At 45.4% G+C, this 494,065-nt stretch overlaps 2 protein-coding genes across 3 annotated transcripts; both read left to right on the forward strand.

The window, feature by feature from the left end:
* Positions 1-21,854: 21,854 nt before the first annotated feature.
* FRAS1 (Fraser extracellular matrix complex subunit 1) lies at positions 21,855-377,778 on the forward strand. The gene is made up of 73 exons (XM_063136077.1): positions 21,855-21,920; positions 36,227-36,258; positions 146,354-146,461; positions 147,050-147,142; positions 149,135-149,297; positions 151,085-151,218; positions 159,799-159,882; positions 163,858-163,959; positions 164,056-164,247; positions 173,253-173,342; positions 177,462-177,609; positions 180,094-180,237; positions 181,736-181,870; positions 199,313-199,456; positions 205,540-205,680; positions 207,382-207,522; positions 210,005-210,178; positions 212,956-213,096; positions 216,560-216,703; positions 232,297-232,449; positions 234,232-234,378; positions 237,639-237,785; positions 241,030-241,170; positions 242,999-243,142; positions 244,987-245,127; positions 246,507-246,777; positions 247,247-247,331; positions 249,739-250,065; positions 259,561-259,723; positions 266,984-267,162; positions 273,515-273,631; positions 277,376-277,490; positions 278,432-278,569; positions 284,235-284,267; positions 286,379-286,510; positions 287,058-287,183; positions 288,785-289,032; positions 296,850-297,001; positions 298,912-299,074; positions 300,853-300,985; positions 303,051-303,241; positions 304,248-304,401; positions 312,296-312,559; positions 314,430-314,618; positions 315,765-315,884; positions 317,316-317,495; positions 318,597-318,721; positions 318,848-318,988; positions 320,487-320,714; positions 321,836-321,949; positions 324,884-325,034; positions 326,969-327,128; positions 328,484-328,646; positions 337,656-337,902; positions 338,600-338,944; positions 343,010-343,170; positions 343,755-343,902; positions 344,034-344,239; positions 345,053-345,209; positions 350,671-350,871; positions 353,980-354,167; positions 355,676-355,951; positions 358,455-358,687; positions 359,689-359,849; positions 362,160-362,374; positions 363,256-363,406; positions 364,151-364,258; positions 365,240-365,399; positions 366,579-366,695; positions 372,335-372,501; positions 374,567-374,772; positions 375,642-375,788; positions 376,979-377,778. Exons 1-73 carry the CDS (start codon positions 21,866-21,868, stop codon positions 377,573-377,575), a joined length of 11,991 nt encoding a protein of 3,996 aa, XP_062992147.1. The 5' UTR covers positions 21,855-21,865; the 3' UTR covers positions 377,576-377,778.
* Positions 377,779-385,256: 7,478 nt separating this feature from the next.
* ANXA3 (annexin A3) lies at positions 385,257-413,372 on the forward strand. Of its 2 annotated transcripts, none has more exons than XM_063135161.1 (13): positions 385,257-385,290; positions 388,174-388,211; positions 392,923-393,010; positions 393,438-393,532; positions 396,078-396,191; positions 397,382-397,472; positions 402,408-402,487; positions 403,274-403,330; positions 405,228-405,321; positions 406,213-406,308; positions 408,098-408,156; positions 410,549-410,671; positions 413,164-413,372. In XM_063135161.1, the coding sequence occupies exons 2-13, from the start codon at positions 388,197-388,199 to the stop codon at positions 413,221-413,223; spliced, it is 972 nt and encodes a 323-aa protein (XP_062991231.1). In that variant the 5' UTR covers positions 385,257-385,290; positions 388,174-388,196; the 3' UTR covers positions 413,224-413,372. The 2 variants fall into 2 exon arrangements, with proteins under 2 accessions (XP_062991231.1, XP_062991230.1); XM_063135160.1 differs by lacking the exon at positions 385,257-385,290 and adding an exon at positions 387,227-387,255.
* Positions 413,373-494,065: the final 80,693 nt, after the last annotated feature.

Genomic DNA, 494,065 nt, shown 5'->3' on the forward strand with positions numbered 1-494,065 from the left:
AGGCAGGGCTCCTGCAGCTTTAACTGTTGTGATAAAGAGAGAATTTCACCAGGTGCTGCATGCATACAAATGACACCTGCTGAAATTCCCTTTTCTATACAACCGTTAAAGATACAGGAGTCCTGTCACTCTGTTCCCACTTTTCAGTGTTATCCTTGCAGCAACTATGTGAAATAAGTTACACTGAGAAGCTGAGCTAAATATAGCTGAGTGGGGCTTCCAGTTTATTGATGCAGTCATTCTACTTGTAAGCTGCTTTCTCACAAGATTGTGTCAGAAGCAGCCTATAATACGTCAAATTAGTTATAAATATAACAATCCCCAATCTAACATGTCTTGTTACGGCTACAATACACTCGTTTGACATGGTCCAGAGAGAAGCATCACAATATACATTCTGCTTACCTGAACAGGCACCGCTGTGTAGCCGGATCAGGGTAGCTGAACATAAACTGCCTAGAGGTTTGAAAAAATTCTGTGCTGGATTTTATATGTTTTTGTTATGTTGTATTTTTTTGGGTTGTGGTTTCTCTGAACTGCTCAGAGAGCTCTGATTATTGGCCAGCAAAGAAGTGAAATTGTATTATCAGCCCAGGAATTCACACAACTGTCTTTATTTTGTTGTATTAAACACCGTTGCCACCAGAGGGCGACCATCCCCTGCATAGCATAACCACTTTTCTGTCATGGTTCTTAAAACCCGGTTGAATTCACAGAGACACTATGACAGTGATAAACATTAGCAGTTATACAAACGAAGCCAATTCCATGACTATGGATGGATGTGCTGTATGCATGGTTAGTATTATGTAGTGAACCGCCCAGGGAGCTTCGGCTGTTGGGCGGTATAAAAATGCAAATAATAATAATAATAAATAATAGAGCAGAAATTGATAGTAGCCACAGAAGAGCCCTGACGATGGGCTCCTCAAAACGAGTGATCTATTGCACCCTTGTAATTGGCCATTCACAGAAGTTTTTGGATTGATTTCATGACATCATCAACAATCAGGACATCTCTGCTGCGGAGTCCTCTGGCAATCCTGGGATGAAAAGAACCATTTTAAAGTTCTGATAGCCATGGAAGAGCAGGATCTTCCGCCAATAGATGTCACGTCTCAACTGAACTCAAGAGAACTGAACGGAGCGGAAGTATTCAATTCCTTGTCACCCCTCTCCTCCCATGTAATGCAGCCCATAACAATCACACCAAAGAACCAGGAAGCACAAAAGTCCTGGGCAAACAACATGATTTCCCTTAATGTAGAGATGCTCAATCTCAGATTTCATTTCCAATAATGCAAGTTAAGAAATACACCACTAATGTTTGTTAATCATTTCATATTGGGTTGTTGCGTTAAGTCACGATTTCTTGTCTTATTTGCTTTCATGGGCCTGGTTCACACATGTCTGTACATCACTGATTGCCCAGCACTTTTGGTGAGTGTTCCCTCTGTGCACTCATTCACAAAACACTCTGGTTCCTATCACGGTTACACACAGTATGGCCCTAGAAAGCACACCCTTGCTTCCGAGGTGAGCCCCAGAAAAAAATCACGGACAGCCTGTTCTGACATGTTTCCCATTTTGAAAATAAAATCTGCTTGCAAGCACCAGATGTTACATTAGAACTGGCTTTGAATTGACCTGCTGTTCACCCTGAGGTTCTGAGTATAAAAGTTTGCTCTCTCAATATGAACAAGGTTCTCACCCACCCACCCCCGTTTGTCAAATGTTTTGCAGTCTCTAAATTTATGCCTGTCCAAGCTACACTACATTTGGGACTTCAAATCTATTAATACTGCTTTTTAAAAAGACCGAATCGGATTACAACGGCTAAGGTCATGCGTCGTCTTTGAAGCTAAAACTGCATACACTTGTTCTGAGCTAACCGTCAAACTGGGAAATTTTGCATAGCAGAGGTAGAATGTCGCTTTATTTTTAATGGGTCGAAAGGAGTGTATGTAAATAGATCTTATCCTTCTTAAATTATTTCCTGCCTGAAATGCAGTCTAGCTTTTAACATTATTTTTAATGTAAAGTGAATGAATACAATAATTACATTCGAACAAAACACGTGATTGGGGGTGAGGGAAGTTAGGCTATTTAAAGTAACAAGAACGAAGAGTGTGGATTAAAATTTATACTTGGGGCTCATCTACACCAAGCAGGATATTCCACTATGAGAGTGGTATATAAAATGCAGGAGCCACACTGCTGCTCTATAGTGGTATTGAAGTGCACTGACAACTGTTGGGGCCCATGACACATGCCATATACCACTTTCATAGTGCTATATCCTGCTTGGCGTAGATGTGTCATGGGCCCCAACAGTTGTCAGTGCACTTCAGTACCACTATAAAGCAGTAGTGTAGATCCTGCATTTTATATACCACTCTCATAGTGGAATATGCAGTGCACTTCAATACCACTATAAAGCAGCAGTGTGGCTCCTGAATTTTATATACCGCTTTCATAATATCCAGCTGATATAGATGAGCCCTTGGCTTCTCATTGTAAATACCATTTTTCAATGAACCTATCAACTTTTTGCTTTCTTTCATCAGCTTTAACATAATGTATAAGTTTTGTCATTATTGTGAGATTCTCCTAGACAAGGGGCCCAGAGGCTGTCACACAACTCAGGGGTCCCGATACGGATGTCTCTTTTCTCACCGGTAGCATCAATGGGAATGGAGCAATGTGATATTGGGGAAAGGGGTGGAGAGAAGTCATGGCAGGAAATTGGCAGCAAGGCAGGAAAGGGTCACATTCCCTTTTCTATTAGGATGGCCACCTATTCGGTTTTTTTTTTCTTTTTTCACTATTGATTTTTTTTAATGAAAAAATATACAACCACCTATTCATTGCCAAAAATGAGGAGGAATTCCATAATCCAAAAAGAGGACAACAATGTGCATAGCATTTACAAATGTTTGTTGTTTATTCGTTCAGTCGTTTCCGACTCTTCATGACTTCATGGACCAGCCCACGCCAGAGCTTTCTGTCGGCCGTCGCCACCCCTAGCTCCCCCAAGGTCAAGTCTGTCACCTCCAGAATATCATCCATCCATCTTGCCCTTGGTTGGCCCCTCTTCCTTTTGCCTCCCACTTTCCAAATATATATATATATATGCAAATTTAGAAATAACTATAATTTAAATAGAAGTATAATACATCCCATCATAGTGGAGAAGGCAGATTAGGTGACCTGTGTATCTGCTCAGTCGGCTCTCTGAGTGCCAACTCTGGATGGGAAAATTCATGGGCCCTGCTGCCGTTCCTCTTTAGATTTCTTCTATTCTAAACCAGACTTGGACTGGACACCTCTTCAAATTGAGGACACCTTCAGATAGTGCTCTCCAAAACAGAGGACTGTCCTCTGTAAAAATAGGACACTTGGCCACCCTACCGTCCACAAATGCTCTAAGCCTATTAATTATAAGCCCCTCCTACTGATGCCATTTGCATTTTTAATAAGCCCAACATGTGGAATGCAGAGATTTAATGTCACATCCCATGTAATTTGGCCTGAGACTGCTGCAACCTTACAAAGCTATACAGTAATTATGGTCCTGGAAGGGCAGTAGCTTATAGCACTTATTCTTCGTCTGACCCAATGGCTGATGGGGCAAGTCATGAAATGGCGTCTTCTTCTTCTTCTTCTTCTTCTTCTTCTTCTTCTTCTTCTTCTTCTTCTTCTTCTTCTTCTTCTTCAGAAAATTCAAATCTTTGTGACCCAGACTCTGCTGCTATAGCAGTCACTGTGACAAGGGTGGCCCAAATGATTATGAACCCTAAGATGAAGGACAAGAAGCTTCTCCCACCTTCCATGTAATGAAGCTGGCTGGACTACACTTAGTCCCATCTACACTTGGTGTAGTCGTTACTGGTGATGGCCCAAGACACTCAACCGTACCTGAGGACGCCAGGCCAGTTTAGGAGCTGCAGGACAGAGGGGAGTGCCTGGTCTGTGTGTGCTCAGGAGGAAGAGTTGTGGGGCTACTCCTGCTGCCCCACAACATCTGCCGCCTGAGGCAGTTCCCTCACTTTGCCTAATGGTTGGGCCAGCCCTGCAATGAAAAGAGAAGAGGAAAGTATTGACGAAAATTCTATCTCTGTATCATGCATTCCATACTCCAAATTCATGAATGAAACACTATCCACAGCTGAGCAATCATAGCATTCTCTCTCTCTCTGATTTTTCCTGTTTTCAAACGATTGGAATTAATGCCCCATGACAGCTGACAGTTACCAGTTTTAAGTGCAACGTACACAAGGTTAAGCATTAACATCCATTCAGGACATTCATTCAGAGACTACAAGGAAACAACGTCTTGTCTACTCCTAAATCGCTAGCATTCATTTGCTTCTCAACATTATAAAAACAACACGTGTGGTTTGGGGGTCTTGGGAATAGCTCCTGTAAACATTCTGATGCGAGCAAAATGCTCGTTGTATTGCCCAGAGAGGCGTTGCCCCCAGCCCTGTTCTAGGAACAGCACGCAGGATTACTTACTTCTGGCGCTCTTCCAGATAGAGGGGTCCTATTCCATCTTTTTTTCTCCTTAACGGATTTTTTTGCAGTAAGAAAAAAAGACAGGTGGGAAAACTCAGGAGGGTTATGAGCGGAAGATGGTGTCGTCTGGAGCCCCCTGTAAGCAGGTCGATGGCATGAAACCCCCAAAATTACGGCTGATGTGGTAGAGCCTAAGGGATTAAGGAAACAGAGAAGTTCTCTTCGGTTTATGCATTGGATTTTTTTTAAAAAAATGTTATTTGTATTTTAAAGATTTAAATATTGAAGCGTGTTTAATTATATTTTTAACTTTTGTATATTTCTATTTATATGTTTTAATTGTATATGATTTAATTTTGTAAAGCCGCCTTGAGGCCCAGTATTGGAGAAAAGGAAGGATACAAATAAATATCATCATCATCATCTCTAAGAGGCAGAACAGACTACTGCATCTTGCTTGCTGTGCCTTCAGAAGAGCTGAGTTGAGCAGAGAGAGAGAGAGAGAGAGATGGAAGATGTTTCACCATACTGGAGCAGACTATGATCAGGTGACCTGTGTGTCTGCTCCGCCTTCTGTCCAGGTGCTGTTGATGGACATCCCCATGGATTCAGTTGCTCTACCTCTTTAGAGTATGTTATCTTTATATCAGACTCAGACTGGAGAGCCCTTCAAATAAAGGACGCCTTCAAATAAAGGACTATCCTCTGACAGCCCTTCAAATAGAGGACTGACCTCCATGAAGTAGGACACGCGGCCACCCTAGTTCATCTAGACTCTTCTGAATAGTCTCCATCAACTGAATGGAGCGACGTTGAACAGGGCGACGTTGGTGGCAGCGGAGGCTGGTGGATCCGCTCCGGATTCCCATCAGAACCAGTCAGAACTCTAAAGGAGCTCTCCAAGGTGTGGAAGTAACCAGTCTCTGCTTGATTTCTCTCCGTTTGGGCAGCTGTGCGGATTGACGCCAAAGGAAGAGAATAGACAGAGGTATGGAGGTGAACCTTCTCACCGTCTTACCAAGGTTGCTCCCAGCCCACTGCAGGGAACTGACACTATTTGCGTGTTTCAAGAAGACCCACATAGCAGCACTTTCAGCTTAAAACCTACATCATTTAACTGCAGTTGTCAGGGAGAAATTAATAAAGAACTTTCAAAAGTCTCCCTGTTTGAGTTCCTGCAGCATATATATTTGTCGGATGGTGTGGTGTTCTCCCCCCCCCTTTTCTTTTTTAGTTTGCACCCAACTTTTGATGGGTTTATTCACAGCAGGCAGATCTCAATAGCGAACTGCTTTTCTTTGAAGATTCCTGTGCCAAAATAATTAAGTTTAAAATACTGAGTAAGGGAAACTTCACAGATTAATTAATGGCTGATAGTAATGCAGGGAAAGAATTGTACTAAAGACAAAAGGGGAATGATTGGCTTTGACCGGCATCTCCAAAAGTGCTGAATAAAACCCTTTTGTGGGATGACAGGTTCTGGCTCGTTGAAAGTTATAGCTTACCTGGCTGACATTTAAAAAAAAATATAGTGCTTTATGCGTTGATCTTACATGGTTTGCTGCTGATAATTTATTGATCTTTGTGTTGAAAGAGCGCTGTGTCCATGTTTTCAGGCCAGGCTCCAGTTTCTTAGAAAGACTTAAAGTAGTGGTTTCCAAAGTGGGCGGTACCGCCCCTTTGGGGGTGGTGAGATTGCATAGGAGGGCATTAAGAGGCAAGGGGGCAGCAGGGGGGCGCTCAAGGTGGTCTTTTCCGAGAAGCGCCTCTCCAGAAGGTCTTAAAACCCATGGATATTTTTATGGGAGAAGGTAGTTTGGTCCCAAGCCATATAGGGGAAGAATCCACACATGTATTAATACTGTTTAAGAAGATTCCTTTTAACGGTGAATTGAAATGTTTCAAAAGCACCAAAATGCTAATGAAGAGACGTACCCTGCTTGGTGTGCCCTGCCACGCTGGCTGCAAAACAGAGGAGTTTGCTCTCTTTTTCCTCCCTCCCTCGTCAAGCCTGCGGCGGGTGCTTCGGATTTTGAATAAATATTCAATTAATTGTTATTCTTTTGAATTTTATTGTTATTATCTTCCTTATTGGGTCGTTGAAAACCGCTATTCTGAATAATGATTTTGACAGTGTAGGGTAGGGGGTACTGGGCATGAGTTTCTGGAACCAAGGGGGCGGCTACCTGAAAAAGTTTGGGAACCACTGCCTTAAAGCAATGTTGCAAAATAAGGCCCTACAAGTGGCACCTGCAACAAAATGTTGCAGTATATCCCCCCTGCCTAATGGGAGTTCAGGGTTCAAGCAAGTCATACACAAGGCTGTCCTTACGGGTGGGCAAGCTAGGCGGTCCCCTGGGGGGCCAAGGTGGAAGGGACACCAAGCTGAGCTGAGGGGCTGTGTTTTTTTAATGTACGGTCTGGAGCCAGTGTGGCATAGTGGCTAAAATCTTGGACTGGGAGTTGGGAGGTCAGGGTTCTAGTCCCCACTCAGCCATGAAAGCTCAATGGGGTGACTTTGGGCCAGTCACAGACTCTCAGCCCAACCTACCTCATAGGGTTGTTGTTGTTGTGAGGATAAAATGGAAAGGAGGAGGATTATGTACGATGCCTTCAGTTTCTTGGAGGAAAAAAAAGGTAGGATATAAATGCAATAATAAATAAAAACAAAACAAAACAAAAAGCTGGAGGCAAAAGTGCCGGGCCCCAAATATCAAAAAATACCAGCATATTTTAGCATCTTCTTGCCAGGGGAGGGAGCGCAGCCTCCTGGGAAACCCCACAAGGTCTGATTTGGCCCCTGAGCCAAAGGCTTCACCCCAGGGACCTGGGCCACCCATCGATGGGTGAAGCTACCCAAGACATTTTCCTTGTTATCGTGGAAGCAATTTCAAACATCACAGGTTTTACATTTGTGAACCAGCCCCCAAATTCAGCTTGAGTCAAGTCTTTTTTATTGTTTGTCTTAAGGGATTGCCTACGGGCCAAACTGGACACATTCCCAGTTATCCCACCCTCCGTATTGCTATTAAGCGTAGCAAAAAAGAAGAAGCTACAGTCTCACCAATGGGATTTCCCCCCTAAGGCATGCAGGGAGGCAACTATTTTTGTCAGTTTTGTGGTTGGGGAAGGAAGGAAGGGTTCCACCGCCCTTCCCAGCATGCTGCAGTCCCAATGAAAATTCTCCCTCATGCCTATTATTAACTTTTTTAAAACCATGATGTCATTAGTGATCCATTTAGCATCACATCGAATCTGACCCTAATTGAGGTTGATGCTTCTGAAGTTGTACAAGTCTCAAGTAAAATGTTATAAGCTGTGTTGCCAAAAAAATCAAGGCCTACTAGTCCTGATGGCTATATGATATGTCCAGTATAAGAGGTGGTCTGCTTATGTACACCAGTTGCTGGGGAACATGGGCGGGAGGGTGCAGTTGTATTCATGTCCTGCTCGTGGGTTTCCCGTGAGCAGCTGTGTGAACTGAATGTTGGAATAGATGGACCCTTGGTCTGATCCTGCAAGGCTCTTCTTATGTTGTTATAATAAGGTTTTGTCAGTTTTGCTGCATTTTCCAAAACATCACAGAGCTGTAGAAAGAATATGACAAATGGATATGGCAGTCCTAAACACATGCTCACTTTAAGTGAGAATGGAAGAAACAACCAATATTTCAGGGTTTTTCAGAATACTCTCAAAACACAAACAGGGTTTTGTTTTTATCCATTACTGAGTTTGTTAAAAGTGCTTAAAAAATAATAATCTGGAAGCCTTCGGCTGAGGAATTGCCTGGTTAGCTCAAAACAATATGTAAAATTCAGTCTTCATCTTCCAGCCTTAATGCTGCTGCTATTTCTGTACAGTGGACCCAGGATGTGTTTTTAATCTATACTGACAGCTGGGCTGCAGAGACACTCTGACGGCTTTATTCCCTGGACAATTGTAATGTTCATGTGTATTCCGTGCTTTCACACCAGTCCAGTTAGTGTTGGAGTCTTCACCATCACAAGCACAATACAAAAACGGTGATGTTTTCTTATTCATTGAGGGGAAAGCAACTTTCCAGCAGGTGGCGAACTCTGACCATGCTGGTACATGTGTCTGTTTTAGCTCCTATAACCATCCAAAAGTCTTCTATAAAATATGTGTGGGGGGGAGGGGTTATGAGGGCAGCCTGATTTACACTTCCACTCAGAAAAAAATTATATTGATAACATAAGTAGAAGATAATTCTTGGGTGTTTCTGGAAAGCTAATCCATCCTACCTGCTACTTATCCAGAGTGTACCATTTTCTCTCTACTTTTCACTCTGTATGTCACCTTGCAGCTTGGGAACTATTATAAGTGCTGGGCTTGCAATCTAGTCCTACCATGGTGGGCAGAGAGGCCAGGACCATCAGCAAAGGACACCCTCAGAAGTCTCCCTGGATATTCGAGGTTTTGGAGGGCCCATGGGCAAGGCATCATCCATGGTGGCGGCCCCTTCCTCAGTAGGACCATGGTGAAGGCATCATCCATGGTGGCGGCCCCTTCCTCAGTAGGACCATGGTGAAGGCATCATCCATGATGGTGGCCCCTTCCTAAGTGGGCCCATGATCAAGGCATCATCCATGGTGGCAGCCCCTTCCTCAGTAGGACCATGGTCAAGTCATCATCCATGGTGGTGGCCCCTTCCTCCGAGGGCCCATGGACAAGGCATCATCCATGGTGGTGGTCCCTTCCTCAGTGAGTCTACCTTCTCATCGCCAACTGCTTTTGCTCATCTTCTCTCTCATTGTTGCTAACACAGGCAGTGAGCATAGAGGCAGTGGTATCTCCTGCTCCTCCTTCACATCACCACCATGGTCTGAGCTGGAGCGAGAAGCAAGTGACTGAGGAGGTTGCCAGGATGAAGGGAAGGAGCAACTCCAGGGGGCTCTTGTCACTGGGCCTCTGCTGGGGTGTGGGCCCTCGGTAGGGGCCCAACCATGCCTACCCTTTCACTGGACCCATTCTTGAGGAACCATGAATAGAGGCTGTGACTGGTGGATAAAGACTGGCACCACCTGTGTGTGTGCACATCTGTGTTTGGCACTGAAATGTGACCATCTTTGTGGCAGTGGGAGCCTGTGGGTGATTAACCTCTCCTAGCTTGGAATGCTGGCCAAATATAACGTGTTGAAATCGAGAGAGGAAATCCCCATTCAAATCCTTCTGTACCGCCGCCACTAAATTTAATTCCTAGATACAGCAAATCCAGCTTAATTACCTTGTAATAAGTGCGCTCGAGTAATTGCTCATGAGATAGCTGGTTCATTTCAGGAGATTTAGAAGTCACCACGTCGCTGCGGATGTGGCACACAAATGTTTAGGACATTTGACTGCATCACTGAAGGTTATGGCCAAGGACACTGGTTTATGCCACGCTGCTTAAGCACAAACAACGCCTGTTGTAGTCCCAAACTGAAGTGCAACAGGTTGGTCCAATGTCCCATGCTCTGCATATCTGCCATTGAACATCCCACAGGTAAAAGTAAGAATGCCAATCAGCACTTTTGATAATGCAAGATGCAAACTCTGCCAAATGTAACAAGATCATGATGCTGACAGGTAAACTGTGATCACCTGTATAAATTAACCCCAACTGAACTCCTTTTCTCCTCCTTCTTCCTCCTCCTCTTCTGCTTCTTCTTCCTCCTCCTTGTAATTAAAGGCACTAGAGTAATCCATCACACTTCCTGATAACACACTCTTGAGCCATACAAGCAACCCACAGACCTTAATAACAGACAAACCAACCAGTGATTAGATGATGCCTGGGCAGATGCCCCGGGGACAGGTGTTCGGAAAACCATTTCAAAGGCAGGGATGCTGTGTTTTCGACTGCTGGTTTAGTTTTGCTCTCCTTCCGAAAGCCATGAATTAGGGCAGGCACAATTGCCACCTGTGGGCAACGACGGACAGAGTTTATCTTGAATTACTGTCCTGCGCCAAGGAAAACACCCAAACAAAAGAGGGTGTTTTGGTTTTTTGCAAAATTTCTAAAGGAGCGGAGCTCGCCTTCCGGTTTAGCAGACGGTTGCTATTAAAAAGCTGGATGTCTTTGCCACCGAAGGACTTGTCAGGTGAGCCTTAAGTGGCTTGTCGGCGGAGAGACATGTGCTGGCATATTGTGGGTGACAAGGACTTCTTGTTCGGCAATGCAGGCCCTTGCCAGTTCAACTCCTCTTAGTGGAAACACCACCATCACAATCCAGCACAGAATTATAATCGTTTCACGCAAGCCACTGAATAGGTATTTACAGCGAATCCTGGCTCCCCAGTGAGTCTGCCTATATGATGCACACCTTTGCAGACATGCGTGTCGCATTCACACATGACATTTTTAGGTGCAAACTAACAGCATCTGAAGTGTGCATGTCAAAACCAATGGATAACGTGGTTCTTATGCAAGCTGAAAGCAAGGCGGACCGTACTCTCCACGCATGGAGAAAGGTCTGTACCTAAGCAATTCTGAACTATACACCAAGAAAAAATTGGATTCTACAGAGCTGGAGAAAGTAGAGAAAAGGGCAACTGAAATGATCAAGGGACTGGAACTTCTCCCTTATGAGAGGAGGTTACAACAGTGGGGATTGTTTAGCTTGGAAAAAAGGAGGCTAAGGGGAGACCTGATGATAGAGGTGTACAAAATTATGCATGTCGTGGAGAATGTAGATGGGGAGATGTTTTTCTCCTTCTCCCATAATACTAGAACCTGGAGTGGTCCCATGAAGCTGATTGGTGGGAGATTCAGCACTGATAAAAGGGAGGACTTCTTCACATAGTTAAACTGTGGAATTCACTACCACAAGATGTGGTGACGGCCAGCAATTGGGATGGTTTTAAAAGGGTGTTGGATAAATTCCTGGAGGAGAAGGCTATCAATGGCTACTAGTCCTGATGGCTATGTGCTACCTCCAATATCTGAGGCAGTTGCTGGGGAACATGGGTGGGAGGGTGCTGTTGCACCATGTCCTGCTTGTTCATCCCTGGCCAATGGCTGGTTGGCCACTGTGTGAACGGAGTGCTGTGCTAGATGGACCCTTGGTCTGATCCAGCAGGGCTCTTCTTAGGTTCTTAGAAGCCACCATGTCTTCCTAAGAGTTCCATGTGAGATGCACCCCAGAATCTTCTATGGAAGTGCAAAGGTCTCTGGGCTGTTCTTTTTGTTTCTATTCCTGCTAAATAATGGCATATGGGCATCCTCATCTAAGGCCATTTATTTCAGAGTTCAAGCACACCTAGCTGTGCTGGATTGTGGTGACTAAGCAGTCCTATCAAAAATACGTTTGTATGATCCTTTTTAGTTGTAATTGAAGGGCTGATTCAGATCTGATTCATGTGCTACACCTCTACTGGGAGTATGCAGCTGGAGAACGCAGATGTGGAACATCAAACGGCTAAAAGCTTCCGGAATTCTTTCATGTAAAGCAAAGGATCCTCCTAGCCTCTGTTTCTCCTATCTTTTTTCTTAGGTAGGTTGCAGTCCAACACATCTGGAGAACCCCAGGGGAAGGCTATTCTATGCATTGGCCCCCCAAAGAGGAGTTGCATCACCAAAAAAGAGACCAATGTGCCTAATACTTGCATATATAAATTTAAATGTGTAGGTACAATTTTAGGTGCAATAACTATAATTAGATGGAATAATTATAATTAAATAGACATACAATATACCCACCACAGTGGAGAAGACCGACCAGGTGTCTGGTATACCTGCTCAGTCTGCTGTCCAGGTGCCAACTGTGGATGAACAACTCTACTTAAGGTTCTTTGACTTTAAACCAGACCTGGACTGGAGACTTTTCCAAATTGAGGACCCCTTCAACTAGAGGACTGTCCTGTGCCAGCTTTGCAAATGGGAGGACTGCCCTCTATAAAGTAGGACACCTAGCCACCCTACATTCTTGGACATGTTGTGGTTCGGGCCCAGAGAGAGAGGCAAGCAAGTGGGCAAGTTGTGGTGAGGGCCACCACTTTGGATGGCTTCAAAAGGGTGTTGGATACATTCCTGGAGGAGGAGAAGGCTCTCAATGGCTACTAGCTCTGATGGCTGTGTGCTACCTCCAGTATCCGAGGCAGTAAGCCTGTGTGCACCAGTTGCTGGGGAACATGGGTGTGAGGGTGCTGTTGCACCATGTCCTGCTTTGTTGGTCCCTGCTCAACAGCTGGTTGTTGGCCACTGTGTGAACAGAGTGCTGGACTAGATGGACCCTCGGTCTGATCCAGCATTGTTTTATTATTATTTATTTATATAGCACCATCAGTGTACATGGTGCTGTACAGAGTCAAACAATAAAATAGCAAAATAGCAAAACCCTGCTGCATAGGCTTACATTCTAATAGAATCATAATAAAACAATAAGAAGGGGAAGAGAATGCACCAAACAGGCACAAAGTAGAGTAAAACTAACAGTAAGCTCAAAAACAAGTTCTAAAAGCTTTAGAAAAAAGAAAAGTTTTTAGCTGAGCTTTAAAAACTGTGATTGAATGTGTAGTTCGCAAATGTTCTGGAAGAGCGTTCCAGGCGTAAGGGGCAGCGGAAGAAAATGGACGAAGCCAAGCAAGGGAAGTAGAGACCCTTGGGCAGGTGAGAAACATGGCATCAGAGGAGCGAAGAGCACGAGCGGGGCAATAGTGAGAGATGAGAGAGGAAGGAGCTAGGCTGTGAAAAGCTTTGTAGGTCAACAGGAGAAGTTTATATTGGATTCTGAGGTGAATTGGAAGCCAATGAAGAGATTTCAGAAGTGGAGTAACATGGTCAGAGCGGCGAGCCAAGAAGATGATCTTAGCAGCAGAGTGGTGAACAGAAGTGGTGAGGGGGAGGACGTGGGCATACTCAGGGAGGCCTGTTGAAAACATATTGACAGCCCCCCCCAAAACCTTGGAACTGGCACTGATAACCCCCATAAAACCAAGGGGAAACAAATAAGACATTTAACTATATTTGCTCTTAACTGTCTGCTCATTGCTTGCCCCCTTGTTAACAGGCCTGTTTCTTTTCACTGAACCCCCACACACTGCATTTGCTTTTTTTTTTTTGCAATGTAAAATGTGTGTTTGGGGGTGGGGTCAAGGCCTTATTTGTGTCTTACCGCTTTCTGTGTTTTGTTAGCGGTGCTGCTGAGACAGAAACAGTGGAGCCTGTCTCCATAGCAGCACCAGGTACATTTGTCTTCAAGTGGTGGATCCTGGTCTTGTCACTTCACAGCTGTTAAAGCATCAGCAATTGCAAAATGTGCATGGGAACCTGCTGGGAGAAAGACACGGATCAAGGAGAAAGAAGATCAACACAGGTGGGAAGACGGAGGGATGGCACAGAAGGAATGGAAGATGGGAGGGCAGCAATGGAGTCAGAAGGCAGCGATTTTGAATGGCTGGCACAGTATATATATAAATAATAATAATAAAAAAGAGCAAAGAGAGGGCCATCAGAGATATACCAATTTATTTCACAGTATATGTCCTGAACCAGCCATTCTTGTTTATACAAACGCGGTAACCTAGTTTGTATCCATCGCTCAGCATTTCTTCAACCTCAAGTCAGTGAATTCTGCACTCTGTGATACTGGCAGGGTTATTATTTACACCAGGAGTGGGCAGAAGGCAGATCAGGATCTTCTAGTAGATCTCTAGGTGACCTGTGTCATGATTCCAAGCCCTCCTGCCCGGAAGAGAGACAATAAAAGGGTCTGCTGTGCAATCCACAAAGCTGTATTCAGTAAATAGACACCTCTTCACACCTGAATGGAGTGTGAATGCTAGGAGCCATCCTCTAAGCTTAATTAGCCTAACAAAGCAAGGCAGTTCCTTCCCACAATGGACAGTTTCCCTTTGTGCCTGACAGGCTTTTACCAGACTCCTCCTTCAGGGAGGTTCCTCATGCTGCAACTTCTGCTGCATTGCTAGTCTGGCAGACCGTCTCCCACCTCCCCTCAACTCTGCCCACTTTACTCTGCAGTGGACTCTGGGATCTGTCAATTCTGATGCTCCCTCCCCTTCTGACAAAGAGTGAGTTCTGGGAGGGAGGGGGAAGATGATCTCTGAGCCTGGCCCTCCTGTTTGATAAGCTCCTGGAAAGATTCCTCCTTGACTCCTGGAGACTCTTAGGAAATTTCCTCCCCCACTTCCTGTCTTGGCTGGTCTACTTCTTCTTGAGGCTCTGAGTCTGATTTGGAATCCATACTAGAAGACCAGGCCTCATCCTGACAATCTGCAGCAAATCATTAAATGGTTCTGACTTGCAATGCTTGAATAAGGTCCTCCTCCGAGTGCCTACTCCAAGGGAAACTCGGAGGGTGGCATTAAGGGAGAGGGCCTTTTCAGTGGTGGCCCCCAATTATGGAATGATCTCCCCGATGAGGTTCGCCTGGCGCCAACATTGTTATCTTTTTGGTGCCAGGTCAAGACTTTTCTCTTTTCCCAGGCATTTAACAGAATTTAACAGATTTTTAACGGACCCCAGAACTGTTGTTTTTAAATGGATACCTTTGTTTTTATACTGTTTATGTTTTTGATGGTTTTAAATTTTGTATACTTTTTAATGTTCACAGTTTTTAACTTTTGTAAACCGCCCAGAGAGCTTCGGCTATGGGGCGGTATATAAATGTAATCAACCAATCAACAAGAGTGACAACAAAAAAGCTTCCCCCGCCCCCCTCCTAAATCAGGGGGCTGAAACCAAGAAAGCTTGGGGGGAAACAGTAATGTGTGCATGAAAGGATTTGTGTGTTCAAGCTCCAGTTTTGATACTCAAAACAAACCCTTGGGTTGAGCACATGTTCAGTGACACCTTCTACCTGAATTCTGTGCCCACGTTCTTGAGCTACTATACTGCATCTGGGTCTAGTTGGTGAAACTGGTGAAAAACAAAGTGGATCCTACAAACATAAAGTGTGCCCACCCCTGATTTACACTGTTTCTTTAATCCAAGGACTAAAACAGCGAAAGGGCTAGAGCCCCTAGTTATCCAGGGGTTGTTCTTCTGGTCGCTTACTCGAACATTTGGCTAAACTGGCCTTCCCCAATCTAGTGCTCTCCAGATGTGTGGGACTGCAACTCTTGTCATTCACAACCAGCATGGGAATGATGGGAGTTGTGACCTAACACATCTGGAATTTACTGGGGGGGGGGGAGTCTGGGCTAAAACCCTTGAAATAGGAGACAGGCCTTAGCTAGACCTAAGGTTTATCCAGGAATTGTCCTGGGGTCGTCCCTGCCTGTTCCCGGGATCCCCTGTGTGTCATTTACATGAAGAGGGATGATCCCGGGACGATCCCGGGATAAACCATAGGTCTAGCTAAGGCCTGAGTGAATTTGGGGCAAATTGTGATACTGTTCAGAGTTAAACCAAGATATGGTGACTTCATCAAGCCCACAGAATGCAATGCAATGCAATGCAATGCATAAGAGGTCACTTTTTATTAAAGCAGCTTTAATCATTCCAAAATTTCAATGAGCTTTTGAACAGCAGATTTACTCTTGTGTGGGAGGGAATCCATCCCCAACAGCCCTTTCCCCATAATGGTTCCTCTCATCTTCTAAGCAAGTGTGCGAACTATTAATTGGGTTTAATATTTTAAAAATGGGCACTGTTCTTTATTACTCTTCCAGTTGTCTCTGCTCTTGCCTTTCTGCAATTAATATCTCCTGCTGGTTGTTAATGAGTTATAGTTGGTTTAAAGCACCACAACTCATCATGCAAATGGCCAGTTGCAATTTGTAACTGCGGCGCACTAACCTTACACTTGTTGCTTTTGAGAGAGGTACCATATTGAAGAGGGGTGAAAGTGTTCTCCCCAGAGGAACCAGCATTGTAGACCTAGGGCCAAAATGGAAAATACTAGTAGTTATTAGTGGCTACTAGTTCTGATGGCTCTATGCTACTTCCAGTATCAGAGGGCAGTATTCCTATATACACCAGTTGCTGGGGAACATGGGTGGGAGGTGCTATGCACCCATGTCCTGCCTGTGAGTTCCTGGTCAACAGCTGGTTGGCCACTCTGTGAACAGAGTGCTGGACTAGATGGACCCTTAGTCTGATCCAGCAGGGCTCTTATGCTAAAATCCCCTTTTCCATGCAACTGTGAAAGACAAAGGAGCGCAGTCCTCCTTTTCATATGGTCACCCTAGGAAAGGGTGACCTAGCACTTACCATACTAATTTTTGAGCAGCAGGTTAATGTGGTTTTATCTTTCCATGCTTTTAGTGAATAATAATATTTATTTTCACTGCTTGTTGCTGCAGGTTTACTCTGGATTTATCCGCTTTATTGGTTGTTGTTTTTACTGCTATTTTATTAATTATGTTATTGATTAGGTTTCTATTACAGAAACTCATTGAATAAAGGGTGGGATATAAATATTTTCAATAAGCAACAATTAATTGTCCACAAAAATGTTTACACAGCCATTTGCCTGTACAAAGGTATACTTGTTATTTGTAGCACAACAACAAAGACAACTTTGAGGGAAAGAACCCATTCTTTTCCAGTTTGCAAAATCTTCCCTGCCTGGTCACTTGCAGATAATAATTACTCGCCATTGATGATGAAGCAAGGAGCAATTTACAAGAATGTCTTAAAGGTACAGGAGCTTTCTCAAGCGCTGGACTTGGAAACTCACTGCAGTTTGCGGGTTTTTTTTTAACTGATCAAACTCTCTGTTGCCTTTATTTCCGTTTACTCTGTACTGTCAGCATTTCTCTATGTATTTATGGGGAGGGGAAGAATATAGGGGAAGCTCTTAATTTCAGTGGAACAACTTGAGGGATTTAGGTACCATTCCGTGCATCAGCGCTGGAATCCAGATGAAAACTAGCAAGGCTTTGCCAGTCATTCATTTGATATAGTTGAAAGTCAAAGTAAGTCTTAGGAATTCAAGCCTGGCATAGGATCAGCACCTCCTGCCTTGATAATAGATGCCCTGGATTTGACCTGACATTTATTTTCCATTAAGCGGCATGTATGCACCACCGGGAGACTATTATGCCAGGGCAATGTGATTCTATTTCCTTGACATTAGTGCTTAGATGCATTTTTAAAAGAAATGAAAATTCACTTCTTGGCTCTCCCTGGAGAGCTAATGACCATATTCTTAATATCAAAAATGTAAGCCCTGCTACATGAGAAACAGCTTTTTTATTAAAGCCCTGCAGCAGCAAGTAGAGGAATAATTGATTTGTTTATTAAACATGAAACGGCAAAAAACCCTCCCCGAAAGAGAGACAGTTCTTACAGTTGGCTCTGCCAGTGTGTATTTCATTTCCTGGAATGGGGGCTATATCAGCAGAGTGGTTGTTGTTTTTTTTAAGGAAGAAGGAGGGCGAGATCAAAGGCCACCCCGAATGCCTTGAATGAGAAAGAACTGAGCAGTGCATGGTTAATTATTACTTCTGTTACCATAGCACCTGGGCCCCCCAGCCCCAATTAAGAAGACCCTGTGCAAATGCAGTGGACTGAGAGTGGACTGAGAGGAGCACATTTTACTTTAGGTCCCTTAGTTTTTCTCTTGTTCCAAGAATCATGGAAAGGTGGGATGATCCCAAGCGGAGGTGCACGTAGGACCAGGGATGTTGTGGAGTTGAATCAAGGCCTATCACTCATCTAATAATTGGATTGGGGATAAGATGTCCCTATATTGTAGGGGTTGCTGGGGCCCCAGGGAATCACTCTGCTCCCCCAGCCTAGACCATGATCCCAAGGACATTTCCCGCTTATGAAGCACTTTGGCTGCGTCTTCCTCCATAGAGCCAAGATACAGATGACGGGCTCTTTATTTATATACCGCTCCATATCTAGAACAGATTCCCCAGGGGTGAACACAGGAATTAAACAGTGAACATTAAAACAGCAAATTCAATTAGTTCAGTTTAAAATAGAATACCAATTAAAAATGGTGGCTGGTCAGTTGTGGAATGCTTCTTGGAAAAGAATTGTTCTCAGGAGGTGCTGGAAGCAGCACAGCACATCTTTACAGTAGGGGTGTGCAATATGTCACCCATATTTATTTATTACACTGGTGTATATATCCTGCCTTTTTTCCTCCTCTCCATGTTATCCTCACAACAACAACCCTGTGAGGTAGGTTGGGCTGAGAGTCTGTGACTGGCCCAGACACCCAGTGGGTTTTCATGGCCATGTGGGGACTAGAACCCGGATCTCCCGACTCCCAGTCCAACACCTTAGTCACTACACCACACCCAGTGCATCCCTGGACACCTTCCTTGGTGCCTGCCAAGGTGCTCTGCCCCTCCCACTTTATTTTAAATTAACACATGGGAAGTTTGTAGGTTGATTTCATGATGTCATCAACAGCAGGACATCTCCCGTGGTTTCCCCGTAGTAATCCTGTGTTTTTACAACACAGAAATAATCCAGCATCTATTAATGACAGGATTTATTCCACCACTAGACAGCGCTGTTTCATCGCAGCCTATTCTTTTCAAACGCATTCTTTTCAATTCAAAATCACTGTGGTCGCTGTCTGAAGGAGCTGGGTTTGAATGTGAAAAGATCTGAGACCTGGTAAGGATGCAGTTCCCCCCCTAAGGTAGAGAACCTCTGGTTGGGCCCTTTAATAATGATGTTAGTGTTACTTCTGAGGCTGTGGCATCATGCTCTGACTGCATGGCCTAAATTAGCCTTCTCCAACATGGTGCCCTCTGTGGCCAGCTGGGGACTGTTGGGAGTTGTAGTCCAACACATCTACAGGGCAAGAGACTGGAGAAGATTGGCTTATATTGGCCTGGTTCAGACAACATGCTAAACCATGCTGCTTAACCACAAAATGGTCAATGCATTCCGTTAACCATTTTGTGGTTAAGCAGCATGGTTTAGCGTGTTGTCTGAATGGGGCCTGTGTGTTGTGCTGTTTACTGATTGCCCCAGCTTGGGCTCTGTAGTAGAAGCACTCTGCATAAAAACCTAGTTCAGTTCCATGGAAGGGTGTGGGCACAAATCTGCATATGCTAATTTATACCTGTATATGCAAATTTAGAAATAATTGCTAGGCTTTATTTAAAAGTCATAGGAGGCAAAGCCTGCCAATTACTTTCTGACAAAAAAAAAAAAAAAAAAAAAAAAACTCAGGTAAAATGAATTCTTCAGTTAATTTGCTGCCTGAGCCAGACCATCCCAAATTAATAGAAAAAAAGTTTTGCTTTTCTAAGCTTAATTGCCGTGCAAGGGAAGATTTTAGGGGCAGAGGTACAAGTTGCAGCATGTGGAAAGGGGAGAGTTCATCTTCCCTCGCCAGCTGCACCCCCCTATGAAAAATGCCCCCCTGGGGCAATTAAGCAGAGAAAATAGCCCCAATGGACATTCAGGGTTCTGTGGAATGGATCCAGGGCCCTGGGGGATAGATTCAGGATCGCCCCCCCCAGCCATAAATCCAGGCCAATGGACACTCCCGGTCTGTGCAGAATTCCTCTCCCTGTAAAGTTGAGAGGATGTTTCTTGTGTATCAATACACGGTTCAGTGGTGTGCTAGGAAGGCGGTAATTGCGTGTTCATGCACTGATGAGTGCCATGGTGGAAATATTCCTGGAGTTGTAGATGGCTGAAGAAAATAATAATTAAAAAAAAATCCCTCTGGGGTCACTACAGTAGTAGCGTCCCTGGGTGTTGTAGGGGTGCGCTTGACCCACCTGGACAGATGTTGCTCGTTATCTCTCCCTCCCCTCCTCGCTATGGCCAACATTGACCTGATCTGAGACAAAAGCAAGCAAGTATCGTACATACAACTTCTGCAGCATGAATAAGGGGATCAGGTTGCGGTCGCGCTCCCCTCCTCCACGTGACTCTCTGGAATCTTTGCCAGCTTCTCTCGCACAACGCCCCCCTGCCTGGGTCCATTTTCACACCGAGACTGCATGGGAGAGGGCGGAGGGACCTCGGGTTAGAGACCGGGAAGGAGGAGGAGGAAGAAGGGGGGGGGAAGAGAAAGAAAACCGGGAGGAGGGACATCAGCTTGCTCAAAAGGAGAGCGAATGTCGACAGGCGCCTTCCAGTCTTTTGCTTGCCTTGGAGGTTCCTTTGCGCGCGCGATCTCTTTGCAAATAACCTGCAGACTGCAATTAGTCTCTCTCTTTCTCTCTCCCTCTCTCTGTGCTGCCAGGACGTATTGCAGAGGGAGGTTTTGCAGGGCTCTGTCGTGCTAAAGGAGGGAACATATGTGTGCGCGTGTGTGAGAGAATCTCTCTCTCTCTCTCACCCACCCACCCACTGCAAGGGAAGGGAGGGGTGTGTGGGTGGGTGTGCGTGTGTGTAAAGCCCCGCTTACCCGCCTGCTCCTTCTTCACTCGGCTTCCAAACACCCACACGCCCCGTCTCTCTCTCTCTCTCTCCCCCCCCTAGAACCAGCCTCCCGCTTCGCCTTTGCGGGTGAGGAGAGGCGGCTTGGTGGCTTCTGGAACGGACGAGCACAAAAAAAGCCTCAAAGTTTCTTTGGAGCAGAGCAGAAGAGGGCGAGTCGAGGGTCGCGGCGCGGTTTGCAAACCGGGCTTAACGGGTGGGGTGGGGCGGCGGTTGGGGTCGTGGGACCTGCGCGCCCGAAGGCAAGCCCGCGCCTCGCCTCGCCGGCGGCGCGTGCCTGCCTGCCGGAGCCCCGGCAACCCCCGAGGCGCCGCGGTGGGTGGGCCGGACGGACGACGTCAGCGCGGTGCCCCGAAGTGGACTTTAAAAGCAGGAGTGAGGCGAGTCGCGGCGGGGGAGAAGACGCGGGAGAGGGGCGCGCCTTCCCGCCGGCCATGCCAAGCGGAGTGAGGCCGGCGGCAGCAGTAGCAGCCAAGGGAAGTTTGCAGGGCGGAGGACAACTTTGAAAGGGCGCCGGGCTTGGACAGCCCGGTTCGCGGGAGGAGCCGGAGACGCGCGCGCGGGCGGTGTTGGCGGCGGCTTCTCTCCCCGTCCCTTGGCGCAAAGGTGACCGTCGCCGACTGATTTACGGCCCCACTACGACTCGCCCGGACTGTGAAAGGCTCCCCTTGGAACCCTGCTCGGCGCAGTGCGAGCCATTTGCCCGCTGCCGCCAAAAGCTGGGGCGTCACCGCCGCCACCCCTCCGACCTGATATCTCCAGGAGCCCAAGGGGAGACCCTTCTTTTCCCCTGCTTTCTTTGCCTTTTTCCCGTCCCCAACCTCCCCAAAGGCAGAGAAAGGAAGGGAGGGGAGCTGGGAGGGTTGTTTTCTGCCTTTTGCTGCCTTCGGAGACTGACAAGCGAAGATCCTGCCGCTGCTTTTGCAAAGAGAGAGAGAGAGAGACAGAGAGAGATTGGGTTGTGCGTGTCTTTTTAAGAACCCCCTCTCTTCCACTATGGATTTCCTGGCAGCTTGGATGCCTCCCCTTCTCATCTTGGCCGCCTTTGCAGTCTTGCCCCATCAAGCTGAAGGTGAGTAAAAAGCTCCACTCTCGACTTCATTGATTTCGCTTTAGAGGGAGAAGAACTTGTGCCGGTTAACCAGTTTCTGCGTTTCCCTGTTCTGCTCAACTTGTCCTGATGACGATCTTCAATAGCATCAGAGATTGAAAAGACGGGGGGGGGGGGAAATCTTGCACGGTCTGGCTTTTAAAAACCCACAACGAAACACAAACAACGGATGTGTCTAAAGCAGTCTCCCTTGACCAGGTGTGTTGGACTACAACTCGCATTAGCCCCAGCCATCATGGCCAACGGGCTTGTAGTCCAACACATCTGGAGGGCACTGGCAAAAGTGAAGGTTTGCAGGACCAGCCCAAGATATATTTGCCTGAGCAAATGGGGCCCTTCCCCTGGTACTCACCGCCAGTCCGGTTAGTTTGGCACCTGAAACAGACCACCCCACAAGTGCCTCCCACCCTCCCTAGCAGCAAATATGCAACAGTAACCATTTTAATTTATCCATATTTATGAATCTCATTAATAGACATTTCTAAGCAATGTACCAAACACTTTATAATATTACTGTATTCTGTAATATCACTGTCTTCAGAAGACAAAATTACTTTCCTGGAAATGTTTGTTGGAAAAGTGTGTTTCAGTAGGACCCGGAAGAATGGGCGCCTATCCAATTCGTAGCGTGTAGGGAGTTCCAGCGTGTGGGTGCTACGGCACTAAAATGATTTGCTGCTCTTTCATGGCACCCAAATCAGCTGACCGAGGTGGCCACCTTACTCTGCCTAATGTTACAGCCAGCCCTGATGCTTTACAGTTGCTTGACTTCAGAGTATAATTAATCTGCATTAATGACCTAGACGCTGTGTGCGTTAGAACATAAGATGTGCTTTGTAGGATCGGACCAAGGTACAAAGGGATCTGCCTTATTCCGTGTCAGACCACCACTGCTCTTTTTGGGCAGGTTTTTTCCCAGCCCTGCTTGGGATGGTCGGGATTGAACCTGGGACCTTTTGTATGCAAAGCAGGTACTTTTACCACTGAGCTACGCCTATTTATAATATCCAGAAATCAGCCAGTGGTCATCTCTCAGCTCACAATACCATCTTGATGACTGCATGCTTTCTGTCATTTTAAGAACATACGAAGTGCCCTGATGCTGGATCAGACCACGGGTCCATCTAGTCCAGCACTCTGTTCACACAGTGGCCAACCAGCCCTCGGCCAAGGACCAACAAGCAGGACATGATGCAACAGCACCCTCCCACCCATGTTCCCCAGCAACTGGTGCACACAGGCTTACTACCTTGGATACTGGAGGTAGCACACAACCATCAGGGCTAGTAGCCATTGATAGCCTTCTCCTCCAGAAATTTATCAGACCCCCTTTTAAACCCATCCAAATTGGTGGCCGTCACTACATTTTGTGGCAGTGAGTTCCGTAATTTTGACATGGAAACATGTGCATTGTTTAGTGTAATGGGGTTCAGCACATGGTAGCGAACACATCAAACGATGGGGAGGTTTGCACAAGTTCTGCTAGCGTGTTCTGAACACTTCAGAGCCATTCACTTCAAAACTCAGTATCCCCGCACAAGCTGCAATTCGTCCGAAATGCTTGCGCTACAACACAATCCTCCCCCTCCCGCCATCTCATTTCCAAATCACTGAGAAGGTCAGATGCATGGCAAGCGTTAGCAAAGAGATGTGCTTGTGTCAACGCATAAAGCTACAGATGCCTCTTGCATTCCATGCATCTCTAACACCTGCGTAATCCATAAGTGGCTAGAAATGCGTTCGTGTAAAAACGGGCTCCTTTGTGCTTTCTGATCCACATTAACAGCATTCACACATGCAGAAGTAAAAGAGGCTCAAAGCTGCTTTTACTGGATCCGAAGTCAAGTCCGCTTAACAACAGTTGGTTCACTTGCTGATAAGCTTAAAGGCTTGGAACCCTTTCAGCAGGAGCCAGTGATGGTAAGGATACATGACTTCTTATTTACTACTACTACTACTGTTGAACATCAGTATTGTGCTTGATGCTGTACATAACATGGGAGTGATATGACCCGTGTGTAGAGAGGGCTTGCTGCCCGCTTTAGGTATGCCAGTATCAATTTTTAGACACCTGGTTTGTTTGGAAGATAATCCGTCAAGGCAATGTGCGATAAACATTACAGCTGACATTACTCCGCTCTGAACGCCTCCCCCACCCTCCACTCTGTGACTGCTTTTGGGGAGTAGCAAGATTTATTGCCTTCTCAGTGCTGCCTTGAGTAGAAAAGGGAGGGCCCGGATGACACAAGGACCTGAGAGCGTAATTGTGCAGAAAAAACTCTTTCACCTGCTTCCCGTTCCACAGCGGTTCATGCTCAAGTTTGTATCCCCCCACCCCCCAAAGGCACACCAACATGGGCATTTCTGTTCCCAGTTTAGTGGTTCACAAGGGCATATATATCAAATATGTATCTTTAGCTGCTTGATTTCTGTGAATTTGATGACTTTCGACAGGATGGTGCATTGAGAAACGTTTTTGGGTAGACAGTGGTGATCCGGATGTCCTGTTTGTGGTGTTTACTCATCCAGAAGTGAACAGGCTTGTGGGGACTAGCCATCAAAATTGGGAAAACCATTGGATCCCAGGAGAAAATATGACATGGAGGGAGCGTGGCTCGATGGTAGAGCACTTGTTTTGTATGCAGAAGGTCCCTGGTTCAATCCCCAGTATCTCCAGGTAGGGCTGGAAAAATTCATGCCTGTAACCAGTGCTGGATTTAGGAACAAGCCAAGTAAGCTGTAGCTTATGGCCTCATATATGTTGGAGTTAACTATGATGCAAGATAACTGAAATTGTTTTGGATTAAATATGTTGGGAGGTCTGGTGTGAATTACGGCAGAGATGCCTTAAATAGAGAAAGTGTGGCAACACAACGTGTAGTAGTGGAAGCAATAAGCGCAGACTAGAGCCAGTTTAAAAGAACTTCAAATCAACTTTGTTAGTCCTTTTATATTCATCTTCAGAGAAGTCTGGCTAACTTCTAACACTGTTTAACTTCAAGCACCCCCTAACGCTGGGTGGTACACTTTCATTACCCTTCCTATTTTAATATAATACACTTTTTTCCCTTTATTTTTATGGTATGGGGCATCTGAATCTTGATATGGCGTAGGGCCTCAGCCTGACTTAATCTGGCCCATACTGGGCTAGATGGAACAAAGTCTGACTCAGTATACAATAGCTTCCTGTATACCTATAGTATTTGTGGTCAGACAGATAGAGTGCTTGTACATTAGTTGTTTAGGGAGAAGTCATTTTGTAAAAGGATGTATGGTATGGGCCGAACAAATAAAAATGATTCTCACGCCCTCTCAAAGCTAGTGGTGCAGGTAGGGCCAGACCTTAGGACAGAAGTCCACGGATCCGTGGCCCACCCCCCAATGACCACCTAGACAACTGTTATCCAGAGGACCTTTTCTTCTGTCTCCCCCAGATTGTGGAATGGCCTGCTGGAGGAGATTCGTAAAATTAACTCTCTCTGAATTTAAGACAGTTTTAAAGACTAGCCTTTTCCGGCAGGCCTACCCAGATGAATGTGAAATCAAGAATTTTTAAGAAGTGTTGATTTGTTGTACTAATGTTGTTCACCACCTCGATCCAAAGGGAGAGGCGGGTAAGAAATAAAATTATTATTTATTATTTATTATTAATAATTCATAAAACTTTATTACGGTCACCGACCAGACTTTACACATACGAAAGATTAGGGCAGAGTTACATACAAATTTGAGAAGTATGCAACAGAATCAATTCTGGAGAGACCTTATTCTCATAGCATTCAAAAATAATTTTGCAAAAGCCTCGATTATTATTATTAGAGAGTGGCAGGTGATGGGGGCATCAAGGTAGCAGAAGCAAACTCTATTTAATTCCTATGGACATGGTGGTGCTACGATTTAAGTAGCCTTAAAACCCACAATTTTGCATGCTCAGAGTATTCCTTTTTAAAAAAAATCAGAGTTGGCAAGCAGTTGAACATAACGTAGATGTAGAAGCAGTTGTAAAGCATGGAATGATGGTAGATTAGAGTGGTGGGAGGGAGCAGAGAAATGTTAGTTGGTTAATACACATGGCTGTGTAAAGCCATCCCTCTGGTCATGAAGGACACAAGCCTATGCATGTTTAGACAGAAGAAAGTCCTACAATTTCTTGCTTTCCCCAGCCAGCATGACTGCTTGGGGAATGATGGGAATTGTAGGACTTTTTCCCTCTGTCTAAACATGCATAGGCTTGTACCCTAAGTTTAAGTTCTAAATTAACCTACCTGTGCCGCTACTTAAAGCACTGAGACTCACCGTCTACAGACAAATTAATGGGCAGGTAGGTCAAGATGAACAAATTCTCCAACATGCAAATTATAATTAAGTCGTGGGGACATATTTCCACAAGATCTGGTGATGCTCAGTTAAGCTAGATGCCTGTCAATTCATGAGAGATAGGTCTGTTAACTATTAACTCCAAGAACTCATATATATATACAGAGAGAGGAATTTCTCTGTTCAGAGGCAGTAAATCTCTGCACACAAATTGATGTGGATAAATGACAGGGCACAAGCACCACTTTCTGTGCCCCAGGGAACATCTGGCTGGCTGCCCTGGGGAAGAAACAGAATCATGGCTCTGGAATTGGTTTTAGAATCATAGAATTATAGAATAGTAGAGTTGGAAGGGGCCTACAAGGCCATCGAGTCCAACCCCCTGCTGAATGCAGGAATCCACCTTAAAGCATCCCTGACAGATGGCTGTTCAGCTGCCTCTTGAATGCCTCTAGTGTGGGAGAGGCCATGACCTCCTTATGTCATTGGTTCCATTGTTGTACTGCTCTAACTGTCAGGAAGTTTTTCCTGATGTCCAGCCGGAATCTGGCTTCCTGTAACTTGAACCCATTAGTCCGTGTCCTGCACTCTGGGAGGATCGAGGAGAGATCCTGGCCCTCCTCTGTGTGACAGATGGAGAGGTACACAAATGTTGTAAATAAATAAATACTAGACTCAAAGGGCTTTGAGCTGATCCAGGAAGGCATTTCTTACATTCATACGCCATGCAATGGTGCAGCTGCCACGCAACAGGTTTAGAACAGCAGGCTTGATGGAATCATACATTTTCACAGAATACCCATTAAAAGCCCTGAGTGCCCTTCATTCCTTTGTGGATCAACTTGCTAATCTCTGCTATCAAAACATGATTTTAGGCTGTGCTTCATTATTCCAGGTTTGATACTGAGGGAGGGAAGGCAGCCTGCGGCTATGGGTTCCCGTGGTGTTCAGCCTGAGGATGTTTTGAAGGAATGGAAACAAGTGGGGAGACATGATAGAAGTGCACAGAATTATGTATGGGATGGAGAAAGTGGATAGGGACATATTTTTCACCCTCTCCCATAATACTAGAACCTGATGGGGTCATCCCATGAAGCTGAATGGTGGAGTTCTTCACACGGCACATACTTAAACTACGGAACTCACTACCACAAGATGTGGTGATGGCCACCAATTTTGATGGCTTTAAAAGGGGAGTGAGACAAATTAATGGAGGAGAAGGCTATCAAGAGCTACTAGTCTTGGTGGGTCTATGTTACCTCCATAGCATTGGAGGAAGTATGCCTCTGTATACCAGCTGCTGGGGAACAACCTTAGGAGATTGCATTTGTGCCCTACCTGTGGGCTTCCGCCAGGCAGCTAGTTGACCACTGTATGAACAGAATGATGGACTAGTTCAGCCTTTGGTCTGATTCAGCATGTCTCTGCATGATATGGAGAATGTGGATAGGGAGACATTTTTCTCCCTCTCTCAAAATACTAGAACCCGGGGTCATCCCATGAAGCTGATTGGTGGGAGATCCAGGACAAATAAGAGGAAGGACTTCTTCACACAGCGCACAGTGAAATTATGGATCTCACTACCACAAGATGTAGTGATGGCCACCTATTTGGATGGCTTTAAAAGGGGGTTGGATAAATTCCTGGAGGAGAAGGCTATCAATGCCTACTAGCCCTGATGGTTATGTGCAACCTGCAGTATCGGAGGCAGTAAGCCTGTGTGCACCAGGTTCTGGGGAACATGGGTGGGAGGGTGCTGTCGCACCATGTCCTGCTTGGTCCCTGTCCTGCTTGGTTCCTGGCCGATGGCTGGTTGGCCACTGTGTGAACAAAGTGCTGGACTGGATGGATCCTTTGGTCTGATCCAGCATGGCTCTTCTTATGTTTTTATGTTCTCTTAAAGTTCTTAAAACTGACCCAGTTTATACAAAATCCAGCATTACTCCATATCTACAAAGTTAGTCGGTCTTGGACTTTGGAATCCCGAGTTAAAGTTGTGTTATGAAGTCATGGTGGTGCGTTGGGTCATATTGCGAGCGCTCTGCTTCAGTTCCCTCTTTGTAAAATGAACAATGTAAAATGCTAGCGTAGTTTGAGAGACCGTACCTCAGGAAAGAGAGCACAGGTTTTGCATGCTGGAGGTCACAGGTTGAGTCCCTGGCACCTCCTGTTAAAAGGATTAGGGCGAGGTAAGGGGAGAGGGTCCCGTTTTGCCAGAGATCCTATACAGCTTCTGCAAGATGGAGTAGACAGTCCTGGACTCGATAGACAAACTGTCTGATCTGGTATAAGCCAGCTTCTTAAGTCATTGTTTTGAAGATGGGCATAATAAAGGCAGTAAAATATTATGCCAATGAAATATGTAGTAGTACTTCACACAGGACCAGCTGTCTTTACTTTAGATTAATCTAATCCAAAATAACAGCTATTTCCCCCTAGTTCTGATTTATAATCACTGATTAGAAATTCCCTCTTCACCAGTAATTGTGCATTTAGATAAGAAAGAACAGGAAAGAAATCCCCTTTAACTACTCTGTGATTACAACAGACTAGTTAAAGCCTGTTAGGGCACGACTAGTCTCCATGAAGTGCTTTTGAGAATGCACTATGAGGAAAGGTGAGTGGGGAAGCGCATGTATGCTGAGTTTCCCCTTCTCATGCGCCTGGGCGTTGTGCAGTGCGCTCTGCTTCCACATCTTGGTTTCATTCACTATTCATTCAAGTGTAGGAAAAACACCTGCCTGCAAATGGTAGGGTGAAATGCAAATTAACTGTACAGAAAGAGGAAGAGCAAAAAAAATAATAGGAATGGGAGTTAGGGATTGGCTTTGAGCAGCAGCTGAGAGTCTGAGCTGGGAACCACAAAACAGGGTAGATAAAATGGATGATTTAAAAATTTTAAAGTGGATTTTAACAAAATTTAAAGGAATGTTTGAGATTTTTTTTAAAAAGTAATAAATAAAATACAGAGCTTCTCTCTAACTTAAAAATAACGTAGTTAGAACTAAATCTCATTTTAAACATAATAAACCCACACTTACAGAACCAACATTGGAAAGAAAGACACAACGTTGGAAAGAGAGAAGACAAAATTTTCCAGTATACACCTTCCTGTACAATCCTGTACTCATTTACTTGGAAGTAAGTCCCATTAAACTCAGTGGAACTTCCTTCTGAGGAGACCTGCATAGGATTGTGTTGTTGTTAAATATTGTTGTAGTTTTTAATTTTTGTGAACCGCCCAGAGAGCTTTGGCTATTGGGCGGTATAAAAATGTAATAAATAAATAAATAAATAAATAATCCTCAAACTGTCATGGGTGCTGGCCATAAGAAAGACTCTATATGGGAATATGTTTCATTTCATTTCATTTATTGCATTTTTGTACCGCCCAATAACCGAAGCTCTCTGGGCGGTTTACAAAAATTAAAAACTACAACAATATTTAACAATGTACAAATCAACAATATCACAATAATATTCAAAATATACTAAATATACGTGTACAGCAAAACAAACCAGATAAGGAAGAAAAAAAAAGCCTTCAGCTCCAGCCTTGCTTTAAAGTCTCCAGGTGTGGGGGGGAGGAGGGGAGCAGGTGGAATAGCTCACCCTTGATGGTCCAGCATTTCTCCCCCAGAAGCAGCATCTCTATAAACATATAGACATTCCCTCTATAGGTAAAAAGGGAAAATGTAAAATATATACAATGAGACAAAGAAATGCAAAGCCTCCTTGTAAGAATGTAAGTGTCAATAATAATTTAGTTGTAAATTAACTTGACTTAGGTAGGGTGACCATATGAAAAGGAGGACAGGGCTCATGTATCTTTAACAGTTGTATTGAAAAGGAAATTTCAGCAGGTGTCATTTGTATATATGGGGAACCAGGTGTAATTCTCTCTTCATCACGCCAGTTAAAGCTGCAGGTGCCCTGCCTTCTTTTAAATCTGGTCACTCTAGTATAGCTCCTGCAGCTTTAACCGTTGTGATGAAGAGGGAATTTCACCAGGTTCTGCATATATACAAATGACACCTGCTGAAATTTCCTTTTCTATGCAACTGTTAAAGATACACGAGCCCTGTCCTCCTTTTCATATGGTCACCCTAACTTAGGCCATAGCTAGACCTAAGGTTTATCCCAGTATCATCCCGGGTTCGTCCCTGCCTGAGCGCTGGATGCCCTGTGTGGCACTTAGATGAACAGGTTTGACCCCAGGACAATCCTGGGATAAACCTTAGGTCTAGCTACGGCCTTAGTGGTCAGATTTTGAGCTAAACGTTATGACTTAGAGTGTCATCATGGCTATATAAACACAGTTTAAAAAATGTGCAGTAACTTAGGCTGACCATATGGAAAGGAGGACAGGGTTCCTGTATCTTTAACAGTTGTATAGAAAAGGGAATTTCAGCTGGTGTCATTTGTATGCATGCAGCATCCAGTGAAATTCCCTCTTCATCACAACAGTTAAAGCTGCAGGAGCTCTGCCCTCTTTTGTATCTGGCCCCTCTAGTATACCTCCTGGAGCTTTAACTGTTGAGATGAAGAGGGAATTTCACCACGTGCTGCATGCATAGAAATGACACCTGCTGAAATGCCTTTTTCAATACAACTGTTAAAAATACAGGAGCCCTGTCCTCCTTTCCATATGGTCACCCTAAACTAAGTATTTGCTGGGTTAGACAACTAACCATGGCTTTGGGTGTTGTCTGAACAGGCCCACTGGGAGATAGTGGCTGAGTTCAGATGACATGCTAATCAACTGGGTGGGAGTAATAGGAACAGAATGGGAAACAACCATTGATTAGAGTGTTGTCTGAACTCAGCTAGTAACTCTCAAGGTAGTGTGGGCAGGACCAGGCAGCTTTTTTGCCTCCGTGTGTATGGGATGAGGTTGGAGGCCTTGGATTCAAATCTCGCGCTCGTCATGAACTCACGAGATTAACCTTTACCAACTTGGGACCCTCCAGATGTTTTGGACTTCAATTCCCATCAGCCCCAGCAAGCATGGCCAGTGGCCAGGAGTGCTAGCAGTTTTCCAACACATCTAGAGGGTCCTAGATTGGTGAAGGTCAACCTTCACCAATGTTTTAATTCATTTTGGGGGTCCATCTTATACACACTTACTTTGGGCTTAGCCTCATTGTACTCAATGGTGCTTACTTTTGAGTAAGTATGCATAGGATTGTGTTGTGGGTCCATTTATTTATTTATGGCTGCCTAGCTGCCCAACACTGAATGCCAGAGGGAAAAAATAGGGGCTCTGCTGAAATTTTTGGAGTTGTCCAAGGGTGAGCCTGCATATATATTTATTCATGCATACATTTTTATACCACCCTGTAGTAAAACATGTACAGGATGGCTCTCATCCTCTGGACTCCACCAGTAATCTAGAGATTATAATTTCGGTCTACCTTACACGATTGTTGCATGAAGCACTTTGAACTTTCAGGAGAAGCAACAAGTGGGAGCTGGTGAGGTGTAATTATTAGAGAGCTTTATTAGGGCTCAGCAGATCCGGGTTCAAATTCTTGTTCAGCCAAGAAGTTTGTTGGGTGACCTGGAGCCAGGTACCACCTCTCTGCCTATCCTACCTCATAGGGTTGATAGGAAGATAACAGTGATGTTTAGTGCCGTGAACGGGTTGCAAGAAGGATGAGATAAAAATGTTATGGATGATGATAATAATTTTACAATTCGGGCAGCACAGCTAATTTAACACAGGTGGCTTGTTAGAAGAAATAATTGGGCTGCTCTGGTAATTTTTTTGTTTTCTGACTGGTGGAAACAGAGGCCCCTGTTTATCTCTGGCTCTCTACCCCATCTGGTTGCAGGCTGTGACTGGGTTCAGACAACACGATAACCAACAGTGGTTTAAATAGTGGAGGGAGATTTTTTAACAAATGGTTGGTTATTCGGCCAAAATAACCAATGATATGCAGAGTTGGCTATTTGAACCACCGTTAGTTATTGTGTTGTGTGGAGGGCACCACGGGTTATTTCCTTGGCCACCATTGGTTATTTCGTTAGCCATGGAGTTGCAAGGCAAGAGCAGTCAAAGCAGTGGCTGCCGCTCTAGTCCAGTGGGCATGATAGGTTTTCAGCAGCAATGGCTGATGGGATACTAGCAGGAAGACTGAGGGGAGGGGAGAGAGGTTGGATGAGTGAGTCAATTCAGTGTGGACTAATAGTCAACTCAATGCTGATCCTAACCCACACCACGGTTGCGTATTATCATGTTGTGTGGGGAGTACCTCCTAAATAAACAACTGTTGGGTTGATAATTACCCCACTATTGACTATCGTGTTGTCTGGTTGTAGCTTTCTTACTTCATACTGACAGGACTGTTTTCAAAACAGCCGGCACTGCAGCCGCCTCTGTAGGGTTGAAAACGGGAAACCAGCTTTTTGCAAAGCCTGTGGCCTTGACACTTTTTATTAACGGCCTGGCAGGTGCCGTGCTGAAGAGTCTGTTGCTGGCTCCTTTGGGAGACCAACTGTAACTTGGCCCTGGACTCTTTCTTTGTCTCCAAAACCCCAGGAGGCCTTGAACCAAATCCTCGTGCCCTTCAGAATTCATAGCGATTACAGCCTGCAGATCCACAAGCGTCTCATCCCCACCCCCTCCAGCCAAAACTAGACCGCCATCTCTATCCCCTGAACAAATGGCTAATGTCTGGTTTTGTAACTTCAGCAAATCCCTTAGGTGCTTTTATAGATTACCCCTCTTTTGGAAACATTTAATCTAAAAAAAGGGCACACATTCAGCATGATCCCTGTAAGTGCATGTTCCTTTTCTCTTAGAAAGCCAAGAAGAACTATTTCTTACCCTGCATCTTATCTAGAGAAGGTGCCATTAAAAAAAAAGTTGTAGCAATTGCAAAACATACACACCATGAATTTGCTTGAATATCAGATGTGGCTTGTCCTACATCAGAGATGGCCAGTTGGTAACCTGAGAGCCCGTGGCATTCTTTATCTGATCCCTGGTAAGCATCTCAAATTATGATTCAAGGCACAGTTTCGAGTGAAAATTGTAATTCGTAACGTTTTTACAACTTCGGTGCTTTCATGTTACAGCTCCATTTGGGGTGTTGTATGTCAGGGGTGTTGAAGTTCGGAGAAGTTCTCGGGGACCACATTCCATGTAGTGGGTGGGGCCAAAGGCAAAAGGGGCGGAGATGGTAATGGGAATTGTACTCCAACACAAGGGCCTTGAAGTTGCCCACCATTAGAAACAAGAGGACACTCTGAGCAGCAGGACGCCCCATGATGGTGAGATATAGGCTCAGTTTGGACAACGCAATAATCAACGGTGGTTTAAGTGGGCAACCATGAGTTGAGCAGCCAACAGTTGGTTATTATGTCATCTGTAGGGCAAAAACCACCCCCACGGTTGACTTTTCCCTCAAAAAGCCACTGGAGAGATACAACTGGCTGCAAAGTCGACTAGTCGCACAACCGGTGGTTATTGTGTTGTCTGAACTGAGCTAGTAGAGTTTTTCGACCCGTTGAGTTGACTTTTTCGCTTGGCTGCAGAGTTTCCCTGGCAAGAGCAGCCAAAACTAAGCCGGCCGCTCTGCTACAGCCAGCACAACTTAGCAGAGGCTGCTCGGATAGTACCTGGAGGACTGAGGGCGGGGAGAGGGGCGGGGGCTGTGTCAGCCAATTGCTGGGTGAATTTTAGGTCACTGAACGCCAGCCCCAACCACCCATAGTTGTGTAGGAACATGTGCGGGGAGTACACACACAGAACCCCCAACTATGAGTTGATTACTCGCTCCACCATTGACTAATGTGTTGTCTGAAAGCAGCCATAGTGTATTACTTGTTTAAATCAATCCTGGTAAGTATTTCTAAATTCACATATATGAATTAGCATGTGCAGATTTCATGCAGATTTGTGTCCTAGGGGCTTAGGCTCCAAATAGCAACACCACAGAGAAAGGGACTCAGCTGGTGCTATAAGGAGTGGAAGCTCCTCTCAGCACCAGCTGGGTTCCTGGGGTTTTGTGCACCACGCAGGTCTCTGGGGCTTCATGTGCTGCTGCCCCCTGCATGAATAAGTCTGTCCCCTTGCCCCTATGGCAGGGGTCCCAAAACTTTTTGGATTTGTGGGCAGATTTGGGTATTCCACAAACTGCTGTGGGTGCTGAAAGAATGTGAAAGAAGCACTGGATTTGGCCTGAGTGGGTTGTGCATCCAGGGAGGAACCAGGTTGAGGGCAACACCCAACCTGGCTCAGGTCCAAGTTATTTGAAAAAACTGTATTCTCCCTTATGAGCCTGCTTTGAGATCTTCTGGAGAAGCCCTTCTTTCAGTCCCACCATCTTCACAGGCGCGCTTGGTGGGAACATGGGAGAAGAGGGCCTTCTCGGTGGCTGCTCCAGTGCTCTGGAACTCTCTTCCCGGGGAAGCTAGGCTGTCTCCCTCCTTGCTGTGCTTTCGGAAGCAGGCGAAAACTTGTTTGTTCCGACAGGCCTTTGGAGAATAATCTGGTCTTCCATCTATGTTAAGGTCTTGTAAAATCGTCGTGTGTTTTAAATGTTTATTGTTTTATATTGTATGTTTATTTATTTATTTATTTATTTATTTTAATTTTTGTATATTTCTTTCCCTCGGTTTAAAATGAATATGTTTTAAATTTTGTAAAGCCGCCTTGAGGCCCAGTATTGGGCAAAAGGTGGGATAGAAATAAATAAATAAATAACAACAACAACACTCACTGTTTCCGGCCTGAGGAGAGAGAGGCCACTGCCTGTGAGAACTCAGTGGGAAGGCTTTGTTTAAATAAAACTTAGGTGTGTTTGGAAGGCAGAGTCCGTGTGAGTCCGTGGCTCCAGAGGGCCTGGTAGGGGGCAGTTTGCCCTCTTACCCCTTCCTGGTTCTTCACCCTGATTTAAACTATAGTTAAGACTTTCTGAATGTGCACCTACAAATTAGCAGGTGGACATTTTATGCAGATCTGCACCCTCTGTTGGCATCAGTTTTGGTGCTGCATAGGTGGCCATCTTACTCTCAGTGGCCAATGGAAGAGCCGAGGTTATGCTTTCCTTCAGTTTTGCACCCCCAGGACTGATGAATATAGCAGGCAGAGGACGGCTTCCAGCCAGGTGTGATAGTGGCGTCATTTGTGAAATGCTGGAAACATTTGGAGAACGTAATGTCAAAGTGTACATAGTGGAAAGTAATGCTGTGCCTGAGGGCATGTGATCCACTCCTGTAAAGCCCTTACCATTACATGGTACCGTTATTATTATGGGGCCCAATTTTGTAAGAAAGGATACAATTTATATGGTAAAATAGAAGTTCTAGCCTTCAGGCTACAGTCTGGTGGAGAACAGAAGTTTCCAAGAACGAATGAGTTGGCTATTCCTTGTTCTAGCAATTGGATAAAATAACTTTCTTTCCTCCCCCCCCCCCCCGGCACTAATAATAGGGTGACCATATGGAAAAGAGGACAGGGCTCCTGTATCTTTAACAGCTGCATAGAAAAGGGAATTTCAGCAGGTGTCATTTGTATGCATGCAGCACCTGGTGAAATTCTGTCTTCAAAACAACCATTGAACTGCAGGACCTATACTAGAGTGACCAGATACAAAAGAGGGAAGGGCTCCTGCAGCTTTAACTCTCTCAGTAAGGAATCCCTGACACTGACATCCCATGGCCCACTGTTCCATCAAGGACTTACAAAACTCTACTAGGACATAGAATGTGGAAGAGCATAGTTTGAGGTGTGTGTGGGGGGGTCATGGCATAGTCCTGGGTGTTGCAGCCTGACGCTCAGAGTAGATGTAGAAACAGTTTCCTGCTTGCTGCAAATGTGCCACTTTGTCACATGGACCATTAAACCCCTGCTTTTTTTTTAAAAAAAATTTTTTTACAGCACTTCCTAATTTAACATGTTAGTTTTATGTCCGCCTAATACAATTTCCTTTCTGGTCTTTCAGGTGTATGTGTCTTTCGAGGCTCATCATTTCAGGTAGGTCAGATTTAATGTTATTTGTTACCTGCCGTGCTTGCCTTGAATTAGTTTTCATTTTATTGGGTGAAAGGGGCTTCGTCCTTGAAGCAATTTCTAGTCTGCTCAAAATGGAATCGTAGCGCGGAAATTATTGAGGGACCAGAGGGGTCCCGGCCCCCTTACCTTTTGTGAACCCCCCTCACCTACTGTGTTTGAGAAGGTTGTGGTAGAACAGAGGTGGCTAGGTAGGAGTCAGAGAGGGCTTGTGGATTTCCATTAAGGGAGCCATCCTCTCCTCTTGTAATTTGAGCACTGTGAAAGCGTTTGCTGTACAGCTACCAATTTATTGCGGTTCTGCTTTTCTTGCATTTTATGACACAGTGTTCATGTGTAATAATTAAAAAACAATCATTAAAAAAGGCTTTGGCTGTGATCTTAAGCATGCTTATGAGACTGTAATTTCCTTTGAACACAGTGGAATTTATGTCCAAGTAAATATTCATAGGATTATGCTCTTTATTGATCTGAATATAAGTAGAGAATTGTGTATATCTGCTAGGTTTTTCTTCATTATTTTAGATTTGATTTTAAGTAAACTGTATTTTTTTAATATTAACAGAATTACTATATCTATATCTGTTATATATTATACACACAAGCACAGTATACACACACAAGCATAGTATACACACACATACATATCTATAATATATTTCAAGTTCTGTGGTACAGTACAGTATATGTTTAAGATTTTAGAAACTTTATTAAATTTTCATTTTTTTACTCAGCCATAGTTTTATGCTTGGTTGAAGGAGTGAGAACAAGAAAGGATCTTCAAAATAAGCAACCAGAATATTGCTGAAGCCCTGATTTTGTGACATAAGATATTGCTGAATATTAACACACACACACACACACACACACACACACACACACTGAAGAAAGTATTCGGTGTGTTGAAGAAAGTATTAGGTGTGCAAGAATATGTATGCAAATTTCCCCCCTTAGAGCAGGGATGGGCAATTTCTGGCTTTCCAGAAGTTTTGGCCTACAACTCCCATCAACCCTAGCCAGCATAGACAATGGGTGAGGGATCATGGGAGTTGTAGGCCAAAAACTTTGGTGGGCCACAAGATTCCCACCCCTGCCGTAGAGTGCCATGGTGGATTGGGCTGTAAGTGCTTGAGGAATGAGTAAGGCATGCATTGTAATACTTGCAGCAAAGAGATAGAAAAAGAGTAACATCAATGCCATCACAGTTCTGATTATTAGTGCTGAGCTCAGGGCTGGCCTTACCATGAGGCAGAGTGAGACCGTTGCCTCAGGCAGTAGGTTTTGATGGGTAGGAAGGGGCAGTGAGGTGTTGGAGGACATAGCGGTGTGAGACACACAGTCTCCTCTGAGCCCCTTGAACTAGCCTGGTGCCCTCAGCTGCAGTGGAAGATGCTGCCCCATTGGCAGTGTTGACATAAGATTGAACTGCCAATCGGGTTGACTTTTATTCATGGAGTGGGGAGAGGTGCCATCTTATCCTTTGCCTCAGGCAACAAAATGTCTTGGCTGAGCTGAAGTGTTAGCCGAAGCATGATAGAGCATTGTTTTCTGGGCCATTCTTTGGGGAGGAAAAGAATGGGGGCCATGAATGATCAAGCAAAAGTGTTTGTGTGTGTGTGTGTGTGTGTGTGTGTATATATATATATATATATATATATATATATATATATATATTTGGCCCGGCTTTACTTACTAGCACTTCCAGTCTAAAAATGGTGTCGCTCTTAAGTCCATAGAGCAGCTGTGGGGAAACTCTGGCCTGCAGACTGAATGTGGCCTGTGAAGCTCTCTAACCATGAAGCTGTTCCTCTTGAGTACTCCCTCTTTTGACAAATACGCCCCTCTATTTTGGTCTTTGTCCTACCCACCCCCTTCTTCAGATTACTTTAACGCTTCCGGAATATGCATGTGCTTTCCCCCATGTGGTTAAACTCCCTCTGACCTGTCCCTGCCCTTTTCGGACATTGTCAAGGCCTTCTGCAATGGCCGGAGAGCCTTGTCGCTTTCTGTGTTGATTCACATTACATCAGCGTAGAGCAGACATGGAGCCCCTCTGGCCCGTAGGCTGGATGTGATTTGTGGGGTTTCCCTACCTGGCCCACCAGCTTCTTCCCCGGCCCTGCCATTGAGAATCGTGGCCAATGGTTCCTTGAGTTTTTGCTGGGAATCCAAGCTGTGTGGCTTGTCTTTTTCTGTCTCTATGGATGACAAATAAGGATGCTGGATTCGGAACTAAAATTGGATCGAGACTCCCCCAAACATCCCAAGTATTTATCCGGAATAACTGGATTAATTTCTCAGAGATCTGGAAAATAGACCTGCAATCCTGGTTGGAGTTTGGAAACGTAGTTCCCATTGTTTCCAGCATCCATGGATATGGCAGGGATCATGCAGTCTGTTGCTTTCTGGCTACGCCATGTGAGACACGAATTGTCCTTAACAATTGTGGTTGTAACTTTGTTAAATGAGATGCACATCAAAGAAATAGCCTTCTCTGTACTGGTCCCCCGTCTGTAGAGTGTCCTTCCCAGGGAGATCTGCCTGGCCTCTTCACTGTATACACTTAGCTCAAGAACTACTTCCAGCTGGTATTGAATCTTCAGTTTGTTGCTCTGATCATTTATTTTACTGCTGGTTCTTTAATATTTTTAATGTTTTAATATTTCTGTTTTCATTGTTTTGGGCCCTTTCTACACCTAAGGGTTATCCCAGAAAAATGGAGGGATTGTCCCTGCCTGCTCCCGGGATCCCCTGTGTGTCATTTGGATGCACAGGGATGATCCCTGGACGATCCCGGGAAAAAAGGCAGGTGTAGAAACAGCCTTGGTTGTTATTATATTGCGTTTTTAAAAATGGTTTTTGTTTTCATGATGGTAAACTGCTCCAAAAGCATCTACCGATTGGGCGGTATATAAATTTAATAAATTTACAAATACTTCTATTTGGTATCGTTGATCAACATGGTTTGCTTTCCCCTGTATGTAAGCTGCTTGGTGCTTTTCGGTCTAGGAACACTTCTAGGGTTAAATTCTTTTAGGAAGGCGGATTCTCAGTTGCCTCCCAACTTTGACATTGTCCTTTTTAAAAGCTGCCCTGTGCAAAGTGAGAGGAACGAGATGAAATTGATTTACGGCGCGTTGTCTTTGGCGGACGGCTCGGCGAAAAGCCGGAGCAGATTGCATGCATTTGTTTCCATTAAAAATATACTGTGGAGCATCACAGTGTTTTAAAGGCTATTGAGAAATCTGCCTACACTCCATCAACTCTAATAAATCGTGCGGCAGATAATTCTCTCCTCCGCATTTTGGCTCAATAAGTACTGTAATATGCTGGTGCTAAGAATGTGCGGAAATGAGACGTCAGGATGTCACCACTGTCTGTTGACGTGCGGGTGATATTTGCAGGTCTTTCCTCCCCTTCTTTTCGTTCTTCTTCTTTCACCCTCCTAGTTATTTGAGGTAGCAAAGACAATGTGGATGCCAGGCACGTACAGAACATCTCTTCATCATGTTGCACTGCCTAAGTGACTGATTTTCAGCCCTCCACTTATGATGGAGTCCTGGTTGCTCTCCACATAGCTCCACAAATGTCGTTTGACATGATGGAAGTCTACTCATCACTATGGGCGAGCAGGTCTGAACATAGAAATCTGCCTTATTCCTCCGGATCATTGGTCCATGTGTTTCAGGGAGCAGAACCTCAGGCCTGGAGACCAAACCTGTCCCTCCAGCAGGGCAAATACGGTCCTCTGGTGTGTCCAAGATAGCCTCGTTCCCTTCCCCTGTCCAAAACCACTTTCCCGCAGCCTCTGATCTTTGAAGATTCCCTGGCTTTTGTGCAGTTTCCCCCCTTCCATTCTAAAAGGTTGAAATGTCCTCTCCTAAGGCTTGGTTACTGGCACTAAGAACTTTCAGCTAAAATGTGCTTGTATGCTTCTACAGTATTTTGCAGGGTGTTTTTTAAAGTAATTTTTCCAACTGCACAAATGCCCTGTCAGATACTCCCCTCCCCACTCCGCTCAAGCAAAATATATTATTTCTCTTTCACGACTGGACAGATACCAACACTAGTAGCACATTAAACTTAAAGACAGATTGACAGGGCCATAGGGATACCCAAGAAGGACGACAGACCAAGAGACATACACCACTGGTTGTCACCTACAGCCCCCAGTTGAAACCACTGCAACGGATCATCAGTGAACTCCAACCCATCATCAGCACAGACACTTCTCTCTCACAAGCCTTGGGAGGTAGACCAGTCCTGGCCTACAGACAACCTCCCAACCTGAAGCAGATGCTAACCAGAAATAGTACACAGGACAGAGTCACAGACCGAGAGACCAGACCATGCATTAGACCCAAGTGCCAACTCTGCCCCCACATCTTTTCAGGCAACACTGTCACAGGACCCAAAAACACCAGTCACACCATCAAGGGCTCTTTCATCTGCATCCTTATATAATTTGCGTTACATGCCATCCCTGACTTTGTCTATTGTTAAATTCTTAATAAACACATACACATAACACGTGTCTTATTTTTTATTATTATTATTATTATTATTTATTTATTTATTTATTTATTTATATAGCACCATCAATGTGCATGGTGCTGTACAGATAACACAGTAAATAGCAAGACCCTGCCGCATAGGCTTACAATCTAATAAGTTGTAGTAAACAATAAAGAGGGAAGGAGAATGCAAACAGGCACAGGGAAGTGTAAACAGGCACCGGGTAGGGAGAAGCTAACAGTATAGAGTCAGAACAAACTCAATATTTGAAGGCTATAGGGAAAAGAAAAGTTTTTAGCTGAGTTTTAAAAGCAGTGATTGAGTTTGTAGTTCTCAAGTGTTCTGGAAGAGCGTTCCAGGCGTAAGGGGCAGCAGAAGAAAAAGGACGAAGCCGAGTAAGGGAAGTGGAGGTCCTAGGGCAGGCGAGAAGCATGGCATCAGAGGAGCGGAGAGCACGAGCGGGGCGATAGTGTGAGATGAGAGAGGAGAGATAGGCAGGAGCTAGACCGTGAAGAGCTTTGAAGGTCAGCAGGAGAAGTTTATATTGGATTCTGGAGTGAATTGGAAGCCAATGAAAGATTTCAGAAGTGGAGTGACATGGTCAGAGCGGCGGGCCAAGTTTTCAACTGCACATTATCAGATTTCCAACTGCACATTTCCCCCCCCCCCCCACTGCACATTTTGTGTCCAACTGCACACTAATACCCCCCTGCTATTTTGGCCCCATTCCTCTTGCCTTCAGTCCCTCCCACTTCTAGAATATAGTCTCTGACAGCTTCTCTGCAATGGAATTCATCCCTCGTCGCAAAAAGAGATTGTTTACTCTGGTGGTGGGCAGCTCGTGGCCCTCCAGAAGTTGTTGGACTGCAACTCACATCATCTTTCACCAATGGCTGCACTGGCTGGGGTTGATGGGAATTGCAGTCCAACAACCTCTGGAGGACCACATGTTCAGCACCCCTGGTCTGCACTGCCCACTCTGACCGGCTGTTGCTCTTCAAGATCTTCAGGCGGAGACCTTCCCTGTTCCTGCTGCATGAGCATCCTTCAGTTGGAAATGCCATTGGGTGTTTTGGCATAAGACCAAGAGAAGAGCCATGCTGGATCAGACCAAAGCCCTATTTAGTACAGCACCTTGTGTTCCTGCAATGGCCAACCACATGCCCATGGGAAGCCCACATGCAGGACAGGAGTGCAACAGCATCTTTCCATGTGTGTTCCCCAGAGACTTTTATTTGAAAGCATGCTACCTTTTATCCTGGAGAAAGTAGCCATTGATAGCCTTCTCCTGACTAGTAGCCATATTAATTTGTCTAATCCTCTTTTAGATTCATCGGATGGCTAAACTACATGTTACACTAATTGTTTAGTGTGTAGTGGTGTGTTGTGATGCATGATAGTTTTCTTTACTCTTGTGTGAGTGTGCATGGCCCTGAATCAGATGGGGACCATGGCGCTCAGGGAGGGGACGATTAAACCGTCCTACCTATCCATTCATCCTACTGAATTTTACCGTTGTCGTTGGTGGGGAGTTAAAAAAAGTGGTGGTGGAGTATTGGGGGGGAATGGGGGTCCTCCCTGCCCTGAATTCCCAGGATCCAAATCAAGGCTGCACATGCTTACACAAGAGTAAAGGAAATGATCGTGCATAGTTACATGCTTTGAAATTAGGGTAAATTGGTTTAACTTTGCACGATGTGAAGCAATACTGACTCTTGTCTGTCCTGAATCTCTCACCATTCAGCTTTATGGGATGACCTTGGGTTCTAGTGTTATGAGAGAGGGAGGAAAACACCTTCCTATCCACTTTCTCCACGCCGTGCGTAATTTTATATACCTTTAACATGTGCCTCTAGTCTCTGTACTTGTCTTTTTTTCTAAACCCCAAAAGACCAAATTTTGTAATCTTCCCTGATGAACAAAAGGGCTCTCCTTCACAAAATTGAAACAGACAGTCTTAAAACTCCTATCAGGAAAAAATGAAAGTCCCTTTATGAAGTAACAGCAAACTAGACCTGAGTTTCATGTGGCTACTATGGTTGGTTGCTGGATCAGGTAACTCCAGTCGGAAGTGCTACTTTCAAGATCAAAAGGGGGAATACTAGTGTTATTCTTGCATTGGTATTTCTTTTGCATGTTGCTGCTTGCAGGTTTTAACCAGGTCAAGGTGTGTGTTTAACAAGAAGTGCATTGCTTGGCAGGAATCATGGGACTGTTAGTCTAAAAAGGGAGGTGGGCAAGAAAAGGTTTTGTGGTGTTGCTTTTTTTAAATATAGAAAGCTTCTTGAAGCTTTCACCATCTCAGAAAGTCTTAGTGCTATCAGCAGCAAATAAACTGATAGAAATGAATTCCTTGATGCACCGGTATTTGCAGCTGACAGAAAACAGAAGAAGGGTGAGAAAGTCATAGATGGCATATGGAGGGAAACCAATACTGGTGATCCACAGTGCATGCACTGCTTTCAGATATTGCAGGGTTGGCCGTAATGGGTTCACTAAACTGCCATCTGGGATCTTGTGTGTTATATCTTCTGTTTGTTGAAGAGGTTGCTCAGTAGCCTGGTTCGCACATCACAACAACCCATGGTTTGTTAAACTGTGGGTTGTTGTGGATGAAGTGGGAGCCACCGAGTGTGCTGCTGGCGGTGCCTGCCTACTTGCTCCTGCTGAGTGAAACAACTCAGGCACGTCCCGTCCCTGGGTGTGATGTTTGAACCTGTAATTGTGGGTTGTAGCGGGAGGAACAACCCTCACTTGTAACCCAAGAACAAACTATGGGTTACCTTACTGTTTACAATTCTTGCATCTGATGAAGTGGGCTATAGTCCATGAAAGCTTCTGCCAAAACACATTTGTTAATTTTTAATGTTCCAGAAGGCTTCGTTATAAAAATGTTAATCAGCGCTTATTATGAAGCTGATTTGGTGAGCTTCTAAACAATTCTATTTTTATTTTAAGTTGAAATGCTATGGAAATATGAATCAATATGACCAACATAAACTGAATATTGCTTCTTGTCGTTATCAACACTTCAAGGAAACCCAAAGAGTTTCAGAACTTGAAAAAAATAAAGTTCAACAGATACTTTAGACACCAGGCGAAAGCCATTTTATTCACCCGGGCTTTTTAAAGTATGATGTATCTGTACATTTTTAATCTGTTCTTTTTAATCTCTGTGTTTTGCACTTTAGTTGGGGGTGTATTTTTAATTGCTGTATTATCATGAACCCGCCTAGGAATTAATTTTTGATGTAGAACAGTATATATAAATATTTTAAATGAATCAATAAATAATAAACAGATGACACGCATAACAACAGCAGCGAAAACTGTAGAAGGCAAAAGTCAGTTTCTAAATGCAGTTTTGGTTAAGCTGCAGGGCGGTGGGGGCGGCGTAATGTTTTTGAGCCTTGATACAAGGCTGGAGAGCATGGAACTCTCACTCATAATGAACATATGGAGTCCTCTGAGATTCCATCCTATAGAAGACTGTAAAGTAGCATACATGGCCACATTATCCTCAACCCCCAACTAATGTGGGGTCTGTAGAACAGTACTTACCAAGAAGAATCAAAGGGAAGGTTGGAGGTGTTTCTCCCTTCCAACTTAATCTCTCCTGCAAATTTGCTCCTTCCTTGGGGGCATTTGCAGGAGATATTTGGGAAGGCATGGGAATGGTTATCCACTCCTTCTTCGCCTACCATTGGTTCTTGCTAGTAGATGCCCTTCTTGCCCTTGCGTCCACCATGATCTCTTCTCAATTATCACAGAGTGCAGGACACGGAATAATGGGCTCAAATCATAGGAAGCCAGGTTCCGGCTGGACACCAGGAAAAACTTCTTGACTGTTAGAGCAGTGTGACAATGGAATCCATTACCCAGGGAGGTGGTGGGCTCTCCCACACTGCATTGTCCCACACTGTCCAGCTGCATTCAGGATGCAGCTGGACAGCCATCTGTCAGGGATGCTTTAAGGTGGGTTCCTGCATTGAGCAGGGAGTTGGACTCGATGGCCTTATAGGCCCCTTGCAACTCTACTATTCTATGATTCTATGATTATCTCTTGGCAAATATGAGATTTGCCAAGAAAGTTGGGATCCTGAATTTGCAACTGTTGTTTACTCATCATCTTCAGATCCTTAGTCCCATGTGTCCATTTCTGCCATGTGTCCATTCCAGGCAGTGTCTGTCCAGGGCATAAAACAGAGGGTCTTTCCTATCTCTCTTAGCTGTGATATTTTCTAAATCTGGAGATGCCAGATGGAGAATCCTATCGCCCTCTGCCTTGCTATCAGGTGGCAACGATGATGCAATTAGAAAAGGTAGGCAGAGTGTTTGCACCAGGGGTGTTGACGCTTTTTCATCCTGAGGGCCGAAATCAATTCTGGAGAAGTTCTCAAGGTCCATATTCCATTGGTGGGTGGGACCAAAGGTAGAAGAGGTGTGGCCAAAATACAAGCTCTCACTGCCAGTAACTAAGCCTTAGCAGACCCATTTCAACCCCAGGGAGCCACCAACGATTGGCATTTGGGGGAAAGTAGGTGGGGCCAGGAAAGGGGGAGGGGCCATTTTGGGAATCCAGATTGGGTGGGATTTCTCCCCCACGTAGGCTGGATTTGGCTTGCACTTCCCCGGTCGATGCAAGCCTCCTGGCTTATGCAAAATCGTTCTCAGCATTGGGGAACACTTGCCAATATTTGACGGTGGCCAAACAATAGACAGTCTGTTAACTTAGCTCCCAGTCATAGAGTGCCGTGCACTGCAACTTTTTGACGTTGCAGCACAGCATCCTGGAGGGGTCCTATTTGATCTGTTCCCTGTTTGTCTCTTGAGCAAAGCAGTTCCATGTTTTAGCCTAGTAAGTAAAGCCCCCCGCCCCCGCTTCCAGCAGCTCCTCTCAAAAATAAATAAAATAGATGAATTGGTGACTAAGTCAGCTACTTTCCTTTCAGTCGGCTCCTTTTTCTTTGTCGTCATGAAGGTTTGAAGGTAGCGCATTATAAAAAGGATTGATTATGTCTGATTGGACCCTGCTTCCCAAGCACTTATGGCTGCGTGCACAGTGGTAAATGCTGAAAAACAATATTCTATGCAAAAGAGGTGTGCGAGACGCATCGCTTTCCCCATCGCCTGCATTTGAAATCGCCTGGGGCGGAACTCCTTTTATGCTTCAGAGACTCTCTGCATCTCATGGGGGCCAAATGCATTTCTTGGCTGTTTTTATACTGGATGCTAATGTTTATAATCCGGAGCTGTTTAGTTATTGCATTTCATTTTTCAAGGGATCGAGTCGTCTGCGCACGATGGTGCCTAAGGAGCATTCATCGATCGAGCATGCACAGGGCGTTCTGCCTGTAAAACTTCTGCTGACGGAGTCCTGAAAACAGCCCAGAATGTTGGGTTGCAGCGTCTTGAAATGGACCGTTGCACGTCGCCTGGATTAATAATACTTGTCACTTGCTCTGTGTGTTCTCGAGCGACACAGCCTTTCTTGAGCCTTGAGAAGGCCGTCTGATTGCCCTCTGAGCTCAGTTAAGACTCCTTGCTTTATCGATGAAGGAGGATGAAAGGCAGAAAGGTCAAATGGCTGGTTACCAGGGATCATTGTGCAAGAATTCAGCCGTGTGCTTCCCTCCACCTTTCGGAGCATAGTTTGAATCGAGGCTTAGCTCTGTCTTTGTTAAAGCCCTGCCTTGGTCCTAGACTACCTGATTTAATCATAAAGAAGAGGCTGCTTCTGTGCATGCATGAAGTGCATTATAAATCACACTGAAACCTAAATGAAAGGCAGCCCTGTCTGGGATTAGGAGCCAGGGCTTTCATTTCGTTTTCATCTGTGGCATCCTGCTTTTATTTCATTTCATTTATTATATTTCTCTTCTTCCCCATACCCAGAGCTCTCTGGGTGGTTCACAAAAATTTAAAACCATTAAAAATACATTATACAAAGTAGTAAGCTATTTACATAAAAAACACATCACCCACCCACCCACCATGTAAGACAATCCAGGACCTGATTAAAAGTTCATTATGTGCTGCCGAACGCCTGAGAGAAGAGGGCAATTTTAACCTGGTGCTGAAGAGATGACAGTGTTGGTGCCAGGCGGGCCTTGTCAGGGAGATCATTCCATAATTGGGGCCACCACCAAGCAGCCCCTGTTCCTTGTGGTCACCTTCCGAGACTCCCTTGGAAGAAACACCTGAAAGAGGGCCTTAGATGATCCACTACGAGGATCATAAAACTATTGTATGTTGTTTTTACCCATACCTTAGTTGGGGCTAGATTCCAGGAAGAGAATTTCAAAAAGAACGTATCTTTATATGAGTGACTCTGGAGACTTTAGTTAAACTGGAAGCAGAAGGAACAGGAAGCATAAGTGCCTTGCACTTCCTGTTCCCAGCATACATTTCTTTATTTAATTTCTATCCTACCATTTGCCTCCCCTCCAAATGGCACTCAAGGCAGCTAACAGTAAAATCCATGTTAAAAACAAAATCTTAATTACATACCCACTGACATCTTTCAATCCATGGAGGGCCCAGTAAGGGTCAGTTACTCCCCCAATCCAGATATGGTTTTGCAGCCCGGAGATAGAGTAAACATTATTTGCTCTCCAGATAGGCCTCCAAAGAAAGGACTGCCCTCTGTAAACTGGAGCACATGGCCACCCTATCCTGGTGAAAATTGCTTCCAGAGATCTATCCATTTTAGGGTCATTCCATTGTGGGTCACGGCTACAATCTCTGACCAGTCTTCAGAAACAGACCCAGACAAGCTGCTTTACTGCAGTCAAGACTACATGGGTGAATGAACGTAGCTAGGCTTACAATGAGAGAAAGCCCTTACCAAGGACCACAGAAACTGTGGATAGGTTGGATTTAGGCCATGTGCCATGAGCCGTCCATTTCTACAGCGTACATATGATTAAGGACATCTGCTCGGATTGGACAAGGACTACTAGCCATTTGCCATAGACAGCCATGTCATGGCACCCACATAATATAAGAAGGAGCCCTGTGGCTACTTCTTATTCTGCCAGTGGTTTCTAGTGTAGCAAAAGTGCAGTTGTACAGAAAGAAAATTCCCGTTTAAAAGCACTTCGTCTGCCAAGAAATTTGTAATTAAGGCTCTATCATGTTTAGAGCAAGCAGTTCTGCCAAAAAAGTAAGTGGAGAAAACTTCGTAACTTTGTATCGTTACTTTGGCTCCTCCAAAAGCACCAGCAAAATGTGCCTTCGTGTTTTGAAGCCTTGCAGTGTGTGACGTCTGTGGTGGCAGCCCGATTCTAGTGGACCATTTGAGGGAGGAAGGGGGAGGAGACTCACAGGCCAGACTTCACGCGTGGCCTCTGCCTGTCTTCTCAGAGCCCCCTTTGAATACACTACTTTTAAAAAAAGCAACTTCCAGCAAGTTAGTAAGCCAGCCCTCTTCCTGTTGGTGCTAGTTATCTGCATGCAGGGAGCTTTTTAAAAATATTTTTTTCATAGTGGAGCGTACAAAACAATGGGGCTGCCCCACATTGCAGGATGAAGCAATATGCTCCCACCTCACCCAGCTGCATGTCTTGAAAAGGTGAGGAGAGAAGCTGTTGAGAAGAGCTTTGACAGTGGGAATGTTTAGAAATGTTTATTATGGAATCCCACCTTCCCTTCTTCATATATATATTTTAAAAAAACAGCAACAACCAGCTGTTCTCAGGAGTCCTACACATCTAGAGGCCACCGGGTCAGGGAACTCTGCTATCTATTCTATAGGGTGCATCATGGATTTGGGGCTATGTTTCAGTGCCAGAGCTGTGGCAAAGCAATAGGGCCTATGGCTCCGTGGTAGAGCACCTGTGTTGCATGCAGAAGGTTCCAGGTTTGATCCCTGGCATGTCCAGGTAGGGCAGGAAAAACCCTTGCCTGAATTCCTGGAGAGCTACGGCTGCCAGTCCAAGTTGACAATACTGGGCTAGATGGATCCCTGCAGTGACCTCAGCATATTGCAGCTTTCTATGTTCCCGTGATTTTGAAAATTGCAGGCTTCTATCTATATATCTATATCATCTTCCCTTCCTTTTACCTCCTCTGCCTGGAGTAGAGTGGCCATATGGAAAGGAGGACAGGGCTCCTGTATCTTTAACAGTTGAGTAGAAAAGGGAATGTCAGCAGGTGTCATTGGTATGCATGCAGCACCTGGTGAAATCCCCTCTTCTTCTCAACAGTTAAAGCTGTAGGAGCCCTGCCCTCTTTCGCTAGAGTGACCAGATACAAAAGAGGGCAGGGCTCTTGCAGCTTTAACTGTTGTGATGAAGAGGGAATTTCACCAGGTGCTGCATGCATATCAATGACACCTGCTGAAATTCCCTTTTCTATACACCTGTTAAAGATACAGGAGCCCTGTCCTCCTTTCCATAGGGTCACCCTAGCCTGAAGCATTTGTTTATGGCAGCCTTCCCCAGCCTAATGCACTCCAGATGCTGGCTGGGGGATTATGGGAGTTACAGTCCAACACATTGTGAATGCACCATGTTGGGCAATGCATGTTTATGGCAAGAGGTAAAGATGGAGGTGGAGGGAGCCTTGATTGCGTATGACAGTGTGTTCCGAGTGTGAACATGTTTTGTCTTGTGGTCACCCATAATACAGATGCAGCATCCAGCAAAAATATTGATCTACATCTCCCATTGAAATGCTCGTTCACCCAGTAATGGAAAGGGTGGATCTCAATAGTGGCATGTTGATTGTGTGATTAATATTAACTACTTGGTAATGGCGCATGTAATTTATAAACTTGCTTGTTGGTACAAGACCTATATTTCTTTGCTGTGCACATCAAATATAGTTTACTGATATGTCAATGCTGTGTGTTTTTCTAATCTCGTAGATAAATATACAACCAATGTAGAATCTTGAAACTGAGTAAAGTTTATATGAATGGATCTACTACTCTTACTTGCATTTTCAAAAAGCTATCAAGAAGAGTTTTATTTTTGAGTCATGAATCCACATTAAGAGTTGCCTCTAAGGTTTAGCAAACTTCCGCAATCCGAATCCTTCCAGATCTTGTTTCCTACAACTCCCATCAGTCTTGATCTTTGGCCGTGTTGGCTGGGGATGGGGAGTTGTAGCTAACACTTGGAGGGACCCAGATAGGGGAAAGCTGGCTTGGAGTGAATCCAAACCTTTTCCTCCACCCTCTAACTACAATCACAAGTCATTCTGGTCTTTAAAGTTGCATTTGAAGGTTTCTTCTGCAACCATGAGGATCAGTTGCTTATTTTTTCATTTCATTAATTCGTCTAAGCTAAGAAAGTAGCTTATATTGTTATGAGCAATTCTTTCATAAATGCTGTGTACAAATACCTCTCCTTTGCTGATATCTGGAGGAAGATGACTTTGTTCAACGTACTAGACTAGGACTGAAGTGATTCAGGTTTCGGTCGGCAGGTTATTTGGATCCTCAGTTAGGGTGTTGATTATGGTCATCTCATCTCTCTCTCTCTCTGTCTCTTTTACGGTTTCTATGCCTTATGGCAGTAGAGGTAGTATAGTGCTAAGCAGGCCAATGGATGGAGACTCAGTGGCCACGTTCAGACAACACGAAAGTCAATGGTGGGGTAATAATCAGTTGTTTATCTAGGGGTTACTCACCACACAACATGATAATAATCAATGATGGTGTGGATTAGGATCAGCGTTGAGTTGACTGTTAGTCGATGCTTAGATGACTCACTCATCCCCTGCCCTCTCCCCCTCCTCAGTCCTCCCACTAGTATCCCATCAGCCATTGCTGCTGAAAATCTATCCTGCCAGCTGGACTAGAACGACAGCTACTGGTTTGACTGCTCTTGCCTTGCAGCTCTGTGACTAACGAAATAACCAACATGGCCAAGGAAATAACCAACGGCGCCTTCCGCACTACACAATAACCAGTGTTGGTTCAAATAGCCAACTCTGCACAGCATTGGTTATTTGCATTAGTTATTTTGGCAAAATAACCAACCGTTGGTTAAAAAACTCCCTCCACAAAACACGTAACCCCTGGTGGGTTAAATAACCAACTTTTGACTATTTAAACCACCACTGGTTATCGCGTTGTCTGAACCCAGCCAGTCTTTGTCCTAATACTACAAAATAAATTGTGGGGGGAAAGCAAATATATGCTAGTATGTTTAATCCATAACATTTGTATAAGAATTCTGCTGCCTTTTCTTTCTTGCATCGAACTCGTGTGTGTGTGTGTGTATGTTTGTATATAAATCAAAGCATATAAACAGTCCTGACACGAGGAATAAAAAATGCTTTAACCAAAGCAAGGAGTGTCTTCCAAGGGGAAGGCTGTTTAACTGTTGCAGTATCCATCCATTTCAATAATCCAGTCCCCGCTTGGCTATTATGTTGTAAATCGTTGCTGTCTCCCCTAATCTGAACCTGTAGGCTCTGCAAAATTTAAACTTTGTGCTGTGTGTGGATTATCTGGAATTTCCTTGTTTTTGTCCCCCCCCCCCCCTTCCTCCTTGATGCTCTGATCAAGATGGAAAAGCGAAGAGGTGAAACTTGAAGTGTGCTTGAAGGAAAACAAGACCAGAGAGACAATTATTTCCTCCCATGGAACCAGCAGACGGGGTCGGGGAGGGGGGGGAGACGATGACCTTAATTACCAGCAGATGTGGCAACCAAACAGGACGGTCCAAGGACTGACATTTGTTGTGGCATAGAATAATCACAGTGTCCATGAAAAAAGAAAGAAAGGGATATTGGCTTGAAATGATTTCATGGCCGTAGCTGCAGAATTTTGATGAGGGTCCAGGAGAGAGGCACACCCCCCCCCCCAACACACACTGATCATGTCACTCTTAATCTGGCAATTGTTTTGAGGATTTTTTCCCCACTTGAAAAAATAATCTCCAGATTTCAGAGTTGGATTAATAGACTCTTCTGCCTTCTCTTTAACCAGCGCAGTCAATGAATCCGAAACTACTGCAAGTCATGAGTAGGCATGGGAGGGGATTTTGTTCTATTTGCTCACCAAATTCACACTTCCCGAATCTATATGTGAACTGGAATGCAGTTATCTTTCGGTATTGGTATGCAGCTACATACAAAAATGTGTTTATTGGGGGAAAGGTTTCACAAAAATGCATACATTGGTGGGAAAAGATATAAACATGCATTTTGTAAGCCTTATTTAATAAGGGGAAATTGGTAGCAAAAAACTATACTAGGCAAACATGTGTTTAAAAAAATGGATATACTAGGAAAAATACATCTTGGTGTCAGATGCATTCATGGGAGCGTCCCCACTGTTTGCTGAGAAATGGTTCAGAAATCCAAAACATTTCACATTTATTTATTTATTTATTAAATTTATATACCACCCCATAGCCGAAGCGCTCTGGGCGGTTTACAAGAGTTAAAAACAGTGAACATTAAAAAGTATGCAAAATTTCAAACCATCAAAAACATAAAAACAACAGTATAAAAACAACGGTATCCATTTAAAAACAACAGTTCTGGGGTCCATTAAAAAACAAACAAACTTAGCGTTGTTAAATGCTGTTAAATGCCTGAGAGAAGAGAAAAGTCTTGATCTGGCACTGAAAAGATAACAATGTTGGCGCCAGGCAAGACTCATTGGTGAGATCATTCCATAATTGGGGGGCCACCACTGAAAAGACCCTCTTCCTTGTTGCCATCCTCCGAGATTCCCTTAGAGGATCTTAGATGTTGAGCGCAGTGTACAGGTAGGTTCATGTTGGGAGAGGCGTTCCATCAGGTATTGTGGTCCCAAGCTGTGTAAGGCTTTATAGGTTAAAACCAGCACCTTGAATTGGGCTCGGAAACGTATAGGCAGCCAATGCAAGCAGGCCAGAATCAGTGTTATATGTTCGAACCTTCTGGTTCCAGTTATCAATCTGGCTGCTGCATTTTGCACAAGCTGCAGCTTCCGAACGGTCTTCAAAGGCTGCCCCACATAGAGGACATTGCAGTAATCTAATTTGGAGGTTACCAGAGCATGGACGACTGAAGCTAGTTATCCCTGTCCAGATAGGGGTGTAGCTGGGCCACCAAACGGAGTTGGTAGAAGGCACTCTGTGCCACAGAGGCCACCTGATCCTCAAGTGACAGAGATGGTTCTAGGAGAACCCCCAAGCTACGAACCTGCTCCTTCATTATCATAGTAATCCTTCCAACGGTATTACTATTCCGCGTGTTGCAGGAGGAAGACTGAGGCTAGATCCAGGATGGAATTCAGGGTGGACCTGGCCTACCTTGTTATTTCAAAGCATGTTGAAGCCCATTCTTTCAACATGCTTTGCATGCAATCCCCTTCATCCCCAGCCTGCATAGCCAATGGTGAAGGAACTTGGGAGCTGTAGGCCACAACATCTGGAGAACCACAAGTTGCTCTGCACCTGTTTCTAGTTTTTGTTTTGTTCTTGTGGCACATTGTACTAACTTGGACTGTGGTAGATTGATAGTGGTGGTCTCATACCATCTGTGGAGGCCTGCCTTCTTTTAGACTTCGAATTCCACCCCAGGGCTGGGAATCAGGGCCGGATTAAGTCCAGCTGATGGCCTAAGCACAGCCCAGTAGTGGTGCCCCCTTGGCCCTTCCATTGCTTAGCTGGAAAGACATTAAGACTCAGTAAGTGCTGAAGGTGAAATAAAACTCAGTTTTCTTCAAGGCCATCCCCCACGCCAGAACACACAACTACATTAAATATAAACTCTTTTTTATTATATTTATTTAACACTAAATAGCAGCAAGCAATATAAGCCAATTACTTACTTATAACTAGGGCAACAGAAAAAAAACCATCACTGTTTTATGCATTTTTTAATAAAACTGTTAGAAGGGAAAATGCAAATGCAAACATTTATTGAAAACGAGTTTTAATCTGGAATTCCTTAAAATTCGATGGCTACAGCTATGGTACAACTCTGTGGTGCCCCCCCCTTCCCTTGGTGCCCTGAGCACATGCTTCTATTGCTTAAAGGTGAATCCAGGGCTGCTGGGAATGGATGGACACCTAAGGCATTTATGGCTGAGAAAAGACTTGGGAACTTAATTTCACACTGAGGGGCATGTGGTAGGAGCATGGGAACATTGGAAGCTACTGAACCAGAGTCTTGGTCCATCTAGCTCAGTATTGTCGACACTGACTGGCAGCAGTGCTCCAGGGTTTCAGGCAGAAATTTTTCCAGCTCAGCCTGAAGGGTGTCAAGAATTGAACAGGGGAAGCCTGTGCTCCACCACTGAGCTACAACCCCTGGGATGAAAATGTATAAACTGGGGCGGGCAGCAAAAGCAGCAGCACATTTAGCTCTTCTGATGATTCTGGTGCGGCCCATTTCCTGGACAGCTTGCCGTCTGCTGCTGTTATTCTAGCATCCCAACCTGGGAGCCGAAAAAGTTGTCCGTGTGTCACGCTCCGGTTCTTTTTGTGATCGTGGCGGCCTCGGCTGCTTTCCCGGTCCTCCCTTGTTGCTTTTGCAGTAATGAGGTTCCTCTCGCCCAGGAAAGCTTGGCTGCTGCTTAACGAGGAGGCTGCCAGCCGTTTGTTAAGTGTGCCGTCATGGCGGAAGCAAATCACCATGAGGCTTTGGGGCTGGCATTTTCATTCCTGCCTGGCTGAGCGTCTGCCTTTGGTTATTAGTCTTCCACCGCTGTCCCTAGCCAGTGATGTGACACAATGGCGAAATCTGCCCTTGCCCACCCCAGGACTTTCCAGATGTCATGGACAACATCACCCATCGTCCCAGCCAGCCCATCATCCCAGCCAGCATGACGATGCTGGCTGGGGATGATAGGAGATGTCATCTAGAGGGTGCCAGTTTGATGATTCGCTACCAGGCCAGGTTTAAGTTTCTTGTACTTGTGTACAAAGCCCTAAACAACTTGGGACCAGGATATCTGAGAGAGCGCCATCTCCCCTACCAACCTGCCTGGTCACTGAGGTCATCCGAGGGCATGCTCCTGATGGTTCCACATAGACCCATCCTCCGATTGGCATCCACCAGGGGAAGAGCCTTCAGCGTGGTGGCCTCCCTCCTATGGAATTCCCTGCCTCGAGGTCAGGAAGGCGCCAACTTTGTATTCCTTTCAGCGCCTCCTGAAAACATTATTCCAGCAAGCCTTCCCTTGATGACCAGCCATGCTTCTATTTGCATTTTGCTTCTTTTAAAAATCTGTTTTAATGTGTTTTTATTTTATTTTATTTTAACTTGTACACTGCTCCGAGATTTTGAATGGGGAGCGGTATATAAATATTGTAAATCAATCAATCAATAGCGATAGGAGTTGTCATCTGGAGGGTGCCAATTTGGGAAGGCTGGGCCAGTGATGTTGGGAGGAAGAAGAAGAGTCCATCCCAAGCCTGCTCAGAGCTCTGCGACCTGCCTCATTCTCGGAGTTTAGCGAAAGCAGATGTATTACAGCCATTAATGAAAAGCAGCCATGACCTGCAAAGCTCCCAGTCGAAGGCTGAAATCACGCATGTGCTTTTTAAAGTGCTCCAATAATCGCACGGCCATCTTCCCTCCGCTTCCGTTAATGAGCACCGTTCCAAAGTTTTGCTTTCCCTGTTTTCAGTGTCTATTGCACAGGACAGGACTTTCTCCCACCTGCCTAGCCTTGATGCTGGCCCATGCCGCCCTGTGGCTAGACTCGAATGCAGTCCCACAGCTATCCTTTTCTCCTGCTCTGTTGCCATTTTTCACTATCTCTCCTACTCTTCAGTGAAACTGACAAGGTCATGGAATGTGGTGGTGGGAAGGCCTAAACCTTGTCACGTCCATTAGCACTCTTTAGCGTTTTAAAAAGAATTGGAAGTATTACTGCGCACCCTAGTGCTGTTGCCTAAGAAACAGGTGATTTTGTCCCAGTTGCATTTCCCATTCAAAGTTTCTACCCCTCATAGTGGGGGTGGTGAAATTTCAGAAGGAGGAGACAGAGGGCACGGCTAGACGGGGCGATATCCCGGGGATTGTCCCTGTGCATCCACATGACGCACAGGGGATCCTGGGAGCAGGGAGGGATTATCCCTCTCTTTCCCCGGGATATGGCCCTCCACTTCTATCTCTACTTTTCTCGCGGTCCCAGGATGATCTCGAGACCGCGGGAGGTGTGGCTGGGCATCCCGCGAGGAGCTGGGACGCGGGGTGGGATGGAGGGGGGAGCGCTTGAGCGCTCATCTTGAGTAAAAAAAAAAAATCCAAAATGGCGGGCGCACTGTTCTTTGTCCTCCTGGGATGTCATGCGCTGCATGTAGACTGAGGGAGGATCTCACGATCATCATATCGCGAGATCATCTTCCTCCACCCCCTTCGTCTAGCCATGCCCAGAGCTGACCAGGTTTTCCCGAGCGTCAGCGTTGTTCCTCTCTGCATGACTTGGGGAAGCAGAATCAGCGATTTATACGGGTCACAGGATGTGGTGTGGCTTGGCCGATAATTCTGGATTCTTTAGCACTGATCATCCGTGGCCCTGCTTCTAGGAGAACTCTGGCTGCACCGCTGAGCCTGTTGTTGTGAGTGAGGGGAAAGGAAGAACAAAACAAAACAGAAGTCCTTGTAGGTCAGTCTAATGGCTGGCCCCTGTTTACCTGCCCATTGAAGCAGCACCTGGCTTTCAAAAGGATGTGCTTATGCTTTGAGAGTCCCCTCCCCCCCCGCCTCAGAAGCTGTAACTAGATGCAAGAAGGACGCTGCAAAGCAAACGTTTACGGCTCAGCACACCCAGCATCTCACCTGACTTAGTTAGCTTCTCATTTAAATACCAAGGGTCAAGTTGTGTTCAGGCTCTTTTTCCTCTGAGTAGAGACCTCCAAATGTGTTTGACCTTAAAGGGTTTTTCTTCTTCTTCTTTTTTCCAGGCTGGATTTTTTTTTTTAAAGGCGCTTGAATAACTTTCCTCTTTATATGCCTGCCTGAAAATGAGCAGACAGCACCTTTGCTAATGCAGCGGAGGGAAGTTCACAATTTCCAGAGGCCACAGAAATCACGCAATTCGCCCCGCTGTATCAATAGTGGCCGTAAAGGCCCTGTTAGTGCAAGGGTAAAGGGTTTTGTTGGGGAAATACCCCCACAAACGCCTGGAAACTGTCAGACGATCAGTGGGTGGGGCTAGGGGCAGAGGGCGTGGCCATTTGGAGAACTCTGGTGGGCCAGTTTGGGACCTGAGTCAGGCCGGATTCAGCCTGAGATTTCGAAACTCCTGGCTTCCATTTTCTTGGGGGAAACTTGGCAAACCTGATGGCCAGAAGTGTTGTGTGTGTGTGTGTGTGTTGCTGTTAGTGTGATAAAGGATATTGTCCACTGATTGGAATTCCAGATAGAAGAGAGCGTCATTTTTTTCATCAAGTATACATGTAGTTTTTGTTCTTTTTCTTTATTTCATGATTTGTTTTCTGTTTTGTTCTGTTAAATTCACAATAAAAGGGAGAAAAAGATAGAAGAGGTGGACTCTGCTGGATTTTGTGTGAACTAGCCTTGCTCAACCTGCTACTCTCCACCTACAACTCCTATCATCCCCAGCTAGCATGGAAGTCACCAGATGGATGAAGGCTGCAGTGCACTGTGCCACACTGACTGTTATGACAGCGTCTTCTGGGCCAGCTGGGAGAGTAGGATGACGGGTAGCAATACTTTCGCATTAGCTGGAGAGCAGCGGAGGAACCAGCTTAGCAAACCAACTTCTATGGGAACTAGTGAGTGGCGAGTCACTAGGTCTCCAGTTCAAATCTCACTCCTGCCAGGTGCTCCTAAGCCAGTTGCTATCTCTTTGCTTCTGCAACGTGGGGTTCCCAATACTGACCTACATGGCAGGGTTGTTGTAAGGATTTCTAAGGTATATGAAGAGCTTTGAACATTTGAACGAACTAGAGACATGGGTGATTTGCACAAATTCCCCCAAATTTGTGCAAGTGTTCTCCATAGACCAAATCAGGGCTGATTCAGTCCATGGAGGAAATTTGCGCAAATTGAAATGGGTATCAGGCGCAAAATGAATGCAAGCACATGTTTGACAATTTATAAATATTTTTGGCAGACATGTGCTCATAATCACGCTTGGGCCTTTGAATGGGGCATGCTCGCATGCTTTGTGAGTTAAAACAAAATTCTCATGCATACCTACATATAGGCTTTTTTCAGATTAGCACTGAGTGGCTGTTGTCCCCTCCTAGATGATATGACACCAAAGCAAAGGAATACTCATACAATGCAAATCTGCACTTCAATATCCCACAGGTTGTAAAACTGAGAAATGCAAAATACCACTTTTGATAATGCAACGTGCATACGCCATCAAACATGACAGGGTGCCGACTGGTAAACTTTGATCACCTGTATGAGTTAATCCCAGTCAGTGGAGTCTGTTGAGTTCAATGTCAGTGGGGCGCACCTTGGGTAGCTCCGAGTTCTGACGGACACCCAGAGTGGATTCACCACCCCATTGAAATCGGAGCAACCACCTCCACTATTGTGCAGATCACAACTTAGAAGATGAAAGTCAGTCATATCAACGTCTTTGGGTGTTTTTCTTCTTCTCATAGCCCTGCCAGCAAGGACAGAAATCCTATACATAAGCGCTGCATGAATTGTTCACAATGAAGAAGTTACAAACATAACGATGATGACTACTTACCCTTGGCAAATGCTTTTCATTTGATGCGGGGTTTTGTGTTCTGTAATATGCTGACTGACATAAAAACGTTAAAGGAATGGGGAGTCGGGCAGAAAGTATTTTTCAAACAATGTGCTGCTTCAGACGAATAAAAATGTATATTATAATTTGCCACAACTGGCAGGAGCTTCTCTGTTTTGATGACATGAAGGAAAGAGAAGGAAAGTGCAAAATGAAGGAAGATCCCCAGGAGGGTTTAGGATAATCTTGTCTATTAATCAGAAGAGAATTGCTTTATGGATTAAGGCACACATTTTAATGTCTCATAATAATTCCATTTTATATGACAACATAGCACATGCTGTAAAAGATCAATGTTTCATTTTTTTAAATGAATAATGGAAAACAACAAAAATCCTTCTTATGCATTCTTCCCCCCTTTCCGGCACACCTAAGCTTCTGTGGAGTTGCATGCACTCTGAAAGATTTGGTGGTCATTTTGGGGTACACCTGAACCCATCTTCATTGCTTGGGGCCCAAATGGCCATGGCGACTCAGGCCACAGCTAGACCTAAGGTTTATCCTGGGATCATCCAGGGTAGGGTGACCATATGAAAAGGAGGACAGGGCTCTTGTATCTTTAACTGTAATGGAGAAAAGGGAATTTCAGCAGGTGTCAATTGAAGAGGGTGAAATTCTCTTTTCATCACAACAGTTAAAGCTGCAGAAGCCCTGCCCTCTTTTGTATCTGGCCTCTCTACTATAGCTAGTGTAGCTTTAACTGTTGTGATGAAGAGGGAATTTCACCCACTTCAATTGACACCTGCTGCAATTCCCTTTTCTACATTACTGTTAAAGATACAGGAGCCCTGTCCTCCTTTTCGTATGGTTACCCTAATCCAGGGTTCGCCCCTGCCTGAGCACTGGATCCCCTGTGTGTCACCTAGATGAACAGGTTTGATGCCTGGACGATCCAGGGATAAACCTTAGGTCTAGCTATGGCCTCAGAGTGCCTTTTACCAGCCCTGGCCTCTCTTTCAGAGGGATAGATTGGCCACAGGTGTATAGGCACTACTAACCTCAAGATTGGATTACTGCAATGTGCTATGCGTGGGGCTGCCCATGAAGTTGGTCCAGAAGCTGCATCTAATGCAGAATGGCACAGCTGGGCAGTTGTCAAGAGCTACCCCATTTCATCATCAAACACCTTTTCCCAGAGATCTGCATTGGCTGCCTATTTGCTACTGGGGCAGTTTGAAGGTTTTGTTAATGGTGTATGAAGCCCTAAACAATTTAGGACTAGGATGTTTGAGAACATTCTTTCTTCCTCATCAACTTGTCCAGTCACTGAGGTCACCTGATGAGGTGCTCTTAGGTGCTCTGCCTGGATCTGAGGTTTAGAAATCTAGGGTGACCATAAGAAAAGGAGGACAGGGCTCCTGCATCTTTAACAGTTGCATAGAAAAAGGAATTTCAGCAGGTGTCATTTGTATATATGGAGAACCTGGTGAAATTCCCTCTTCATCACCACAGTTAAAGTGCAGGAGCTATACTAGAGTGACCAGATTTAAAAGAGGGCAGGGCACCTGCAGCTTTAACTGTTGTGATGAAGAGGAAATTTCACCAGGTTCCCCATATATAGAAATGACACCTGCTGAAATTCCCTTTTCAATACAACTGTTAAAGATACAGGAGCCCTGTCCTCCTTTTCATATGGTCACCCTAAGAAATCATCAAAGTAGATATTTTAGTGTACTGGCTCCCACATTGTGGACTTCCTTGCTAACTAATGTTTGGCTCCCACCAACGTTACTCTGTTTTCGACGTCTGCTAAAGACATTCTTATTTAAACAAGCTTTCCCTGATTGGAAGCTGAGCCACGGATTTATTGGTTGTAATCTCTAGATTTTAAATATGTTCATCTTTTGTATTTCAATAGTGTAATTGTTATTCTCCACCTTTTAAAATACTTAGCGTTGCATAAATACTATAAATAAAAGTTGTCCTCTGGAGTACTTTGGTGATCTGAGCTTTTGATGCTCTCTCCTACCTCATTAACACAGCGGGGGGAAAGGACCAAAAGCCCGCAGCGGTCAGCGGAGGCTTGTGCAGCCTGGTTTGTGGGGGCGGGCTGAAGCAGTAGCAGTGCAAGCGCACCCTGATTTTGGCCATGCCAATAATCCATGGGCTGTTGTAGGGGTATTGAAGGGTTGCTTCCTCCTCTAACAAGCCACGCTGCCCGGATTCAGACTTCGAGGGAAAGGGTTTCCGCCCCCATCGGTTCTCGCTGATCACAGAAGAAAGCTCTAGCCACTCTTTCTGCCATGTCACGCTTCAGTAGCATATATAGTTTTTACAGGCCGCATTTTTCTTATTTCTGGTCTTTTAATTGCCGTCCGCCAACCAAAGAAATTGAAGTGGGAAGCTTGATGATGATTGGGGATTTTTAGAAGTCGCTTGTTTAAATTCGGGTGACCTAGGAGAAAGACACAGAGAGAAGGCAGCATGTCATGCTGTGAACTAATTAAAATTATACTGGGTAGGAGGAAGAATATTGAATTTGAACTGATGCAAGTGCCTGAGTTTAGCACATGAGGTCCTTCACACTTCACAGCCAATTTAAATATATAGGAAGGGTGAAGAGTAAGTAGCTTAATTTTTTTAAACACACCCACACCCACCCAAGGGACTAGTGTCAGGATTTTTATGTTAACAGGAGGGCTGTTTAAGTTTCTCTTCTTCTGCTTGGATGATTTCATCTCCAAAGATGATGCATGAAATGGAACATATGAAGCTGTTTTATAATCGCCGTGCTTGTGCCATTTATCTGGGGCTATGAATACGTGGACTGTGGGGAAAGGGAATGGAATGGATAGTGGGGAGGGGGAGTTTGCCTGCTGACCTTGCCTCCCCTTCCTGAAGAACATAAGAAGAGCCCTGCTGGATCAGATCAAGGGTCCATCCAGTCCAGCATTCTGTTCACACAGTGGCCAACCAGTTGATGGCCAGGGACCAACAAAGCAGGACATGGTGCAACAGAACCCTCCTGCCCATGTTCCCCAGCAACTGGTGTATATAGGATCCAAAGCGGTTCAGGGAGGGCGTGCAGAGCCCTAGTGTCAATGGGCCACAACAGTTGTCAGTGCACTTCAATACTGCTATAAAGCAGTAGTGTGGCTTCTGCCTTCTATATACACCGTTTCATAGTGCAATATCCTGCTTGGGTAGATTAGGCCCAGGTCTCAGTTTGGGTAGCAAGCCTCCTGGGTTTGCATAGACATCCTTGTTACTTAAGTTCCTTTCTGAGGGTTCAGGTGTTGAGGACAGAGGAGCCATGGAATGGAAGTTAAGGAATATAAGGAAGCCAAGGAATGGAATGGGAGTAAAACTAGTCCGTCTTTCCTGGTCTTTCACAAACTGGTCGGTCTTTCCTGGAGGGCAGAAATGTTTTGTGGAGATGTCTGAGATGCAGACAGTTATGCTAACAAAGCTGTGGTCGAGCCGTGGAACAATGGTCCAATAGTTGTTGCAGCTAGCAACTCCATGAGCCTATGTATCCTGATAAGGCCTAGGGTAACATCAGCTGCCTAAAAAACATAGTTTATAGTGCCCATTTCCCCCCAATATGTGCATTTTGTGCACACTTTTTCCTAATATGCACATTTTAAACACATTTTTTTAAAAATTGATGAACTTGCTTGCAACGTTTGAAAATATGCCGATTTTGGAGTTCAGCTGTGTTTGAGTTATTGAATCGGTTCGGTGGAGAGTGAACTAGGTACATTTTTGCATCAAAAGGCGAACTGTAGGAAATTCTCACCCATCCCTAGTCTAAGACAGTGTAATTTTCCCCTGTGAAATTACCTACTTTCCAGGTTTCTGCCCACCCAAAATATCATTCACCAATCCAGAACCAAATTCCTAGCTGGTAACTGGGAAGAAGGGGAAAAAACCTATCTATCAGAAGGCAGAAAATTTACTGGGAGCAGAGTATCAGAACTTGACTGTATTTAGGAGACAGATTTTGATTCACTTTTTTCTTTTGTTTTATTGTTTTCTTTTGTTTTATTGATTGTTTTCCTTTTTGCATAACTCCAGAGTTTTTTGCTTGTTTTGAAGGCTTTTATTCCATATTTTGAATGCTTGCCCTACCCTCCACCCCCGAGAGGGGATTTTGATTCTTCAGCTTTTGAGGCTGCTAACTCTTCCCCCCTGTAAAGGTTTAGACTACATTGACATATAGTTGGAAGCTTTAAGAATTGCATTTAATTAATCTGGACTGGTGGGAGTTTAGGTTGAGCTAAGTAACAATTCAATGTTCTGCTAGTCTGGGCTACCATAACTTTTGTATGCTATCAATATTTCGTTTGATGCTGCAATGTAGTTTTCCTAATATTGATTTCTAATAGACCTTAGCAAGAGTCAAATAGTAGTTTACGTTGCGTGATGTAATTTTCACAGCTTTGTGGTTCATGTTTACACTTTTATTTTCTCTGTAATCTCAGCATGTTTCATAGTTTATTTTTGCACATGATGTTCTTTTGCACGTGCTTTTCTTTATAAATATCCATAACAATATTTCCAGTGTTGTGTGTTTTAATTTTTCAAAAAGGGAATTCACTGTTTTCTGTTAAGATTTAAAATATATTTTGAAATATATTGACCTTTTAAATAGCCTTGGGTCGACTCTGGTTACATTCTCTTGCCCACTGGAGCAAAATCAGGACCTCATTTGCAGTACCCATTCACCACCCTTCTTTTACTATTTGCCGTTATGAATGAGCAGAAAGCAAAAGAGTGATTTCATGTGACAATTTCGAGCAATGACATACACAGGACCCTGGCAGTTCTAGTGAAGGTTAGTTATTAGATTGTAAGCCTATGCGGCATGGCCTTGCTATTTACTGTTTTACTCTGTACAGCACCATGTACATTGATGGTGCTATATAAATAAATAATAATAATAATAATAATAATAATAATAATAATAATAATAATTTGCGGGAGTCTCAAGACCAGCAGGCCACTAGTCTCACTGTGCGTGGAGCACCCCTGAAGTTTGCTGGCAGCATGAGAATTCTCTGTACACCTCCTTAATTGCAGACACCTGTCTCCCCAAATCCTGGAGCTGGTGCAGCGTATAGTTGCCTCCTAGTTTATCTCCCTTTGCTTAGGTACCACCTGGATGAGGTAAGAAGCAATGTCCCATGATGTTGATATCGCCAATTCTAGCTACCGAGGACAATCCACTGAAGAATGTAATGTGTGAACTCACTGGTGCAGGCTGCAGTGACAGCAACTCTGTTAACTGCTCTGTTGGCTGGGGAGAAACCAACCCATCTTGATTCAGTATTTGAAAGGCCAATTGCCTAAAGCAGACATCCCGAAACTGCATACTATGGCTAAATTAAAGGATGCTTTGAGCCCGAAAGATCCATTCCCGTAAGAGGTTTCCAGCTCTGCCCTTTGTATTGGTCTCCTTTGGAGGGGAGCAGTGATGTTGGTGCATTTTGGCATGAGGTGGGCGATTTACTCCAGATACAAAGATGCTGCAGGATTACCCTTCCTCTGAGGTGGCTCCTAGTTGTGTCTCTGCAGGAGCTACTGGTCTGAACTTTCCTCCTTCCAGTCTGGAGGTTTGCTATTGCATTTTGCTAGTGTGACTCATGCAGAAGAAACATGGGAGGAGAGGTGGTCTCCTCTGGTATTGGGACTGTCGTAACTAACTCTAGTATTGGGAGTTAGTAGTTTCCTCTGATGTGTGGTTATTCTCGCATACTGTAAAAGTAAAAATGTTTGGACAGTTAAGAATGAAGAGTGGTTCCAATTTCAATTTTATGTGTGCTCTAGCCATCAGAAGTTTGTAAATCCTGGGGATAAAGGTTTCCGTGTTTCCCAAGCATGTTCATGGCACATCTTAATACAGAGAAACAGGGACTAGACTTGCAGCTGTTGTAAGATGGGGAGTGGTTTATAAAGGAAGAGGGTTAATGGAGCTGGACGTACTACTGGAAACTTCTTAGCAGTCCCGACAAAGTTGCTGAGTCCCCATTTTAAAAGGTTGAAATGCCTCCTCCCAGGCTTAGTAAGAGCTAGCAGTAAGAGCTTTGAAGTAAAATATGCTGGGATTATTGCGTCCATCCCTTTTGCCTTCTGCCCCACGCACCATTGGACTGCGGCTCCTGAGACCTTCTCCAAAATGAAACTCAGCCCCCAGGCTGAAAGAGATTTGACAGCCCTCCGCCTATGTGTTCCCCGCCTATGCTCAACATGTATATTAGTAAATAAACGCACATACTGCAAAACGCCAATAAGTCTCCAGTGACCTCCTTCCAAGGGAAATGAAAGCCGGGCACGCATTGCACCCCTCGAATCTCTCAGCGCCTGGCAAAGTGAGGTGAACGTAAAACTATTTTGTAGAGCTCAGACGGACGAGGCCGTTGCGACACCTCGAAACACCGGTCCTCTTCTGAAGCGCAAGGCCATAAATGCCCAAAAGACTGATGTACACAGCGCAAAGTTTAACAAAAGAGAGATTTTTTCACTCTGTCGTTATGCGAGCAGATGCTGGAAGAATGTATCTCCATTCTAAAAAGAAGGAAAAGGTGATCCATTATCTCTTTTTGCATATTGAAATTTAGGAAAATGGAATCCAACTAAGCTAGGTTGGCTTGACTTATCTTCCTTGTGATAACAGCTACGGCAGAAAAGTTTCAAGTGTGAATGTAATGCTGCAAAATGGCACCTTATAATTATGTGAGAAGTAGGAAATCTCTCTCATTGTATTTCTGAGAATGTGGTTTTATATCAGCATTCAGCATATGGCGTGGCTTTTAAAAAATATATCCGCAAATTCAGTCAGGAGGTTTGCTATACAAAAAGGCGCTTTTTTTAGTTGACTTAAGCTTATAAATATGCATCAAGAAAAGAGGAGATGGAATTTTGTGTAAAAAAGAGAAAAGAAAAGGACCGATAAATCTAAATACTCAGAAAGTGTGTGTTTGTGCGTGTTCGTAAACTGAATCACAGTTCTTTAAAAGTTTAGAAATGCATGGATAGTATTCAGACTGGATCTCCATGTGTTATTAGGTGATGCAGACGGTGCGCCACTGTTCACACATTGCTGTTAGCATGTGGAACATCTTGTGCATGGTTGGAGGCTATTCCAGGTGTCTGCCATGTGGCAGCCTTACAGTGTAAACCAGACTAGAATCCATCGTGACAGGTGGCCATTTATTTATTTATTACATTTCTATACCGCCCAATAGTCGGAGCTCTCTGGGCGGTTCACAAAAATTAAAAACATTCAAAGTATAAAACAATTTTGCCATGTTTGCTCCCAAGTTGTTAAAAGCCTTATAGGTTAATACCATAATCTTAAACCTGGCCTAGTAACAAAATGACAGCCTGTGGAGTTCTTTCAACAATGGAGTTATAAGACAGTGACTAGGTGCATCACGCAACAACCTCACCTCTGCCTTCTGCATTCGATGCAGCTTCTGGACCACACATAAGGGCAGGCCCGTGTGATGTGGATTGTCATGGTAACGTCAGGAGTGGGGAGAAGGGGGTGGCCCATTGGGAGCGGTTGGAAAGAGGAGCGGGGTGAGAGAGAAGGGGAGAAAAAGGAGGAGGAAGAAAGAGGATAGGAAGGTTTTCGGGGGATTTGGGGAAGATAAGAAAGAGAAGGCGATGTTGGACAGAATGGCTGTAAGGAGCAGGGAGTTGGGCAGCCTACCACAGTGGACAGCATTTCAGGAGCGGCCTAAGAAGTTTACCCGGGCAACGCGCAGGACCCCACGGGAACAGTTAAACAACTGTTTATTTTTATTTTTTATTTTATTTTATTTATTACATTTCTATACCGCCCAATAGCCGGAGCTCTTGGACTTGAGATAACTCAGGGACTCACAGGGTGTTTAATGGTTAAGTTGTTACTAATAAATTCTTAAGTTTTGTAAAAAGAAGGGCTTCCGTGTTTGACTAAGTTCTGGTGTCTCATCCAGATTCCTTACTAACAGTCACTTGTTGTTTTGGCGTCACAAACAGGGTCTGGGAAAGGGCACCTGAGGGCTTAGGCAAGCATGGAAGTTGGGGACAGACAAGGTCCTGCAGGACAAACCCCTGTAGCTCTTCCTAGGCCCCCATACTATGCTGGAGCTGCCTGGTTTCCAACCTATTCTGGGGAGTTGGGATGAGGTGCTGCACTAGCTGACTTTCGGGAAAGAATGGAGGGAGTGCTAAAACTTTTATCAGATCCCTGATACACAGCAAGTGGGGATTATATTGGGACAGTTGGAGGGTGCAGCTCAGAAGGAAGCAAGGGCTTGGATCCCAGAACCAAAGGCAACAGTCGATCTGGTTTTTAAAAAATTGTCTGCTGTATTTGAACACACCCGCATACAGTGCATTCCAGTAGGTTACCAATATATGGGTAAAGCTACCCCTGCTCACTAAAGGCTGAAGCTGATAAATGCTAGTCCTTGACACTTCAGCCATGTGGGCCTCTGAAATTTTCCATGGGGAGCGGTATATAAATATTGTAAATGAATAAAGGAATAAGTAATAAATAAGTGATATTTCTATGAGCACCCTTTGACTGCAAGGGAATGCAATCCTGCCTGGAACTGCCTAATTCTCAGACTTGGGAACTACCCAGCCATAGAACCTCCTTCTACCCAATGCTCAGTCTCAGTTGTATTGGCCCCATCCAACCATCGCTGCGTCCAGACACAGATCTAGGACCTGCACGGGCATTCCTGATCTAGATGTAACAGAGCCAGTGTGGTGTAGTGGCTAGAGTGTCAGACTGGGAGTCGGGAGATCCGGGTTCTAGTCCCCACCCAGCCATGGAAACCCACTGGGTGACTTTGGGCCAGTCACACTCTCAGCCCAACCCACCTCACAGGGTTGTTGTTATGAGGATGAAGTGGAGAGGAGGAGGATTATGTACACCACCTTGGGTTCCTTGCAGGAAAAAATGCGGGATATAAATGCAATAATAAATTTAATTAATTAATTAGAGTGGCTCCAGACCTCCTCATGACCACATGCAATGACTGCATATAGATGTTGAGTGGCACTGGGACCAAGATGGTTCAATGTGTCCAGTACTGGCCACAGGGATTTGAGGGCCCTTGGGCCTTGGGCAACAATGGCCCCCCTCCCTCAATGATTCTCTTCTCACCGCCATTGTCACCAGCTCCTCTTGCTTCGCATCTTCTTTTTCATCATTGCTACTCCTTGCTTGCTTGATAGGCAAAGAGCCAGTGGGCAAGTAGGCAACATGTTTAGTAATGAGTTGCTCGAGATGGTGCAGGGAACGCTTATCAAATTTGCAGATGACACAAAATTGGGTGGGATAGCTAATACCCTGGAAGATGGAAACAAACTTCAAAGTGATCTTGATAGGCTGGAGTGCTGGGCTGGAAACAACAGAATGAAATTTAATAGGGATACATGCCAAGTTCTACACCTAGAAAAAAAGAAACCAAATGCTCAGTTACAAGATGGGAGATACTTGGCTCAGCAATATTACAAACGAGAAGGATCTTGGAATTGTTGTAGATCACAAGCTGAATATGAGCCAACAGTGTGATATGACTACAAGAAAGGCAAATGCTATTTTGGTCTGCGTTAATAGAAGTATAGGTTCCAAATTGCACGAGGTACTGGTTCCCCTCTATTTGGCAATGGTTAGGTCTCATCTTGAGTATTGCATCCAGTTCTGGGCTTCACACTTCAAGAAGGATGAAGACAAGATGGAGCGTGTTCAGAGGAGGGCAACAAGGATTATCACGGGTCTGGAAACAAAGACCTATGAAGAGAGACTGAAAGAACTGGGCATGTTTAGCCAGGAGAAGAGAAGACTGAGGGGAGACATGATGACACTCTTCAAATACTTGAAAGGTTGTCACACAGAGGAGGGCCAGGATCTCTTCTTGATCATTCCAGAGTGCAGGACACGGAATAATGGGCTCAAGTTACAAGAAGCCAGATTCCGGCTGGACATCAGGAAAAACTTCCTGACCATTCGAGCAGTACAACAATGGAACCAATGACCTAGGAAGGCCTAGAGGCCTTCAAGAGGCAGCTGAACACCAATCTGTCAGGTATGCTTTAGGGTGGATTCCTGCATTGAGCAGGGGGTTGGACTCGATGGCCTCGTCCAACTCTACTATTCTATGATTCTATGAAGTAGGCTGTAGCATCTATTGCTCCTTCTTTTCAACACTTCGTTGTCTGGGCCAGAGCAAGATTCAGGTGAACAATTGGTTGAAATGGTGACAAATTGGAGCTAGTCCAGTGGGCTCTTGTCAGTGGGGCGTTGGCCCTTGGCAGCTGGCCAATCACCCCTATCCTTGATGCCGTCTCTGCTCGTGGCACTCCCTGGGACCATTGCCAGGCAGCTGATCAAAGGCACCCATTGCTACTCACTGCAACTGACGTGGAATAGAGTACAAGTCCCTCATCTTTAATCTGTTCAGTTCCACAGAGCAGTTCCTGCAGCCTCCAGCTGTGTCTTTATTAAAGCTCCTTGCATTTTTCTCCGTGCATCTCTGTCGAGAAGGTGCTTTAAGATCAGGTGAGCATCAGCCTTTGGCTCTGCTTTTCTAATATTTATTTCTTGCCTAAGGGCAGTTGAAAGCAAAATCCTTTTGGCAAAGTGTTATCTTCTGTGGTACTGCTCCCACTTAAACACACACTGTGCTTTTGACCTGCTGCCGTTTCACAGGAAGGACAAGGAATACAAGTAACAGGCTCTGGGTGACATTACAGAGGATTATGCCAATAGGGTTCTCTCCCTGGGATGCCGGACTCTGCCGTGTTTTGTGTTCTTCCAAGAAGACGTTTATCTTGTGTCTCTCTTTAAAAAGGCCCTTTTAATTCTTTGCTTCTTGCTGGTAGTCGGGCAAAGATGGGCGCTTGTGATTGTGTTGAAAGGTTGGGCTTCCTTTGGGCCGGGTGGAATTTCAATAACCCAACTTCTCACTCCCCCTAAAGCAAGTGAAGATAAAAGGAAGTTTACTGCTTGAAGAAGAGGGGAGGGAAAATGGATTTTCCAGTCATGCTAGAGTTAGAGGTTTCAGAGCGTTCTGAATTGCCATAAGAATCTTTAGGGCAGAAGGTCAGTTGGGATCTACTGGTAGATCTCTGAGCGGTTTGCAATAGATCTGCAAATGTTTCTGACTCCCAATTGCTTTACAGCAGCGGCAACAAAAAGGCTCCTCCTCCCATGGTAAATTAGGATGCTGGACCAATTCTGGTACCCAAAATAAATTCCTTGGCTCAGAATTCTTTCATTCCAAGGTATGCCTTTTGCCTCAGGCTCCTGTTGGCGGGTGTTGAGCCTGTAGTAGGGATGGATTAATATGTCATTTTTGCTTTCTCCAATATCCATTTTTAAAAAGTAAATAGATAAATAAACCTCCAACCTTTTCTGTCCCGTTTATATAAAAATGTGTGAATTGTGGGAAGTTCTTATCAAACAAGGAACCCAACAATGGCCAGATTCAATAGGTTCGGCTCCTCCTAGCAGGGGGAGAACCCTGTTGTACCTGCCTGCATGTCAGAAAAAAAGAGGTGGCGACTCTAATTCATCGCTGCAAACAGAGACGAAAGCATGAGGATTCAAATCCAGACCTCGAAGAGCAAACTACTTAAAGCCCTGTCACTGAATCTGTCAGTTTTGCCTTCTCCAACACTTGATTTATTTTTTAAAAAACGCAAGTTTTTTCTGTCCTGTTTATGGGAAAAAAAATGCAAATTTTGATAGGTTCTTATAAAAACAACCCCCCCAAACCAAATGAAATTCTCACCCATCCCTACGTTCTAGTAAAAAAGAAAAAAGAAAAGAAAGAAAGAAAGAAAGAAAGAAAAAAGAAGAAGCAAGTAGATCCTGCAAGCCTGAAATTTTCCCACCTCTGCTCTAAGGTAGGGTGACCATATGAAAAGGAGAACTATTGTAGACAAAAGGGAATTTCAGCAGGTGTCATTTGTATGTGTGCAGCACCTGGTGAAATTCCCTCTTCATCACAACAGTTAAAGCTGCAGGAGCCCCGCCCTCTTTGGTATCTGGTCATTCTAGTATAGCTCCCACAGCTTTAACTGTTGTGATGAAGAGGGAATTTCGCCAGGTACTGCATGCATACGAATGACACCTGCTGAAATTCCCTTTTCTCTACAACTGTTAAAGATACATGAGCCCTGTCCTCCTTTTCATATTTTCAGCCTATTTAAGGTTACTCCACACCTAACTAAATAGACCCAACCTGTTTGGGGGGCATTTTATTGTGAAGGAAGCAAAATAACAACGAAAAGGTAGGTTGTTGAAGCTGTAATCTACATCTTAAGTTAGCTTTGGAAACTGAACTTTAGCTCAGGTTACCTTAATAGGACTTGAGGTCTGTTCATACATGATCTCAGTGGCATGGAAGTTGTCTTGCTAAAATGTGTTCTCATTCTGCTGCGATAACACTTGGAAGCTAGAATTACCTCAGCAGCGCAACTTGCTTCTTTGCTCCTGGTCAAGTGACAATTAGGTAGGAAGACATAGATGTCTTTGCTCCATCTATGTGCTCCTATATTCCAAAAATACCAGAACTCAGGTGGCCATATGGAAAGGAGGACAGGGCTTCTGTGTCTTTGACAGTTGCAACGAAAAGGGAATTTCAGCAGGTGTCATTGTTATACATGCAGCACCTGCAGGAGCCCTGCCCTCTTTTGTATCTGGTCAAGAGGGCAGGTCTCCTGCAGCTTTAACTGTTGTGATGAAGAGGGAATTTCACCAGGTGCTGCAGGCATAACAATACAGAAGCCTTGTCCTCCTTTCCATATGGTGAACCTACCAGAACTGTGACCAGTATTCCAAATTTAGTCGTGCTTCACTTATTCCAGGTGTGGTTGTGACCGCCAATGTGGTCCTATTATATGGCTGGGGTTATGTTTAGAATAAAAAAATTGATGCTTCCACTAGTTCTTGACTGCTGTAAATTGAACAATGGTCCTGTTCAGAAGACACTTTAAACCACGGTGGTTAAGGACTTTTTGTTAACAAAAAAGCCTTAGCCACTGTGGTTAAAGCCTTAACCACCATTATTTAAGGTGTCTTCTGAACAGGGCCTATGCATTTTTCAAGACATCTTGCATTTCATGGCTAGCTCCTTAACCATCTTGGTCAGTAATGCTGGGCTAGGAATCAAGCATTGGCTTGTAGAGCATCCGCCAGCCCAAGGATGCTGGAGATAATGGGCGATCTACCCATGGGGTCCCAAAGAACCTTATTTGTTGAGAAGCCTATTGGCTGGAAGTGCTGGTGAAAACCAAACACAGCGAATTTAATTTGGGTTTTTCCAGGACAGTAGGTGGGAGTGACAGATGAGTCCAAAACAGAAATTAAATTCCATTTTCAGACTCTGTCTCGAGAATGTTGGCAATGGTTGACTTGTATTATTTTGAATTCCTTAACAGCACTTCTTGCTTCACCATTATTGACCTGCAGCTAAGAAGGTTGGACAGAAGCCATAGAATGCAGAATTCAAGGCTTCTGCATTCTTTTGCTGGCTGGCTAGCCATTTGGGCTGTGGATTGATGATGGTGAATCTCGATGTGTCATTAAGACATAATAATTTTCATGGGTGGCCGGATGGAAATGAAGCCAAGGATCCTGCACCTTTAATAATTGTGTAGAAAAGAGAATTTCAGTAGGTGCAGCTGGCATTTATTATGAGTGTAATGTCACTACAAAAAAAATGAGAGAGAGAGTGATTGAGTGCCTGGGGCAGAGCGTTTGTGTGTGTGTGTGTGTGTGTGTGTGTGTGTATAGGGGTATAATCTGGATGCAGAACTGAACCTAGTTAGTTGAGTGTTTTGCTAAATTTTCCCCCTGAGGCCCAAGAAGGCAACAAGCATAGTTTTTCAGGCAGTTTGCTTTCCATTTATTTAGAATTTATTGTCCTGTTATATCTTATGCGTCTTTCCTGGTTGATCGTTAACCATCCAACCTTGTTTTCTCCATTTCAAGATAGACTCTGAATTATAGCAGTAAGGATTTTGCACTCATTTTTAGGAGTGGTGCTTGGTCAGCCAGAAGCCGAGCATTTTAGATACTAAAGCCAGGCCAATTTGTCACAGGAGAAATTGTTTCTATTCAGAGAATAGGGCTCTCTTTCTATAGGCACAAGTTTAAATTATATTTTAAAAGTTTACTTGTGTAAAAGAATGGCACACTTTGCATTCATTTTTGTTCATAGTGAATTTATTAGACTGACCAGATACAAAAGAGGGCAGGGCTCCTGCAGCTTTAACTGTTGTGATGAAGGGGGAATTTCACCAGGTGCTGCATAGATACAAATGACACGTGCTGAGATTCCCTTTTCTACACAACTGTTAAAGATACAGGAGCCTTGTCTTCCTTTCCATATAGTCACCTGAGATAAACAGCTCTGTTTATTGAAACATAAGCACACCTCTGCAGGATAAGACCCAATAATTCACCAAGATGGAAACACATGAACATAAGACCAGGGGCATGTCTACACCTAAGGGTGTAGCAGGAAGGATGGGGAAGGATCATGGATTTACCTGCTTCCACAATCCTCCCCCAGTATCTAGATGGCCGTGTGACGTCCCAGAAGGGAAGAAGGACGTCATGGTCGCCATTTTTTTAAGAGGAGCTGGTCACTCAGAAAAAGGTAAAAAAGAAGAGCCCTGCTGGATCAGACCAAAGGCCCACTTAGTCTAGCATTCAGTTTCACACAGCGGCCTGACAGATTCCTATGAGAAGCCAAAAAACAGGACATGAGTGCATAGCACCCTTCTGTTCATGTACCTGAGCAACTGGTGTTCACCAGGTCACCACCATTTTAGATTCTATTACTGTATCTACGAAGTTACAAGTTCTTTATGCTTGCTTAAACTGCATTGCCTTACACTTACTTAATCTGAACCTTATTTGCCATTTTATTTGGAGAGATCCACTTCACCATCAATATTGGTTATCACCATCATGGATAATTGGATGTCATCTGGAAACTTGCCAACTTCACTGATCACCTTTGACTCTAGGTTATAAATGTGAAACAGTACCGGTCCCACTGTGTAATCTCACTGCTTCCTTCCTTCCAATGCTAGAAATAAGCAGATGCTGATGCTGATGATTCCAAAATCCATATTAGGGAAATACCTTTATTAAGCTAACTCAAAAGACACCCCAAAATGTGCAAACTTTTGAAATCTCCAGATTTCTTCATCAGATAAGATGTTACAAAATGCAAGGGGGGAGTAAGAAAAGAAAAGGCTGACTGAATGTTGAAGTCATGAAGTCTGTGTGTCCAGAAGATGAACTCTGGGAGAAAGTTGCAGGTGGTCAGGTGATGTGATGGTTTCACGTTGCACCTCAGGCTGTCGCTAGGACTACTGTGAAAAGGAAACAAACAATGATTGATTTTTTAAAATATAAATATACTTGCAACTGTCTCCAGCCTTAGGCAAAACACACAGGGCATGGCTAGACAGGGTGATATCCCGGGGATCGCCCTGGGATCATCCCTGTGCGTCCACATGACACACAGGGGATCCTGGGGGCAGGGAGGGATGATCCCTCTCTTGCCCTGGGATAACTGGGACAGCTTTAATCCCAGTTTTTCCTGCAGTCTCAGGATCATCCCAAAACCACGGGACGTGTGGGCAGCCGACCCGGTTTAGTCCTGGCTCCTCGCGAGTAAATGCATGGGGCACATGCCCATTGGGGGTGGGAGGGGGAAGGGAGGTCCTTTTAAAAAACACACAAACAACTCACCTTTTTTGCTGGAGCGTTCCTGCACTCACTTTCAATAAAAAACAAAAAACAAAATGGCGGGCACAACATCCTCTTCCTCCATGGACATAGTGCGCCTTGTGTAGACTGAGGGAGAGGATCTCACAATCAGCATATCATAAGATCCTCCACCTCCACACTCCTGGTCTAGACATGCCCACAGGCTCCTTAGTAGGAGGTAGCAATGTCAAAGAAATCTGCCACAGGTTCAAATGTGTTTGGATTTCTAGAAAGTTGACTTGCAGATTCGGCAGCGGACCGGCTTTATCCATAGGAAAAGCACCGATTCCATCCATGAGTTGATGATGGAACGGAAGATGGCTGACAGTCTGTGAGGAATAGATTTAACAACATCTGTACATCCCTAGCAGAAGGGAAATGAATGTTTGGAAAGAAAAAAATAGGCAGTTTTTGTATTAACAAAGCTGGAGTTATTTTCTGTTAACGTGAAAACTGTCCGGTTTTCATTTCTGTTCTAGTACATCCATGTTTCTCTCTGTTTTCCTGTGGCATTGCTGATTTTCTGCACTGCTTTGGTTTCCCGAATAACTTTTTGTTCTATTTATAGATATTGTTCTCCCACCTCCACACACACTTTGGTTCCAAAGTGGAAACCTTTATATAGACAATGAAGGGATGGACTCATAAACTCTGTTATTCTTGGTTAGGTATTTAAAATAATTAATCTTAATCTTGGTAATTGAATCTTTTTGCCCTGCTGCAGTATATTTATTTTATTTTATTTATGGCTTGAGTATTAAATATAATCAAACTTGTCATGGCAGCGTTACCCACGTAGCCTTTTCTTAATTACAACAGCTGTAAAAACAGGGATGCATTTCCAATGATGCCTAGTGCTTTTTCTGTTGACCTCCAGGCAAGGTTGACCATTTTTCCTGGGGAAATTGTATACGAGTTTGTATCGGGTTAAAACCGAGTCAATCGCAGGGTAAAAATGAAGAGTTGCTATTAGATTTTAGAAGTAAGGGACTGGGCGGGCCTTGAATGGGAAGGGCATGTTTGTTTTTAAATTTGGCCAGATGTGCTTGAGGAGAACAGCTTCCCCAAAATCTGCTCTTAGCCATTTACCACGAGGTTGTGCGAACCACTCCTTCATTTCTAGAGAACACCCTGACCCCTTTGTAAATTGCCGAGGAAGACAGTAGGGGCGGATCTACACTAGTGCTTATTACGTTTTTTCCTACTACTGGAAACGTTTTAATTTGTGTTGTTTTTAACTGGGCACACTCCAGTAATGTCGCTTTACTAACCTTAGAGCAGGACACACTGTTTTATCGACGTAGCTTGTACTTGCTCTTTGTGGCTGGTCTCTTTGCTCCGCCCACTTCCTGATCTCCTGGCTTTGCCTTCCACCCCCCATTGATTTGTTATGTTTTTTTTAATGGAAATTAAACAAATGTGCATCACTTTTAAAGCTAAAGAGTTCAAAATCGGCACAGTAATAGCTATTAAGGAGGGCTTTCACCATACTAAATTTGAATCTGATTGGGTCATCTGTTGATTTGTTATGAATTTTAAAATGGAAATTAAACAAATGCTTATATCTGCGTCAGTTTTAAAGCTAAAGAGTTCAAAATTGGCACAGTAATAGCTATTAAGAAGGGCTTTCAGCATACTAAATTTGAATCGGATTGGATCATCCGTTGTTTTGTTATGATTTTTTAAATGGGAATTAAACAAATGCTTACATCTGCATCAGTTTTAAAGCTAAAGAATTCAAAATCAGCACAGTAATAGCTATTAAGGAGGGCTTTCAGCATACTAAATTTGAATCGGATTGGGTCATCGTTGATTTGTTACGATTTTTTAAATGAAAATTAAACAAATGCTTATATCTGATCTGTGTCAGCTTTAAAGATAAAGAGTTCAAAATCAGCACAGTGGCAGATCTTAGTGAGGGCGTTCAGCATATCAAATTTTAATCGGATTGGGTTGATTTGTTATGATTTTTAAAATTTCCTCCCTCAAGCCCTTTGGAGCTTATAGTGCACTAGTTTTAGGTGCCAAAAGGAAGTATCCACACCCCCAGGAAAGTGATTGGCTGACAATCGACGATTCAAAAGTCAGTGAGATACAGCTATTACGATGTAAGGGGGCACACTGGAACACTTGCAACGCTATTTAAACGTCACAACGGAAGAAATACAACGAAAGAAGGAAGGAAAATACGACGATAAAACGGAAGAATCATAGCGTCATGTGACCCAATAAGTTATCGCAACCCTTCCTTAACGTTTTAAACCATTAGTGTAGATCCCACCTAGGTTCCCAAGGAAGATGACGTAGTATGGAGCAGGTTCTCATCAATGTAACAGATGTGGGTGACGTGAGCAACAAACAGGGAGTTTGCGTTAAGTAATAGCCAGCCCATAATCTTTCATGGTCTTCCACACAGCTTTAGCCTCTCGGCTTCTGTTTGATGTTTCTGAACGTGCTACAAGTTACCTTTCCAGTCATGCCAAGAGGTCCGAGAGGGAGCCATGAAGCAGCTTTTAATATTCCGGTTAAGGCTCACCGACTTGGCAGACGTCGCATCGCGTGGGCTCGTATCAGTGAGGGAAGGACCGCTCAGGGCTTCTGAAAGTCTCTGATTTCTGGAGTGGGTGGGGTGTTAATCCACCCCCACCCCCTGCGTGTGTTTTTTTCCTTTGGCATTTTCTCTGCTGTGCTATCTCCATTCCCACACAGTTTCTTGATGTGTTTTTCTCCTTGCTCTGCGAGACGCCCCTTCACTTCAAAGGGAGGTAGGTAATATTGATATGAATAGCAAGCGAAGAGCTGGTAGGGAGATTTGTTTGTGTATCTATTCTCTTGGGAGGAGGGATTTTCTTCATGTCTCCTTTTTATGTAGGGCCATCAGCACATACGGTATTTTATAAGCAGGTGCCCTCCAGAAGTTTTGGACTCCCATGATCCCTGGCCATTGGCCATGCTGGCTGGGACTCTTGGGAACTGTAGTCCACAATATCTGGAGGGCACCAGGTTGCTTACTCTGCTTTACAGAGTGTCATGGGCCTAATCTACACCAAGTAGACTACACCTAATCTACATCAAGAAGGACGCAGACAAGCTGGAGCGTGTTCAGAGGAGGGCAACCAGGATGATCAGAGGTCTAGAAACAAAGCCCTATGAAGAGAGACTGAAAGAACCGGGCATGTTTAGCCTGGAGAAGAGAAGATTGAGGGGAGACACAATAGCACTCTTCAAATACTTAAAAGGTTGTCACACAGAGGAGGGCCAGGATCTCTTCTCGATCCTCCCAGAGTGCAGGACACGGAATAATGGGCTCAAGTTAAAGGAAGCCAGATTCCGGCTGGACATCAGGAAAAACTTCCTGACTGTTAGAGCAGTGCGACGGTGGAATCAGTTACCTAGGGAGGTTGTGGGCTCTCCCACACTAGAGGCATTCAAGAGGCAGCTGGACAAGCATCTGTCAGGGATGCTTTAGGGTGGATTCCTGCATTGAGCAGGGGGTTGGACTCGATGGCCTTGTAGGCCCCTTCCAACTCTGCTATTCTATTATTCTATGATTCTATAAGTAGGATGTAGCACTATGAAAGCGATATATGTCAATGGGGCCCAACAGTTGTTAGTGCACTTCAATAAAGCAGTAGCATGGCTCCTGCCTTTTATATACCGCTTTCATAGTGCTATATCCTGCTTAGTGTAGATTAGGCCGTAGTGACAATGTGCAGGGCGCTGCCCAGAGAACCTTACAATCTAAATCAGCGATGTGGGACGTTCAGCCCCTGGGCCAAATTCGACCCGCAAAGGCTCCCCATTGGGCCTGGAGGAACCACCTGGGTGGATGTTGTGTTAGTGTTTAGAACTGAAGGGCTGCGTCAGGAACTTAGCATGCGCAGTGGAGCGCTACCTGTTCTATTGCTGTGTGACCTTGCGAAAATGTCCAAGGGAAAAACAGAACGAAAAGAAAGAAGAAGCACTAAAAGAAAGTAAGATGGTTGCTTGGAGAAATCCCTGGTGCCTTCTTGCATTGCAAGCTGCAGCGTTTATTGAAACAGCTTTGGTGGGTAGCTTGCGTTCCCAAGGTCACCTTGCGCACTATGGTTTGCAATAAACCAGCAATTGAAACACAAGGAGGCCAAAATCTCATAAGAAAAGCCTCTGGAAGCCTATAGCGTGGTGATCGTTAAAGGAGGAGGAAGAACTCAGTAGGGGTGGGGAGGTGGGGAGGATTGAGAGGGAAGGGACCAATTTTCTTCCTTCTGAATGTGTTTTCCCTGCTTGGCTTTCAAGACACTGGGCTTGCTAGTGAACCAGCCAGTGGTGCAGAGAGAACAGAATTGCTTTGTTTCCAAACAGTTCTGGCAACTACTGGGCTTAGAGGCCAGAACAGAATCATGCAGGAGAAAGAATCGCAAAATGACAAAGTTTATGGCAAGAGCTTTATCGGCTGGGAAATCGTCGGATTGCTCTGCCAGTAATGTAGGGTGACCCTATGAAAAGGAGGACAGGGCTCCTGTATCTTTAACAGTAGTATTGAAAAGGGGATTTCAGCAGGCGTCATTTGTATATATGGAGAACCTGGTGAAATGTCCTCTTCATCGCAACAGTTAAAGCTGCAGGAGCTATACTGTGACCAGAGGGCAGGGCACCTGCAGCTTTAACTGTTGTGATGAAGAGGGAATTTCACCAGGTTCCCCATATATACAAAGGACACCTGCTGAAATTCCCTTTTCAATACAACTGTTAAAGATACAGGAGCCCTGTCCTCCTTTTCATAGGGTCACCCTAAGTAATGGATCTTGCTTTTCAATCATGGGCGCTGTTTCAGGCTGGTGTGTGTAGGAGGGATTTTCCGCTTCTTTGGGTTATAGCAGAGGTGGGCAGAAAATAGATCTTGATCTAGTGGCAGATCTCTACATGATACGCAATAGATTGGCAAACGTTTCCGATCCTCAGTTGTCTATAAAGTGTCTCCCCGCTAAATTTGCTGGGGGAGGGGGGAGAAACAGAATTGGGGTAAAACTAGGATTGGATTTTTTGTGAAAGGACTTCTGGCACTGTTTTGCAGATTCTGGCCTGCATACGTGCTCCTTTAGACCAGGGATGTTGAACCTCTTTTAGCCTGTGGACCGAATTCATAAGAACATATGAAGAGCCCTGCTGGATCAGACCAAGGGTCCATCTAGTCCAGCACTCTGTCCACACAGTGGCCAACCAGCCATTGGCCTGGGATGAACAAGCAGGACATTATTATTATTATTATTATTATTATTATTATTATTATTATTATTAATTTATATAGCACCATCAATGTACATGGTGCTGTACAGAGTAAAACAGTAAATAGCAAGACCCTGCCGCATAGGCTTACATTCTAATAAGTGCAACAGCACCGTCCCACCCATGTTCCCCAGCAACTGGTGCACACAGGCTTACTGCCTCAAATACTGGAGGCAGCACACAACCATCAGGGCTTGTAGCCATGAAGAGGCAGAGCAAATCAATGGGGCTCTTGTCAGTGGAGCCGTGTTGGATCAGATCACACAGTGGCTGCCCAGCTGCTCACAGGTAAGCCACAAGCAAGACGTGAGTGCAACAGCACCCTCCCGCCCATGTTCCCCAACATTTCAAGATGATTCACTAACCGTGACAAGGCTGAAAGCATCATATAAATACTAATATGCACACTAAGACAAAACAGTCCACTAATACAAGATGGGGGACACTTGGCTCAGCAATACTACAAACGAGAAAGATCTTGGAATTGTTGTAGATCACAAGCTGAATATGAGCCAACAGTGCGATATGGCTGCAAGAAAGGCAAATGCTATTTTGGGCTGCATTAATAGAAGTATAGCTTCCAAATCACGTGAGGTACTGGTTCCTCTCTATTCGGCCCTGGTTAGGCCTCATCTAGAGTATTGCGTCCAGTTCTGGGCTCCACAATTCAAGAAGGACGCAGACAAGCTGGAGCGTGTTCAGAAGAGGGCAACCAGGATGATCAGGGGTCTAGAAACAAAGCCCTATGAAGAGAGACTGAAAGAACTGGGCATGTACAGCCTGGAGAAGAGAAGATTGAGGGGAGACATGATAGCACTCTTCAAATACTTAAAAGGTTGTCACACAGAGGAGGGCCAGGATCTCTTCTCGATCCTCCCAGAGTGCAGGACACGGAATAACGGGCTCAAGTTAAAGGAAGCCAGATTCCGGCTGGACATTAGGAAAAACTTCCTGACTGTTAGAGCAGTGCGACGGTGGAATCAGCTACCTAGGGAGGTTGTGGGCTCTCCCACACTAGAGGCCTTCAAGAGGCAGCTGGACAAGCATCTGTCAGGGATGCTTTAGGGTGGATTCCTGCATTGAGCAGGGGGTTGGACTCGATGGCCTTGTAGGCCCCTTCCAACTCTGCTATTCTATGATTCTATGAATACTTAATACTAGGGACTAACTGTAGAAATACAAAAACATAAGCTAAATGGTAGCAAAAATAATACATATTACCCAAGGCCCAAAAGAGGAAACGCATCACAACCCCTGCTACAAAGATCACTCCTGCTGCAGAAGATTGTGCTAAGAGTCTTAGCACAATCTTAGCACAATCTCTTAGCACAATCTTCTGCAGCAGGAGTGATCTTTGTAGCAGGGGTTGTGATGCGTTTCCTCTTTTGGGTCAATGTGTAGATCTCAGAAGTACCTGGCGGTTTGCCCCAAGCATGCAACAACATGCAGTGGCAGACCGAGGCATCACTTGTCCTTGTCCTTGGCTTATCTCAGCTTTCCCCTATTTGGTTTAGATGATAATTCCTATCATTCCCCAGCCAGGTTTATATCCGTTACTTGCTCTGTCTTTCATGAATTTATCTAGCGCTTTAAGATTGCATCCTTTCTCTTGCTCCTCATATTCAGGCCACTATTAGAGTTTGCTCTTTTGATCCCTGCAGCAGAATTGGCTGAAATTTGCTCTTTGCTGACTTATCTCCAGAGTTTTCTGCGTGGGGGCGCTAGTTAAACATTACAATCCTGCAACCAGGGAATTCTGCAGATTTCTCAGTGAGCAGAATAAATCAGGCAGCTTTCATTAGTGCAATGCTGTTGGCACATTTGGCTCGATTTATTAGATGCAAACTCTGTTTTGCATTAGCAGTGAGTGGTCACAGCCTCATCAACTAAGGGACACTCGTGCTATTTTAGTGAAAAGACAAAGTGTTGTGGGAGGAGAAGCAGGAATGGGATTTGTGGGACAGGATTAGTATATTTGCCCCAGGTGTTTTTCACTGGTTAGTGCCCCACTAACCATTTTGTGGGGTGTTTGGTTTTTTTAGTGTTGCCTGCAGGTTTTTTTTAGTGTGCAGTTGGACACGAAATGTTGCCTGAATAGATGTGGGGGCAGAGCTGGCACTTGGGTCTATTGCATGGTCTGGTCCCTCTGTCTGTGTGTCTGTCCTGTGTACTATTGCTGGTTAGCATCTGCTTCAGGTTGGGAGGTTGTCTGTAGGCCAGGACTGGCCTGCCTCCCAAGGCTTGTGAGAGAGGAGTGTCTGTGCTGATGATAGGTTAGAGTTCACTGATGATCCGTTGCAGTGGTTTCAACTGGGGGCTGTAGGTGACAACCAGTGGTGTACGTCTCTTGGTCTGTTGTCCCTCCTGGGTATCCATATGGACCTGTCAACCTGTCTTTAAGTTTAAGGTACTAGTAGTATTGGTGATAATCTGTCCAGTTGTGAAACGAAATAATGTGTTTGGCTTGGGCAGGGACGTGGGATGTGGGTGTGTCTGACAGGGCATTTGTGCAGTTGGAAAATTTGCTTAAAAAACCCCCAGGTTGCCTGAACCGACATTGTAGGAAAATCTGGTCAGCTATCTAGGTAGGACATTGTGCCAAAAAACTACCTTTGAACAAGCACCACAGATTGCTCCTTTACATTGTTTCCAATGTGTAGTGTGGACATTAAAAATACAGGATCATTTCAGAGATCTTGCAGAACCATAGTTTCTACTAACTACAGTTCAGAACCTGTGGTACATTACATAAAACATGCAAACCATGGTTTAGTGCTGCTTAAACGCTTTCCTTTTCCAGCACCCAGCTTCATAGGTTCTCTCCCATCTTCATGGTGCAGCATGATGGAGCAATGGTTATGACTGATTAATCAATTCAGCCATCACACTAAACTATGGTTAATACAAACTGTCATAGTTAACACAAACCATAGTTTGCAAACACCACAAAACATGAGTGTATTTGTTTTAGCAACCAGCCAATTGTAAACGGTTTCTCATGTCCAATCACCCCAAACCATAGTTGAGCTTTCTTAACTGTAGTTTGATTTTGGGCCAGTTTGGACAATCTTATATAAACTGCAATTAAACTAGAAGGCCTCTAATTAAACATAGTTTCCTGTATTGTCTGAACTGGGAAACTATCATTACCAGCTTCAGAACGCCACAGGATGTTGAACTATTATTTGAAGTTGATTGAATAGCCTGGCTTGTTCTGATGCTGGTAACCATAAAACAAAATGTTAAACTATGTTCAATTAGGGTTCATCTGTTGAGTTCTGCTGGGTCATTGGATTGTTTTGTCTTTTTTTAAAAAATGTTCATTTATTACCATGATCTTTGCTGCTTTTGATGTGGTTTGATTTTTCTTCTTTTGGTTGAGCTGCTTTGACCTGTGGTGCAAATTTGTTTTTATAATTCCTTATAGGCTTCGTATCAGTTTGGCCTGCTTTTACAGCAGTTGAAGCTGGTTATAAATCATTCCAAAACTTCCCCAAATAATGGGCAGATATTTTTTAAAAAAAGAAGACATGGGACTTGGTTTAAATCTGTACCAAAGCTACAGAAGGCTAAAAAAAGATTTTGCAATTAACCTTCACTGCACCATCTCTTTTGTCATATTTCAGAGGAATGGATTGCTTTAAGGGCCAGCTGTTAGACCCCCCAAACAGATGTCACATGAGGATCAGCTAATTACTTGGTAAAATATTAAATCATCACCTGCCAGCCGTTGTTAGAAATGTCAAAAGTGGTTTGAATGCAACCAGAGGGGTGAAAAGGTGGATCGGAAGTGTAGGTCTTCAAGTTGCCTTTTATTTTTAAACCAACACTTGAATTCTTTACAATAAACAGGCCTCCAGAATCTTGAAATCAATACTGTGGTGATGATCTAAAGCCACACCTGAGTTCAGTGAAACAGAAGCACAGGGACTCAGCTATGACCAGCCTGGATTTTCGGGCTGGTGTAGAAACGGCCTGTGAAGAGGTGCAGGGAACGCTTATCAAATTTGCAGATGACACAAAATTGGGAGGGATAGCTAATACCCTGGAAGACAGAAACAAACTTCAAAGTGATCTTGACAGGCTGGAGTGCTGGGCTGAAAACAACAGAATGAAATTTAATAGGGATAAATGCCAAGTTCTACACCTAGGAAAAAGAAACCAAATGAACAGTTCAAGATGGGAGATACTTGGCTCAGCAATACTACAAACGAGAAGGATCTTGGAATTGTTGTAGATCACAAGCTAAATATGAGCCAACAGTGCGATATGGCTGCAAGAAAGGCAAATGCTATTTTGGACTGCATTAATAGAAATATAGCTTCCAAATCACGTGAGGTCCTGGTTCCTCTCTATTCGGCCTTGGCTAGGCCTCATTTAGAGTATTGCATCCAGTTCTGGGCTCCACAATTCAAGAAGGACGCAGACAAGCTGGAGCGTGTTCAGAGGAGGGCAACCAGGATGATCAGGGGTCTGGAAACAAAGCCCTATGAAGAGAGACTGAAAGAACTGGGCATGTTTAGCCTGGAGAAGAAAAGATTGAGGGGAGACATGATAGCACTCTTCAAATACTTAAAAGGTTGTCACACAGAGGAGGGCCAGGATCTCTTCTCGATCATCCCAGAGTGCAGGACACGGAATAACAGGCTCAAGTTACAGGACACCAGATTCCGGCTGGGCATCAGAAAAAACTTCCTGACTGTTAGAGCAGTACGACAATGGAACCAGTTACCCAGGGAGGTTGTGGGCTCTCCCACACTAGAGGCCTTCAAGAGGCAGCTGGACAGCCCTCTGTCAGGGATGCTTTAGGGTGGATTCCTGCATTGAGCAGGGGGTTGGACTCGATGGCCTTGTAGGCCCCTTCCAACTCTGCTATTCTATGATTCTATGAAAGCAATTGTGCCTCTTTTCCAGCCTTGCATGTTGGGAGGTTACAAGAACAGAATCTAACTCCCCTCGGTAAGAAACTCACATTGGTTTGTTGTTACATCTGAGTCCTACATTTTCATTACATTTCTGTTCAGCGCCAGCCTGCTTATTACTTGCACTGTTTGTGGCCTCTGATTGAGGACAGGAAGTCTATACCTGCCCTGTCTCTCTCATTAACCGCGGCCCTTTGGTGGAAGTTGCTTATTTGGCAGAGCTCACCTGGTCTGATGTCTGTTGCTGTTCTTTAGCTGGCAGAGATCTCAAAGGCAGCAGTTGTAGCTTTTGAAGTGGTTCATCCAGATCGGGGTTTGCATATGCGTTTCAGAAATGCCAGAGCCAGAGGGATTTCGGCTGAGCTTGGAGCCTAAATGTTTTTAAGGCAGTGCTGAGCAGTTGTAGAAGGATCAAATGGTGCCTATGGACAGATTCTAGAAAGAATCATTGTGTGCCTTTCCCAACCTGGTGCCCTCCAAGTGTTTTGGACTTCAACTCCCATCAGCCCCTGCCAATACTGGGAGATATAGTGCAAAACTTTTGTAGGGTACCAGCTTGAAGAAGCCTATCCTATTCATTTCGTTTCATTTCATTCATTCATAGACACACATATAGAATCATAGTAGAGTTGGACGGGGCCTATAAGGCCTTCGAGTCCAACTTCCTGCTCAATGCAGGAATCCACCTTAAAGCATCCCTGGCAGCTCCTGAATGCCTCAAGAGTGGGAGAGCCCATGACCTCCCTAGGGAATTGGTTCCATTGTCGTACTGTTCTAACAGTCAGGAAGTTTTTCCTGATGTTTAGCCAGAATCTGGCTTCCTGTAACTTGAGCCTATGATTCCGTGTCCTGCACTCTGGGAGGATTGAGAAGAGATCCTGGCCTCCTCTGTGTGACAACCTCTCAACTATTTGAACAGTGCTATCATGTCTTTCCACAGTCCTCTCTCCTCCAGGCTAAACATGCCCAGTTCTTTCAGTCTCTCCTCATGGGGCTTTGTTTCCAGACCCCTGATCATCTTCGTTGCCCTCCTTTGCACTCCCTCCAGCTTGTCTGCATCCTACTTTGGGGTGCTGACACTTCATTGTACCTATCCGCTTGTAGAATCATAGAACAGTAGTGTTGGAAAGGGCCTATAAGGCCATTGAGTCCAACCCCCTGCTCAATGCAGGAATCCACCCTAAAGCATCCCTGACAGATGGCTGTCCAGCTGCCTCTTGAAGGCCTCTAGTGTGGGAGAGCCCACAACTTCCCTAGGTCAGTGGTTCCACTGTCATACTGCTCTAATAGTCAGGAAGTTTTTCCTGATGCCCAACCAGAATCTGGCTTCCTGTAACTTGAGCCCATGATTCTGTGTCCTGCACTCTGGGAGGATCAAGAAAAGATCCTGGGCCTCCTCTGTGTGACAACCTTTCAAGTACTTGAAGAGTGCTATCATGTCTCCCCCCAGTCTTCTCTTCTCCAGGCTAAACTTGCCTAGTTATTTCAGTTAAGGAAAACGTAAATGTTCCATTTGGAGAGGACTCCCGTGTTCTCTCCCTTGCACGTTGGCCTTTGTACTTCTCTAACAAGTTGTGTTAGGAAGGAAAACATACCTGTGGAGCTGGGCCAGCTCTCAGATGCAAGATAAGACGAAATGAATATGCCGGACTGAAGGTTTCCCCAAGATAAACGATATTAATTCTGCTCCAGGGAGAAATCAGATAGCAATGTTGACTGCACACCAATAAATCATTTGTCAATACAAACAGAGCCCTGAATCACTTGTTCAAAATGCCAATGGAAGCAAATTGTGCATGTCTAGGTTTTTTTTAATACAAGAAAGTCCAATTTGCAAATCATTCATTCTTCTACAAAAGGGACTTCCTATTAGGTTGATGTGAAGAATTAAAGGGCATTCCTAGCAGGGCTGGAAAAAAAAATACTGCAAAATCACATAGATGACCAGAGCTGGAGAAATACTAACGAATTCCTATGAATCTGCATCTATTTTATAAAAATATTGCAGTACATGTGCTGAAAGCCAGATCTGGTGTACAGTCGGCGATGTGCACAACTAGTGCACAATTGGCTGCAGGCTGTTGTGTGTATTTATTCATTTATGAACTATGTGTTTAATTAATTCCTGCGCCCTTTCAACATTGCAACTTTCCCAAGGTGGCTGGCGATGTGAGACATACAATTCTAGATCAGTAAAATTTATTTATTTATTTATTTATTACATTTTTATACCGCCCAATAGCCAAAGCTCTCTGGGCGGTTCACAAAAATTAAAACCACGAAGAGCATAAAAAACAACCAACAATCTAAAAATACAAATACAAAATCCAATATAAAAAGCACAACCAGGATAAAACCACACAGCAGAGATTGATATAGGTTAAAATACGGAATTAAAACAAAGTTTAAATTTAAGTTAAATTAGGTGTTAAAATACTGAGAAAATAAAAAGGTCTTCAGCTGGCGACGAAAAGAGTACAGTGTAGGCGCCAGGCGAACCTCTCTGGGAAGCTCGTTCCACAGCAGAGAAAGCCCTCCTCCTAGTAGCCACCTGCCTCACTTCCTTTGGCAGGGGCTCACGGAGAAGGACCCCTGTGGATGATCTTAAGGTCCGGGGAGTTACATATGGGAGGAGGCGTTCCTTCAAATAACATGGCCCCAAGCCTAATTTTAAAACCAATGCAAAAGATGAACCACAATCAATTTGGAAAAAACATGCACAAGAATATGCAGAGCTTTTCATGTGCAAAGGAAAATAAAAATAAAGCTCACAGTCTGATACGGACTTGAGTCGGAATGAGCTTTGGAATTGAATCTGGAGGTCTTCACGGGCCTTGAGTTTTGTTGATTCTTATATCCCTGTGGGGGACATGGAAATTTGCAGCTGCTGCCTTCGCTGGCTGGCTGGTCGGCTGGTTTTAAGAGGAACCTAAAGACACAAGTTGGTTGTGCCTAAAAGTACCCACCCCAAAAGATGTTCAAAACACAGCAGAGTCAATAAATTTATTTCTGTGCACCTGTCCTGAAGGCTTCCTCACCTTTCCCCTCTGTATTTGGTGCCACTTTTTGCTTTGCTTTTGCGGGGGGAGGGGGAGTATAAGATGCCCCTTTTCATCCCTCTGCTAATGCCAGTGTTGGGTTAATGCCCCAGCACACTGTTTCTGCTGTACCCAGCAGCAAGCTGCATGCCTGCAACTCTGTGTGAAGTCTCTCACCTGCCGGTGGGTGTATATATGTTTTTATGAATTAATTGATGTTGGAGCAGAGTCCCTTTTGGGGGCTTAGGTCATGGGCTCAGAAGATAGAACAGTCTAACCTAGTGGTTCTCAACCTTTTTTGCTCCATTACCCCCTTTCACCATTGTTCAGAATATAATTCCCTCCTTCCCAAGATCGTCTAACTCAAAAGGTGCACTCCAAATAATATGCATATAATATTGAAAATCTTTTATTTTTTTCTATATAAGTCCCATTTAAAGGGGCAACGCAAAGCATGGCCCCATTTACATTCTCAGCTCCCATGCTTTGCATTGCCCCTTTAAATGGGAAGCTTGAAACTTCTAGGATTGTGAGGGAGGGAGGGAAAAGAGAGCAAAGGCCTGGCTTTTGCAGACAACATGACACTTTTCTGGGATGTTTTTAATAACATATGTAGGAAGACATAATCTACAGGACATCATACTTTGCTGAATAGTGGTCCCAGTTCCCCCCCTGGAACCCTAAAATTCCCCCCCTGGGGGGAATTCCCCCTTGTTGGGAACCCATGGTCTAACCCAACCTGCTTCCATTGGCCATGCTGGCTGGGATTATGGGGGTTGTAGTCCAACAAATCTGCAGAAAACCAGGTTGGGAAGGCTGGGGCAGAGTAAGTTCAGAACAGTGTGGGGCTGAGTTCAAAACAGAAGAGACTGGGGCTAAGTTGTACGTGAACTGGGAACTTCACAGAGGCAGGGATGAGCAGTCTTGAACATTTGTGTCCAGTGGTAGGAGTCAGAAGGTGCTGTCAGCATGGAAAATGGAAAGAGGAGGCAAGAAAGGCGGAGATAGAAATTGCAAGCCAGAACAAACGGACCCTAAAAAGTAAATTACAAGGAACAGGTTCAGAGCAGGGCAACAAAGGTAACACAGGGACTTGAGGACATGCCCTATGAGGACAGGCTGAAGGAACTTGCGGTGTTCAGTCTAGAGATAAGAAGACTGAGGGGAGACATGTTAGCAGTGTTCAGGTACACAGGGAAGATGGCCAAGATCTATTTTCCATTGCCACAGATATTAGGACCCAAAATAACGGGTATAAGTTACAGCCACCTAGATTTCGATTAATATAAGGAAAAACCTCCTGATAGTAAGATCTGTGCAACAGTGGAACAGTCTACCTACGGAGGTTGTGGGTTCTCCATCTCTGGAGGTTTTTAAGAAGAGGCTGGACAGCCACTTCTCAGGGATGGTTTAATTGGTTTTCCTGCACATTGCAGAGGGTTGGACTAGATGTTCTTTGTGGCCCCTTCCAACTCCACAATTCTATGATTCTAATGTTCTAATATAGCCAATTACAAGGCTAATAGAACTAATGCAAATCAAGGTGTAACTATGAATTTACAGGCATTTTTCCGAAGTATACATACCCATCACACTGTCTGAAATTTTCAATAATAATGAATGCGATTATATACAATGAATAAAGTCAATACAGTTTTTCAACCCAAATTATCTAGGTGAATATTAACAAAAATAAAAGCAGCTGCACATAGTAATTAACGTCAATACACTGATGTTTTCAGCCCGTTTCTACACTTCTTCAGATAACTATTTTATGTAGGACCATGGCTTGATATTTCTGTTGAGGGCTCCCCTCCCCTTATCTTCTTTTAGAGATAGAAATTCACCTTAAGAAAGCTTTTAAAAATAACCCAAATCCTTCAAAGCAACACTTTCACTTAGGGAGGTCTTTAAAAAATAGAATCAACCACCTTTTAAAACTGCCACCTATTCTGAATTGAGAATAATCTTCTTTTGGTTACTCTGCTCCCAATTCTTCTAAGTCAGCAAATCATGCCTTATTTGATAGGGTGAAAGCAGTTCCTTCTGATATTATGAAGCTAAAAGCAGACAAGGCAAGGTGTGTGTGGGAGAATCTATGCCTTGAAATTAATCATCATGACTTTGCGCTAGAGCCATTGAAATTACTTGGTGGGGTGGGTGAAGGGATGGCGATCGATGGTGTTCAGGGCACCTGACTAGGTACCTGAAGATAAAAAACTGGTCTCAACCAGGATGAGGACCTCTAACCTACTCAGAATATAAATCAGGAATCGATGTATTGTGGGATTCCCACTTTTTTCCTTCTAGTTGCAATCCCAAGTCAATTCAATGGGACTAACAGCACATGTCTACTCAGAAGTAAGTCCCACTGAGTTCAGCTCCCAAGTATGTGGGTATAGTATTGTAGCCATAATTTCAAATGTGCATTTCAGTGCAGTATTATACTACATGGATAATACTACATGGTGACTACATGGAAAGGAGGACAGGGCTCCTGTATCTTTAATAGTTATACTGAAAAGGGAATTTCATTTGTATGCATGTAGTGCTGGTGAAATTCCCTCGTCATCCCAGCAGTTAAAGCTGCAGGAGCTTTGCCCTCTTTTGTATCTGGTCACTCCAGTATAGCTCCTGCAACTGTTGTGATGAAGAGGGATTTTCACCAGGTGCTGCATGCATACAAATGATACCCGCTGAAATTCCCTTTTCTCTACAGTTGTTAAAGATTCAGGAGCCCTGTCCTCCTTTCCATGTGGTTTCTCTATCTATAGTCTACTCAAAAATAAGCTTCAGTGAGTTGAATGGGACTTTCTCCTAGATAAGTGTTTATAGCATCGAGGGCCTTAGTGAGTTTCCCAAAGCACACATGTTGGCAACCTGAAATGTGTCTGTGTGACTCACCTGTTCTGTCAGGTTCCCAGGTGCAAATGTTATTGTCACAATGAGACAATGCTTCAGCAGCAGCAGACATGTGCTAATCAGGCCTCATGCCCAGCTCCTTGCTGCCCCTGCTTCTGGTGGTGTAACATTAAGGATGCCACTGAATCCTCACCCAAATTTCTCCCTGGATTTTGGTCTTCCAAATTACCTGGCATTGTCTTTGGAACCGCCCAGAGAGCTTCGGCTATTGGGCGACATAGAAATACAATAAATAAATACATAAATCGACACATTAGTAATTTTCTATCATCCCTTTTAAAACAATTCTGAATCTTTTATTGAGTATTATGCATTCCTAACTGGGATGACCATATGAAAAGGAGGACAGGGCTCCTGTATGTTTAACAGTTGTACAGAAAAGGGAATTTCAGCAGGTGTGATTTATATGCGTGCAGCCCCTGGTGAAATTCTCTCTTCATCACAACAGTTAAAGCTGCAGGAGCCCTGTCCTCTTTTGTATCTGGTCAAGAGGGCGGGGCTCCTGCAGTTTTAACTGTTGTGAGGAAGAGGGGATTGCACCAGGGGCTGCATGTATATAAATGACACCTGCTGAAATTCCCTTTTCTATACAACTGTTAAAGTTACAGGAGCCCTGTCCTCCTTTCCATACGATCACCCTACACCTAACTTGCTGCTGGATTCAGTTCTTTCTGTTCATTGGGAATCTCCCACGCCCTGCTGATGTTTTGACCACATAAGCAATGGCACTCACCCCCCAGGACATCAGAAATAGAGGGTACGATAGGAACAGCATTGTCGGGGTAGGCACCAAAGGCTGGATTGTAAGGGAGAGGTATTACCAGCACAATTCTTTCCAAATGATTCTCGTGTCTTTTTTATATTCTTGTGTGGTGGCCAGCGTGGAGCAACATAAGAATGGACTCTAAAGAACCTTGAAGTTTTAAGAGTCATCCGTTCCAGAAGAAGAACACAACAGAATACACGCAGTTTATCCCCTTAGAGTGTTATCTGATCTATATTAAGTTCGTGCAAATTGTGTAAATGATCGTTATTAACGATTTATACTGTGCCATCAATGTGCATGGCACCTTATCTGATCTCTAACAGAAGACCTCTTTCTCTCTCTCTCTCTCCCACCCCAACCCCCTTAATGATTTGGACACATTTGTCACCCGTCGCGTGCTACGCGTTTCGTTGCTTCTTGGCAGAGATCCAGGGGGGTTGAAATGATAAAGATAAAAGTATGATCTTGTGTATGAGATGCTTGTTGATCCCACGGTGAAAAGTAATATTGGATGGAATACCATTCTGAAATCGCTTGTTCTGGTGTGTTTTAATGTTTATTTTCCAATCCATATATTTCATATCCTTCCAGTTTATATTTATAGTAGTTGCATATATTTAGATTGTATTCTAGCCTTTCAGCATAAACAATAAAATTGGCTGGATGTGGCATTGAGGAAGGTTGAGCTGAAAAAACAGATATGCAGATAAGCAAAAAATAAGCAATCCGGATAAGTTTCCGTTGGGATCATTGGAGCTGGGGAAGTTACCTGCCTTTAGATTTTCCTGGAACTGACACATGTTTTAGTCATGTAGGAAGGGTCACTTGGAATGTTGTTTGAGTACAGAGGAATTCTTGGGCAACTTGCAGACATGAATGAACAGGCACTAAACATCTATGGATCATTTTCCAGCTGTTTTCTTTGGAAACACATGCATTATTTTTTGCAGGAGTGGGAGGGGTATGAAAACAATTAAAAATGAATGTATTTCAGCTGCTATTTTAATCAGAGTTAATGATGATGCACTCAACATACAAACAGCTCAAACCCTGGAACAATTAAAACACACATATATTACAATAGAAATCAGATAACATTGTTTTTGTTTTATTGTTAGTTTAATGTAAGAGTTTCATCAGAGGGAGTCTAAACGTAATTATGAATGTGGCGTTGAAATCATTTCCAAAAAAACTTCTTTGCATTTAACATAAAATAGAGAATGTTCTAATAAATTAGTTCCAACCAAGAGATTTAAGTAATTAGAAAATTCATTCCAATTAGCATTTAGGAATTTCTAAAGAATGAATGCTTCAGTAGAAGAGACACATGGAGCCCAGTGTATGAGAATGCCCAGCAGGACACCGATTGCAATCCCTCCCTTGCGTCCACCATGCACATTGTTGGGTCAGATTCAGGATCTCTGGTTGCAGAGAGCCTTGGAGTCTGGGTCCTTCCAGAGATTGGGCCAGAGCATTACTCCCATAGGGCAGAATCCAATGAGGCCACTTAAACCCCTGTGATTCTCTTATATCCCACCAATTCTGTTGTACAGATGGCCGCCATTGCTTGTGCAGTGGTGATTTAGTACTTCTGGGGCAACCCCAAATGAGCAGAAATGCTAGTTTCTGGAAGATAGCAGGTCAGCAGAGCCTGCATAAGGGAGCTCTACCAATCCGCCTCTGTCCAGAAATGAATGTTTCCACTTTCGGACCTGGTTAGGCCTCATCTAGAGTATTGCATCCAGTTCTGGGCTCCACAATTCAAGAAGGACGCAGACAAGCTGGAGCGTGTTCAGAGGAGGGCAACCAGGATGATCAGGGGTCTGGAAACAAAGCCCTATGAAGAGAGATTGAAAGAACTGGGCATGTTTAGCCTGGAGAAGAGAAGGTTGAGGGGAGACATGATAGCACTCTTCAAATACTGAAAAGGTTGTCACACAGAGGAGGGCCAGGATCTCTTCTCGATCCTCCCAGAGTGCAGGACACGGAATAATGGGCTCAAGTTAAAGGAAGCCAGATTCTAGCTGGACATCAGGAAAAACTTCCTGACTGTTAGAGCAGTACGACAATGGAATCAGTTACCTAGGGAGGTTGTGGGCTCTCCCACACTAGAGGCCTTCAAGAGGCAGCTGGACAGCCATCTGTCAGGGATGCTTTAGGGTGGATTCCTGCATTGAGCAGATGGTTGTACTCGATGGCCTTGTAGGCCCCTTCCAACTCTGCTATTCTATGATTCTGTGATTTTTGGAAGTGCTAAATCTCCCTTGCATAAGTGTTGGGTCCTGCTTGTACAATAGAATCAGTTGGTGGAAGGGGATCGATGTAATGGTATCAGCAGGTTTTTCATCACCCTGTTGAATACTGCCCATAGTTACAACCTCATCTTTGCAGTCTATCAATTTCACGAACCCAAGTTGTTCCAATAGTTGCTTTGATCTTGCTCCTCCATCAATATGAATATATGAACCTCCCTGCTTTATATATTGAGTTGATCATCCACCAGTGCCTCAACAGTAGTCTTGCAAGCAGCAGAAGTCTTTCCCAACCCTACTGTCTGAGATAACTGGAGATGCCGTCCATTGAACCTTGGACCTTCTTCATGCAGAGCAGGCACTCTGCCACTGCGCAGGAGTGCAAAACTCTTTTGGGCCTGGGGCCCATATCTGATGGGGAACTGTGCCATGTTCAGCTCCTGGCTGTACAAACCACGGCACAGAGGTTATTCATTATTATTTTAATTTTATTTTATTTGTAGGCTGCCTTCCTACAGAAAAAAAACCCACCTGCGTTCAAGATAGCTTACAGAGTCAATTAAAATTGATTAAAACCGTAAAACCATATAAAATACAATAAAGACATAACAATTACAGGGAAATTTTTATTTAAAAGAGCGCACAACCCAGCAGACCCATTTACAGGCTTTGCCGGCTGTTGGAAGGACAACAGGGAGGCAGTGAACATAGCCTCCCTTGGTAGGGACTTCTACGGCCTGGCAGCGGCCACTGAAAAAAACTGTCTCTTGGGTTGCCACCAAAGGTGAAGGTCTTAAAAGAAGGGCCTCTCCAGGAGATTTTAAGAATTGGACAGGCTCATATGGGAGAAGGCGATCTTTGAGGTTGTGCATCCCTCAAGTGTTCACTTTTCGGTGAACCTAAGTTGGTTTGCACCAATAAGTTGTATTGATAGGAGACCTTCTGGAAGTCATATGGAAGAAGCTCTGAGTTCCTTGAAAGAAGGATGTGTGTGTGTGTGTAATATATACCTTGATCAAGGTGATCCTATAAAGGAGTTGAGTGAGTTGTATCTTCTTCTTTTCCCCCCTGATCCAAAACTTCCCAAGGATTGAGGAGTGGAATCCTATTATCCCCAATGAACTTTGAAGTGGGCCCAATTCATTTCCTTGAATGGGGTGCTGTGGTAGGTTGAGAGATATGAATGACCTGTTTGTTGTGTGATGAAACCTGGTTGTAGAATCAAAAAGCCCTTGATTAAAAGATCGTTCTGGTGCTGAAAGGTTTTTGGAAGGTTCTCCTCTCAGCAGAACCCGTTTGTCTGGTTAATTTTGTGTTTTGTTGCTTTTTTCTGAAGCCCCTTTGTGTACAGAATGTCTGGCGTAATTAACAGATGATAGAATTATTATTATTTTCCAAAAAGAAAAGTCATGAGTGTTGACTTGCATGTATTGGCATATCTTCAGTGGAAACCAAAGACATGAAATGTAGTGTGGTCCCTTAATATGTTTCATGAATGGGAGTTGAGATAGAGAATGGGAATAGAGATAGAAACCGTCTCCTACTAGTAGGAGGAAAATAACCATGCAATTGCAAGTTGGGGCAGATTCATAAAATCCCATAAAGGGTGACAACACTTTGCAAGGTGTTCCACAGTGTAGGTCATTATGATGCTATGCAGATTTGATAGCGTACTCTCAGCAATGTGAATTCCATTTGTATTGATGGCCCCCAATTTGGATGGCTTTAAGAGGGGAGTAGATAAATTCCTGGAGGAGAAAGCTATCAATGGCTACTAGTCCTGATGGCTTTATGCTACCTCCAGTATTAGAGGCAGTTTATCTATGTACACCAGTTGCTGGGGAACATGGCTGTGTGGGTGCTGTTGCACATATCCTGCTTGTGGGTTTCCCGTGGGCAGCTGGCTGGTTACTGTGTGAACAAAATGCTGGATTAGATGGATCCCTGGTTTGATCCAGCATGGCTCTTCTTAACAAAGGCCTAAGAGGAGAGACTGAAAGGACTGGGCATGTTTAGTCTTGAGAAGAGAAGGCTGAGGGGAGACATGATAGCACTTTTCAAGTACTTGGAAGGTTGTCACACAGAGGAGGGCCAGGATCTCTTCTCAATCCTCCCAGAGTGCAGGACACGGAATATTGGGCTCAAGTTACAGGAAGCCAGATTCCAGCTGGACATCAGGAAAAGCTTCCTGACTGATAGAGCAGTACGACAATGGAACCAATTACCTTGGTAGGTTGTGGCCTCTCTCACACTAAAGGCCTTCAAGTGGCAGCTGCCTCTTGGATGCCTCTAATGTGGGAGAGCCCATGACCTCCCTAGGCCATTGGTTCCATTGTCGTACTGCTCTATCAGTCAGGAAGCTTTTCCTGATGTCCAGCCGGAATCTGGCTTCCTGTAACTTCAGCCCATTCTTCCGTGTCCTGCACTCTGGGGTGATCGAGAAGTGTTCCTGGCCCTCCTCTGTGACAACCTTTCAAGTCCTTGAAGAGTGCTATCATGTCTCCCCTCAGCCTTCTCTTCTCAAGACTAAACATGCCCAGTTCTTTCAGTCTCTCCTCATGGGGCTTTGTTTCCAGACCCCTGATCATCCTTGTTGTCCTCCTCTGAACCCACTCCAGCTTGAAGTCAGCTTCATTCAGCTTTGTGGGTCACAAGTTGTGCAAACCCAGGCTTAAACTTCTGTAGATGTTTGTTCAACAAGAATGACTGGTAAGGGGTGTAGCCAAATGCAGCATCCTGCCAACCATTTTGCCCAATTCTTTAAAAAGTAGTTTGCAAAATTTGCAACTTTGTCCTCAGATTTAGGGTGTGGCTGTTGGGTGGGAATGTATGCATTGGTAGGAATAGAAAATAAGAACTGTATGTATGTGTGTGTGTGTGTGTGTGTGTGATAATAGAGTGGGAGGAAGCAACTATGTGGGGATGGAAGATAAACAACAGAGCCATTGTTTCAGCCCAGAGAAGTGCTTGGTTGTATTATTTATTTATTTATTGCATTTATATCCCATCTTTTTTTCTTCCAAGGAACTCAGGATGGTGTATGTAATCCTCCTCCTCTCCGTTTTTATTCTCACAACAACCCTGTGAGTTAGGTAGGGCTGAGAGTCTGTGACTGGCCCAAAGACACCCAGTGAGCTTCATGGCCTGAGTGGGGACTAGAACTAGGATCTTCCGACTCCCAATCCACTGCACCACACTGTCTCTCATTATCCAGTATTAGAGTAGACCCATTGAAATGAATGAGACTTAAATTAGACTAGCATTGGCTACAACCCATTGGGTACAGCCTCTATGTGCAGTGGGGGCAAGGAAGTTAATTTGGGGCAGATTTTGTGATGCGTCAATGAAACCTTATTATTAAGTTTTTTAAAAAGTATTTATAGCGGAGTAGGCTTTCTAGGAACCTAATCTTCCAGGAGCTATTAGCACTAATGCTTCATGCCCAAGTAACCTTTTCTTTTGCCTACAGCTGTATCCAGTACCTTTAGAAATAGTTACTCAGCTACATTGAGTTGACTTATTGCAGTGTTATGCGGGAAGATTAAAAATGGCACATGAGGGAGTTAATTATGCAGCTCTTCTCCAGTGCTAGCGCAGGCTTCCCTCCTGATGCATGTAGTAGCTTGGGGGCAGGATGGACGGAAACTTTCATCAGGACCACAGCAGGGGGAGAAAAAGTTAAATTCGACTCCCCGTACCCTGATATCTTGATGCTGGTCCCCCCTGCCGCTGCCATTTACATTATAAAAAACATCCACATTAATTCCTTGTATGGAATTGTCTGGCAATTGCATTCCTGCAATTAATGTCGTGATTAGATTGACCATAATAATTCAGAACAGTCCACTTTAACAGTCCATAATAATTCAGAACAGTCCATTATTTGCTCCCGGTGAAAAGAGATATTTTTTCCTGACGGCTGTGAACAGAGTGCTGGGTTACATGGAACCTTGAGCCTAATCTACACCAAGCAGGATATTGCGATATGAAAGCGGTATATAAAAGGCAGGAGCCACACCAAGCAGGATATAGAGGTATGAAAGCAGTCTATGGTATGTGTCAATGGGCCTGGGGTGACCATATGCAAAGGAGGACAGGGCTCCTGTATCTTTAATAGTTGCATAGAAAAGGGGATTTCAGCAGGTATCATTTGTATGCATGCAGCACCTGGTGAAATCCCCTCTTCATCACAACAGTTAAAGCTGCAGGAGCTATACTAGAGTGACCAGATTTAAAAGAGGCCAGGGCACCTGCAGCTTTAACTGTTGTGACGAAGAGGAAATTTCACCAGGTTCCCCATATATACAAATGACACCTGATGAAATTTCCTTTTCAATAAAACTATTAAAGATACAGGAGCCCTGTCCTTCTTTTCATATGGTCACCCTAAGCAATCATCAAAGTAGATATTTTAGTGTATATAAATGATTTTAGGGTGATCATATGAAAAGGAGGACAGGGCTCCTATATCTTTAACAGTTGCATAGAAAAGGGAATTTCAGCAGGTGTCAATTGTATGCATGCAGCACCTGGTGAAATCCCCCCTCCATCACAACAGTTAAAGCTGCAGGAGCTATACTAGAGTGACCAGATTTAAAAGAGGCCAGGGCAGCTGCAGCTTTAACTGTTGTGACGAAGAGGAAATTTCACCAGGTTCCCCATATATACAAATGACACCTGATGAAATTTCCTTTTCAATAAAACTATTAAAGATACAGGAGCCCTGTCCTTCTTTTCATATGGTCCCCCTAAGCAATCATCAAAGTAGATATTTTAGTGTATATAAATGATTTTAGGGTGATCATATGAAAAGGAGGACAGGGCTCCTATATCTTTAACAGTTGCATAGAAAAGGGAATTTCAGCAGGTGTCAATTATATGCATGCAGCACCTGGTGAAATCCCCTCTTCATCACAACTCTTAAAGCTGCAGGAACTATACTAGAGTGACCAGATTTAAAAGAGGGCAGGGCACCTGCAGCTTTAACTGTTGTGATGAAGAGGAAATTTCACCAGGTTCTCCATATATACAAATCACACCTGCTGAAATTTCCTTTTCAATACAACTGTTAAAGATACAGGAGCCCTGTCCTCCTTTCCATATGGTCACCCTAAATGGGCCCCAACAGTGATCGGTGCACTTCCATACCGCTATAAAGCAGTACTGTGGCTCCTGCCTTTTATATACCACTTTCATAGTGCAGTATCCCGTTTGGTGTAGATTAGGCCTTGGTCTGATCCAGCAGAGCACTTATTATGCTATGTCCTTAACTCAGCCTGTGGAAACTAAACTCCATAGATAGAAGCTGGTCTTCCCACAGCTCAGGGAAGTTGGGAGCACGTAAGAATATGAAAGAGGATCTTCTCATGGTGGGCAGCCTCTGTCCTGACAAATGTGTGGAATAATTACTATTGCATCTCATACGATGGCAGCTGGTGTGGTCCATTTAATTACCAGTCCCCTGTAAGTTAAGCAGATAAATGACTCTTGCATACCACGCGAGGGAATTTAACGGCTGTATCTTCCGGACCGCATGATAACAAAGGCTCCTGATACAAGTGGATGGATGGTAATGGCCTCCTGAAATGCTGGAGACATAAACATATGCTTCACATACCATTTTCTGTGGAGTTAAAAAAAAAAACACTTCACCTTGGCTTAATTGAAGGATTAGTTGCTTGGGATTTAACCAGAGATGACGGAAGGGAGGGAGGGAGACTGGACACACTCACTGGCTTCAAAAATGCTGAACATACATATTTGCGGTGATTAAGACAATTCAAGGCCTTTGTGTAGGAGTACGTCCACTGCATGTATTAAACAGGACTATGATAAAGGGATGTTATGAGGTAGCCATACATCACAGAAAGGCCTCCTGTTTTTTCTTTGTTTTTACAAATAAATAAATCACGCCCCTCTTGTTCTTTCTCTTCCCCTTAAAAAGAAAAGAAAAACCAACAACGAAAGACGCAAAATAAAATACCACCTTGACAAGAGAGGTCGAAAAACGTTGTGTTAAGACAACCTTTCAGTTTTGATTAATTATTATTTGAAGACTGAGGAGGCAAATAAGGGAGAGGGGAAATGCGTTGAGTACATTTCAGTGGGGTTTTTTTACCTGTGAAAAACAGGACGTGAACAAAGTTACAATGTTTAAAGAATGGGGCCACATGGTTGGTGGGCTGCTGCATTTGGCTTGGGGATAGTCAAAAGTTGTGCAGGGAACGCATGACAGGAAAAAGTATGAAGATACAGGACTGTAAATTTAATATAGATACAGATAAATAACAGCTTGAGGCATGATTTTCAGTGGGAAAATGTTGGGGAAGAAAGGATTCACCTCACCACCACATAACATTCCCAAATTGAATCCATCTTCTTTGGATGCTTTTTTTTTTTTTTTTAAGAAAAGAATTGTTGGGGGGGTTCATGTCACAAGAGTTGGAAGGGTCCTGTAGGCCATCTGGTCCAGCCCTCTGCTGGATGCAGAAAATCCAGAGTTAAACATCCCTAACAGACATCCGTCCAGCCTTTGTTGAAGACCTCCAGTGAGGAAGAGCCTCGTCACCCTTCTGGTTAATTGATTCCACTGTTGAACTCCTCTTACCATCAACACAGGCCTTAGCTAGAACTAAGGTTTATCCCGGGATCGTCCTTGCTTGCTCCCGGGATATCCTGTGTGCCATTTACATGAACAGGGATGACCCCGGGACAATCCCGGGATAAACCTTAGGTCTCAGTTCTCCTAATCTTCAATTGAATTCTACCTTCCTGCAACTTAAACCCACTAGATTTAGTCCTACTGCAACAAACATGCTTTTGCCCTCTTTTAGAGGACAGCCTTTCCTGGAACTGCCATATCAAACCTAGTTTGAGTCCAAGATGTGATTTCTATCTTTTCCGTGTTCCTGAACCATTCTTGGCAAACCAGTGGGTCAGAGTAGGCAGGCATCAAACGCGGATGGAAGCTACTTCCTCAAAATAGACAGGGACCCGGTATTCAGATGAAGCCAAATTCCAAGAGCTAATCCTTGTACATCTATCCGTTAATAATAAAAATACTTACCTCTCCCTGCAATGTAGCATGACACCGCTGCAAATATAGTTGTGCCGTCAAGTATTTGTGGAACCGTGAACAGATGAGAAATGGCATTTGTAAGAGATCCGAAGTGGTACCAGATTTAGAAGCTTCCAGGGTAGACTGAACTCCCCCTTTCCATTCAGAACATTTGAACTCTCACCGTGGCCTGATTTCTTACCTTTTAATTTCCCAAGCAACGGAAACCAAAGCAGCCGAAGAATTTGGCAAAGAACAAGACAATGCCCTCCTGCCCCCTGTGCGCCCATTATATGTTAGTATGGGCACATGTGAATGACCAAAAAAGAGGAACTGCATCACCAAAATATAGGGCAAAGGACAACTGTTTGCGTATAATTTGCATATGCTAATTCATATGTATAGTTGCAACTTTAGAAAGAATTACTACATTTTAAATAGAAATGCAGTAGATCTCACCATAGTGTGGAAGACAGTGATCAGGTGACCAGTGCTCCTTGCTCCACCTGCTGTCCAGGTGCTGTTGATGGGCGACTTGAAGGCCCAGCTCGTCCTTTGGATGGTTCTTTATCTTTATGCTGGATGTGGACTGGACAGGCCTTCAAAGAGCGCACACCTTCAAAAAATAGAGAGGGACTGTCCTCTGGTATCCCTTCAAACAGAGGACTGTCCTCTGCAAAAGGGAACTGCTCTCTGTAAAAGAGGACACATGGCCACCCTATCACTGGCCACACCTAAGCACAGCGGTGTAGTTCAGGAGTGTTGAGCAGGCCAGTTGGCACACACTACGATGTCTTCCAAACCTTCAGTGTGCGCTGCTCCCTGTCGCCCAGCACTTGTTCTGCCTAATAGTAGGGCTGGCACTGCCAGCAACTGGTGCCTCCAAATGGTCCCAGCCATGGTGTGAGCCCTGCTCACCACAGGTCATTGATTACCTGTGGCCCAAGAAGCACACATCTGTCATGCTCCCGTTTTTCCTTCCCACGCCAATCCTTCCCAGCTCCGCCCCTTACAGATGTGGCTATGAATGGCTCCTGATAGCACCTAAATGCCAGGCTGCTGTTGGGCATACGTTGAAGCTAATGCCAGTCTTCAGACCAACCTTCCCCAACCCTGTGCCTTCCAGATGTGTTGGACTACAATTCCCATCATGTCCAGCCAGTGGTGGCTGGGCATGATCTGGAGGGCACCAGTTTGGGGAACGCTGCTTTAGACTTTTGCAACCGAAACAAAATGAACGCAGCAGTTGCAAGTAAAAGACCTTTTCGACATTTGCAAATCGGAAATGAAATGTCAAAATGAAGCACACAGCCCCTACCATACTGTGCGACTGCAGCTGATTAATTAAAAACACAACAAATAAGAGTCTGGGAGCAGAAATATAGCAAAGCTGGCCCTGAAATGTGCAGCACATTCTTCTGTGTATCTACTCAGAAATAAAGCCTATTGAGTTCAGTGGGACTTACTCCCAGGTAAGTACATATGTAGGATTGCAGCCTGAGAGAGGTGTTTTCCATTAGTGTCAGATGCCCATTTAGTTTGGGAGGAGTTCTGTGCAACATCAGCCAAACAAGATACTATAATTTTCTTCTCCTGGAAATGTTGCTGTGTCAGTCATATCCATCTGTTAGGAAAATGGAATGGAGAATTATGCTTTTAGGTGTGCACAGGAAGATTAAGCAAAGCGCACAACACAGCAGCAGCGCTGCTTAGATCGTTGAGGCTTGCATTAGTCTCTGAATGTTTATTTAAAAGAAGAAAAGACGTGGTCTTTAAGGTGCTACACAAAGGCGTAACGTTTTATTTTAAGCCCAGGAACTTTCGTGGGCTACAGTTTGCCTCGTCAGAAGCTGAAATGGATTGAGCGTCAGCAAGAACATAACAGTGGTGGTTTTTAAACATACAGAGCGCTTTATAAAAGGAATGTTCGTGTTTAGGTTGTGGCTGAGTAATTGGTGAGGGCTTAGATTTATGGGAACTTCTCCAAAGCATTTGCACTTCACAGAATAAAGTCATAAACCTGTTCTTTGGGTGCCAGGACTTGAAAGTGAGATTAAATGCATGGCATGAACTCCTTTTTAAGCAGAGGTTTAAAATGTGATATTTAGGAGGGCTATAGAAGTAAACAGTAGAATGATGCATCTCCATCAGCTTAGGTCATATTCTGTTCCTCTTCTTTCATCTGCCTTCCTATACCCAGGGTGACCATATGGAAAGGAGGACCGGGCTCCTGTATCTTTAACAGTTGCATAGAAAAGGAAATTTCAGCAGGTGTCATTTGTATGCATGCAGCACCTGGTGAAATGCTGTCTTCATCACAACAGTTAAAGCTACAGGAGCCTTGCCTTCATTTGTATCTGCTCAAGAGGGCAGGGCTCCTGCAGCTTTAATTGTTGTGATGAAGAGGGAATTTCAGCAGGATCTGCATGCGTGCATGCAGATGACACCTGCTGAAATTCCCTTTTCTATAAACTGTTAAAGATACAGGAGCCCTGTCCTCTTTTTTTTCATATACACCTTATACACCCTTGCTTGCCTACCAGCCAGCAGGCCCAATATTGGCACCCAGCATTCTTGGGCAGATGCTGGGGTCCCTTGGCTTCAGGCAAGGCCGAGCAGTCCTGACGCTTGCCCTGGGATCCTGGCTGCAGGCTTATCTGGTAGTGGCAGACATTTTAATTTCCCAGAAGTTCCCTGAGCATGATTACCAGGAATTGTAGGAAATTTGCTGCCAGGTAAGCCCAGATCTGTGTGTGTGTACTGATATAGTAGGGCCCCCGCCAAAACCCATTTTGCAGAGGGCTCCCTCAAACCTGGAATCAGCCTAGTTTGCTACGCTCTAATCTTTTTTAAAAAATGTATTTATTATTACATTTATATCCCACTTTTTTTTTTTTTACTCTTGCAATGAACCAAAGCTGGCTTACATGGTCCCCACCTCTCCATTTTATTCTCACAATAATCCTGTGAGGTAAGTTAGACTGAGAGTCAGTGACTGGCCCAAAGTCATCCAGTGGGTTTTTCCATGACCAAGTGGGGACTAGAACCTGGATCTCCCGACTCCCAGTTTCCATGGCCGAGTGGGGACTAGAACCCAGATCTCCCGACTCCCAGTCCAACACTCTCACCACTACACCACACTGTCTGCTTTGCTACTCAGTTTTCCAGCCCTCAGCCTCCCTGCCCATCCAGCCCCATTGCTCTTTATCCCTGCCTCCCCTCTTGTTCTACTGTCAGCTGTGCACCATCATACAAATCCCCAGGTCTTTGGCCAGGTATTTCTGTTATCCAAATTGAACTTCCGTTCCCTCATTGCTGTGGCATTGATTGCTGAAATTCAATTACTCGCCATTTCCATTCCTGGACAGTTCGGGAAGGGCGCAGCTCTGGCAAAGCCCCTGCCTTGCACACAGAAGGGCCCAGATTCAATCCATGGCAACTCCAGGTAGATCTAGGAAGGGCTCTTGACTGAAACCCAGTCCATGACAACAATATTGGGCTAGACGGACCAATGGTTCCTGTGTTCCTAGCATGCTCATGCACATTTAATAACATTATAAATGTTTGTTTTCATTTATTTTATACACATCCATTGGGCTGTAATTGAGCTAGTGGATTGGGTGCCCTAGCATAGGTGATGCTGGGTGGTTTTAATTGTTAAAATTGTGATATTAAGAACATAAGAAGAGCCCTGCTGGAGCAGACCAAGGGTGCCTCTAGTCCAGCATTCTATTCATATACTAGCCAACTAGCTACCCACATGGAGGAAATGAGTACAACACCCTCCCGCCCATATTCCCCAACGAGTGGTGTATATAGGCATACTGGAGGTGGCATAGAGCCATCAGGACTACTAATCGTTGATAATGTCTCCTGCAGGAATTTGTCCAGTTCCCTTTTAAAGCCGTCCAAATTGGTGGCTCTACATCTTATTCCCAATTCCTTTCCAATTATGCCTTACATGGGATTTACCTTTTTCACCCTGAGTTGCCATTTTCATCGAGTTGTCCACTGCAACCCCAAGGCCTCCTTCTTGGTCAGTCACAGCTAGCTCAGATCCCATCAGCTTAGACTCGAAGTTGGGATTTTTTTTGCCCCCAACGAATATTACTTTACATTTGTTTACGTTGAACTGCGTTTGCCATTTTGATGCCTGCTCTCCCGGTTTGGAGAGATCCTTTTGGAGCTCCTCACAATCCGTTTTCATTTTAACCATCCTAAGTAATTTAGTGTCATCTGACAACGTGGCCAATTCATTGCTCACTTCTAATTCCAGGTCATTTATGATGTCCTATACTTATTATGGTTTTATCATTGTATTAATGCAGGAGTGGACATACATTTTGGGACTGTGAGCACATTTTCTATTTGGAAGTGTGTCCGTGGGCATCACCACCAATTGCTGTCGGGGTGGCTGCACCTTCTGCGCTTGCGATTTCCTCCTCTCTCCTACTCACTATTTATTATTATTATTATTATTATTATTAATTGCATTTTTATACCACCCAATAGCCGAAGCTCCCTGGGCAGTTCACAAAAACTAAAACAATTCAAAGTCTAAAACAAACAGTATAAAAACATGAGATAAAATACACATTAAAACGAATTAAAACATACCATACATGACTAAAACATCCTGAAAACATTCTAAAATTTCACTGGATAGGCCTGCCGGAATAGATCAGTCTTTATTGCTTTATTTATTTATTTCCTCTTCCCCACCTTGCAATTTCCTCTTCCCTCCTCACGATTTTTTTCCTCCCCATTCATGATCTTCTTCTTCTCCCTCCCTGCTTGCAGCCCCCTTCTACCCCCCCATCCACTCCCCTGTTGCTTCTGCCGCACTCACCTTATCTCCTGATCTCCACGGCAGGCGCAGAGATAGGCAGCAGCAGGAAATTGTTGCCATGGCAGTGATGGGGGAAGGCCACAGGGACATTTTTTGGGGAAAGCAAGGGCCTCAGTGGAGGCAGCGATGGCTGGAGGGTAAAGAAATGCTGTGGTGGTAGCAGTGGAGTGGAAAACACTGTGATGGCAAGGAAGGAAGGAAAAGTGGCTGCTGCGGAAAAGAAGGAAATAAGTTGTGGTGGCAGAGGAGGAGGAAATATTGTGTATTATGGCTTTAATCTTGTATGCTGCTCTGTGAGGGTTTCCCCTAAAAGGTTGCCTATAAATATTTTAAATAAATAAATTGGTGCTGGTTCTAACCTATAAAGTCTTACATGGCTTGGGACCACAATACCTGACCGAACACCTTTCCTGTACACTACGCTCAACATCTAACGTCCTCCTCTGAGCGCCTACTTCAAGGGAGGCTCAGAAGATGGCAACAAGGGAGAGGGCCTTCTCTGTGGTGGCTCCCCAATTGTGGAATGATCTCCCTGACGAGGCCCGCCTGGCACCGATGTTGCTGTCTTTTTGGCGCCAGGTCAAGACTTCTCTCTTTTCCCAGGCATTTAGCAATATGTGATGAGTTTAACGGATCTGTTTTTAGGTTCGGCTGACAGCTTAAAGTTGTTTATAGTTGTTTTTTAGACGTATGTTCTTGTGTATACTGTATGTTTTTATGGTTTTAAATTTTGTATATTGCTTTTAATTGTTTTAACCTAATGTAAATTGCCCAGAAAGCTTCGGCTATGGGGCAGTATAGAAATGTAATAAGTAAATGTGGAAGAGGGTCAGCAATGAAAGGGTCTCTTTCGGTGGAAAGGCACTGTAGGGGGTTTATTTACATATGGCTAAACGATAATGCACCATTTCCTGCTTCAGAAGGGCTGAGTTCAAGTAAGAGAGGATCTATTGCATTTCAGATCCTAGGGACGAGACTTGGTATAGGCTAGCTTGAAATACAAAGGGGAGTCAGCGACTGTACTTTCTGAAAGTTGACCCCAACCTCTTTCGCTTGTGTTACTTCGGGAATGACAAAGCCTGTGCGATGCTGACAGTGATCTATACAGTGAAGCGATAAATCCAGACTTGTTATGGCTCTGGGAATTACATTTTTCATTCAATTACCTAGCAGAGAAGCCACTGAGGCATCTGCCAGCTGAAATCATTTCCAGCAAATTGTTGTCGGTGTGTTCTCCTGAATAATGATGGTGGGGTTTCTTATTGCTCGGAAGCGGTGTGTGCTGTGAGAAGAACGGCTTCTGAGTGGGCTTTGTGTGTGTGTGTGATGGTAAGAGGTGGCAAAAACACTTTATGGCAGAGATCAGCAACTAGCAGCTCTCGAGATGCGTCTTAGGGATGCCATCTGGCTCTTCAGTTGCCAAAGAACAGGGGGAAGAGGCTTCCAGTAGCTGTGGCCATGACATTCATTTGCAGCTCATTTTCTAAGGGAAGCCATTCTCCTGCACCACCTCAAATTGAGACTCTGGAAAAAACAAATTTCTGGCCAAGGCTGTAGAGGGTGAAAAGGGCAAGGCGGACATTAGAACATAAGATCCAGCTGTGCTGGATCAGACCAATAGTCCATCTAGTCCAGCACTCTATTCCCCCAGTGGCCAACCAGCTGTTGACCAGGGACCAACAAGTGGGACATGAGTGCAGTAGCAGCACTTTCCCACCCATGTTCCCCAGCAACTAGTGCATATAGGCTTGCTGCCTCTGATATTGGAGATAGCACACAGCCATCAGGACTAGTAGCCAGTGATAGCCTTCTCCTCCAGGAATTTATCTATCCCCCCTTAAAGCCATCTAAATTGGTGGCCATCACTACAACTTGTGGTAGTGAATTCCATTGTTTAACTATGTGATTTTATGAAGAAGCCCTTCCTTTATCTGTTCTAAATCTCACACCAATCAGCTTCATGGGATTCTAGTATTATAAGAGAGGGAGAAAAATGTCTCCCTATCCACATTCTCCACACCATGCATTGTTGTGGTACCTGATAAGGACATGTGTCTTCACTAAGGTAGCTGTGTGATTCTTTGGGTCCAAGACTGAGATGAGTTATGGTGCTCAGGGGAGTAATCCTGGAGCAGGGAGATAGGATGAGGCAAGAATCTGGCATAGGAAACAGAAGCACAGCAGGTCTGGATTCAAATGAAGACGTTCAGGAAGCAAGTCAAGCCAAGATATGATTACAAGGAACAACTCGGATACACTGATTTTATTTTATTTATTTAAAACATTTCTTGGGCAGAAGACCTCGCAAGGTGGCTTAAAACAATAAAATACATAAAAACAGTTAAAATATTAAAAGCAATAAAAACACAATACAATAAAACAGCAATAAAAACAATTAAAGCCAACAATAAAACCAGCAGCAACAACAGTAGTCCTATCATGATAAGGCCATGTTAAAGTAATATGTTTTCAAGGCCTTCTTAAAAGCCTGCAATGACCGGAGCATGGCGGACCTTGATGGGATCTTGTTCCAAAGTCGTGGGGCCACTGCAGAGAAGTCCCTCTCATGTGTGATCACCCCCCCCCCCCAAATTACTCTCATGGGGGGTGGGAAAATGTGAAGAGTCTCTCTTTCTGATCTTAAAGTGCAGGCAGGCTGATATGGGTGAAGGCAGCCTTTCAAGTAACTTGGTCCCAAACAGTTTAAGACTTTAAAGTTCAAAAACAGCACTTTGAATTGGGCTCAGAAACACACCGGTAACACACTGATGGAAGAAAGAACGAATTGTAGCCCAGTTCTGTGCGTGTTTACATGGAAATAAGTCACACTGTGTTCAGCGGGTACTTACGCCAAGGTAAATGTGCATGCCATTCCAGCCTTAGAAGTCAGAGGTGTGGATGAGTCTATCATAAGAACATGAGAAGAGCCATGCTGGATCAGACCAAGGGTCCATCCAGTCCAGCACTCTGGACTACCAGCTGTCGACCAGGAACCCACAATCCCAACTCCCATTTTGAGAAACGTACCTTTGTAGGAACAGAGTGTAGCTTTGGACTTTAGCCCAGCCAACAAGGCAGTAGCTTCTGGTTGTTGTAATGCAGGCTCCATCTTTTCGCTCAAATCACTTACTTCAAGGGCACTGAGATGATGATGATGATGATTTATTGCATTTGTATACCGCCCCATAGCCGAAGCTCTCTGGGCAGTTCACATAAGATAAAAACACTTAAAAACAGCATACAAAGATTAAAAAACACAAAAACAAGCAAAATACACATACATTTAAAACCATTATAACAACTTTAAAAACAATGAGCCAAAAAACAGACCCATGGTCATTACATATTGCTAAATGCCTGGGAGAAGAGAATTATTATTATAGCATTTATATCCCGCCTTTTTCCTCTCTTAAGGAACCCAAGGTTTTATACATAACCTTCCTCCTCTCCATTTTATCCTCACAATAACAACCCTGTGAGGTAGGTTGGGTTGAGAGTCTGTGACTAGCCCAAAGTCACCCAGTGGGTTTCCGTGGCTAAGTGGAGACTAGAACCTGGATCTAGGTTTGGATGTGGTCCTGGCTTGGCCCGGCAATTTCACACTGGGGCCACAGCTAGACCTAAGGTTTATCCTGGGATCATCCAGGGTTCGCCCCTGCCTGAGCACTGGATCCCCTGTGTGTCACCTAGATGAACAGGTTTGACCCCGGACGATCCAGGCATAAACCTTAGGTCTAGCTATGGCCTGATTGTGAAGCATTTACGACTGGAATCCCTGAAACTGATATTAAAGTTAGCAATGTCAATTCAGTGCTGCTGAATTGACCCAGGGGAGCAAAAACAATGTTTTGGAAGACTCCCCTGCATGACAGGAGGACTTTGATGCCCAAAGCTTTGTGCAACCAGGAGACCTGCTTTTGAAAAATACATTAGCCTGCATCCATTTACGCTTCTTTAGGAGACCAAATTAAAAACTGCTCCAGCAGGGATTTCATAAAAGTAATTCCTCCCCACCTCTCATGTGTTTTTTTCAATATATTTCTCTTGCTTGCTCTAACCACTGGGGCAGAGGGGGAAAGTGAAATTGCTTTTACATCCTTTGCATGGCCTTGTGCTGTATTAAATATTTTATAGACCCAGTGAATGTTGATCGGTATAATGGCAGCGTAAAAGAATAAAGTAAATTGAAATGAAAACACACCTGTAAAAAGACTTGTGTAACAAGGAGATATAAGGGCCCTTTGGTCTGTTTGCAAGAGCTTAGCTAAACGTGTTATTTCTCTCTCTTTCTTCTCTGATCACTGTTCTGTACTTGCCATATAAATTGCTTAGTGGCGTTTCATTCCTGGTTTGTTCTGCCAGCAAAGGTTGTTTGGTGTGAGGGATGTGGGAAGGAAAATGACATGTGCATGTTGCCATTTGATGTTTTAGGCTGATATGAAATGACAATTCTTCCCCATCTCCCTTTGTGTATGTGTGTAAACAGTGAGTTCAATAAAATGGGGCTATTCAAACTAAAACAACAACTACGTTCTGTGAAGTAGATGGTTTTTTCCTTAGGTGCAGATTTTAAAAAGAAAGAAAAGCTACTAACTTATTAATTTCGTCAATGCTATAAAGTTAGGAATAGCGGCAATAAAGCATCATGAGCCAGCCAATGATTCATATTTTTTTATGAATCCATATTGCAGCTCCAGGACCTTTTGTAAAAGAATTACGGTGCTTTTACTTTAAATAAATAATTGCTCGGCGGTTGCATAACTAGCTTGTTTGACAATGAAAGTCTTTTTTAAAAAAGAGTTATATCAGTGGCTGCGTTAAAGTGTCATGGGAGACCATGGTTGGTGTGAACTATGGTTTAGAATCCAAATCATGATGGGGCTGTTCAGACAACATGCTAAGCCATGGTTAGGCCTCCAACCCTTTTTCAGCAAATGGTTAATGAGCATGTTTAAACCTTGGTTATGTAGCCATCATGGTTAGGAATGGTTCACACAACTTCCTAAGTTATGGTTCACATGACACAGTAAGCCATAATGTTTAGCTCAAAATGCTAAACCACCATGGCCTAGCTTGTTGTCTGAACAGGGTTGATTTGACTTTCCGAGCAATCTGTCAAACAATGATTTAGAGCTGCTCGCCTTTCATTTTCCATTTGGTCAGCACCCCTCTCTATAGGTGTAGTTTGTCAATTCAGACTTCAGTCAAACCATGCATTAGCCATGATTTATTTATTTATTTATTTATTTATTATTTATTTATTTATTTATTACATTTTTATACCGCCCAATAGCCGAAGCTCCAAACCACCGTCAAATCATGGGTGAATGCAAAACGTTGGGCCTGTTCAGACCAATACACTAAATCATGGATAGGCCGCTAAACCTCTTGCAGCAAATGGTTAGTGAGCATGTTTAAACTGGTTATGTAGCCACCATGGTTAGAAATGGTCCACAAGGCACACCAATTCATGGTTCACACAACACGCTAAGCCATAATGTTTAGCTCAAAATGGTTAACCACCATGACTTAGAGTGTCATCTGAACAGGGTCACAGTGTATCAATTCAGGCATCACGCCAAATTGTAGTTAAGTTTCCTTAACCATGGTTTGGTGTGATGTCTGAACTGAGCCAGTGAAGGGGTATTTTAATAAAGAACTTTGCCTAAGGCCATTTCTACACCAGCCCGAAAATCCAGGCTAGTCACAGCCGAGTCCCTGTGCATCGAAATTACACACAAGGACTCCCTGGGGCAAGGAATATATACCATATTTCTTCGATTCTAAGACACACTTTTCCCCCCATATAAGCATCTCTAAAAACGGGGTGCGTCTTAGAATCGCGGATGCGATTATTATTCTTAGAATCAAAGCTTTTTTTTTTCTGTTGGTGGTACTGAAATTAGTGTGCATCTTACAATCGATGGCGTTTTACAGTTGAAGAAATACAGTAATTCCTGGGAAAACCCGATTCTTCCCGTGGTCTCGGGATCGTCCCAAGACTGTGGGAGATATGTGCGCCCATCCCGGCTTCTTCCCTCCTCCCATCGAGTAGCGGGGGGCAGCAGAGGGAAAGAGCTGGGCTGGGAGGGATGAAGGGACAACGGGGGTCGTGGGGGCAGCTGTGTCGGGTTTTGTTTTTACTTTAATTTTCACTGGAGAGCAAGTGCGCTCCAGTTCTTCTTTAAAAAATAATAATGGCGGCTGCAACGGGCACAACACCCAGGACGTCACACGGCCATGTGGACACAGGGCGATGATTCTGGAAGCAGGTAAGTCCCGGATCAGCCCCTCTCCCTCCCTTTACACTCGTAGGTGTAGAAAGGCCCTAAGAGATTTGTCCTTGGTTAAAGCAAACATGAGCAGAAAGAGAATAGGCCAGAAGTATTATGGTGAAATCTTCCCCTCCCCACCACCACCACCGCACACACACACTTTTGTCTCTGGCCTGCCCATTTCTGGAAAGTGGAACCCCAACAGGTTTCAACTGAGGTAATGTAAACCTTGAAAGGAAAAAAAAACTTCCTTTCATCACCAAACCAGAGTTTAGCATTGTATGGAAAACAGTCCAGTTTGTACACTGGAAATCCCATTTAACCTTCTCCCCTCTGGCTTCTGTGATTTTGCCAGTCATTGCCCTTGCTATCCTCTCAAGCACACGTTTTCAACCATAAGATCCTGAAACTTGCTTTTGTAAAGAAGTAAAAACTAAGATTTCCAGGATGTTGATTATTATATTTTGCACAGCCCCGAATCCTCTGCTTACGTGAAATACACATCCTACTGCTTATATGCACACAACCCTACTTGCATTGTGGGAGGGCACAGCGCGTAGAGGAACATTTTGGTTTTCACGATGATCAAGGGTTGTGTTAATTTGAAAAAAAAATCTGAGAAGGTGTTTTACCGTTAAAATATCTTTTGCGTGGTGTGAGAAGTATTTACTTTGTCCTCTTCAAGAGCAGGCAGGGAGAATGCAATGATCTGACAAGCATAATTCAAGGAGAAATGGTGTGTGTGTGTGTGAGTGAGAAAGAGAGCGAGAGAGAGAATGAGAGAGGGGGGAGAGAGAGTGGTGATGCCCTGAGAGTTTTCCTGCATGGCAGAATGTGCTGATAATGCAGAAAACAGTAGGACAGATGTAATCCCTAAATCAAATATTAACAAGGAAGTGTGTGTGTGTGTTTTCAGTGTGTGAAGAATTACAGCAAGAAGCTCTCATTGCCTTTGTGTAAGGTGGATGCTCAGAGTCCTGCATTTAACCAGTCACAGGCCATTTCTACACCTGCCTTTTTTCCAGGGATTGTCCTGGGATCATCCCGGTGCGTGCAAATGACACACAGGGGATCCCAGAAGCAGGCAAGTACAAACCCTCCATTTTCCTGGGATAATCCTTAGGTGTAGAAAGGGCCACAGTCTGCTCTCTCTTATTTCGCTCAGCAATTTTTAGACTACAATTCCCATCATTCCCACCATCAAGGTCATTGCAGTCCAGTACATCTGGAGGGCACCAGGTTGGGGGAAAGCTGAGCTAGCTTCTTTATGACCTTATTAAGGGGCATGTACTCCCATGAAAAAGTTTCATAGTTTGTGCGCTTATACTTTAAATTTATGCTGATTTCAAAGTTTCGGAAACAAAAAATACCCCCTTTTTATGCCAAGCTGAGCATGCGCGCATGAAACAGTTTTAGGGGGCTTTTATTTCATTCTCCACTCATTGATGCAATTGGCATTTTTCTAGTTTCCTGAATTTGCGCAAATTTAAACTTGTGAAAAATGTGCAAATTCCCCCCAAATGCACATTCCCATGCTTTAGCCTATAGGGGAAATGCACATTTTTGGCTGGCTTTTTAAAATGTAATTTATTTTCCCCCTTTTTTATTGTCAATATCAACAAAACAGAACAGAAAATACATTGTGAAAAAGAAAAAGCACACACTACACATTACATATACAGGAATATCATCATTTCCCCATCAAATGTACTGTTCATTAAAAAAAAGGAGGGGAGAGAGTTATACATAGATTTCAAGAAAAGCAGACCAAATATCCATGTATTTATCCACTCGCAAGTTGCGCCTATATGACACCCATTCAAATGTTGATAGTGTTATTAGGTCCCCAATTCATTGCATTATGGGAGGTGAGAATTTGCCCTTCCAGCATGATAATATAACTCTTTTAGCTGTCATAAGGGCTCTGAAGATCCATCTGCGCTGACCATGTGTTAATTTCCAAGAAGCCGGTAGGTAATTTAGGAAGATTTGCACATTGTTCCATATTATACATTGTTTCAGTACAAAGTTTCTCATTATAACCGCCAACCAAAAAGGGCGATTGCAGGGAATTGCCAAAACATATGAGTTAAAGAAGCATTGGGTGCATTAGATCTCCAACAATTATGCAAGTTAGACAGGCACTTATTGAAAATGCATTGTAGAGTCCAATTAACCCGGAACAAATTTTTTTGCTGAATAAGACGTAACCTAAGATCCATAGACGCTTCAGATATAGATGCTAGAGCAACAGTCCATTGATTTGGCAAAATAGGACACTCCAATTCGCTACTCCAATCCTGTCTTAAACTATTTACTGCTACTAAATACTTATATATGTGGGTCATAGATCGACGTGTCAGTTCAGTTGTTATAAGTGTTTCTAACAGTGCTGGAGGCTCTGAAGTTGTAAAAGCAGCTGAACCAAACCTAGATTCTAGCAGGTATTGCAATTGCAAGTATTGCCATTGAGCCGTAGTAGGTAAATTATATTTAACACATAAGTCTGAAAAGGACGAAAACTCGTCGAGAATGGATCAAACTGTAATTGACGTGATATTATACACCACACTTCTCTAGCAGCCAAAATTGTAAGGGGTGTTGGTGGTTTACTTATTCTAATATGACAAGAGCGGAGTGCTATCTTTTTGGGAAGAGGTTCTAACCATAGGACTTCCAGAACTGACCATGGTGGCAGTTCTGAGCGAACAGGAGAAGTCCAAAACTTAGTGCAAGCCAATAGGTAGGCCCGATGGTACAAAGCAAGGTCTGGAAAACCAAACCCACCTTCTTTAATTAGAAACTGCATCCGTTTCAAAGATATTCGAGATGGAGAAGAACCCCAGAAGAATTTACGAAACAAAGCGTTAAGCTGTTGAAAATATTTGCCAGGTATAAATAAAGGAATCCCACACATAATATAAAGAATTTGAGGTATAAGGTTCATCTTAAGTGTGTTGACTTTACCCCACAAACTTGACTTTAACCTTGAACTTATAAGCTTTTTTATTTTATATATTTTTCTATGAGTCAGTTTGTGTAAAATTCTGGAAAGTGTTAAAAAAAAAAAACTGGTCTGCAAGACCATGGAATCCATACGACTCAGGAAAAGCGGCTCCACTGCGGAATCCACAGATTCCTAGAAATCTGAACTTATTTGATTCCACTGTGGTTTTCTTCAACATCCCTATTCATAGTCATGTTCACTTTTTCTTTCAAGACAGTAGCCATTTATTCACATTAGTGTGCATTGCTTCCGCTAGCCTTATAAATATTTGAAAGGATGCAGATTGAAATGGGACTTCATGCATCACTTGTCTTTGCTAGCGAGCATCCTCACCTTTTTCTCTTCCATCATTGTATAAAGTTTTTTTTTGCCCTCCCTTCTTCCTGTAAACCTCTAGCATTGTTTGTTTCATGTCACCCATTTTGCCTGTTTATTAAAAGCAATATAATCAATATATAAAATCACCCTCATTTTAAAACAGAGCAAATGCAGAGGGGAAACAGGGCAGGAAACGTTTTCTAAATACTGGGTGCATCTGCAAATTATGTTGGAAAATGTATTGTTTTATTTCCCCCCCCCCAAAAAAAAAACCCACCCCCAACTGGTCACTCCTTATGGGGACCAAAGGTGGTGTACCAGGCCAGCATGAAGGGTAGGCATGATTGGGCACCTACTGAGAGTCCACTCCACACCATGGTCCCATAGATAAGAACACCCTGGAGTTGCTCTGCCTCTTCACCATTGCATCCTGCTTCTTCACCTGCCTCTCACACTGGCTCAGACAACGGTCGTAGTGAGATGGAGGAGCAGGAGATACCTGTGGCGTTACCCCACAATTGAGTATCTTGTATATATCTAGTTTAGCATGTCTGGTGAGTATGGAATGTTAGAACTGAGTGGGTGTGGTTTGTGATGTAATAGGTGTGATGGGGAGAAGGAGTATATAAAGAGTGACTGAGGGGAGGAGTTAGGTTGTTGTTAGTGTGTTAGGTTGTTGAGTTTGGTTGGGAGTGGAGATTGGAATTGTTTGTGGAGTGAGAGGAGATTAATTGATTCTAGGGATTTAGGATTGGTGTGAAGAGACTGAGGTGGTGGGTGTGTGGGGAGTTTGGATTAGGCAGGATTGGAAGTATTATATTTTCATTTAAAGCTTTTAGTGTAACAATAAACTTATTATTATTTTGCTCGCTACTAAATACCACGTGTCAGCTTGGCATTATTTCCCTGCCTCACAGTTATCAAACACCCACACCAGAACATACCCACAGTACATTTAAAAAACAGATCCTATATTAAACTTGTTTCCCTCATAGCTAGGGGAAAGGCTTTATTTAACCTTCCCTCAGGTTTTCAAGTGGTGGTGGTGCTTGTCCTGAGAAGGGTTTATGTGGCGGGCCTAGTATAGGTGTGACATTGCAATGCCAATGCCTGTTTTGCTCCCTGGCTCTCTTCCTTTCAAGCAAGCAATTGCTTGATGGGGAAGAGGATGAGAAGCAAGAACAGATGGTGACAATGGTGAAAATGATGGTTTTGAATAACTTCTAATATTTTTTTATTTATTATTTATTATTACATTTTATCCCACCTTTTTTCCTCCAAGGAACCTACAAAATCCTCCTCCTCTCCATTTTAACCTCACAACATCAACCCTGTGAGGTAGGTTGGGCTGACAGTCTGTGACCAGCCTAAAGTCACCCAGTGGGTTTCCATGGCTGAGTGGGGACTAGAACCTGGATCTCCCGGCTCCCAGTCCAACACCTTAGCCTCTACACCACACTGGCTCTCACATAACTTCTAATATGTTTCTTTGTACCCCATTTGAAGAGCTTTCACTGTGAGGAATGAATAAATTATTGTTTAGTGGAGCTGACTGGGTTGTTGATATCCAAGTATCAGAAGCTGGTTCTTCAGGGAGATTTCCAGTTGGGGCCCAAGGGTGACAAAGAATGGAAGCTAAGGTCATAGGCCATGGGAGACGGTTGGTAAGAAGATGGAGGAATTCTGCTTCTCAGCCCTTTGCCCCCTCTCTCTTCAAAAGCATTTCCAATACATTTGGGCTTTCCTCATTTATTTGGCGGGAGCAAGATAGTGTTTGTGTGTGTGTATTTTCTCACATTGGCTAAATTTTAATCATTTATTTTATTCCTTTCAGAATATAGAATCCCACAGTGATTCAATGAGCACGATAGTATGTTGGAATTCACAGAAATTGTGTGGGTAGAAAATTATTATCTGTGAGAAATTCAGTGAAACTGAGTGGGTAGAAATTTGTTTGACAAATGTTCTTCAGGTAAATCCACAAATCCTAGTTACATTTCTCATCTCGTAAGTCTGAAGAGTGCAACTGAAGTATTAAACAGATCCCTTTCAGTAAAATATTACTATTTATCCAAGGTGTAGAAAGATACAAAATTAAAATTATCATTATTATAAATTATGTTATTATAATATTTCTCAGTATTTTAACACCTAATTTAACTTAAATTTAAACTTTGCTGTTTTAATTCCATATTTTAACCTATATCAATTTTTGCTGTGTGGTTTTATCCTGGTTGTGATTTCTATATTGTATTTTGTATTTGTGTTTTTAGATTGTTGGTTGTTTTCATGCTCTTCATGATTTTAATTTTTGTGAACCGCCCAGAGAGCTTTGGCTATTGGGCAGTATAAAAATGTAATAAATAAATAAATAAATAAATAAATAAATAAATAAATCATTGCTTAGTCGCTTTTCAAGACTGCAGTGTTCCTAAGGCAGCTTAGAAATATTAAAAATATCCATTTCGTTATATTAAAAAATCAAAATTAATTTTAAACAAGAAATTTAAAATAAGGCTGTTACAGTAAAATATAATCTCAAACAAACCAAATCTAAAATCTTAACTAACCAACAGAAAGGAGCAGCATGTACAATAAAACCTTTCAGTTAAAAGCCAGAGAATACAAGAAAGTTTTTAAAGCACTCTTAAAAACAACAGTAGATGGGGGCCTTAGCTAGATGGGACAAAATCCCAGGGCGATCCCCGGGATCATCCCTGTGTGTCCACATGATGCACAGGGGATCCTGGGATCAGGGAGGGATGATCCCTCCCTTGCCCCCGGATCTCACCTTACAACTTAGGCCTGCTTTTTCTGCAGTCTTGGGATGATCCCGAGACCACGGAATGTGTGGGCGCGCATCGTGGGTTGTCCCGGTTCCTTGCGGTTCCTTGCGAGGAGCCGGGACCCGCGTATTTTTACGCCCATTGGGAGTGGGGTGGAGGGAGGGGGAAATTAAGTTTAAATTTTAAAAAACCCTACCTTTCTGCGTACGAGCGTTCGTGCGGTGTTCTTCTTTAAGAAAAAAATTGGCAGCCGGCACCTCGCCTTCTAACGTCGTCGCGCACCGCGTGTAAACAGAGGGGGAGATCTTGTGATAAAAATATCATGAGATCTTCACCCCTCCCTAACTGAAGCCAGGGCCTGTCATGTATTTCTCTGAGGGGGAGTTCCATATGGCAGGGGCTACCAATGACAAGGCCATATTGTGAGTGCACACCAACCGTATTGATCTCAAAGGCAGGCCAATGTGCATGGCCTCTGAAGGTGATCTTTGAAGATTATCTGGAAACCTGATTGATATCAGGAGGTTGATCAAGGCTCTTAGGATTTTCACCCTTTAACCTGGCTAATTATGGGCAGCCCATTCATTCAGGGTCAGTGCGGCAAAGCAAGTAGAAACGAGGCTGAGAGGCTTGGAGTCTAGGTGCACATAATGTTATTTATTAAGCCCAACGTGTTTCCCCGATGATGATGATGATGATAATAATAATAATAATAATAATAATAATAATAATAATATATTTATTTATTTGTTACCCGTCTCTCCCTCTGGATTGAGGCGCGGTACAACACAAATGCAAACACCATAAAATACATATAACTAATTAAAACATTTAAAGCTAATACATTATGAAAAGCAGCACATGGGTCACTCTAAAACTCAGTGCTCTGCACAGTCCAGACTGTAGGAGAGGCATTTCAACCCTTTAGAATGGCGAAATAAACTGCGGAAAAGGGAGAAACCACCCAAGGGTCTGCATTCCGGGGAAGGGCTGAGGCATGGGGCAGAGAGCATGGGTGGTTGTGACCCCGGGCAGGCTAGGTTTGGCCTGTGGACTTGAGGTTCCACACCTAGAGGATTCCTCTCTTGTTTCTGTGATGGCCCCTTCCTCCTTTTCTTTTTCTTACAAGGCTAGTAGAGCCTCAAGAGGCTTATTGAGATCAAATTACAATAATTGGTCTCCGCTAACCTCTTTTTAATTATGAAACATGAAGACTGAAAAACAGGTCACGTCTGCCCAATGGCCATTATAGCCCCTTTATAACCCAAGTTGAGAGTACAGAAAGCAGCCGTTACTACTCTTCAATACAATTGTGTGGTGATTGGTTATATTGCCTGTTTTTAATGATACTATATTTTAGGAATTGCTTTCAGCTGCAGACTTGACGAAGTTGTTAAATAAACGAAGCTAATCCTTACAATGCAGAGCAGGTGTGGCAAACAAAACATCCCATAGAAGTCCGTAGCTTCTGATGATGCTCTTCGCCAGATTCCACTTTATGCCAAGGCTAGATTAGCTAGGGTGACCCTATGAAAAGGAGGACAGGGCTCCTGTATCTTTAACAGTTGCATAGAAACTGGAATTTCATCAGGTGTCATTTGTATATATGGAGAACCTGGTGAAATTCCCTCTTCATCACAACAGTTAAAGGTGCAGGAGCTATACTAGAGTGACCAGATTTAAAAGAGGGCAGGGCACCTGCAGCTTTAACTGTTGTGATGAAGAGGAAATTTCCCAGGTTCCCCATATATACAAATGACACCTGATGAAATTTCCTTTTCAATACAACTATTAAAGATACAGAAGCCCTGTCCTCCTTTTCATATGGTCACCCTAGATTAGCCCCTACCAGGAGCATGGCCTTCTCCATGGTTGCCCCCCAATTCTGTTGAACCCCCTTTCAGAGAATTTCATACAGCTTCCTCCCTCCTGGTCTTTCAAAGTTAGGTCAAAATGTTACTACTTGAGTCAGCCTTTGAACAGGAACGGCTATTCCCCCTTCCCCCATATACTACTACTACTACTACTACTACTACTACTACTACTACTATACCTAATGCTGATGCTTCTCTTTTTGTAAACCGCCCAGAGAGCTTCAGCTATGGGGCGGTATATAAATGTAATAAATCAAATCAAATCTTTTTTCAGTTTTTTTGTTTGTTTTAATTGTATGGTTGTTGTTTTTAGCGATGGTTACTGGGGGTGTTTCTGCTCTGTAAACTGCTATATTTTTATGAATAGCATTCTAGGAACATTTTAAAATAAAACAATGTTTCTATTTGAGTCAGCCTTTGAAAAGGAACTGCTATTTCCCCCCATACTATTACTACTATTTCTGCTACTGCTGCTTTTCTGTTCAGTTATTTTTCATGTTTTTTGTTTGTTTTTATTGTATGAGTGTTGGTTTTTTTAAAAAAGTGATGTTTATTGTTTTTTCCCCCCCGCTCTGTAAACTGCTGTGATATTTTTATGAATAGCAGTCTAGGAACATTTTAAAAATAAATCAATAAAAAGAAGAAATAAACATGAAGCATCATATTTCTGAAAACAACAACAAACTTGTTTATTCATTTAATTTGTTTTAAAAGTATACTTGCTTTTTTCTCTCAATCACACAAGTAGTTTGTTCTGTGAGTGGGCATTATACTCCCAAGATGTAGTGGTGGAAAACGCCCCCCCCCCCCCGCCTGCCCCTAGGTTTTCTACTCATTATGGACAAAGCTCTCAAAACAAGAGCAATTTATAGCCGCTGTGAAGGCAAAGTTGAATGGATAGCCAGTCATTATATACGGCAGCCTCCACTGTTGCCCTCCAGATGGATGACCGGGGGATGCTGGTAGTTGCAATCAAACACATCTGGAGGGCATCAGGTTGGAGAAGGCTAGGTAGGGATGGACAAACAAGCAATGTTCGAGATTGCCGGAATTTTATGAACATCTTCTCGCTGCTCGTCTCCTGCCTGATTCCCGCCTGTGATAGCTGCTCGATCTGCGCAAACAGGAAACTTGAGCAAATTGAGCAGTGATCGACTGGGAGATTTGCACAAGTCCCCCCAAATTTGCGCAACTTGTCTCCATAATCTAAAATGGGTCTGATGCAGTCCACGGAGGAAATTTGCGCAAATTGAACTGGGAATCGGGATCGAGACAAACCTGAGCACGTGCCTGACAGTTTGCAGATATTTTCACACTTTCATTCAGAGCTTCGAATGGGGCATGCATGTGTGATTTGGGAGTAAAAATGAAATTGTCATACACCCCTCTCAGATGATGCTACACCAAAGCAAAGGGATGCGTGTTACTGAATCTGTGCAAAACTTCACAGAAGCTTTCCTTAGGGAGAATGTAATAATCTCAACAGATTTCCTAAGACACCTAAATAGAGCTCTGGTTCCAGCTGCGTAAAAGGTTACGCAGGGATAATTTTGTGAGTTGATACCCAGCACCACAAATCCAGGTCCACCTTTCAAATTTTGAAGAATTAAAATGGAAAAACCTTCCCCCCTCCCGGTTTAGATTTGGGCCCACTACATGCTATTATTATTATTATTATTATTATTATTATTATTATTATTATTATTATTTATATAGCGCCATCAATGTACATGGTGCTGTACAGAGTAAAACAATAAAATAGCAAGACCCTGCTGCATAGGCTTACATTCTAATAAAATCATAATAAAACAATAAGGAGGGGAAGAGAATGCACCAAACTGGCACAGGGTAGAGTAAAACTAACAGTATGAAAGTCAGAACAAAATCAAGTTTTAAAAGCTTTAGGAAAAAGAAAAGTTTTTAGCTGAGCTTTAAAAGCTGCGATTGAACTTGTAGTTCTCAAATGTTCTGGAAGAGCGTTCCAGGCGTAAGGGGCAGCAGAAGAAAATGGACGAAGCTGAGCAAGGGAAGTAGAGACCCTTGGGCAGGTGAGAAACATGGCATTAGAGGAGCGAAGAGCACGAGCGGGGCAATAGTGTGAGATGAGATAGGAGAGATAGGAAGGAGCTAGACCGTGAAAAGCTTTGTAGGTCAGCAGGAGAAGTTTATATTGGATTCTGAAGTGAATTGGAAGCCAATGAAGAGATTTCAGAAGTGGAGTAACATGGTCAGAGCGGCGAGCCAAGAAGATGATCTTAGCAGCAGAGTGGTGAACACAAACTAACGGACTGATGTGAGAAGAAGGGAGGCCAGTGAGAGGAAGGTTGCAGTAGTCCAACCGAGAAATAACCAGTGCATGAACAAGAGTCTTGGCAGAAGAGACAGACAAAAATGATCGAATCCTGGCAATATTATACAGGAAAAAACGACAGGATTTAGCTACTGCCTCAATAAGAGGAATAAAGGAGAGCGAGGAATCAAATATAAAGCCAAGACTACGAGCTTCTTTGACCGGAGTAAGTGTAACATCATTGACAGTAAGAGAGAATGGACATAAGGACATAAGAAGAGCCCTGCTAGATCAGACCGAGGGTCCATCTAGTCCACCACTCTGCTCCCACAGTGGCCAACCAGCTGTCAACCAGGGACCAACAAAGCAGGAGATGGTGTAACAGCACCCTCCCACCCATGTTCCCCAGCAACTGGCGCACACAGGCTTACTGCCTCGGGTACTGGAGACAGCACCCATCCATCAGGGCTAGTAGCCATTGCTAGCCTTCTCCTCCAGGAGTTTATCCAACCCCCTTTTAAAGCCATCCACATTGGTGGCCATCACTCTTCCCCAGCTTGTGCCCTGTAGCATTGGCCGTTCTTTCTGGGGCTGATGGGAGTTGATATCCTCTGGAGGGCACCAGAATGGGGAAGGCTGCATTACAGGTTCACTTGTGGCAGTGTTGGTTCACGTCGTCCTTCCCAGCGGATGGTTTCTCGGAGCCTTCGGACTGGAGCAAATGCCCACTGCGTTATTACAACAGACCTTTTGCTGCTATTTATTTTCCGACTGCAAAATGATAAGCTAGTTAAGATCTTGACAGCCACGCATGAACCAGGGGGATTTGGGCAGGGGGCTAAGGAGGAAAGAGCAGTTTTTGCAACGGCATCAGAAGTTGCCAAGGCAGCTCACAAAAGCCTGTTTGCTCGCGACCTTGCTAATCATTTTCATTCAGTAACGAAGTCTTTGTTCTCAAAGATTAATGACTATGCAAGATTCCTGCAGTGGGTTTTTTGTGTGTGCCTCCTATGGAACAAGAGAACCAGTTTATTAATCTTGTACATTGGAAACTTGGATTAAAAGGAAAAGACATTTTTAAAAAATTACTGCAGAAACTGGGAGGGGGAAAAACAATATAGGAAAGTTCCTGCTGAATCAGACCAAAATTCACTCTTGTCCAGTATACTATTTCCAACTTTCCTCTGGAAAGCTCACAAGCAAGGTAAGGAGGTAGCAGGTGCTGTTGGCCGACTGCTGTTTGTCCCCCAGAAACATGTGTTCAGAGCACTAGAGACTGGTGGCTCCAATGTCAGTGGAGCAGTGAATCTGCTCTGTGTTTCAGTCAGAACCTGTCGGAACTCTAAAGGAACTAGAATCATAGAATAGTAGAGTTGGAAGGGGCCTATAAGGCCATCAAGTCCAACCCCCCCCCCCCCGCTGAGTGCAGGAATCCACCCTAAAGCATCCCTGACAGACGGCTGTCCAGCTGCCTCTTGAATGCCTCTAGTGTGGGAGAGCCCACAACCTCCCTAGGTAACTGGTTCCATTGTCGTACCTCTCTAACAGGAAGTTTTTCCTGATGTTCAGCCGGAATCTGGCTTCCTGTAACTTGAGCCCGTTGTTTCATGTCCTGCACTCTGGGATGATCGAGAAGAGATCCTGGCCCTCCTCTGTGTGACAACCTTTCAAGTATTTGAAGAGTGCTATCATGTCTCCCCTCAATCTTCTCTTCTCCAGGCCAAACATGCCCATTTGTTTCAATCTCTCTTCATAGGGCTTTGTTTCCAGACCCCTGATCATCCTGGTTGCCCTCCTTTGAACACGCTCCAGCTTGTCTGCATCCTTCTTGAACTGGACGCAATACTCTAGATGAGGCCTAACCAGGGCCGAATAGAGAGGAATCAGTACCTCACACGATTTGGAAGCTATACTTCTATTAATGCAGCCCAAAATAGCATTTGCTACCCAAAGTGCTTCTGCCTCCACTGGTTCAGAAGTATTACTTAATATTTGTTTAATAAATAATAAATAAATACAGTGCCGTTGAACAAGGAGACTCCATTTAGCTGTCATGTCTGATAACTGGTGATAGATGCCTTCTCCATTAATTTGTCCATCCCATCTTTCCCCAATCTGGTGCCTCCAGATATTTTTCACTACAGCTTCCAGCATTCCTAATCACTGGCCATGCTGGTTGCTGCTGATGGAGGTTAAAGTCTGAAACATCTGGAGAGCACTGGGTTGGGGAAGGCAGGTATTAAGCAGGAGTGGGAAAACCTGTACATTCATACATGTTTTTAGGTGTAAAACATCTTGAATGCATCCCTAAAACAATGTCCTGTGTGAAGTATACCGCTGTTGGCCTTGCTAGAACTAAGGCATGAATATCAAGATTACAAACCTGGTATCTAATCTGTTAATGTATAATATATGAATAAAAAGGATGATGATGATTTACATTTCTATTCCGCCCCATAGCTGAAGCTCTCTGGGCGGTTTACAAAGATTAAAACATTAAACATTAAAAATCGGTATACAAAATTTAAAACCATATAAGCATAAAAAAAGATCACAAACAAAGACAATGTACATTTAAAAACAACTTTAAACTCTTAGCCAGGCCTAAAGATAGATCTGGGGTCAATTAAAAACTCAACATACGCTGTTAAACGCCTGGGAGAAGAGAAAAGTCTTGACCTGGTGCCGAAGAGAGAACAATGTTGGCGCCAGGCGGGCCTCATCGAGGAAATCATTCCAGAAATTGTAAAAAGAAAGAGAGAGAGAAATGAATGTCAAGTTTCATCTGCAGAACGCGGAATTCTGCGCTCCAGATAAGGTTCTGCGCTTCTGCAATTTTAATTCGGGAAGCTCTGCATCCTTGTAGCTCTGAGCTCAAGGACTCAAGAAAGTGCATAGATTTCGCTGGATTTTTGGAGAGCTCATTCAGCTTGCTGGCTGGAGCTTCCCTGCTCGTCTTAATGGCTTTTTTGTTGTCATTGCTGCTTTTTTATTATTAGAGAGATGGGATGAAAGGCTTCATTCCATCAACGGGCCTTCTGCCGTGCCCAGCTGCAGCTGATATTTCAAGCCCGTGCCTGGCTGTTCGTTGTATTTCGACAGTGTGACACAGGATGAATTTAAAGTTAACCGGCTCACTTGGGAGCTCCTGTTTTGTCACGTTGTTGGTGAAGCTGCACCAAAGGGCTTGAAGTCTTTTCCTGAACGAGGAATTAATGCTCCCAAAGCAGATCCTCCTAGTTTTTCTAGTGCTTCCAGCGTGGCAAATCTTCTCCGCAGTGCTCCCTCCTGTCCTACTGTCCTTCTCAACCTTAGTAATCCAAGGCTAATTTATATGCAGAGTTAAGGCTGTTTTTGTACCCAACCCTATTTGAAAGCTGTGATTCCCCCCCCCCCCCGAACCATGGCCTGCTGTTGCCTAGCCTTTAATATCTAGTGTTAGCCATGAGTCATTTTGGCAGGTTTCTGTGTTTTTGACCAAAGGAACCAATTTGTGGATGTCAAGTGGATGCCTCTGAGTGTCATTGGTTGTACGGGAGTGCATGTAATGGCGCTGAACGTAAAACTCTGCCTTGAAGACACTTTGGGCCTGTTCGGAAGACACCTTAAACCCTGCTGGTTAAGGCTTTTGGTTAAGCAGCAGGGTTTAATGAGTCTTGTGTGCTGCGTTTTGCTAAACCCTGCTCTCTCACTAACCACAGTCGTACCGTCTGCAGAAGGGTTAACGGCTCTAGAATCATAGAATAGCAGAGTTGGAAGGGGCCTACAAGGCCATCGAGTCCAACCCCCTGCTCAATGCAGGAATCCACCCTAAAGCATCCCTGACAGATGGCTGTCCAGCTGCCTCTTGAAGGCCTCTAGTGTGGGAGAGCCCACAACCTCCCTAGGTAACTGATTCCATTGTCGTACTGCTCTAACAGTCAGGAAGTTTTTCCTGATGTCCAGCTGGAATCCGGCTTCCTTTAACTTGAGCCCGTTATTCCGTGTCCTGCACTCTGGGGGGATCGAGAAGAGATCCTGGCCCTCCTCTGTGTAACAACCTTTTAAGTATTTGAAGAGTGCTATCATGTCTCCCCTCAATCTTCTCTTCTCCAGGCTAAACATGCCCAGTTGTTTCAGTCTCTCTTCATAGGGCTTTGTTTCCAGACCCCTGATCATCCTGGTTGCCCTCCCCTGAACATGCTCCAGCTTGTCTGCGTCCTTCTTGAATTGTGGAGCCCAGAACTGGACACAATACTCTAGATGAGGCCCAACCAGGGCCGAATAGAGAGGAACCAGTACCTCATGTGATTTGGAAGCTATACTTCTATTAATGCAGCCCAAAATAGCATTTGCCTTTCTTGCAGCCATATCGCACTCTAACCGTGGCTTAAAGTGTTGTGTGTGACAGCACGGCTTGTGGTTAGTGCTAACCCCAGAGAACCACAGTTTCGCTAACCACAGTGCCTGACGTGTTGTCTGAACAGGCCCAATGGCTAACGGTGCTCAGATCCAAACCTGGATGGTTTCTCTTTCGGCTTGCATTGCATCATTGACCATTTTCTGTCTTGTGTCCCAGTTTGTATGATCATTCCTTCTGTTTTGGATGTTCAGGCATAAGCGCAGATTCTTATGTAGCTCAAACCAGAATCACTGGAGCCCTGAGGTTTGCAAAAGTACAAAAAAATCTGGTGGGGAAAAAAACCCCTGTGGTGTTGGGTGGGTGTGTGACCCCAAACAATCCAATAACGTCTGTGTGCTCTCAGTTTCTGTTGTATTCAATACAACTATTGAATACAACAGTTACTGTTATAGGGGAGCTACAACTCCTACGATCTCCAGCCAGCATGGCACTGGTTGAGGTTAATGGGACTTGTAGTCCAGGATGCCAGGAGGGCACCTGCTTGAGGAAAGCCGGTCTAAACATTTAATCTTTAAGAAGAAAAGCAACAATATTCAAGATATTTCATGTCTTATGACATCAGCAGGCCCATCAATCATTCCGCTTTGTCTGTCTAATTATTTTCTGACTATCCACACAGGTTCCCTGCTACACCGCTTCTTTATTGAATAGGGTTTCCTGTTAGCTTCAATTAAGTAACTTCTTTCTCAAACCCTGGAGTCTTCAGATGAAATAACAACTGCCTGTTCCTCGTTAGGGAAGTTCGCTTTGCTGTATCAAAAGACAAGGCAAGATCCCCCCAGCAATTTTTTCATCTGCCAAGATTGGCCTTGTGGTTCTTCTTTAACTGATGCACGGTGTATGTTGGATCATAGGGATATAGAGAGCTGCCTTGTAATGAGTCAGACCCTTGGTCCATCTAGGCTAGGATTGTCCATACTGGCCCCGTTCAGACAACACCGTTAACCATGCTGGTTAAGGGGTTTTGGTTAAGCAGCAAGGCTAACATCCGACTTCCGACATGCATTTTCCTTATTCAGGTGCCTCCGCTAACCACATTGGGCCCGTTCAGAAGACACCTTAAACTATGGCTTTAACAATGGTTTAAGGTGTCTTCTGAACAGGGCCATTGTGGTCTGCTTCATTAACCGTGTTCTGCAACTTTGGCTTAAGGTGTCGTCTGACATGCACCTGTGGTTAAGGGGCCGAAATCATACAGCTAGCATTATAGAGCAGCCTGAATCGCCTAAATCGCTCAACTACCGGCTGTCTTGGCAAAAGGGCTGAGGGGATACGGGGTGGATCATTCAGAGGACTCAGGCGCTCTCTAACTGTTTTGTGGTTAGCGTGTGGTTAAGGGAACCGGGAACCGGAGAGGGTTAACGGGCTTGTGATTAGTGCTAACCACAGAGAAGCACGGTTAAGCCAACCACAGAGCCCTCAGTGTCGTTTGAATGGGCCCTCCGACTGGCATCAGCTCCCCAGGATTTCAGGCAGGAGTTTTTCCAGTCCTACCTGGAGGTGGTGCATCAGTCCCAGCCCCTTCCATGTGAGTATGGAAGGTTACATTTAGTATGTTTTTAGGAAGCTTTAACAATGTATATTGTGTTTGGATTAACATTTTATGTATTTTATACTTCTTGTTGTTCCCCGCCTCGATCAGGATGGAGAGGCGGGTTAGAATTATTATTATTATTATTATTATTATTATTATTATTATTATTATTATTACATTTGGGTATCTACAGCTGAGTACAAACAAATATACTAAAAATCGGCAAGCCACTCTCTCCCTCTCATCTTAGCTTCCCTTACAGGATTGTTGTAATGAGACTAGAAACAGGAAGGCCTGGGGGAAAATAAATAAAACCCAAACCATGACAAAACTGGGAAAATCCCCCACAAAACTTTGTTCCGTCCCCCACCCCACCCCACCCCCAAATTCAAAAGAGGTCCATGAAAATAAATGAGTCCATGGCCCCCTATATTTTTTTCTGTTTTTCACCCGGGCTTTCACATCTCCCCATAGTACAGCTTTCCTCAACCTGGGGCGCTCCAGATGTGTTGGACTACAACTCCCAGAATGCCCCAGCCAGCTCTGCTGGCTGGGGCATTCTGGGAAATGCAGTCCAACACACCTGGAGCGCCCCAGGTTGAGAAAGGCTGACATAGTACAATAAGATAACTCTGCCCTGAGTTCCTTGGAAGAAAGATGGGATAAATCAAACATGTCTTCAAAATAATATGTGTATGGCTGAAGCCACTTAAGACATTACCGTTCAAAACCAGCCCCTTGAATTGTATCTAAAGACAGTAAGGAGCCAGTAGTGTTGGTGGAGTAACTTGCTGTCTCTTGCCCTCTCTGGATTACCGCCTTGTTTTGACCCAAATGGGATTGTTATATTCAATTAACTCCTTGTCCGCAGGCTTCGCCGGTGTGACGTGCACCGTGATTCCTCTTAATTCGAGAGAATTAAGTGACATGTTCCCGCAGATTTACCCAGCGATTACCTTTTGTTTGATTTATTCATACCTCTCTATCAACATTAATTTGTCAAGGTTTCTTGTGTGTTCAGTACCCGTTCAACATCTGTCTCTGCGGAGAGTGAAGTGCCTTACTCCGTGCTAGGCAGGGATCCAAGAACCAGGTCCTTTCATTTCAAACGAAGAATCGAGTAATTACTACAAGTCATTCTCAGTGACAGGGCATACAGCAGCCTTGCAGGCATTCAATTTCCCCATCATCTTTTGGAGAAGAAAAAAAAACAAAACCTGAGGGTGGAGCTGGAACTGTCGGCTCAAAGGCAAAAGGTGGGATGGTTGAAAAATCTCCCCATCTCCCCCAAACCATTTTTGCATGAGTTTCATGGTTTGCAAACTCTGTCCTAAGAACAGTTTGCGTCCAGTTCTGGGCTCCACAATTCAAGAAGGACGCAGACAAGCTGGAACGTGTTCAGAGGAGGGCAACCGGAATGATTAGGGGTCTGGAAACAAAGCCCTATGAGGAGGGCATGTTTAGCCTGGAGAAGAGGAGATTGAGGGGAGACATGATAGCACTCATCAAATACTTGAAAGGTTGTCACACAGAGGAGGGCCAGGATCTCTTTTCGATCCTCCCAGAGTGCAGGACACGGAATAACGGACTCAAGTTAAAGGAAGCCAGATTCCAGCTGGACATCAGGAAAAACTTCCTGACTGTTAGAGCAGTACGACAATGGAATACGTTGCCTGGTGAGGTTGTGGCCTCTCCCACCCTAGAGGCCTTCAAGAGGCAGCTGGACAACTGTCAGGGATGCTTTAGGGTGGATTCCTGCATTGAGCAGGGGGTTGGACTCGATGGCCTTGTAGGCCCCTTCCAACTCTGCTATTCTATGATTCTATGACTCCATTAGCCTAAAATGCAGAATGGGAGAACCTAAATCAATCAGATCAGCGGCTCCTGACTTCCGTGTCCTAATAAGACTCCTGAGGTAATGAACAAGCAGTGGAGGCTGGTGTCTCCAGTGTCAGCGGAGTGGTGAATCCGCTCCAGGTTTCAGTCAGAACTCTAAAGGAGCCATCCAAGGACCTTGGATAGCTCCTTTAGAGTTCTGACTGGCTCTCACTGAAACCTGGAGTGGATTCACTGCTCCGCTGACAATGGAGCCACCAGCCTCTACTGTGACAAAGTTTCTGGTTGCCTGACCTCCATTTATAGCCAGACATGGTATGTCTGTATATTGTCCTAACCTTGAAGGAGGACCTAAAACTCCCTCCACCCCAGCTAAATATCGTGGAGGACCTATCTGTGTCTTGGGATCTTGAGGTAGGTCAGGGGAGTGGTCTTGCTTTCATGTTTCTAGTGATGGTTTATTGTTGGGTTTTGATTTATGATGTTGTTTTTATTGTTCCGATCTGCTGTGCGCCATCTTGGTGGCTTTTACAGAAAAGTGGTATAAAAGTATGAACACTAAAGTAAAATAGTGGGTGATGAGCTTTGAACACTCAAAAAAGGTGCCATATAGATATAAAGTATGGTGACGATGATCATGATGACAAAAATAATCATTTTATTTTTATTTGAAATAGTTCCTGGCTGCCTTAGGAGGGCAGAAGCCCTTCCAAGGCGGCATAGAACAATAAAACACATAAAACCTGTATGATATTAAGAACGATAAAAACTCAATAATAACAGTAAGAATGCAATAAAAACAGCACTTAGACATTAGGAGAAGATCAGAGTAAAACAATATGTTTTCAAGGCCTTCTTAAAAGCCTGCAATGTTGGAGCATGGCGGATCCCCGATGGCAACTTATTCCAGAAGTGTGGGGCTGCTGCAGAGAAGGCCCGGTCATGTGTAGTCACCCACCTAACTGCTCTCAGAGGTTGGCAAATGAGAAGGGACTCTCTTGCTGACCTTCACATGTGGGCAGGTTGATATAGGTGAATCGGTCCTTAGGTGCTGATGAGGCATCATCCTAGGAATTCTGGAACAAGGAAGAGTATCGGTAGCCTCACCTGTTGTTTTTGCAGAAGGGCCAGCCCTACCATTAGGCAGAGTGATGGAGCCACCTCAAGTAGAAGCTTTGACATGGAGAGCAGTGGCAAAGAGTTGGAAGACAGAATTGGGTGCATCAGTCAGTCTGCCCTGCATCTCTTAAGCTAGCCTGCTGCCAGTCTTGTGAACTTCTGTACATGGAATGGGGGGACTCCACCTTGTCCTTTGCTGCAGGCATCAACATACCTTGATCTGGCCTTACTTGGCAGGTCTGCATGTGTTAAAGTGGGATGTGGTTGTATGGTATCCCCCACCCACCCCGTAAGGCTAGCTTGAGATTGATGTGGGTCATATAAAGTTGCGTGTTGTGGGCTGCGACTTTTCCACATTGTTTTATAATTTGAGGGCAGACAAAGGAGGAGATAACGGACCTGTTCAGATGACACTTCAGGCTCTGTGGTTAGCGAAACTGGTTCTCTGGGGTTAGCACTAACCACAAGCCGTGCTGTCATACACAACACTTTAAGCCACAGTTAGAGCTGCTAACCCTGCTGCAGACAGTCCAACTGTGGTTAGTGAATGAGCAGGGTTTAGCAAAACGCATCGCACAGGACACCTTAAACCCTGCTGCTTAACCAAAAGCCTTAACCAGCAGGGTTTAAGGTGTCTTGTGAACAGTTAAGTTAACCAAGTAGGACTTGGCTATTTTGCAGTAGTTTCTTCCGAGGAGAAAAACTCTGAACGCTTCTTTTCCTCTGCTCCTATCCTTGGTTGAGATTTTACGGCCATGTTAAGCCCTTGGTTTTACTGTGTGGTAATAATGTAACATAAAAAATTGTTATTACTCATTATAGAAGAGATCAAATGCAAATGATGATATACACACACCTCAGAGAAAAGAGAAAGATCTTCCAAATTATTTCCTAAATGGGATATGCATATGCATCCGTACAAAAACATGTTAGCACACTCCTCATTTCGAAATTCCCAGCATTTGCTGTTGGAGCCCCATTTAGCATCGGTACTAAAAGCTCTGCTCTGTGAAAGTTTGGGCTGAAATGTCCAAAGTGAACGTTTTGCTCTTTTGGCTGATTGGAATAAAGAATTCTCATTACTTTTTTTCCTTTGCTTTTTAAAAAATGTTGGTTCCTCCAGTGCTAAAGTGCTTCCTTTCCCATATTTATTTATTTTTCAGCGTTGGTAATGAGGTTCTCTTTGCACAGCAGGGTGATTGCTAGGGCTCTGTGCTAAAAGAAATCTTTTTTTTTTTTTTTTTTGGCAATCGGTGTCAAGAAAAACAAACATCACTTATGCAAATCAAACAAATTTGCATAATTTATCATTTTGCATGTTCCTTTTTTTCTTTCTTTTGCTGTGCATTACGTGTGTGTGTGTGTGTGTGTGTGTAGGGGGGAGGAGGTCTATAGGGAACTGAAGGCCCACCCCTAAGCATCCAAAAACTTGCTCAGCCATTTCACTGGCTTATGAAATTTCTGCAGTCATGGCCCACAGGTTTTTTCAAGCACAGCCTTCTCCAGTGGAGACTGGTGGCTCAGATATCAGTGGGTCGGTGAATCAGCTCCTGGTTTCAGTCAGAACTCTAAAGGAGCTAGCAAGCTAGCAAGACCTGCCGTTGCGTAGCCTTTGATATCCAGAGTTGGCTGTGAATCGCTTTGGCAGCTTTTTGCTTTTGGACCAAGGGAACTGATTTGCAGAAATCAAGTGGAGTTGGTCGCACGGAGATGTGGACTGAGGTGTCATCAATATGCGGATGATACCCAGCTCTACCTTTCGTTTTCATCAAACCCAGGTGAGGCAGTGACTGTTCTGAACCAGTGCCTGGGCACGGTAATGGACTGGATGAGGGCTAACAAACTGAGACTCAATCCAGACAAGATGGAGGTACTGTTAGCGGGTGGTTCATCTGTCCGGCGAGGTGATGTTTGCCCTGTCCTGGACGGGGTTGCACTCTCCCTAAAGGATCGGGTCCATAGTTTGGGGGTGCTCTTCGATCCAGAACTGTCACTTGAGGCACAGGTGAACTCAGTGGCAAAGAGCACCTTTTATCAGCTTAGGCTGATATACCAACTGCGCCCTTATCTGGACAGTGATAGCCTAGCTACAGTTATCCATGCTCTGATAACCTCTCGTTTGGATTACTGCAATGCGTTATATGTGGGGCTGCCTTTGAAAACGGTCCTGAAGCTTCAGCTGGTACAAAACAGGGCAGCCCGTTTACTAACAGGGACTGGCTGGCGAGATCACATTACGCCAGTCCTTTTACAACTTCATTGGCTGCCAGTCCAGGTCCGGGCCCGATTCAAAGTGCTGGTATTGACATTTAAAGCCCTAAACAGTTTGGGGCCAGGTTATTTGAAGGAACGCCTCCTCCCATATGTACCTACCCGGACCTTAAGATCATCTACAGGGGCCCTTCTCCGTGAGCCCCTGCCAAAGGAAGTGAGGCAGGTGGCTACTAGGAGGAGGGCTTTCTCCGCTGTGGCACCCCGGTTGTGGAATGAGCTCCCCAGAGAGGTCCGCCTGGCGCCTACACTGTACTCCTTTCGTCGCCAGCTGAAGACCTTTTTATTCACTCAGTATTTTAACACTTAATTTTAACTTAAATTTAAATTATACTGTTTTAACTCTGTATTTTAACCTTATATCAATTTTGCTGTGTGGTTTTATCCTGGTTGTGCTTTTTATATTGTATTTTGTATTTGTGTTTTTAACTTGTTGGTTGTTCTATGATGGTTTTAATTTTTGTGAACCGCCCAGAGAGCTTCGGCTATTGGGCGGTATAAAAATGTAATAAATAAATAAATAAATAAATAAATGGCACTGAACATGAAAACCTGCCTTGAAGACCCACTGACTAATGGACTCTGGTCCAAACCTGGATGTTTTCTCTTCAGGATTGCCTGGCATCATTGGCCATATGCAGCCTGTGTCCCAGTTTGCATTATCATTCCTTCTATTTCTGATGTTCAGGTGTGAGTAGAGATGCTTATGCAGTCCAAGTGGCGCCACCTACCTACAAAAGGAAGGTATCAACCTTCCATAGCTCCTTTGGGCTTCCGACTGGTCCTGACTGAAAGCCGGAGCAGATTCACCGGCCCTCTGACATCAGAGCCCCTACCCCCCCACTGGCCTTCTCTAAGCAGGTGCAATGCGTTGAATTGCAGTTCCCAACATGCCCTATCCAAGATGCTGGGAATTGTAGTCCAACACATCTGGAGAGCACCAGGTTGGCAAAGGCTATTCAAGTATATATTTGTGGCCATTAAGGCTAAAAATGATCTTTTAAAAATATAAATAAAAATGAAAGCTTTTACTGCACTCCTCCTTCAGCATGGGTCCTCATGACACAACTTCTGCCATGTTATGGAACGTTCCCAATTATGGAACGATGTTCCCGACGAGGCTTGCCTGGCGGTGCCAGGTCAAGACTTTTCTCTTCTCCCAGGCATTTAACAGCATATGTTAAGTTTTTATCTGACCCCAGAATAGTTGTTTTAAATGAAGATTGTCTGTTTCTATACTTTTTATGCTTTTAAATTTTGTATATTTGTTTTTAATGTTCACTGTTTTAATTTTTGTAAACCGCCCAGAGAGCTTCGGCTATGGGGGCGGTAGATAAATGTAAATAATGATGCTGAGTTATTTATTTATTTATTTATTATTATTTTTATTTTATTACATTTATATACTGCCCCCCCAGCCGAAGCTCTCTGGGCGGTTTACAACAATTAAAAATAGTAAACATTAAAAGTACACAATTTTTTTAAAAAAACATAAAAACAGTATAAAAACAACAACAGTATCCATTTAAAACAACAATTCTGGGGTCCAGTAAAAACAAACTTAACGTTATTAAATGCTGCTTAAAATGCCTGGGAGAAGAGAAAGGTCTTGACCTGGCGCCGAAAAGATAACAACGTTGGTTATCAAGGCTGATACTGATGCTGATGATGCTAGTCTGGTGGCCACCTCCCACTTCCTCCCAACTCCACCCATTTGACCCTGCAGTGGACTCTGGGGTCTGTCAGTGCTTCCTCCCCCTCTGATAAAGATTGAGTTCCCAGTGGGGGAGGAGAGCGGAAGATGATCTCTGAGCCTGGGCCTCCTGTTTGATAAGTTCCTGGGAAGATTCCTCCCTGACTCCTGGAGAGTGTTGGAGAACTAGCTCCCCTGCTTCCTGTCTCATGTCTTCTTCTTCTTCTTCCTCCTCCTCCTCCTCCTCGTCCTCCTCCTCCTCGGATTCAGTATCCAAACCAGGAAGCCTGTATATCTGCATCCTACTTTCATGATTCTCCACATCCCTTTGAGTTTGGGTTGATCCTGCCAATTGCCCGCTATTGTCAGCTAATAAGGGTGAGAAGTGTGAAAAATGGAAAGCCCTGCTATTAAGCTGCCAAGTCTCCTCACTTGGCAGAGAGCAGGGCAAGGCTAATAGTAATTGCACCAGAAGTTATAATTGCTCCGCGCTCTGAGTTCAGCATTTCACAAAACGAGTCCAGTATCCTTCACCTGGAGACATCCGATACCGGCTTTTGTCCGACGCTCTCTGACAGAGAGCTGCACTTGAAGTGCATTCGGTTGCAGACACTTGCGCTGCGAAGGAGGATGCAGCCGCTCTCTCTCTCTCTCTCTCTCTCTCTCTCCATGCCATTGAATGCTGAAGTGGATAACACAGGCTAAGTACTTTGTCAATATGTCATTCCCAGCCAAGCTGGCAGCTAATTTCCCCTTGGTTTAGTGCGGTGCATTGTCTATATTCCGTGGAGTGAAGATGCCACCGTCACATGCCAATCATGGCTTGGGGCCAGATGGAGCTGAGCGATGTGGAAAAAGTTGGTGCCAACCAACCAGCAGCGTCTCCTACAAAAGGTCTGATGAAAAGCGAGGCCTGTGCTGGAGAGCAGCGGCACAGGGAGGCATCGGTTGAATACCAATGACCCTTTTCCCATCAGAAAGAGAAAATGAGAACCAGTGATATGGGGTGGGATGCAAATGTATTAATAAATAAATAAGGAGAGCCCTGCTGGATCAGAGCAATGGATCATCAAGTCCAGCATCCTGTTCCCCACACGGCCAGCCAGATGCCTCCGGGAGGCCCAGAGTCAAGCATGGAGGCAAACGTTGTGCTCTGTTGATCCCAGCAGAAAATGGTAACCTATTGCGAAGGAGAGCCATTCTCCAGACAACGCGTCATTACCTTAATGGAAATCGCTGCCATAAGATGTGGCGGTGACCACTAGCTTAAAAATGGTTTTAAAGGGAACAGACAGGACCTGCAACAAAATGTTGCAGGCAGCATAGCGTGCTCTTGTTCAGCTATATCCTCTTCCAGGATATGGTATTCTTCCCTCCCTGGTTTTGATTCCCCCTGCAATGCGCAGTCAACATTCTGTGTCCGCTGTCTTCTTGCTCTGTCCCCTATTGGGCTGTTTTGGGGGATTCCCCCTCCCCCTGGGCATTTCTGCCTTAAATATTTTTTTTATATACTTCTGTAAACCTCAAACCTGCTGATACCGCCCCTGTTGGGCATGGATAGTGCAGACCAACGCCATAAAGGCCAGCAGTTCAAGAACTGAGATTTGTTATGAGTATATGATTATATAAAGCCATGTGGTTGGGTTATGAATAGGTGCCCAAGAATAGGGGAGGGTCCTTAGCATCATAGAATCATAGAATAGTACAGTTGGAAGGGGCCTGTAAGGCCATCGAGTCCAACCCCCTGCTCAATGCAGGAATCCAACTTAAAGCATCCCTGACAGATACCCTGCTTGTAAGTTTCCCAGAAACTTCTGGCTGGCCACAGCTGGAAACTCAATGCTGGTGGAAATGGACTATGGTGCATTCCAGCAGGGATCTCCTTCAGTTGTTTGGTTGAGCAAGTATGCAATCATGCTGGGAGCCAGTCAGGTTTAATGGCTAGCTGTGGATTGAAGAGATTTGTCCCAGTCCCGTACAGAGCAAGATGGACTTCGTCATGGCCTCTCTCTCCACTATAGATAAGTTCCTCAGGGATAGCTAGGTCTCTATAGGCACCCATTACTGTAGAAGTTAATAGATTTCAATACCGAAGCTTAATAATACAATTTAAAAGTTGAACGTCTCATTTCCTCCTCGTTGCTACAATGGCAGGGATTATTCACCGTGCATTTTCAGCATGCCATTTGATTTCCAGTCTTTGCCCCCCCCCCCTGCTTGCGATCCCCTCTTCCATGAAATAGGTCATCGGCATGGAGGAACTGAGGCTGAGTGTGACTTGCCGTACCATATCCTTTATCAGGCCGGCCCAGAAATTCGTTATCGTGCTATGAAATAATAATGTTCTCTTGGGAGAAAGAGGTGCTTACCTTTGCGGGGGACATTTCCTGTGTTCCCGATTGGGCAGAACCAAAACAGTGAGGAATGGCTGTGTGCACATACCGGTTCTCTGTTTCTGTCACTTAATTTAGCTATCCTCCCTTGGCTTGGTTCCAAAGCCAAATGTTTTTAATTGGGCGAACTCGGTTGTGGTACAGCAAAAGGAAAACTTGTCGAAGGTCAGCGGGGCAGGAAAGAAAGCTACTGCTCACACTTCTAGCTGCTAGCGGTGTACGTGGAAGCATTTACATGCAGGCCAGTGGAAACAAAGCCCTATGAAGAGAGACTGAAAGAACTGGGCATGTTTAGCCTGGAGAAGAGAAGATTGAGGGGAGACATGATAGCACTCTTCAAATACTTAAAAGGTTGTCACACAGAGGAGGGCCAGGATCTCTTCTCGATCCTCCCAGAGTTCAGGACACGGAATAACGGGCTCAAGTTACAGGAAGCCAGATTCCGGCTGGACATCAGGAAAAACTTCTTGACAGTTAGAGCAGTACGACAATGGAACCAGTTACCTAGGGAGATTGTGGGCTCTCCCACACTAGAGGCATTCAAGAGGCAGCTGGACAACCATCTGTCAGGGATGCTCTAAGGTGGATTTCTGCATTGAGCAGGGGGTTGGACTCGATGGCCTTTGTAGGCCCCTTCCAAATCTGCTATTCCTGTGCAAAACCAGGAAAGTATTGACTTTAACGTGTGTGGGATTTTTTGAGTGCTCACATCCCTGGACTCTTGAATTCTGCATTTGCCAACAGCCTAAACGTTATTATTATTCAGTTCTGCAGTGCCTAAAATTTATTAAGAGCTGTACAAAGATTAAAAACAAGGCACTCCACAAACATTTTTAATCAATTTTTTTGTACGTTTCAACAAAACAAAACAGTAACCAAAAAAATGCAACTGTTAACTTCATACTTTAGCTTCAGTTTCAAATATCACATCATTCTAAAAATAAAAAAGGGAAAAAGGAATAAATTGAACATAAACTTCAGTAAAGACAGACCAAATATCCAAATATAAGCCCATTTCTGAATGGTGGCTATATACCACTCTTTCAAACGTGGCTAGTGTTGTTAGGTCTTCAGTCCATGGCATTAAAGGCGGTGAGCTTTTGTCTTTCCAATGCTATAATATCAGTCTTAGCAGTCAAGAGGTTGCAAAAGATCCATTTACACTGACCAAATGTTACATTCCAAGAAGCAAGTACATTTAAGAGAACATGTCCGTCAGAAAATATTAAAGAGCTTTATAAAACAAAGTTTATGTGTCTCATGACTTCCTTTCCAAAGGAGGCAAACTATTGGGCATTTCCAAATCATATGAACCAGTGCCTGGGCACGGTAATGGACTGGATGAGGGCTAATAAACTGAGACTCAATCCAGACAAGACGGAGGTACTGTTAGTGAGTGGTTCATCTGTCCGGCGAGGTGATGTTTGCCCTGTCCTGGCCGGGGTTGCACTCTCCCTAAAGGATCGGGTCTGTAGTTTGGGGGTGTTCTTAGATCCAGAACTGTCACTTGAGGCACAGGTGAACTCAGTGGCAAAGAGCACCTTTTATCAGCTTAGGTTGATATACCAACTACGCCCTTATTTGGACAGAGATAGCCTAGCTACAGTTATCCATGCTCTGATAACCTCTCGTTTGGATTACTGCAATGCGTTATATGTGGGGCTGCCTTTGAAAACGGTCCTGAAGCTTCAGCTGATACAAAACAGGGCAACCCGTTTACTAACGGGGACTGGCTGGCGAGATCACATCACGCCAATCCTTTTACAACTTCATTGGCTGCCAGTCCAGGTCCGGGCCCGATTCAAAGTGCTGGTATTAACATTCAAAGCCCTAAATGGTTTGGGGCCAGGTTATTTGAAGGAACGCCTCCTCCCATATGTGCCTGCTCGGACCTTAAGATCATCCACAGGGACCCTTCTCTGTGAGCCCCGGCCAAAGGAAGTGAGGCAGGTGGCTAAAAGGAGGAGGGCTTTCACCGCTGTGGCACCCCGGCTGTAGAATGAGCTCCCCAGAGAGATCCACCTGGCGCCTACACTGTACTCTTTTCATCGCCAGCTGAAGACCTTTTTATTCTCTCAGTATTTTAACACTTAATTTTAACTTAAATTTGAATTTTACAGTTCTAACTCTGTATTTTAATCTTATATCAATTTTGCTGTGTGGTTTTATCCTGGTTGTGCTTTTTATACTGTATTTTGTATTTGTGTTTTTAACCTGTTGGTTGTTTTATTATGGTTTTAATTTTTGTGAACCGCCCAGAGAGCTTTGGCTATTGGGCGGTATAAAAATGTAATAAATAAATAAATAAATAAATGAACAGAAGCATTAACTGACGCCTTATTCACCTATGGGCTTGATCAGCTACAACATGCCACTGGTAGACATCTATTAGTAAAAGCGGCGATGGCTGCAGTGGCATTGGCCATCAGAGCTAGTCTTTACTTTCAGTTAAATGTGTCAGAATAAATAATTGCTGGTAACATCAAAAGCTCTCAGTTATGACAGTGTTGACCAAAGATGGGCAGGTATATTTTTTTTCATGAGTGTAGCACCTGTTATGTGCAATGAACTACGTATCCCCCAATGCATAAATGCTGACCAGTAAATCAGGGAAGAACTTTTCCACTTGCATTAGGTATCGACCAGTGCCTGCCCCTCGTATACAGTGAAAGAGACATCCTGAAACAGATGTCCTGGGTTCACATTCCTGCATATCCCGGGGGGTTAGCCTCTAGTTACATTTCAGGCACTGGATGAATGCTTTCATAAAGCCCTATGCCACATAGGATAAGTTAGAGGAGAAAACAGCTGTTGCATGCTTCACATGTACAATGGACTTAGTCATGCTATCTCAATATAAAGAGCTCACCATTATTATCCATGGAAATCCCTGTTTCTCCGAAGCCTCTGGCTCTGCAGTTGGTAGTTTACTCATATTAGTTGGTGACAATGACCCAATTTGTACATCACATTGGCAATTCCTGGGTTGTTTAACCCAAGAATTGCCTGGGATGAGTGAGTGGTGCGAGCTGTGCATGAACCATTTCTGATTTCAGTTAATCCAGATTCCTAGGTGGTTTTGCAGCATCTGAACCCAGAAAGTCTGGGGTATTTACGGGTTAAACAACTCAGAGTTGATCTAACAACAAACCATGGGCAATTGTTGGATTAACTCTGGGTTGTTTAACCATAAATAACCCAGACTTTCTGTTTCTGGATTGTTAATTGAAATTGGAAATGGTTCACACACAGCTCATATTCTTGCTTATCCTTGGCAATTCTGAGGTTAAACAACCAAAGAATTGCCGGGGTCAATGCACACACACTTGATTGGTTATCTGTGTTCTTGCCTCTGATTGGTCCAGTTCTCTTATATAACTCTTGGAGAAGCCATCTTCCTTGTTGATGCAATGGTATAGGCTTTTCATTGCTTGCTTTTTGGTTTTGATGAAAGTCTCAATTTTTATTTCTCTCAGTTTCTCATTTCTTCCAGTCTTAAATTTGCTTTGTCCCATTTCCGCATCAATTTGATTCCCCCCCCCAAAAAAAAAGTTGACGCAAAAATTTGTACACATATTTGTTTGCATTCCTCCTAATATGTGAAGTATTGGGTACAGTTGGGTGAGCCATTTTCCCTGATGTGATCCATTTGGTGTGAATTTCCCCCGAGAGACATTTTTAATTGGAGAACTGCACTGCAAAATTCTCATAAATGCGAACGAATGAAGAATAACTGTTCCGATTTGTGCATTGGTTCAGGAATCTCTTTCTGCTTCCGCATTCCTGACTTCTACCCTTTTACTCCTCTTGCCTGTTTTCCAAATTATCCGCTACCGCTTACTTCAAAAGCACTACAGCTGCTTGACTCCTCCCTTGGGCCTCATTCTTTTCACTCAGGCTGGGTCCCAGTCCCAACTTGTCTGGATCGAGTTCAATCTTGGTTCCTGCCTTGAGTCCCAACCTTGCTGGACTTCCCCTTTCTGACCCAGCTCCTCTTCGGTCTTGTAAGGTTTACTTTTCCTTTTCACTAGAACTGTTGGGGTTGCCTCCCCTCTCCCCCAATACAAAGCAACAGGATCTCTTAAGTATAGAATCATAGAACAGTAGAGTTGGAAGGGGCCTACAAGGCCATTGAGTCCAACCCCCTGCTCAATGCAGGAATCCACATTAAAGTATACTTGACAGATGGCTGTCCAGGTATGCTTTAACCTGTGCTAAGATACCTTGCCTGGAAGGATTACACCAGAGGCCCTCCTAGGCCAGTGTTCTTTGTCGAGTGGCCACTTATGCATTGTTAAAAAAGAGGAATGGCATCACAAAAAAGGAGGAGAAAAGGGGACATCAATTTGCATAGCATTTGCATATGCCAATGCATATGTAAAAGTGTGAATTTTAGAAATAGTAACTATTATTTAAATAGAAATTCAATACATTGCACTGTAGAGGAGAAGCCTGAACAGGTGACGTGTGCGCCTGCTGAGTCTTCTGTCCAGATGACAACTGTGGATGGGCAACTCCAAGGCCTTTGCTATTGTCTCTCCTTATCAATCTTTGACTTTAAACCAAAGGCCTGGACTGGACACCTCTTCAAATGGAAGACATCTTCCTCTGCCAGCTCTCCAAAAGCGAGGATTGTCTTCTGTAAAGTAGTGCACCTGGGGCATGTCTACACCATGTCCCCCCCACCCCCGGATCATCTCTAGGTGGTCCCTGTACATCCAAATGGGAATCCCGGGGGAAGGCAGGGACAACCCCCTCCATTTTCCCGGGATAACTGCTTCCCCAGTTATCTCGATTTTCCCTGTGGTGTGCCATGCATTCCCAGGACCTGAAAAGGGCACGGAGCCACACGGGGTGGCTCTGTGCCCATGGAGGGGGGCAGCAATTTCGCCATCACCAGGATGGCGGGGGGAAGTTGGGGCACAGTTTTTTTTACTTTTTAAACTTTTTTGGGGTTGCATCTGGGCCGCGCGTGGCTCCTCTTCTGTAAAAAATAAAATGGTGGCTGCGACGTCCCTCTTTCCTTTAATACGTCGTGCTGCTGTCTAGATACTGGGGGAGGATCGCGGAAGCAGGTAAATCCATGATCCACGATCCTACCCCCCTCCCTCCCTCTACACCCTTAGGTGTAGACATGTCCCTGGTCAACTGAATTCTTTGCAAGGATCACTGCAATCCACACACATTGGCTGGTCTGCCAGAAATCAGCCAGTGGTCGTCCGAGACCATCCCTCCCTTCCAGACAATGTCATCTTCACTCCGCAACAGGCTCTGAAGCAACTCCTTAAACGACACGGTGCTTTTCCTGCATTTCCCTTGTTCTCATATCCCCAACCCCTCCCTACTGCCGGGATGAGCAAGGACTTGAAGCAAATCAGCAGCCAGATAAGGTTGTTAATTCCTGCGCAGAAATGAGACATCGCTCTTCCAAAGGGGGCAGGGATGTGGGGCCCTGAAGATTGCCGTGGCGCCGGGCGTCTTCGAAGCAAGCCGTGTCTGACACAGAACAGCTTTACCTTTTTTAAAAGGGATTTTTTTTTTAAGGAGCAGGCACAGGATTAAATACAGCACGAGAGTTAGGCAGAGCTTGACACCCATATAACTTGGCCTGAATTGATTCTGCAACTATGTAGTAAATCAGCCCAAGGAAGACAGTTTTCTCAGCGTACCTCCTGTTACGACTACTGCATCCGCGCGGTGGGCCGGTTCTGTTATCGGAGGAAAGTTGACTGCCTCTCTCCAGTAACATTTATATCATGAACTCCAGGGTTGTAAATTTCTGGCGGTACGTAGGTTTAATATTCTCATCAGCTTTATTAGGAAAGACTGGATTCCTTCTACACTTCTGCTGAGAAGGAAAGAAGCCTCAACGCTTCTCATAGTTGTATAACCAAAAAGCATGATGGGAATAAGGGAACAACGTCCTCTAAAAGTAGGTGTGGGATTGCTTGTAGGATGGCTAGATGCAAAAGAGGGCAGGGCCCCTGCACGTTCAGGGATGGGGAAGCTCTGGCCACAGGCCTGATCCAGCCCGCAGAGGTGTCACATCAAGCCCACAGAGCCTTATTGAATTCCTCCAAGGGGCAGGGCATGACCTCCAATTTGTGATGGGAATACTGCAACCTTGTCTGCAAGTTATTGGAAGGGGGCAGTGTTGCAGTTAGTTAGTTCATGGGAATTTTGACCACAGCTAGCCTTAGGAACTCTGTAGCCTACAATGCGGTTTCCTGTGATTTCCTTTTCTTTGCTTCTCCCTTTCCTCCATCCCCTCCTCTCTGACTTCCACCATTGCTGGGAGTGCACAGGTTTGCTCTTGCACTCCTGCCTGTGTAATGGAACACAAAATAGACTGAACAAACCTTTTTGAATCTCAACCCTGTGCCTGCATTTTTATGCAAGAACTTCTGTGAGTAAAGCTGTTTTACGTCCTTCACCGAAGGAGAGCGTGGTCCCCTTTATTCTAATTCGCCTGCGTGCAGGTGGGACTGGTAAACGCTCATGCTGTTTTGCCTTTTGTTTTTCTTAGCTAATTGCTGTTCTAATAGGAGGCATCATTACTCAATCATTCCACCAACTGGGAGGGGAAGAGGTGTGCAGGGGAATCTCCCATTAGCTCTGATCATGGACCAGAGATTATAGTGGGGAGTCAGGCACCTGATGGGGAGGGCAAGAGGTGCGTGAAGGAGCCGCCTCGCTGGTGCTGGGAGGAGCCGCTCCGCTCAGTGTCGGCCATGTCCCTTCCTCTGTGCTAAGAGAGGCACAGAACTCCGTGCCGCTCTCAGCACTGAGATAGTTAAAATGGGGAGGGTCATTTGGCCCATAGAGGCCCTTGTGGCCTGGGGGAGGGGGAGGGAGGATTTGGCCCTCTACCTTAAAGTAGTTCACCACCCCTATGCACCTTTAAGAGTCTTGAAGAAGAGGAAATTTCAGCCCGTATAGCTTGTAATTGCGTTCCAGCGTTACTGTTTTAATTGAAAAGCAGTTTCAGAAGAGGCCTGTTTTCAGCATCCCCTCCCCACCCCGCTTCTCCACTCTGAATCATCATCATCCGAAGCTGCATTTTGATGCTTAAAATGACACTGGGGCTGCGTTGCCCATATTCGCATGCAACGTATAGTCAGCCCAACAGTCTCTCGCTGTTTTATTGTGAGCTGTGCACCATTTACTGATCTTGGAATCATCACGAAGGCAGAGCTCCCGCTCATCTAGGGTTGCTTCTTATTACAACTGCAACTCATTCTGGTAAAATCGAGCTTTAAAAAGCAAGAATGGAAAAACTAATGCTTTTTTTGTGCTTGAATGTTGGAGCTCGTCCATATTCTGGTGTCTCGGGGTGAGCATGGAGGGGCGATGGAGATACGTTAGCTCCAGTGGAGGCTGGTGGAAACGATGTCAGTGGGACAGGAAAACCCGCTCTGGGTTTCAGTCAGAACCAGTCAGAACTCTAAAGGACCTGTCCAAGGTGCAAATCAAGGTTGACGCAACCGCATGTGTGACCAGTGGAGGCTGGTGGCTCCGATGTCAGTGGGATGGTGAATCCACTCTGGATTTCAGTCAGTACCGGTCAGAATTCTAAAGGAGTTATCCAAGTTGCTTGTCAGGACTTGGCCAGTATATTTATAAATTTCAAGAGGATAGTTGAAAGCACACTGGAAAAACAACAACAGAGATGTGTTCTGAGTGTAAAGAAATAAAAAAGTGAAACTAAAAATACTTTATTCTCTCAGCTGTTTCGTGTTTGCAAGCGGCCCGTATGAGAGTTATTTAATAATAATAATAATGATATATTTATTTATTACCCGCCTCTCCCTCTGGATCGAGGCGGGGAACAACACTAAATAAAATATAAGACATAGAATTAGTTGAAAGAGCCCAATACAATAGTAAAACAACAGTCACAGCATCTTAGAATTCTTAGGTTTAAAATTCATCTGGGTAGGCCTGCAGGAAGAGACTAGTCTTTACAGCTGTCTTAAACTCAGAGAGAGCATTAAGCTGACGAATCTCCTCCGGCAGGCCATTCCACAGTCTGAGGGCGGCAAAAAAAAAAGGTCCTCTGGGTAACAGTTGCCAGCCTAGTTGTAGCTGACTGGAGTAAACCCTTCCCAGAGGACCTGAGTGTGCGGGGCGGATTGTACGGGAGAAGGCGATCCCGCAGGTAGCCTGGACCCAAACTATGTAGGGCTTTAAAGGTAATAACCAACACTTTATACTTCGCCCGGAAACTAATTGGCAGCCAGTGGAGTGATTTTAAAGTTGGTGTAATATGGTCACCCCTAGGTGTACTGGTGACCAACAAGGCTGCCATATTTTGCACTAGTTGAAGGGCGTTACTAGACGAGGCCTTAGCGCGCCTTCAGACCCGGATTCCCTGCTGTGCGTCCAGATGACGCACAGGGGAATCCAGGCCCAGGCCACAGTGAGGCCTCCTTTAACGCGCCATAAGCTAAGTCGCTTATGGCGCGCCTTTTCCCCAGCTCCGGCCTCAGGCCGGGGCTGGGGGAAGTCTAGTGACTTCTGTGGCTTTTTGCGGCTACTCGCTTACTCACGAGTAGCAAAGCTAGTCTAGCAAAGCCCGAAGTTTCCGGACTAGGCACAAAGGTAGCCCTATGTAGAGCGCATTGCAGAAGTCAAGCTTTGGAGTTACCAGTGCATGCACTACATTCATTGACCAAATGCTAAGCTTCAACCGGTAAAGAGGGTTCCCTGCGCAAATAGTTCAGGGGATCTTTCCAGCCTTTCCCAGCAGAAGACTCTGAAACTTTTTAGCCTCTCCCCATACATAGAAGCTATTTAACACCCCAGGTAATTTTTCTAGCAGATTAATTTTAATGTGAATGGAGCGTCCAAAGCTCCTTTGGAAGCTGTCAAATTCCCAGCCCAAGTCTGTTTATAGAAGCCGGAGCTGTATGGGAGAGAAGCTCTAATCAGACTGGAGCTACCGGAGCTTAGGCGGATCAATTACTTTGCCGTTGGAATTGATTGCTTTTCATCGCAGGGCCGAGCCTTTTGATTACATGTTTGGGAAGTATGAAATGAATAGCTTTGGACTTATTACAGCCACGGGTACTAATCAGCATGTAGCAGATAGATCTGCTTTGCCAAGTTTGCCTCTGTAACGCGAGGCCCCTTTTAATTTGAATTCTCTCCCCCTCCGTTTTCTTTTTGCTGTCCTGTAATTGCATGTAGTGTTAACACTTTTGAATACAATTTTAATTCGGAGCTTATGGCTTGTTTGCAGAACAACACCGTTTGGAAGCCGGAGTCGTGCCGGGAGTGCGGTTGCCATGGTGACATTGTAATATGCGAGGATGTCGTTTGCAGAAACCCTCGCTGTGACTTTGGGAAGGTAAGGCGCGGGAGTGACGTCCGACTGGTAATTAAGTGGTTGTGTTAAGGGTGGGAAGGCATCAGGGCTGAATGCCTCTTGCTTGACACCGTCAGAGAAAAGGCCGTGGCTGAGTGGCGGAGCACATGCTTTGCACGGAAAAGGTCCCAGGTTCAAACTTTGGCATCTCCAGGGAGGTCTGGGAAAGGATCCCAGCCCTCCATATCCTGACCTGGGGCCCTCCAGATCTTTCAGACTCCAACTCCAGCATGCTCGGAGTTGTGGTTCAAAATCACTGTGGGAACCAGGTTGATTCCAGGCAGTCACAGAACATTATTTGGATTCTGGTTTTCTCAGAGATTTGAGGGCAAGGAACGGCCTTGGTCGTTCTAGTGCAGGGATGGACAAATTGTGGCTCTCCAGATGTGGTAGGATTGCAGCTTGCATCAATCCCTCAACAGTGGCAATGTCAGCTAGGTCTAATGAGATTTGCAGTTCAACAACATCTGGGGAGCCGCCATTTGCTCACCCTGGATCTAATACTGGGAAGGGGCTTTTCTAGACAGTTTGATTGGTGACATCCCCTAAATGACTTTTTTTCCTGTTTAGGGGGAAAGTTTCCAAATAGCCCCCAACACTTGCTGCCCCAGATGCGTTTCACGAGCGGAGGGATTTTGTGAGCATGAAGGACGAATCCACGAGGTGAGCATTCCTTACGTATTTTTCTGCCTCCAACTTGTGTCGTTTTCTCCCTGGAAGAAGCATCCCACATCCATGATGGGAACTTGTTTTGCTTCTGCAGGGAAATACAATATTAAATACGGGAAATACAGTATTAAAGGAAGATCTTGTTCCCAACCTGGTGCGCTCCAGATGTGTTGCACAACAACTCCCACCATCCCCGGCCAGCATGCTGGATGGAGGTAATGGGAACTGTAGTCCCCCCACATCTGGATGGCACCTGGCTGGGGAAGGCTGATCTACTTGTTTGGCTCTTATGCCAGGCCAAGAGAAGTCCGGTTCTTCATCCTAGGCATAAAATGTTGCATTTATCTGCTCAGCCGACGCTTTGGCTGCCTTAGATTTTTGTCTAGTTCTTGCACTCGGGAACTAGGTCAGAGAAGAAGTCTTACTCCGCGTCACACATGACCTAACCAAAGTTATTGCTGCAAATTAGCTTTTGGGCAGATGCCCAACGGTGGAAGAAAAAGAAAGAAAGAAAGAGAACTGGCACGCTCTCGCTGCCAACTGGGTCAGACGCGCTGAGCCTTGGCATTTCCACTACAAGAATATTTGTGTGTTCTTTTCCAAGAGCCGGTTTGTTGCACGTTGGCTTGGAAGGCATGACTAGCTTAAGTCCCATTCATTTCAGTAGGTCGACTCTAAGTAGGACTTTACCATATGATAGCAGGAAATGGAACCTTCATGCCCAGAGGCAGTGTATCTTCGAGATCCATTTGCTGGAGGCAAATTCTGTTTCCATTTCACAGAACGGAGCAGAAGGATAGAAAGGGAGCAGGGCCACCATCAGCCCTGCAGAGAAGCCACCTCCATTTTCCTCTTTCCATCAACTCTCACTTGGCAGCAGCCATTCCAACAGCCTTCCACAACAGCCAGGGCAAAAGAACCCGTGTGGTGTAGTGGATAAAGTGTTGGTCTGGGAGTCGGGAGATCCGGGTTTTGGTCCCCACTCAGCTGTGGAAGCTCACTGGGTGACTTTGGGCCAGTCGCAGACTCTCAGCCCAACCTACCTCACAAGGTTGTTGTTGTGAGGATAAAATAGAGTAGAAGAGAATTGTGTATGCCTCCTGGGCTTCCTTGGAGGAAAAAAGGCGGGATATAAATGCAGTAAATAAATAAAATTTACTCCGGCTATTGGGCGGTATAGAAATGTAATAATAAATAAATAAATAAATAAATAAAATAAAATAAAATAAAATAAAATCCAGCGTGAGTCTTGCTTAGAGAAGACCCATTGAATTAAATGGGCCTTAAGTGGGACCAGCTTAAGTCCCTTTCATTTCAATGGGTCTACCCATGGGAAGCAAGGCCACTCCATCAGTTCAACTGAGAAACCTGAAACTTTGGGTCTCCTCCTCTCCTTGAACAGTTTCCATTGCAGCTGGTCATTTTAAGAACTTTGTAACTAAGAACAAGGGCCCAAAGGGTTTGTTCCTCCTTCTCCCTCCCTCTCCTTATTCCTCTCGTGTCATGTCTCTTGGATGGTAAGCCTGAGGGCAGGGACTACCCTATTATCGATCTCCATAACTTGCTGTGGGAGCCTTTTTCAGGTGGGGGACCAGGAAACAACAAATAAACAGGTGTTCTCCCTGATTCTCCTCTTGCGTGGAGGTGGTGCTGTATTGGCTTTGTAAGGATGTACACTTAGGGCAGAACCCAACGGGATGCTTCTGCCTCTGCTGATTTTCTTCCAACCCACTGATTGAGTTGCGCAAAGAAACCACCACCATCCAGACATCCACACCGCTTGGGGGAAGTAGGGTGCACATAGCAGCATGTTCAGGAGTACGATCAGAACAAGTGCAACCATTCAAAGATACGGTCTGTTTCTCTTGGTATTACTGTTCACACTGCGATTAGGAAGAGAGGAGGTGAAGGCCAGCGTACGGCCCTGTATCTTCCTCTCTTCTTCTACACTTGTCAATAACTGGTCGCTATGTGTTCCCCCTGTAGCATGACACTGAATGGGCTGGCTCCGGATGTACCACCTGCTCTTGTGCCAGCGGGGAGGTTATCTGCACCCCCAAGCCTTGCCCTAGACTTCTTTGTGAGAGAAAAGAAGAAGTGGGGCCTGTCCATCAAGGAGAGTGTTGCCCACGGTGTGTGGGCCGTGGAGGTGAGTGAGTGAAGGGTGGAGAGGGGAGAAGAACCGGGCCCATTATTTGCGTCTCCCACCTTCAGGTAGTAGATCAGGAATGGGGTCTGGGGGTCTGCAGGCCCTGTGCTGAATTCAGCCCACTGACACCTCCCTGTCCATCCCACCAAGGCCTCTGCAGAGGTTCCTCCTCCTGCTCCTCCCTGAAGCCCTTCTCCAAAGCCCTCTCCCCCTCCAAGAAGAGGGAGGCGAGCCACGTCCGTTGGGAGCCACCTTGAAGTGATGGATCCCAAGCGAATCTACTGAGCTGCTGCGTCAAGGCGCTGGGTGTGCCTTGAGACAGTTCCTCTAAGCTGAACCACAAAGAAGAGAAACAGAGTCTCAGGATGCAACAATAAATCTATTAACAAAAAGCTTTTGGGCTTTTTGTTAATTTTTTTTTTGCATCCTGAGAACCTGTTTCTCTTCTGTGTGACCCACTTTGGATGCCCACCTCCCTCCGTTACCCCCCTCTAAGCTGAGCAACACCCTAGAGGGGAGGTTGCAGTCTTCTCTCCCGAACTGCCCAGTATGTGTGTCAGTGGTGTATGAGTGATTGGGGGGGGGGCAGGGGAGGTGTTCCCGCCCACCTTGGACTCTGACCTTGCCCACTGCTGGCATGTGGCACTGATGTCCTTTTTCGGGACCTAAAGGGTTCCCCACTCCTGTGGTAGAGATACTCGTCTTCTTCTATTTGTAGAATCCTGTGCCTGAACGGCTAAATGAGGTCTTTTCCAAGTTACACATGAAGCTGTGCTGGTCCATAAGAGGAATTTAAAAATCCATGGATGGACAATACCTTTTCTTAGGGCAACAAGATTGTTAATGGGGACTGGCCAACAAGACCACATTATGCCAGTACTTTTGCAGCTTCACTGGCTGCCAGTCCAGGGCCAGACCCGATTCATAGTGCTGGCGTTAACATTCAAAGCCATAAATGGCTTGGGGCCAGGGAATGCCTCCTCCCATATGTACCTGTCCAGACCCTAAGATCATCTTCAGGGGTCCTTCTCCATTTCCCCCTGCCAAAGGAAGTGTGGTGGGTAGCTACCAGGAGGAGGGCCTTTTCTGCAGTGGCTCCCCGGCTGTGGAATGAGCTCCTCAGAGAAGTTTGCCTGGCATTTATGTTATATTCTCTCCAACACCAGGTTTTTATTTTCCAAGTATTTTAACAGTTTACCATCTTAGTCTTTTATAACTTTGCTGTTTTAAATCTGCATTTTAAATCTCTGCATTGCTGTTCGGTTTTATTCTGGCTGTACTTTTATATTGTGGTTTTATATTGTGGAATATTTATATGACAAAGTAACTACTAGGGGCTGTTGAATGTGCCCCGTAAAAAACTGAGGGCGCAACCTCACTAACTCTAGAAAAGGGTTGGATCTTTTCTAGGCCGAGGGCTGAATTCCATTTTAGAGATGCTCTCGCAGGCCACATCCCAGTGGTGGGTGGAGTCAAAGGCAAAGGGGGCGGGCCCAAAGGCAAGTGGGTGGAGCCAAAGGGGCAGGGCAGAAATATCAAACAGATCAGCCTATTTTAGCTGAAAGGTCTTCTTGCCTTCGGAGAGGCATTTCAGCCTTTTAGAATGGTGGTTGAGGAAAAGGGGTGAAGTCATGGGAAGGGAGCAGGGCCTTCTGGGAAATTCTGGAGGGCCAGATTGGGATCTCAGGAGGGCTGCATTTGGCCTACAGGCCTGAGGTTCTGCACCCCTGCTATAGAATATTCCATGAACCAGAAACAACAACAACATTGTTGCCAATGCCTTTTAGAGCCTTGCTCTTTTGACGGCCACACGTTCCGGGACAGTGAGGAGTGGCGCCTCAGCCAGTGTGCCAGATGCGTCTGTCGGAACGGAACCGTGGAGTGCTTTACGGTGCTTTGCCAGTCTGTATTGTGTAACGAGGTAAGATTATGCACGCTGTCAACTTTTGTGTGTGTGTGTGTGTGTGTGTGTGTGTGCGCGTGCATTTTATTCGCATTTTAAAAACTATAATTAGGTGATGTATGTCCTCACTAGAATATGCTATCTGGGTAAAAGACTGTCATTATTGAAGATATAAATTAGAAAAGGATTACCGGCATTGTCTTACTTTATCTGTTTCTTCTAACAAGAGCTGAGCTTAAAGCCGGGCGGTGGGTGGTGGGGAGAAATGGGGCAAAACTGTTAGTCCATTCACAATAAGAGCGGAAAGAACAGAAAGGGTTAAGCATGCTCCCTTCTGCCTACCCATAACCCCCAGTTTTAGCCTGCTGAATATTTCAAACAAAACCCCAAACCCAAATGCACCACAAATAGGATGAATCTAAAAGTGCCCGTCATGTACAGTTTATCCTCCAGGTAACAAGCACTTATGATTATCTCTTTTCTCTCTCGTGGCGGTTTTTCTAGATGAACATGACGGGCTTTGCCAAGTCATGCTGCCTTTTATTATTATTATTTATTTATTTATTTATTTATTTATATAGCACCATCAATGTACATGGTGCTGTACAGATTACACAGTAAATAGCAAGACCCTGCCGCATAGGCTTACAATCTAATAAAGTTGTAGTAAACAATAAGGAGGGAAAGAGAGTGCAAACAGGCACAGGGAAGTGTAAACAGGCACTGGGTAGGGTGAAGCTAAACAGTATAGAGTCAGAACAAACTCAATATTTAAAAGCTATAGGGAACAGAAAAGTTTTTAGCTGAGTTTTAAAAGCTGTGATTGAGTTAGTAGTTCTCAAGTGTTCTGGAAGAGCGTTCCAGGCGTAAGGGGCAGCAGAAGAAAAAGGACGAAGCTGAGTAAGGGAAGTAGAGGTCCTTGGGCAGGCGAGAAGCATGGCGTCAGAGGAGCGGAGAGCACGAGTGGGGCAATAGTGTGAGATGAGAGAGGAGAGATAGGCAGGAGCTAGACCATGAAAAGCTTTGTAGGTCAACAGGAGAAGTTTATATTGGATTCTGGAGTGAATTAGAAGCCAATGAAGAGATTTCAGAAGTGGAGTGATATGGTCAGAGCGGCGGGCCAAGAAGATGATCTTAGCGGCAGAGTGGTGGACAGAGACCAGCGGACTGATGTGAGACGAAGGAAGGCCAGAGAGAAGAAGGTTGCAGTAGTCCAACCGAGAGATAACCAGTGCGTGAACGAGAGTCTTGGCAGAAGAGACAGACAAAAATGGTCGAATCCTGGCAATATTATATAGGAAGAAACGACAGGATTTAGCTACTGCCTCGATATGAGGAATAAGGGAGAGTGAGGAATCAAATATAAAGCCAAGACTACGAGCTTCCTTGACTGGAGTAAGCGTGACATCGTTGACAGTAAGAGAGAATGAGAGGTGAGGAGAAGGTTTAGGAGGAAAAACAAGCAGTTCAGTTTTTGCCATATTAAGTTTCAAACGACGATGAAGCAGCCAGGCTGAGATATCTGAAAGACATGCCGAGATACGATCGTGAACATCAGGAGAAAGTTCCGGAGATGAAAGATATAATTGTGTATCATCAGCATACAGGTGATATTGGAGGCCATGAGATTGAATAAGCTTACCCAAGGGCAGCATGTATAAAGAAAACAACAACGGGCCAAGCACCGAGCCTTGCGGAACCCCTACTGAAAGGGGAAAAGAGGAGGACGAGGTGCCGTTAGCTGAGACGCTGAAAGAGCGACCCTCTAGATAGGAGGCGAACCAGTTATAGACAGAGCCACAGAGTCCAAGGTCATGGAGGGAATCTAAGAGAAGATCGTGATCAACCGTGTCAAAGGCTGCAGTTAGATCAAGGAGAATAAGAACGGAATAATGGCCTTTAGACTTGGCAGTAAGAAGATCATTGGTGATCTTGGTAAGGGCTGTTTCAGTGGAATGCAAAGGACGGAATCCAGATTGAAAGGGATCCAGAGCAGAGTTACTAGAGAGAAAGTCAAGACAATGAGAGTAGGCCACACGTTCCAGGATCTTTGAGACAAGAGGCAACAGAGAGACAGGTCGGTAGTTAGACAGAGATAGTCGATCAAGAGTGGGTTTTTTGAGAATGGGAGAGACTGTAGCATGTTTAAAAGCAGAAGGAAATGAACCAGAGGACAGAGAAGAATTAATGATGTGAAGCAAGGACGGGAGGATAGCGGGGATAAGGTTAATAAAGACGCGAGAGGGAATCGGATCACGGGAACAAGTGGAAGGCTTTGACGAGCGCAGTATTTTAGACAGTTCATCAGCTGAGACCGAAGGGAACGCCGAGAGAGTTGCAGGAGGAACTGACAGGTGAGGAACAGGAGCTGGAAGCAGAGCAGAGCTGGCCAGATCGGAGCGAATAGTTTGGATTTTAGCATTGAAGAAAGAGGCAAAGTCATTGGCAGACAGAGAGGCGGGGAGAGATGGTGGATTAGGCTTCAGAAGAGAATTGAAGGACGCGAAGAGCCGCTGAGGGTGCCTAGCATTTGACTGGATCAACGTTGAGTAGTGCTGCTGTTTGGCTAGTGAAATGGCAGAAGAGAAAGAGGAGAGAACAAATTTGTAGTGGACAAAGTCCGCCCAGTCCCTGGTCTTACGCCACAGGCGTTCGGCTGCCCGGGAACAAGAGCGAAGGTAGCGGAGGAAAGAGGTGAGCCACGGTTGGGGTTGAGAGGGGCGAACTATCCGAGTTGTAGATGGAGCAAGATTATCAAGAGTTGAAGATAAGGAGGAGTTAAAGGAGGAGACGGCTGAGTCCAAGGAGTCGGCTGTGAAGACAGAAGGAAGAGAGGAGGCTAGAGACTGAGAAAAAGCCTCATAGTTGATAGAATGCAGGTCACGACAAGGGCGTGAAGCGGGACGTGAAGGAGGGGGATTGTGAGTAATATTGAAAGAGACTAGATGATGATCTGACAGAGGAAAGTCAGCAATAGAAAAGTCCAGGACAGAGCAGTTCCGAGTGAAGACAAGATCCAGACTGTGTCCAAGGGAATGTGTGGGTGCTTCAGACCAGAGCTTAAGATCGTAAGAGGAAGCTAAGGAGCGAAATCGTAGAGCTGCAGCATCGTGAGGGTCATCCACGTGGATATTGAAGTCACCCAAGATCAGAGTAGGAAAGTTGTCAGAGAGGAGAAAGGACAGCCACGAGTCGAGATCAGAGAGAAATTTAGAGGATGAGCCAGGGGGGCAGTACAGAACTGCAACCCGCAGTCGCAGCGGAGCGAAGAGTCTCACCACATGTGCCTCAAAGGAGGAGAAACAGTGTGAAGGTGGAATGGAAAGAGGCTGGAACTGGCACAAACTCGATAATAAAAGACCCACACCACCACCTCGACCCTCTGGGCGACTCGAGTGAGAGAAAGAGAGTCCTCCAAGAGAGAGGGCAGCCGAGATGGCGGTATCATGGGCAGGAAGCCAGGTTTCAGTAAGAGCAAGGAGGTGAAGAGATCTAGAGAAAAACAAGTCCTGGATGACAGGGGCCTTGGAAGCAACAGAGCGACAGTTCCATAAGGAACACGAGAAAGGCAGCTGGGAAGGGGGGAGACACCGAATAGGAACTAGGTTGGGCGAGATGAAATTGGAGCGAGCCATAGGGAACAGATATGAGGAGAAAGGAATTAAGAGAAGAAATGAGGAGAGAGATAGCAAGTAGGCAGGGAAGTAAAACAGGCGCGGGACGGGATTAACCAGTAACGGGATTACTGATTTAGGAATTTCCTGACTATTGAACAACATTGACTGCTTTCTGGATGTGGGTGTGAATGTATTTCGGTAGGTCTAGTTTCCGAAGGTTTTCTGTAAAAATTTTTATGTGATGCCGGTGACTGAAATACTAACGGAATAACTGTAACTACTATTACTACTATTAGTTGTTGTTGTTGTTGTTTACATTTCTATACTGCCTCATAGCTAAAGCTCTCTGGGCGGTTTGCGCTTGAGCCTGAAAATCGAAGAGAGCCTAGAACCTGCCAGGCTGTGTACACGGCATCCCAGATTCTTCCAGGACCTGACCATAATCTCCTAATGTTCCGCTCTAGCTCCACTTTCAATCTCTCCCATTCTATCCTGGCTCCACTCATGATCTGCCAGATCTTGTCCTGACTCCATCCTTCATCTTCTACAAAAGTAGCAATGTAGCAATGTAGGAGCCTCCAATGGTGCCCACGAAGCTTTCTGCTCTCTGCCTCCTTCAGAACAATTGGTTTAAGAAAAGGCTTAGGAAATGTTAGGACAGTCTTCTTTCTCTCCCCTTTCAGCCTCTACTCTTGCTCGTTCTCTTCCTTTTACCCTTTGCCTTGCTATTTCCCCCTTTCTGCCAGCCTCTAGCCTTGGTCTTTCTCTTCCCTTTACCCTTTGCCGTGTTATTTCCCCCTTTCTGCCAGCCTGTAGCCTTGGTCTCTCTCTTCCCTTCACCCTTTGCCTTGCTATTTCCCCCTTTCTGCCAGCCTCTAGACACAAAATTAGGTGGGATAGCTAATACCCTGAAAGACAGAAACAAACTTCAAAGTGATCTTGATAGGCTGGAGTGCTGGGCTGAAAACAACAGAATGAAATTTAATAGGGATAAATGCCAAGTTCTACACCTAGGAAAAAGAAACCAAATGAACAGTTACAAGATGGGAGATACTTGGCTCAGCAATACTACAAACGAGAAGGATCTTGGAATTGTTGTAGATGACAAGCTGAATATGAGCCAACACTGTGATGTGGCTGCAAAAAAAGCAAATGCTATTTGGGGCTGCATTAATAGAAGTATAGCTTCCAAATCGCATGAGGTACTGGTTCCTCTCTATTCGGCCCTGGTTAGGCCTCATCTTGAGTATTGCGTCCAGTTTTGGGCACCATACTTCAAGAAGGATGCAGACAAGCTGGAGCATGTTCAGAGAAGGGCGACGAGGATGATCAGAGGTCTGGGAACAAAGCCCTATGAAGAGAGACTGAAAGAACTGGGCATGTTTAGCCTGGAGAAGAGAAGATTGAGGGGAGATATGATAGCACTCTTCAAATACTTGAAAGGTTGTCACACAGAGGAGGGCCAGGATCTCTTCTTGATCCTCCCAGAGTGCAGGACACGGAATAATGGGCTCAAGTTACAGGAAGCCAGATTCCAGCTGGACATCAGGAAAACTTCCTGATTGTTAGAGCAGTACGACAATGGAACCAGTTACCTAGGGAGGTTGTGGGCTCTCCTACACTCGAGGCATTCAAGAGGCAGCTGGACAACCATCTGTCAGTGATGCTTTAGGGTGGATTCCTGCATTGAGTAGGGGGTTGGACTCGATGGCGTTGTAGGCCCCTTCCAACTTTACTATTCAATGATTCTATGATTCTCTTGTTGTTGTTGTTGCTGTTGTTGCTTTTAAAAAAACAGAGTGTTGAAATTTTAGGGCAGGAGTTTCCAAAACATCTAATGGCAAATGCTCTATAACCACTATATGTTTTTAGCTATGTGCATTATTTATTGCTTTATACTGCTTGATTTTATCTGTAAGCCACCCTGAGAGCCCAAAGATATAGGGTGGGATATAAACGTTTTAATAAATAAATATGCCCCTCACTGGTGGAGAATAATGACAGTCCGGCAATATGATATTTTTAAAAACCCAGGGCTGGACCACAATATTTTGCTGCCCTGAGGGAAAGGGCAAAATGCCCCCCACCCTGATTTTATATGCAGAAGCCGACCAGACTGGCAATTGAATCTTAGTCCAATACCAGTGACAGGATAGTATCCCCCACTGCACCTGAGGGCAGCAGGATAGCAAGTCCTCTGGCACATAGAGTTTTATCCATCCCATGCCCCTCAGCATCTGCTGCCCGAGGTGGCCGCCTCACTCTGCCTAATGGTAGGGCTGGGCCTGAAGAAACCCTGTTCCTGCCAGAAGGTGGTCACCTTTCCTCCTGTCTCATTTGTGGACAGAAGTATTTCCATCCTTCATTGTTGAGGACAGCTGGGAAGTCGCCCGTAAGCTGCTACTCCCCTCCAAATTTGCTGAGCTCTTTATTATTTTTGGTGTCAGTGGGTTGCTTTTTCCCCTTTTTGCTCTTCAGCACATTCCTTTTGTTACATTCAGAGGAATAGCTCCCTTGATGTGTGGGGTTAGTCATCCAGGTTACTAGCAGAAACCATGGCCAAGGAGGAAGGCAGCAAACATGTCTTCACGTCGTAAACTATATTTCTCTTTTAATATTCTCCCACCTGCATTTTAAGTAGCTGGGTATTCACATGAGTAATTCTGGCTCCTTTCTGATGAGGGCATATAAACTTTTTTATTTTTATTTTAGGGGGCGGTTTGGGGAGACTTACTATACTTTGCTCAGATTTGTAGCGAACACGAGGAGCTAAAAGAAATGAGCCTTAGAACAAATTTATACTAGGTTCCTAAATGTTTCCATCTCACTGCTCTTCTTTGATGTTCTGTTATCCCACAATTGATCGCACTAATATTTAATCAGCCAGTCATTAGAGTGCCATAGAACACGGAGGAAATATAATGGTGACATGAAGAGGTATGAATAATCAGACCACGAGCCTATCTGTTAATGCAGCAACAACAGCAGCAGCGAAACCTTCCTTTAGTTAATTTTGAGAATGTTTGATAGATTTCCTAACAAGAAGATCTAATAGAAAATGCATTAGCCTTAATGGTGGGAATCCTACCCTGCTCATTTCCCCTTCTCATTTCGCCCCCTCCTGCGCTTTTTATTCTTGTTCTAGCAAAGTCCCTATCAGTAGAACAAGCTGTGTCTTACTTTCACCCCTAAAACTGAAGGATTTCCATTGACTTCTATGGGACAAAGGTTGGGAGCTGCTTGTGTCATGTGCACGGAGCTGGGTTTGCCTCTACAGAGGAGGGACATCAGTTATTACTTTCTCCCACAGAAACAGTGGCCTCCTGGTGAGATTTGCCAGATCTTAAATTCGGACCTGTAGTTTAAGAACTTGAGCTATTTTCTCAGGATCTCCAGTGGATGGAATCAGGTTTCCTGGATGGGATTTTAAGGTGACTCAAGTCAATCCAAGATTAAATTAAAAATTAATTCAAATAGGATCCCCAACTGTATTGAAGACACTGTTCATGGATACTGTGAAATAATAGAAAAATGAAAGTTCACTGTTCAGGGCTCAACCTCTACATAGTCATAGAATAGTAGAGTTGGAAGGGGCCTATAAGGCCATCGAATCCAACCCCCTGCTCATTGCAGGAATCCACCTTAAAGCATCCCTGACAGATGGTTGTCCAGCTGCCTCTTGAAGGCCTCTAGTATGGGAGAGCCCACAACCTCAATAGGTAACTGGTTTCATTGTCATACTGCTCTAACAGTCAGGAAGTTTTTCCTGATGTCCAGCCAGAATCTGTCTTCCTGTAACTTGAGCCCATTATTCCATGTCTTGCACTCTGGGATGATCGAGAAGAGATCCTTGCCCTCCTCTGTGTGACAACCTTTCAAGTATTTGAAGACTGCTCTCATGTCTCCCCTCAATCTTCTCTTCTCCAGGCTAAACATGCCAATTTCTTTCAGTCTCTCCTCATAGGGCTTTGTTTCCAGACCCCTGATCAACCTCGTTCTCAAACTCAACTCTGTCTCCCTCTCTTTCCCTGAACATAAACTTTCTCAGCTCAGTTTGGCTCATCTCTTCACAGCAAAGCTCTGCTCTCAAGGCACAGCAAGCAAGATGGTGTAGTTGGTTGCTAGATCCTAGAAAATGGGAGGCTGCACCTTTCCCTCATAGATTCATATAACCATAGAGTTGGAAAGGGCCATTTAGGCCATCAAGTCCAACCCCCTCCTCAGTGCAAGAATTCATTTTAAAGCCTCCCGGACAGGTGGGCTGTGAAGTCACTGCTTGAGTACCTCCTGTGACTGAGAACCCACCACCTCCCTGATCAGTTGGTTCCTTTGTCTGGCTGTTCTTACAGTCAGGAAATTATTCCCGGTGTTCAACTGAAATCTGCCTTCTTGTAACAGGAACCCGTTATGTCATGCTCTTCTTGTTCAATTAGTTGTGCTTGCTACAACAACAGTCTTCTTTAGTAAGGGGAGACATGATAGAGGCATACAAAATTATGCATGGCGTGAAGAAAGTGGATAGGGAGACATTTCCCCTCCCCTCTCATAATACTAGAACCCAGTGAGGTCATCCCATGAAGCTGAGGAGGAATCCAAGTGCATTCAGCCCCAAAACATAAAGATCCCTGCTTCAGACCTTTCGCTCAGTGTGCCAAGGTCTGAAGCAGCAGCCGGCTGGGATGGAACTTCAGAGAACTTTAAATGTGAGTCTAGCAGCTATGTCGTCTTTTCATTTTTACTCTAGAGTAGGCGCAGGGCCCCCAGTCCAAACCTTAAAAGCCCTGTTATCCCCAATACTGCTCTTACTCTAGAGTAAAATGTGTGTGTGTGTGTGTGTGAGAGAGAGAGAGATACAATTGCTAGACACACATTTAAAATAACATTTGTTTTAGCCTCTAAGAACAATGTGAACTAGCCTGCTGCCTTTTTGTATTGACTGTGTCTTACGCATGGCTGCTTTTTCCTACCTGTGGATGCTTAGGACGAACATCTGGTTCTTCCTGCTGGAAAATGCTGCCCGGTTTGTGCTCCCAAACCCTGCCTTGCCTCCGGGAGAGCATATGAGGTAAGCCTTTGATGAAAACACACAAGAACCAACATGACATGGGTTGTGTGACACTTCTCTGTTCTTCTTCTAGCACTTGAAGTTTTTGCCAGCAATAATAGTGCGCATATATAGCACAAACCGCTTCTTTTCTTCCTTCTTGGAAACCCAAGGAGTTGAAAGGGATTAGACATAGAAAGGAATGTGCTAGCAAGAGGTAACTCAGTTCACAAGCCGATGTAGATAAGACCATTACTGTGTTAACGTATTTTTTCAAAGTGCTGAAGGGGTGGAAGGGAATAAGAGACATGGGTGATAAAGGTCAGGGCTTTACATTTTATAATCAAGAATGCATGGAGTCATACTCTTCCTAAGCAATAAATAATGAGTATGATCCGGTAAGTTGCCCACTTAGGGGGGGAAATGTGAATATGCCCAGTGCATAGGTTTATCTCAGCCTTCTCCAACTTGGTTCCCTCCAGATGTTTTGGACTACAACTCCTATCAAACCCAGCCAGCATGACCAATGATCAGGGGTGATGGGAGTTAGCTCAAAACATCTTGGGGGGGGGCACCATGTTGGGGTAAGATGATCAGTGTATTGTCAGATTAACACTTTGTACATGGCCTTCCCATTTACTCATTTCTTGCAGTGTACCAAACGCAAGAAAGTAAAAAATGAAGCAAACCCTCAAAATATTAATAGATAATAGAAGATTATAGAGTATTAAAATTCTGGCTATGCACAGCTTTGGCTCCAGATCTGAATTCCGGATCGAAGCACACCGATTCGGACCGAATTGATCTGGAGCAGGCTGGATCCAGCCCGAAGCAGGTTGGATCCAGTCCAAAGAGCTTCGGTTCACTTTGGCCCAAACTATACTGCCCCTGCTGGTGTCCCCCGGATGTGCCTGGCAAGCTGCGCGAGCCCCCTTTTCCTTGCCGGGACCCTGCATGAGCACCATCAGCTGCCAGGGACCCCTTCAAAGAAGTCGCTATTTCCTTAATAGAAATCCTCTGGGAATGGTGGCTGTAAAGCAGCCATGCACACATTACAGGCCATGCCAAGAACCTGGTCGGCCACCTGGTCGGCCTGTCAGATGTCCGAATAATTCAGACATCTGAATCTCGCTTCAGTTCCTGATCTGGAGCAGGTTGGATTCAGGCTGAAGTGGGCTGAGGCAGATCGGGGCCAATTCAGAAGCTCCGAATCGGCCTCCAAAGCAGGTAGGTGGGGTCCGTGCACAGCCCTAATTAAAATGCCCTTCAAAATGGCCATCGTGTAGCAGTGATAACTTCTTCAGCAGCAAAATAAATAAATAAATTCAGGCGCTTGGCTTGCACGTGAGATGTCTTTGAACACATAGAAAGCTTTGGATAAGTATACCTACCTTTGAGAGATGTTGTCCGAATAGGAAAATTATAATGTTGTGCCCCCCCTGAAGATCTCACCAAAACATATCAGATACTTGAAAGGAAAGGAGCCTCTCGTGCAAGCACCATGTACATTGATGGTGCTATATAAATAAATAATAATAATAATAAATAAGCACTGAGTCATTGCTGACTCTTGGAGGGACGCCAGCTTTCGCTGACGTTTTCTTGGCAGGCCTTATAGCGGGGTGGTTTGCCGTTGCCTTCCCCGGCCGTTATTACCTTTCCCCCAGCTAACTGGGTACTCATTTTACCGACCTCGGGAGGATGGAAGGCTGAGTCGACCCGAGCCGGCTGCCTGAAACTTAGGAGGGCCTTTTATACTGCAATCCTATGCGTCTCTATTCAAAACTAAGTCCCACCGTATTCAGAGGGGCTTACTTCCATGAAAGCGTGTACAACATTTTAACCTTACTATTCTATCACATCTCATTTTCTAATACCGTTTTGAGGGAAGCCATTCCCACACCCCTGGATCCCGTGTCACCCTGGTAACATCTGTCGAACAGCAGCAAACCTAAGCCAGGTGTGGTTTTGATGCAACTGGGAACCACAATCGTTGCTCAATAAATCCTCTGCTACACTTGGCTCATGTTTTCGTTTTAAAAGGTGTATTTTGGAGGCAAATGTGTGCAGGAATAATACCCATGGGAACGCAATGAAAGCACACCTGCGAGAAAAGCACGTTATTGGTACTACATTTTTAAACCATCCTTCTTCCTGAGTTATTTAGCCCAGTTTATATAGTCCCCATACTCCCTGCTTTATCCTCACAACGGCCCTCTGCAGTAAGTTAGAAAGAGAGGGAGTGACTGTCCCAAATTTACGCAAGGGGATGTAAGTCCCATGTCCTGTTCTGGACCAAGCAGAAGCCCAATGGGGCTCAAAGCAAGGCAGCTTGGAGCCTAGCACTCCTCTGCCTCCCCAAGAGCTCATGCCTGGCACGTTGTTGGTGTAGGCACATTGGCTCTCTGGACTGTAGGGCTCTTGCAGACGAGGGTGCTGGTCCAGTGCTGGGGCTAGGTTCGGGGGTCTCTGGAGGCTCAGGGGTCTCTGGAGGCACAGGTGTCATGCTTCCCCAAACCCTCCTGCCTTCTTGGGAGACCATAAAGAGGTCTGCCACGTAATCCACAAAGCTTTATTCAGGCAATAACCATCTCTTCCCACCTGAAGAGTTTCCATAAGTTTATTGCTTTTAGCCATAGGCCATTGCAAAACAGCAAAACACAAACACATCCAGAAACAGATATAAACAAGGCGGGAGAAATTCCACATTCCACATAAAAGCATTCACATTTAGGAATACACCTTAAAACATTCATGTTTAAAATACACCTTAAATCTTAATAAAATTATTCACGGAGTCTGACAGTGGGTTCCCACCTGAAGAGAGTCCAACCTCTAGGAACTTTCCTCTAGGCAAAACTATGCAAACTGAGACCATTGTCCTTTCAAGAAAAAGGGAAAGCCTTTTCCCAGAACTCTTTAACTTCAAGGAAGCTGGTCCTGAAGAAGCCTTTGGCGAGAAGCTAGCCGGGCCGACCTTCTCTCGCCTTCCTTTAGCTCTGCCCTTTTGAGTCTGCGGCGTAATGTAGGATCAGCTAGCCCTGAAGTGACCTCCCCCTTGGAAGGATACTGATTTCTCACAGACTGTGTTTTGGTTACACTTTCAGAGATAAGGGCCTTAGCTGGACCAGGCTATATCCCGGCGTGAACACCGGGATCGTCGCTGTGCATCCAGATGACGCACAGGGGATCCCGGGATCAGGGAGGGATCATCCCTCCCTTGCCTTGGGATACAGCCCTACACATTGGGCCCATTTTTTCCGTGGTCTCGGGCTGAGCTCGAGACCGTAGAGCATGTGGCCCTGTTTCCACGGGTTTACCCGGCTCTGCGCGAGCCAGGAGCTGCGCCCATCGGGGGTAGGGTGGGTGGGGAGCAGGGAAAGTAGTTAATTTTTTTTTAAAAAAACCTCACCTTTGCGCACGAGTGTTTGTGCGCTCCGTCCCCTTCAAAAAATTAAAAAATGGCGGGCGTGATGCCTCTCTTGCTGAGGTCGTCGCGCCTTATGTGTAAACGGGGGCGAGATCTCGCGTTAATCGCAATGCACGGTCTCCTCTCCTCTCCCCCGGACTTTCAGTTAAGTCTAGCTAAGGCCAAGGTCTGGTGAAGGTTCATTCCCAGCTGGTGAAGAGCCCTTGAGAGTCACCTCCTCCACTCCCCGTATAGGCTGGAATGTTTCTGGCGCATGTCTTCTGCTTCAGAATCTGATTCTGATTAATTGCCTGAAACTCCTTCCCCCAGCCTGAGGGGAACAGCCAGGCCTAGTCATGACAACAGGGGTCTCTGGAGGTTCAGGCTCAGAGGTTTCTGGAGGCTCTGCAGTAGTGCTTGGACCTGGGGTTTCCTCTGTTGGCACCACTGGATCATCGACATCAGAGTCCATGTCACTGCTGGACCCCTGGGTCATGACACCCAACACTCCACCCAACACTGCATGTGGCCACTGGCAGTTAACGTAAACGGAATAGTTTGTATTTAAGTTTCTTTGTGTTGTGCAGCATGATGAACAATGGAAGAAAGATGTCTGCACAACCTGTATTTGTGACAGAGGAGAGACCAGGTGTTTGAGGCAGTCCTGCGCACCCCTGACCTGTGAAAAGGTAATCCCTGAGCTGAGAATCCTGGGAGAATCTCGGGGGTTGATGGGCGCTTGCCGTTCTCTCTTTTCATGACAAATCTGAATTGCACATCTCCAGGGGGAGAATAAAGTGCGGCGTCCTGGAAAATGCTGCGAGGAGTGTGTACCTTCCAAGGGGAGCTGTGTACACAACGGCAGCCTCAGCTACCATGGCGAGATGTGGAACGGCACACACTGCGAGTTCTGCATGTGTGACGGAGGGCGAGTCGCTTGCTGGAACGGAGAGTGTGCAAAAGTGCAGTGTGCCCTGGTAAGAAAGCGGCGGCGTTTTGAACCACCGAGCTGCTATTCGCTATCTATATTATTTATTTAAAAGGTTTCTAGGCTGCCTTTCTGCCCAGGCTTCCCAAGCAACTAGCAAAGTAGTACAATAAAACCATTTGGGAAACCAGCAGTTCAACCTAAACCGATTTAAGGAAAATTTACAGCCGAGACTGAAAATAGCAGCTAAAAGCAAAAGCCTGAGCAGCGATAAAATAAGAATAAAACAGAAAGAGGAGAAATAAAAAACGTGGGGGAATAAAATCATCTTCACCTGGCCATGAAAAGGCAACAAGGTCAGCACTACTGGCGAGAGCATTCCGCTGCAAGGGTGCCACGTCTGAAAAGGCCCTATTTCTGGTCACCATTTGGCTGTTGTGCCTCCGTTTGGGATGGAGGAGGAGGAAAACAGGACAGCTGAGCTTGAGAGTGTTTGGGGAGGGGCCCAGCACAAGAGGGAGCAGAAGCTGGCTGCAGCTCAATGCAGATGGCCTCACTTCGTTATCAGCATCACAATATAAGGCAAGCCTCAGACGCTGTTTGATTGCTTGACGCAATTGTTGTTCCTGTTGCTCCATAGTACAACTCCTGTGATTTACAACACTGGCTCCCTTTTGAAGATGGTAGGGTGACCATATGAAAAAGAGGACAGGACTCTTGTATCTTTAACAGTTGCATAGAAAAGGGAATTTCAGCAGGTGTTATTTGTATGCATGCAGCACCTGGTGAAATTCCTTCTTCATCACAGCAGTTAAAGCTGCAGGAGCCCTGCCCTCTTTTGTATCTGGTCACTCTAGTATAGCTCCTGCAGCTTTAACTGACTGAGTATGACTGAGTAGCGAATTCCAGTTTGCCATTGAAGTTACACACTACAAGGAGCCATACAACCAATCCTAGTCCTCTGATACGTGTGGGTGTATGACAACACATGTTTACAAACACAAGTTTTGGCCCCACTTGGTGTTCACACTTTGTTTTACTCTGAATGCAGAAAACTGAAGTGCTGCCTTTCAGCGCCGTCTTTATTTGGGTTCCTAAGAGTGATTTAGAGTTCTGACTGAAACTCGGAGAAGACTCACCACCCCACTGACATTGGAGTCACCAGCCTCCACTGCATGGCAGCCATTGGATGAATAGACAACCCCCCCCCGACTACCATTTTGTGAGAGCACCCATGACATTCTTTCAAAATTCCAAATGTGCCTACCAGTCCAAAAAGGTTGGGGACCTCTGTTGTAGTCCAACACATTTGCAGGTTGCCAGGTTTATTTATTTATTAAATTTATATACCGCCCCATCGCTGAAGCTCTCTGGGTGGTTTACAAAAGTTAAAAACAGTGGACATTAGAAAAAGTATACAAAATTTAAAACCATCAAAAAATATAAAAACAACAGTATATAAAACGGTATCCAATTTTAAACAACAACAGTTCTGGGGTCCATTAAAAAACAAACTTAGCATATGTTGTTAAATGCTGTTAAATGCCTGGGAGAAGAGAAAGGTCTTGACCTGGCGCCGAAAAGATAACAATGTTGGCGCCAGGTGAGCCTTATCGGGGAGATCCTTCCATAATTGGGGGGCCACCACCGAAAAGGCCCTCTCCCTCGTTGCCATCCTCCGAGATTCCCTCGGAGTAGGCACTTGGAGGAGGACCATAGATGTTGAGCGCAGTGTATTGGTAGGTTCATGTCCGGAGAGGTGTTCCGTCAGGTATTGTGGTCCCAAGCCGTGTAAGGCTTTATAGGTTAAAACCAGCACCTTGGATTGGGCTCGGAAACGTATAGCCAGCCAATGCAAGTGGGCCAGAATCGGTGTTATATGTTCGAACCTTCTGGTCCCTGTTATCAATCTGGCCACTACATTTTGCACAAGTTGCAGCTTTCGAACCATCTTCAAAGGTTGAAGAAGGCGGCCCTTACTAACCTGTTTGCTACATGGGGCAACTGCGCATGGGAGAAGATGGGGTGAAGCTTCTCCCAACTTTCCTTTCCTTACAAAAAGCAGACTCAATTGCATGAACGAGTGAAAGAAACACAGAAAATGGTGCACATATGAAGACATTTCACACATTTGCATTATTTACCCAAGCTGCAAATGTAGACTTCACTTTTAGTCCAGTGCTGCTTATTACCAGTGATGTATTTTGGTGCAGTGGCCCCACAGGTAATGGCGTTATTCCACTGAAGTATTTACTATGTCGGCACAAAAGCAGCAGGTAGACTCTCCCTGCTTTAAAACCTCCCAACTCTTCTCGCTCGCTCTGTATTTAGGCCAGTTGAATCAGTAAACCAGAGCTAAATTGAAATCGAGTCTCCATGGATTTCATCCTCGGTTGGGGAAGAATTAACTTCTCTGGTCACATCACTCTGCTTAAACTGTAACGAGGTCGCAGAGGTAGGCATGAATCTCTGACAGGTAAGTGGGTGTAGGATTATCAAGCGTAAGTAGGGAAATTTGAAATGGAGGGTTTGTACACCTTCCAGCGAACCACTTTGTGCGAATGCGTCAACAAGTAGTGAGTTGTAGGCCTCAAGAGACCCATCTATGAGTTCTCAGGCAAATGTGGATTGTTGCTTCTTTACTTCTTTGCAAAGAGGAGGGGAAGGGATGCTTTATATTGACAAGCATTGAACGGCCAGCGAAATCCCACAATCCTCTGTGCTAACTGCCATCGCAGCACTGCTGTGGTCAGAGAGGAATATTCCGGGCATTCAGGGATATTTTTAAAGGGATCGGGTCGCTTTATAAGGATCGTGGCAAGGCTTCCGTTCCCTGCGAGGCTGTGCTTAATATATCTGTTCCCCTCAACAAATAGCAAGTGATGGAGATGACTTTGAGAGGTGGCCCTTTTCAGGGGACAGTCCTCTGTTTGAAGGGCTGTCCAGTCCTAGTCTGGTTTAAAGATAGCTGTGAGAAGAGCCCTTGAAGTTGTCTATCAGTAGATAGCACATGGACATCGGACAGAGCAGGCAAACAGACGTCACCTGCTCCTAATCTGTATTGCATTTCTATTTTAAATTATATTAATTGTTTCTTCTCTAGTTCAGGGTCCATTCAAGTCTTTCTTTAAGAACACAGGAGAGCCAGTGTGGTGTAGTGGCTTAAGTGTTGGACTGGGAATCAGGAGATCTGGGTTCTAGTCTCCACTTAGCCATGGAAACCCACTGGGTGACTTTGGGCCAGTCACAGACTCTCAGCCCAACCTACCTCACAGGGTTGTTGTTGTGAGGATAAAAATGGAGAGGAGGAGGATGATTATGTACGCCACCTGGGTTCCTTGGAGGAGAAAAGGCAGGATATAAATGCAGCAGCAACAACAACAACAACAACAACAACAACATAGAATCATAGAATAGCAGAGTTGGAAGGGGCCTACAAGGCCATTGAGTCCAACCCCCTGCTCAATGCAGGAATCTACCCTAAAGCATCCCTGACAGATAGTTGTCCTGCTGCCTCTTGAATGACTCTAGTATGGGAGAGCCCACCACCTCCTGGTTCCATTGTTGTACTGCTCTAACAGTCAGGAAGTTTTTCTTGATGTCCAGCTGGAATCTGGCTTCCTTTAATTTGAGCCTGTTATTCCGTGTCCTGCACTCTGGGAGGATCGAGAAGAGATCCTAGCCCTCCTCTGTGTGACAACCGTTTAAGTATTTGAAGAGTGCTATCATGTCTCCCCTCAATCTTCTCATCTCCAGGCTAAACATGCCCAGTTCTTTCAGTCTCTCTTCATAGGGCTTTGTTTCCAGACCCCTGATCATAAGAAGAGCTATGCTGGATCAGACCAAGGGTCCATCTAGGCCACCAACCAGTTGCCCACAGGAAACTCACAAGCAGGACATGTTCCTCAGCAACTGGTGTACATAGGTGTACTGCCTCTGATACTGGAGGTAGCATAGATGCATCAGGATTAGTAGCCATTGGTAGCCTTCTTCTCCAGGAATTTATCCAACAACCTTTTAAAGCAATCCAAATTGGTGGCCATCACTATGGTAGTTAATTCCGTAGTTAAACTATGTGCTGTGTGAAGTACTTTCTTTTATCTGTCCTGAATCCTTTATCTGTCTTGAATGGGCTTTGTTTTAAAAGGGGAATGCAGCCTTTTCCCCTTGCTACTGATGTGCGTTGCCAAATTTAGCGGTAAAATGTGCTCTTCCCTGCCCCATCGCAAAAACAGCAGAATATCCTCTGAACTTTCATGGGAATCGAATGCTCCTGCAAAACTCTCTCTGTGTGTGTTTGTGTGTGTGTGTGTTTGCAGAGGGTGTGTGGTAATTTTCAGCCTAGCATTAGAAAAAACGGTGAGTAAGAAGGGAGCAGTATAAAATTAAGGATGGTGGTACAGAGAATGTGTATAGGGAGTCATTTTTCTTCCTTTCTCATAATACTAGAACCTGGGGCCTGCTAATGAAGACTGAATGGTGGGAGATCCAGGGCAGACAAAAGGAAGGACTTCTTCACACAGCGCAGAGTTAAGTGGTAGAAAACACTCTCATGAAACGTAGCAGCGGCCACCAACTTGGCTGGCTCTAAAATAGGGTGACCATATGGAAAGGAGGACGGGGCTCCTGTATCTTTAACAGTTGCATAGAAAAGGGAATTTCAGCAGGTGTCAATTGTAGGCATGCAACACCTGGTGAAATTCCCTCTTCATCACAATAATTAAAGCTGCAGGAGCTATATGAGAATGACCAGATACAAAAGAGGGCAGGGCTCCTGCAGCTTTAACTGCTGTGATGGAGAGGGAATTTCACCAGGTGCTGCATGCATACAAACTACTCCTGCTGAAATTCCCTTTTCAATACGACTGTTAAAGATACAGGAGCCCTGTCCTCTTTTCCATGTGGTCACCCTATCTAAAAGGGGATTAGACAGATTCATGGAGGATAAAGCAGCCTGCTTCTGAAACCCAGTTGCTGGGGACCGTGAGCAGGAGGTTGCTCTTGCTCTCACGTCTTGCTTGCAGGCTTCTCGTATGTGTCTGGTCGGCCACTGTGGGAATGGAACGCTGGACTGGATCGGCCCTGAGTCATTTCCAGAAGGGCCCTCCTTGTGTTCTTACGAAGCTCCTCGCCTAGTGAAATGGAAAATGACCATTTCCTGATTTTAAAAGCTAGCGAACAAGTGAATTTCTTCGTTCCAGGACATAACGTTACCCCAGGAATCACCTCAGACGTCAACTATTGTGTACACAATGGAAAGTCGCTTTCTTTGCAACCATTTCACCGCTACTGCCCCACCCTGGCTATCACATGGTAGGCTGGGCAGCGAAAAATGAGACAGTTATCTTAAATGATCCTCCTCAACCCTGAATCTTGGCAGACGTGGTCACATTTTTTGGCAAGGAGACATATTTGTTCCTTGCCTTTTAAATGTAGTGTGTACTTGTGCGTGCTTGGGTAGGTAAGAACAGAAGCCCAGAACGTTAACTATCAGTGCTGTGTCAAGGGCTCTTTCCATAGCACAGAGTTTTGTTAATAGATGTTTCAGTAGTTTGATTGTTTAAATAGTGGCCGTCCTGGTTGGGGAGAATAGGAGTTGTAGCCCAACACATCCACAAGGCCCCAGTTTGGGGATAGCTGTTCTAGAAGCATGCTCTTCAGAGATTATTGACGCTGACAGAAGCTTCTCCTCTAAAGGGTTGATGAAACATTGCCTTCACTGGAGGTAGTTTTGGTGTGTCTTGGGTGTATGTGTGTGTGTCAGGGGACTACCTTTCAAGTGCACTCCACAAAAGAGAAACTCCACAGATTCAGTCAAATATCCTCCTACATCTGCTTTAATGGGTTGCAATGTGATTCCCCCAACATCAAATGTGGCTTAATAGAGCAAATACAATTGCCATGTGCACACCAGAGATCATGAGTAAATATGGACGGCATAACCCCATGTATTTTAAATGCATTAGGCTACAATACTACACCCACTTACCTGAGAGGAAGAACCCTATCGAATTCCATTGGACTTATTTCTAAGTAGATGTGTAAGATTGGACCAGCCTACTCCAACTTGGCTCACTCCAGATGTGTTGGGCTACAACTCCCAGGAATGCTGGGAGTTGTAGTTTAAACAACTGGAGGGCGCTAGGATGGGGTAAGCTGGCTTGGACGCTCAGTAACGTCTGCATTGGCTTAAAGTCCATTTCTAGACCCAAAGTTCTGGGTGCTTGCATTTAAAGCCTTCCACGGCTTTGGACCAGAGTACCTGAGGGATCATCTGTCTATCACCATATGAGCCTGTCTGTATGCTGAGATTGTCTTCAGCAGTTTTCCTTTGGGTGTCTCTGCCATCATCCAACCATCCATTATTTATCAAGGACATTAGAATTCTGTTCCATAACGTAGAGTTCTCTGGGTAGCTTCTGTTAAATACACATAATACCCATTTAGATAAAAAACAGAACATTAAACCATAAAATCCGAAGCAACATAAAGACCCTGTTCAGACGTCATGCTAAGCCATGGTGATGAAGCATTTTGAGCTAAACTTTATGGCTTAGTGTGACATGTGAAGCATGACTTAGGGTGTCATCTGAACCATTCCTAACCAAGGTGGCTACATAACCATGGTTTAAACAGGCTCACTAACCATTTGCTGCAAAAGGGTTAGCGGCCTAACCCTTTAGTGTGTTCTCTGAACAGGCCCAGTCCCTTAGTGTGTTCTCTGAACAGGCCCAGTCTGTAACAAGCATCAAAATTCATAGTAACCTCAATTTCACTCATATTATGTCTGACCACGGACATAGCAGGTACTGACCACAAAAAGAGCCTTCTTGGTGTTGGTGGCTAAGGCAAAATCCTATGCATGTTTAGACAGAAAAAAGGCCTTTATTTATGGAATGTTGTCCTTGCACTGGCCTTATTATCATTTCGGTATCAGGAGAAGACCTTTTTATTCCCCTAGAGATTTAAAATTTTGAATTTTTATCTCTCATTGGGTGGGAGGAGGCAGGGTGGATGGGTTTCTATCCATGTTTTCCCCTGTCTACTCTTCTGCCTGCTGTTTTTAAATATTGTTGTCTTAATGCATTAATTTTTAACACTGTATTTCATATCATTGTATTTTCATTTGTCTTGTAAAGCCAACCTGGGAACGACTTTTGAAGTGTGGGAGATAAATACATAAAAGAAGTAAATAGAAAAATCATTGGAACATGTGCCAGGGAATTAACTGCTGAGGGATTTTATTGTATTCGTCGGTAAATAAGTGCCACCAGATAAATAAATAAAATGTGGATCCATACATGGGTTCGCCAACCCGCACCCTCCTGATGTGTTGGACTACAACTCCCATCATCCCCAAATAGCATGGGATGATGAGTTTTTTTAATCCAATACATATGGAAGGTGCCAGGTTGGAGAAGGTTGATCTACATGTTGAACTTCAACCAGGAAAAGCTAGGCTTAAATTCCTGTTTCTGACACTCACCGGATAGTGTCCTAAGCTATGTCAGCCTAACCTACCTTTCAGGGCTGGCTGGGAGGATGAAAAGGAATAGCTACCATGTACAGCACCCCGTGCCAGCTCCAGGTTTTCGAGGACTCTTGGGAAAGATTTATTTATTTATTAAAACATTTGTACCCCATCCTATATCACTGGGGTCTCCGGGCAGCGTACAGATAAAACCACAACAATGTAAAGCAATAAATATGCACAGCTAAAAATGTGTGAAATGGTTAACAAACGAAAACCAGTAGAAAAGTTTAAAAGCAAACTAGAACAGTTAAAACCACGTGCAGGAGAATTTTAGCCTTCAGCGGCTTGAATAAAAAGCCATGCTTTAACTTGGCGCTGAAATGAAGCCAGCGTCAGCACTGGCCGGGTCTCCGAGGGGAGGGCGTTCCACAACCCGACCCTCAGTGAATCCGCCTTCTCACTGCCATTGCCGCCAGCTGTTCTTGCTCCTTGGCGTCTTTCTCATCATTGCTATCATTGGCTTGCTTGGCAGGCAGCGAACCCGTGAGTAAGTAAGCAGTGACATGCACTGCACTGCTCCTCCTTCTCACCACCAGAGAGCAGTGTGAAAGCGGTACATAAAAGGCAGGAGCCACACTATTGCTTTATAGCGGTATTGGAAGTGCACTGACAACTGTTGGGACCCATTGACACATGCCATATACCGCTTTCATAGTGCTATGTCCTGCTTAGTGTGGCTCCTGCCTTTATATACCGCTTTCATAACCGCTTTCATAGGCCTGGTTCAGACAACATGCTAAACCACACTGCTTAACCACAAAATGGTTAATGGAACCATTTTGTGGTTAAGCAGCAGGGTTTAGCGTGTTGTCTGAACGGGGCCACAGTGCTATATCCTGCTTGGCGTAGATGTGTCAATGGGCCCCAACAGTTGTCAGTGCACTTCAGTACCACTATAAAGCAGTTGGGTAGATCCTGCAGTGCACTTCAATACCGCTATAAAGCGGTAGTGTGGCTCCTAATATCCTGCTTGGTGTATATGAGCCCAGAGAGATAGAGAGAGAGAACCAGGAGAACAAGCAGGTTGCAATGGTGAAGAGGAGGAATTCTTGTGAGTGGGCCTCTGCTGGGGTGTGGGTCCTTAATAAGTGCCCCACTATTCCCACCCTTGATGCCAGCCCTGCACCCCGGGCTCTTCCTTGGAGCACTGTGAGACAAACGTGATGTGTGCCATACGCTAATCAAGCAAGCTGATCGCGATCGCCGTATGAACTGGATTCAGTCCATGAAACTGGATCCACAACCTCCCCGCCTTGAGCCGACGCAGCGCCAGCGTTTTGGCCTCCCGAGTGAAGTTTTGGGGAGGATTGTTCTGCAGACACAATGGTGTTTAAACATACCGATCTTTTGGGAAAGCGCCGAGAGTGATGGAATGGGCTGCAGGAACGATAAAGGGAAATAGGATCCCGAAGACTGCATTCCGGTTACAAAAAAATGGCCAGCCTCCCACTGTCTTCTGCCTGTATCATTTAAAAATGCTAATTCTGGGTATCTTGCTGTGGCTGCCTCTTTCTCCACAGGGTGAAGAATTGGTTCATTTGGAAGGCAAGTGTTGCCCTGAGTGTATTTCAAGAGCGGGGCCCTGTGTTTACAAAGAACATACCAAAGATGTAAGTAGCCTGATAATTTGGAGCGGGGAGAACTGTCAGGGTGGGTGATGGTTTGGAAATGCATATTTATCCAAAGCGGAGGCATCAGCATAGAACCACGGGCTGCTCAACCTGACCTCAGTGGATGAATACCAGGCAAATGGAGGAATTTGTGCTGGACTGAAACACATCCTAAAAAATTCTGCATTCATTTTTTTCTTTCATTTTTTTAAAAAGCACGTTCCCTGCCTTCAAGCCAGGGCTGTTGCCATATATCCTCCCCCCAGCCAATTTTGTGGGCCACACTGCTTTTGACCTACCTAATTTTTGGCTGAAGTTTAGCAGTGCAGTAGCAGGAAAAAACGCACAGATTTTCCTCCCCGCACACTTTGTTTTAAAGGGAAATTAACATTTCCCACCACCACCACTGCACTGCCAGGGTGCAGTCCCCAATGGGCTGGGGGTGGAGTGGAAATAAGAACATGAGAACATAAGAGCCATGTTGGATCAGACCAAGGGTCCATCTAGTCCAGCACTCTGTTCACACAGTGGTCAACCAGCCATCGACCAGGGACCAACAAGGCAGAACATGGTGCAACAGCACCTCCCACCCATGTTCCCCAGCAACTGGTGCACACAGGCTTTCTGCCTCAAATACTGGAGATAGCACACAACCATCAGGGCTGGTAGCCATTGATAGCCTTTGCCTCCAGGAATTTATCCACCCCCCTTTTCAAGCCATCCAAATTGGTGGCCATTACTACATCTTGTGGTAGTGAGTTCTAAAATTTAACTATGCGCTGTGTGAAGAAGTACTTCCTTTTATTTGTCCTGGATCTCTCAACAATCATTTTCATGGGATGACCCCCAGTTCTAGTATTTTGAGAGAATTAGAAAAATGTCTCCCTATTGACATTCTCCATACCATGCATAATTTTGTACACCTCTGTCATGTCTCCCCTCAGCCTCCTCTTATCCAGGTTAAACAGTCCCAGCTGATGTAACCTTCCCTCATAGGGGAGATGCTCCAGGCCCTTAATCATTTTAGTTGCCCTTTTCTGCACTTTTTCCAGCTCCATAATGTCCTGTTTTAGGTGTGGTGACCAGACTCCTGGAATTACCTTTCCTTAAGATACTGAGAGCTGGAAAGTATACAACTCCCACCTGATCAAATCTCAGAAACAAGAGGAGGAGCTGATGAGGCTGTTGAGTTTCCAAAGGTTGCAGCCACCATGCGCTGGGTTCCACTTGGCCCTTTCTAGCAGTCAACAGAATCACACTGCAGTCCTAGGCACTCTTACCTAGGAGTAAGCCCTGTTGAATGCAGTGGGCCTTCCTTTTGAGTAAGCATGCATAGGATGACAGGGTTCCAAATCCCCCCAGTGAGCACCTTTGCCCAGAGCAGGTTCCCTGCTTCAGATGTTCAGCCCCGATGCATGAAATGAGGTGGGCCCAGGCCATCGGGAATGTGGCAGAGGCAGCAGTGCCTGCGAGCACGTCCCCGTTCTCCCCCCTCACACGTTGGGGAACATGGAACACCCAGACTACCTCTGTTATATTTGGTTCACTTACAAATCTACAAGCAGAGCATAGTGGAGGCAAAGACAGCACAACCTCTCGTTCTGTATCAGATCCCTGAAGAGGGCCACAGTCGTGTTTCTCAGAAACTTCCTGCCTTCTTGGGAGACAATGACGAGGCCTGCTAAGTAATCCACAAAGCTTTATTTAAGCAATAAACATCTCTTCCCACCTGAAGAGAGTCTAATCTCTAGGAACCTTCCCCCTAGGCAAAACTATGCAAACTAAGCGAGACAATGATCCTTTCAAGAAGAATGGAAAGCCTTTTCCCAAGACATGTTAACTTTAGAGAGGCTAGTTCTGAGGCAGCTTCTGAGGGGACACCATCTGGGCAGACTTTCTCTCGCCTTCCTTTCTCTCTGCCCGTTTTAGCCTGTGGCGCACTCTAAGATTGGCTAGCCTGTCGGCTCTCTCTCCTTCGGAAGAATGTTGACTTCCCACTAACTGTGTATGATTTGCCCTTGACGAGATAAGCTCGGGAGAGAGTTCACCACCAGCTGTAGAAGGAACTGTGAGAGCTTTCTCCCCTACTGGTACAGGCTGGCATGTGTCTGGTGCCGACTCCTCTACTCCAGAGACTGATTCTGATTGATTACCTGAAACACCTTCTTCCGAAACAGAGAGAGCAGGGCTAGACGTGACCGCACCTGCACCACAAGCATGCGTTTGCTTCAATCGACCCTCATCTCTTTCTCTCTCTCTTCTGCCTGGTCCTCTGCAAACTCCAGGACCGGCCATTTCTCACTCAGGAATTTGCACAACCGCTAACCCCACCCAGCGCGAATTGTTGTTGAACTGTAGGTTATTGTGTTGTCTGAGCGCAGCGCTTTTTTTCCTGCATGCTCATTAACCATGCGGTGTGGCTTGTTAATCACTCTGAACAACCCAGGAATGAGCCATAGGTTCTGAAGCTTGCTTGTGGGAGAAAAATAAACCATACTGCCATGGCTAACAAGCCACCCTGTGGAAAAAGTGCTGAGTTCAGACAACACACTAAACCGCCCTGCGGAAAACCCGCTGTGTTCAGACAACACGCTACGCCATGGTGGGTTAGCTTGTTGTGTGAACCCAATTCCTGCAAGGTACAAGTTTGAAACTTCCACTCCTGCTGGTAAATGGTCCATTCAGGAGAAGGCAGCTAAAGGAACTGAGAGCCATTGAGCCCTGACTACCCATCAGGTGACACAAAAGGAGAAACTGTGGTGATAGCCCCACCCACAGCACCCAGGATGGCCAAACCCGTAATGATATATACTAAAGGTAGGCAACCTGGTGTCCTCCAGATGTTTTGGACTACAAGTACCATAAGCCCCAGCCAGTGGTCAGGGAGCATGGGAATGTTAGTCAAAAACATTTGGAGGGCAGCAAGTTGCATAACCCTGATATATAACAAAAGTGTCCAAAGTTTGTCTATTCCAGCCCTCTGCCCACCCACTCGCTGGAAGGTACAGGCAGAGCGCTCAGAAATGATCTGGAAATGTTTTCTGTCAATTGCTGGCGTTATTGGCACGGGATTACACCATTCAATAATCTTTTATGGCACCTTTCCTCCCAGATGTTAGCTATTTTCTTATAATTCAGAGGGCTCTCTTTATTCTGGAAAATGAATGATGACATCAAGCTACTATATTTATACAACTGAATGGCTCCTAACAGTGTAATCAATATGAGCACGGGAAGAAAAAAAAAAAAGATCAATTTTGTCTGAACTGTAACATCCAAGCCTGCATCAAAGCATTTGCAGGCGGGTGCAATTTCAATTTCAGTTTTCAAAGCCAAAGAAGAGGCCAATTTAGCTGTTTGTCAAGGTGGGCGTGTCAGGAATCCGAAGACATCGACCTATGCGAATTGCTATACATATATTATAGCTGGCCAGATTTTGCCCTGCAGCACAAGTTCTTTGTTCTGGAAGTGCAGGAAGATATTTCTGGTGGAGTGTGGGAAGTGGGGTAGAGTTATTAATGCTGATTCTGCAACCCTGGATCAACTGGGCAAGGCATTGATTAGCATTTCTTCAGTGGTGCCGGCAGATCATGACCCTGTTCAGATGACACACTAAGCCGTGGTTAGGCCTCTAGCCCCTTTGCAGTAAACGGTTAGTGAGTGTGTTTAAACCATGGTTATGTAGCTGCCATGGTTAGGAATGGTTCACACGACACGCTAAGCCATAATGTTTAGCTCAAAATGCTGAACCACTGTGGCTTAGCGTGCCATCCGAACAGGGTCAGTTTAAGATCAAGGATACAGAACCTGAGACCTGGGAGCCAAATGCAGCCTGCTTGGGGTGCCAGTCCAGCCTCCAGGATTCCCCAGATCATGGACCCTTTCCTCTGCTCTCCACCCCCATTCTAAAAGGTTGAAATGCCTCTCTTAAAACTTAGTTACTGGCAGCTAGAACTTTAAGATAATATCGGCTGGTATTTTTTGTAATATTGGGTATGCCCCTTTTGCTTTTGCGTCCCACCCACCCCACCCCCTCTGGGATGCGGCCCTGGTGATGGTAGCATATGGGGGTATTGGAAAGTTGCAATATTTCATAGCCTGTAATGTTTTCCCGTGTAGGGCGGTGAAAAGTGGAAGGAAGGCCTGTGCCGGGAATGTGAGTGTCTGGACTCGGAAGTGGTCTGCTACTCCCGCTCTTGTCCCACGTGCCCTTCAGGCAGCGTGGCTGTAGCTGTGTCAGGAGAATGTTGCCCTCAGTGCAAGCCAGGTATGTGCATGGTCTTTAACCTGGCCTTTGTTCATTTAGATTTCTAACCCACCATATTTCTGGGGGCTCAGAACAGGGACCTTAGGTTTAGAAACAAAACAACAATGTCTAAATATCGACCCACACGGTTTCGACTTGTCCGTAAATTAGGACCAGATCGCCTGGCAGATCGCTTTCCTTGATATAGACCTTTTCAATCATTAAGATCATTGGAGGAAACTTGGCTGGTCGTACTGGAACCTGCAGATTTTCATCAGGCAGCAACCTAGGGAGGTGGTGGGCTCTTCCACACTAGAGTCATTCAAGAGGCAGCTGGACAACCATCTGTCAGGGATTCCTGCATTGAGCAGGGGGTTGGACTCTATGGCCTTAGAGGCCCCTTCCAACTCTGCTATTCTATGATTCTAAGTGGGCCTTCTCTGTGGTGGCACCCACTTTGTGGAATGCCCCACCATCTACCTCCCTTGGCATGCAGGAGGCGCCAACGATGGCGTGTTGTTGTAGGTGCCAGTTGAAGACCTATCTTTTCACCCAGGTCTTCCCTGACTGTTTGCTCTGCCCGTTTTGTGGCTGTTTTAGCTCTCTGCTTTTAAGTGAGAATGGTTTTTTTCCTTGTTTTAAATGTTTTTAACAGAGACATTTTATATTTAAATGTTTTAACTGTGGACATGTTATATTTTAAACATTTATGTTGTATATTGATTGGAAATGTCTTTTAGATATAGTCGAGTGGCATATATATAGATGAAAAGTTGATGACTTCTTTAAATGTCTTTAAGCAGGTATTAAAAACTCTATTACTCAGGCAGGCCTTCCCTCTTTACAATCTTATTGCTGATTCTATAGTGTTTCTATATAGTGTTTACACTATACATTCTATAGTGTTTTATATTGTATGGTTTAATTGATTTTTTAAAAAATCTTGTTTTTAACATTTCTGTGCTACCTATGGTATTTTATGGATTGTTTTTACCTTGTTGAAATTGTTTTAACTTTGTATGCTGCCTAGGGCATTGTTTATTTAGGTGTGATATAAATTGAATAAATAATAATAATAACAACAATAACAGCTAGACAATTTTATTTATTTATTTATTTTACAGCATTTATCACTCTATATCTAAATAGATAAAATGACCGCCTGAATGTTAAAAGATGGGTTTTCCTTGTGTGTGTGTGTGTATGTGTGTTCCATGGGGTGTCTTGCTGATAACCACAGATGCAGGAGTGGAGTCCATAATAATGGTGGGGAGGAGGAAGAAGGCAGAGGGGCTGGGCAGAGAGGGGAGGGGGGTCACAGGAGAAGCTAGAGCCCATAAGTGGTGTTGGCGAGCAGTTGGCTTCTCCCATTGGTTGGTTCCCTTGACCCTGAGAGAGGCCCCCTCACTAATAGAAGCGTGTTTGTGAGCAAATCTCTGCTTATGTTTATATATTTTATATGCCCGTGCTGTGGCACCACGGTGTTCTTTGCCTGTGAACCCATCCCGATCTAAAACACACTCAACATTTTCCTTCAGCTGAGCATTGCAGGGGGGAGATCAGGAGCTCTCAGCAAGCTGCTTTTCAGAGAGACCCACTTGCCATCACTGGCTTCCTCATTGGAAACCTATTTAAGGAACCACAGGGGGGACACTGCCACAACACAGGCTCTGAACAACAGGCCCGGCCGAGGCCACTCCCTGCTCAAGCCAAGCACCACCGCTTGATACGCCTGAGGCGAGGGATAAAAACCACCTTCCTCCAAACTATGTGGAGAAAGGGGTTAAAATAGAGAAGGATTTTAATATATATAATAAAACACTGTGAGTTATATGTGCTGAGGTGAATTATTGTCAGAGTGGGTGTTAAATGAGTAAACTTCAGATGATAAATGCCAAACAGACACGTGGGATTTTTGTAGTAGTTAAAAACCAAATAATTAAAATTTATTTTTAAAAGTTCACAAGTTTTGTTTCAAATAAAACATTTAAAAACCTTTTTGAAACCTTTCATCCAATCCTTTCACTCATTCACATACGCGCTTTCCTTTTTCTCACACAATCAATCTTGAACTTTCTTTATTATCAGTATTGATTAATATACATCAACTACGTGCACACCACACTCTAAAGACACCACTCTCTACACTGACCCTCAAATTTCCCAGAACTTAAGTACCCTAAACACAGAGAGCACTAAAGACTCTAAGAGTACCTAAAAGTCTCCCACAATCCCCTCCGTCCTTCCCTTATATATCACTCCTCCCCCCTCCCCAGACATTCTAACTCCGCCCACTTAGGCCAACATTCTAAACTCACCACAGACTTACAAACTGCAGACATACATTTGGGAACTGACTTGTGGGGTGTAACGCCACAGACACCGTTTGAAAATCACTGCTGCGGGACATGATTTGCCCCTTGGCGTTGTTCAGGAATGTGCGTCTACGTCTATGCACGCACGCACATAAACCACTGAAACAGAATTCTCTCTTCTTCACACCAGGTCAGTGCCATTCAGATTGCTTGAGCTGCTCGCAGTCTTTTGATCACTGCGACGTCTGTCGTGACACAACCAAGTGGCTGAAGAATGGGCGCTGTGTGGCCAGCTGTGGCCCTGGATTCTATCAGGATGCTGGCCTTTGCTTAGGTAATGTCGGCCTCCAGCTCTTTGTGTAATGTTGAAGTTGTCTTATGCTCCTGTGTGTGGAGGCAGGAAAAGCATTCTGTATATGTATGTTTGTTTATTTATTTATTTATTTACAATATTTATATACCGCTCCCCATTCAAAATTTCAGAGTGGTGTACAAGATAAAATAAAATAAAAACAGAATAAAACACTTTAAAATAGATTTTAAAAGAAGCAAAATGTACAGTGAACCGTGGCTGGTCATTAAAGGAAAGGCTTCTTGGAATAATGATGTTTTCAGGAGGCGCCGAAAGGAATACAAAGTTGGTGCCTGCCTGACCTCCAGAAGCAGGGAATTCCATAGGAGGGGGGCCACCACTCTGAAGGCTCTTCCCCTGGTGGGACTCCAATCGGAGGATGGGTCGATGTGGAACCACCAGGAGCATGACCTCAGTGATGGGGCAGGTTGGTAGGGGAGAAGGCGCTCTCTCAGGTATCCTGGTCCCAAGTTGTTTAGGGCTTTGTACACAAGTACAAGAACCTTAAGCCTGGCCCGGTAGCGAATAGGCAGCCAGTGCAGTTCCCTCAGCAGAGGAGTTACATGCTGGAAAGGGGCAGCTCCAGACAACAGCCGAGCTGCAGCATTCTGCACTAGCTCCGGCTTCCGGAGCAGCTTCAAGGGCAGCCCCACATAGAGCACGTTGCAGTAATCCAATCTTGAGGTTACCAATGCCTGTACCACTGTGGCCAAGCTATCCCTGTCCAGGAGAGGCTGTAGTTGGCGAACCAGCCGAAGCTGGTAAAAGGCACTCCGAGTCGTCTCAGCCACTTGAGCCTCCAGCGACAGAGATGGATCTAAGAGTACTTACTGTCTACTGCCTTTTGGCTTAACAAAGACCGCCCCACCCAAGACAGTTTACAATGGTAAAAATCCAGTACTCTTAAAAAACAGAGAGTATTAAAAGCCAGAGTAAAACAGTTAAAACAAAAGCTATAGGACACTATCCTGATTGGCACTTAGCGCTTACGTAAGCTGTGTTGTGCTAGCTTAAGCTGCTGCACCATCAGTAGCGTTTGTTGGTGTGATAGTTTCCCCTGGAAAACCCATCACGCCACCAAACGCTATTGCCGTTGTGCTAGACTCCAGTGGCTGGAGGTAGCATACGCTAGCACAGTGTAATTCATGTTAGCGCTAGTGCTGAATAGGATACCGCCCAATATTAGCGAGATTAAAATATACCCCCAAAAACCTGCTAGATGAAAACGACAGAGAAGGAGCCCTTCTAATCTCAGTCTAACTGCAGATTGTCAGAAACATCACACATCAGGCTGCCTGTCCCCAGCCTTGGTGATACCTGCATGATGCTTTAGCTCCGTGATCAGCAACTGGAAGGCTACATCAAGGAGGGAGTGGAGGGTTATTCCACAAAGTAGGCAGATCTGGGCCAAAGGTAGCGAATTGCAGGTTTCCATTTTGTAACATACTCTTCCCTCTTTCTTTTTCTCTGTCCTGAGCAGCTTGCAAGAAGACATGCTCTTCTTGTTCCGACGGGTTTGCGTGTAATTCGTGCCAAGGTTCCCTACGGTTGAAGGATGGCGAGTGCGTAGCATCATGCGGGGAAGGGTTCTTCCCGGGACCCCTCCAGTGCACAGGTGATGTATAAAAATCCCTCCATTTGATAACACAAAATTTCTGTGTGTTCTTTTCAGTTTAGTATGGACAGCAAGCACAGTCCAACAATGCATTGCATGTTAGGTGTGGAGCTGGGTTCAAATCCCACCTCCTCACTGAATTGCTAATGACTATTCGTGTAAAAAAGGGGGTGTGGCAGTATCTACCTTTCTGTCCTTTAGGTATGTCTGGTTTGTATGTCTAGCGAGTGCAGAATGTTTGAGTGGGTGTGGCTAGTGATGCAGTGAGAGAGGGGGAGGGAGGAGCATAAATAGGTTGGCTGAGGGGGTTGTGTGGGGTAGTTTTGAGGTTTGGTTTTAGTCTGGGAGTTTTAGTCTGGCTTGTGCTCCGTGAGAGTGTTTGGTGTGAGGAGTGAGAAGAGATAGAATTTTAAGGGACTTGGGATTGTTGTTTTAAATATAAAAATAAGCAGGTTTGATCTAAATTGAAATACCAAAGATTTGTTAAATTTCAATAAACTTTACTTTGCGTTCTGTTACCACAAACCACGCGTCAGCTCATATTTATTACCTGCTATATTACACAGTGTAAAAACATCTAAAAATATACCTGCTGTTCCGTACCTCAGTAATAGAACCTATTTGCCAAAACCCTTCACCTTGTTCCCTCACATATAGGGGAGAGGTTGTGTTGTTTTTACCCTTTCCTCAGGCTTTTCAAGAGGTGGCGCTTGGCTTGAGAAGGGTGTGCTAGGCAAGGCCTTCTGTGTGAGGTTGGTGCTGTCGCAGGGGGTTCATTAACAGCAAATGAAAACACAAAAGGGATAAAAGGGGAAACTCCAGCTGCTCTTATCAAACTCGGATACAAAAGAATAGGAACCTACAGCCTGGGTACCATTTCCATCATGTTGCTTAGGCTAGATCTACATTACTGCTTTATAGCGGTATTGCAGTGCACTGGTAATTGTTGGGACCCAATCCACATCCCATATACTGCTTTAATAGTGTTATATCCTGCTTTTTATCCCACATTTGTAATGATTTGACACAAGGTGTAGAGCTGGCCTTATTTTCATCCAGCTTTGAAAGCACAGCTCAATCCACACCTCCAAAGCTGTCTTCAGGTGAGAGGCTGCCCAATGCTCCACAGCCTCCTGTCTGCAGAGGGACACCTTTGAAAGCATAGATCGTGTCAGCTACTAGGGCCTCATCTACACCAAGCAGGATATTACACTATGAAAGTGGTATGAAAGTGGCATATATAGAATTCTAGTAAGAAATTCTCTTTAAAAAGTTCCTCAGCAAAGAAATTCTTTCAAAAAAGTTTCTTAGAAACAATTCTTGTATCAAGGCTTGTGCAGCTTATTTAAAAGAAGCTTATATAAAAGTAAACCATCTTAATAGTCAACTCCTCGTGCTTATACAATATTGAAACATGTAGTTTATTTAAAAGAAGTCAATGTAAAAGAATAATTTCCTCAGTAATATTTCTTGTATCAAAGCTTGTTTAGTTTATACAAAAGAAAGTCAGCTTACTGGTCAATTCATTGTACCTATACATTTTTTAAGTATGCAGTCTATTTAAAAGTAGCTTGTGCAAAATACTGTTATTTTGATTTTTCATTCTCTGGGGTGACATAAATTTGTATCTATTATTATTTCTTTCCAGTAATTCTGAAGAAGCAAACAGCGAAAACAGGATTAATTCACACCGGTAGCCTGTTAGTGTTTACCCCCTTTTTTAGTAATTAGTATATTGTATATTACTACAGTAGTTGTTTGCCTTTGGCACTCGTTGGTTGCTATCAGCGGCATATAAAAGGCAGGAGCCACACGCAGGATATTGCACTATGAAAGTGGTATATAAAAGGCAGGAGCCACACTACTGCTTTATAGCGGTATTGAAGTGCACTTACAACTGTTGGGGCCCATTGACACCTACCGTATACCACTTTCATACCGCTATATCCTGCTTGGTGTGGCTCCTGGCTTTTATATAGCGCTTTCATACCTCTTTCAAAGTGCAACATCTTGCTTGGTATAGATGAGGCCTTGTACCTTCAAAGCTAAGCTTTACTTGTGTGTGGCCTCTCACATGACTTTTTTCCAGTGGATCAATGGCCCCTAAAAGATAACCTTACAATCCAGATTTAAGGTGTAAAAATAAATAACACAGCACTAACAGAAGATTTTAATTCTCATGTCTCATGGATCTGTTGTCACAACTAAACTGAAGCACAGTCAAGTATTTTAGTAAGGCATAAAACTGCTTTGAACATAATGCTAAGCCATGGTGTGGTTTGTTGAAATCTGGCCTGTCGTTGTGTCTGAACTCATCCCTGCAAACAAACCGTGTTTTGTTAACCAGCCATAAACCACAGGTAGAACCGATGGTTTGCTGTTGGCTTATGAAGTTTGGCTTCTTTAAACCATGGTTTGATGTGATGTCTGAACTGAGAACCATGGCTTATCTCTGGCTTGTTTGTGCTGCACTGCATCCTGAAAGAGAGGCACCCAGCAAGAGCAGCCTGAAAGCAAAACCACTCTGAAGGTTGGCAAAATGGCAGGAGACAAACAAACCAAACCAGGAATAGGGGAAACAACCATGGTTTGTTTGCTTGCCTGCAAGACATTTGATGGCTTAAGCAACAAATTATGTCTAACATACAATATTGCTTAGCATTGTGTGTGAATGCAGCTATACTAACGTTAAGAGCAAAGTGTCAGATTTGATCATCGTTGCAACGATCTATCTTAAAACTTTCACATGTTAAAGTTATGCAGTAATATTCAAAATTAGCCACAAAAAATGTGTGTGTGTGTGTGTGTGTGTGTGTGTGTGTGTGTGTAGACCCTGTTTGGCATCAGCCATTTTTCAAGTCTTGTTAAAAAGCTTATGTTTGGCCTAATTGCCACAATTTAACAATTGACTCAAATTGCCTTTTACGGAGGAAATATAAATTTTGTGGCTAGAGTGCATTCTGCAAATTGAGCACACTTGCATAGGCTTGAATAGGCATAACTCATATTCTTTCCGTGATTCCTGGCGTCGTAGGAATTTCAAATGTGTTTTGGCAAGGATTGAGACATGAAGGAGAGGGATGGAGAAAGGAAATAATGGAAGCCCAGTTCTACTCTGGATTGGTTTCTTTCATTGTGTATCGAAGTCCTGTCTTTGCCTACTCAGGTGCAAGCCCCATTGGGTTAGATGGGACTTACTCCCAGGTAAGTGCAATTAGGATTGTGGCCTTCATTTTCCAGTTGATGTTGGCAATTACATTATGAAAACCATAGCTTAATCATTGTTAGATCACAAGTCCATTAAAATGATTGGTCACGCCCCAAAAGTGACAACCGCCTTATTGAAAGGAGAGCCAAGTCCTTTTCAATTAAGGGTCCCCAAACCTTTGGGCCCATGGGCACATTTGGGAATTTAAGAAACTGCTGTGCATACCACTGCAAGATGCCTAATCAGTGGTTCTTCAATTTGGCATCTACCTGTCATGTCTATGAATCTTAGGCTGCATCTTACTCAGCAAAAACATTTGTTTTGGGTCTGTTGGACACTGTAACGTCTCTTTAATAAGGGATTGTCAAATTTGGCGAATTGAGGGCAGTGCAATGCAGCTAATGCTTCCTTTAAACATGTGTTTTGGCAATGTCCAGCAGTTGCTTCTCTTGGGGAGGAGGCTGTTACATGGATAAATTTTGTACTGGAACAGTCTTTAATTTTCACCAATGTACACGCTCCTTTAAATTATTTAACTGCTTCATGGAAATTAACAAATGGTTGGTAACTGGGTTCTCTGCGTCCTTTTGAGACTGATATTACAACACTGGCAGGTTAAACACTCACCTCCTACAATACAATGGATTGAGGATTATATATAAATACAGACACCACCTTCAAATGAATACCTATTTGAATATTTGGCCTGCTTATGTTGAAGCCTAAATATAATTTTTTGAAAGTTGTATACATGTTTTAATATATTCATTGCTATGGATACATACAAATCCATGTACATATATTAAAAGGCACAGGAGAAAGGTTTTAAAAACGATTTGTGGGTGCCCACAGGCACCATGTTAGGGACCTCAGTCTTAAATTATCAATGATCTTAATGCTATTTACAATGTTCTGTAAAACACTTACAGTCCTCAAGGAACGCACTGATGCCTGCTGTCTCTGAACCATACATTGTCTTCAGTAAGACAGTGGAGTTCTGCTCTTGCTTCAGAGTGTTTCTTCAGGGTCAGGGCTGCTTCATGCAAGATGAAATTCCAGTAGGAATTAGCTGATAAACCGCATGTAGATATAACAACTACATCTGCCTGTGGTGGCTAGTCTTTTCCATGTTTTCCATTTCTTGTACATGCTGTACATGTGTGAGTTGACAATTTGCAGGTGTGTTTCCAAATATTGCCTATGGTAAGGGTCGGAAATGGATGGTCACCCCCCCCCCCAGCCAAATCAGTCCCCAGGTGCCAACTCAGCTGTAGGGGGAGTTAAGGGCGTTGATGTTTTGAAGGATGCTGAGTTCTCAACCCACTAGCTTTCAGCTCTGTTTTACAGTATCCTTCTGGCAAAACTAGTTGATGGCCTGGCTGCCATGGGAATTACCTTGCATGCTTGAAAAATTCACTGTCCCTGTTTTCCAAGGTTTCCTCTAGGACCATAAGGTCTAGAAACTTAGTGCATTTGAAAAATGGAAGCTGTGATTCTCTGCATGTGAAATTCTGTACAAAATACCTTATTTAAACTTGCCCAGTGAACTAATGGAAGTGTGGGAAATACCCAATTCTACATATAAAAAAGATGCCCTTTAGTAGGCTCTATTCCTGTCTGCATTTCTTGTGTTTTACATTTTTTCCCCAGCCCTCTTCGGTGTCTCTAATTGGTGAGTGCGTTCCCCAGTCAAAGACTGCTATTCGTTTCACCTTATTACTGGTTTTGCAGCTCACTCATTCTGCATTTCATCCATATTTGCACTCATGCATGTCGGCGGGAGAAAGTTGCTGGGAAATTTTCTTCCGTCTTTTCCCTAGGGAATTCAGGCAATTTGCTTTAGTTCTGCCTGGCTACACTTTTCTGCATAAAAACAAAAAAACCCACGGAGAAAGCGTTGGGTTTCAGAACGGGTCCGTAGCTCTATTGTTATCCACTTTCCTCACCGTGTGTGTCGTTTCGCTTAAGGCACGAACAGGAAGGAGACGGATCAAAAACTCGGCTCCGTGCCTTGATATTGTGTGAACACCAAAAACAATTTGCTAAGTGATAACGCCTTAAGATGCACACACTGTGACCATGCAAGACAACAGTCATCTGTATGGCCCTGTGAGGTGGCCAGGAGAATTTTACTACACATCAGTACAACAGTCAAAGATCTGAGAAGTATTGGAGTAGGGTGACCATATGAAAAGGAGGACAGGGCTCCTGTAACTTTAACAGTTGTATTGAAAAGGGAATTTCAGCAAGTGTCATTTGTATTTATGGAGAACCTGGTGAAATTCCCTCTTCATCGACACAGTTAAAGCTGCAGGTGCCCTGCCCTCTTTTAAATCTGGTCACTCTAGTATAGCTCCTGCACTTTAACTGTTGTGCTGAAGAGGAAATTTCACCAGGTTCTCCATAAATACAAATTACACCTGCTGAAATTCCCTTTTCTATGCAACTGTTAAAGATACAGGAGCCCTGTCCTCCTTTTCATACAGTCACCCTAATTGGAGTGATAACATCCTTCTCTCAACTTGTCAGGATGTTATAGTCCACCAGCTTCCTATAGGGTTACCTGCACACCTCAGTAATTTACCACTTTGCCATTGTATTTTATTTCTTTAAAATAACTGTACTGCACCTTTCTACCAGAAATTCCAAGGCAGCTCATAAAAAAATCACTTAAAATAATAAAAATGCGATGACCAAGCGGCTAAAATATCAACACTGCTGCAAAGCAACAAGCTAAAAGACTTCCTTTACCCTCCTTCCCTGCGCCCCTTGACCAGGTGTGTGCAGTGAGTCACCAGAGGTGCCGGTTAGGACAGAGATGGGCAGATTTCAGGCTTGTTAGGTCTGCTTTGTTCTTTACTTGACCCACCAACCACAGCCATGTGCAAAAGACACATGCTTAGAATTTCAAAACGGCATTTCTCTGAGCACGTTCTGAGCTGAGGAATTTGTGTTCTGCATCAAACTGAACTGAGCTCTCATCCCTGGGTTAGAACATTTCTCTAGGTTGTAATTCAGAAGTGGTGAAGGGAACCAGTTTTAGGCTGGGGGGACGGGACACACCCACTGATGTCATTGTCCCATGGCACCCATTTCTCCTTTCTCCTTTCCACCATGCCTCCCTCAGCACAAAGAAAGAGGCAGCGGAGGCCGGTGGCTCCAGTGTCAGCGGGGCAGTGAATCTGCTCCGGCTTTCAGTCAGAACTCTGAAGAAACTATCCAAGGTGTAAAGCTCCTTTAGCATTCTGACTGGTCCTTTAAAATCGGACTGAAACCTGGAGCAGATTCACTGTCCCTCTGGCATTGTTTTAAATGTTAGCTGTTTTTATGATTTTATGTTTTAAAAATTTGTATATTATTTTGTATAATATTGTATATTATTTTTAATGTTCAGTCTTTTAATCTTTGTAAACGGCTAGAGAGCTTCGGTTATGGGGCAGTATATAAATGTAAATAATAATAATAATAATAATAATAATAATAATAATAATAATAATAATAATAATAGGAGCCAGCAGACCCTACTGGAAAGAGTCCAGTGGGGGCTGTAGTGGTTAGAGTGTCGGACTGGGAGTCGGGAGATCCAGGCTCTAGTCCTCACTCGGCTATGGAAGCTCGCTGGGAGACTTTAGGCCAGTCACAGACTCTCAGCCCTACATTTTAGAATGTTTTTAGGATGTTTTAATCATGTATGTTATGTTTTAATCAGTTTTTAATGTGTTTTATATTCATTGTTGTTCCCCGCCTTGATCCAAGTGGAAAGGCGGGTAAGAAATATTATATCATCATTATTATTATTATTATTACCTCACAGGGTTGTTTTTGTGAGGAGAAAAATGGAGAGGAAGAGGATTATAAACACCGCCTTGGGTTCCTTTAGGAGGAAAAAAGGCAGGATATAAATGAAATAAATAAATAAATGAGAATGACTGCTCCTCTCAGTGCTGGCCAAGTCCACATCGCAATTATCTTCTTTCAGGGTTTCCTCTAAGAAACCCAAGGCATGGTGTACATAATCCCCCTCCTCTTCACTTTTATCCTCACAACAACAAATAGGTGTCATTTGTATACATGCAGCACCTGGTGACATTCCCTCTTCATCACAACAGTTAAAGCTGCAGGAGCCCTGCCCTATTTTGTATCTGATCAAGAGGGCAGGGCTCCTGCAGCTTTAACTATTGTGATGAAGAGGGAATTTCACCAGTTGCTGCATACATACAAATGACACCTGCTGAAATTCCCTTTTCTCTGCAACTGTTAGAGATACAGGAGTCCTGTCTTCCTTTCCATACCGTCACCCTAATTGGGAGGGAACTTTTGGGGGAGGTCACTGTGCCACTCCCCGACCAAAAACAGAAGGCCATTAATAAAATGGTTTGAACTACAAAGCCACAGCCCAAGCGCTAAGTAAAGGGATTAGAGGTCAGCGGTTCTGTAATGGCAATTCTAGCTTGGAGAAGCAGGTTTGAATGTATATAGGCATGTTCAGAGCTGAGTGGGGGAGAGTTGTGAGTTATGATCCATTTTCATCTTCTTACTGAGATTCTTTTTCCCCAGATGATCAAGATGCCTCCACTTGACTTTCTTTTCATCATTCCTTCCCACCCTCCACCTCACAAAAGCTTTCTTGCGAAATGAAGATCACTACTCAAACTAATTTGCTATGGATTTCTTTCTTTCTTTCTTTTTTTCTTGACAGACGTTTCTTTTAAAGAACGATAAATTCATTTAAAAGGGGAAATTGGAAATCTGTAAGGAACATTAACTGCATGATTAATATTCATGGAATCCGTGAATGACAGAGGGAGTGGGGGACCCAGGGAAGCAGTGGTGTGTCTCAGAAAAGGGCTCCTCTTCGCCCAATACATTTATTTATTTATTTATTTTATGTATTACACTTATATACCACCCCCATAGCCAATACATTTGAGGAACCACAGTGTTGGTAACAAAAAATAGGTTGATCAACAAGATTATAAACCTCTTCCTGATAGGACTCATAGCTGCCGGAAAGTTTCTCTTATTTATTTATTTATTTATTTATTTATACATGCATACATACATACATACCCTATCCTGTATCACTGGGAACTCAGGGTGGCTTACAGATAAAATGAGAACAATGTAACCTCCCAGAGAGCTTCGGCTATGGGGCGGTATATAAATTTAATAAATAAATAAATAAACAAACAAACAAACAAACATAAATAATATACACAGTTAAAAACATATTAAATCATTAACAAATTAAAACCAATAGTTTTTTTTTTAAAAGCAATAAAAACTTTGTTTAACTATTCAGAATTTAGCCCTCAAAGTCTTTGATAAAGAGCCATGTTGGCGCCAGTCAGGCCTCCAAGAGGCGGGTATTCCACAAGTTAGGGTGCCACAACCGAGAAAGCTGTCTCCCACGTCCCACCATAATGTATGTCTCACGTTGGTGGGATGCAGAGGAGGGCTCCTCCAACAGATCTCAGATCTTGGGCAGGCCTAGATAGGGAGAGGTGTGCTCTTTCAAGTACCGAGGTCCCAAGTTGTTTAGGCCTTTAAATGTCATTGCCAACACCTTGAATTCCAACCGGAAGTGTACAGGCAGTCAGTACAATTCTTTTAAGACTGGTGTTATATGTCCTTTATAGGATGTTCCAGTAAGCGGTCTAGCTGCTGCATTTTCCTAGACCAGCCTTTCCCAACCTGGTGTCCTTCAAATGTGTTGGACTACAGAATTCCCATCAAGTCCAGCCTGCATGACCATTGTGACCCAATTTATCTGGAGAGCTACAGCTTGGGGAAGGCTGTCCTAGACTAAAGGAAGAGAGGGAGGATGCAGCCTGGAGGCTAGGTTGTCCTTAATTCACTGTGTCTGATTTGAGCATCATAACTGATTCCTCCCCGCCCCCTCAATTCTGAAGATCCTTATGAGAGGCCTTCTCGATATTACCATCAGTAAGGCAGAGCAGGGGGAATGATAGAGCAGGGCCTTTTTTGCAGTGGCCCCAAGACTCTGGAGCAAAGTTTTTGACAAGATACACCAATGTAATTATCTGTTCAGGGAAAGTTTGTGGTGTTAAATTTTTCGAAAGGAGGAGTAACATTAAAAACAACATTTCTTACCAAACATAAGGGGACAAGGGAGTACAATAGAAGAAAGAGTGGGCGAGGAACGTCTGCTTGTCACTGACTCGTGTTTAAAATAGAGATGGTTGAGAGGTTTTGGCTGTGGAAGTATCTTTATGCTCTACAGTTGCATTTGATGACAACTCCTGTTATCCCCAGTCAGCACGAGTAACATATCTGGAGGGAACCAGGTCTGCGTTCCTTGTCCTCCTGCAAGACGTCTTCCTCCTCTTTTACTGTAAGAAAACAACAGCAAAAAACATTGCCATCGTCTCTCAAAGCAGATCTGAGGCAAATGCAGCCCACATGTCGGAGACGGCGTCTGCCCAGCAGCGTCGTTTCTATAGACCTACTTCCCTTTAGATCTTCAGTTACTCTACAGAACTGCGCTGGCAAATGGAAGAGAGACATTGCAGGGGGTTAGAAATCAATAGTTGCTAAGATTTCCTTTTCCTTTTTTAAAATTTAAAAGTAGGCTAAGATAAATCGTCTCACGGTTTTTGTTGTAGGACACACGCCTGAAAAGCAGTTGAAAGTGGGCAGCTGCTGACACTGTATCTCAGGGTATGCCTGGAAGAGGGGGGATTTGCACCTGATCAGTGTTTCTTGGGGCTTTCTCTGCAGAAGAAGCTGCGATTGGCTTTGGGGCAGACTAATGATTCCTATTCCCCCATGCCTCTTCCACCCCTCGAATTGTGGAGATTAGAATCACAGAATCATAGAATAGCAGAGTTGGAAGGTGCCTATAAGGCCATTGAGTCCAACCCCCTGCTCAATGCAGGAATCCACTCTAAAGCATCCCTGACAGATGGTTGTCCAGCTGCATCTTGAAGGACTCTAGTGTGGGAGAGACCACGACCTCCCTAGGTAACTGATTCCATTGTCATACTGCTCTAACAGTCAGGAAGTTTTCCTGATGTCCAGCTGGAATCTGGCTTCCTGTAACTTGAGCCCATTATTCCGTGTCCTGCACTCTGGGAGGATCAAGAAGAGATCCTGGCCCTCCTCTGAGTGACAACCTTTTAAGTATTTGAAGAGTGCTATCATATCTCCCCTCAATCTTCTCTTCTCCAGGCTAAACATGCCCAGTTCTTTCAGTCTCTCTTCATAGGGCTTTGTTTCCAGACCCCTGATCATCCTGGTTGCCCACCTGACACTTCCAATGGTGACTCCCAAATGGACTTGCAAACAGAATATGAAAAGTCTGCAGTTGGAGGTAGTAGAGCTCCATCAGACAAGTGTTTTATTTTACACTCGTTACTGGGCACTCACAGATTTTCGCGGGTCCCTCTCACAATGATGTCTGCCTCCTGCGTGCCTCCTGCCCCTTCTGGCCTTCTTCGCGCTACAAAAAACCACTCCAGTAAGTCCGACTTATTTCTAAAGATGGAAGTGGCCGCTATCTCCTGCTGTGTGCTGGAGAAGCAGCGGGATCAAAACAGGCCACTGAACGGGCCACGAGCGTGTTGTTTACTTCCTCTTTCAAAAGAGGAAGTAATGAGGGACAAATGCGATTTTCTTCAGTGTGATGATGCTCTTAGTAGCGGGGAAGCCGCAATATCTGTTCCCACCAGAACTGTTCCTGTTGGTGAAAAGCAGATGGTACACTCCAGGGCTCCATAGGCTGAGGGTTGAAACCTATTATAATAAAAGCAGATATCTGTCTGTCTGTACCTCTGTGCCATAATGGCAAAACCATGAAACCTAGACACCTGAAACCCAGCATGCATTCTAAGGGCACCCTAGGGTTGTGCACCTAGGGATTATTTTGATTTTTAACATGCATTCATTAATTTTAATTCATTTAAATGTATAAATGTAGTTGAAGCCTGTAGTAACTTCTTCAGCCACGAGAGGCACCTAGCTTTGCAGTCCATACATTTTGAAACTAGGGGAGATTAGTAGGCACAGGATTTAATCAGACATGAGTTTGAACTTGGCCTGATTTGGGGTGGGCAGCATATTTTATTTAATTGTGTTTTTATACTGAAGAATATAAACCGTAGTGATGGTTTGCTACCAGTACAAACAAGCATCCTTATCTGGAATGTGAAGTCAGGAAAGTTTCAGTTGAAAATGAGATGTAGGATTTGGTTGACTTTTCCAGGAAAGGGTGCAATTAACCATTTCAAGAATGTAAGCCATGAGTGAATAAACTGTGACCCTTGGCTTAACATGGAAAGACCTCTGCAAGTGATCAGTTCAGGGCTATGGCAAGAGTGATCTGCCTTTCCTCCCAGCAGCCAGCAAGACAGAGGAGGAGGAGGAGGAGGAGGAGGAGGAGGAGGAGGAGGGAGGGCAGAAAAAGAGAAGGGTAGCAGAGAGAGAAAGAGAGAGAGAGAAGGGTTATCAGAGAGAGAGAAGGGCTGCAGAGAGAAGGAGTTATCAAAGAGAGAGAAGGGGTGTCAGAGAGAGAGAGAGAGAGAGAGAGAGAGAGAGAGAGAGAGAGAGAGAGAGGAGTACCTCTGCCTCCTTTTTGCTCCATCCCTGCCCACCACTAGCTTAAGTCCCACCTGCCACTGGTATGCAGCCCCAGAGAAAATTCAGCCCTTGACAGAAAAAATGGTTTTGCACCCTGAATTAAGCAAAGGAAGGAAGGAATTCTCTCATGCCTTTGGTAAAGTGACCATATGGAAAGGAGGACAGGACTCCTGTATCTTTAACAGTTGTCTAAAAAAGGGAATTTCAGCAGGTGTCATTTGTATGCATGCAGCACCTGGTGAAATTCCCTCTTCAACAACAGTTAAAGCTGCAGGAGCTATGCTAGAGTGACCAGATACAAAAGAGGGCAGGGCTCCTGCAGCTTTATCTGTTGTGATGAAGAGGGAATTTCACCAGGTGCTGAATGCATGCAAATGACACCTGCAGAAATTCCCTTTTTTTATATACAACTGTTAAAGACACAGGAGCTCTTTCCTCCGTTTCATGTGGTCACCCTATCCTTGGGACCTTCTAAGCCAGTGAACGGGTGTCTTCGAACAAGACGGTCTCGAGTTGAGCAACACTTGAGTGGTCTTGATGGCATTTCACTCATGTCAGTCGAATCGGAACAGGATTCCATTTAGCTGCACCAAATTTGTGATCCAGGCCAGACAAAACCATTCCAACGGTTCATCTTTTTTGCTGTTAAAATCCCTCAATCAGAAAGAGGTTAAAAGGGATGTGAGGGAATGGATTTGACAAACAAGGCAATTTGGCTTGTTTTCTAATTGCAGCTTCCACACCTCACTGTCCTTATTTGCCCTGCAAATTGAGATACACCCCCACCCCCGTCTCTCTGCAGAAAGAAGCCAGCTTTCCAGTTTGATGCGTTAGCTCACCAATGTGACTACTAATGTGTGTTAAACTCCCCGTCCCCTTTTGTCTTTAAAATCTACTGATTATTTACATACATTGGCATATCTACAGTGGAAACCAAACACTCCTTATATGTTTCTTGAATCGGAGTGGAGAGAGAGAGAGAGAGAGAGTGGGAATAGAGATAGAAATCCTCTCCTATTAGCAGAAAGAACATAACAACGCAATTGCAAGTTGCAACCCCACAAAGGGTGACAATGCAGTGTGGGCCGTTATGATGCTATGCAGATTGGATAGTGTACCCCCAGCACCCCTAATCCCCTTTAAAGCCATTCAGATTGAAGGCACTACATTTTATGGTAGCAAATTCCATAGTTTAATCGTGCGCTGTGTGAAGAAGTCCTTTCTTTGGTCTGTCCTGAATCTCTTACTGATCAGCTTCATGGGATGCCCCCGCTGGGTTCTATTACAATGAGAGGGGGAGAAATATGTACATCAGCATATATACTTTTTATGCAATTCTGTGTCTCCTTCTCTCTTTTTTAATGATACATTTCCTCTTTTTGGGTAATGTTAGGGTGGTCGGGTGCCTTGCTTTAAAGAAGACAGTCCTCTGTTTGAAGACGTCCTCTATTTAAGGGACTGTCCAGGCCAAGGCCTGTTTAAAGTTAAAAAAATCTTAAGAAGAGAAATTATTATTATTGTTATTGTTATTATTATCATTATTAGATTATTGTATTAAGTAGGTTTTTTTCTTTGTTCTTTATCATTATTATTGTAGTATTAAAAAAAGTTAAAAAAAAAAAAGAAATCAGGATGAACTAGCTATCTACTGTAGATTACAGAAACTAGATGCTTATCGAGACACAAGGCAAGCTTATACCAAACTCTGTGTTTAGCAGACCATAAAGGTTTATTTATTTATTATTGCATTCATATCCCACATTTTTCCTCCAAGGAACCCAAGGTGGCATACATAATCCTCTCCATTTTTATCCTCACAACAACAACCCTGTGAGGTAGGTTGGGTTGAGAGGCTGTGACTGGCCCAAAGTCACCCAGTGGGTTTCCAAGGCCGAGTGGGGACTGGAACCCAGATCTCCCGGCTCCCAGTCCAACACTTTAGCCACTGCACCACACTGGCTCACACCACACTTTCGTTGATGAGGCCTCTGTAAATTGAAAAGTAACAAAAACTATAAAGCTAAAGCTCTCTCCTCCTATCAGCCTTATTTTAGTTTGTCCTTCTGTTGATCTGGCAGTATTTGTTCTTTTGTTATAAAAGAAAAACAAACCCCAATAAAATTGCTAATAACATTAAGGAGATGAAAGTCGAGCAGGAGCCTTAAAGTTCGTAATCAGCCATGAACATCCGGGCAGCAGGTTGGCAGGCACACGAGTAAACTGGTGGCAATCATCTCCTCTATGGTGAGATGGAGTGTATTCCCATTTAATTACAGTATTGGAAGCTACTGGCTCTGATTTCAGTGGAGTGGTGAATCCACTCTGAGTTTCAGGCAGAACTCTAAAGGAGCGATCCACAGTGCAAAAGCACCCTAGATAACTCCTTAAGAGTTCTGACTGAAACCTGGAGCGGATTCACTGCCCCACTGATGTCGGAGCCACCATTGAGCCATAGTAAAGATTTCTAAATTTGCACCTCTCCATATAAATTTCTGGGCGCAAAGATTACTGCAGACGCTGACTGCAGCCAGGAAATCAGAAGACGTTTACTTCTTGGGAGGAGAGCAATGACAAATCTTGATAAAATAGTTAAGAGCAGAGACACCACACTGACAACAAAGGTCCGCATAGTTAAAGCAATGGTATTCCCCGTAGTACTCTATGGCTGCGAGAGCTGGACCATAAGGAAAGCTGAGCGAAGGAAGATAGATGCTTTTGAACTGTGGTGTTGGAGGAAAATTCTGAGAGTGCCTTGGACTGCAAGAAGATCAAACCAGTCCATACTCCAGGAAATAAAGCCAGACTGCTCACTTGAGGGAATGGTATTAAAGGCAAAACTGAAGTACTTTGGCCACATAACGAGAAGACAGGATACCCTGGAGAAGAGGCTGATGCTAGGGAAAGTGGAAGGCAAAAGGAAGAGGGGCCGACCAAGGGCAAGATGGATGGATGGTATTCTGGAGGTGACAGACTTGACCTTGGGGAAGCTGGGGGTGGCGACAGCCGACAGAAAGCTCTGGCGTGGGCTGGTCCATGAAGTCACGAAGAGTCGGAAACGACTGAAAGAATAAACAACAAATATAAATTAACATATGCAAATTTGGCACATATTTGTGTCCTTTCTCTGCCTGGCTGCTAGTTAGAAGTCACCATTCTGTTTATTTATTTCATGAAATTTATATCCTGCTTTTCCCTTCCAAAGTGGCTTCCAAAATATACAAAGTATAAAAAAAACAATCATTAATTAGATAGTTATGATAAGCTGAAGGCAGCAGCGAAGACAAAAAAACACACAACCAAAACTAGCAAGCAGTAAATAAAATTAAGGAGAACCTTAACAATACTGGGCTAGAAAGACAGATATCCTGACAGCTTCCTGTATTGGACAGGCAGAATGATTGATAACCATCTGTGCTAATAATTCTGTTTTTGCCAGTTTTATCAGAGCCGTTGGGTATTCCTGCTTGTAGCTAGGCTCAGTCCCAAGGGCTCAGATTTGAACTGCCGAACATAAGAGCAGCTGCTAATCTTATTTCTTTTTTTACGCTTTTCATCCCTCTTCTCTCTTCCTTTGGGAAGCTCAAAGAGTCTTCCATGAATCTCCCAGTAGGTCTCCCATCCAGGCACTGACTGGATTGAGATCAGCTTAGCTTTAATAGCGCATCAGCAATCTATGCCCTCAGACCATAAAATGATAAGGAACCCTGTCAAAGTACAATGGAAGCTGTGCTCCAATCTGGCCCTGTTTTTGTAATTTATTTATTTGGAAAATGCCTAAAGGCAGACTAATAAATTACCAGTCCTGGAAATTATAAATTTAGGATTCCCTTGCCCCTCCAGATGACTTTGTATTTGTGTGTGCGTTTCCTCCGTAACAAGTCAGGAGAGAATGCCATTGGGGTTCCACTGTTCAGCAAGCATATACGTGCCTTTTTGAGGAATAATAAAAGTTCAGAACATCATTAGCACAAAACCTGGGCGTGATCATAAAACAACGAAGAAGCAATCATACCTAGAAATGATGTAACTTTAGATTGTTTGTATAAGTGCTGGTTGCACATGACTTAACATGCCACTACAATTCTGAATGCCATAAATAAAACTCTCTTGTTCTGCACATGCTGATTTTTTTCCTAGACTTGGCTTGCAGTACAACTGATGTCCGTAACATCTCTTTCATGCTACGAAATTCAGCACAAACTAGTCTCTCTCTCAGAAAATAGGAAAAATACCCGTTGACCCTTTGCCTGTGCAAAGTTGCTTTTAAGCCCTTATGGGACCAAGTGCTGAGTGGCTGATTATAACCAATTGACATTTTTGTAGATATTACACCCATTTAAAAAGAGAAGGGGAAAAGGCAATGGCCCATAGCGCCTTAGAAGATATGTCTCAATAAAGAACTCATCCTATAAACAGGCCGCGTGCCGTCATTATACAAGGGAGCAAAATGTCAATAGGATTTTGATCATGCCATTGTCACGCATGACTTCTTCCCAACCCAGTGGCCCTGAATATCAACTAACCTGCATGAGACAGTCGGGAGAAAGGAGGAGAGAGCTTTCTTTCTTTCTTTCTTTCTTTCTTTCTTTCATTCATTCATTCATTCATTCATTCTTTCTTAAAACATTTGTATCCTGCCTTATTATCACTAGGAAAACAGGGTGGCGTATAGATAAAATCAGAACAATATAAATAATTTACACAGCTAAAAATGTATTAAATTGTTAACAAATTAAACCAGTAGAATCTTTTTTAAAAAGCAATAAAACAATTACAACTATGTGCAACCATGGAGAATTTAGTAGGGATGTGCTCCGCTTCTAATCGGACCGGAGAAGCAGTAGCGGAGCGGGAGGCTTCGCCTGCCCTTAAGGCGGAGGCGAAGAGGATTGGGGGGCCGGCGGAGCGTGGCGAAGAGGATCGAGGTGAAGGCGGATCCTTCGCCTCGATCCGGAGCTCCGCCGGAAAGGTAAGTGGGGTTTACCGGGCCCTGCCGCTGTCGCTGTCGCCCATGCAGTGACAGCAGCAGGGCCCGGTAACGCCCCCCGCCCTCCTCTCCCTTACCTGTCTCCGTCCGCGGTCCGTCAGCGTCTCCAATTGAGCCCGTGGTTCCAGCAGGAAGTCTGGGCCGCACTTGCGGCCCAGACTTCCTGGTGGAACCACGGGCTCAATTGAAGACGGCGACGGACCACGGACGGAGGCAGGTAAGGCCCCCCCTCCTCCTTACCGGGCTCTGCCGCTGTCGCCGCATGGGCGGCGATGGCGGCAGGGCCCGGTAACCCCCCCTATGGGGGGGGACCGGAGCTCCGATCCGGATCCGGAGCTCCGAGTGGAGCGGAGTGGGCACAGGCGGAGTGGGGGCGGGGCGGAGCGGGCCGATCCGAAAATGGCGGATCTTAAAGTGAATCGGAGTGGGGGGTCCGTGCACACCCCTAGAATTTAGCCCTCGAAGGCTTTGATAAAAAGCCATGTTTTAACTTGGCGCTGAAATGAAGACCTTCGTATGGCAGTTGTTGTTGATCAAGCCCCTGGTCGGTTGAAAAGTTGGCAACCTGATCAGCGGGGATGGATGCCCAATGACTAGATCAGATAGGTCAGCTCTTGGTTGACTCGCCCACTTTCTTTCTTGACTTCAGCTTGCCATGAGTCCTGTGCTACTTGCTGGGGCCCAGCTGCAAACAACTGCTCCGCCTGCAAAGACCCGTCTCGTGTGTTGCTGGGAAGTCTCTGTGTGGCTAGCTGTGGCCAGGGCTTCTACATCAAGGATGGTGTTTGCAAAGGTAAATGCTTCCGGCCTTCAAAAGGAATTCCTTGTTTCTTCTGTGCAGAAGTTTGCAACTGAGATACGCTTTTATTTCACTTTTTAGCTGGAGCCCCCCCCCCCCACAAATTATTTTATTGAAAGCCTTTCTCGCTTCTTTTAGAGTCCTTGTATGAGCCACCTCCCTCTCACTTTATTGGAGGACAGAAACTCCTGGTGTTGTTAGGGAAAAACACACACCTTTTGCAGGTACAGTTAGCCTTGTTGCTCCCATTTCACACCACTCCTTCCTATCTCTGGCCATGACACCATTTGTAAAGAAAGTTATGAAGTAATATAGCAAACGTACCTCTGGGCATATGCAGAGAGTTTCCCCTCTCTCCACTGAGTAACTGACTGATCCCCACATGCTTAGAATAAAAGAGAAGGATTACGTTGGCACCTCTATTTACAATTTCAGCGCTGTCTCCATTTTTTTGAAGATATTCTGTCAGGAATACAATCCAATTTAAATATTAGTTGTAACTGGGGATGGGTGGGAAATGGACCACCATCCATAATAAACTGGTTCTAAAGTGATTGGGACGTGGTTTACATCCGGCACGAGGAAACTTTTTCCTGATCGAAACTTCTCAGGGTCCACATTCCAGCAAAGAGTGTGGCCTCAGGCAAAAGTGGGCAGAGTTATGGATGTGACTCTTATCTTTGTGCCGTATGCAACAGCAACAAAAATGGGCATTTGCATCCAGGCTTTCTCCTTCCCTATCTTGTGCAAGGTGCCTCCATCAACTTTGTTGCTGGGAAACAGAGCAGGAATGAGAAAATAATATCAATAACCTAGAGGACACAATATCAATAATCTACAGGTGATAGTAGAGAAAATAATATCAATAACCTAGAGGCCAGGTGGGGTGGCCTGGAGACAGGCTAGAAACCTGGATTGAAAGGCCTCGAAGTCTGCATTTGGCCCATGGGCTGTAGGTTGACAGAACATTTCTATACATCGTAGAGTCATAGATTAGTAGAGTTAGAAGGGGCCTATAAGGCCGTCGAGTCCAACTCCTCGCTCAATGCAGGAATCCACCCTAAAGCATACCTGACAGATGGCTGTCCAGCTCCATCTTGAAGGCCTCTAGTGTGGGGTAACCCACAACCTCCCTAGGTCATTGGTTCCATTGTTGTACTGCTCTAACAGGATGTTTTTCCTGATGTCCAGCCGGAATCTGGCTTCTGGTAACTAGAGCCCATTATTCCGTGTCCTGCACTCTGGGATGATGGAGAAGAGATCTTGGCAACCTTTCAAGTCCTTGAAGACTATCATGTCTCCCCTCAATCTTCTCTTCTCCAGGCTAAACATGCCCAGTTCTTTCAGTCTCTCCTCATAGGGCTTTGTTTCCAGACCCCTGAAGACACCAGCCTTCCCCAACCTTCCACCATCCAAAGGTGTTGGACTTCAACTCTCGTGCTGGCTGAGGGATGCTGGGAGTTGTAGTCCAACACATCTGGAGGGCGTCAGGTTAGGGAAATCTGCTATACACCAGTTACATCAGGTGGATTAGCTACTGGTTTCTGAGAATAACAGTTGCCGTATCCTGTATGTACTCAATCTGAAGCACAGACATCTGTAAAAATGGTAGACGTTCCCCTAGCAGACCTGCTCCCTGTAACCCTGGAAACAGGTTACTGTCTGCCACTCTCTAGCAACTAAGAAACAACGCATGTGGCAAAGTCACCGCCTGTCATGTCTAGCCCTGCTCCCCCTGGGTTGGAAGAAGGTGTTTCAGGTGATCAATCAGAATCAGACTCTGAAGTAGAGGAGTCGGCGCCAGAAACAGGCCAGCTTGTAGCAGTGGGGGAGAAAGCTCTCACGGGCTCTTCACCAGCTGGGAGTGAACCCTCTCCAGAGCTTTTCTCCTCAAGGGCAAACAATACATAGCCATTGGGAAGCCAATATTCTTCTGAGGGGGAGAGCACAGAGAGGTTAGCCGATCTTAGAGCATGCCACAGACTAAAACGAGTGGAGCTAAAGGAACGCGAGAGAAAGTCAGCCCGGCTGGTGTCCCATCAGAAGCTGCCTCAGAATAGTCTCTCTGAACTTAATGTGTCTTGGGAAAGAGCTTTCCATTCTTCTTGAAAGGACAATTGTCTCGCTTAGTTTGCATAGTTTTTGCTTAGGGGAAATTTCCTAGAGATTAGACTCTCTTCAAGTGGGAAGAGATGTTTATTGCTTAAATAAAGCTTTGTGGATTACTTAGCTGGCCTCTTACTGTCTCCCAAGAAGGTGGGAGGTTTTGAGAAACATGACACTGCCTTTGCTGAACAGTTTTTCCCCAGCATTCCCGTATCCTTTGCAACAATCCTTCAGTTCCTGCCCCCTCCTCTGCCCCACAGCTTAGGGGCAGATTTAATAGACACCCCTCATTGGGAAATCCTCGTATAGACAGAACGTAAACACAATGCTATTAGATTGTTTTATTAGCTGAGGAGAGACACACCCGCTAGCATAAATATTTGCTACGAAACGCAGCTCTTTTTTTAAAAGCCGACCTTATTTAGAACAGCCATCAAATGCTGAAAGATTGGAGGTTCTCCCACTTGGAGAGCGGCAATAAAAGTATAAATGAAATTATTGTCTGGCTTCACAAATCCGGTTATTTGTGGAAAACACGGAACATTGTCAGTAGACAATTTACAGATATAGGAATGCTTTAGTGGCATGGGGACTAAACCCCCTTCCCCAAAATAATGGAAGGGAAATTTGGAAGGAGAGCAAAGAATAGAGAGAGTGGGGTGGGTGGGAAATGAGGCACTTAGAGAACCTCTCACAGTGCGTGTGGACACTGCTGGTCAATCGATCAATCAAAAGTTTATTGAATAAGTCTTCAGACCATTTCACGCACAATAAACGTGTGTTAAAAACAAACAATAAATAAGTGACTCTTCAAACATTACTTTTGAAACGTCTAAAATTCAGGTCATACAATATTTAAAAAGATAAAAAGTACATGCTTCTATTGAGGCCCCACAAGATTTAAAAGCGGTTACATGGCTCATTTAAAACACGTTTTTTCCTTTTCCATTTTCTTTAAACTGGCCACCTTAACCGCAAAAAGGGCAACCCTTTGAGTCACGATCTGGTTAGATCCTTGTAAGAGGAAATTCAGCTTGTCCTCAACCACCCAGTTTTTCATACGCCCAAGAAAAGGAGACAAATAATGTTCCCTACAACTGGAATATAACCGGCATTCCAGTGAATAATGGGCCAGATCTCCCACCTCAGATACACCATATATACAAAGTCTGTCTTCTACAGGAATGCCCCAGAATCCTCCTTGTTGCATCATTGTGTCCATTTGCTTGAATCGAAGGTGGGATGGTCAGATTTTGGCACCGTCGCTCTTTTTCAGGTGTTCGATGGGCTACAAAGAACATCCATTTTGGGGAGGGGAGGGGTTATAGTCCCCTTCTAACACACATTTCTTAAAACGGGGGTATTAAAACTCAGGCCTGTGGCCCAAATCCAACCCTCTGGGGTTCCCCGGAGACCACGCTCCGTTTCCCTGACCGCCAGTCATTTGAGGGTTCCCCTGCTTTTGCGCGTTTTCACCCTGTTCTATGGCTTAGTTAAAGGCAGGAAGAGCTAAAAGCTGAAATGTGCAGCTATTTTGGGTATTTTTGACCAATTCCTTTTGGCCTTGGCCTTGCGCACCTTCTGAGTGCTTTTGTGAATTCGAATTTGGCCCATTGGCCGAAAGACAGTGGAGGCCGGTGGCTCCGATGCCAGCGGGGTGGGGAATCTGTTCCGGGGTTTAGTCAGAACCAGTCAGAATTCATCGCACTTTGGAGAGCTCCTTTAGAGTTCTGACTGAAACCCGGAGCGGATTCACCACTGCACTGACATCGGAGCCACCAGCGTCCACGGCTGAAAGAGATTCGACGCCGCGGACTTAGAAAATCTGTAGGGAGCCCCCAGGCAGGCTCAGCTCCAGTTCTGAGACGGCCCTCGGCAAAGGGGACGTCACCTACATTGGTGGCCCATTCCAGTGGCTGAAGACTTCTCTGGCAGGAGTGAAAATGTCCTACAACATCCCAGAGTGCTTAACATACCGTTGCTGTATGGCATTGTGGGAAATGTAAAATGGCAGCTCATGGCAACCTGGTGCATTGAGTCTAGGACAGGCAGCAGTGCCAATGGGCTTCTGCTGGCTCCAGATTTTGAGCACCCTTAGGCATAGGGGTGAGCGAACTCTCCCTCGCCCACCTCGGCAGACGTTCTCCCCGTAGCTGCCGCCTCCCGCCCCCCCCCCCCCCCTTGCTGGGCCATGCGAGCCTCTTATGTGGCTTGAATTGGCCCAGTGAGTGCTCAGCAGCCGCCCACCCTGGCTGCTGAAATCATTTCCCCCTGGCGTTGATGGCAGCCGCTTTGCCCTTGCGTTAATGGGCCCTTGATGGCCACTGTTGACGCAGCGAGGGGGGAATGCGTGATTTCCGGAGCCTCCAGAAATTGCGCAGCTGCCATTAATGTAGGAGGTAAGTGCGTGATTTTGGTAGCCGGGACGGGTGGCTGCTAACGCCCACGGGGGCCTCGTGAGTGCCCGAGCGCACGTCTGCACTTGTGCCGAATGCACCCAACTGGATCCGTGGGACTCCCAGATCCATTTGCTTGGGACATCCCTACATGGGCAAGTCGCCTTCAATGGACCCAGTGAATCTACCTTCTCACTATCCTTGTCACCAGCTGCTCTTGCTCCCACTTGCTTGCTTGACAGGCGGAGAGCCAGTGAGCAAGTAGGCCGTGGTATCTTCTGTTCCTCCTCCTCCTCATGGCATGAGCCTGAGTGAGAGGCAGGTGAACAAGCAGGTCTCAATTGTGAAGCGGAGGGGCAATTCCAGGGGGCTCATGTCAGTGGGGGCCTTGCTGGAGTACGGGCCCTTAGCAATTTATTTATTTATTACACTTATATACCGCTCCCATAGCCAGGGCTCTCTGGGCGGTTCACAGAAATTCTAAAATTGAGGTAAAAACAAGTATACAAAATTTAAAACTCTAAAACACAGAACATACACACATAAAGCATTAAGAACCGATTAAAAACTAAACATGTGGGTAATTAGGATGTGCCGCCATATGCCTGGGCAAAGAGGAAAGTCTTAACCTGGCGCCGGAAAGATAGCAGCGTTGGTTGCCAGGCGAGCCTCATCAGGGAGATCATTCCACAGTCTGGGGGCCACCACTGAAAAGGCCCTATCCCTCGTTGCCACACTCCAAGCCTCTCTCGGAGTAGGCACCCAGAGGAGGACCTTAGATGTTGAACGTAGTGACCTGGTATATTAACGTCGGGAGAGGCGTTCCATCAGGTATTGTGGAATTGCCAAATGGTGCTTACTGCCCAGGACCCACAGCCCTGCAGTGGGTCCTGCTCAAAAGTGCTGGGTGCTGACGGTGGGCCTCTCCCATCTGTAAATGAGCGGGGTTTCCCTGCAAATATTCTTATGATTGTACGTAGTTTGTGGGTGGAGCCCCACCCCACCCCCAGGCACATATGTGTGTTCATTGTACCCTAAACAACACCTAAAAAAGCAGCTCATCTGTTTACTTAACTACAGGTAAATAGACTTTGCCTTGTCTAATAATACAAGGGGCAAACCAGACGTTACGTGCTGATGCATGTAACGTCCCTGTCTCCTTTTATAATTGTAATAATTACAATTACATATACAAATAAAACCTATTAAATACCATCTAACCCATTAAACGTTTTAAGAACAGTGTTTCATGGCAACAATCCAAAGTCTGAATTCACTGTAGCGGCAGAACAAAAATCTCATGTTGTAAGCTGCCCTGTGTACTACGATTGTAGTAGAACAGCCTTCCCCCTCACCCCATATTTGTTGGACTACAACTCCCAGCATCCCCAAACCAGCAGATTTCTTCAGGGAGATCAGCTTGGTGAGTCCCCAGCTTGGTGGATCACCCTTTTGAAAACACCTCCAAATTTAAGTTTATCCCGTGCCCCTTATACTTCAGTAAATTCATTGCTTCTGCCTCCTTCCCTTTTGCCAATTGCAATTCCTTACTAATGGGATTCTCTTTTCTGTTAGCATGCTATGATACCTGCAAAACATGCTACCCAGACCGGCCCAGTTGTTTAACCTGCGCTTCAGACAGAGTTTTGCACGGTGGGAACTGCATGGCAGAATGTCCCGAAGGCTACTATACCGATAGTTCTCAGCGATGCAGAGGTGAGACCGATTTTTGTATATCACTCTCTACAGTAACCTTTCCAGTGACAGATCAGAGATGTTAAAGTGAGCCTTCGTTTTTAAAAAAAGAAGTTCGTTTATAAATTGCAGGAAGATTTTAGGGCCATCTTTGCCTTTATAGCTACACAGAATAAATAGCTGTTGAATACAAGCTCAATTGTCTTTGGGGGTGGGGTGGGGGGTGAGAGCAGTAATTGAATCATGCACATTTAGGTCAGAGATGAAGAACCTCCCTGACTGCTCCTCAAATGTCTTTTTGTCTTACCTCTGTTCAGAGATGAGACGGTACGTAAAGGCAATTGACCTGTTGCAAAGATTTTGAACTGTGCATTTTGCAGGCTGGAGACCTGCTTACCAGGGCCGGCACTGCCATAGAGGCCAGTTAGGCAGCCGCCTAGAGCGCCAAGGTAAGGGGGTGCCGAATGGCGCGCCCGGAAGTCGCCCTTCCACTCCCAGAGCCGCTCTGGCCGAGTGAGGGCAGCTTCCGGGTGCACCGTTCTGAAGTCTTCTGTCCCTTCCCCCCAGCGTCCCTGGCTTGGCTTCAGCTGGGCACCCACCCAGCAGCCGAAGCCAACCTGGGACACTGGGGGGCGGGGGCGGGTGGGCGGCTCCACGTTCTGACTTCCGGCGCGCGCCGGACGTCAGAACGTGGAGTCGTCTGCCCTCCCCCAGCTTCCCGGCTCGGCTTCAGCTGGGCGCTCCCAGCCAAAGCCAAGCCAGGACGCTGGGGGAGGGGGGCAAACGGACGGCTCCACGTTCTGATTTCTGGCGCGCGCCGGATGTCAGAACATGGAGCCGTCTGACTGCCCTCCCCCAACTTCCCGGCTTGGCGCTCCCAGCCAAAGCCAAGCCGGGACCCGGGGGGTGGGGGTGGCAAACAGACGGCTCCACGTTCTGACTTCCGGCACGCGCCGGAAGTCAGAACGTGGAGCCACTTGCCTGCCCACCCCACCGCAGCATCCCACCGTGCCAGGAGGACTTCGGGTGAGGGATAGGTAACATGGCCTCATCCCCACCTGTCTCCGCCTACCTGGGGTGGTGGGGGGTACGGTGGGGTGGGGGGGTGAAAGCAGCTCACCTTGCCTAGGGTGCAAAAAAGCCTGGCACCGGCCCTGCTGCTTACTTGTGAGTAGACATGCAGAGGCTTAGCATTTGTGAGGCTATTTCAAAGTGTTGCTAATGGCGCAACCCTATGGCTATTTAGCCAGTGTGGTGTAGCGGCTAAAGTGTTTTACTGGGAGTCGGGAGATCTGGGATCTAGTCTTCACCAGCCATGGAAACCCACTGGGTGACTTTGGGTCAGTCACAGACTCTTAGCCCAGCCTACCTCACGGGGTTGTTGTTGTGAGGATAAAATGGAGAGGAGGAGGATTATGTATGCCGCCTTGGGTTCCTTAGAGGAAAAAAGGCGGGATATAAATGCAATAATAAAAATAAATTTTAAAAAGTCCTACAACTCCCAGCATGCTGGGAGTTGTAGGACTTTTTTCCTGTCTAAACAGGCTTAGGATCACAGCCTAAGAGATTCATTTCTGCTTCATTAATTCCAAGTAAGTAGGAAAAAGGGGAGTTATTCTCGGCTGAACGTGCATTTAGAGTTGCCTTAAGGAGCTGTGTGTCTGGGAGGACTGTGAATCCTGAACTTACCCCCCTAATAAACTCTTTCTGCTTTTCTGCCAGCTTGCCACGATTCCTGCAGCAGCTGCATTGGGCCGTTGTCTACTCAGTGTACCTCTTGTTCTTTTCCTCTGGCCTTGCGGCAGGGTCAGTGTCTCTTTGCCTGTGGAGAGGGCTTTTACCGGGATCGTGCCGCCTGCAAAGGTAACCCAAACATTGCCTCCTGTTGCAGACCATGAAATACATGCCTGCAGTTCTCATCCCTTCCTTTTCCTCTTCTCAGTGTTTTGACACGTTTCCTGGGTGTCCCTCAAATATTTTAGAGATGTTTTCAGGACTCCGCTTTGTAAGAAATAAAATTGTGGCGGTGTTGAATTCTCATTGACTTATTTGGAAGAGTTTTGTTGAACCTAATTGACTGAATTTCTTGTAGGGTGGCCACTGAGGCCCTGCCAAAAAAGAGGAATGGGTGTGGTGTAGTGGCTAAGGTGTTGGACTGGGAGTCGGGAGTTCTGAGTTCTAGTCCTAATTGTTGTAAAATGCCCTGAGATCTTCTGCTGTTGGACAGTATAGAAATGAAATTATTATTCATAGTAATAATTGTGTAGGAAGGAACCTTCCCCAGCCTGGTACCCTCCAGATGCTGTAGCATCACAACTCCCATCAGCCCCAGCCAGCATGGCCACTGCTCAAGCATGATGGGGGTTGTAGTTCAAAACCCTAGGTTGGCAAAGGCTGTGTAACGGATGAGTAACAACGGTAGGAAATAGGATTGGGATATTAGGGGAATGGAAAGGAAGCAACTGTGGAAAGAGTTTTTTATGCTCTTCATGGTTTTAATTTTTGTGAACCGCCCAGAGAGCTTCGGCTATTGGGCGGTATAAAAATGTAATAAATAAATAAATAAGGAGCCAGTGTGGTGTAGTGGCTAGAGTGTCGGACTGGGAGTCAGAAGATCCGGGTTCTAGTCCCCACTCAGCCATGGAAACCCACTGGGTGACTTTGGGCCAGTCCCAGACTCTCAGCCCAACCTACCTCACGGGGTTGTTGTGGTGAGGATAACATGGAGAGGAGGAGGAGGATTATGTACGCTGCCTTGGGTTCCTTGGAGGAAAAAAGGCGGGATAAAAATGTAATAAATAAATAAATAAATAGAGTGTGAAGGGGCCTATGATGTGGATTCCTCAATGCAGGAATCCACATCATTAAAGCATCTCTGACAGATGGTTGTCCAGCTGCCTCTTGAAGGCCTCTAGTGTGGGAGAGCCCACCACCTCCTTGGGTCATTGGTTCCATTGTCATACTGCTCTATGGAACTCTACACATTTATATGTATAGGTACAAATTCAGACATAATAACTACAATTTAAATAGACATAGAGTACCATATCAGAGAAGTCTGTGACCAGGTGACTTGAGTGCCTGCTTGGTTTGCTGTCCAGGTGCTACCTATTCATGACCAGTTTCAAGGCCCTGCTGCTCTCTCCTTCTTTACGGTTCTTTGACTTCAGACTAGACCACGACTGGAGATCTCTTCAAACAGAGGACACCTCCAAATAGAGGACAGTCCTCTGCCAGCTCTCCAAAACAGAGGACTGCACCCTATAAAATAGGACATCTGGCCTCGTGGGCATGTGATGTGGTGCATTTTTGGAAAGAGATGCTGGAAGAAAGGCTTGGGGGATGAAAATGGAAAAGCAGGCATGGCAATAATTTTTGTGAACCGCCCAGAAAGCTCCGGCTATTGGGCGGTATAGAAATGCAATAAATAAATAAATTAAATAAATACTCCAAAAGCTCCTGCGTAGCTATTACTTTCCTGAGCTGTAGCCTGTCCTTGATATGGATAAGAAGCAACTAAGGGATTGGCTATTTTGGATAGATTCTAGGAGGGATCTGCAACTAATTAAAATCTCTAAATTCTCCCGGTGGTTCCCTCTTTTGAAAACAGAACATTTCAGAGCCAGCTATTTGTCCAAACTGAGGCCTCTTTCCCTAAGAAATGCTTTTATTGAACTGAGATTCCAAGTGATGCCAACTGCAGTTCTGGATGGACGCTACCACAAGGTGCCATTTGAATGCAGACTATGCATCTGTGGCCAACATCAAGTGGAAGACATTGCTCGCTACGTATTAATTTGCCCTCTGTATAGGGACCCAAGAAAGAGATTCCTGAAACCCTTGTTAACACAAGGATATAGGAATGCCCTGGCAGAAACAGTTCTTTTTCTTCTGAGTGATACCAACAGTTATGTGACACATAAAATGGCTTTGTTTGCACTGGCAGCAAAAAAGATTAGGAAGAGAGAACTAGACAAAATTGCCATAAACTGCCATGGAGATTCAGACTGCTGAGTGAAAGCGGAGTTTTAGTTATGGCAAATTCCAAGTTATCTGTGAATTTTCGAGGTTATTTGTATTACTGTATATATGTATGGATGTTTTCTTTTGATGTATTTGTCATGGCCTTTGGCTAGTACAATAAACTTTGGATTGATCTTACTACCATTCTATTTCACTGGCCAGGTCTTGGGGTTTCTCTGGAGAGAGAATCTATTTCTGATCCTTCCACAGATGGCCACAGACTCGATGGCCTTGAAGGCCCCTTCCAACTCTGCTATTCTATGATTCTATGATATAGTGTCGCTTTTCTGGGGATTTCACCAACCCGTTTCTTGTTCTGCAGGTTGCCATTCATCTTGCCGTGAGTGTGTTGGCCCAGACCCTTCACACTGTACATGGTGCTCGAACCCAGAGGAGGCTCTGCAACCAGAAACCGACCTTGAGGGGACCTCAGTTGGTACCTGCCTGCCCCAGTGCAAAGTCCATTTCTATCTCAGTAACGATGGCGTGTGCAAAGGTGAGCAAAAGGAATTCCCAAGATTAGTGTTGTAGGCATAGGGATGTAGGAGAAATTTGAGCAGTGTGGTGTAGTGGCTAAAGTGTTGGACTGGGAGTTGGGAGATCCAGGTTCTAGTCCCCACTCAGCCGTGGAAGCTCACTGGGGTGTCTTTGGGCCAGTCACAGACTCTCAGCCCAACCCACCTCACAGGGTTGTTGTTGTGAGGATAAAATGTAGAGGAAGGGGAGGATTATGAATGCTGCCTTGGGTTCCTTGGAGGAAAAAAGGCGGGGTATAAATGCAATAATAAATAAATAAAATGAATAAATATTTTTTTCCAGTTTGTTTTGATCACAATTTTACTCAGTTCGCACCGACTCAGACACAATCTGTAATTTAAGTTGGTCCAAACTGCATCTTTGCTTAATTATTATATCCATTAATAGCTGCCTTTTTTCCTCCAAGGAACCCAGCGTGGTGTACGGGATCTTTCTCCTTTCCCTCTTATCCTCACAACAACCCTGTGAGGTAGGCTAGGTTGAGAGTCAGCAACTGGCCCAAAGTCACCCAGTGAGCTTCCATGGCCGAGTGGGGACCAGAACCACAGATCTCCCAAGTCCCATTTCAGCACTCTAACCACTATGCCATACTACCTCTCTTGTGACTTACCCGCCTGTGAAGAGGGCTCCTTTTCTCTCAGCCAGGTTTGCTAGCATAGTGAGATTACTGTGGAGTCTCAGTGGATCTGTCTGTTTCCCGTTCCTGACACCTGCACATGCTTTTATCCAGATTTTATTTTCCCATTTTGGCAATAATCTGTGAATCATTTTGTTTAATCCTTTCAAAGGAATACTTAAATATGTACTTTGATACGTATGCGAATGTATCCTATCAAAATGCATATTTAAGGATGTATTGTGTTATGTTTAAGTGGCCGAGAGCTGTGTTTGCAGCATGCGGAACAGTGCAGAATTTGCTGGATCGCTGAGTCCCGATTCGCACTTTAGTTCGAGAGGTGCAGATCAGGTCATTTCATGCAGGAATGAGCAAAGATCGAATTCCTCAAGCATCCATAGAATTACATGGTGTGTTTGAAATCAACAACAGCGCAATGGCACCAAAACTATCCAATAAACGCTTCAGAGCGCAATCCTATGCATGTTTAGACAGAAGAAGGTCCTACAAACTCCCAGCATGAGAGGCCCTCTTCAAAGAAGAGATTCTGCTAACTTGGATGGGATCCTCCCAAGACCCCCTCTCATTTTTATAAATTGCCCTGAAATGGAGGGCTAGGAAAAGGTTGTTCTGCTCACTTATATCAGTTTGCTTTGACATTTACTGGACGGAAGTCCTTTCCAGAGGTAGTTCTGAGCATTTTTTGTTGCGCTCAGGGGTCTCCTCTGAACAATGCTGCATCAGGTTCCTTCTCAAAAAGACCAGTTCAGCATTTGTATCCAAACTGGGCTCCACAGCAAACAAATTTACTTATTATATAGACTTTTGGGAAGCTGCCATAAGAGATAAGGCTGTTGTGAGACAGCTTGCCCAGCGCTGCTCTTTATATTAGGTTCAATTCAGTGTCACTCATGAGCAATTAGAAAAGCGGCAGATCATAGAATCATAGAGTTGGAAGGGGAGTTTCTAGGGCATTGGTGTCTGGTCTGCCTGGGGTCCCAATCCAGCCCTCCGGGGTTTCCTAGAGAACTGTGGCTCCTCCCATCACCAGGTAGTTCCCCTCCCTACACCCGCTGGCAATGGGAGCATTACTGGCAGTGGGAACATAAACTACAATATGATGGTATTTTTAGTCCTACTCCTTCTGTCTTTCGCCCCACTCACCATTTCATTTCATTTTTTACACACACACACACACACACACACACACACACACACACCACACACACACACACACTCGCACATGAGCAGGGGGTTGGACTCAATGGCCTTGTAGGCCCCTTCCAACTCTGCTATTCTATGATTCTATGACTTGATTAAAAACCTATCATCTGCTGCCAAATGCCTCGGAGTAGAGGAAAGTCTTAACCTGGCACTGAAAAGATAACAACATTGACACCAGGCGGGCCTCGCTGCAGAGTTCCTTCCATAAATCAAGGGGCCACCACTGAGAAGACCAACTCCCTTGTTGCCACCCACTGAGCCTCCCTCAAAGGAGGTCCTTAGACAATGGTTCATACCAGGACAGGTGCTCCTGGGTATTGCGGTCCTGATGAGGCTTGATAGATCAAACCCAGTTCAAAACCACCATTAGAATGTGGCACCCAGGACTTCAGGCTGAAAGTAGTTCAACAGTCATGTTCTTGGCCATGTAGTCCAACCTTCTGCTCAGTGCAGGAAATTCAAAGCTAGAGCATCCCCAAGAAATGGCTGTCCAGCCCCGACTTGAAGACCTCAGGCAAAGGAGAGTCTGCTACCCTTTGGGATCTATTGTCGAACTGCTCTTACCATGAAGAATTTTCTCCCAATGTTCAGCCGAAATCTGACCTCCTGTAACTTAAGCCAACTAGATCTACTCCTGCCTTCTGGGGCAGCAAAGAGCAAGTATTTGCCCACTTCAATGTATCAACCCCTTCCAACTCTACGATTCTATGATTTTATGACTCCTGCTCATAGAGTAGCTTCAGCATGAGGTGTAGAGTCTCTGACCTAGTCATGCTGCAGCAACTCATGTCAGAACGTTAATGTGAGAAGGCGCTGTGGACGAGGTAGACCTGGACAAATTCAGTTGGCTAACCCTTTTTCCTACCCTACTTTTTGTTTTGCTTCCTCTGCTGCAGAATGCCACGCCTCCTGCCTGTCCTGTACGGAGAAATCCTCGGACAACTGCACGGCTTGCATGCCTCCCCGAGTCCTTCGTGAAGGCCAGTGTCTTTCTGAGTGTCCGGAGGGATGGTATCGCCATGAGGCGCGTTGCCACTGTGAGTCCACACGCCGCTGGATATCTGGTTGTTACAAGCTGAGGCCCAGTGCTTTCATTTGGATCTAAAAGAAAATAATTGTCCTAAATAAAAAATAAGAAGGGATGTAAAGAAATGAAATTTATAGGGCCTAAAAACCAACTGAAAACCCCATAATCGCCACCGAACAGATGAAACCCCTTCCATATTTTATTCTTAGCACTATATGATGCAATCTCCTGCACGAGTTTAAGGGGGTGTCACAGCAGGAGGTGGGGCACAAGTTTGGGGAGGGGCTTTCTGCATCTGTGACAACCTGCCTCATCAAGATACCTGTTTTGCTGCTGGGTTTTTAAGGGAGAGCCCATGTGCTCCCTAAAGGCAGGGGTGCTGAACACACACACATCGTCCGTACCTGACCCAACTGGATTCTCATTTCAGCCCTCCAGGGTTCCCCAGGTGGACTTCCCCCCTTCCCCTGCACCACCCCTTTCAACCACCCTTTTGGTGGTTTCTCAGCTTCTGTGCCGTTTCTTCCCCATTTGAAAAGGTTGAAATGTGCTTCTCCTAAGTTTTAGTTACTTGCAGTAAGAGCTTGAAGCTGAAATATATTGGCATTTTGGGAATTTTGGACCTGCTCATTTTGTCTCTGGCTCTTCCCATCCCAAAGCTTCTCCAAAGTGGGATTTGGTCATCAGGCTGAAACAGGTATGGTACCAAACACTGGCCACCGTCTCCTGTTCGAGAGCTTCTCCAAAATTAAATTTGGGCCTTGGCCTGGAAGAGATTCAATGTGACTCCATGCTTGGTGTTCACATAGCACGAGGCCCAGATCAGAAGCTGTGGACTGACTCCAGAGTAGCACAGCCATGGCTGAATTGGACCCCAGAGTATCTTACTCTGTTGCAACGGTCTCTGTGGCATCTTCTTTCTTCATGCTTGGTACAGAACCCAGCCTGGTTGGAAGCAGCACATGTGACCTCCATTTTTTCTTGACCACCACGACAGTGGCATTCTGTGGGTTGGCCCTGCCAACGCCCCCTAGCACTGCAGATCTCTTACAGTGGCCATGCCATTTATAAAGTGGCCACGGGTTCTACGTTGCAGAGGACAGTCCTCTATTTCAGGAGTGGGCAGAAGGTAGATCTCCAGGTGTTTTTGACTTCAACTCCAATAACTCCCTGTCAGCATAGTCAATGGTCAATAAAGCCTTAAGCTGAACTCCAAATCATCTGGAGAGCTATCTTCTGCCCACCTCTGTTCTATTTGAAGGTGTCCTCTATTTGAAGGACTGTCCAGTCGAAGTCTAGTTAAAAGATCAAGAACTGTACTGAAGATGCTGGTCAACAGTTAGCTCCTGGACAGCAAGGTTGAGCAAGCAAAGAGGACATAGTCCTCCCCACTACGGTGATCATATTTCTAATGATAAATTATAGTAATTCTTCTCTGAATTTGCATCTATACATATCAATCAACCTATGCAAATTTCATGCAAATCAGTGGCCTCTTTTGCCCTCTTTTTTGGAGATATGTAAGTGGCCACTCAAGCTACTGATCGACCAGCTCATCCCTCCCTGATCACAAGCAAAACCATGGATTGGAAATCGAGGCACATTGCAGAAATAAACATTTTACATGGAGCATAGGAAGTGCTTTATGCTGTGTCAGACTGTTGGTCCACCTAGCCCAGTATTGTCGACACTGACTGGCAGCAGCTCTCCAAAGTCTCAAACCGTGGTCTTCCTATCTCCTGCTACCTGATCGTTTTACGTGGATATGCTAGAGATTGAATCTGGTCCCTTTGGCATGCAAAGGGGCACATGATCCACCACTGAGTTATGCCCCCAAATTCCACGCAGGAGCTGTCTATACAATTTATTTGCCCTGAGGTGGCGGCGCTGCGGCGGTTATATGATGCAGCTGTCGACTCGCAGCCATCGTGAGGCTTTCCCCCAAAGCTGCGCATTTAAACAGTCGGGGACTTACCCTGACTTTTTCCTTTGAAGCAAGGTTACCACAGTCCTTCCACTGTATGACCTCGCTTTGGCGTCGAGCTGGGGGTGTTCTGGGGCAGATGGTGACCATTGAACCCAATGAGCCAAATGGCCGCAGGAAAACCCCCTTGGTTACACTCATAAACAGGAAACATTCCAAAAACTATTGGGGAGGAAAATGCTCATTATATTTATAAATGTCTATCATCTTAGGGGGAAAAAAAGCCCGGAAGGATGGTAGTGATGGTGATAGCCCTAACTCTTCCTTGTGTGAAAGCTTGTTTGTTTGAAACTTCAAAGCCCTGATGAATGTGGACTTTAATCTTCCGTAAAGATCCCATTTAATTTCGGGCCGAGTTTGTGAGTCCAGATCCAGAGGAATGCGGGGCTCTTAGCTATACAGATAACAGAGAACCGCTCTTTTTATTTTATTAATGGGAAACGCTTGTGAAAGTATGTTGCTGGCGTTTGGGGAGGCCTGAAGAGACGTCTATTTGCCACAAGTCGACAGGCGAGATAAACCTCCTTTGTAAGTGCGTATTGGGTTATTGTTTTTCATTTAGAGTCCACTACGGACTCTGAAGTTTATGAAGGAGGAAACGCTGCCAAGTTACAGGGAAAGGAGTCTATTGCAGTGGGTTATTATCTAGCCTGTGTGCATTCTCCTGGGTGCAGGAGACCTAAGCCCATATGTACGCAGCAGATGGTTGCATTTCAATCTGTCGCCCAAGGAGCAGGATGGAAATAAGCTCTGGATAAACTGTGCTAGGACAGTGGCCCTGATGTGGCTGGGGCCCAGATCCGTAGCTTACTTAGAGCGGTAATTAATCTAGCCCTGGCAAAAGCTCCAGAAACTTCTCGACAGGACAACACACTTTTTTGTAGACAGATGCTGTGCTGGCTTTTGCATGTGTCATATGTTCAGGGTAAACAGTGCGTTGGCATGCCGCTTTTCTGCTGCGGAAAAACCCCTTGGCAACGATACGGCTAAGGAAACATCTGCTGGTTTTAGCTATTTATAGGAATATGGATCTGTGCGTTGAAAATACACATGTATTCCTTTCAGACACACAAGCTACAAAGGTAATATATTATTGCCCTTTGTCAAAGTTGCTGACTGTCTTAGTAGAGTTCTCTCATGGGTGGGAGGGTGCTGTTGCACTATGTCCTGCTTAATAATAACAATAACAATAACAATAATAATAAAAAATATTTCTTGCCCGCTTCTCCATTTTGTTTAAGGCGGGGAACAGCAATAAACGATAAAATACACAGTTCTCAATTAAAACATAATATACATTGTTAAAAACATCCTAGAAAACACCCTAAAAACATTTTAAAAACATCTTAAAATTCCACTGGATAGGCCTGTTCATCGCTGGCCAATGGCTGGTTGGCCACTGTGTGCACAGAGTGCTGGGCTAGATGGACCCTTGGTCTGATCCAACAGGGCTCTGCTTATGCTCTTACGTTCTCTTTCTCTCATCCAGCGTGCCATCCCTCTTGCAAGGCGTGCAGCGGGCCTTCGGATACCGAATGTGCAGCCTGTCACCCCCACGCCACGTTTGTCAGCGGGAGATGTCAGACTGGCTGCAAGGCACAGCAGTACCTAAATCTGGTGGGATACTGCGTGGGTAAGTATGTGAAGAATACTGTTCCGTCTCCAGCAGAATTTGCTGTTTTATCCCTACAAGCGTTGCATCATGTCTTTCCCCCAAGGAGCGGAAGAGTGACAGGCGTTGCTGTTTTGTCCTCAACAAGTCTCTAAGGGGTGTGAGGCTTGGAACAGTGGAGGCTGGTGGTTCTGATGTCAGTGGGGCGGTGAATCCGCTCCAGGGTTCAGCCAGAACCAGCCAGAACTCTAAAGGAGCTCTCCTTTAGAGTTCTGGCTGGTTCTGGCTGAACCCTGGAGCGGATTCACCGCCCCACTGACATCGGAGCTACCAGCCTCTACTGGCTTGGAGGTTATTCCTTGTCTAATGTCCCTTGGTGAACTTCATGGCTGAGTGCAGATCTGGTGTAGTGGCTAGGGTGTTGGACTGGGAGTCGGGAGGTCCAGGTTCTAGTCCCCACTAAGCCATGGAAGCCCACTGGGTGACTTTGGGCCAGTCACACACTCTCAGCTCAACCTACCCCACAGGGTTGTTTTTGTGAGGAGAAAAATGGAGAGGAGGAGGATTATGAACATCGCCTTGGGTTCCTTAAGGAGGAAAAAGGGCAGGATATAAATGAAATAAATAAATAAGTGAACCTCACCTGCATTCTGAATGGGACTGCAGAATGGTGTATTCTACAAACTTGTTTGCGATAACCTGCAGAAAGCACTTGGGGTGATTTTTCAGGGGACGCCTCAAACAGGGGCAAACGTATTTGCCCATTCAGTGTTTGCCCAAATCTGATTTGGCTGCTTAATATTGTCAAAAAGGCAGTTCTGAAAGAAGGCAATGCTTCCTTTTATTCTGAATGCGTTTTGTTATGTAGTCAAATCTAATTGGCTACATAGTGCCATGATGCCGTTGTGATGGTGACATGATCCCTGATTGGCTGGGATGGAGCTCACCAGGAAACTGCAGACAAAAACCAAATGGCACTGAGCAGATTAGACAAACAGGCAGCAATGAAGGCTGTAAGGAAGATGAGAAAAGGGGTGTGGATCAGGGAATATTTTGTCCACCAGAAAGCTCTGCTTTTGTGTCAAAAATGCTTCTACGCTAAGAAGTGCTGTAGAAGTAGTACAGTCCTGGGAAAAGAACACTTTTTCTGATGTTAGCTTTGAGTTTCTTTTGGAAGTTCTGTCAGGCCATGTTGTTTGGGCTGGATTTTGATAAATGGGTTGAGGCTGATATTATGAGTGGAAGTAGGTTTTGTTTATTTAATTTTAACTGGTTGCCCTTCCATATGTATTTTCAGGCAAATAAATGGTTTTTAATGGGATGTGCTGACCCGCAAACCCAGAGAAATGACATTTTAAAAATGTATGACATTGGCCTCCTGTGAGAGAAATTCATCAGGCCTGAAACAAGTTGAGTTCTTTTAAAAAATGAAATGCCGGGACTAACAGTTCCTTAGAATGGTATATTGGCAGAGCTCTGAATGGTTTGTACTGCATATGCCACGAAAGACAGGGGTGGAAGCAGGGGGTCGAACAACGATAATAACATTTACCAATGGGACCTGCAACAAAATGTTGCAGCGTAGATTGCTTCTCTGAGAGAGCAATGCGGTAGCTCCTAGACGGCCTCGGGGGTGGGCTGGGGGACTAGGACATTTTGGATTCCTGGATCCAAAGTAGGAGACGGCGCTCTGACCTCGGACCCAGGAGTCTGAGCTCCGCACCCCCTCATAGCCAGTGCGGAGAGAACCGCGCCTGCTGCCTCTCTGAGCTCACAAAGATGACCTTTGAGAGGATGGAAAGGGGTGGCAGTCCTGTGGGCGGGGAGGGAATTGAGGAGGTCAGCGTACAAAGAACCCCCACGGGCCTTCCCAGCTGCCTTCCTTCCCCCTCTGTAGAGCCCCGCTAGATGGGTGAAAAAGCCTGTCTAGCATTTTTTTAGAGTGGGAGGAGCACAGAGGTGAAGATTGCCTCCATGCTCCTCCCACTCTGCATAGGATGCCTATCAACTTTCGAGTTTGGCGGCTGGCAGGCATCCTGATAGGATTTTGCCCTTCACTGTTCCAACCAAGTCAGCTGTGACTCCGTTCCATTCTCCCTCTCACCCACCAGTCAAGGCAACATTCTTTGGCCACTGAGCATGAACAACCCTCATTAGGTTGTTTTGGGTTTCCCCTCCCCTTCTCCTTTAGGTCCGCCCCCTGCAAAACTTGGGGGTTCCCCCAAACCTCTTGGGAATTCCTTCTTGTGTGTGGATATTGCCATTTTAGCTGTAGAGGGAATGGTTTTATGCAGACCAGTCTTCCCCAGCCTGGTTCCATTTGCATGTTTTGGACTGCAATATCCAGCATTCCAGATCATTGGCCATGCTGGCTGGGGCTCATGGGAGTTGACTTCCAGCACATCTTAGCGCACCAACTTAGGGAAGCCTGGTATAGACACTAGACACAACCCACGGAGAACGAGTTCATGCCCAAACCCCATTGAAATAGACGTGGATTGCCCAAGAGTCTTTTCATTGCAGTGACCTAGTTCGCACGTAACGACAAGCCACCGTGGGTTAATTCCCCCACGGGCCTTGTTGAAGCACCGGCTGCCATTTTTAAAATGCAAGCCGCTGTAGGGGTGTGAAGCCATCCAGTGTGGTTTGTTGGATTGGTTAACAAAGCACCCAAAACCTATAGCCTCTTTTGGGGTTGTGGGTGGTTTGTTAACCGCCCCAACAACCCACCCTGGCTGGGTTTGCACATAGTGGCCCTTTTCAGACAACATGCTAAACCATGATGGTTAAGCATTTTGAGCTAAACATTACAGCTAAGCATTTTGTGTGAACCATTCCTTTAACCATGGTGGCTACATAGCCACGATTTAAACACGCTCTCTAACCACTTGCTGCAAAAGAGTTAGCAGCCTAACCATGGCTTAGCGTGTTGTCTGAACAGGCCCAAAGTCAGGCTGTAGCATTCCCACCCCACTGCGGCATGCATTTTAAAAATGTCAGCCGGTGCACAGTGACAAACCCCATGGGGAAATTAACCTACGATGGTTTGTTGTTACATGCAAACCAGCCCAGCAGGCCTTGTGCAGGAGATCTTTCCTGGTGAATCACTCCCTGCCTGTGTGGTACATCCACACAAACCACGGCCAGGAGTTGCTAATTGCATTTACCTATTTAAAAGAGATGAATCACATTTTAAACGATCAGGAGGGCAAGCGTAAACGCTGCCTGGGAATCATTCCAGCCACTTTGGAGCCTCACCGTGGGCCAGGATTCTCGGAACGGGTGTTTTTGCTCTTATCAAAGGAAAGATAAGACTTGCAAGTTGTATACCAGTACTTAAAAGCTTCCAACAAAGAAAATGGATCCAAAGACGAGAGAGAGAGAGAGAGAGAGAGAGAGAGAGAGAGAGGGAAGGAAGAGGAAAAAATGCAAAAGAATTCAAATGGTATCATTCTCAACTCCATTGTTATGACTCCCCTTCACAAGAGTTTCCCGGTTTCTTTTGAGCCAAAAGACTTATTTCTTTGATCTCGAGAAATCATTTCTCACAGCGTTATTTGTTCTCTCCCCAAACACAGATGCATGTACAGCCGAGTTATTATTTTGTCTCCTTGCAGCAGAGGCTAGGAATGAGGCGATCAGAGCAGTTCTTTTTTAAAAAAGAGGGGTGCGGAGGAAGAGATTTTTTTTGTACCTCAATTAATTCTGCAGCTTTTCCCTTTGAGCATCTAAAGCAAGAAGGGTCTGTGGCTCGGGAAGGAGGCTGGAGCTCTGGAGTTAGAGCACATACTTTGCACGTAGCCAGTCCCAGCTTCAATTCCTGGTAACCTCAATTAATATAAGAACGTAAGATTCTGGATCAGATCTAATCAAGCAAGTCCGTTCACACAATGGGCAAACAGCTGCTCATGGGAAACTCACAAGCCAGACAGGAGTGCAACAGCACCCGCTTGGTCATGTTCCTCAGCTACAGAATGGCATCCTGCCTCCAATACTGGAAGTTGCACATAGCCATTAGGACTAGTAGCCATTGAGAGCCTTCTCCTCCATGAATTTGTCTAATCCCCTTTTAAAATTAAATTACGGCAGTGAATTCCATAATTTAACTATGCGCGACGTGAAGACGTTCTTCCTTTCATCTGTTCTGACTCTCCCACCATTCAGCTTCATGGGATGATCCCATTGGGTTTTAGTATTATGAGATCCACTTTCTCCAGAACATGCATAATTTTGTTGAAATGATGTCAGGGGGTAGATCTGGAGGAGACTTCTGCCAGATACTCTGGAGAGCCAATTCCAGTCGGTGTAGACCAGGGGTGAGGAATGACTGACTTTCCAGATGTTGTTGGAATAGAACTCCTATCATACCTGATCATTGGCCATACTGTCCAGGGCATTTGGGAGTTGAAGTCCAACAAGAACTGGAGGTCCACAGTGCCTCTTCTCTGGTATAGACAATACTGAGGTAGATGGACCAGAGGGCTGACACAGTGAGACATAGTGTTGGTTCTTTGCTGGAGGGTCTGCTCCTAGTTGCCAGGTGCTGAGAAAATTGAGTGTTCCAAAAGCTGGAGAAAACAGACTGCAGTCTGAGAGGCCAGAGTTAGGCCGGGCCTGGGCTCCACGTCCAGAGAAGACAGTGGGACAAGACACCGGGATTCTGTTGCACAAACTTGTAGTAAGGAGCTGTTCGGATTGGTTGGCAAGCCCTGACACAAGGCATTTATAGGCCTAGGTGGGCAGGCCGTAGCCTGTGGGGTCAGCTTACAATTACTGCAGGTGGTGCCATTGTACTACGGCCGGCCCTTCCATTAGGCAAAGTGAGGCAATCTCCTCAGGCAGCACATGCTGGGGGACACTCATCTGCATCCCCCCAGCCTTTCCCCAATGCTGGAGGACAGAGCTGTGTATGCCGCATGACCTGGCCTGGGACTCCTGAACTAGCCTGCTGTCCCAGGTGGAATGAAAAATGCCATCCCTTCACCAGTGTTGAAGCAAGATTCAGTTCCCAAGGCAGACGGCTTTTTATGTGGAACACAGAGGGGGCGCCATCTTGCTCTTTGCCTGAGGCAGGAAATGTCTTAAGGCCAGCCCTTTCCTGCACTGCAGTACTTAGCCAGGCGGGGCCAGACTAAGATATTTTGCTTTCTAAGGCAGACACAACAACACACACGTGTACAAACGCACATGCACACAGTTCCACATACAGAACCTGACTGGACTAGCAGTTGAATCTTATTTCAACACTGGCAAGGCGACGGTGTCCTTTCCTGCATCCCAGGGCAGCGAGCTAGCCTAGGGAGTGCAGGACAGGCTGTGTGGCCCCTATTTACAGCTCTGACTTCCAGAACCTCGTTGCCACTTGCTTGCTGCCCACCCGAACAAGCGCTGCAGTGCAGCAGCGCCAATGCCACTGTGCATCATGTGACCAGAGTACCAGTTCTGCCTGTTGGAGTACATGGCTTGGCCTGGTTACCTCTCTGCCTCTTTGCTTGGTCAGGGAACTTTCTAATGGAGGCTGGTGTCATAAATCACCGGCGTTAGCGAGATAAGCAGGCTGGAAATGTCAATAAACAGTCCGAGGCCGAAAGCCAAAAGTATCTATCAGAAACCAGGTCAAACAATAGTGGGTTCAGGAATGCGCCAAAGAGTAGTCAGAGTCTGGTCCAAGATCAGGTTATGTTCAGGCAGGGTTCATGAGCTGGTATGCAAGGAACAAGGGCAAAGGCATGGAAGTACAACTCTTGCTTCCAGCACCGCTCAGGGGCTCTGGCATGTCTTATAGTGGGATGGTGGTGATTAGCAATTGCTGTCCGCTGCGTTGGCCTACAGCTGGCTTCTGCCTATTCCTGTGACAGGCCACTCCCCACATAATCCCAGGCTCAGCTGTTCCTCCTTCCTGCTCTATCCCAAGCTGAGGCACAACAGCTGGTGGCTCCCATGTCAGCGGGGCATTGAATCCGCTCCGGGTCTCAGTCTGGACTCTAAAGCCCTTTCAAGTTGCAACTGGGTCTGACTGAAACCTGGAGCAGATTCATTGCCCCGCTTACATAGAGCCACCAGTTTTGACTGGTTCTTTGCCTACGTTGCTGCCTGTGCTGTATTTGGTAGAAGGTGACTAGGCCAGGCAGGCAGAGAGACAGACTGATCGTCCAGGACAGTAACAAGCGAGCATCGCTGATGTTGAAGCACTGAATCAAGAGGTAGGGAATGGCTGGGAAAAGTGGGCTTAGCAAGAACGGCTGGAGGAGCTGCCACCACTGCCCTGCCACCCTCCAACATCTGCCACCTGAGGTGGACGCCCCACTCTGCCTCATGGTAGCACTGGCCCTGCATCCAGGTTTGCAAGGAGGGCAGTAAGGCGTTGTGATCTAACTGCCTGGTGCCCGGTTTGAGATATCCCTTGAAAACAGCTCCATATGTCAGGAAATAATCTTGTTGGCTTGTGAGAGGGATGGAAATAGTGAGAGGTTATTCTGCTTTGTCTGCAGCTTTCTAATTAGAGATTGGAAGGATTTCATTTGGCAGAGTTCAGCCTGGTCTCAAAGGGCTTCCTCCCATCTCCTCCTTGACTTCTTAGCAAGAAACTAAGTTCCCATTCCAGCATATTCAATAAGTATTTTTGACAGGAATTCACAGCAACGCTGAGCAGTCAAACCCTCAGACTTTTCTACAAGTGATTTGCCTTGCAGACCAGACTTCAGGCATAGAGGTCTGAACAGTGGAACCTGGTGGCTCTCATTTTAGTGTGTGCGTTTGGGAATCCATTCTGGGTTTCAGTCAGAACCAGCCAGAACTCTGAAGGAGCTATCCAAGGTGCTGAACTATTTTAAATCGCTCCTTTAGAGTTCTGGCTGGTTCTGACTGAAACCCAGAGTGGATTCACAGCCCCACTGAGATTGGAGCCACCAGCCTCCACTGGGTCGGAAGGTGCTAAAATGGCCGACATCAGCATTCATAACACCATGGAGATGTAATGGCTGCACTGTGTGTTGGCACACAGGGAAATGGTGACCAAAATGATAAAGGGGCAGGAGCACCTCCCCTATGAGTCTACAACAGTCAAAGATCCTCATTGAAGTGTCATGGGTGCTGTCACAAAATGGTTGTCATGGGGGGGCTTTCCCATTCATAAAATGGCTGCCTTGGTGGGCATAACCAGTCACAAAAGACTCATTTCCCAGAAGGCAAAGTGGTGAGACTAAATAAAGTAGTGACTTACCCAAGAACCTAAGTAGGCAGAAGTGTAGAGCCTACTTAAGGAAGTAGGGTCTTGAGGAGGGATTTGAAGGAAGAGAAGAAGGTAGATGAACTTGGGCAGAACGGACAAAGCAAAAAAGGGGCAGAGAGGGAAAGGAGAGGTAATTGGCAGCAAAGAAGTGTAGTCCTTAATTTAAAAGGATGGGCTAGGAACTTGGAAATGCAGAGAGCGTAATGGAGTGTTCAGGCAATTGGCCTATATACGTGTTAGCTCCAGTGACTGTTACTCTAAAGCGTACTTAGCATAATGGTTATTCTAGCCCTGAACCAAATGCTTGTTCAGGAATGGGTTTACTTACCTGCTGATATGACCTGAATCAAACTTTCACCCTCTTCAAGGCATTCCAGACAAATATAAAGTGTTGGTTATTACCTTTAAAGCCCTACATGGGCTTTACAATCCGCCCCGCACACTCAGATTCTCTGGGAAGAATCTACTACAGTCAGCCAAAACTAGGCTGATAACTGTTACCCAAAGGACCTTCTCTTCTGCTGCTCCCAGACTGTGGAATGGCCTGCTGGGAGAGATTCGCCGACTTAACAGTCTTTCTGAATTTAAAAAAGCTATAAAGAGCAGGCCTACCCAGTCGAATTTTCAAATGTTTGGCTGTTATTTTAATAATGTAGTCGTTTTATATGTTTTTAATCAGTTTTATATATTTTATAGTATTTTTATATTTGATGTTGTTCCCTGCCTCGATCCAGGGGGAGAGGCGGGTAAGAAATAAAATTATTATGATTATTATATCATCTTTGCTTGCAGTTTGTATCTTTCGATTGTGTTTGTTTTTGCTGTCGAATTACTCAGATCGAATTGATTGGAATAATCCTGTATTGCCATAAACTGCATAATTTGCATACATTATTTGGCTCCTTGCGAGCTTGAAGGGTTTGGCTTGGCTTGTTATGGGTAGTTGGTTTTTTACTTGTAATGAATGGTTGTCCCAATCTGTACTGTTACTGCACTTCAGTCTCTCAACACTTATTGAAATGTCACTGTGTGAATTTGTCTTTAGAGGTTATTAATCATCAGTTAACAAGTAGCTGTCACATAAAACCATGCAACTGAAAGCATTAAATTATACCACATCAATTGTGCGTTAATGTAGAAGAGATTTTAAACACACACACACACACACACACACACACACATACAAATCACGTCACTTTCATAACAATATTTTCATAGCTCTCGCTCCATCCATCAATGTTGCCTGTTAATCTAGAGTTTTCCCTCCCTGACCCTTAAGGCAGAACTATGTGTTAGGACTTCAAGAGAACTCAAAGTCACATATTACTCTTTTGGTACCTAGAGGGGAAATTGTTCACAAATTGGAAATTAACTGCAACAAGGAAGCTGGTGGCAAATAGAACATTTTAACTGTGAGAAAGGCAATCATTAATATCTTTTAGAGGGGGGCGGCAATTACTTGGCTTTAAAGGAGACTGTTGGCTTCATGAACCAATTAGCATAAGTAAATTTAATTGGGAGGATGTTTCTTAAAAATGTGAGGATGGGATTTAAGGAAGAATGGTGAATCGTCATGGGAACAAAACAGAACTGAATGGGGTATTTTGGAGGACATGGTGGTGGTGAATGTTAGTCATCATCTTTCCTGGCCTGCTCATCCTCAGGACCGCATACTTAGGGGTATCCTCCATTTTATCCTCCAAAGAACCCTGTGAAATTGTTTGAGAGAATTTGCCCATGGCTCTACAACAGTGGAGAGTCACATGCAGCCTACAGGATTCACGTGGCCCTCTCATGCTGCTCACACCACTGCCAATTTGTCACAGTGGCAAAAAAAAAGACAATTATCTGACAAAGAGGTGTGTCCCCAATGGGTTCTTGAGGGGGGGAATTAGCCACCAGACCCAATTAAACTATCCACCCCTGCCATACAGTGAGCAACATGGCGGAAGTGAACTACACTCTCTCTGGTTCAAGTTGAACATGGTAACCAGCTCTTGTTGCGATCACCTGTCTTATGCCGTGCTGTCGATATTGTCACTCATGCTAAAAAGGCTACGGCCTCTTCTTCTTCCTGACCTTGGCCTACCAAGCACCTTCCGGTTTTGAGAATCCAATCTTATTTTTTAGCACAAGTCGAGCATCAAATAGAACAACAACCTATGAGCCAGTTCTTGCTCACCCTCCAAATCCCTGACCTCTGTATATTTGTCAGTGTCCCGGCACTCATCTTGCTCAGCTCCCATTCATTTAAAGGAGACATGTGCAGGAGAACTTTCCGGTAGATGGTGGCCTAAGCGTTTGCCAGCCAAGCCAAAGGAGAAGCAAGGAAGGCATAATTTACTTCAGTCTCTTCCACTCTATTTTCTCCCTTGGGATGAGGGGATGTTGGCTCATCCTCAAGTAGTTATTGTAGCTTAATTAAAGATGGCTCCCTATGATGGCTTCCCCAAAATGGTGATCAAATTGAGATGTTTGGAGGACCAGATTAGGATACCAGCAGGGCCAGATTTGCCTGCTTGGCCTGGAGTTCCCCACCCTTCATGTATCAGATCCTTCTCATCTCAGTTGCATCTTTAGCCCAGCCAGTGTTTTGAACATGGGCTGGAGACACGTTCAGTCATGATACTGGCCCAGTCAATACATTCCATGCTGTGTTAGATGATATTATTATTATTATTATTATTATTATTATTATTATTATTATTATTATTATTTCTTAACCACCTCTTCCTCTGGATCGAGACAGGGAACAACAAGAAGTATAAAATACATAAAACTGAATTAAAAACATAGTATACATTATTAAAACATCCTAAAATTCCACTGGATAGGCCTGCCGGAAGAGATCAGTCTTTATAGCTTTCTTAAATGTTAAAAGACTGTCAAGTTGACGAGTCTCCTCCAGCAGGCCATTCCACAGTCTGGGAGCAGCAGAAGAGAAGGTCCTCTGGGTAATACTTGTCAGCCTACTTTTGGCAGACTGAAGTAGATTCTCCCCAGAGGACCTGAGTGTGCGGGGCGGATTGTACAGGAGAAGGCGATCCCGCAGGTAAGCCTGGACCAAAACCATGTAGGGCTTTAAAGGTAATAACTAACACTTTATACTTCGCCCGGAAACTAATTGGCAGCCAGTGAAGAGACTTTAAAACTCTTATTTAATATCAATATGTTTATTGCTCAATCCACAGATCATTGCAACACATACAAACTTGACATTTTGCTATACTATACATAATAAAAATTACATATGGTTAAAAATTACAGAGCTATCAAAAACGTAACATGCATTACTAAAAGGATAGTAAGATAGGAGCACAGCAGACATACAGAAACCTTTAATTGCTTCTCAATGACATTTCATTTATATCTCTGAATCTTTATAACAACACACTCCAATTGTATCTAAAAACTTTGCTCTACATCTATTAGCTTTCACTGCTTTTATAGCCTGCTTTTGATACCCTCAAACCAGTTTACAACACAATGTGAAGGACAATTGTAAAACAACACTAAAGTCACAGCGATCTGTGGCACAAATAATATAATGTGTTGCAATCAAAAACACAGTTATTATTGTTATTGTTACTGTTATTATTATTTGTATCCCGCCTTTTGCTCAATGCTGGGCCTCAAGGCGACAGTTCAGCACGAGGGGTTGCTTGATCGAAGCAAGTAAACGGAAACGTAGTTTCCAGTACGGAAGGCCAGTGCTGTACATGTACAATGAGAACATCTGGAGCAGTTCTGTCCTCAGGATGATGGGATATCTTATGCTTCGGATCCTTCAGATCGTAAGGGCTGTGTGTGGGACCGTGCCACATCTTCCTTTTGTACCTACCAGCTTGTGATTGCATTGTGGTCAAAGAATAAGTGAAATCTTTCTCTCTCTTCTTTTCAGTGGGGCTTGGGAGGCACACAAAGATAAATATAAAAAGAAAATATTGGCATGGTAGGAGCTGGAAACATTAAAGAGAATTCTGTATTCTCTTTCTTCCTCCTCCGTTTTTGGTGGTTCAAAGGGAAGTGCTTGTGAAAAATCTAAACAAGTTTCTACAATATAAAGTCCTCTCTCTTTTCTCTCTGCCCTCCCTCACTGGTTCCCACTGGTCCATCAAATTCACTATCTGCCTCTTCTTTTCTCACATTTTTCTCCCCCTCTGGGAGACATCAATAGCATGTATGTGTCTTCTTTGATGTTCATATGGTCAAAGCAGAGTGGCAAGCTAGAAAGAGATACCCCACCACCAAAAAAGAAGGAATAGCTCAATTACGGGAACCACGTTCGCACACAAAGGCAAAAGTGTACGAACTGCAGAACAAACATATTTGCAATGGCATTGAACTCTTTGAGAAACTAGTCTTTTAAGGGTTTTTTTTAGTGGTGGGGAAGTGTGCATTTAAAGAGGCAGAGGCTTAAGTGAAATGCAAAATAGTTGTTCTTTCTCTTGATTGGCAATGGCTTCCATCTGGACAGAGTCCAAGTGAATCCTATATAGTAAGTTCTCTCATTCATTTCAGTAGGGCTGATGAAGAGAACTACAAAGAGAAAATAATGGCACAGTGGGTAGCTGGAATGGAAATGGCCTGAAAACAGGAAGTTCCTTATCAGGACAGGGCTTATTCAGGACATGGGTCTTAATTGGCTTGCACAGTTCTTTGCTCTTGGCCTTAGCTAAGCCGAGCTACCATAAATCGTGCAAAATGAAGAAATCATTATGCATGTGCATATCGTGCCTAAATTGTCATTGATTAGAAACTGAGAGCAGAGAAATATCCTCAGGGACTGGGGAAGGGACATAGTCAGGAACGCAGAGGTTGAACCACATGGCTTCCCCTAGCAACAAGTTGCTCAGACTGAGGAAGTTAGCACACCTGGGAATTTTTATATTGGCTGGGGACACTAGATTGGCGCTCCAGTATCACCTCACTTCCCAGGGCAAGATGATGAAGTGGACGGTTACCCAGTGGTGTAGTAGCACACTTTGAAATACAAACACTCATCATGACAGTCCCCATAGCCACGGCATGAAGAGGAGCCCCAAAATGCAGGCAGCGGTGTTGATCCATATCATCAAACCAGTTCTAGTAGTTTTCACATCCACCAAGAACAGATCTTTGGTAAAGCCAATTATTATTATTATTATTTATTTATTTATTTATTTATTTATTTATTTATTTATTTATATAGCACCATCAATGTACATGGTGCTGTACAGATTACACAGTAAAATAGCAAGACCCTGCCGCATAGGCTTACAATCTAATAAAGTTGTAGTAAACAATAAGGAGGGAAAGAGAATGCAAACAGGCACAGGGAAGTGTAAACAGGCACTGGGTAGGGTGAAGCTAAACTGTATAGAGTCAGAACAAACTCAATATTTAAAAGCTATAGGGAACAGAAAGGTTTTTAGCTGAGTTTTGAAAGCTGTGATTGAGTTTGTAGTTCTCAAGTGTTCTGGAAGAGCGTTCCAGGCGTAAGGGGCAGCAGAAGAAAAAGGACGAAGCCGAGTAAGGGAAGTGGAGGTCCTTGGGCAGGCGAGAAGCATGGCATGAGAGGAGCGGAGAGCACGAGTGGGGCAATGGGTCTTCATTGCCTGTTCAAGACCACGGCTTCACAAAAATACTTCGCATTACAGCAGGGAATATATTGTGGCCGGTAAAGTTAATTTATCTCCCGATATTCTGAGGATTGTAGATAAGCTCAGAGGGAACACGGAAGCTTGTTTGGAAGGGGGGCGGGGGAAATGACATCAGCATCCCTGCTAATAAAAAAGTGCCAGCACTTCACCCCTGTGAGCACAGGATCCACAACAACACTGCTGCTACTTGCCCTGCAGTTTCTCCCCTGCACCCAGCAGCCCCAGTGGAAGAGGTCGGGAGGGGTGATTCTGTCAAGTCTGCTTCCACTCAGCTCGTCGAATTTCCAGTTATGTTCGTTCTGCCCCATTTCCACCCCAGTTTCAGAATTTTGCCTTTCACAGTCTTCTCCCAAATGTTTTCCAGCACATGTGTTCTGACGTGAGCATTTTTAGGCACAATTTTTCAAATGTACCTGTTTCCCCCCATAGTATACAGTGCATATTTCCTCCGAATATGTGCAGGTTTTGCACACTTTTTCCTAATACGCACGTTTGTTTTGTGCACAATTTTTAAATGGACGGACTTGATCGCAACAATAGGAAAAGTGCAGATTTTGAAGCGGGACTGCCTTGAGCAGGGGGTTGGACTCGATAGCCTTATAGGCCCCTTCCAACTCTACTATTCTATGATTTTATGATTTAGGGATTGGATAGAAGTTTGTGGAGTACAAATAAGGTGACTTCCCATCAGATTGCAAACCAAACGAAATTCTCAGCCGTCGCTAGTTGCAAGGGCCCGTGCCTTGATCTCCCTGCCTTCTAGCGTGATCCCTGCTGCTCTAGACATTCTGTAATCATAAAAAATTAGGGACATATAGGGCAAGGTCCAGCCAAATACTAAGCACTTTCAACTCCCATTGATCTGAGTCAAGTTGGTTCTTCAGTCTCTCCCATTGAAACCAATGGGACTTATGTGTGTTTGACTCTGGTTTGGATTAGGCCTTACTTTTGGACTGGATTAAAGGTTTTGTTGATTCATTGTCAGTTCATTGTCATTGGAATTTGCACTGCCGATTTCCTTGGGCTTCCTTTGCAATGCCAGCTTTCAATATCTTGACATCCAGTTGTAGCAAAAAAAAAAAGATAAAGAAAAAAAAGGGTGGGGGTTCAGAAAAAGAGACACCAATGGGAAGGTGAACTTCTAGTAAGTAGGAAACCTGTGTCCGCTGAAGTCAGCCTCATGATTGCATTGCTTTCAAGACAGCCATCATTTCCCTTATAATTTTCTGAATCACCGTAATGAGGATTAATTTGGCTTCCAGGATCCCTTACATAGTCCCAGTATTGCATACAAAAGACTTCTTGTAAAACCTTTTGAAACGGCTTTGGTTCAGGAGAAGGTCAGGAGCCATTTGCTGACGGGCTGCTGAATAAAGGTTGGGTGTGTGTGGAGGGGTCTGAGTCGGCCTCTTCCTGCGGTGAATTCTGTCCTTCCTAGTCCAGCATCGAGCTTTGGGTGGGCTGGAGGACGGTGCTCTCAGTGCTCACGGGAAAACAGGGGAGACAGGGTGGCGTTAGGATTTGGGGCCCTGGGCAGAAATGGCCCGAGAGATTGCAGTCCCTGAGCCAGAGATCCCAAATGGCATTCACTCACCCCTGCCCCTCAAGCTGAGCGTTTAAGCGCCAGTTAAAGAAGGATCCGAACCATTGAAGCAAGGTGCAGGCTTGTGGAGGGGAAGAAAATTCATTCAACACCCCAATGCTTGAAAATAAAAGCAGGGGGAAGCAGGAAGAAAAGCCAACTGAGTCTGGTAATTGTTGATAATCAGTGTCGTCACCCTCTAAGAGCCACATCGGATACTGCTTTTACACTGAAGTGGAAATCTGCCAGTGAAAACGCCTGTTTGCACAAGAGACATTTGGGTTTACAGGCCCAACTACCTTTTGGAATGCAGTTGTACAGAACGATACAATAGGTCAATGAGTCTTTCGTGAATATGGCTGTGTGTGATCACAGGGAGCCCTGATCCAGCCACTACGTCCCCAGGAATTTCTGGCTACTATAGGTGAGAGAATGAGGTTTACGTCTTCATTTGGCCACACAAATGTGGGAACTGGGATGTTGCCATGGGTGGATTGCTGGGCATGGGCCAAGGACAGCTAGGTTGAAATCCCTACTCAGCCATGAAGTGTGTTCTTTTTATTTATTACATTGCTACACTGCCCAATAGTCGAAGCTCTCTGTGCGGTTTACAGAGATTAAAAACTATTAAAAATACATGATAAAACGGCTAAAATCATTTGCATACAAACATGTAAAGAGACAGGACAGAGATAAATATATCTAAAACAATTTTCTGATCTTAAAGTGATTGTATCCTAATTGAGGTGCAGGGGTGGGGAACCTCAGACCTTCGGGCCCAATCTGACCTTCTGGAGTTCCCCAGATGGCCTTTTCCCTGGTCCCATCTCTTTCACCTGACTGCTAAGCGTTTGAAGGTTTCCCAGCTTTTTTGCAGTTTTCCCCCATTTTATAAGGTCGAAATGCCTCTCCTAAGACTTTGTTACTGGCAGGAAGAACTTGATGCTAAACTAGGCTGGTGAGTTTGATCCCTCCCCTTTTGCCTTCAGCCCCGCCCACCTCTGGAATGTGGCCCCCGAGAGTTCAATTTGGCCCTCTGGCTGAAAGCGGTTCCCCAACCCTGTTGTGTATCTTTTAAAAAAAGGAACTGCTTTCGGAAGCTGACCTATTGGCAAGCCCTTGTCACTTCTATACCATCGTTTGCCTCTTCTTTCTGCAGGTTGCCACCCTCTGTGTGCGCAGTGTGTAGCAGATCTCCAGGATACTGGGAGCATCTGCTTGAAATGCCACAATCCTCATCACTTGCTCCTGAGAGATCACTGTATGCCTGACTGTCCTGCAGGCTACTACAAGAATGGCGGAGTGTGTCAAAGTGAGTATTGTCTGTGTTGGAAGTGTGGGTGCAACTCAGCTAGCTTCAAAGAGAAAAGCTGGCATGTCTGCATGGAAAGGGGATTAGAGAGAGAGAGAGGACCTCCAAGCTTCCTAGACTGAGCTGTGCTAACTGTCCTTCTGATACTGGTACTCATAGAATCATAGAACAGTAGAGTTAGAAGGGGCCTACAAGGCCATCGAGTCCAACCCCCTGCTCATTTGCAGGAATCTACCTTAAAGCATACCTGACAGATGGCCGTCCAGCTGCCTCTTGAAGGCCTCTCGTGTGGGAGAGCCCACAACTTCCCTAGGTCATTGGTTCCATTGTTAGGGTTGCTGACCTCCCTTCTTATTTCCCCTTCTTGATACTCTTCCCTCTCAGAGAGGAGACATCTCTTTGGGTCTCCCTCCATCTTGAGTTGGGAACCCTCCTACGCTACATGAATTTCCTTATTCTTTTGATCCACAGTCTCCAGTATGATCTATCCAGGGGAAAGCGTGTTCCTTCAGCTAGGATTCCACACAGCTCAGCCTTTGGCAGGTTCTTGCTGTTCTGCTAACAGTCTGAAAAATAGGTGAAATAATAGAGAACCCTGCATGTGCCTACTAATTTCACATCAGATAAATAATGCTTCCAACGCGCATATGCGCTGATGGAAGTCTTAATGACAGGATTATTCAGAGGAACACAAGAGCAGCCCTGGTGGATCAGACTCAGGGTCTAGCTGTGTCCAGCATACTGTTTCCCATAGATACCTATGGAAAGTCCAGCCACCATTGCTTAGCCTAACCTACCTCACAGGGCTGTTGTGAAGAGAAAATTGTGAAGAATCACATATGCTGTTCTGACTGAGGAAGATTGGGGTAAAACTGCAACAAGAAACAACCTATTTAAACAAAACTAATTAAAGTGGATATAGTTTCTGGATTTAGAACAAGTTGTTGTTGTTGTTTAGAACATGTATATTGCCCCTAAAGAAGTCAGAATAGTAATATACAGAGTTAACCTCATTTGATCTGTATAAAAATCCTGTGCCGGCAATTAGGCCGAGAGATGGAGCTTCTCTACACAAGCTATTCCATTACTTACTGATGTTTGTGGATCCTTTACATGATGTCGTCAACCCCCAGGATGTCTCGTGGTCCCCCTTTATCCCTCTTTCAAAAAGATTGGAAATAAGCTGTCATAACCATTAATGGCACCATACCGGCAGTGTGAAATGCCAGGGTTACACTATAATTCAGCCACTAGATGGTGCAGTTTCATTGAACATATAGAGCATTACTGAGAAGGGAAGCTTTTAATTTGAAATCACATCTTAGCCATCTAAAGGAGCCCACCACAAACCCGGAAAGGCTCCAGGAAAAGAAAACCTGGTAAGATTGTGATGTTTTTTGCTTAATGTAGAGAACCTCAGAGTGAATGACCCATAACAACACAGTGAACTTCATAGCTGAGGCAGGATTTGAACTCAGGCCTCTCCCACTTTAGCACAACACTGGCAGCTCCGCCAGAGCTCCTGGCTTTCGAGCAGGGTTTATTCTCCTAGGCTTAGTTACTGGCAGTAAGAGATTTAAGCTGCAGTATGCTGGCATTTTATATATTTTTTTGGTTTTCGCCCTTGCGGCTTTTGCCTCACCCACCGCTAGAATGTGTGAAAACGTCTCCAAAATGGCATTCAGCCCTTGGATGGAAAGAGTTTTGACACCCCCTGCTCTAGCGGCCTTTGCAGGGAGGCTGCTTCGCAACTCAGCCTTTCCATTCCGTCTTGCCCTCCAGAATGTCACCCTGCCTGTAAAGCCTGCGGCGGGGGAGGCCCTTTCTCCTGCACCTCTTGTGACTCCAGCCTGGTCCTTTCTCACACGGGCACCTGCACCTCGGCCTGCTTCCTCGGATTCTACAGGGATGAGGACCTGCGTTGCAAACGTATGTGTTTCCTTTGCGTGCGGCTCATCGTGAGCTTCTGACTTACCCAGTTGCATTCCATGTAATCATTTTATAGACGGGCGGTGCTGGGTAGACGGGAGATGGGGACTGCTGGTAGCTCGCTGGAGGATTTAGAGTCCATTAGCCAAGGTTCCTGTCTTTCAGTTGTTTGACAACAGAGGCTGCCCCCACCCCTCACCCTCCAAAATTGGGCTGTTAAAATAGCTGAGCTGTGCTAATTCTAATTTAGAGTTGTGCGTGTAGACAAGGGCTGGGCAACCTCAAACAGGATGGGATCACCTGAGACTGTCATTGGTGTGGATCCTGAAGTGAGGCAGGTGGCTACCAGGAGGAGGGCCTTCTCTGCTGTGGCACCCCTGCTGTGGAATAAGCTCCCAAAGGAGGTTTCCCTGGCACCTACACTATATTCTTTCAGATGCCAGGTGAAGACCTTTTTATCCTCTCAGTATTTTAACAGTCTATAAATTTAATTTTAACTTTGCTGTTTTAAATTTGAATTTTAAATTTGCATTTCTGCACTGCTGCTGATTTTATCCCGGTTGTGCTTTTATATTGTATTTTATATCATGTTTATATACTTTTTGTTTTATACTTTGAATGGTTTTAATTTTGGGGAGAACTGCCCAGAGAGCATCGGCTATTGGGTGGTATAAAAATGCAATAAATAAATAAATAATTTTAAACAATCGGACCCGGAGCCTGAAGAAGAAGTAGACCAGCTAAGGCAGGAAGTGAGGGAGGAAATTCTCCAAGGCCTCAGCTAGACCGAAGGTTTATCCCGGGATCGTCCCTGCCTGCTCCTGGGATATCCTCCAAGCCTTAGCTAGACCTAAGGTTTATCCCGAGATCATCCCTGCCTGCTCCTGGGATATCCTGTGTGTCATTTACATGAACAGGAATGACCCCGGGACAATTCCTGGATAAACCTTAGGTCTAGCTAAGGCCCAAGACTCTCCAGGAGTCAAGGAGGAATCTTCTTAGGAGCTCATCAAACAGGAGCCCCAGGCTCGGAGATCCTCCTCCCTCTCTCTGGGAACACAGTCTTTGTGGAAGGGGGAGGGAGCATCGAAATTGACAGATCCCTAAGTCTGCCACAGGGTCAAGTGGGCGGAGCTTAGAGAAAATGGGAGGCGGTCTTCTAGGCTAGCTACTCGCCAGCGGTTACAGCTTGAAGACTCTCCCTGAAGGCAAAGTGGGAAACAGTCTATTTAGTTAATAGGCAACTTCCCTTGCTTTGTTAGGCTAATTAAGCTTAGAGAATAGCTCCCGGTATTCACACTCCCTTCAGGTTTGAAGAGATGTCTATTTACGGAATAAAGCTTTGTGGATTGCAGGGCAAACCTCTTTATTGTCTCACATCTCTGCGGGAGGGCTTAGAATCATGACAGAGACTTGGATTCACAGGGAAGGGAAGGGAGAAAAATCCAAATAAAATAGAATAAAGGTTTGAGCATTGGTTTCAAGGTTGATCAAATAATCCTTAATCCAAGATGTTTGATTTAAAATTCAATTGTAGACTAACTGGGAAACGTATAATTTTTGAGAGATTTCACAAAAAGAGGCTTGCATTCAAAGCAAGCACTTATTCAATTCATGCTAATAAGAAGTGCGCAGCAGAAGCAGCTCTGTCTTAAGTAGCACTCACTGTAAATTTTATTTTGCCTTTTCCCGAGCATTCTGAATAATGTGTCATTGGTACATTTTGAAGTTTGCAAATGTACCTCATCATACATCTAATTATTAGCTATTTCTTCGCTCTGTTAATCCACGCATCTTTTTAGATGCGTTGCAATTGTTAATTAATTAAGCCTCATGACACCCCTCTGGAATTGATAATGTGAGTCATCTGCTGTAGCATAGAAAATTAGGGATATACGAGGCTTTTTGACGTAGGATTGCAGTGAGAACATGAATAAATAGTTGTGTACTCTTGATGGGGGGAAAAGGCTCCATTTCTGAAGTGTCGTGGCATGAACACTCTGAAGCCACATTAACTCTAATAGTTTACTCCTTAAATCCTGTTTGGTCCACAGTGGAAACTTGTTCAAACTTTTAGCCAGGATGGTATAGTCTTCCCAGGAGTGCACCCTTTCAGAATGCATGAGTGGGGTTGCCTGTTTGAATGTGGCTCTGTCAGCAAAGCTAGCATGTCGGGGCAAGGCTTTTCCCTGAGAGGCTAGCTTTCTGCATGCAAAGAGCTTTTGCTGTGCAGGTGGGTTTGAACAAGCAGTCCCTTGTCAAGGGGGCATTATATGCAGTCCTATGGGAAAGCTGAACAGCACAAATCACTTTGGACAGAAGAGATGAAAGGGCAGCAACAGGAACGTAGGAACATAAGGAGCTGCCTTATACCGAGTCAGACCCTTGGTCCATCTAGCTCAGGATTGTCGGCACTGACTGGCAGCAACTCTCCCAAGTTTCAGGCAGGATTCTTTTCTTGACCCTACCTGGAGAAGCCGGGGATTGAACCTGCAGAGCACGTGCTCCATCACACTGAGCTGTGGCCCCTCCCCATGCAAATGCAACCTTCCCTCTCAGGGTGAGGGGAGATATTGATCCCAGGGAAACAGGATGAGTGTGGCCAGAGAGGAGCCACCCCATCTTTGGCTGAGCTCTGGTGTGCCGACGTCTTTTGCACACGCCTCCTGCGCCTTTGCTCCGAGGCGACTGCTCTGAAGAGAACCGGTTTTGGCACAGGCGCCGTGGTTCTGTCCTCGTGACGTCCACAGAACGAGTGTTGCAACCTGATTCTTTCAAGGGTCTCGATGGGGAAGACCGAAGGCTCTTCGGAAAAGGATGTATACCTCAAATCCTGAACGATTGGTTGGCTTGAGTATTATGAGAGAAGGAGGGCACCGCTTCCTCGGGATCCCTTTACCCATGGGGGGGGGGGGAGTGTAGCACATGTGGGATTTAACACTTCGCTGAATAACCCCCGAGGGAGCACATCCTGCTATATGCCTTTGTTTGTGAGAGCACCGTCTTCAGTCCTGTGGCCTCCGGGGGCTGCTTCAAAATAGAATTCAGCTAGACACACAGAGAGAGAATTTCCAAGGGGTTTCCTCAAGCAGTTTCATTTTTAAGGTGTAGCTATGGCTGTCTGGGGTTTGCTGAGAGTTGTAGTCCAATGCATCGGGTGGGTGGGTGGGTGTGCCCACCAAGTTGGGGAAGGCTGATCCAATATTTCAGCTCTGAAAATTCACTGCCATCCACCTGCATGCCTTTATCTCCCTCTGCAGCTTGCAACGGCCCGTGTCTGAGCTGTGATTCAGGAACCAGCTGTACGTCCTGCAAAGACCCATCCAAAGTCTTGCTTTTTGGAGAATGCCAGTATGACAGCTGCACTCCACAGTACTACCTTGATTTCTCCACCAAGACCTGCAAAGGTGAAAAAAACACAGCGATGTTCTCTCATACTGAAGCATAATAACAATTCACAGGCCTTAGCTAGACCTAAGGATTATCCCAGGCAAATGGAGGGGTCGTCCCTACCTGCTCTCGGGATCCCCTGTGTGTCATTTAGATGCACAGGGATGATCCTGGGACCATCCCAGGATATAGGCCTGGTCTAGCCATGACCACAGTCTAGATTATTATTATTATTATTATTATTATTATTATTATTATTATTATTATTATTTTATTTATTTATTTATTTATTTATATAGCACCATCAATGTACATGGTGCTGTACAGAGTAAAACAGTAAATAGCAAGACCCTCCTCCTCTTCCTCTTCTTCCTCCTCCTCCTCCTCCTCCTCTTTCTGGCTTTCTCTCCTCCCACTCCCCATTTCCCCCCTTTCACTCCCCCCTCTCCCTGCTATCTGCTGTCACGGGCTTCAGCTTCCAGTGTAAAACCAGATTATCGCAAATCCATCCCTGGTAAATGATGGTGTGAGTGAGCCATCAAACTCTTCCAAGGGTCAAGATTTGCAATTTGCTCTGCTAATGGTTCAGTTGAATGATGAGTGAGCTTAACTTTCTAAATCCTCCTCTCCCCCTGCCCCGCCTTTAACATTTATATAAGATTTTGTGTATTTACTGGAGTTTTCTCAGATTTATACATATTGCAAGGCTGAATATACACATTTCAAGAGAGGTCTCTCAAGACATACTGTATGCTTTCAGATGATCCTGCCTCTTCCTGCTGGCATGTTCTCAGAAAGAAAATTGGACCCGAGAATAATAATTTGGACATGCCCCTTTTGGGCTTTATAAAGCTATAACTCAAATACATCTTCATTAGAGATTTCTTTTCATCTTCCTCAAACGTTTTGCCCTATCATTAGCTATCCCGAGACAACTGCTTTCCTGCTCTACTTTTCTAACCATTGATGGGAGTGTCCGAAGTAGAAGAGCCTCCTGATTAATAAGGGGCTCTTGATTCATTTTCTTGCCACTTCAGGATATGAGTATATAGAAACAAATGGAGTTTTAGATTTCACTGCAAATTCTCCAAGAGTGAAAGCAGGGAAGAAGATGAGTTGAGAGTCAAGATGGCAACTGAGCCTCTTTGATCCCCACCCACAGAATCCAGCCACCACTTACTTTGGCTGTTATCCTAAGCTCTTACATTAATTCACAGTCCACTTATCCCAATTCTACTCTGATTCTCAGCCCAAGCTATCATGGAAAACAAACCCTCAGACTTTGTACCCAGAGGGAGTTTACTAGATTGGTTTTGCCCTGATGTACATGGTAACATCTGCTGGACCACGGTTTTCAGACAATAGGGTGCTGTGCTGAAATTTCACGTGGTTTTTGGCTTGGTTTTCGTGGCTGAAACTCTGTGGCTCTGGCAGTCAAGTTAAGAGAGGCTCTCCATGGCAAATGATTCCCGCTGTAGCATTCAGAGACACTTAGCATGGAGATCTCTACCATCACGTTATGTCTCACACAGTGAGGCTGGGGAAACATGTTTGCAACGAACCATGTGCCAAACGAATTGAAAATGTTACGGCTGGCCCTGGAGAGGCAATTGTAATATGTGATTGCCTCTCGCTCCTTCTCTTACACCAGTATCCCTCAACCTGGCGCCCTCCAGATGTGTTGGACTACAACACCCATCATCCTTGGGGACTGGGATAATGGGAATAATGTTGGATAATGTAGTCCAACATGTCTGAAGGGCGTCAGGATTCCTTCACCTCCTTCTTTTGTCCTCTCCATGTCTCTGTAGTACTTGACTAGGACAACTTCTATCTCCTGGGCTGTACCCTCTTGCCATGTTTCTCCTGGGTCTTGTTGGTGTCTGCTGTGTCTTGCATCAGCTTTCCCTAACTCCACATAACTATCTCCTCCATGTGTTCTGCCACGCTGCACCATATGCTCAGGACAGCCTCTTCCGCTCTATAGACCAGGCTGCCTCCTCCCTTCCCTTTGTCCAAATCCCTCCCCCGGGCCCATTACTTCAACGACGCCTTCCTGAACATCCCAAGTAGTGGTGTAGCTGAGCCAGGGCTCAAAGGGATGCAGCACCGACACTTTTTTAATAGCAGGGATACTGACATCGTCTGTGCTCCAACTCAACCTTCCCGGCTCCCTCTGAGCTTAGCTCCAGTCCTCTCAGTAGCTGGGCGGAAAAATGAATTTTCTCAGCAACCATATGTATCGGTGAGCCATCCCTGTTGTAATGCAAAGTATTTGGGGGCAGCCTCATCTTGAGTGGGCAATTAAGAACGAGTAGCATTATGGGAGATCTGCTTCTAGTAGAGATGAATACTGGTAGAATTGGTATGTTGATATGGATCAAGATGCTCCCTGGATTTTTTGCCTCTCCTTGGGGGGCGTGGCAGTGGGATTGTCTGGATGATCGCCTGCGCTTCAAAATTTACCACTACGCTCCTAAGCTTCACCTTACCTGCCTGTCCATGAGCGTTTGTTTCTCTCCCGTCCTTGTCTCCACTTCCCCATCATCAATACCCCATCCCTATCTTAACCCATCTTAGACTGCAAACCCTCTACGCCAGGTCGATGTCACTTCCCTGTCCTATACAGCTCCTAGCGCCCTATTAGTGCTAAATAAATGTTCTGCCGCACGGTCCTTTCCTGTACCTTGAACAGTTATCACATCTCTCTCCCAGGAGGTAACTGCCGCCTGCCTAGAGCAGCGAGAGGAACGTCTCTGCGTCCCTATTATTAACTTTGCGGCATTTCTCTACTGAAATTCGTTTTGACTGAGGGGCAATGTCACCTCCGTCATCAATTCGGCCTGCTTAATTAGCAGCGCTCGTGGGAAATCCCAGAAGACCCAGTGAGGGGGAGATAAGAGATTTATGGTTGAACCATGGCAGAACACACCGACGAGCGACGTGTGCTTGTTCTCAACGTCGGCCTGTAACGGCTGTGAGCACCTAGAGGGACCGACGGTCACGACGGCTCTGCGGGACCACGGAAGAGCAGCCGCCCGTGCCTGTGTTGAACATAACTGGGAGATGTTAAACCCCAGAGAAGAATCCGTGTTATTCTAAGGAGATCTCCATAGGCGTTTTCTTTCCTCGCTTACATCTGTTCCGCTGTTCGTTCTTTGCCCTTCAGTGCCCCTGCACTACATGGTGTGTTAAAAGGGACGGGTGTCGGGCGAGCAAACAGGCGCTCCATGGGGGATGTTTTCTTTTCTGTATTCTCAGAGTGCGACTGGAGCTGCAACGCCTGCAGCGGTCCCCAGAGCACCGATTGCCTGCAGTGCATGGAGGGATACGTTCTGCTAGACGGTGCCTGCGTGGAACATTGCCCGCCAGCTTTTTACAGGGAATCTGACACATGCCAAAGTAAGTCTTTACGCAGGGGGTTCATGCGCAGCGCTACATGGCTTCTATTTCAGGGGACACAATCCGCAAAGCACCACTGATGGGTACTGTTATCACTCTCAATCAATCAATCAATCAATCTTTATTTACAGTCAACAGGCCATTATTATTTTTATTTTTATTTTTTATTTATTTAAGGATTTTTATGCCATTATTATTGCATATAGGTACACAGACGTTAATGAAAAATACATGATGGTAAAAAGAAAAGATACAAAAGCTGTAAAAATGCTAATCATTAGGTTTAAAGCCATGCGTGGTCTAATGAGGATAGCCAGATTCAAAAATTGGGCCACTTGCTCAGTAATAGGCTTGTTGGTGCCCTCATAGAATCATAGAGTTGGAAGGGGCCTCTAAGGCTCATTGCAGGAATCTACCTTAAAGCATCCCTGACAGATGGCTGTCCAGCTGCCTCCTGAAGTAAAATAGAGAATCAGGAGAGTGACCAGGGAAACGCTGTATAATAGGACAGAGTAGGTCTTTCCTGGCCTCTTGATAGTAACTGCAGTAGAATAGTACATGCAGGATGGACTCCACCTTGACGTCATTACAGGGGCAGCATCTAATATTCTTTGGGATTTTCTTGAATCTGCCCTCTAATAGCTTGGAGGGGAGAACATTGAGCCTTGCTAAGGAGAATGCCTTCCTATATTTAGGGATAGTTAGCCATCACAGGTATGGCATTCTGTCTTTGCAGAGATGGCCTAGTAGACCCAATGACCGAGGGGAACATGGTCCCCATTCAGCTCCCTTGAGGTCCTGGTAGTCTATGTCCAGTAATCTCTGTTTAACAGTCACTCATGGGGTGAGGGGGTGAGGTGAGAGCTCTTGCTCCGTCTCACCCTGGTCCTTCCACTGTTGGTGGAAACCACATGACCAGCCGTTGGTGAGCTCCCCATTCACTTTTACATGTGTAAAGCAGGAAACATTACATGGTGAATATATGCACACAATGTAAGGCAGCCTTCCCCAACCTGGTTACCTCTAGATGTTTTGGACTACGACTCTCTTTAACACTAGCCAGCGTGGGCAGTGTTCAGGAATGCTGGGTGTTGCAATCCACAACATCTGGAGGGCACAAGGCTGTGAGAGACTGGTACATGCCAAGTTGGGATCTCCATCACTGGGCCATCTGGTTGTTGTTTTTTTGGCTCAATGGAGTTCCGTGCTGTGTATGACTTGCTGTTCCCCAAAATCTGGGAACGTTTTTGTGCTTTGGGGGTAGGGGGGGTAGGTTCTGCAATTTGGGCAAATTTCTAAGCAATTTGCACAAATTACACATTTCAGCCGTGATTTGCTTAATTTTTTTGCAAAATTGTGATTTGCGCAAATTGTTCAGAAATTTGCACGAATTGCAGAACCATCAAAGAAAAATGTGGGGAAATCCTGAGAAATCCACGAACTGGCTCAACTCGCTGCAGATTGAGTCGGGTGCTGCAGCAGGAACCAAGCCAAGTCTAGGAAAGCCCGTTGAACTTCACCCTGCAAAAGGATTGTCCTACATCCCTAATTCCAAGCCAGTGCAGGTACAGTGGCCAGAATGTAGACTTACTGTAGATGTGAACAACCCGGGTACAAATCCTTGTTCAGCTGTTGGAGTTCACCATGTGGCCTTAGGCACATCCACCACCACATGGGAGCGTTGAGCGGACACATAGCCCTGCATCTGTTGCACTGAGCTTCTTCGAGTCAGGGTGAGATCACAACATGAGAAACGGGAGAGAGATCTGTGCTGTCCATTTATGTCTGGAAGAATGCATTTCTAAGGGTCTCACGTATGGCTTTTCAGGATGCGATGATGACCATTGTCTCCAGTGTCTTGCCCCTGGTGAATGCACCCACTGTGATGCCCCATTCCTCCTCTTGGGATCGCAATGCGTCGTGACGTGCGGGAAGCGATACTATGCAGATCATGGAGAGCTAAAATGCTCAGGTGAATAAATTAGGCGTGGCGTTCCCCAACTTTTTTGGGTTGACGGGGGCACATGTGGAAGTTTGAAGGAGTGTCATCGATGTTCTCACAAAATGGTTTCCATTGCAGGGGCGGTGGGGCGGTTGCCTATTCATAAAATGGCTGCCATGGTGGGCATGGCCAGTCACTAAGCACTCATTTCCCAGAAGGCAAATTGGTGAGACTAAAACAAAAGTTACTGACCCATGGACTGAACTAGAAGGCAGAGTTGGGGTCTGAGCTCAAAAGCACAATAACACTCTTTTGAACCCAAATAAAGATGGAGCTGGAGGGGGACACGTCACCTTGCAACGTGGCAGCCTGCCAGTGAAGTAAAAAACGAGGGCCATTTTTTAAAAAAGTCTTAAGGAATAAAATAAATATCATGAGGGGCAGGGAGCCTGGCGAGTGCCCAGAAAAGTGTCTGTCGGCACAATGGCTCCCGTGGTTACCATATTGGAGACCCCAGAATTAGGGGGTTAAATCTTAAAACACAAGCTTGACAGTAGCTTGAGCAAGAAAGAGGAAAGAGTTAATTCCCATCTAGCGGAGCCAAATTCAATGTGGGAGTTCCACCCACTGGATAAAATCAACATTCCAGTTTACATGCCTCATTGAAAAGTAGGTTGGTGGCTTTTTTTTTTTTAACTTGAAGAAGGTACATTAGGAAGAACTCTGGCAGTACTCATAATTCCTTATTTATTTTATGTTGTACTCTGCTGCATCCTGTGGGGTCAGTGTGATAGCTCCATGGGAAAGCCAGTGCTTGGCACATGGGCTGCAGGTCCACTCCTGTTAGGGTGACCCTATGGAAAGGAGGACAGGGCTCCTGCATCTTTAGGAAAGGAAAGGAACCTCTCGTGCAAGCACTGAGTCATTACTGACTCATGGAGGGATGCCAGCTTTCGCTGATGTTTTCTTGGCAGGCCTTATAGCGGGGTGGTTTGCCGTTGCCTTTCACGGCTGTTATTACCTTTCCCCCAGCTAGCTGGGTACTCATTTTACCGACCTCGGAAGGATGGAAGGCTGAGTCGACCCGAGCCGGCTGCCTGAAACCAGCTTCCGCTGGGATCGAACTCAGGCCGTGGGGAGAGTTTCGGCTGTAGAAACTGCTGCTTTACTGCTCTGCGCCACACGAGGCTCTCTTGCATCTTTAACAGTTGTATAAAAAAAGGGAATTTCAGCAGGTGTCATGTGTATGCATGAAGCACCTGGTGAAATTCCCTCTTCATCACAACAGATAAAGCTGCAGAAGCCCTGCCCTCTTTTGTGTCTAATCACTCAGGTATAGCTCCTGAGTGGTGGTCGTGGAGGCAAAACACACTTTCCAGAGCCCCCAGAAAGTATCGTTTGGTGAATGCTCAGCCAGCCTGGCTCCCCGGAACATGGCTGGTCGAGCAGGGCTCAGCGAATTCGCAGGGCAACACACACCCCACCCTGCTGCGAGCTCTACAGTCCCTAGCTGCCATATACTGTATCAGACCCATGCTCCTTCTAGCCCAGTATTGCCAACAGAGTGCCAAGAGATTTTCAGCCCTACCTGGAGATGCCGGGGATTGAACCCAGGATGTCCTGCATGCATGCAAAGGAGGTATCAACAGCCATGCCAGAGCACAGAACTATGGCCCTCCTTACCCGTGGAGAGGGAGCTCTGTTCCTTGCAGTCGTCCCATGTGCTCAGAGCAATGTTGGGTAAACAAGCCGTTCATATTTGGTGTTTGGCACCATTGGCCATTCATCAAGCAGCAGCACAGTAGCGGCCTTGTCTCTGAAGACTAGAGAATGCCGCTCATGGCAGCGTTTGATCTTTTCCCTTTTCATGCTAGCTTGCCCCGAGAGATGCTTGGAATGTGACAGATCAAGTCGGTGCCAGGTTTGTGATGCCACTGCCTTCCTGCAGGAAGGTCGTTGTGTTTCCGACTGCAGCCATGGCTCCTATGCCAACGTCAAGAGCAGGGAGTGTTTACGTGAGTATCTTCCAGGATCCTTTATACCTGAGCAACAGGTCACTGCAGGTTTCCCCAACCTGGTGCCCTCCAGATGCTTTGGACTGCAACTCCTGGCAGTCCTAGCCAGTATAATCAGTGGTCAGGAATGCTGAGGGTTGCAATCCAAAACATCTGGAGGGCACAGCGTTGGGGAAGGCTAAGTTATGGTCTGTCTACTTCCTATTTGTAACTTTAGAGTAACAATGGTGTGCCTCACAAGTTGTGAGGAAGACTGATGACAAGAGCTTTGGGCATATCTCTACACCACAGACAATCTGGTTTCACCAACAGTCTCCATTCTCTTAAGCAGTCCTATGGAATCCTGGGAATTGTAGTTTGCTGTGCCTAAACACGTGTGCATTGGGGGCTGGGTACATCGGACAAAATTCTCAGCACTCCCCAAACTACAACTCTCAGGATTCTTTGAGGGGTGGGCTTGATGCACTGCAGACATATATTGGCTTTATAACTATCTAACCATCATGGCACTCCCTACTTCCCAAAGCATCATGGTTACTGTATTGAAAGTGCTGAAAACACACACAGGGCCTGTTCAGATATCACGCTGATTCCATTGTCATACTGCTCTAACAGTCAGGAAGTTTTTCCTGATGTCTAGCCAGAATCTGGTTTCCTGTAAGTTGAGTCCATTATTCCGTGTCCTGCACTCTAGGATGAGTGAGAAGAGATCCTGGCCCTCCTCTGTGTGACAACCTTTCAAGTATTTGACGAGTGCTATCATGTCTCCCCTCAGTCTTCTCTTCTCCAGGCTAAACATGCCCAATTGTTTCAGTCTCTTCATAGGGTTTTGTTTCCAGACCCCTGATCATCCTGGTTGCCCTCCTCTGAACACGCTCCAGCTTGTCTGCGTCCTTCTTGAATTGTGGAGGCCAGAACTGGACGCAATACTCTAGATGAGGCCTAACCAGGGCCGAATAGAGAGGAACCACCCTATCCATAGGTAGGGTGACCATATAGAAAGGAGGACAGAGCTCCTGTGTCTTTAACAGTTGTGTAGAAAAGCGAATTTCAGCAGGTGGTATTTGTATGCATGCTGCAGGAGCTCTACTAAAGTGACCAGATACAAAAGAGGGCAGGGCTCCTGCAGCTTTAACTGCTGTGACTAAGAGGGTATTTCACCAGGTGCTGCATGCATACAAATGCCACTTGCTGAAATTCCCTTTTCAATAATCTTTAAGATACAGGAGCCCTGTCCTCCTTTCCATAGGCTACCCTAAGTCCTCACCGTATCAAATCGAGGGTTGTTCCGAAACATGCGAGGCTAATTTGCTAATTATCAATAAAATAACAACAGAGGTTTGTGTCTATGTGTTTATCGAGGTCTTGTTTTGTTTCAGCTGCTGTGCAGGCTCCTATTCTGAGGGCAAACCGCACACTCCGGGTAGGCATTGGTGGGGTGACGCCGCTCCGCCTTTCCTTCATGGAGCTGCAGAGCTCTGGTGGCAACGGAGAAGGCGTCTTGTTCCATGTGACCGGGCCTCCCACCAACGGCCAGCTAGTGACTGTGGCAGATGGGAAAGAGAGAGAGCTGAGGCAAGACGACCGGTTCACTGGGGAGGATGTGAAGGAGCAAAGAGTTCTCTTTGTGCACAATAAGGAGAAACCCAGGTGAATTGGCGTTTCTTTTCCTCTCCTCTGGCTTTGAACATGAGGATACTGTCAGAGGGTTCTTTCCAACAGCATGAAATTGGGCTGAGTTCTTTACACTTTGGGATATAACCCAGCAGTCAATTTATTTAAATCGGATGTTGCAGGAAAGGGGTGGGGCCAGGGGAAAGGGGTGGGGCCATCGAGGGATCCCTGGAGACCTGGAGGAATATAGGTAGCGTGACCAGATTCAGAAGAGGGCAGGGCTCCTGCAGCATTAACTGTTGTGATGAAGAGGGGATTTCACCAGGGGCTTCATCCCACCTCCTGAAATTCCCTTTTCTAGACAACTGTTAAAGATACAGTCCTCCTTTCCATATGGTCACCCTACCATTACCCCTCTCCTCTGTGTAGTTCCCCATCCCAGCCACCCACCCTCTGTGCATGTCTGAACATGCCCATAATCTTTTGTTTTGTTTTTAAAACATAGGAATGGGCAATTTTCTCTAAAGATCAGCTATCAACAGTACTTCTCTGAACCAGAAATGTTCACTGTCCAAGCCTTATCAACACAGGTAATACGAAGGACAGCTGTGACTTGTAAATATTTTTTTAGAAATTTGAAGGCAAAAATGTGTCTGTCTTCAATATTCTTGGACTCTCCTACTTTCTAGAATCAGCACTGTTTTTTCTCTCTCCAGATCCAGTTTTAGGCTTCTGAACTAAGCCTCTTCCTTTCCCTTTGGAAGAAACGTGCACGATAGTTGCTGGTCGTTATCAATAACCTCACCATGTGTTATTTCTAGCATACCCAGCCCAAGATACGACCGGCCCGATTCTGAAAAGGAGACCTTGAACTTCTGGTTTCAACTGTCTAACTGAAGAGGTTGATGCATCCCTCTTTGCAAGGCATAGCGCAGGATGAAGCGTTTAGAGTTCCTTTGTTTTTGTTGTTGTTGTTTATTCGTTCAGTCGTTTCCGACTCTTCGTGACTTCATGGACCAGCCCACGCCAGAGCTTTCTGTCGGCTGTCGCCACCCCTAGCTCCCCCAAGGTCAAGTCTGTCACCTCCAGAATATCATCCATCCATCTTGCCCTTGGTCGGCCCCTCTTCCTTTTGCCTTCCACTTTCCCTAGCATCAGCCTCTTCTCCAGGGTATCCTGTCTTCTCATTCTGTGGCCAAAGTACTTCAGTTTTGCCTTTAATACCATTCCCTCAAGTAGCAGTCTGGCTTTATTTCCTGGAGTATGGACTGGTTTGATCTTCTTGCAGTCCACGGCACTCTCAGCATTTTCCTCCAACACCACAGTTCAAAAGCATCTATCTTCCTTCGCTCAGCTTTCCTTATGGTCCAGCTCTCGCAGCTATAGGTTACTACGGGGAATACCATTACTTTAACTATGAGAGTTCCTTTAAGTTGTGCCATTTAGTAGTCCCTTAGACTTCAAGGCTTGTAGCATGTTGCTTTAAGTTTGTATCAGATAGGACAGCAACCAGCTGAAATGATGGCGCCTGTTAGCAGTGGTGTAGTGGATTCAGGGCTCACAGGAATGCAACAACGAAACTTTTTTATTAGCAGGGAAGCTGACGCCACCAGCCTCAGAATTCCCTGATCCGTCTGAGCTTAGCTGAAATTCTCACATTAGCTGGGGGAACGTTGTTGTTGTTGTTTGCAATATTTATATACCGCTCAATTATCTAACACAGATTCTAATGTGGTGAACACAGATATAAACAGTAAAAGAAAGAAGATTAAAAAAGCAAATTAAAATTGTTCATTTTCAAAACAAAGGAACCAGAAAAACAGTGGCTAGTCAGTTGAGGAAGGCTTCTTGAAACTGTTGTTTTCAGGAGGCGCCGGAAGCCGCCTAGTGTTGGCTCCTGCCTGACCTCCAGGGGCAGGGAGTTCCACAGAGAAGGGGCCACTACACTAAAGGCTCTTCTCCTGCTGGATTCCAACCGGGCCATAGGTCCACGTGGAACTACTAGGAACATGCCCTCCAACGACCTCAGTGAACAGTCAGGTTGGTAAAGGAAAAGGCACTCTTTCAGGTATCCCCAGCAACAATATATTGTTCCCCCTTGTAATGCCAACTATTTTTCAGGGACTTAGGGCTCTTCTACACCAAGCAGGGTATTGCACTATAAAAGTGGTATATAAAAGGCAGGAGCCACACCAAGCAGGATATAGTGGTATGGAAGCAGTATACGGTGGTCTGTGTCAATGGGCCCCAACAGTTGTCAGTGCACTTCAATACCGCTATAAAGCAGTAATGTGGCTCCTGCCTTTTATATACCGCTTTTATAGTGGAATATCCTGCTTGGTGTAGATGTACCCATAGTCTTCAATGGGCAGTTAAGATCCATTTGCTTTACAAAAGACCTTCTCCTGGTGGAGATGGAAACGGCCAGAACTGGTTTGATGAGACGGATCAACACAGCTTCCTGTATTTGGGGAATGGCCGTGGGGACCGTCACGATGAGTGCCCATACTTCACCACTGACCATTGCATCACTTGTTTGCTACATATAAATTTGTACGGCTCGTTCTCGATACCAGGCACACTGTTTAGATGGGAAATACTGAAACGGATTAATGTTCACTGATGGAAATGTGGATATCTTCAGCGTCAAAATAACGCTGGTCATCCCTTTACAAATGGGATGGACAGCTCATTCTCTTGCGGGGTGGAGGAGGCCTCACCTATCACCCCTTTGGTCTCTTCCTTTCTATTCGCTCCAACAGAATTAGTTTTCAATCCAAACAAGCAGGTCCATTTTGCCCCCCACCCCCCACCCCCCGCATCCGGTGGCTATAAGAATAAATGCAAACTGAGCTTAGGTGTGCTTATTTGCATATGCTGCCACAATCCACACAGGCCATGAAACTGAGCTGTTGTTGATGCAGCTGCGTTTGGGAGTTTTATCTTAAAGCAGAGAATATCCATGGCACCATTGACGGCCCCGTCTTTCTATTTCAGGCCCCCTATGTGCTAAAGAACGAAGCCCTGTTGGTTGACAGAGGGGGAAACGGAGCCATAACCAACCTCTTGCTTGATATTCGAGACAACGATAATCCCTGGGATGTGATGGTAGCCATTTTAGATCCTCCACGCCATGGGCGGCTGGCCAAGCTCCTTGGGGACATACCATCAGTGATGCGCACCTTTCAGCTTGATGACCTTTCGGGGGGCCTTGTGCATTACCTTCACGATGGATCCAGCAGTTTAGAAGACATGATGGTCCTGCAAGTGAGCGACGGGTATCACTTTCAAAACATACTCTTCCACATCAGGATTGCCCCAAAGGTCAGTGCTATGATGTACATTCCCCCAAATGTACCTACATGTTTACTCAGAAGTGAATCCTATTAATTTCTATGAAGCTTGCTCCCATGTAAGTATGCATAGGACGGCCATCTTAAAAGGGTCTAACAGATGTTCTTATCCTCGGGGAATCCTGGGAACTGTACTTTTGCCTGTTAAGGGGTCTCTGATAGAATGTTTTCAGCTTCCTTACCACACTACAATTCCCAGGTGTGCCAGTTAAAACTGATGAAAACATCTTTATATGTAGAAAGCTAGCATGCCAGGGAGAATGGCTGTAGCCTGCCTAGTCCTTAAACATCTAGCTTTCTTTCTGAAGGGAATTTTGGATATGAAGGAGCCCACACCTGCAGTCTGAAATACAACTCAGACATAGCTGGAGCTCACTACCACAAGATGTAGTGATGGCCACCAATTTGGATGGCTTGAAAAGGGGGTGGGATAAATTCCTGATAAATTCCTGATAGCGAAGGCTATCAATTTATTTATTACACTTATATACCACCCCCATAGCCAGGGCTCTCTGGGCGGTTTACAGAAATTCTAAAATTAAGATAAAAACGAGTATACAAAATTTAAAATTCTAAAACACAGAACATACACACATAAAGCATTAAAAACCATTTTAAAAAAACCTAAACGTGTGGGTGATTAAGATGTGCCGCCATATGCCTGGGCAAAGAGGAAAGTCTTAATCTGACACCGGAAAGATAGCAGTGTTGGTGCCAGGCAAGCCTCGTCAGGGAGATCATTCCACAGTCTGGGGGCCACCACCGAAAAGGCCCTGTCCCTCATTGCCACACTCCGAGCCTCTCTCGGAGTAGGCACCCGGAGGAGGACCTTAGATGTTGAACGTAGTGACCGGGTATATTCACGCCGGGAGAGGCGTTCCGTCAGGTATTGTGGTCCCAAGCCGTGTAAGGCTTTATAGGTCAAAACCAGCACCTTGAATTGGGCTCAGAAACATACAGGCAGCCAGTGCAAGCGGACCAGAGCAGGTGTTATATGGTCAAACCTTCCGGTTCCCGAAATCAATCTGGCCGCTGCATTTTGCACAAGCTGCAGTTTCTGAACTGTCTTCAAAGGCAGCCCTACGTAGAGGGCATTACAGTAATCTAACTTGGAGATTACCAGAGCATGGACAACTGAAGCCAGGTTATCCCTGTCCAGATAGGGGCGTAGCTGGGCCACCAACCAGAGTTTGTAAAAGGCACTCCGTGCCACTGAGGTCACCTGAGCCTCAAGTGACAATGATGGATCTAAAAGAATGGCTACTAGCCCTGATGGTTGTGTGCTATCTCCAGTATCCAAGACAGTAAGCCTGTGTTCCCCAGTTGCTGGGGAACATGGGTGGGAGGCTGCTGTTGTACCATGTCCTGCTTGTTCCTCCCTGGCCGATGGCTGGTTGGCCACTGTGTGAACAGAGTTCTGGACTAGATGGACCTTGTCCTCCTTTCCATACGGTCACCCTAGACATGCATTGTATGATCTTAGAATGGAACAGAAACCCATGAAAAAGGGTGCAAAGGTGTGTAAGTGTGTGTGGTGTTGGCATCAGTGGCGGTAGGGAACCCCAACCCCACGGCATGCACAGCTGGTGTTGGTTTGTCATAACTTGTCAGCTGAACTTTGTGGTTTGCCAGGGCAAAAAATAAAAATAAGTCAGTGCAAGGTGTGGCTCAGCTTTCATTGTCTGCCAAACCCTGAAGTTGAAAAGCCCTTGCACGTGGAAGAGGCATGGCTTGTTCTCACTCCGGCTCTCTATATATTTGTAAAGCACTTAAAATATAGTACAGAGAGGTTCTCGTTTCATTTGGGCATGCTGGGACACAGCAGTATTTATTTATTTATAATTTCTTTAAAGTGTTTTTTATCCTGCTCCACAGCCAAAGAGGTCCTTGGAGCATAGAATCGTAGACCAGGAGAGTTGGAAGGGGCTTATAAGGCCATTGAATCCAACCCCCTGCTCAATGCAGGAATCCACCCTAAAGCATCCCTGACAGATGGTTGTCCAGCTGCCTCTTGAAGGCCTCTAGTGTGGGAGAGCCCACAACCTCCCTAGGTAACTGATTCCATTGTTGTACTGCTCTAACAGGAAGTTTTTCCTGATGTCCAGCTGGAATCTGGCTTCCTATAACTTGGTTCACAAACACACTAAGCCATAATGTTTAGCTCGAAATGCTTAACCACCATGGCTTAGCGTGTTGTCTGAACAGGCTCACTGTTTTATTTTTCATTCCCCGTCAAAAGAAAACATTACCAGCATTGAATTTTTAGTGGCATGGCTTTATTGGGCCATGGTTTGTTGGCTTTTAATGACTGGAGGGTCCTCCAAATATTGGTTAGGATTCATTCAGTCTAGTCCAAAGTGATTCAAAGACTGCCACTGCAGGGATATCCCTGAGAGAAAAAAATGCTCCCTGCATTTCCCCTGATCCCTTCCTGTGCTGCCTGATTGTAAACTATGGCACTGAGTTACCCAGCAACAACTTAGGAGAAATGGTACCTTCCTTTTCCTTCAACCCTTCCTGTGCTCCTTAGTTGTATATTATGGCACTGTTTGACACAAAGGCCCCATTCAGAAGACACCTTAAACCATGGCTTAAATCGTGGTGGTTAAGCCAGAAAGCCTTATTCACCATGGTTAAAGCCATGGTTTAAGGTGTCTTCTGAACATGGCCTGGCTTTCTGGCTTAACCACTGTGATTAAAGCCATGGTTTAAGGTGTCTTCTGAACACGGCCTGGTTTTCTGGCTTAACCACTGTGATTAAAGCCATGGTTTAAGGTGTCTTCTGAACACGGCCTGGCTTTCTGGCTTAACCACTGTGATTAAAGCCATGGTTTAAGGTGTCTTCTGAACACGGCCTGGCTTTCTGGCTTAACCACTGTGATTAAAGCCATGGTTTAAGGTGTCTTCTGAACATGGCCTGGCTTTCTGGCTTAACCACTGTGATTAAAGCCATGGTTTAAGGTGTCTTCTGAAAACGGCCTGGCTTTCTGCCTTAACCATCATGGTTAAAGCCATGGTTTAAGGTGTCTTCTGAACACGGCCTGGTTTTCTGGCTTAACCACCGTGATTAAAGCCGTGGTTTAAGGTGTCTTCTGAACACGGCCTGGTTTTCTGGCTTAACCACCGGGATTAAAGCCATGGTTTAAGGTGTCTTCTGAACACGGCCTGGCTTTCTGGCTTAACCACTGTGATTAAAGCCATGGTTTAAGGTGTCTTCTGAACATGGCCTGGCTTTCTGGCTTAACCACTGTGATTAAAGCCATGGTTTAAGGTGTCTTCTGAAAACGGCCTGGCTTTCTGCCTTAACCATCATGGTTAAAGCCATGGTTTAAGGTGTCTTCTGAACACGGCCTGGTTTTCTGGCTTAACCACCGTGATTAAAGCCGTGGTTTAAGGTGTCTTCTGAACACGGCCTGGTTTTCTGGCTTAACCACCGGGATTAAAGCCGTGGTTTAAGGTGTCTTCTGAACACGGCCTGGTTTTCTGGCTTAACCACCGTGATTAAAACTGTGGTTTAAGGTGTCTTCTGAACGGGGCCAGTGACTGTGCATTGCTGGGGTATGTTAAGGAAAATGATACTTGCCTTTTCCCTGGACCCTTCCAGTGATCCCTGATCGGGTATTATGGCACTGAGTGCGAACACTGCCATCTGGTCGTCCCCTACAAGACAACTAAAGTGATGCTTGATTCTACGAAATTGCTGAAAACATTATTTCCCCCACCCCCACCTTACCCCTCCTGTTGATCGTGCAGGTTTGGTAACAAACAATGATGAAGGTGAATTGCTGGGTATAATTTGCTTTATTAGCCAATTTCACACTCTCTTGTCTCATTATTTTCCCGAGTCCCACTTTGCAACAGTTTGCAAAAAGAGTACAAGAGGAGCTGCCAGTGCGAGAGAGACGTGGAAAACCCCCGGGAGGATTTAGTGTGAGGTAGGGCTGGCAGAGAGGCAGCTCTGTGCCTTAGCCTAATTATCACCTTTCCACAACAGCCTTGGGTGACAAATCAGATGCCAGCTTTTTTTCTGGAGAAGCCGAGTCTAGACATACATAAAAGAAGATTTCTGTCTTCTTCCCCAACCCCCCATCCCAAAATTGTTATGGATGCTGGTATAACCGTTGCTGGAGGGTTTTTTTCTTACCCGCACGCCTAATCTGAGAACATGAGGCTTATTAGAATGAATGACGGAACCATTGCTGGGTGTTACATCCCGATCTGAAAGGACGTTTGTAGAATCTCAGCAAAATTGGCTTAAAACTAATACCCTTAAAATAAAGAGAGAGAGAAAAGAATAAGAATTTCGAACTGTATAGACATGTTACAATCAAGGCAATAGCAAAAAAAAACATCAACAGAGCTGAGATAATCCTAATCTATGTCAGATGTGTTCTGGCAGCTGCAGAAAATGTTCTCTGCTGTTTGAGTCTGAAAGCGATGCAGTTGTTAAAGATCCCATGTTAAAGATTGCAGCAAGGAGGGGCCATAGTTCAGTGTGATAGAGCACATGATTTGCATGTCGAAGGTCCCGGGTTTGATCTCCGGTTTCTCCAGGTAGATGGAGGAAAAGAATCCCATCTGAAACCCTGGAGAGCTGCTGCTGCCAGTCAGTGTCAACAATACTGGACTAGATGGGACCAATGGTCTGACTCAGTATAAGGCAGCTTCATATGTTGCTATGCTCCATTTCCGTGTTCTTATCAAGCCGCATGCAGTTCTGGCATCTTGGGGCATTCTTCTGAGGAGACAATCATGTAATCTCTCTTCCACCCACTCACACAAAATATGAACCGGCAAAGTAGCCCTGAGCATGTGCAGAGTGCCTTTCCATTCTAAAAGGAGCATTCCTTCTACCATTCTCTCTAACACCCTTAATATTCTATCTCAGAGGAACCTTTGGAGAGAATGTAGGGGTGGGGTGACCATATGGAAAAGGAGGACAGGGATTCTGTATCTTTAACTGTTGTATAGAAAAGGGAATGTCAGCAGGTGTCATTTGTATGCATGCTGCACCGGGTAAAATTCGCTCATCACAACAGCAAAAGCTGCAGGAGTCATACTAGAGTGACCAGATACAGAAGAGGGTAGGGCTCCTGCAGCTTTAACTGTTGTGATGAAGAGCGAATTTCACCAGGTGCTGCATGCATACAAATGACACCTGCTGAAATTCCCTTTTCTTTGCAATGGTTAAAGAAACAGGAGCCCGGTCCATCTTTCCATATGGTCACCCTATGTAGGGGAAGCCATTCTGAAAACTGGAACATTTCCTTGGCTTTTTTATTTATTTCATATATATTTTAGGAATATTTCTTGATTATTAAGCAAAGCAATTTTTTGATCCTATATGCTTCTAGGATTTTGAGACAAATCAGCTATCTCTGATTTCATCCTTGCCGTAATAGTTCTGGTAATCTCGTTCGCTCCCTGTGAAACGTCTGTTCCATTACCCTGAAGTGTGGTGGATTTTTTTCCACATAGAGAACTTTTCAGTGTAGTTTGAGGATAGACTGCCCATGAGTGCATTGGTACTACCATCCCACCCGCTCCCTCCAGATGTGTTGGAATGATGGGAGTTGTAGTCCAACACATCTGGAGAGCACCAGGATGGGGAAGCCTGCTTTAAAGAAATCCCTGAGAAGGTCCTGCTGAGATTATTAGCCTTCTCCAGGAATTCAACATGCAATAAAATAATTGCAAAGATAATAATGAATAGGGCTGTGTGCTGTAATGGATTAATCTGTATCACTGAGCCACAGAAATTGCAGTCGCTGATTAAAATTTGCTCTGCCATGTTCCTCTACCCATTAATCAGTGGCCAGGAGCCAAGTGAGAGAGAGAGACCGAGCAATGATGCCATTACATCTGGGACTCTGGAAAGGCTTGCTGCTACTGCTGCATTTCAGCCTGCTGTTCAGCCTGCATTTAGATGTTTGTCCTCAGCTTCATAACCAGCACAGAGATTGCTTTAAGGCAAAATTCCCCGTTGCATCTGAATTAGGGAACCCCTGGTTATTACGCAGGTTTGTTAACTAACATTAAACCAGAATTCCCTGGTTCGGATATAACAATTGTGACCACACAAGCTGGGATAGTGGGGTGAGATACAGACTGGGACTCAAAAACCTGAAGGCAATTTTTAGAACGTCTTTATTTAGATAGATGCGGTTAGTGTCAATTAATTCACACTGTCCACGTTAGATTATTTTAAATGAGACACGTGAGCTCTGGCTTAATGCAAGCTAGAATCTTCGCACAGGAGTGTAATGGCAAATTCAGAAGTCTCTCTATGATAGTCACAGCCACACACCCTCGGCAAGGAGATTTCAGTGCAACACAGCACCAAAGCAGGTTAGCTCAGAGGGGACCCACCTCCAAAAAAACTGCAGGGTCGACAACCCAGTGCAATCCGCCAAGACTACACCCCTGGGTGTGTTCGATGGGAAGAGAGTAAGGGGAGACACAGGAGGAGCACATGGCCACAGGGTTCAGCCACCCCTTCAGAAACCCCGGTTCGTGAAGCCATGGACAAAGGTCAAAACATGCCCACCAGCAACATGGAGGAATTACAGTATGGAGCCAGTGCAGATGATACAGTCCTAGCCAACAATGCTCCATCATTATCCAGAAATGACAGAGCCAGTTCAGATGGTACAGACCACACAGGGAAACATTACATAACCGCTTCCCCAGTCCTCCATCACACACGGTTCCTCCTTTTGAGGTAGGTCCAAGTCTTACACTTCTGGTGCAGTGTGAAAAGTGTCCCATGAGCAGCACAGAGCTCCACACAGACGTGTTATTAGTGGGATGATAGATGAGTGTGGACCAACATTTCGCTATTAGCAGAAAGGACTGAACTGCTCCAGTTACTGTGTGGCAAGTGTTCTTTGTGCAGCTGTTTGCCAAGGGGATTGATTTTCTCTAGGAATGCATGAGGATTTTGTTTTTGCTTGCAAAACATGTGAGCCTCCCCCATCTGAAGTTCCAAATGTGATGTCTGCTTAAAAATATTCTCAAATTGTCGAATACATGCTCACATTGATCTCATTCCTGGTTCCCAGTTTGTTTTGTGTGAATTTCCTCAATAGACCGAATCAGCCCTGCTTTAGTCTATGGAGGAGATTTGCAGAAATCTCTTGTTCAATTGCTGCTCTGTTTGGGCAAATTTCATGTTCATACAGAGCAAGCAGCTTTTGCAAAAGCAAACAGGAATCAGGCATGAGGCAACATTTGGAGAATCCCAGTGACCTCAAACATCGCCTGTTCACCCATCCCGAGTTTCCTCCAAAACTGCTGGAAACAGGACACAAACTCACCGGAGTGTCTAAGATGGCGGAGGAAAGATTGTCCCATCCCAGAGGTGGAAAGGAATAACTTCAGCAGGATGTGACAGGCACCGCATGACATAATTGGAAGTGACCTTCCCATAATGTATGCTGTCTCCCAGCATGGGCAGTGTGGGGCATGGGATCAGGCCTAGGGCCTAGCTTTGTAGTAGGTTGTGTTAGGATCAGGCCTGGTCTCCCTGGTGTGTATCCTGAATCAGACTCACAGGCTGAAGAAGAGGACCAGCCAAGACTGGAAGCGGAGGAGGAAATTCCCCAAGACTCTCCAGGAGTCAAAGAGGAATTTCCCCAGGATCTTATCAAACAGGAGGCCCAGGCTCAGAGATCATTTATTTATTTATTTATTTATTTATATTACATTTATATTCTGCCCCATAGCTGAAGCTCTCTGGGCGGTTTACAAAAGTTAACAACAGTAAACATTAAAAAAGTATACAAAATTTAAAAATCATCAGAAACATAAAAACAACGGTATAAAAACACCAGTATCCATTTAAAAACAACACTTCTGGGGTCCATTAAAAAACAAACTTAGTGTTGTTCAATGCTGTTAAATGCCTGGGAGAAGAGAAAAGTCTTGACCATCCCTGGGAACTTAGTCTTTGTTGGAGGGGGATGGAGCACTGGAACTGACAGAATTTTAGGATATTTTAGTATGTTTTTAGGATGCTTTTAGGATGTTTTTAAACAGTGTATACCATGTTTTTAATCAGTATTTTATGTATTTTATGCTTCTTGTTGTTCTCCGCCTCGATCCAATCGGAGAGGCGTGTAAGAAATATATTATTATTATTATTAATTATTAATTATTGTTGTTGTTGTTATTATTATTATCCCAGAATCCACTGCAGAGTAAAGCAGGCGGAATTAAGTGGAGGTGGGAGGTGGTCTGCTAAGCCAACCACTTGCCAGAGGTTACAGCTTGAAGACCCTCTCTGCAAGAGTGGTTTGGTAAAAGCCTGTCGGGCATAACAGGACACTGTCCATTTAGTTGATAGGCAACTGCCTGGCTGTGTTAGCCTAATTAAGCTCAGAGGATAGCTCCCAACCTTCACACTCCCTTCAGGTGTGAAGAGAATTCCATTTACTGAATAAAGTTTTGCAGATCACACAGTAGAGAATTCCATTTACTGAATAAAGTTTTGCAGATTGCATGTCAGACCTATTTATTGTCTCACATCTCGGTAGGAGGGCTTGGAATCAAGAGAGGCTGTAACTAGGTAGGTGAGGTTCCAGCAGGCTAGAGGCAGAAAGTAGTCCCAAGTCAGAGATGCAATCAGAAGAGAAACTGATCGTGGAGTTGCTCGGACTGAAAAATACAGATGGAAGCATGAGTTTTATATAGGCAGCTTGGACCCCTATTGGTTCCGTAAGTCACATGATTCTGGCTGGACTGAAGAGCTGCAGTACTGGCTCTCGGCAGTAGGCGTTGCTGCAGCATAACAGCCCGAGGTAGTGTCTCAGTTAGGGAAATTTATTTTATTTATTTTATTTTATTACATTTATTAGGGTGACCATATGAAAAGTTGGACAGGGCTCCTGTATATTTAACAGCTGTATTGAAAAGGGAATTTCAGCAGGTGTCATTTGTATATATGGAGAACCTGGTGAAATTTCCTCTTCATCACCACAGTTAAAGCTGCAGGTGACCTGCCCTCTTTTCAATCTGGTCACTCAAGTATAGCTCCTGCAGCTTTAACTGTTGTGATGAAGAGGGAATTTCACCAGGTTCTCCATATACACAAATGGCACCTGCTGAAATTCCCTTTTCTATGCAACTGTTAAAGATACAGGAGCCCTGTCCTCCTTTTCATATGATCACCCTAAAATCATTTATATACCGCCCCATAGCCAAAGCTCTCTGGGCAATTTACAGAAATGTCCCTGTGGTGTGCGGAAAAAGGTGCATGGGCTCTTCCAGTTGAATCCCGGGTTTCCCAGCACTTGACAAGGTGGTAGGGAAGAATAATTGGGGTAGTGGTGGTTTGCTGGCTCAGGATTTCAATTTAACACCTAGTACTTGAAGAGTGCTAAAATGCCTACCCTTATTCTTATCTTTGAAATGTGCTTCTCGCCCACCAGTTGTTTATGGATCACTGAATGACTTTCGTTGCTTTCAGTCGCCTGTGGAGAGCCATGAAGTCCCCCGGCTAGTTACCAGCTCTGTGGTGTGGGTCCCAGAGGGAGGGATGCTGCAAATCACCAACAGAATTCTGCGAGCTGAGATGCCCGGGGTCAGTGATTCTGCAATCATCTATACGATTAGACACCAGCCACAATATGGTAAGTAGGAAGGTCGGAAACCTCACTGAGAGACTTTGCTATTCTGATGGAGATTAGGATTCCTTCGCTTGACGTTCCTAGAGCTGGTTTTGCTCAAGCAGGGACTTGCTGCACCGGCTTCGATTTTCGCTTTAGACAAAATTAAGTGGTGATTCAGAGATGTGCAGAAGGAGCTGAGAGATTTTCACCAACCTTGCTGAAGGTTGGTGATTGGAGGCCCTCAGGAGCCTCAAGGTGGGGCCTGGGAAACGCTTAGGGTGGGGAGTGAAGTGAGTGAGGCCTGCAGAGGGACCCTAAGACTCTACAGGCTGAATGAGCAGCTTCAATAGGTGGATAAGGCCCATGTGTTTTTAACCTGTTGGTACTTTTGTTATGGTTTTAATTTTTGTGAACCGCCCAGAGAGCTTCGGCTATTGGGCAGTATAAAAATGTAATAAATAAATAAAATAAATAAATGTGTCAGACGCTGCCCACCCATGGCGTAGCCCCCAGCCAGGGTCACTTATGGCATTGCTGTGGACAAAAGATTTCAGGGAGAGAAGCTGGGGGAGGGGGGCAGAGCCTGCAATTCTCACCTGTGTTGCTCTCAAAATCCAAGCCTCCTGCCCCCCTTCTATGTGACTGCAAAGCATCTTGGACGGCTTCTTTCGAGTCCTGACTGGTTCTGACTGAAACCCGGAGCGGATTCACCGCTCCACTGGCACCGGAGCCGACCGATTCCACCGCCTTGCAACAGGCGCTGCGCCATCCTCCAAGGTCAACTCAAGGAGGATGGCCGCACCAGACGTCCAGACGTGGAAGGGACATTCTGCACTGCAGGGGCCCAGAGCTCTTTGGCCTCCGCTGGGAAGAAGATCAAGGGACCCAAAGACTGGAAGCCGACTACGTTTATTTATTTGTGTGGCTTGATTTAATAAATTTATATCCCGCCTTTCATAAAATGGTCTTACGAAGCAGCTTACAATATATGAATTTAACCATTTATAACAATATTTAAGTCCCACTTAAAACCAAAAACTCACAATCTGAATAAACAGGGGAAGACAGCAATAACATTAAAACAGCACCCTGCCCAATGGCCAGAGGTCGCAACAAACAGAAACACCAGCAATAACAGCAGCTCAAATAAAACACTTCCAATTATAAAGAGGCACCAGTAAACCAATTCATGGAGCCAATCGAAACCCAATTGGAACAGACCTCCACAAATGTGGGCCCACTGCCAAAAAAACCCCCCTCTCCCTTGTGTCCATCAGTCTAATTATTTGCACAGGCAGGCACAGAAGTGGGTCTCAGAAGCAGATCTCAGCATGCTGATATGAGTAAAGGCAATCCTTCAAGTAACCCGGTCCCACCCTGTTTAGGGTTTTAAAGGGCAACACAACCACTTTAAATTGGGCCCCTGAAATGCACTGACAAACTGCGAAACTCCAGGTGTCACTTTTTCCAACTTCTGGGCCCCTACCAGTTGAGGTTTCCAAACTGTCTCTAAGGGCGGCCCTTCTCAGAGTGAATTACAGTAGTTTAGCTGGGAAGTCACTCACGCATGGGTAACTGAGGCAAGGTCCAGAGAGCTTTGGCTATTGGGCAGTATAGAAATGTAATTAATTAAATAAATGAATGAACGAACAAATCATTGTTCTCTTAAAAACCAGAAAGCTAGTGAATGGCGAGCTCTCGGGGCCACCCTGCGAGCTTGTCGAGGGCTGCCTGGCCGGCCCTCTTCTAGCCATGTTGGCTCAGCAGGCCCTTGGCGTTGCTTGCGTCTGGGGCCTCCAGAAAGTACACAATTCCCACGGTGTACCATTAGCACGGCGGGGGAATTGCACACTTTCCAGAGGCCCTGGGAGTGCGCATTCCCTCCCTTCCTCCCCCCTGCACCCATCGGGGCCTGACAGGGCCTCTTAATGCAAGCCCCAATGTGGGACGGAGGAGGGAGAGGCATGGGAAAGCGCACTTTCTGGTCCTCTGGAAAGCCTGCTTCCCCCTGCACAGCGGGGCGTCCGGTGAGTTCGCAGGCCCCGGCAAATTGTCGCCTCATCCCTACAGGAAACGTCTGAAGGCCAGGATCCTAGTGTCTATACTAGGTCTGTCCGATCCAGAGGCTTCATACGGCCTGCCAATCATAGGGGCTGATGTTTTATGCCCTTTGTGAACCGCCCAGAGAGCTTCGGCTATTGGGCGGTATAAAAATGTAATAAATAAAATAAATAAATAAATAAATATTCCCTTTTAAGCCTTGAAGAAGGCTCTCAAGTCTAAGCAACCGGAGTCCACAGTAGCTTTTAGCTACTGGATAAAAATCCAGCATCCTAGCTGGAACAGAAGCTCAGTGTCTACTTGTGGACTCGTTTGTTCTGTTTGTTCGTAACAAACAAGATGCTTTTTCGGAGCCGCGACTGACACTTCACAGGGAGAGCTTAGATATAAAACCACCGCTGTTGAAGTGTCTTCTGTACCGTCTATGGGGTCTCTCGACTAATTAGTATGAATGGGAAGCATTAGTGTAAGAGACAGCAATCTTACCCTCAGGGGTTCTTATTTTCCCGCAGCCTGTCCTCTTTCTGAAGTTATAATTCCTCTCCTTGTACCGTCCCAATTATCTCCTTGGCAACTAATTGATGACACAAAGTTCTTGCTTCAGGACAGGAGTACATAAATGAAAACCCCTGAATTTGGAAGTTACCAGAAATTTCTAGTGCTATATGATACAATCTGTCTGGGTCTTAAATAAAGAAGCCTTTGGGCAGCACAGAAAGCAGGGGTAGGTGGCATGTATGGCATCTGTACGTACGTACACATGCTATACATACAATTCCTATTTATTCCTGGATCTTGGAGTTCGTTAGACAACAACAAGTTGAATCAGCTGTGAAACAAAATGTATTGCAATTATTTTCATTTGTTTCCCACTCTTCCCCATGTGAGCTTAGGGTAGTGTGTGTTGAAGTGGATTATTCCACTTTATTATCACAACAACTCTGCGAGGTAGATGATGTTGAGAGACGGAGAGAGAGAGATTGGCCTGAGCTCACTCTGTAAGCTTCATGACAGAACAGAGATTTGAACCTGAGTTTGTGCAACTAAATATAGACCCCAAAAGGGATTAAATTATGAACAGGGGTGATGTTGTTAGAGACTGATCTGGCATTTCATAGCAGCACCCACAAGACTGGAAGGCTTAGTGGATGAGCTAGCAGGTGCATGAGAGCCAGGGGTAGAGGCAGAACGGGAACAGTGTGTGAATGCCAGTAACCAAGAGCCAGTGTGGTGTAGTGGTGAGAATCTTGGCCTGGGACTCGGGAGATCTAGGTTCTAGTCCCCAGTAGGCCAAGAGGATCACTGGGTGGCTTTAGGCCAGTCACCTACCTCACAGGGTTGTTATGAGGATAAAATGTTGAGGCTCAGGATCAGGTAAGATGCCTTGGGTTCCTTGTAAGAGGAAAAAAGGTAGGATATAAATGTAATTAATAAAATTAGCAACAAACCAAAAGACAAATCACAGAATAAATCAGAGGTGGAAGACACGCGGCCCCTGTGATGCAGCAGTGAAGAAACCCCAGAGGTTTGCCTACAAAGTCTTGGAAGTAACAAACTGAGCTTGTTGACAAGCTAAACATGGCCCCTTTGAATCGCCGTTGTGGCTCGCCAGGTGTTTTGCTGCTACATCACTGAATTTCAAGCTGTACTTGAGGCCCTGGGGAGGGTGTCATGTGTTGAAGATTGGGCCCTGAGGCACCCAAAAGCTGCCCACCCAAATTTGTCCACCACCTCCATGGGGCAACTCTGTGGGCCCCCAGATCAGAATAATCCAAACAGATGGTTTTCAGTAACAGAACTGAGCTCACAGTCTAATCACACAAAACTTCCACCTCTGGTCACCCCGCTAAAGCTGTCTTCCATCTCTGCAGCCTAATTTGGAGGTGATGCCGGGGAGGGAGCAAGTGTTTTTGTTGACATTTTGAGTTAAGTTCTATACTGCAAATACTGGAGAGGTCTCACAACAGATCCAAATCCACCTTTTGCCCACTTTTAATTTAAGTTGAGTCCCACTGATTTCAATAAGAACGAAGTGCAGGTAAACATCTGGACTCTTCTCTAAGCCTTCATATTGCAATTACCGTTGGCTGGGGCTGTTGGTTGTTGGTGTTTTCCGCAGCGGCGATTCCAGCTAAATTTAGCAACCGCAGCGTGATTTTATAAAAGCTGGGAAGAGAGAAAGAGAGGGAGAGGTATCAATTACACGCCGTATGGGCTTGGTACGTGGCTTTATTTAATTGAGATGTATGTGTTTTAAATAATTTAGCAGCTAGATATTAAATAGACATCACACAGACCCCGGCGGAACGCGATCTGTCAGTAGCCCAAACCCAGACGGCAGGACGGCGGAATCCAAACTGTCACCGTAATGGAATCTGTAACTGCCGTGTCAGAATAGATTACGGACATGAATGGCTGTTTCGCATCACCAGCCCAGAGGACAACTGTAGGCAGAGGTGTTAATATTGAATCCCAATATTATTGTCAGCTTGATAGGATTTCTGCTGAGAGTTGTCCAGACGTCTGTAATAATGCTCGAAGAGTGCAGGTTTTGAGCAGCTTAAGATTTTTCCCTGAGAGTTACTGAGTTCCCTTTCATCCTCCCCTGTGCCATGTTACAAAGGGAAAGAGCTTCTGTGAGGTTGCTCTGTGTAGGATCTCTCTGGCCAGCTCTACAGATCATCTGAATAACGTTATCACAAGCGGGAGCCCACAACAGAGTGTTGTTTCTGTGCAGGACAAGGGAGCCTTCAATAGGGTGACCCTATGGAAAGGAGGACAGGGCTCCTGTGTCTTTAAAAAAGGGAATTTCAGCAGGTGCCATTTGTAGGCATGCAGCTCCTGGTGAAATTCCCTCTTCATCGCAACAGTTAAAACTACAGGAGTTATACTAGAGTGACCAGATACAAAAGAGGGCAGGGCTCCTGCAGCTTTAACTGTTGTGATGAAGAGGGAATTTCACCAGGTGCAGCATGCATACAAATGGCACCTGCTGAAATTCCATTTTTATACACAACTGTTAAAGATACAGGAGCCCTGTCCTCCTTTCCATATGGTCACCCTAGCCTTCAAAGATCATCTCATCCACATTATGGGTGGTCCTTGTTCCTCATAAGCAAGTTTGAGATTACGATTGTCTAGCTTCGGTTACCTTAAAGCAGAGTTGGGCAGCCCTCCATGGCTGTTTTTTGCAGGGGGTAGGCTTTGCCCTGCCCTGCCCCCCCCCTGCCAAATTTGGCACAAAAACGTGGTGATTTTGCCAGGAAAGAAGGCATGCTGGGAGCTTGGTGCTCAGCTCTGGTCTAAGGTAACCGAAGCTAGATGGTGTTGTTTGCAAGCAGAATTGCATTCCCAGAGACTTCTGCTTGCAAACAAGGCATGCATAAAACTCTCCCCACGGCCTGAGTTCGATCCCAGCAGAAGCTGGTTTCAGGCAGCCGGCTCAGGTCGACTCAGCCTTCCATCCTCCCGAGGTCGGTAAAATGAGTACCCAGCTAGCTGGGGGAAAGGCAATAACGGCTGGAGAAGGCAATGGCAAACCACCCTGCTATAAAGCCTGCCAAGAAAACGTCAGCGAAAGCTGGCATCCCTCCAAGAGTCAGAAATGACTCAGTGCTTGCACGAGAGGTTCCTTTCCTTTCCCTATTGCCACAGCCACCAGAGAGGCAAATTTAGCACTAAGTTTGGTGGTGGCAGGCCTGGGATGTGGCTCCTGGTGGTGATGGTGGTGGGGCGTATGTGTGTGTGTGTTTGATAATGACCTTGAGAAATTGCTCACTCCTGCCTTAGAGAGTAAATTATTTTGTTACTTTTTATGCTGTCTGTTTCCTCCCCCCTCATTCCTTATGCCCCCATCCCTATAATCTTAATAAATCTTTCTACACGTCTGCTTTTGACAACTCAAGGATCTTTCCCCTGCGTGCCAGATTGCACTTTCACATTGTAAGTTTTGACCAACGGGAGCAGGGAGGGAAACAGGCTGAACTCACTCAGTGGGGAATGACTGGGGATTTAGCTAACTCTCTCAGGTCAACCCTCTCTCAGGTTGAAAATTAGCCTCAACTCTTGGCATTCCTCTCGCTCAGGGTGAATTAAGATGTGGTGGTAGCCACAGGCTGAGGTGTTGCAGGCTGCGCATGGCTCCATGGGTGGCTTATTCTCCACGTTCACCAACCACCATCTTATGCTCTTGGAATGGAGTGAGAAAGCAATGTAAGGAAGCAACCCTATGTCCCCTAGACAGCATCTGGGGGGACATCGGATTGTTTAGTTTCCTGGCTCCAGGCTTGTAGACTGGGCTCCAAGTTGGGGGCCAGGAAACCACCCTCCCCTCTCCTCTCCCTTGTGGCCAGGGTGGAGAAAAACACGTTGGTCACAAAATGGAGGGCAGAGATGGGTGAAAGGAGGTGTTCCTTGGGAGGGGAGGAGAATGGAGTGGCTGCATTATGCTGTTTCCAGGGGCCGCCCCTGCTTCCTCCCCTCCTGCTCTGAGGCACAGCTCCTAGACAGTCGAAATGTAGGCCAGGCTGGAGCACGTTGGCGAAGATTGCCTCCACGCTGCTCCTGCTCTGCATAGGATTCCTGTCAGCCTCCAAGTTTGGAGCCTGGCAGGAATCGCGATAGGATTGCACTCTAAATAAATTAACGAGGGGAGCTGCTGTCACCACAAGGGAGGCCTTCTGAGGAGAGCAGCTTTCTCACACATAGAAGACCACTGTTAGAGCTGGGCCGTAGGCAGCCAACAAGGATTCATGTCAGGAGCCAAGATGGGAGGCCCAGCCAGAGCCAGGAAAGACTTCTCTTTGCCCCGACAGAGTCCCAGCCTCAACAGGAAGCATTTAGAGCCTCTTCCTGTGGCAGTGAACCAACAGTGATCCAGAGTGGGTGGAGTCAGTCCACTGCCTGGGAATCCTTCATTTGCCAGGGAGAATCGCCAGCCTACCATATGGGAGAGGTATGGGCAGTGAAGGGTGGTGGCTCTGATGTCAATGGGGGCACTCCAGGTTTCAGTCAGAACTCTAAAAGAGCTCTCCAACCTGACTGGTTCTGACTGAAACCTGGAGCGGATTCTCCATCCCACTGATAACGGAGCCACCAGCCTCCACTGGGTATGCACAAAGCTGTAGGTTCCGTCCTGGTTCAAGTCCCATTAACTCTTCACAGTCACTGCCTCAAAGTCTCTCTCTCTCTCTCTCTCTCTCTCCATTTCTGCCTTCTCAGGTGAAGTGGTGTTCCTGGTCCCCATGTCTGCAGATGACCCTGGCCTGGTCTGGCAGCCTTTGCCCGATGGAAGAGCAGCCTCCCCAGCTGTCTCCTTCACTCAGCAGGACATCAACGACGGTGTCATATGGTATCGGCACTCCGGATCCGAGACAGAGAGCGACTCCTTCCGCTTCCAGGCACGTCTTACAGCGCTTAACTCATGTCCTACCAAAGCTCTCGCTGATTGGCTTTTCTATTTGCAGAACTGCTGAACCACTTTCCTAAACCACAGCAGCAACAAAGACCCTATTCAGACGACACGCTAAGCCATGGTGGTTAAGCATTTTGAGCTAAGCCTTATGACTTAGCGGGTTGTGTGAACCATTCCTAACCATGGTGTCTACATAACCATGGTTTAAACACACCAACCATTTGTTGCAAAAGGGTCAACGGCCTAAACATGGCTTAGTGTGTTGTCTGAACAGGCCCAATGAGTCTTGTGGCACCTGAAAGACCAACACAGTTGTTCTGGCATAAGCTTTCGTGGACACTGTCCACTTCATTAGATCATGCATGAAATGTTAATTTCAAATGACAGATTTATATATACACATGCTGGAGGTGTAGGTGGGGAGATGGGGAGATATAAATTCTGTTGTCAGAGGGAATTGAAATGCAAAAAATACAAAAACAGTGATGATCACCTTAACAGTTGCTATTCAGAAAAGGTGGTTGGGTGGTAACACAGACATTAGAAACCATTGCAGTGGTGAGCTCATTAAAATATGTAGTGTGATTTTAAAAACCACACACACTTTATCCTTATTCAAACCACAGGAAACAGAGGAGAATCTCTTGATGAACTGTAATTTCATGTAGACCTACAGTTATTTCTTAGGTTAACTGTGGGTTGTTTTACCCTGGAATAACCCACAGTGTCCAGGTTCACACATTACGAAACAACCTCCAGTAGGGCTGATCGGAGGTTGATTATGTAAACCAGCAATGGTATATGCCAGGCATGTGACCTGGCAAATTGTGGGTTAATGAACTCAGGATTTGCTGCTGTTACGTGTGAACCGGGTCAATGTCTGGTTGCTACACAGAAATAGCATGTCAGAAATGGCATGAATCCCATTTTTCAAGCCATCCTAAGTTGTTACCAAGTCTCTGCAGAGGCATATAATTATGTACTTTCAAACCCTCTTCCCAAGAAGCAAAGATGCCAAGCACAGTCTCCGGGCATGGCCCTTCTGACTTGCCCAGAAGGTAGACAAGGCTCCCGAAAAGCTAAGCTAACATGAATGCTGGCATGCAATATTTTGTACATTTTCGTTTACCGCGTAGAAGCTATTACTATAGCACTGGGGAGGCAATTAAGGTAATTTCTGAGGTAATTAACATAAGTGATAATGAGGAAGTGTTGAAGTGCCGGATGTTGAACAAGCTAATCTTTAATTTAATGGCTGTGTTGCTGTTAGCTTGTATGCATTTTGCATGACTGAGGGGAGATGTGTCTTTTTGCACTAGCACCTTGCTGCGGCGGCCATAATTGTGTGGTAAACTGTACTGGGAGAGAGAAGCCACGTTTAGCCGGGCCCTATCACAAAACAATCATCCATCTGCCAGGCCCCTGACGAATAAATTGTCACTGCGGAGAAATGCAGATGAATTATTTTTGTTACCATTCTGGGAACGGTGTTTCCAATGACCTCCGATCATATGGATCCCGCAAATCAATTTATGTATTCATTATTTTCTTACTGGTTCTTTTTTAATGTCACCATTTCCCAGTGCTTCAGTAAAGCAAAAAATGTATTGCAGAACTGGAAAAGATGCAGAAAAGGGCAACTAAAATGATCAAGGGGCTAAAACAACGATGAAAGGGTCAGTGTTGGGGCTCTTTAGCTTAGAAAAAGGATGAGCAAGGGGGAATATGACAGGGTGTATAAATTTATGCATGATGTGGAGGAAATGGGTAGGCAGATCTCTCTCTCTCTCTCTCTCTCTCTCTCTCTCTCTCTCTCTCTCTCTCTCTCTCTCTCTGATAATACTTGAAACTAAGATCATCCCATGAAGCAGAATGGTGGGAGATTCAAGACAGATAAAAAGAAATACTTCTTCATTCAGTGCGTAGTAAGCTATGGAATTCGCTAATGTAAGATGTAGTGGGTTTAGACAAATTGCTGGAAGAGAAGGCTGTCAATGGCTACTAGTCATGATGGCTATATATTATCTCCACTATCAGAGGCGGTATGCCTTTCAGAATCAGTTGCTGGGGAATATGACCTGGAGAATGGTATTCCACTGATGTCCTGCTTGTGTCCTGGTTGGTCACTGTGCAAACAGAATGCTGGACTAGATAAGCCCTTGGACTGATCCAGCAGAGCTCTTATGTCCTTAGGCTGATAAAAGCCTTGGCTGTAGTTCATAAAATGGCAATGTATGTCCACCAGTACTAATCTTCTCATCAAGGAACCCCTGATAAGTTTCCAAAGGGCTACGGAATACACTTCGAAAACCACAGACGTAGCACAACAATGAAACACATGCTTGAATCTAGCCTTCTTTTCAAAAGCTTTCAGTGCACACAAATTCATAGGAACTAAAGCTGATAGCATTAATGATTGATGATGATTGATTTATATAGGGTGACCATATGAAAAGGAGAACAGGGCTCCTGTACCTTTAACAGTTGCATAGAAAAGGGAATTTCAGCAGGTGCCATTTGTATATATGGAAAACCTGGTGAAATTCCCTCTTCATCACAACAGTTAAAGCTGCAGGAGCTATACTAGAGTGACCAGATTTAAAAGAGGGAAAGGCACCTGCAGCTTTAACTGTTGTGATGAAGAGGGAATTTCACCAGGTTCTCCATATATACAAATGACACCTGCTGAAATTCCCTTTTCATTACAACTGTTAAAGATACAGGACCCCTGTCCTCTTTTTCATAGGGTCACCCTAATTTATATTATTATTATTATTATTATTATTATTATTATTATTATTATTATTATTTACATTTTCATATCGCCCCATAGTCAAAACTCTCTGGGCAGTTTAAAAAGGTTAAAAACATTAAAAATACAATATGCAAAATTAAAAACATAAAACACACACAAACAGACAATATACACCATGGCAACATATATCTAAAAACAAACAAACCTTGAACCATCAGCCAAACTGCAAAATAAATCCAGGATCAATTGACATTCATCATGTGTTGCAAAAGAGAAAATTCTTACTTGGTGTCAAAAAACTAACAATGTTGGCACCAGGCGAGCCTCATTAGGAAGATCATTCCATAATTGGTGTGTGTGGGGGGTAACCACCGAGAAGGCCCTCTCCCTTGTTGCCGTCTTCTGAGCCTCCCTCGGAGTAAGCACCCGGAGGGGAGATCTTAGATGTGGAGTGGAGTGTATGGGTATATTCAAGCTGGGATGGGCACTCCCATCTATTACTGCGATCCCAAGCGGTGTAAGGCTTCATTGGTTAAAAACAGCACCTTGAATCGGGCTTAGAAACATTCAGGTAGCCAATGAAAGCAGGCCAGAGTTGGTCTTACATGTTCGGGTCTCCTGGTCCCCGTTATCAATCTGGCCACCGCATTTTGCACAAGCTGCAGCTTCTGGACCATCTTCAAGGGCAGCCCCATGAGTCTATAAGGTTTGTAGTGGGTCAAATCAGTGGGCCTTCTAACACAATACTATCAAATTTCTTAGAGGTATTGAATGTGACTCCTTGTGATTTGGAGCAAAGGTCTCCCCTGCTCTGTTGCATAAAATCCTTTAACTGGGGTTTTACAAGGCGGTCAGACACAAATCTTTTGTATGCAGAGGATGTGCTCTGCCTCAAAGCGAAAATGCAGTTAATCTGCCAATTCATTAATTGCATATTAGGAAAGTGAGCCTTAATCAAATTTTAATGGTGGCCTTCGCTGGTGAAAGGGTGGTGTTGACAGCATTATCAATAAAACAAAAAGAACAATAAACTAATTCACAAAGTATATGTTCTAAAACTCAGTATTAGGGTCAACAATGTAGGGTGGCCATATGGAAAGGAGGATAGGGCTCCTGTATCTTCAACAGTTGACTAGAAAAGGGAATTTCAGCAGGTGTCTTTTGTATGCATGCAGCACCTGGTGAAATTCCCTCTTTATTACAACAGTTAAAGTTGCAGGAGCTATACTAGAGTGACTAGATACAAGAAGGCAAGGCTCCTGCAGCTTTAAATGTTGTGTTAAGAGGGAATTTGGGCCTTAAGAGTTTACTGAGCAGCTCTGCGGAGTAAAAAGAAAACTTTTTAACTATCAATTGTGCAAAATCAAAAGTACTGGTCTTTTCTTGGAGGAAGGTCAGATATTTCTGGCTTCTGGGAAATTGTAGAATTGCATGCCTACAAATGACACCTGCTGAAATTCCCTTTTCTACACAACTGTTAAAAATACAGGAGCCGTGTCCTCCTTTCCATAGGGTCACTCTCACTACAGTGCTAGTGCTGCTTTATGTGTGTGTGTGTGCGCGCGCACCCTTCTAGTTCATGGAAACAAGGAAACCTGCAGCACAGCAGTTTATGCATGCTATCACAAATACATCTTCTAAAAATCGCTATTGCAACATTGTAGAATCATAAAATCAATCCATATCCCAGCGGTATAAATAAGTTAGCACTGTAGAAAGATTTATTGCTTATCCTAATTCTGGGTTTTAAGCATTATCCATCAGAGTGATACAAGGGAGGCATGATGAGTGATGACGAAGGGAGCTTTTTAGTGTATTAACAGTTTATATACTAAGAAGAAATTATTTTCTAAAACCTCATTTTTGGTGCTAATTAAAACACATATGTAGTTAGTGCTGAATCCAAAACATACTTACTAGGGAGTAAGCTCCTTTGAACCCAGTGAACTTACGTCTGAGTAAATGTATATAGGATTGCACTGTTATCTTTTACTTTGAATTTAAGGTCAAAACTTTTCTGCTATTAGCATTGGTCAGTAAAGAAATGCAGAATCTAACCAAATTAATCCTATATCTTGAAATGGAAGCAAAGCATTTTGAGAGTTTCGTCAAGCATTCTTGTGGTTTACTGTATATAGGGAAAGGTAGGCCAACATAACTAGGTTTATTAAATTTAGATATTTATTTAACACATCTAAACCTTACTTTTCATCCAAAGAAGGTTCCCAGAGTAGCTTACAAAGACAATTAATAACACAATCTTTATCCTCAGACTTACAATTTATAATACATACATATGAACTTTATTGTATATAGCCCTAGGCCTTTACAATGTTTAAAAATGTTAAAAAGAAAGAGACCTTTCCCAATAGAAAGCTTTGATTTAAATAAAAATGATTAAAATACGCAACGGCTCAGCTCGGTCAATGCAGTGTGAAAACGCCACTCAACGGTTGAGTTTTTAGGGGGTACTACCCACACAACATGTTCTAACTCCACCTTTGTGTGACTGTGTTCTACCAGGGAATTGAGTAAAATCCATCACAATGTTTGATTGACAGTTCCTCCTCGCTCTCTCCTCCCCGGATCCTCCCGATAGTATCCCATCAGCCATTGCTGCAAAAAAAAACACCCAATCCTGGCGGTTCTGCTAGAGTGGCACTCCCTCTTTTCGCCACTCTTGCCAGGGAACTCTGTAGCCAGTGGGAAAAATCAACTCAATGCAATGGAAAAACCCACGGTGTCCTCCACACAACACGCAGCACAACGGTTGTGCAGGAACTCTCCTCTACACAGCGTTGATATTCTGTGTGGAGTGTTTCTTTTTTAAAAAAAACCCTCCACCATTACATGGGAGTTTTCCCATCAGACAACATGTTTCTCAACAGTGGTGTAAAACCTCCACCATGGAGTTTTCAAACCACTGTTGACTAGCGTGTTGTCTGAACTGAGCCAACATGAAAGGAAAAGGGATTGGGAGGGAGGAGGAGGGGAGAAATCAAACAGGCACGAGCTCTTGGCTACAAATTCTTATCACGACCAGTGGGAATGGAAAGAGCTTGAGGAGAAGGGAAGCCAAAAGTGATGGGATGAGTCTGCTTCTCTTCCTTCCACCGCTCTGCTGCAGCCTGATGGAACGGCTGCTGCCAAGTGACGGCAGATGGAGGGCAGTGTCTGATGCAGCCAATGGTAGCCCTGCTTCCCTTCCCTCCCTTGCTGCAGCCTGATGGAGCATTAGACAGATTTGGGATACGACCAGGCACTCACTTCTTATCTGTTCCAGGCTTCGCTACAGAGATTGTCCTTGGGGAGAAATGGTTACGCATCTGTAGATAAAGCACGACAACTGTGTATTTTGTCAAGAGGAGAGCGTACCGGTGGGTCTATTCGTAGGATCACCACCCCAGAGCGTTTTGCCTGTAGGAAATTGTGCTGAGGACATTTTAAAAATCAATTTTGGGAGACGCAGAGGTTAGCATCATCTGCTCTGGCAATCACAAATCCCACAATACAGTTCGAAAACAGGTGTGATGTGTACAATGCTCATTGCCTCGGCTTCATTTGTGTGATGACCTTTTTGCAGGTGTCTAGCGCTGCCTCTCCGCAAGCCCACCTGGAGACCCACCTGCTCAGCATCGCCATCCTGCCGCACACACTGGGGTCACCCATCCTCTCCCTTGGATCTTCTTTCCACATGACTGTGAGTCCAACTGAAGGCCACGGATGCAATGTTATTTCTCCAAACTTGCACGTTCCTTTAGGGAAGCGTACAGGAAACAGGTCTCTCTCTCTTTTTTTCTATTTCCTGGTTTTTTCCACATGTAGAGAATATCCGGAAATTAAGGGTGCAGTCTAATGTCCACTTACCTGGGTGTCTGAGTAGACATTTTAAAGGATTTCTCTGTTGGTTTGGAAAATTCTAAATAAAAGCACTGGTTGTCCTAAAGCTTTTGGGTTATTTAAAGCGAATCCTTGAAAAATAAGATTTTGAACTTTGCCTAGAGGGTGGCATTTAGAAACTCTCCCTTTCTCCTCCCTCTGTCCCATTTCAGCCCCCAAGGGATTATTCATCAGGAGAGCTGGCATCTGTGGTCAGCAAAATGGCCTCCCACACTGAACGGCTGTTGTGAAAAAATGGGGCTTTGCTCATTTCCTGGGGCATGCTCCAGTGACTTTTGTTAGTGTGGTGACACGGAATGCGAAATGAATGGAGCTAAAAGAGAGATGAGCAGGGGGCAGATATTTGAACTATAAAACTGCAGGCAATGGCTCAGTTCATACAACACATTTCTCTATGTAGTGGGAAAACTCCACTCGGCGGTTGAGTTTTTAGGGAGTACTCCCCACACAACATGGTCTAACTCCACTGTTGTGTGACTATGGGCTCCTGTAGAGTTGAGGAAAATCCATTGCAACGTTTGATTGACAGTTCCTCTGGCCTCTCTCCTCCCCGGGTCCTCCCGATGGTATCCCATCCGCCATTGCTGCAAAAAAACCAAAGCAATCCCATTGGCTCTTGTGGCGTTACACCCCACAAGTCAATTCCAAATGTATGTCTGCAGTTTGTAAGTCTGTGGTTTTTAGAATGTTGGCCTGAGTGGGCGGAGTTAGAATGTCTTGGGAGGGGGGAGGAGTGATATATAAGGGAAGGACGGAGGGGATTGAAAAAACTTTTCGGGGAGACTTGTTAGGTACTCTTAGAGTCTTTAGTGCTCTCTGTGTTTATGGTACTTAAGTTCTGGGAAATTTGAGGGTCAGTGTAAAGAGTGGTGTCTTTAGAGTGTGGTGTGCACGTAGTTGATGTATATTAATCAATACTGATAATAAAGAAAGTTCAAGATTGATTGTGTGAGAAAAATGAAAGTGCGTATGTGAATGAGTGAAAGGATTGGATGAAAGGTTTCAAAAAGGTTTTTAAATGTTGTTAGTTGAAACAAAGCTTATGAACTTTTAAAAATAAATTTTGATTGTTTTATTTGTAAACTACCACAAAAATCCCACGTGTCTGTTTGGCATTTATCATCTTAAGTTTACACATATAACACCCACTCTGACAATCATTCACCTAAACAGATATAACTCACAGCGCATTATTATATATATTAAAATCCTTCTCCATTTTAACCCCTTTCTCCACATAGTTTGGAGGAAGGTGGTTTTTATCCCTTGCCTCAGGCGTATCAAGCAGTGGTGCTTGGCTTGAGCAGGGAGCAGCTGCGGCCGGGTCTGGTGTTCAGAGCCTGTGTCGCCCCAGCTCTCCTAGAGCGGCACTCTCTCCTTTCACCATTCTTGCCAGGGAACTCTGTGGCCAGTCGGAAAAGTCAACTCAGTGCAACAGAAAAAAAGGAGGCTAAGGGGAGACATGATAGAGGTGTACAAAATGATGCATGGTAGGGAGAATGTGGAGAGGGAGACATTTTTATCCCTCTCTCAAAATACTAGAACTTGCGGTCATCCCATGAAGCTGATTGGTGGAAGATTCAGGACAAATAAAAGGAAGTACTTCTTCACACAGCACATAGTTAAATTATGGAACTCACTACCACAAGATGTAGTGATGGCCACCAATTTAGATGGCTTGAAAAGGGGTTTAGATAAATTCCTAGAGGCAAAGGCTGACAATGGCTACTAGCCCTGATGGCTATGTGCTACCTTCAGTATCTGAGGCAGTAAGCCTGTGTGCACCAGTTGCTGGGGAACATGGGTGGGAGGGTGCTGTTGCACCATGTCCTGCTTGTTCATCCCTGGCCGATGGCTGGACTAGATGGACCCTTGGTGTGATCCAGCATGGCACTTCTTAAGTTCTAACCTTTGGCCTGGGGGCCAGTTCTGGCCCGACTGGGTTGCCAATCCAACCCTGGTTTGCCAATCCAGAAGGCCACGCCCCCTTCCCTTGTCCCAACCCCTTTCTCCCTGACCACTGATTTCTGCAGTTTTTTCCCCGTTCTAAAAGGTCAAAATGCCTCTCCTAAGGGCTTCGTTACTGGCAGGAAGAGCTTTAAGGTAAAATAGGCTATTTGGGGGTTGGGGTTGGCCCTGCCCCTTTGCCTCTGGCCCTGCCCCTTTTAGCTTTGACTCCCACCCACCACTGCAATGCAGCCCCCACCCCAAGGCTTTTCGAAAATCTTCCCTTGGGTGGAAAGAGGTTCTATAAGGTAAGAAATAGCATTGGTTGCTCAGAGCAGTTCTGGGTTTTTATAACCAATTGCTTGCTATGGATTTTGAGACTTTATTGAGATATTATCCTTTATGGACCAGATTCGTCATGCTTTTTGGCATCGGGGAGGAAAGAGGGCTAAAGACCATGTCGTTCAATCTCTTCTTCATAAAAGGCTCTGGGTTTGTTGTATTGTAGGGTGACCATATGGAAAAGAGGACTGGGCTCCTGTATCTTTGTTGTATAGAAAAGGGAATTTCAGCAGGTGACCTTTGTACATATGAAGAACTTGGTGAAATTCCCTCTTCATCATGACAGTTGAAGCTGCAGGAGCCCTGCCCTCTTTTGTATCTAGTCACGCTAGTCATACTGGAGCCCTATCCTCCTTTCCATGTGGTCACCCTATGGTTTGCAATCCCACTTCAAACCAAGTTTTCCGATTCTGGTGTTAATCCTGTTTGCATTCATCCAGTTTGACAGTCTCCTGCAGCTTTAACTGTTGTGATGGAGAGGGAATTTCACCAGGTGCTGCATGCATACAAATGACACCTGCTGAAATTCCCTTTTCTGTACAGCTGTTAAAGATACAGGAGCCCTGTTCTCCTTTCCATATGGTCACCCTAACATTGGTATGATCCAGTCCGCGTAATTCCTTCCTGAATTAGACTTGCTACAGCACTAAGGAAGGTGCTTAGTGCCATAATGAAAAGGGGGCGAAGGGGAGGCTGCTTTAAATGGCCTCCCCTGCCACTTTCCTCCCACCACCACCAATTGCACCCACCAGGAGTGACGTTCCCTCACCCAAAATCAGTTGCTGGACTCTTTGTTGCCTGCCTTTTGGTATAACATGTAGTTTAGGCCTTAGCCAAAGCGTGCATTGTGGGGAAATGCCTGCACCCGTTCATGAGAACTCACGTTCTCAGAGAGCTTTGCTTGGGAAAAGCTGTTTACAGTGTAATGATGTCTGACACTTGAAGACGACATTTGTAAGATTGTGCCACAAACGTATAATTTTCGGGAATGCCATTTTCAGAAATCATCTTCCTTTTTTTTCAAAAACAAAAACAAAACCAATTTTATTTTTCTTATATTTTTTACCCTGCACATCTAACCCAAGATCACACAACGTGCTTGTTAAGTGACCTGGAAGTCTATTGGAAAGATCTCTATATTATAAATATTACAAACACTTCTGAAAATCAGCTCCTTCCTCTTAATTTGTTCTGGATAACTCTCCTAAGTCCCTCCGTCCCTGTGTGCCTTGTATCATCGCTTCATTTCTTTCAGGCCTTAGAAGATCGTGTGACCCCAATAGAGCCACATCATCTTTCCTTTGTCAACGCAGAGAGTCCAAGTGGGAAAGTTGTGTACAACGTGACTGTGCCCTTGCCAGCAAATCAAGGCAAGAAATCTTAATAAAGGAGATTCTTCATATTGTTATATTTACAGTTGAAACCTGGAGGGTGGTAACCAAGCAGCCTAGAGGATGGGATAGATACCAGACGCACATAGACCTGGGAAAAGGAGTTTTCCAAAGGGTTGCTGGCAGGGGCAGATTAAGACATGTTGGGGCCCTAAGTCATGCCAAGATTCAAAGGTCCCATACAATAAAAATAAAGGGGAAAAGTGTGTTACATTATAATGGAAAGTGTACTTCGCAGTGTTAGGGGGGCTTGTAGTCTTATCTGAAGATCTGTGTAAAAGCTCTAATAAAGTAAGTTGATTTGAACTTCTTTAAAGCGCTTATTGCCTCCAATACGAAATATTGTGTTGCCACACTTCCTCTGAATAAAGCAACTCTGCTGTCAGTCATTCCAGGCTTTCCAATGTATTTAAACCAAAGTGATTTGCATCTTAATTATCGCCAACATTTTTAGAGGCCCCTCATAATATGAGGTCCTATGCCATGGCTTACTTGGCTTGTTCCTAAAACTGGCACTGGCTACTGGATGTCAGGGGCTGGCTGAGTGAGAATGAGGACAATAGTGCATTTCCTTTCTGGTTGAAATTAAAATCTGCCCCAGAGAAGTACTCAAGGAGCGTAATACGTTTACTTCCTATTTGAAGCGATTCCAAGACTTGTATTTACAAGTCCAGAAATGTTGTAACTTTGCTTCTCAGTTCTCATGGTGCTGTTGTGCAGACCAGAAGGTTCTGGTTTCATCCCATAAAACAGACCGTTCAGTGGTTATAAGTTGAGATATAGCAAAGTCATCAGAGCTACACATGGCGTTATGGGCGGAGCAAGATGGGAGGCATTGCTAAAACATACTTGTTAAAAACTTTCTCGAATCGTAACATAGGTTGCACATTTAGAACGAAGCTCTTTTTCAATCTCTGCAGGTATTGTGGAACATAGGGACAAGCCACTGTCCCCGTTAAAATACTTTACGCAGGCTGACATCAACCACGGCCAAATTGTGTACCATCCCCCCACTGCAGCCCCACATATGAGAGAGATGATGGAGTTCTCCTTTGCTGGTAAGAAGCTAGTCCAATTGTACTCAATGGAAGTGGCAGGTGCTTGGTGGTAGTGGTGCGTTTCTCCACACTGCAAGTTCACATACCTGTAATTCAGCGCTTTATCTATCTTAATAGATAGATAAAGCATATCTATTAAGATAAAGCATATCTATTAAGATATCTCTTAATAGATAAAGCAGGCAAAAAAAAAAATGCCGTTCTTCCTGGGAAGGTAGCTTTCCATGGGACAATACTGGTGAGTATTTAGGCACATAGTCCCACCAGCAGCCTATAAGTGGTACAGTCTGGCCTCCTGGATGGCACCACGTGCTCGTTCGGCACATGTGAAATTGGTTTTAAGAACCTAGTGTGGCAATCCTGGGCATATTTACTCACAAGTAACTCTTAGTAGTTCAGTTGGTCTAATTCCTTAGGAAGAGCACTTAGGATTATTATTATTATTTATGAATTTGAGTTCTTTTAGGTATGAATTGATGTATCAGGAGGAGACAGTTATACTAAAGTGTGAACTAATTTCAGCAATGAATATTATGCAATGTAGGAAGAGTTCTAACTTACCTAGGATGTGCTAATAACATTCTAGGTGGAGGTCCGGGAGCTTCAATGAAAATGTATGAACTTCTTGGACAAAGTAGGCTACCAATGCCAGGAACAAAGGGAGGAAGAGGATGGGATAAATTCAGTATTCGCAGGGAACACAAATTTGGAAGCCTTCTCAAATGAACTAACATCATTTGAGAAAAGGTACCAACAGATGCTAACAGAGCAGGAGACATTGGCCTGGCATCAGCATTCATGCAAAGGGATAAGAGGCTGGACATAAGGTTTGAGAGCTGAGGATTGAAGCCTCAGTGTTACGTGCATGACTCCATTTAAAAGAAAGAGAGAGGGAGAGAGCGGGGTTCTTTGAAAGGGGCAATTTGGAGCAGAGAAGCTGAGGAAGAAGAGTGCTTAAGCCTTTCCCTGCCTGTTGCCTCTCCACAAAAATTGCCAACCTTGTGAGGTTTCAAATCATAGAATAGTAGAGTTGGAAGGACCCTATAAGGCCATCAAGTCCAACCCCCTGCTCAATGCAGGAATCCACCTTTAAGCATCCCTGACAGATAGTTGTCCAGCTGCCTCTTGAAGGCCTCTAGTGTGGGAGAGCCCACACCCTCCCTAGGTAACTGGTTCCATTGTCATACTGCTCTAACAGCCAGGAAGTTTTTCCTGATGTCCAGCCATAATTTGGCTTATTGTAACTTGAGCCCATTATTCTGTGTCCTGCACTCTGGGATGATCGAGAAGTATCTCCATCAGTATCTCTGTGTGGCAACTTATCAGACCCTTGAAGAGTGCTATCATGTCTCCCCTCAGTCTTCGAAACATGCCCACTTCTTTCAGTCTCTCCTTATAGGGCTTTGTTTCCAGACCCCTGATCATCCTGGTTGCCCTCCTCTGAACACACTCCAGCTTGTCTGCATCCTTCTTGAAGTGTGGTGCCCAGAACTGGACGCAAGATGAGGCCTAACCAGTTGCAAAGAGAGGGGAACCAGTACCTCGTGCGATGGCCATTTAGCCTTGCAAAAGTGTTTGGAATCCTATGGGTTTGAGGGAAAGCAGGTTTGGGAGGAGTGATTTGGAGCGGGAAAAGGTGTTACAGTTAAACACACACACAGAGTGATTGCTCCCCTCCAAATCACACTCTCCTATAGTAGCCGCTTTTCTTAGGCTGTCGGGTTTCATTCCACCTGTTTGACGGTAATGTGTAGTTAAGCCCTAAGAGAATTCACCTAGTCCATCGGGTAGTGTATTGGGTTTGTGCATGGAAGACACGGGTTCAAATCCCTGCTCAGCATCAAATCCCCTATATAAAGTCTTGTGCAAATCTGTATCTTTTCAGCCTAGTTACTTTGACAGAACTGTGGCGAGGATAGCTTATGTGACTTTGCCCTTGTGATAGGAATAGAAAGTCATCTGGATCGATGCTTCAGAGATGCTTGGAGAATTAATGCTTTGTGAAGTGAGACCTTGACTGTCCCCATGTTTGATGGTGGAACTTGTGCTCAGTCGAAGACTCTGAGAATTAGAGCTTCCATTTGTTAAGGAAGGGGGCGCGCGTAAAAGACCGGTTTAAGCACGGGCACTTTCCTGTCATGGACATCCATTCCATTGTGCTAGAACGGCGTTCTTTCCATCTGCAGTGCAATCAACTCATTGTAATCCCTCTCCTTATGATAGGCGGCGGTTCTGCTGATATACGCAGTCTCGTTTGTTGGATGGCGTCTTCCAAGGCAATGAAATCTAAAAGCAATTATATTACTAAATCATTGGATTTTACCAGGGACATAAAAAAATATCAGTTCATGACACTCCCTGGTGTACCGTCAAATAGTTCATAGCGTTGGCCGTTAACACGTAGCTCGCTTGAGTATATTACAATGCAAACAGCTGCCATTTTTCGAAGGTACCAAGCAATCAAACAAACAAGCCAATTCTCCCAGTGGGCCTGTGAAATGAGAAAATGGCTTTCAGTGCCAGTTTACAGACAGGAAAAATGAGATTTGCTATGCCTAGTACTCCTGGCACTAAATACGTGAAGCACAGTCCACCAGGAAGTTATTCTGCTAAAGTTCTATTAAAATGAATGGGAGCCATAGGATGCCAAAAGCAGCATAAGCCCGGCTATTTTTCAGGAATACTTTCCATTCTTCCTTTTTTATTATTTGTATTGGCATTTGCTTGCCACAAATAAGCTGGCCCTGAGTGGATGTGTTATGTTTTTAAAGAGATGGCTTCTTTTTTGCCTTGTTTTTTTATGTGCACTCTTAAATTATTTTTTCCTGTCTCGCGTGGAAGAGACATATGACAAATTTAAACTAATCTGAGTTCCACTCGCTCAAGAGGCCTGTTCTGATCCTGGAATGGATTTTGAGTCGAAGAATGTGCTTCAGTGTTATCTGCGAGAAGCACTGGAATTTTAAGGGCCTTGCCGTTTCAACGTTCAGTGCCAAAACATTTCTGTTTTTAAGGAGTCAGTTGTGAAAACCTTGACAATGCAGAGAGGAGAGAGACCAGAGAGAGAGAGAGAGAGAACGAGAACGAGAACTTTCTGCCTTATATAGGATCAGAGAAATTATCTAACTCAGAAGCAATACTTTGGGGATTGTCTTATCCAACTCCTATTTCTCAAAGACCTTTAGCTGGAAATGCCAGAGACTGAACGTACAAAAGAATATATTCTTGACCCTTGGAGTTTTACTGCAGTGGTGTAGAACAAGACCTGGGCGCCAAATCTGGCCCTCCGTGGTTTCCCTTTCCCTGGCTCCATCCCTTTTCTCCTGAACCCCAATAGTTTAGATGTTCCCCAGCTTTTATGCAGTATTTCCCTCAATCTTAAATAATAATAATAATAATAATAATAATAATAATAATAATAATAATAATAATTTCTTACCTGCCTCTCCCTCTGGATTGAGGCAAGGAACAACATTAGATACAAATACCATAAAATACATAAAATTGATTAAAACATACAAAACTGATACAATATTAAAATAACAGTCAAATATCTTAAAATTCATCTGGGTAGACCTGCCGGAAGAGATCAATCTTTACAGCCTTCTTGAATTCGAAAAGACTATTAAGTTGACAAGTCTCTCCCGGCGGGCCACAGTCTGGGAGCGGCGGAAGAGGAGGTCCTCTGGGTAACAGTTGTCTGCCTAGTTTTAGCTGACTGAAGTTTTCCCCAGAGGACCTGAGTGTGCGGGGCGGATTGTACAGGAGAAGATGATCCCGCAGGTAACTTGGACCCAAACCATGTAGGGCTTTAAAGGTAATAACCAACACTTTATACTTTGCCCAGAAACTAATTGGCAGCCGGTGAAGTGATTTTAAAATTGGTGTAATATGGTCACTGTGGCGTTACACCCCACAAGTCAGTTCCCAAATGTATGTCTACAGTTTGTAAGTCTGTGGGTTTTAGAATGTTGGCCTGAGTGGGCGGAGTTAGAATGTCTTGGGAGGGGGAGGAGTGATATATAAGGGAAGGGCAGAGGGGATTGTGGGGGACTTGTTAGGTACTCTTAGAGTCTTTAGTGCTCTCTGTGTTTAGAGTACTTAAGTTCTGGGAAATTTGAGGGTCAGTGTAGAAGAGTGGTGTCTTTGGAGTGTGGTGTGCACATAGTTGATGTATATTAATCAATACTGATAATAAAGAAAGTTCAAGATTGATTGTGTGAGAAAAAGGAAAGTATGTATGTGAATGAGTGAAAGGATTGGATGAAAGGTTTCAAAAAGGTTTTTAACTGTTTTATTTGAAACAAAACTTGTGAACTTTTAAAAATAAATTTTAATTGTTTTGTTTTTAACTACCACAAAAATCCCACGTGTCTGTTTGGCATTTATCATCTGAAGTTTACTCATTTAACACCCACTCTGACAATAATTCACCTCAGCGCATATAACTCACAGTGTTTTATTTTATATATTGAAATCCTTCTTCATTTAAACCCCTTTCTCCACATAGTTTGGAGGAAGGTGGTTTTTATCCCTTGCCTCAGACGTATCAAGCGGTGGTGCTTGGCTTGAGCAGGGAGTAGCCGCGGCCGGGTCTGTTGTTCAGAGCCTGTGTCGTGGCACTCACCCCTAGGTGTACCAGTGACCAACCTGGCTGCCATATTTTGAACTAGTTGAAGTTTCCGGACTAAGCACAAAGGTAGCCCTATGTATAGTGTGTTTCAGAAGTCGAACCTCGAAGTTACCACGTGCAGTATGTCTTTAAGTCTTCTAACTCTAGGAAGGGGCGCAGCTGGCGTATCAGCCGAAGCTGATAGTAGGCCCTCCTGGCTGTCGCATCTCTCTGGGCTGTCATTTGGAGCGACGGATCGAGAAGCACCCCCAAGCTGCGAATGCAGTCTTTCAGGGGGAGTGTAAACCCATCCAGAACTGCCTCCCCATAGGCTTAATTACTGGCTGTAAGAGCTTAGAGCTAAAATATATTGGTGTTTTTAGTATTTTGGCTAAAATACTTTCACCTTCAGCTCCGCCCACCACTGGAACGTGGCCCCTGATAGCTTCTCCGAGATGGAATTCGGATCTCAGGCTGAAAGAAGTTCAACACATCTGCTTGAGAGGGGTTACTCAGTCCTATGAGACACAGGCTGCTTGAGTCAAGACCCAAGAGGCACTCGTGGGTTTGCCAGAATGTTTATTTTTTTAATCTTCCACCCCCATTCCACAAATAGTTGTGAATGGTCTTAGATTTACACCTAGAGCCTAGAGGCTCTGGCAAAGTACAATTCCCACAGATCTGTGTGCAAGGCACTTTTTGTTGTTGCTGCTAAGGCGTTAGGCCCTAATGAAATCCAGTGGGAAGCCTTCCTTTCCTCCGCCCTGCAAAATGTGGTCGGTTCTACCGTAAGGGCAAAGGGAAGGGAAGGGGCAGTTTGGAATGGGCTGGCTTTTTTACGTGGTTAACTGACATTCAAAGGCATCTTGGCTTGAATGGTAAATAAGCTCAGTATGTCCAAACTGGGAGACTTTGTTGCTGACACGCCCACGCCCCATTCTGAATCTCAGCAGCATCAGCCGCTTACATGGCTCGTGGCTGAAGTTCGTTAATGTTGTACTTTTTTACATGCTGATGACCGTTGTGTTCTCTTTCTGCTTTTATTTCCTGTAGGTCTTCCAGAATCGGTCAGCTTTCGTTTTACAGGTATACGGATATCTGTTGTCCATTGTCTGAACAGTGTACTTCTATAGAACTGTATTTGTTATTGTTGTTTTTAAAAAGAACCCAAAGCTTCTAACACACAGGAGTCTTAAGGTTAGTTCAGGATGCTTGGATCAAGCTATGGGGGAGCCCGGGTCCTCACCAAGCAGGTGCAAAATGGCAACGGGAGAGGAGGGAAGAATGCGCAGGTGGGAATTTGCAGGTGAACTTCACCCATCCCCTCTTGTTATTTTATTTATTTATTTATATCCCGCCTTTTTCCTCCAAGGAACCCAAGGCGGCATACATAATCCTCCTCCTCGCCATGTTATCCTTACAACAACAACCCTGTGAGGTAGATTGCGTTGAGAGTCTGTGACTGGCCCAAAGTCACCCAGTGGGTTTCCATGGCCAAGCAGAGACTAGAACCCGGATCTCCCAATTCCCAGTCCAACACTTTAGCCACTATGCCACACCCAGCAACACCCTTCTCTCCAAGGCATCACATGCCTCCAGCTGGGGCAAGCGAGAGGCAGGTAAAAGTTGGCAGGCAGGAGAAAGGTTTAGCACCGCCTTCTCACCTGTTTACCCACTGCAAATTGCCCCTCCCCCATCCCACCCCAGTGCTTTGTAGTTGTTCAGTGACAACTCAGATTCCAGGACTGGTAGCTCCATCAAACAAGCGTTTTATTGCACACTCATTACTGGGCACTCAGGGATTTTTGTAGGTCCTTCTCATGACGTTGTCTGCCCCCCGCGCCCCTCCCGCCCCTTCTAAACTTCTCCATGCCACAAAAAAACACCCCAGTAAGTCCGACTTATTTTTAAAGACAGGAGTTGCCGCTATCTCCTGCTCTGTGCAGGAGAAGCAGCGTGATCAAAACGGCCCACTGAATGGGCCACGTGCAGGTTGTTTACTTCCTCTTTCAAAAGAGGAAGCAATGAGGGACAAACACTCGGGGGGAGAAGCAACGGTAAGCCAATGCGATTTCCCCCTGTGTGATGACGCTCTGGGTCTGCCATCAAACATGGATTTCCAGATTAAGAAAGGAAAGCTTTCACTTGACAGGTATGGGTACCTTTTCCTCAGATGGCAGGGGGCATCTTTACTAAAACTATAACACTTTAAAAAAAGGATTGCACTTTATATTAAAAAGTGTAGTTTTTATAGTAGACCAGGATCATGGCTCTCATTACAATGGACAAAGACGGAGTAGGTGGATTTATATTACAGGGGCACACACATTCACACACAGAGAGAAACACACACAGACGGTGTCCTATATTATTATTACAGTTTTTAGTAATTTAAAAATGCGATATCCCATCTTACTATTAAGTTGGCTTACTTAAAGAAGGAAAGCTCCCACTACGGCCCAGTGTACATGGAGCCAGCCCTGGTCTGTGCAGGGCCCCTACCATGTGCAGCTGTGATATACTGTCTTAGGGGGCAAGTCCCACCGTGCACGGAAATACTGGTTTCTGCCCCTTCCAAAAAGCAGTGTTTTCGCGTGCGTCATGGCTTGTCCCTGGAAGCACTATATCGCTGTTGCATGCAGTGTGGTGTAGAGGCTAAGGTGTTGGACTGGGAGTCGGGAGATCCCAGGTTCTAGTCCCCACTCGGCCATGGAAACCCACTGGGTGACTTTGGGCCAGTCACAGACTCTCAGCCCAACCTACCTCACAGGGTTGTTGTGGTGAGAATCAAACAGAGAGGAGGATTATGTACGCCGCCTTGGTTTCCTTGGAGGAAAAACAGCAGGATATGAATGAAATAAATCATAAATAAACCCAGCAGAGATTTCGAAACAGTTGTCCCCTGATGCCAAAAGGATAGTTACGTGGGCATCAGCTAAGTAAGTTTGGCAAGGTTGTCCCACAGCCAGGACGACACCACCGAAGAGGCCCTGTCCCTGCTCGCCACCCGCCTGAACTCCGAGGGTTTTGCTGGTAGGTTCCTATGAAATGAGGCAGCTTTTAAGATACCCTGAGGGTCAAAAACAGCAATGGCAGTGAGTCATTTATTTCGCTTGCAAAAGGGGCAGGGGGAGGAGATGTTGTATCTAAGAGTGGTTCTTCTCTTCGGCACGCTCATTTAAATGTTTTCCTCACAGTGTCGGATGGGGAACGTACGAGTCCGGAGATGGTGTTTACCATCCACTTGCTCTCCACGGATGAACAGCCCTCGTTATTGCAGATCACCGCTCCAGTCCTCCAGGTCAACCAAGGAGGCACAGCTACCATCGGTAAGGAGTAGCAACTTGATACCCAGAACACCACGGCATCGCATCCCCCTTCCCCGGTCGTGTGCCCCCTTATTTTGCCAGTGCCACCAGCCCTCTTGTCTGCTTCGTCATGTGGGGAGCCATGCAGCCCGAAGAAATCCCTGTGGGGTTCTTGTGATTGCTCCCCAAGTCTCACGAGAACTCGCTAGGGTCTCAAGATCCAGGAAAGCCCTCGTGAGACCCTCATGTCCACTTCTTTTTTGTTCCACGCTGCTCTCCACGTGACGAGGCAAATGTTCTCTGTTCAGCTAAGATTTAATTCCAATACATACATAGCTGCCATTTTAATACTGTCCTCTGTGAATCTAGTCAAATACCATGTCTAGGAACTGGTTGCAACGTACTACTGGCTTTGGTGGATTTATCTTTGTTCATATTGCTGCTTTTGCATCATACAATTCACTCTTTCCCTTTTACCACCTGTTTGTAAACGTAACTCACCCCAAGAGGCTAAATATCCAAATAAATAAACTTTGCTTCCCCCAACCTCCATTCCTGGATGGTTTAGGAATACAGTTGACGGTCAGTGATGTGGACACAGCTCCTGAAGACCTCTTCTTTGAGGTGGTGGAACCTCCGCGCCATGGAGTTCTCCTCAAGCACAGCTCTGGATTCCCTACCCACATGAGCGCAGGTAAGCTGGGCAGAAGTCTCAGGCTGCTTTTGCAAACTGGGAAAAGTCCTGAGCAGGAAAAATGTATGAAGTCCGGGGCAAACCGTGTTTATTTTGCTGTCCACACATGCATCAGCAATGTGTGACAGCTTCCTGGCCCATGCATTTGTGACTGAAGTTAACCCTTGTGCCACAGTTCACAAGTGCCCATGTGCAAGTATTTTCCTACCTGGAGTTTATCTGTGGACTCTGAAAGAAAAAGCCCTGAGAATTTTTGGGGAGAAAGTAGACCCAAGGACAAAAATCCCCACTGGCCATGGGGCATGTAGTTTCCCATGTCACACCAAAGTTCTCTGAAGCCTTTTGTCCTACTGCACTACTAGGCAGGACACAAAAGGCAGAGGAGGCAGACACATCCCTCTTTTCCTTCCCACAGAAGGCTGCTGAGTAAATTGAATTTAAAGGGGATGCTAGGAATGTATGAGAAGTCCATTTCATTTTGGTTTTGGTCAGCATCTGCCTAGCTTGGACTTATACACAGAACATGGACTCTGAAGCGATCTGAGGTCGAAGTCTGTACATTTCTGAACTCGCGGTGTGATTCACGGGAAACCACACACACACCCAATGTGTGTGACAGCATGCATACATTTGAAAAATGCACATGAAAAAATGCGCACTTATCAGAAATGTTGACCAGTGAGAGAAGAATGTGTACGTTCCAAAGATATGCATGCATTTGGGAAAATATGCACGAATTTTCATGCAAAAAGTGGGGGGAACAAAGCTCACAACTTGATATGGATTTGAGTTAGAGCGAACTTTAAGCGGGTATTCGGAGGACTTTGGTGAGTTCGGGTCTTGCTGATTTGCGCTTCCCTCAGAGACGGGGTCTGGAGGATCACAGGGAGGGTGGGGGGGAGAAAGGCGGGATGGTGGTGCTGGGCATTGTCCACCTTTATTCTTAACCGACAGCATTCTTTCTAAGTTTGCTTGAAGTGGGCGTGCTCAGGACTCAAGCAAGCTCACTTCAATAAACTGAAATGGGAGCGATCTGTTGTATCCACCACTAAGGCACAGTGTTAGGGCTTTGGCGGGCTGTGGGGGCATCACTTATTTTTCTGCTCGTTAGTGGCACGTGCAGCTTCACTATAGCCCTAGTCCAAGTCTGTGCCTTTGCATTGCATCCAGGTGCAGGTTTACTTATGGGACATATGTAGGAATAAGAGGAGCAGCGAGGTGTGAGCGTCTCAAGATTTCCCAATTTTCACCTCTGAGCAAGATTCATCTGGTTCCCAAATACGAACTTTTTGTTCTTTTCAAACTGGAAAAGTGTGTATTTCAGTGCCCATTTTTAAACTGCGCGTTCAGCATTTGTACCTTCTCCACTTAGACAAACGCGTGACATTTTTAAAAATGCACATTTTTCTAGCGTTCACATTTGTTTTCTTGGCAAATGGGGCAAATCTGAAGCCAAAATGAATCCAACAAAATGGCCATACGTCCCTAGACGTACAATGAGATACATTTCTGATTTTACTAAATGGGCGCTCATTTAGTAATGATTTATTCAGTGTGATGTAACTGAAGAACTCCTGATTTCACTCTTTCTTTCCGAGAAGGCGATACGTTCACATACGAGGAGATCACCCGGAATGCTTTGCAGTATATCCACGATGGCTCATCTGTGGCAGAAGACGTGATGGAGATTTCAGTAACGGACGGCATGACCACTGCAACAGCCGTGCTGAAAGTGGAAGTGAGGCAAATGGACAACAGCGGGCCCAGGCTGGATCCTGGCTGTTCACTGACCATCACGGTGGCTGGTAAAAGCTCGGTGATCATCACCCGGTCCCATTTCGCTTATACCGTAAGCAGTTCATCCCTTTGCAGTTCCTCTGTTTTACCTCTTAGCCTCAATATAGAGCTGTATGCGCTGGTATCGTTGGTACGTCCAAATGTGTGCTCAGACATGGCATCTGAAGTGGCAACACAATGGCTTAAGCCACAGGCTGGACCAAACTTCATAGCTTTATTATTGAGGAGCTTGGGAAGGGGTGTGTGTGTGTGTATGTAGGGTTGCCAGTTGGCCAGAAGGAAGATGGGGGAACTAGGCTGGCCCACTGCTGTTGCTCTAAAAGAGGTTTGTTATGCATAGGGATGTTGCGGGTACATGACTGGGTCTGGGGGTCTGAAGGTGCATTTATGGGCCCACTCTTCAAGCGCCCCACAGTCTGACGAGGGTCCAGCAGCCATCTGGCCTGGTTTGGAGCCGCCATTGTCCTGCACAGTGGAGGCTCCAGAAATTACGTATCTCCCTACCTGGTGTAAATGGCTACCGTAAAGGCCCCATTTATGCAAGAGTAAAAGCGTGAATGAAGCATTCACGCCCTTAATCGTGCATAAATGGGGCCTTTGTGGGCTGCCATTTATGCAAGGCAGGAAATACACAATTTCTGGAACTTCCGAAATTGCGTATTTACCGCATTTTGTAAATGGCGGCCCTAAAGGCTCCATTTACACAAGAATATTGGCGAGCGTCCAATAGATCTGGATGCAGGTGAGTCCGTCCATCCCTAGTTATGCGGAAACCAGCGCTGAAGCTTTGCATGTCCTGGAGGGAAATAGAACCAGGTGATTTGCTGCAGTTTCAAGGTAGAGTTAAAGGGGTAATAATGGGGTTGACCTCAAAGTCGGCAACTTGAGCTACATGGGAGCAGTGGTGCAGCTGGGCCTGGACCTTGTGGGCTCATATCTGGTGCCCCTGTAGCCCAAGTGAGCCCTGAATGGTAAGTGATGGAGACAGTGGCAAACTGACCTGTACTTCAACATGTACCACGACACCACTGTGTCTGACGGCTGCCAGGCTCAGGTTGTTAGTTTGGATCCTCCTGATATTCCCCACCCAATGTTCTGGTAGACGAAACATTTCTGAAGGCTCTGTAAGGGCGTGAAGGGTGGCATCCGTCCAGCTCTTCAAGAAACGCAAGTCTGACTCCCATGCAGGTGGAAACGTGGCCTGTCCTCTCTGGCATTTCAAGGAGCTGCTAACAAAATCCGGGCACGTCGCCTGCTCTCTGTCCGCGTTTTATTATTCACAGACAAAAGCTGATCTCGGTCCAGCGGCTGCTTTCTAAAGTAGTAAATGTGCGAGGGAGGCCGCTGTAACATAAACTACCCACATCCCTCTCAATGTCCTTACTTGGCAAAAGTTTTAACCTTTTATACAGTGTCCTCTGCAGCTGCCAAAAAAAGGCGGGGTGTGTGTGGGGGAAATAATGGGTCCTTTCTTTTTAACCAGGTGTTGTGGACTGTGCATGTTACATTGAGGTGGAGGTGAAGTGCAGAGGTAAAGTGGAAATTCAGCTAATCCTGGAGTCAGGTGCTGTTAAACTTCTTGAGTTTACTGGCCCCCCGTGTAGTAGGCAGCAGCAAGCATGCTTACATTATTATTATTATTATTATTATTATTATTATTATTATTATTATTATTATTTTATATAGCACCATCAATGTACATGTACAGTTCCTGTGAGAGGAACTGATTGCCCTCGGTTATGATTTTTTAAATTCTTTCTTTTATTGCAGTTTTCTACCCCTTTTCCCATGCACCCTGGCCAACCCCCATCTACTGCCCCTGCACCCACTTTTGGTGCAAGTACGGTAATGAGAGAAAGGTCAGTTCATGTGGGAAGGGCCACGACTGCTTGGGAACATAGAAAGTTACCTTCTATCATGTGGGGCTCCACAAAGAGAGGATAGTATTCATTGTGTATTTTTCTGCGAACTGCATGCCGGTCCCAGGAAAAGATTTCTTGCACTTTTGCTGCAAGGAATGTTTGATAGACATTTGGCCGAGCAGATGGGTAAACTACTTGTAGATACGGGTCCTTACGTGACTAATCAAGTAGCCCTGTTTACAGTAGCTGCTAAAAAGATTAGTGCCAGGGCCTCCAAAAATGAGTTGCAGTCGATTGTGCACGTGACAAACTCATCTGAGTGGCTTGTTCAACCTTTGTTGTTGCCGTGGCAAAATGGTAAGAACTGGTGTTTATTTCTACCTATAGCGCTGAAAGTATGTGCGTGGGTTTGTACGTCTGGAAATGTTTCCCCCATTTCCACATGAGGTACAAGCTTGAAATCTGGCACGCTGTTAGGACTTCATGTACAATGTACCAGAAAAATCGTAAGACCCAATTTTGGGAGTTTTGAGTATTTTTTAAGAATTTAAAAAGGCTTTGAGTCCCATTCGGGATACACACCAGGGAGACCGATTTGATCTTGACAGTCAGTATGTTAGTAGGCCTTTGAGGCATACTGTGGGGATCTGAATTATGTGGGTTTAGAGTTCCAAAAAAGAGGGACTGCATAATGCAAAAAGAGGGCACCAATTTGCATGGTGTTTGCATATGCAAATTTATCTGTATAGGTGCAAATTTAAAAACATCTGTAATTTAATTTGAAATACAATACATCTCACCATAGTAGAGAAGTCTGTCACCAGGTGACTTGTCTACCTGCTCAATGTGCTGTCCGGGTGCTCACCTGTTGTTGTCGATGGACTACTCCAAGGCCTCTGTTTTCCCCCTTCTTATTGCCCTTTGACTTTAAACTAGGCTTGGATGGGACAGCTTCTCAAATAGTGGACCTCTTAAAATAGAGGACTGTCCTCTGCCAGCTCTCCAAAATAGAGGACATCCCTCTGTAAAGTAGGACACACACACCCCCGGGCATCTGAAATGCTGAGTTCTTTATTGTGGGTTTGGGGCTTAGACTTCTCTTCTCCAGTTCTGTGATTTTATTTCAGTCCCACACAGCAGTCTTTGGCAGTGGGCCTTGTAAGCCTCTGTCAGCATTTTGTATTTTCAGGACTTTACATAACACAACACTTTTTAAAAAAAAAAAAAAGTCGTGGGCAGAATACAGGACATACCATTCATGCTGCTGTTCCTATTTTTATGCCATTTCCCCCCAAATACCACCTCATCCTGTTCTTTAGGGATTGAAATGGCAATCCAAAATGCGCTTGCAGCTGGTACTCTGATATTATTGGCACGCTTCCCGCCGTAAATGACTTCAATTTTGCAAAAATAAAATGCAATGTCAGAATGACAACAAAAAATGTTGTTGGATGGATTAAGGTCTCCTTAGAATGAGGAGTTCATAGAAGCATGTGAGTTGGCTCTCAGAGGCATCGTAATTGGTTAATTGTCTGTTTAATAGTTAATTTCCTGATTAAGTAATTGAATTTGCATAAGTTGGTATATGAATAAAACATTCGTTTGGATATTCTTCCTTAGATTTTGGAAGGTGCACACATGTGTCATAGCAGGAACCATCTCAGAAGAGGTATCCCCCCCCCCCGACCCTTGAGTGAGAAGAAGGAATCACGCTTCTGATAATTTCCTTGTCAGGATTCCAAGTCTTCCCACCGAAATGTGAGGCAACAGAGATTCGCTGTGCAATCCACAAAGCCTTTATTCAGTAAATAGACACCTCTTCACACTTGCAGTGACTGTGAAGGCTAGGAGCTAGCCTAATTAGCCAAACAAAGCAAGGCAGTTGTCTAAATGGGCAGGTTTCTGTCTTGCCCAACAGGCTTTTACTGGACTCCTCCTTGAGGGAGGGTGTCTTGACCCAACTTCTGACATGCAGCTAGTCTGGTGGACCACTTTCCACCTCCTCTCAACTCTGCTCACTTCCCCTTGCCGCAGACTCTGGGATCTGTCAGTTCCAGTGCTCCCTCCCGTTCCCACAAGAGCTGAGTTCCCAAGGGGACGGGGAAGACGATCTCCGAGCCTGCACCTCCTGTTCGATACCATTCCTCCCTGATTCCTGGACAGACTTGGGGAATTTCCTCCCCGGATCTTTGTCTTGGCTGGACTTCTTCTTGTTCAGCCTCTGAGTCTGACTCAGCATCTGAAACCAAACCAGGGAACCTGGGCCTCATCTTGACACCACTGGCTACCTATGATGATTACCAAGCCCAGTTTAAGATGCTGATACCAATCTATAAAGCCCTGAACCAGGGTGGGGGACCTTTTCCAGTCCATGGGCCAAATTCCAAACGAACCAAGCTCTTAGACCACCTGTGGGCACGAACCAATGCAAAGTGGGCAGGGCCAAACCACCACCACCATTATTATTATTATTATTATTATTATTATTATTATTATTATTATTATTATTATTATGTTTTACAAAATACAATATCATACAACACTTCCCAACCTCCCCTCCCACCCCTAGATCAAGTTACAAAGTACGAAAATACAGAATCCTTCAGGAAGCATGCTCACCTTTTGAACATAAATAATATCAAATCATTGACAACAACCGTAATGATTTGTAATATCCAGGTACCGTCCGGCTGTGTTCTGCCATATTAATATATTTTTAAAAAACGGTAACCAAACAGCCACAAAGGAATCATACTTTCGTTGACCTCTCATGACCTGTAATTCATATGACAATTCTTCCATTATTGCTGTCTTCCAAACCAATTTATGCCACTCATTCAAGTCTGTAAATTTGAAATCCTTCCAATGCAATGCTATTACTTTCCTGGCAGCAAACAAAAGATGTGAGATTAGCTCCTTATGCTTCAAATTCATATTTACTTCAACAAATAAGTTCAATACACCCAGTTCCAAAATGCGATTCTTACTGATTATAAACCTACTCAGAAGTATGCAGGACTGACTCACTCAGCAAGACTTTTAGGTCGCATCCCAAATGCCAAGCCTCTGCAAGTCTACTCAGAAGTAAAGAGGAGCAACATGTCTACTTACAAATAATCAGGACGAGCCTCACAAGTAAACAGGACCAAATCACTCAGCGGCTTCCTTCCCAGGCCCTACCACCCAGGGCCGGTCCTCCCATGAGGCAGAGTGAATCCCTGCTCAGGTAGCCAGATTGGGAGGGGTGGCAGATTGCCCCCTACCCTCTCCAAGAGGGCCCTGCGAGCTCTTCCGCCACCACACTGACCCTGCCGGTCCTCAGTGGAAGAGTAGAAAGCAGGGCTTCTTAAAGGATAACCGCCTCCCCCACCCCATTTCTCACTCTGAGCCCTCTCCCAAACAAAAGATCATGCAGGTGGGTTCTCCGGAGAGGCTCCCCACCATATCTCTTGCTTTCGGAAAGGTCTCGGAATGAGAGATCAGGTGGGTGGGCACTCTGGAGAGACCACCTGCCCGCCTGATCTCTCACTCTGAGAGAATCCTCCATACAACAAGAGATGGGGGGGAGCATTCTTTTTTTTTTTTGTATATATTTTTATTAGGTTTCCTATATATATATATATATATATATATATATATATATATATATATATATACAAACATTCAAAATGCAATAAACTTTTTACAGCCAAAATTAATATCAAAATTACTTTCCTTTCACATTTCACCATTATCCCCTCACCCTATTCCCTCCCCCAGCCTGGTCCATCTCCCATAGATTGCCCCATTTCTCTTTATAGGATGGTATATCATTTTTCCTTATCTTTTCCATTTTATTTTATATTATTTTATAACACTGCTTCTTTTCAGGAGTCCCAGAGAGTCCTATAAGCTTCTGCCAGAGTTGTTCTATTCTTTTCTTTCTCTATATATTCTATATTATTTTTTCCAATCCCTTTTAAAATTACCTTTTTGTTTTATTCCTCTTTGACATTGTAACTTCTGCGTCAATTTTTTCGCTGGCAGTGAAAAGTCAGGGAAGCAGTCTTTCGTAGAATCATAGAATAGCAGAGTTGGAAGGGGCCTACAAGGCCATCGAGTCCAACCCCCTGCTCAATGCAGGAATCCACCCTAAAGCATCCCTGACAGATGGTTGTCCAGCTGCCTCTTGAAGGCCTCTAGTGTGGGAGAGCCCACAACCTCCCTAGGTAACTGATTCCATTGTCATACTTCTCTTTTGTGGAGAAGTGCCCATGTCTGAACGCCGTGCTTTGAGGGGTCCTTCAAATCAGTGGCATATTTTTTCACTGATCAAAATAATTTTAATCCATTCATCTGATGGAGTACCTGACTAAACACAACCGACCTAGAGCCTATGAGGTTATAAGCCTGCTCAGACTTCATATTCTGGACCACCCTTATGAGCAGCTTCACGGTGCTACCAATTTCAAGCTGGACTGGTTGTGCACCGCAACAATTGACAATTCTGTGGCCAGGCAATAAATGCCGCTGTACCCAGAAAGGTTGCATTCTGTGACCTGTATTACATTATGCAAATCGGGGGAATTGTCACCATCCCTTTTATTTTGCCTAACTGGATCTGCAATATTTAGTACGCTACATAATTTATACTGCTTCTGGGGCACAGCAGCGGAGAGGGAAGCCACAAAATGAGTGCATCAGAAAAACAAAACGAAGTGGGAGCAAATTCATTCCAAATTTACTCCACTGTGTATCTTTCAAAGTTACTTAAACTTAACAGTCTTTGGTTCTACCTGGTCCCATTCCTCTCATTGTACCCAATGTAGACCAGTTTCAAATGCCCCCCCCCCCCCCCCCGTGTTAGTCTGTAGTATGAGAACGAAAAGAGTCTGTGACTCCTTAAAGCAGCCTTCCTCAACCTGGGGCGCTCCAGATGTGTTGGACTACAACTCCCAGAATGCCCCAGCCAGCTCTGGCTGGGGCATTCTGGGAGATGCAGTCCAACACATCTGGAGCGCCCCAGGTTGAGGAAGGCTGCCTTAAAGACTAACGGTGAACCCACTTTGTCAGAGGCAGGAATAGCTAAAAACAGGATGGGAAAGTCAGTTACAGGCAAATAGAAAGGAAATGTTCCATTTCAGTTTAAAGAGACATTTATTTATTACATTTTTATACTGCCCAAAAATCAAGGCTCTCTGGGCAGTGCACAATTAAAACCATAAAAATACAATAAGTATACAGTAAATTTACAACATTAAAAGCAAAGAGTGCAATATGAAATCAAATAAATCTACAATATTAAAGAAAGGAAACTAGTTATTATTTATTTATTATTATTATTATTATTATTATTATTATTATTTATTTATTTATTTATATAGCACCATCAGTGTACATGGTGCTGTACAGAGTAAAACAGTAAATAGCAAGACCCTGCCGCATAGGCTTACAATCTAATTACATTTATATCCCAGCTTTTTTCCTCCAAGGAACCCAAAGCGGCGTACATAATCCTCCTCTTCATTTTTATCCTCACCACAACCCTGTGAGTTAGGTTGGGATGAGAGTCTGTGACTGGCCCAAAATCAACCAGTGGGTTTCCGTAGCTGAGTGGGGACTAGAACCCGGATCTCCCGACTCCCAGTCCAACACTCTAGCCACTGCATCACACTGAAACTATAAAATGAGGCTTGGCGTATGTCTAATCCATTCAGACAGTCGGTTCAAGCCAAGTTCCAAGGTGTTAAACTTAACAATGAGAGTCACCTCTGAGGTCTCACGCTGAATTCTGTTTCTAAAGTTTCTCTGTTGCAACAGACCACTTTGGGGTCTGTTACCAAAAGACCTGAAATGTTGAAATGCTCCCTCACCGGTTTGTTGTCGTAACCATTTTTAAATGTCAAATTTGTGCCCGTTTATTCTCCTGCATAATGACTGTTCAGTTTGGCCTATGTACCTAGCAGAAGGGCATTTCTGGCAGCATATACCAGTATTAATCCTACTTTTTTGCCTCATCTCTCTCTAGGATAATAACTCCCCTGATTCCGAAATAAGAATCCAATTAATTTCTCTTCCCATATATGGCACTCTTGTGGGGATCATCTCCGGACGACATTCTGAGGAGTTTTTTGATATCTATAATTTCACCATGGAAGACATCAACAATCAAAGAATCAGGTAATCCTGAGGAATTCTGCAAAGTTCTTCCAAAAACCTTCCTTACAAATTCATTCAGAAACCCACAGTGCCATCTATGGGGCAGGATAGGGTACGTAAGATCAATGATGCTTTCACAACCTGCCACAGAGAATACTATCTAAAGAACTATTTATCATTTTGAGATTTTGTGGGCTGAAATACTACTGCAGGTAAGCACAGACCAGGGATTCTAAAATGGATGCTACCAGCAAAATGACAAAAGGTGGAACAGGGACAGAAAAGAAGCTGGAAACTCTTTCCCCATGAAGAAAAGTATAAGCTGTTGAGGAATTTCAGTGTAGGGAAAAGACAATGGATGTTTGTGAAGTTATTATAATGGTGTGCCAAAAACTTCGATTGTTCCAGTTTTAGCATTTCATGGGGAGTGGGGTGGGTGAGAATGAAAACTCTGTGAAAAGAAGCTGGGAGAGGTGAGAATTTGGGGACAGGGTTTCTATGTATTCTTTTAAGTGTAGGAAGTGTTGAGGGGGCTTTTTTCTATTTTTTATTGTTTTAAAAAACACCCCCGACACTTTCAGGAGCTCGGGCGTTCTTCCTGAATGCCTATTGGAGAGTACGAGGTCACATGGTCTCCAAGGCATTCATGAAGAACTGCCAGGTTCCTCCAAGTGCCAGCGGGTGTTTTTTGTTTTTTGTTTAAAAAGAAATAGAAGACCCCTAAACAACCAGCTACACTTTTAAAAGGTATGTGGAAACCCTGTTCCCCCTCCTCAAGGAGAAAAATTCTCTGATATTTTATTTATTTATTGCATTTGTATACCGCCCCATAGCCGAAGCTCTCTGGGTGGTTCACATAAGATAAAAACACTTAAAAACAATATCCAAAAACATTTTCTCCCCCTCTTTGTGAAAGAGGCAGAAAAAACAATGTCTCCTTTGCAGGGAGAGAAAAAATTCCCCAAAATATGTGTTGGGATTCAGCACAGCGCTAAATTATTATCTGAAATGCCATCCCTAAGAAAGGCAGGACAAAGAGCCTAGCCGAGGATACCATGTCCTCCCCACCCCAATTCCTCCTCTGAGATTTTACCGTATATAATTTAACACTACGGAAACACAATAGTTCAGACGGTTTCCCACTTTGTGAGCGAGCCTGCATGAACCTCAGACTTACATGTTCCCCCCTCTCCTTACATGGTTGATTGGAGATGATTGGAACCTTTTGCTTATACTTTTAAACAAAGCGTTTTAATCATCTGAACTCTGGAAACTGTGGTTTGTTTAAACTATAGCTTCAAAACATGGCAAGCTTTAAAACCACAGTTTGATCCTGGCTTGTTCTCATGAACCACACAGTTTAAACAAGCGACAGTTTCCAGAGTTCAGATGTAACAGGGAACCATGGTTTCCTGTTAAGTTGGAACTGGGCCAATATCTAAGAGGGATTTCTGCTGGTGTGTACAGATCCCATTTTCCTGTTTTGTAAAAGAGGTTTTTGTTTGTTCATAAAAATCTGCTAAACCTCTTTGACCAGAGGCAACAGTGGGACAAAAGAAACGTGTGTGTGAACTATATGAAGCCTCTCCCAAACCGCTCTCAGCTCCCTGATAAACTATTGCACACCTCTGTCCCATGCAAAGCTATTGCAAAATTTTGGTCTATCATCGGATCATCCTTAATTTTGCCCTTGCTGCGGGATCCAAATTTGTAAAGGGTTGTCTTTTATTTTGGCTGACCCTTCTTCAGAAGCTTTTCCCAATCAATATGTCTCACCCAGTAACATGAAAGTGCAAGTCGCAGATAGAGATGAAGGTGATGAAGATTAAATTGTCACCTCGCTGCATGCAGACAGGTTCTTAAGCCCAAGATGTGAAAGGCTTTTATCCGCCTGCCTCCACGACTCAACGTCTCTCGCCCTTGCTGTGCAGATATTTCACGGAGTTCGAGACCACGGATCAGCCAGTCACAGACGTTTTCCACTTTGCTGTTTTTGATGCTGACGGCAACCGGCTTGACAGTCAGATGTTCACCATCACAATCACGGCTGCCCAGAACACGTCTCCCATCTTCGTTTTTGCCGACCATATCACGGTACGTAAATAGCCAGAGGGATTCAGAGACAGGAACGTGCTTAACGCAGATGGCTTGGCAGAGAATATAGATCCGTTACAAATTGTGAATGGTGAAGAAAGAATAGTCTCAGGATGATATAAATGAATGTACTGGAGAAAATATATGCACAGTCCTTATTTGCAATGTGCCCTATGAGCCATTTATGTATAGTATTGAAATTGTGTTATTGTTTACAAGTATGCATAGGCTGTGCTTGCAATGTGCTTTTGTAATTGACTCTTTTTTTTTTAGTTCTGTGTCGTCTCACTCATGTTTTATATATGTATTCTTACAACACCTTGAAAAAGGCCTGTTAAAAAGCAAGAGGCCAAAAGAGAGCCAGTGTGGCGTAGTGGCTAAGGTGTTGGACTGGGAGTTGGGAGATCTGGGTTCTAGTCCCCCCTCGGCCATGGAAGCCCACTGGGTGACTTTGGGCCAGTCACACACTCTCAGCCCAACCTACCTCACAGGGTTGTTGTTGTGAGGATAAAATGGAGAGGAGACGATTGTGTACGCCGCCTTGGTTTCCTTGGAGGAAAAAAGGTGGGAGATAAATATTATAATAATAATAATAATAATAATAATAATAATAATAATAATAATTGTCAGGTTTTCTCCAGTAAATTTGTTTGTAGCATCCTGAGACTAGTCGCTCTTTTTGTGTTCATTTTGGATGCTCACTTGCGTTGCACACTAACATGGGAGGTGTACAATTTCAGTGGAGGCTGGTGGCACTGAACTGGTCAGAACCAGTCAGAACTCTAAAGGAACTATCCAAGGGGTGGATAAAGCTATCCTTTAGAGTTCTGACTGAAACCTGGAGTGGATTCACTGCCCCACTGACATCGGAGCCACCAACTTCCACTGGACAATTGGTAACTGGAACACCGGTAGTTGCTAAGAAGCTTAGTCTTCAGGGGTTCAGAACATCAGGTCTGGGAGCCAAATCTGGCTCTCTTGGGGGGTCCAGTGGCCACAGAGGTGTGATTCCCCTGATAGCATTGGTAACAGGATAGGGGAAGGCTTTCACACCTCTCTCCTGCCCACCAAATCTTCTCTACATATATCCTCAAATTAGCATTATGATAGAAATATAGCTTGGGAAAAACCCCACATGTCTATGTAATGGTTAGAATGCCCACGTTTGGTCCTGCTCGATAACGTGTGATGGTTCTCTCTTAATCCCTTAACTGTGGCCAACTACATGAGAAGGATGGCTGAAGTTGAAATATAGAAGCCTCGAGTTGCCCTCTATCCCTCGAAATCCTGATTCAGTCTGGCAGGAAGGAGCTGAGGGTGAGGAGGGGAGAACTTCCTGTTTTTGCCCCGCCCCCTTTCCCCATACAGTGTGAAGATTGGTGTGTGAATAGTAGCTGTTATGTTAAGGCCAGGGCGTAATAGCAGCTACATTAGGTGTGGGCAGACGCCAAGCTTGTAGGATCTATTTTGTTTTTTACTTGCGCTCCGAGGTCCGCCAACTGGAATCAGGTGCGGCAAAATGGCAGCTGAGGCAGCTGGGGGCCAGATACAAAATGGAGGCTCAGGGTGGAGCCAGATCCCTAATGCATCCTATGAGCCATACCTTGAGTCTCAGTTACTACAGATCAGGGATGGTAACAACCTAATTGAGGTGGAGGAGGCTAAATGATTAGAAGACTGATACAATAGATCCTGATTGGCCATTGCCTAGGCCTGAGCTACAGTATCGCTAAAGCAAACTTCAGATGTAAAGCACAGTTTTGCTTTTGTTTTTCCAGGTGGATGAAGGAGGTCGGGTGCCCCTTAGAGCTCACCACACCCTACCCATTGAGTCTGATACTGCCCGAGAAGGCCAAGTGGTGAAAATCATGACTTTCCCCAAATATGGGTATATTGAAAACACCAAGACAGGTGAGATACAAAACCTATGAGAGGACGGCAGCGTAGGGTCAGTTCCTAGGAAACCCTTTACTTTCTAGGCCAGGAATGCACAAGCCACACGAGAACTGCTAGTGCACCACAAAAATAAATCCATTACTGTGGAACCCAATCAGCACACTGGCAGATGAGGTTCCCCACTGCATCTTTGCAAAGTCTTCCCATTGGTCTGCTTCAGACATTGCGCGAAAAAATAGTTTAAAGAGAAGAATGAACTGAAGCAAGCCTCAGGCTTGTGCGTCCTCCCCATCCCCGCCAGTGTGGCCGTGAAGGAGAATATCAAAGCTTCAGCTTCCTGTTTAGATCAACTGCCATTTCCCTTGTCATCCAAAGCTAGACAAACTGTGGCTAATCGTAGTGGAAACAGGCCAACTTCAAACCAAACTTGATAAAGCTGGCTTGATTCCACTAACCATAGTTAAAATTAATCACAGGTTAGGATCTGGACATCCTGCTAAACTGAAGATAATCTAAAACTGAAGCAGAAGCTGGTTTTGAGAGGCTGATCCAGGACTTCCTATGTCAGTGGGTGGGTCTGCTGGGGCTCAAAGGTTGTATGGATAACAGCATTGTTGTTGTTGTTGTTGTTATTATTATTATTATTATTAGATTGATCCTCATAAAGGTATTGGGTTTCCCCACTCTCATGCACCAGTTTGACTGTCTTTGTTTTTTTGTTTTTTTGTTTTAAAGAAGTTGCTGGGGAACATGGGTGGGGGGGTGCTGTTGTACCATGTCCTGCTTGTTCATCCCTGGCCGATGGCTGGTTGGCCACTGTGGGAACAGAGTGCTGGACGAGATGGACCCTTGGTCTGATCCAGCATGGCATGTCTTATGTTCTTATGTTCTTAATCCTATCCCCCCTAGACAGCATCTGATGGGCCAGAGGATTGTTCTGAGACACTTCCCCCTCTGAGATTGGAGACAGCACTCCAGCCTTGGAAGGGGGAGTCGGATATCCAAACCTTCCCCTCTTCCCCCTCATAGCTGACATGGAAAGAACCACACCCACTGCTGATCAGAAAGTTGACTATGGAAAGGGGGGAAAGGGGGTGCTTCAGTAGGCAAGGAAGGGGGGAGACTGGAAAGGCCAGGATACGAGCTACCCTACGGCCTCTGCTGCTTCCTTTCATTCCCCTCTGAAGCGCCTCCAGTTAGATGGGCAAAAAAACCCAGCCCAGCGAAAAATGCAGGATGGGAGGTCTGGGAGGTGACGACCACCTCCATTGCTCCTCCCATCCTGCACAGGATGCTTGTAAGCCTCCGGGTTCAGGGGTTTACGATCATCGAGGGGGGTATCAATAGGATTGTGCCCAAAATGAGTACATTTTTCTTGACTTGCAGAAAACCACTCTGTACCACAGTTTATTTTAAAAGTGTGCATGGTAGGGATCTTTGTTTATTGCTTGCCGTTACCTTTATGCATCTCTGTCAGGTATAGGGGTCCTGCAAGGCTGGGAGGCCTAGAAGGTTATAGGTAGATTTAATTAGGACTAGTTTGGAATGTCATAATCTGAGCAGGTTTATCTCTGTCGGAGTCACTCAGATTGTAGCATCATCTTGGTGGGCTGAGCAGTGCTGCCCGGTTTGGACACAGGCATGATTTACAGGCCAGAGCCTGTCTGTCAAGTGATTTTGAACAGGCCCACGCCTCCCCTTTATAAGCTGGAGCAAAGGCGAGGAGCCTTTGCTAGGATCATCTTTCAACTCATGGCCTGAAATGCTTCCCTGTTTGGATCCATCGTCGTTTGGGTCTTTGAAAGCACACTGCACATGGACTGTCTTCTACTTAAACCTACCGACCCCTATACCTACCTCCTTTATCTCAAACCCAAGAGATGCATCTTTACACAATTCATAATTGAGCTAGAGAATTCAGTGCTGCAGGACATTGTGAAGGTTGCTAGGGTTAATAGCGATGCCTTTTAAGCAACAGCAATAGCAGTAAAAGAATTTAGCTCTTATTTTTGCCAGCTAGATCAGGATTATTTTGTTTAAAATTAGATCTGCATTCACATGGACACTGCTATGCTTTTAGGTAGGCGACTCGGCCCTGGAAGCACCACGAGCTCAGACGTGTCATTCTCGCTCCAAGATGTTGTGGACAACCATATTTATTACTTTCAAAGTGTCCATGAAAGTATTGAACCATCAATGGACACATTTAGCTTTTATGTCAGCGATGGCTTCAGCCAATCAGAAACTAGCAGCGTCAACATCACGATTAAGGTGAGCGAGTTCAGTTGTTGGTGTTCAATTCATAAAATATCACGATATTAGAGATGACATGTCCATTACAATCCAGCAATCTGCAGCCTCTCCTTTGTTTATCTTTACCTACAACAAAGAGGAATCACACAAATATTAACAGGGAAAATGAACTCAGATTGCTGCTGGCTGGGAACGAAGGGAGTTGCAGGTCAACACATCTGGAGGGCTCCAGGTTGGAGAAGGCTGTTTTAATGTTTTTAAACTCACAATTAAGTTTGTGTTCGAATTTATCCAAGAAACCTTGGCTCTTGTAGAGAGTTCCAGATTCAAATGTAAGCTGAGTTTGTTATATTTGCAAAACCGACATTGAATCGTATGATGCAGCTTCTTGTTCCATTTCTCATTTGTTATTGCTGTTTCTTTTCCTCCTCCTCTTCCTCCTCCTTCTCCTTCTCCTCCATCTTCTTTTTCCTCCTCTTCTTTCTCCTCCTCCTTCTCTTTCTCCTCCTCCTCTTCCTCCTCCTTCTCTTTTTCATCCTCTTCCTCCTCCTCCTCCTCTTTCTCCTCCTCCTTCTTCTCCTCTTTCTCCTCATCCTTCTCTTTCTCCTCCTCCTCTTCCTCCTCCTTCTCCTCCTCCTTCTCCTCCTCCTCCTTCTCTTTTTCCTCTTCTTTCTCCTCCTCCTTCTTCTCCTCTTTCTCCTCCTCCTTCTCTTTCTCCTCCTCCTCTTCCTCCTCTTTCTCCTCCTCCTCCTCTTCTCTTTCTCCTCCTCATCTCCTTCTCTTCCTTCTCCTTCTTCTCTTCCTTCTCCTCCTCCTTCTCCTCTTTCTCCTCCTCCTCCTTCTTCTCCTCCTCTTTCTCCTCCTCCTCTCTCTCCTCCTCCTCCTCCTTTCACCTCCTCTTATCCCTCCTACTCCTCTTTCTCCGTCTCCTTTTTCCCCCTCCCCCTTCCCCCTCCTCCTTCGTGGCATATCCCACTCCATTGCAAAAGTATTTTCTCTCATGAGTTTCTTTCTGGTATCATAGCGTCTGAACGATGAGCCCCCTGAAATGCAGTTGGAGCCCATCCAAGTACAGGACAGCAAAGGGGTAGTGATCAAAAACTCCTCTTTGAGGATGAAAGACCTGGACACTCCTGACAACCAGCTGGTCTTCGTCGTGACCCAGAAGCCCACTCATGGTAAGTCCCATGCTTCTGGTCGTGCTGCGTAAGTGTAACTTTTGTAAACCGCCCAGAGAGCTTCGGCTATGGGGCGGTATATAAATGTAATAAATAAATAAATACTAGAGCAGGGGTAGGGGCAGAAGGTAGATCTCCACCTGTTTAGAACTTCAATTCCCAGATGCCCCTGCCAGCATTGCCAATGTCAGGAAGGCGCTGGGAGATGGAGTCCAAAATATCTGGAAATCGACTTTCTGCCAACTCCTGTCCTAGAGTGATTTTTACTGTATTTCCCTATTGGCAGCAAGCAAACTTCCCCAGGCTGTGGTGTAGACCAGCAGTTGAGGGGATGGTTTTGGGAAGCACCCCACCCTACCCCACCCCACTCCAGCGTCCTGGCTTCGCTTCAGCTGGGTGGGCGCCCAACTGAAGCGAATCCAGGACGCTGGGGCAGGCGGGCGGGCGGCTTCGGAACGGCGCGTCTGGAAGTCGCTCTCCTAGAGCGGCTTCCGGCTGGGCGCGCCGTTCTGAAGTCAGCCCAGCCCAGCCCAGTGTCCTGGATTCGCTTCGGCTGGGCAGACGAGATGGCGCCCCAGGCCCACGTACACTGGGGTGGGGGTGGGGTGAAAGCAGCTCACCTGCGCAGCCCAGTTCCTAACAGGCCACGGACTGGGACCGGTCCATGGCCCGGGGGTTGGGGACCCCTGGTGTAGACCACAAGAGTGGAGCTTCTTTCAGTCCAAAGGTGGAGTTCCATTTCAGAGAATCTCTTGGTTCTTCATCGTGGTCTCTATGCATCACACATATGGGCTCTGCGCCTGCGCTGAGACCTAGATCGGAACCTCCAATAGCTAAGCGACACGCTTTTGGGCGGGAACCCCTCCCCCACGCCACTGCGCATGTACCGTGGGTTCCCGCCCTTACCTCAGTTTTTTTTCCGTCCGCCATCGTGCTAGACGCTAGTTTCTAACCTCCAGAAAAGAACTATTTCAATCTCTTCTACTAAAAATTTATATACTTACCTTTTCTTCTACTCTCTTTCAACTATTCTCTTTTTCTCCTATAAAAAAAAAAAAAAAAAAAAAAATTAGTAGATATAGTACAAATTTTTCCAACGCTTCAGCTGAGGCGAATGGCAGTGAAGGTCCCATTTCGTAAATGCGTGTTCTGTGGGGCTAAACTCCCGCCGACGGACGGGCATTCTTTGTGTGTACTCTGCTTAGGAGAAAGCCACAAAGTTCAATCGTGTCACCACTGTATGGCGTTCACAAAGCAGACGCGCAAAAATAGAGCAGACAGACTTCGCTCTATCTTGTGGGAGAAGGCGCTTCGAGCTACCGAGCCAAAGAAGGCCAAAATGGACAAACCACCTACAAAAACCTCCGATACCGAACTTGAAATATCCTCGTTCGTAGTGGGAGATGAGACCGTGGCGCACTATAGGGCTGAGATACCCCTCACGCCAGGACGGTCGCTAGCGAGCTCCGCGGCTAAAAAACTTTCAATAAAAGCCCGGACTCCTAGATCCTCCGAAATGGAGAAGAAGAAGAAGAAGAAGAAAAGGCTGGAAAAGTCCTCACCGAGGCATTCTGGAAAATCAAAATCCAGCAGTACCGTGCCGACCTCGCTACCGACAGCGACGGCAACTTCTCCGGTACCGAAACAGCCATCGATACCGTCTATGGTATCGACACCCGCTAGGCGAAGACAACATGAGCCCCCGAGCCTCTCAGAGGGGGAAATCAGAGATTCGGCCTCAGCGGCCTCAACACGAGACCCGGCACGCCTCACAACAACAGATGAGGCGGCCGAAGTGCCTAGACCTGGAACCCCTAGACCTGCTCCAATTGAAGTGCAGCAGTCTCCTAGGCCGGATTGGGATCGATCTTCCCAGGTTGCTTACTATAGACCTGAAAATAGGTACTATGACTGGGAAGGCTATCGGCCACACGACTACCTTCCCGAGGGAAGGAGGCTACAATACCCTCCGGAAGCATATTTTGCTTATCCGCCGCCTCCGACAAGGGTCTGTCGAATGCCGGTGGCTCCTCCGTTGTCTCACCATTCATCGCCAGCATCAACCCTTCGACATCGAGTCGACGCGTCTCCGCGTCGACCGGCACCACATCAAGAACAAGCGCTGCAGCCTATTCAACAGCAAATTGAGGCGCCCTCTTCACCAGACAATGACTATCCTTCGGATTCGGAATCTGCACTCTCTATCGCTCCATCAATCCCATCACCAGAAGACGCGGTCTACTCAACTGACCCAGCTTCGCCGTCGGATGACTCTGGGAGATTTGCTGAACACGTTCTAAGAATGGCTCAATCCCTAGGTTTAGATATTCAAAAACCAGAAGACCAGGTGCAAGACAAGATCTATGATGTCTTCCATACCGAAGATAATGCACCGGTAGCCATCCCATTGCCTCAAACGTTAATACAAACTGCCCAGCTAGCATGGAAGACTCCTACATCCAATCAGCCTAATTCTAGGAAATTAGAGTCTATGTACAGGATTCAAGACAAGGACGCGGGTTTTCTATTGCAACACCCAAAACCCAACTCCATAGTTGTGGAATCGGCACAAGGCCGATCACAAAGATCCCACTCGGCACCTACCGACAAAGAGGGCAGGAAGCTCGATGTAACTGGGAGGAAAATTTATTCTTCCTCATCACTTGGCATCAGGGCAGCCACTTATGAAGCAACAATGGCCCGGTACCAACTATTTCTTTGGCAGAAGATAGGGTCACTGTGTGATCACCTTCCAGAAGATAAAAGGGAATTAGCCAGGGTATTTCAATCTGAAGCTACTGCCATAGCCAGGCAGCAACTGTCCACAGCGAGACACCAGACGGATTGCCATTCCAAGGCTATGATGGGCGCCGTAGCCTTAAGAAGGCACGCTTGGCTCAGGTCTGCTAATTTGACAACGGAGACCAAAACCAGAATTGAAAGCCTACCCTTCGACGGGGAAGGACTTTTCAACTCCAAGACGGACGAGGCACTAGATACCATCTATAAGGCCCGTACGACAGCTAGAAGGATGGGTTTCAATGCACCATCCCAACAGTACAAACCGCGTCGTTGGACAAAACCACCTGCCCAACAATACCAAAACAGGCCATTTTATCAACCCCATCCTAGGCAACAACAACAGCAGTTGCAGAAGAAGAGGCCCTTCCAGAGTCGATTCCAGGGGGATAAACGTCAACCTGACTTTAGCAAAAAACAGCGGGTTTGACTCCCGTGCCCCAAATCTACCACCATTTTTGAACCGCCTAGCACCCCATTTCCATCAATGGGAGTTAATAACAACCGACTCCTGGGTGCTCACTATCATCAAGCAGGGCTACGCCATCGAATTCGATGTCCTTCCTCCTCCTTCGGGACCGAAAGTAACAGCACCGTCCGCACCTCTTCTCCTCGAAGTCCAGACCCTCCTAGCGAAAGGAGCTATCTCTCCGGTGCCACCACATCAAATCAACCAGGGATTCTTCTCCCGCTACTTCACGGTCCCGAAGAAGGATGGCGGTCTTCGACCTATCATGGACCTAAGAAATCTAAACAACTACATCAGCCCCAAGAAATTCCGTATGACAACGGTTTCTTCGGTACTCCAACTCCTTCACGCAGGCCTTTGGTTCGCGGTGGTAGATTTGAGGGACGCTTATTTCCATATAGCGATCAGGGAGTCACATCAACCTTACCTGCGATTCGCCATTGGAACTCAACAATTCCAATTCTCCGTTCTCCCTTTCGGACTCTCGACGGCGCCCAGGGTCTTCACGAAGACGATGGCAGTCGTCTGCGCCCATCTAAGACAAAAACAAATTTTCATCTATCCATACCTGGACGACTGGCTGCTGGTAGCGGAGAACAAATCCACGCTACGAGACAATATATCTACGACCCTCAACTTATTGAACTCGTTAGGCCTCTGGGTCAACGAAGAGAAGTCCATTCTAACTCCTCAAAGGAAGATAGACTTTATAGGGGTGACCTTATCATCCCTGGATGGCAAAGCTTTCCTTCCTCTGGCCAGAGCAAAGACGCTTCACGACTCCATCGTCGATATCGAGAAGCGAACAAGACACTCAGCCTGGACAATTCAAAGGCTACTGGGCTTGATGGCAGCCACTACGGCCGTCATCACGTTTGCGAGGCTTCGCATGAGAGTTTTACAAGGATGGTTCCTGAGAACGTTCGACCTTCGCCTCAACGCTCACAGAACCTTTCTCTCCATCCCGAAACAAGTACGGGCATCGCTGAAATGGTGGCGCTCGATGGGGAATTTGTTGGAAGGCGTCCCGTTTCAACGACCATCGCCTTCGGTAACGATCGCTACCGATGCCTCCATGGAAGGCTGGGGAGCCCATTGCAACAACCTTACTGCACAAGGGCGATGGCCCCCCTTCTTGAAGGAAGAGCATATCAACCACCTAGAACTCTTGGCAGTGGAGTATGCGATAAAGACTTTTGCCCAGATCATCGAGGGCAGAAATGTCCTGATAGCCACAGACAACACCACGGTAGTCTGTTATATCAACAGACAGGGTGGAACCAGGTCGTACCCGTTGACTCGATCTGCAATCAGAATATGGAATTGGTGTATAAAGAGGGATACTTACCTTGTGGCGGTTCATGTTGCAGGGAAGGACAATGTCATCGCAGACTCACTCAGCAGGTCCTTCCACACCGACCACGAGTGGGAGCTCGACGTCGATACCAGGGAACACCTCTTTCGATGCTGGGGGTATCCAGCCGTCGACGTCTTCGCCACCGAGGGAAACGCAGCCTGCTCCAGGTTCTGCAGCAGAGCTGGAAAAGGAGAAAATTCATTAGGAGACGCATTCACAAGAACGTGGAAAGGAAATCTCCTATACATCTTCCCTCCGTTCCCTCTCCTAACAAGGGTCCTAGCGAAGATCAGGATGGACAATTCGGACTGCATCCTAGTAACACCGTGGTGGCCAAGACAGGCCTGGTTTCCGCATGCTCTTCGTCTATCGAGACAAATTTACATCAGGCTCCCGTCGATACCGAACCTCTTGTCTCGACACCGGGGCAAGGTTCGGCATCCAGATTTATCCACACTGAAGATGACGGCGTGGAGGATAATCCCAACGCCTCTCTCGGTACCGTAAACTTAACAGTTGATCAAATACTGATGGCATCGAGGAAACCGTCGACGAGGAAATCTTACGCCAAGAAGTGGCAAAGATTCCAAATTTTTGCTTCAAAGAGCAATCAGCCAGCAATCTCATGTCCTATTTCTACAATACTAGAATATTTGCTGTCGCTTTACCGACAAGGTCTAAGACTGTCCTCGATCAGGGTTCACCTAGCTTCGATAGCAGCGTTCCATGACGGTGTCGAAGGGTATTCGCCCTTCTCACACCCCCTCTCGAAAACATTCTTGAAGGGGTTAAAGAATACGATACCGACCATCAAGAACGTCGTACCTTCATGGAGCTTATCTGTGGTCTTACAGTCACTGACTGCTAAACCCTTCGAGCCTATGGCTACAGCCGACCTTAGACTTTTATCATTTAAGACAGTTTTCCTGATAGCCATCACCTCTGCGAGACGTGCAAGCGAGCTTAGAGCTCTCAGAATTGACCCACCTTTTACAGTGTTTCATAGGGACAAGGTCGTTTTACGCACTGACCCTTCATTTCTACCTAAGGTGGTGTCGAACTTTCATGCCTCCCAGGACATTATTCTCCCAGCGTTCTTCCCGAGCCCGACGACGGCAATCGAGACTTCTCTCCATACGCTCGATGTAAGGAGAGCCCTAGCCTTCTACAAAGCTAGGACTGAAAGTTTTAGAAAAACTAAACAGTTATTTGTTTGTTATGGAGAGCCATCTAAGGGCTTGGCCGTCTCGTGCCAGAGACTATCAAGGTGGATTGTAGAGACAATTAATCTTGCCTACTCTCTATCAAAATTGGAACTGCAACAGTCAGTTAAGGCTCATTCCACTAGAGCTGTAGCAACATCTGTTGCATTCAGCAGGGGAGTCTCCCTGACAGATGTCTGCAAGGCTGCAACGTGGTCTACTCCATCCACGTTTGTCAGGCACTACAACGTGGACACTCGAGCCCGTCAGGACTGCACCTTCGGGAGAGCTGTGCTCTCGGAAGTCCTGAGATGACAGCTAACCTAAAGAGCTCTGAGGCTGGGACATGATGCACCAACCCACCTCCAAAGGTATGTCAGCTTGCTACTCGCCCATATGTGTGATGCATAGAGACCACGATGAAGAAATGCAGGTTGCTTACCTGTAACTGTAGTTCTTCGAGTGGTCATCTATGCATTCACACAACCCACCCACCAACCCCACTTGGTGGCATATGTTATTCTTTATTAGAGCACTGTATACATGTGTTATGATACATCTGAAACTGATTAATTATATTCATGTTTATGGGAGCACGATGTCAGACTCCTATGAACTGAGGTAAGGGCGGGAACCCACGGTACATGCGCAGTGGCGTGGGGGAGGGGTTCCCGCCCAAAAGCGTGTCGCTTAGCTATTGGAGGTTCCGATCTAGGTCTCAGCGCAGGCGCAGAGCCCATATGTGTGAATGCATAGATGACCACTCGAAGAACTACAGTTACAGGTAAGCAACCTGCATTTGCCTCTTTCCAGTGATGGCGGATCCCTGTCCTGTGCTGTTTACCCCTGTGGGGATCAGGAGGACACGGTCTCTGCAGATGGAAGTTCCATCCGCATGGAGGCTCTCTGTGTTTGGATGTCATGACTATTCCTTGTCAGACGACTACAGCCATAAGTGTAGCTAACCCTTCTGAAAAGCTTCCAAAGCTGGTTGCCGTCTCTACAACTTGTAGAAATAAGTTCCATGGGTTAATTAAGCTTTTCTTGAATGACCGTCTGAGGTTTTATCAGAACTGTGTTCTTTTAAAAATGTTTTTTTAAAATATGGTGTTTTTATTCTTTTATTTTATTTGTTCACTGCTCTGAAATCTTTTGGATGGGGGGCAGTATATAAATATTGTAAATAAATAATACTTTCAAAAATTATGTTGTAGATTATTTTAAGAATTGTTGTAAAATGCCCTGAGATCTTCTGCTGTTGGACAGTATAGAAATGAAATTATTATTCATAGTAATAATTGTGTAGGAAGGAACCTTCCCCAGCCTGGTACCCTCCAGATGCTGTAGCATCACAACTCCCATCAGCCCCAGCCAGCATGGCCACTGCTCAAGGATGATGGGGGTTGTAGTTCAAACCCCTAGGTTGGCAAAGGCTGTGTAACGGATGAGTAACAACGGTAGGAAATAGGATTGGGATATTAGGGGAATGGAAAGGAAGCAACTGTGGAAAGAGTTTTTTATGCTCTTCATGGTTTTAATTTTTGTGAACCGCCCAGAGAGCTTCGGCTATTGGGCGGTATAAAAATGTAATAAATAAATTAATAAGGAGCCAATGTGGTGTAGTGGCTAGAGTGTCGGACTGGGAGTCAGGAGATCCGGGTTCTAGTCCCCACTCGGCCATGGAAACCCACTGGCTGACTTTGGGCCAGTCACAGACTCTCAGCCCAACCTACCTCACAGGGTTGTTGTTGTGAGGATAACATGGAGTGGAGGAGGAAGATTATGTACGCCGCCTTGGGTTCCTTGGAAGAAAAAAGGCGGCATATAAATGCAATAATAAATAAATAACCCTGTGAGTAACTAAGGCTTAGGAGAGGCCTTTCAACCTTTTCGAACAGGTAAAAAAAAAACTGCCTGGAAAAGCTTGGAAACATTTGGCAATTGGTGGTCTGGAGAAAGGATGATGGGACCAGGGGAAGGGGTCATGCCCACCTGGGGAAGCCCAGGTGGGCCAGATTTGAGATCCTGGACCCTTGACCTGACTCATGGTATTCCCCCTGTTCTCAGGTTATCTCCGCAAGAGACAGTCTCCCCTGGAGCCCCTGGAGAATGGGCAGAGACTCTCACAGGGCTCGACCTTCACCTACCAGGATGTCCTGGAGGAACGGATCGTTTACACACTGGGCAGTTCCGGAGTCCCGTCCGATGAGTTCAGGTTTTCACTGTCGGATGGTGTCTACACACAGACTGGGAAGGTGGAGTTTGCCATAGCCCTGCCAACAACGGATCCACCCAGATTAGTCGTGAACAGGGGCCTGCAACTTTCCGCCGGTACAGAATGCAAAGAGTGAACGCCAACGGGGTTTTTGGCCGAGATGGTAGCAGTGCTGATCGCAAAACTGCACCCTTGGAGCCTATCCACTCTGTCATACCCTATATTGCTTTAAACGATGCAATGAATTATATGTGTGAAGATCCATTATCCTAAGAAGAGTACCCAAATTCATCACAAGCCTATAACAGCTTTATGTAACATTAACAGTGATCGCTTCCCTGTAGATTTATACAATTGTAGTTTGGTGAGGTGCAGAGAACTCTTGAAGGGCTTTCCTAGCTCCCTTTCATTTATTTATTTATTTATTTATTTATTTATTTATTTATTTATTTATATAGCACCATCAATGTACATGGTGCTGTACAGAGTAAAACAGTAAATAGCAAGACCCTGCCGCATAGGCTTACATTCTAATAAAACCATAATAAAACAATAAGGAAGGGAAGAGAAAGCAAACAGGCACAGGGTAGGGTAAACAGGCACTGGGTAGGGTAAAACTAACAGTATTCGGAGGGTTCCCCTGGGGGAAAAAATAATGGTTCTGAAGCCAGTTTTAAGCCTGCAGTGTTTGCTCTCGTAGACCCTGGCATACTTGCTCTTTCTCGTCCTTCAAATTGTTCCTTGAAGACGCATGCCTTGTACGAAGGCTTCGTCAAAGGATCCCTGGGCTATATCTCCATTACAACCTGATTCTCGCATACTCTGTTCTTCCGACAGTCTGCCTCAGTCGGTGCCCTACAAATGGGGTTGAATTACAACTGCCATCTTTCCTACCCAGCATGGTTGGGATGATGGGAGTTGGTTCAGTTTAAGGATATACATATACAATTAGCTCTTAGGCACCTGTATGCTTTTAATAAAAGGGTACCAGCATTTATTTAAAATATTTCCTGGTCGCCTAGTTAGGGCAGGAGCAGACAACAATAAAACTCACGTAATAAAAATCGGTGGACGAATAAAAACAGTAAGAATAGGAAGAGCAGCAAATGTTCTAAAATCAACAGTGAACACCAGCATAGGACAAAACTGGAGCTACAACCCAGCCTGATAAAACATAATCTGGGGAAGAGCAGAAAAGGGCAACTAAAATGATCAAGGAATAGGAGCATCTCCCCTATGAGGGGAGGTTATAACAGCTGGGATTGTTTAGCTTGCATAAAAGGAAGCTAAGGGGAGACCTGATAGAGGTATACAAAATTATGCCTGGTGTGGAGAACGTGGATAGGGAGACATTTTTCTCCCTCTCTCAAAATACTAGAACCCGGGGTCATCCCATGAAACTGATTGGTGGGAGATCCAGGACAAATAAAAGGAAGGACTTCTTCACACAGCGCAGAGTTAAATTATGGAACTCACAACCACAAGATGTAGTGATGGCCACCAATTTGGATGGCTTTAAAAGGGGGTTGGATAAATTCCTCAAGGAGAAAGCTATCAATGGCTACTAGTCCTGATGGCTGTGTACTACCTTCAGTAGCAGAGGCAGTAAGCCTATAGACACCAGTTGCTGGGGAATATGGGTGGGAGGGTGCTGTTGCACTCATGTTCTGCTTGTGGGTTCCCTTGTCCACAGCTGGTTGGCCACTGTGTGAACAGAGTGCTGGACTAGATGGACCCTTGGTCTAATCCAGCATGGCTCTTGTGTTCTTACCAGTAGTGTTCCCTCTTCTCATTGAAACCCTTCATTCACTACCCAACACCCCCATCTAAAATTGCATCCCTAATCACCTGACGTTTGAATCATCTGAACATTTTGGTGGGTCCCCCTGACCATTTTGAATACATGAGGCTGTACTGTAAATACACTTTCAGGATGACTTGGCAAGGGGAAGAGCGTGTTTTTGACTATGGTCTTCTACCATCTAGGGTCAGTGGCGGTCATTACAGACCAGCACTTAAAAGCCACAGACGCTGACTCAGATGACGAGATGATCAGATACATCATGAAGAAAGATCCCATCCTTGGAGCTCTGCAGATGCACAAAAAGGATTCCTTGGTACAGATCTCTGCCAAGGGACCAGTCACAAGTTTCACCCAGGCTGATATCAACAAAGGTGGGTCGTTCTGGGTCTGAAACGTTAAACAGATTTCTGGCATTTTATCACGGTTCCAGTGCCAGGTTGTGTAGTGCACGTGTGTATAGCTGCTTCTCACATTTTTGGCTTGATGCTTTGACTTGACAAAACACTGGGAGTGTAGATCTTAAAAGCCATAAGACCTGCTGATCTGGAGGGGAGAGCAGGGAGTGGTGAATCACGCTCCTGCCTCAGTTGAGTTTAGGGTCAATGAAGCAAAGCCCTATGAGGATATGGTGACCATATGAAAAGGAGGACAGGGCTCCTGTATCTTTAACAGTTGCATTGAAAAGGGAATTTCAGCAGGTGTCATTTGTATAAATGGAGAACATGGTGAAATTCCCTCTTCATCACAATAGTTAAAGCTGCAGGAGCTATACTAGTGACCAGATTGAAAAGAGGGCAGGGCACCTGCTGCTTTAACTGTTGTGATGAAAAGGAAATTTCACCAGGTTCTCCAAATATACAAATGACACCTGCTGAAATTCCCTTTTCAATACAACCGTTAAAGATACAGGAGCCCTGTCCTCCTTTTCATATGGTTACCCTATATGAGGAGAGACTGAAAGAACTGGACATGTTTAGCCTGGAGAAGAGAAGTTTGAGGGGAGACATGACAGCACTCTTCAAGGACTTGAAAGGTTGTCACACAGAGGAGGGCCAGGATCTCTTCCCGATCCTCCCAGAAAGCAGGACACGGAATAATGGGCTCAAGTGACAGGAAGCCAGATTCCGGCTGGACATCAGGAAAAACATCCTGACTGTTAGAGCGGTACGACAATGGAACCAATTGCCTAGGGCAGTTGTGGGCTCTCCCACAGTAGAGGCATTCAAGAGGCAGCTGGACAGCCATCTGTCAGGGATGCTTTAAGGTGGATTCCTGCACAGAGCAGGGGGTTGGACTCGATGGCCTTATAGGCTCCTTCCAACTCTACTATTCTGTGATTCTGAGATTCTATGATAAGGCTTTTTTTTTCTTTTTCTTTTTTTGGCTTACCACCATGCAGGTTTCCCAGCGCAGTGAGAACTTGGCCATACACTTCAGAAAAGCCAGTACCGCAAGCAAAGTGCAAATTCTCTGAGTATTACCTTCATTTTTTTTCTGTTTCTGCCTTATCCCTACAGGACAAGTGGAGTACAGCCATGAGAAAGGGGAGCATGGGGGGTCAGCGGCTTTCCTTTTTGATGTGGCTGACGCGGAAGGAAACAAAATGTTGGACCAGGCATTTCCAATCAGCGTAATAGGTAAGGCCAGGGATCTCGCCCTAGCCTTTCTTCCTTTGGCAAGGAGGTCGATTTGGCTTTTGTTAATTGGAAATGAAACTGTGGAGAAGACTTGAGCCAGAGAACACGATTTAAGCAGAGGGGAAGAGGTTAGTATCAGCCATGAAGGAGACCAGGCAAGGGCTGCAATTCACTAAATATTTGGGTGTTAACTGGCTTAAAGCTGAAGGACATCCTGAGCATGACATCCCAGCTGTCCTGCTTAATAGTTATCTATGTTCCTGTTCTCCATTAATGTACATAAATCACCACATTGTTTCTCCTGTCACCATATCATTTGTCAGGGAGTTCCGCAGGTTAATTGTGCATTCTGGGGAATAGAGAGAGAGAGAGAAATTTCTCCTATGATATCTTAGGTAATGCTTTGTTCAAGACACCCACAGAATATGGCGATGGGCAAATATATTTCTTTCTCAAGAAATCAACAGCTTTTTTAAAAAAATAAAAAACCACATGGCTTAGAATTGAAGAATTTACTCAGTTAGATTAATCAACTGAAAAACTTTTGGGCAACTAAGAACTACAATATTATTTTTAATAGATTTTCATATAAAAATGGAGCCTGCAAGCGCCTTCTTAGGAAGAGGCAATTCCCCGTTTTCTCTCATGCAGGAGGATGGTGATCCGTCTTCCAAAATGATTACGGCTGCAACACAAGCGTGCATCACTTAAAGAACAATAAATTATGTGTTTTCCAGCAAAAGTATTGTTCCTAAGCAGATGCAAATTTATGCGAATTTAATTGATGGGCTAAAGTGCGTATTTTAATTTATTTTACTTATATGGAAATTTATATCCTGCTCTTCTAATGCCTGTGAGCCATTCAGAGCAGCTCACAACTTGAAACTGCAGTACAGTTTTAAAACCGCACGTTCAGTGGGTTGGATCAAGACTTGGTCATATTTAGAGTAGACCCAGTGACATCAATGGAATTTAGGTTAGTCACCACAAATTCAGTTTGCATTGATTTTTCAGTGGGTGTACTCTAAGTATGACTATGTCTGGATCCAACCCTGTAAAAATACAGAGGCAGAGACCATAGGTAAAACAACTTTTAAATGAACGTTTAGCAGGCAAAAGATGGCTGGAAGAGGAATGTCTCCACCAAAAGGGGCAAAAGGCTTTCAGAGAGAAGTCACCCATGCTTCACAGGACAAGGCATTTCAACAATATAGGTGCAGCCACCGAGAAGGCCCTATCTCTCATCACAATCAGCTGTGTCTCCACTCTAAGTGGGATACGGAGAAGGGCATTGACCACGATTTCTTTAACAAGCTGATGGGCAGCCCAGTTTAGAATGTCTCTGTATGGGAGAGAGGAACACAGCAAGGGGGAAGGAGAGAGGGGGAAAGCAAGCTCTTACCTTCTCCTCTTTGTCTCGGATGCTTCCAGAGGATCGGCTGCCTCCGTCCATCATTGTCAACACCGGACTGACCCTGGATGAAAACTCAGTGAAGAAGATCACCACCCTCGAGTTGTCAGCCAAGGGACAGGGCAGCGAGCCGAGTGAACTCCTCTACAGGATCACCAAGCAGCCCCAGCTGGGACACCTGGAGCACGCTGCATCGCCAGGTGTGCAGACATTCACCTTCTGCGGGGACACCATCACGAGAAATGCTCCCCCCCCCACTGAAATCCATGGAGACGTGAAGTGCAGAATTGTGTGCTTTTGATCTCAGTGCCACGTGCACGCCTCTAGTTTTTGCAGGGTGTCGTCTACTACCTTGTTTGTGGGTGGGTGGTGGTGGTGGTGGGTCCCAGTAGATACAACAATGGGTGTGAATCCAGGACACACCTGGGTTCAAATTGCTGCTCAGCCATAAACTCAGTGGGCTGGTGCTGCTGACAGAGGCCATGGCTAGACCAGGCCTATATCCCAGGATCATCCCTGTGCATCCAAATGGCACACAGGGGATCCCGGGAGTAGGCAGGGACGACCCCTCCATTTGCCTGGGATAATCCTTAGGTCTAGCTAAGGCCAGAGTTTGAGTAGGAGAGGCTTGAAATGTGAATTTTCCACACTTAAGAACAGCCCTGCTGGACCAGTCCAAGTATCCATCTAGTCCAGCACTCTGTTCACCCAGTGGCCAACAGTCGGCCAGGGACCCACAAGCAGGACACCCTCCCACCTGTGTTCCCCAGCAACTGGTGCACACAGGCTCACTGCCTCTGATACTGGAGGTAGCACATAGCCATCAGGACTAGTAGCCATTGATAGCCTTCTCCTCCATGAGGATCCTCACATTGCTCTACGTGCCCTCTGCTGACAGTTCCCTCCCCCCGCATCTTTGCAACTGCAAAGGGGAGGGGTAACTGGGGGCAGGGAGATCTCGCCGGCAGGATGCCAACTTGCCCGGCTCTAAGCTGAAAAAGATGCTCCCATTTTGGATTTTTCCAACCTTCCTTTCAAATGCTTGAAAAGCGCCTCGCGTTTTTCAAAGCGAGCTGGGGAGGGGAGGGGGCGTTCGCGTCGCAGCAGCGGCCTCGGGCAAGCAACGATCGCTTTGTTTCAACCTCAGCTCCCTGCCTGTAAAATGGGCGTAAGAGTGGCAGATCCTTCGGGGGATTTGTGGAGCTGAATGAGATGAGGATTTTAAAGGGAAGTTTCCAGTCCGTAGGGTACATCAGCCTGCTGCCATTTTCTTTCCCCTGCTGCTGTTGTTTCCTCTCCAGGCAGAAGGATCAGCTCCTTCAGTCAGGCAGACTTGGTCTCCCGCAGCATCCATTACATCCACACCAGCGAGGCTGAAAAGCATTCTGACGCGTTTGCCTTCTCCGTTGCTGATGGCTCAAACGAGGTGAGCAGTTGTTTTTTTGCTGTCGACAAGAGCGTAGTAAGCTGAGTTCCTCTGTCGGACGACTGCAGCAGATGGGATTTCTTTTCTTTTAAAATTTTCACGCCTTTATCTGTTTCCTCCAAACAGGTGAGCCAGGATTTTGCCATCGCCATTAACCCGATAGACGACTCTTTACCTGTTGTGCAGAGCCCTGGAATGAGGGTCCAGGAAGGAGTGAAGAAAACCATCTCGAAGTTCGAGCTTAAAGCCACAGACTCTGACACGGAGGTACAAGAAGGCAGGCCTTTCTGGGTCGCTCACGCATGTTGGAAGTGCTACAAAAGGCATGGGGAACATTTTATTTTCTGTTGAGGGCTAAATCTGTTGTGCCTTCAGGGGAATCTGTTGAGGGGCACAAATCTACTGTGGGCAGGGCTGATGCCAGAAGTGAGCAGGGCCAAAGCTAGCAGTGGGCAGGGCCACCCCTTCTCTCTGTCTCTCTCTGTCTCTCTGACACGTCTTCTCTCTTTCTCTTTCTCTCTCTCTCTCTCTCTCTCTCTCTCTCTCTCTCTCTCTTGAGACCACTTTCTCTATCCCTGTCTTTCTGATAACCCCTTCTTTCTCTCTCTTTGTGAAAACTCCCTTCTCTCTCTCTCTCTCTCTCTCTCTCTCTCTCCCTGTCTCTCTCTCACACACACTCTCTCTCTGACACCCCTTTCTATCTCTCTCTCTCTCTCTCTTGACATTACCTTCTCTATCCCTGTCTGTCTGACCAACTTCTCTCTTTCTTTCTGACACCCCCTTCTCTCACTCTCTTTCTCTGACACCCTCCTCTCTCCCTCTCTCTGATAACCACATCTCTCTCTCTTTCTCTTTCTCTTTCTCTCTCTCTCTCTCTCTTTCTGCCCCCCTCATGGGTGTGGGTGGGTGACACCCTCCTCTCCATCTCTCTCTCTCATTCCTCCCTGTCCAGCTGGCTGCTGGGACAGATAGCTCTTGCCAGAGATCTGAACTGATCACTTCCAGAGGGCTTTTGAAAAAAAGGGCTACATAACATTAGGCCAAGGGCTGCAGGTTGCCCAGCTCTGTGCTACAGATTTCTTCAAAACCCATTTGACGTAAAGGCATAGGAACTGCCCTGCTGGATCAGACCCAAAGGTCCATCTAGTCCAGTATTCTGTTTCCAGTGTTGTCCAGCCAAGATTCTTCTGGGAGCTCCCAAATAGGGAATGCAAGTGATGGCCTTCCACTGCCATTTGTTCCCCCCAGCATCTAGTATTTGGAGGTGCACTGCCACTGTTTAAGGGGGCTCCGTTTTGCTGGCATGGCTAGTAGCCATTGTTAACTGCCTTTCATTTAGCAATTGCTTTTTCAAAGCCTTCAAAGGGAATTGCAGTTGGTACATCTATGATCTAAGTGTTGCATGAAGAAGTAAAGACCAGAGGCCATGGAAGGATACACCCAGTGGAATCCATTCTTTGCCTGCACAATGCAGTGCACCCTTCCCCAACCTGGTGCCATCCTAATGTTTTGTACTTCAACTCCCATCAGCCTTAGCCAGCGTGTCCAACAGCCAGGAATCCTAAGAGTATTAATCCAGAACAACTGGAAGGCACCAGTTTGGAGAAGTCTGATGTTGTGAGAGAAACACCACTGTGACTTACCCTTTTAAGCTGCGATCTGGAATTTCGAGTGTTTGCTGGTCTTTTAGGGGAAGTTTTCAAGAGTTTCCAGGGTTTTATCCCTACTCCTTGTGTCCTCTTCGCACGTTCCCCTCTGGTCACAGGCCAAATCCATCACATTCACCGTTGTGCAACCCCCACGCCATGGCCTGATCGAACGTACCAGCGACGGGCAGCGTTACCTCCAGACCCATGCCTTCACGATGGAGGACGTCTACCAGAACCGAATCAGTTACAGTCACGATGGGAGCAACTCACTGGAGGACCGCTTCACCTTCACGGTGTCTGATGGAACCAATCCGTTTTTCGTTGTGGAGGAGGATGGTAAAGAGGTAGGTGTGGAAACCACGGTGCCTATAGATCTCAGTCCAAAGCGATCTTCACATGCAACAGAATCGCGTGATGCGACTTCTGGCTTGTTCCGCTTCAGAAGCTGAGAAAGGCAAGTTTAAATGCCTCTGGATATGGTAGAACTCCCGCTGAAGGATCCGGCATCCAGCTTGCGGGTAAGTTGGGACTCACCACTGCTCCTTAGAAGGCCAGCTGGCCAGGAGTGTCTTCACCCAGCTTTTGCTGGTGCAGCACTTCCTCCCTTTCCTGCGGAAGGAGGATCTGGCTGCAGTGATCCGAGTTTTCATCACCCGTCATACAGATTGTTGTAAAGCACTCTGCTCGGGGCTGCCCTTAAACAGAGTCTGGAAACTGCAGCCAGGCGAAACGTGGAAGACAGATATTTGTCAAGCGTACATTCTACAGACGTTATAACACTGTGGTTGGTGGGTTTTTTTTACCAATTGCATTGGTTTCCAGTTTGCTTCCACCCAAAACACACAAAATACCAGCTTATTTTAGGTGGAGGCTTTCACTGCCAGACAAGTGTTTTATAGCATGCGTGTTCCTATCCATTTACACATGTTCGCGGGTCCTTTTGAGGACGCTGTCCACCTCCTGTGTATCTTCCGCTCCTTCTACTCTTCTTTTCCATGATAAAAGAAGACCCGATAAATCCAACTTTTTTTTTTTTATTGGAGCGAAACTTCCTGCCATTTCCCGCTGCGTGCAGGAGAAGCAGCGCAATAAAAATGCCTACTGAATGGGCCACGTGGTCATTGCTTGCTTCTGCTTTCTTCCCTGGGTGAAGAAAGAGGAAGCTGCCCATCCCTAGCGTGGGACAGAAAATCGACAGTAGGGAAACGCAATTTTCCCCCGTCTGATGAAGCGCTAAGCCTTCGGAGAGGCATTTCAGCCTTTTGGAATGGGGAAAAACGGCACAAAAGCCTGGAAACCAGTAGAGGACAGGTAGTTGTGGGGGGACGGGGACAAGGAGGGGCCAGGGGAAGGACACGTGGCCCTCTGGGGCTGTGGTTTTGCATCCCTTCTTAAGTCCTTGCATAAAATACGTATCCGATATGCTACATTGCACGGCATGGTAATAGGCGCCTGATTTCCCCAGATTGTGACTGCCGTGCCGCAGTGGTTCAGAGTGGAAATTCTTCCTGTGGATGATGGAACCCCAAGAATTGTCGCAAACCTGGGCCTCCAATGGCTGGAGTACATGGATGGCAAGGTAGGCTTTTACTCTGTACCCGATTTGGTCCTCTGGCCTGAAGTCCAGTACCTCTAATGTAAGCACATGCTCCACGTTTGCATTGGGATGCATGGGCAGAGCCCTTGCTAACTCTAAGAAGAACACAGAGCTCCTGGTTGTACATAACCCCAACTGTGGCCTAATCCACACCCAGCAGGCTATTGCAAAATGAAAGCAGTATATAAAAGGCAGGAGCCACACCAAGCAGGCTATTTCACTATGAAAGCGGTATATAAAAGTCAGGAGCTACACCAAGCAGGCTATTTCACTATGAAAGCGGTATATAAAAGGCAGGAGCCACACCAAGCAGGCTATTTCACTATGAAAGCGGTATATAAAAGGCAAGAGCCACACCAAGCAGGCTATTGCACTATGAAAGCGGTATATAAAAGGCAGTAGCCACACCAAGCAGGCTATTTCACTATGAAAGCGGTATATAAAAGGCAAGAGCCACACCAAGCAGGCTATTTCACTATGAAAGCGGTATATAAAAGGCAAGAGCCACACCAAGCAGGCTATTGCACTATGAAAGCGGTATATAGAAGGCAGGAGCCACACCAAGCAGGCTATTGCACAATGAAAGTGGTATATAAAAGGCAAGAGCCACACCAAGCAGGCTATTGCACTATGAAAGCAGTATGTAAAAGGCAGGAGCCACACCAAGCAGGCTATTGCACAATGAAAGTGGTATATTGTATGTGTCCATGGACTCCAACAGGTGCCAGTGCATTTCAATACCACTATAAAGCCATAGCATGGCTCCCCCCTTTTATATACCACTTTCATAGTGGAATAGCCTGCTTGGTGTAGATTAGGGCTGTGTATCAGTTCCTTACAGAGTTTGGAACAGTTGACAGTATGTTTATTTAAATAGTACTGAAAAGTCTTGAAACGGGGGAACTGGGGTGTGGAAAAAACGATAAAAACCCATCAATCCAGCAGGAAATTCCAGTTTGGAGTCAGACGGGGGCAGGGAGCCTTCTGCTTACCACTCATTCCTTACAAAATATGCAGGTGGGGAATTTTTTTGCAGGCTTGGGGGAAAACTGGCAGGGAAAGGCAGGGGCAGAAGCCATTTTGAGTGAGCCCCCGTCTCGAAAAAGGTCTGGGGTCAATTCAAAACGGGGTGCACCTTTTTGAACAGAGGTGTTTCACGTTCCAACACACCCGTCCCAAATGTTGCCAGCCTGACTGGTGAAGATCTGTACGCCGCCTCTTTTATTCCAGAGAAGCGGAGCTTTTCCTTTGAGAACGGGCCAATCACACCCTGGCTGCATCTGTAACTAATCCACCCCGTACCACCCGTGTCCGAGTGTGTCAGTCATCCGTACAGCCACGTCTCGTTGACCAGATCCTCTGGGGCATGAAATTCATGAACCTGACAATGTGGTATTGACTGAAAAAAAAGGGCCAGGCTGGAGTTTGAGTGCTCTAAGCAAAAGAGAATTGTTTGGCGGGTTCCCCCCACCCCTGCTCATGCTGCCGACCAGTATGATGGATGGAACAGGCCTCTGCTGCTTGTTTCATCAGCAAGCTGTGGCTAAACTGAGCCATCGATCTTAAACTGCGGGGCTAAATTCCCTGATAGCACAGCTCCCCCCCCTACACACACACACACACACTCCACAGACCTGCACACTCTGATGTCTTACTCTGCTATTGGCATTTGCTTTCCTAAAGTGGGAAGCGCTCATAGATTAATTGCTGCGATTAATCAAGCAATTCCTCCATCACAGAGGCAAAGGTATGGTAATGAAAAGCGGATTTTCATTCCAAGCTGTGCTCCGTGAGTCGTCGTTTATGGCAGCGCATGCAAACGCGCACAGCCCTCTTGGTGTTAAAGAGGAAAGAAAGAAGAATAAGCCTGCACTAGTGCGAAAAAATAACCCTTGGACTTGGATGGTTTTAGGGACTTTTGAGAGGTTTGGTTTTAGAGAGTCTGGGCTCTGCCCAGACGTCCCTCTTCTCCACTGTCTCCCATCAGGTGTTTTTCGTTGCACTCCAGTGACATGAGGAGCAGGCAGGAGCGCAGCACTAGGGGGGCTGGAAAGGTTGAGGACCCCCAAAGAAGGCGGAAAACATCTTGATCAGCAGTACGCAACCCGGTTCCTCCAGATGTTTTGGACGACAATTCCCAGAATCCCTGGCCTTTGTCCATGCTGTCTGGGACTGATGAGAGTTGTAGTTTGTAGTCCAAATCATTTGGAAGCCACCAGGGGGCTGTCTAAATGCTCAGAAAGCCCCAGGGTGGGTGCACAGTGACACGGCGTCGATTATCTGACCCCCCTTTTAAAGCCATCCAAATTGGTGGCCATCACCACATCTTGTGGTAGCGAGTTCCATAGTTTAACTATGCGCTGTGTGAAGAAGTCCTTCCTTTTATCTTTCCTGGATCTCCCACCAATCAGCTTCATGGGATGACCCCATTGGGTTCTAGTATTATGAGAGAGGGAGAAAAATGCCTCCCTACCTACATTCTCCATACTATGCATCACTTCGTACACCTCTACCATGTCTCTCCTTAGCCTCCTTATTTTCCAAGCTTGAACAATCCCAGCTGTTGTAACCCTCCCTCATAGGGGAGGTGCTCCAGACCCTTGATCATTTTAGTTGCTCTTTCTTTTCCTCTTCCCTTGAGTGTCCGGAGAAGCATAGCTATTGGAGCCACGCTATAAAGATTGTCAGTGGATGAACATACAGACTTGCAAATGGAGCTTTTAGCTATTGGAATACTCTAGTGTCGCCTTCCCCAGCCTGTTGCCTGCTACATGTGTTGGACTACAGCTCCCATCATCCACAGTCAGCATGGCCAACCAGGTTGGGGAAGGCTGCGCTAATAGGTTTTGGCTTTTAAGCTGACATCCGCAAACTCCCAATGCCTTCTGTGTCATTGGCTTCATGTCTTCAATCCAGCCCAAAAACCTGATTACCAAGAAGGAGCTGTTGACTATGGATCCAGATACAGAAGACAAACAGCTGATCTATGAGATAACTGCCAGGCCGAAACACGGTTACGTGGAGCAGAAGTTGCAGCCCGGAATAGCGCTGACCACGTTCACGCAAGGTAGGGAAGCAAGACCGCTCGGTGCATTTGCTTTCTCTTTGTGCCGCACCGCGTCACTTGGCAGACTCCTGTCCTTATTTATTTATTTAAGCATTTTTATGCCGCCATTCAGCCAAAAAAGGCTCTCACGGCAGCTTACAAAAGTATTTCTTGACAGTCCCTGCCCACAGGCTTACAAGCTAAAGGACATGACACAAAAGGAAAGGGGATTGGGAGGGGGGGGGGAAAGAAAAGCAAATTCAGGCACTACAATCCAGATCGACTTGGGTAATATTGAGATAATGGGCATGTCTAGACCGCTCGGCTTTCCAAGAGGGAGGGGGGAGGATCTTGTGATATGGAGATCGTGGGATCCTCCTGCTTGGTCTACACGCGGCGCGCGATGTCCCAAGAGGACAGAGGACGTTGAGCTCGCCATTTATATATTTTTCGAAGATGAGCGCTCAAGCGCAAGGGTGTGTGTTTTTTTCTTTTAAAATATATATTCCCCAGTTACTCACGAGTAGCCAGGACAAACTGGGCCGGCCAAACCGGGACGGACAAGCTCGAGACCACGGGAAAATACGGGATTAAAGGGTATGCCAATATCCCGGGGCATGGGAGGGTTCATCCCTCCCTGCCCCCAGGATCCCCTGTGCGTCATGTGGACACACTTGGATGATCCTGGGGCAATCCCCGGGATATCGGTAGGTGAGAATCAGAACAGCAAAGTTCTTCTGTTCTTATGTGGGTCTTGAATTCGCACCTCTGCATTTCAAGCAGGGATTGAAACTAGGGATGTCGCTGGTGCCTGACTGGGTCCAGACGTCCAATGACCTCCTAATGCACGCACGCACACCCCGGACCCAGTCAGGTGCCCGCAGCACATTCACGGCCCTGTGCTTCGAATGCCCACGTGGCCTGACGTGCGCCCCGCAGCCTCAGCCCTCAACTGGAGCCTCCCATGTGCCGAACAATGGAAGCTCCGAACTTTACATATTTTCCTTGTTGCATAAATGGCGGCCGTGAAGGCTCCATTTATGCAAGAGTAAAGGGTTTGCACCTTTACTCTTGCATAAATGGGCCATTTATGGCTGCCATTTATCTAGCAGGCAGCAGATTGGGGAAGGCCGCCCTCCACACAATTTCTCCACACATAAAAAGAGCCCTGCTGGATCAGACCAAGGGCCCACCTAGTCCAGCACTCTGTTCACACACTGGCCAACTAGCTGTCGACCAGGGACCCACAAGCACGACTTGGGAGCAACCATGCATCATTTTATACATGTCTGTCATGTCCACCATTACATTCCCCCCCCCCACCAATCTAAAAAGCTCCAAATGTTTTAACCTTTTTTCATAGGGGAGTTGCTCCAGTCCCCATTTCTACACCTTTTTTTCCAATTCTGCAATATATATATATATATATGGAAGTATGATGATCAGAAGTGCACACAGTATTCCAACTGTAATCGTATCATAGATTGGTGTAAGAGCATTATGATATTAACAGTTTTAATTCTGATCCTTTTCCTGATGGCCAGCATTCAATTTGTCTTTTGTTCTTTCTTTTTTACATTAATTGCACACTGGGATGACATTTTCATCAAGCGCTCCACCACAACCCTAAACCCCCTCTTCTGGTCCATCACCACCAGCTCACATCCCATCAGCGTACGTCTGCAGTTAGTGGGTCCCCCCCCCCCCCAGTGTGGATCACTTTACATCACTTTACACTCCCAGGCTGAGAGAACACGAGCCATTTCCATGCAACATCCATCCAGGGGCAGTTTCACATTTCTTGTCGTCATTCTTGGTTTGTTCTAACATTTTGTATGAATTATAAGCTAAGTCCAGTGATAAGTCAGCATGGAGGCTATCCTTACAGCTCATATGTATGCAAAAGTTATGATTTAATGCCTGGATTAGTCCCCTAAGGAGTCTCTTCTTAACAGAGGACGTGAACTTGGGATTGATCCAGTATGTGTTGCATGAGGAGAGGACTCAAGAGACGGAAGATAGTTTTCAGTTTCTGGTAAAGGACAGCAAACCCAGTATGGTCACTGGGAATACCTTCCATATCCAGTGGTCTCTTATCAGCTTTCAGCACACCAGGTACGTAACGCAACCAGCGATGGCTTTCCCCCAGCATAACGTAGGAAATGAATGATGCAGCACTTCAGCATGCTGAAGATGCTAACACCTGCCTGTCACCTATGAGCCAGTGGCTGAGCTCTTGCTGCTGTGATGTCATGGAATGTTCACAAACAGTACGAGGCTAGAATGTTTCTTCTTTTTACAGATCGTTGATATCGTTTGTAAGTCATGCCTGGGCATTATTTTGATAGAAAAGTGGCCTATAAATATGTTAAGTAAATACATGAGAGAGGTGAAAGGCTGCAGGTGTAGTGCAGATGGGGAAAAAGGATTGACTTCCACATACTGACTTGAACTAACCAGCCAAATCATTGCCCACAGTTTCATTCAGCCAGTGTATGTACATTTTATGGGTTGATAATGTACCACACGCTCTAGAATGCATTATTTAACCAGATCTGGATTACTGGGCTTCTGCCAAATTACAGTTTTGTTATTGCGCTTTTATGCGTTTTCATTTTTCTGGAGTTGAATTAAACCAATTTGATTAAATTGAATTAACCCTAATGAAGGCAGATTGCACATTCTTGAGTAAATGAGAGGAAGACAAATGCACTCAGGCTGATTAAACTGATAGAAACTGCTGCTCAAAGCCTGAGCTTGCTAAACCTGTTAAACTCCCCTGTTAAAACAGCTCCACTGGCTTCCAGTCTGTTTCCGGGCACAATTCAAAGTGCTGGTTATGACCTATAAAGCCCTATATGGTTCGGGTCCAGGTTATTTGAAAGAACGTATTCTCCCTTATGAGCCTGCCCGTGCTTTGAGATCTTCTGGAGAAGCCCTTCTTTCAGTCCCACCTTCTTCACAGGCACGCTTGGTGGGAACATGGGAGAGGGCCTTCTCGGTGGCTGCTCCGGTGCTCTGGAACTCTCTTCCCGGGGAAGCTAGGCTGGCTCCCTCCTTGATGGGCTTTTGGAAGCAGGCTAAAACGTTTTTGCTCCAGCAGGCCTTTGGAGAAGAATCTGGCCCTCCATCTATGTTATTGTCTTATAATTTTGTTGTGTATTTTAAATGTTTATGGTTTTGTTCCCCCCCCCCAAATGTATGTTTTAAACTTTGTAAGGCCGCCTTGAGGCCCAGCATTAAATAAATTAATAATAATAATAATAATAATAATAATAATAATAATAACAATAATGGGAATAAATGGCTAAAAGCACATGGAAAGCCCCTGAATACAACAGGACATAAATTCACAACAAAGGAGGATGGATTCCTGCTGATTCTTGAGCACTTCAGTGTCTCTGGAGAGCACCTTCCCTGTGATTTGAAAAAAAACACCCCACTAGATCTGACTCTCTCTCTGTTTCCAGCTACAACGTGAGTGAAAAGGCCGGCTCCATCAGTGTCACAGTGAAGAGGATGGGAAACCTCAAGCAATACGCGATTGTTCTGTGCCGTACCGAGCAGGGAACGGCCACCTCCGGCTCTGGTTCACAGCCGGGACAACAGGATTATGTCGAGTATGCAGGCCAGGTGGGTTCAGGAAATGTGTTGCATGTTGGGTTATTGTGCCAGAACTTTTCTCTCTCTGGAACTCTGTTTGTGCTCAGAAACAAACACACATCACACAGGTCTTACACAGCAGAGCTGGTTTATTTCCTTCAGGCTTCTGTGCAGTTCAATTCAGATCAGTACAGATCAGCACACTGAGGCATACACAGAGAGCAGTGATCAGAGAGCAGTGATCAGTAAGCAGTGATCAGTTCCATTTTACACAAGTGAGAAACTATATACAGATCTACACAATTCTTATCTACATTACATACAGCTGTGATGAGGCTAACTTAGAATCTTGGCAAGGTTCCCAGAACAGCCTCTATCTCAAGGTAATTGCCCACAGATAGACTTTCTCTGTTTAACCCTGAGATAGCCATACACACACAATTTTAATGACTAAGCAAGTATTTCTTTCATATACTTAACAGTCCTCCTCTTGCGCATGTTGTTTAAATTGTGTTACAATCTGAGACCCAGCTTTAAAACATCTCTTTGTGTTTTACCATTGAACGTTCCACCTGTCCTTTCTCATTTTGTTTTACTTTGAATACCCTCAAATGAAGTAGGTTCATAGGCTATTAGTAAAGCTCTATGAGAAACCTGTTTGCTTTGGTATTCATCTGAATAACGAATTGGAGCTTTGCGTTCCCTTTCTGATCGTCTTGGCATAGTTACAGGCATAGTTTCCTCCTCTACAGTTTCTTCCCCCTCCCTCTCTTGCTGAGATTGTTCAGGAATTTCAGAAATTATTTTATAGTTAGCATGACCAAACCTTTTATGAGTTAAATGGATACACTCTTGGTGTGGTTTGCAATTGGCTATTGTTTTTGTTGTGACTTTGCTGGCTACAACTTCATTTTCTGTACAAGTATTAATTATATACAAAGATTCTTTCATTATTCCCTGCACACACACCTTGTTTCCATGTTTTATAGTACAATTTTCTTCAGTAAAACAAACCTCATACCCCATTTCTGTTAACTGAAACACACTTAGAAGATTTGTTTCCAATTCTGGTACATATAAAACACTTTGTAGTTCAACTCCCAGACAATCAAAATATACATTACCCACACCACATATCTGGATTTTTGTTCCATTTGCAAGGGTAACACACTTTTGCTCTGAAGTAGAAGTTTCCAAGGTTACAAATGAAAGTTTGTCTTTTGCCATACTTATTGAAGCCCCAGAGTCCAAAAACCAAGGATTTATTGTCTCTTTGACTCTTGCTAGAAGACACTTCTTTTTTGATTCAGCTTCATTCATGTTGTTTTCTTCTCTCCACTTTGCTGTCAACAGCTTTTTCTTCTTCTTGTTGCAATCCCGCCTTAAGTGTTCTGTGGAACCACAATTAAAGCATTTTCTTGCCTTTAATGCAGCCACCACATCAGAAGTTTTATGGCTTTGTTGAAATTCAGCCACAGGATGTTTAAAACTCTGTTGTTTTGAAGCTTGTCTTCTTTCATAGGTTTCCAGTAGTTTTCCAGCTACATACTCGAGGGTTAAATTTTTCTCCTCTTGACTTTCCATCATGGTGACAACCGCATCGTACGATGAATCAAGACTTGACATAATCACATAGACTTGGTGTATAGTTGTAAACTCCATCCCTCGTGCCCTGAGTTGATTGAAGATTTCTCTCATGCTTTTCAAATGGTTTGACATAGACTCCCCTGGTTTCAGCTTCATTCCATACAGCTTCCGGGTTAGAATTATTTTACTGCCCGCTGTTTCTCTTTGATATACAGCTTGTAGCGCATTCCAGCACTCTTTTGATGTATTCAAAAACTGAATGAAGGAAATTTGAGAGTCTTCCACAGCTAATGCAATAACTGCCATTGCTTTTGCATCGTCCTTAAACCATTTAGCATTCTGTGGATCTGCTCTATCTGGTGGATCCTCTGTGACTACATACCACAGTTCAGCCTGAATCAGATACATTTGCATTTTGTAAGACCATAATGCATAGTTAGAGTCATTCAGCTTTTCCAACAATTGATGCAAACCAGACATATTAGCTCCTGCCATTTCCTCTGCTTTAGGAATTGGTATCTCACCGTCCTCCTGCTCAGAGTCCTCCTCAGAGTCAGCCGACTGAGATTTTTCCTCACTTTGCAGCACTGGCTTTAGCTTGATGTCTTCCTTCATCAACAGTTTTCTGTTTTAGCAGACTCCTGGTTCTGATACTGCACCGTTCCCAGCAAGTTCTGGTTCTTCTGCCTGGGTTAGGCTGGCGTAGGCTGGTCTAGGCTAGACTGGGCCCATAACCTTTGTTGGGTTATTGTGCCAGAACTTTTCTCTCTCTGGAACTCTGTTTGTGCTCAGAAACAAACACACATCACACAGGTCTTACACAGCAGAGCTGGTTTATTTCCTTCAGGCTTCTGTGCAGTTCAATTCAGATCAGCACACTGAGGCATACACAGAGAGCAGTGATCAGAGAGCAGTGATCAGTAAGCAGTGATCAGTTCCATTTTACACAAGTGAGAAACTATATACAGATCTACACAATTCTTATCTACATTACATACAGCTGTGATGAGGCTAACTTAGAATCTTGGCAAGGTTCCCAGAACAGCCTCTATCTCAAGGTAATTGCCCACAGATAGACTTTCTCTGTTTAACCCTGAGATAGCCATACACACACAATTTTAATGACTAAGCAAGTATTTCTTTCATATACTTAACATTGCATTGCCCAGAAAGGATGCTCTAGAGTTGAGCACCCTGCTCCGTCTTAGGCTAAGGGGGAACATGAGAACGTAAGAAGTGCCCTGATGCTGGATCAGACCAAGGGCGTGAGCCATGCCCTGTTCAAAGCTCCAAGCCCAAGCAAATTTCCACTAAAGATATTCGTAAGTGTCAGGCACGTGCTCACCTCCGTCTCGTTCCCCATTCCCATTTTGATTTGTGCGCATTTCCTCTGTAGGATGAATCCACCCTGTTGTAGCCTGTGGAGGAAAGTTGCGCATATTAGGAAGTTTGAGCAAATTTAGGGAAACTTTCGCAAATTTCCCGTTTAATCACTGGTCGATTCGCGCAAGTTCTTCTTCGTGGTCTCTATGCATCACACATATGGGCTTTGCGCCTGCGCAGAGACCAGACCGGAACCTTCTCTAGCTAAGTGGAACGTTTTTGGCGGGAACCCCTCCCCCACGCTACCGCGCATGTCCATGGGGTTCCCGCCCTTACCTCAGTTCTTCGTCGTCCGCCGTTGTGCCTAGACCGAATAACTTTACCTCTAGCGTTTTCTCTGTAGATCTGTTTAAAATACTTTTCTAGCTTACCTTTTCTTCAGCTTTCTTCTTTTTCGTCCCTTTTTTCTCTCTTTATCTATATAAAAAAAAAAAAAAAAAAAAGTTTTTTGTAGTTAGATTTCTCCTCAGCGACTTCGGTCGTGTGAGGCCTTTATGGCAATCAAAGCACCATTTAGAAAGTGCGTCAAATGTGGAGCTAAGCTCCCTCCGTCTGACGGCCATTCTTTGTGCATTATCTGTTTGGGAGAGGGACATGTGGTAGAGACCTGCCACCATTGTATGTCTTTTACCAAACAAACCAGAAAACACCGAGCAGACCGACTCCGCTCCGTACTTTGGGAGAAGGCTCTCAAGGCCACAGAGGCCCCTTCAATGGAAAGAACGGCGGTTCATAAGTCTGTTGCCCGTAAAACGGCAGTTACAAAGACTGTTGCGGAGAAACCGTCAGACCATAGCACTGAAGTGCAGACCAGAGCAAATAGGGCTGAGATACCCCTCACGCCTGGTCGGTCTTTATCGAGTTCTATGGCTAAGACAATCCCTAAAACAGCCAGAACTCTGATATCTTCTTCTGAGCCGGAGAAGAAAAAGAAGAAGAAGAAAAAGAGGGATGTGGAGAAATCCACCGTACCGTCACCTCGACATCGGGAATCGGCCAAGAGCCATTCCACGCCTCCTGCCGTACCGACCACTTCGATACCGAGGTCACCTTCGGTACCGAGATCTATGTCAGTACCGACGGCCATGATACCGACATGTCCTCCAAGTTTATCAGAGGGTGAAATTCGGGATTCAGTGTCGGTAACGTCCGCTCGGCAACCTATGAGGCCGCAAGAACTCGTACAGCCTTCCCCAAGACGGACCTCAAGAACAGATTGGGACAGAGCATCGCAGTACTCTGATTCCCAGCCTAGATATTATGACTGGGAAAGATACCGTCCTCAACAATATTTTCAAGGGGATCAAGGTTACTACCAGCAGGAAGGTTATTATGCACAACCTCCTCCAACAACAAGAGTCTGCCAGTTGCCTCTGCCTTCTCCATCCGCTCAGTTAATGTCGACGGTATCGACGCCTCGACACCGTGCACAGCAAGCAATACCATCTGCTGCATCTGCTACTGTGCTACCGCAAGATGAACAACATGGTCTGCAAGTGGTGACGTTATCCTCACCAGAGGATAACTATCCTTCCGATTCTGAATCTGAACATTCAGTTGCTCCAGCTGCCCCTTCACCTGACGATGCAATCGATGATACAGACCCGTCCTCTCCTTCGGACGATATGGTTCGTTTTTCGGACCATATGCTTAGGATGTCCAGAGCATTGGGACTTGACATACAGGAAACAGATGAATCGGTAGTCGACCCAATTTATGATGTCTTTCAGTCGACAACGAACCAACGTTTGGCCATTCCTGTTCCTCAAGCCTTGAAACAAACGGCTCAACTGTCATGGAAAACCCCTGCAGTGACACAGGCAACATCAAAGAGATTGGAGACACTCTATAAAGTTAAGGAAGAGGATGCACAATTTTTGCTTCAACATCCTAAGCCGAATTCCATTGTAGTGGAATCGGCACAGGGACAGTCACAAAAGACTCATTCTGCACCTGTCGATAGAGAGGGGAGGAAATTGGACCAAACTGGCAGGAGAGTTTACTCGTCCTCATCTTTGGGCATCAGAGCATCGGTGTACGAGGCAACTATGGCGAGATATCAGATTTTCCTTTGGGAAAAGATGGGTTCTCTATGCGAACATCTTCCGGAGGATAAGAAGGAGCTCGCAAGAGTATTCCAGAATGAAGCGACAGCCATAGCAAGGCAGCAATTGTCTACCGCTCGACATCAGGTGGATTGCCACTCAAAGTCGATGATGGGGGCCATTTCTTTGAGGAGGCACGCTTGGCTCAGATCAGCCAATCTTACTCAAGAAACGAAAGGGAGGATAGAGAGCATGCCATTCGATGGCGAAGGTCTATTTAATACAAAGACCGACGAGACGCTGGACTCTATCTACAAGGCGAGAACAACAGCCAAAAAGATGGGGTTTACTGCTCCTCCTCCACAGACTCAATACCGACAGAAGAGATGGATAAGACCTCCTCCACAACAACAACGGCCCCAATACCAGCAACCAAGGCAGCAGCAGCAACAACTTCAAAGGAAGCGGCCTTATCAGAGCCGTTTCCAACAGGAAAAGCGTCAGCCCGACTTCTCTAAGAAGCAGCGGGTTTGACTCCTCGGCTCGAGATCCACCCCCTTTTGCGAACCGCCTAGCACCCCATTACCATCAATGGGAGTTAATAACAACAGACTCCTGGGTGCTCACTATCATCAACTCGGGCTATGCCATCGAGCTCGATGCCCTCCCTCCTTTTTCCGGCGTGAAAGCAACGACTCCATCCCCTCCTCTGCTGCTCGAGGTACAGACCTTACTATCGAAGGGAGCCATCTCTCCCGTACCTGCAGAGGAACTCAATCAGGGATTTTTCTCTCGTTACTTCACGGTCCCGAAGAAAGATGGAGGTCTTCGACCGATCATGGACTTAAGACAGCTGAACAAGTTCATCACCCCGAGGAAGTTCCGTATGACAACGGTTACTTCAATTCTGCAGCTTCTACAGAAAGGAGTTTGGTTTGCAGTGGTGGATCTGAAGGATGCGTACTTCCACATTTCCATCAGGAAGTCGCATCAAGCTTACCTTCGGTTTTCGATCGGAGCGTCCCAGTACCAGTTCACCGTTCTTCCGTTCGGATTGGCCACGGCGCCGAGGGTCTTCACGAAGGTTATGGCGGTGGTATGTGCTCACCTAAGGCAGAAAGGCATTTACGTGTATCCGTACCTGGACGATTGGCTTCTCGTAGCGGACAGCAGCGAGGCGCTCCAGTCGGATATACTAACCACCCTCAACCTGTTGGACTCGTTGGGGCTGTGGGTCAACCACGAAAAGTCCATTTTGACTCCGCAGCAGAGATTGGACTTCATAGGGGTAACCCTATCCTCTCGAGACGGGAGGGCATACTTACCGTCAACCAGGGCGAACACCTTACAGCAGTTAGCCATCGATACCGAGAGCCGCCGGAAGGTTTCGGCATGGACAATTCAGAGACTGTTAGGATTGATGGCAGCTACTACGGCGGTCATCAGATTTGCAAGGCTCAGAATGAGGATCTTGCAGGCCTGGTTTTTGAGGACTTTCGACCTCAGACACAATGCTCGACGAACTTACCTTTCGATACCGAAGCAGGTGAGGGCATCCCTGAGATGGTGGTTCTCGATGTCGACTCTTCTCGAAGGCGTTCCATTCCAACAAGACGCGCCTTCGGTAACGATCACGACGGATGCATCTTTAGAAGGATGGGGAGCCCATTGCAGCTCTTTAACCTCTCAGGGTCGTTGGCCTCGATCACAGAGGGAGCATCACATCAACCATCTCGAACTCCTGGCAGTAGAAAATGCAGTAAAAGCATTTGCACAGATGATCGAGGGCAAGAATGTCTTGATCGCGACAGACAACACTACTGTAGTGGCATACATCAACAGGCAGGGTGGAACAAGATCACACCCCCTGAACCGTTCTGCACTCAGGATATGGAACTGGTGCATAAAGAGAAGGACTTACCTGACTGCGATCCATGTAGCCGGCAAGGAGAACGTCTTTGCGGACTCTCTCAGCAGATCCTTCCATGTCGACCACGAGTGGGAGCTCGACGTCGAAGTGCGGGAAAGCCTTTTTCGGTACTGGGGCCGCCCTGTTGTCGATGTCTTCGCTACCGAGGACAACGCAGTCTGCGCCAAGTTTTGCAGCAGGGCAGGAAGAGGAAAGCGCTCTCTAGGAGACGCTTTCACCAGAACTTGGAGAGGAAATCTCCTGTACATGTTTCCTCCCTTTCCACTGTTGACAAGAGTGATAGCCAAGATCCAGATGGACAACTCCGATTGCATCCTGATCACGCCGTGGTGGCCTCGACAGACGTGGTTCTCACACGCTCTTCGGTTATCGAGAGGGGATTACATCAGGCTCCCGTCGACACCGAAGCTACTGTCTCGACACCAGGGCAGGGTTCGACACGCAGATCTGTCGACCCTCAAGATGACTGCATGGAGGATAACAACCACTCCTCCTCTGCAACTAAAACTTTGACTGTGGATCACATTATATTGGCAGCACTAAAGCCTTCCACTAGGAAAACTTATGCAGCAAAGTGGCAAAGATTTCGGAACTTTGCTTCAGTACAAGATCAAACACCAGAATCTTGCCACTTACCCTTCATCCTTAATTATTTATTGACACTTTTCCAGCAGGGACTTAAGCTCGCATCCATCAGGGTTCACCTTGCTGCGATTACATCTTTTCACCGGGGTGTGGATGGTTTTACACCTTTTACCCATCCAACAACCAAGAAATTTCTGAAAGGTCTGAAGAACACGATACCGACTGTGAAGACTATCGTGCCGCCTTGGAGCCTGTCAGTTGTGCTGCAAGCATTGACACGCAAGCCCTTCGAGCCCATGGTGTCGACAGACCTTAGGCTGCTTACTTTAAAGACTGTCTTTTTAGTAGCCATTACATCGGCAAGACGTGCAAGTGAGCTTAAAGCTCTTAGGATAGATGTCCCGTATACTATTTTTCATAAGGACAAGGTTGTGCTACGCACGGACCCAGCCTTCCTACCTAAGGTAGTGTCACCTTTTCATCTGTCCCAGCACATTACTTTGCCTGCTTTCTTTCCCAATCCATCTACACCTCTTGAGTCTTCCTTGCATACTCTCGATGTAAGAAGGGCTCTTGCTTTTTATAAAGACAGGACAGAGACATTTAGAAAAACAAAGCAACTGTTTATTTGTTATGGTGAGCCTTCTAAGGGACTCCCTGTCTCCTGCCAACGACTTTCACGCTGGATAGTGGAGACAATAGAATTGGCCTACTCTATTGCTAAATTAGAGTTAGTGAAACCTGTAACAGCTCATTCTACCAGAGCTGTTTCAACGTCGGTGGCTTTCACCAGAGGTGTTCCACTGACTGAAGTCTGTAGAGCCGCAACGTGGTCCACTCCATCCACGTTTGTCAAGCACTACAGTTTGGACACCCGTGCGAGGCAGGACTGCTCATTTGGGAGGACAGTGCTTTCAGAGATCTTCAGATGATGCACCAACCCACCTCCAAAGGTATGTCAGCTTGCTACTCGCCCATATGTGTGATGCATAGAGACCACGAAGAAGAAATGCAGGTTGCTTACCTGTAACTGTAGTTCTTCGAGTGGTCATCTATGCATTCACACAACCCACCCACCATCCCCACTTGGTGGTGTGAGACTTACAAATGACACTGTTTTATTGTGGAATGTACCTTATTTTATTTACTCTCATGTTTATGGGGGCACAACGTCGGACTCCTGTAAACTGAGGTAAGGGCGGGAACCCCATGGACATGCGCGGTAGCGTGGGGGAGGGGTTCCCGCCAAAAACGTTCCACTTAGCTAGAGAAGGTTCCGGTCTGGTCTCTGCGCAGGCGCAAAGCCCATATGTGTGAATGCATAGATGACCACTCGAAGAACTACAGTTACAGGTAAGCAACCTGCATTTTCCCATACACTCAGGGCGAGCGGTGAGCAGCGAACGGGAATCAGGCACGAAATGAGCAGTGAGACGCTCTTCGGAGAATCCTGGCGATCCTGATTTTTATTCGTTCTCCCATCCCTACTGTTGCCCCACCACCACACAGGTGCAGTTCGACGAACAGGAGGACACTAAATCCTGCACCATCCTTATAAATGATGACGACGTCTTTGAGAACATGGAGAGCTTCACCGTGGAGCTGAGCATGCCAGCCTACGCCTTGCTGGGGGCCGTCACCGAAGCCAAGGTCTTCATCACCGACGCGGAAGATGAGCCCGCCCTGCAGTTTGATAAGAAAGTCTATCACATCAGTGAGAGTGCCGGTCTCCTCTCCGCCCCCATCGAAAGGAAAGGTGTGTCGGGTTGGAGCTTAGCAGGGAGGCGAGCCAGCTCGTATCTCTGCCCATGGGTGAAACAGTGTTTAGCCTGGGCTGTCAAATCATCACGTAGACAATTAGTTTAATCTGTTGGTCTTCAATTTGATGGGTCCCAAGTCAGCCCTCTGGGGTCCCTCAGAAGCCCTGCCCCCTTTCCCCTGTTCTTGACTAATCTAGGTGGATCCATAGTTGGCTGTGCAGTAACAAACCCCATCCTCTCAGACTATCCAAGAGTGAAAAGCTGAACACTTCAGACGGGACTCCGGAACTGCCCAGTGTGTAAACGATCCGTTCCTCCAGGACATCCTGGTAGAAAGAGGTTGTGCGCCCCTGGATTAGACAGTGCCCTGCTTGTTGAACCAATCAACATCCTCAGTTTATTTATGTGCCGCCTTTCCATCATGAACCAATCCAGAATGGCACTCAATAAGAGTGCAATAATAAGATTATACTTTACAAAACTTAACCAGTGGCGGTGGGTGCCCATTGTGATCGGCGACAGATTACAGGAGGTGGAGCCAAGGATAATGGGTGGAGCCAGGGGTGACAGGCAGGTAAAAAGAGCCAGCATGGCGTAGTGGTGAGAGTGCTGGACTGGTACTTGGAAGGTCCGGGTTCTAGTCCCCACATGACCATAACCCTTGTACAACTTTTGCTGTGCCTTACTTTATAGGTGACTCTAGCAGCATTGTATCTGCAGTTTGCTACACAGTCCCCAAAAGCGCTAAAGGCAGCAGCGCGTACACCTTGGAATCTGGTTCAGACTTCAAATCCAGGGGGATGTCCAACGAGAACCGCATCGTGCTGGGGCCAGGCGTCACGATGACGACCTGTGATGTGAAACTGATTGATGACAGCGAGTACGAGGAGGAGGAAGAATTTGAAATTGCGCTTGCCGATGCATCGGAGAATGTGCGCATAGGGAGCATAGCTTCAGCCAAGGTGATGATCAACGGGCCCAACGATGCCTCAACGGTCTCCCTTGGGACAGCTACTTTCACTGTCAGCGAGGATGCAGGTAAGATGTAAGGGTTATTAAGGACATAAGAAGAGCCATGCTGGATCAGACCGAGGGTCCATCTAGTCCAGCACTCTGCTCACACAGTGGCCAACCAGCTGTTGACCGGGGACCAGCAAAGCAGGACATGGTGCAACAGCACCCTCCCACCCATGTTCCCCAGCAACTGGTGCACACAGGCTTACTGCCTCGAATACTGGAGATAGCACACAACCACCAGTGCTAGTATCCATGGATAGCCTTCACCTCCAGGAATTTATCCAACCCCCTTTTAAAGCCATCCAAATTGGTGGCCATCACTACATCTTGTAGTAGCGAATTCCATAGTTTAACTATGAGCTGTGTGAAGAAGTCCTTCCTTTTATTGGTCCTGAATCTGTCACCAATCAGCTTCATGGGATGACCGCGGCTTCTAGTGTTGGGACTCGGTTTATTTTTAAGGCATCTCTGCAGAGCATGTGAGATCCCAGTTAAATTAAAAGAGGTACTGAAAGTCCCACTACCAAACATTTTGTTGGCTTACATCATGCCCACGTAATGAGGACATGTGTGTATTCAAGCTGGAGCGTGTTCAGAAGAGGGCAACCAGGATGATCAGAGGTCTAGAAACAAAGCCCTATGAAGAGAGACTGAAAGAACTGGGCATGTTTAGCCTGGAGAAGAGAGGATTGAGGGGAGACATGATAGCACTCTTCAAATACTTAAAAGGTATTTTTAAGAGGAGGGCCCACAGAGGAGGGCCAGGATCTCTTCTCGATCCTCCCAGGGTGCAGGACACGGAATAACGGGCTCAAGTTAAAGGAAGCCAGATTCCGGCTGGACATCAGGAAAAACTTCCTGACTGTTAGAGCAGTACAACAATGGAATCAGTTACCTAGGGAGGTTGTGGGCTCTCCCACACTAGAGGCCTTCAAGAGGCAGCTGGACAACCATCTGTTGGGGATGCTTTAGGGTGGATTCCTGCATTGAGCAGGGGGTTGGACTCGATGGCCTTATAGGCCCCTTTCAACTCTGCTATTCTATGATTCTATGATTCACTTTAAAGGTGGACAGATCTGTCTATGTTGGTTTCACTCTGTTTCTAATTTTTCCATCTTTGAGCTTGTTTACTCCTGGTTACACATCTATTGTTTTTTTTAAGAAGTCCACATGAAAAGTTGTGTGCATTTTTGTATGCCTTCGTCCTAATAGATACACTTTTGTACACAGTTTTTATAAATGACACTTTTGGTTTTGCAATTGCCCATAGAGCTTTAGCTGTTGGGCAGTTTAGAAAAGTAATAAATGAACACGAAATGAATTATTTCTCCCAAACTATGCATTTTTTTTTTTTAAAAAAAAAGGGAAATAGTGTCGCAAAATTGGGAAAAGTGCGAATAACGAAGCATTACTGTGTTTCGAATTGAGTAGTGCAGATTAGGTAAATTTGCATTAAAATGCAATCAGAACTAATCTCTCCTCCATCTGTAATTCAAGTTTCACCCCGTCCTTTGAGACTGTGGTTCCTTGTGACCTTTGCCTTTTATCCTTTAAGGGTGATCTTCTAACACAGCCTTCCTCAACCTGGGGAGCTCCAGATGTGTTGGACTACAACTCCCAGAATGCCCCAGCCAGCTGGCTGGGGCATTCTGGGAGTTGCAGTCCAACACATCTGGAGCGCCCCAGGTTGAGGAAGGCTGTTCTAACAGCTATTAGTGCTAGACCAGTGGTTCTCAACCTGTGGGTCGCGACCCCTTTGGGGGTCGAACGACCCTTTCACAGGGGTCGCCTAAGACCATTGGAAAACACATATTTCCGATGGTCTTAGGAACCGAGCTACATAATTGTGCTACATAACAGTAGCAAAATTACAGTTATGAAGTAGCAACGAAAATAATTTTATGGTTGGGGGTCACCACAACATGAGGAACTGTATTAAAGGGTCGCGGCATTAGGAAGGTTGAGAACCACTGTGCTAGACAGAGGGTCAACAAATTCTGGTTGTTGAGGCATAATCTCTCATTCCTACTTGCACATCCTGACAATGGGGTTTCCCTCCCAGGGGAAGTGTCAGATTACTGCCTAGTTTAGGATGTCTCTATCTCAGTGTTGTTCCTGGAATGAAGGGGAGAGTTTCTCAAACCGTGGTTGCCCGTGAGCTCCAGTCAGGTGGTCTACGGAAAAGTTGTGGAACTGCCAAGAATATCTGCACTCAGCCCTGGATTTGATTTTCCCCCCCCTTTTCTTTTGATGACGGAGATCAAGGTTGTTTGATCGGGACATGGACCTATGCAAGACAGGATTTTCATCGTTGGATGCCCTGAAGCTCAAATCAGAAACAGGGCAAATGCCAAAGCTCCTGAGGCTACAGCTGACAAACGTTACACCCAGCTTCCCAGAACTTTTGCTCACAAAAACAGGCACATTTGTTGCATTAGAGAGGCAGGAATATGAGTATTAAAATACGATTTAGGTATGCGTAATGCTTCAGGTTTCTATAACTATGAGAGCCAGTGTGGTGTAGTGGCTAAAGTGTTGGACTGGGAGCTGGGAGATCTGGGTTCTAATCCCCACTCAGCCACTGGGTGACTTTGGGCCAGTCACAGACTCTTAGCCCAACCTACCTCACAGGGTTGTTGTTGTGAGGATAACATGGAGAGGAGGAGGATTATGTTCCTTGGAGGAAAAAGGCGAGATATAAATGCAATAAATATAAATATATAATATAAATAGGATGAGGAGAGGTGGATTACGATCACTCCAAAGACCAACAAAATATGTATTTGACAGAATTTACTTTGGTTAAGAAGGTTTAAGACAGTGGTTCTCAACCTTCCTAATGCCGCGACCCTTTAATACAGTTCCTCATGTTGTGGTGACCCCCAACCATAAAATCATTTTCGTTCTTCTCTACACGATCCATTGTCATGGGATGGTTTGCTAATGAAAATAATACATAACAATCGCTTTAATAATACAAAAGATGATACATGACATAGTTCAGTCAATACAGTTTCCTAAACCATTGGAAATATGTGTTTTCCGATGGTCTTAGGCAACCCCTGTGAAAGGGTCATTCGACCCCCAAAGGGGTCCCGACCCACAGGTTGAGAACTGCTAAGAAATGCTAACATGAACAAAACGATTAACAGCACTATGAATCAACTCTGTCCAGCTCCTTTTCTTAACCCACAGTTCTCTTTCAGATGTTAGTGTTGAGTTTACTGGACCAGCAACAGATGTGTATCCCTATTCTCTAGTCCTTGGTCACGTGGCTCTCTTGCACTCCTCAGTAAACTGCAGCCTGTCGCCTTCTCCTTCTCACGACGTTCTTGATTCCTCCTCCTTTTCTTCCCTTTCCTCCTCCAACGCCCTCTTTCTCCTCCTCTCCTTCCAGCAATCCCCCCTCCTCTCTTTTGCCGCCATTTTGCTCTCCCCTCCCACTTTACTCAGCCAACATTCCAAGGCCCTCAAAGACAGGCATGACGTAAGCGCTTTGATCTGTAAAAAGAACAAAGTCTTCTGTGGCCTAGGGCAGAGGTTGGGGAAGACCCTCCGGAGAACTTGCTCACCCCTTTCCTTGCCCAGTACGACTAGTGAGGACAGGGCTCACCTGACCCCAACCGTCTCCGTCAACAACCGAAGCTGCTGGTTATTGGTTAATGTCGCCTCCTTGCCTCTGTCTGCATTTCTTGTTCATGGACTGATGCTTGGTTGGTTAGTTGGTTAAATTTGTATCCCAGATCATTTCCATCATGAAGCTCTAGGCGGTGTGTGTAGGTTTCACAGGCAGTCTCCCAGCCGGACTCTGACCAGAGTCAGACCTGTTTAGCGTCCGTAAACAAACAGGAGGAGTCACCTCCTCCCAATTACTTAGAGAAAATCACCCACCTCCAGCCTTTCTGGATGTGTCTGCCTAGATATTCCATAACAAGCAGTTTGGAAGGGTTACCTTGATGCGGGGACCATTGTGCCATTTGCAAATCTCCCCACCGGTGTCTTAAGGGATACAAGCAGCAGCCCTCTTTCCCCATTTTACCTTATATTTATTGCTTCCTCGCCCCATCCTTCTTTCCTTCTTTGCAGGGATTATTGAAATCCCAGTTACTAGGCACGGACCCGATCTCTCTACCCCGACCTCCGTGTGGTGTGCCACTCGGACATCAGAACCGCCATCTGCTACACCGGGGATCGATTACATACCCAGCTCCAAGAAAGTGGAGTTTCGCCCGGGAAGAACCGAAGAGGTATTGCTACTTTTCTTGCTCTTCCAGGGCGATTAGCACCTGGGGCCAAACCAGGCATCATAAAGCAGTAGGACACAGGAAGGGGCTTTTTCCATGGTGGAGTTTTTTTAGAAAACACTCCACACTGAATATCCATGGTGTTGCGAGGAGAGTTCCTACACAACTGGTGTGTTGTGTGTTGCATGGAGGGAGTTTTCCATTGTGTTGAGTTGACTTTTCCAACTGGCTACAGAGTTCCCTGTCAAGAGTGGCAAGTGCCGCTCTAGGAGAGCCGCCAGGATTGGTTTTTTGCAGCAATGGCTGATGGGATACCATCGGGAGGACCCAGGGAGGAGAGAGGGTGGAGGAACTGTCAGTTAAACGTCACGATGGATTTTACTCAACTCCATGGTAGCCCACAGTTACACAATGGTAGAGTTAGAACATGTTGTGTGGGGAGTACCCTCTAAAAACTCAACCGTTGAGTGGAGTTTTCCCAGTGCGTTGACTAACGTGTTGTCTGAACTGACCCATACACACAATCAGGATTGGTAGGTGTTATATGTTAAGAAGGTAGGCCCTTTTATTTCTTTTTTCTCCATTAGTACTGCACCCTGACAATCCTGGATGATGCACAGTACCCTGTGATCGAAGGGGTAGAAACCTTTGTTGTGTACTTGAGTTCGCCCCAAGGAGCTGAGCTGGCCAAGCCTTTCCAAGCAGTGGTGGCCATTAATGACACGTTCCAGGATGGTAAGTGCATCAAGGGATCCTTATTTAAATTGAGCCGCCGCTGCGTCGTCTTCTTCTACTTCTTCTTCTTCTTCTTCTTCTTCTTCTTCTTCTTCTTCTTCTTCTTCTTCTTCTTCTTGTGTTTTCTGCAGTGCCACACATGAAATTTAGTAAAGATGTGTACCCTGCGAAAGAGAAAGATGCTATTCTGCATGTACCTATCATCCGTACTGGAGACTTAAGCTATGAGTCCTCGGTCAGGTGTTACACCCAGAGTCAGACGGCAAGAGTCATGGAGGACTTTGAGGAAAGGAGAAACGCTGAGGAGTCGCGTGTCACTTTTCTGAAAGGGGAGAAGGTGAGCAAATCTCGCGGGCAAAGAAACAATGATCTAACACAGGGTGGGCAGCCTATCGGCGAAAACCATCTTTATTGCCTTCAAACGTGATTAGTCTCTGGTCATAATCCATTTAGAGCTGAGTAACCAAGTTAGAGACAAACACATTGCCTTCTGGACCACCACTAGTGATCGTACGCTGTGATGATAAGACAAGGAATGATGCAGCTGAAATAGGTAAAGGGTTTCCTCTGTGTTCAACCAACATCTGATGTATGTCTGGTCAAGACTTAGACAGGGCCTTTTCTGTGGCTTCACCTAGGCTCTGGAATTCCCTTCCAAAGGAGGTCCACCCCGCACCCTCTCTGATGATTTTCCATTGCTCCATGAAGTCCCTTTTTTTTTTTAGACAGGCATTTGGTTTTCCTAATTCTGCCTCCCCTAACCTCTCACCCTCCAGATGTGTTGGACTACAATTTCCATCATCCCCAACCAGTATGCCTGGTTTAGGATGATGAGAGTTGTAGTCCAACACATCTGGAGGGCAACAAGAGGGGGAAAGCTGGCCTGCTTGTTCATTTTGGTCATTTGTTCATTTCAATCCTGGATTTTGTTTATTTCAATCCTGGATTTTGAGTCATTCTTTCCTGCTGTATCTGCCTGCTTCTCTTTAGAACCAATATTACTTATTTCTGATCTGACTTATTTTTGTGTTGTGTGAGCCATCTTGAACGTATCATTGAAAAGGCAGGATATAAATATATTTTAATAAATAAATAAACAAATTGCCCAAGTTGCCTTCTAGTCCTTAACCGGTAGTATCCTTGGCTCTAGGTGAAGAACTGCACCATCTTTATTAATGATGACTCTGCATTTGAGCCGGAGGAGAAATTCCAGATATATCTGAGCAACCCCCTTGGAAACCACTGGAGTGGGGCTACTGTTGGGAAGAACAATATGGCCACCGTTATCATCTCCAACGATGAAGATGGTAAGAGGAGTCGGCCTGTACTTAAGGAACTGTCAGCCTGAAGTGAAGTGTTGTAGTGGGACCAGGGCTCATGGGGGGTGAAGCACTAGGATTTTTTAATTAACTGGGATGATGACATTATCTGTCTCCCCCCCCCCCGCTTCCTCTGTGTACCTGCAACAGCACCGACCTTATACAGAAGGCCTTGCCTAGCACACCCTTCTCAAGCCAAGCACTAACACTTGAACAACCTGAGGGTAGGCTAAAACACAACCTTTTCCTCACAGAGGGTAAAGGCTAGAATCTGGAAAGGTTCCGCTGTGTATGAAATAAGCTGAGATAGATAGATAGATAGATAGATAGATAGATAGATAGATAGATAGATAGTTTATGATAGTAACTGTAGAGCAGGTGATAAAGCCAAGCAGACACTTGGTTTGAGGTAATGTTTATTTTTGTTTAACAGATCTTAGTTACTTTCAATGCCAGTTAACCTGCCTATTCTACTACCGTATTTCTTCAATTCTAAGACGCACTTTTTCCCCGAAAGTAACAGCTCTAGAAATGGGGTGCGCCTTAGAATCGATGGCGTCTTAGAATCGAAGAAATACGGTATCTACCCCTTCTTCCCACCCCTTCGGCGCCAACCAGCTTCCACTACCAACAGAAAACCTAAGAAAGGCTCTCTCAAAAGCCTCACCAAAAAACAGCCAAGCGTTTTGTTGCCAGGACGATGCCTCCGTGTCTCCTCTTCCCCACCTCACCGCCCACCCGGCCGCCCCCGCTTTGCCAGGCCGGGCCGCTTACTCCTCCTTTCTCCGCCTGCCCTCCGGGGAACACCCCAGTTCCGTGCCTCACGCTTCCAACCCTCAGGCTCCTGCACCTTCTTCACCTTCAGCCAGGCTCTCCTAGCGCCGCTTCAGAAAGCGCCTCCCTCGGCTCACGAGGAAGAGGCGGAGCGCGAGAAGGAAGCGCCGCCTCAAACTACAGAGCCGCGGCGAAGGCTAGAACGGGGGGGGATGTGAGGCCAAGGCATAGAGAGGACAAGGGACAGAAGGGCGCACGGGGGAGCATAGAGAGCGCGGCACAAGTTTGAGGCCTCTTCGGAAAGTGTGTGTGGCGGGGGGGCGTGCGATGTCGTCCAAGCGCGTGCGATCTTGCTCATGACGAGAGTTTTATGCTTTTTTCCCTGTTGGTGGCACTGAAATTAGTGTGCGCCTTAGAATCGATGGCGTCTTACAATCGAAGAAATATGGTAGTTCTAATAGATACAGTAATCTTATCTCCATTCACTCTCCACACCACTGGACACTCAGTCAAACATTCCGCACTCACTAGACATACAAGCTTTCAGACATACCTAAGGGACAGAAAGGTGGGTATCGCCACAGTACCCTATAAGCTTAGCTGCGATCATCACAGTAGCTGGGGGGAGGAAATGGTTTCCCCACAGCAGTAATACATATTGTTGTGAGCTATTCCTGTTCTAATGCAAAGTAGTTTGGATGGTTTGGTCTGGAGTGGGCAGATAAGACCCATTAGCTTTACAAAAGACATATAAAAACATCTATAACACACACACAAATCAACACAGCTGCTTGTATTTTTGGACTCTCCTTGGGTGCTTGTCATTACGAGCACCTGCACTTCAAAATTTACCATGACACCACTACTGAAGTGCATTGAGCATCCTTTGCCTAGCTGTCATCCACCTTTTTCAGATTTGGTTCCTCCCTTTAACAGCCCCACCTCATTCTCTTGCATTTTTATGGCATATGTCACACGAAAATGTAGCATGTAAGAACAGAGCCTCGGCTGATCATTCAAGTTAAGCCACTTAGGAACATAAGTGCCCTGCTGGATCAGACCGAGGGTCCATCTAGTCCAGCCTTCCTCAACCTGGGGCGCTCCAGATATGTTGGACTGCATCTCCCAGAATGCCCCAGCCAGCTGGCTGGGGCATTCTGGGAGTTGTAGTCCAACACATCTGGAGCGCCCCAGGTTGAGGAAGGCGGATCTAGTCCATCACTTTGTTCTCACAGTGGCCAACCAGCTGACGGCCAATGACCAACAAAGCAGGACATGCGCAATACCACCTTTCCACCATGTGCATATAGGCTTACTGCCTCGGATACTGGAGGCAGCACATAGCCATCAGGGCTAGCAGGCACTGATAGCCTGCTTTTCATTCTTTTTTTCCCTTCTTTTTAAAAACTTTTTTATTGTGAATATCAACAAACCAAACAGAAAATACATCATGAAAACAAGAAAAAAAACATACATTGTGTATATAAAATTATCATCATTGTCTGTCATATGTACCATTCAAAAAAAAAAAATAGCTTCGGCTATTGGGCGGTTTAAAAATGTAATAAATAAATAAATAAATAAGCGAGAGAGTTATACAAAAGTTTCAAGGAAAGCAGACCAGATATCCATATGTTTATCCACTTGCAAGTTGCATCTATATAACACTCGTTCAAAAGTTGATCGTGTGATTACGTCCTCGATCCATTGCATTATGGGAGGTGTGAATTTTTTCCTTCCAATGTGATAATATAAGTCTTTTGGCTGTCATAAGGGCTCTGAAGATCCGTCTGTGCTGACCATGTGTTAACTTCCAAGAAGCCGGTAGGTAATTTAGGAGGAGATGTACATTATTCCATATTATAGATTGTTTCAGTACAAAGTTCATCCTTATTATAACCTCTTCCCAAAAAGGGGGCAACTACGGGGCATTGCCAAAACGTATGAGTTAAAGAAGCATTACATGCATTACATTTCCAACAATTATGCGAGTTAGACAAACCCTTATTGAAAAGGCGTTGTGGAGTCCAATAGAGCCGAAACATTTTTTTTTTTGCTGAATAAGACGTAACCTGAGATCCATAGAAGCTTCAGATACTGATGCTAGGGCAACCGTCCATTGGTTAGGCAAGATAGGGCACTCCAATTCTCTATTCCAACCTAGTCTTAAACTATGGGTATCATATTTACATGCTGCTGTTAAATACATATATCGACGTGTCAGTTATTATTATTATTATTATTATTATTATTATTATTTATTTATTTATTTATTTATTTATATAGCACCATCAATGTACATGGTGCTGTATAGAGTAAAACAGTAAATAGCAAGACTCTGCCGCATAGGCTTACATTCTAATAAAATCATAATGAAACAATAAGGAGGGGAAGAGAATGCAAACAGGCACAGGGTAGGGTAAAACTAACAGTATAAAGTCTGCACAACATCAGGTTGTTATAAATGTTTCTAACTGGAGTCTCTGAAGCTGTAAAAGCAGCTGGAGCAAACCTAGATTCCAGCAAGTGATACAATTGTAAGTATTGCCATTGAGACGTAGCAGGTAAATTATATTTAACACACAAGTCTGAAAAGGACAAAAAACTCATCATCTGAACCTATTGATTGATCCAAAGTTGCTTTTCATTCTTTCTCTATCTCCTGATTATTATTATTTTTGTCTCTTCTCTTCTCTTCTCTTCTCTTCTCTTCTCTTCTCTTCTCTTCTCTTCTCTTCTCGTGTGTGTGTGTGTGAGAGAGAGTGTGCTTACAGACACTCTCTCACACACATGGAACTCAGAGGTCCACTAAGTCTGGAGGTTCCATTTAACCATCGAGGCTAATCGCCATTGATAGACTGATCCTCCATGACTTTTCCTAGTCCCCTTTTAAAGCCATCAAAGCCAATGGCCATCAGCACATCTTGCAGCTATAAATTACTTCATGCATTGAATGAAGAAGCGCTTCTTTTTACCTGCCCTGAACCTCTTGGCATTCAGCATCATTGTTTGACTCAAAGTCACGCCATTAGGTAGGCTATGGCGGCCACCTCATCAGAACATAAGAAGAGCCCTGATGCTGGATCAGACCAAGGGTCCATCTAGTCCAGCACTCTGTTCACACAATAGCCAACCAGCTAACGACTACCTATAGATACCTGGGGATGTGGGATGGCAGTGGTGAGAGCCCCCTTGCCATTCCCCTCTCTTGGAGCTCTGTATGCCACGTGGCCCTACCTGCACCCCATAAACTAGCCCACTGCCCTCGTGTGTGGTGGAGGATGCTGTCCCACCACCAGCATTTTTCTGTCCTTCTATTTATATCCTGCCTTTTTTCTTCTTGCAAGGAATCCAAGATGGCTTACATAATCCTCCTCCTCCTCCTCCTCCTCCTCCTCCTCCTCCTCCATTTTATCCTCACAACAACAACAACCCTGTGAGGTAGGTTAGGCTGAAAGTCATTGCCTGGCCCAAAGTCACCCAGTGGGTTTCCATGGCCATGTGGGGACTAGAACCTGGATCTCCCATGTCCCAGCCCAACACTCTCACCACGACACCACACTGGTTCTCTAGTGCTGAAGTAGCATTCATCTACCAGTCTAATAGTTGGCTTCTGTATGTTGTGGTGGGGCGGTGGGTGGATGGCACCATTTTGCCCTTCACCTCTAGCATCAACATCTCTTGGGCCAGCCCTGTCTTCCCAACATAATTCAATTTTATAAACCTCTGGCCATGTTTCCCTCTTCCCCATTTAATTGTCTTGTTTTCTAAACTGAAAATAAAAGTCCCAAACGTCTTTGCACCACTTTTGAGTGCAGTGATTGCAGGAAAGGGGTACATAAATAAACCTGACTTGACTTGACTTGGTGTAATAATTTAAATGCTGTTAAATTTTAGCACGGCTGTCAAACGTTGCCGCTGTACTGAACTCTGCCGTGAATTTAATCTTTCATCCTGTGTCTCGACACTAACATTTGTCACTCTAAAACAAACAACCTATGCTATTAACAGCCCAGTCCTATATTATTATTATTATTATTATTAATAATAATAATAATAATAATAATATCCTGCTTTCCCCCTCAATACTAGGACTCAATGCAGCTTTACAAAATTAAAACATATGCAATTAAAACATACATACAAAAGTTAAAATAGAGCTAAGCCAACTGTAATTTTGAAACACAATTTTAAAAGGCAAATAACGATAACAAATCCAACGCTATAACACATTAACACAGGTCCAGGCTCCCCACCCCTCACAAAGGCCTGCCGGAACAGAAAAGTTTTAGCCTGCCTCCGGAAACACACCAGGGAGGGAGCCAGTCTAGCTTCCCTGGGAAAGGCGTTCCAGAGCCCCGGGGCAGCCACCAAGAAGGCCCTCTCCTGCGTTCCCACCAGCCGTGCCTGTAATGGTGGTGGGACCAAGAGAAGGGCCTCACCTGAAGATCTCAGAGGATGGACAGGGTCCTATGGGAGAATACAGCCTTTCAGATAACCTGGATCCAAGCCATACACATGTTCACCCAGAAGTAAATGCCGTTGAGTTCCATCAGGCTTACTCGTAGGTAAGTGGGTGTAGGATGGCAGCCCAAGTTAAAGTGTTCTTCACACTTGGATGCAGAGGACTGGTTGACATGGGGCTGCTCTTCTCTTCCTTGTTCCATCTCTCCAGCACCCACCATCGAGTTCGAAGAGGCTGCCTACCAGGTCCGGGAGCCTCCCGGGCCGGAGGGTGTGGCTTTCTTGAACGTCAAGGTGATCCGGCGAGGGGACCAGAACAGGACCTCCAAAGTTCGCTGCAGCACCCGTGATGGCTCAGCGCAGTCTGGAATCGATTACTATCCAAAGAGCCGAGTTCTCAAGTTTAACCCCGGTAAAGGGCAGAAAGTGCATGTAATGTACAGGGACCTCCCTGGACTCTATCATAGCAGACCTCCTTCACTGGCAAAGATATGTTTATTGCTGCTTACTTCTTGGCTGCGTTTGGACATCACTTTAAGCCATGATGGGATAATAAGCTACTCACAGTAGCTTATTTGGAAATTGGGTACAGTTGCCCCCCACATGATGAGACAAATAAGCTACTGTGCGTAATCTGAGTCCTCCCCCCTGCCTCCTGTCCTGCTGCAGTCCTCCTGTCCAAGCAGTGGCGCTGTTTTGCCCATTGACTGCATCGCAGCAGCCTGTTTTAACCTTCCACAATATCCCAACGAGATGGGCGAGGTTAATTCAGCGCTTGCAGCATCACCCCGGCAAGGGTTGGGGGTGTGGCTCTAAAGCACTGGAAGCATGCAGGATGGGAACCAAACTTCACGCGCAGCCTCTCCCCTGGTGGGGAGGCACCCGACGCACCGTCAGAACCCTGCACAATTACACACAAAGGAGTGGAACACCCCAGGTGCACCACAAAGTGGGGTGGCACAGATTCATCCTTGGAAGTTTGCGGGATCGGGGCCAAACGTCGCACGCAGCCTCCTCTAGTGGGGATGCCCACGAGGCCGGAGAAAGCCCCGCATGCTGACAAAGGGGGTGGCAGCTATAACTCCATGGAAGTTTGCAACGGGGGGGGGGGGGGGACTTCATACACGGCATTCCCTGGCAGGGATGCCTACAAAGCAAGATGACGACCCTGCACTCCTGCCACCAGCTGACTGTGTTTGACACTCGGGGAGGTTGCAGAATGCACCGCCAGGGGAAGGTTAGGGCAGGTTGCGCTGCTAGGCAGATCGTGGAAACAAAGATCTGTGAGCTGGAGGAGAGCAGCGGCAGCGGGTTGGGCTGCTTTTGCCAAGCAACTCTGTAGGCCACCAAAAGAACCCACCGTGACTGCCACATGACACGATAACCCATAATGGGTTAAACAGCCTACTCTGCAGACCGTGGGTTATTTTGGTCAAATAGGCCGCCATGGGTTAAAAACAAACAAACGACACAGTAGCCCACAATGGTTTAAATACACTATCTTGGCTTATTTAACCCATCCTGGGTTATTGGGACATCCGAACGCAGCCTTTACTTTGTATGCCATCTGGGAACAAGGGATAGGGCTCCATTGAGGTTGATGCCCAAAAGGCGAGGCACAAACTGAGAAGCACATGGAGGACAAATAGAATCAAATGTGGAAGCCGTTTCAGCAGATGGATTAAGCTGGGTTGTGTTGTATCAGTGTATGGAGTTTAGCCTTCTCCATACTCCTCAAGCGCCCCTTCTGCCCTCACCCACAAGCCCATCCCCCAAATCCCTGCTGAACCCATCGACCACGACCCTACTGGAGTTCGACGTCTTAAAGCAGCGGCATCGAACTCCTTCCAGCCCGAAGGCCGATTTCAATTTCAGGGAGATTCTCTGGGTCTGTGTTCAAGTGGTGGGCGGGGCCAAAGAGGGCAGGGTGAAAGGCAGACGGGGGAGAGGGGGCGCAAAATTCAAAAGATGTCCGCACATTTTAGCTTTAAACACTTACTGCTGATAACGAAGCCTTAGGAAAGGTATTTCAACTTTTCTGGATGGGAAGAAAACTGCACCAAAGCTGGGGGCGTGGCGGGGGGGATGACCAAACTATCAGCAGTCAGGGGAAAGGGGGAAGCCCAGAGGGTCAAATGTGACTTGCGGCCCTTCGACACCCCTGCCTTGAAGTCCTGCTGATTTCAGTGGGAACACGGACAGTGTGCTCAAACCTCTCCCACTAAAATCAATGGGACTTAATAACGCTCAGCTGTGGCCGGAGCAAGGCCCTCGTTTCCTATCTCTAAGCTCATTGGCATGCTTTCCCCCTTAACCTGTTCCTTCCCCCTGTGCTCTCCAGCGCACAACGACCTTGTCCTGTCCTCTTACTACCCCTGCTCCCAGCTAGGGTTGTTGCAAGCATCCAACCGGGTCCCAGAGGCTGATGGACACTCCCACAGGCATCCGGGCCCGTTCAGTCACGCGCAGCATAGAGTGACCCTTTGGAAAGGAGGACAGGGCTCCAGTATCTTTAACAGTTGCATAAAAAAGGGAATTTCAGTAGGTGTCATTTGTATATATGGAGAACCTGGTGAAATTCCCTCTTCATCACAACAGTTAAAGCTGCAAGAGCTATACTGCAGCTATACTGTGATCAGATTTAAAAGAGGGCAGGGCTCCTGCAGCTTTAACTGTTGTGACGAAGAGGGAATTTCACCAGGTTCTCCATATATACAAATGACACCTGCTGAAATTCCCTTTTCAATACAACTGTTAAAGATACAGCAGCCCTGTCCTCCTTTCCATAGGGTCACCCTACCCGTAGCTGAAGCTCTGTGGGCGGTTTACAAAGCTGGCATTAACGCAATGAAGGGAGTGTGCAGTTTCATCAGGCAGGGCAGGCAGCTGCTGAGCGCTCACCAGGCCAAGCTGAGCTTCGGAAGAGGGACATGCAGCCAGTGAGTGGGGGGTGGACAGCAGTGGCGAAGGGGGACGGGCGGCGGAGATTTTGCCCACCGTTATCCTCAGCTTCCTCCCAAGGCCCTCTCTTTCCAGCCCTACCGCCATCCACAGCCCCAGATTTCCCTTTTAGGTCCAGCCTGCAGCTTTCCTGTTGGAACAATTTTTCCCAGCTCTTTTCCAAGCGTCAAACCTATTGCCGATTCTCTCAAGACCAGCTGCTCTGGGCCGATCGTAAAGAATCAAAGCAGACGTGCCTCCGAGCAGGAATATGGGGGATATATTTCGGATCATAGATTTTTATTGAAGTCAGACAGGCGCCGTTAATCCTCGCATGGCATCTTTTAGTAAATCTGCCAAGCAATCCATCAGATTGCATTCTATATTAAAGGAAAAAAAAGAAAAAAAAGACTCCTTGGTCAAATGATTAGAGCCAAAGGGGTTAAGATAAAACCTGTGTTTGCTTTTAGCCCAATGGTTTGCTGGGTCTGAGCTCTGCATTGCTTTATGGAAGCACTTAGGAATACCATCAGATGACTGGTTGGTTTGACTCAACTGTCTCTCGTTTCCATTCATGCAGGTGTGGACCACCTTGTCTTTAAGGTGGAGATTATGTCCAACGAAGACCGGGAATGGCATGAGTCCTTTTCTCTGGTGTTAGGGCCAGATGATCCCGTTGAAGCTGTCCTGGGAGAGATCACCACTACAATTGTCACCATTCTGGACCAAGAAGCAGCCGGAAGCCTCATTTTACCAGCTCCTCCTGTTGTAGGTGGCACAGCTTGAACAATCAGCCAAGGCTCAGTTCTTACATGCTGCATTTTCATGTGACATGTGCGTGTCATAGATAGGCAACATAATGAGATGGTAGAGTGGCTGTACCACTTCAGATTGCAGTTGTGTGCGTGCGTCATTTTAAAAAAAGAATCCCCACATAAATAAAACTCCCTGTAAGTAGAAAACTAGCACAGTAGACTAGTCTGAAACCTTTATCCCTGATGTACTAGCTTTTTTACTTGCAGGGAGGTATTGTTGTTTTTACATGGAGGGTCATTCACAAACAGAATCGCCCGCTTGCAGCCTTAGGTGGTACAGTCCTCTCTGCCGTCTCAGGATTCTACCATCTCATTCTGCTGCCAATGTAGACACAGGCCAAGGTGTGTGGGGTTTATCACAACTATGTTGCCGCCTCCCAGCATCTGACGCCTGAGGTGACTGCTTCACCCTGCATAATGGTAGGGCTGGCCCTGCTTATAAAACCAGAGGCATAGAACCTTTTTCAACCCAGGGGCTGAATTCAATTTTGGAAAGGCTCTCAAGGGGCGCATTCCAGTGCTCCGTGGAAACCAAAGGCAATAGGAGCTGGGCGAAATACCAGTATATTCTAGCTTAAGGCCTTGTTTCCATTGACTAAGCTTTAGGAGAGGCAATTCCACCTTTCAGATTGGGAGCGGGGAATGTGCCAAATCTGGGAAACCAGTGAATGATTGGCAGTCTGGGAAAAGGGCTGGGCCAGAGGATGGAGGTGTGGTCCTATGGGGAACCCCAGAGGAGGCAGATTGGGATTCCAGGTGGGGCTGGATTTAACCCCCCTGATATAATTAGGCCAGTAAGGAAGGTATTGTTTAATAGACGCAGGAATTCAGTTATTCAGACTTTGTGCTGTAATTCCTTTACCTAGATGATGCAGCTCCATAGCAATCGGATCAGGTGTGCAAAATTATGCCTGGTGTGGAGAATGTGGATAAGGAGACATTTTTCTCCCTCTCTCACAATACTAGAACCAAATGGGGTCGTCCCATGAAGCTGATGGGTGGGAGATTCAGGACAGATCAAAGGAAGGACTTCTTCACACAGCGCCTAGTTAGATTGTGGAACTCGCTACCACAAGATGTAGTGATGGCCCCCAATTTTGGATGGCTTTAAAAGGGGGTTGGATAAATTCCTCAAGGAGAAGGCTATCAGTGGATACTAGTCCTGATGGCTATGTGCTACTTCCAGTAGCAGAGGCAGTAAGACTAAAGACATACACCAGTTGCTGGGGAACATGGGTGGGAGGGGGCTGTTGTACTCATGTCCTGCTTGTGGGATTCCCACTGGCAGCTGGTCAGCCACTGTATGATGGACCCTCTGTCTGATCCACCATGGCTCTTCTTCTGCTCTTATCAGGGCCACCAGATAGGAGCCATTAGCTCTAAGGCTGAGTCTTGCATGGTACAAGAGCTGTGATCGGTCCCTTCTCTAGCGCCCCCAACTCTTGTACTGTGTCCCTGCAGGTCGTCGCGCTGTCAGAGTACGACCATGTAGAAGAAGAAACCAAAGAAGGTGCTAAGAAGTCCCCCTCTCCAGGCTACCCACTGGTCTGCGTGACTCCTTGCGATCCTCACTTCCCCAAGTATTCGGTCATGAAGGAGCGCTGCAGCGAGGCCGGCATCAACCAGTCCTCCATACAGTTCAGCTGGGAGGTGGCCACCCCCACCGACGGAAACGGAGCCCGGTCCCCCTTTGAAACCATTACGGACAACACTCCTTTCACCAGCGTCAATCACAGGGTAGGGGTGGAAGCGTTGCCGAGCCGCACGATCGGCAGAGTCACATGGGGGGACTTTTGCTGGACCGCACCGCACCACTTCAGGGTGCAGGTGGGGGAGATGGGGACGGGGGCTGTGTGTTTAAACGCTCCCTCTTCCCGAAATTATTAACTGCATCTAGTGCAGCGGTTCTCAGCCTGTGGGTCGGGACCCCTTTGGGGGTCGAACGACCCTTTCACAGGGGTCGCCTAAGACCATCGGAAAACACATATTTCCGATGGTCTTAGGAAACTGTATTGACTGAACTATGTCATGTATCATCTTTTGTATTATTAAAGCGATTGTTATGTATTATTTTCATTAGCAAACCATCCCATGACAATGGATCGTGTAGAGAAGAACGAAAATAATTTTATGGTTGGGGGTCACCACAACATGAGGAACTGTATTAAAGGGTCGCGGCATTAGGAAGGTTGAGAACCACTGATCTAGTGAGTTAGCCTGCCAGGGAGAACGGTAGCCAGACATATGGAAAGGAATGACATTGGCACAGTTCAGACAACACGTTAGTCAACGCAGTTTGAAAACTCCACTCAATGGTTGAGTTTTTAGGGGGTACTCCTCACAGGACATGTTCTGACTCCACCGTTGTGTGACTGTGGGCTACTGTGTTGTTGAGTAAAATCCATCGTGATGTTTGATTGACAGTTCTTCTGCCCGCTCTCCTCCCCTGGTCCTCCTGATGGTATCCCATCAGCCATTGCTACAAAAAAAACCTAATCACAGTGGCTCTCTTAGAGCGGCACTCACTCCTTTCACTGCTCTTGCCAGGGAACTCTGTAGCCAGTGGGGAAAGTCAACGCAACGCAACAGAAAACTCCATGGAGCTCTCCACACAACACACAGCACAGCGGTTGTGCAGGAACTCTCCTCTGCACAGCGTGGATATTCAGCATGGAGTGTTTTCCAAAAAAAACCTCCACCGTTGCGTGGAGTTTTCCCACCAGACAACACATTTCTCAACAGTGGTATAAAAACTCCACCGTGCAGTTCTAAAACCAGGATTGAGAAACGTGTTGTCTGAACCGAGCCATTCTGTATCTAATGGTATCACGCAGCTTCCGTATCTGCTTCCCTGAAAGGTGGTGGTAGTGGCAAAATGGAGTATAAGGGAGCAAATATTCTCCAGAGTCACTTTCTTCCAGTCCATGCAGTGTTCCTTCTGCCACTGCTGTTTCCGCCCCTGCTCTGAGCCGCTTAATTTTTGGCATGGTGCTAAATTTAAACTGAAGCTTTCCTGGGGCACACTGCCTTATACTGATTGAGGGCATTGCTCCATCCAGCCCAACATTTTCTCCTCTTGACAGCCTTCAGCCCTCCAAGATCTCAGGCAAGGCTTCCAGCCCTGGCCTACTAAATGTGGTCTTTTCCATTGAACTAGATCCTGAGAACTTCCCTTGAACTACTTCGCCTCCCGAGAAGACTAGCTGGCTGGCTACTCCTTACCAGATCTGTTTCCATTTATATTTTTATGCTTGTTTTTAATATATTGGTGTTAAGTCTCCTTGAATGTAAGCAGCCAGAAAGCCAATCTTGTTTTATGAATATAATAGATAAGTAAAATAAGAAATTAAGGCCGTTGTGCAGTATTTGAGGCACACCCAGCTGAGCTGAAGTCGAGGGTAGGCATGGTTGGGCAAACCCTGGGGGCCCACTGACAAGAGCCAGCTTGTTCCTCTGCCTGAAGTTCTGGCTTGGACAATGGTAGTGATGAGAAGGAAGGAAGGAAGGAAGGAAGGAAGGAAGGAAGGAGGGAGGGAGCAGTAGATTCCATGGCCTACTTTCTCACCAGCTCTCTGCCAGTCCAGCAAGCAAGTGGGAGCAATAATGAGAATGAGGATGAGGCACAATAACTGCTGGTGACCATGGCAGTGAGAAGGTAGAGTTACTGAGGTCGGGGGCCCATTGGGTGTGTCTTGCGGAGAGCGCTCAAAAACCTGGAGCCAACACTGTATGCAGAACAATGCCCTCCACCATTAAACCAAGGGGTTGCTACAGCTGGAGAAGACCCTTTGCCTGAGACCTTGAAGAGCTTCTGCCAATCAAGAGCGGACAATACTGAGCTCAGGTGACCAGTGGACTGACCCCATATAAGCAGCAGCTTGCTAGGCCAGTTACTGGGAAGAACTAGAAGGTCTACCGAGTTGTGGAGACATACCTCAATGACTAGTGAGAGTTGCACGTAGACCTTAGAATCATAGAGTCATTCCAGATAAAGATCCCGCCCTTCCCAGCTAGCAATTCCATTGGTTTTAATACTTGGGTTACACAAATGTCCTATTGGCTAGTTCCAGTAACGTCACCACTTGGGGAAGGTGTTCTTTTATTTTTATTTTTATTCTTCTTTGTTAGCACGGCTTGTGTGAGAATTGTCCACTGAATGAATCTTGCCCAAGAAATGTGGAGCCATCATGGAGACCCATAATCCTTCTCTTCCTCCCCCCTCCCCCTTCGTTCTTCCCAGGTGCTGGACAGCATTTACTTCAGCCGGCGATTCCACGTGCGTTGCGTGGCCAAAGCCGTGGACAAGGTCGGCCACGCAGGCACCCCACTGAGGAGCAATATAGTCACTATTGGGACTGACAGCGCCATCTGCCACACGCCGGTGGTAGCCGGAACAGCCCGGGGCTTCCAAGCACAGTCATTCATTGCCACTTTGAAGTATCTGGATGTCAAACACAAGGAACACCCCAACAGGTTAGGGACCCGGGGGACATCGGCCCTATCAGGGTGGGCTCTGGGAAATTCTGCTCCACATTGATTTTCACAAGAAAACGAGAGAGAGAGAGAGAGAGAGAGAGGAGCTTAAGAAATGAGATGCATAACTAGCTAGTGTTTTATTTGGGATATACAAAGAATTTTTTTATAAACTTTTTCTGCATTTTTTTAAATGCAGAAAATATCAAAATATGAAAACACTGGCGTATAATAAATGCCACTTTGCATGTGTGTTTGTGGAGCGGGGTGGAATTAAACATTTGTCATCAATTTCCAGTTGTTTACAGTTTTTGGTTTTTTTGAAAAAATGTAGCATTTCCAAACACTTGAACCTTTGGCCATTGCTGATTACATGATCTGTGGCTGAAAACAAGGAGGGAGAAAAAAAAGAGAGTACTTTTGGCCATAAATCTTGAAAGGAAAATATCACTTCGAGCGTCCGCATGGCCCAACATGCCCTTACCCAGCCATCCACCCTTTTCTGGATTCTCCATTGCTGCGCCCAGTGGAGGCTCTGGAAATTGCTTATCTTCTACCTTGTGTAAATGGCGGATGTAAAGGCCCCATTTGCACAAGACTGGAAGTGTGAATGGAGCATTCAGCCTTTAATCTTGCATAAAGGGGGCCTTTGCAGCTGCCATTTACGCAACGTGGGAGATGTGCGATTTCCAGAGCCGCCATTGTGCACAACAGTGGAGGTTCTGGACCAGGGCGGATGGGCTTGCGGCCTCATTGGAAGCTCACCCGGTGCCGGTGGCTTGGCGAGCGTCTGCCTGCCTGTGCTGGACATGGGTGAGACCATCCATCCCTACTGATTGGATTAAGCCAGTCTCAGCAAATGCTTGTGTTCCAGTGTTCCGTCTTCTGAATCAGAGCCTAATTCCACGCTTCGTCATATTCTTGCGACGTCTGTGCCTTTTATCCAGGGTGTACGTCCCCACATCCCTGCCTTCACTTTCTGCCTCTTTGTGATGTTCCAGGATCCACATCTCCGTGCAGATTCCACACCAGGACGGGATGCTCCCCCTCATCTCCACCATGCCTCTGCACAACCTGCATTTCCTATTGTCGGAGTCCATCTACAGGCACCAGCACGTCTGCTCCAACCTCGTCAGCATCCAGGACCTTAAAGGCATCTCAGGTGATAAATTGTGGGCAGCCGCAGCCCAGTTCACAGGCTCGTTCGTCATCCGTTTCCCTCTTGGCCTGCTGCACGTCGATCCCCTGTAGAGAGGCCCAATTAGGCCATTTTAGACTCTGGACTTCATGGCCTTATGGAGGGATGGGGGAACCTCTTTAGGTGGGCATGTGTATTACGACCCTTGCTTCAAAATGTGGCAAGTCAGACCTGGTGCATTTGCGGCAGGGCCGTCCCAAGACAGTTTGCTGCCTGAGACAAAGGACAAGATGGCGTGCCTACCACTATTTTTATTTATTTATTTATTTATTTATTTATTACATTTTTATAGCCGAAGCTCTCTGGGCAGTTCACAAAAATTAAAACCATAATAAAACAACCAACAGGTTAAAAACACAAATACAAAATACAGTATCAAAAGCACAACCAGGATAAAACCACGCAGCAAAGTTGATATAAGATTAAAATGCAGAGTTAGAACAGTAAAATTTAAATTTAAGTTAAAATTAAATGTTAAAATACTGAGAGAATAAAAAGGTCTTCAGCTGGCGACGAAAGGAGTACAGTGTAGGCGCCAGGCGGACCTCTCTGGGGAGCTCATTCCACAGCCAGGGTGCCACAGCGGAGAAAGCCCTCCTCCTAGTATCCACCTCCCTCACTTCCTTTGGCAGGGGCTCAAGGAGAAGGGCCCCTGTGGATGATCTTAAGGTCTGGGGAGTTACATATGGGAGGAGGCATTCCTTCAAATAACCTGGCCCCAAGCTGTTTAGGGCTTTGAATGATAGTACCAGCACTTTGAATTGGGCCCGGACTGGCAGCCAATGAAGTTGTAAAAGGACTGGCGTGATGTGATCTCGCCAGCCAGTCCCCGTTAGTAAACGGGCTGCCCTGTCTTGTACCAGCTGAAGCTTCCGGACCGTTTTCAAAGGCAGCCCCATGTATAACACATTGCAGTAATCCAAACGAGAGGTTATCAGAGCATGGATAACTGTAGCTAGGCTATCTCTGTCCAGATAAGGGCGTAGTTGGTATATCAGCCTAAGCTGATAAAAGGTGCTCTTTGCCACAGAGTTCACCTGTGCCTCAAGTGACAGTTCTAAGAACATAAGAACTGCCCTGCTGGATCAGACCGAGTGTCCATCTAGTCCAGCACTCTGTTCACACAGTGGCCAACCAGCTGTTGACCAGGGACCAACAAAGCAGGACATGGTGCAACAGCACCCTCCCACCCATGTTCCCCAGCAACTGGTGCACACAGGCTTACTGCCCCGGATGCTGGAGGCATTCCTTGCACAAAAGCTGACTGGACTGACAGATGAATCTGTCTTCAACACTAATGACAGGACAACATTCTGCACTGAACTTGAAGGCTAACACAAGGGGCATAGAGAACTCTGCAGGGCACACAGTTCTCTCCTGGAACACCTTGCTGCTGCTTTCTAGCTTCTGCCGCCTGAGCCGCCTGCCTCACCCTGCCTAATGGTAGGGCCGGCCCTTCCAGGAGACTTATCCCGGAGGACTTGACACTGCCTGCAGGGCTGGATGTTGGGACAAATATTCTACTTTATTTATTTATTTCTTAAAACATTTGCATCCCGCCCTATATCATTGGGATCTCAGGACGGTGTACAGGTAAGTCAAGCAATATAAAACAATAAATAATTTGCACAGCTAAAAACAGATTAAACCATTAACAACCTGGGTGCCACAACAGAGAAGGTCCTGTGCTATGCTGCAGCCCTTGGCTTAATTTCATTCGGTCCTCTTGCATGTGATCAGTTCAGCCCTCTGGCGAGAGTGATCTGTCCCTTTCCTGGCAGCCTGCTGGGTGGGAAGGAAGAGGGCGAGAGGGGAAAGCGGGTGGTAGGAAGGGAGAGAAAAGAGGGTGGCAGGAAAGGAAAAGGGGCGGCCCACTCACTTTTGACTCTGGCCCCACCCATGGCTGGCTTTGGACCCATCCTCCACCAAAATCTGCCCCCAACAGATTCCCCACGAGGGAATACGGCCCTCAGTCCCCCCAAAAAAGCAGCCCGCCCCTGTTCTATGCGTTTCGTCGGGTGGTTTGGTCCTGACACTGGGTAGTATCCAATGTTAGTCCTACATAGAGAAGACCCATTGAAATGAATGAGACGTAAGGTGTTCACCACTACCTTGAGTCCCATTCGTTTCAATGGGTTTACTCTACTTAGGTCTAACATTGGATACTACTCACTGTCTATAGCAGATATTTATCTACCTGGTTAAACATGAGCAGCATTTTGCTTCTGTGCAACATACGAGAAACCGCTGTGTGTTCCCTTGTTTTCATCCCAGAAGCCGGATTCTTAGACGAAGTGACCTACAACAGCATTGTCCTGGGGCCTGGCTATGATCGGCCGCACCAGTTCGATCCCAGCGTGAGAGAGCCCAAGACCATCCAACTTTACAAGCATCTGAACCTGAAGAGCTGCATTTGGACTTTTGATGCTTACTATGACATGACAGAATTGATTGACGTCTGCGGCGGGTCAGTCACTGCTGACTTCCAGGTAATGCTCTCTGGATGATTCAGTTAACTTTCAATCAGGGAAAATCTCCTCTCGGGTTTCGTGGATTCAGTAGGAAACACCACAGCTGCAATCCCACACGGACTTTCCTGGGAGTGAGCCCCACTGAAGTCCATGAGGCCTCCTTCAGAGTAGACACGTACAGGATTGCGCTGGCAGATCGGTGGAAGCTGGTGAATCCATTCTGGGTTTCAGTCAGAACTCTAAAGGAGCTATCCAATATGCTGAACCTATTCTATGGAGCTCTGGGTGGTTCTGCCTGAAGCTCAGAGCGGATGTACAGCCCCACCAAAATCGGAGCCACCAGCCTTCACTGCATGCACTAATAAGACGATATGGATTTCAGCTCACAAAATGGCTGAAATCTGCCAGCAAGATGTGGGTCCAAGTCTCGCCCTTTCCCTGTTCCCCAACTGTGTGTGTGTGTGTGTGTGAAAGCTCGTAGGATGGTAACAAGGGGGAGGGCCTTCTCTGTGGTGGCCCCCCCAATTATGGAATGATCTCCCCGATGAGGCCTGCCTGGCACCAACACTGTTATCGTTTCGAGACCAGGTGAAGACTTTTCTTTGCTCCCAGGCATTTAACAGTGTATGTTGAGTTTTTATCTGACGCCAGAACTGTCTTTGGCCTGGCTGAGAGTTTTAAAAAATGTTTAAATGTTAGCTGTTTTTATATTTTTATGATTTTAAATTTTGTATATTGGTTTTTAATGTTCTGTCTTTTAATCTTTGTAAACCACCCAGAGAGCTTCAGCTATGGGGCGGTACGTAACCTTCTGCGCAGAGCTGGTGAAGGCACTAAATGCTGAAGGGCAGGGCAGTAATGTAAATATATAAATATTTTCTCTCTCTGCCTCTGTTTAGGTCCGGGATTCGGCTCAGTCCTTCCTGACGGTCCATGTCCCGCTCTATGTCTCCTACATTTACGTGACCGCGCCCAGAGGGTGGGCTTCTCTTGAACATCACACTGAGATGGAGTTTTCTTTCTTCTATGACACCGTTCTCTGGAGAACAGGTAGGTGGCCAGACCCTCTTTTTCCCCCTGGTAGCAATGTTCTGAAGGTACGTGATGTCACAACGCTTTGATGCTGAGCGGGTCTGGGTCTGGAAAGGGCCCAGGAACTCCATTTTGGCTCCAAAAACTCCCTGCAGGATATTTTGTTTGTTTGCTTGTTATTTGTTACATCTATTTCCCACTTTTCCTCCAAGGAGCCCATGGCCGTGTACATGATTCTCCTCCCCTCCATGTTATCCTCACAACAACCCTGTGAGGTAGGTTAGGCGGAGAGTCAGTGATTGGCCCAAAGTCACCCAGCGAGCTTCATGGCCGAGTGGGGACTAGAACCTGAGTCTACAGAGTCCTGGTCCAACACTCTAACCACTACACTGCACTGCCTCTCGATATCCTAGTTTACTAGGAGATAAACCTAATCATGTAGCACCGCCACTCTATGCATGTTTACCCCGGTGTCACTGTGTTCTCTGGGGCTTATTCACTCGTAAGCGCACTGAGGATTGCAGCCTGAATAAATAGGTGAACTTCGTCAGAACCCAAGATAGCAAAATGGAGGAAGGGAATCTAATGATAACAAGACAACCAGTTAATCTGCATGGCCAACGTCAAGCTGGTTTAATGACTGCCGATTCTCTCTTCTGGCTGCAACTGGGTTGTGGCCAGAGGGCCGGTGCAAACAGATTAATGCTCCTTCATCCCCTTGCTTTCGTTATCTCCTCCGGTGGCTTTTGTCGTGTCTTGCAGGTATTCAGACAGACAGCGTCCTTTCCGCTAGGCTGCAGATCATACGGATTTACATCCGAGAGGATGGCCGGCTGGTCATTGAATTCAAGACCCACGCCAAGTTCAGAGGTAACCAGCGCTTGGCTTCCCCAAGGAGAGGTGCTGGGGTGATGCCTCTTGGGAAGAAGGCCGCAGTTTCTGCCCTCGAATCCATGGCCTCTGCCCAGATGCTTGCAGACTCTCATTCTGGTTTTTCCATGGTGGGGGGAAGGTGCTCTACACATGCTCAGAGGCACTCCTCTTTAGCATACCTTCACTTGGCCCAAGGCTAAGCCCTGATATTCATAGATGGCCCAGAGGCTACGTTCTAATAATCTCTGGCTTGGGCTAAATCCTGGAAGTAGAGTGATGATCCTGTATGTAGGAACAATGCAATCTCCAGATTGCTGGCATGCCAACTTGCAGAGATCAAAGGGCAATGCCTGCCTGCCTTTTATCCATTTTTCTTTATTTACGTTCCTTGTAATTCAGGGCAGTGTCCTGTTTATGGTGGACGCTTTGGGGATCGATGCAGCATGACCTGAGACATCCTGAGCTGTGCTAGACCAACTTCCTGTTGATTTTGAGAGTGGAAATAAACCTGGAACTCACCAGAAAGTGGCTGGTCTTGGGACCGCACTGTAAATGTTTCCGCTCTTGCCAGGAGCCGTAGTGCAAGCCAAGATTCTGGTTGGGTGGAACTCCATCCCATTCTGAACAGATGTCCCATGTTCAAAGGCTGCACATCTCTTGGGTACTAGATACTGGGGAGCAGGAGAAGGTGGTTCCCTTAATAATACTTTCTAGTCCAACATTTGGAGGACACCAGGTTGGGGAATATTGCTGTACATATTGCTGAGAGTTGGTGTAATATCTATGTCCTCCAGATGTTTCAGACTTCAGTTCCCATCAGTTCCAGACACCAGGAGGAGTAGATGGTTAGGCAGATAAACAGACCAGCTTGCCCCAACCTGGTGCCCTCCAGATGTTTTGGACTACAACTCCCAACATGCCTGACCTTTGTCCATGCTGGCTTCTTCTTATCGACATGCTTGTTTCCTGTCTGCACAGGACATTTTGTGATGGAACACCACACCTTGCCTGATGCCAAGTCTTTCATCATGACTCCGGATCACCTGGGAGGGATCGAGTTTGGCCTGCAGCTTTTATGGAGCGGCCAAACCTTTGACTCTCCTTATCAGCTCTGGAGAGCGACCAGCTCATATAGCCGGTAAGAAGGAAGGCTGTGGTGTGTTGTCGGTGAAGCCCCTGTCGGAGTCAGCTCAGGGTGACTTGAGCGGGGTCCTCCGTCCTGGTCGGCTGAATAGCGTAGAGCTGGTGACGGGATTCTGCAGCAGGAGATACTTAGCTTTAGGACATTGCAGGAACTGAAATAGTGTAGGCATGGCCAGTTATTGATTTGATTTGATTAATTACATTTATATACCGCCCCATAGCCGAAGCTGTCTGGGTGGTTTACAAAAGTTAAAAACAGTGAACATTAAAAAGTATACAAAATGTAAAACTATCAAAAACATAAACAGTATAAAAACAATGGTATCCATTTAAAAACAACAGTTCTGGGGTCCGTTAAAAAACAACCAAACTTAGCGTTGTTAAATGGTGTTTAATGCCTGGGAAAAGAGAAAAGATAACAATGTTGGTGCCAGGCGAGCGTCATCAGGAAGATCATTCCATAATTGGGGGGTCACCACTGAAAAGGCCCTCTCCCTTGCTATCGTCTGAGCTTCCCTCGGAGAAGGGATTTGAAGGTAGAGATATTTTTAAAAGGGCTGTGGGAAGAAGCCTGCAGGAGAAAAGTAAGGGCTGATGTGGAAATTGATCCCCATTCATGGAATCCTAGAGTTGCAAAAGGCGTTAGAGGTCATCTAGTGTAATACAGAGCGTACAACATCCCTGATAAGCGCCTGTCCAGCCTCTGCTTACGTAACCCAAGCAATGGATGGCTCACCATCTCCTAAAGTAGTCTCTTCCACTGTTGAAGAGATCGTCCCATTAGAAACGTTCTTCTCTAGTTACACCGTTAAGAGATATATCTGTCCACTTCAGAGTCACCATTTTATCACATTACCCAGAAACGTTGGAAGAAGATGTGCAAGTCCCTTGTGCATCCTTTCATCATGCTCAAAACCATTCTAAATTTCTCTGATGAACGAACCAAGTTCTACCTGGATGTTCTTCTAGGGTTCAGGATTAGCCACATGACCTGCTCTAGCCTGTCTGAGGTTCAGATGGCTTCCGGCATCCTGTTCTATTTCTATGTTTGTGTTTTACTTGGTCAACCTTCCTCTTAAAGTAGCAGCCATTTTCTACCATGAGCAAAGGTCTTTAGGATATAAATGGCGTGCAAATCAATACAGTTACTAGGGTGCCTCTTCTCCGTTTCCAGGAAGGACTACTCAGGAGAATACACCATCTACTTAATACCGTGTACAGTGCAGCCCACACAGTCATGGGTTGATCCGGGAGACAAACCTTTGCCCTGCACCGCCCATGCTCCGGAAAAGTAAGGAGATTTTTAGCTCATTCATTGCTTGATATACCATGCCAGGAAATATTCATCGCTAGCTATTATAATTATTTATTATTACTATTATTAATAATATGTGTATATTGCCCTTCATTATCAAAACACAAGCGGTTTACAAAATGCATTCAAACAATTAAAATGGAATACAGTGATCAAAACAACAGCGGCCTACTCAGCTAGGTATTAAAATCAGCAAATGCCTGGGCATATGGGTAAGTTTTCAATAGGTGGCATAACAACGATGGCCCCTGTCACATTGCAGGGGACAGAGAATTCCAAAGGCAGGGTGCCACAAGATAGGGTGACCATATTTGGGAAACCAAAAAAGAGGACACCTAGTGTGTGTGTGGGGAAGCAGCTTTCTGAGTCCTGCAGAAAGTACGTTATTTCCCCGCCACCTTAAAAGAACCCGATTGGAGTGGAGGAGAGGAAAGGATTTCATTCTGCACCACCACCATCCACTCCAATTGGGGCCTTTTCTATAATGTCCACGAATGACCCACTTTCCCCTTTAAGACCTCAATTGGAGCTCGGGGTGGGGGAATGATGTGCCTCAAGAAAGCATGTCATTCCCTCCTGCCATGCTAATGGCAGCCTTAAAGGGGAAGGTGTGTCATTCCAGGACATTATTGAAAATTATAGAAAATCCCCCCTGACACCATGGAAAGAACAAAAACCAGGACAAATCCGGGGAAATCCTGACAGTTGGTCACCCTACCACAAGAGGAAAGGTCCCGTCCCCCCTGCTTTGCATCAGATGTACCTGGGCAGGCAATGGGACAACCAGGAATCCCTGATCAGTAGATCTCAGTGAACGGCGAGGTTCCTCTCTCTCTCATAATACTAGAACCCAGTGGGGTCATCCGATGAAGCTGATTGGTGGAAGATTCAGTTCATGGAAGTCCTTCTTAACACAGTGTATAGTTAAATTGTGGAATTTGCTAGCTCTGGGTGTAGTGATGGGCCCTAATTTGGGTGGCTTTAAAAGGAGGTTGGACAAATTCCTGGTGGAGAAGGCTATCAGTGCCTACTAGTCATGATGGCTATATGCTACCACCAGTTTCAGAGGCGTTCTGCCTATGCACACCCTGGGGAACACAGGCAGGAGGGTGCTGTTGCATCCACGTCCTGCTTGTGCGCTTCCCACGGGCAGCTGTTTGGCCACTGTGTGAACGGAATGCTGGACTAGATGGACCCTTGGTCTGATCCAGCAGGGCTCTTCTTATGTTCTAATGTTATTTATTTATTTATTTATTTATTTATTTATTTATTTATTTATTTATCATACTTATACCCCGCTCCTCAGCCAAAAAAGGCTCTCGGAGCGGCTTACACTTAGCAAAAAAGACAGTCCCTGCCCTCAGGCTTACAATCTAATAAAGACATGACACACAAGGAAAAGGAGTCAAGGAGGGAGGGAGGGAGGGAGGAGAGAGAAAGAAAGAGAGAGAGAGAGAGAGAGAGAGAATGAGAGACCAGCAGGAGCAGGCCCTGATGTTACTTCTGCCTGCTCCTGTCCCCTCGGTCCTTCTTCTTTCCCCACAGGGCCAAGATGGCAGTTTGCCCTGGGGGGGGGGGGGGAAGAGTCCAGCAGGAGCAGGCCCCAATGTTACTTCTGCCTGCTCCTGTCCCCTCGGTCCTTCTTCTTTCCCCACAGGGCCAAGATGGCAGTTTGCCCTGTGGGGGGGGGGAAGAGTCCAGCAGGAGCAGGCCCCGATGTTACTTCTGCCTGCTCCTGTCCCCTCGGTCCTTCTTCTTTCCCCACAGGGCCAAGATGGCAGTTTGCCCTGGGGGGGGGGGGAAGAGTCCAGCAGGAGCAGGCCCCAATGTTACTTCTGCCTGCTCCTGTCCCCTCGGTCCTTCTTCTTTCCCCACAGGGCCAAGATGGCAGTTTGCCCTGTGTGGGGGGGGGGAAGAGTCCAGCAGGAGCAGGCCCCGATGTTACTTCTGCCTGCTCCTGTCCCCTCGGTCCTTCTTCTTCCTCACAGGGCCAAGATGGCAGTTTGCCCTGGGTGGGGGGGGAAGAGATGTAATGTTATGCTGATAGGGGAGAAAAGGTGAAGAAAGAGAGAAAGAAATGTAAAGAGAAACGTAATCATCTTTCCATACATGCAAAGGGCAGTTCCTTCCTACTGTGACTGATCCTCTGGCGCAGACTGGGGTGGGATTAGATCTCAGTGACTGGAGTAATCTGGGGCAGGGACCAAACCTCGTTGCAAGCACATCAATGTCCCCAGTTCAACCTTTCTCGCTTGAAGAGGACGGATGGCTCAGTCACTGTTCATACGGAAGGCGTGAAGCAGACCAACAAGGCTTTATGCACAAAGTGCCAGTGGAGGCTGGTAGCACCAGTGTCGGCGGTGCTGCGAATCCGCTCCGGGTTTCAGTCAGAACTCCTTCGTTCCTTCACAGTTTGGAGAGCTCGTTTAGAGTTCTGGCTGAAACCCGGAGTGGATTCACAGCACCACTGACATCAAGAGAGCCACCAGCCTCTTGTGCAAAGTGCACGGCATCCTCAAGGTTTCTTAGCAAATGTAAGCCTGCTTCCGCACACAGCTGCCTGCCCCCAATCTTAACAATTTTGCCAGTATATAATAAAGAACAAAAAGGTTGTTTTAAACACACACAAAAAACCTGAATAAAGAGGGTTTCATGGCCTCCCAGACAGCTCTGTTCCGTTGCTGAACTGCTTGTTTACGGATAATCTTACATGAATTCGGCACCGTTTGCGTGTTCAGGAAATAACAAAATACTAACGTAAAAGCGAGCCTCGGTGTGTTTGTTTGTTCAAGCAAATGACAAGAACAAGGGGCCGTGGAGGAGATTATAAATCCTTCTTTTCAAGGCTCAAGAACATTACGGTTCCTGAGATGTGTGATGTTCTTTTCCCTGCTTCTGCTTCAAAAGGAAATATTGGCGCAACTGCCGTGTTCCTCATACCGTCGTTTTGCTCAGGCTTGAGGAAGCCTTTGACAATGCCCTTGTGAAGGCATCTGGCTGTCAGTCCGAAATGGCTCCTGAAAAGCCGGCGCTGTGCAGGGTGGCTGGAAGCGTAAAGCTGTGATCTTGGGATCACAGCCTTTCCTTTGTGCCTTGCTTCAAAAAAGTGCTCTGAGCGCTTCTTTAGATTATTTCCAGAGACATGGCAGGTTCTTGATACCCTTGGCACGCAGGTGGTCGTTCAAAAAGGTGACTGGGAGAGGGGGTGTCGAGGAAATGATGTTAAGACTGTAGCATTGTGGGAGTTAGGGTTTCCAGAGAAAGGACTCCCCACCCCACCCCGGGAGGGTAATGATCCTGGTGGTTATCTCTTTATTCATGCCAAGCAAGTCCAGTTAGAGATCCACACAATGGAGTGGATGGAGGCAGGGCTTAACATTTTCAGGGAGAAAAAACTGTACTAGTTGCCAATTGCTTTCTGGCTCAATTCAAGGTGTCGAATTTAACCTTTAAGGCACAATCCTATGCGTGTTTAGACAGAAAAAAAGGCCTACGACTCCCAGCATTCCCCAGCCAGCCATGCTGGCTGGGGAATGTTGGGAGTTGTAGGACTTTTTCCCCATGCTGGGAGTTGTAGGACTTTTTTTCTGTCTAAACACGCATGGGATTGCACCTTTAAAGCCCTAAATTTCTTGGGGTGTCTTCCTGTCTCGCTAGGATCCTGCCCGTTTGTTAAGATCTTCAGAGATGCCCTCTTAACTTATAGACGCCTGTTTTGGGGCCACATATCAAAGTTTCTCTCCTCCGTTGCTTTCAAACCATAGCGTGCGCTCTCTCAAGAACTACAATTGATTCCCGCACTTTTGGTTTTCAGAAAGGGTGTGAAGACACCTCTTTTTAATTTAGCCTTTTATCTCTAGCTGTTTTAATGTGTTACTGTTTTTAATGTTCTTGTTTTCATCGGGTTTCCGTTTTCTTGTTTCAGATTGTTGGACACTGCCTTGGTGGCTCTTTAGCAAATAAGGCAATTTACAAATGTTAATAACGGATGAATAAATACTAGTTTTCCACCCTAAGTATATTGGCAGGAGGCATGCATGAGAAAGTCCGGGCATGCACTCACTTATGGCAAAAAATGGGGAGTGGGGAAGGAAGCCTATGCAACTTGATGCCCACCAGATGTTTTGAACAACATGCCTCATCATCCCTGAGCATTGGTCATGCTGGCTGGGGCTTATGGGAGTGGTGGTCCAAAACATATGGATGGCACGAAGTGGCTTACACCCTGGGCTAGGAAATTGGCAGAGACTGCAAAATGGGTCAGATATGTTGGGTGGGGGGCAGAGTTGTGATGTGCTTGGTCAAAATGCCATGGGCAGTGTCTGTAGGAGTATGGATCTGAATTTCTATTGTTTTGCCTGTTGTTGTTGTTGTTATTATTATTATTATTATATTTATTATTATTATTGCACCATTTTCCCCTTGCGAGGAAACCAAGTTGGTTTACACAGGCCTCCTCCTCTCCATGTTATCCTCACAACAACCCTGTGAGGAAGGTTAGGCTGAGAGTCAGTGATTGGCCCAAAGTCACCCAGTGAACTTCCTGGCCGAGTGGGGACTAGAACTCGGATCTCCCAAGTCCCAGTCTCAACACTCTAACCGCTACACCGCACTGGCTGTCCACTGGCTATTTAATCTTGAAAACCTGGCTCTTCTGTGCCTAACCTTGGAACCGGATGTTTCTAGTTTTGCCTGTCAGGATCCTTGTGGTTTCCGTGTGGTTTCTATGAAACACACAAAGACTCATTGTCTGTTACGATCAAAGTTTATTTAAGGCGGAGGTGATATTGAATTATTGCCCTGGGACTGGAGAGCAGATGGGAAGCACACCCGTGACTTCAGCCATTAAGCAGGGGAGCAAGGATATCATTCAAGCAAGGGAAGAACAGCCTGGCCCAAAGTGCCTTTAAATGCCCCCTCACAGCCTTGTTCTAGCCTTGAAAAACTGACCTCCCTCCTGTCATTCCCTGAATAAAGCCAACCGCGGTGTATCTGCACCTTCTGAAATTTCTCTGCCTGTAAGCCTGCCCTCCGCATCTGCCGTGCACATGGAGGGAATCCTGAGGCTGAGAGCTGAACAGCTTCAGGAACACCAAACATCTGGAGCCCCAGACAGCATGGCCAATGGCCAGGAATGATGTGGTCTGTAGCCCACAACATCTGGAGGACACTGGATCAAGGAAAGCTGCCTTCGACCATGAAAGAGCATGTAGAAAAGGCAGCGCCATATAGCCCCACGTGATCAAAATCAGGATGATGATATAATAATAATAATAATAATAATAATAATAATAATATATTTATTTATTTATTTCTTACCTGCCTCTCCCTCTAGATTGAGGCAGGGCACAACACAAATACAAAACACCATGGAATACATATAATTGATTAAAAACATATAAAACCAATACATTATTAAAAGGCACCTTAAAATTCAACTGGGTGGGCCTGCCAGAAGAGATCTGTCTTTAAGTGATCAGGGGCCAGTGTGGACCTGCAAGGATTGTGTGTGGGGTGTGTGTGTGTTTGGGGGTCACTGGGTCTGCCACTCCATCCTCATTTTGAAGTTGTTTCATCAGTGCTCTTTCTCTTTATTTCCTCTCTTCCCCATTTAGATTTTTGATCCCGATTGCATTTCAGCAAACCAACCGGCCGGTTCCCGTGGTGTATTCCCTGAACACCGAGTTTCAGCTCTGCAACAACGAGAAAGTCTTTCTGATGGACCCGACCACATCAGAAATGTCAATGGCGGAGATGGACTACAAAGGAGCTTTTTCAAAGGGTACGTCGGCGTGTGCTTCAGCCTCGGACTGGAGCGCAGTCATTTCGTGTACTCCGTGTCCCGACAGAACTGGGGAAAGCACTGGACAGGGTGATATAAAATGGGCTGTATTGATGCACTGCAAATTGGGTCGCAGTCTCGATTCAAACAGAGCGTAGGTTGAGAGAGAGCCTCGTTCTCTCCTGCCAGAGCCAATCTTATAGCTAGGCAATATCACAAGGTGATGGTTTGTCCCATGCTGGAAATACGGGCGGGTGTTCGCTATTGAGCAAAGGTGCTCGTCTTAAATCACAGCTGGTGGCCAAGATACATCCATGGGCTGTGTTGCACAGGGTCACTTTAGCCCAGAAAAGACAGGCCATGGATACACACGAGGGCAAGCTTGCAGTCCAGAGCGTCATATAAAGGCTTCCTGCAAAGTAGCCACAGTGCTCTGCAGCCCCCTGGAACTGGGCACTCACTTGCCCTCGCTTCTACAAGGAAATGCTAGGAGGACTCCCTAAGACACCTTTCCACAGCCTGTGGCCCTTCAGATGTGTTGGACTCCAACTCCCATCATTCATTGGCCATGCTGGCTGGGAATGATGGGAGTTGCAGTCCAGCACATCTGGAAGGCAACAGGTTGGGGAAGGCTGCACTATGGTTTATACAGGGGCACCCTTCCAGAGCTTCAGAATTCCAGAGTTCCTTGCTTGTCCCTGTGTTTTTCAGGGAGCCATAAAAGTTAAACGCTTGTTTTAATGTGTAATGTGCATGCACCCTGAGAAATAATTATAGGACGTTCTGGAAGTCTCACGAACCTTCACTTTTCTTCAGGGACTGCACTTTCCCTTCTTCCACCCCCCCTCCCCAAGAAGTCAAAGGAACTTTAAGCCAGTGAAGGTTCCTTTGGGGGTGCTCTTGGATCCAGAACTGTCAGTTGAGGCGCAGGTGAACTCAGTGGCAAAGAGCAGCTTTTATCAGCTTAGGCTAATATACCAGCTGCGCCCTTATCTGGACAGAGATAGCTTAGCTACAGTTCTCGTTTGGATTACTGCAATGCGTTATATGTGGGGCTGCCTTTGAAAAAGGTCCGGAAACTTCAACTGGTACAAAACAGGGCAGCCCGTTTACTAACAGGGACTGGCCAATGAGACCACATCACGCCAGTCCTTTTACAACTTCAGTGGCTGCCAGTCCAGGTTCGGGCCCAATTCAAAGTGCTGGTATTGGCATTCAAAGCCCTAAATGGCTTGGGGCCAGGTTATCTGAAGGAACGCCTCCTCCCATATGTACCTACCCAGACCCTAAGGTCATCCTCAGGGGTCCTTCTCCGCGAGCCCCTGCCAAAGGAAGTGAGGCAGGTGGCTACCAGGAGGAGGGCCTTCTCTGCTGTGGCACCCCGGCTGTGGAATGAGCTCCCTAAGGAGGTTCGCCTGGCACCTACACTATATTCTTTCAGACGCCAGGTGAAGACCTTTTTGTTCTCTCAGCATTTTAACAGTCTATAAGTTTAATTTAAATTTTGCTGTTTTAAATTTGTATTTTAAATTTGTATTTCTGCACTGCTGCTGATTTTATCCTGGCTGTGCTTTTATATTGTATTTTATATCATGTTTTTATACTGTTTGTTTTATACTTTGAATGGTTTTAATTTTTGTGAACCACCCACGGTGCTTCGAGTATTGGGCGCTATAAAAATGCAATAAATAAATAAATAAACACACACACACACACACACACTTCCTTCCCCACTTCTGTTTCTCTCATTCTCTCACCATTCAAATGTTGCTTTGCTTCCATGTGCCAAGAACTGGTTCTTCCGGTCCAGACCAAACTGGCCAGTCAAGTAAACCTTGTGCCAATGCTACAGGGGTGCCTGTGACATAGCACAAAACCCAAGAGTTATCCCTCAACATCTTCTGTGAGATAGCGAAGGATCCGAGGCAGGGCGCCTCTCGGATCTGCAACGCGGCCGCTGCTCGCCAGCCTTGGTTCTGCAAATCTCCTTTCTCTTTTTGCTCTGTAATGAAAAACAACGACAACATGGCATCCACCTGACTCTTTGCATATGTACTTTCCTCAGGTCAAATCCTGTACGGCCGGGTGATGTGGAATCCCGAACAAAACCTCAACTCTGCCTACAAACTGCAGCTGGAAAAAGTATATCTCTGCACCGGGAAGGATGGCTACGTGCCGTTCTTTGACCCGACTGGGACCATATATAACGAGGGGGCCCAGTACGGCTGCATCCAACCCAGCAAGCACCTGAAGCACAGATTTCTACTGCTGGTACATAGTGCAATTCTAGCATCCCTAAGAGATGTATTGAGTGGTGACTTCCCTGGACTTAGGCGGGATGCAGACATCATTCCACCATATATTTGGCAGGATGGTACAGAGGATGAATATACACTTTTATTCAAGGGGACTGACCCCAATATAAGCAGCTTCCTATATCATTTACTTCGAAGAACTAGAAGGTGTTAGAGTCTTAAAGACAGTAAAAGTACTCCTTAGAGGGTGGGACAATTAGTCTGGAATAAAAGCCATGAATTAAAACCATCCCAAATCTTAGATTGGCACACAGTAGCTGGGTATTGTGCCAACTTGCTTCCTTCTCGTCCAGGACCATGTTCTATTTCTATGTGGATCTTGTCTAGAAAGGCTGCCTATCATCTCCTTGGCCTTATCATAGAATAGTAGAGTTGGAAGGGGCCTACAAGGCCATCAAGTCCAACCCCCTGCTCATTGCAGGAATCTACCTTAAAGTATACCTGACAGATGGCTGTGCAGCTGCTTCTTGAATGCCTCTAGTGTGGGAGAGCTCCCCACTTCCCTAGGCAATTGGTTCCATTGTCGTACTGCTCTAACAGTCAGGAAAAATTTCCTGGTGTCCAGCTGGAATCTGGCTTCCTGTAACTTGAGCCTATTATTCCATGTCCTGCACTCTGGGAGGATTGAGAAGAGATCGTGGCCCTCCTCTGTGTGACAACCTTTCAAGTATTTGAAGAGTGCTATCATGTCTCCCCTCAATCTTCTCTTCTCCAGATTAAACATGCCCAGTTCTTTCAGTCTCTCCTCATAGGGCTTTGTTTGTCCTTAGAGCTCTGGGTTGTCCATTGACCTGTTCCTCATGGGTTGTTTTCTTCAAATTGCAGGACCGGAATCAACCAGAAGTGACAGATAAATATTTCCATGACGTACCTTTCGATGCCTGCTTTGCCTCCGAGTTAGCAGATTTCCACCTGGTTAGCAACATGCCTGGAGTAGATGGCTTCATCATGAAAGTGGATGCACTCTATAAGGTCCGTAGGAGATACAAGATCACATCCAAATTAAGTTTCATTTTTTAAATTCTTTAAGTCGATGATGCGATGGAGCCATGGAATCCCTTCCTCCTCATGGTTGACGTGAGGAAGTTAGGTTTAAGGGGAGGCATTCTGCTTGGGCTCATGGATTGATTAAATGAGACTACATGGAGGTACTACGTCTTCCCAGAGAAGTGGTGTTCATCCTGTGGTAGGTTGCTATGGTCATCCTGTGCCATGGTTGCATTCCCTCTGAAGGAATTGTCCCAGCTTTGGGACCATTCCCCTTGTCCCAGCTTTGTCACTGGATGTGCAAGTTGCTTCTGTAGTAGCACTCTGCCAAATTTTTTCAACCTATTTATTTTTGGCCTCGCTAGGGTGTGTGGAAGGGTCAAAAAGAAGCTGCACCCGAAAATTGTGGGAAGGGGTAAGAATTTTGGAGAAATTTCTCTGAGTTCAGGGCTTCAGCGGTTACCTTACTGAAAGGAGGTGTCTGAGGGGTTTGTATGTGCTGTTTTCTGGAAAGTTTCAAGAGAGAGACTCCTGCCTAAATCTCTAGGGAGCTTTCCAAGAAGTTCAAGCAGCAGGAGAGGCTGCGAGGACAGAATGCCAGGTTGGGTGGTGGTTGTGGTAAAAGAAAGCGCAGATACGGACCTCTTGGCCACACCTATGGCAAGGTAAGTCCTGATTCCCTGCATTCAGAGGAATTTATCCAAAATCCTCAACATCCCAACAAAAGAGGCAGAAAAGCAACTGCCTTTTTCTCAGGGAAACCAAGAGGTTGCGAAAGGATGGGGTGGGTGAATGAGGTTGACACAGCACTATTCTGTAGCACAGAATATATTTTACCATCTTGAGCTAGTATGCTAGCTGTGACCCTACCTGGACAGTGATACCCTGGCCTTTAGTTATCCATGCTCTCGTAACCTCCAGGTTAGACTACTGCAGTGTGGTATATGTGGGGCTGCCCTTGAAGACTGTTGAGAAATTCCACTTCATGGCGAATGTGGCTGCTAAAATCCAAACTGGGACACCTGTGCTAAGAGTACTGCACTGGCTTCCAGTTTGCTTCTGGGCAAGTACTGGTTTTACCTTTAAGATAAAAGCCCCAGGTAAGCACTCGATTTCCCCTTAATGTAGCTGTGCCAGTCGCTTGATTTCTGTGCTTCTTCTGCCTTCTTCAACAGGTGGAAACTGGGCACCAGTGGTACCTTCAGGTGATCTACGTCATTGGCCCCGAAAGCATTGCAGGGCCCCGAGTGCCACGTTCTCTTGTTCACCAGCTGAAACGAAGCCGCCGGGATCTTGCGGACCACCGGGCCGGCCTGATTCTGGATGACTCCTTGATCTACGACAACGAAGGCGATCAAGTCAAGAACGGCACTAACATGAAGTCCCTCCACCTGGAGCGGCAAGAGGCGGTGGCCGCGGCTTCCCTGTCGCAAACGGGGGCGTCCATCGGCAGCGCCTTTGCGGCCATCATGCTCCTGCTGCTCCTGCTGCTGGTCTTCTGTTTTGTGACCCGGAAGTGTCAGAAACACCGGAAAAAGAAAAAGGCAGCCAAAGACGTCGTGGAGCAGTACCCGCTCAACACCAAAGTGGAGGCGGCCAAGAGGAACTCGGAGAGGGTGGAGAAGAACGTAAACAGACAGTACTGCACTGTGAAGAACCTCAACATCCTCTGCGAAAACGAAGGCACCTTCAAGGCCAAGGGAGCAAAGGTCAAGCAAGTGAACTTAGAGGTGAAAGTTCACAACAATTTACACGACGGGACGGAAGTTTAACGCCACGCACACTTTTCTTGTCTTTGTTTTGGTAACACAGCTTTTTATAAATTGTAAAAAGGAAAAAAAGAGCGAGAGAGAGAGAGAAAGAGAGAAACTTCTATAATTTTTTTTTTAAGAAAAAAACACATCCTGGTATTTTTATAACGATCTCGTGGGAAAAGGGAAGAGCGAAACCTTTTTCGCGTTTGTGTGCTTGAGCGATGAAGCCGCGACGCGGCTTCGCACGCTTCCACTCTGCAACGGAGCTACCTCATTGGAAGGAGGACCGCGTGAGGCTCCCGAGACTGGAGATGCTGAACCTTAGAGCGGTGTTCCCATTTGCCCAACCTGTGGGGCTCCCAGATCTCTTCCGTCCTCTGTTTGCTGGACGCGCACTGCAGAAGCGGTCGGTTAGGAATATGAAGGGTGCCAAATGCGAATGAGCCTTCATTGGAGGCAGAAGAAGCACAATGTAGTCCTTGTGTGGGGGTGAGCAACCTTTCCCTGGGGTGTTTCCTCTGTATAGTTGGCACCTGTAGGATTTGCGCTTCCTCAAGTAGCCACGGTTGGGCCAGTTAGGTTGGACCTGTGTACGCTGGAACATCTGCACACCCATTCCTCCCATTTTTCAATGAAGGTGACGCATGTTCCAGCACAGATGGAAGCAAGAAGCAATTTCATCACTTCTCTTTGAGCCAGTTCACACACGATAGTCATCCTGAGCAATTGCCTCATGCAGGATCTTTCCACCAGACTGTGTTCGCGTGGAGATGCAATGTGTGTGAAGTAGAGGCTCCATGTAGGTGGGTTGCAGGCTGTTGCTGAGATAATCACAATAGCAGCAGCTCAAAAGAATGTCACTACCGTCACTGAAAGCTTGATGGACACGTAGACATGACCTTCATGGAGGCTCTGGTTCACAAAAGCATCACCTCCACTTGAGTAACCCCCCCAACTGGAAGTCCAACCATGGATTCACACACTCTCAAGGCAATCAACTGAGGACCACCATGATGTGCAAAGCCCAAGAGACATTGAAGTAGAGTAGTTAGTGTCTGACTCCAGTGGTCCACCAAGCCCAGTATTGTCAACACTGACTGACAGCAGCTCTCTTATCCAGACCTACCTGGAGTTGTCAGGGATTGAACCTTGGACCTTCTATATGTAAAGGATGTGCTCTATCATGGAGCCATGACCCTGTAATCCAGGGACATGTCTCTTACTGGGAAAGGAAACCCCTCTATCCTAGGGCGGACAAGAAGATCCACTGTATAATTCGGCTTCCTGAAAAGCTGGACTTTGCACTGTAGCATATCACAGGCAACCTCCCTCAGGTAGCTTGGGTCAAAGGGAGGATCATCCTGTTTGTCAAGTGATAATTCTAGGTAAGCGACAGCTTGGTTGGTTGTGTGAAATGGTTATTATAGATCACTTTTCAAGCACAGGCCTTTAATCAATGGAGGCAAGTGAATCAAATTGAAGAACACCACTTGGTGATTTACTATCTCCTCAATGGACTGTGTGAACTGGCCGAAAGAGACAAGAATACATTCGTTCTTCTCACTCTCTATTGTAGGAATTCCACTTTATTTTGAAATATCCACCATAATAAGCACAGAAGTGGAGATAAATCATAAGCATCCCCTTTTTTTGATCCTAAATGCTGATTCAGAACAGATCCTTTAAAATGTTCCTGTTAAGAATTTCTTTATAAAACAGCTATTAACTTTGGAAGCAAAGAACCTTCTGTGCCAAAATGGTTGCTAAAAATTTATAATCTGGTAGTATCTGGGATTTATACTCTCAGTTACAGCGTAATTTAGCCTCAAGTCCACCAACCAAGTAGGGTGCAGGCCACAGGCATGTGCAGCAAATGTGGCTGTTGGATTGTGCGCTTCAGGGCATGGTCTACACAACAATGTATTGTAGCACCATGTTCACTCGGGCGCATGATTTCAGCCCATTCACGTGACTTATCATTTGATGTGTTGGAACTCGTTAACTTTTCTCCAGCGTATTTCTGGCACACCGAACTAGTCCTGTGAATGTTTAGATCAGCCTTTCTAAGATGGCGCCCTCCAGATGTGATGGACTACAACTCCCATCTTTCCCAGCCAGTAGCCCTGCTGGATGGGGATGATGGAAATTGCAGTCCAACATATCTGGAGGGCTCCAGCTTAAGAAAGGCTAGTTTAGATGCTTCTCAAGATGGTAACTCACAGAATATATTCAAGAGGCCATTGGACAACCATCTGTCAGGTATGCTTTAGGGTAGATTCCTGCACTGAGCAGGGGGTTGGACTCGATGGCCTTGTGGGCCCCTTCCAACTCTACTATTCTATGATTCTATGATATCATCTTCCAAACTACTTTCTGAAGCTTATTGAGGATGAAGGAAGACACAGGTTGGGCGCATGTTGCATTGAGGCATCTACAAAAGCCTTGGAAACAAGAAACATCCATTGCCCATATGAAAAATGGCTGTATAGGAATCACCTCTTATTTCAGAAGAAGGTGCAGGACATTCCCACATGTGACAACTCACAGTGCCTTTGAGCTGCTCCCCTGCGGCTTGTGAGCATATCCCTGATGTACAATAGGACTTGGAAGAGTACCGTTTTTTATAAGAACTGAATTCTTGCCAGTAATACATTCACTTTACAGGTGATTATGTCAAGTGTGAAACTGACCTAAACCCCAGCATTTTAGTTCATTCTCACTGCTAATTATGTGCTCTCTTTTTTCTATGCCTATTCACAGTGCAGGATCTTGTTTTAAGCCAAATGTGTAACATGCTGTCTCTCTGAGCAAAAATGAGACCTGGTAGCTGCTGTCACTGGGATTACCACCATCACATAATTGTATATTTAGTGCCAACACTGTGACGAGTGCTATTAAAACAATCTCTACACAGCCAGAAGCAGAGATCTCTTCGCCCTGAGATGTTTGCATGCCTCTTCCACTGAACGTTAAATTCTCAAATGACTGAGTTTGTGTTCTGCAGAACACATTTGCTTCCACTTTGGAGATAGATCCCATGACAACAAGGGACATGATTCTGAATGGGCTGCAGATGTCTAAAGGCAGAGATCTCAGGAGATGAGAAAATACCTGTGGATATTGAAGTCAGACTCATCTGATTTCAGAAAAGTTGAGTGTAAATCCATTTGTATGCAGCGCTAATCTCATTATTCTGGTTTGTTTTTGTTTTTTTTATCTGAAGAAAATTTGTTACTACAACTAGTACAGAAGCGAACAGTGTGGTGGAACCCTTCACTTCCTTAGGTTGCCAATATCGTATCTGTGGTTGCACAGTTTTAAGTGTCAAAAACCTGAAAAATCATTATTTACTTGATTTGATTCACACAATCACTTTTTCTGTGTTTTGACTAATACCAGTTGATGACCACAGGCAATACTGGGTTTCCATCATCTACACAGTGCCTGTTTATTCTCCGTTTCAGAATTCTGCCATTTATAATAATGCAACTTGGGTAATATATTGAAGATCTTGTGAATGCCTTGACACCTTTTCAGATTCTGCCTCAATGTGCCCTGGATTGAAGGTGTTTTTCCTAGGATATGTTGAACTATGAAGTGGGCACATGTTGGACTGTTGACATGGAAGGTGTCAACCCAGGGGAAAAGACAAGATATGTTGACCTCAGCACATATAACCATCATGCCAATTAGATGTTTAGGATGGTGTATGAGGACGAGTACAGTATCACGACCCAGGGTCCCAATCCAGAGCCCCAAGCACAATACAGACCTTCTGCATTTGGGGACTATCCCACTTAGTTCAGTGAAGGGACAGCTTCATATGCTCATAGAACTATGCTCTCCAGTGAAGAGAATGAGAGTAGCTCTTCTGGGTGCATGCATCAAAGCCACTGTGCCCACATCAAATGGCTGGGACTGCCCGCATGAAAACCAGTGTGGTAGAGTCAGCTTGGCCTGGGTTTGAATCTTTGCTCTGCCTTCGAGCTCATCAGGTGGTCTTGGGTTTGTCACACACTTTCAGCCTAACCTACCTCACAGATTTGTTGTGAGATTAGAATGGGATTAGCCCAGCGTACAACATCTCAGGCTCCTTGGAAGAAGAGCGAGATAAAAGCCTAATAAATGAGGTTGCAAAGGCTTTACTCCAACACGGCAGGCAGACACGTGTGTCGAAATATTTAATACTGGTGTGCCAACATCCTTTAGGCACCGTGTTGTTATAACTACAAATAAACCATGAAAAAGTCCGTCACCACGTGCATTGGTGGTGGTATATAAATAACACAATAAATACTAGAGAAACAAGAGACTATGAGCATACGTACTTTCTCCTAACCCAGCCTTCCTCAACCTGGGGCGCTCCAGATGTGTTGGACTACAACTCCCAGAATGCCCCGGCTGGGGCATTCTGGGAGATGCAGTCCAACACATCTGGAGCGCCCCAGGTTGAGGGAGGCTGTCCTACGCTGTACAACTGTTGGCACATAGAAGTTGTATCGCTGTCTTTATTACAAACTTTAATGTTAACATTAATAACAAGCATACGACTCCACCCTCTTTTGATTTGATTTTGACTTCGATTTGCACGGTCCATTCCGACAAAGTTCTTTGGGTTTGCTCCGAGTCGATCCCACTTGGTGCTTTCAGACTCTTTTCTCGAATCTCACTGTTTTACATGTTTTAGAGCACCAATCCATTTGTTGCAGAGCTGATGGTTGATATTTCCATGATGCCCTTTCGTTGTGGTTTTTGCTAATAAACAACCTTTGGTTACTTTTTAACGGAAGCTGTCTTTCAATCTGAATGTACAAATCTACCAAATTCTCTCAGATTTCTGAAGAACTACCTTTTAACGTTAGGACAGGTATCGTCCCATGACATCCTTCAACATTTCACAGAGCAAAAGAGCAGAGTTCTTGATGCCCTGTTCTTACATCAGAGACCACAGACCAAAACATTCTCCCACTCGAGTTCTAATATGCTGTAGCCTGTCCTTTTCTGACAAGGTTGCTGTTTGTTTATTCCTATAGAACCATTCCTATAGAACCATGCATTTATTCATATAGAAACCAAAGAACTATAAGGAAAGAGAAAAGGCACCTTGGAGTTCCCTCTCACCACATAGCACCTCGACAGCACAGTATTGGGCAAAAGGCGGGATACAAATAAATATAATAATGATAATAAATCTCCTCTACTATGGTGAGACGTTTTGTATTTCTCATAAAAATTTATATATATATATAATGCCTAAATTTGCACCTGTACTTCTATACCTTTGCATCGGCAAATGTTATACAAATTGGTGTCCTCATTTGGGTGATGCAATTCCTCTCTCTTTTGGGCAGTGCATTTGTGGCCACCCAAGAGCAACATGTGGGCACCTCGCCGAAAGCTCCTTCACACCTGTCAAAGCCGCTGGGGTGCCGGAGAACTTTGGACAGCAAAGGGTGTTGGAGCTGAAAGACCGAAGGCCAAGGGCAGCAATGTATAGGGGAATAAGAGCAGAGAGATTGGGATGGGGTGGGGGACAAGGCCATGTACAGCTCTGAAATTAAGAATAAGGAGATGGTGCTAGACAGACATGAGTGAACGAAGGTGAAACAACAGAAGACCAGAAAAGAAACAGTTGCAGGCCAGAGTTTCTGCCAAGGAAACAAAGGAAGGGCTGTGTTTTTGCCGTGCTGTAAAGGGAACACAGGGAGCTCGTGTGTGTGTCTGTTGTGTGCGTAGCAGTTCCATTGTGGCTTCCCCCAAAGAATCCTGGGAATTGTGGCACGGCGAGGACACACTTAATTCCACTGGAGATCCTAATTTCCCTCACTGAAATACAGCCCCAGCAGTGTTTCCAGGGTAGGAGGAATGACCGTCAAACCAGTTGACAATACACGACAGATTTAAACTGACTTAACGATCTCTCTTTAAGACAACATAAATGTTTGCTTAGATGAAAGAAAACTGTGCTACACAGACCAGAGTGTTGTCAGTGGTGACTGCAGATGTTACTACAGCCAGCAAAGCTCTGTAGCTGTTCACAAGGACTGTCCGGTCGCATGAGCAGTGTAACCTGAAGCAGAGCCAGACGGAAGATGTTGGTGGCTGCTTCTGGCCTCATCCATCAACCAAGGACCACAGGACACAGGGAGTCTTCATGGAAGACGCAAAATGTTTTCGCTGTTTTTTGTAGGAGCCAGTAATCCTTTTAGGAAAGAGGAGAGGAACCAAAGTCCGTGTTTTGCGAAGATCCTGGGTTCAATTCCTGTTAGAGGATCTTAAAAGAACATAAGAGCCCTGCTGGATCAGACCAAGGGTCCATCTAGCCCAGCAGACTGTTCACGCAGTGGCCAACCAGCTGCCCACAGGAAACTCACAAGCAGGACATGAATGCAACATCACTCTCCTGACCACATTCCCCAGCAAGTGTACATATGCATATTGCCTCTGCTACTGGAATTAGCAAGTAGCCATTGATAGCCTTCTCATCCATGAAATTATCCATCCCCTCTTTAAAGCCATCCAAATTGGGGGCCATCACTACATCTTATGGTAGCAAATTACACAGTTTAACTATGCACTTTGTGAAGAAGTCCTTCCTTTTATCTGACCTGAATCTCCCACCAATCAGCCCATTGGGTTCTAGGATTATGAGAGAGGGAGGAAAATGTCTCCCTATCCACATTCTCCACACCAGGCATAATTTTGTACCCCCCCTCTCATGTCTCCCCTTACTCGCCTTTTTTTCTAAGCAGGGGAGAGGGAGAGGGGGAAGGTGACTGCCTCAACGTCACTCAGCGAGTTTCATGGCCGTGTAAACCGATGTTCTGCTGGCCCTAGTCCAATGCTCTAACCACTACACCATACATGCCTTTTCCAGCTCTGTGATGCTTACCCGCTCCTCTTTTCTTTTTGTGACCAGGCGACAAAAACTGTCCCAAATGTGAGGAGATGGTTATGCTTTTCTAGTGGCGAGGGGGCATTAATGTTCTGCAGATGCTGGCTCGTTCTTGCCTTAGACCAATTTCTGGCCTTGCCCCCTTTGCATTCCTCATTTTTCTCCTTTGGCCACTTGTGCCTTGAACAGCTATGGGACATACCCATGAGGGTGACCATATGAAAAGGAGGAAAGGCTCCTGTATCTTTAACAGTTGCATAAAAAAGGGAATTTCAGCAGGTGTCATTTGTATATATAGAGAACCTGGTGATATTCCCTCTTCATCACACAAGTTAAAGCTGCAGGTGCCCTGCCCTCTTTTAAACCTGGTCACTCTAGTATAGCTTCTGCACCTTTAACTGTTGTGATAAAGAGGGAATGTCACCAGGTTCTCCACATATACAAATGACATTGCTGAAATTCCCTTTTCTATGCAACTGTTAAAGATACAGGAGCCCTGTCCTCCTTTTCATATGGTCACCCTATGACACCCCTGAGCCAAGGAGGGCAGAATTTCGAGGCGGTAGACGAGATGCAATGCTACAGTAGAGGAGAGCTTTCCCTGTCGAACACCTGCCTGCGCCGGGAGCAGTCCAGCCCCTGCAAGCCAGTTCCGGGCTTCCCGAGAGCTCGGGGACGGGGCGGGTGCTCAGCCTGCCTTCGCCGCCGCCTCCTCCCCGCCGCGGCCGGGCAGGTGGAGCCAACGCAGGGCGGGTCCCGCCACTTCGGACGTTGCTCCACCAGGGCTGCTGCTGCTCCTTCTCCTCCTCCTCGCGGCTGGTGGAGTTTTTCCTCTGGGGTAAGTCAGCTCGGCTGGGGCGCTATGGCTGGGGGAGAGCCCGGGGGGATGGACGGGTTCTCCGGCCCCACTTCTCCTCCTTCAAGCCGCGCCCAGCTAGTGCCCTCGCCTTGGGCGCCACAGCCGCGCCCAGCCCGGGCTTCGGCAGTAACCCCGTCGCGCCGCTCTCCGGCCGGGCCCCATCGATCGCCCCTTCCTGCTCCCGGAGGGGGGGGTCGTTATTCTCAGGAGGGAGGAGAAAAGCACCAACTCTCCCCCCCCCCCGCCCGAAAAGCAGGCCTGCCTCGGGCACCTCAGGTGAGGGTTTTGCAACCCTTCTCTCTCAAGTGGCGTCTTGTGGAACTTCGCCTGAGGAAGGTTTCTGCTGAACCCCAAAGCTTACTCATTCATTCATTCATATACATTTTTTCCCATTTCATACCGCCCAACACAGCCGAAGCTCTCTGGGTGGTTCACAAAAAAAGCTTAAGGACACAAGAAGAGCCCTGCTGGATCGATCAATCAACCAACCAAGTTTATTAAGGCAAACAGCCAGCATGTCGCCCTGCTGGGTCAGACCAAAGGATCCATCCAGTCCAGCGCTCTGTTCACACAGTGGCCAACAACCAGCTGTCGATCTGCAGCCCACAAGCAGGACATGAGTGCAACAGCACTCCCCCACCCATGTGCCCCAGCAACTGGTGCACGCAGGCTTACTGCCTCGGATATTGGAGCTAGTAGCCATGGGTAGCCTTCGCCTCCAGGAATTTATCCAACCCCCTTTTAAAGCCATCCAAATTGGGGGCCATCGCTGCTTCTGGCGGTAGAGAATTCCATAGCTTTGTTGTGTGCTGTGTGAAAAAGGACTTCCTTTTATGGCTCATGGTTTTGTGAAACGGTGCTTGAGCCCGGGCCTTGCTGCCAGGCTAAGACCCTCCCTGGCATAACCCGTCCTGCTGCTGGGCTTGAGGGGTCTCTTGGCAAGATGCCAGCATTGCCCTAAGTTCTGCCTCCCCCCCCACTTTCTTCCCCCACCCCTCTGGTCCCTCGCTCTCTTCTCCCCCCACCCACCACCCACCCTTACCAGCTGAGGATAAGGGAGGGAACAGGGTAAGGCTGGTGTGCTCAGTGACTTCTGTAAAAAGTTTAATATAAAGAAAGAAAAGAGGCCAACCCTTTTCTTTCCCACCACCTAGGGGCTCCCCCTCCCCGGAACCTTACCAGGTCCCTTAAAACAACAACAACAACAACTTTTTACAGACTAGGTTGGATAGTTCTGCCGTGCACCTGACCTCTCTTGTGAAAAGCTGTGAACTTTTGTTTTTTGTTTTAAGGGAATAAGTTGCTGCTGCTACTGCTGCTGCTATTTAGGGGGTGGGGGGTCTCCTGGGCTGAGGGGCCCAGGTGTCTGCCCCATAGTCCAGCCCTAATAGTCCCATTAGAACTGGGAATGGCTCCTCTCTGAAAGCTTGGAGACCTGCTGCCAGTCAGTGTAGGCAGTACTGAACTACACAAACGTTGCTAATAAAGCAGTAGAGGCTGGTGGCTCTGCTGTCAGTGGGGCGGTGAATCCACTCTGGGTTCCAGTCAGAACTTTAAAAGAGAGATCCAAGGTGCTTCTGCTTGCCTTTATATTGTCTTTATTTATTTCTTATTACATTTCTATACTGCCCAGTATCCAAAGCTCTTTGGGTGGTTCCCAAATGGATACTGAAGTGAGCCGAGTTTGGAGAGAGGGAGAGAGAAAGGTGTTGAAGAGGGCCGGGGACTGTGGGAAAGTCAGCAATGGGTGTGGGAGCATTTCAGCCCCCTCACCTGTCTATTCCTTTTGCTCCTGAAGTTAAATTCCCAGGCCCGGCCCTGCTGAATACGTTACCAAGGGCTAAGCTACATCCTATGTTAAATACATACCACACAGGTGGTTCACACTGTTTTGTTTACCTTCGTGTCAGTGAGTTAGGCCCCAATCGGAACCACCAAGCACAGGTAGGAAAGGTTAAAACCTTCCAACCCAGCCTCTTCTTTTCCAAAGCACCCACCCACACACTATAAAGAGAGACAGGAAGCTCTCCTGTGCTTTAAGCATTTCCGTAGCTTCAGGGTGGGTGGAAAAACTTTCTCCCAGGCAAAACACTGAGGGAAACGTTTGTGTTTGAAAACTCCGTGTGCCTGTGCCAAAGGAACGTCCATTTTTAGGGCCTGACTCAAGATTCCTTTCCTGCCTTCCCTCTTTGAGCTTTGGGTAAACATTCCCTTGGGTGGAGGAGTTCGGTTTGGAACATATCCCCTCTGTATCTCTCTCTCTCTCCCCCCCCCCCCCAGTCATTTGGTGAAGGCCCAAATGACATATTAGAGAAACAGGCGATTTCAGAATAACTTGAAGTAGTGATAGTGGAGGCTGGTGGTTCCAGGTTTCAGTCAGTACTCTAAAGGAGCTATCCAAGGTGGTGAGTTCTGTTACAGTTCTGACTAACACCCGGAGCGGATTCACAGCCCTACTGACATTGGAATCAGCATCCTCCATTGAAAAGAGCTATCCAAGGTGTGGAGTTCTGGGGCTGGGGGTGAAGGCTTGCATGCTCCATCCTCCATATGCAAGGGGGATTAGAAGCAACTGCTTCTAGTTGGGACCAAACCACAGTTTGCTGTTGGGTCTGAATGCAGCAAACGGTGGTTTGCTGCATTCTCAAATCAGAGTTTCCATTCTCAAACTCTGATTTGAGAGCAAACAATGGTTTGCACATAGGAGGCAGGAGGACAGAAAGCATCTTGCCTGAGCCCCCCTCATCCCTGGTGGTGTCTCCCAAGGTTCCTGTGACAGTAGCACCGACTGTGATCAGTGCACTTTATGGCAATTGAATATTCCCAGGGTCTCATCTTATTAATGCCTGGTTGCTTTTCCAGGGACTTGCTGAGAGAAGATAATCATGGCTTCTGTTTGGGTGAGTAAAACCATGAAGTCCGTGTGCAGTTTGGCTCGGGCCGCAGTGTGCATAATGAAGGATCTGGGATTGGGTCTGTGTGCATCAGGTTGCGGGCATAATGAGCGATTTGGCATGGTGGTGTATGCGTTATGACCTGGGATCAGGTCTGCGTGTCGAATTTGGAACATCCCAAGTAGACCCTTTGTGAATAAGCAGCCAGGTCTCCCACATTAAGCTGTCTCTCTCTGTGTGTGTTTACCTGCCAGTCAATGTGTTTGCCAGCCTTCCAGGTCAAATGACGTACTGAGAAGCCTACTCACAAGCAACTCCTGTGTTGTTCTTTGCAGATGTGCAAAGAGAAAAGTGCTGAGAAGAAGCTGTGTGACATGCAGCATTTTTTCCCTTCCTGTATATATTTAGTAGGGCTGCAATGTTTAGTCAATTTGTAGATTAGATTCATTAGAATAGAAAAGGTGTTTGCAGCTAATCAGAAAACAGAGGAACACATGAGGCTGTTGTATATCTGGCAGGACTATCAGCCCCTATATGTGATCCCCAATGAAATGAACCAGATTTGGGGGGGGGGCAGAAGATGGTTCGTAGGCTGTAATAGTAAAGGGGAGAAAAGTCATCATTTTTATTAATTAATTAATTTACCTATTGCCTTGATTTGCTAAAAAGCCACCAATGCAGCTCACAACCATTAAAACAAGGTCCTCAAACTTTCTAATCCCAGGGCTCTCTTGGCAAAATTCTTTGCTGCAGCTATGTCCTTGTAGCAGGGAGTTCCATAGTTCAGCTTTGTTCAAACCGAATACAATTTGTTTAACCTAGAAATGGCTAAAGATGAGTGGAGCTTGTGAGCTTTTAATTAAGATCCCGGGGATACCCTGTTCCTGGGTTGTTTCTTGTTGTGCAAACTTGGAACCTCTGGGTTGTTTATAGATTAAGCAACCCAGAGTTAAGCCATGGTTTGTTGTTGGGTTAACTCTGGATTGCTTAACCCATAAACAACCCAGAATTTCAGGTTCACACGTCATGAATTAAAAAGCAGAAATGACAAGTGCGTGGTCTGAGCACTGTGCTCATCCCTCCAATTCCTGAGTTAAATAACCCAGGAATTGCCACCGTGACGTGTGAACCAGGTCATTGGCTCTGGTGGTATCATTACTCAGCTTCAACAATTCAGGCAAAATTTGAGGCTCTAAGTGGAAGACTTTCAAAATTTATATTGTTCTCCTTTCCCCAACATGCCACAAAAGTATTCTTACTCATCTCCCGTTATTTTGTCTCTCCTTCTTTCATACTTAACTGGAATCCTGTTACTTACTTCCATCGTGTAGCTTTTAGATTCACGTCCTTTTATAACAACGTCTTCCTTTTATTACTCTGTCTTTTGGGCCGGCCCCCTTTATATTAAAGCAACCAGGAATGTTTCACCAACTTGCCCAAATGGGGATTTGATTTTTTTTTAAAAAAAATGCATTTATATCCCACTTTTCTTCCATTATGGAGTTCAAAGCAGCGTGCGAGGAATTCCCAGTCAATCTCCCATCCAGGCACTTTCTAGAGTTAGACTTAGCAAAAGGACTGTCTCGTGTGCCTTCACGCCACGTTGTGGGACCAAGTGAGCTTTGGGCATTGATCCAAGAGAGGAAGAAAGCAGACTTGCAATTGGCTAGAGAAAGAAGAACGATTTAGGGTTTTGGAGTGATCAGTTTGCTAAGAGTCAGGGGGTTCAGAGGAGGGCCACGAGGATGCTCAGGGGTCTGGAAACAAAGCCCTATGAGGAGAGACTGAAAGAGCTGGGCCTGTTTAGCCTTGAGAAGAGAAGACTGAGGGGAGACATGATAGCACTCTTCAGGTTGTCACACAGAGGAGGGCCGGGATCTATTCTCGATCATCCCAGAGTGCAGGACAAGGAAGAATTGGCTCAAGTTACAGGAAGCCAGATTCCAGCTGGACATCAGGAAACACTTCCTGACTGTTAGAGCGGTACAACAATGAAACCAATGACCTTGGGAGGTGGTGGGCTCTCCCAAACTAGAGGCAGCTGGACAACCATCCATCAGGAATGCTTTAAGGTGGATTCCTGCATTGAGCGGGGGGGGGGGGGGCGGAGGTTGAACTCGATGGCCTTATAGGGCCCTTCCAATAATACAATTCTATGATATGATTCTATGAGCTGGTGGGTAGATGCTGTGTTGGGCCTTGCCTCACTGCCGGTGTGCCTGCTTGCTTGCTTGCCCACCTGTTGAACCCGCAAGGGGGGGGGGGTCTCCAGGCCTGGACCCTGTTTTATTTACTAAGTCCCTGGATCTTTCCCTCAGAGCTCTGTGTATCCATCGGTACAAACAGAAGTTCACTCCTTGCTTAATTACCATGCAAGGGTCTATTTTATTTATTTATTTATTTATTTGTTTATTATTAAATTTACATACCGCCCCATAGCTGAAGCTCTATGGGCGGTTTACAAAAGTTAAAAACAGTGGATATTAAAAAGTATACAAAATTTAAAACCATCAAAAAAATTATAAAATATAAAAATTTTCACTCCCTGCCAATGGAATCAGGAAACTTTTTTCCTAAGCTTAATTGTATGGGGTGTGTATGAACTGGTTAATGAAAAAGCTTACCAGCCACTCTTTTTACTGCATTTCCCCCCACCTGCTGACAGCTATTGTAAATTAATTGTAAGTGGAGAGGAACTACTAACTGAGGATGATCTGGGGGCGAGGTGCAAATGAATTACATTATTTCCTTTGGTTGCTGTGGTTTTGATAGGAAATTAATTGGCTTAAATAAACCCTAGGAATTATTTCCAAATTTGTAACACCACACGGATCTGCAGTGCTCCCATCTCACAAGGACCCCGTGAACCCATAATCCTGCCTCAGGGTTCCTAATACTAGAACTAAGAAGCGGCTGAGGCAGTTTTACTCCGTTAGAAGAGCAGGAAGTAGAGGTGCATGACTTCATCCAGGCTAACATTGGTCTGAAGCCAGCAAATGCTTCGGCTTCTATGTGGAAAGCATTAGGTCACACCTATTTGCTGAACTTCCCTGATTCACTGTTTATCCGGCTTCAGCCCCATTTCTTCACCATAGAGAGCAGCTCTATTCAATTTTTGGAGAGCTCCTTTCGCGTTCTGACGGAAACCAGGAGCGGATTCACCGACCCACTGACATTGGAGCCACCAGCCTCCACTGTTAGATTGTATTCTATCTGCGGTTGTTTTATCCGAACGCTCCTCTCTCAATAATGCACAATAGACACCGTTGCGACAGCAGCGCATGCGAGTCGGGGCAATCTCAGGAATGTGTTAGCTGTGTGCCTCTTTTATTGTTCTTGGCTGTGGTTGAATTTGCGCATGCTCAAAACCCACGCTTTGGGCAAGCAAGATTTGAGTCGCAGGGAACCATCAGCATTCCTGAAAGGCTGAGCTCATATCAGCTTTTGGTTTTTCTTCTTCCTCCACACCCAAGTGAACTTCCTCTGCTCTCATCCAGATAGATTAGATGTGGATTTTAGGGTGGATTCCTGCATTGAGCAGGGGGTTGGACTCGATGGCCTTGTAGGACCCTTCCAACTCTGCTATTCTATGATTCTATGATTATCAGCAAAAGGCAAGGACTTAAATTTATTTGCAGATGTATTTCTTTAAGAACATAAGAACGTAGGAAGTGCCATGCTGGATCAGACCAAGGGTCCGTCTAGTCCAGCATTCTCTTCACACAGTGGCAACCAGCTGTCAGCCAGGGACCAACAAGCAGGACATGGTGCAACAGCACCCTCCTACCCATGTTCCCCAGCAACTGGTGCACACAGGCTTACTGTCTCAAATACTTCCTTTTTGCAATTGGAATAAATTGGCCTTCCATGACTGTGGCATAACTGGCAGAAAGAGACTTATATTGTTGCATTCAAGTGCCTTTTTTTTTTGGTCTGTCAATGTTATATTACTTTTTCTTTCTTTTTTAAAAGTCATGTTTCTAGCACTCATTGTTAGGGGGAGGAGAGAAGTTGAAAATTATTTCCTTGTCAGAGCTGCTGTGATGTGTAACTAAATCTCATGAAGACCTCTAAAAAGTCATGGTAGCATTGGCAGTGACATCTAGACTTTATTTGGCTTCCATGCTCACTAGCCATCACTCTCCCCTGTCGTGGTTAAGTTGGCAGTCCATTAAAAAAGAGGAAGCGATTGGAGGATAGATCTGGACCTTTGTCTGCCATCTTCCCTGTTGTGTGGTTTCTTGAGGCTCACAAGGAAAGCTGGTAGCAGGATCAAGGCAGGAAGAAAGTAGGACTTTGGAGAGTTCCATGTGGGTTCTGATGGTTGGAAGTATTTTGTCCTAGGCTGTTGTCTCAGTAGGGAGCAGAAGCCAAATAAAGCCTTATGTAGGCTGATGAGACCTATAGTGTGGTCAGTTGCATCGCTCTTGGAGGAACTGACTGGGCTTTTAAAGATCCATTGCCTGATTTTGTAGCAGTACATTTCTGCGGGGCCGGGGAGATGGAGATTCTGCCGAGATTCATCCTCTGAGCCGGAAGATGACGGTAGGGTTGTCCTCTGGCCAGGGGTGGCCTCAATAAGGCACTAACTGTCATACCCCAAGGAAGTAGCTTGGGCCTCGTCCTCATCAGAATCCTCTGCTGCACATGGGAAGGTGTGAGGCCTGGGGGCCATGTCATACAGTCTTACACCTCCTTTCCGTCTCTCTCTTCTTAGGTTGGACCTCGTGGAACAATACGGGATTATCCTGGCTTTAATGCATCAAGAGATGCTGAGGCAATCCGGAAAGCAATTAAGGGAATAGGTAAATGGTCTCCTTGGCCCTTCACCCAGTAATTGCTTGCTGTGAGATGCAGGAGCGATCAAGGCTTCTTGAGGCTCAGTTCTGGGCCCACTCTTAAGAATCAGTAAACCGTGACAAATTTATTATTAAATTTCTATCCCGCCTTTTTTCCTCTTGCGAGGAACCAAAAGCGGCTTGCGTAGTCCTCCTCCTGTGCTCCCAACAATCCTGAGTAGCCCCGTTCAATTCAGAATACCCATTATCCAGGTCTGGGTGTTAAGGAGAACTTGACAGTGGATATAAATGACAAGAGGTATTTCTGTAGCCTTCTAGTTTGCAGTGCGTTAATAGCTGATCATTGGGGTGAAAAGCTTTTCACTCGGGAGCCCGCCCACTTTTAAGCTGACGTCCTTTTTCTTTGGGGGTGGGGTTTTATTTTTTCTTTTAGGCACAGATGAAAAAACCCTGATCGACATCTTTACCGGGAGATCCAATGCTCAGCGACAGCTGATTGCAAGAGAGTACAAGGTAGCAACGGGAAAGGTAAGTACAAGACTCTGTCGTTGCAGGCTGGCTCTTTGTTGGACGCCAACTTAATTTAAATGCAACTGCTGATTGGTCACGATGATTGAATTGCCCCCCTTTGGTATTGCCCCGGGGAGCAGCAGTTCTCTAGAGGAACCAGATGTCACAGCCTTGCTTCAGAAAGGATAAAGGAGCAGTTGGAAACAGCCAGTTTGGTGTAGTTCAGCATTCCCCAAGCTGGTGACCTCCAGTTGAACATAAGAACGTAAGAAGTGCCCTGCTGGATCAGACCAAGGGTCCATCTAGTCCAGCATTCTGCTCACACAGTGTCTGACCAGCCGTCGGCCAGGGACCAACAAAGAAGGACATAGTGCAACAGCACCCTCCCACCCATGTTCCCCAGCAACAGGTGCACACAGGCTTACTGCCTCACATGCTGGAGGTAGCACACAACTACCATTGCTAGTATCCATTGATAGTCTTCTCCTCCAGGGATTTATCCAACCCCCTTTTAAAGTCATGCACATTGGTGGCCATTACTACATATTGTGGTAGCGAATTCCATAGTTTAACTATGCGATACGTGAAGAAGTCCTTTCTTTGATCTGGCCTGAGTCTCCCACCAATGACTCCCATCACTCCCAGCTGGCATAGCCGTTGGCCACACAGGCTGGGAATGATGGGAGTTGTAGTCTGAGATATCTCAGGAGCACCAGCACAATGGCTGGGAATGATGGAAGATGCAGTCTGACATATCCAGAGGGCACAAGCATGCTGGCAGTGGATGATGGAGTTTGGGACATCTGGAGGGCACCAACATGCTGGCTGGGGATGATGGGAGTTGCAGTCCTACACATCCAGAGGGCACCAGGTTGGGGAAGACTGTTATAGTTGATAGAATGTTAGGCCAGGGAGGACCAAGCTTTGACACCCCACTCAGTCATGAAGTTCGCTGCAGGCCGTGTTGTCTCATTAACTTGAGCCCGGAATAACGGGCTCAAGTTAAAGGAAGCCAGATTCCAGCTGGACATCAGGAAAAACTTCTTGACTGTTAGAGCAGTACGACAATGGAATCAGTTACCTAGGGAGGTTGTGGGCTCTCCCACACTAGAGGCATTCAAGAGGTAGCTGGACAAGCATCTGCCAGGGATGCTTTAAGGTGGATTCCTGCATTGAGCAGGGGGTTGGACTTGATGTCCTTGTAGGCCCCTTCCAACTCTGCTATTCTATGATTCATCCAGACGCTTGGTGCAGGTTTTTTTGTGAAGGTCTGGTGGGTGGGGTTGTTGCTGTGAAGGTCCAGTGCGCCCATCCTGAGAGAACTGGGCAGCATACAGAATGTGGTCACATGGTAGAGCATGCGGAGCGGAGGTCCTGTGGAAGGAACAGCAACGGATGCTTAGCATGGAACTCACAGTTCTAGATATGTCTGGGCTGTACCGTTTCAGAGTGTAGGTGGGAGTTTCTTGATGAAACGCTTCTACATACACACACACACACACACACACACACACACACACGCACTGATTATTATTATTATTATTTATTTATATAGCACCATCAATGTACATGGTGCTGTACAGATTACACAGTAAATAGCAAGACCCTGCCGCATAGGCTTACAATCTAATAAAGTTGTAGTAAACAATAAGGAGGGAAAGAGAATGCAAACAGGCACAGGGAAGTGTAAACAGGCACTGGGTAGGGTGAAGCTAAACAGTATAGAGTCAGAACAAACTCAATATTTAAAAGCTATAGGGAACAGAAAAGTTTTTAGCTGAGTTTTAAAAGCTGTGATTGAGTTTGTAGTTCTTAAGTGTTCTGGAAGAGCGTTCCAGGCGTAAGGGGCAGCAGAAGAAAAAGGACGAAGCCGAGTAAGGGAAGTAGAGGTCCTTGGGCAGGCGAGAAGCATGGCATCAGAGGAGCGGAGAGCACGAGCGGGGCAATAGTGTGAGATGAGAGAGGAGAGATAGGCAGGAGCTAGGCCGTGAAAAGCTTTGAAGGTCAACAGGAGAAGTTTATATTGGATTCTGAAGTGAATTGGAAGCCAATGAAGAGATTTCAAAAGTGGAGTGACATGGTCAGAGCGGCGGGCCAAGAAGATGATCTTAGCGGCAGAGTGGTGGACAGAGACCAGCGGACTGATGTGAGACGAAGGAAGGCCAGAGAGAAGAAGGTTGCAGTAGTCCAACCGAGAGATAACCAGTGCGTGAACGAGAGTCTTGGCAGAAGAGACAGATCACCTCTGTATAGAAATGTGCATGTCTCAGAGAACAGTTCTCCTTGACAGCCAATTTTCTAAGCGCAAAGAACCTTTGAATATAGAGGAGCATTCAATCATACTACAAGGCGTTCCCCACCCCACCCCTGTCTCCCCCAGACATGCAGTCTGCAATGGCCCAGTCCAGACTCGGGATTACCTCCTCGTTGAGAATGAAGCCAAGTTGAAAGGAGAAGTTGTGTGAGAGATTATCTCAGCAGCGAAGATTAGACAGTGCCAGGAGCCTGTATAGGATTTTTGGCAGGGAAACTGTATTCATCGCTCTGTTTCTTTTTTTTAAAGGATCTGAAAGATGCTTTGAAGGGTGATCTGTCAGGCAATTTGGAACGTCTTATGGTGGCTCTTGTAACACCTCCAGCGGTGTTTGATGCTAAACAGCTCAAGAAATCCATGAAAGTAAGTTGCTGTCGTTTACTCATTGACAGATTTAGCCTGCCATGTTTTCTCTTCTAGCGCTGTTTTGAGGAAATAAAGACTGCCATGTTATATTGAGAGGATGTCCCATCTCGAATGGAATTACCTAAATACAGCTACTTTGGGTTGAGATCCCCCTGAAAAAGAGGCAAAAGGATATAGGACAGCCTTCCTCAACCTGGGGCGCTCCAGATGTGTTGGACTACAACTCCCAGAATGCCCCAGCCAGCTCTGCTGGCTGGGGCATTCTGGGAGATGCAGTCCAACACATCTGGGGCGCCCCAGGTTGAGGAAGGCTGATATAGGAGATGCAGCCCAATGCCCAACTGGAGCTCTGGTTGCTATTTTCTTTGCAGCACTCATCACTTTACTGAAGAGACAACCCACTTCGTAAACTAGCGGCTAGCCTCTTTAGCAGTTGTAACGGCTGAAAAGGAAGCAGGGAGCAGAGTTACAGCTCTCCATTCCGTTGCCTCTGACATTATGTCTCTTCTTTGGATCTCCATCCTAGTGTACACACACGTGATGTGATACACACCTGGATTTTTCTCCATGCAAGGAATGTTGTATTTGTGCCAGTGATGTACAATGCTTCATGTGCACTATAAAGATCTTGTTTGGGGTCCATCAATACTTCACACCCTTTCACAGAGGGCAGCTCAGTTTTAAAAACCATAGATTTAACCAGCAGTTAATGTATTGATCAATACATTACTTTCACCCCCCATTCTTAGCTGCTTACACCATTTATGTGAAGGTTAAATTAATCAGGATAGGTGCAATCGAGCTATTGTTAAGTCTCAGTTGTTAAGCACTTAAGGGTACAATCCTATGCATGTTTACACAAAAGAAGTCCTGCAGTTTTCCCTTGGGGAATGCTGGGAGTTTTAGGCTTTTTTCTTTCTAAACATGCATAGCTATTGTGCCTTTAATCTCTCATATTGAACTCAGTTTAAGAATGTAGAAGTTCCTAGCTTGACTTGGGCTGTGTTTCTCTCTCTCTCTCTCTCTCCTCCCTGCTTCTGTTTTTTATTACTACTTTCAACATTTTATCTTGATTTAAAAAACCCATTCGACTACAGTTGCATCTTCTTTTGCCACGTGATGTATCCCCAAAAGACTTTATAATAAACCTCCTCTTAATGTGACTCTTCTTCCTCCTCCTTCCCCAGGGATCTGGAACGAATGAGAAGGCGGTGATTGAGATACTTGCCTCCAGGACCAGCAAGCAAATGAAAGAAGTCTCCCAGGCATATTATACGGGTAACGATCCTTTTGACTGGATGAATACAGGTCCCCAAAGCCACACCCCCAAGGAGAGCCTAAACCTGCAGGCAGTTGTGTTCCTCCATCCATCTCTCTGACTTGGTTCACACGATCGCCAGCATGGTTAACAAGCCACAGTGGGTTGTTAACCACTCTGCACGTGTTGGTCGCATCCCAGACCGATTTGCTTAATTACCCTCACCAGCATGGCTAACCGTGTCATCCGAACCTAGTGAGGTTAACAAACTACCCAGAACCCACGGCTTGTTAACTTGCCTGATGATTGTATGAACCTGCCCTGAATCTCTCTCACACACTTTTATCCACGTTGCACATGCCATTCACATGCTGGCTGATTTATATAACTACCCCCACTGGATGTGGTTTGTTGTGATGTCCGAACCCAGAGATGGTGGATGGTTGGGGTGGCTAAGAAACCACCCAACATCCCTAAAACAAGCCATGGATTCTGGGTGGTTTATTAACCACCCCAAACCACCATCTTTGCTAGAGATGTCGGAGAAATCTGTTTGAGGGTGGACTTTGACAAACTCTCCTAAGTTAAGACCCCCAGGAGCTCTTTCTGGTTCCTGTTGTGGTGCCCTACTTGGTCTGCAGTGTTGGGCCACTTCATGGATTTTACGAGCATTTGGTGCAATTTTTCGCAGGTTCGCAATTTGCACAAATTTCTGGGCAATTTGTGCAAATTCAGCTGCATTTGCACAAATTCGGCCACAATTTGCGCAAGCTGTTAAGAAATTTGCACAAATTATTTGGAAAAATGGCAGAGTCTGTGAAAAATGCACCAAAAAAGCCCCCAGAGTGCATGCCGCGAAACTCTGCTGAGTCAAAAAAAAGCAGTGGACTTCCAGCAACGGGCAACCGTAACCTTTGCCAGGTTTGGATATCACAACAAGCTGAGCTCGGCGAGAGTAAATATTATTATTATTATTATTATTACCGTATTTCTTCGATTGTAAGACTCCATCGATTGTAAGACGCACACTAATTTCAGTACCACCAACAGAAAAAAAAAACCTAAGACACACCCATGATTCTAAGACGCACCCCATTTTTAGAGATGTTTATATGGGGGGGAAAGTGTCTCTTAGAATCGAAGAAATAGGGTATTATTATTTCTTACCCGCCTCTTCATTTTGATAGAGGCAGGGAACAACAGTAAATACAAAATATATAAAACTGAATTAAGGACAAAATATACATTGTTAAAACATCTAAAAACAGTCTATGCACATCCTAAAATTAAGTAAATCAACTGGCAGGCAACCAGCATACACAGGGTGGTTAATGAGCCAGCGTGGCTTATTAACCACCCTGCGATTGTGCGAACCAGCCTACGGTGAGGATTGCAGCTTAGCTCAGGGAAAACTGGGCAGCCTGTGGGAATGGCGGAGGATGGCAGCATCCCTGCTCATCCAGAAGTACTGGCGCTTCAACCCTGTGGACCCTGGTGCCACTACACCACTGCTCCTGCATCTCTGTTCTTGGTGATTATTGTCTGCCCTGGCAGCTAAGTCTGTAGCTCGTTTTGGTCAGAGCAATTGCCCACACCTTCTCTTAGGTCTTGTCCAGCTAAACATAGTCATGATGGAGCCCCATTGAAAGAAATAGGGCAAGTTCGCCGCAATGAACTTGCATCCCGCGTACTTCATTTCAACCGGCTGTCGCTGGATCGGGGCCTCCTTGCCAGAAAGCGCGGCAGTCTCTCCCGTTACTCTCGCTGCCACCCCTCTCAAAATTGCTTTAGTTTTGAGCGGCGCTTCCTGGGAACGATCCCGCTGCGTTTCAGGGAGAAGAACTGCTGAGCTAGTGAGAAGCTGAACAAGATGGATGGGGAAGCTTAACGCTGCCAGCCCAGCGAAGTCTATACTTGGGAGTCTGTGCAGTGCTTGCGTAGCCACGGAGCGGCGGCTCGGATTAATATCTGGAAGATTTATGGCTGTTTTCCCGGTGAGATGGAGGCAGCCCAGCAGCGGGAGTAGATTGAGTCTCCTGCTTGTCTCCTAATGGGGAGCCACGCCAGCAGAGCAAAGCAAATAGACCGAGTTCGAAAGACAAGCGTACAGAGCCACGCTGGACTTGTTCAGAAACCTCTTAACCCGGCTGGCATTGCAAGTGAATGATCGCCAGTTAATTGCCCTGCCTCTAAAGCAACTCCGGACTAGGCTAGAAGGGCTTGATCAACGCTCAACACGTTTACATCTCCCTTTCCCCAGGTTAGATCATTGTGCATCCATCGGGTTGGATCCAGGATCTGCCTTTGGTGGACGGAAGGTGCCTCTGCCCACAGTGGTTGCCTCTGCCCACTTTTCAGGGATATCCCCCTTTCCCCCACCCCCACACCACACCATGCCCCATTCAGCACGGTCCCTGGACCCTCTGTTTGGCATTTTGGGGGGGGCTAGAGGGACTGCTGTGAGGAGGAGGGGCCGGGGGAGTCTGCCTCTGCCAGCCCAGTTGCCTGTGCCTAAATCACGATCAGTATTGGATTCCCCACCCCAAACACTTCTTAATCTGTTACTGTTTTTTAAAAAATTAACATGTTTTTAATTTTACTGCAGGTTTCATTCTATTGTACTTTTGTGAATGTATATTTATAGGTTTTAATTGTACATGTTTTAAACTTGTAAACCGCCTTGAGTCCCAGTACTGGGGAAAAGGTGGGATATAAATAAATTAAATAATAATAATAATAATAATAATAATAATAATAATAATAATAATCCTTTCAACGTAGGAAGCTGCCTTATATTGAGTCAGACCCTTGGTCCATTTAGCCAAGTATTGTCAACACTGACTGGCAGTGGCTTTTCAGAATTCCAGGCAGGAGACTTTCCCAGCGTTACCTGGAGATGCCGGGTTTCGAACCGGGGACCTCCTGCATGCAAAGCAAGTGCTCTGCCACCCGGAGCCATGGCCCCTCCCTTGTAAAGCAGGCTAGTGGGGGTGCTGAGGCAGAGTGAGAGCGAGAGAAGGCTGGTTCGCATGATCACAGCAAGGGAAATAATCCACGGTGGCTTATCCCCTTCTCTGTGTGTGCACACCGGATGTCCCTAATTACCCTGGCCAGTGTGGCTTGGCATGTCATCTAAACTCAGGTGACATGGCTTGCTTGAGGCATGGGGGTGGGCAGCAACCTCCAAATAACCCAACAGCAAGCCATGGGTTCTTTGAGGGTTGCTGCCCCTTCAAACAAGCCATGCCACTCAGGTTCAGATGACATGGCAAGCTGTGCTGGCAAGGGTAATTAGGGAAATCCTTCCAGCACCCACCATGGCTTGTTAACCATGCCATGATCATGTGAACTGGGTTAGAGTGGCTAGGCCATAGCAGGAGTGAGAGTTGAATCATGGACTTTTTGATTTGTAGATCCTATTTTTAATTATCATTTTGAGACTTTGATTAGCCAGGGATTGAACCTAGAAACACCTACATGCAACGCACGTGCTTTCCCACTGCAGGCCCGGCCCAATTGGTTTTCAGTGTCCCAGTGTAAACAAACTACCCACTGAATTGGTTTTCAGTGTCCCAGTGTAAACAAACTACCCACTGAAAATGAAAAATGGGAACAGACTCGAAATCTCTCCAGTCTTCAAATTTCACCATCCAGATTAAGATGTTAAAGTTTGTTTTCCCCCTTCCCCCACAACCCAACCGCCTGGATCTTCAGGTTTTGGAACTGACACTTGATGTTGAAATTTGCCTGGTTTTGGTCGGTTCATCTACTTACGGGATGATTTCCTGACTGATTGAATGCAACTTGCAACGGCGTTTCGTAAGCCAACTGTCAGATATTGTCAAAAACTGCTGATGGAACATTCAGATTTGGAGTGTGGATTTTGTTTTTAGCTCTGCAAAATGAAAACTGAAGCCCCATTAATTTCAGTGGGTCTACTCTTGAGTGTGACGACATCTGGATCCAACCTGAAAATGGAGCCAGTGAGATAGATAGCAAGTTTTTAAGTGAACCAAACTATTAAAGCTGCAGTTCTATGCATATTAACAGGTGCAATCCTACGCATGTTGAGACAGAAAAAAGTCGTGTATCTCCCAGCATGCCCCAGCCATGGTGGCTGGGGCATGCTGGGAGTTGTAGGACTTTTTTTTACAGGGTTGTGCTGGGAGTTGTAGGACTTTTTTTCTGTCTAAACATGCATAGGATTGACCCTTAGGATTCTGAAAACACACCTTATGTTAAGGGCCAGTCTCTCTGTATACTGCTCTCACATGGGCTGGAAGTTTGGTTTCAATAAGTGGCCCCTATGTAGAGGTAGAGCCATGTTTTGGTGCTTCTGTAGGGTGACCATATGAAAAGGAGGACAGGGCGCCTGTATCTTTAACAGTTGCATAGAAAAGGGAATTAGGTGTTATTTGTATATATGGAGAACCTGGTAAAATTCTCTCTTCATCACAACAGTTAAAGCTGCAAGTGCCCTGCCCTCTTTTAAATCTGGTCACTCTAGTATTGCTCCTGCAGCTTTAACTGTTGTGATGAAGAGGGAATTTTACCAGGTTCTCCATATACACAAATAACACCTGCTGAAATTCCCTTTTCTATGCAACTGTTAAAGATACAGGAACCCTGTCCTCCTTTTCATATGGTCACCCTAGTCTATACCCTAAACAAGACTGAGGGTGAGGACTTTTGGGCCGGGGTATTTGTAATAGACCATTTCCCCACCAACCTGGCTCACTCCAGATGTGTTGGACAGAAACTCCTATAATTCCAGTGTCCATGCTGGCTGGGAATTATGGGGACGGAATTCCAGCACACCTGGAGGATACCAGGTTGAGGAAGGCCATAAGATACACTACTGGCCTGTGCAATTCTTATGCTGTCTTCCTCGTTGCTTTTGATTTGGGCACAAAGGGCTGATCTCTTGTTTGTTGGGGTTCTTGTCTCGTTTTTAGTTTACAAGAACAGCCTTGGAGACGACCTCAGCTCCGACACATCTGGCGATTTCCGAAAAGCCCTGTTAACCCTGGCAGGCGTAAGCAATCCTTCATCGAATCTGCGTAACGTGTTGCCCATTCACGGCTGGATCAGGGCGCCACCATTCCTGAGCCAATTAGTTCATTTGTTATGTTAATGAGCAGTTGTTCTTCTTTGGCCCGGCAGGCTGTCTTACGTCTCAGAGGCCCACGTCAAGTAAGACAGTTGTGTCTGGGTAGGCAGGACGTTTTCTTGAACCTCCCCAGCCGTAGGAGGAGGTTCTGGTCAGGCTACTGGGTGGCGGGCAGGGAGTCTTCTGGCCTGGTCTCCTGGTATGCCCTCCGCCCAGGGAGGTGGCCAGTTCAGTTCTTTCAGTGGGACCATTGGACTTAACCCCTCACACTGTGTCGAGCAGAGGGTTATGGGGAGGCCCAATCCTCTCAACGAGGCTGTGAATACTGTGCCATGGAAGGCCTGGGCCTAGTTATGCCTGCTCTACCTGTATACGTACAAGTCAATTTATTGCCCCAGAAATCCCGTAAGTCTCTATTGTTTCTTTGCCAAGAAAATTCAGTCCGTCATGCAGTGGAGGCTGGTGGCTCCGATGTCAGTGGGGCTGTGAATCCCCTCCAGGCTTCAGTCAGAACTCTAAAGGAGCTTCTTTAGAGTTCTGACGGAAACCTGGAGCGGATTCACTGCCCCACTGACATCAGAGCCACCAGCCTTCTCTGCCATCACAGCTGTTTTTAACTTCCCATCCGCTCGGATGGTGCCAAGTGGGGCTTAATTTGATTGGTGCTTTCCTTGGTTATTAAAAACTTCTCTCTTCTTAATGTTATGGCAGAGCCGAAGAGATGAAAGTCAGAGGGCGGACGAAAAGGCTGCAAAGACGGATGCCCAGGTAAGGGCAATTTCGATAGCAGGAAGCCGTCGGATTCAGTAAAAAAAAAAGAGAAAGTTTCCCAGCTGTTAAAAGATTTCTTCTGCTTCCTGAACTTGAATTGCAGCTGGCAAATCCCCATGGTTATGAATATTCCATTGCTCCATCCTTTTAAAAAGGTGGGGTGTCCATCTCCCTAAAATAGGTTGGAAGAAAATGCAGAACAGGGCAATGAAATGGATCCAGCTTAGAGCACCTTCTGTATGAGTAAAGCCTAGAAGCCTCATCAGACCGGGTGGTGGTGGGGTGGTGGAAATCGTGTTTCCCTCCCACCACTTTGCCTCCTGCATCTGTCCCACAGTAGGGATGAGCAGCTGCCTCTTTTTTCACACGGAGAAGAAATAGGAAGCCAGCAATGACCACGGGGCCCATTCATTGGATGTTTTTATTGCGCTGCTTCTCCTGCACACAGCAGGAAATGGCGAGAGGTATCGTTATAGTAAAAAGAAAAAGGATTTTCTTTGTCTTATTTTTTTATGGAAAAGAGATCAGAAGGAGCAGGGGATGGGGCACTGGGGCAGTAGGCAGGTGGCTTCGTCAAAAGGACCCGCGAACATCCCAGAGTGGCCAGTGATGAGTGCACGATAAAACGCTCCTCTGATGGCGTTCTAGAGCGTTTGAGAATTTTTGTTTAGAAAAAAAAAGAGTGTGGCTGCAATCCTGTACACGCTTGCCTGGGAGTAAGCGTCATTGGGAGCAATAGAACTTGCATCTGAGTCAACTTGCATGAGATCATGGTGTACAGGGTGATAAAAACCTTGATAGAAGTTTACAGAATTCTGGAGCATGGCAGAAGTAGACTTTTTCTGTTTCCTGTTATCCCAGAACTTGGGGTCCTTTATTGAAATCGAAAGCAGGAAATTCAGTACAGACAAAAAGTCCTTCCATTTGAATCTGCCCGTAATTTATGACCATCATCAATGGCCCTATTATATGTGGTGCAGTGAGGCTGGGTCCAAGGGTGTTCTAGGCAGGGCCTCTTTGGTAGCAGCACCCCGATTGTGGAATTCCCTACTGAGCAAGGGGAGATTGGCGCCTTCTTTATTTTACTTTAGACAGGCAGTAAAGACTGCTTTGTTCCATCAGGCTTTTAATGTTGTTTAATGTTCTGTCGCTTTTTAATTTTAGTTTTGGTGTATGGGATTTCTTTGGTTTTTTGTTCCTGCGTTATTTGCTATTGTTTGTTTGTTTTATGTGAAGCTTTAATTGTTTAAATGTTTTTAATTGTACATCGTTCCAAGTGCCTGGTAGGCAGAGGGTGTGATTTAGAAATATAACGGATAGGTAAATGGAGCTTCCCAATTCAGGGAAAGTATATCTCTGACTATCAATAGATGGAGGACAGCCAGCAGATATAACCATTTCCTTTTACACCTTTGTTTGTGGGCTTCCCAGTAGCATCTAGTTGGTCACTGTTGGAAACAAACTGCTGTACTTTGACAGACCTTTTTGTTTGGACCTAGTAGTGCTGCTCTTGCCTTCTGAAAAACAAATAATAATAATAATAAATTTATTTCTTACCTGCCTCTCCATTCTGATCGAGGCGGAGAACAGCAGCAATATAAAATACATAAAACTGAATTAAAACATAATATACATTGTTAAAACATCCTAAAAACATTCTAAAAACATCCTAAAATTCCACTGGATAGGCCTGCCGGAAAATCACAATTCTGTGTCAAGAAAAGCCCATTCGGAATATACTGTATTGTTTTAGATTTCCAACATCGTCTGTTGTCTGTGTTGTTTTACTTCTGCTTCTTATGGGGAGGGGTGGGAATGCCGTGGACAAATACCTCCTTCAGAGCATTTCAGAGAATGAGAGCCAGCGCATACCTCCTTCGATCCTTTTTCCTAGATCCTGTACAATGCCGGCGAGAAGAGGTGGGGAACGGATGAAGACAAATTCATCGAAGTCCTGTGCTTCAGCAGCTTCCCTCAGCTGAAACTGAGTAAGCGACCTCTTGGGCGGCGCCGCATTCCAGCGCTTCAGTAAAGGAAGGGCCTCCTTCGGTGGGCAAAGATGTCCGCTTCGCAACATTTTACACGATTTGGACATCGCTATTGCATTTTTGGATCCGTTGGTGCATTTTTACAAGTTGCTTCTGTGTCTCCAGGATTGGCCCCAATCCAGTGGGCAGCAGAGGCTACTGCTTGGAGCTTAGAACTCAAGGATCCAAACTAGAATTGAAGTGATGTACATCCTTCCTGCAACAACACACCCATCTACACACACACACACACCCCTTGGGACACACCAACAGAGATAGGGGCAGTTATGTTGGACTCGATGGCCTTATAGGCCCCTTCCAACTCTACTATTCTATGATTCTATGTCTCTCTCCCTTTTCCCTTGCTCTGTACAGGTGGGTGGAGAGCAAAAGCATCTGATCCCGTCTGGGCAAAACCTTTTAACAATTGCCCCATGTACAACAAGATGCGGTGGGATTGGGGGAAGGGGAAACGGCAAGATTAATCTTTGCCAAGGGCAGCAAAATAGCTCTGTTTGGCCCAGCCTGTTTCTCTGCAGGCCGATGCAAACAGCGTGATGACAACAGAGCACTGAAGTATTCATCACCCTCGCTTCTGACACTTTCAAGCCTGCCTGTGCAGTCTTAAGGACTAGGCTCTTGCTTTTAGAACAAGTGATGAAAGGTTGGATTTTTGGGATGCTGTGATCTACAGCCAACAGTAATACTTGCAAGGGGGGAGAGATCATGAATTGCAGAATACAATACAGCCTTTGGAGTGGAAATAAAAATGCCTCAGACGGTTGAGTTCAGATATTTTGACATCCATGCCATTTATGCTGTTGGTGCTCTTCTCTCGTATTGTGTCTTAAGCCTTTGAGGAGTACAGAAACATCAGCGGGAAGAAAATAGAAGACAGTATACAAAGTGAGCTGTCAGGAGATTTCGAAGACCTGCTGTTGGCCATTGGTAAGAGGGGCTGGAGTTGAACTGTGTGTGTGAGTGATGCAGTGGATCCCTTTGGGCAGGCATAGCTCTGTGCTTTTGTAAGACAATCCTCACAGGGATCAAGAGCAAGAAACCGGGATCAGCCCCAACCTGAACTGGGGTAAAGGAGGTGAACCCCTAGGTTCTAAAAAGTAATAATTCTGAAGAGCACGCCAAAGAACGCTCCTTTTGCCTGACATGTTTCAAGCAAAGTTGTTCTTCCTCAGAAGCAGCTGTCACTTCTGGTTGTTGGCATGGGTTCCTCCAGTGCAGTCTGCCTTGATGGTTGGGGGATGATGGAGGTTGTAGTCTAACGCAACTAGAGGGCGCCAGCTTGGAGGAAGCCTGTCTTAGTGTTCCTTTATTTATTTATTTATTTATTTTATTTATTTATTACATTTTTATACCGCCCAATAGCCGAAGCTCTCTCGGCGGTTCCTTTGAGGATGCAGGCAAACCAGAAGAGTCTGTTGCCTGTGAGGAAGAGCAAAGCATCTCAGGACGTCTGGGGCACAACAAGCACTCTTCGGAGTGCTGCTTAAAAAATAAAATTTCCTCCACCGTGGTGCTCGCTTCCTTTTTCCTAGATCTATTTGCCCCTGATCTCAGATAGGGATGGCTTGAGTCCACAGCGCGAAGGGCTTTTCGATATGAAGCATTTATTGTGCGCTCATCCTTCCCGACGCATTCTTGTTTACCAGTTCTTTAGTCAGCATGACTCTCCAACTTCGCTTCTGTGCCCAACAAGCACTTGTGAGGTGTTTTTTTTAGATAGTGAGAATGGGGTATTATTTCTGATGGCAAAAGAAAGCACGATTTCCTCTTGTGCATTTGCACTGTTCTCTTATTATCTAGTGAAAAAGCAGGAAAGGAAATGCTTTTCGTGTACTGTTCGGATTACAATTCTTCGGAGAAACCCAAAGTAGATGCAGCGGATTAACAGCCTCATGTAGAAAAGCTTTCAAATGCAACTGGTAATTGCCAGGAATCTCGGAGTCTGATTGAATGTTGCCCAACTGACTCTTACCTTTTATTGATGGCTGTTATTAATACCTCCAGCTTAAGTACTGCAGCATTTAATGTGCTTTAATTGCTATTTAACAATGCACGCAACTTCTTCAGTTTGCTTCTTTCTTTTTTAACAAGGGCAGAGTTGAAGAAAATGCTTGTGAGCCTAATATATCTCAGGATGTCTTGCATTTTTGAATTTAGAATCCTAAAATTCAAATTCTTGGATGCTTCTTTTGAGCTAGTTCTGCCCATGTGAAAATCTGATGGAAGGGACGCACGTACCTTTCCTCATCCCTTCCCCCCGCAAACCCTCAATTTACCCCACATTTTGGAGCTTCACGCCATCACCTAGATCTCAAAACCTAATGCTGATATTTCTTTTTATAAATGTGGCTGTGTTCTTGCTGTGCCGTTATGTTACTTTGGCGGTGGGGAGGGGAGAGCACATAAATGCTTTTGTTTAACCTCACTCCACTCCCGATTCCGCTTTTGTACTTACACAAAAATGGAAGGTTACATTTCCATGGGCCTCAGAGGTGTTTCTCGAAGGAAGCCTGCAGAAACAGCTATGCAAATGCAGTTAATGCATTTACCCACAAGGGGGCAGTGGTGAGACGAAAGTACTCAGAAAGGCATTGGACGTTCTACTTTGGTTCAAGCCGTGGCCTGCACTTCTGCCTTGCCCAGCTGAGAAAATGTAGCCATGGTACACAGGAGGGGTCCAACTCCTTTTCACTCTCCTTTCTTTTTCTTTGGATAGTGAAATGTGCCAGCAACACTCCTGCATTCTTTGCTGAAAGGCTGAACAAGTGTCTGAAGGTAAGAACAGGGGAAGTGGCCTTCAACCGCAGGGTCGCCTAAGCTCAGCGTTGCCTGTACCAGGGATGGGGAAAGTGTGGCCCTCCACATACGGATCGAGTAAAATCCATTCATCGCCAGGCACCTTTTGTTCCACCATCCGCTCATCGATGGAATTGGATTTATTTTCTGAGTTTCCAAATTTGCACAAATTTCCAAAGTTTACACCAATTTTGAAATTTGTGTTTCCTTTCGTCTGTCTTCTAAACTCACCTTCTAAAATCACCCCCCAGTCCCTGTGCCTCGTTGTATCTAAGCCAAAGTGCCTGTACTGACATCATCACATATTCTTTCCCTTGCTTTCCACTGCCTCCATTTCCCAGCTGACACTGTGGTTTCCCGCTGTCTATTTTAGACTGTAAGCCCCTTGGGGCAGGGGCTTCTCGAACATGTTCTTTGTAAAGTGCCATGTATACAGGTGGGTCTATATAAATAATAAACAGAGGCAGGATTGTTGCTCTCCATTAGGGGGCAGCACCTCCCAGGGGTCAGGTTGCTGCATTGTCCCGTCCCCGAAGCCTGCCCGGGGGCTACATCCCTGCTGTCACCCTGCTGCTATAATTTGGTGGTGTGATGGAGGAAAAATACCCTGTTTGTAAAATCCCAGAAGTTCATTTTCTGCTGAAATTTGGCATTGGGATGGCGAAAAGGGCCTATTTTCTAGCAAAATACCCTGTTTTTCCCCATTGCTGAACTTTGGCAGCAAAGCACATGGGGGGGGGGGGCTTTTAAAAGCAGGCTGTTTTTTTCCTTGCTGCTGCCACAGCACCAAATTTCAGCAGCAAATTTAGCATTCAGTGCTGCTGTCTTCAGTTTAATGTATTCTATTTTAAATATATATATTTGTAAATGTTTTAATTATTCTTTAGGACACTGTTTTAAAATGTATTTATATACTAGTTTGTGCTATATTGTAACTCTTTGTTGAAGCTATTTTCCTGAAAAGGCAGAGAAATACATAACTACGTTAAATAAAGAAATGTTTTACTGGCAGCCTATTTGGGAACAGAGCGGGGACCCTGATCTATTTAGTGGTGATTTAGATGTTAAATATCTTTATTTATTTCAAAGTTTTAGGGCACAATCCTATGCATGGTTAGGCAGAAAAAAGTCCTACAACTCCCAGCATGCCCCAACCGCCATAGGTGGGAATTTTCAGTCCAAATTAGGGTGACCACATGAAAAGGAGGACGGGGCTCCTGTAGCTTTAACGTAGGGTGACCATATAAAAAGGAGGACAGGGCTCCTGTAGCTTTAACGTAGGGTGACCATATGAAAAGGAGGACAGGGCTCCTGTAGCTTTAACGTAGGGTGACCATATGAAAAGGAGGACAGGGCTCCTGTAGCTTTAACGTAGGGTGGCCGTATGAAAAGGAGGACAGGGCTCCTGTAGCTTTAACGTAGGGTGACCATATGAAAAGGAGGACAGGGCTCCTGTAGCTTTAACGTAGGGTGACCATATGAAAAGGAGGACAGGGCTCCTGTAGCTTTAACGTAGGGTGGCCGTATGAAAAGGAGGACAGGGCTCCTGTAGCTTTAATGTAGGGTGACCATATGAAAAGGAGGACAGGGCTCCTGTAGCTTTAACGTAGGGTGACCATATGAAAAGGAGGACAGGGCTCCTGTACCTTCAATACAGGGTGACCATATGAAAAGGAGGACAGGGCTCCTGTATCTTTGGTAACAGTTGTATTGAAAAGGGAATTTCAGCAGGTGTCATTTGTATATATGGAGAGCCTGGTGAAATTCCCTCTTCATCACAACAGTTCAAGCTGTAGGAGCTATACTAGAGTGGCCAGATTTAAAAGAGGGCAGGGCACCTGCAGCTTTAACTGCTGTGATGAAGAGGAAATTTCCCCAGGTTCCCCATATATACAAATGACACCTGCTGAAATTTCCTTTTCAATACAACTGTTACCAAAGATACAGGAGCCCTGTCCTCCTTTTCATATGGTCACCCTATCTAAACAAGCATAGGATTGCACCCTTAAAAGTAATCTTTTAGCGTAAACCATTTCAAAGTCGGCATGTAACAAAGCGTGTTTAAAAACAACAACAAAACCCCCACAAAGCGTAATAAAACAATAAAAGCAGACAGCACCATATATATATATATATATATATATATATATATATATATATCAGGTTCAGTAGAATCCTAACTCAATTTATAAGGCAGAGTAAATGGGGTCTGTTTGAACTGAGCTTTTTGTGTTTTGGATATTGATGTTGCGATTTACTTTATGAGTTGTTGCTTTTAACGAAATCTTGTATATATTGTTTTTGTGAAGTACAGAAGCAGTTTATAAAGCTGAAATACAAATGAATAGCTTGTACCTTTCCTTCTAAATAGGGGGCTGGGACTGATGAGTTCACGCTGAACAGAATTCTGGTGACCCGGTCAGAAATTGACCTTTTGGATATTCGAGCTGAGTATAAGAAGCTGTACGGAGTCTCCTTGTATTCTGCTATTAAAGTGAGTACTTCAATCATTTCTCCAACAACGTTTCAAATGGGTGTGAGTGTGCATGGATCCGTCTCCTGAATATGAGCAGGAAAGATACTGGCCTCTTGCGCACACAACATTAAGCCAAGATTCAGGAGAAACCTGAACGAGCCGTTTGGTCCCATTTTTCTCCTGCCCCTGTCAGGTGCGGCTGAACAAACCAGGAATGGTTGTTTTAATATCATCCAAACTGGGGATCCTGGCTTGTTGCTCCCAGACAATCCAGGACCATAACTAGGGTTGGTTCTTGGTTTACAAATCCTGGCTTGTTCAGCAGCCACAAGCCAGGATTCCTGGTTTGGATGACAAACTAAACAAACCATTCATGGTTTGTTTAGTCACTCCCACGAGCAGGAGGGGCCCAAGTGAATGCAAATGGGCTGTGGGAACCAGCTTGCAGCTTGTTGATGGTAAACCAGGTTTCTCCTGTTGTGTGTGAATGCAGTTATTGCCAAAAAGCTGAGAGAGAATCAAGTGAATTTTTGTGAACCACCCAGAGAGCTTCGGCTATTGGGCGGTATAAAAATGTAATAAATAAATAAATAAATAAATAAAAGTGAATGGATTGTATTAGGGAACATTCTAAGCTCTGATTGGCAAGTTGGGGCATGCTGCAGTTTTCAAAAATTCAATTTGGTGGGCTTTCATGCTAGACCTTGAACCATGCTGCTTCTTGGGCAGAGGGGTTGTGATAGACTGTGCCCAAAACTTGGTTTTGATAGCAACAGTGTTGTGGACAGTCCAAACCCTGTTCTATAAGTGGAAAGGAAAACAGGCAAATTAGTGTGCTCAAATCACTTTTTGCTGTTTGTCTCCATGGCCTTTTCTGCGGCACCAGGTGGAAATCATTTTTTCTCTGACAGCTTCCACCAAACCACCCTGAAAATTCTCTCGGTCTTGGATATCCTTTAGCTAGCGTGGGGCTGGGCTGTTTGATTTAGGCTGGGTAACCACCCTCTTAAACGAGAGCACAACGTTCCAAATAACAAAGTTTAAAAATGTACTGGAGAAAAATGTTAATAGGGAAAAGGTTTTAAAACCAGAATACACATGCACAACATGCTAGAAACCACCAGAGCAATACTTTCATTTGTTTATTACATCTTTAAACCTCCTATTAGACAAAACTCTCTGGACGGTTCACAAAGGATAATAAAATAAACAGGGATAAACACATCCAGCTAATCTCACTAGAATGGGTCTCTATTTTATCCAAGTTCCTTAGCCAAGCAATATCTTACAGACGTTGGTCCAGCTCTCTCTCAACCAGCTCTCTTTTTCCCCCCTCTAGGACTTTGCTTGCCTGCTCTTTTCTTCTCTCTGCTGCTCCAACTCTTTGCCTTTTATCTTCTAAAATTAGTTTTTTCTCACCCCAACTCCCAACTGGTCAGGAGGATCATTTCTTGTTCAGTTCCATCAAGTAAGTTTCTGCTTCCTGAGTTAAAACTTTTTCTGTCTTTTCCTCTGATCTTCTGCTGAACTTTATAATATCCTGTTTCCTGAGCTCAACTTCCTTACTCCTATATAAGGAGTATATTTGACTTCTAAGCTATCAACCTTTTAGCTGAAACTGACTGGCCCATATACAAAAAAGATTTAACCCCCAAAATATCCTAAAGCCAAACTAAATACAAAAATGGAGTTCTGTTCCTTCACACACTGGCTGCAATCTTCAGCGAGCATAAGCAAACACATGTTTAAATATTTTCTAGACTGGGCAATGGGTATATATATATATTTTTAAAATACTTTATAAAGCAGGTTTCTGGCTCTTAGTCGTGGAAATCCTCTTGAAATTGTCCTGGCAGAATCAACCAAAGTTTCCCATTTAGAGTGATCATCTGCTTGGCCATCTCTGACAGGATATAAATCTTCTAAATATAATACTTTTTTTTTAAAAAAAAATCAAAGCAAATAACAGTGCTTTAAAATTCTAATGAGAGTTGGGGAAAGCCCCGAGTAAAGACTACAGGTGTAGAAATTCTGTGCAAAAATAATGTTTGCATATAAGGATGTGCATAATTTTACTCAGAGTAGAGAAACTGGGGTTTCCATGAGATTCTGCAGACACTGCCTGGGGGAAACAGGGCTGCTATCCAGATGTTTGCTGATAATTAGGCTCTTCTCAGACTGTGCTATTGAGTGGAAAGCAAGCTCACTGCTACTTGATGGTTATGGGGGATCCAGGTGTGTCTTTCCCCAAGACAGCATTTTCCCAGTACTCCTAAGAGCAGTGTTTTGTTGCTAGGCAGGAAAGCCATTACACAATTTCAAGGGGCCCTTCTGTGGCCAGGGATGTGCTCTGTAGCCTAATTAGCGTAATGGGTAATCTGGCCCAGCTGACATACTTCAGTGCAAACTTCAAAACTCTGCAGCATCGCTTTTGACAATAAGTAGTTTTCCATTTCGATAGGGTGAAGTACGCTTCTTTAATGTTGCTCCCTCACCCCTTTTCCTTGCAGTCTGACACTTCTGGGGATTATGGGACCACGTTGCTCCGGATCTGCGGCGGTGACGACTGATCGGAACGGACCCAGGCAGAAGGGCTGAAGCGCGTGGTTTCCTCGTGCAACTCTGCGTGGTTGTTTTTGTAGAGCTTTTAAATGTTTAAGCAAGTGTAAAATTGTCACTACTCTTCTGATTGCTTTCTCATTAAGCATCATAACAAACAGATGCTTATTTTAGCGCATCCCTTCAGGCGATTGACGGCACTCCTTTCAACACACACTGCGATCCTGGATGAAACCCACGCTCGAAATTATACAGGCCAAATCTGCCGGCGCTCCAAAAATCATTGGCGCCTGAGAGGTTGGAGTCTGTCTGGGTATAGTTAAAAGATATTGAAGCAATGAATCATTAGAATCTCCTGGGGGGCAGGGATCTATTTTTGCTTAGTAACTCTGGAAAGTTCCATGCACACTGATTGCACCCCATAAAAAAAACAAGTAACCTTTTAACTCTTCTTTGGGTACAACTTCATCCCAGGAGTATGTATGGGTAATTATTACAATGCCATGTATTGGGGACAGTTGGAGAGTTTGTGAGAACAGCCAGGGGGCTGTGGCTGGTTTGCCTACATCTGCCGCCTGAGGCAATTGCTTCACTCTGCCGAATGGAAGGGCCGGCCCTGCCTTGAGGAAATGCAGCCTGCAATAGCAAATAAGATGCCTTCCCTCTGGACTAGAGGAAGCTGAACCCAGATACAACTGACAGGAGAGCATTTCTTGATGAAGGAAAGGTGAGCTGACAGCAACACATTCTCACGAGGAAGGAATGGATTTTGACTTGCGTATGCGCACACACACACATTCACACAAGCGTGTTATTCTAGACCTAGTTATCAGATGTGTCTCAGAAAACAGAAAGCTGCTTCAATTGGATAGGGCTTAAAATAAAACCCAAACTTAACCCTTTTCAATCTGTTTCTGGTGCCAAGTTTTCAGATCTGGAATATTTATTCAAAGACCTTTTGACTTTGCCAAGAAGAAACCACACACACACACACACACAAAATCTCTCGCGCACATCTAGGAAAGACCTTCCAGGGCCAAATGCTGCAATGTTCAGTTTTGAGCTGTGCTGCCTTTTAATTTGGAAAATGACTCCAATTGTGAGGCAAATACCTCATGAGAACAAAAACGGGAACCTATGGGGATATTTGTCTACAGCTTGTACGGTTCCCGTTCATTTTGATGGCGCTGGCACAGGCGACGTTCCCGTTGGATTACAACCTGTGTGTGTTTGTGAGAGTTGCTATGACCTTAATCCAAGATACCCTATGTGCTACGTTTTTCTCCCGAAAGACGTGTTACCAATTTCCCTCTGTCCCTTGCCTTCTGCAAACTGTAAAAAGCAGACGCTGCAGCTGCTTCAATCAAACTTCTCTTTTTCTTCTTCTTCTTCTTCTTTTTGTGTTTCTTACTTCCTTCTTTTGCAGATGTGTCAGCCAAACCTTTAGTGAAATCTGAATTGTTAACACTGAGAAAAGTACTGGGGAATTCCTTATTGTTCCAGTAAGTTCTGAGGAGATTTTTTTCACCTCCCTGTCCCCTGTTGTCCTTGTTTTTCCTTCCTGACCATTCCCAAATTACCATCCCATGTAGGGAAATTAGAGCAAAGCTTAGCAGCAAACACTTTATATTTGCTGCTTGTGTGAAATAAATTTGTTGGCAAGCGGTCTGGCTCGAAAGCCCTTCTATGAACTGCCACCAGGTGGCAGTCCATTTACAGAAACTCCAGTTTTCAGGCCCAGTTTGATTCCTTCAACAGAACCAAGTGGTAAAGTTTTGCCTAGACTGTATCACATCACATGCATGTTGGGGTGTTTCAGGTTGGAATCCTCCCCTACACACACGCACAAAACACCAATTCCCTGTGCGAGGTTGACAAGTATGTCGGGAGGATTGCTCAACCTAATTTTCTCCCTGATATGTTATTTTTTCTATGTGTAAAACGTCTCTGAATGTTTCCCGCGGGGGTTGGAAAACCAGCATTAAATGCAGCAACTGACGTGGCACTGTTTAGGCAAAACCCGATCCTGCTGAATGTATGAACCGGGCTCTGGATTGAAGAGGAGTACCGTATAAGGCCTGACATGACACCCACCACCACACTGCTAATCCCTTGCTACTTTTTCCTTCCTGTAGCGGGAACGCTTTCTCCAGGTCATGAGAATAGGAAGGGATACCCCATCCCCCAGAATGCAAGTGTTAGAAATATGGCAGGTTCTTGTCCCTGACCTTAGGTACGAAAGACAAGCGTAGAAAACACTGCAGAGGACACCACGTATCAGTATACTGAGGTGCGACTCGAACAGGGTCGGACCCTGATCAGAGCTTGCACACAACTTTTATTCACATGAGGTCAGCTGACAACAAACAGAAAAGGGGGTGGGATACATTTACACAATCTGTGTACGAGAGGAGTGGGATACATTTGTAAACAGGATACCTTTACCTAGTCCCATCCCCCTTCCCTGCCACTCCACATCTCTCTGGGATGTGTGAGTCAGCTACTTCCTCTTGCAGGGTCTACAGAAAGCACAAAGGGCATCTTAAAACTCAATTAACCCTTTCATTTCCTACACAAGAGTTCCTCTCTTCCTCTTCGTTAGATATGTGGCATTGTAATAATTACCCATACATATTCCTGCGGTGCAGTTGTACCCAAAGAAGAGCTGAAAGGCTGCTTTTTGGGGGGGATGTCTGTGTGCATGGAACCTTCCAGAGTTACTTACGCAAAAATAGATCCCTGCCCCTCAGGAGATTACAATATAAAAGAGAACAATTGAAAACACAATGGGGATTAAGTTGAGCAGAGAGGCGATCTTCTGTTAATCCGGTCAGCTACAGAAGCAAGGAATGCAAGGAACATTTCAGAGCTGGTCCACATGTTACAGTTGCAATGGGTGTGCCGCTGGAAAGGTCTACCTTCATACCTTTTCTGCTCGTGAGCCACAGCGCTTACGCTGACAGGCTCAGTGCATTACAAGGGTCTCTCTGTCCCTGTCCACAGCTGCTGTGGACATGGCACAAGAACATACACTATAGGAAGACATCACGCGGTAAGACTGGGTGGGCAACTTTTGGCCCTGCGGGTATTTTGGCCTACAACTCATTAGCTATGCTGGCTAGGGCTGAGGGGGTTGTAGGCCAAAACATATGGAGGGTCATAAGTTGGCTGCCCCTGGTCTAAGAGCAAAGTGCCTTGGAGAGCTCTTTCAGGATTCTGACTGAAACCAGGAGTGGATTCACTGCCTCACTGACTTCAGAGCCACCAGCCTCCACTGGAAACAGCTATCCATTGCCTTCCTTTGTGACCTGAGGAAACCACCCTTCCCTTGAGTAGGACTTGCAATGCCAGCCTTGAGCCTCTTGTAAATTGGGATGGAAAGCAAGCTGGAAGCTTGACTGGCTGCAGTGATCAAATCTGTATTATATTCTCTGAAGGTCCCCAGGGCCTTCCAGGAAAAGTTGCTTGGCTTAACTTGCTTTGCAGAGTGTGTACCTTCCATAGCTCAGGGTTATAGAGCACTTGCTTCGCTTCACACTTTGGAGAGCTGCTTTGAAGTTCTGACTGAAACCCGGAGTGGATTCACCACCCCACTGACATTGGAGCCACCAGCCTCTGCTGCTATACTCCATGCCATAATGGCCTTCATTCCTGTTTCAAACGTTAAAAGCCACAATTGTGTTCCTTCACAGCAAGTTCCCACCCCCAGCCTGCAAGACAGTGGCAATTAAGCTATTCTCCTGATTAGGGTTGATTGTTGGGAATACCTTTGTGAGAGAGTTCGCTTTATGAATTGCTCTAATAATAACACCAGCAGAAGCCACACACTGTAAGGCATGCAGTGGCTATATTCAGATTGGCGCATGCTTTTGAAACGGATGGACAACAGCGGGGAAACATCGCTGACGAGAGCGAAAGCACTTTGCAACGGGGGTCTGGCAGTCATTAGCAAACCCTGCTCTCATCAGTTTCTTCATACAACTTATAATTGACACAGCAGAGTTTGCTGCCGCAAAGAGGGAGGCTTTTCGCTTAGATGGTTTTGAAAGGGACTGGGAAAAATTGTGGATCAGTCACGGGCAATTAGCCATGACAGCAAAGAGAACCTCCATGGTCAGACCCAGTGTATCAGATGCTGGGAACAAATAAAAAGGGATGGCCATCATTTTGGGGTCCTGGTGAGCTTTCCAGAGGCCTCTAGCTGCCTGTGAAGAATATAAGAAAAACCCTGCTGGTTCAGACCAAAATTCTATCTCGGCCTTTTCTATCTTGGGGCCCTTCAGATGTTTTGGACTTCAACGCCTATCAGCTCCAGCCAGCATGACCAATGATCAGGAATGCTAGGAGTTGCAGGACCAGCTGGGGAGAACCATACTAGCCCATCTTTCTGTGTTGTGTGGATTACAACAGAAATGGGCATAACTCGGGCTTGCACAACCTACTTAGCTTCTGAAGTAGCGACTTCAAATCTTTTGCCTAGTGCAAAAGTTATATGTAGAACTGTCAGGGTTCCTTCTATGACCTGGACCCCCTGAGCAACTCCTTACGGATCTCTGCCTCCTCACAAGTCCAACATTTTTTTTCTTTTTATCTTCCCCTTCCCAGTAAGTTTAGGCTGTAGACTTGAGTTGAGTGAAACTCAACTCAACAGATTACTAGTGAGATGAAACAAGCCAATAGAGCTGAGTGATACAAAAGGCATTAAAAGAAAAAAGTTACAAAAATGCAAGTTCTTTTACCCTAAGCTGCACCTAGACTTTTTCAACCTGCATCTTTCCACTCCTTCCTTATGGTCTGGTCTTTCTCTAGCTCTGATCCGGCTTGACGCTCTCACTTTTTTATACCTCCTTTCCCCCAAACAGAAAGTACTGTTCCCACTTTGGAGAAATGAAACTTAACTGAGGAAATGAAACTTTAGCATGGAATGAATATTTACTGGAGAAATGAAACGACACCTCTCAGGGATACCACCCACCCACCCACAAAACAAACAAACAAACAAAAAACAACAACTCCAGGCCTCTGAACCTGAGTGTATCACCTTGCCTCTGTAGGCCTCAAATCTTCACAACAGCATTAAAGAATTCTGTGGCCAGGAATTTATTTTGAGAAGAGGAACAAAAACTAAACAGAACTCACTATCCTTACAAAGACGAAAAAAATAAAAATCCACTCCTGATTCCCTCAAGATTTCTTCTTTTCAGCAGTATAACTTAGGTCAGGAAGGGGAGGGGGGCCATCATTGTTAAATAACACGGAGTCAAAGATCCTGGTGGGATCTACTGCAAACAAGCCAGAAATCTACGAGGGGGGTTCCTGCTCTACCACCTCCCCAGCCCGTGGGTTATGTCTTTCCTTCGCTATTGAGCAACTGCAGTCTGTCCACAACACACTTCTGGACTCTGCGGCTTCCCCTCTAGGCCTCAGTGCTAGCCCACATCCCTCTCTCTTTAAACAAAGAAACAAATTCAAAATATTAAGCTCTGGTCCGATCTCCCTGGGCAGTGTGCTGTTCTGATGGGTCTCCTAATCCTCTGGACCAGATTTGAAGTCAGGGGAAATTGCTGGAAATACCCTCCCTCTGTCTTCCACTGATGGATGCCTTCCATCAGTGTAGAGGGACACCAATTGGGTGCAACCCAATATTTTCACTGTGGGAGGAGAAGAGAAGAAGTCTTCTGGATTTTCTCCGTAGGCGGCATCTCTTTTTGTCCAGTCCAGGGGTGATAAAGATTTTCAGGAAAAGCTGGACCAGATTTTCCTGAAAGCGCCAGCCATGCGACACATGGACGGGACGTCCACAGAGACGCCAGTGTTGCTAGCACAGAGTCACTTGTCAAGGACAAAAGCGGCTGGCACAGCCTTAATATGTCAGAATTGGGAGACCTGCCAACGAAAGCAAAACCCTTTGGGGCTTGCGCAATGTCGCACTAGCAGCCTTCGCCATCGAGGGCCATCCGAAAACCGCCTTCTCCTGGTGGCGAAGAGAAAAGGGCTACTCAGCAAAACACATAATGGGCTACTATATGCTGTACCAACAACTACCGTGTGTGTGTGTGTGTGTGTGGCAGCGAGGGAGAGAGAGAGAATCTGGACAGGTTGTGCTGTGCGCAAGTCTTAAAGCCAACTTGCCCTTACAGCCATTCTGGCAACAAAGGGTTGTTTTTTAACAGTGCGTAGGAGCTGGCCCGCAACCATCACACGGATGAGAGCGACCTACAAAGAGTCTTTTTCAGGCCTCGGATAGAGATTGTGCCGCTGTGCGCTTGAAATTCCACCCACTCATTGTTACAGAAATCCCTGGATTAGATACGTTTGCTTTGAGGCTCTGGCTCACTTTTGCAAGGGGTGGGTGGGGCGGGGGGGGGGGGGGCGGGATCCCCTGGCAATTAGTGAAGTCAAAACAAACGGAGCCCTGCAACAGATGTGCATGAAATCTTAATTATGTCCCACCATATTTAAGAAAGGGGTGAAGAGTGGGGAGGAGGGGAAAATAGGCTTCTTTTAATATACAGCCAGGCCTGTTTTTCACGGGGAATATTTTTCTCACAAGCCAGGAAGGTGGTCCTCCCGATGGAACTGGACTCCAGTTCCTATCAGTCGCAGACAGGAATGGCTTTTGAATACCTGTTACCAATACCAGGTACACCCATAGCCGCTATATGTGTCGATTTTCAAAGACAGGAATTCCAGCCTGGCAGCTGCTCCAGGTCTCACTGGTAGAGCGCCATGGGAGCCCATGGGTGACCTGCCCCACAGGGCATGATGCCATAGAAGATGCTGGGTGGCAACCAGCTGGCAATGCGGAAGATATAGCAGAGGAGGCTGGTGGCTCCAATGACAGTGGGGCAGTGAATCCGCTCCGGGTTTCAACCAGAACTCTAAAGGAGCTCTCCAAGGTGTGGAAGAGGAGCTATCCAAGGTGTAGCCCCTCTAGAGTTCTGGTTTGTTCTGACTGAAACCTGGAGCGGATTCACCACCCAACTGACACTGGAGCCACCAGCCTCCATTACGATGTTCATATCCTCTGCATTGACATGACTGCATGTGTCCTTGGGCCTGAGCTCTTCTGCTGCTCTCCTGCATGAGTCAAGAAGCAGGCTGCAGAAGGGATGGAGCTTCTGCTTTGCATACAGATGGCCCCAGGGTCAATCCCTGGCATGTCCAGTCCAGTGGCGAGGTCGTCGGAGATGGTAGAGAGCCACGGCAAAGTCAGGGGAGGCTACAAGGCCAGATGGCCCAATGTCTGGCCAAGACTAAGCGAAGTTCACATCTGCCTGCACTAACTTGGCACCCTCCAGAGGTGTCGGACTATAATTCCCAGCTGGCTGGGGATGCTGGGAGTTGTAGTGCAACACATCTGGAGGGCATCAGGTGGGGGCAAGCTGACATACATGAATAGGCAGACACAACCTGACCCAGCCACTCAGGGCCAGCCCAAGATATTTTGTTGTCGGAGGAAAAAACCTGCTTCACTCTGCCTTATGGTAACCCTACAGCCAGTGCTGTTGAAAGGGTCCTAATGTGCAAAATGAACTTCTCTCTCTCTCTCTCTCTCTCTCTCTCTCTCACACACACACACACACACACACACACACACAGAGCCATCCCATGCAAATTGCTGCATAAAGCAGGTATGTTGCACCTCAGGGTTGGGGGCCCAAATCTAGCCCATCTGGGATCCCAATCTGGACCTCTGTGTTTCCCCATACAGCCACACACCTCTTCCCCCCACAACCATCGACCATTTGGGAGTTTCTTGGATTTTGTACAGTTTTCCAACAGACGACTCCCCTAAGGCTTCGTTACTGGCAGGAGGAGCGTAAACTACGCTGGTAATTTTGGTACTTTGGACCCACCACTGTAGGACATGTCTAGTCAAAGTTAAGCATATTCATGGCAAAATCCTATGTATGTTTAGGAAGAAAAAAAGTCCTAGAATCATTGAATCATAGAATAGCAGAGTTGGAAGGGGGCTACAAGGCCATCGAGTCCAACCCCATGCTCAATGCAGGAATCCACCCTAAAGCATCCCTGACAGATGGTTGTCCAGCTGCCTCTTGAATGCCTCTAGTGTGGGAGAGCCCATGACCTCTCTAGGTAACTGATTCCATTGTCATGCTGCTCTAACAGTCAGGAAGTTTTTCCTGATGTCCAGCCGGAATCTGGCTTCCTTTTACTTGAGCCTGTTATTCCGTGTCCTGCACTCTGGGAGGATCGAGAAGAGATCCTGGCCCTCCTCTGTGTGACAACCTTTTAAGTATTTGAAGTGTGCTATCATGTCTCCCCTCAATCTTCTCTTCTCCAGGCTAAACATGTCCAGTTCTTTCAGTCTCTCTTCATAGGGCTTTGTTTCCAGACCCCTGATCATCCTGGTTGTCCTCCTCTGAACACGCTCCAGCTTGTCTGCGTCCTTCTTGAATTGTGGATCCTAGAACTAGACGCTATACTCTAGATGAGGCCTAACTAGGGCCGAATAGAGAGGAACCAGTACCTCACGTGATTTGGAAGCTATACTTCTATTAATGCAGCCCAAAATAGCATTTGCCTTTCTTGCAGCCATATCACACTGTTGGCTCATATTTAGCTTGTGATCTACAACAATTCCAAGATCCTTCTCGTTTGTAGTATTGCTACAATACTGGCTGGCTGGGGCAGGCTGGGAGTTGTAGGGCTTTTTTCTGCCTAAACATGCATAGGATTGCATCCTTAAGACCTATTGATTCCATAGGCAAGTTGTAAACACTTGCTTAAGTCACCCATTGCGTCTATGCCTTCATAATTCATTGTTTGAATTTTATACCCTGCTACCCAGGCCAGGCAAGGACCTAGCTCCCACGGCTGCTTAAATGGGACTTCCATGTTCAGAATTTTCAGCACAGCGCTTAAAACGAAATGCTTACTTGGAATTAAGCCCTGTTTGTTTTAATGAGATTTAATGGACTGTGGGGAGGGTCTGCTCATTGTTTCACATCTTGGCCTCGTAGTTGCTACACTACAGTATAACACTAAAACAAACCTCAAGAGATCACAGTGCTAACATGGCGTAGAAGCAAGCATTTCATAAATGCCTAAATAACTCCCCAAGATCATCTTCATATTAAAAAAAAAATCAATGTTAAACTATGCATTGGCAATCCAGGAAGGATTCACTATGGTTCCCTTCTTGCATATTAGATTGAGCATAATGCAGCTTTTTTTTTTTAACAATAAACTGGACCAAAATATTTATTCTGGACTTTGGGAGCTCTTACCCGAGTGTTTACACACTGTTTGCTTATTGTGCCATATCATCATGGGCTTTTGGGGATTTTCTGAACATTTTAAAGTGAACAGAGTTATTCTTCCCTCACTACTGCAATATGGAGCTCAGGGTAAAATCAGAGAAGGTGGTGTTTGAAGGAGGAAGAGGGCATGAGGAAGAGGGTGGTCATATGTCCTACATTACAAGGGGTAGGTCTCTATTTAAAGGCCCATCAGAGGGCAGCATGCTTCCGAATTACCAGTTGCTAAGATGGTCACTTCATAGAATCATAGAATAGCAGAGTTGGAAGGGGCCTACAAGGCCATCGAGTCCAACCCCCTGCTCAATGCACTTGTGAATCACGAGGACACAGATCTGCATGAAATTTGCATATGCTGATTTATAGGCACAGGTGCTAATTTAGAAATAATTAGTATCATCATAGCATGGAAGACTGTTCACCGGGTGATCTTTGTGCCTGCCTGTTCAGTCTGCCATCCAGGTGCTAAGTGTTGATGGGCAACTTTATTTTTTAAAAAATTATTTATTACTTTTATATCCTGCTCATTTTTCTTTGCAAGGAACCCAAGGTGGCTAACACGGTCCTCCTCCTCTTTATTTCATCCTCACAACAACCCTGTGAGGTAGGTTAGACTGAGAGTCAGTGAAGGGCCCAGTGTCACCCAGTGAGCTTCATGGCCGAGTGGGGACGAAAACCCGGATCTTGCTGCTCCCCACACAAAACCCTCCCCACACTAGCTTCAAGGCCCAGCTCTTCTTTCTGATACTTCTTGATCTTTATACCAAACCTAGTTGGTCCTTGAAATAGAGGACACCTTCAAAATAGAAGGCATTCCTCTGGAAGTTCTTCAAACAAGACTGAGCTTCATAAAAGAGGGCAGATGAGCACCCTACCAGTTGCTGGGGAGAAAAAATGGGCTACGGCCAGGGTAGGTAACATAGCACCTGAAGGCACCTTTCTGGGCACCCATCTCCTTGCTTTTTAAAGAAACCAAAACCCAAGTTTTCTTACTGGCAGTTGGAACTGCTTCAAAGCAAAGTCAGGGCCTCCAGCTGCCGCCATCTTCCTTTCCCACAAACGCCTCTGGGTCACATGTGGGGCTCAGACCCCACCTCTGCCTTGTACTCAGTCTTTGGAGCAGGTGGTCCTTTGCGATTAATCAGGCCTCCAATCGCAACCATTTTGTGGTAGTGCCCAGCCCAGGACAGTTTTTTCAATTGCCAAACACGACCACAGGCCCAGAAAGGTTGCCTCCCCTTGGGAGAGTGCTGTTACCTCATTCCCTGCGTGTTGGTTTCCTCGAAGCATCTGGGCAGGAGCTACACTATAGCTTTAAAGCGCTTTATAACCGTTTTGACAACTGTTGGGGCCCAGGAAACACGCCATATACAGTTGTCAAAACGGTTATAAAGCGCTTTAAAGCAGTAGTGTAGATCCGGCCCTGTGGTTGGAAGCAGGATACAGGCCTGATCCCGCAGAGTATTTCTTATGTTTCTTAAAAGAAACTGCCTAAGTTGTATTTTCTTTCCCTGGCCATTCAGTCTCCCTGGCGTGGCCCAGATTGAAATCATGTTTTGCATGCCTCAAAACCACAATTATGTGCTAAACAATGTGTGTAAACAAGCAAGGCAGGAGTCCAGCCAAGCTGTCCATCCAACTCAGTATTTCGCTTTTTCTCTCTCCCTCTTTCTATTTAACTCAAGGGACTCTTCAAATCTTACTCTACCTTCTCGGAGAGGGGTAGGGGCACTCTTTCAGCCAGAGGAGAAAGTTCTCAGAGGCTGTGTTCCAGAGGTGACTGGGGCCAAAAATGCCACGAAACAACAACAACCCAGCACATTGTAGTGCAAAGTTCTTGCTGCCAGCCACAGGGCCTTAGAAATGACCTTTCACTTTTGTAGAATGGAGGAGGAATCCTGCACAAAAGCTGGGGAAAGGGACGTGGACATTTAGAGAACACCCCCCCCCCCGGAGGGCTGGATTGGTATACCAGGAGGTCAGGATTTGGCCCACAGGCCTGAGGTTCTACGGCCCTTTTCTAGAACCTCCTCTCAAGCCCCAACCCTGAATGACTCATTGATCCGGGGTGGGGGTGGGCACAGAGGATTTCGCTTGCAACCGTGTGGATTTTCCTGCTGTTGGCTTCATCACACCAGAGTTATACTGTGCAATCACACTAGCTGTGCAATCACTGTACAATCACAGAGCTGATGGTGATTGGCCGAGGTCAGCGGCTGGCAGATTTGAGGCAGGAACTCACAAGAGTTTTGGGAGGGGGTGGTTTAAATTGGGGTTGAGGGCTTTTAATGGTTTGAGACTGAGGGTTTTAATGGAATTGTTTTATATGTTATTGTAAAGCGCCTCGATGCCAGAAATGGTGAGGTGGTGCTATAAAAATGCTTTAAATAAATAAAAATAAATAAAATAACAATCACTGCGAATTGCGTGCAAAGGACTCTGAAGTTTTCCATCTTATAATCTGCTTCAACTGTGAAGTACTCCCATGCATCCTGCTTTAATTGTGCTATAAAGCCAAAAGACCCATCCTATTTTGATACCCCTTTAAGAGTGAATCATTTGTTGTTTTCCGAGAGGCCACTGGGGGCGCAAGAAGACAATTTGATAGGTTTAAACAACCAATTAAACAAATGCTTTCGTCTGCATAAGTTTTAAAGATAAAGACATCAAAATTGGCACAGTAATAGATATTAAGGAGAGCTTTAAGAATACCAAATATGAATCGGATTGGGGCAGGAGCTACTGTGAAGTACTCCCATGCATCCTGCTTTAATTGTGCTATAAAGCCAAAAGACCCATCCTATTTTGATACCCCTTTAAGAGTGAATCATTTGTTGTTTTCCGAGAGGCCACTGGGGGCGCAAGAAGACAATTTGATAGGTTTAAACAACCAATTAAACAAATGCTTTCGTCTGCATAAGTTTTAAAGATAAAGACATCAAAATTGGCACAGTAATAGATATTAAGGAGAGCTTTAAGAATACCAAATATGAATCGGATTGGGGCAGGAGCTACACTACTGCTTTAAAGCACTTTATAACAGTTTTGACAACTGTTGGGGCCCAGAACACACTCCATATACCGTTTTCAAAACTGTTATAAAGTGCTTTAAAACAGTAGTGTAGATCCGGCCTGGGTCATCCGTTAATTTGTTATGATTTTTTACATTTCCCCCCTCAAACTTATTTCCTGGTATGCAAAGGATCTTAGGAGCTCTGCCACTCGGGGTGTGATTTAGGAACCAACAACAATGATAGTGTTACGCTGTAGGGGATAATTCAAGGGAAACAGGTACGTGGGATAAGAGTGTGTGAATTGGAGAAACAGGGCAAATGGACATTAAACAGTCTTTGAGTACGAGTTGCATCTCTCCTCCAAACGCCCCAGGAAGAAGGCCGGCTGCTTTAGGCATTGACCTGACGGGCAGGAACAGAACTGTTCCTTCTTCCAGCTGCTGCTTGCAGAGTTTCTGCCCGGGGTCACCATCTCGCAGGAAGGGAGAGCGAGAGAGATGGAGAAAAAGAAAAGACTACGAGGAGCGCCTGCCCATTTTCCAGAAGAACACGCCCCACTTCACCACTTGTCACTGCCCCACAGGTGTCTCGCAACTCTGCGGTTTTGATTTCTAGATGTTAGGAAGGGAGAGGAGGAGCGGGGGGTGAACAACTCATCAGGAAAACAAACAGCCAGTCTGGGGGTGGGGAGTGGGTGTTTTCAATCAGGACTGGGCCATTTGCCATTTGTGTATGTATGTACAGTCCAGAAATTTGGCCTGTTTTTCAACAGCAGCCAATTAATACCTTTATTTTTGCGGATGAGCAACACTGAAGCCAGAAGATAAGCAATTAAACGCAATTAGCAAAATGTCATCCAATTTGGATGGCTTTAAAAGGGGGTCAGACGAAGAAGCCCTTTAGATTAAAGGGAAATCATGTTTGCTTACCGTTGCTTTGCCTGCTGCTTCTCTTCTGCATTTGAAACAAGCTAAATTTCACGGGAGGAGAGGAGCGACCACGTGGGCTGTAATTTCAAACTTCCCAGCTCATATAGTTGAATGGGACAGTGTCCTCTAGTGGGTGTTTTGTAGCACAACTTCAACGTCACACGGCAGGACGAATTGGGATACTTCAGAAAAACCGGGTTTTCCAAGGTTTATTTCTTAGCGGAATAACCTAGGGAAGGAGCAGGAGACATGAAGGAGGCTCACGACATCATCAAAATGACCGGCAACCTTCCGTGACTGTGCTATAAATCACTCGTTTAAAGGAGCCCAAATTCCTGGAGGAGAAGGTTATTGGACTACTAGTCCTGATGGCTAAGTGCTACCTCCAGTATCAGAGGCAGTATGTTTATGTACACCAGTTGCTCGTGCACATGTGTCCTGCTTGAGGATTCCTGGTCAACAGCTGGTCGGCCACTGTGTGAAGAGAATGCTGGACTAGATGGACCCTTGGTCTGATCAAACAGGGCTCTTCTTATGTTCTTATATTCAGCTAGACATGGCAGACATTGTTATTTTTCTTGCAATGAAACGTGTGCCTGTTAACCTTAATGGTTAAAACAAGCCTGGGGCAGATGGGAATTGAGGTCCAAAGCATCTAGAGGGCACCAGGTTGGAGAAGGCCGCATATTGGAAGTTCTGGAAGTCGGAAAGCCTTGGAGGTCTGCTGCAAACCGCCCTAGAAATCTACCCAGTAGATTCCGATCTCTGCCTTCTGCCTGGCCTTGCTCTAGCTAGCTAGCTTTTCAAGGATAGCTCCTTTAGAGTTCTGACCGGTTCTGACTGAAACCCAGAGCGGATTCACCACTCCACTGACATCGGAGCCACCAGCCTCCACTGGAAGGCCGGCCGTGTTTTTTGCGGGGGGGGGGGGGGAAGATGGCTGACACCCTTGCTTTTGTCTTCAGCAGCTGGTGAAACTAGCCGTTCTAGTAATTATTTTGCTGCCGCTCCACGCTAAACTCATACAGCTGTAGAGTTGGAAGGGCCTGTTGAGCAGCTGCTGTCATTTACTGGCTGCTACTCAACTTTTTCTCCTTTTTTGCCTGCCTGTGACCAATGACAGCTCCAGAGGCCACGGCGGAATCAAGTAGTGGGTGTGTGGAGGGAATCCAGGCTCAAAGGCAGAAATATTGTGGTGATGAAGACATAGGATACACACTGGGGTATGGGCGGATCATGAATGAATGCAAAAGAGCAAACAAATACACACACCCCTAATTATAAGTAATCTAATGGCTACATTGCAATTTTTTTATGCTGCAATCCTATGCATATTTATCTTTGAGACCCTTTGTACTCAATGGAACCAAGTTCCGAATAGACACATGTTGGGTGGCACTTTTTAATGTACTACTTCAAATACAATCAAAAAGGTGTGTGTTGGGATGGGGGATAGAAGTAAATACTTAGTTATCAACTGCTTGTCTGTTGTGCCAGTATTTTTGCACTCATTGGCCAGAAGAACACTGGGAGGTGGGAACAGGCTTCCTGTTTTACTAAGCAATTAGCTGGAAGGCTGGCTGTATATCACCACTCCATCTCATACCAAACTCAGATGAATGAGAAGATTGGGCCCAAAACAGGTCCCTGAAGAGACAAGAAGGAGGTATCACTAGGCTTGGGAGAACCCTGAAGTTTGCATAAGCAATCTAAAGCAACAACCCTAAGTGGAACAAGGTCAACTGAGGACTGGCAATGCCCAGTAGCCGCAGAACGTGGGCGGGGTGGGTGGGTTGATGGAACGTAGGGATTCTTGAGGAGGACATGGCTGGCTGGAACCCTGAATAGTAGCATTCACAGGGTCGGCCCTACCATTAGGCAGTGTGAAGCATTTGCCTCAGGTGGCAGATGCTGAGAGATGGCAGCAAGATGTTGGAGGAGAGATCTGTGTGCCATGCGAGAAGTTTTGCACCCCTGGAGACAGCCTGCTGCCTTCAGATACATTGGAGGATGCTGTCCCATGTTACAGGCAGAGTCATGTGTCATGCAATTGACGCTTGCCAGCTGACTTTAAAATGTTGCTGTTGTTGTTATTTACAGCCAGGTGGCAGCCAGATCATTTTAGCATATATATATTTTACTTTAACATTATAATATCCTTTTCTACATTGCTCCCAAGTCAATGTGTTTAGCAAAAGAAGCAAACTCCATTTCATCCAGTGGAGGCTGGTGGCTCTGATCTCAGTGTGGCGATGATTCCGCTCCGGGTTTCAGCCAGGAGTTCTCCAAGGTGCTTCACAAATCACGCTAGTGATCTGCCCAAGGTGCTCCTTTAGAGTCTTCATTGGTTCTGACTGAAACCCAAAGTGGATTCACCGCCCCTCTGACATGGGAGCCACCAGCCTCCACTGATTTTATCCTCATCGTCAGGGTGGTGGTGAGTTAAAAATGCAAAATTGCACATGTCCAGAGCTTTTCTTTGAAAAAAGAATCAGAGTTGGAAAACTCTGGGGGTTGGACTCGATGGCCTGTTAGGCCCCTTCCAAGTTGGAAGGGGCCTACAAGGCCATCGAGTCCAACCCCCTGCTCAATGCAGGAATCCACCCTAAAGCATCCCTGACAGATGGTTGTCCAACTGTCTCTTGAAGGCCTCTAGGGTGGGAGAGGCCACAACCTCACCAGGCAACTGATTCCATTGTTGTATTGCTCTAACAGTCAGGAAGTTTTTCCTGATGTCCAGCTGGAATCTGGCTTCCTTTAACTTGAGCTCGTTATTCCGTGTCCTGCACTCTGGGAGGATCGAGAAGAGATCCTGGCCCTCTTTTGTGTGACAACCTTTTAAGTATTTGAAGAGTGCTATCATGTCTCCCCTCAATCTTCTCTTCTCCAGGCTAAACATGCCCAGTTCTTTCAGTCTCTCTTCATAGGGCTTTGTTTCCAGACCCCTGATCATCCTGGTTGCCTTCCTCTGAAATATTCTATGAACAGTTGGCAGTATCTAACACTGGCAACCTGGCTGTTCTAAATGCATTGCACAGTGGGAATGACCGCTAGTGCAATGGGGAAGTAGCTAGGGTGACCATATGAAAAGGAGGACTGGGCTCCTGTATCTTTAACAGTTGCTTAGAAAAGTGAATTTCAGCAGGTGTCATTTGTATGCATCACAACAGTTAAAGCTGAAGGAGCTATACTAGACTGTCGAGATACAAAAGAGGGAAGGGCTCCTGCTGTAATTCCCCCTTCAATACAACTGTTAAAGATACAGGAGGCCTCTCCTCCTCTTCATATGGTCACCCTAGAAGTAGCACTTGTTAGTGCAGCCCAAGAAACTACCCGAAATTATCACTCCTGAAATGACCCCCCTTCCACAACCTCCACTGACTTGTCCCTCTCAGAAAGCGGTTGTCTAAGGGAGTTTCCTGTTCGGTCTACATTTTCCTTAACAAGACTAAATAATAGCAGCTGGCCAGGGGAGGCCATTTTCATTGGGAAAAACAGAGAGGGCAGAAAGGGCTTTTAAAACGATCCCTCCCAACACCTTGGTCCCAGCCCAAATAGTATTGCCCACAGCTGTCTTTGGCCTAAATGTAAAGAGATGGGAGAGCCTGGTCTCACTTGCGCTGTGCTTCATAAATAAGTCCTTAGTTTTACGGAAACAGCAAAACAGAGGGACAAATCATTTCTCAAGAACGCTGCTTAGGGATGAGCAATACTGTGACAGCTCTGTAGATTGTGCTTCATTTGCTTGCTCTCTTTTCTTGTTCCTCTTTCTGACCAGCTGTAATCCAAGCTACAAAGGTGCTTTAAAATTAAACATAGACCATTTTCTAAGGAAATGCTCTTCGCTGTGCAATCTGATAGTTGTCTACTCAGAAGTAAGTCCCACTGTGTTCAGTGAGGCTTACTACTCCAGGTCAGTGAGTTTGGGATTGCAGCCTTAATGAACTCCCTCAGCAGGGTAGGAAGTAGATTCACAAGTAGCTCAATATATGTTTGAGGAAATTTACCCTCCCTTCCTCCCGCTGAAGAAACAATCCATGGGATGTTTTAGACAGCAATTTCAGAATTACAAAAGAAATAAATAAAAACAACAAGCCAATATAAAAGCGAGGCCTAAAAACAAGGAATTCACTATCACAAGATGTTGCGATGGCCACCAACTTTAAAAGAGGATTAGAGAAATCAGTGGTAAGGCTAGCAATCACTGCTAGTCATGATGCCTATATGTCATTTCCAGTATCAGAGGCAGTATGCCTGTACATACCAGATCCTGGGGAACATGGGCAGGAGGGTCGTGGTGCAATCTTGTCTTGCTTGTGGGCCTCCTTTAAGCATCCGATTATTCACTGTGGGAACAGAACACTGGACTAGATAGGCCTTTGGGCCGCTCCAGCAGGCTCCTCTGTATGTTCTTAAAACACTCTAACCTCACAGGTAAAATGCCTGCTGGAATAAAAATGATGTAGGCATGGCAACAGACGGAAGAGAAATGGGGCTGCTGAACCAACTTCCTGAGGTAGGTGGGCCCACTGTCTAGGCATTGCAGGAGGTCTTCTCCTGCAACTCAGACAGTTACATCTCTGCCACAGTTGGGACGTGAAGAGCATCCCTGGTAGATCTTAAAGAGCAGTCAAGCTGGTATGGGAGGAGATGGCCCTAGGCACTAATGGCCATAAATGTCAGGCTATACTATTTCCTCTCTTGCATTTCTACTCTAGGGATCATTGCCGGAAAGTCAGGGTGGGGCAGGGAATGGCAATAGCTTAGGGTGACCGTATGGAAAGGAGGACAGGGCTCCTGTCTCTTTAACAGTTGTGTAGGAAAGAGAGGTGTCATTTGTATGCATGCAGCACCTGGTGAAATTCCCTCATCATCACGTTAAAGCTGCAGGAGATACAAAAAGAGGGCAGGGCTCCTGCAGATACAAAAGAGGGCAGGGCTTTAAGGAATAGCTTTAAGGAAAGGATAGAAGAGATTAATGCACAACATAGAGTTCAGGAAAACTTAGGATGTCTTCCTTCCTTCCGTGTTTAGGCTTCTATGCCAGTCCTTCAGATCCTAAGAACTGCAGCACTAGGTGAAACCATGGGCTTGCAAAGTACGACCTGATCGGAGATACGCTGCTGGCTGTACATAAGAGCTTTTCCCTGCCAGGAAACGAGGAGGGCCTGGGGGGAAAGCTAGTGGGTCGGAAGGGGAAGCCATGCAGACCCTCTCCAGCCTGTGGGCTAAAGGTTCCCCACACCTGAATTATCACTTGACCAGTGGAGGGTGGTGACTCCGATGTCAGTGGGGTGGTGAATCGCTCCGGGTTTCAGTCAGAACCAATCAGAACTCTAAAGGAGAGGATTTACCGCCCCACTGACATCGGAGCCATCAGCCTACCTGATCTGACAAACCAGTTTTATATTTACTCAAAGCACTGCAACTATTTGTGAAGCGGCCCAGAGCTTTCAGGACAGCTGTGGCAGGTTCCGAGTGGCTGTCCTTGCATGCAGAGACTGATCAATAATGTCTTCAGCTCAAGTTTTCTATTATTTCTCAGAAGGCGGGTAATTTCCTTTCAAGGCAGTTTGATTTAACGACAGTAGTCTGTCTTTAAGAACCACCACCACAGGAAGCTGAAGAAAGACACGGGAAGGGAGAACGGGTCCACGTCTTCGAGATACTTGCTTTGCAATCGCTTTGTCCTCTCCGGTCCTCGAGGAAGCTTACAGTGCGGGTGCCACCCATTTGTAACTCAACTGGCGGAAAGGGGGGGTGGAGGAGAAAGGGTGAAGAGCAGAGCAAGGCAGACCACAAGGGGTGGGGGAGAAACCGGAGATCAGGGGCATGACGGACATCCCAGAAAGAGACCCACAGCTGTTTGGCTCGCAACCGCTTTAAAGGGAGTGCGGTCATTTCAACATGCAGCCGCCCTATTTTCCGCCAGAGAGAGAGAGAGATCTCCTCAAATGCTACCGATGGGAACAAAAACCCACAAGTTGCAAGAGAAGGTCTGATAAAAGTACAAGGGTTACTTTCCCGACCCCACATCCGCTCCCCCCCCCCCCAGAATGACCCCTTGGAACATGTCCTTGGCAAGGGAGAGTTCCCCTCAAAAATGCCCGGCCTTCGCAACTTGTGTGATCCACCAAACTGAACAGAGCTCACCGGATGGCCCCATGCGGCTGGTGATCCTCCCAGGGCTGGGGAAATCTCCTGTTTTTGCGGAATACCTGTTGCTCCAGAACATAAGAACATAAGAAGAGCCCTGCTGGGTCAGACCGAAGGTCCATCTAGTCCAGCACTCTGTTCACACAGTGGCCAACCAGCCATCGGCCAGGGACCACCAAAGCAGGACATGGTGCAATAGCACCCTCCCACCCATGTTCCCCAGCAACCGGTGCTCACAGGCTTACTGCCTCAAATACTGGAGATAGCACACTGCCATCAGGGCTAGTAGCCATTGATAGCCTTCTCCTCCTCCAGGAATTTATCCACCCCCCTTTTCAAGCCATCCAAATTGGTGGCCAGCACTACATCTTGTGGTAGGGAGTTCCGTAATTTAACTATGCGCTGTGTGAAGAAGGACTTCCTTCTATTTGTCCTGGATCTCCCACCAATCAGCTTCATGGGATGACCCCGGGTTCTAGTATTTTGAGAGAAGGAGAGAACTAACAGCAACAGGAGATGGGTTCAAGTGCCCACCAGGCCTGACCAGTGGGCTGAGTTTGAGAGAGGAGGGAAACTGATATCTCTTGAATAAGGTCTCTAGTGGTTAGTTAGACACACACACACACACACACACACACACACACACACACACACAGATGACAAGCTCTACAGGGATGGCTTTAGGTAACATTTATTTATTTACGCGATATGTATACCTCTCCACATCCAAAGATTTCAGAGCAGTGAACAGCAGAATAAAAACAACCATGTTAACATAATTAGCAACCATTACCCAAAGGACCTTCTCTTCTGCCTCTCCCAGACTGTGGAATGGCCTGCCGGGAGAGATTCGCCGACTTCATAGTCTTTCCGAATTTAAAAAAGCTATGAAGACTGATCTCTTCTGGCAGGCCTACCCAGTCGAATTTTAAGACGTCTTAAATGATTTTAAGATTTTAATAACGCATTGGTTTTATGTTTTTAATCAGTTTTATGTATTTTATATTTTTGTATTCATTGTTGTCCCCTGCCTCAATCCAGAGAGAGAGGTGGGTAAGAAATAAATTTATTGTTGTTGTTGTTGTTGTTATTTAAAAAAGGAACAGATACGGTTCTGAAAAAACGGAGTTTTGATAAACTGTGGCTGGTCACACAAGGAAGGTTTCCTAAAATAACAATGTTTTCAGGAGGCCACACAACGTTGACGCCTGCCTGACCTCCAGGGGCAGGGAGTTCCAAAGAGAAGGGGGCCACCACACTAAAGGCTCTTCTCCTGGTGGGCTCCAATCAGGCCATAGGTCCATGTGGAACCACCAGAAACATGTCCTCCCATGACCTCAGGGCCCGGGCAGGTTGGTAAGGGAGAAGGCAGGTATCCCAGTCCCAAGTTGTTTAGGATTTTGTACACCAGTACAAAACCTTAAACCTGGCCCAGTAGCAAATAGGCAGCACTGCTCTTCTTACCTGACATTCATTGGTCTAGCTCAGGGGAACTTGCGGCCCTCCAGATGTTTTGGATTAGAATTCCCATCTGTCCCAGCCAGCATAGCCAATGGTGAGAGACCACGGGAGTCATAGGCCAAAACATCTGGAGGGTCACAAGTTGCCCAGCCCTGGTGGGGATGCAGTCTTCCCACTGCTTTGAGGGCAACATTCCCCAACCTGGTGCCCCCTGAGCATGTTGGATAACAACTGCCATCAGCTTCAGCCAGTATTCCTGTTATTATGTTCTCACTAATCATATGTGATCCGCAACTCGTCGTGTGGCTGCTGGCCTCCATAAATAGCGCCCATGCTTGCTAGCTTGCTTCTTCAAGTGGACGGGGCGGCCTTTTTTGGCAAGGAAGTTCTGTCCTGTGTGCATTGGCGATCTCATTCCCACCCCCACCCTAGGAGATTGCTCATGGGAGAAACAGCTTCCATATTGCAACACCAAGAAATAGCCTGAGCTACCCTGCCTTTGCTTGTCTAATATATCTATTCAGGTATATTCACCCATCTTCTGGCCAAGGGAATTGCTGGCGATATGCAGCGTCTAGGCCTTTGTTTCTGCTTGAACAGCATTTGGCTTAAATGATTCCCATTAATCACTGATAGCAACGAACTTTTAAAAGGGTTTATGAAGTGAACATGGAGCTAAGGCTATTGCTCCCACACAGTTCCATGTTGGTGGGAAAAACCTCCACAAAGCAAAGTTTTCTGCAAGTTGCTTTGAAAATTACAGCCTACCAATAACAGCAGAAAGATAGACAAGGTATCAGATATATTATTTTATTTTCTCTGAGGCAAGACTAGATAATGATAGGGTGACCATATGAAAAGGAGGACAGGGCTCCTGTATCTTTAACAGTTGTATTGAAAATGAAATTTCAGCAGGTGTCATTTGTATATATGGGGAAACTGGTGAAATTCCCTCTTCATCACAAAATTTAAAGCTGCAGGTGCCCTGCCCTCTTAAATCTGGTCACTCTAGTATAGCTCCTGCACCTTTAACTGTGGTGATGAAGAGGGAATTTCAACAGGTTCTCCACATATACAAATGACAGCTGCTGAAATTCCCTTTTCTGTGCAACTGTTAAAGATACAGGAGCCCTGTCCTCCTTTTCATATGGTCACCCTAATGGCCAGGTTCACACAACACACTAACCCACCACATGTTATCGTGTTGTCTGAACGCAGTACATTTTCCATAGGGTGGCTTGTTAACCATACACTATGGTTTATTTTTCTCCGTCAAGCCACCTTGAGAATCTATGGTTTGATGTTGGTTTGTTCAGAGAGGTTAACAAACCACACTGCAAGGTTAACAAGCAACCCTGCAGAAAACATGCTGCATTCAGACAACATGCTAACCCATGGTTCAAAAATGACTCACATTGGGTGGGTTAGCATATTGTGTGAACCCAGGCATTATGATATATACATGGCTAATGGCAAAGCAGCTCCTTTCTGGATTTCAAGATGCCTGATAAATGACCAGGAACAGGGCACAGAAACTGGGGTAAAAGCAGGGTAAAAATTCTGTAAATAAATAAACAGAGGTTCCCAGAGCAGCTTACATACAATGAATACAACAAGATAGCTCCTGCTTGCAGGATGACCACATAAATGCACGACACAAAAGGAAAAAGGGGTGAGGCAGGAAGAGGGTAAAAAAAGGCAAACTGTTTCTTAAATTTAAATGGTAGTAATGGCTTAAAGAAGATGAAACAGTTCAGAAAGAGAAGAAGCCCACTGAAGCTGTTCGTCAATAGAGCAGTTGAAATGGTCCCTACTTCCCATACCTCTCTCTCTATATTCCAGTTCATGGGGTGCTGGATCAGGGGTGGGTGGAAGGTAAATCTTGGCCATACTGGCAGGGGCTTCTGGTAGTTGAAGTATAAACCATCTGGAGATCCTTCTTCTGCCCACCTCTTGGGGGGGGGGGGGACGGCATTTTGTGTCTGGCTCTGGTTGGTGGCCTCAGTGATCTAGAGAAAAAGCAAAGTACACCCTGCAAACCTCAAGTCCATCCACCCCTGATCTAGAGAATCCTGGAGGTGGGATCTATTTAGTTCTTCCTTCCTTTCATGTTAAGAATATAAGAAGAGCCCTGCTGGATCAGACCAAGGGTCCATCTAGTCCAGCACTCCCTTCACACAGTGGCCAACCAGCTGTCGATAAGGAACCCACAAGCAGGATATGGTGCAACAGCACCCTCCCGCCCATGTTCCTCAACAACTGGTGTATACAGGCTTACTGCCTCAGATTCTAGAGGTAGCACATAGCTACCAGGACTAGTAGCCATTGATAGCCTTCTCCTCCAGGAATTTATCCAATCCCCTTTTAAAGCTATCCAAATTGGTGGCCATAGTGAATTCCATAGTTTAACTATGTAGTGTGTAAAGAAGTCCTTCCTTTTATCTCTTTGTTTAAGGTCTAGTCTCCCCCCTCTCTCTCTCTCTCTCTCTCTCTCTCTCACACACACACACACACACACTCTATATTGGGGAGGAGAGGGAAGGTATGGTGTGTAGACTATTCTGAGCTCCTTGGAGGAAGGAAAAGAATATATATATTAAATAGACAGGGAATGACAAGGAACTGCATGTGTATGTATGTGACAGGATACTATTTGGCCTACACAGGGATGTCTAAGGCTGCAGTCCTAAGCACACTAACCTGGGAGTAAATCCCATTGAACTCACTGGGGCTTACTTCCAAGCAGACATGCATTGGACTGTGCTGGAATATGGCTTTTCTCAGGCCCGTGGAAAGTCCTTCTGCCTCAGTGCCCCACCTGCCTTCTGATGCCAAGCATCAAATACCTGTGTTGCTATTGAAACCAATGCAATCTTTTCATAGACTTGCAAGTAGGAATGGGTGATCATTACGTTTCATTTTTGTTTTGATAAGAATGTACCAAAATTGGTAAACTCCTCCATATTTGGGACAAATGGAACCAGTTTTAAAAGCAGTCTAAATGTGGGAGAAACTGTAACTGACAGATGTGGTTAGCTCTTAAACGTCTGGGATTGAATCCCTGTGAATAAAACCTGTGTATTAAACCTGTGTATTAAACCTTAATGGCTATATGACAAGGAGGGACAACATACTTCTCTTCAAGCCAGACATAGCTATAGAATTTGGCTGGTGAAGACGGGCAAGGGTTTCGTTTCAGTTCATTTTTCGTAAAAATTCACCAAAACTCACACATTTCTTCATATTCAGGAAAAAATATGGAATGCAAGAGGAAGTGAAACTGACAGATTCCCACATCCGTGTTTGCAAGCACAAGATTGTAGAACTCTTGTTACTATCAGTATGCACACATTTGTTACACACACACACACACTTTTCACCCTTGTTTCTATCAGGTCAAACTAGCACTGCAACTTTCTGTAGCACTTCCCATAGTTATCTATGGGGACTACAACTCCCAGCATTCCTGACTTGGCCATACTGGCTGGAGCTGATAGGAGATGAAACCCAAAACATCTAGAGAGCATCAGGTTGGGGAAGGTTCTTCTGAAGTTCTTATGGTGTGTGTAGAGCCGTTGAACTTATGACACCACTGGTGGGTAGCACACAACCTACTTCTAGACTTGGTCAGATAATACTTCCTCTATTCCAGCCCATGGTGTAGAGAAGAGCTGAAGTGGGCCTGGCTTCCTTGTCTGCCTGGTGCTTCTACCCCACTTCGGCTGTCCATGCACATCCATGATGGGACAGAACCAGGGCTGGACCTACCATTCAGCAGCATGAGCCAATTGCCTCCAGGAGCAGCAGATCCTGCAAGGCAGGGAGTGCTATCAACATGTTGCAGGAGAAAGCTGTTTGTGCCACACATCCTGTCTTGCATTGTCTATGCTAGTCTTCTGCCTTCAAGTAGAGTGGAAGACTCATCCCAACACTAGTGTTGAAGAAAGCAGGGCCAGATGCAAGGTGTTTGTGGAGAAAGACACCCTCAATAGGCAACCGTCCTCTGTGAGGTTACCTGTTCCTCCTCCTCATCTTCTTCCTCTTTATTGCTGCCACTTGCTTGCTTGACAGGCAGAGATCCAGGGAGCAAGGAGGCTGTGGCACCTCCTGCTCCTTCTCCTCACCACCACTGTGAGAGGCAGGTGAACAAGCAGTTTGCAATGGTGAAGATGAGGAGCAACTCAAGGCCCTCTTACCAGTGGGCCCCTGGTGGAGTGTGGGCCCTCAGCAGGTGCCTAACCATGTCTACTATTGATGTCAACCCTGGAAGTAAGATTCAGCTACCAGTCCAGTCAACCTCTATACATGGAACAGTGTGTGTATACCACTTTAGGCTTCACCTCTGGCAGCAAAGTATCTTGCAAACTTGAAGAAGAAGAATCCAGATGTTGACCAAGCGATTTTGGCCTACGCATGTGGGATTCTTCACATGTTGGCTGTATCCAGATGTTCAGCCCATAGATGGACATGTGGAGATTGGGGGCGGTTCACACTCTGTGTGTGCGAGTGTGTGGGTGGGCGGGGCAAAATGCTCTGGCGTTCTGTGATTGGCCAGAGTAGGGGAGAAATATCAGCCAACCTGGCTATGACTGGAGCAGTGTTTAATTTAATGGGGTCTCAAATTGGAAAGAAAAGGGAGCGAGAACTGCTGACGTTGCTGTGTTCCTGCCGCATCCTAATCCTCTCCTAGCCCACATGAAATCTGTACTAAATTACTGGTTACTGAGCTGGACGTGATGATTCCCAAGAATGGATTCATGATGGCCAGTTGGTGATATGTCTGCTTCATATCTGTGGGTTGGCCAAACAGAAACTCCAGTTGTATTCGATTCCCCCTCCCCGCCTGCCGATTTAATGCTGACACTTGAAGAGAGAGCCCCAGCTGCTCTGTGATTCAGATTTTACTGCTGGCAGTTGTTTTGTTTGACGTTCAATCAGATTTAATTACCGCTGGAAGATTTGAGCAGCGGTTCCCAGCAGTCCAGTGGGACCCCTGTTAAAGGGATAGCGCAACGTTCTGCATTCGGAGTCGTGACAGGACCCGAGGACTCAGTCACCTGGTCCAGAATGCAAATTTGCCCAACCTTGGAATGTTTCTTTCTTTTAGAGCTTGACGTATAAAATGAGATTCTATACATATGCAGACTAGGCGTTGAGTTTAGGTCTTGGATAAAAAGCAGATGAAGTGCTAGAGGGCATTATGAGTCAATTTAGAACATTTGAGGGGGGAGGAGTAGTTTTTGTTTGTAGTGCAGCCCAATCTCAGTGGCTAGTCCTCAGGTTGCCAACGGCATCACCAGTGTACAACAGGAAGGTATCAGCATTGCTCAAGGGAACAACGTGGTTTGCAGAACTAAAAAACAAAAACCAATAACAACAATAATAAATTTATTGTTTATTTATTTATTAGATGGCCACCAATCTGGATGGCTTTAAAAGGGGGTTGGATAAATTCCTGGAGGCAAAGGCTATCCATGGCTACTAGACCTGATGGTTGTGTGCTATCTCTAGTATTCGAGGCAGACAGCCTGTGTGCACCAGTTGCTGGGGAACATGGGTGGGAGGGTGCTGTTGCACCGTGTCCTGCTTGTTCATCCCTGGCCGATAGCTGGTTGGCCACTGTGTGAACAGAGTGCTGGACTAGATGGACCCTTGGTCTGATCCAGCAGGGCTCTTCTTATAGTCTTATTTCTTACCCGCCTCTCCCCCTGGATCGAGGTGGGGAACAATTAAATACAATATAATACATAAAACTGGTTAAAAGAGCATATAAAACCAATACAATATTAAAAATAATAATTACATCTTAAAATTCTTAGGTTTAAAATTCATCTGGGTAGACCTGCCGGAAGAGACTAGTCTTTACGGCTGTCTTAAACTCAGAGAGAGTATAAGCTGATGAATCTCCTCCAGCAGGCCATTCCACAGTCTGGGGGCAGCAGAGGAAAAGGTACTCTGGGTCCTTTCAGGGAGAAAAAGTCCAAGAGGACAGGAATCCCCTAAAATAGCAAATGAGGACTGAGTGTGCTCAGTGGCTACAAAATGCTGACAGCCCGTTGGAGGGAACAGAAAAACAGGAGGGAATGGAGTATTCAGAAGGAGGGCACACAGCATTCTGCACTACCATGTTTTGTTGCCGGTTCCATTTGAGGATGAGAGAGAGAGAGAGAGAGGCAGACAGAAATCGATTTCCTTTCACATGACTACTAACAATACAGGAGATTCTTTTTCACTGGGTTGGAAGTTCTAGGAAAGCTCCCCAAAGTCAAGCCAACCACTCCATGCTCTGGCTATCTAAACCATGCTCTGAATGTAAAAGCTCACTGTCATTCTGTCTCAGGTACCAAATAGCACAGAGCTAGCCTCTGCCAGCCTCTTATGCACAAACATTATTTTCCTTCCTTCTTTCTTTTAAATTGTATTGAGCAATGCATCTGGTGGGAGCAGTGGAAGTGTGAGGAAAGGAGAACGTCTTCTGCCCGAGGTTTGTACGGCTCGGACTTTTATTATATTTGGCCTCCCCGATGGGTTTTTGCAATCTCTAAAAGGTTTTCCATTCACAGCATATTTCAAAGTGATTTATACAAGCCGGCCCAAAGCCTGGGGTTGGATGCTACGTTTTCCAGCCTTCGGAGATATTCAAGTGCTTTCCTGGGCTTTATTAAGTTGCATCCAATCCTTGCTTGATGCTTCAAAAGAAACGGTGCGTTACGATGCCAGAAGAAATCCAGGCGGCCAGAATTTACAAAAGATTGTGGGAAATAAAAATGCTCTGTCGGTGTTTCTCTCTCTCTCTCTCTCTCCTCCCAACCCCCTTCCCTTTCGGTTTTTCTTCTTCTTGTTCCTGTGATAAGGCTGCTTTAGTAACCGATCTTCTGATGAGCTCAGAGGAGTAATAGCAGCCTGCAGATAACAAAAAGGGCTTCCCGTCCGCCTGCGCGCACTCAATGAAGAGTAAGTACCAGGACGAGATGGTCAAGGAAAGGAAACTCAGCAGAAAAGATCTGGGAGAGCAATTTCTAACACAACAGAGTTTGAAAACGGAGGCCTTTATTCATTGTTTAAGGGATTATTTCTTGACTCTGCTGTAAATCAAAACAGCCACATTAGAAGTGTTAAGAAAACAAGAACATAAAAAGAAAGAGCCGTGTTGGATCAGAACAAGGGTCCATCTTCTCTGGCACTCTGTTCACACAGTGGCCAAACAGCTGTCGACCAGGAACCCACAAGCAGGACATGGGTGCAACAGCACCCTCCCACCCATGTTCCACAGCAACTGGTGTGCATAGGCTTACTGCTTCTGCTACTGGGGGTAGAACATAGTCATCAGGACTAGCCCTCCAGCAATTTTAAAGCTGTCCAAATTGGTAGCCATCACTACATCTTATGGTAGAAAATTTCATAGTTTAGCTATGCGCTGTGTGAAGAAGTCTTTCATTTTAGCTCTCATGAATCACCGACCAATCAGCTTCATTGGTCAGAGGAAGAAAAATCTCTCTCTCTCTCTCTCTCTCTCTCTCTCTCTCTCTCTCTCTCTCTCTCTCTCTCTCTCTCTCTCTCTCTCTATATATATATATATATGAGCTCCATCATACAAGCGTTTTATTGCACTTTCATCCTGCCTTTTTTACCATTTGGATGCTGTTTTGTACTACAGCTCTAAGCTGTAGCAACATTCTCCTGATGCTTAGCATATAGGGTTTTAATACCTTTGAAGTACTTATTTGGGCTGGGGATTGGGTGTAAAGAACTAGGCCCCTCTTCAAGAGACCAGCATTGGCAGAAGATTTGCCTGTGCCATTAAGAAAAGAAAGAATCTCCGTACATCTGTAAATCAGCTCAAAATTAGCTGGCAAAGAGCTCCCTATACCACAGTTATGATATGCGAACTGTAGCCAGTCTCCTCTTTTTCTCCACATGTGAAATCCAGAAATAGCGGAAAAGAAAACTATTCAGTTTCCCCATACCCATAAAAACACATGGCTGTGTTGAAAGACATTCAGTAGAATGGATCTCAAGTTTCCTAGCCCAAAATAGGGGAGGAAGCCAGGGGCATTTAAAAGGAAAATTAAAACCGTTTCTAAAAATTGATTTCCGGTTACCTGCCAAAGCAACTCACAAAGAATTGGCCTGCAGCTACAGCACATAAAGAATCATAGAATCATAGAATAGCAGAGTTGGAGGGGTCCTACAAGGCCATCTAGTCCAACCCCCTGCTCAATGCAGGAATCCACCCTAAAGCATCCCTGACAGATGGTTGTCCAGCTGCCTCTTGAATGCCTCTAGTGTGGGAGAGCCCACAACCTCCCAAAGAGTTAATCCCTTTGCACCAGTTCCTGTTTGCTTCATGTTCGCTTGTGTGGATTTTTATCATGTGTTTCTTTGAATTCAGATCATGGGGATCTGTCCAGATAAGCTTTTGCGATTGTCGTTTTTTGTTGGTCAGGAAATCTTCTTTTTTGTTTAACCTGAGGTTTACAATTGTAGGTCGTTCTGGAATATGCCAGGGCTTAGGGTGCACCTGCCACGGACATCACACCTGGACTTCATCCCTCTTGCAGAAGGAAAAGTTATCCAGTCATGAATGATACTGCTCAGGTTGTACAGGTCAAGTGATCTATACTAGGAGTGGGCAAAAAGTAGATTTCCAGATGTTTTGGAATTCAACTCCCAACATTCCTGACCATTGGCCATGCTGGCAGGGGCTTCTGGAGTTGAAGTCTCAAAAATCTAGAGATCCACCTTCTGCCCACCCCTGATCTACACTCATGGGGATGAATGGAAACCTTCAGGTTCACTGGGTAGACTTAGAGCTTTTCTACACAAGACTGTTAATTGGCAGTTAATGCACTGTTATTTACGCTCAGTGTCATCACAGAATTGAGATTCAAGCACTCCCACAGTGTTTCCTCTCTTGCTTTTCCACTACATAACCTCAAGGTGGCACTGTGGTATTGTGGAATAGTGCAAACACACAAGAGGAAACTGCACTTTCTTTCATTTTTACAATTAAATGCTATATTTTCCCTGCTTAAAAGAAAAAACCCACCAAAAGTGCTGGTTAGACTGAAAAGTGAAAACTGGAGGGTCATAAATCCTCTAAAGATCCTGTAAACAACCATGAGTGGAGAATGACAAGTGCACAATAAATGCCTCATGTAGAAAAGTTTTTCACTTTTGAGAATACACATCTGAGAATAGCTGTACTTTAAATTCCTCAAAATGGAAGATCCAACACTAGGGTGACCATATTTGGGAAACCAAAAAAGAGGACACCTAGCACGTGTGTGGGGAAGCAGCTTTCTGAGTCCTGCAGAAAGTACGTTATTCCCCCGCCACCCGATTGGAGTGGAGGAGGGGAAAGGATTTCATTCTGCACCACCACCATCCACTCCAATTGGGGCCTTTTCTATAATGTCCACGAATGACCCACTTTCCCCTTTAAGACCTCAATTGGAGCTCGGGGTTGGGAAATGATGTGCCTCAAGAAAGCATGTCATTCCCTCCTGCCATGCTAATGGCAGCCTTAAAGGGGAAAGTGTGTCATTCCAGGACATTATTGAAAATTATAGAAAATCCCCCTGACACCATGGAAAGAACAAAAAAAAAGACAAATCCGGGGAAATCCTGACAGTTGGTCACCCTATCCAACACCCGTTCCCCCATTCTTCCTAGCATAAGCAGAGGCAGCATAACTTTCCTGTAACCATCGCATGACATGCTGACCTGCAGACTCCTCCTATACTATACCTTGGGACTAGTCCAAACTTGCAGACAATGTGACTTTACCATCTAGTTACCTTTCCACCCCCCTCCAGTCCTCCCCCCGACCCACAACTTGACTTTTATAATATTTTGGCTGATGAAGAGTTCTGGGGATCTTGAAAGCTTGCACAATTTCTGGTGAAGTTTTAGTTAGCCTAATAAAGGTTTTACAGCAACATGGATTTTGGAAAATTTATTTTGTGTTGTTCTGATGCACTGTTGAATTGGTCTCAGAACATGAGGAAATACCCAGAGTCAGAGAACATGCAGAGCTGAAGCCATGACCTCTGACTCAGCGTATCCCTGCCTCTTATTCCTGACTATATAGAGGCTGTTGCCAGTTGCTCAATATTGAGGGAAGGCATTCTGCATATGTATCAGAGTACTCTCTTCTTTAGTCTCACTTGACATATTCGTAAGTTCCGGGACTGAGCCCAGAAAAATTGGTACCAGGAGAACTCTGTCCTGTAGGCTCAAATTTATACCAAGACATGATAGGAAGAAAGTTCAGCCATATTCTCAGTCAGGCGGTCTGAAAATAACCCAGTTATTTCATGCCAATCTTGTCCTGCAAACGTTGACAAGGGCATTTCCTTCTCTGGCAATTTCCTTCCTCCTAGAAGAGAAATCAGCAAGCCGAGATCTACAGCTGGGGATAGATGATAGTTTTTTTTTCTGCCTCCAGAGAATGAAAAGTGGCTTTTGAGGTGTTTTTGCCCATTTATTTTTGCCTTAGAATTGTCACGGACAAACAGGATTGCCAGGTTTTTGTAGTGCTTCAAAAGCCTACACAACCTGTTGGGACCAGTGCGAGATCCAGGTATTTGAAGGCCCTTGGGCAAGGCAGCCTCAATAGGCCTCTTCCCTCGGCGTGCCTACCTTCTCACTCCCATTGTCACCAGCTGCTAAGACTCCTCTTTCTTTTTCCATCATTGCTACCCCTTGCTTGCTTGACAGGCAGAGACCCAGGGAGCAAACAGGTAGTGGCATCTCCTGCTCCATCTTCTCACCACCTCTGTTGTCAGGGCCAGAGTGAGAGGCAGGCGAACAACCAGGTTGCAATGAGGAGGAGCAACTCCAGGGGGCTCCTGTCAGTGGGCCCCTGCTGGGGTGTGGGCCCCTGGCAGATGCCCATCAATGCCTACCCTTGACGCCGGCCACGAGTACTAGATACAAGTGTGTTGGCTTTGACTCATTTGAAACTGTTGCCTGATGTATGCAACAACAACCAAAACTCTTCAGGATTTGATATTCTTGCGCTTCCTCCCGACTGAGCAGCGTCTCCCCACTATTATCCATGCTTTGGTAAATTCTCATTTGGATTATTGCAACTTGCTCTGCAGGGGTCAGTCTTTGGAGATGGTTTGGAAGCCTCTGTTGGACTCATTATGGTTCTTAGTCCTTTCCTCTGTCTTGTGCTCAAGGAACTCTGGGACAGGTAGTTCTTGAGAGAGCAGGTCGCATAGGAATGCACACATCTTTCTGCCTCCCAAACTACAAGTCCTTGTTTATCTGCCCATGCAGCGCAGTTGCCACTCTAGAAGAGGCCCTGGGCCAGCAACTCACCATCCACGATGTTGCTTCTTTTGCTCTCACTGACTCTGATTGGATCCAGCAAATCTCACAAGATCTGGACAATCAGCTTCGGCTATGGGCGGTATATAAACAACAACAACAACAACAACAACAACAATAATAATAATAATAATAATAATAACAACCACCTTCATGAGTTACCTGCAACATCCCGCCTCAACCTGGTGTTCTCTAGTTGTGTTGGATTGCAATACCCATCTGAAAAATTTGCTGTTGAGTAGGGAATGGTTAACCCTGCATGCTCTGCCCCACTCTGAATTTTTGTGCATTCTTTTCCCATTCACAGTCCTTGCAAATTAATTTAATTGAACCACTGATTTAAGATGATTTGCAGGTGGGGTGCAAGCAAATTAAATAATTAATTGGCTGGCTTTGCCTTCTGCGGAATTTAAACAGATTCTAGCAATAATTTCTAAATTTGCAAGCACATCTACATTTTACGTGAATTTGTGTTCCGTAGGCCTGGGACCAGACTCTTTTAGGGTGCAATCCTATGTATTTTTGACAGAAAAAAGAGTCTGACAACTCCCAGCATTCCCCAGTCAGCATGCCTGGCTGGGAAATGCTAGGAGAGGTAGGATTATTATTATTTTTGTCTAAACATGCATAGGCTTGTACCTTAAGCACCTAGCAATGCCCCTGATACTGCTCCTGACTGCGGAGGTTCCATTCTTCCATTCTCTTATTACCCCTAGCCAACAGTTATTAGCGACGTCATCACATATATGTGGAATATTCAAAAAACAGTTTAAGCACCTCTTTTCTCTTTCAAAGGCTTAGGTGCACTTGTGACTGCTGGCTCAGAAATAAACAGTTGTGGTTTTCAGCATAAAACACAAACAATCCTCGCACCCAAACCCTTGGCCGTGAGATGTGTAAACAGCTACGCTTTGCATCGCATTCTGACACGGCTTCTTTTGCTGAATCAGTAGATGGAATCAAGCTGCCCAGATGAGGCTTCTTTCCTGCAGTTGTTTTTATTATTCGTGAAGTTTGGCAGGCTGCCTCTAGATAATGAAATCATGGGACTGGTATTGACTGCTTATTGGCCAGCCTGAGCTGGTGCAGTGAGAAAGAGGAAGAGAGGGCACGCATGAAGTCTTCCCTGTATGTTATTAATTGGAAGTGGAAATGTGAAAACAGGAATCACCCTACAGAGACTGCAGAGAGAGAGAGAGAGAGAGAGAGAGAGAGAGAGAGAGAGAGAGAGAGAAGCAGGGCTAACCATATTAAGCAAGGCGAAATGGTCTGTAGATTTGGGGGTGCCATTGGATGTTGAATCTCTTTCAGCCTGAAGGCTGAATTCAAATTCAGAGAAACTTTGTGGGGGTCATATGACAGTGGTGGGCTGGAAAACCTCCAAACGACTAGTGGTTGTGAGAAAGGGGTGATGCCAGCAAAGGGGATGTGGCTATTTGATGAACCCCCAAAGGGGCAGATGGGGAACCCTATCAGAAGGACTGTATGGTCCATGAGCATTCTGACATGAGCAATTTATTGTACGCTCTTGATTGGTCACTCACAGAAGTTTGTGGGTCCTTTATATGATGTCGTCTATCTCTAGGACGTCTCTAGTGCTTTCCCTTCTTTATCCCACTTTCAAAAAGATTGGAGATAAGCTGTAATAACTGTGAATGGTGCTATAGTAGCAATATGTAACACTGACATAGTGCTATAATTCAGCCACTAGATGGTGCTGTTTCATATAGAGCATTATCAAGAAGGGAAGTTTTCAATTCCAAATCACCTGCTCACCACCTAAAGAAGCCCATCGAAAACCTGGAAAGATTCAGGAAGAAGAAAGCCTGGTAAGGATGTGGGAGTTTTGCTTAATGTAGAGAAGTTTCATGTCTGGGTTAGAGATAAAGAACTATAAGGTGGGAAAGCAGAGGCCTTGAGATTGGACATCATCAGTTAGCGCCTCGAGAGCAGGCTGAGCAAGCACACAGGCCGCCTGGTTCCAGCCATTCCCACTATGGTGAAATGTATTGGATTTCTGTTTAAATGATAGTAATTATTTCTAAATGTGCATCAATACGTATAAATTAGCACATGCACATTTTTATGCAAATCGGTGTCCTCTTTCGCTAGCATATGCAGCATCTCATATATTGGACATGTGGCACACACTGGTGCCACAAAGGTTGCCCAACTGCCACTGGGATAGAATCTGTCATTTAACCAGGGCCATCGCAAGAAATGTTGTTAATGGAGGTGAAAGATCAGATCTCCCCCTGCCCCATTTCAGGTATAGAGGCTGACTGCACTGGCGTGTCGTAGCTGAGTTCAACAGTGTTGTCAGGACGTCGTCCTCCACCGTACCTGAGGCAGCAGGCTAGCTTATGGGGCTGCAGAGTGGGTCATTTAGCAAACAGCTCTGTCCTTCAACACCTTGCTGCCCCCACCCCCAGCATCCACCATCTGAGGCTGTTGCTTCACTCTGCCTAATGGTAGTGCCGGCCTTGCAGTTAACATCATGTGTCATAACCTCTTTTCCTGTCTTTGGAAGTCATGCAGCCTTTCCAAAGGGTAATTAAGAGATTCAGAAAGCGCTGCATATGGTAGCTTCATCCCACGTACCTGTTTCCCTCGAATTATCCCCTACACGTTTAGCTGTCATTGTTGTTGTTGTTGTTGTTGTTAGCTAAATCACACCACGGGCAGCAGTGCTCCTAAGATCCTTTGCATACCAGGAAATGGGTTTAAGGATGGGAAATGTAAAAAATCATTAAAAATCAACGTATGACCCAATCTGATTCAAATTTGGTATGCTTAAAGCTCTCCGTAATATCTATTACTGTGCCAATTTTGATGTCTCTATCTTTAAAACTTATGCAGATGTAAGCATTTGTTTATTTTTTCTTTCAACATATCAAATCCTGCTCCTGCACCCCCAGTGGCCGCTCAGAAAACAACAAATGATTCGCTCCAAAAGTAGTACCAAAAAGGGGCAGTTCTTTTGCCTTTGAAGCACAATTAAAGCAGGATGCATGGGAGTACTTCATAGTCAAAGCAGATTATAAACTGGAAAACTTCAGAGTACTTCACAATCAAAGCAGATTATAAGCTGGAAAACTTCGGAGTCCTTTGCACGCAATTCGCAGAGATTGCCCAGTATAACTCTGGTGTGATAAAGCTCTCAGAAAGCTCTGCATATGGAACTCCAGTGCGCCTTCCATCTGGCATTTAAGACACATCTACCACAGTGGCTTTCTTGCCAACAAAGGCTAGGGAAGAGCCCGAGAATGGAGGTGTTTACCTGCCCGCCTACGGGACTCATGAAGTCACCCCACACTGTTGAGTCCGTTATCCACTCCCTGTCCCCTGGTGCCAGTGTTCAAGCTGTGAGCCTGCCCCATAGCTCTTTGGTGGGTGGACGGCTACAATGCGCCTTTACAAGAAGGAACAATGTGTAATTGTTGCTTTGGAAGTAAACACAAGCAGAACAAAGACTCCGTTGGCGTGTGTGTGTGTGTGTGTGTGTGTGCGCCCGCGCCTGTGTGCAAGCAGCCTTAAACTTGTTTTATTGGCTCTCTGCATGGTGGTTAGAGCCTAAATGGGATGCAATAAATCAGGATACATAAACAGGGACAAAGGCAACAGTTGTGGAGAACAGCAAAGGAAGAGTCGGCCAATTAAAGGGTTATTTTAGCTGGTTAATTGTGGTGTTTTAACTGATTAGCCAAACAATTGATTGCTTTTTTTTTAAAGAAAAAAAAGCAATGCAGTGTATAGAACCAGAAGAATCCACTAGATCCTAAGTGGAGGCAGCCAAATGACTGAGCTCTGCTCTTAATATTGGAATTGTATTATGTGGATTGGCTATCTACTCCAGCTTCCCTTGCTATCTGAAGTCAGGCATTTAGGGATAAGGAACAGCACTTTCTACGCTCCCTCATTTCCAGACTCCCTGCCCAGGAAACCTTGGCTGGCTGGCTGGCTGGATTCCTAGGGGGGTTCTAAAGGCCTTGGGGTTATGTGATGATGGGTTGCTATTATTATTGGACTTCTGCTTTCTGCAGAATTGATCTTGCTTTAAAAAAAAAAAAAACTCCATTCTTGAGCATTTGTAATCTATTTATTTATCATTGCCTTAGCTGATGCTTTCAAGTACAATGATGTACCCAATTTGTCTCTAGGGCTTTCTGTGCGCACATATAGAGAGTAAATAATTTGTTTCACTACCCCCACCCCCATTCCTTGTAAGATGGCCAGATGAAGCATTCTTGTACCTTCCATAGATCTGGAGAAGAAAGAATCTTGGTGGCTGCGTGTTGCACGGCTTGGCTTATGCGTGTTGCATGGAAGTCTGAAGCTGCTAAAATTCATAAGAACATAAGAAAAGCCATACTGGATCAGGCCCAAATTCCATTTAGTTCAGCATTCTGTTCACACAGCGGCCAACCAGTTGTCGACCATGAACCCACAAGCAGGACATAGGTGCAACAACACCCTGCCGCCCATGTTCCCCAGCACTGGTGTATATAGGCTTGCTGCCTCTGATACTGGAGGTAGCAATGAGCCATCAGGACTAGTAGCCACTGATAGTCTTCTCCTCTAGGAATTTATCCAACCCCCCCTTTAAAGCCATCGCAATTTCCTCTTCTACCCAATTTTTTAGGCACTTCTCTAATTTCCTGAGTGGTGGAAATTCAACAGCAGTCTTTCCAAGCCTCATTGGAGGAAATAGTACTGGAGACTTCTGGTTTTGTTGTGGGCCCTTTGATCATTGGGGTGTTTGTGTGTGCAATTGCCTGTTTATTTCAGGCCTGTAAGCCATTTTCCTGATCGCCTATGGTGATTAATAATCATCTCTAGGTGAACAGACAGGCAGACAGTTTTTCTCTTTTTTTATTGTTATGATGTCCATCAGTGTGCTACTGATTACTAAAATTAATGTATGTAGAGCTAAAATGGATATACATAATCACTGCACAATTATTTAAAGCCGACTCCAAACTCTGTGACCTTTTTTTCTGCAGTTTTTTTCTTTGCATCCATCATGCCCCATGCAAAGACAGATCGGGCAAACCGGTTTGGCTCCTATTGTGTAGGTGTACAGAAGTTGACCAGTCAGATGGCTGAGACGATCCTGCACTGATTGCATATTAATCCCCATCCGTTCTTAACGAGCAACCCACATCAAAGGGAGGGGAAGCTTTGAACATAGCAAAGCATGACTCGTAACGTACTGTTTTTCCATCTACCCACACTGCCGTAGGTGTTCAGGGTAACTTTTGTAAGGTCATTTTCCTTTGAAGGAGCAAATGCTGGATATTTAGGATGACTTAGTAAGCACTTGTTTATTCACAGATTTACAGCTTAAGAATTAATAATTGGAGACCAGTTAGCAATCAGAAACAGGATTAATTCCAAAGAAACTAAAGACCTCTCCACTGCTTTCAATAAAGCCCCCAAACCAGCCCTTAGCATAGAGGGCTAATCTTTGCTTTTCTTGGCTCCTTTCCACCCATTTCTGCCACTTGAACCACCCTGGCTCATCCTCGAGCTGCATACCTAACAACGTCATGTGTGAATCCGACAAACACATGTCTGCAAAGTATTATACAGGGACACTGCTCAAGGATTTGGCTTCATCTCCTGGTTTAATGTTCACTCTATAGCAGACCTGGGCAGGCTGCAGGGAATCGCTGTTAAATGACGTCCTGGAATCCTAGCAAGAAGGCTAGGGCCAGAGCTATACCAAACAGGGTGTGACACCTTGAAAATGGTTTGAAAACTGTCTATGGCATGTGTCCTGGGCCCCAACAGTTGTCACTACTGTTATAAACCATTTTAAAGCAGTCGTGTAGGTCCTGCCTAATAGTGTCTTGTGGGCTTTGAGAACACTGTCAACGTAGTTTTTCCAATGGAAATGATTTTTCAAGAATTAAGATAACAATCCCATACGCCCTAGGAGAGCATCCCAGGGAACATAGGATTATGTGTAGTCCCCCTCCTAAGGCCGTAGACATGGAGCTTCATCACACCAGGGTTATACTGTGCAATCACTGTGAACTGCGTGCAAAGGACTCCGAAGTTTTCCAGTTTATAATCTGCTTTGACTGTGAAGTACTCCCATGCATCCTGCTTTAATTGTGCTTCAAAGGGAAAAGACCCGACCTATTTTGCTACCTCTTTAGGAGCGAATCATTTGTTGTTTTCCGAGCGGCCACTGGGGGCGCAGGAGCAGGATTTGATATGCTTAAAGTACAAATTAAACAAATGCTTACATCTGCATAAGTTTTCAAGAAAAAGACATCAAAATTGGCACAGTAATAGATATTAAGGAGAGCTTTAAGCATACCAAATTTGAATCAGATTGGGTCATCTGTTGATTTTTTAAATGATTTTTTACATTTCCCCCCTTAAACCCATTTCCTGGTATGCAAAGGGTCTTAGGAGCGCTGCCGCCCGGGGTGTGATTTAGCTAACAACAACAACAACAACAACAGCTTTACACTACAGGGGATAATTCGAGGGAAACAGGTATGTGGGATGAAGCCTATGGCTATGACCTTGGGAGGGGGACTCTGAATTCTGATGCCCTGCTCCCTCACAGAGCCACCACAGAAAGATTCATGCTTGCTGAGATCACAAACACGGCCTTGGAGTTGAAGAGATTGGAGGGGAGAAGAGATCTTGGGATACGAGAAATCCTATGGAAACTTTAGCTCCGATCTAGCTGCTAGAAGCACACCTTCTCTAGATAGGCTCAAAGCCCCAAGTAGAAGAGGACAGAGAAGCCCTGTTCATAGGAAAATACTAGGGGTGTGCACGGACCCCCCGCTCCGCTTCACTTGCAGATCCGCCATTTTTCGGATCGGGCCGCTCCGCCCCGCCCCCGCTCCGCCCACTTCCGCTCCGCTCCGCCCGGAGCTCCGGATCCGGATCCGGAGCTCCGTTTCCCCCCCCCATAGGCTTGCATTGAAAGCTAAAAAATTATACAACTTTTTTTCTGTTCAAGTTAGAAACCTCATGTTTGGCACCATGACACCTCGTGGGGATATACACACGCACGCCAAGTTTCAAAGCAATCCCATCATCCCCTGATTTTTGGTGAATTTTTGAAAATCGGGCACCCCACACACAACATCCCTGCGAGGTGTGTTAAAAAACACGGGGAAAAGCCCGTTCAGATGAAGAAAGAGAAGTTTCCCAGAATCCCAAGTTACCTGTTTTGCCTATGCCCTCCTCCAACTTTGGGATCATCATGACCGGGAGCTGACTCTGCCCCTCAGCCCTTTGAAAAAGGTATTTTTCCCGCTGATTTTTTAAAAACTTCTAGCCCGCGACCCATACGATGCAGAAAGTTGAGAGTGGTCTCAAAATGACCCCCATCCACGACTCTCTGTGCACAAGAATTTTCAGAATGATAGCTTAAACCCCCCCCCCCCCCAGTTATCCCCGATTCTTTCCCTCAATGCAATCCTATGGGCGAAAAGCCGAAAATGCAGTTTGAGCCGCGCGGTTGACCCGATTTTCACAAAAATATAGCCCGCGACCCGTACGATGCAGAAAGTTGAGAGTGGTCTCAAAATGACCCCCATCCACGACTCTCTGTGCACAAGAATTTTCAGAATGATAGCTTAAACCCCCCCCCAGTTATCCCCGATTCTTTCCCTCAATGCAATCCTATGGGCGAAAAGCCGAAAACGCAGTTTGAGCCGCGCGGTTGACCCGATTTTCACAAAAATATAGCCCGTGACCCGTATGATGCAGAGAGGTGAGAGTGGTCTCAAAATGACCCCCATCCACGACTCTCTGTGCACAAGAATTTTCAGAATGATAGCTTCAAAAACAACGTAGTTATGCGCGATTATTTGCCGCAATGCAATCCTATGGCGAAATGTTTTCAAGATGGCGACCGGAGCGCTCCGCCTGAACTCGGAGCTCCGAAAAATGGCCGCTTCTCTTCGCCTTGCTTCTAGGGGGTCCGCAGTCCGCTCCTACTCCGCCTCTGGGTAAGGCGGAGCAGGCCAATCCGCTACTGCTTCTACGCTCCTAATCGGAGCGGAGCACATCCCTAGAAAATACTCCCCTTAGGATGTTGCTCTGTAACCATTGGTGAAGCATGCAGCCCTGAATTAACCTTTAAGCAATAGAAGCATGTGCTTACGACACCAAGGGAAGGGAGATACCACAGAGTACCTGTACCATAGCTGTAGCCACCTAATTTTAAGGAATTCCAGATTAAAAATCGTTTTCAATAAATTTTTGCATTTGCAAAAATTTATTGAAAACGATTTTTAATCTTTCCGTTATAAGTTTTAGTTTTTAAAAATGCATAAAACAGTGATGAAAATTTATATTTTTTTTCAGTTGCCCTAGTTATAAGTAAGTAATTGGCTTATATTGCTTGCTGCTATTTAGTGTTAAATAAATATAATAAAAAAGAGTTTATATTTAGTATAGTTGTGTGTTCTGGCGTGGGGGGTGGCCTTGAAGAAAACTGAGTTTTTAATGTCTTATTTCACCTTCACTTCTTGAGTCTTAATGTCTTGCCAGCTAAGCAATGGAAGGGCCAAGGGGGCACCACTACTGGGCTGTGCTTAGGCCATCAGCTGGACTTAATCCAGTCCTGGGAACATGGTCATGCATATACAAACGCTTGGCTGTGTAATCACTATCTCGTGTACTCCAGCCTTCATTGCCACTACAAATCATTGTTGTTATGGGCCAGTCATATAAACACTGCAGACACGCACTGGTTGAATACCAGTGGTGTTACTTACTGACTAGGGTGACCATATGAAAAGGAGGACAGGGTTCCTGTATCTTTAATACTTGCATAGAAAAGGGAATTTCAGCAGGTGTCATTTGTATATATGGAGAACCTGTTGAAATTCCCTCTTCATCACAACAGTTAAAGGTGCAGGAGCTATACCAGAGTGACCAGATTTAAAAGAGGGCAGGGCACCTGCAGCTTTAACTGCTGTGATAAAGAGGGAATTTCACCAGGTTCTCCATATATACAGATGACACCTGCTGAAATTCCCTTTTCAATACAACTGTTAAAGATACTGGAGCCCTGTCCTCCTTTTCATATGGTCACCCTATTACTGACTATGGAGCAGGGAGAAAAGTGGGTAAGAACCTCTGGGTTACGAGACTGGGTATTCTTAAGGCAGCGGCGGCAGCTTTGCCACAGGCTCTTCTGAGCATTTTGTTGTTTATTCGTTCAATCGTTTCCGACTCTTCGTGACTTCATGGACCAGCCCACGCCAGAGCTTTCTGTCGGCTGTCGCCACCCTTAGCTCCCCCAAGGTCAAGTCTGTCACCTCCAGAATATCATCCATCCATCTTGCCCTTGGTCGGCCCCTCTTCCTTTTGCCTTCCACTTTCCCTAGCATCAGCCTCTTCTCCAGGGTATCCTGTCTTCTCATTATGTGGCCAAAGTACTTCAGTTTTGCCTTTAATGCCATTCCCTGAAGTGAGCAGTCTGGCTTTATTTCCTGGAGTATGGACTGGTTGGATCTTCTTGCAGTCCAAGGCACTCTCAGAATTTTCCTCCAACACCACAGTTCAAAAGCATCTATCTTCCTTCGCTCAGCTTTCCTTATGGTCCAGCTCTCGCAGCCATAGGTTACTACGGGGAATACCATTGCTTTAACTATGCGGACCTTTGTTGTCAGGATGGTGTCTCTGCTCTTAACTATTTTATCAAGATTTGTCATTGCTCTCCTCCCAAGAAGTAAACGTCTTCTGATTTCCTGGCTGCAGTCAGCGTCTGCAGTAATCTTTGCGCCCAGAAGCTGAGCATAAGAGAGACGTTTCCTTCAAGGGAGAAAGGAATTGCTTCAGGCAAACTGAAATGGGAATTGCTGAAACATTTAATTGTGTAGAACTAAGGAAGTCGCTAAAGAAGTAAAAGGATCCAATCAATAGTAATAGGAGAATAGAAGGCTGATTAAAGAAGATTCTTTGCGTCAATGACAAGAGTTTTGCCATGTGGAAATAAGGCAGCAGTCACTGCGGAAGGGTTTCTTCTACCTCTGAATTAAAACTGTGAAAGTGCAAATGGTGTTAGAGGAATAGAAACGTTATGCCCTCTTCAGTCTCTCCATCTTCACTTAAGTCACATTCTAAAGGCATAGCCCTTAGACCTCAGCTGTGAGGTAAGGGCTGCCTTTTAAGGGCCAATTTATACATTATGGCTATGCATGGGATTACACCTTCAGGCACTAGCTGTTCCCCCTGGCAAGCTGTATATGTGCATGACCTAACACGTGTGTGACAAGTTCGGATGCTTTTCTGCATTCCATTGCTAATGTACAAAAGGAAAGGTTTGGACTGACATGAAGTAGGGTGACCATATGTAAAGGAGGACAGGGCTCCTGTATCTTTAACAGTTACATAGAAAAGGGAATTTCAGCAGGTGTCATTTGTATATATGGAGAACCTGGTGAACCTCTTCATCACAACAGTTAAAGCTGCAGGAGCTATACCAGAGTGACCAGATTTAAAAGAGGGCAGGGCACCTGCAGCTTTAACTGTTGTGATGAAGAGGGAATTTCACCAAGTTTTCCATATATACAAATGTCACCTGCTGAAATTCCCTTTACAATACAACTGTTAAAGATACTGGAGCCCTATCCTCCTTTTCATATGGTCACCCTACATGAAGGAAATTATCTGAGCCAAATTGGTGATCTAGTAATAATAGCCACCATGTGGAGTGATTTAGGGCATGTTTACATCCAAAATGGATGTCATTCCTTCTCCCACCCCAAAGAACAGTGGGAACAGTTGTTCTCGGACTCTCTTTCAGAGAATCCTCAGCACTCTCAGCAAACTACAATTCCCATGATTCTTGGGGTGGGTGGGTGTTGCCATGACTGACTGACCATATGAAAAGGAGGACAGGGCCCCTGTATCTTTAAAACTTGCATAGAAAAGGGAAATTCAGCAGGTGTCATTTGTATGCATGCAGCACCTGGTGAAATTCCCTCTTCATCACAACAGGTATTATTATTATTATTATTATTATTATTATTAATAATAATAATAATAATAATAATAATAATAATTTGTATCCTGCCTTTTGCCCAATGCTGGGCCTCAAGGCGGCCTTACAAAGATTAAAACATACATGGGGTGGTGGTGAAAAGCTGCAGGAGCCCTGCCCACTTTCCTATCTGGTCAAGAGAGAAAGGCTCCTGCAGCTTTAACTGTTGTGATGAAAGGGGAATTTCACCAGGTGCTGCAGGCATACAAAGGACACATGCTGAAATTCCCTTTTCTATACAACTGTTAAAGATACAGGAGCCCTGCCCTCCTTTTCATATGGTCACCCATCTATGACTGTTAAACTGGTACAAAACAAATGAAAGTTTGTAGTTCTGAGCAGCCTCAGGATCAGGATCTATGTGTAAAGTACCACTTGGAAAATGATTAAAACCAGCCCCCATTAAATGTTAGATGTCATTTATCAATACGAATCACAACCTGAAAGCCATTTTACATTCCTTTGACTTTGGATTCCCCTCATCTCTTATTTACTTCTCTGTGTTGACGACACAGTCAAATTTTACACTGCTAGTTCAAGCAGACACGATGAAGAGCTCGAGGATCCCCCCCTTCCCACAAAACAGGGGTGTTTTTCACCAAAGAAGGTATAAACAAACTAAGTGTTCCCTGAGGAAAATGAGAATGGAGTATGGGCATGAGGAAAATGGAGAGCGAAATAGTAAAGGACAATTGTGGTTAATGGCTGACTCTCATGTGGAACGGTACTGTTCCCTGGCAACAACTCACGACTGCACGAGAGAGTGAAAAGGCGCTTGGATAGAAGAAAACGCTGGAGTCCATTACAAGCAGCTGACAGGAAAGCTGGCTAGTCACTCACTGCTGACCTGCCCAGTTTATTAATAATGCTTCATTCAAATCAGTCTCTGCTGACACAAAAATGCCAGAGGCTAACTTTTGTAGGGGATATTGATGCCCACAGAGGTGCTGAGTAAAAGCCGGCTGCTTTCCTCTCACGTTTAAAGTGTTTGCTTAGTGCTCGAATTATTGGGAGGAGAGGGAGAGGGGGGTCACTTAATGGAATCCACAAGGCTCTCATTCTTGTAGTCTGTGGGATAGAAGGAGTGGTTCTTACTATCTCGAGTGATTCATTGAGCTGTTATTTATTTATTTATTTATTTATTTCATTTATATCCCACCTTTTTTCCTTCCAAGGAACCCAAGGTGGCATACATAATCCTCCTCCTCTCCATTTTATCCTCACAACAACAACCCTGTGAGGTAGGTTGGGCTGAGAGTCTGTGACTGGCCCAAAGTCACACAGTGGGTTTCCATGGCCAAGTGGGGACTAGAACTCGGATCTCCCAACTCCCAGTCCAACACCTTAGACACTACACCACAGGTAGACTTTTTTTGATAGCTGTGACCCTAAAATTATTAACCATGATGGATATCTGTAATTAGTACTTTTCATACACATATGCACACACACCAAAATGTGTGCATGTTAAAGCTGAAAATATATATTATTCAGTTTAGGGCTATATTTTCTACACTTTTGGTCCAGAGGGCCCAAGGAGGCTCAAACTGGCCAGAAAAGATGTATTGAAATAATTTTGGGAGGTATCACTGAAAAGATGCGCAACAGACATGAAAAATGTCTTACATTTTAGATTTCATTTATGGATAAAATCATTCATAGAGGCTTAGGTGTGGTCTGCCTTCTGCATATTATACTTTTTAATATGCAGCTTTGTTGCTACCATACCTGCATTCACAAATCCACAAAAACAGCAAAGTTGAAGAAAAAAAGTTTTGGGAAATGTTTAACATCATAAAAATCATCATGATCTCCCCCCGAGGACAAATTCATCTTTGTCTTCATTAGCTGGGTTGTCACGATGTTGTACATGGCATATTGACGCGCACATCCACCATTCTTGACACAGGTAAGTCTGAGATCTGCCCAAAACTACTTCTACTTGCAGGTCCACAGCCCCAACGCGCTGGTTTTCCAGTCATCTACTGTATGGTAAAGGACCGCTGTCATCCTCCATCCATAGCTGTCTGGACTGAGAACGCGTGAAAACTGGGACAAGCAGTTTTTACAAACAATTTTTTTAGTAATTAGCATGAGAAATGTCCTGCTGAAAGGAGTCCTGGCAAGTTGGCAATTGATGTGATTCTGCTGCTACAGTCTTTTTGATACAGAGGATGATGTAATGTAACTCATTTATGTCTGCTACATTCTTAGAGCCAGATGTACAACATGTAAAAAACTCCATGGCATACTAAAAGTTCTGATGGTACATTGATTGTGGTGGAAAGGTTGTCAGGAATTCTGGGCAAGCCTGTTCAAGCTTTAGTGCAGCAAGTTTGCTATGACCAGCAAAGCACTTACTGTGTCACAGCCACTGAAAACATGTAGTCCAGGGAGTAGCGGAAGACATTTGGCTAATATGGGTGTAAATTGATCATCGTAATCCATGCTTCTGAAGCATAGGTTAGCAGATAAAGGTAAATGCCATTGCTTTTCTGAGGCTGTTTCTACACCCTCCATTTTCTTGGGATAATCCTTAGGTGTAAAAAGGGCCTGAGTGAATCATCACATGATGCTAATGACCAAGGCATTGTTCCAAGGGAGAGGGCCATAGCTCAGTGGTAGAGTACATTGTTTGCATTCCAGGTTGAAATCCATAGCCCAGTGGTAGAGCACATGGTTTGCATTCCAGGTTGAAATCCCCCAGGATCTCCAGGTAGGGCTAGGGAAAACATCCTGCCAGTCAGTGTTCACAATACTGGGCTAGGTGTACCAGTGGTCTGACTCAGTATAAGGCAGTTTCCTATCTTTCTAGGGATGATTCAGGACATCTCTCTTTGACAAATTAGGAATCTGTGTGATGAAACCATTTGCCCAAGCAGAAGATTCTAGTTCTGCTTGTCGGGCGAAAAACAATCCAGAGTTCCGGGTTTGCACATCATATCACAGCACAGAGCATCCCTGTGCTATTTAGCTGCCTCTGCTTGCTGAGGTAGTGATTGGGCAGCGTACACCAGCATGCACGCTCATGCACAATAACCCAGAATTCTTTAGGGTTGTACGAATCGGGCCACTATGTTGCCATATATTAACAGGATTTATATTTTCCAAGTGTCATAACAGTGGCACTTCTTTATAGCGTTGATCTTTACAGCAGTAGCAGCAGGACGCATGCACCCGTGAAATATATCCCACACTATCTCGCCTCCCCCCTAGAACACACAGTGAAGTACCGAGGGGGCAGGGTGGTGGGGTTGGAGAGGGACAAGCTCTTGGGAGGCCATGTGGGTGTGAACTGGCATCCCCATGGGGACCACCCTGATTTCTGCTGGGGTCTTGAAAAGCTATGCTGTGTACACTCACCCTTGGGGGGAGGGGACCAGCACTGGGTTCCCCCACACCCCATGCCCAAGTCGTCGTCATCATCATCAAAATATTAAGAGCTGCTTTAAACTGAATCAAATCAATGGTTTCAGTCTCTGTATTGCAGGGGTGGGGAACCTCTTTCAGCCAAGGGCCGGATTCTGTTTTGGAGGCTCTTGGGGGCCGCATTGCCATAGTGGTTGGCGCCGAAGGCAAAGGAAGTGGGGCTGAAGGGGAAAGGGGTGAAACCCACTGAAAATAATGTGATGAGACCACATTACGCCAGTCCTTTTCCAGCTTCATTGGCTGCCAGTCCAGGTCCGGGCCCGATTCAAAGTGCTGGTATTAACATTTAAAGCCCTAAATGGCTTGGGGCCAGGTTATCTGAAGGAATGCCTCCTCCCATATGTACCTGCCCGGACCCTAAGGTCATCCTCAGGGGTCCTTCTCCGTGAGCCCCTGCCAAAGGAAGTGAGGCAGGTGGCTACCAGGAGGAGGGCCTTCTCTGCTGTGGCACCCCGGCTGTGGAATGAGCTCCCTAAGGACGTTCGCTTGGCACCTACATTATATGCTTTTAGACGACAGGTGAAGACCTTTTTATTCTCCCAGCATTTTAACAGTCTATAAATAAATTTTAACTTGGTGTTTTAAATTTGTAATTTTGCATTGCTGCTGTTTTTATCTGGTTGAGCTTTTATATTGTATTTTATATTATGGTTTTATACTGTTGTTTTATACTTTGAATATTTTTAATTTTTGTGAACCGCCCAGAGAGCTCTGGCTGTTGGGCGGTATAGAAATGTAATAAATAAATAAATAAATACAAGGGTATTTTAGCTTAGGGTGCAAACCTATGCATGTTTAGACAGAAGCTCGAAAGAAGGGCCTCTCTCAAATAGAGCTGAATCCTGTATTTTGAGAGTTTTAAGATGTAGGGTGGTTACATGTTCTCTTTTAGAGAGGACCATCCTTTGTTTGAAGGGGTACCCATGGGCTGTCCTCTTTTTTAAAACAGCCTCTATCTAAAGGGCTGTCCAGTTACCATCTGGTATAAAGATAAACAATCATCGGAAGGAAGAGCTGGGCCTTGAAGAGAATTGGTAAAGGGGAAGGTTCACTGGTGTCAGGTGAAACCTAGGGTGGCCATCTGTCCTCCTTGCAAAGGACAGTCCATTAGTTCAATGGTCACCAGAGAACTGTCCTCTATTTTGAAGGCATCTTCTACTGAAGGACAGACAAAGAACCATCAGAAGGAAGAGCTAAACAGGCTTAAAGTTGTCCATCTTCAACTGGACAGTAGACTGAGCAGGTAGGGACAAAAGTCACCTGAGCCAGATCTACACCAAGCAGGATATAGCACTATAAAGCAGTAGTGTGGCTCCTGCCTTTTATATACTGCTTTCATACCACTTTCATAGTGGAATATCTGCTTGGTGTAGATGAGCCCATAATGGAGGATTCTGGAGAAGTCAAGAGTGGCTCACCACTGACTAACAGCAACTAGTCCAGACACACCTGGGATTGCAGGGAAATGGGTTAAGTTCAGATGACATATGCTTCCTTGCAGGATGTTGTCCGTCTCAAGCACTTCTTCTTTTAGACATTAAATGCTGCCCCTTCCTTTCCTCATTTCCTGATGAACATATTCTGTTCATTTAGCCCTAACCTGCTTTCAGGGTTGCTTCACACACCCTGTGGCGGGCTCTCTGTTGCCTCCGGTCTTAGTTTTCTCGCACTATTCTTCTATTTAGATGCTGTCAGCAGTTCAGTTACAAAACAAAACACTCCCTTTTCAAACGGGTTTCAGTCTGCCTAGCGGTATTTCCAATACGCACCGGCTCTCTTGACATAGCCACAAGAGTGATATGCAATTGAATGGCTGATGTGAGTCATGGAATGGTTGGGAAATGACGGAGGAAGCCTGCTGCCTCCATGGGATGCAAGGAAACAGGACAAATGCAGAGGGAAAACCCATCCCAGAGCACTCGTGAAGTTTGTATTGCATAATGATTCTATAAAGTAAAGGAGAACTCCTTTACAAATGCAGTATGTACTTTCTCTCTACAATATGCAGGTTTGTGATGTTCAGCTGCTTTGGAATCAATACCAGCACCTCTAGGCCACAGTACCCTTTTCAAGGGGTGTTTCTTTTTATATTCCTGCACTGTCTCCATATACAACAACGCAGCAGGTAGGAGGGTGGGGTGGGGTGGGGTGGGGTTTCAGCCCTCTCCTTCTCACATTTGACCTCCCCTCAGCTCCAGGCATTTCCCTCCAATTCTGGCTCACTTCTGGCATCAGAGCCAGGAGGAACAAAGTGAAGTGACTGACTAAAGGGAATGAAGGTTAAAGGTTACCCCTCCCCACCAATACTTTATGACAGAGCTTCATCAAACCGGGCTTTTTATCCCACAATTTACCGCGTCTTCTGCTTCCGGATTCTGACACGGGCTGTTTTTCCAGGGCTGTCTTTCCTGGCAAATTCTCCACAGCTTCCTCGCCTCCTCCTCAGCATTTGCTGCCTCTCTCTGCTTGGTCTAGGAATTGTGGGGAGCAGGGTGGGGTGGCAGGTGAGGAGGAGAAAATACTGTGAGGACCAATGCTTTACAAATGCTTTGTCAGAATTTGCTGCCCTTTTTCTTCTTCTCCTTATCCTGCTGAGTCCCTTGAGGTAGAAGAGAGAGAATTTACCCAGCTAGAGAGGGCCACCCAGAATCTGCAACATCAACTCTATATTATACGTTGCGCTATAACTAGATGACGTGGCTGGCTGGGGTATGCTGGCTGTTGTAGGACCTTTTTTTCTGTCTAAGAGTCTCATCCGGTGAGCATTTTATGGCACGCTTGTGACTGGCCACTCAAGGATCTTTTCGGGACATTTTGACGACGCAGCGATCCTCCAGTGCGTCTCCTGCTCTTTCTGTAAATTTCCCCACTTCAAAATACCACCCGGAAAATATGATTCTTCTGGCTGTAATTGGTGCTATTTCCTGCCATGCGCAGGAGAGGTTGCGGCATAAAAGCGCCCGCTGAGTGGGCCACGTGGTCGTTGCTTGCTTCCTCTTTCTTCCCCGTGTGAAGAAAGAGGAAGCTGCTCATCCCTATTTTGGGACAGAAGCAGGAGGCAAAGCAGCAGTGGGGAAACGTGATTCCCCACCCTGCCCCATCTGATGGTCCTCTAAGCATGCCTAGGCTTGCACCATAAAATTAAAATTAAATGTTAAAAGCTGTACTAAAGGTGTATGTGCGGGGGCAGGGGGGAAACCATCAAATGCAAAATTTCGTTTCAGTGGAAAAAAGTAAAATGATATTTAACATTTTGGAAACCACGCCTCTCGGAGTGTCTTGGTTCCCCCCGATGTCGGTTTAGCAGCTGTTGCTCCTGCACCATTGAAGTTTTAAAGGCCATTATTTTCCATGTAGGGTTTCCCCCCCTTCTGTCCCTAACTGTGACGACAACAAGCAGATACCAGCCAACCATGAAAGAGCCGATTTCCAACACTGAAAAAACATAACGTTATAAACCACTAACCGCCCCTAAAGTACTGGCTGGGAAAGAGGAAACTGCTTCTCCCTTCAACTTGCTTTGGTTTTTAACGCTAGTTAATGAAAGGGTACCGCTTAACCCTCAGCCACACAACAGGCATATCTTCCGTCTCTAAAGCATTATAACGTCATGAATTCGGCATGTCATGAAATAAAATGGCTGTTTTAAATTCAGATTGCAGTTCCTAAAATCGCTGATCCGAAGCAGGTGGCTTGATTTGGCCTATGAAGACGCAAGGCGTTAGGGTCACCCCTTAACGTGTCGCCAAAAAAAGAAGGCTGAAGAGGACACAGATTTGCGTATCCTCATTTGTATGGATAAAATGCAAATTTAGAAACCGCCTTTACAATTTAATTGAAAACATGATACAGTTCATCACAGTGGAATAGACTAGGACAAGGTGACCGGTGAGCCCGTCTCAGCCTGCAGTCCGGGAGCTGCTATGTGTTGATGGGCAACTTCAAGGTTCCTGGGCATTCTGCCCCCAAACTTCTAGGTTTTAGGGCAAAAATGCCCTCAATGGTCCTGCTACCTTCTGTCTTCTCACCACCATTGTCAACAGCTGCTCTTGCTCCTTATCCCCTTTCTCATCTTTGCTACAATTTGCTTGCATGGCAGACAGGGAGCCAGGGAGCAAGTAGGCCGTGGCAACTCCTCCTCCTCCTCTTCCTCCTCCTCTTCCTCCTCCTCCTCCTCCCCACTACCATTGTTTGGGCCAAAATGCAACGCAGGTGAGCAGGCCGACTGCAATGCTGAAGAGGCAGAGCAGATCCAGGGAATTCTTTGTCAGTGGGCCCGTGCTGGGATGTGGGCCCTCAGCAGCTGCCTAACCATGCCTACCTTAGGGTGACCACATGGAAAAGAAGACCGAGCTCCTGTACCTTTAACAGTTGTACTGAAAAGGGAATTTCAGCAGATGTTATTTGTATGCATGAAGCACCTGGTGAAACCCCCTCTTCATCACAACAATTAAAGCTGCAGGAGCCCTGCCCTTCAGATCACACCTGCTTATGCCTCAGGGGTTCCTGTCTCTCTGGGAGATACCCGTTCTTAAAATGCACTGCTTTTTTACAGCTAAAGCTTGGGGAGACTTGGAGAGCCTGGATAAGAAGGGACAAGAGTTTAGGCAAGATTAGAGGAAGATGGGATATGTGAAATGGGATGGGAGAACCTACAGGGAAAGGAAAATCATTAAGTACAATGAGTAAGTACCATAGGTACCATAGGGTGAGCCTTATGCTCAGGAGTTAGGGTGACCATATGGAAAGGAGCGACAAAAGCTGGGGGTGAACACCCTCCAACCACAAACAAGAAAAACAAATAATCACAAAACTGTTTAAATAGATGTATATCTTGTTCTCATTGGCAAGTTATGTTAAACTGCCTCAATTCCATTTCATATATATATATATATATATATATATATATATATATATTGGTGTGTAACGTATACATAAATAATGCTCACAATAAAGTACATTGAAAACAATTATATAGCATTTGGTAATGACATTCATATAATGAAAACAATTTTGCAGTGTGTGGTAATTCAGTAACAACAGGAGTCCGGTACATATAACCTGTTTTGCGAGGGAATGCTTCCTCAGGAACATGCTATATTAAAACATAAAAACAGCCCTGCCCTGTTTTGTCTCTGGTCACTCTAGTATAGCTCCTGCAGCTTTAACTGTTGTGATGAAGAGGGAATTTCACCAGGGGCTGCATGCATACGAAGGGCACCTGCTGAAATTCCCTTTTCTATGCAACTGTTAAAGATACAGGAGCCCTGTCCTCCTTTTCATATGGCGACCCTATGCTCTGTGGCACATAGTAGATGGGGAAAGTGAAGTTGACAGGTAAATGAGTTCTAGAAAAGCTGATGCAAAAACTGAAGAAAATCCGAGGAAAACAAAGTGAAGATAAATTCAAGGGGGTATGGAGGAAATGCATTAACTATGTGAATAAAGGAGGAGGAGGGAGTACACCCCCATTGGTATATATAGAACTATGGAAAACATAGGTGGATGGGTATTAAGATTTAGTTCTAGAGGGCCCTAAATTAAATTAAATCAAATCAAATCAATTTGAATTGAAATGGAATTACATTAAATCAATCAATGTTAAACACCCTATATCAAAGCTTGAATAAATGAATAAATAAGTACAGTATATATATTTGTATGAACGCTAAATGTACATAGGTGATGTATTATTTGACCCTTGTGACCAGAACTATGAAACAATAAAAAATTATAAAAATAAATAAATAAATGAAGAGGGAATTTCACCAGGGGCTGCATGCATACAAATTACACCTGCTGACATTCCCTTTTCAATACAGGAGCCCTGTCCTCCTTTCCATATGGTAACCCTAGCCTACTCTTGATGCTGCCCCTGGCTCTCCCTTCTTAAGGCTCTTTGTGTTTAAACCAGACATGGACTGGACAGCCCTTCAAATAAAGGGCACCAGCTTACATACTGTCCTCTGTAAACTGGGATACACGGCCACCCCACAATGCATGTATAGGAGCAATAAAATAAGGCTTTCATTAGGAACAACACATGTTTACAAAGCTGTATATGAGCTTCTGGGTTGCATTTGAAAGTTTGTACAGTTCTTTGTGAACTCTGATGGATCCTAATAAAGGTATAAGATTACTGATCTTCTCAATGCAACTATTTGATTTGAATGATCTTTCGTACACACATTTTGTAGTTCCCGTGAATAGACTTGCTGTGCTTCTAGCTTTACCAATCAAAAGATACTGTGCAGCTATTTTATCTTTTCCTCCATAACAGATTTTCTTTGTGGCAAGAAAAAAGATGGATGAAGTGGCGGAAAAACACTGGAAGGTTACAAATGAAAGATAATAACATAAAAAGAGCCATGCTGGATCAGACTAAGGGCCCATCTAGTCATAGAAACATAGAATAGCAGAGTTGGAAGGGGCCTACAAGGCCATCGAGTCAAACCCCCTGCTCAATGCAGGAATCACATAATAGCTGACCACTGTCAACGTGAAGCCCACAAACAGGACATGAGCGCAACAATACCCTCCTGCCCATGTTCCCCAGCAATTAGTGTACATAAGTATATTGCCTCTGATCCTGGAGGTAGCATAGAGCTGTCAGGATTAGTAGCCATTGCTAGCTTTATTCTACATGAATTTACCGTATTTCTTCGATTCTAAGACGCCATCGATTGTAAGACACACACTAATTTCAGTACCACCAACAGAAAAAAAGCTTTGATTCTAAGAAATAGTAAATGACCCACGATTCTAAGACGCAACCCGTTTTTAGAGATGTTTATATGGGCAAAAAAGTGTGTCTTAGAATCGAAGAAATACGGTATTAAGGAGGCCATATGAAAAGGAGGACTGGGCTTCTGTATTTTTAACAGTTGTATTGAAAAGGGAATTTCAGCAGGTGACATTTGTATGCATACAGCACCTGATGAAATTCCCTCTTCATCACAACAGTTAAAGCTGTGGGAGACCTCTCCTCCTTTTCATATGGTCACCCTACTCTATGCTGACTCCTAGATACTGATTTAAAACTTTTCTGCTGATCCCAGCTGCTCTGATGTACCTTTAATTGTTCTCTAATACTGTTTTTACTCACATTGTAACCCCCCTCGAAATATTTTATCTTGAAAGGTTGCTGTAAATTTAGAAATAAATAATACCGTATTTCTTCGATTCTAAGACACCATCGATTGTAAGATGCACACTAATTTCAGTAGCACCAACAGAAAAAAAGCTTTGATTCTAATAAATAATAAACGCACCCACAATTCTAAGACACACCCTGTTTTTAGAGATGTTTATATGGGAAAAAAGTGTGTCTTAGAATCGAAGAAATACGGTAAATAACCCCCGCAAGAAGATGGATAAATAGTTAGCTTGCTAGCTAGCTAGATAGGCACACACACACACACACACACACAGACAATTCTCTTTCATTTTCTAAGCAATTCTGAAATTCAAAGGATTTAAACATAAAACACTCAGGATATTTTCTAATGCAGAAGTCTTGTGTAGACACTCCACGTCCAGTTTTGAAGTATTACCACCACATCCTGTTGAGGTGTCCCCCACCCTCCCTGCAACTATCTCACAGTCGGCTTCTTGTCTATGGCCCATATGGCTTTGAGAAATACAGCACCTTGTGGGCCTGTCAAGATGGAACCCGGTGCCAACTCAGTCACATTGATGGTTTTTGGCAAAGGAGCCAAGGCGAATCTTCTTGCCAGAAAAGAATCAATGAGATTTCCAGAACCGGTGAAATTTTGCCTTGCACACAGATTGAAAATCCCTATCCGTAGGGCAAAATGCCATGGCATCTTGTGCCATTTCACAGGAAAGGAAAAGCACTTGTCTTGCACGGTAGATGCACAGCATCTGGGTGGATGGGGACAAAGAGATTGCCATATGCCTGTGATCAATGAAGCTTGAGGTGAACCGTCACCAGCACAAAATACAAAACCGTAATTTTATAATTTTGAGGTCCAGGATGCTCAAGTTTTCAAGTGTTCAAGAGTTTTTTCATGACTCTGATTTTCTAGATCCTTTTCAATCGGGTTTTAGACTGGGTCACAGCATGGAAACTGCCCTTGCCGCAGTCTTTGACGATCTTCTTTTAGCGATGGACAAAGGTCATCTGTCCATCCTGCTGTTATTGGACCTTTTAGCGGCCTTCGACACAGTGGACCATGAATTGTTGATTAGATGTTGAAGACCCAGGTGGGCCTGGAGGGCCTGGCTCTTGCCTGGTTCCAGTCCTACTTGGATGGAAGGGCTCAGGTGGTTACCATGGGCACCTGTACATCTACCCCCACAGCCCTCCCCTGTGGAGTTCCACAGGGTTCCATCCTCTCACCTTTCATGTTCAATGTATATGTGAGGCCACTGGCAGAGTTAATTAGAGCCCATGGGCTGAGGTACCATATGTATGCTGATGATACCCAGCTTTACATCTCGGTGGGGCAGTTGCTACTCTGTCTTGGTGCCTGGCTGAGATCTGTAACTGGATGTCTAATAGTAAACTAAAGCTTAACCTGGAGAAGACTGAGCTGATGGTGATTGGCAGAGGTCAGCGGCTGGCAGATTTGAGGCAGGAGCTCGTAGATCTGCCTATTTTAGGAATCCGACCAAGGATTGTGACTGAGGCACAGCGGAACCTAGGTGTTATTCTTGACCAGTCCCTAACTATGTCATCACAGGTGGGGACCGTGGTTCAGAGTTGCTTTTATCAACTCCATGTGACCCGCCAAGTTCGGCCCTTTCTGTCAGAGGCTGATCTTACCACCGCAGTCCAGGCCCTGGTTCTTTCCAGACTGGACTATTGCAACCTGTTGTATACAGGGCTTCCCTTGAAGCAAATCCAGCGCCTACAGGCTGTACAAAATGCAGCAGCCAGGTTGGTCAAGGGGCTCCCGAAGTGGTCTTCTATCACTTTGGTGCTTCAAGAGCTCCATTGGCTGCCGGTGGCTGCTAGGGTGCGCTACAAGGTTTTGTTGACCATGTATAAAGCCCTGCATTGCTTGGGTCTTGGATACTTGAGCACTCGCCTTTCACCTGTGTCTCACCATTGGCAGACTCGCTCTCAGGAGCAGGGTGCCCTGATGGTCCCCCGCTACAAATTGGAATGTGCCGGGGCCAGGGCTTTTTCAGTGGCTGGCCCCCGGTTATGGAACAATGTGCCACTGGAGATTCGACAGGCTCCCACTTTGAATTGCTTCAAATGCCTTTGTAAGGCCTTTTTATTTTCACAAGAGTTTGGGGACAGGTGGTTTAAATTGGGGTTGAGGGCTTTTAATGGTTTGAGGGTGAGGGTTTTAATGGAATTGTTGTAATGTGGGTTGAGGGTTTTAATGGAATTGTTTTATGTGTTATTGTAAAGCGCCTCGATGTCAGAAATGGTGAGGTGGCGCTACAAAAATGCTTTAAATAATTAATAATAATTTAAAAAGTCCACTAAAACACATATTTTATTCACAGTAATTAATTTGCGAAATTAATCCTGACTGCAACATTTGTAAATGGGCCTGCACGCCTGTGGAGCAGGGGCAATCTCTGTGGCACAACCCACTCAGGAATTTCTGAGGCCTAAATAGATACATGAGCGAAACCCCACTCAATTCCAACCTAATTGGGAAGGGGCGACAGCCATAAAGGCAGGGGTTTAAGAAAAAACAGTGATGGGCGGCAAAAATGGCACAGGCCTTGGAGACCAAGTTCTTGAAGACGCTGTGTCAGAAGAGAACTTAAGAGGCAATATGGAGGGTCTCAAGCATGGTGTCCGTGGGCACCAATGTGCCTGCAGCCACATCCTTCCAGGCTTACTGCCTCTCCTGATTTTTATCTTTTTTTTATTTGGGTTCAAAAAAGTGGTTTTGTGTTTTGGAGCTCAGTCCCCACTTCTGCCTTGTAGTTAGGTTCTTGAGTTTGCCTTTGGGAAAAGGAGTGTTTTGTGGCCAGACGTGACCAGCATGGCAGCCATTTTATGAAGGGGCAAGCCCTCCCATGGCAGCCATTTTGTGAGAGCAGCCACAGCACCTCAAAAATCCAAATGTGCCCATTGACCCAGAAAAGTTGGGGAGCCCCTGTTTGAAGGGTTCACACATAGATGATAGCATTTTCTGTTGCTTCAGAGGGTAGGATCAGGACCAGTGGCTTCAAATGACAAGAAAAAGGATTGAGATTAAACATTAAGATGAACTTAACAATGGCCCAAGGTTCAACAACACTCTATGGCTCAACAACAACCACATTCAATCACTGAGTGTGGGCTAGCGTGTTGTGTGAATCCAGTTGTGGGATGTAAAAGTGAACTAAACAAACCAACGATTAGGTAATTGGAATTACTGGTCTTCTTGGGAGCCGCCTTTAGATGGTAACTTCACTTTAATGTGGTAAGCTAGCCCTGCTGCATTTAGGATCCTCCCGCTCATTCTGTTGGAGGGGGGGTTCTATGAAAAGGAGGACAGGGCACCTGTAGCTTTAACAGTTGTCTAGAAAAGGGAATTTCAGTGGGTGTCATTTGCATGCATGCAGCACCTGGTGAAATTCCCTCTTCATCACAACCATTAAAGCTGTGGGAGCTATACTAGAATGACCAGATACCAAAGAGGGGAGGGCTCCTGCAGCTTTAACGGTTGTGATGAAGAGGGAATTTCACCAGGTGCTGCATGCATACAATTGACCCCTGCTGAAATTCCCGTTTCTATATAACTGTTAAAGATACAGGAACCCTGTCCTCCTTTTCATATGGTCACCCTAGACCAATGCCCCAAAGTCCTGCCCTAACAGCACCACTGCCAGTATCAAAGCAAGGATTTAACCACTGAAATAGATACATTTGGGTGTTATGCACCAATAGTAGGAACACATCTAGTGTGCACCAGCAATTAGTACATAATATATAGTGAGGAGATGTTACAGGAGATTATGGGTTATTGCTGGCAGGCACCAGACCTGAACATTAAGTTTTAGAAGAATCCCACTGTGTCATTTTCAACACAGTGCTATACACATGTTTTAAATGAGGTGCCATATTCCTGACAATCAATGTGCATAGCTGTCTTTCCACACATATTGTTGCCCTGTTTTCTGTGTGAGGCATTTGACACTAGCCCAGATTGATAATGAGTATTAATATTCATTGTCAGCCGATCTGTTTTGCCACCTGTCGTGTGTCTGATATTGTTTTCTCTCCCTACCTTACACTCGGTTGTAATTTCACCGTTTCACTGGGTATTTCCCCCCAGTTTCTCTCCCTTCCTCAGAGGCAAAATAATATCCTGTTTTTTAAATCAGTTTTAAAAGTTGTGCTTGCAAGAGATGTGGAATAAGTGTGACTGCATGTTTTAATTTTTCGACTATTGCTATTTATCATCTTTTGTATTCAGCTGGATGTCCTGGTTTTGTCTTAGCCTTGATTCCTTTGGATTTAACCTTAATCATCTAGTGCAAAACACAGCAGCCAGACTTTGGTCTGGTGTGCATTTTACAGACCATATAACACTGATCTTGAAACAGCTCCACTGTAGGGTGACCATATGAAAAAGAGGACAGGGCTCCTGTATCTTTAACAGTTGCATAGAAAAGGGAATTTCAGCAGGTGTCATTTGTATATATGGAGAACCTGGTGAAATTCCCTCTTCATCACCACAGTTAAAGGTGCAGGACCTATACTAGAGTGACCAGATTTAAAAGAGGGCAGGGCACCTGCAGCTTTAACTGTTGTGATGAAGAGGGAATTTCCCCAGATTCCCCATATATAGAAATGACACCTGCTGAAATTCCCTTTTCAATACAACTGTTAAAGATATAGGAGCCCTGTCCTCCTTTCCATGTGGTCACCCTACGTTATTATGGTGGCTCCCATAGTAAAGGCATTACTCCTGGTGGTTTCCAAGTGGAATGTTCTTCCAGCTGAGATCAAGCATGCTACCACACTACTTTCTTTTCGGCATCTACCAAAGTTTTTTTTCTTTCTTTTCAGGCTAGCGTTTCCCGACTGACCACTAAATTCCAGCTACTGCTTATTGATCTTGCTTTTACTGTAACATTTCATGCTGGAATTTATTGTATACCGCTCTGAAGCTCTAGCAAAAAGAGAGAGTAGATTTCGTAAGGCTGAAGTCTGCCTACCCCTGTGCTAGAGAATATGGTCTCCTGCTCTCTGAGGCATTACAGCTACTAACTAAACAGGGGCCAGGGAATACAAGGGGCCAATCAGATTCTGCTGGGTCGGCCCAGTCCCAAAGCACCCCGAGCTGAATCAGGGACGCTTCGGAATCAGCCCCTGAGGCGAGTCGGGATGGGGAGCTGTGCACAGTCCTACTTTACAGAAGATTTGCTCCTAACAAATGAAAACTCCTAGGACTGGTTTGTTGATATAGGTCAAGCACAGCTGCCTACATTTCTGGAGTCTCCTTGGAACGCGTGGCTATATGGGACGGCCATGGTGAGCAGCTGCACTTCAAAATCCACCCCTACAGCACTGCTGTCACGGCTAATGTGAGTTGCTCATCACTACATTAACAATGTTTTACCAACCGTAGACTTGGTAAATCGTGTGTGTGTTGCTGTATACCACAATTTCAGTGATTAAAAGAACTTATTCTGAAGACCTAGGATGAATCATTGTTAGATTTTGTTTTCATAAGAGAGCTGAGCTCATACCCTTGAGAACTGGAGCATCAAGACAGGGCATGCTACAGCATGGAGCGAAGTACCTGACAGGAGGAGTAGAGCCGGGTGTTGTGCTCTTGCTGGGTTTCACTGAGCAACTGAAGCACAAGATGACCGAGATGAGAACCTGTAGCTACCTCTGTGTTGATGTCAGATGGAAAGGGAACAACACTGGTTTTCATGGTGCAACCTCTCCCTCTTTTCCTTCCAAATTCTCTACAACAGCTAGGATTTCCAAGAAGCCTTGGAAATGAACCAGTACCTGGGCATGGTAATGGACTGGATGAGGGCTAATAAACTGAGACTCAATCCAGACAAGATGGAGGTACTGTTAGCGGGTGGTTCATCTGTCCGGCAAGGTGATGTTTGCCCTGTCCTGGACAGGGTTGTACTCTCCCTAAAAGATCAGGTCCGTAGTTTGGGGGTGCTCTTGGATCCAGAACTGTCACTTGAGGCACAGGTGAACTCAGTGACAAAGAGCACCTTTTATCAGCTTAGGCTGATATACCAACTGCGCCCTTATCTGGACAGAGATAGCCTAGCTACAGTTATCCATGCTCTGATAACCTCTCGTTTGGATTACTGCAATGCGTTATACGTGGGGCTGCCTTTGGAAACGGTCCGGAAACTTCAACTGGTACAAAACAGGGCAGCACAGTTACTAACAGGGACTGGCTGACGAGACCACATCACGCCAGTCCTTTTCCAGCTTCATTGGCTGCCAGTCCAGGTCTGGGCCCGATTCAAAGTGCTGGTATTAACATTTAAAGCTCTAAATGGCTTGGGGCCAGGCTATCTGAAGGAACGCCTCCTCTCATATGTACCTGCCCGGACCCCAAGGTCATCCTCAGGGGTCCTTCTCCGTGAGCCCCTGCCAAAGGAAGTGAGGCAGGTAGCTACCAGGAGGAGGGCCTTCTCTGCTGTGGCACCCCGGCTGTGGAATGAGCTCCCTAAGGAGGTTCTCTTGGCACCTACATTATATGCTTTTAGACGCCGGGTTTATTCTCCCAGCATTTTAACAGTCTATAAATAAATTTTAACTTGGTGTTTTAAATTTGTAATTTTGCATTGCTGCTGTTTTTATCTGGTTGAGCTTTTATATTGTATTTTACATTATGGTTTTATACTGTTGTTTTATACTTTGAATGTTTTTAATTTTTGTGAACCACCCAGAGAGCTCCGGCTATTGGGCGGTATAGAAATGCAATTAATAATAAAACCTAGATGGGCAACTCACACCAGCCATGTGTGAGTCTTATGTTCTTAAGGGATGCTTACATGCATCCCTTAAGAACATAAGAAGAGCCCTGCTGGATCAGACCAGGGCTCCATCTAGTCCAGCACTCTGTTCACACAGTGGCCAACCAGCTGTCGACCAGGAACCCACAAGCAGGACATGAGTGCATCAACACCCATCCCTTCGTTACTTTTGCCTCTGCCTCTCCTCCCCTACCATGTAGAAATTTAAGACGTATGCTCCTTGGGGCAGGGACCAGTTTTTCGTCTCTCTTTTCATCTGCATATTGATGGCATTGTATACTAAATAATAATTATATTATTAAAGCTTAAAGCTGTGTGGAGTCAACCAGTCCAGCCAAAAACCATGGCTACTGTGGCATAGTTCTGAGTCCTGTATTAGCAGCCAGTTTCTGTGATCTGAAAGTCCTTAAAATGAAATCTACTATCATGCTTTAGCTTGCGGAAATGGTTTCCAGTGGGGGCCTCTTGCTCCTGTTTGCAGAACGCCATATGTTCTGCCCTTTGAAAAGACAGAAAGTGTGATTAAAAGAGAGAGAGAGAGAGAGAGAGAAGTGGTGTGTGTGTGTGTGTGTGTGTGTGTGTGTGTGTGTGTGTGTGTGTGTGTGTGTGTCCTTTGCCATAGAGTTAGGAAGCTGGCTAAGACTACAGTTATATGCAAACTTACCTGGAAGTAAACTTCATGGAATGCATTGAGAGTTGTGTACAAGGAAATATGCATTGGACTGCAAACAGGCAGAGCAATCTTGGGGCCTGTCTTCATTGCGCTGGGTTGGTGCCCAATTCCTCCTAAGCCCCATGGTTTCACTTACCCGGGGTGACGTTGGGTAACCCCTATGCTAAGGAGGGCGTGTGGGGTTTCTGGCAGTCATCTGGGTACTGGAACCGCCACACTGCCCATTTCTCGGCTTCCTCTGACTAATCGCTGGTCATCTTCGGCCAGGACCCACCCACCCCCGAATCGGCCTCAGAGCAAGGTCAGACAGCAGAAGAACCAGGGTGGCTTCGCTCCTACTGAAAAAGTCGGTGTAAAACCCTGACTTGTTTTACTGCACAGCTTTGCGGAAAAGCCCCGCAGCGGCTGCGAATCTGTGGCTGTGTCATATAACTGATGCAGTGCAGATTTGTAGGAACTGCGGGGCTTTGAACGCATACAGACAGCCCCCTATGCTTTCTTTCTTACCTGGGCGTAAACCCTATTGAACACAGTGGGATTTAATTCTGAGCAAACTTGTACTGGAGTGCCCTGTAAGGCTTCACCCAAATAGAGCTGAAGGACAAAGGATGTGTTCATGGACACATTTCATCATTTGGCAGACTGAACACAGTGAAATAAATATACAGATAATAATTTTATTTTGTCTGCCTTATATTCCCCGGACTCAAGGCTGTATTTTAGGAGGAAACAAAATTTACATAATAGCGTGCTTAAAACCTACCTTCTGGCTTCCAAAGAGGGCTGAAGGTCATGGCCTCTTTTGCCTGCTGTGAGTGAAGTCCTGTTTGTTACAGCAGTGATGGGTGAAAAGAAATCAATGGAAGAGGAAGCGTAGCAGCTGTCTTCCCCACTGCCTCAGATTTCTCAAAGGGCCTTTTCAGATGTTTGAAACTGTGAATAAATGAACATGAGTAAATTGCAATTACTATCTCTGCTCTCAACCTCTACACATTAATATGAAGATCTGAATAGCAAATTTATTTATTTATTACATTTATATCCTGCCTTATGTACTCAAGTCAGCATACATTGTCCTCCTCCTCTCCATTTTATCCTCACAACAACAGCCCTGTGAGGTAGGCTGGCCTGAGAGTCTGTGACTGGCCCAAAGTCACCCAGTAAGCTTCTATCGCCGAGTGGGGACTAGAACCCGGATCTCTCGACTCTCAGTCTGACACTCTAGCTATTACACCACATCCTTATGTATTGGTGTATCACTTTTCTGTAGTGTAAAGGTGCTATTCGGGCCTTCAGATCAATGTGTGGAGCTTGGGATCAAGGCAGTGAACAACGCTGGCTCCAGATTTCTGAGGGCCTTGGGCAAGACACCCTCAATAGGGCCCCTCCCTCGCTGAGCCTACCTTCTCATGCCATTGTCATTAGCTACTACGGCTCCTCATCCTCTTTGTCATAATTGTTAGCACTTGTTTGCCTGAGAGGCAGAGGGACAGTGGCTGGGTTTGGACGACACGATAAGCAATGGGGTGGTCATGGTAAAGAGTCAATCGTCCGTTGCTTATTGTGTCATGGGTGGTGGGGACACACAATGGGCATACAACTCATGGTACGCTATTTTTTCCATTTAACCCATGGAGAAACCAATGGGCTGCTCCTGTGCTTATCCGGAAACCCGTTGATTAAAATGTCGTGCTGCGGACTCCGTTGCATGTACTGTGTGTTATTTCCATTGGCCATAGAGTTCTCCAGCAGGAGTGGGCGAAAGTGCCCCGGCCGCTCCTGTACAACTGGCAGAACTTGCAGGGCATGGGATAGGGCTGGGAGGAGCACCAGCCACCCGGAAGGACGATGGGACTTTCAGCTGCACGATGGTGGGCAGGACAACTTGCTGTGTGGGGAGTACTGGCAACATAACACACGGTGAGTTGCCTATTTCCCCCCCCCCCCACTCCATTGCCTAAAGTGTCGTCCAAACTCGGCCAGTGAGTAGGTAGGCAGTGGTATCTATTGCTTCCTCTTCTCACCACCACCTGTCACCACCAGAGACAGGTGAACAAGCAGATTGCAATGATGAAGAGGAGTAACTCCAGGGGGTTCGTGTCAGTGGGCCCCTGCTGAGGTGTGTGGGCCCCTACCCTTGACGCTGTCCTCTGCTCTTACTTCTTAGGGTTTTGGACGTTTAAACACGTCATGGGTTGGACAACCCTTCAAATGAAGGATACTTTCAAATAGAAGTCTGTCTGCACCCCAGGGGACTTTATTATGGTTCATGGCAGCTGACCAGGGGCAGGAATGGAGATACGTCACTACATCGGCCATGCAATTCCCAGCACCTCACATCCAACCAAGGCACAACCTTGGTTTGTTATAAGCTACGGGGTACCTGTCCAGAGCTTTCAAAAACTAAGGCTGGGGTGTGCATCTTGAGAGCAGGAGAAAGAGGGGCTTTCATTTCAGGTAGACTTGTTGCCAGAATTCAGAAAAAGCAGAATCGGGGTTGAATGCTTCAGAGGTTCTACTAGTCACGCTGTTTACTTTTGGGGGAACTGACTCTGCTTTAAATTCCAGCACTGTCTGAGTATTCACCTGCTCCCCGGGGCTCATCGTGTGTAGTTGTAAACAAACAGATATTATAAAATTCACACTGTCTCTTGAAATCTTCCACTTGTGGCTTTGTGGAAGCCACAAAGGAGGAACTTTATTCCATTCTGACCTCATGACAAGCGTCCATCTTCAAAGGCACAGTTGGTTGGGTTGCAAGATGAAGACTCCCCTGGCATGGTACCAAGGCTTTTGAACTCCCTGCCCTGGGAGATCAGGCTGGTCGCTTCCCTTCTGGTGTTTAGACACCAGAGCAAAAATCGTCTTTATTCTGGCAAACTGCCTCTTAAATCTTGCTTGCGCTATCGAACATTTGTGCTGCTGTTGATTAGTTTTATTATTGTAAACCACAGCCAGGACATTTGCCAGTTGGGCAGTATACAAATCTAATTAATTAATTAAATTAATTATTAGTTGTATTATTCGTTAGCTCTGCCTTTTTTTTAACATTGATTTGATTGCTGTTGGTGCCTTGAGTGTCTCATTATGACTTGGAAAGGGATATATCCATTTTAAAAAACAAATAAGCTTCCTATTATGAAACCTAATCCCCATGAAGGGTTAGGAGTGCGGGACAGCAAAATTTACTTGTGGTCTCCAAACGACTGTTTGGAAAACAGGTGCTGGCCATTCTTGGCCTGCTACTGCCCCATTTTTATTGCTTGTGGATTAGCTTCCTATCAGGACTGCATCTTAACAAGGACTTAAGTAGACTGGTGTTACAAGAGGTATACATTATTTACACAGTAGTCAAGATCATGTCATTACAAAGCTCATTAGTGACTTGTTATGCAACACATCCCAATGCTGACGGTTAATTGCAGGTATTTGCCAGTAAGACTCGTTCCTTTGTTTCCTTCCTCTCTCATTTAACAGTTACAGGAAAGGTTATTTATTAGCCTTCCTCTTTCCCTTGCAATGCTTCTTGTTTTCATCATCCGGAACCTGAGCTCTAGCCAGTTTAGCGGGGAAAGTGTCAAGAAAGCTCACTGCCAAACCCTTGGCTCAAACGTGGCTTTGGAATGGAAATAGGAAATAGGATTGTCTATCCATGAGTGTGTGAAGTCACTGAAGTGAAGCGAGAGTGTGAGCTTCACCCCATGTACCTGCTTCCCTCGGATTATCCCCATAGCGCTAAGCTTTCGCGGTTGTTGTTTTTACTACTGGGCGACAGAGATCCTTTGCATACCAGGAAGTGAGTTTAAGGGGAGAAATATTTTAAAAAATCATAAAAAACTAACGGATGACCCAATTCAATTCAATTCTGGTATGCTTAAAGCTCTCCCTAATATCTATTACTGTGCCAATTTTGGTGTCTTTCTCTTTAAAGCTTACGCAGATGTAAGCGTTTCTTTAAAATCCTGCTCCTGCGCCCCAGTGGCAGTTCGGAAGATACGCTCAAAAAGGTAGGGGCTAAATATGGCGAATCTTTTGGCTTTATAGCACAATTAAGGCAGGATGCATGGGAGTACTTCACAAGCAAAACAGATTATAAGGTGGAAAACTTCTGAGTCCTTTGCCTGCAATTCGCAGTGATTGCACAGTATAACACAGGTGTGATAAAGCTCTGTGTATTGAGCTGAGAATGTTGAATTGATACACATCACACACATTGTAGATTATGAAACAGTATGAAAATACTGTGTGTCTGTTCCTCTAAATTCCTGACCCCCCCAAAATCAGGTTTCTTTCCCTGCTATATATCATTAAAACAGTATTTTCATACTGCCGTGTGTGTGTGTTTATACTATGTATCATCATTAATAATAATAATAATAATAATAATAATAATAATAATTTCATTTTTATACTGCCCAATAGTTGAAGCTCTCTGGGTGGTTCCCCAAAATACACACTGTAATACAAGATAATAAAAAGATAATATAAAATCTCTAACATACCAAGTTAAAACAATTTAAACAGATAAAACAGTTACAGTAAGATACTGGACCTGATAAAAACTTCTGACATAAATTCCCCAGCAAGGTGGGCAGAAGCTACATCTCCAAATGTTTGGGACTTCAATTCCCAGAAGTCCCTGTCAGCATGGCCAATGACCAGGAATGCTGGGAGTTAAGGGCAAAACCTGGAGATCTACTTTCTGCCCACCCCTGAAATAAAGGACTGTCCTCTGAGAGCCCTTCAAAATGTGTAAATTTCAAATTTCAAAGTTAATCCCCCTCCCCACAAAACAACACAGTGTGGGAGAAAACGAAACCGGCAGATTTGTCCTTAAAAGTCTTTGAATAATAACAATAACAACAACAACGACAATAAATTTATTTCTTACCCGCCTCTCCATTTTGATCGAGGTGGGGAACAACAGAAAATATAAAATACATAAAACACTAATTAAAAACATAGTATACCTTGTTAAAACATCCTAAAAAAAATCCCAAAAGCACCCTAAAATTCCACTGGATAGGCCTGCCGGAAGAGATCAGTCTTTATAGCTTTCTTAAAGTTGACAAATCTCCTCCGGCAGAATCTCTGGGTCTTCAGCCAAGTTAGTGCTTCCTCCCTCAGCCTCCAGCTTTCCAGGCAGTGGCAGGAAGCAGTTTCTAACATTTAGGCAGGGCTGTCCGCTATACTGCAAAGTGCCTGATACAAAGGAGCCTTCTGCTGCAGCTTAGAAACGGTAGAGTTGTTACTCTTCCAAAAAGTGGGAGAACCACCACCACATGTTGTGGTATAGCCCCAGCTCATGTTCAGAGAGCTCCATCCAGCGTGGAAAAAAAGGAGTCTTTCAGAATTCTTCTGCATTTGCGTGGGGAGGGTTGTTTATTTATCAGATTTATGTCTTGCCATTGCTTCAAGAAGCCCCTCTTATCCTCACAACAACTTATCCTAGGGGTGACCACATTACACCAGTCTTAAAAGCTCTTCACTGGCTGCCATTTAGTTTCCGGGCGAAGTATAAAGTGTTGGTTATCACCTTTAAAGCCCTACAAGGCTTGGGTCCAGGCTATCTGCGGGATCGCCTTCTCCCGTACAATCCGCCCCGCACACTCAGGTCCTCTGGGAAGAATTTACTCCAGCCAACAAAAACAAGGCTGACAACTATTACCCAGAGGACCTTTTCTTCTGCCGCTCCCAGATTATGTGGAATGGCTTGCCGGGAGGGATTCGTCAACTTAATAGTCTTCCAGAATTTAAGAAAGCCATAAAGACTGATCTCTTCTGGCTGGCCTACCCGGTTGAATTTTAAGATGCCTTTTTTAATGATGTGCTGCTTTTAATGATGCACTGGTTTTAAACATTTGAATTAGTTGTATGTGTTTTATGGTGTTTTTATTTATGTTGTACCCAACCTCAATCCAGAGGGAGAGGCGGGTAACAAATATGTTGTTGTTGTTATTATTATTATTATGCTAGGCTGAGAGATAATGACTGGACCAAGGTCACTCGACGACTTTCACAAATGAGCAGGGATTCGAACTTGGCTCTCCCCATCCTAAGCAGGATCTACACTACTGCTTTAAAATGATTTATAACAGTAGTGACAACTGTTGAGGCCCAGGACACACTCCATATACAGTCTTCAAACCGTTTTCAAAGTGTTATATCCTGCTTGGTGTAGATCTGCCCCTAGTTGGAAGAGATTTAGAATAGCAACTTCTCCTCCAGGAACAGAAAATAGAAAAATCACATGCATTTTCCCATTGAAGGAGGAGAGAGATGCAATTTCATGGAAGTTCCCCTGTTGTGACCAGTCTTGAGATCAGCTGTTGTGTGAGTAACCTTCTGCCAAGTGACCTGAACCGGTTCTGTCTGCCTGTTGCTCTTTCACACAGTCTTTCCAACCGCATGGATTGAACAAGCAGAGCAGGAGTGATACGGTATATCACTATATCTGGAGCTTTGTCAACAGCAAGAGCTGCACTGTAAATAGCCCCTGTTCATAATGTGATTATCACCATTGATACTTTTGGTACTGAATTTTCTTCTGAATTCACTGTTTGCAATTCTCTCTTCGTCCCCGTATGTACTGTATAAAAACCTGAAGCTCTCCATAACTCCCAATGCATTGATGAAATACAACTATAGTCCACAAAAGCTTATGCCAGAATAAACGTGTTTACTCTTTATTTTATTTATTTCATTTCTGTACCGCCCAATAGCTGAAGCTCTCTGGGCCGTTCATAAAATTTATAAAACCATAAGTACAGCTTAAAATATAATATGAACGCTTCAAACCACAATATAAAACCACAATACACAAATACAACCAGAATAAAACCGAGCAACAACGCAGAGATTTAAAATACAGATTTAAAACAGCAGAGTTAAAAGACTAGGATAGTAAATTGCTAAAATACTGGGGAAATAAAAAGGCCTTCAGCTGGCGCTGGGTTCAGTCACCTGCAAGACAATAGCAACCACTGAAACACCTTCCAGTTTAGACTCACTGACCTGTTTAAAAAAAAACCAAGAAAAACACAGCAATCCACAAAACCCTTGGTTCACATTTTCCATTCAGTGGGACTTGTCTCAGCAGGATGTACTGTGGACTGGAATGCCCAGGTGTTTACCTAATCACCTGTTCCCTTTGTTGTTGTTCCTAAGGAGACAATCAGGAAGTTAATGGGCCAGGTAACACGAGGAACTCATGTGGCCTTTGACCAGGGTGGGAATATAAAGAGACAAATAGTATGAGAAAGGCACAATAAACACTTTTACAAGGGCTATTCTGCTGTACCTGTCTTAAGCTTCTTTCAGGGAACAAGCGCTTTGGATTCCTTTAAAAGCACATGTGTTCTGAGTTAGGCCTGAACAACTTATCACCCTAAGGGATGCCAAATGGGCCAAAATAAAATAGCCTGCCTGGCTTCTACACGACTGAAATACAGAGATTAGTAAGTGAAGCTTTCTACAGCACGGAGACAGATAAACAGGATCAAATGCTCATGCCGGCACATCAGACTGCTGCTAAAGGCACAATCAGAGAGGCCTGTTAAAAATTAGGGTGTGATAGGTGTTATAGGATATGCGAAAGGTGCATAATATTATGCAGGGTGTGAAGAAAATGGTCAGGGAGAGATTTTTCTCCCTCTCACACTGGGAGAATCCACATTCATCCAATGTAGCTGAATGGTGGGAGTTTCAGGACAGATCAAAAGAAGTATACTCCTTCACACAGCACACTGTTAAACTATGGAATTTGCTATGCAAGATGCAATAATGTCCGTTGCCTTGGACAGCTTTGAAAGGGGATAACACAAATTCACGGAGGATAAGGCTATCAAATCAATGTCTACTACTCATGGTAGCTATATGTATTATCTCCATTTTCTGCTCGGAGAACCACATTGCAAAATTCTGAGAAGTCCAAATACTGAAGGATAACTGTGTTCCATTCAGCATTTTGATTCATATTGAAGTGTGAATTTGGTGTATTCTTATAAAAATATGAACTGAAAAAAATTCTCTGCCATCCCTAGTTGAGACCTTTGAGAGCCAGCTACTGCTATTCAAACTAGACAGCATCATGAGCCAGTAGTCAGTGGAACTAAAGATTTGCCTCCTTTATAATTAATTTTAGGGAGACCATTTTTTAAAATGTATTATTACATTTATATCCTGCCCTTTTTCTTTTGCAAGGAACCCAAAGTGGCTTACATGGTACCTGTCCTCTCCATTTTATCCTTACAACAACCCTGTGAGGTAGCTTAGGCTGAGAGTCGGTGATTGGCCCAAAGTCACCCAGTGAGCTTCATGGCTGAGTGGGGACTAGTAACTGGTCCTCCCAAATCCCAGTCCAACACTCTCACTGCTACACCACACTGGCTTTCTAAAAGAACAAAGTTAATAAGACAATTGACATTCTTTTTAAATGCTTCATTTTTCCATTTATACACAGCAGATTTTTTTTATTAGTTAGGAAGCAAAGTATTATTATTATTATTATCATCACCATGATGATGATGATGATGATCATATCATTTGCTAGATGGGCTCATTTGGCTAATACTTTCCAATAAGAAAAATGAAGATTCTGCAGACACTTAATATTAAGTTTATTGCATTCGATATCATTCTTAAATTCGTTATATTCATTGCCACCTTTTTATTCACCCACTTCCAAAGGATGTGGACAAAATTAATATGCTTGATGACTATAGATGGCATTAAAGATGAAAGTGGCTATATAAGTGTTTGGTATCATTATGCGAGTGACACATTGTTTTAACTAGTGTTGGGCTGAACTGCACGTGACTGGATACCAGTGAAGGATGAAAAAGAAATGACAGCACAGGACAGAGTGACACCTTTGCCATTATAAAATAAAACAAGAAAAATACAACAGGCAGAACTTTAAAAATGGATAATGCAATCTATTATTATTATTATTATTATTATTATTATTATTATTATCTGGCTGTTCTTCACCTTTCTCGGTGGCTTTTAACTGGAAACCCAGAATTAAATTTGCAGAGGCTTCTTTTAATATATAGTTTAAGGCTCGACTTGAGGGCTTTGGGTATTGGGTAGTATAGAAATGTAATAAATAAATAAACTGACTGGTTGAAATTTTTATCCTTTGATACCTGGCCCAGAATGTGACAGCTAGCCTCTTGATGGGAGTAGGTCACTGAAACTACATTAACGTTGGCGCTCGTTCCCACTGGCTCTGAGATCTCCAAGGAACAATTAAATGTCCTGGTTTTGAACTTACAGCACTTTAAATGGGTTAGTTCTTACATTCTGTAGATTCTAGGAGTGCCTTGAAGAGGCAGCTCAGGTGGGAGCTGGCTTTGCTCACCTTTCCTGAGAGGAAAGATGAGGGCCGAATGGAGCCCTGGGGTACCACCACCTCAGGTCCCTCCCAGTGGCCTCTCTTTAAAGGTATCCTGTTTGAAGGGCTGTCCCATCCACATTTAGTCTAAAGCAGTGATTCCCAAAGTGGGCAGTACCGGCCCCTTGGGGGGTGGGTGGGATTGCATAGGGGGTGTTAAGAGGCAAGGGGGAGGCAAGGGGGAGGCAGGGGGCGCTAAGAAGCAAAGGGGCAGCAGGGGGGTACTCAAGGTGGTCTTTTCCGAGAAGCGCCTCTCCAGAGGGTCTTAAAACCCAGGGACATTTTTATGGGAGAAGGTAGTTTGGTTCCAAGCCATATAGGGGAAGAACCCACACATGTATTAATACCGTTTAAGAAGAGTCCTTTTAATGGTGAATTGAAATGTTCCAAAAGCACCAAAACGTTAATGAAGAGACATATCCTGCTTGGTGTGCCCTGCCACGCCGGCTGCAAAACAGAGGCATTCGCTCTCTTTTCCCTCCCTCCCTCGGCAAGCCTGCGGTGGGTGCTTTGGATTTTGAATAAATATTCAATTAATTGTTACTGTTTTGAATTTTATTGTTATTATCTTCCTTAGTGGGTCATTGAAAACTGCTATTCTGAATAATGATTTTTATAGTGTAGGGTAGGGGGCACTGGGCATGAGTTTGTGGAACCAAGGGGGCAGTTACCTGAAAAAGTTTGGGAACCACTGGTCTAAAGATAGGCCAGTGGAGGCTGGTGGCTCCGATGTCAGTGGGGCAGTGAATCCGCTTTGGGTTTCAGTCAGAACTCTAAAGTATAGCTTTATCTACACCTTGGATAGCTCCTTTAGAGCTCTGACTGAAACCCAGAGTGGCGTCACCACCCCATTGACATTGGCGCTATCAGCCTCCATTGAGATAAGACCAAGTTTGGCCCAAGCCCAGTCCAAGGCAGGATCCACACTACTGCTTTATAATGGATTTGAAGTGAACTGACAACAGTTCACTTCAAATCACATACCATATACCACTTTCGTACTGCTTTCATAGTGCTATATTCTGCTTGGTGTAGATCTGGCCCAAATCTGGTCTATCCATAAGTAGGGAGAGAAGGGTCCATCAGCAGTTAACACATGGGCAGCAAACTGAGCAGGCAGGCATACAGTGGAGAGAGGGTGGGTGAGTCAACCTCCAGTGCCCTCAACTGGCTCTGCAACCCCAAAGGTAGTATCTGGTTGGTAGAGCTCACTCTGGGGATGCCTTTGGAGTGCCAACAGCTGCTCCAGACACCAGCAACTGGCACTGTAGCATGTTCATCTGAAAAAGCTTCATTTTGGAAGAAAATGTGGGGTACAGATAAGAAATGAAATGACAATCAAACGAAAAGGAACTCAATTTGTTGTTGTTATTGTTGTTTTTAAATGATCAGGTGTAATGTAAAGGAGCCCTCAGGCCAGGAGCGTAGCTGAAAAATCAAAAACCAAAGGAGGTAAGCATCCAAGTCAGGTGAAAAGAAGGGAGAAACGGGTTCTCAGGATGCAAAGGATTTATTGATGCAAAGCCTGACGTGTTTCTGCCTGTGCCCTTTCAAAGGCCTTCTTCAAGGGGTTGTCAGTCGCCAACGATGATCAAAGCGCATAGTCTATTGTTAGAGGAAAACCTGCAGACATCTTCTGACAACCCCTTGGAGAAGTCTTTTGAAAGGACACAGGCCGAAATGCGTCGGGCTTTGTATCAATAAATCCTTTGCATCCTGAGAACCTGTTTCTCCCTTCTTTTCACCAGGAGTGTAGCTGGACTGCTAAAAGACTAAAGGCTTGAGTCAGTTCTGTAGTGGGCTAGCAATTTTTTTGCATGCCCCAGTTGTTTACTCCCTGAGTTTAATGCACAGGAAAGCAATGAGATTCTCAGTCCTACCTCCTCCTCTGCCCTTGGTGTCTCTTTGGAGATGGGTCTATTCACTCCCTGAAGCAATGCAAATTACTTGTGGACATTTTGTTAAGGAAAGGGATCCTCCAGACCCATTTGGCTGTTATGGGGTTCTTATAGTTATTATTCACAAGGAGGAAAGATGTAGCCTGGCGGAAACATCAAAACTGGCTCTTACGGGCTGCAACTCCTTGGCAGCAACAATTCAGGAGTGAGTGAGTGAGTGTGTGTGTGTGTGTGTGCGTGTGTGTGTGTGCAAGAGCGTGCCTGTGGGTGATCCAAAGTGATTTGGGTTAGCACTGGCTGTGCTGACTGCTGTTTCCTATTTATTTGATGAGATCATCAAGTTGAGGCTTATAAAGGCTTATCCATCCATGCATGTAAAACAGATCTTTTTTTCCTTTTTTTTTTTTTTTTTAAAGCGGTTTGGTACATTTCTCCCTCTCTCCCAGCTCCTGCCTGGCTATTTCTTTTCCTCACCACACCTCTTCAGCTTACTTTTGACTAGCCAGGCCCCCATGGCAGCTATTATGTGACGAACCACATCCAACATGGGAGCCATTTTGTGGTGGCACCCACAGCAGTTCCCAAATGTGCCCATGGGTCGAAACAGTTTGGGGAACCCTGCCTCAGGGTCTTTGACAGACTTTTTCACCTCACCTCCTAGTTGCTCTGTTAAGGTAACCATATGAAAAGGGGGACAGGGCTCCTGTATCTTTAACTGTTGGGTAGAAAAGGGAATTTCAGCAGGTGTCATTTGTGTGCATGCATCACCTGGTGGAACTCCATCTTCATCACAACAGTTAAAACTGCAGGGATCCTGCCCTCTTTTGTATCTGGTCATTCTAGTATAGCTCTTGCAGCTCTAACTGTTGTGAGGAAGAGGGAATTTCACCAGGGGCTGCATGCATACAAATGACATCTGCTGAAATTCCCTTTTCTGTACAACTGTTAAAGATACAGGAGCCCTGTCTTCCTTTTCATATGGCCACCTTATGCTTTGTGGCACATAGGTCGAATGCTTCTTTCCATTTTATATATGGGGAAAGTGAAGTTGACAGGTAAATGAGTTACTGAAAGCCATCCAGTATATCCATGGCTATAAGGCCAATGTTATCTCTTGGACTGTATGGGCGCATTGAGCAGGGGGTTGGACGTGATGGCTTTATAGGCCCCTTCCAACTCTACTATTCTATGATTCTCACAAGAACATAAAAAGAGCCACCCTGGATCAGACCAGGGTCCAGCATTCTGTTCACAAAGTACTCAATTAGCTGCCCCAATGGGAAGGCAACAAGTAGGACATGGGTGCAATAGCAGCACTCTTCCACTTGTGTTCCCCAGCAACTGGTGTGCATAGGAATACTGTCTCTGATATTGGAGGTAGCATGTAACCATCATGAACTAGTAGCCACTGATTGCCTTATCCTCCATGAATTTGTCTCCCCCCTTTTAAAGCTGTTCAAATTGCTGGCCATCATTAGGGGAGTGAATCCCATAGTTTGATACAGATAGAAAAAACAAAACAAAAAAACTGGCGGGGGAGAATTATTTACAAGGATGAGCGAGGCTCACCTGAGCTCCCGGAGGTCCACCCCCTTCCCAGGCCAGCCGATGGTGACCAATCAGGGGGTGCCATCGGCTGTGACATGTCTCCGCAGCCAAAATGGTCGGGGCAAGTGCCCAATTTTTTTTCCAGCAGAGGCTCTGGGGTTTGCCCCTGGATGGCTTCGCAATGGCGGCTGCATCATGTAGATGACCTGCTGCTACTCTGAATCTACCCCGGGGCAAACCCTTCATCAAGACAAGCCCCTGGGTGTTAGTAATTGTATCTAAAAGAGTATGTAAGCCAGGGTCATCAGCCGAGGAGCTAAAGAAAGAATATTTGTTAAGGTAGGGGAGAGTAGATTTCAACGTTTGTGGTTTGTTTTTGTTAGATATACTTATTTTTGTTTTCATTTCATTTTCATTTACTGCATTTTTATACTGCCCAATAGCCGAAGCTCTCTGGGTGGTTTACAAAAATTAAAAACTACAATAATATTTAACGATGTACAAATCAACAATATCACAATAACATTCAAAATATACTAATGCTTTGTATTAATGCTTTTTCTGAGACAACAAGGAGCAAATACAGAAGAGTGATCACCATCGTACATACCAATAGCAAAATCAGTGCTCTTAGTGTGGATCCTTTTGAAGCCAAAATGGCACCATTCATACACAAGAGATGAGCATGGGGGAAACCTCAAGTTTTTCAGAAGCACAAAAGACATTTAGAAAAAAAAAAATGGGACGGGAGAGAGAAATCCCAAAACATCCCAATGAGGACTGAGCATGGTCAGTGTCCATGAAATGTCGACTGGCTTCTGGGGGGGTCGGGGGGGGGACGGAAAACAGGATGGTGGTGGATGGTCTGATATCTCCTGAAAGAAGACATGGCTAGATGGAATTCATCCCCCAGCTTCTTTAGCAGACTAACTAGACCACTATACAACAATCATGGCATACTGAAAGTGAACTGACAATATTTTGGGAACCATCTTCTTCTCATTGACCTATTCTAATCCTTTATAATGGGATAACCAACTTTATTTAGAAATAAGTTGCACAGATTTCAGTGGGATGCTGTGAAATAAGAATGCCTATGACTGAAGCCTTGTGTCAGGGCTGAGCCACATGTGACTCACCAGAGCCTTTTGTATAGCTCCAACCTGGTTCCTGTCTTTGGTGAAACCTTCCAACACCCCCTTCCGCCCCAAATCCCAGCAATTCTGCTGGGGAAACAAGGCATGTGGAGAATGTGCACCTTGTTTTGTAACAGAACTTCTGGGTTTCTGGCAGTAGTGTCCACTTCCAGCAGTAGTGGGGTAGTGGTGCGCTCCCTTGCAGGGTTCCTGGTGGTGGTAATGCAGCTCCAATGCCCTGGACGTTGGCCCACCTTTGCCTTAGATGAACTGAAGTGTTCATTCAATGACATCCACTGACTAGGCCTAAACCCTGAGAAAGTTATAGAACGTTATTCTGCTACAATTATAAAACCTTCTTCCTCCAGAGGTTTGCCAAAGTCCTAACTGAACTCATTTCAGAAATATTATAGAACTTAATAGTGCTTATTATTTATACAGTGTCATCCAAACACCTGGCATATAGTGTGTGGGATAAGCAAAAAGACAAAGCCTTAATAAGCTTACAGTCTATGTTTACTCAGATATAACTATTGGTTCTCTCTTTGTTTATTTGATCCTATACCAAAGCCTCGGAGTAGGTAACAATTCCTTAATTATCCTATCCTATTCCGTGATTGTCAAAACCCACTTTGAATGAAACTCTTATGGCATTATATTGCTTCTGTGGTTGTTGCCTGATAACATATACAGAAAAAGGAGCTCTGCAGTGCTGTGGTATATGAAGGAAATTGTCGCCATTTTTCCTTGTGGAACTAAGGCATAGAGAGAAAAAGTCCTTTTACGAGGCAATAACATCCTTGCATCCTTTGGCAGTGAGTCATACAGTGCATCATCTAGTATCTGCATGTCCAGTGAGGTCTCCCATGATAAAGCTTAAAAATAATCTCGTGGAATGTAAGGGGAATGAGTGGGCCAAATAAGAGTGCTAAAGCTTTTTCAAGAGTTGGGTGGATCTTGGCAAACTAGAGTTCCCAGGCATTGGGGGTTGAAGCTGATCCAGTCCTTCCCCTCTTTAGGCAAGACAGGGGATGGATCACACTCCCCAAATCATTTCATTTCATTTTTTTTTCATTTATTGCATTTTTTATACCGTCCAATAGCCGAAGCTCTCTGGGCGGTTTACAAAAATTAAAAACTACAACAATATTTAACAATGTACAAATCAACAATGTCACAATAGTATACAAAATATACTAAATACACATGTACAGCAAAACAAACCAGGTAAGGAAAAAAAAGCCTTCAGCTCCAGCCTTGCTTTAATGTCTGGGGGGGGGAGGGGAGCAGGTGGAATAGCTCACCCTTGATGGTCCAGCATTTCTCCCCCAGAAGCAGCACTTCCCAGCCTTCAGCTCCAGCCTTGCTTTAAAGTCTTTGCATATCCCAGAGTTTCCTGGTGGCTCCAGTTTTGTTGGAGTTCCACACTCATCATCTTCAGCTAGCATTGGCCAACATGGCTGGAGGGCACTCCTAGAAACTACAGGTCATCAGGCGCATTGTAACTGGGACACTCTTGTAAGGATGGTTGTCAAGAACTCCATTTTCTTTTTGTGTCCTACCAGTGTGTAAGTTTCCATTTCGCAAGTCTTGGAATGTCTCTAAATCCTTAGAGATCACTTTCCTTCAAGGGGCTGTAGCACTTTGACAACCAACAAGGATGGATGCAATTCCCCCACCCCCACCCCCACAGTTGTGTTTTTTTTATAAAAAAACCAAAAATGTGATTCAATATGTCTCCAAGAAACCTGGGCCGCAGACTCTGGCACTGATGAAATATTATTACCTGGGAATGAAACAAGGGTTCTATCCACAGGGAAAAAATAAGGAAAAGAAAGAACTGTGGGCAGATTGACTCTTTTAGACAGCTCAAGACTAGACGTTCAATATAAACTATATCACTGTTAAGACTTGGGATGGATAGGTTTTCTTTGTTATTAATCAATGTTTATGTTCCCCTTTAGGAATCTGAAAGACTATATTGATGCTGTTTGGAGAGATTTTATTTTTCTGATAGAAACCTGTGAGAATAGTTATAGAAATTGTTATAATCTTGGCAGGTATTTTTAATGCGCGTATTGGCAGGAATACTAAAAGTATTGCAATTGAACTGCGTCTTTAGGGAAATTGATTTTGACCTGCTTCCTTCAAAGAAATCTAGGGATTCTCATGTTAATTTAGCTGGCGCTAGAATGTGGGAGGATCTATTTAAGTTCAATATCAACTTTTTCAGTGAAATGAGTCCCCTTGATAGTAGTGAAGGGTATGCATGTATTTCTGTTATCCGAGCTAATGGTGCAGATTAAATTCCTATGTACGATGGCTACTTATGGTCAAAAAAGAGGACAAAAGAGGGCACTAATTTACACAAAAATGCACATGCTGATGTATGTAGAGATGCAAATTTAGAAATAGTTATTATAATTTAAGTAGAGATACAGTTCATCTCACCATAATGTGGAAGACCTTTGTGTCTTGCTCAATCTGCTGTCCTGATGCTGTTGATGGACAACTTCAAGGCAGATGAAGCTGGTAAAAGACACTCCAAGCTGCCATGGCCACTTGGGCTTCCAGTGACAATGATGGATCTAGGAATACCCCAAACTATGGACCTGATCTTTCAGAGAGAGTCCAACCCCCATTCAGAACAGGCAATCTTCCAGTCTTATAGGTATCTTCCAAAAAACTTGGATAAGATTAAGCCATCTCTTGTGCGCTCAATTCCATCAAATGATTCAAAAAGTAGTAAGCTGTTAAGATTTGATAATGAGTGCAAAATAGCTAAGAGAATAGTCTACCACACTGTTAAGAAAATTAGGTAAGATAACTTCTTCAACTGTGAGAATGTTCATAAAAGCAAAGAAGGAAATACAAATTCCTACTGAAAAGGAAGAAGTTTCCTTACCAAAGGATTCTTTGAGTTTCTCTTGATGCTGAAACTCAAACAAAGGACAATGCCAACATCTGAGAAAGTGCTCTGTTTTTCAAGATTATAATAATATTATAACAACCAGTGTTTCACAATCTGCTTGGGAACAACATTTCATGTTGATATTTGATAAGACTCTTCCTAATCCAGCTTTACACTATTTTGATGTTAATTTCTGTGATCCATGGCTTTCTATAGTTGATCATGATACAGAGCAGCTATTTATGATGCTCTCTTCTAATGAGGGTCTTGGGAGGCATGGAATTCCTGGAGAGGTATCTTATATAATTTCCTGTTTTCAGTGTTCAGGCATGGGTGCTTAATTATGTAGCCAAAATGGCACTACCCACGCATTTCATGTATCACACAAGTATTAATAGGCTTGGGGGACCCCAAGTTTTGCAGAAGTACAAAAAATCTTTAGGAGAAAAACACCTAAGTGGGGGGACCCCAAAAACAGCCCAATCAGGACTCAGTCTGCTCAGTCACTGGGGTGATTAGAAGACTAACCTTGAATCCTCCCTCAGTTATTTCAAATGAATAATCATTTATTTAGATGCTTCTGATATGGTCATGTTTGCCAAACTGCCTGTGGTTTTGTGGTAGGTTTAGCCTCCCTAATCTTCAACATTATTATACTGCGTCATTATTGTTACAAATAACGAGACAGACTCAGGTTGTGAAACAACTTCTGGCTGGGTTAAATTTGAATAAATACTTAAAGAACGAACTGCAATGGCCTCCAAACACAAAGTTATCTTGCATATTAACAATGCAACCCTATACATATTTACTCAGAAATAGGCCCCATTCAGTTCAATGTACCCTTGGGTAAGTGCATATAGCATGGGTGGGCAACTTGCAGTCCAACAACATCTGGAGACACACACAATCCCCATCAGTCCTCACCATTGGCTATGCTGGCTAGGGTTGAGGGGAGCTCCAGTCCAACAACATCTGGAGGGTCACAGGTTGCCCACCCCTGATGTATAGGATTGCAACATAAAGCTCGCTGATAATTATTGCTAGAAAGAAGTGGTTCCAACTGGATAAAACAAGCTTCATCCACTTAAGCATATGCTAGCTACTAGATGGAAGAACGAACCCTCCCGGTACCTTTCAAAAACATCCTTTTTCTGGGAAGCTCGTGCAGATAAAACTTTAAATATTCCTTTTGGTTTCTGAGTTTCAGGAACGTTTCTGATTCCCAAATGTGCCTACAGGACCAAAAAGTTTGGAGACCCCCGATATACTGATGACCAAAAGTGATGACCAAACTGTAGGTAGCTATGTTGGCCCATTCCCCAAAAGTCACTATAGAGAAACATCTTCATTAGGACCAAAATGTCACAATCATGAGTAAACTTTGAGGTTCTCCAGAATTTGGAAGCTTGCTCTTGACTTTGTGACATGTTGGTTGGTCCTAATACAAATACTGAGACAGAGAGAGCTGACAATGTGAAAGAATGTGAGGGAATCACAGGAGAGGGATGGTTTGGAAGAAGAAAGAAAAAAGAGGGAAGGATTATTTTCTTTAATTATTTTAATCTATTTGTAAGAATGAACGATGATTCCCTTGGCAGTCTTGAATGTGTCTCCGTGAGGGCCCAAGAGGGAGGGAGGTGGAGCTGCAGGCTGAGGTGGCTGAAACTTCACTTTCCTCACAGATAAACAATTCTTTTTACTATAGCCTTTTTTCTTTTACAAAAATCACACAACACATAGTTATTAAAACACAGCGGTATAGAACAAGCATAAAGCAAAATGCCATGTAAATATTATACACACGCACACGCAATTAAAGGGGCCTTAAAAATAGCACATCTAAACACTGGCAGAGAGTGGGCTTGACAGAGTTTCTGGAACAGGCGATCACCAAAAAGGCCCTTTCTCAATTTCCTGCCAACATAACTTTCAGAAGTGACACAGACCAGAGAGCAGGTGCTCTGAAGCCATTCCTAAAGCTTGCATAGACTCATATAGTGCAACCAAACCTTTAAAAAATGTGGCTCCAGGCACTTTAGGGCTTTAGAGATTTGTACCAGAAAGGAATAGACAGTGCAGGATTTGTGTAGTATGTGCCAACTGTCATGCCCCTACTAGCATTCTGGTAGTTGTATTTTGAACCAACTGGAGTTTTCAGGCTGTTGTTAGCCCAAGTAGAAACCATTGTCTAGCCTGGACTGCATGGGGTAACTGAGGTGAAATCTGCCTTTTCCAAATAGGGCTGCAGTAAAAAGGACTCCCGGCATCCGAGGTCTCCTGAACACCCAGATAGCGATGGGTCAGGAAGAATCTAGACATGACTCTTCAGGAGGGCGCAGCCCATCCAAAGTAGCCACACACACCTCTTCCAGATCAGCTGAAATGAGTTTGATATATTCCCCTACACAACTTTGAAAATGATTTATGTAAATCATCTTGTCACTGCAAATTTAAATATTGTTCTGTTGCTGAGAGTGTCATTCTATATGGAAGATTTTGTTTTGAACGTGACATCGAAACCTGAATTGAAACAACACAAACCTAAGAGCTGCAGTGCTGCGTCTGTGGTGTGGAATCCCTTAAATCAACCTTCCCCAACCTGGCGCCCTCTCGATGCGTGGGGACTACAATTCCCATGATCCCCCAGCAAGCGCGGCCCGCGTGCATCTCTGAGGGAGGGCGTGAGGAAAGAGTGGCCATGGTG

The sequence above is a fragment of the Elgaria multicarinata genome, chromosome 10, assembly GCF_023053635.1.
Source record: "Elgaria multicarinata webbii isolate HBS135686 ecotype San Diego chromosome 10, rElgMul1.1.pri, whole genome shotgun sequence".
In the NCBI taxonomy this organism is placed as follows: Eukaryota; Metazoa; Chordata; class Lepidosauria; order Squamata; family Anguidae; genus Elgaria; species Elgaria multicarinata.

What these genes read in the sequence shown, in the direction of transcription:
- FRAS1 (XM_063136077.1), top strand. Translation starts at nt 21,866, where the DNA reads ATGCCTCCCCTTCTCATCTTGGCCGCCTTTGCAGTCTTGCCCCATCAA. An exon ending in TCTGGTGGGATACTGCGTGG is followed by an intron (nt 216,704 to 232,296) that starts GTAAGTATGTGA and finishes TTCTTTCTGCAG; the next exon opens with GTTGCCACCCTCTGTGTGCG. An exon ending in TTTTACCAGCTCCTCCTGTT is followed by an intron (nt 354,168 to 355,675) that starts GTAGGTGGCACA and finishes GTGTCCCTGCAG; the next exon opens with GTCGTCGCGCTGTCAGAGTA.
- ANXA3 (XM_063135161.1), top strand. An exon ending in AGACCTGCTGTTGGCCATTG is followed by an intron (nt 406,309 to 408,097) that starts GTAAGAGGGGCT and finishes TTCTTTGGATAG; the next exon opens with TGAAATGTGCCAGCAACACT. An exon ending in GGCTGAACAAGTGTCTGAAG is followed by an intron (nt 408,157 to 410,548) that starts GTAAGAACAGGG and finishes CCTTCTAAATAG; the next exon opens with GGGGCTGGGACTGATGAGTT.